Source organism: Phyllostomus discolor, chromosome X, assembly GCF_004126475.2.
Source record: "Phyllostomus discolor isolate MPI-MPIP mPhyDis1 chromosome X, mPhyDis1.pri.v3, whole genome shotgun sequence".
NCBI lineage: Eukaryota > Metazoa > Chordata > Mammalia > Chiroptera > Phyllostomidae > Phyllostomus > Phyllostomus discolor.
The window spans coordinates 329,989-906,704 of NC_050198.1; the positions used below are offsets into that span (position 1 = coordinate 329,989).

The window sequence follows — 576,716 nt, forward strand, 5'->3', positions numbered from 1 at the left end:
AATTTCTTTCTTCAGTATTGTGTAGTTTTCTGAGTCAGGTCTTTTATGTGTAATGGGTTGTAATTTTAAGAAAAAGTGGCCAGAGTTGGCTTCAGTGTGTAGATACATTGGAGAAAGACCTGAAGGATCGAGGGAGCAAGCTATTTGAATATTTGGAAAGAGCATTCCAGGAAGAAGGAACAGCCAGTGCAAAGATCTAAAGCCCTAGCATCTCTAGAGTGTTCAAGCAAAAACAAGGAGGTGGTGTGGCTGAAGCAGAACAAACAAAGGCAAGAGTGGTTGAGATGATGCAGAGAAATACCTGGGGCTTCAGCATTCAGAGACTGATAGCCATTCTCAGGACTCTAGGTCTCATGCAAAAAAAGCCTAGATGCAAAGGAGTCTGGAAATGTTTTTATCATCACAATATATGTTATAGGAACCTATGCTGAAAGTCAAATGGAGTGAGTGTTGAACTGTTTCCAGTACCTACCCTAAAAACTATACTGATTCTGTGTGTGTGTGTGTGTGTGTGTGGTGGTGGTGGTGGTGGTGGTGGTGGTGGTGGTGGTTGGGAGGGTATGTTAATTATTTTTATGTTTATTTTTAAAGATTTAATTTATTTATTTTTTGAGAGAGAAAAGAGAGGGAGGAAGAGAGAGAGAGAAACATCAATGTGTGGTTGCTTCTCCTGTGGCCCCCACTGGGGACCTGGACTGCAACCCAGGCATGTGCCCTGACTGTGAATCAAACCGGTGACCCTTTGATTCTCAGCCTGCACTCAATCCACTGAGCTACACCAACCGGGGCAGGAGGGGAATGTTTAAAATGTAAAAGCCACTTTAATTCCACTTCAGTAATTTTCAGGTACAAATAGCCTACATTAGAAATGCAAAGTAACCAGGAAAATTACTTGCACTTTATACAAATAACAATATGTGAACAGGAACAAACTAGGACACTTGAGTTAGGGAAAAATGAGGAGAATAGAAAGGGAGATGAGTCAGTTTATCACAAATATGGGCTACAGATGCAATTGCCTCAAATTTATCTTTCCATCAATGTTTATTGATTATTGTAGGTGATATGTATCATAGTTGTGGCTACCCGTCATCTTTTTCAAAGCTTTTCTATACTTGGGGAAATGCAGAGGTTATGAAGTCTCACTAAAGTGACCAATTGTCCTGGTTTTCCTGGGACTGAGGGTCTTCCCAAGATGTGGGACTTTAATTGCTAAAACCAGTAGAATCCTTGCCAAGTGGAGATTAGCTGGTCACCCAAGGTCTTATCTCCCATTTGTAGAATCAGAGCTCACATTCCCAGGCTCTTTGAGGGCCAGGATGTGGCATGTAACCAAGGTTCTGCTATTTAGAATAAAAACCCCATCCAAGACTTGAATTCAGAGCTGAGTTAGGGAGAAAAAAGGCTTGCAGTGAGCTTCCATTTGTTGGCAGGGGTGACTCTCTGCTGGCTGTCTTTCATGGGTGAGGCAGTGGCTGCAAGTTTGGGTTCCTGGTGCAGAAGAGCTGAAGGCTAGAAGCCCTATCATTTGCAATCATGCTGCAGTCCCAGAACTAGGGGCTTGGTAGTGGCAACAGCAAGGCAGCAGTGGCATCTCTCCCCAAATTAGGCTAATCTGCATCATGGTTTTGGCATTTTTCCTGGAAGCTATGCCTTGGATTTGTTTCTACAGCCTTACCAGTAATTCCAGAACTACTGGATATTTTTCAATAAACCATTTTCCTGCTTAAACTCACAAGAGAATGGATTCCATTGTTTGCTTGTCAGAATCCTGACCAATAAAATAAAAATCTGAATGCTTCATGTAATGGGATAGTAGTTATAGCTCCTTTTAAGTATATACTTTATTCACTAAGTTTTTTGGTTTTTTTGTATATATCATGCAGGAAGGGATGAGAAAAACTACAGAAGGGAGATTCTGCCATAATTTCATGTTCCTAACATATATTAATCAAATGTGTGGTGCTGTTCATTCTTCTATTCTTTTTTTTATGCCCTTGTGCCCCATTGGGTTTGCTAAGCAAATGGGTATATTCTGTTTTGACATAGGGTGAAAAAATGTGGTAAATATGTAAGAAGTGTGTTTATTTCCATTGCTTTAATATTTTCTCACTTTTTATGTACTTAGGTCTTTAAATAAGATCACTTGAAAAGATTTCCTAAATTGCAAGTCAAATTCTGTATTTCTTTTAAAAATAAGCTTTTTATTTTGGAATAATTTTTAATGTACAGAAAAGTTGCAAAGATAATACAGATTCCCATGTATGTTTTACACAGCTTCCTTTTTGCTACCATCTTACATAATCATGGCATTGCTCTTAATTTTCCAGGACACCCAAATTATAATGAAATGTTGGACCTTGAAATATCATATATTATTAACACCTTGAAAGCAGCGTCTCATAAATAAACAGAGGGCATTTGGAATTTAACAACAATGTCTTTCTTTGTTCTTTGCACCTGATATTGTTATATATTTTGATGTAGAAGCCTCTGCTGCCAACAGTCTTTGCTCCATGCAGATTTCATTCCGCCCTTGCTGTTTCTTGTTAGCACCAGTGTCCTTGGACAGTATGTGAAGACCGTAGCTAGAACTTGAGAAGCCACTCAAGTCTATATTGTATTGGAGGTAGTCCATTACAAATGTAAGCTCAGCATTTCAACATCTAGTTTACACAACTAGGAAAAAGAGGAGAATTGGTAATAAAGGCTGGATGTCCAATCCACCTGGACTTACAGTGCAGAGAACAGAGCTTTTCTGACATTATCATGCACATGAGAGACTCTTGCTCAAATGTAGATTCTGATTCAGCAGGTCTTGGAAGGGGGCTGAGATTCCCCATTTCTAACAAGCTCCCAGTGATTCTCTCATGCTTGCTGGTCTGGTGGACCACAAATTGAGTAGCAAGGCTGTGAAGACTGTTTCCTTGGTCTAGATGGCATTAGAAGAGTCCTCTTTGCCATGGCTGATGCTAATCTCAAGGCCAGAATCAAGTGGAAGTTCAAGGTGACATTGTCTTTCTTATAACATAGATTTGCACCACAGGCTTGTATATTTCTCCTCACATATGAACAGCTTCTGAAAACAGTTAAATATTACAAAAATATAATAGATTTAGATGGCTGATTATGACCATTTAAGTTCAGACCTTAAGACCCTGGAGAGGAAGAAAAGTAAAATTTATGGAGTGTTTACCATGGGACTTTGGAGATGTTGGAAACTTATAGGTTTATTGAACATGAGAGTTGAAAATGTCCTCCACAGTCACATACCACATTAAGGATAAAACAGGGATTAAAATGAATTATTTTGTATTAGGACTCAACTTAACATTTTGTAGAAGACTTTCATGTAGTTTGATAATACTTAGTGGCTATTTATTTAAGGAATCTATGACCATGTCAAGTAGAATAGAGAAAGAATTGGGTGTTTGGGGATATTTATAAATCAAATCAGTTCTCAATTGTGGTCAAAAGGATTGATATTACTATTGTTTAAATTTCCAAGCCAAATCAAAAGTTTGACTAAGAATAGAAACTGCTACCCATGATATAAAAATGTGATTTAAATTTAGAAATAAAAGACCCACTTTAAATCAGAGCTACTATACACTTTGTGTGCTTATGTGCAATTTATTCTAAAGGACCACATTTTAAAAACCACATGCAACATCTCTATTTTCTGTAAACTATTAAATATCAAACCAGAAACATGGAATCTATTTTGAAAAACAAGTCAAATGTCACAAAGCATACTAAAGTTCACAATCCTTCAAAATTCATACCTGCAGGGTCTCTCTCCTACCTAGGAAAAAAAAGAATATTTTCTGACTATAAACTCCTTAAATGTTATGAGAGTTGAAAGGTGAATGTCTGCTTGAGGGTGTAACTTTAGTGCAATAATAATCAAATTAGATACTCATAAAGGAGTCTGTGTGGTTTTATGTTACCCAGAGAATCAGTGAACTTCTAGCCATGGGCTGGGAGACACCCAAGGTGAGGGAGACACCCAAGGGATTTCGCACTCTGCAGAGGTGACTTCTGAGCAGTGTGCATGTTCTTTATAGGAAAAGAGCTGTGGAGTGGAAAAGCCCATCTTCTCTTTTCCATGCAATGTTAAAAGTCCACAGTGGGTTTCTCTCTCTGAATAGGACACACCTCAGATTCTAATCTATTAGAGAATTAAACTGATGATTTATTATAATAGCAATAGAATTCAATACAGTATTATATGTATTCATTTCCTATTGTTTCATAACAACTTATTGTAAACTTAGAGGCTTCAGAAGGCTGGAATCAGTATGCCAGCCAGGTTACATTCTCATCAGATGCTTGATTGGAGAAGATTCTGCTTCCAGGATTCCTCAGGTTGTTGGTAGAATCTGTCTCTTTGGGGTTGTAGGACTGAGGTCTTGTTATCTTCCTGGCTGTTGACTGGTGGCTGCTTTAAGGTGCTAGAGACTGCCAGCAGTTTCCTGTCACATGTCTCTTTCAATAGGCAGCTTACAATATGACTATGTGCTTCTTCAAGGCCAGCAGGAAATTATCTCTCTTCATTCTACTAAGATGGTGTCTTCTACAATATAACTATAGGAATGACATCCTGTCACCTTTGCCATATAACAGCCTAATCATAGAAGTGACAGCCCATCACTTTTGCCATATTCTATTGGATTGAAACAAATCACAGCTTCTATTCATACTCAAAATGAGGAAATTATGCAAGGGAGTGACTCATTAGGAGTCATCTTAGGGTGTATCCACCACAAATAGTGAGAAATGGGGCAAGATTTGCTTCATTCCATATCATACCTTATTTACCTTTGAGGGCCTGGGTCATAGCAGGCATGTAAGGAACTCAGGAACAGTGATCCTTCTGGAATGAGCCCCCTTTTGCTGCCTTCTGTGACAGATGATGCTGGAGGCAAACAGGAAGGGAATTAAAGAGATGATATTTCCCAGGCTACCTTCCAAATGAAACCCTGAATAATAATAATATCTATAAAATTAAAAGAAAACTCCAAAATCATAAGAAAAAATGTGAACTCTGCTGCTTTTGTCACCTCAGTGATTGTGCGAATCATTCTATTAGTGTCTGGAGTTTTTAAAAATTATTATTACATGTGACATATAGTATTTTTTTATATCAACCACGATCAAGATCTCACTCAGTGAATACTGTGGTGACTCTTGGTATGTTTGTACCATCTTTGAAAATCTGCTCATCAGTGTGGCCTTTAGATGGGCAAGGAGACAGCCAAGGATACAGTTGTAGAGGCCGTGCACTATATAACCCCAGGGGTGCCATTTACAGAGGCAACAATGTCTGTTCCAAGCACTCCCTCTGAGGGAAGAGAGTCCATTATCACCCTATTCTCCCCAGTGTCAGCATTATTCCTAGTAAGAATATTCTGCATATCAATGGATCTCTTCACATACAAAGCCAGCTGAGCTTCAGAGCCACCCAGATATATTATTCTAACTCTACAGAAGAAGGTTTACATAAGTTGCCTAGTGTCTAACAATGTAAGAAACAAGGCCAGAGCTGGAATGCCAAAATAGGCATTTAAGAAAGCATCCTACTTTTCCCCCAAAGTCCCACCTTACTCCTTATAGACCCATTTTGAAAAACCTGTCCTGCCCACAGCTCCAGATAAACCAGGATTGTGCACACAGCCTGCACAGGTAGTTCCTTCTAGAGGTGTTAGACTGTCTCACCCTGTTAAAAAACTCTTCAACTAGCTCTAACCCACAAAAAAGTGTTCAGGAAACTTCACTGCCCTCTTGGGTAGAGTGCTTCTGCTTTTGTTCCACATGTCCATTACCTGGTGACACATTCACATTTCCGTGTTGGCTCATGGCAGCTGGGCTTCCTTTTGCTCCCCTTTACAAATTACATGGAGCTTAGAATTGGCCATTTACTTGACATCTTGAGCAGAATTCATGCATTTTCACTTCAACAAACATTTATTGGGCCCAATGTCTAAACCACTGAGCTAGGGAAATGAAATCTCTCTCAGTCCTGTCATCAATGAATTTTAAAATTGCCTTCTCAACCTCCAAGGGTATTGATGGTGTTGTCCCCAATCCTGTAAGGATTCTGTAACTGGCACATGATTAATTCTGTTAGTAGTGGCAGACTTCACTATGTCTTCAGGGAAGATATGTTTCATTTTGGCTCTTGCCCGTTGTATGTGGTTAGAGAGTCAACGATGGGAATTTAAGAGAGTTTTCTTTAAAAAACACAGTAGGAGAGAAAAATATTTGGTCAGCTTTTCAAAGTGGAAATAACCATAGGGGAAAGTGCTGCAGCAGGTATTTCCCTTGACTTTTTTAGGACTACATACTGCATGTGTTCTTTAGAAGTAGAATCAAAAAGGAAATGTGGATGGAAATTCTTTGTCTAGGGTTTATCACATGAATATGAAAGAACGACAAAAACTCTCTATAGGCTGAGTGCTACTCTCCTGAAATATCTGCTGTTCTCACTTGATTACCATTGTTAGCCTAATAGAATGTACTTGCATTTTGTAACTGGTAAGACCTATGCTGGGTTTATTTACTCACTGTCCCAATGTGCTCTATTAGAGTTTTCTTCTGCAAATATTCACTCCCCTTGCACTCAGTCACCAGCATAGAACTACATTTCTCTATCCTACCAGACTTGGCTATGTGAGGAGCTTGGGCCAATGGAATGAGGGAAAAAGAGATGATGTCTCAGTTCTGAAGCTAGGCCTTAAGAATATTGGTCTTCTGGGGACCTTCTGACTTCTGCCACAAGAATTATATGCCCAGGTAGTTGCCACTCCTCCAGCTTGAGCCCCAGAATAAGAAGTATGGAGTACACTTGGCCTCAACCCACCATCTGAAAAGGAGTTCCTCAGCCGGCCTGCAGAAGCAGTGAGTACTCCATGAGTAAGAAAGAACTGATTGTAGTTGTATGCCACTGAGATTAGCTATTTCATAGCTAATCTAATATACTTAGTGACAGTAGGATCACAAAAGCTACAGAGTAACTTCAGTTAATGTCTACAGCACTTCTCAGATTTGAGCTGACATCAGAGTCACTGCAAGGGCTGTGAAACACAGATTTCTGAATCCACCCCTGGAAAGCCTGAGTTGGTTGGGGTTGGGGCCCCAATTCTGCATTTGTATGAAGTTTCTTTGTGCTGCTGGTCCAAGGACCCATTTTAAGAACAAATTATATAAACCACAGAACACTAGTTGGATTAATCATATTTGACAGGTTGTGCAGCACAGATAAAAATAGTTGAGCTTATTAGATGTAGCCATTTTTTTTTATGTGATAGAGGCTGGGAACTGGATCAATTACCCAGAGAAAACAGACCACAATGAGGAGAATAAAACTAGTAGTGTTGGTGGGGTGGTATAAGGGGACTTGTTTTAAAAATGGATTGTAATACTTGAAGGAATAGAAGACAAGGTTCTAAAGACTATAATATATGAGAAGTAGCCCATATAGACCTAGGCAGTAAAAGGCCAGATTGGGGGTGTGGATACATCAACTAACATTTTGGTCTTGTTAATAAACATTTATGTGTCTTCTCTCCTAGTCTGGAGACATGGAAGATAGGAATGGAACACTTGGGTTTGTTGGAACACTTTAAACATATACAATAAAGACCATAAATGTAGGCATCTTTACATCAGGATAAAAAACGAACAATGTAAGGAATCATCTGGAAGTTTTCAAACATCTGCAGACTTGGCCTCATGTTGATTTCGCCTGAATACAATAAGTATGTAATTTAGAAATGGGAAGAGACAAGTCTAAAACATTAACTGTTGGATCATCTTGCATACTCTGCTCTCTGTAGATGAAGTCCCAGTGGCCTGATGCTGATGTATTTATTGATACAATGAGAGGCAGGAAGCTGATCACAGCTTGGCCAGGCACAGTTCCCAGGAAAAAGAGTAATGAAACCAGATCACTTATTTGTAAAATGCATCCAGCTTTGAATTACACGGATTCCCCTGATAGCCCAAATTAGTTTTATAATGGAGGATGGTTTATAGAAATCACGTGATGGGTGATGGGTAGATGGTCAATTTGATTGTAGAATTAATATTATCTTTCTTCATATTTACCAATAATCTCTTTTCAAAATGGTCATCACTGATCCAAGTCCACTTCTCACCTCCGGAGCTCTAAAATAGTCAAACTTTGCCAAATATTAGAATCATCTGGGCAACTCAGCACATCCCGATACCCTGGCTGTCAGACTCCAGACCAAATTCATCAGGATCTCTGGGGGCAGGACTCAGGCATTAGCATTTTTTACAACTCCCTAGGGAATTGCAAAGAGCAGCCTTGTTTGGGAACCAGTGCTCTCCTTGCTATTCAAAGAGTGGTGCTTGACCCAGAAATATTGCCATGATCTGGGAGTTCGTTAGAAATGCAGACTCTCAGGCTCCGCCCCAGACCTGCTGAATCAGAATCTACTTTTTAACTAGGTCTCAGGTGATTTGACCGTACATTACAGTGCAGATGAAAGTCAGACAGGGCAGCACCAGGTTTCCGTTCACCATCCAGCTGTGGGGACCCTTTCCTGACTTCCAAACAAAGTGAATCTTGCTGCTACCTCTGTACCTGGCAATGAGCAGAGCACTGATTCCCTCACCTGTCCTGACAGGTGTAAAATGTTTCTTCTGCCTTTGTTTAATGAACAAAGATTGGCATTTTTCGAAGGGAGAGAAAGAAAGAGGGAAGGAAGAGGGACAGGCAGAGAGAACAAGAAGAATGGTTACCAGTACATATTTATTTTAACTCAAAACCTGAACAGCCAGATAGTAAATGTTTTGGGTCTGTGGCCATATTTATGGTTAATTTCAAAACCTCATCAGGTTAGTGTCAAAAACTTTCCAAAAAAATCACACCTGACATTTTTACAATTCAGACAATTCAGACCTTGCATTTCCCAATGGTGGTATCAGGAAAATACAAGTGAAACAGAGTTGTACAGAATTCCTCCCTACTCAAAACCAAATCTGTCATCTTAATAGCTATTCTACCATTTGGTCTCCCCATTAACTTCATGCCCACCTTCCTGACAGTGTTAATAGTGTATCTTAGTTCTTGCAGTAAGATAAATTTTTATTGGATTTGCAAAAGTAACATACATACAGGCATATTTACAGTAAACTATTTTTTAAATTCAGACAAAACAGTCAATAGGAAACATACCGAAAAGCTTAAGTACACATATTAAAGGGGAAACATTATGAAGGAGGCCAATTTGTAGGCTTGCTTCCTGTGGTTTGATGTTCCAAGGTAGAAAACTAAGGGCTGTCATAGTTTTCACATGCCATGATTTCCCCAGAATTATTAAAATTTATTTTGCATTAAATTAATAATAGAGAAAGTATGTCCTTTCTCCTGATACTGGAGTCCTGCTCATCTTGTTCCCACAGCATAGTCACTGGTAGAAGAGATAAGAGGAGGAAATTAGTCTGTCACGTTAGGAAAACAAAGTCTATGGATACACAGAAAATGGCTCATGTTCACATTTTTTTTCCAGTTTGCTTCAAAGAACAACATCCATTGGGAAGGAAGGATGAAAGTGATTTCTACTGGAAGCCAACCTGATTTTATTTCATTTGTTTATAATGGAGAGGTGTTGCTTAGAAGAGATTTAAAAGAAGAAATGTGGTAAATCATAGAAAAACTAAGCTGAAAAGGAACTTTCTGAGGTTTAGCCAACTTCCCTTAATTCAATGCACTCAGTTTGATTTTATTCCATTCAATAAAATCAACATTCACCCAGCATCTATAATGTATCAGCCCGAGGGATGAAATGACAAGTATGATCCAGTCTGCCATTAAATATCTCAGTTCTTGTGTGAAGAAATTTAACCTGAAGCTCTGAGGTGACTTACATAAGTTTTATTACTACTCAGTGAAGAAAGCAGGACTCACACTCTGCCTTATGACTCCTGCCTCAGCAATCTGTCACTCAGACTGTTTCTTTCCTCTGCCAAATCTGAAATAAACACCAAAGAACTCACTCAAGTATTTATGTGCTTCATCTATGCAATGTTCAAAAGAAAGAGCAAAACTATCTTTGAGGTACTTGATGCAAGAGCTGAGACTTTGTAAGAAGGAAAAAGGAAGAAGAACAAAGGGAATAACAGTGCCTTAGAAAACTGAGGTGATTTAGACATTGGAGTCAGTTATAGCTGATAAACACTGAATTTTTCTTGGCTTGGAGGAACTGTGGATCTCAGTAATAGTTACAATAATAATAAGAGTCACATAATATGAGTGCATAATACTCGTTGAGTGCTTACTATGGACTAGTGACTGTTCTAAGGGGCATATTTGAAACAACTCATTTAAGTCTAAAGATAAAACTATGAGATATTATAATTATCCCCATGTAATCATTGCATCTTGCCATGCTTAATGCTTTATAACCAACCTTCCCAAAACTCAGTGGCTTATAACAACCATTTATTATGGCTTTTGAGTGTGTGGGTCAGTTGGGGGTTTTGCTGATTTTGTCTGGGCCTGCTCATTCATCTACAGTGAGCTGCAGGTCACCTGGGCAGTAAATCTATAATGGCCTCAGCTGGGTTGACTCCAGTACATGTCAACCCACCTCCACATGTCTCTTACATGCCTTCTGCAAGCTAGCTTATGCCTTTTCCCATGGTAGAGGCAGGGGTGCTTGAGCAATCTATAGGATGAGAAACACACAAGTGCTTTTTAAGCCTGTTTGCATCCTGCTTTCTTGAAGTCAGGGGAAGAATTGGGACCATCATTACAAACACCAACTGCAGAGATTAAGTGACTTTCTTTTACTTACAATATGGGTGAATGTGGGCTGTTGCCTATATGTAATAAGGTCCAACAAAACCCAGTGAATTATTATTACTCCATGTAATAGTCTAAAAATAGGCAGTCCCGGCTTGTATGTTTGTTGGGCTCAACAATTCCTCCAGGTGTCTGCACTCCTTTTATCTGATTTCTCTGCCTTCCTTTCAAGAGGTATACTGATTTGCATGGTCTAAGACTGGCCATTACTTCAACGATGTCTCAAAGTAAAGATGGCTATTAGGGAGGGAAGAAAAGTATGCCTCCCCTTCCCCTTCAGAATATAAGTGGAAATCTTAAGAGTTCCACTTCTAGTAATATGAACCAATTCTCCCACAACTAAAAAAAGCTGTATGGGTTATTTTTAAAACCTCAGAAGCATCCAAGAGCTAATAAGTTGCTGAGAAATTATTGGCCTGACAACCTAGAGAGGTTGAGAACTCAGAAAAATTGAGCAAGCACTAGGAGCTGCCTTTGTCCTAGGGAATGCTTAGTTGCCCTTTTGTGACTCTAAGGGACTAGAAGAGCAAAAATTTGAATCTTCTTTAGGCTGAGCCCCAAAGGATTGTGTTCTAGAAGTAAAGGTAAACTGAAAGTAAATTAACCCTTGCCTCATCTGAAAGCCAGCTTTGCAAAAACATGATTTCCCCCTCAGAAAATCTCAAATCTAAAACTTAGATCAAGGTGATACTAAACTGTAAGCACTAGCCCCAGGCACCTACAGAGATAAACATAAATAAGAAAGTACCACCATTTTCTTCAAATTATCTCCACAAATAATAGTTTTACTGTAATGTGAAGCACAGGATCAAAGTTAACTAGACAAACAAGGTGTAAAGACCATACAGGCAAGAACCAACAAAAACAACACAGAAGAGAAAAAGACCTGCAGATTACAATGATTAGAATTATCAGATTCAGACTATAAAACAACAAAGATCATTGTGTTGGAGACTATAAAAGCAAAATTATAAAAACTTGACATGGAACTGGAAGCTATAAAAATTGACATAGCAATTCTGTAAAAGAGCCAAATAAAAATTCTAGATCTGAAAAATATGATAGAAAAAAAACAATATTAACCATAGATTGAGAATAACCTCACAGATGGAGAAATACTCCAAAATGAAGAACACAAAGTCAAAGGATGAAACTCAGAACAGAGACAGAAGATAGCAATAAAGCTTAATATAAGTTTTCTTGGAGTTTCAGAAATAGAGGAAAGAGAGAGGGACTGAGATTCAGAGAGAAGTAATTTTGAAGTGATGAATGCTGAGAAACTTTCAGAAATGATGAAAAACATCACTATTCAGAAGTTCACTGAATCCCAAGCAAGATAAAAGAGAATCTACATATAAGCACATCTTATTAAACTTGAGAAAACAATGAATCAATCATATCAATTTTATTCTCATCATCTAGATCTTGGTCAAATAGCTACATGTAGGAGAAGCTGAAAAGTATGTTTTTCTATTCTTTATTCAGAACTATATGCCCTGACAAACATTAAGAGTTTATTACCATAAGAGAGAAGAGAATCACTAACATTGACATTGACATCTTTCTAAGGTCACACAGCTAGTAAGTGGCAGATTAGATATTAGATTCAGCATGGTCTGGCACCACAACAGCCTGTGCTCTCTCAGTCACCATGCTATACAAGCATAAGACTTTGGTCCAAGGTTCAGATTTGAAACCATTGACCACAAGTCAACATAGTGTAAAAAGTTTTGCTTCTTTATTAAGCAAAAAGACTAGTAGAAGCACGTTGGAGACAGGATAACCAGACCAGGATCATGCTAATAAAAATACTACTTCATGCTAGAAAATAACTAGCACTTCTTAAACATCTTAATGTTCACATTCATTAATATGCCACCCATCATACAAGGTCTAAAAGTACAGAGCAAGCTGCAAATACACTAACTTCAGAAAGGTTAAATCCACACCGGTAACTTTAGGCATCTGATTAATGTTTATGAGCAAAAAGGACAAGGTTTTAGACTCTCCACAAGTTAATTCTTTGTGTCTCAAAATGAAAGTCCCAAGAATGAAAATAATAGAAGAGATGAAATGTTGAATCTTGTCTTTCACCATCCAAAGTCAATTTTTTCAAGTGTGACTTTACATATATATATCTAATAGAGTTGTGTATTTTGTTAAGTAGCTCTAAGCCATGGCCCTTAGCAAACTATGGCCATGGGCCAAATTCCTCCTGTTTTTGTTAATCAAGCTTTATTGGTACACAGCCACATACATTCACTTATGTATTACCTGTGACTGCTTTTGCACCATGGTAGCAGAATTGAGCAGTTGTGACAGAAACTATATGATTTTCAAAGCCTAAAATATTTATTATCACTTCCTTTTCAGTTGGCAGATCTCTACTTTGACAATTTCATGATCCTAGACAAAGATAAATTCATCTTCATATTCAACCTCTTTGGAGAGGAACATCTGGTGTCATTATATCCTCTTGGCCTTCCTTATTTTCAGATGGGACATTTTTTATGTAAGAAACCTTTTTATATTTAATGAACCCCCCTGAGTTCAAGTTGACAGTTTTGGATATGTTTTTTAATAAATAAGCATTTAGAAAGTTCTCAATTTTTGGTTTTGGGTGTTTTTTTACTGAATTTAATTATTTTCATAATTTAATTTGGTCAAACAGCTTGGTAAGTGTAGGTGGAATAAAACCTTCATATACAACAAGAATTCAGTCCCATAAAAGGCCTGTTTGGTACAAGTTTCACCAAAGAAAGTGCATTTTTCTCTACAACGGGTGATTAAAAACCAAAGACATGTTTTTCTAAGGTCAGACCAGAAGGAATCATAAAATCAATATTTCTAACATTTATGGGTTCGCTCTCATTAGTTTTTGGAAATACACGACTCCTTGATTTTTGAAAGAGGTACAAAATGGTGCAGAAAGCTTCTGGAACATGAATAAAATATATATTTTTATAATTTTAGTGTAAACAAATTCCAAACATATGGGTTACATTTCCTTTTAAAAATAAAGAGTTTTAGCATTTAATGGGAAAAGCGATTTGCAAAATATGCTTTGGATTTTGCCAAAACCAAATCACTCAAAATGTACAATTAACTTTAAACGAAACCAAATTCAACTGTCTTTGCTTTAAATGACATCTCCTATTGTTGCTCATGCCTTTCAGTTCCCAAGCTGAGAAAGGGAAGTCAGAAAGTGCTGTAAAGTGTACTGGTCTTTGTAAAGTCATGCATCAAAATGTAGTTGAATGGGAGAGTGTTTCCCAGGGGAATATGTGTGACCTTCTCAAGTGTAAATCTATTTTGACTAGTTATGATGTTTAAGAGGAATTATAGAGAGGAACTGACATGTTTCCTGGTAAGGGATCAAGTTGTTCATTTCCACCAGCTATTAAATGCTTATTTTTGTCCTGAGAGCTAAATAACCTGACAAAAAGTCTTCTACATTTTAATGACCTTTTATATTTATAATGAGGGCAATAGAATGGTAATAAATGTACCATTAAAAATACATTCGTTATTTTTAAGCTTTTCTCTTAGATCATATTTATTTGCAGAAACAAACATTGCTGTTTTAAAATCAAGCAGGACTGACTAAACTAAATTGTTAGAGTGATACACCAAGGAGTACTTTCCTACTTTCACTTTCCAGTTATTCACTCTCCTTTGTAGGAATCAAGCTGACTATGGAGTAGGCACAAACCCAAACCGGGAGCCCAAGGCTCCTGAGAACTCTTGTGTCTACTAGTGTCTGCTCTTAAAATAATACATGTGCCTCCTTTGAGGAAACATAAAATCATAAATTAGGAGTGTTTGGAATATGCAAGTGACTCTCATGAGAATTTAAATTTTAAATGGAACTTATGGTAGGAGAAGATCTACAAGCCACTTGCAAAAAGTTGAAGATGATAATAAAATTGAGGAGCACATTATAATAATGCAAATCAATTCTTAGTTCTGGACAGAATGGGGAAAACAGAGAGGCACTATTTAAATATTGACATCTAGGAGCATAAGTAGAACAGATGCAAACCACTACATACACGGAAGAATAAACAAGTAGGAAAATTACTGGGAAATAAAAGGAAGGAAATGAATACTCTGCTCACTTCCCTTCCAGCCTTATATAACATACTCAAGCATTCATTTTATTGTCTCACAAAGTCTTTCATTTCTCAAAGAACTATCCGTATGGAGGGGAATTTTACACTTTCATAGATATATTTCTCCAACTCTTTGATGCAACAAAAAGACCACACGATAAGCAAAAGAAAACATGTAAATCTGGCATCTTGAAGGTCAACTTCTTTTATGTTCCAGAAAGTAACATGTTCTTACTATATCGGCATTTTTAGAATTCAGTGTGACCAACAAGTCTTCATGTTATACAACCATTTTTAAATTGCTAATTTTTTTACAAACATCACTAAGACCATTAACATTTAGGTTTGCTAATTTCAGTTCCCACCAAAACTGATCTAAATGCAGAGCCTACACTGTTGACAGAGCAGCAGGCTGTTTCTTGTGAATCAAATGATTTGCAGTTCAAGCGATTGGTCCCAGCAGTCACATCATTATTTCTTGAGTTGCTCATTATGTGGTTAAAATTTACATAAATATTAGGTACACTCAGTCCTTCCCCTGTGGCTTTTCCAGAAGGACCACATTCCTGTATATTTATTAACCACTTTCAAAGCTTCTTGTTGTTATAACTTGCAGAAAAGAGAAATCAGAAGTATAAAGAAGTCTTAGATTTGTATAAATCAGGGCTATGTTCCTATAATTTTATAAAGATTTAATAAGTAAATGCATAACTGAAGGCAGTTGGAGTAAGAGTAGCTGTCTTTAGCTCTCTTTCTGGAAAATATCAATGGCTCATTCCTCCCTCTGATCATTACACAGTTCTACCCCTCTGCCTTTAATTTTAGGGGTTATTTTCCCTCCTGATATTATATCACACATGGCTCCTTGTGCCTTTCCTTCAGAGCTCTTGGCTTCTCTAACTTGACTTCTTACTTGGTTTCTCCCCTGTTTTCATTTGATCAGGACTCGCTACTTTCCTCTGCCTGGTTTACTCGCCTGTTTCTTGTTTTGTGGAAGCATTGATGCAAAATTCATAAAATGGTTTCCACTTCCTGGGCCCACAGGAAAACTCTTGCATTGAGCGGGCCATCAGATAATGTATATATGAGGGATTGGGGCCAATGTTGATGTTTGCTGCTTCCAGGCATGGTCCCTTGAAAGTGCTGCAGAATCTTCCACCTTCGTCCTTCCTTCCTGGATAGGCCAGTTGGAAAGAATTCAGCAGGATGAGTCAAGGCTCTGGATGTCTCTGAGGCTGGAAAGGTTGGTGGAAGCCCCAAACAAGAAAAGCCTGGTTGAAAAAGAGCTGCTCAAAACAGCTGTGTGTGTGTGGGTGGGGGGGGGGGTGCATCTCACTGGACTTTGTGTCAATGCAAGAACTTCTATTATGTTAAACCCCTGAGATTTGAGGCTGTTTGTTACAGCAGTTTGCCTGTGTTGACTATTGCAGTAATCTTGTGTGTAACCTTCAAGATTTAGCTCAATTTCCTCTATACACTCTTCCTTCTATGGGCTTCTGGTGTGCCTTGGTTTGTTATAATTGTAGATAGGTTACTCAGTTCTATGGGTTGAAACTAATATTTTACCTCCTGCTCTTCTTTCTTGAAGACCGCAGCTTTGTTTCTAGTATTTACTGCACTGGACGGCACAGAGTACAAAGATACTTAATAAATCTTTATAGACATCACCTTACCTTGAAAAGAAGGCATCACAAATATAAGAATTTTAGGCACTGTAGCCCTTGAGGATGGAGTGCGATTGGTGGTAAGTGAAGGTGTGGGGGAATCAGCTGTGTCCTTCAACACCATCACTTACTCTGTTTATTATACAAGGAATGCTTTGTCATCATTGACTTCACAGGAAGTGTAAATAAAGGCAGGTTTACATAATATAATCATTGTGTTTATATAAGCATTCATTCAACAAGTATTTGTTTTTGCCTAAGTGTTGTTCTAGGTACTAGGAGAAAAGAAGTGAAACATGACAGAGCACATCCCTACCTTTATGAGTCTATTTTCTAAACTATTAGCATTATATCACTTCTGAAACTCACCTTTCCTTTGCATGAATCATAGGGACATTGATCAGTATATGAAACATAGTTTATCCTTTCTGGGCAAAACATAGATACCAGGTAAATTGTAGAAACCACTGGAATTCTAGATACTCTAAGTAGAGTATCCATATAATTGCTTGTATCCTATCACCTAGACTTTATTTGTAAGAACTTTATTATCTGATTACAGAAGTTGCACATGTCTGATAATTTGATTTTCCCACTTGCATTTCTTTCTTCTTTTAATTTTGAGCTCTTACAAGTAATTTCTGTCAAGTACTGCTCATTTTCTTTGTTGAAAATTTTTACTTGTCCCATATTTCTTTTTTTCCGTCTTTTCTCCCATACTTATTTCTCCAACATTCTTTGAGTATATATTTCTGAAAAAAGTATATTATTCAATTAGTAAATTAAATCAGATGTTGAATGTACAAGGGAAATTTTCTATGTAAAGGAATCATATGAAGAATTGAATCATTTAATAATTCACCCTTGTTGTAAAGCAGAACCTTTAAAAAGGTTTGATGAAAACAATAACATGTTTACATTGTGTTTCAATTCATTTAATTTTCCTAATATAGGACTTTTCAGAATAAGGATTCTGATGCCTACTGCTGCTGCTGTTTTGGGTTTCACTCCTCAACTTGACCCACTTTTGGTGGAAAGAGGGATTTAAAAACATGTCAGATTTACTCAGGAGAGTGGTCTAGAGTGCTGCAAGGGGAGAGTTTGCATCCATCTTAGGAAGAGGGATTGGGAAGTCAGAAGAAGGGAAGAGAAAAATGGGAAGAAGCCACTAGCAGGAGAAGGAACTCAAGGCTCATACTTGATACTGCTCTTGATATACAGAAAATAGAGTTGCCAGATTTGGCAAAAAAAAAAAATTAAAAAAAATAAAAAGTTAAAAACCACCCAAAATGACCATAACCAAAAAAAAATAAGACAACAACAACAAAATCAGGATACCCAGTTAAATTTGACTTTGAAATAAACAAGGAATATTTTTGAGATAAATATATCTCAAATATGGCCTTCTTATACTGCTGAGATCTTACTTTTCATGAGACATATTGATACTAAAAAACTTCATTGTTTATCTGAAATTCCAGTTGAATTAGACTCTATTTTACCTGGTGACTCTAACTAAAAAGCCACTCAGTAAAAAAGTGAAGAAATGTTTTTGAAATTTTTTGTATATGTTCATGACTGGCTTTCTGTCTAGAAATAGGGCACCTGAAGGTCCATTTATCCTAGATGTAAGCTAGAACAGAGTTAAGTATAAAGCACATGTGATCTTATCTTTTGCTCCTATGCTAAAGCATGTCTTGTATAAAGACTCAAGAAGCACCATGGAATGAAATAATTGCTTTGGTCTTGTTGATGGTACTGCCTGGAGGCCAGTTCTTTACAACCGAAAGGATGACTTTCCAGTGGGGGGTGAAGAGCCCTGATCCCCCACCCAGGCTAAAGGGACCAGAACAGGCAGAGGGTATAAGGTGAGCTGAGGTCATCCCCATGGGTCAGAGGCCAGAGACAGAAAGTGGCATCCTCTGGGAGATGCCTGGGGGATCTTGGGGTGCCAGATGGTCTCTACCCTATGGTAGATTTTTGCAACTATTTTGGTACTATTCATATTTTTGATCGGATAATTGTTGTGGGGATGTCCTCTACATTGCAAGGTGTTTGACATCATGCTAGGCCTCCAGTGATCCAAGAGAATTTTTTTTTGTCACTATCACTCTTTTTAGTCAACATTAAGATATCAAATGGGAAGGAGAATGCTAACTCTCACATTCTTGAGAAGATAATCACATCACTGAGAACTTAATCCCAAGCAACTGGAAGGTGGGCATGGCTGACTCATCCATTGAAGTTAGTAATATTTATTTGTGGGCCAAGTCTTACCTGTGAAATAGGTCAACAACATTTGAAATCTCATTAAAACAAAAACCCAAAATCCCTCTTTTAGTCAACTTCACCTCTCTGAAAGTTTTGTTTTTGTAAAAAGAGTATTCTATCATCCAGATGTATTTTATTCAATAGATGCAGACCAGATGGTTCCCCCGCCTGCCTTTGTCGACTAGAGACAAAAGAACGCTGCATACCCAATGACCCACAGCACAGCCATGGGTTATGGTAGAGTCTCTATTCATACGTGTTTCTACAGAGACAAGGTTTCTGGTTTAAAAGCATCTTTGTTCCCAGATTTACTCTCTGGGTTCTTTTAGAGAAAACCTGCATTATGAAACAAATACAAACAAAAGTAGAGGCAGATACAGGTCTGATACTGTCTCTACCACCACAAAATGGCTGGAGTAGGAAAAATGGGATGTTACTCTAATTTTCACCAAAAAACTTAAACTTTGGCTAAGACTCCTTATTCTACTTTTTAGGCAAAGTTGGAAAAATCCAAGTCCCTTGGTTCTTACGTTTCCTTTCCTGTTTGACGTGTTCTCTTGCAAAGGATCATTGTGTCGGGTAAATGATAGAATGGCTTTTAGATGACTAAAATCCACAAGCTCATTTGAAGGCCATGATGGAGTTGAGGGATCAGTGACAAATGATTCTATACACAATAAAAGCCATGCCAGTGTGGCATTCTATTTGTGGTGGACTCAACTGAGAACTTTTTGTTGTTTCATTGTTGACAATGGGGATGGTAGTGGTTTTTCTGACTATGGAATGAAAATTCAGAGCTCTATATTTGGATAAATATCAATATCTTCAACTTGCTCAAGAATGAACTAGAAAGTTTAAGAAGACAGATGGAATGATAATCCACACATAAAAAGAGCAATATATAAAAACAAGTCATCTTTAAAAACTTAACTAATCTCTTTTCAGAGTAGGATTCTATTTCATTTCCATTAAAAGAAACTCCAAATTATTGGAAAACAGTTGTTTTTTTTTCTCTCAAAATAGAGCAACAGAATAGTCAGAAGAGAACATTTGTACTTACCATGGTAGGATTGACATTCTGGAATTTCCAAGGCTGGGACAGAATAAGCCTTGCCAGGTTCTCTTGGAATTCTTGCTGTGGGGGGAGCTTGCCACTATGCTGTGAGGAAGCCTTGCTAGCCATGTAGTGAAGCTGCATGGACAGAGAGATGACTGACCAGCTCCAGCCATCCCAGCCATCCTATGCACCACATGTGTGAGCACAAAGCTTTCAGATGACCCCAGCCCCAACCTTCATCTAATAGCCACCATCCAAGATGAGATGAGACTCTAAGCCAGAGCCACCAGCTGAGCTCAAACTTCCCATCAGCTGGGTAGTTTGTTATGCATTAATAGATAATTGGAGCTGTCCCTGAAAGATTTTGTGGTGACCAGAAAAAAAAAGATACAGAGGTGGCTGAGAGCCACAGTTTTGCTGCCAGGCTTCCTGAGGTTGACTCCATGGATTCAAATCCTGGTTGTATTCCCTTGGATAATTACTTGCCCTCTCAAGTTTCCCTCAGTTTCTTGCCCTTAGTTTCTTACTTATAAAATGTACATGATGAAAATAATGGTATCTTTGAATGGTGGTTTACAAATAGATTTATGTAAAGTACCTAGCACACTGCTTGTCAAAAGGTATACACTAAATACGTTTCATCTGTGTTTCTAAAAATGGAACTGCTTTTTGACCTGGCATTTCCAGTGCTGGGATTACCCTAAGAATCCTGAAACACCAATTCAAAAGAACCTATGCACCTCAAAGTTCACAGCAGTGTTATTTCAATAGCCAATTGCTGGAAACAGTTTAAGTGCTTATCAGTAAATGAATGGATCAAAGAACAGTGGTACATTTACACAATGAAATACTGCACAGCAGAGAGGAAGAAGGAACTCTTATCCTTCGCACAATAGCATGGATGGAACTGGAGGGTATTATGCTAAATGAAATAAGCCAGGTGGTGAAAGACAAATACCATATGATCTCACCTATAAGTGGAACCTAATCAACAAAACAAACAATGAGCAAAACAGAACCAGAGGTATGGAAATAAAGAACAATCTGACAGTGACCAGAGGGGAGGGGGATAATGGGAAAAAGAAGGGGAAGGGCCATCAAGGAATATGTATAAAGGACCCATGGACAAAGACAACAGTGGCGGGGGAGGATGGGATGTGGGAGGTGTGAGTGGGTAGGGTGGGGGAGAGTAATAGGGGGAATGGGGGCAACTGTAATTGAACAACAATAATTGTTTTGAATTTCATCTGTTTTTATTATTAACTAAGATGGACCATAGAAACCCAAAGGCTTTTGGAGGAAAATAACCTGTTTACTTATTTAAATGAATGGTATCTGTATGTGGATAATTGGTTCTTTTTTAAAAAAAAAAATGGTTCTATTGTTTCCAGTGGGCTGACCAACTCTGGAAAAGAATCATCTCTCAGACAGTAAACTTGGAAAAGGAGCAGGTAATGGTCAAAGACCATTCTGGGAAGTAATATTCTTTGTCTATGTGGGTGTAAACTTAATGTTTCCTCTAAAAACCCACCAATAGAGAAGCAAACATAGAAATGAGTCTTAAGGTGCCTGTGGCAAAGTTAGCTCAACTGGGCTCTGGGTAATGTATACTGTACATTCCAGGAATGGTGCTGCCTTGGAAATTTATTATGTGTAACATTTAATAAAGGGAAGAGTTTAACAAAACACCCTGGAGACCTGCATTCTAATTGAGTATTTACTTTGATATCTCAGAACAAGTCACTGGAGCTCTGTCTTTTATTTCCAACTCCTATAAAACAGAATTATGAGGACATTCAGAGAATGTTCAGATGCTGAAAAATGAAGGGGGGATCAGAGGACCTGAAAATGTGGATGCTTAAAAGAGAATGATCAGAAGATGTGCATGAGAATACTGTTAGCATCAGAACAGTCAAGAGTCCCTCTGGGCATCAGCAAGGGCAGGCTGGGGGAAGGAACATGAAGATGTCCTAGAGGCGTGAACACCTTCCAGCCTGTTACTTATTAATACTGGAATGTTTAAAGACTAGATAGGACTACCTTCTTATCTGCAGAATGAAGTGGTATATATGTGGTATGTGTGTGTATATATACACCATAGAATCCATATACCACATATATAGTATATTCCATATCTATATAGCATATCTAGTTATATGGACATTGGGGTACCATTTAGACAACTCCAACTGAAATCATGCCCACCCGGCATGATCGAATATAGCCTTTAAAACAGGCTCCAGTGGAGCCTGTCATTGAAACCCTCAGTAGGTCTTTGAAATTCACCCTTTGAAAGTTAAGCAACAAGAATTTTCCAATGAGCAGTAGGTCTGTTGGATCTAATAATGATAGGGAGCCAATTGCAGAGAGTACTAGTCACATTTCACTGGGAAGGACCCCTTCCATTTAGGGAGAATCGCTACTCAAAAGCAATTATTGACAAATACTTCACTTTTCCTCTAGTATTTGTATTGGTATTTCTATCTTCCATTTCTTGGTTAGGCCTAAATAACCTTTGTTAGCATTATAATTCATTCCAGGTTTGGCACATTCTTTTGTAGACTCTCAAAGTCATATTTCTCCCCAAATCATATATGAAGTTAGAGATAAACTGATATGAAGCTAAAGTTAGTAAAAGGAGCTTCCATTTAAAGATCTCATGGAGACAATCATTAAAGCCTCAGTAGCCCCTGAGACTATTATATAGACCTAGAGACTGGAAAGCCACCGAAGACAGGGCCAGGTACTTGTCCTCCTCACAGCAGAGGACAGTGCCCAGCGTACAGCAGTTACTTCATAAATACTTGTTGCAAGGATGTTGACTTGAAGGCAGAGTTGGGCCAGATACAGCTGTTTGGTGGCAGGAAGGTAAGATGTGAAGAATCTGTGACCTTCACAAGATCTTGTTTCAGAAATGATCAAGAAGGACCAAAGAAGACAAAATAGGAGGTTCTATAGGGTCTCTGCTATGACCTTTGGGTCAGGGAAGAGAGGCTCTAAGGCAGATAAATTGTGTTGACATACTCCTGCGGGACTGCTAAGTTAGGGTTCTGGTGTTTGTGAGGAGAGAGTTTCACCCTGAAGTTAAGAAATAAAGGGCATTGAGACCTGGCTGGTGTGGCTCAGTGGTTAAGTGCTGGCCTGAGAATCAAAGGGTCACCAGTTTAATTCCCAGTCAAAGCACATGCCTCAGTTTTGGGCCAGGTCCCCAATAGGGGGTGTGCAAGAGGCAAACACACATTGATGTTTCTCTCCCCATTCCCCTCTCTAAAAGGTAAATAAAGAAATAAAATCTTAAAAATAAAGAAATAAATGGCATTGGCCCTGGCTGGTGTGGCTCAGTGGATTGAGTGCCGGTCTGTGAACCAAAGGGTGGCCAGTTCGATTCCCACTCAGGGCACAGGCCTGGGTTGCAGGCCGGTCCCAGTAGGGAGCATGTAAGAGGTAACCACACATGGATGTTTCTCTCCTTCTCTTTCTACCCCCTTTCCCCTCTCTCTAAAAATAAGTAAAATATTTTTAAAAAATAAAGGCCATTTTTTCTAAATATGAGCATCTCCAGAGTGATCTTGGGTGTGGGAGCTGATGACCACCAGTGCCTGACATATGTTCCACTGAGCTCAATGGAGCCCATCCAAATATTCAGACAGCATTCTAGAAGCCTCTGTTTCCTAAATGGCCAAGTTAGAGTGGAAACTAGGGAGTGAGTGTACTTACGAGACAGGCAGGGTACTTCATTGTTGGACCACCATCTTGGGTGGGCCACTAAGACACCCATTATTCTTATAGAAGAAATACATTATTTAATTATGGCAAAAAGACCCTCCCCTTCTTCTCTGGTAGGGGAGGGGGCTCTTTATAAAGAGCCAGATTGTAAATATTTTCAGCTTTGTGGGTTATAGAGCTCTGAAGTGACTCTTGAATTCTGCATTGTAGTGTGAAAGCAGTCATTGACAATACAAAAAAAAAAGAATAACTGAGGCTATGCTCTAATAAAATGTTATTTAGAAAAAGAGGCAGTTGACCAGATTTGGCTCACAGGTTAGAGTTTGCCAACTTTTGGTCTAGACTCTTGCTATTCAAAGTGTGCTCCATGGGCCAGCAATGCCAGCATTACCTGGGAGCTTCTTAACAGTGCAGGTTTCTGGTTCCAGATCTTCTGAATCAGAATCTGCATTTTAACAAGACCCAGGTGATGCATAGGCACATTACAGGGTGAACGGCCCTGAGATAAATGATGTAGGGTTTCATAAGGGAAAAATTCTATTTTCCTCCCCTCATTGCCTACTGGGCTGCATCTACCTTCCTGACTCCCTGTCCCACCAGAGCAAATCTCAGGCAGAACCCCTAGGTTTTTGGTTTCTTCTGGATATATTAGAACAGTCTTATTTTTAGCTATTGAGAAGTCTGGTCCCATCTAAATTGATATTTTGATAGCAAATGCAATTCAAAGGTTCTCAGATTTCCCATTGCTCACAGCCTGCCTGTTACAGGGTGCAGCCAAGAGGGGGGCCCCAAATAGGGATTTGGAGTGGGGCCCAGAACTCAAGGTGTCCAGGAAATGTTAGGATGTCCTCACCCCTCCCCCACACAGGTGTGAGTTGGGGGAAGGGACATATGGAGCAGGGCCATTAAGAGCTGTTTTGCATAGCAACAGCTTTGCAGCTAACCTCTGGTGTGGTCATTTAACCTATCTATAACCTTTAACTGGTTGCACAGATATGTTAAATGGCTGCAACCATGCTCTGAGCCAGGGGAATGGAAGTAACTTCCACCCAAGACGTAACTGGGAGGCAACTACTCCTGGTTACAGCGCCTGCGTGAGAGCTTGGAGATGATTGGCTCCATGACATGGGGCCACGCCTACCCAGACTCACTATGGCAGCCCAGTAAAGCTGGAAGGATACAGGAATGCTGGCAGGTGTAGCCAATTGTGGGAGGAGTCGGAAATGGGGCTGCGGAGGAAGATTGGCGTGGGGATTTAAACCCAGACATGGCAGCCATTGTGGGGAGGATTGTGCCAGTTTGCTAGAGTGGGGACTCCCACGGACATTGTACAGAGAGGACCACTCGGCTGGGGCAATAAAAAGGAGGGCCATGCGGCTTTGCCAGAGTGGGGACCCCTGCAGCTTTAGAAGGGGGAACTACCACCCGGCTTTAGCAGAGATCCCAGCGACACAGCTGATGGTGCCAGGAACCGAGGGAGGCCTACTAGCCGAGATGGATTACTGGGAAGAACCGGGGGCTGCCTGAGCCACGGACTTCTATTTCTTTTCCTGAGATATGGTAAGCCAGACTGGGCAAAGGGGGAAGGAAGGACTGTGTGTGTTTGTGGGTGTTTTAAGGGACTTTGGGATTTTGATGAAGACATTAGGTTACTCCTTTAAGTTTGTATAGCATTAAATAAACATTTCCTTTCCTTTTCACGAACCTCTGGCATTGAGAGATGTCTTTCCTATAAGGCAGCGGACATAACGAACCTGGGGGGTTTCTTTTGGTAATAGTATATTGTCCTCGGTCCCCTTTGCCCCCCTGCCCTGTTGTTCTGTAACATGCCCAGATTGGAAACCTTAGTGAAGAAAATGGGCAGGGTCTCTTTTCCTCACTTCCACCTTCAGCCTGTCCCTTATCCTTCTGCCTTCTCCACAGTGTCCAGTTGAAGGAGGGAGGGAGATCAGGGAGCAAAACTGTCCACTGGTCTGATACTCTCACAGTCTGGTGTGGGGGCCCATGTGGGTGGCCATCCCAAAGCTGGCTCTTCCTCATGTGCAGTGCTTTTGGAGATGTGGAGTACCCTGCCCCTGTGGGACCTCAAACTTTTCCTAGCTTCCCAGTTCCATCCATTCTCTCTCTAGCATACCTCTGACCATGGGTCCCTCACAGCCACTTTGCATTGGGGTCATCACACTCTTGCAGGCTTGTCCTTGGGCAGGTTAGTCTGGTGGAGCTGCCTTTGGCATCACTGTTTTAGCCTCAGAAAACTTAGTCTCCTTTTCCCATAGAGCTCTGAAGGTGTAGGCTGTGCCAACCCCAGCCTCTGACTTGTTTTCTCATCTTTAAACTTGCCCAGCAAAAGAAGAGTCAGGTGCCAGTCCCTGTAGCCCAAACACTGGGACAGAGGGAAGAACAGAGGGAAGGCCCCTGAGACTGGCTTCTACCCTTTCAGGAAGTAGAAAACCACTCTCATTGTTCTCCAAAAGGGGAGACCAAACTCGTGGCCCTCTCCTCCCTTTCTATGTGTGGCTCCCTTGCCTCGGAGCCTGAGCTCCTCTCCTGTGCAGGCAGGTGGTGAGCAATGAATAAGGGTCATAGGGTCAGATTTAAGCCACTTAACAAATCCTTCATGGAGAGTGTAGCATTATCTATTCTTTTCGGCTTTGAGCTCTAGCCAGAATTCCAGACAGGGAAATTCCCATGCAACAACCTGTTAAAGTGAGTTAATTTTCAGTCCTTTATATGGAAGAGGACAGCAGCACTTAGTGAAGCTAAGTGACTGGCACAAGGTTCCTGACTAGTATGAGGTGAGCTGAAGATTGACACCCCTGGCTCCAAGATCAGGAGATTCTTCCCTTCCTGAAGCTATCTCCAAAACACTTCCTTCCAACTCTTCATTTTACATAGAAGCAAAGAAGCCCAGAGATATGAGTGAAGTTGTTTGATCTCCAGCTCAGAAACTTGCCCTATACCATTTCTCCATTTTTTTTGTGTGTGTGGATCAGAAGATTGATCAACCAGATAAATAAGGGGAAACCTTAAAAAATTCAATCACTTAGGAAATTTTTGCCTTTTACATATTTTTGTTGTTGTTGTTGAGAAAGTGTGAGTGACTTGATGGAAAAAATGTTTACTCTGTGAGAAAACAGGTCTCTGAAGAGATTATATGAAATGATTTCAGTTTTGCTTTAAAATCTGTTCATACATAGAAAAGTGTCTGGAATAATGTATCACATGGTACACAAGCTTTTCTGTGTCTATCTGTAATTTCAGTGTCAACATAGAGGAGCGCAATAACCAGTCTTTAGAATTTGGGCAAGTTCTCTTACATGGGATTCCTAATCTACACCATAGCAAAGAGAACCATGAGTTTGGTAAAATGTGATGTTCAGGGAAACCTATGATTTCAGGAAAAATTGTGTGTGTGTGTGTATGTGTATAGTCAGGGAGAAAAAAGCCCTGAGTATGTTTAGATGAGTTTAGTGTTTGTTTTGATTCTGTGATTGGCAGGTCCTCAGGACTAGAATCTTCTGCGTATAAAATAAAGTCCCCAAGATCCTGACATGTCTTCACCTTTGGTCTACATAGGTCAAGGTTGCAACTGGAAAGTTTGTTGATTTTCTTGCAGCATTTATTTCTTGGCTTCCTGATGGCCAGTTAGAAATTCATAAACTCAGTCCCAAACCTACAAACTTGGTTCAAATTGCCATACTGAATGCTTTTAGATGACAATCCTACTTGGCTATCATAAACTTGAGATGGGTGAACCCCCGTAATATTGAGGGGCAAGAACATCCATCTTTGTCTTTTAAGGGAATTTTGTGGCAAATTTTCTCAATTTTCCTACCAGTACTTAAAGTCCTCTACCGAGTCTTAGATAATTTGTTTTTAAATATTTAGTTGTATGAGTTCTTATACATATTTTAGACATTAACCCCTTTATATATTTTGGACATGAAATCATTTGCAAATATATTCTCCCATTCGGTAGGTTGTCTTTTCATTTTGTTGATGGTTTTGTTTGCTGTGCAAAAGCTTTTTGGTTTGATGTAGTCCCATTTGCTTATTTTTGGGTTTGTTACTCTTTTCTGAGAAGACATATCCACAAAAATATTGCTAAGTCTGATGTCAAAAGGCTGACTATTAGGATTTTTATTGTTTCAGGTCTTATGTTCAAGTCTTTAATCCATTTTTAGCTTATTTTTGTGTATGGTGCAAGATAGTAGTTCAATTTATTCTTTTGCCTGTAGCTGTCCAGTTTCCCATCATTTATTGAAGGGACTTTTTCCCCACTGTGTATTCTTGCTTCCTTTGCTGTGGACTAATTGACCTTATAGGTATGGGTTTATTTCTGGACTCACTATTCTCTTCCATTGATTTCTGTGTCAATTTTTGTGCAGGTACCCTACTGTTTTGATTACTATGGCCTTGCAACATAGTTTGATTATCAGGGAGCATGATACCTCTAGCTTTGTTCTTTTTCAACATTGTTTTGGCTATTTGGGGTCTTTTTTGTTTCCATGCAAATTTTAGAATTATTTGTCCTAGTTCTGTGAAATAATGATTCCACCAACCCTTCTACCATTAGTTCCACGTTTGCACTGTTTTGCCGTAGTATTTGAGCCAATGAATTCCTGAGCCTTGGGGGTGGGGGGGCCCATAATACTGATTTTTCCTTTGGCTTTCTCCATTGCTGATTTGGGTTTCCATTTTCTTGGGCCTGCTAAACAAATTATCATATCCATCTGCTCACCAGCTGCTCAAAGTTTGATCCTATTATCTCCTCTCCTTTCTTTGTTGTCTGAGGTTTCTGCCTTTTGTTTTGTAAATGTGTATAGTCATGGGACTTAAGAAAGGGATTTTAGGAAGGGGGAGAGGTACATGTGTATTCTAGTTTGCTGTTTTTCATGTGAAGCTGAGTCTGTCATTTTCAAGTTGTAGAATGTGACCTATAACATAATATTTGAGGAGTATGGGTATGGAGCTGCCAAAATATGAGGATTCTAGGAAGGAGTAGTGAATAATATACATATTTAATTCACATGTTGAAGTGCTAGTGCCCACTCAATAGATATAAGTCGAGTGATTGGATGAATGAATGTTGGTTATTTTGTTTTATTATTTTTTGAATGTTTTATTGATTATGCTGTTAGTTACCCCATTTCCCACCCTTTATTGCCCTCTGCCCTGCACACCCTCTCCCACCCCAATTCCCCCCTGTAGCTCATGTCCATGGGTCATACATGTAAGTTCTTTAGCTTCTACATTTCCTATACTATTCTTAACCTCCCTGTTTATTTTCTACCTACAATTCATGCTACTTGTTCTCTGTACCTTTTCTCCTTCTCTCCACCACAGATAACCTCCATGTGATCTCCATTTCTGTGATTCTGTTTTTGTTCCAGTTGTTGATGGTTGTTTGTTGTCATTTTACAGTTAATAGTTTTTGATCTTCTATTTCTTACATGTTAAAGTCCCTCTAACATTTCATACAATACAGGCTTGGTGATAATGAACTCCTTTAACTTGATCTTATCTGGAAAGCACTTTACCTGCCCTTCCATTGTAACTGATAGTGTTACCGAACAACAAGGGGCCAAAGGGTGATATGCTATCACTGAAAGGAACCCCCCAGGCTTGTTATGTCTGCCGCCTTATAGGAAAGACATCTCTCAATGCCAGAGATTTGTGAAAAGGTTTATTTAATGCTATACAGACTTAAAGGAATGAACGAATGTTTTCATCAAAACCCCAAAGTCCCTTAAAACACCCACAAACACACACAGCCCTCCTTCCCCCCTTGGCCCAGTCTGGGATACCGTATCTCAGGAAAAGGAATGAAAGCCCGTGGCTCAGGCAGCCCCCAGTTCGTCCCAGTAATCCGTCTCAGCTGGTAAGCCTCCCAGCACCATCAGCTGTGTCACTGGGATCTCTGCTAAAGCTGGGTGGTGGTTATCTCTGCACAATGGCTGTGGGAGTCCTACTCTGGCAAAACTGCGTGGTCCTCTCAGCACAATGGCCATGGTAGTCTGCACTCTGCCAAAACTACATGGTTCTCCCAGCAATGGCTGCCATGTCTGGGTTTGAAATCCCTGTACCAATCTTCCTCTGCAGTCCCATTTCCAACTGTTCCCATAATTGGCTACACTTGCCAGTACTCTCATATCCTTCCAGCTTTCCTGGGCTGCCATCCTGAGTCTGAGCAGGTGTGGAGCCAATCATCTCCAAACTCCCACACAGGTGCTGTAACTTGGGGGACCTGCCCCCCAGTTATGTCTTGGTTGGGAAGTTGCTTCCATCCCCCTGGCTCAGAGCATGGCCACAGCTATTTAACATATCTCTGCAACCAGTTAAAGGTTATGGATGTGTTAAATGACCATGCCAGAGGGTAGCTGCAAAGCTGTTGCTATGCAGAACAGCTCTCAATGGCCCTGCTCCATGTGGCCCTCCCCCCAACCCACACCCGTGTGGGGGAGGTGTGAGGACATCCTAATATTTCCTGGACACCTTGAGTTCTGGGCCCCATTCCAAATCCCTATCCCCACTCCCGGCCCCTTGGCCTCACCCCATTACAATTTCTCCTTTCAGATTTACACCCACTGTATAATCTTATAAAGGACAATGAATGGACAATATAAAGGTCTCATCTTCTTGTAACTACTTCTGACTGGACATGGATGTCGTCCTACCTACCCTTGGGCCAGGAGCACCTTGAGAGTGAGGGGAGGTGTGCAGCATGGAGGGAGTCCTTCCTGTAAGTGGAAGGACCTTACAGAATCCTGGTCAGTTGGCTGTCATCAGGAAGTCGCAGGCTCGGTGTCCAAAGGCTGGCATTACTGGACTGTAGTACTCCTGGTCATATTCTGGAGGTGACACATTTGAAGAGTTGGAAGGCACAATTAAATCATAACCACTAAATGACAAAGGCAGGGACTTAAGTAAAGAATGGCTTATCAAGAGGAAGGTGTACAAGGCATGCTACACCTATCCAAAACCCTTGTGGCCCACTATACTTCACTCGGGCTGAGGGGAATACATTAGGATTTCCCTCCTTTCAGATTTCTGGCCCCTTTCTGTCTAAGACATCAAGACAGACAAAGGGAAAATCAGTTCTAAAGTGAAGCCCACAGACTGCCCAAACCTTTCACCAACCCAACCACTTAGTTCAGCCAAACCGTTGAGTCTCAGGGGGCGATGATGAAAATGGGCTCCTTAAGTGAGGCCTATATTGCAACCAATCACTCAGGTAATGAAGTCATAGGCATACGTCCTATGAAAACAGAAGAACACACAGGTTAATTCACACAATAATCCCCAAACCACTCTCTGTGGCTGTGAGACTGTCTTTTGGGAAGACATTCAGTTGCAAGGCCCTGCCTGCAATAACATCTAGCAATGGCAGTTTGACAGGTCCTCCATACCTGTAAATTGCACATCTTTGGTGATATTACAAACCCAGTTTCAACTTTCAAATGAAAACAAATTTTCAAGGCAGTTAGTTGTGCCATTTCTGATGTCCAATACTGAGCATTGTGATTTTCCTTGAACCACAATTTTTCTCCTTAAGATCACCCTCATTGTTATTATAGGGACTACTTTGGGTCCCACTTTTAATTTTGACTGTTTGTTTGCATAAACACACCAAGAGCAGCCTGTATCACTTATGATCTTTAAGTCCACTTTGCTGGAACTCACACAGGGAACCTTTAGATTGACTTCTCAGTCTGCCCCTTGAGGCACAGAAGCAGAGCCACACATCGCCATCTGGCTTTGCCTGGACCAGTTGTTTCACTCAGATCCCTGAGGCTTCCATTGTGCCTACTGGTTCCTTTCTGGCCATCTCTTATGAAAGCAACCTTCATTCCTTCCCTGGAAAGACTGCCATGAACCGCACAACCAACCAAAGTACCAGGCTTTTCTCGTGGGCTTACACCAGCTTCGCAAGTCAATCCCAGTTCCTCAGGGCTTTCTGGTGACGACCAGAACCCATACGTGCCTCCTTCAGGCATGACATTCCAGTCAAGGTCTTGGTTAACAAAACCACTATTAATCACTGGTGTTATTGGTTTTATGCAAAGAAACCTTATGTCATCATTCACTCCTTTGGAATGCCAAATTCTGGAGGGATCAGATAGGGAGAAAAAATACAAAGCATGGAGGAAAATAATTTTCCTTCTTATATCCACCAGGCTTTTCAAAACTTTCCTACAGAGTGTGAAGTTTCAACCTTCCCTAGAATCCTCTGTTTCCTTTTCAGAACGAATACAGAGGGAAATCCAAAACATAGAGTTCCAGAATAATACCCAGGTAGAAGCATTCTCTTGCACCGATGCGTCCATTGGTGCCTGGCAGAGACACGCTCCTTCAGGTCCGGTCTCTTGGCAGAGACATGCCCCCTTTGCCTCTGGCTGAGGCACTCGTCAGCCCCAAATGACCCTTCCTGGGTCCCGCGTGGCAAAGGCATGCTCCCCAACCGCTTTCAGCTGACCTTTCCTAGGTCTTCAAATACAGGTTTCTGATTCAGAAACGAAACCAATGTGAGAAATTTGCTCTTTTCCCATGAAGCCGTAAAACAAGTCGTTCAGGCTTCCTCTACTCCAGGTTGGAAACTTTCACATCCTTTATACATAATTTTACTCATCCAGATTTAACCACCATTCTCTTTTAATCCTGGTTCCTTTCCCACACGGGGAAGGACTATACTTAAACTCAGTACTTAAACTCAGCATGTGGCAGCCAAAAGTCCCTAACACTGCAGGTACCTTCCACTAAAAGTCCCTGGATTTGCAGGGACATCCTGCAGCTTTCTGAAGCTTAGACCTTGCAAACACCCTATGTATCAGATGCTCACCCTTGCACCTCAGTTCATGACCTTCAGAACCAGAGCCGTCCCCATCAGAACCAGTTACGCAGAGAACCTGACTGATGCAATGGCAACACAGCAGCAGCATACAGCCCATAATCTGAAGAGAACCCTTAGCCCACCCTTAGGAACCCTTAGTCCAGTTCCACGATGGTGGAACTCTCATGTGACCCGTCATCCAAGATGGCGGTGCCCATGCACGCTCAGTCCTACCTGGTGGGGCACTCACGTGGCTCATCCTCCATTTTACCCAAAATGGCGGCACACCCACACAGCTTTCTGTACAGTCTCCAACAGACATGCAGGCTCAGCTTACAGAGCCTGGGGGTTTGCTTCCTCCCCAAACCCGAGTGCCGGTTCCCTTAGTGCCACCTGTGCTCACCAAAACTGTGAGTGAGCAGACAGGGGCAGCCTGGGAGCAGCACGATAACCAAACCATCATCCACAGCTCCATTATTACAAAACGGTGTTCACAAACCAGTTTTCAACCAAAACACTTTCACGTTTCTGCTGCCTCCCCATTTCATTTCCTTTCCACCTTTCCAGGCGTGATAGGCGGCCGATACCCTCAGGAGGATCACAGAGAAATTCTCGAGACTGGGAAAACTCCAAAGTCTCACTCTCTCGCACCTGAGGGGGTCGGTCTGCCACGGACAATTATCGTCCCGGCGGAGTCGCCAAAAACTGTTACAGAACAAACAAGGGGGGCCTGGGACGATATACTATTACTGAAAGGAATCCCCCAGGTTTGTTATGTCTGCTGCCTTATAGGAAAGACATCTCTCAATGCCAGAGATTCGTGAAAAGGAAAGGAAATGTTTATTTAATGCTATACAAACTTAAAGGAGTAACCTAATGTCTTTATCAAAAAATCCCAAAGTCCCTTAAAACACCCATAACACACACAGTCCTTCCTTCCCCCTTTGCCCAGTCTGGCTTACCATATCTCAGGAAAAGAAATAGAAGTCCGTGGCTCAGGCAGCCCCCAGTTCTTCCCAGTAATCCGTCTCGGCTGGTAGGCCTCCCTCGGTTCCTGGCACCATCAGCTGTGTCGCCGGGATCTCTGCTAAAGCCGGGTGGTAGTTCCCCCTTCTAAAGCTGCAGGGGTCCCCACTCTGGCAAAGCTGCATGGCCCTCCTTTTTATTGCCCCAGCCGAGTGGTCCTCTCTGTACAATGTCCGTGGGAGTCCCCACTCTAGCAAACTGGCACAATCCTCCCCACAATGGCTGCCATGTCTGGGTTTAAATCCCCACGCCAATCTTCCTCCGCAGCCCCATTTCCGACTCCTCCCACAATTGGCTACACCTGCCAGCATTCCTGTATCCTTCCAGCTTTACTGGGCTGCCATAGTGAGTCTGGGTAGGCGTGGCCCCATGTCATGGAGCCAATCATCTCCAAGCTCTCACGCAGGCGCTGTAACCAGGAGTAGTTGCCTCCCAGTTACGTCTTGGGTGGAAGTTACTTCCATTCCCCTGGCTCAGAGCATGGTTGCAGCCATTTAACATATCTGTGCAACCAGTTAAAGGTTATAGATAGGTTAAATGACCATACCAGAGGTTAGCTGCAAAACTGTTGCTATGCAAAACAGCTCTCAGTGGCCCTGCTCCATGTGCCCCTTCCCCCAGCCCACACCTGTGCGGGGAAAGGGTGAGGACATCCTAATATTTCCTGGACACCCTGAGTTCTGGGCCCCACTCCAAATCCCTATGTGCCCACCACTGCCCCCCCACCCCGCTCTTGGCTGCGCCCTGTAACAATAGCTTTGCTGGATAGACTCATCTTGGATGTAGGTCCTTGCCTTTCATAACTTCAAATACTTCTTTCCAGCCCCTTCTTGCCTGCAAGGTTTCTTTTGAGAAATGAGCTGATAGTCTTATGGGAACTCCTTTGTAGGTAACTGTCTCCTTTTCTCTTGCTGCTTTTAAGATTCTGTCCTTGTCTTTCATCTTGGGTAATGTAATTATGATGTGCCTTGCTGTGTTCCTCCTTGGGTCCAACTTCTTTGGGACTCTCTGAACTTCCTGGACTCCCTGAAAGTCTATTTCCTTTGCCAGATTGGGGAAGTTCTCCTTCATTATGTTTTCAAGTAAGTTTTCAATTTCTTGGTCTTCCTCTTCTCCTTCTGGTACCCCTATAATTCAGATGTTGGAACATTGAAAGATGTCCTGGAGGTTCCTAAGCCTCTCCTCATGTTTTTTGAATTCTTGTTTCTTCATTCTGTTCTGTTTGGATGTTTATTTTTTTCCATTTGTTCCAAATTGTTGCTTTGAGTACTGGTTTCCTTCCCGTCACTGTTGGTTTCCTGTAGATTTTTCCTTATTTCACATAATGCGACCTTCCTTACTGCCTAGGTCTTTTTTATGCTGTTGAAGTACCCAGTGAGTTCCTGGAGCATCCTGATTACCAGTGTTGTGAACTGTGCATCTGACAGGTTGGCTATCTCTTTGTCGCTTAGTTGTATTTTTTCTGGAGCTTTTATCTGTTCTTTCTTCTGGGCCACTTTTTAAAATATTTTTATTTATTTATTTATTTATTTATTTATTTATTTATTTATTTTTGTCTCAGCACACCTGTTATATAGTAAGGGGCAGAGCCTTAGGTGTTCACTAGGGCAGAGCAACCAATGTCACTGTGTTGTGACACTATGTGGGGGAGGGGTCCAAGAGGGAACAGTGCTGCTTGCTCTGCTCTCTGCCGGTTTTCAGTCACTTGCCCCACTACCCACAAGCAAAGTGGACCCTTCTGGTGCTGATTCCCAGGTGGGTGGGTTTGTGTATGTTCTAGAACCCTGTGGGTCTCTTCAATGAACTCTCCTGTGAGGCTGTCAGTTTCTCCTGCTGCTGCCTCAACCCCCACAGATATTTTCAGTCAGAGGCTTTGAGGCTTCATTTCCTGGTATTGGAACCCTGGGCTGTGCAGTCTGTCTCACTCTCCAGTTGTTCCTCCTGGTTTATCTGCATATGAATGTGGGACCACCCAGTCCATAAGCCACTGCCTTGTCCAGTCTGCCAGCCACCACCTTGCCTGCCCCGGTCCTCCAGCTGCCACCTTGCTATGAGTCCTCTCCACCCGGTTGCCTGTCTCTGCCCCTCCTACCAGTCTGGATGAATATTTCTTCTTTAACTCCTTGGTTGCAGGACTTTCATACAGTTCGATTTGCTGTCAGTTCTGGTTGTTTTTTTGTTTTAAAATTTGTTGTTGTCCTTCTTTTGGTTGTGGGAGGAGATGCAGTGTGTCTACCTACTGAATGGCCGGAAGTCCTGAATGTTGGTGATTTTGTATTGTACTTTTACACTAGCTTGATTCAAAGTCAACCTGTTTAAGTAGTCCCAAGACCAACCAATATGTCTTGTTTCCACCTAATTATGCTGTCCATGCCCAAAGTACTTAAAAGGGAAGTTCTTTGAGAATCTGAATTAAACCATGGACTCCAGAAGAAAAATCACATACACACTTAATATGTGCATTAAATTGCAGGAGTTTCAAGGCCTGCTTGAACCCCACTTTAAGAAATCCTGGTCAGATAGATCTCCAAAGTTTTCTAGAATGAATTTGGCCTCTTGAGGATGTATATATTTGTATTTGGTCAAAATGTGTGTGAAATAGGATTGCTGTATTTAATAGATTCACATATTGGTTAATATTTCAAGAGCATCTCAAATGGTATAATTCTTTAATTCCATACCCTTTTTATTGTAATAGAATGTATATATAATAAAATTTACCATTTTAAGTGTACAGTTCAGTGACACTAAGTATATTCACATGGTTGTGCAACTACCACTAACATCCATCTTAACTTTTTTCATCTTCCTAAGCTGAAACTCTGTACTCATTAAATACTAACTCCCCATTTTCCCCCTCCCCTAGCCCCTAAAACCATTATTCCATTTGCTGTCTCTATGAATTTGACCATTTCACATATGCCATATAACAGGAAACATACAGTATTTGTCCCTTTGTGACTGGCTTATTTCACTTAGCCTAATGTCTTCAAGGTTCATCCATATATAGTAGGTGTGAGAATTTCCTTCCTTTTTAAGGCTGGATAATATTCCACTGAGTATATAAATCACATTTAATTTATCCATACATCCATTGATAGACATTTGAATTGCTTCCACCATTTAGCTATTGTGAATCATGCTGCTATGAACATAGGGATACAAATATCTTTTCAAATCTCTGTTTCCCATTCTTTTGAGTATGTACACAGAAGTGGACTTGCTGGAACACATGATAATTCTATTTTTAACTTTTTAGGAACTGCCATGCTGCTTTCCATAGCAGCTTCACCCTTTTCCATTTCTACTAGCAGTGCATAGGGCCTCCAATCTCTTCGTGTGCTAGCCAACACTTGTTATATTCTGTTTTTTTTTTTTATAATGGCCATCTTAATGGGTATGAAGTGGTATCACATTGTGGTTTTGATTTGCATTTCCTTAATAATTAGTGATGTTGATCACTTTTCCAAATTTTAATTCACCATTTGTAGATTCTTTGAGGAAATGCTTATTCAAGTCTTTTGCCAATTTTTAATTGGGATTTTAAAAAAGATTTTTATGTATTTATTTTTAGGGAGGGAGAAGAGAAGGAGAAAGAGAAGGAGAGATACATCAATGTGTGGTTGCCTCTCATGCTCCACCAACAGGGGACCTGGCCTGCAACTGAGGCATGTGCCCTGACTGGGAATCAAACCAGTGACCCTTTGGTTCACAGGCCTGTGCCCAGTCCACTCAGCTACACCAGCCAGGGCTAATTGGGATTTTTGTTGTTGAGTTGTATTTCTTTGTGTATTCTGGATATTAACCCTTTCTCAGGTGATTTGGAAATATTCCCCCCATTTTATGGGTTGCCCTTTCACTTTGTTGATAGTGTACTCCAATGCACAAAAGTTTTAAATTTTGATGTAGTCCAATTTATCTATTTTTTTCAGTGTCATATACAAGAAATCAATGCCAAATGTAATATTATGAAGTTTTCCTCCCATGTTTTCTTTCAAGAGCTTTACAACTTTAGCTTTTAATGTTTATAAGTCTGATCCATTTAAGTTAATTCTTGTTTATGATGCAAGATAAAGGTTTATCTTTATTCTTTTGTGTACGAATATCCAGTTTCCCCAACACCATTTGTTGAAAAGACTGTCTTTTCCCTAGTGAATGGTATTGGCACTTTTCAAAAATTCATTTGACTATATATGCAAGAGTTTATTTCTCAGCTCTCTGTTTAATTCCATTTGTCTATATATCTGTCTTTATGCCAGTGCTACACTGTTTTGATTTCTGTATCTTTGTAATAAGTTTTGAAATCAGGAAGTGTGAGACTTCCAAATTTGTTTATTTTTTTTTCAAGATTGTTTTGGTTATTTGGAGTCCCTTGAGATTCCATATTTATTTTAGGATGAATTTTTTTATTCCTGGAAAAAAAAGCATTAGTGAACTTTTGATAGGTATTGCATTGAATCTGTAGATCACTTTGGGTAGTATGGACATCTTAACAATATCAGGTCTTCCAATCAATGAACACAGGATGTTTTTCCATTTATTTGTTTTTTTTCCCTTTAATTTTTTTCTGCAATGTTTTATAGTTTTCAGTGTAAAAGTCCTTCAGCTCCTTGGGTAAGTTTATTCCTCAGTGTTTTATTCTTTTCTATGCTACTCTAAATGATTTTTAAAAAATTTCTTTTTGGATTGCTTATTGTTAGTATATAGAAACACAACTTATTTTTGCATCTTGATTTTGTATTGGACAACTAGCTGAGCTAATTTATTAATTCCAACATTTTTTAAATGTTTAGCACGTTTTATATATGAGATCATGTCATCTGTGAAGAGATAGTTGTTCCTTTCCAATGAATGTCTTTTTATTTTATTTTGGATGTATTTTGTTTCTTTCTTGTTTAATTGCTCTGGCTAGAACTTCTAGTACTATGTTGAATAGAAGTGGTAAGAATGGGCATCCTTGTCCTGTTTCTGATGTTAGAGGAAAACTTTTAGCCTTTTGCCATTAAATATAATGTTAGTGGTGTTTTTAACATATAGGACCCTTAATATGTTGATATTGTTTCATTCTACTCCTAGTTATTTTTAGTGTTTTTATCATAAAAATGTGTTGAATTTTGTCAAATGCTTTTCCTGCATCAATAGAGATGATCATGTGGGTTTTTTCATTATTTTAATGAGGTGCATTACATTGATTTCATATCTTTTTAGAACATTGGAGTAAAAGTATTGTCAAATAAAATCTAAGCTAAAGAAAGCATTGATGTATCATCTCACTGCTATCTGTTCATGTAAATGAAGACTCTCCACTCTTATTTCTATAAAGTCCCCTTGATTTCCTAGATTCTGTCTTTTACTCCTCATTTTCCTTGTGGTGTCCTCATGAAAATACATTTTGCAAGTGGAGAAATAATTATCTCTTGAGAAAGATGCAAATCTTCAACCCTAGAGTCATAGATGGTTGAAACTGAAAATGACTTCAGAGTTTATTTTGTCTACTTGTCACAAGGACTCACAGCTTGCTTTTTAGAAAAATGTGCTAATGAAGTATATTTAAACAGCCCAGGATTCATATTTCATTGTGCATTTAAGGCTTGATACATACATAAGAACAGAGAGAAAAGTGATTATATATATGGGACTAGCTATGAGTAGATTCAAAACTATTTAACTTCAACTGGAATATGTCTTCTCAATTTTACTTTTGTGGAAGCTATATGATTATTTTTATACATCAGTATGCTAATCAAAAATGGACAATTTACCAAAAAAAGTTTCACTTACATTATCTCACTGAATCCTCAAAACAACCCAGTGAGGTAGGTACTGTAATTCCCAATAGATACATACAGGTCAAAAGAGTAATTACAGAATAGTGGTCAAACAGACATGTGAAGAATTCTAGAGAGAAGGGATATGATTACAGCTTGGGAAAGGATTTAGAAGTTTAAGTTGTTATATTGTAGAGAAAATAAGGATTAAAAATTTAGATGCAAACAAAAGTTTTAAAATAGATTTACTAGTATTAGCATTATAATTGAAATAACCATATTAAGTGATAACCTTAAATAGAAAAATTGTTCTAGTTCTATCACTGAAGTGATCTGAAAGCCAATTACTATAAGTCCTTACTATGCGTTCTGAATGTACAGATTTGGACTTCTAATTCTATTTTCCATTAAAAGAGATTTTGTGACTATTGGATTTTATATCTTGCTGGAGGGAAAAACAAAGTGGGTATGAAATGTTTGTTTTCACCAGAAAGCTGAGTCTATGAAAGGCTATGAGTCCATGATAAAAACATAAAAAGTGTCCAAAGGAAGTTATAATAAAAATAAAAATAAAAATGACAAGAATGGGAAATATTTTATTCTATGTTAATTTTATTACATAAGGGAATATTGATTTAAAAAGGGTATTTTGTACTTCTATTATGCATGTGCTTATTTATAAAGTGTCATTTAAGTTTTTTCCTCTCTTTAGTAGAGGAGGCCAAATATAGGGAATTCAAAGTAAGCCAAACATTTTCAGAAAAAGTTAGAACTAGACTAAGAAAGATAAACTGACTGGCTCTGATGGCCACTCTCAATAATCAGATAATAGAAGATATTTTTTAACCCCCCCCCCTGCAAAACCCAAATTTAGACTATAACACTGACCTCATGCTTATGAATGGCATTAGTCTTGATAACATGAGGTGGTTTCTGAAGTATTTGAAACAATAAGAAATAATGTATTTTGCATTTAAAGGGTAACTATAATTACTTCCTATAATTATGAAACCCACAGATGAGCAATCCCATTTGCTCTGGGAGAATCAGCTATTGGGAGGGGGAGGTGGTCAGCTATTAAAGTTGATGCAAAAGGGCTCCATTCCAGTATAGGAATGGATCCACCCTGCATTTAAAAAAAGATGAAGAAATATAAATTTCTGAAAGCAAAGTTAATAAAAATCAAAATGGAGAAAACTGGCCATTTGAAACAAGAAGCCAAAGAGATGGTTTGTAAATGAACTGCTGATATGCTAGGAGCTCCTCCTACTCTCATCAAGAAAATTCAAACTGATTTTATTATGGTGGCTAAGCCAGGATCATGTTACCAGAACAGAGAAGGGATGGGCTACATGGAGACTGTCTATTAAAAATGTAAATATTTTGCCCTTGTGTCATCACCGCTGTTTGGTGGGGGGAGATCATGTTCTCACCATCCAAGACCTAGACCTTGTTGCGGGCAAGCCATCAAGGTGTGCATACCTGGATACTCAGTCTAAGCTACAAGCTGGCCTCGCTCCCTAAACCACGTTTCCACCTTTCTTTGGGGGAATATTCCAACACAACAGGAATTTACTCTGGCAAGGATACCCATTGGAAGCAGAAGAATTAGGATTTCTTGAGGACAGATGCACCAGGTAAACATCTCCCAAGTGACTCTGACTCCCTCCTACTTGGGGGGAGCTACTTCTCCTTGTCAAGAATTTCTTACCAATTTAATTTCAAGGGCTTCTACTTTTGCAGCAGTAAAAATAATACTCCATGAAATTGCACAAAGTATCTAGTTTCCAAAAGGACTTTTTCATGTGAACTTAAAGTATTTAAAATAGGGACATTGTGATTTAAGAAATTAAAGTGGACTAATTAAATCATCTGACAGGCTACACTCTGAAGTCTCTAGTTTCTTGTGTAGATAAAAATCATTCCACCAAATGCAGTTAAACTACTGAAGGAGGTAACTGTTGTCAATGAAAACAGTTAACCTGAAGAGAGCTATTTTGTATTTTATTAATCTGGGAATTAAATAAAATGTCTAAAATGCCAGTGATTCAAAGCAGCAAACTTTAATTTTTTCCATAATGTGCCCACACTAACAATGAAGAATAGCTGTTATGTGTTGTGTCAAATGCCGTTGAATGCAGTACTGTGTTGGTAAGGATGCTGAGCCTACTTTTGCTCAGGGAAAGAGGGCTATAAAATCAGGGCTAAAGATGTGTGCCCTGGGCACCATGGTAGGGGTTCTTCTCTGAGAAGTGATTAGAAATTACAGTCCTTATGGTTGAGTAGCTTCCAATCTGGTTTGGGAATTGACACCAAAAGGTGAGGAAATAGAACATTTCTCAGGCAATATAAACACTTTCATAAAGGTCTCCTGTGCCCCTCTTGTGGGACTAATTGATCCTTTTTTGTTACTCCATGAGCATTTTTATGGATGCTGTACCATGACTACTATTTTTATTGTTGTTCGTACATCATGATTGCTACCCTATTAGTTTGTGATACCCTCGAGGGCAGCGGCTACACTCCATTTCCCTGGGAGCCCTCAGTGCCCTGATCTGTGTTTCCTGATAAGAGGATGAACCTATGAAGAGAGGTAAAAAATTGGATGAACAGGGTATAAATAACAGACGTTGCTCTGTTACCAAGCCCCTCTTGTGTCCTAACTCCCCACTTGCCCCCTGGTTTTCTAGGTCTATTTCTGCAGTTATTCCACTGAGTGTCTCTGCTACATTTTCAACTTCCAAGTTAATTAGTCTTCTCAATAAGAATCCCAGACCCAGAGAGTCCCAAAGAAATTGGACCCGAGGAGGAACACAGCAAGATACATCATAATTACATTACCCAAGATGAAAGATAAGGAGAGAATCTTTTTAAAAATATATTTTATTGATTATGCTATTACAGTTGTCCCATTTCCCCCTCTTCATTCCCCTCCACCCTGCACACCCTCTCCCACCCACATTCCCCCCTTTAGTTCATGTCCATGTGTCATAAGTTCTTTAGCTTCTACATTTCCCATACTATTCTTGCCCTCCCCCTGTCTATTTTCTACCTACCATCTATGCTACTTATTCCCTGTACCTTTTCCCCCTCTCTCCTCCTCCCACTCCCCTGTTGCTAACCCTCCATGTGATCTCCATTTCTGTGGTTCTGTTCCTGTTCTACTTGTTTGCTTAGTTTCATTTTGTTTTAGGTGTGGTTGTTAATAATTGTGAGTTTGCTGTTTTTTTTTTTTTTTTTACTGTTCATATTTTTTATCTTCTTTTTCTTATATAAGTCCCTTTTACATTTCATAAAATAAGGGCTTGGTGATGATGAACTCCTTGAACTTGACCTTCTCTGAGAAGCACTTTATCTGCCCTTCCATTCTAAATGAAAGCTTTGCTGGATAGAGCAATCTTGGATGTAGGTCCTTGCTTTTCATGACTTGGAATATTTCCTTCCAGCCCCTTCTTGCCTGCAAGGTCTCTTTTGAGAAATCAGCTGACAGTCTGATGGCAACTCCTTTGTAGGTGACTGTCCCCTTATCCCTGGCTGCTTCTAGAATTCTCTCCTTCATTTTTACCTTGGCTAATGTAATTATGATGTGCCTGGTAGGTTCCTCCTTGGGTCCAACTTCTTTGGGACCCTCTGAGCTTACTGGACTTCCTGGAAGTCTATTTCCTTTGCAAGTATGGGGAAATTCTCCTTTATTATTTGTTCAAATAAGTTTTCCACTTGTTGCTCTTCCTCTTCCCCTTCTGGTATCCCTATAATTTGGATGTTGGAACACTTAAAGATGTCCTGGAGGTTCCTAAGCCTCTCCTCACTCTTTTGAATTCTTGTTTCTTCATTCTTTTCTGGTTGTATGTTTTTTTCTTCCTTCTGGTCCACTCCATTGACATGAGACCCAGTTTTCTTTCCATCACTATTCGTTCCCTGTGCATTTTTCTTCATTTTACTTAGCGTAGCCTTCATTTGTTCATCTAATTTGTGACCATCTAATTCTGTGAGCATCCTGATCACCAGTGTCTTGAACTGTGCATCTGATAGGTTGGCTATCTCTTGGTCACTTAAAAGTATTGGCAAATGAAAATGAACTCACAACAACCCAAAACTTATGGGACACAGTGAAGGCAGTCCTGAGAGGGAAGTTCATAGCAATACAGGCATACCTAAAAAAAGGTAGAAATATTTCAAACAAACAACCTAACCCTACATCTACAAGAACTCGAGGAACAACAACAAAGACAGCCCACAGTAAGTAGAAGGAAGGAAATAACCAAGATCAGAGCAGAATTAAATGACATAGAAACTAAAAGCACAATTCTAAGGATCAATGAATCCAGGAGCTGGTTCTTTGAAAAGATAAACAAAATCAACAAGCCTTTAAGCAGACTTGTCAAGAAAAAAAGAGAGAAGACCCAAATAAACACAATCAGAAATGAAAGAGGAGAGATTACAACTGATACCACAGAAATACAAAGGATTGCAAAAAAAAAAAAAAAAAACTGTGAAGAACTGTAATCCAAGAAATTTAAAAACTTAGGTGAAATGGACAAATTTCTAGAAAAATATAATCTTCCAAAACTCAATGAAAAAGAAGCAGAAAGCCTGAACAGACCAATAACAGCAAAAGAAATTGAAGCAGTAATCAAAAAACTCCCAACACACAAAAGCCCTGGACATGATGGTTTCATAGGAGAATTCTACAAAGCATTTAAGGAAGAGCTAACCCCTATCCTTCACAGACTATTTCAAAAAATCCAAAAAGATGGAAGACTCCCAAACTCTTTTTATGAAGCCAACATCATCCTAATTCCAAAACCAGATAAACACACAAGAAAGAAAGAAAACTTCAGGCCAATATCACTGATGAACATTGATGCTAAAATCCTCAACAAAATACTGGCAAACCACGTCCAACAGTACATTAAAAAGATCATACACCATGACAAAGTGGGATTCATTCCAGGGATGAAAGGATGGTACAATATTCACAAATCCGTAAATGTAATACATCACATAAACAAAAGCAAAGACAAAAATCACATGATCATATCAACAGATGCAGAAAAAGCATTTGATAAGGTACAGCACCCATTTATGATAAAAACACTATGCAAAGTGGGAATAGAGGGAGCATTCCTCAACATAATAAAGGCCATATATGAGAGACCTACAGCCAACATCATACTCAAAAATTAAAATCTTTTCCACTAAGATCAGGAACAAGACAAGGCTGTTCACTTTCACCACTTTTATTCAATATAGTACTGGAAGTTTTAGTCACAGCGATCAGACAAGGAAAAGAAATAAAAGGCATCCAAATTGGAAAGGAGGAAACAAAACTGTCACTGTTTGCAGATGACATGATAATGTACATAGAAAATCCTATAGACTCGGGCAAAAAGCTGCTTGACCGAATAAAAGAATTTGGCAAAACAGCGGATACAAAGTCAATATCCAGAAATCAAAGGGATTTCTGTACACCACGAATGAAACAGCAGAAGTGGAAATCAAGAAAAAAATCCCATTTGAAATAGCAAAAAGAAAAATAAAATACCTAGGAATAAACCTAACCAAAGAGGTAAAAGACCTGTATTCAGAAAACTACATAACACTGAGGAAAGAAATCAAGGAAGACACAAACAAACGGAAACATATACCATGTTCATGGATTGGAAGAATTAATATCAAAATGTCCATACTACCAAGCCCTGGCTGGCATAGCTGAGTGGATTGAGCGCAGGCTGCAAACCAAAGTGTCGCAGATTTGATTCCCAGTCAAGGTACATGCCTAGGTTGCAGGCCATGACCCCCAGCAACTGCACATTGATGTTTCTTTCTCTCTCTCTCTCTCTCCCTCTCTCTCCCTCCCTCCCTCCCTCTCTCTCTCTCTCTCTCTCTCTTTCTCTCTCTCTCTCTCCCTCCCTCCCCTCTCTAAAAATCAATAAATAAAATCTTTAAAAAAATGTCCATACTACCCAAAGCAATTTACACATTCAATGCAATACCTATTAAAGTACCAATGGCTTATTTCACAGACATAGAACAAACACTTCAAAAATTTATATGGAACCATAAACGACCCCAAATAGCTGCTGCAATTTTGAGAAAGAAGAGTAAAGTAGGAGGGATCACAATACCTGACACTAAACTATACTACAAGGTCACTGTAATCAAAACAGCCTGGTCCTGGCATAAAAACAGGCACATGGACCAATGGAACAGAACAGAGAGCCCAGAAATAAACCCAAGTCTCTATGGTCAATTAATATTCAACAAAGGGGGCAGCAACATAAAATGCAGTAAAAATAGCCTCTTCAACAAATGATGTTGGGAGAACTGGACAGCTACATGGAAAAAAATGAAACTCAAGCACCAACTTACACCTTACACAAAAATAAATTCAAGGTCGATAAAAGACTTAAATATAAACCATGACACCATTAAAGCCCTAGAGGAGAATGTAGGTAGGAAAATCTCAGATATTTCATGCAGAAACTTTTTTACTGACATGTCCCCTAGAGCAAGGGACATAAAGGAAAGAATAAACAAATGGGACCTCATCAAAATAAAAAGCTTCTACACAGCTAAAGAAAACAGTATCAAAATAAAAAGAGAACCAACTGTATGGGAAAACATATTTGCCAATGATACCTCAGACAAGGGTTTAATCTCCAAAACACATAAAGAACTCACATGACCCCACTCTAAGAAGACAAGCAACTCAATTAAAAAATGGGCAAAGGACTTGAACAGACACTTTTCTCAGGAGGACATACAGAGGGTCCAGAGACACATGAAAACATGCTCAGTATCGCTAGCTATCAGAGAGATGCAAACTAAAACCACAATGAGAAACCACCTCACACAGGTCAGAATAGCCATCATGACAAAGCAACAAACAACAAGTGTTGGAGAGGTTGTGGAGAAAAGGGGACCCTAGTGCACTGTTGGTGAGACTGCAGACTGGTACAACCAATATGGAAAACAGTATGGAACTTCTTCAGAAAACTAAAAATAGATCTGCCTTTTGACCCAGCAATTCCACTGCTGGGACTATATCCTAAGAACCCTAAAACACCAATCCAAAAGAACCTTTGCACCCCAATGTTCATAGCAGCACAATTTACAATAGCTAAGTGCTGGAAGCAACCTAGATGCCCATCAGTAAATGAATGGATCAAAAAACTATGGTACATTTACACAATGGAATTCTATGCAGCAGAAAGAAGGAAAGGAGCTCCTACCCTTTGCAACAGCATGGATGGAGCTGGAAAGCACTATGCTAAGCAAAATAAGCCAGGCAGTGAAAGACAAATACCATATGATCTCACCTTTAACAGGAACCTAAACAACAAAACAAAGAAACAAGCAAAGCTGGCTGGCGTAGCTCAGTGGATTGAGCGCGGGCTGTGAACTAAAGTGTCGCAGGTTCGATTCCCATCAGGGTACATGCCTGGGTTGCAGGCCATGACCCCCAGCAACTGCACAGTGATCTCTCTCTCTCTCTCTCTCTCTTTTCCCCCTCCCTTCCCTTTCTAAAAATAAATAAATAAAATCTTAAAAAAAAGAAACAAGCAAAATATGGTCAAAGACACTAAAATAGAGGACAGGCTGACAGTGACCAGAGGGGAGAGAAGAAGAAATTTCAGGAGAGAATGGGAAGAGTTTACAAGAACAAATTTAAAGGACACATGGACAAAAACTAGGGAGGGGTGGTAATGGGAGGGAAATGGGGAGGGATGGGCGGGCGAGCTGGAATGGGAGTGGAGGGCAGAAAACTGTACTTGAACAACGATTAAAATATATATTTTTTAAAAGTATTGGCTCTGAAGCTTTCATTTGGTCTTCCGTTTGAGCCATCTTTTTTTTTTTTTTTTGGTCTGGTCACACCTGTTACATATGAGGGGCAGACACTTAGGTGTTCACCCAGGCGGGGCACCCCAGTCACTGGGTTCTGACTTTGTATGTGGGGGTGGGGTCAGAGAGGGAACAATGGTACTTGCTTCGTTCTCTGTCGGATTTCAGTCCCCTCTGCTTCTTCCTACAAGCAAATTGGGCCCTTCTGGTGCTGGTTCCTGGGTGGGTGGGCTTGTGTACATTCTTGGATCCTGTGGGTCTCTCCACTGCACTCTTCTGTGAGGCTGGGAATCTCTCCCAGCACTTCAACCCCACAAGTGTTTTCAATCAGTGCTTTTAGGTTTTGTTTCCCAGTGCTGGGTCCCTGGATTGTGAGGTCTATCTCGCTGCCTGTTTTCACCTGGTTTATCTGCACACAAATGTGTCACTGTGGATAACTAGCTGCCTTGAGCACCTCACTGGGTCTGCTCCTTGCCTCCCCACACCCGGGGTTTGCTAGCCGCCACCTGCGCACCTGGGGTCTGCCAACAGCCACCTGCACCCTACGCACCCAGGTCTGCCAGTCACCGACCCCTCTCCGCTGGCCTCCGACTCTGCCCCTCTTACTGGTCTGGATGAATTGTTGTCAGACTTCCATACAGTTCAATTTTCTGTCTGTTCTGGTTGTTTTTTTGTTTCTAAATTTTTGTTGTCCTTAATTTTGGTTGTGCAAGGAGGCACAGTGTGTACACCTACGCCTCCATCTTGGCTGGAAGTCTCAGAAGGAGAGAATCTTAAAAGCAGCAAGAGAAAGGGAGACAGTTACCTACAAAGGAGGACCCATAAGACTATCAGCTGATTTCTCAAAAGAAATCTTGCAGGCAAGAAGGGGCTGGAAAGAAGTATTTGAAGTTATGAAAGGCAAGGACCTACATCCAAAATGAGTCTATCTAGCAAAGCCATCATTTAGAATGGAAGGGCAAGTAAAGTGCTTCCCAGATAAGGTCAAGTTAAAGGAGTTCATCATCACCAATATAATACATTTCATGTATTATATGAAATGTTAAAGGGACTTGTGTAAGAAATAGAAGCAGATCAAAAACTATGAACTGTAAAATGACAACAAACAACTATCACCAACTGAACCTAAAAAACAAAAACAAACTAAGCAAACAACTGGAACAGGAACAGAATCACAGAAATGGAGATCACAAGGAGGGTTATCCATGGGGGAGTGGGAGGGGGAGTGGGGGATAAGGTACAAGGAATAAGAAGCATAATTGGTAGGCATAAAACAGGCAGGGGGAGGTTAATAATAGTATAGGAAATGGAGAAGCCAAAGAACTTACATGTATGACCCATGGACATGAACTAAAGTGGAGGAGATGCTGGAGGGTGGGGGAATGCAGGGAGGAGGAGGGTAAAGTGAAGAAAAAATGGGGACAACTGTAATAGCATAATCAATAAAATATACTTTATAAAAGAAACTTTTTAGCCAAAAATACACTGGGATGCTATTTGGGAAAGAAAATGGGATAAAAGTGTGACTTCAAATAAAATTCCAACTTAAAAAAATAAAATAAGATCCCCAGAGTTGAGTTTCAGCTGCTTGAAAACAAGCACCCTCTCTGGATCATTCTTCCACAAATATCTGCCTTTTTCTTCCTTCAGGCCTTTGGTCCCATCATCCTACTTCCTCTACAATGTGGGGCCATGGGAGTCACATAATCTGAGCTGATGAAAACTCTAGAGCATGGGATTTGCAGCCTGTTGACCCTGTGATCAAATTCTAGCTCTGCCACCTACTCTTGGACCTTGGGTGGGTGAACAGTCCTTTTTGATATCCAGCTACCCAGGATGAAGGGGAAACAAGGGTCACCTCAGGAAATTTCTATGAGGAACAAGGCAGATAATATATGCAAGGCATACAGCTCATCCAGCATTGGTTCCCACCTGCCTATTCCACTTACTCAATTAGCAATGATTGTATCATTCATTGCCTGTGTGTCTTGGATCCTTTATTATTTATCTTCTTAGCGACTGATGCCTTATTCCCCTCATTGTGGGGAAAAAGCCTGATCATCCCTCAACTTCTGCAGTGTTCTTTTCACAGTAGGCACTCAGTATATACATATAGGTTGTGGGGCTGCTTATGATGCATATTCACAGCCACAGGATGTGTTCATCTTGCTTTGCTTCCTTAGCATTGTGCTGCCTGTTGTCCGTGGTCTGGTCAGATTTGCAGTCCCACACCTGGAGGGGCTTCTAGGGCTAATGCTGGACAGATTAGGACTGATTTTAGGGTTTACCTAGTGCAGATCCTTCCACACTGACCCTGGACAATGCCAATGACCTCTAGCCAAAGAGCCTTAGGAACACACTTGGAGTGAAACAAGTTGGGTTTCTTACTTGCAGAGAGAACACACACCTTGGGGACCAATGGGGCATCTCCACAAAAGGGTGCAGAAAACAGTTAACAATGCAGGCCTGAGACTGCTATCCTTTCAAAGGCCTGTTTGCAAGGCTGGCTTGGCTTTCACCTGGGAATATGGACTCTGGGGATGTGCTCCCACCATCCCCTAACTGGTAAGAGTAGCTCACTGTGCTTAAATTGTCTATGAAGGCACTGTGGTATATGCTGAACACCTGCTTTCCTTCTGGAAGTCTGGAATTTTGGTACATGATCGGCAGGGAGTACCTATATAACTAGTAAAAAAAAATTGGACACTGAGTGTCTAATGAGCTTCACTGGTGACATTTCACATGTTGTCACAACTCAATACTGGAGGAATTAAGCACATCTTGTGTGACTCCACAGGGAGAGGACTCTGGAAACTTGTGCCTCATTTCCTTTGGATTTCACTCATGTACACATTGATTATTTTTCTTTGTATCCTTTCATTGTAATAAATCTTAGCCATGAGTATGACTATATGCTTAGTCCCATGAGCCCTAGTGAATCACCAAACTTGGGAATGGTCTTGGGGACCCCTGATATACTTATTATAAGATTTGAAATTATGTTAGGTGACTTTGAAGAGGGTGGAGGGTGTAAGGAAGCAGGACTTTGCTCTGGATCACGTGATCTCAGGAAGTGGGTGTAATTCTGGGATTGGATATCACAGTAAATCTCATCTAGGAGGAGAGATGACTAGAAGAAAGCCAAAGCTGTAATTGACAGAGAAGTAGCAATTGATACTAACCATAAGAGGGGGAGGGTTTGTATTTTGTGGCTTGGACAGTGTGTTTTGTTTGTATTCTAATATGATTACATAATATCTTGGCTTTTGTGTTGATCCGTCATGGTCACAGGGTGGCCTTGTCTGATGCTGACGCTCTATGAAACTGTTAATGTTCAAGAGCAAAACACCCAGGCCTGGCTGGGAGTGGCTGCCAGCTCCCACATGTCAGGGGCTCCTTTTCTTTTTCTCAATAGTCATTCTATCTGAAATTGTCTCGACTGCATTGCCACAGCTTTCATTTATATGGAAAATTTAGTTTAGGTTCCATAATAGTTTAGGTTTCTCAAGCTTTTATAATGAACAGACTTCCAATTTCCTGTATCCACTGAATGAAAAACACTATGGATAGAGACCATGTTGTTGGGAGAGTCTCAACCCATAGGATAGAGATCAAATGATTTTACTTTTTGTAATAACTACTAGCCAACACACTGCCATGAACAGCAGGCTCTTCAAATATTTGGTTCAATCTAAGTTCATTACTTTGTGACTTGCAGTTATTTCAACTGTCTTGTGTTGGCTGAGATGACACGGTCCTGTGCATTTTAAGGCAGCACTGTCCAAGTCCCGTCACAGCTCTCCTTCCCTACAGCGCGAGGTTAGGGTTGTGGTTTTAGTCTCTGCAGGCAGTTACTTGTAAGATCTAGCACTTTTGACTCCAGCTTGAGGCTCCATAGGCACAGGTGGGATCCACCTTGCAAAGTCATTGAGAAGCTGCCCCTGCCCCTCTGTTCACTGGAATATTTCTCCTTTCTTCAGGGTTCCTCCCATTACTCCTGGAACAATGGGGAGGACTTCAAGTCTAGTAGCTAAGAAAGTATTCCACCATGGAATGGGGTGTTCAGCTCCCCTCTTGCAAGTAGTTGTGAGAGGCTTTTTAGGGAGCTCTCTCCCTGGGTTTGGAAAAGAATCTGGTCTAGGCGCTCTGCCTCTTTCAGAAGAGGAGAGAGCATCTTTGTCTTTAAACCTGCATCCCTCATAATGACCTCTCTCACACCATATGGAGTGGGGTTGTTGTGTCCACTCTGCTGATGAGCCCCTGTCAGGGTGTCCCCAGGGGCTCAGGTGGTTGTCAGCAGTTGACAGTCCTCTGAGCTCAGGGTATGGGAACCCAGTGCATCTCTGCAGTGGGTCCTTACTGCTGGTTTTGGGGAAGGACCCCATGCAACACCTCACATCAGTAATTCTAACTTCATCAATTAGCATAGCAGAGGACAAAATCGTAACTGGTTACGATTATGGCAAAGCTTCTAAATTTGTACTGTCCAAACCAGTAGCCACTAATCCTTGTAGCTTTTGAGCCTTTGAAATATGATCAATCTGGAAGGAAATGTGCTGTATTTGTAAAATACACACTGGATTCCAAACACTTAGTATAGATCAAGACTGTAAAATATCACATCGATAATTTCTAACTGATTACATGTTTGCCATACTATTTTTGATATGAGTATACTGGGTTAAATAAAATATATTATTGAAATTAATTTTACTTGTTTCTTTTTAATGTTTCTTAAGGTGGCTACTAAAAATTTAACACTGCCTCTGTGTGGCTGCTGTTATATTTCTTTGTATTGGACAGGACTGTTCTAGACCAGGTTTCGACAGACCATGTCCTACCAGCCAAATTCAGCTCACTGTCTGTGTAAATAAGTTTTATTAGAGCCATGCCATTTGTTTCTGCATTGTACAACAGCAGAGCTGAGTAATTGAGACAGAGATTGTATAGCCTGTGAAACCCAAAATATTTACCATTTGCTCCTTTACCGAGAAAGTTTGTCAACCCCTAGAACAGGGGGGTCAAATAAAATGTATTTTCTAAAATAGTGGATGTTACTGAATTTTTAATTTTATATTAAATATATGTTATAGTCCTTTATTTCACAGAAAATTGATACATTTAAGCTAATCCTAAATTAAGCTGGGTAGTTAACCATAATACCCCACTGCCCAAATTAGTTGATAGCAAAGGATTTGCTCTATTGGTTTTGTATTGCCAGTAGCCTTATGAAAGAGTTTGTTCTCACTTCCTCATTGACTAGCCCCACCTCACAGTGAAATTGATACACATTCATGAATTGTGGTCTATATGTGGAAAACCCCAGATTACCACTTTCACATAAGTCTGAGTGACTAATATCCACTGCACGTGAGACATGATAATTAAATGGAAGTGCCTGTCTCAGCCTCAAATCACAGGCTCGAGGTACATACTGAAATTACAGTTACGAAGAAAGTGGTGTCCCTTCATGTGGACAGTGGATCCTTCTGCACTGTCATAGAATTCTATGAAACAGCACATGGTCTGTTTTCATGAACTTCTGCAGCAGAGCCAATTGTGGCAAATGAGCACCCTTTTAATTTCCCGACTGACCTTTCATCTTTTTTATTCTTGTCAATTTTCCTTGTGAAGGGTTACCATTTTGGTGGGGGTGTGTATGTCACGAAAGCACATTTTGCATCTCACTAAAAATTATGGCCGTAAAGCCTACTTAAATTACACTCTAATAGTATTTTCTTGGAAGTCATTATGAATTTCGGTTCTTCCTAACCTTTGCCACTGGGGATCATATAGCACAGCTCAACGTTTCCGTTGCTGCATTTTACAATGGTGGTAATGTTAGAATTTACTGGGGACTTTTATACACAGAGACAAAAGCATGCCACTTTATGAAGCTCTTAAACACCATGGATTTTCCCACATGAGAGATCAAGCTTATTGTATTTCCTAAGTTTCCCAGCAGTTCACCCCACAGCACAGCTCCATTGTGTGGGATGATGTGGTGTGCCCAGCTGTCCTCAGCCCAAGGTTGTTAGTGTCTTGACTGCAACCCAGCAAGATCAGCACCACATGCATGGTCACCAGAGAGGAGGCACCGTTCATCACCAGGCTTGTTACTGCAGGACACCTGGCCTCTATGTAGGAATGGTTATTATATTTCCTTTTGAAAGTGAAAGCTTTTCAAGGGCCCACAATGCAATTTTTTTATAGCAGAGATTAAAGTTAAAAACATGACAAGCACAGAGCAGTGTGCTTTTGTGTGTGGATATCCAGGCATTTTCAGCCAAAGAGAGCAATAAGCTGCATGACAAAAATTCTAACTTAAAACTCCCAGGGTTCTCCAATTAGATGCTTATCTTTTTCTTTTATGGGGGAGGCTTCATTTAAAACAAAATTTCTAATGAGGAAAATATGGTTGCAAGACCAAAATGCATTTGCTATGGAAATGGCAGGCTGCTGAAATATACAAGACATTATTTACATAAAAAATCGTCAAATAATATACTTTTATGTTTATAAGATCTTAAAATTCAGAACTATTTCCATTTAAGGGGAGCAGTGGTACTCATTAAGGCTCTCTTTAAGGTAATTGAGTTATTAAAATCAATTGTGCTTTATGGAAATGACCAAAACATTTTGTAGATTTGAAGGTTCATATTTAAAAAAATTAAGAGTCCTTTGAATCTGGAGATACTTACTGTGTGGTTTTAGTCACTGATATAACTCTAAAAATATGTGAAGCTGCCTAGGAGATAGAAATCATCCGACTGCCAAATGTCCTTGTTTCTTCTTCAGTTAGAAGAAGAGGTAAGTTTCTTTCTAATAGTGGACTGGTGGGTGAACTGTGTCATTGTGCCAACGTTAGGACATCCACATAAAAACTGCAGCATGAGTGACTGCTAATTAAATATAAAAAGTGACGTATTAGTCGTGCATGGTTAAATTGCTTTTGAGCAGGGACTTCTGGCCTGTAAGTGGACAGTTCACCAACAACATGACAGTTTTGCTTTTAATTCATCCACATTTACAAAACAGAAGGGTCCATTCAGCCACCTCCACTGCTTCCTGTGCTTTTCATCTACTTTCACAGTCCCCCTGAGACCTGGACCCATTCCACAGCAAGCCCGTAGGAAAAGCAATCACACCCTGGGTATATTCAACAGTTGTGATTTTATAATCCTCATCCACATAAGTTTTCTTTGGGGCTCCGTGTTCAACACTCAAGTCCAATGGGAATGTGTCTGAAGCAGGGAAAGTGAACGCAGCTCTGCTGGCGCTCAGAATTGGATGGAGTCACAGGACCTGCTGGGTAGGACTAGCTTTTATTGACTTATATTTGCTGACAGGATGCTGTCAGGGGAACCAAGGTGCTGTCGGAAGGACAGACTTGGTGAACGGGAAATACAAGATGTTTTAAGGTCCATGTCCTGAAAAAATAAACTTCAAAGAGAATGAAATGGCGAAGGACCTGACCCGATCCCCAGCACTATTCAGGCGGTACATATTTTCAGCATCTGTCATAAAAGCTCAGAGTGTTGTGAGGGACTCTAAGTTTAATGGTGTGTAAATTTTTTTAACTCTCTTGTTGCTTCTTAGCTGTTGCCTGCAAATATGGAAAAGTTGTGGGGGTTTTTTTGCATGTAGTTTTAGAAGCAAAGAGGAAAATACAAAGCACTAAATACCTTCCATTAAACGCAGAGAATTTTGTGTTCAGAAAAACATCCAAATACAAACTCTCCTTGGCTTGTGGAAACTTCCAGACCCTAGATGCCCAATGCCCTATATTAGTTTTCTTTTGGCTGCTCAGACCTCCCTGCCTGCACCTACCTATAGTCACTTAGGACCCCAAATCATTGCCTCCCTCCCCCTTGAAACTCCCTAGATAACTGGTCACTGGTGGAGAAACTTAGTGCTTTCTTGCTCACTCAATCACTCACAGGCTTGGGAGAGTGGGAATTGAATTCAAGGAGAAACAAAAAGAAAATAATTTTTAATTTCAAAGAGAATCTGAGATATCTCTACACTGTGAATATATGAATACTGTACAATTTATGAGGTGCTGGAAAATATACTACATTACACAGTCCAATTTAATGCAATCCATGGAGCTCCAAATGCCCTTTAGAGTGTTTGAAGCCAACATTTACAAATACAATTTTAAATAGAGGATAACTAAATGGGTGTTATTATTCTGTTCTGAGCCTGCTAACGAATTCTCAAGAACACAGCATGAATTGGTTGTCAAGGTAATGTCTGGGAAGGTGGCAGAAACTGTCACTAAGCCAAGTAGAAAAATTAAACCCTCTTACCATCATATTCCAGGAATTATCAAGCAAAAAGAAATTTCTAGACACCTCTCTCAGCCCTTTTGTATTCTCCTCTTTTTCATCCCTCAATCCTCTTTTTCATTCCCCATAGATGACCAAATGAAATAGAATGTTCCCCAAGAAAACTCATTTAAAGAAGTTGAGCACAGGGTCAGTTTTTTTTTATTTTATTTCATTTTTTTCCATCTACGGGTCTTTCTTTTAGTTTATATCCTCTGGGCTGATTCAAATTAGAAGAGTATTTTGGACTCTCTACGGAGGACACATGGTGGAATATCCTAAATTGGAAATGCATGTTTCATGATAACAGACATTTCCACTCTTGCTGGGCATTTCCAATTGCCGCAAAGCACCTCTGTGACATGAAGTAATCCACAGACCCTCTGGAGACTCGGCAGAGAAACTGAGGCCATGAAAGTGATTACAGGGCCATTAAGCATAAATGGTGGAAAAGGAATTACATTTGAATTTTTTTCATGTTCTGCTTTCATATAAATTACATAAGACAATGGAAAGAAAAGACCATCTGGGTTTTGATTTCATAAAATGAGACTCACATCTGCTTTGGTATGTCATATAAATATTCCCTCATTAGAGAGTTCAGTCTACGAAACACTTTTGGTCAAAAAAGCATTAAGAAAAAAGGGGGAGAGATTGCTTTTCATGGATGCTGATTATTTTTAAATCCTCAGGTCTAAATATTAACTGGTGAACACCTCAAAGGATTGTATGTAACTTTATTTTTAGAAATTAAAATATCTTATGCTGTGTCTACTCTGCCAAGTAATGCACATTGCTCTTTTATTTGTTAAACAGAAGACTCAGTGCTTTTTTCATCAAAAAATAAGGGGACTTTTGTGTTCAGCTCAGTTTTTATAAAGGGCTGAGAACTGGAAGAAAGGAGTATGCTTAAAGATACATCCTTCGGCTCCGTCAATATGAGATGAATGTTTCAAGCCATATTAAATTAGTTAGCTTTCTAGTGATATTTTTTTTGCCTCCTCCTTTTCTCCTCTTCAATTTCTTGGCTCCATCTACTTTATATTGTTTCTACAGCAAACTTCATTTGGTAGCAATATGGCAACAAAGGATAGCGTGTTAAATTGTACCTGGGATTTGTTTTAATTAGGTATGGCAAGATGCACGGACATGAAAATAATTGTCATGAAGGATGAAGTTCATATTCACAGATCTCTAAAAACAGGAGTCCTAATGTACCACACAGGTCCACATGGGGAAGGACCAGAGTTACTCAGGAGGCAGAGGGGCCAGAAAAAAGCATGGGCAAAGTTTTTATTGTGGTTTTCATAGCAAAGAAAGGAGAAAGCAGGGTAGACAGACTTCAGATTGGCCAGTTTAAATAATTTTAGTGGACTTTGGAATGTAGGGACTGCCCCTTGTTGCCTAGTAGCTGGCCTTGGGGTGATATTATGGCAGGGGAATCGTCTTAGTCCATTCAAGCTGCTCTAACAGAATACCATAGACTTGGTGGTTTATAAACAACAGAAACTTCTTTCCCACAGTTTTGAGGGGTGGAAGTCTGAGATCACGGTGCTAGCACGATTAGGTTGTAGTGAGAACCCTCTTCTAGTTTGAAGACTCTTGCTGTGTCTTCACATGGTGGAAAGAAGGCAAGAGAGCTCTCTGGGGTCTCTTTCAAAAGTGCACTAATCCTATCATGGGGTTCTACCCTCAGAACTTTATTACCTCCCAAAGTCTTCATGTCCTAATACCACCATATTGGGGGGTAGGATTTCAAAATATGAATTTTGGAGGGACAGAAGTCAGACTATAACTGGGATAGTGGCTCAAATTGTGAGAGCTCAGTCAAAGAGGTAGTTGGCAAGGATGGGCTGTGGATGGACTGATTGGTTTGCTGTCTCTAGGAATTACCTAACTCTAGGAAGGGTAGTCTTTCCAGGATCAGCAAGGCCCTATATGTCAAAGCATCCTAAAACACAGAAAATAACAACATAATTAATGCAAGTAAATGAAGTCTGAGCAGCCAAAGCTATAGCTGCCCACAACAGCACATTATAGGTGTGAGCTCATTAATTGCCTCAACAGTCTCATGAGGTGGGTAACCATTGCTTTCCCCCACATTTTAGTAAAATGAGAAGACTAAAGCACAAAGAAATTAAATAACCTGCTCAAAATCACACAACAAGTTAAAATAGCACTGTGACAATGAGACTAGAGAGGGTGGAACATGCTCTTTGCAGAGCACATTTTAACCTGTGAACCCTGAGGGGGAAAAAGACACCTACTAATAAGGGCACCTGGTGGCTAACTGGGCTCAAATTTTTAAAAAACGGAGCCCAGCAGCCATTTCTACATAGGGACCTCTCACACAAACTGCACTTCACAGAGAAGCCTGCGATGAACTGCTTGCCTCTGTACTGTGTTCCTGCCATCTGAGCAGCCCTTATAAAGGAGTTCCTGCAGTCCTATTTCAAGCAATAGGACTGAGGATTTCCCTACCCAATTGCAGCTGAACAGTTCTGGCCATAGAGGCTCTGTTCTGACCAATCAGGAAAGCACCTTTTGAACCAATCAAACTACAAGAATTTGAAGTCCTCATTTGCATGAGGACAGACCAGTTAAGGACCAAGGTTGGGGACTCCTGTCCATAGAAGCCAGCTCCCCTTTGGCTTAGAGACCACACTTTCCCTTTGCACTGAAGACTGCATCTCCGTGGTGGTGCTGAAACACAGAAGATGTCTCATCAGAGCGGAGCTATCTGGCTGGAGAGGGGCCTGGCCCCCAGGGCCACCTGGCCCCAGAGTTGTTTCATGGCTGTGCTGTTTTTATAGCTATGCTGTATCACTGTTGAGCTGTTTGCACTGAATAAAATGTCCTTCATCACACTCCAAATTGGGAATTCCTGTTGGTGTTGAATTGGTGCCAGTGACAAACTTAAGTGATGTGAAATAGTATTGCTTCCTAGTCTCTGCATAGTTTGTTATACTCAGGGAATTTATTTCAGATTTTAGACATTTAGGTACCACACTAAACAGGAACCTCTCTATGCAAACTGTTAATCCTTACCAAGCAACTTCAGGAAGGGTCTTAAGAATCAACTAACCTCCTCGGCCCCATACTGTTAAGAATAACAGGTCATTATCACCCACTGTCAATCCTGCCTTCCCTCCCCAGCCTAACTCAGGGACTGCCACTCTATGTTCTTTGCTGAGCAGTTTCTGAGCCAGCCCTGACTAGGACTGAATGTTTCACCAACCTCAAGTTCACCTGTGGATCTGGACCTGGTTTTGCTTCCCTTGTTCCAGGTTCTGCATTGCTAGGACTGGGCCATGAACAAAGTGTGACTCCTCTGTCCCAGCTACATGAGCACAGAAAGCTTGCCTGGCAAGTGCCTGGTTTCCCTGCCAAGAGCTGCATTTTCCTGACTGAGTAGGGGCCCTGGGACATAGTATGTCTGCAAAGAACTAAGAACTCCCCTTTTCAGAGATGTAACAAAACAATGCAAGCCTAGGACAGGGACTGGCCTTGCTCTCTTTGCTCTGTCTTGTACTGCAGTAGTTTCCAGTCTTATTTTCTCTCTCCTATGTGATTATAACCTTCTTGAGGTCTATGACTTATCTGTGTGTCTTGCACATATTTTTAATTAAAAAATGTAAAACACGGTCTCCATTCTTACTTTGGAGTTGGAATTGGTGTTAGGTAAAATGACATTCCAAAGAAAGATAAGTAATCTAAGAAATAAAAATAGCCTTTTTTTGAGAAAAATGTTTCTCTTTCATGTTGTTTTTTAAATATTTACCCTATATGATTAACTCAATGAGCACGGAATCCCAATGATCTGTGCTGTGTCTAATGATGATAAAGGTTTTGTTTCATTTAAAAACAAACCATCTCACAAAAAAGGCAAAAGTGTCCATTAATATCGCTGATTACTTCCAGCACATTCGGGAGGTTTTAGCCAAGATGAGTCATATTGCTTAGTTTTATTTTTAATATAATGACTGAAAATTTTCATTTCATAATGGGATGACCCCAGATAGTTTTTTTTTTTCTTAACAAACACCAGGAGTTGGCAAACCACAGCCCTTAGGCCAAATCCAGTCCTCTGCTTGTATTTGCAAGTAAAGTTGTTGGACTACCACTATGCTCATTGTCTATGGGCTATTTTTTCACTACAATGGCAGCAATGAGTAGTAGTGACCAAGACTATACGGTTAGTAAAGCCAAACATATTTCTTCTTGTCTCTTTACAGAAAGTGTTTGCTGACACCACACCTTAACTTGAAGAGTTGTTAATTAATAAAGTCTAAGATTTTATTTTATTTTCGGGTGCTCGTTTCCTTTTGAGCAATGATTAATTAATAGTTTTGCAGTCCATTTGTATGATACCTTCCTTCAAACAGTCTGTTTGCTTGTAGATTTGCACATCTGGCACAAGGCTCCTGAGCTCTTTTCCCAGACTCAGAGAGGTTAACTGCCTTGATAACGTTGCACATACAGATAGTGGTAGGAGGCCAGAAGAAGGCTCAGGTTTATAACTCCAGTCAGTCCCCTTGTGATGACTATTTGTGTCTGAGGTTGTGACTCTTACACTGCACCAAAACCAATGTAAAAGGAAAATGTTTTGTCAACTAGCTGATGCTCTGTGTACCAGTTAATCTGAGTAATACCAATATTAAAATGTGCATTGATACCAACAATCATGCTTCCAGACTAATGCATTTTTCAAGAGGCAGTACAAGTGTCACCTAGTTCATGATGCTTTTCTAAGTGGGTAAGTTAGAATAACACTTCTACTTTGTACCCCTAGCATGTCTTCTTTAGACCCAAGGGACCCTCCTGAGCCTCAGGCCTCATGCATTGAAGGTCCTCCTCTGTCTACATGTCTCTCAAAGCCCAGGACTCTATTGGGCTAAATGGATGTGGGACCCCCTTCTGGACTACGCCCCTGCACCTGAGACTTAGGCATTCCATGACCAAATGTCCAAGCTTGTTTCTAAGCCTACATGGATTCTTCCCAGTGTTCTTTATGTATCCAAGAACAGAGAGCAGACCATTGTTGTGTATACCTCCAGGCCTGAGAGTTGGCCAAGGAGAAGTTGTTTGCAGAATGTTCTGATGGCCCTTTATGTGCAGGTTGGGGTGTCCACTTTCATGCCTGAGGCCCTCCGTGGTTTGCAATGGAGCTGGAGATGGGAAGAGGAGGGCCTATGATTTGGATAGGCCTCCATATGAACTCTTGCTTGGGCCCTGCAAATGGATCATGTTACCTAAAGCCCATTCTTGTACTAACTTGTTTACAAACAGTCTCTTCCTGCTAAACTGTAAACTCCTGGAATGCAAGAGCCACCTCTCCTATGTTCTCACACATCTCTGGTACCTGCCCAGTGGGTTGGGACACTTGGAGTGCTCAGTAGATATTGAAGGAATGAAAGAACACCATCATGTCACTAAATTGACAACCAGATGGGAAATCAGTGTTCCTGTTATTATTGCTGCATAACAACCACCGCAAACTTAGTGCCACAAACAACCATTTCATTATGTCACAACCCTGTGGGCCAGGAATTTGGATAGAGCAGAGATGCATGGCTTGTGACTGCTCTGCAATGTCTAGAGCCTCAACTGGGAAGAATCAAAGGCAGAGGGGGTGACTCAACAGCTGGGGCTGGGATCATCTGGAGGCTCACTCACTCACACATCTAGCAGGGACCAGAATACTGCGTGTGGCCCCTCTATGTGGCTGCTTGAGCTTCCTCACGGCATGGTGTCTGGATTCCAAGAGTGAACATCTTCCATATAACCAGGCTTGGAAGTCATTGCAGTCATAAGCTCAAGGAGGTTCAAGAAGAAGGAACCTAAATTCCCACTTTTTGACAGGAGACTAGACTAAGATATTTTAAGAAGAACATGAAGGACAGGAAACATAGGTATGGCCAACTTTAGAAAAATAGAATCTGCCATGGGTAGGTATATAGTCTTTTAAAAAATTAACATATCTACTCAGACCTATGGCAAGAGGGAGCAAGCTTTTCAAATACAACAAAACAAGTAAAAAAGAAAAAGATTTACTTTTCACCACTCTAGTATTTAAAGAGATGGCAAGGAACCTATTGTGGTAAAAAGTATGGACTGCCTCTATGAGGTGAGAGGTCTAAAATGTGCTCCATTTAAAATAATGATTAGTGGCTCGCAATGCTTTTTTTTCCCACTGAGTGGTTGATCGTTTCATTGCATTTGCTATGTCCCAGTGGTATAGAGTTACTTTTATATGAAGTACTAAAATAGCTTTTCAGAAACAAGACAGGAAGTTTCATGCTCTAATGAACTAATATAGTAAAATGTCAATATCATTAACTGGAAAAAACAGCAGGCAAATATTTGACTTAAACTCAGCTATGAAAGTTCTTTTCTTTGGAAAAGTTCTTATATTGAATAATGCTTAATTTGACATTATCAAAAATTTATAGTCACCACCATTAATACAGCAAAAATGTATGACAAATAAGGAAACACTGTACGTAAAGATTCCCAGAATTTCTTGTTCAAATGGCCTAATTTAAGTTTGGGGCTTATGAGCAAAATACAATGATTATATGAAGTCCTGAGAAATTGAAAAATGTATATAAATTTAAAATAACAAAGTGAATCCAAAGAGAAGGAAGAATCTGAACTGGTGGAGGCCACACTAACACACCATTGTAAAAATTTTAACAGGGGAGCCTCCCACATTTTCATAAAATTTTTAATGAAATTTGATTTTTTAGATTCTGAAAGTATATCTCAAGAAACTAGAGATGTCTGTTTCCAAGGTTGGGTCAGAAGTGGTATTTCCAGAATCTTCCTTAAAGCATTTCTTTCTACATCTCATCCTTCTCCAAGCTCAGCCCTCTTAGAGGTTAAGAAAGTCCCTGCTCCCATTTTGTTTGAGTCTCAAATAGGGGCAGACTCTCAGCTCCAAAACATCCAACCTCTTCTAAAACATCCTCTCCAAATGCAACTTCTAGGTCTTACCTAGTAAACACTGGCCTGCCAGTATCTCCAGGGTGAACACTGCAGACCAAACTTACCTTGGAGATTAAATGCACACAAACATAGAGTATTTTCCAGTATGTAGCCCTGTGGTTTTCAAATTCACTCTACAGAACATCTTTAGTGCTTACTTGTGGGAAGTAAAAGGACTGTGGCAGATGGAGTTCTTACACATCCCACCCAAATTTTAATCAGATGGCTCTGGGTTTATCTGTCTTATAGATCAGACTTCCTTATAAGTTTTTATTTGAAGAACTTTTACAAGTTAGTAGCACTTCAATGTTTACATTCACCTCATTTAGTCCTTGCAAATGACTTCTAGTCATCTTTAAATAATTTAGAGAAAACTCATTTCATTTATCCATCTCTCACACCTAGTTTAGCCTAGTTAGAGATTTTTTTTTCCGCACCAAGAACTAAAAACAAAATAGCCAACAGAAGTCAATTTTTGTTGGGGTCAAGGGCAAAACAATGGTGCCATATGCACCAAATTTCCTCCCTTTGATCCCAATGTAGAAGAGTCTCAGGATTGAAACAGTCTTTTTACTGGTATTCAAATTATTTAATTGTTTAACTGTGAAAAATATATAGGCTAATATACCCCAAGTTAATGACACATGTTGATTGTGACTTGGCTCCACCTGGAGTCTCACTATTTTGCTTGCTTTATGAGGCAATTTGGGGAAAGGGAATAGGAAGAAGCATTGAGAAGGTCACGTCAAATCTCAAGTTTCAACTCAAGAAGATCTTATTCATCTGAAAAAGAAATATGTGCACTGTGGCAGTCCTATCCTTTTACTGGGGATAGGACTTTTATAGTACTTTTATAGTCCTTTTATAGTACTCAGCCCACCATAATAAAACAAAACAAAACAAAAAAATGACAAAAACCTCTCCTGTTAAACATAGTTCTTTGCTGATTTTTTTTTTTTTTGCCTCAAGAGGGAGAGATGGATTAATATTCCATTATTGCAACTATTTCATGTTACTTAGTGGAGTGGGCTATGCCCTGGTGTAATTCCTTCCTCTTGAGTGTGAGCTGCCCTAGTGACTTGCTTCTAACTAATAAAATATGACAAAGGTGATGGCAAGTCACTTCTATGAAACTGTAACTTGCAACTTGCTAGCCAGATAGGGGTGGCTGATATATGTCATCTCATCTCGGGTTCAGGTTTATATAAGGTTAGACTGTGTAACAAAAAGAGCCAAAGGGGGGCCAAAAAATGCAGTCTTTCATGCAGTGACCATTTTCTAGTGACAATTCTATACTAAGAAGAGAGTGTAAAAATGTTTGGTGCACATTTGCACTCTCTGACATACTACATCTGGGAAATTAAGCACTTTGCAATGGTTTGGCCAGATTAGCATTGAAATGTGACATGGAAGTTTTAACGTTCTAGGGCCATTTGGCAATGACTATTGCTTCCCACCAATCTCTCTATTCTTGCGTTTTCCACCCAAGAACCATACACCTAGACCTGTAGCCACCACCTGTGATGGAGTATTGAAACTAATTCAGGTCTTCTGTCTTCCTATCCCAGGAAAAGGGAGAAAGGAATGTCCTACTTGACTACACATTGAGGGGATTTTTTTTTCTCCACTGTCCCTGAGGACTGCCTGCATTTGGGACTGTAACACCCAGCAATCTACATCAAACCAATACTGGCCCATCCTTTATAGACCTGTTTCAAAGTTTGCCCTCATCAGAGTCACTTTCTGGCTCTTAAAGCATTTCTTCCTTTTGTCTCCTTGGAGATCACATTTACCTTACTCCTCTATCCTCTCTCCTTAGATGTTCAGGGATTTAAATTTCTCTTTATAGACTTACAACTTCCAATTTTAGATCTTCAGCCTTATGTCTCCTTTGAGCTAAAAACCATATACTCAACATTTCCAGGTCCCTGTCAATGGCAGTCCACATTTCACACGGCTTCCTCGGTGATGCCCTTCCTTACTACCAATTTACATTAGCCAACCTCTCCCACTCCTTGTCAAATAGCCACTTTGATTGTCTTTGTAACACTGACCACTACCTAAAGGTACTTGTTTATTTATTTGGTTGGTTGGTTGGTCATCAGCTATCCTAGATGTATATACTCATGGGTGCTGAGACTTGGTATATTGTGTGCAGAGCCTAGCACAGGACCTGAAAGTAGGAGATAGTCCACAGATGAATACATCTGTCAAATACATGTATACATTTTGTCAAATAAATACATGAAGAATTCATGGGAAGTTACTCCCGAAGTCATGGGTGCAGATCGAAGGACGCTAAGATGCAAGTAGCAGATTTATTGGCTGGGCGAGTTAAGAGTTATTTTTTCACCAAGACCATTCACTACAGGGTACATGTAATTGCCCATCAGGGTGCTAGAGTGCTGTTCTATTGGGGGGCAGTGGTGAGGCAGGTAAAACCCAATAGATACTTCACAAAGTTTGTAATTATTGCACAGAAAAAATAATGGTGAGTCACTAGATCCCTAGATCACAGTGAGCAAGCATTTTTCTATAAAAGGCCAGTTAGATATTTTGGAACTTGTGAGCCATATGGTCTCTGTTAAAACTATTCATCTCTGCTATTGTAGAACGAAAGTAGCTGTAAACATTATGTAAGCAAATGGGCATGACTGTGTACCAATAAAGCTTACTTTATGTACAGTGAAATTTGAATTTCATATAAATTGCACATGCCACCAAATCTTAATCTCACAGGCCGTAGAGAAATAGGCAGTGGACAGGATTTGGCCCATGAGCTGAAGTTTGCTAACTCCTAACCAAGGTGATCAGACGACTCAGCCTTGTTTATATGCAAATTTCGCCCCAGCTCTTATGACTACTTTATAAGTAATCTTTCATAAAACATTTTCATGTAACCCTTAGTCTTGAGTCTCTAGGGATATTCTGGGATGGGAGGAGGGAGTGGGATGAGAGTCTCCCAGGCCTAAATGGTTAACTTCTATATTGCAACATAAATTATTCTTTGCTCCAGATTGCCTGTACTATCCATGTAGAATGATTAATGTCAAGATGATAAAATGATGCAGTCTCTTGAATTTGATTCCAGCTGTTCCCATCTTTGATATGATTTGTGAATGACAGTTGTATTTTTCACTGGTGATTAGTTAATGCTGGGAAGGACAGCCAGATGATAGCTGTCTAGAATTCTAAAACCAAAGATTTACTTGGCTGGAAAACTGTTCAACAGAATATCATTATGCCATTTACCACAAATTCATTTAGCATTTGCCATTAGAAGGTGCTTCGCATTGGGGAAGCAATCTATAGCCTGGAAAATTTCTTATAGACCACTTGATTATACCGTGATTACAGAACAATGGTAACCAGGGAAAAGCTTCCATCCACATGATGCATTGCTCTTGTTTAGAACACAAATGGACTCTTAAAGAAATGATGGCATTTTTTTCCTGAGCCCTTTATCGACTTGTTCATGGCTAGAGGACATCTCAAGTGTGCATCTCAGTTTGGAAGCCAACTGTCAAAAGTTACTGGATTTAGCCCACAATGGCAACAGTGACATTACAACGTGCCAGGCACTACACTATTTCATACTCATTTAATCTTCACACCAGTGCTTCTAAACATTATGCTACACTGTCAGAATATTTGTTCTTCCGAGTCCTTGCAAGGGCAGGCAGTTTGGTCTCTTGTTCTCTCTGAATCTCTGTGGCCTCTCAAACTCTGATTCCCTGTGGATAAGAATCAGATGAGTTTAACTCAGGGTTTTTCAACCCCAGAACTATGAACACCTGGGGCTGAATCATTTTTCTCTGTTTGAGAGGACATCCTGTGCACTGTAAGATGTTTAGCAACGTCCCTGGTCTCCACCCCCTAGATGCCAATAACACCCGCCCCCCCCTCAAGTTGTAACAGCCAAAGATGTCTCTAGACACTGCCAATGTCCCCTGGGGGACAAAATCACCACAAATTGAGAACCATTGCCTTAACACAAGCTCCCTCAAAGTAGCAATGAGCATATCAAATTGTCCTTGGGTCTCAGCGTGTATTTTCACTTATTGTTGGGGGGGGGCATTTTGGAATGAGTATTTCTTTATTTCAGAAATTGAAATGGAAGTGTGTCTAATTTATCATGAATTCTGCTTTGTGAAAAATAGAGTTCATTGTGATGTTGTCAATAGTGACTAAATTCTCTACTCTGGATTCAAATTAGGGTAAAGGAAGTACCGATTTTTTTTGATAAGTAAAAAAAGCAGATAATAAAGAATTCTCTCTTTCTCTCTTACTCTCTCCATCTGTGTTGCCACCCTTCAAGGCCAGGCAGGTTCATGGTATTTGTGCAGATGGAAAAATATTCACGGAGCTGCTGGGATGTCTGCCATGCCTTTATTCATGGGTGGGCAAGCCACGCACACTGCAAGCTGCATGTCTATCTGCATGTCATGGCTCCTGCTCCCAGTGTGGCACCCATTGTGGCATCTGTCCCCTTGGGTGTCTCTCATCATCATCGCCCCCAGCAGGGAGTCCCTACCTGTTTAAGTACTAGAGGGGAAAAAAGCCGGAAAACTGCCAGAACATTACATAACAGAACATAATTCTGTGCATGCAAGCTCACTTCATGTTATGGGAACAGTTTATCGGACCCAGTCTCAAGCCTGTGAGAACACTGGTTATCAGGCCCCTCCAGGGTTATGGGAACAGTGCTTCCCTTAGTCATGCAGACACCTGGGTGAGGGAGCCAGGCTGCCTCTACTTATCCTACACCATCTCTTCTGGTAAACATCTCCATGACCAGCATGGTAAATAAACCAGCATTTTCTCTTCATATGGGATCATGGACATATTTTTTTTTCTTTGTGGTGTTCTTAATTTTCAAAACTTTCTGCTATAAACACATATCATTTTTAAAATCACATAAAAATTTCTTTAAAAAATGGAGTCACTAACCACACTTGGATTTCTAGCTGATGTTAACAATTTCTTTGGACAATGTGAGACTTAGCTTTCTCATGAAAACACTAATGCCATTGTAGCTCCAATGAAAAACTTTCTTAGGGAGAACTTCAATGGCGGATACAGAAAAATAATGTCAGTCACTTAATCATGAAAATAAAATTAGAGCAACATCCTAAAAATTTGAAATGCCAGGGATTTGAAGAAATACACCTCCCACCACCAGTTTAGAGTTATTTAATATATTCATTAAATAACAATACAGGGCAAGAACAGCAGTTGCTTTGAATTACATGCTATTTGGGATCAGCAACAGTGGATTAACAAGGTTTTACTACGTTTCAGATGTTTGTCAATGATTGATTATCGGCATTCATATCTACATATGTTTACCAGGCTTTCAGGGCACAAGGTTTTTGAGACACAGGTTATGTCTTTTATTGATTCTGTGCAAGGCCAGACCACACTGGAGAGCCCTAATATGTTGGCAGAGCATTTTGACCATTGATAACAGTGTGCAGACTATTAAGCTCAAAACCCCAAGGCCAAGGTGGAAACAGCCTGGGAACAAAGCCTGCAAAGGCTTTTTATGACTAAAAAGCCCTAAGCAAGCATATAGCTTTCCCAATCAGCAAAAGTACTTGGCTCCAGCCTGTCATTAAAATGTGGGCATGGACCCAGCACTAGGTCCAGGAAAGCAGTCCCCCTCCAGATCCATGAGCAGGCTTCCCCAAGCAGAGCAGGAAGCCCTGGTTTCAGGCCCCCTGGAAGCCGAGAAGGCTCCTTGAGTGGCCTGGACTCCAACTCCCACCTGGAGAAGTTGGAGAAGTGATGGCTTTCAGGCTGAGGCCTGCAGAAGCAGAATTCCCAAAATCTCAGCCAAAGAACATAATCCTGAAGTGGAAAAACAAATGAAATTCATACAAACGAACCCAACAATTCCCTTTCCTCTTTGGAAAGGAAAAGGTTGGGAGATAGCTGTGGACAAACACTATACAGGGGCTACCTCCCTCCTTCTTCTTATGGTAGAAGGCTGAGGAAACTCTGCGCAGAGTTAACACATGAGGTCAGAAGGTGCAATCCATCCAAAAGTCTCTCTGATTGGTGACACCCTCCATGGGACTCCCTACACCATCATGACGGATTTCCTTTGGTTCTTAATTTTTGTTTAGCTTCTGGTTGTTTGACTGAGTGAAGCAATTGGATTTCTTAACCAGAATTAAATTGTTAAGTCCCAATTGCACAAGGGAGGAAACGTTCTCAAGTAATTTTCATTCAGATGAAATGGGGATAAACTAGTCTTGAAATAGAAGGAAAGAATTAAAATAGTAACTCTATTCCCAGGTATGTTTTTCTCCTGTAGGAAACAGTGGTTTAAAGTTTATGGAGCAGGTTAATGAGTTGGAGAACCTTGCCTTTTGGCCCATGTCCTAAAATAAGACTTTTAAACACACTTCAAAAATATACAACACTCTCATTAATGGTGAATAAAGAAGTGGGGTTTGAATCAGGATGTAAAGGCAGAATGATTCATATAATATGTAGCAGAAATGTTTTTTTTAGAAATAAAAAAATTTCATTGATTAAATGATTCCTGGAACACCATGGGCATTTATTTTTCTTCTTTGTGTTCTTTGATATTTTTCAAAATTTTCTTCAATAAATATACTTCACTAGAGTGGAGAAAAGAGACTAAATTTGAGAGTTGAAAAATTGATGTTATTTGAAGAGGACCTTTCAAGAAGTAGAGTTATCTTTAAAAATCTGTAGAAAAGGAAAATAAAAAAATAATTTTTGGCTTTGCTGGAAGGTTACGGAATGGATTGGAGGACTTTTAATCTTGTTCTTTTATTCTAATTCTGTTTCTTTTTTTTTTATGGCTCCAAAGCAGAAGCCTTTGTTCTCTTTTCTAATAATAAGTTAATCAGAATATGTGCAACTCGCAAAGTTGAGCATCTACCAACTTGTCATAGTTGCTTAGTTTCTCTTGTGATCAGTGTGCATTCAACCACATCTCTTAGGAGTTCTGGCCAAGATGGGGGCATAGGTAAAAACCCTGCACTTACTCCCACAACCAAAAGGAGGATAACAACCAATCTAAAATCAATAAACAACCAGAAGCGCCAGAAAATCAAACTGCATGGAACTCTGGCAACCCAGGAATTAAAGAAAAAAGCAACCAGAACAACCAGATCAGTAAGGCAGCGGACCATGTGGGCCGGCTCAGAAAAACTGAGGTGAGGCAGCAGACCCGGCAGGTGGGGCTGGCCGCGCTAGGCTGTGGGCTGCATGGGTGGGGCTGACTTACGGGGAAACTAAGACTCAGAGTTGACTGTGGACTACGGTGGTTGCCATCCCAGTCTCATGCGAGAGTCTGAAAGTTGGCAAGTACTCCAGAGACAAGCAGGCAAGCTGCATTGTTTCCTCTCTGGCCCCTCCCCCACAGGCAGCACCACAGCACAGCAAAGAGGGTTGCCCAGCTCAGGTGAATACCTAAGGCCCCGCCCCCTTACCACTTATCAGGTGCACCAAGACAAAGAAATATGCGCAAATGAAAGAACAGAGCAAAACCTCAGAAAGAGAGCTAAGTGATGAGGACATAGCCAACATATCTGATGGAGAATTTAAAGCCCTGGTAATCAAAATGCTCACAGATCTGATTGAGCTTAATCAAAAAATGAAAAAATAAATGAATGATACCCAAAATGAAATAAAGCAAAATATTCATGAAACCAACAGTGACAGGAAGGAAACCAGGACTCAAAGCAATGATCTGGAACAAAAGGAAAAATAAACATCCAACCAGAACAGAATGAAGAAACAAGAATTCACAAAAGTGAAGAGAGACTTACAAACCTCTGGGACAACCTGAAACATTCCAATATCCGAATTATAAGGGTGTCAGAAGGAGAAGAACAACAACAAGAAATTGAAAACTTATTTGAACAAATAACAAAGGAGAACCTCCCCCATCTGGTAAAGGAAATAGACTTCCAGGAAGTCCAGGAAGCTCAGAGAGTCCCAAAGAAGTGGGACCCAAAGAGGAACACACCAAGGCACATCATCATTACGTTACCAAGATTACAGACAAAGAGAAAAAATCCGAAAATCCTAAGAGCAGCAAGAGAAAAGGAGACAGTTACATACAAAGCAGTTCCCATCAGGCTATCAGCTAATTTCTCAAAACAAACTTTACAGGCAAGAAGGGGCTGAAAAGAAGTATTCCAAGTCATGAAAGGCAAAGACCTACATCCAAGATTGCTCTATCCAGCAAAGCTTTCATTTACAATGGAAGGGCAGATCAAGTGCTTCCCAGATAAGGTCAAGTTAAAGGAGTTCATCGTCACCAAGCCCTTATTATATGAAATGTTAAACAGACTTACCTAAGAAAAAGAAGACCAAAAATATGAACAGTGAAATGACAACAAACTCACAACTATCAACAAATGAACTTAAGAGAAAAGAAAAACAATGAAAATAAAAACTAAGCAAACAACCAGAACAGGAGCAGAATCAGAGAAATGGACATCACATGGAGGGATTTCAGTGGGGAGGGGGAAGGGAGGAATAGGGAGAGAAGGTACAGGGAAGAAGAAGCATAACTAGTAGGCATAAAATAGACTGGGAGAGATAAAAATGGTATGGGAAACAGAGGATTCAGAGAACTTATATGTACAACCCATGGACATAAACTAATGGGGAGGGATGCTGGAGGGCTGGGGAGCATGACAGAGGGGGGATAAAGGAGGAAAATTGGGACAACTGTAATAGCATAATCAATAAAAAATACTTTAAAAAAGAAAGGTAAAGAAAAAAAACCCCACATCTGTTGGACCATCTGAACCAGCTTTGCTCTGTGTGAGCTGTTGGATGCCAAAAGCACTACTAATCTCTGGGTTAGATGGCAACAAATGAGGCTTATTGTTAGTAGTATAAATTTTTTAGACCTTGAAAGACATTTGAATTGAATAATAGATACATCTAACATTGATATTGTCCCTCCCTTCCTCCTTTTCTTTTTTTCTTTCTATTTTCTTTCCTTCCTCCATCTCTCCTTTTTTCCCTCCTTTCTGTCTCTCTCTGTCCCTCCCTTCCTTTCTTCCCTTCTCCCTCTCCCTTCCCTTCTTCCTCCCTCCTTCCCTGCCTTTCTTCTTCCTTTCTTCCTACTTGTAGTAAATATCCACTGAAGACATGCAACAAACTAGGAGCTTTGTTAGGTACCAGATGTATTAAGAAGTAACAAGCACAATCCCTACCTTTATGTAGCTTATGTTCTAATAGGAAAAAAATTACTTGGGGGAAGGCAGAAATGGGTGTGTTCTTCTCAACTGTGTAATAGAGGAAGAAAGAAAAGATAATAGTTATACTTTGGGGCTATTCAAAAAGTAGGTCCCCATATTCCATGTAGAATATATTTATAGCTGTTACCAAACAAGCAAAAAACTATTCTCTCATTAGCTTTGGGCAGACAAGCTTAATTTCCTGACAGCAGAGCCAAAGTATAGCCATGACCAGAGGCAATACCTTACCTTGAGGTGTAATTTAGAAGGTGAGGGTGCCAGTATTTCCTGTACTGCAAGAAACTTTGGAAATAATCCATTTTTGCAGTGCAAATAAATAGTTTGAGAGCTTATTAAATTTGTTTTCGGTATGTTTAAAAACACACATTGTTATGTCAATCTCTCTTTTCCACCTGTGGGAAAAATAATTTGCATAATATTATCAGCAAGTACACCAACACTTCTCTACCTGAATTCCAGGTATACCTAGAGTCAGATCTCTTGGTTATTTGCTTATTGGCAGCTTCCGGATCCAAGGAGAAGCTGAAAGTGTTTATTCTTCCCACATCCCCACCTCCCTCTCTCTTGACTTTACTGATAGGCCCCTGAGCACACCAGGGAATTTGAACTAGTGAGCTTGACAATGGCTACATTATCAATAAACACCCTACAAGCGATTCAGTGGCCTGAGAGCAAAGAGGAAGGGATAGAAAATTGGTAGGAAGGTGACATAAGAAGCTTTTGTGGACAGAAGGAATGTTATAAGGATAGAACATTTATATAACATTATAAAATTCGAATGATATACATTGATATTATGATTAAAGTGTTCATCTGGGCCAGTGGTTCTCCCAACAGGAGTGAGACATTTGGCACTGGAGGACACTTGGTGCTGTGTGGAGACATATTTGGCTCTTTGGTTGTCACAGTTGGGAGGGGGATGCTACTGGTGTCTAGTGGGCAGAGACCAGGGATGCTGCTCAACATCCTACAGTGCACAGGACAACCCCCCAACAAGGAATTATTCAACCCCACGTGTCCATCATGCTGAGGTGGAGAACTTTTGCTTTACAGAAGGGACAGCTAGGGAAAAGACTGAATGATAACAACAGGGCATCAGAGGAATTTGTCCATGGAACGAGTGAGGTGAGGGGAAAAAAGTGTGTATGGAAAATACATTTAACGTATACTGCCTTTCCTGTCCTGTGTGTTCATGAGGGTAGAAGAGTATACTTGGTAATCTCATTAGATCCAAAATACATAAGCAAGCAAAGTTTGTAACATCTTGCCTAAATTGAAAATGAAAACTTGACATCCAGACTGTAATTAGCAAGTATGAACAACTTCCTAATTTTTACCCAATTCACCAGGGCATTTTAACACTCAGTCATCTCATTTCCTTCCAGAGCTGAAAAGGTGTCATGATTTCAATCTCCCTGCAGTGGAATTTTCCTGCAACCCAGAGCCTAGCCATTCCACTTGGGTGATGTTTTTGATGGCTGTGCCTGACAGCATTAGGGAAAATTGTTCACATTTGTGTCTTGGATGCTATCATGAGCTGTGTTGATATTCTTCCAGTCAGAGCTATCCCAGAGGACTTTCTGGTGTTAAGGGGCAAAAACCCCAGGAGCAATGAGCTGCCTTTGAAAGTCTGCTGGCCCAGCATGTGCAGTCGCTGTCTGAACTCACACAAACAGAAGCCCAGAGTGGTACTTCTGTGTTGGTCCAGAAGAGTTTCTCCTGCTCGGTTCCCTGCAGGGAGTGGGAGGCCTATAGGTTTTCTCTGGGTTTGCCCTTCATGCCCAGGATGTTTCCCATGTGGCTATATGTGAAGAAAATTTTACTCTCATCCCTTGCTCAACAAGTGTTAGCATTGCTTGAAAAATTCCACCAAGGAAAGATTGATTGACTTGAAAATGAAAAAAAAAAAAATACATGTATTTCAGGGCCTAGAAACCAGACTCAGGAGGGAGCAGGCGGCCTTCTGTTTTTGGCACCAAATCTAGAGACATTGCTTAATGAGAACTGCCTGTCCGGCGGGATCAAGGGCTTGGGCTCTGCAGGCTGGTTGGCCCCCATGAACTCCGGGGTTGAAGGTTCATGCCCTGGCACTTCTGCTTCCAGTCAATCATTTGAAGGTTTCAAACATACCCCCAAGAGCAACCTTCTCCATTTCAGGATGTCCTGAATGCCAGTTTTGGAATGTGGGAAGGGAGCAAGAGGCAACCGATAACAGATGCTGTGGTTTGGACACCTCCCCTCATTTCTCTGTGTGGACCAGTTCCCCAGGGGCCAAAGGTCAGTAGCTTTGATTGGACTCATTGTTTCACACTGACAGCTGGATGTTCGTTCTTGTCTGTCTCTTGCTGCTTCTGAATCTGGTCTCACCAAACTGGATTCACAAGGCTTGACATGGGAATTTAAACCAAGGCTATTCATCTCTCACCATCTACAGTAACTTATTTATTGGGTACTAACAACAGACTCTAAAAAACAGTAGACCCAAGCAAGAGGCTGCATAGCCAATTCCATTTTTTAGGCCTGCTCCAAAGTTTCCAACTCCAGACTCTGTTTTCTTCAACCAACCCTGTCATTGCTCTTGCTGTTTTTCTTTTGGGCATGAAAGTGAATGGGAATAGAAAGAAATTGTGCTTTATTTATTAAGTGAATTGACTCCCAGGGAATGTTCATTGTTTGGACATCTATGTTGTCTGCTGTTTACATAGCTACTCCAGCTTTCTTTTAATTAGTGTTTTGCATGCTATATCATTTGTCATCTTGTTATTTTTAATCCATATATATCGTTATTATTTAAAGTGAGTTTTCTTGTAGATTAAATATAGTGTAGGATAAATGAGCCTGGAGTTGTTCTTCAACCACCATGTCTTTGGAAAACATGGATGTGACCAGTTTGTTTAAAGGGGCTGCAAGGCAATAGATCTGAGAACATGGGAACAGAATCAGAATAAAGGAAAAAGAGAAATCAACCCAGAAAAAGAAGCATGGCAGCAGATCCGGTTAATGATGTAAGGTCAGGTTGAGCAAACAGGCAACGTAGGCATTGCGTGAAATTGCAAAAGGAGAGTTGCTGCTGCCTAAGTTCAGAGTATGTGCTGGAGATCATGTCAGAGCAAGTTCAAGGATAGAGAACCCAACTGCCAAGGAGAAATGAGAAAGGAGGCCAAGACTCTGTGATGCTGTCATCAAGAATAGGGAGTCTGATTTCTGGGAAATTGGATGGAACTGTGAAGAAGGTGGGGCACCAAAGTCAGAGGGCACATGTAGATGTGGAGAGGAGTGAATCCGTTGAAGAGGCATTTAAGAGATAAAACCAACAGGACTTGATGATCAATTGGACATGGAGGACAAGGAAGACAAATATGAATTTCCGGATTTTGATTCATGACACTGGTTGGATAGGGCAAGGTTCTGTGGAAAGATCATTAAGTGCAGTTTTAAACATGTCCAATTGGAGGTGCCCTTTAGGCATCCAAAAAGAGGTCAGTAAATGGGGCTGAGCTCAGTAGAGAAATTTAGATGTAGAGATTTACATTTGGGGGAACTTGCACAAAATGGTGAAGGAGGAGATAGTATGGATGGCATTGTCTAAGAACAGACTAAGAAAGAACTGAAGTGGTCAATATCTCATGAGATGCAGTGTGTCAAGCTGAGGCCAAACATTGATGGGACTATGTGATGTTGTGGACAATTTTTCACATCAGTCAGTGTTGTTTGAGTAGAGTGAAGACACTGAATGCCTGATGGAGTATAGGAAGGTATCGAGGTGAGGAAACAGAAGCAGAACATCTGAACAGCCCTTTGAGAAACTTGACAGAAAAGAGGAGGTGAAAGAGGGAACATGTTGAAGAATAAGGTTATGGAAGGGGTGAGATAAACTAAAACTGAACAGCTTTGAATGAACATTATTAAAAATTGAGCTTTCAGAATACATAGACCATGCAAAAGAACAAATGTTCATTAAACCATTTTTTTTTCTGTCTCTCCTTAATTAGGAATTGGTTTTTGGCCGTGACTTATTTGCTTGTTAATTGCTATACTGCCTATTTAATCATGCTTTTATAATTCTCTTAGAACATGGCTGAAAAAGATCCAAAAGGAGACCTGAATTCCTTTCCATAAATCGCCCATATTAAGACAGCACAACTACAAGTCCTCAACCCCATTTTATTTTACATTCTTGAATGTGCATCCCACAGTAAGAATGCTCATGGGAAAAGGATTTGGCAAGTTCCACATGACTCCCTTTTTATGCTCCTACTATAATCACAAGCAACTATGTTCTTCAACATATTTTACGTCTACATTTTTAAAGTAATTTTTAAAAGAGGGTAGGCTACTCTCTGGAGTCTATGTATGACATGCCCTTCAAGTTGACTTTGAAAGGTGATTAATTACAGCAGTGTCTGTTCAGTTTCAAAGTTCAAATTAAATGCACTTCAAAACTCTTATTAAAGGGAATATATTTTACACACCTGTCACTTCAGAGAAGGGCTGATTCAAGTCAAAATTATGAGGGAGGCAAAGGTAGTCATTAGAACTCACATGCCCTACTCTGTTGAATAAAAGAATCTTCTAATAACCCGTGAGTGGCCTTGTCTGAAGTACTCTAATTCTCCATGAGTTCTGTGATTTCAGAATTGATGTGATTCAAAGAGGGAAAGGACTTGAGAGCTCACTGAGGCCCAGAGCCATGACGGGACGTGGCTGAGTTGTCAGTGAGTGAGGAGAGTGAGATCGTTGGAGCGTGCCCTGAGGGCTTTGTGCTGCCAGTCTAGCACTGTGTCTGATGGGAGACTCAAGAGTTGGAAAATTTTAGTTTTAGATAATAGTCAAAACACTTAGCAACTAGTGCATGTAAAAAGCTATTATTTCAGGAACCGAAGGTATGACCCACTATGACGCCAGGAGGCCACAAGCAGTTCCACCTTTGTGTCTCAGGACAAGCAATTGAGATGGTGTCTGAGCCATTGTGCTCAGGGTGAGACACCCACCACCCGGGACACACATAAAGACCACTGCCCAGGATACAGAAGAATGTGGTAGCATTTTATCTGATTAACCTTTTCCCTGAATTCCAAACCCCTTACCTGAACTTTTCTTGTCCTTATCAAAAGGGTCAGTTTGAACTAGAATGTAAGACGGTCTGTTAGGGTACATAACCTGCCATCTGCTCAGATTGCCAGCCATCTGAATAAAGTGCCCATAAATATTTAATCCATCTTTGTTTATTGGTTCTGGTAGTGACAGACAGCATGAACGCTGGCTTTTCTGGTTTCCTATTTGCTACAGCAGGAAGTGGCGAAATACAGCAGAAACTAAATGTAGCCCCATGCTTGTTTGTAAATAAAGTTTCATTGGAACACAGCCTCACCCATTCATTTACATATCCTCTATGGTGGCTTTCACTGTACAGTTGCAGAGTAGTTGCCACAGAGATAGTATGCCCTTCAAACCCTAAAATATGTACTATCTGACCTTTATAAACATTGGCTGCCTATCCTGGCTGCACTTTAAAATCACTCCCCAAAATTGTACAGGGTGCTGGGCCACACTCTAGACTTCATTTCCAATCTTTCAGGATGGGATCCAGGAATCAGCATTTGTAAAAGAAAATAAAAGGTGGTTTTAATGCTCAGCCAGGTTAAGAATCACTGCATTACATCATGCTGGTTATAAAGCACATTACCTTGAAAACACATTTCAGGATCTAAGTGCATTTTCATATGGGATATGAGACTGGATAAAGCCCTCCAGAGCTGCACTTCACAAATTTTTGCTAACATCAGAACCCCCTGGAGAGCTCGTTAGAACTCTGCTTGCTGGGTCCTGCCCCCTGAGATTCTGATGAGTAGGTCTGGAGACTGCAGACCTGGCATTTCCAACAAGTTCGCAGGTGGTGCTGATGCTGCAGACCCATGACCATACTGCACAGCACTGACTTAGATCAAAGAGGCCTGCATCTGTAATGACAAAGTCAAGTTCTGTGAACCACGGGGTGGGGTTGGTGATAGATTTATGGACCAACTGCTGGGAGTGTTCCAGACCACACTGTAAAGACCCTCAACTCCTCCGCTCAAATCATCCTTGTCCTCTCTCCCTACCCCACCTATAAGACTCAAAATCAAGCCATTCTTGTTCCAGGTCCTCACTGCCATATAGGTTCTCTTTTATTGTTTTTTTTTTTGTGTGTTGTTTTTTTTTTTTTTTAATAAATCCCTGGGTACTATTATGAGTCTTGTAAAGTAACTATTTTGAATGAAGAGAGGCAGTATGGTAGACATGAGCAAATTTCAGGCAAAAAGGAAAATAGATTATATGTCACAAAGTAGTAAGTTGGATAAATATTTGTGGGAATCACGAATGTGGAAACACAAAATGAAGAAAAGGAACAGAGACAGGCAGAGTCAGAGGGCCTTGGAACCACAAAAATGATTTTATTTTGAAGCAGAAAACAACAGCAATGCAGAGAATAGCCTGGGTTGGGTGAGGTCTTGGCAGTATGACTCGAGTACCAGAGACTGAATTTGTCCAGGTAAAGGAGCAACACAGAAAACCAACTTTCCATTTACAAACTCAGCAAATCACCACCACATCTTCATGACACTAATCAGTGGATTCCCATTTACACTGGCTTGGATTGCTTCTCAGCTTTCAGATTTCATAATGACGTTGTAAATATTTTTGAAAGTGAAGGAGCCAGTGCAGTGAAGATTTTGGTGTCCACGTTTCTTCTCTTTTTGATATATCAGACATTGACTCAATTACAGGAAAAGTAGAAAATATCGGTGAGAGTTCTGCTTTAAAAAATCCCCAAAGAACACAAGTTTCTTATCTGTGGCATTATGTTTTGGGCTGGACAATTCTTTGTCATGGCTGTGCTGTACATTGTAGGAGGTTGAGCAGCATTCCTGGTCTCTATTCATGAGATGTCAGGCGCACCCTCTCCCAAGTTCGAACAACCAAAAATGACTCCAGACATTGACCAATTGCCCCCTTGTTGAGAAACACTTTTGAAAGCAACCTTCCTCCCCCATTATTGTCTCTGCATTCTTCTTACCATTGTATAAGGGCAGACCAGATCGATCATCAACTTCCCAACATTAAAAGCACATGCAAGTGAGCATATATGTGTGTCTCTGCAAGCAATGCATATATGCCTGGAGCCAAAATGGAATTCCATGTTCACTGGAGGGTGCTGGTTTGGTTCGTTGGCAAGTTTAAGATCAATATATCAGTACCATAATACAACGCCTGTTTGTCATCGGCTCTTTTCCTCTTCTCCAGCAGAAACCATCATTAATATTTGCAGTCAGTTTTTGAAGTCATTTTCTTTTAATGCTGGGAAGAAAATCTTCATCCAAGCTCTTTCTCATATTAATCTATTTAGATTCCTACTTGAATTATATGGCCAGCCACTTTGACATTAGATCCAAGTTTCTTCATTTGTATCCACCAAAAAGAGAGGTGCCATATTTCTGAGTGTTGTTATGAGGACTGGCTGCATAATTTGAGGCCCAGTGCAAAATGAAAACGCAGGCTCTTTGTTCAAAATTGGTAAGAATCTCAAGATGGCAACAGCACTGTTGACATAAACGTGATGGACCGAGCAGCCTCAGCTGGCACTGCATCAATGTTGTTGTATCAATTTAATTGGCACTGCCATCTCTTTCTCCCCTGAATTACAATGCTTCTTGTGAAGTAAGGACCTCAAAAACAAAATACTGTGACCCTGATCCATTTAAAGACTTGTACTGCAGCAAGTGTGTATACCATATATTTTTTAGACTTTCAAAAAAAAAACTCCACATGGAAATCTTTTCTACATCATTACAGTAATGAAAGGAAACAATGTGGACTTCTACCATATACATATTTTCTGGTAAGTATGACAACATGGACATAACTGGTATGATCCACAATGTTTTCAGTTAGCAAAGAGTGAGACTTCCACAACAAAATTATAACATAATCCCTTGTCTTTATAAAAATAGTCAAGACATAACCTAAACGGCTTGCAGTGAAAATCTGAATAGTAATTGCTTTATATTGAAAAACATTATATTCATGGAAATATTGTCCTTCTCGTAAATGCTTTACATTAACATTGTAAGGCAAACTGTAGTATTTATTGGTACCTGGAGACCACGGATTTTAGACCTTTTTATTTAAAACCTGTTAATGTACAAAGTGCATTAAAATATTCATTATTCAGCTACCAAAAGTATGTAAAAATTACTAAGACAACACTTTCAGTTTATTCTGGGAAGGCAAATACACATTGTTTTTATATTATAAAAAAATCCTATTAGGTTTCCAGAGAATGATTTTTTTTTCCATTGAGGTGTTCATCTTTTAGATGTGAAATTGCCCTAAGTAGCTATCAAAATATTCATCTGGGTATAAATAATATAGTAAATATATAGACTCTATCTGTTAAGAAAAAGGAGAGCATCTGCCAGTGAGGAGGACAGAAGTATGGGAGGTCGCCATGAGGTCCAAATTCGAAATCACACAATGTGATGTTGAAACAGTGGGTGTACAGATGGAGTGAGTGCAGGAACATAACTGGCTGATTTGCTTAAAAAGAAATCACTACAAACTATGCTTAAATCCACTAGCCCGTTCAGTCAAAATGGCTGACCCAGTAGCCCAGATAAATATTTTAGCACATGAAATGATTTGTAGGTGTCGTGCCCTTCATCAAGGTAGAACTAATGCCATACTCTAGGTCCAAGGACTGCTTGAGAAAGCCTTACTACAGGGACCATTCTGACTTGTCAGGTCAGCATGCCAAAAAGACCACCTGATAGTCGATTAGCAGGTTCTGTTGGCAGGTTCCAGTGTGGGAACAGCAAATTTGATTTTGTCTTATAACTCTATGGTAAACTATACTAGAATATACAGAGGGACTTCTACATCTTTCAAGATGTGTTTAATGAAAGTCAGTTTATAATAACTTTTGAGGCATGTGTACTAGCGAATAGTCCTTTATGCAATGTCCTTTGTCATCAATGTTAAATGTTTGGGGGATAACTTATCTTTGGACATGGTAGTGGTGGTTGGGGCCATGCCCTGGAGAGCAAAGTCAACGCACAGCGGTGCTGCCGTTAGTGGTAGAAAATATTTCTTTCCTCAGCCCCAGTGACAAAAGAAAAATTATTTGGGTGGGGGTGGGGAGGGGTAGGGCAGCTATTAAATGTAGTGAATACATTTCACAGGCCTAAAGAAACTATTAAAAGGAAGAATGAATTAGATTTATACCACGAAACAGAATCCTACTTCTAAGGAGACACAAATCAGGTTGAATTTCTGATAATCAGTAGGATTCCAAGTGACTATTTTTCAATGGCAATCTCATTCTTAATGTTGTCCCAGGATCCTTAATCCTGGGAAAAGCAGGCTACAGCATGGCCAAAGGTTTCAGAGCCTTTCAAGCTCTCTCATCAGCCATCAGAAGGTCGTTAAAGACTTGGATGTTACAGATCCCCAGCTCCAAATTCAATTGTTTCCCTTCTTGCTTTCACTCTCCATTGTAGCTGACCTAACAAAAGCTTCTTCCATCACAGTTAAAACACCTCAAGATAAACCAGAGTAAGAATTCCCATTTGCTTCCCTACTAGGTTCAAATCTAGGTTTTATCTTTATAGCAGTCGCACATTCTGTTACGCACTGTTGCAGACTATGGTGAAATAAAGATTGTAAATAGCTGATAAATGTATGGGCCTCTAAATGTGCAACACCAAGTAATTCCTAAAAGAGTCGTAATCCCCATTATGTTTCTTTTATAAATAATCTATAAATTTTCCTGTAAATACAAAAAAAAATTTGAAGAAATTATTAAAGACTGTACTTAATACAAAACACAGTAAAGGGGAGGCACGCAATCGCCTGTTTTGAGACCTATCTTAGCTAATTCCTGGATACTTTTTGGCGAGGTTTAATCACACTCAGGAAGCCTGTGCTTTCTATGTCCCCTAAATGGTGGCCATGAGCCTTTCTATTCCCCAGAGAGCACCTCCATGTGGCCAGGTGCTCATGGCAGCTGCTCTGTGCAGTCCAGATGGTCTGGGATGGGAAGCCCAGTTATAATGGTCAGACATTTGTTCCACACGGTGAAGGTGGGGCACACAGGCTGCGAGAATGTGATGTCAAAGGTGTAGAGGTGGATGGAGTTCAAAGCATCATAGAAAGCGATGGACCCATTATCATAGTCCAGCAGGATGCCAATGCGCCGGAGGTGAGGGGCTGGCTCGATGGGGATTTCCTTGCTGTTGTGCCTCACCACCCAGTTATTGTGGCAGCGGCACAGTGCCCAGGAAGCGGCATTCTTCCCGATCCACTCGTGCTTCGGGGCTGACTTGTATGCAAGGCCAATGGCATACCTGCAGAAACAAAACGGCAACAGGAAAACCAATGAGTGCATTGCACGGATACATGGAATACTTTTTATGGTCCTCAGGGGTCATGAGAACGTATTCCTCTGGTGTCCCTGTTCATTTCCTTCAGTGAAAGCTTGGCAAGAGCCCTGACACATATGTTCCTCATCTTCTTTCCTCCCAAACATAGAGTGGGCAGAAAGGGGCCATTGTATTGACCCACGTCTCTGTTTTCAGTTCAGACATTGCGAGAGAATTTGAACTCTGTGTTTTGCTGTGTGTGTGTGTTTTTTTTTTAAATACTGTCACGAAGACTCACACAATGAATTCTCTAGACCAGCAGCATCCAGAACTTTCTGCAATGATTCCGATGTTATTCTCTGTTCAATATGGTGGTCAGGAGCCACATGTGGCTACCAGACACTGGAGCTGTGGCTGCTAAGAATGAGAAACCAAACTTTCTATTTCTGTAACTTTAATTAAATGAAATCATTTAAGTAGCTGACCGTGGGCCATGGCTACAGCACTACTCTAGACTTCTCTTCTTGACCAGTGAATTTTTCAACTGATGCCATGTTTGTCATTTTCCACAACTTCAAGTCCACTTTGCAGAAGGCAATCATGCAGAATGATTTTCACTTATGGGGATAAGTTTCTTGTCACCACACAGCCTCAGTTTTCTCATCTGTAAAACAGGGACAATGACCGTCTCCATCTGATGGTTATTTTGAGGAGTAAAGGAAAGAATGCATGTAAAGTCCTGAGTACAAGGCTGGTGTGGAACATTCAGTAACTGTTATTTTATTATTTTTGTCCATTGATACATTACTAATAAGTAGCAGATTCAGAATTGAAACCTATGATCACTCAAAAGGCCACAGACAAATAACATTCTCTAATGCCTACCCTCATCAGAAATTGTGTAATTCATCACTGCCAAGAGCTGTTCTGCTTATATTTCCTGCTACACTCTGAAAAATTCTGAATGTCTTTGAGCAGATGGATATCCTGGTTATTCTAAACGTTCTCTCACTGCTCAAAAACATGTTAAGAATTCTTTTCACAATGTTCTAAGCTTCTTAATCTTTTTACCCCACTGAGCTGTGGCTCTGTAATATTTATACTATTTGTTATGAAGATAAGCAAAACCTATCATTCTTAATAAAGAGTGAATGATGAAGAGCTCAACTTTTAATATGTTGTAACAGCAACTAGTCTAACTAGATATTTACACATGATACCATACCCATGTAGAGAGAAAAACTTCATTGGTCTTTGATAAAAGGGCATTCTTTTAAAAATCTCATGTTGGGTTTAAAATATAATCAGTTTAAAAGTGCTTTGTTTAAAAATCACTGAATTAAAAAAGAGAATGGAATTAATAATCCATTCATTCCAGTGTGTTAACCCATCTGCCATCAATCCAACCTCCGCTCTTCCCTCTCACAAATCCTGTCCTAGATCACAGGGACCATCCTGGGGCTGCACTTTCCAGAATCGTCTTTCCAGTAGGAGTCGGGATCAGGCTCTGCCACTGTGAATCCCTTGCACAAGACCCAGAAGTTCCAAGAGGAGAGTAAACACTCTTTTCCAGACAGCAGACAGCACAGGTAAGCATTACAGAAGCGTTTGGGCAAGCTCCTGGGCACACTTGCCTGTGGGCTGTGGGCCACCTTCCAGCACCCACAGCACACCCAGGCTTCATGGACTGGAATGGCAGGCTCCCTGACTTGTGCTCCCAGCCCTTCCTCAGCTCCAGGAAGCCCCTGGTTCTCTTTGCCCTTGGAGTACCTAGGGTAACTTCTGTTTTTCTACTGGAGCCTAACTGAGGCACTTTGGGAAGGTTTTGGTTTTGCAATTTTTGGGTATTTTCCCCATGGACATTCTCTATGTTCTGGTAGACAATGTTGCCATTTTTTCAGATAATTTGGAATCTACATTTGCAACGCAAAATAGCCAGATGTCTGTATTGTTTCCTTCTTGTTGCTGCATACCACTTCTATTTTTTTATTAAAGAACTTGGACATTTATTTTCCATCTGAACTGAACTCCCTATGATATAGCTACTGCAGGTATGGCTGACTTCATTCAGCAAATGGGAAAACAGAGAGAAGGTTAAAATTAGGAGCAAAATCCAGGATGTTGCCCTCTTTCCCTTGACTTCTGGCCCAGTAATTTTTGCATGAACCCATGCTTAGTTAACACTATTTCACAAAACACCAAGTGCACATTATCAGCATTAGACAGTAAGAACTACATGTATAGTCCATTAAACAAAGGAAAATACCATTATATTATCATTCATCTGAAAAATATGCACATATTTCTATTGAACTTGAAAGGAGCAGACAGAAGGTGACATTCCATTGGGTTATGCAGTGGGACTCGGAGAATTAAAAAAAGATAAAAATCATGTTTCTCAGAGCAATATTAACATGCCCCATTGCATGGATCATAACATGCATGTTAATTTAAAGTCAAGACTGTATTTCATGAGAAAATATATGTGCCATTAGCTGTTGTAAATCAAGGAGCCACAGGAATTTGATGGTAGAGGTCACTCCCTTGCTTACTACCACCACCCAGGAAATGTTCAATTATGTTCTACATGAGAATTTTCTGAGATTGACACAATAGGTTTGTAAAAAACCAAAGTGTGGCAATTAATTTAAAAGATTTCCCCCCTTATAAGTTGGTTTTGACATCTGGAGGGTATTTTCAAGGTAATGCTGATCCGTGTTTATACAACTGAAGTGGTCTGGCAGAATTTCCCATGCCATTCATCAATGGGAATCAGATCCTAATGATCAGGTATCATTTATCATAAATAATTATTAATGGGCTTGTAATTATTTAGACACTGGATTCCATCCCAGATTAATACAGCACATTAATTAACTAGAAATGTTTGCTCCTCTGCACCTGCAACAATTCATTGTATTTTCCTTTGGGCTTTTATCTTGCCCCTGTGGAGCTAAAGACTATAAATGCCAGTCTGGACCAGAGCCGAATGAAGTGGAAGGATTCATTTCCCATCCTCCAGCAGGATGTTGGAACAGCAAAAGGTTCTGGGCAAAGAGAAATGTGAGTATCACAACAGAAGAAAACCGACTTGGTTGGCCAATATAGTTACTACTGTTAGTAACTAGTAGTATAGTAACTAGTAGTATGGTAACTATACTACTGTATAGTTACTACTGTTGGGAGACATGAAACATCCAAGCCTGTGATTTCACTTAGATTTCAGTCGACTTATACAAACATGATTTGCATACATTTGAATTTAAAGTTTTTTAAATAAATGAGGAATATTTTAGCATCCTTATCTAAAAAATAACCATGTTATAACATTCATCGTCTTCAGGTTATGCAGTTTTCAGTTTTTTTTAAAGCAAGGATTAATCCATTACTTGTTAAGTACACCACTGTCAGCCCTAAAAACTAATTATAATGTTTCAAAAATACAGCATGTTGGTTAAGAGTGGGGATCAGCAAACTACAACTCACAAGCCAAATGTGGCCCTCTGCTGATTTTTACAAATGAAGTTTTATTGGTACACAGACACACCCATTTGTGGATACATGGCCTATGGCTGCTTTCTCACTACAAGTGGAGTTGAATAATTGTGACAAAAATCACCTGGCCTTCCAAACCAGAAATTGGACCCTTGGGTAAGAGTTTGCACTCTGAAGACTTCCTAACTCTACTACCTATGAGCTTTGTGACACTGGGCATGCGCCTCAGTCATTCCCTTTGTAAAATGGGATACTAGTGCCTATCCTTGTAGGGATAGGATAAATGAGTCAACATTTGTAAAATGCTTAGAGTAGTGCTTGGTGCATCGTTGTGCTAGATGAGGACCGGTCAAATAAAAATAAAATACCTCCCTTTCTGAGCCACAACAAACATGTACATTTTTGAGCCAGCCAGCCAGAGTAAGGTGTTCAGTTTGTGGCATAGGCAAGGTCAGCTTTGTGAGGTTAACCTGGCAAGGTAAACTAATTCAAACGTAGATTGCACCCCGACCTTCACCTTTAGGCTTACAAAGTCCCTGGGCTGGATCTACCAGACCTTTTGAAGTGATTTCCACCCAGCAGCCCATGATCACTGCTTTCTTGTGGCCTTCAGCTCTCAGCCATTTGCACCAACTGGCCCAGTCCAGAATAAAAAAACATACAGGGCAACAGAAATCAGTTTTTTTTTAAAAGTAATGAAGAGTAATGATTTAATGTAGGTATTGGCAAACTTTTTCTATAAAGGGCCAGAGAGTTAATGTTTCAGCTTTACCATAGGATTCTGTTAACTACTGAACTCTGCCGTGTGACTCAAAGGCAGCTATAGACAAGATGGAAAAGAATGGGCGTGGCTGTGTTCCCATAAAGTTTTATTTACAAAAACAGGCAGTTGGCCAGGTTTGGCCCAAGGGCTGTAGTCTGCTGAGCAGTGTTAGCATAGTAGGTTCCCCCAGGGATGAGGGATCTATCATAACTGCAATTCTTGCCATAAATAAAAAATGGATGAACTTGAAACAAGTTATTTCTCTTACTGGTTCAATGGTAGGTTAGATGATTACTTGGCATATACTCACTCTCTCTTCTCTCCTCCATGGGAGGAATATACTTCCCTGTACCGTTGGCTCTGGGCTTGGCCATGTGGCTAGCCAATGAGAAGTTAGTAGACATGAAGCAAGCAGAGGCTTGAACTGTGCTTGTACTCTTGGGCTCCTTGAGAAGATGGCGTGGGTAGCCCACACATCCAAAAAGGATGAAGAGACACATAGAACATACCTAGATCCAACCTACAGCTTAAGGCACGGGTGGCAAACACAAGGCGCGTGGGCCGAATTCGGCCCTCTACCTTGTTTTATCGGGTCCAGCACGTTGTTTCTACCTCGAGGCAGCGCTGAGCTCCTTGGCCCTAGTTAAGGAGTAGTTACATTAATACAGTCCTGACATTACATTCAGCCCTTTGAAGGCAACCGTGAGGCTGATGTGGCTCCCAGTGGAAATGAGTATGACACTCCTGGCTTAAAGCATAGCCCAGCTGAGGTTAGCCTTGCCTAGCTGACCCACAGATGAGGGTGTTAATGAGCAATAATAAAGGATTGTTGTTGGAAGCCACTGAGGTTTGGGATGTTTGTTATACAGCATGACTGTAGCAACAGCTGGCTGATACGACAGAGGTTTTCTGCACGTTCTTCTTCAAGGTGGACTCTGGTATGGGTGGATGCTCTGGTATAGAGTAAGGCGTACTTTTTTATAACTGGAGACAATAGATATAATTGCCTACCATGTGCTTCCGCTTATGACCACTTCCCAGTAATGCCGGCCGCTATCAATGAACACATTTCCAGCCACGCCATAGCTCCCTTGGCTGGTGAAGCGTTCAGGCGTGTGACTCTTTTTGGATGATGACTCATCACGTTCTACTGTCAAGTTATCATGAGACACTTTTAGCTTTCGATGTGCAGATTTGGGATCCAGTTTAAACGGTTGGCCTAGAAACAAGTTTATAAAAGAAAAAGAGGAAGAGGAAAAGGACTGTTTATTTAATATGACCAATAACATATTTTCAGAATCAGACTTTAAAAACCATCATGACATGTCTCAAAGATATATTTTACAGAATTAACCCCAGTGTATGCATTTATTTATTTTTTTTCCAACTTACTCTCTAAAAACATGTACCAGCAGAAATACTGAGAGGAGAAATTAGTTTCATGTTTAAGAGTATGTGTTTATCAGCAGTAAAATAAAGTTATTTGACTACTAAAATTAAGGATTTGAGTTAAATGAGGGTCCTCCAGCACAACAGTTATTGTTCCTGTTGACCGGCTGGCTGGCAATCCTGTAACATGGCACCATACTGACATACTCCAATTTGCTTTCTCTTGGGAGGTCTTAATGTAAGGAAATACTGTGTTATATAACATAATATTTCTAGATCAAAAGATGTAAAAAAAGAGAGGCTAAAACAAAACACATGTGGACAGAGACAGAGAGAGAGACGACAGTGTTATGAGACACGTGTATAAACCAGATCATTCTTTGTTGTGGGCTGTCCAGTGTATTGTGGGATGTTTCCCATCATCCCTGGCCTCAAACTACTAGATGCCAGTAGCATACACCTCAGTTGTGACAACCAAAAATGTGTCTAGACATTGTTAAATATCCCCTCCCAGAGGGGTGGGGTGTTGCAGAATCACCCCTGATTGAGAATCACAGACCTAGGCAGACATCGGTAAAATAAAAAAAATTCCTGCAGGAGTTATTAATTTGCTAATCTGCTACAGAAAATATCTGCCATTTACAAAGCGCTGACTGTGTATCTCACACACACATGCACACATACACTCTAATTCTCACAAGAACCCTTCCAGGATTATTTACTTTAAAAATGTAAAAAGTCTGAGGCACAGAGAAGTTAATGGTCTCATAGCCCTTAAGAGTAGAGTCAGTTTTAGCATCCAGTGGTATTTGATGCAAAATGCACTGGTCCCCACTGGCTCTCTACTTGCTTCCTGAGACACGCAGCGATGCCTAAGACAGAGGAAAGGAAAAGAAAAGGGGAACGGAGGCAGCTGAAAGGAGACACTACAGTTCTGCTGAACTTATGTGACTTACTGTTTGTCTTCAACTTCCCAGGCTCACTGCTGCGGCTGCCTGCCTGGTTGATGGCCTTGACAATGAAGATGTACTTGGTGCCACTCTGCAGACCGTGTACGGTGTAGTGGTTCTGCTTGATGTTGGGCACAATCATCCAGCTATCTGCCGAGTTACAGAGACCTGCAAAGCCAACCAGATGTGGTGCACTTCTTTGGTGCAAGCATGGGGCAACATTTGCATAATTTCAGGTTATTTGAACCATAAGTGGAGTACTTGCTTTCTCACTTCTTAAGGAGACAACCAATAAACTTGAATGCTCAGTGTCTTGCCGCCAGTAGTTCAACCTGTATTTATTATTATGTATTCCTATTGTGTGCTCTAAATGGAAAAAAAACACTTACAATTATTATATTGCAAATTCTGTTCGATATGGATGAGAGCAGCAAAGAGAGTTCTGTCTGGTACCTTAAGCACAGATTATGTGCTAGGGGTCACCACTGATTCCTCCCATCCATTGTCATTATGATGATCATTAAGTATTTATATATCATCAATTCTGAGACTCACGGAAGGTGAGAAGACACCTGAGTGATGTATGAGAAGCTGACTTTACTAAAGCAGATGTAGTAGATTGCATGTTTTACTCTAATTCACCTCCCCACCCTGGATCCAGGCCTAAGAGACTTGGCAGTTGCTTCCTATGAACAGATGGGATACATTTCCTTATCACATGGCTTTGAATGGCCACGTGACTTGCTTCAACCAATTGCTTGAGGCTGAAATGTCAAGCTGCCAGTTGCAAGAGTAGGCATTACAGAACCTTTAGAGAGCCTCTGGTGCCTTCTTGTGCCTCTGCCGTTGTCACAAGGAGAACATTCCCCAGAGAGTCTGCTCATCCAGATAGGATGAGATGCAGGGAACGGCTCTACTGTCCAGCCAATGCAGGAGGGGAGCCAACAGAGACTGGCCAACTCCAAGCTCACTTCTGCCAGGGAAGCCAAGAAAATGATCATCGGGGTTATTCGTGATCCATCATCAGTGTGGCCATAGTTAAGTGATTCAGCAGACATGTTCCTGAGAACACCTCGCAGCAGGGGCACTGATGGGCAGCTCAGGCCCCAGTGCGGGCCTTAGAAAAGCATCCACAGGGATTTGGCCAGCTGAACCCCCAGCATGGCTGGTTTCAGAGGAGAGTGGGGCTGCTGCTCTGGCTGCATTCTGCTGGGTTGGGGAGCAGGCTGAGAACGGATGATGCTTGGAGGAACATGCAGGAAAAAGGAAGCCTGTTTTGTTTTGCAGCTGGCCAGTGCTGAAAACATCTCTTTGGTACTGGGTCCAACTTTCCTCTCTCCACCTCTCTACCTGTCAGTCTCCACTCTGATAGAACCTTTTCCCAGCTCCTAGGTGACTGGGCTGTCCTGAAGTTTCCTGACTGTGGTGAATTTCCTTCACCTGTTGTTGATAGCGGGCCTGGCCCCTGCACTTCCCAAGGGCTCTAGACTCACCTCTCCATCCCTTCCTTTCAGTGGATTTGCAAGTGCAAGGGCTAGTTCTTTTGATCTTGAGTCAACTTATACCTTACCACACTCTCAAGAAGCAGCCCCTTAATCTCCCTTCGGTCTCACCTCTTTGAGAATCTAATAGAGCATTTCTGTAGAAAGAAGTTCAGGAAACCTGTCTTTAAATTCTATTAAATACTTTCTCCAACCTTTGAATTAAACGTTGCTCATGAGTCTCACAGTTGAGAAGGACATAAAAGTATTTTTTCAATTGTGAAAACCCCCCTCATATGATTTGCATCTTGAGTATACCATATTTTCAGACACACTTCAGTGAGTCTTTAAAATATATATTTATATGCATACCTATATATATACACACACATATGTATTTGACTTTGGGAATTTTCTGTAATGTCTTTATATTTCCACCTGGGAACATTTGCACCAGGAGGACGACCGGATTTGACAAAGCGAGCATGAAGCAAGGAAATCATGTGAAGCTCAGAGAAGAGGCTGTGTGTGTGTTTGCGTTTCGAGATACAGAAGAGCAGCTAAAACACCACCACCCCTCGCCCTCACCCCCTATTTCCCCCAACTCTTAGCTCTCTGCTTTCCCACAAATTCTTACTTGTGTAAGACTGTGGAAAACATTCATAAATAGTTTAGTAACATGGGAATCTCCCTACCGCATAGCACTTTTGCTGATTTCTCACCTTACCTTCTGCTTGAACATAGCTGTAATAAAGTCAATACTTCTGGATAGGGCCCCGGCCAAATAGTAGATTTTGATCCAAGCAAAGAATGGTCATTTTGAACTCTGAGTTCTGGGCCCCAAACAGCCTGTAACTCACTTTAGATATTTAATAATAATATTATAATCACAACAAGACAAAACAATGAGCTTTTCTATTGCCTAGGATAATCTACTCATACCCCTAGACCTTTGTCAACAGCACCCAGGCACGAATGAAAACAATAATAACGTTCAGTACAATCAATGAGAATCCTATCAATGTCACTGCATTTACACTGTTCCCGTTTAATTGCATATGTTACAGTAAAATGACTATTGTGGTCAAAGAAAGTAAATGTAAAAATGTTTCAATAAACTTTACATCACTGTACAACCCGGAGCTGGGTTTTAATGTGGTAGGGGACTGCTTTCAGCAACATCCTAAAGCAGATGTCTGGAATTGCTGCAAACTGCAATTTGGCCTACAATCCAAAGTCTTAACCCAACAAAGAAGATGTAATGTTTCAGGAACCTTTTCCAAACAAAAAAAAAAGGACCCTGGCTATCCTGATTACTTTGAAGAGGTCACAGTTTTTTTTTCCTTGAATATTAAGAGAACAAATGTTTATGGAGTAGTAAAATTTCATTGGCTAGTTTTACACTAGCACAATGTAGTTTCATAAATACTGATAACTATTACTGTTTAGACTTACTTTTTATATAATTGACATTGCCAGAGTAATAATGGAGAAGTTGATTAAAAATGTCAAGAAAGCAACACTGACCATTTTGGGGGGGTGACAGAATAAGTGGGGTGTCTTGGAGTGCACCATTATTGCGCTGCTAGCGTTGGTCTTACGCCAGCACCACTTAACTTTCTGCACATGGCACCAAGCGCCAGACTTTTCTGCCTCGATACCCCACTGTGTAGGGACTACTGACCATGTTTTATTCATCTCTTTATGAAACACCCACTAACCACCCTGACTGAAACTTCACTTTCCTCCAAACTCATTTCCAATCATCTTTTAGGGTATTCCAACACTCACCTTTTCCAGTTCAGCATGAAGTATTACAACAACAGTAGAACTTAAAAGATAATTAGTCTATAATAAAGCTTAATTGAGTTTTTTCAATTTTGTACATTTTTTTTTCTCATTCACAATGGGTTAGAAGCACTTCCCCATATAATGCTCCTCATTACAAGATCCTAATTACATTTGGGATTTCATAGCCTTGTATAACAACTGTCATCTTGCCTTAAAACATTACATATAAAACATCATGCAACATGGACACCCTTCGGAGAGACCACACACCACTTCTAACATCTTTTGTCTAACAGATTGGACATAAGTTAACATTGTTTTCTTTCTTTTCTATAAAAATAGTATATGTTTAATAACGTTCATGAATGTTTTCAAAACGACTAAAATAAATTAAACACAGATAGCTTCTTTGCCTTAAAATCTTGAAGAAATGAATCTTTTGACTTTTACTAATAGTACAAATAAACTGTGGAGGAAAGGCACTAGCTTAAGATTTTAAATGATGAATTAAAAGTAGTTTTGGATGTGATTGGGACAAAAGGGGGACAACTGTAATTGAACAACAATTTAAAAAAATTTTAAAAAGTAGTTTTGGATAAACAACATGGACAACACTGTAAGATGAAGTACATATCTATTTGTTAATAAATGCATTCACATCTACAACCATGAGTCTGTTAATAAAAATGAAAAATAAAAATTGGTAACATCATTAATTCTGCATTTGAGTGCATGAATTTGATTAGTGGGAGCCTTAAATACCATATGATCTCACCTTTAACTGGAACACAATCAACAAGAGAAAAAAGCAAATGAAATATAACCAAAGTCATTGAAAATAAGAACAATCTAACAATACCCAGAGGGGAGGGGGGAGGGGGGAGGGGACAGTGGGGAGAAGGGTTTTCAGGAACTACTACAAAGGACACATGGACAAAACCAAGGGGGAGGGTGGAAGCAAGGGAGGGAGGTGGTTTGGAAGGAGTGAGGGGAAGGGTGGGGAGAAAATACAGACAACTGTAACTGAACAACAATAAAACAATTAAAGTAGAACGCTCCATAGATATTATATAATCGTCCTTCAATAAAGTCAGTTGGGGTGATTAAGTAGAATTTATTATGACAGGTGAAGGAACCCTGAAATAGAGACGGTAGATTTCCTGGTGGCGTAAGACGCTACAGACAGTTCTGGGGCATTATATCTTTTAATTTACAGTACACTTTCAACATCTTATCTTTCACTTCAACATCTGCAAAGGATATATTCCTCCAAATGCTAGGACAGATGGTCCAACAACATTCAAGGAAAGCCTTTCACATGAAGATTGTGTAAAATGCTATCATGTTGATAATCCTGGCAAATTACATTATTGACCTTCATCATATAACAAAAATAACAGCCTTTAAAAAATGCAATGATGGGCCTGGCTGGCGTAGCTCAGTGGATTGAGTACGGGCTGCGAACCAAAGTGTCGCAGGTTTGATTCCCAGCCAGGGTACATGCCTGGGTTGCAGGCCATAAACCCCAGCAACTGCACATTGATGTTTCTCTCCCTCTCTCCCTCTCTCTCTCTCTCTCTTCCTCCCTTCCCTCTCTAAAAATAAATAAATAAAATATTTAAAAAAGAAAAAAAAGAATGAAAAAAATGCAATGATGGGTGATTGTAGTCTATATTTTTGTAGGAATAATAACTTTGAATGCCCATGTGCTACCACTGTGGCAAACATAGAGCTAAGGCCTTCATTTTTGTTACCTCCACCATATGAGGTTATAACAGTACCTCTTCTTAGAAGAGAAAACTGACTCAGAGGACATTAAATTATTTGCCCCAAATTATAGAGCTAATGCAGGTCTCCCTTAGTCACTACAAATAGGTATAGTATTAAAAAATAAAATAATTTGAAAATGCTTGTGTCTCAGTTATCTTTTTATCTAAATTCTTTCTTTGTTGCAATTTAATCCTATAAGGCATCAGGACCTTAGTGCATTGGTTTACTGTACATTAAAGAAATGAACAAGCCCTGGCTGGCGTAGCTCAGTGGATTGAGCACAGGCTGCGAACCAAAGTGTCACAGGTTCGATTCCCAGTCAGGGCACATGCCTGGGTTGCAGGCCATGACCCCCAGCAACCGCACATTGATGTTTCTCTCTCCCTTCCCTCTCTAAAAAAATAGATAAATAAAATCTTTAAAAAAGAGAGAGATGAACAAATCCTGATACCAACAGGCTGATGAGAGCATCCCGGTTAGATGGGAACCTGCACTTTCATTATTTTCCATTCATCCTGGGAAAGTGGGCCCTTCTGGCATCTGTGCATTAAATAAGTCAGTTCCATAATCTTCATCAAGCCATTTGCCTTTATTTTCTTGTGGCAACTGGTTTCCAGAGACAAAATACCTTCTCTGCAATCACCCGGCATAAAGCTCTGAGTTCATTAGGCTCAGCAGTGTTGCTGTTGTTGGATTGATGTAGGCACAGCCTATTCTTATCTATTTCATGTATGTGTCTTATTTTGGTATTGTTTTCCATGCCAACAACATGAAAGTCAAGTTAAGCAATATGTAGCCACCTGAGAAACTCTATGTTTCAAGCAATAGATATCTGCCTTTCACTGAGGGGGTGGGGTGAAGAGCTGGTACTAAGTTGGAGTAGATTCACTTTGGGCTCTGCTTCCACACTCCTCCCTCTATCCCCACCCTTTGCCATACAAGCTGTAGATCCTCCCATTCTGACTCCAGGCTCACCCATGGGACCTGCTTGGACAACGGCACATCAGAGACAGGCTTGGGAAGCATGTGTGCAATTGGTCCTGTCCTTACGCCTTCCCCTCTACCATCGCCAGGAGAACATGCTTGACATCGACTGCAGGGAAGAGTGGCGCAACACTTGAGCTGCCCCAGTTATTCGCCTGACATGTGCAGAGCCTAACCAAGATCAGCAGGACCTCCTAGCTGACGCCTAGCTGATTCCAGGTGTACAGGCGATAAACACGTATTGTTCTATGCTACTTAGGTTTATGTGGTTGCTGGCTATTCAGCAAAAACTGACCGATCCAGGGCCCAGGGCCCATCAGTCTAGGCCAAAGCTACGTGTACTGTCTAAATGCCCACAGTAATTTGAATCAAGAAACTTCAAGAGAGACATAACTCTCTGTGGTGGGCATGTCCTTATGTGGCCTCCATAATTCCCACTCCACACTATTCATAACTTTGTATAATTCTCTCTCCTTGAGTGTAGGCAAGATTTGTGACCTGCTTCTAACTAACAGATATGGCAAAGGAGAAAGATCTTATCTTGTTTATCATTCTTGTGACATTACATCATATGACAAAGGTGAAGGGAGTTTACAGATATAACTAAAGTCCCTAATCAGTTGGCTCTGAGTTAATCAAAAGAAAGATGATCTGGGTAGGTGTGAGCTAATCAGGTAAGCTCTTTAAGGGGTTTAGAGGTGACAGACTTGAAGTAGCAAAGCATCTCTCTCTCTCTTTCTTGCTTCCAGGAATTTCACAACCATAATGAAATAAATTCTGACAGCAACCTGAGGGAGCTAAGTGAATTCTTCTTTAATTGGACCTCCAGATGAGAATTTGGTCCAGCCAACATTTTTATTTCAGCCATATGGACCCTAAGAAGAAGACCCAGTGAAACTGTGCCCAGAATCCTGACCCATGGAAACTAAAATAATAACTGGGTGTTGTTAAATTTAAGCTGCTAAGTTCTGGAAATGTTCTTACACAACAATACAAAACTGATATATCTGGCTGGTGTAGCTCAATGGATTGAGCGTGGGCTGCAAACCAAAGTGTCCCAGGTTCGATTCCCAGTCAGGGCACATGCCTGGGTTGCAGGCCATGGCCCCCAGCAACTGCACATGGATGTTTGTCTCTCTTTCTCCCTCCCTTCCCTCTCTAAAAATAAATAAAATCTTTAAAAAAACCCTGATATAATTTTTCCTTGATTGAGCAAAAACAACTTCAGATAAATATAACATTCCTTATGTGGGCTCATAAGGATCTTTTAGGTATAAAATGGCTCCAAATGTTTCTTTTTCTGTTTACATTATTCGCTCATCAGCAGATGTTACTCGTATCAATCCTCTCTGTGTTTTCAGAGAACTTTCTCTGGTTTTGAGTCTGACACAATCTTTATTGATCCCAGTTTTTGTTTTTGTTTTTTTGTAACAAATCATGCCTCCATTTTGTATCTGCTGTTCTCAGACCTTCAGGATGTCCTTTTGTGATTGTCTTGGAATTTCTGACAATCTTTTGAATTTCATCTTTTTAAAAGGAATGTTTGCTACAATCTCTGGTAAGATTTTCATAAAGGCTTCCAAGCCTGGCCATTAGGGAGTGGAAGGGCAGAGGGTTGAGGAGGGGAAGATGGGAAAAGGGGCTATGTGGAAGACGGGAGGAACCATTTGTCGGGCATGGGTCATTTATACTTTAGTCACTTAGAAGTGGAGTCTTTTGGAGTGTCTCTTTTAAGTCATCTTAAATCAAATTTTCCTTTTAAGCATCATACACCTCAGGTTTACTTCTGCTAGGAAAGAACAGTGTAGGTAAGACAGAATAGGTTTATACAATAAGAGAACATTACGTTGACATGGATTTATTTAAAATATTTCTTTGTTGAAATGGCTTCTATTTTGATAGATTCTATTTTTATTTGTTAAAGAAGTTTTAAACTCGCTCTCCTGAAATGTCAATTCTTCTCGTCCTTTCCCATTTACTCAAGTCAAATTAAATAGCTCTGTGGGAGGGGAGGAGTGTTTACTGTTATTGTCTTTCTGGCCAGCTACTGCCCTGTGAGATCACTGAATTGTCTCCAATACCTAACAGCTTGTGGGCCTCAGCGAGAGAGAGGCCTCTCTGTGTTTCAAGCAAGGTCTGCAGTTCTTCCCAGGTGGAGGCCAGTTAGTAACATTTCGAATGATGGCCCTGCTCTCCTTTGAATGAGACCAGGTATCTGGTGTTCTTTGGCTATTTATTTTCTTAATCCTTTTCTTTAAAAAAATTGTGACCAGAGGGGAGAGGGGAAGGAATTTCAGGGGAATTTCAGGGGAAAGGGGGAAGGGTTTACAGGAACAAGTATAAAGGACACATGGACAAAAACTAGGGGGGGTGGAAATGGGAGGGAGGTGGGGAGGGCTGGGTGGGTGGGCTGGGATGGGAGTAAAACATAGAAAATTATACTTGAACAACAATTAAAATAAAATAAATTTAAAAATAAATAAAAAAAGAAAAAATATGTGAAATAACACTCAGAAAAGTACATGAAATTAAATGTATGATATAACCATGAAGTAACAAGAATATAACCAGAAAATGCTGTTAATCCCGTGAACCACCATGTATTTCTTCCCAGTGGTGCCACTCCCCTGCCATCCCAGAGGTAACCAACATCCTGACTTTTATTTACAGTTTTTCCACCTATATATGCATCTCTAAACAAAAGTTTATTTTTACTTTTAAGTTATGAATGTGTAAATACAATCATACTGCATATATTCTTTCTTTTCCTGCCTTTTTCTCTTAACAAATAGTTTGTAAGATTCATCCAGTGGTTTACTAGAAATAATTAATTTTCATTATTATGTGGCCACTTATTTTTACTAGTACAGTACAAGTGAGTGCTATCATCTTGTTGGTTATGAAAGGCAGGCCAATAAATATTGTGCATTCGTTGTCTTCCCTTGATGTTTAAATTCAGAAATACAGACTAATCAGAAAACAGTCACCAGACAGAGAAATCAATAGGGTGTGCGATACTCACTAACAACATTGGCTTGTCCAGTGAATATGGTATACTGGAGCTCATAGGAAACCACACTGAATTCATCATCAGAGGTCCAGTGGACAGTGATGGTGTCATAGGAAGCCGTGCAGAGCTCTTCTCTAATTGTGGGAGGGTTGGGAGCTGTGGGCATCAAGAATGTTCATCAGTGGAGAAGCATTCACCTCTGGGATACATTTCACAGATGTCTGACAGTCAAAGAAGGCCTTTCTGAACAGGTCCATCAGGACTACTATCTTAGAGATGGTGACCCCAATCCAAACAACATTTGGTAGGTTTGTTATGTGTGATTTTAATCAGGACTGTGACTTCAAACTGCCAGTGTGAACTTATCTCTATTTACCCTGAAAGCATGGTTAGAAAATTAAGTAAACAATACCGTCTCATTCATGAAAAAAAAAAAACATGTTAAACAAAAAAGTAAACAGGACTTCCAGTCAAGATGGAGGTGTAGGTAAAAATGCAGCTCACCTCCTCTCACAACTACATCAAAATTATAGCTAAACTACAGAACGATATCACTCAGAACTGTCAAACAATTGAGCTGCATGGAAGTCTGACAACTAGGGAATTAAAGAAACCACATTCATCCAGATGGGTAGGAGGAGTAGAAGGGCGGACACATAGAGATGTGGAACAGGCTGGTTCTAAATCCACATATGGTGGAAATCTCGGGAGCGAGGAATCCTAGCCCCACACCAGACCACCCAGCCCAGGGTCCCAGTGCCAGGAAGATAAGTCGTCATAACCTCTGGCTGTAAAAACCAGTGGGGGTTGGGTCAGTGAAACAAACTGCGGGATTCTCAGGCATCTCCTCTTGGAGGGCTCCACACACTCCCTTACTAAAACTCGCCCCCTCAGCACCACGGAAGCACCTTGAAGGGCACCAGTGGCACACAGGGAGGAACTGAAATGTCTGGCATCATGGGGGGAGCTGGGGGACAGCTTCCTTCCAGAGCCACAGAGAGCAGCCACTGTTCCTTTTCTGAGCCCTCCCTTGCACAGAGCCACAAAGTGGCATCACCATATCTGAGTCTCCATCAACCTAGTTCACACGGAAAACCCTGCCCTGATGATTACCTAAGGCTCTGCCCCATCCAACCTACAGGCCTACCCAAGCTGGAAATAGTGGCTTTTCCATATGAAGGGCTGGGCTAAATGCAGGCTTCAGATCTTCCTAAATACACTGAAATAAGCAATAGCTCAGCCCAAACCCTGTACCTTTCATTGAGTGGCCCTAGGCCTGGCACTAGCAGCCATCTGCAGGTTGCTTTATAGCGTATGCCAAGGGGCCCCAGACAGAACACAGGTGGAGGCTGACCTTTGCCTGCATCACCCAGGAAACCCTAGAGCCTGCACATCCAGTGGACAGTTACAGACCGTGTTGGAGCACCACCTCCCAACCACCTCCACAAGTTACGGAGGAAGGTGATTGTTGGCCAGGGGTCAACAGATAGTCCTATCAGCTGTCTGGCCTGGGAAAATCCCTCTCATAGACCTGCTGACAGCAATCAAGACTCATCTACAAGAGGAGAGTGTACTCAGCACACATGAAGGGTGTGCCTTGAGTATCTAGCTTGGAGATACGGAAGGCTGTGCCATTGGTCCCATAGGATACCTACTATATTAGGCCACACTATTAAGACAGGGAGCCATAGCAGCTCCACCTAATACACAGAAACAAACACAGGGAGGCTGCCAAAATGAGGAGATAAAGAAATATGGCCCAAATAAAACAGAACAAAACTCCAGAAGAAGAACTAAACAAAAGAGAGATAAGCAATCTCTCACATTGAGAGTTCAAAACATTGGTTATAAGGATGCTCAAGGAACACAGTGGGTACTCCAACAGCATAAAATAATCCAATCAGGAATGAAGGAGACAGCAATTGAAATAAAGAACAATTTACAGGGAATCAACAGCAGAGTGGATGAAGCTGAGAATCAAACCAATGATTAGGAACATAAGGAAGCTAAAGACATCTAGTCAGTACAGCAAGAAAAAATAATCCAAAAAATCGAGGATAGTGTAAGGAGCCTCTGGGACAACTTCAAGTATTCCAACATTTGCATCATAGGGGAACCAGAAGGAGAAGAGAAAGAACAAGAAATTGGAAAACTATTTGAAAAAATAATGAAAGTAAACTTCCCTAATTTGGTGAAGGAAATAGACATACAAGTCCAGGAAGCACAGAGAATCCTAAACAAGATGGATGCAAACAGGCCCACACCAAGACACATCATAATTAAAATGCCAAAGGTTAAAGATAAAGAGAGGATCTTAAGAGCTGCAAAAGAAAAGCAGATAGTTACTTACAAAGGAGTTCCCATCAGACTGTCAGCTCACTTCGCAAAAGAAATGTTGCAGGCTAGGAGGGGTTGGCAAGAAGTATTCACAATTAGGAAAACCAAGGACCTACAACCTAGACTATTCTATCCAGCAAAGCTATCACTTAGAATGGAAGGGCAGATAAAGTGCTTCCCAGACAAGGTAAAGCTCAAGGAGTTCATCATCATCAAGCCATTATTACATGAAATGTCAAAGGGACTTAAGAAAACAAAAAATTAAAACTATGAACATTAAAATGGCAATAAATACAGAAATGTCAACAACTGACTCTAAAAACTAAAGTAAGGAAACAAGCAGAACAGACAGAATGACAGATACGGAGAACATTGGGATGGTAGTCAGAGGGGAGGGGGGTCTAGGGGAGAATGGGGGGAAAAGTGAAGGGATTAAGAAGTACACATTGGTAGTTACAGAATAGCCAGGGGAAGGCTAAGAACAGTATAGTAAATGGAGTAGCCAAAGAACTTACACCCATGACCCGTGGACAGGAACAAAAGAGGGGCAATTGCCAGAGGGAGTGGGGAGCGCTGGGTGGAGGGTCACAACAGAGGGAAAAATGGGGACAACTGTAATAGCATAATCAATACAATTTTAAAAACTAATCAAGATCAATTTTGGTAATTTCATCCACTTGGTAGGGTATGAAAACCTTTTTTGGTAAAAGGTATATGGTAAATATTTTCGAATCTGTGTCCTTTGTTGCAACACCTTAACTCTGCCTTAGCATCATGGAAACAGCCAATGTGTACTCAGATGGACACAGCCATGTGCCAGTGAAAGTTTATTCACATAAACAAGTGAGGACTAGATGTGGCCTGGGAGTCAAAGCTTGTCAACCTTGCAGCCATGTGATGCCATATAATTTATTTATTTATTTATTTATTTTTTAAAATATATATAATGTACGTATATATATTCTTTTTAAAAAGATTTTATTTATTTGTTTTTAGAGAGGGAAGGGAGGGAGAAAGAGAGAGAGAGAAACATCAATGTGCAGTTGCTGGGGGTCATGGCCTGCAACCCAGGCATGTACCCTGTCTGGGAATCGAACCTGCAACACTTTGGTTCGCAGCCTGAGCTCAATCCACTGAGCTACACCAGCCAGGGCTTAATATAATTTACTTTTTAATTTTAATAAAACATCACTGGCCATGAAGCTTAGTTAGTTAGAATGTTGTCCCAATGTGCCAAGGTTGTGGGTTTGATCCCTGGTCAGGGCACATACAACAATCAACCAATGAATGCATGGATAAGCAGAACAACTAACCAATGTCTCTTTCTCTCCCTCTGCCTTATTCTTCTCTCTTTAAAATATCAATAAAAATTAAATTAAAAAAACCAGAAATGAAAGAATAATTACCTAACTTGATAAATTGACTAAACTCAGTTCCAAAGTAAACATTATGTCTAGTGTGGAAAGGGTATCTGCTAACTCTGCTATTATTAGCATGTTACTATTTTTTAAATTTTCTTGAATTTACTGAGGTGACATTGGTTAATAAAATTATATGGGTTTCAAGTGTACAATTCTATAATACAGTTTTACATTTAAAATGGCACCTAACTGGAATAATAGCAGAATTTGTTATACCATAACAAATAAGCCAAATAATTGTTTGAAGATTTTCTTTCATTAAATGTTTTGATTCCTTATTAAAAAACTTATTAGTGTGGCCCTATTTTCTTCTCACTTTTCAATTTATAGGTGGTATTTCAAATTAAGAACAAGATTAACAACCCATCATATCTAAGAAGTCCATTTTCCTTCCCCAAGGAAAACATGGTTCTTTGACATTTGGTTAACTTTATCACTGGAGAAGGCTGCTGTTTTATGTCTTAAACACATACTGGAGCAGAGAAGTCTAAATCCCCTACCCAAATAATGATTTTAAGTTGACTTCTCTTGGACTGATTTCAGGAACTGGTTTTATGAGAAAAGTCTGTGAGCAAGAAAGAGACTAGGCAGTGGGTGCTTTGCATTGGCAATAATATTTTAGATCAGGGGTTCACAAACTATGTCTTTGGGCCAAATCTGGCCCACTGCCTGTTTTTGTAAATAAAGTTTTATTGGAACACATCCATGCCCATTCATTTATGCATTGTCTATGGCTGCTTTTGTGTAATGGCCGAGTTGAGTTAGCTGTAACCACGTCTTACACGGCCTAAAATATTTGCCATCTGGACCTTTACAGTTAACGTTTGCCGACTGCCACTTTAGAGAATCAATCCAGGCCTTTATTGCCACTCTCTGTACACCAGAACCTAACTTCAGATTGACAGCTGTTGGGACGGGGGAGGAGGTTGGGGAGCTGGGTAAAGAAAAGGCGGATGGATGAAATAGATATATGACACACAGATACAGACAGCAGTGTGGGGATAGCTAAAGGGAAAGGGGGTAAGGGGAGGGGAAAGTGGGCAAGGAGGGGGAAATGGCGGCGTGAATGCACAATGCAGTGTGCAGATGATGCTTTATTGAATGTTACCCTGGAAATCTGTGTGGTTTTATTCATCAATGTCATCACAATAAATTCAATAAAAATTAACTTAACTTCAAAAGGAGAAACATATCTGCATTCTACAGAGTTAGTGGCAACCTTTGCTTACACCATCACGGAGTTTGTTTATGCTCTAAACTTTCATTAGGGTGCATGAGTTCTCAACAAATCCAAAGAGGTGGAGAAAGTTTATGAAAATGGTACATGTAAAACTCTGATTCTTTTAATATTGTTCACTTTGCCACCTGAAGACATCCGGGAAAGTCTCATATGAAACAAATGACTTTTATGACTGCTGTATAAAGTCAATTAGCCCAGCTTTGTCTATGGGTTATTGAATACCCACATGTGGCAGGCAGTGCATTAAGTTGTACACCACAATACGAGGGTTCTACAGAGCCCTTAAAGCATTCTTTCTGGAATATATATTTATACACTTGTCTCCTGAAGTAACCACATGCAAGATGTAATGTTGTGTGCAGTGACTTTGATGTGGATGGATCAGGCACAGCATTCAGAAGATGCCTTCTGCGGGGGAGCCCCAGCTGCATCGTAAAACATGCTTATTGTCTGTGTGGTCCCTATTAGTGTGGGGTCACCCTGCATGGATCAGTGAGAAATACTCGTTCTCTCAGAATCTAAATAGTTCATTGATTGATTTCTGCAGCAACCATCGTGAAAAGATTTTGTTCTCTCTGCACTGCAATATATGATTCAACGTAAAGAAAACTTATGTCCAAACTAGGCAAGTAGCTGTGAGACGCATGGCGGTAGCTGCAGTCATGGAGGAAACGTCACCTCTCTGGGTTATTAACTTGACATACCACTTAGAGGCATGTCACAGGGGGGAAAATCTTGTTTTTACAGCCAGGCAGGCTAACCCTGTTTTGATTAGAAACCCAATGGGTATGTCCTGAAAAGTCAATACCCAATTTACTGTAAATGAGAACAGGAGCGTGCTGCCAATTTCAATATTCACAGCATCAGGACCAGAGGGGGGATTTTCTTGCCTCTATCATAAACACGACACGAGGGATGGTGGGCTAATACTCCACAAACACTTCGTTTCCTGCTTACAAATGTCTGATAAACTATTTTGACTTGGCAATATCAGCCAAGCATCATATGTTATGGCCAGAATTAGTGTTATGTCTAGAAATGGGCCAGATTTGTATTGGAAGTTGACAGCTAAGAAGGCATAAGAGCAGGTACCCCATATGGTCTGTAGTTTGGCATAAACAGCCAGCGGGATGATATATGGTGTTCATGTTACTCGTCAGTGCAAACCACTTTCACAATTTCCCCTTTAGTTAGCACTTGGGCATTCACATAAAGACTAGAATGGGCACCACTGAAACACTATTAAACAACTATTGAGACACGGGGAGGATATACTCTTATCAATAAGACACCGACTTTGTGCGGAGTGGCCACGAGCCCAGCCAAATATTTTTTTCAGTCTTTTCAGCCCTTGGGCATGACCTTGCAGGATGGATCTGACCCATAAGACACAAGTGGAAGTTTGCTAGATGGGTCTTCTGAACAAGTTTTTTGTTTTCCTGATAACCAAAGACAAACTTGGCTGACAGAGTTGTGGTTTTTTTTGTCATCATTTCCCCTCTTCCCCTCTCTTTTTGTGTATAACTTGAGTATAGTACTTGGAGGTAGAATCATCGTGTTGTAACCATGTGGCCAAAAGGCAACACAAGGAAGGTGGCAGAGCAGAAAAGGAGAAAGCCTGGGGTCCGAGGTCATCACTGAACTGCTGCCCAGCCTTAGATCACATGCCCCTGTTCTCCCGTTTCTTGACATGAACACCCCTTGATGGCTTTAGTCACTGCTAATTTGACTTGCTGTTGTTGCAACATACTCGTTGCCAACTGATATAAAAAAAAAACCAAAGGAGGTTTTTAACAGGATGCCATCATGAACAACAGCTCAGTCAGAGAAATCGCCACACCTGGACTGTCGAAGACATTAGCCACAGACTACATGTGGCTCTTTAAATTTCTATTAAATTTAATACAATTAAATAAACGTAGAAACTCACAAGCCACATTGCAAGTTTTCCATAGCCCCACGAGGCTAGCAGCTACCATATTGGACAGCACAAGTACAGAATGTTTCCCATAGAGTGTTAGTAGATCACGTTAGTTTACATAGATCTCACAGTTAAAAGCTTAAAAAGGATAGCATTATCTTCAGAAATATTTGAAACCAAGTTTGGGAGTTGATTTCTTTCTTCTTTAATAACAGCGGTATAGTTTGAAAGAAGAAGAAGGACATAAGAAGTTTGCGGGATGGCTTGCCTCCCTTGTCAATGCAGAAAGGCTAAAAGGGCCTTGCAAAGAAAAAACTGATCTTCTGGGTACAGTGCTCCTTGAATATAGAACTCCTTGCTTCCTATGTAGACTGTAAAAACAAACATCACACAATGCTTCCTCTCTCCTGCTCCGCTTTCCCGCAAGCACACACTCATGGAGTTCGAGTGGAGAAGCCGATGCTGTTCTAAGTTAGGGATGTTGGTCTCTCCAGGGCTACCCAGCCTGAGCCTAGTGCACAGCTGGCTTCACTGTATGCACAGAACTTCCTGCAGTCACGGGCACCCGTGGCTTTGGCTAACCCAAGCAAGGTCATCTAAACGGTCCACATTCTACCAGTGAATGTTTTCAGTTCCCACTTTAGAGGTTAACAGCAAATAAAAGTTTGGAAGCATGGTTAAGAATGGGAGCAGCCTGAGGTTTTCTTTTATAATTGTTCCTTTGTTTTTTTCAGCTTGCCCCTCCCCAGTCGTACCTATCAGAAAGCTCAGGACTGAAACATGGCACCAGCAACTCAAACGTGATTTGGGGAGTGTGCCATAGTGACCTCTGCCAAGATAAAATTCATTCTTTTACTAGAAAGAACAGAAGTCTTTGGAGTCTGGACACACCGAAGCCAAATCCTGATTCTGCCACTCCCTAGCTATCGACCTCTGGCAAGACAGATGACCTCCATCATTTGCCAAATGAGGATTATGATACTCCAGTTTGATGTTACAAAGATTAAACAAGGTTGCAGATACAAAGAACCGGAGCAAGGTGATGTTAGCATCAAAGTTAGCTATCATTTTTTTTCTCTGCCAAGGCACTGTGTCAGATGCCATGCTGATACGAAATGGAAAATAGCCACACTACATTCCGCATCTCTTTGATGAGCAACACGGCTATTATTTGTATTACCCACACTCTGAGAGTGAGAGTGGTAGTCAGCATGCGTTGAATGACTGACATTCTGTTTTTTCCTTCATCCTCAATTAGTCTTGGACTATGTTGTTTTGGTTGGAAAAAAAAAAAAAGAGCACTAGAAATTGTTTCCAGGAACATTAGACTCCATTCCTAAAGCAAAAGCCTCCATCTCTGGTTTTTAGGGAATTGATTTGGTGGCAAAGTATTTGTATCACGGAATATATACAACATCAAAAGAAAAAAAAACCTCACAAAGATAATACCTGTAAGGTAATCCAGACATTCAAGCAATTTCTTCTCTCGGGAAAAATCTAAGGCAAAGGTGTCAAATGTGTCGTTGAGGTTGATTTCAGGAATTAGAACCTGGGATGATGCCGTTGCCATAGAGACTCTGTAATTTAAACAAAACAACTTTTTACAAACATCAAGGTGGCTTTCACTCCATGTGCATAGGAATGAAAACAATCACAGAAAAGAAATATCATTTAAAAATAGTGCGGTTTTTACATGTGAGCCTTAAAAAGACGGCACAACACAGCAACACAATGCAAATGAGCTGAAGTTTAAAGACAAGGCAAAGGAACTGGAAAAACGGTACAATGGTTCCCCCCTTCCTTTTTACTAGAGAGGGTGGGAATTCCCCATGGAGGTAAGAGAATATTCATATTTCACGTCGCTGTGTATTTGACAGCCTGGCCCCATCACATGTAACCCCAGCAAGAAGCACATAGCTGCAGGCATTTCTTCACACATCTGTCTGGGAAACTGTTTGTTCCTCTCAGACCCGACCGTGCTCCACTTCAAAGAGGAGGCTCCACAATTTCAAACTGCATAAAAGGCAAAGTGAAGATTAAAAAAGAATGTTTCCAGATATTGGATTAGTTTAATCAATTACTAGCCCCTCTCTAAAATAAACATTAAAAAAAGGAGTTCTTGTCTGGGCTCATTTTTATTCTCCTTGTACTCATTTTCTTGAACCATATTCCCAGCAGATGGCATGGAAAATATTCATGAGCTTTCTCACAAATTCCCCCCCATGGACGTACGGTTTCTCCTTTTCATTTAGGGTTGCTGTTTATACTTCTCATTTACAAACCATAAAGCAAGGTATTGGCAAGTATCAATCTTCTGCTATGGACTCTCAAATTGATTAGTCAGAACATTTTGACTAATTAAAATCATGCAAGTGATTCTCTTAAAAACAAGAAAATTGTGGCATGATATAAACCACTTGTAAGTATGTCAAACGGTACCAAACTCATAATCTTATGATTTTAGTATTTTGTTAAGTTTGGTAAACACCACCAAGTACTGACTATGTGTAGTAGGATATTAGGTAGGGTGCCAGGAATTTTTGAGCAAAGAAACAATGTTGAAATGATTTAGCTCTAAATCTAGTTACCAATTTTCTAATTAAGGGCATTGATACTCATTTATACAAGGCCACAAAAATACCTGGCAGAGGCCAGGAGAATTCCAGGCCTGTATTCTTCCATTTAATATAGAAAAAGGTCAGTCTGGATACCCCAAAAGATGTATCTCCTTTTACATTTCCTAATGGCCCTTACAGCTTTGGATTTTATAAAGCCAACATATCTTGGCTATAAAAATTACACTTGTGAGTACATCCATGCAACAGAATATGATTCACCTATGAAAAAGAATGAAGTACTGCCCTGGCTGGTGTGGCTCAGTGCATTGAGTGCCAGCCTGTGAACCAAAGGGTCACTGGTTTGATTCTTAGCCTAGGGCGCATGCCTGGGTTGTGGGCCAGGTCCCCAGTTGGGGGCATGTGAGAGGCAACCACACATTGATGTTTCTCTCCCTGTCCTACTCTCTTCCTCCCCCCGCTCTAAAAATAAATACAATCTTTAAAAAAGCTTTAAAAAAAAGAAGTACTGAGACATGCTACAATGCGGATGTACCTTGGAAACATACTAAGTGAAAGAAAGAGGCCAAACACAAGGGGTCACATGATCCATTTGGATGGAATACCCAGAAAAAGCAACCTCATAGAAATAAAGAGCAGATTGCTGGCTGCCAGGGGCTGGGGTTAGGAGGCACTGTAGAGTGACCGTTCATAGGTGTGGGGTGGTGAACATATTTTGGAATGTTAATGTACTAGATGCCACTGAACTGTACATATTAAAATGGTTAATTTTGCTAGGTGACTTGCACCTCAGTAAAAACTTACACCTATGAAATGCTCAAAATCCTCACAAATCAAGCTCCTCTAACTACATTCTATATGCAATTTAAAAGTTTCTGAGCCCTGGCTGGTGTAGCTCAGTGGATTGAGCACAGGCTGCGAACCAAAGCATCGCAGGTTCGATTCCCAGTCAGGGCACATGCCTGGGTTGCAGGCCACGGCCCCCAGCAACTGCACATGGATGTTTCTCTCTCTCTCTATCTCCCTACCTTCCCTCTCTAAAAATAAATAAATAAAATCTTTAAAAAAAGTTTCTATAATTTCTGGAGCAGTTTCAGTGCTGCAATGGGAGAGAAGTAGAGAAAAAAATTAACAATGGAATAGACGTTGGGACCCCAAAGAAAAGCTTCCAGTGTTTGGGTAAGAGTAGATAATCTAAACCTACCACCTGACCCTTTCGCCAAGCAGCAGTGAATACCAGAGTTTTGATTTTGTTTGCTAAACATTGCACCAAAGGGAACTGGGCTAATTATTGTGACTAATGACTATTAACTTGAACTAATGGATAAAGGTATGGTTGTTAGGTATTTTTTTTCATAGGTGGTCAAACTGTATTTAAAAATGCTTTCCTTATGACCCACCCATGAACAGAAAAACTCCTAAAATTCAAAGAGATCCTAGGGTTGTTCAACAAAGATTCAACAAATACCAAGCCCTTAGGGTGTGCCATGTACTGAAGAGTCCAAAATATCTGCAATAGTGCAGAAAAGTTAAACGAAATCCTATACACCTGAAATTAATATAAAATAATATTGAATGAGCCCTGGCTGGCATAGCTCAGTGGATTGAGCGCGGGCTGGGAACCAAAGTGTCCCAGGTTCAATTCCCAGTCAGGGCGCATTCCTGGGTTGCAGGCCATAACCCCCAGCAACCGCACATTGATGTCTCTCTCTGTCTCTCTCTCTCTCTGTCTCTCTCTCCCTCCCTCCTTTCCCTCTCTAAAAATAAATAAAATCTTTAAAAAATATTGAATGTAAACTCTAACTGAAAAATAAAGTTCAATAAAGAAATGCTATACTGCTATTTGAACTTTTCAAATAAAAACTTCAAAGTGAAACCCTAATTCATTGTTTCATGATGAACAGGAGGGAGAACTGTAATAAGTTATTATGAAACAAGCGCCTAACGTCTGATTGTATCATCCTGCCAATGCACGTGTGAGAGACCTTGTGCTCAACAGGTGAGAGAGTCTCCACTGCTCTGAACAGATAAATTTGCTTTAGCCCTTTTTTTCCTGTGCAACGGCAGAAGCCTCTGTATAGTCTCATTCAAAATAGATTCCATTCCTAAGTTTCTCCTGGTTCTATGGTCCACAAACAATTAAATACAACATGCTTTGGTCTAGTGGCACTGTTAAAAATGCTTCCTGCCCTGGCTGGTGTAGCTCAGTGGATTGAGCGTGGGCTGCGAACCAGTGTCGCAGGTTCGATTCCCAGTCAGGGCACATGCCTGGGTTGCAGGCCACGGCCCCCCGCAATCTCACATTGATGTTTTTCTCTTTCTCCCTCCATTCCCTCTCTAAAAATAAATAAATAAAAAATCTTAAAAAAAAAGAGTAAAAAAAAATGCTTCCCATTTTGATGGTGGGAACTTTGGGGAGTGGGAATGGGAAGGATGAAAGATCCTAAGCCTGGGAGGCAAAGACTGACAGCAAGACTCTTTGGAGATTACTGCAGCTCTTAACACCAACACATTTTTTTTTGATGGAAGGAAAGATATTTCTATTTGGCTACAATTTCAAATTCTCAATGGGAATGACAGGCAAGGGGAGAGCTGCCAAATTCAACATTTTAGGCCACGTTTTTATTTCCCAAATCCTTGCAGCCCATCTTCTGGTCTTTTAGGTAGGTTGCCAAAATCCACCTGGGCCATCAGTGTATGCCACTTTCTCAATGCCTTGCTTTTACACTCGCGCACGCACGTGTGTGTGTGTGTGTGTGTGCGCGCGCGCACGTGCGTGCACACATGCCGTGGGTATGTGTGTTAAACTCTTAACATATTGGGACAAATAAGGGCATTGTGCCACAGTTTGAGGCTTAAGAGGGTGAGCTGCACATTACTCCCTATTCCTATGTCCGTTTCGATGCCCCTAATTTCCAAGACACTTGGCTGCTAGCAGCCACACGGGGCTCCTTTTCCAGAAGGTGGAGATGTCTAGAGCTACACTGCTCACAGGGTTTCTGCAAAATAGCAAATGCCAGAGGAAGAGGCTCTGCCCTTCCCACCTAATACGCACTCCCCACCCTGTGCCCAGCCCCTGACAATGGCACTAACTGGGCCTCTCTTGTGGGGTGGGGAGGAGGTCTTCGATGCACATCAGCATGGTAAAACCTGGTAAGGTCCCACAGAAACAAAATGTGCCTTATTTTGGTCAGCTCAGGATTTCCCAAATGCATTTGGCTTAGGAACCTTGTTGTTTTACTACTAATCAACACCCTGCAGAACACACTTCAAAAACCATTTATAAGATGCACTCTGATTCTTAGTATCAAGTGACATCTCCCCAGAGCTGACAACCGGGATTCTTGGCTTTGTACTCTGGAAGTCTGATGGATCCTTGAACTCACACAGGTCATCTTGGGGAGTTTGAGACCCTCCTACGAGCTCTGAAATGTGGATACTGTTCAGAGGGAATTTTTTTTTTTAAAAAGATTATTTATTTATTTATATTTAGAGAGAAGGGAAGAGAGAGAGAAAGAGGGAGAAACATCTGTGTGTGGTTGTTTCTCATGTACCTCCCATTGGGGACCTGGCCTGTAACCCAGGCACATGCCCTGACTGGGAATCGAACCAGGGACCTTTTGATTCACAGGCCGGCACTCAATCCACTGAACCACACCAGCCAGGGTAGAATTTTCTTTTTTGCCACCCTCTTAATGCACACAACTTGCTATCAAAAGTGACTTCAATTTCATATTTCTCATAAATAGTAGACCAATTTTCTTATGCTTAGATTGAGTGAAGACTTTTGCTTATTTAATGTAATTTTATAAAAATGTACACATTGTACAATAATACCCATATATTAGTGTACCTTGAGAGTATAGTATGTGATACAATCCTCTGGCATCCATACAGTGCGTGGGAAGGAAAGGAATTAGCAATTGCTGTATGTTCATCTTGTGACAGGGGCTGAGTTAATATTTTTACTATATTATTTCATTTTATCCTTCCAACAACCATGTTCGGTGGGAATAATCAACTCTGCTTTATGGGTTTGTTCACTCATTCATTCATGTCAGACAGTTGGCTAGGTGCTGGGGCTCCAGTGTGAAAACGATATGGCTACAGATCCCACCCACTGGGAACTTAAGAGCAGAAGTACTCACAAGTGGTAAGGAGCGGCCTGACGCTATCTATAACCACCACTAAGCACCAGCACACAGCCAAGCACTTGGTTCCAAAGCACATGCATCTCTTACAATGTAAAGCTTGAGACCTTCTCTTCTTTGTTTTTTTTTTTTTTGATGTTTCTGAATTGAAAATCTTTCACGGCTTGTAGGCGAATCTAGCTTAAGTGATTTCACAATAAAAAAAAATGGCATGTAAGTCTGACTTTAGGAAGGCCTGCAGCATTGCAAGTTTTTTTCGGGGCTTTCTACCCTTCAATAAAAAGATAAAGATGATTCAGAACTACACAGGCACCAGTGCCCAAGGCAGACACAATATGAAGCAGAGGACCAAGAAGTCACATCCTAGAGAAGAACATTAAGTGATGAGGGACAGAGGTAGGTAGACAGAGACCAGCAATGAAATCAAGAGGTACAAGGAAGGACTCTACGGATGTACTGAAACGTGAAAACCTAAATCCAACAAACATTATGGAATATCTGTGATGCTCATGGCCTGGTCTTACTTACGAGTCATGAGCAATGTTATCACAAATACTGATAGAGATAGCTATTACGAGCCCTATTTTCTAAGTAGAAAATAACTCATGAATAAATCCGAAGAATTACAGTTATGAAGTAGCGGTGCTGGTATTTGAACCCAAGTTTCCCTACTCCTAGTCTAAGCCCAGTGCCCTTTGACTGTGTCTCAGTTGCTGAAACAAGAGAAAGGCTCAGGAATTGACCAAAAGGATTGAGAAACAGAGATAGAGAGGGAGAGGGAGTGGGAGTAGGAGAGGGAGAGGGAGAGGGAGGGGGAGAGGGAGAGAGGATGCCTAGCACATTTTTACAGGCACTATGTATTCACACTTGATGGTGGTTTAGCCTTCCTATAAGCTGTAGGCCAACTTTCTTATGCCTGGATTTAGTGAATAGTTTTGCTTACTTAACATAATTTCATACAAGTCTACATACAACCGCACCAAGAACTATATATTAGTGAGGCTCGGGAATATAGTATATTATACAACTCAGTTGTAGAAAGAGACATCAGTCATGGTTCTGTTCTTGATGAATGGGCTTATTACAGGCGGAGCTGAACGGGACAAGACATGGCTTGCTATCTCTGAGGGAGACCACGTGTGGGCGTTCATGTGCTTCTGTTGTGCTGCAAATGCGGGTCCTCTTTCAGAATGCTTTGTATTAACTATTCGGGGGTCACATTCTCTCTCCTCACTAGGTGAGGATTTTTTCATTATACTTGATCTCACTTTTAGGGCTTGCTGAGAAATGCAGCCCATAGTAGCCACCTCATTTGAGTATCTCACACTTTATAGCTGGAGAAAAGTACTTTGGATCCCAGTTGGAAACTGTAATGTATGCATAACTGTCTAGTAGAGTGTCCTGGGTACACAGGAGTACTAGTGCTATTTGCAATGTTTAATTTTCAGATGAGTATAAAGGAATTGGATACAGTCCAGATGACAGTAGCAGAGACAATTAAACACCTGGAAGCTAGGAGTCACGAGGAAAGAAACTGACTTCTCTCAGAGAAGGGAAGAGATCACTTTAAGGATATAAACGGGATGATAATCAGCTCTTATCCATGTGCTTTGGAAGAGATAAGTATCTAACCAGCCACAGGAGGACATTTTCTCAACTATAAGAAATAACACAGTTGGATACCAGATCGGACTTGTAAAAATACTGTGCATTACTCTCAATGAAGGAATAGTGAAAATGAAAATATCCATGCCTACCTCTATGCGATATTTTGCGAATTAGGGCACAGTGTCCAACATAAGCAAGCACTTAATAAATGTTAGTTTTCTTTCTCCTTCCTTGCAGAAATTCAAGTCCTAAGATGGTGAATATTTTTTTTCCCTAGGCCAGGGTTTGGCAAAGCACAGCCTGTGGGCCAAATCTGGCCTGCTGCCTGTTTTTGTAGGTTTACTGGAACACAGCCACGTCTATTCATTTCCGTATTATCTGCAAAGACCGTTGTAGAGCTACAATGACAGAGTTGAATAGTTGTAACCAAGTCCTAAGCTTAGCATAGCTCAAAGTATTCCCTCTTCGGTCCTTTAGAGAAAAAGTTTGCGGACTCCTGCTCTAGGAGAAAGACCAGCATGAATGAGCTGTCTGGGGTCTTCTAGGGATAAGCTTCTATGATTGCTTTGTTTCGGGGCGGTTGACTGAAAATTAGAATGAATAAGAAGTCAACGCCATTGACATTGATTGCAGAGGTGACTCAGGTAGTGTTAGGTGCTTTTCTTTGGCTCCACTAGAATTGCTGTAGGTGTTTTCATCAGTGAAGGCCTGGAATGTTTATGCCAGGGAAGTATGAGTACTGACCCTGCCAGCTTTACTGCTGAACTACAAACATTCACATAATGTCATTTCTATGTTCCCTATACTGGAGTAAAGGGTATTTTTAAAAGCAACAGGTATGAGGCTGACAGTTTGATCCCTTTTTTCTCTCCTGTGAGTTGGTCTTGACCTTTTCAGGAGAGGCGAAGCTTCTCGACCAAACAAAAACAAGCCAAACAGAAAACAACACCTGGACCATTTTTCTCGAGTAGATGAGCCCTAAGATGGAAGAAAAGATGTCCTTTTATGTTTTTGCCTTCTTTCTGACTCTTTACTAGCAAGGGCACGATAAGGTCAGGTCCGAGAGTTACAATACACGCTGTTTTTGTGCCATCATAAGCTCCCTCCACCCCGCCCCAAAGCAGGCAGATTTTCTTCTTTCTAACTGGTGGAGTCTTGTCCCAAAGGCCTTGAACTCCAGGCTGCTACAGAAAAGGCTTTGACGTGTCAAAGGGAAGCATCTTCAGCTGGAACAAAGCAACTCAAAGCGCCTGCTTTGTGTGGTACTCAGCCTTGAAAATGAAAACAAAAGCAAGGAGAGGGCGAGGCCAACCAATCACACCCCAGACACAGAAGCCCGGCACTGAGAATTTCCCAGCAGTCCCCGCACTCACCTCTCAGTGATATTCTTAGCCGTCTGTAGGAACCGTGCGTGATCATTCTCCTTTAGAGAGTGTTCCGCTTGGGAGATGAGTGATGCTGACCGCTCGATGCACTGTTTGCAGTTTGCAATCTGCTGAGCCAGCTTTCGAAGCCTCATCACCTTAAACAGAAGCATGGAGAGGGTTACACGGGTGTCCCTGGGTAGTGAAAATGCATCGGGCTGCACCCGTGTGATGTGTGCATTTTGCTGTATGTAAGTTGCCCTTCAATGCAAGTTCAAAAAGTAGGCATGGAGAGAGATACTGAAATGTGGCATTGTTAGGGGACTCTTGTCTTAGCTATTTTTTATCTCCTTGGGGAAGTGTCACCAATTCGTTTTATGAGGAAACACTGAATTGCAAATTGCTTTCCTGTTGATGGGGAAAAAAGGTGTTGTTCAGAGGTAAGTTACAGAGGGTCACCAGACCTCTTCCCCTGACAATTACACACATCTACCGTGAGATCCTAGAGAACCCTGGAACGTTAATTTATCTCAGTGTTTCAGCTGTACCATCAAGAAAATAACACATCTCCACAGGCACAAATGTGTGGCTTCAGTGCAGCCGTTTTCTAAAAGGTTCTTCACAATCTATGTTATAAAATTGTGATACAAAAACATTAGGTACTGCTATTTCCCCACCCTATCTAAAAGTCACGTGTTAACTTAACAGAAAGGGAGCATTTTTCCATTGATTAATATTTTTCCTGTTGAGCAGATGAGAGAAAGCCAAAAAAAGCACAGCTGGGCCGTTTCCCCTCGCCGGGAACGTCATTTCCAGGCACTTTGTGCTCGCTTGATAACTAAGAACTATTTTGATAAGCATTTCCCCAGTCGGGATAAAAATGCATGTTTGGTTCCAACCTCCACTCCAATTCCTGGTTCTGTCTTACTCAGAAACGACTCTCAAACGTAATTGACCATAACCTCTGAGGCGGGCCCAGATAAGTCCAAGGTAACCCACTTGACCGCTCGCTCTGGCGTTTGAAATGTGCTGTGAGACGAAGCGCTCTGGCCAGGAGCCAAGATAAAATTAGACTGTTAATTGGAATCGCCGTGTGCCTAGTGCCCCCCCCCGCATCTCCACAGCCCGGGACAGGTCTTGGCCAGCTTTATGATCATTCCGGAATGGAAAACAGCCCTGGGTGAAAGGGTAGGGAGGAGGCCAGTTCATCTGTCTTCCAGACAAGGAGGGCTCAGGCTCCCTCCAGAATTCCTGCTAACTCCAAGAAATTCCTTCTTTCTCCAAGTCATCATTATCATCCTCAGGCAACTCTAATCGAAGAAAAGGAAGGAAGGAGATGTCAGAGGCTTGAGGCCTCAGAGGAACATTGGATTCCAGCTCTGTCATGTTACGGAAAACAAAGGAAATGAATGCTGAATGGAGAGGTAGCAGCCACAGATCTCAGGCACCAGCGAGGGAAGTTCTTGCAAAGTACAGATTTAAGGGAAGTGTCAAAACTTCGGGGCAAATAGTATGTGATTTAAGCCTGATAAAAGACGTTAACGCATTATAATTATAGTGGCCATCTGTAGCAGATGAACAGTGTTCATTAGTTTAATAAAATACAATAATACTGATCTTACACCGAGTAAGATTTTGCTTCTAACATCATTCTAGCTAGAGTACACTTCAAGGTATGAGACCATGTCCATAAGAAATTGTCGGAGGAAGGAAAAATAACTTCAAGTCCTTAGAACAAACCAAGTCAATGGAATATATAATTACACAACATGAAAATGCTTTCAATTACAAGGCAGAATTGAAGATGTTTAATACCATTCTAACAAGAGAAAAACAAGGTCAAAATATTCCACTAGAATATCTTTATGTCAATCACTTATCCTTTCGGCATGCCTATTAGTGACGGCAGAGATTACAAATGAAACAATGCCTGAACTCCATTGCTTGTTTATTTTCTTCAGTCATGACACTGGAAATTAAAAGTGACATAAGTGGAAAAGAAAAAAAAGCCCTAAATCATGCATAAATTGAAGCAAGCCAAAATGAGAGCCTCCTTGGAAAATGTGGAGTATTTTACAGAAAACAGTTGTTGGCATAATTTTAATTTTACGTCAGTGTACAATTCCATCTAATAGACTAGACTGGGGCTTTTCAAACCAGTGTGCACAAGAATCAGCTGGAGATTTTTTTTTAAAAGAAAAATGAGTTGTTTGGAGTCAGTCTCCAATATCCTACTGTAAGCAGCTGCCATTGGCAGAGCAACAGGAACCACCATTTTAACAAGCAATCAATGTTTTTTGACCTATAGGTGATGAATCATTAGTGTGCTCAGGACTAGCACTTTAAAAAACTAAGCAGAAGAGGAGAAAGGAGGAGAAAGAAAGTAGCAGAGTTCATTCCTGTTACAAAGGGCAAGGTATATTTTATAAAGCTTTTCCATGAGTGTGTGTCTGTGCTGAATTGGATGTCATATGTATTTCTTATTATAGGTTTCATTAAAAAAAGAAAAGAGAAAACCACTGCTCTAAGTCCACAAGCTATGGTCTATGGGTTCTATCCAGCATGAATCCTGTTTGTATAAAGTTTTATTGGCACGCTGCCACATTCATTCATTTATGAATCATCTATGGCTGACTCCACACTACCACTTTGGGCAGAGGTGAGCTCTTGCAACAAAGACCATATGGCAAAGTCTAATATGTTGATTATATGGCCTGGACCTTTACAAAAAAAGTTTGCTGACTTAAATGATTCTGATCAAATGGCACAGATCTAAACCACACTCTGAAACAGTAACCTACATAGTAGTGCACTTCAGTATTAGACACTGAGCAGTTAGCAAAGTACTAATTTCTTCATTAGAAAATACTTTTTTAATGTATTACTTGGAAAATCTGACAAGATGAAATTTGATTTTTGAAATAGAAGTGACTTGATCCTAACACATAAGGAGATTCTCTGTATGCAGGTGTTACTCCTGTGGGGGAAATTTTTCCAAGTCGGCACTGCTTTTTTTCTCCTTTGGGAAGTGTGATTGACACACTGTGATTTTCAGAATTCATTCCATATTCATCATGGAAATATTCTGTCTGTTGGAATGTCCTTTTAGTGGAGACGTAGACCTATTTATGCCATTTTATTGGTTGCTTATTATACCTTACATGTGCTTTTAAAAGTAGCTCTTTATTTTTCTCTAAATGTATTTTAAATACATATATATATAATTCCCATTTCAAAATTGCCATGTCCAAATAACTGATCTTCAATTAACAGAAGTATCTGAACTGACAATGAGGCCTGTACTCAGCATTTCTCTAAGGCTATAGAACAGCCTGAACACTTAGTCCAAGGTAAACGGCGGAGATTTAGCATACATAAAAGCAGTGGAAAGAAGGACCCTTTTTCTTTTTCGCCGTGGCCTTCTACCATAGATCTGTGTCTGAACATAAAATGCATGATTGACTTAATCTGGAATGTTCCATAAGCATTTCATGTGTTGACACGAAATTTATCCTCTACTACTGAAGAAATCAGACAATTCTTTCCCAGGGTGTCTCATGGCTTAAGACTCTGCAGTTCATGCTAAGTATAAAGGCTATTTATTCCAAAGAATGCACAGTGCTCTGAAAGCAGGAATGACCAGTATGCACTGACGTGTGACAACACTGCCTGCTTGGCAACCTCCCCAGTGAGGGGATTTGCGGTGAGCTTGTTCCCACCAGGTCTAACAGCCTTGTGATTGGCACCAGACAGGATGGAAGTGCTCACAAAGTAGATGAAGTTAACCTTTGTGGTCTCTACGATGCTGCCAGTTCTTCCTCCAGCTCTCCAATTCCAAGTGCTAGTCAGAGGGCCCTTCTCTAGATTCAGTGCCCTCAGCCTGTCCAGCCACCACCCTGGGCATCCTCACTGGGCACCAAGTCATACTCGCCCCCTCTGCTCAGCACCTCGCATTTCCAGGGTGTTGGTGCCCATGCTCTTCTTCTTTAAAATGTACAACTGACACCACATGCCCTGGCCAGGGACTCAGTCACTGTGAATTCCAGGGTTTGGGACCAACTACTCCTTGGTCATGTGCCAAACAGTAACTCAAGAGAAAGCTGAAAAGACCCTGATCTTTTCTAAGTAATGTTTGCTTTCTAATATTGCCTTCTGAGATAATATCCCTGAGCAAATACGCTCTTTTTAAAAAGTGATATAGTTCAAACAGGCAATTTCAAAAGTAATATGATCAACTTCTCTGTACACTGTACCAGCTTTACTAAACCTCAATATTTTCATCATATTAGTGTCAGATTTTTCAAAATGAAGTAAAAAAATATTGATGGCATTTAAGCCTTTGTGTGTCCCTCCAGAAGAAAATACTCTCTTAAATTCAGGGTTTGAATGAGACTACATCAAACTAAAAAGCTTCTGCACAGCAAAAGAAACCATAAATAAAACCAAAAGGCAATCAACTAAGTAGAAGAAGATATTTGTAAATGATATCTTCAATAATGGGCTAATATCCAAAATATATAGAGAACTCACACAACTCAAAAACAACAACAAAACAAATAATCTGGTTAAGGAATGAGCAGAGAACCTAAATAGACACTTTTCCAAGGAAAACATACATATGGCAAACAGACACATGAAAAGGTGCTCAACATCACTAGTTATAAGGGCAATGTAAATCAAAACCACAATGAGATAATACCTCACACATATTAGAATGACTATTATCAATAAGACAAGGAATTAACAAGTGTTGGAGAGGATGTGGAGAAAAGGGAACCATACCACTGTTGGTGAGAATGTAAATTGATGCAGCCACTATGGAAAACAGTATGGAAACTCCTCAAAAAACTAAGAGGAGAACTACCATACAGTCTAGCAATGCCTCTTTTGGGTATCTACACCCCAAATTTGAAAACACTTATTTGAAAGATGTGCCCCTATATTCAATGCAGTATTGCTCACAATAGTCAAGACATGGAAACAACCCAAGTGTCCCTTAAAACATTATTGGATAAAAATGTGATACATATATACAATGGAATATTACTCAGCCACAAGAAAGATGAAATATTGCCACTTGTAACAACATGGATGGATCTTGAGAGTATTATGCTGAGTAAAATAAGTCAGACGGAAAAAGATAAGAACCTTATGATTTCACTAATATGTGGGGTATAAAATGGAAAGCAACAAGTGAATAAACAAAACAGAAGAAAAAGAAAATTCATAGATGCAGACAACAGAATGGTGGTTACCAGAGGGGAAGAAGAGTGGGGGAGTACGAAGAGAGTAAAGGGGGTCAAATACAAGATGACAGAAGAAGACAAATCACCAAGTACTGAGGCCACAGAGTATACAGATGTCATATGATAAAGTTGTACACCTAAAATTTAGGTTATTAACCAATGTTACCCTAATAAATTTAACAAAAAAGAACCAAAACACTAAGTATATATCACCTTACATGACAAAAGGGACTTTGTAGGTGTTATTAAGTTAAGGATCTGGAGATGGGAGATATTATCCTGGATCATCTGAGTGATCCCAATAGACTTTTTTATAAAAGAGAATCAGGAGAATGTGTGCCAGAGAACAAGATCTGAGGATAGAAGCAAAGGGTAGAATGATATAAGGAAGAAACCATGAACCAAGGAATATGCATGGCCTCTAAAAGCAGGAAAAGGCAAGAAATGGGTTCTGCAGTAGAGCCCCCAGAAAGCAACAGCACTGCCAAAATCTTGACTTTGGCCCAGTGAGACTGCTTTTAGACTTCTGACCTCTAGAAGCACAAATAATAAATCTTTGTTGTTCTAAGCCATTAAGTTTGTGGTAATCTGTTACAGCAGCAAGAAGAAACTAACATGGGCACTGAGAGCTGATCCCTGTATGCAACCATGTAGAAGCCACAAATTACCCTCTGTATGCATATTAACAATTAATCACAGCTGTATTTCAGGCAGTCATGTGCCTGAGGTATGTCAGGTATTAACAGACATACACATGTAGTGCATGATGATGGAAGAGAAAATATATCCTGTAAGGATTCTGGGCTGATACTCAGTGCTCTTCTAAGCTGTACATTTTATATGTGGGGAAAAGTAGTTGCTTAACCCTGAGTCAGTCCTCGGCCAGGGAATAATTTCATATTAATTTGTAAATCCATAGTAACAGCTTCAACAACTGTATAATTGGATTTTACTTTAACTGTTCTGTTCTGATCACTATCACAATGTACATGTGATAAATGTTTTTCAATCTATATAGGAAAAGTAATTTAAACATTATACAGGGACTTCCGGCCAAGATGGAGGCATAGGTAGACACACTGTGCTTCCTTGCACAACCAAGATAGGGACAACAACAATTTAGAAACAGAATAACAACCAGAACTGACAGAAAATTGATCTGAATGGAAGTCAGACAACCAAGAAGTTAAAATAGACCCGTTCAGCCAGACCAGTAGCAGGGGCGGAGTCGGCAGCCGGGCATGGGTCGCGGTGCAGGCAGCAGAGAATGTTAGGACTGGGCATGTAAGGCATCTGGGGCTCGCAAGACAGCAGTGGGTGGACCCTGAGCATGCAAGCGGCAGCTGGCAGACCCCGGCAAAGGGGTGGCAATCGGCAGACCCAGAGAGGCGTTGACTGTGAAGCAAGGGGCTGCAAGCAACCCAGGATCCCAGCGCTGGGAAATAGAGCCTGGGGCACTGATTGAAAACAGCTGTGGGGGTTGAGGTGCAGGGAGAGATTCCCAGCCTCACAGGAGAGTTTGTTGGAAAGTCCCACAGGGTACACAAGCCCGCCCACACGGGAATTGGCACCAAAGGGGCCCAGTTTGCTCCGGAGAAGCAGCGGAAGGGACTGAGGTCCAACAGAGAGTGGAGCAAGCACCACTGTTTCCTCCCGAACCCTGCCCCCACATACAATGTCACAACCCAGCAACTGGGGTGCCCCACCCTGGTGAACACCTAAGGCTCTGACCCTCATACATAACAGGCACCACCAGACCAAAGGGGGAAAAAAAAGATGGCTCAAACAGAATTAAAAGCTCCGCAACCCGTTCTTTTAAGTGACCAAGAGATAGCCAGCCTATCAGATGCACAGTTCAAAGCACTGGTGATCAGGATGCTCACAGAATTGGTTGAATTTGGTCACAAATTAGATGAAAAAATGAAGGCTACAATAAGTGAAATGAAGGAAAATGCACAGGAAACCAATAGTGATGGAATGAAAGCTGGGTCTCACATCAATGGAGTGGACCAGAAGGAAGAAAGAAACAATCAAACAGAAAAGAATGAAGAAATAAGAATTCAAAAAAATGAGAAGAGGCTTAGGAACCTCCAGAACATCTTTAAATGATCCAACATCTGAATTATAGAGGTACCAGAAGGAGAAGAGGAAGAGCAACAAGTGGAAAACTTATCTCAACAAATAATGAAGGAGAACTTCCCCAGTCTGGCAAAGGAAATAGACTTCCAGGAAGCTCAGAGAGTCCCAAAGAAGTTGGACCCAACGAGGAACACACCAAGGTACATCATAATTACATTAGCCAGGGTAAACATAAAGGAGAGAATCCTAGAAGCAGCAAGAGATAAGGAGACAGTAACCTACAAAGGAGTTCCCATCAGACTGTCAGCTGATTTCTCAAAAGAAACCTTGCAGGCAAGAGGGGCTGGAAAGTATTCCAGGTCATGAAAGGCAAGTACCTACATCCCAGATTGCTCTACCCAGCAAAGCTTTCATTTAGAATGGAAGGGCAGATAAAGTGCTTCTCAGAGAAGGTCAAGTTCAAGGAGTTCATCATCACCAAGCCCTTATTTTATGAAATGTTAAAGGGACTTATCTAAGAAAAAGAAGATAAAAAACATCTGTAGTAAAAGGACAGCAAACTCACAATTATTAACAACCACACCTAAAACAAAAACAAAAAGAAACTAAGCAAACAAGTAGAACAGGAATAGAACCACAGAAATGGAGATCACATGGAGGGTTGTCAGTGGTGGAGTGGGAGGGGGAAAGAGGGGGAAAAGGTACGGAGAATAAGTAGCATCGATGGTAGGTAGAAAACAGACAGGGGGAGGGCAAGAATAGTATGGGAAATGTAGAAGCTAAAGAACTTATGACACGTGGACATGAACTAAACTGGGGGAATGTGAGTGGGAGAGGGTGTGCAGGGTGGAGAGGACTGAAGGGGGGGTAATGGGACAACTGTAATAGCATAATCAATAAAATATATTTAAAAAACAATAAAAAACATTATACAATATTAGAAGCACCTTTAAAATTTTTTAGAAAATGGAAGAACACATATATTAGCTATTATAATCTCTGTGTACTTAATACTTGCTAATTTGATTTAATTATGCATGATTTAGTATAGTTATGACCAATAATAAAAGAAATTCATGACCTTATTGTATCTTGAGTGTCTATTTTAAATATTTACAAAATTATCTTCTCAGGGTGGCAGAGAAATAGGTTAAATAAAATGGATCATAAGTATTTCAATATAAGTAGTAGTAATTTAAAAATGAGTAAAGTGATTATCAATAGTTTCTAAATGAATTTTGAATAAATAAGAAAGCATCCATAAATAATAATATATATTTATAAACTGCCTTTTGAAGATAGTTTATTGTAAAATCATAGGAAATTTAAATATAGAAACATTAGAAAAGAAGTGCTATTCACATGTTCACAAATGGGTATATGATATAGTGGAACTACAGGAGTTTTGCCACCATGAAATTATACGTATCTAAATTCATGGGAAAGCACTTTATAATTTTACGTATGTATAAACTCTGATTCATTTAAATCTTTATTTAATACTGTGTTAACTTCTAGGGCATAGCAATAAATATGAAATGACCTCGCCTTCTACAGAACTCATTTCATAGAGAAGAGAGATGGAAAACAGTGGTTATAATAGACCAGAGCTCCATGCTGCCTCTTAAAGGTGGGAGTGCACAGGAGACCATGATAACACAAAGAAAGGAGTGGAGAAAAAAATGGCCAAACAAGAGGCTTTGAATGACATCTTCACAACTTCTGAGGAAGTTATAGAAAATATAGAAAAAGGGGGTATTCAATGTTTCCTAAGCTACTGAAGTGCATGGAAGTATATTTTCTCTAGCTATAGAATATGAAATCTTCTGCCCTAGAAATTGTACCTTCCCTTCTTTGATCTTTGTTCCAATAATTTGTCGTCTTTGCTGAATGATCTCAATGAGAAGATCACACTCCTCCATCAGTTTTGCTTCTTGACGTGATGCGTTGACCTACAGGATAAATAAAATGGTAAGTGTTAATTTGGCTTTTTTTTAGTTAATGATCTTATTAATATAGACTAGTATGTTTCTGGTAATCATTGAAAAGATATTTTAAATGTTAACTCTTCTTCCAATTCTGCAGGGATAGTAAATATAGGACTTACATGGTCACTCCTCATCTTGCATTCCTAGAAAAAAATTATTATCCAATGATAGTCTTTCTGCTAAGTAAGACTCGGCCTCAGAATCTTTCTTATTAATACAACATGTGCATAGCTATTACCAATTAGTTGGAAACTGACACTTGACATTTATTTGCAATGCCTGCTTTTATATTTTGAATAAAAGTGCAATTTTGGCATGTTAAACAAAAGCAAGTTTAAAAAATGAATATTATTCATTTAGGGAGGGGAGACTACTATCAGTGTCTTTTGGACAAATTGTACAAAAGTAAGGTAGCAAGGCAAAAATCACATTCATTTAACGTTTCTCTTAAGCACAGATGGCAACTTCGTATTTAATCAGTATAAAAAATTTTAAAGACCCAGGATAGTTAAATATTTATTTATTTTATGACATAATTTAAAATTTTACTTCTGGCATATGTTTGAAAGACCAAGGTTCTGCAATGAAAGCATGTCATTCTCCTGGACAGGTAGATCATTACAGAATGGCTTGTATTTGAAATTTTTAAGACTCATTGTATACAAGGGAGGGTCAGAATTAGCTCATTCTTGGCAAATGGGCTTGGGAAATACTCAGCACATGCTGTTTCCTCCATCTCATGACAATTCCAAAATGCTTATTCACAGAAGCCCAGAAATCACAGCTGTGGGAAATGGAGATAGCATGCATGAGCTTTACGATTTTCACACAGCACAGGAGCATCTGCAGGGTTATAAAGAATGACAATAGCACTAATTACTCTAGCATATCACAGGGAGGAGACCTGGCCCAGTCATTAGGTCCTTTTGGAGTACTTTATTTAACTGAAGTAATTTCATTCTCTGTGAATAAGATAAACTGGAATTAGGATCAAGAGTTCAGGATCAAAATCCACTGGTGGTTGTTCAGAGAAATCATGTTCTGTTTTCAGAGGCCAGGATTCCTTGACTTGCATTCCCGATCGTTATAAGACACAGCAGAGACACTACTCAAGACACCTTCTTCTTGAGAAAACAACAGTCACTGGCCATTTGCAGCAGACCACTGGATCACATCCTATGTCAGATTAGTATACAGACGTATTTGCTAAATGTTTAATATCAAAATAAAAAATAAAAAATGCATTGATGGACAAATACAGAAAGCAGAACTCAGGCTAATAGTTCAAGGGAAGTTAATCAGTGTGCTCAGTTTCCCTTACATATTGTTACAGTACAAAAGGGGGGCCTCGAAGGGCAATATATTATTCTCCAAAGGAACCCCCCAGGTTCGTTATGTCCACCGCCAAAGGAAAGATATCTCTCAATGCCCGAGATTCGTGAAAAGGAAAGGAATGTATTATTTATTTGAAATAACACAAACTAAAGTTCCCCACAAATGCACACAGTCCTCCCAGCACCGTCCACGTGGCAAAAGGGAGCACTTCCAAAGCCTCATGACTCTCACCTAATCTGCATGGTCCCAACCGAGACACCAAAGCCGCATAGTCCTAAACAGACGCGTGGTCCCAAAAAGAGAGACGCTGTCTCAAAAAGAGAGACGGGGTCTCAAGAAGAGAGAAGTGGTATCAAAAAGAGAGACCTGGTCTTAAGAAGAGACGTCCGGTCCCAAAGAGAGACGCCCGGTCCCAGAAGAGAGATGCCAAATGGCTGCCTCACTGGGTTTAAATCCCAGCGCCAGTCTTTCTCTGCAGCCCCATTTCCTGCTCCTCCCACAATCGGCCACAGCTGCCCGCATTCTGCGCAGGTGTGCCCTGTGGTGTGGAGCCAATGATCTCCAAGCTCTTCTGAACCCTATTACACATCCCTATTTGGGGCTCCCCTCTTGGCTGCACCCTCTTACGATACTACTTTTATGTCACCATATTTAGTTCTCCTTGAGGTTTCCCAAATACATTTATGTATCTATGGAAACATTTACTTGAAACCCACCATTCCCAAGAAATTTCTTGTATTTCCTTTTGATCTCAAACTCAATTTAATAACTGACTGCAACTACATCCTTTTTACAGTTGCAAAAAGGATGGCACTGTATTGAAATGATGGGCACATCACGATGGAGAAAGTATAATTTCTGGGAAGGAGTACCTTACACTTGAAAAGTATCTCCTAGAATGAGGCCTAGGAACTAAGTTGTATGTGAGCATACAACCAAGGTAAACATAATAGGATGCAAGTTCCATAAGGGCAGGGATCTTTGGTTGCTGTACTAAATGAGGCATCTGTCCCAAGCACCCAGTGGCATATCTGGCACACAACAGGCATTCAAAAACTATTTGTTGAATGAAAAGATAGTGAAAATGACCTCCAAGAAGAAGCAAGGTAAAATACAATGAAGCAAACAGCTATCATGATATACTGCAAACACTCAATATGCAGTTTTCCAGGACTATATAGACACAAAATTATGTCCTAAGGATTTTTAGCGAGGTGGAGAGGGGGGTGTTGACTTTCTTTTACAGCCTTATTGAGTTTTATTTCACATATCATAAAATCCACCCATTTATAAAGTGTAAAGTTTTGTGGGTTTCAGTATATTCAGTGTCACACAATCATCATCACAATCTAATTTTAGAACATTTTCAACATTCCCAAAAGAAATCCCATGCCCATTTGCAGTAACTCCACAGTCTCACTACCTACCCCGCTCTGGGCTTAGAGAGCCACTAATCTACATTTTGTCTCTGTGTGCTTTTGTTATTCTGGATATTTCATATAAATAGCATCAAACAATATTTGATTATTTTTATCTGGCATATTCACTTAGTATTACATTTTGTAGATTATTCTATGTTGTAGCATGTGTCAGTACTTCATTACTTTTTATGCCAAATAATATGCCATTTTAGGACTATACCACTTTTTGTTTATCCATTCTTTAGTACATGGACCTTTGAGTTATTCCTATATTTTGGTTACTATAAATACTATTGCTATGAACATTATGTATAAATCTTTGTGTACACATATGTTTAATTCTTCTTGAGTATAAGAGTGGAATTACTGGGTCACATGTCAATTCTATGTTTAACTTTTTGAGGAACTGCCAAACTGTTTTCCAAAGTGGCTGCATAATTTTATATTCCAACAAGAAATATATGAAGCTTCCAATTTCTCCACATCCTTGTCAACACTTGATATTGTTTTTTTTTGAAAAATTCATCCCAGTGGGTATGAAATGATATTTCATTGTGGTTTTTATTTGCATTTTCCTAGTGGCTAGTTATGTTTAGTATCTTTTCATGTGATTATTGGCCATTTGTATGTCTAATTTGGAAATATGACTACTGAGACCCTTTGCTCATTTTGTAATTGGGTCATTTGTCTTCTAATTATTGAATTGTATGATATCTTTATGTATCCATCAAGTCCCTTATCAGATATGTGATTTGTGAATATTTTTTCCCATTCTGGGGGTTGTCTTTTCACCTTCTTATTGGTGTCCTTGGAAGCACAAAAGTTTTTATTTCTCTTAAGTCCAATTTATCTATCTTTCTATTGCTACTTGTGCTTTTGGTGTTGCAGCTAAGAAACCAAATCCAAGGTCATGAAGGTTTATACCTGTTCTCACTTAAAACTTCATCTCTCTGACTTCCGGCCAAGATGGAGACGTAGGTAGACACACTGTGCCTTCTCGCACAATCAAAGTAGGGTCAGCAACAATTTAGAAAAAAGATAACAATCAGATCTGACAGAAAATTGAACTGTATGGAAGTCGGACAACCAAGGAGTTAAAATATACACATTCATCCAGACTGGTAGGAAGGGCGGAGTCGGGCATCTGGGCAGAGAAGGGTCTTGGCACAAAAAGCTGTGCCACCAGGTGTGTAAGTCATCCCCGGTGCAAGACCACCCCGGGCAGACCCTGGGCATGCAGGTGGCTGGCAGACCCAGCGAGGCAGTGATTGTGAAGTGAGGCACTGTGTGCAAGGCGGCTGGCTGTTCGGGCAGTCCCACATTCGTGTGCAGATAAACCAGGAGAAATTGGGCAGTGAGACAGACCTCACAACCCAGGGTCCCAGCACCAAGAAATAGAGCCTTGGGACACTGATTAAAAACACCTGTGGAGGTTGAGGCGCAGGGAGAAACTCCCAGCCTCACAGGAGAGTTTGTTGGAAAGACCCATGGGGTCCTAGAACGTGCACAAGCCCACCAAAAAGGGAATCAGCACTAGAAAGGCCCAGTTAGCTTGGGGAAGCAGCAGAAGGAACTGAAGTTCGACAGGAAGCAGAGCAAGCGCAATTGTTCCCTCTCGGACCCCATGCTCACGTACAGCATCACAACCAAGTGACATAGGTTGCCCCGCCCTAGTGAACGCCTAAGGCTCTGCCCCTCATATGTAACAGGTGCGACAACACACACACACACACACACACACACACACAAATGGCCCAAATGGAAGAACAGATCAAAGCTCCACAGCAAATACAAATAAGCGACCAAGAGATAGCCAACCTATCAGATGCACAGTTCAAAGCACTGGTGATCAGGATGCTCACAGAATTGGTTGAATTTGGTCACAAATTAGATGAAAAAATGAAGGTTACAATACGTGAAATGAAGGAAAATGCACAGGAAACCAATAGTGACGGAATGAAAGCTGGGTCTCACATCAATGGAGTGGACCAGAAGGACGAAAGAAATAACCAAACAGAAAAGAATGAAGAAATAAGAATACAAAAAAATGAGGAGAGGCTTAGGAACCTCCAGGGCATCTTTAAACGATCCAACATCTGAATTATAGGGGTACCAGAAGGAGAAGAGGAAGAGCAACAAGTGGAAAACTTATCCAAACAAATAATGAAGGAGAACTTCCCAGTCTGGCAAAGGAAACAGACTTCCAGGAAGTCCAAGAAGCTTAGAGAGTCCCAAAGAAGTAGGACCCAAGGAAATACACATCAAGGCACATCATAATTACGTTAGCCAAGGTAAAAATGAACGAGAGAATCCTAGAAGCAGCAAAAGATAAGGGGACAGTAACCTACAAAGGAATTCCCATCAGAATATCAGCTGATTTTTCAAAAGAGACCTTGCAGGCAAGAAGGGGCTGGAAAGAAGTATTCCAGGTCATGAAAGGCAAGGACCTACATCCCAGATTGCTCTATCCAGCAAAGCTTTCATTTAGAATGGAAGGGCAGATGAAGTGCTTCTCAGATAAGGTCAAGTTAAAGGAGTTCATCATCACCAAGCCCTTATTTTATGAAATGTTACAGGGACTTATCTAAGAAAAAGAAGATAAAAAACATGTATAGTAAAAGGACAGCAAACTCACAATTATTAACAACCACACCTAAAACAAAAACAAAAAGAAACTAAGCAAACAAGTAGAACAGGAACAGAACCACAGAAATGGAGATCACAGGGAGGGTTATCAGTGGTGGAGAAGGAGGGGGAGAGAGAGGGAAAAGTTACAGAAAATAAGTAGTATAGATGGTAGGTAGAACATAGACAGGGGGAGGGCAAGAATAGTATGGGAAATGTAGAAGCTAGATGACTTATGACACATGGACATGAACTAAAGGGGAGGAATGTGAATGGGAGAGGGTGTGCAGGGTGTAGGGGAGTGAAGGGGGAAAACGGGACAACTCTAATAGCATAACCAATAAAATATATTGAAAAATATAAAACTTTGTCTCTTACATTTAGGTCTATGAGCCACTTTGAGTTGAGTTTTGTGTGTGAGGCGAAGTACGGGCCCAACTTTATTCTTTTACTTCTGAATATCCAGGGGTCTGAGCAATATTTACTGAAAAGACCGTTCTTTCCTCCACTGAGGTGTCTTAACACTTCCGTGAAAAATCAATTGACCATATTGTGAGAGCCTCAGGTTTTGATGTTGTTGCTAACATATTCTGTGATTAAAGATACTCTGGTTTTGACTCAACGTGGTGAGGCCCAGTAGTAGGCCTAGACTAGGTGCCATGAAATGTGTGGATTGTTAGCTCTACTCATATGATATTAGGAAAGGAATATCTCCATTTCTAGGTTTCCTATTTTGTAAAATGAGGTGGATAATATCCACTCTTTCAGCCATGTGGGATTATTGTGCTAAATGTATGAAATAATATGTGAGGAAATAACTAACATTATGAAGCCATGGACAAATCTGAGATGGTATTGTCTATACTGGGAAGTACTTTTGTTAATAGACTATGATTTGGTTTGGGATCTATTTCATTCTCCAAATCACTGGGATATGGAGGAAAACCACCCCAGTTGCCATCGTAACGTATGCTCAATTTAATCCAAATTCTGACTATTCAATATTTACAATGAATAGCTTTGTTTTACAAAAAAAGAAAACATGGACTGAGATCTACTTTGTTGAGTCAAATATGTTTTGAGAAAACTCATACCACAACCACCATTGGCCCAAATTATAAATTCCCAGAAATTTAGAAACATGATCTGTTAATTTTAGGCCAACTATTTTTCTCAGATCTTTCAAAGAATATGGAGTTGATTCTCCTTTGAAACCAAGAAAGTTGAATCGCTTTTTCTACTTTGATGAAGCTTCCAAATTTTGTAACTCTAGTGTTCTTATATTCCAAAAGGTACAATAAAATAAGTTGGACACTATCCGCTATCCTACATTTCCAAAATTTTTCTACTAGAAAGAAGTTTTCCACAGTTTGCTGTTTCACATGACACTTTAAAAAAAGTAAACGATTTGGTTGGACTTCATTTCTTAAATAGGCTATGAATTCAAATATGGCAGGGTTTATTGATTATTTGCAGTATATTCAGGTATTTATAGTCCCCAAGTTTGGTTTGGAAGCTGGCAGCCCCTGGTTATGATTTTAGCTTTCATTTCATTTCTTTTTTTTAAAGATTTTATTTTTATTTATTTTTAGAGAGGGAAGGGAAGGAGAGAGAGAAACATCAATGTGTGGTTGCTGGGGACCTGGCCTGCAACCCAGGCATGTGCCCTGACTGGGAATTGAACCTGCGACACTTTGGTTCGAAACCCGCGCTCAATCCACTGAGCTACGCCAGCCAGGGTTTAGCTTTCATTTCTGATTCACATCTTTTGATTCAGAAATCACTACAGCTGATGGAAGTGCATGCGGTGGGGACAATCTAAGGATGCAGAAACAATCCCAGAAAACCTACTTTCATAGACCTACACTTCCACCTTTGTGTGTTAAGTTTCCTCAGTCCCTAACCTAAACACAAGAATGAAGATGATTAGTAATTACGGATAGGTGACTACTGTATGCCATGTCGGGATGACAGTGGACATGGGGCCCTTATCCTTCAGTGCCTTTGACAAAAGGCTATATTAGACAAAATATAGCTTAAAATTGAGCTCTTTTCCCATTCCAGGCACCTCGCTGTTACTTTTTTTCTCCTGTCAATTATTCTCAATCACTTTCACCTTGTCCCATTTGGGCCACACCCCTGTGCACAGTATGTTCCTCGACATTTGAAGTTACAGTTTACTTTCTCTCATCTGGAAATGCATCATTTTCTACCCATTGTTGTCTTTTAATCCTTAACACTAACTTCATATCTTTAGAAACTACGCTAAATTAAGTCTTCTAAAGTTATATTCCATCTCAATTTTTTCAGCATTCATTCTTCTTTTAGGAGTTACTATGCTTTCTTTTTAAAGGCCCAAACTCCTTTAGTGAGGTTTCAAGCACCATAGTTGATGGCATGCAAGCTCGAGTCATCACTACTCTTACAAAACACTTGCGCCTTGCACTTTGAAAGCTATATACAACAACTGATTTCTTCATCTATCCAACAGATAATAGTGACTTGGTTCTCACAGTGTCTCAGACAGCATTCCAAGTACTGGGCATACGGTGAGGTCTAGGAGAGACAAAGTTCTCATTATCACAGAGTTTACATGTAAGCATAGAGGAACAGGCTGAACAACTCAAAAAATAAATAAAAATTTCAAATCATGACATGTGTATAAAGGCATTTAATACAAGGAGAATAACATACCCTGTTAAAGGACATGGCTGAGAGTAGGGTCTTTCATATTGGTGATTAGACAAAAATTCTCTAACAAGTCTGCCGGGGAATGAAAAGCAACCAAAAGATGTGGAAAGGGTGTTTGCAAGTACTCGTGACTCTGCTTTTTTTTCTTTTTATTGATTTTTTTTTGGGTGGCATTGGTTAATAAAACCATACAGGTTTCAAGTGCACAATTCTAAAATACATCATCTGCCACTATGCTGTGCACTCACTTCCTCAAGTCAAGTCTCTTTCCATCATCACTGATCCCCCTTTGCCCTGTTCTGCCTCCCCTTCTCTTCCCTGTTGGCAATTACCATACTGTTGTCTCTGTTTTTTTTTTTCTTTTCTTAATCCTTCACCCTTTTCACCCAGGCCTCCAACCCCTCTGACAGCTGTCAGTCTGTTCTCTGTATCTATGAGTCTGTTGATGTTTTGTTTGTTCATTTTTTTTTGTTTACTAGACTCCACATGTAAGTGAAATTATATGATCTTTCTCTTTCATTGCGTGGCTTATTTCACTTAGCATATTACTCTCCAGCTCCATCCATGCTGGCTGTCGCAAAAATTAAGACTTCCTTCTTTTTTATGGCTGAGTAGTATTCCATTTGGTAAATGGGCCTCTGGTTTTAACAGGCTGTGCCTCCTCACATCTTCATCATTCACAGATTCTGTATTTGCAGATTTGGCAACCTGCTAAAATTTAAAAATTAATTTATAAGCCCCAAATCAATACTTGTAGCCTTTTCACATCCATTTACACATATGTTCAAAATATGAAATATCTGAGATACTCTACCAGCACCCAGCTGAGGTCAAACGAAGGGCACTTGGCCTTCTGGTTTCAGCTCTCACGTGACCACAGGATAGACACACAGGGCCAGTACAGTGCAAGAAGCTCTGGGTCTAGGGCCAGTGCAATGGGGTTTGAGTCCAAATTCTGACCTCTGTTAGTGAGGCAGCCTTAGGCAAGCCACTTAACACTTCAGAACTTCCTCTGCTCTTCTATAAAATAAAAACAATAGAATCTACCAGGACAACTTATTTTTAGGATTGTAATCTATGCAAGGGGTGTGTGTGTGTGTGTGTGTGTGTGTGTGTGCCCCCTAAGAGCAATGGTTCAGTGTTAGCCAATTCAGTGTTCCTGGTGACTTTATACAACATAAGTACCATGAAAATAATGAGAATTGATTGTATTTACCTACTACCTTGTGTGTCTACAGTTGTTCTAAGTATTTTTTGGGGCAGGATGGGTAGAATGGGAAGGGAAACCATGTAAGTAAGAAACAGAAGAACAGAGTCTTCTACAGTTAGTAGGAGCTGGCTAACTCACTCTCTCCTCTTCCTATGGTTATTTTGCTGCTTCTCTTGGACAGACTATGACTTTCTGATCCTGTTACAGTCTAATGAAAGAGAAATTAGAAAGCTCAATAAAGCAGTGAGAATAGAAGGTCAATACTCATGTCCTACTCTCCTAGCCCTTAGATGTAATTCAGCACCGAGGGCCACTCAGCCTCACTAATGTTCATATTAGATACCGATAATCAGTTACAGTCCTACGTATGTTGGCACTGGGTACACAGCTTATCTGCCTTTTCTAGCAACGCAGTTACATGTGCTCATTCCTCAGATTAATTAATGATAACATAAATGGGTTGGCTATTTTCTCCAGAGCAGTTGGCTAGCAATGCCCAGTCAAGGGACCCACTGCTAAGTTTTATGGCATAACAGTGTTGCAGTATTTCACAGAAGGGTGGGGTGAAACAGACCATTTATTATTTTGTTCTTGTCATGGATGTATAAACATTAAAGGGATTTAATTACATACACACACTAAAAATTGGACTATGTGTCTGTGAAATGTTCCTTAGCAGTCTGTAAACAGTTTCTAAGTATTTCGAAAAAGTTGCTCTCTTCATTTGACTTGTATTCAACTGCAAAATGAGATGTTCAATTCAGAGTATAAACATCGTTAGATTTCAGACATGTATGGCCTTAACATTGTTGGAAATATTTTATGGAACTCTCAGAAGGAAACATCAATGGGTGAATATATCTGGCTACTCTTTACAGTGAAATTGAGCTTATTGATATGTATTTTGGAAATCCTCGTCAACTCATTTTGTTCCAAAGAGTTAGCTATCTCTACAGTTTCAGAATAAAACCTTTCAATTCCTCTTGTGAAAAGGATATGCTGACTTGATAGATGACTTCCTATTCATACACAGATGCAAACAGTAAAGTGAGCTTAGGAGCAGATAACCCCAATGTGTTAGAGAAAGGAAATTTTATTTCAGGGTGTTGAGGAAAGATGGGCACTTGCATTACACACTTCCAGAGCCCATCATTCACTTTGAATTCCAAGAGAATGGTGCCCCTTGACCTGAGTAGCCCAGAAGAGCCCCCACCACACTGGCCTACCATTACTGCACTCTTGAAATTGTATGATCAAACCACAACCCCCCTGATGTGAGACTCCAAATCTTGCTATCCTTGAAATCACTACCAACAATAGTGGGGGTTTAAAAGACAAATGGACACGTGGGCTGGTTCCATATCTTGGTGATTGCAAACAACGCTGCAATGAACACAGGGGTGTTTATGTTCTTTTTGAACTAGTGTTTTGGGTTCTTTTGGATATATTCCCAGCAGTGGGATAGATGAGTGGATAAAACAACTATGGGGCATGTATACAATGGAATACTACTTGGCTCTAAAAAGGAAGAAACATTTATCGTTTATGACAGTATGTATGGATGGATCTGGAGAACATTATGCTAAATGAAATAAGCCAGTCAGAGAAAGACAAATACCACATGATTTCACTTATATGTGGAATCTAATGAACAAATTGAACAAGGAAAATCAGGACAGACTCAGAGATGGAGGGCAGGATGACAGTGAGTGATGGGGCGGGGTGAGGGGGTGGAGGGATTGAGCAAAAAGGGAAAAGGACTCATGGGGAAAGACAACAGTGTGGTGATTGCTGGGGGCAGGAGGGTATAAGGGGACTACAAGGTAATGTAAAAAATGCAATAAAAATTGTCTTAGAATGAAAGACAAATGTATACTTTACCAATTTGCCTAAAACTGGTCTTCATGGCAAAAGCAATGCTGTACTACGATTCAAATTAAGGTGACCTTGAGAAAGGTTAAAACCCTTTTATATCCAATGCCATGCTGATGTTGTTATTGTTTAAATTCAATAGCACTTTTCTCTTTTAATAAGAATGTGTAATTTTCAGTCTGCATATAAATATAAAGGGATTAGTGTTATAATATTCTAATAGCACTGTTATTTCATATTGTTATATGTTATGATGTCTATAACAATTCAATTATGCTCAAAAACACAAACATTGGGGGCCTTAATTGCACACTGCCCTGGGCTGGAGCAACTGAAACACAAATGAGCTGCAAGATAAACCAAACATGTGGCCAGAAAGAAGAGGGAACAAGGAAAACCTGTATTTAATTGGGATCTATGCCCTGCCATGGACCACTGACCAGGTGCAAAGAGAAATATGAGGATCTGAGGGTGCTTTGGGTTTTATTGCCAAAGGCAGCTGTGATGAACATTCCAGACCCTGGGGCAGAAGTTAGAGCTGCCAGAAGGAACAATGAACGAGACTCTAATACTTGAGTTTGTATATAAAACTGAGCCAAGCAGAATTGAGTAAGAGCAGACTGTATTACTGTAATTCATCTAATATGTTTACATGTAATCTTCACCCTGAAGCGCTCTCACACCAAAGTCAGATATTTTTGAATCTGGTTCAAGCAGATGACAGTGAGAAGAATGGCCAAGTTCCCAGGGTCCCTGTCTTTGGAGAAGAAGCCAAAGTACAGGACAATATTTTAAAATATTTAATAGGTGACTTCAATATTGAAAAACTTGGACTAAAACTTTTAAAGCCCAAGAAGGGCTTTTCAGAAAAATAAAAAATGGAATCTCTTCATAAAGTGTTGGTGGGAAGTAGCAGTCAGTAGTGAGGCTATGGAAAGAAGCTACACGTACGGTCTTTATTACTGAGTGATGTGGTGGAAACTGATTTGGCCCAGAGGAGATCAATTCTATGTATTGATTAACTATCCAGATGGGGTTTTGCTATCTTTCTGTGATGAGAACAAAAAATAGTTCCTTAGCCCTGACTGGTCTGACTCAGTTGGTTGCGTGTCTCCCGCAAATCGAGAGGTCACTGGTTGCTGAATTCCCAGTCAGGGTGCATGCCTGGGTTGTGGGCCTGGTCTACAGTTGGGGCGTGCAAGAGGCAACTGACTGATGTTTCTCTCCCTCTCTTTCTCCCTCCCTTCTCATCTCTCTTTAAAAATAAATAAAATATATTTTTTAAGCTTTTATTTATTTATTTTTAGAGAGGGAAGGGAGGGAGAGAGAGAGACAGAGAGAGAGACAGAGAGAGAGAGAGAGAGAGAGAGAGAGAGAGAGAAACATCCATGTGCGGTTGCTGGGGGTCGTGGCCTGCAACCCAGGCATGTACCCTGACTGGGAATCGAACCTGCGACACTTTGGTTCGCAGCCCACGCTCAATCCACTGAGCTACGCCAGCCAGGGCATAAATAAAATCTTTGAAAAAACAGTTCACGTGAACTCATAATAAATCTTCGTTTCTTAAGGCTTTTAAGATTATGAAGCTTGAATGTTGGAGAAGGAGTGAGATGCTATTAAAATGGCAACACATTGTAGTAAGCTGGGCAATAAAAGTCTTCTTATAAATGAAACCCAACTGTAACAATACGATGAAACCATTCAACCAGAATGCCACTGTTATTGCCTAAAAGTCTGAAGCTTCACAAAAGGAATTTTTCTCCCAATGGTAGTATGCGGCACATGTCCACCCAAGCTGTTGTTGATGGTAATTTTTCAGTCAAACAAAATCGTCAAACAAGGTGAAATAATTTAGAGTGGACAGGGCTAGAGAAGGCGGTAGGTCAGAACTCAGGGTCATGAAGAATTTTTTCTTAGACTGAATGCCAGCTCTTCCTTAGTGACTGCTGTGAGTTCTCACGCATTTGCCTCAACTACCCATTTCTAAAGTTCCTCATCTGCATAATGAAAAAAATACCAACGGTTAACTGGTATACCAGGTGTTCCCCCAGGGGACATTTGCAATGGCTGGTAATATTTTCAGTTGCCACGACTGAGGGTGGGGCAGAAGTGTGTGTGTGGGGGAAGGGTGTGCTCCTGGCACCTAGTGAGTAGAGGCTGGAGATGCTGCTAAACATTCAGCAATGCTCAGGACTGCCCATCATACCATAAAATGATCTATCCAATGTGACCCAGTGTCACAAGTGCTGGGGCAGAGAAACCCTGGGGTGGACTGTGGTGAGGGCTAAATGAATTAGTACATGAAAAGACCTTGAAAAATGTGTGGCACATAGTAATTACTCAATAAATATTAACCGTCACTATGGTTAACAAACTGTTTATTTGGAACGTCTGTATAGAATCAGCATGGTGAGTTCTAGCGCCAGCCAGCCTGTGTTGATTACCTGGAGACTTTTTAGCATGAATCAAAACTTTTATCTGTCCACAGCTGTCACCAAAACAATGGCTTTGGAAGGTGTAAGATGAGTACTAACTCCAGAATTTTGGGAGTTACTTTCAAATCCCAAATACAATCCTTAAAGGCTCCTTCTTGGTGCAATAGGCTGAGGGAGGGAGGCAGAGAAAAAAAAGTCTTCCATGATATGTAGAACAGGAGTTGGGAAACTTTGTTGTAAAGAGATAGCTAGTAAATATTTAACTTTGTAGACCATATGGTCTGTGCTGTAACTACTCAGTGCCACGGTTGTAGTAGGAGAGCGGCCATTGACTATATGTAATCAAATGGGTATGGCTGTATTCCAATAAAACTTTATTTACAAAAACAGGTGATGAGTCAGATTCGGATATAGGGACATAGTTTACCAACCTCTAGCATAGAGGAAGAGATTATGAACTTTGCAATCAAAAAGCTGAAGGTATGGAAAATGTGTTGAATTTCTGTGAGAATATTTCTTCATGTGTATACTTTCTATGAAAATATCTGTAAGCTATCTGGCATATCGTACCTAGTTGATATATTAATTTTCTTCCTTCAAGGCATGAAATAGTTGCAATTACTGAGTTCACAGAATTTCAATTTAAAAATTAAAATATACTTGCAATATGGTTTTTACTACCCCCACGATGTTCTGACTTCAATACATGTTGCACTTCCCAGGATGTTTTTCTGAGTGCACTCAACTGAATTCAATCTTACATTCTTGGCATTAATACCACAGACTTTTCTTTTTTGTGTTTAATGGTAACTCTGTTCAAAGCAGTTTTAAAAAGACGCAGCAAAATGGAAGGTGTTGCCCATAATTCATTCAAAAACAATAAACCCCTCCCTTCCTCTCTCTTATTAATTACACACTTTATAAAACAAATGCTTGACACCCTTCCGTTTGGGTTGGATACAAAAAAGAAAATTAACCTATCATGGGCACTTGTGTCTATCAAGTTTTTTTCATACTCATAAATTTTCTGCAAAGTAATATTTTCAAGTAATTTTCAATAAATGCATTTAGCCAAAAATTAGCCTTTAGGCATTGTGGTCGAAGCTAAAAAAAATCACTTACAGAAGAGGATGGTTCCGTGAGTGCCGGGGAGGATGGAAGTGATGTGTTTCAGGGAAGGGAAGTCATTTCTAATGGAAAGAGGAAGCTTCTATCCCGCGACCTTCTGTTACTCATTTTCAGCCTCACATGCCATTTCTCATTAAGTGGTATTCTTTTTAGTTGTTTGCCATGATTCCTGAATAGAGACGTACTGGAAAAATACAAAGTTGGGCTCCTATCCAGGCCTGAGTTACTCAAGTATAGGTGCCATCTGCTCCCCTGCAAAGTTGTGAAGAAAGAGAGCTGGGTCTTTGGCTCTTTGGTATTTTTTACAGTGAGTGAAGTATATTTGATTAAATCTCTGATAAAGCTTGCAACTAGAAGTAAAACTGGAAAATGTTAAGTCCTGTTTCTGTCTTCCTGATGCCCCCACAAATGGTAGGTATAAAATATCTTGCCTGGTTATTGCCACTGTAGGATACCAACAGAAGCTGGTAGACTGCTATTTAAATATCTTTGTTGCCTAGTGCTTAATATTCATATTTATTCAAATACAGTGAAAGAGGAGAGTTTATGGAAATTAAACATGTGCACTATGGTCACACTGGGGATAAAGAGATTTGTGCTATCATTCCATTTTAGAGGAGGTTTTTGGATTCTGTTCCCGAAGTAGGGCATGCAGTTGGGATAGAAGCACACATTGTTGCCATGAAACACCAGTAGGGAGTGGGGAAGTCAGATAAGGAAAGGGATGAAGCCACTGAAGTGTGCCTTACCACTGTGGGCAACTGGAAATGAATCCCCATGGGGAACTTTGGGAACCAGTGCAGAACACTCCAGCTGATGGGGAGGAAGAGGGGTATTTAGCTAACAGCCTCTATCCATGGCTCTTTGAAGGCTTTTGGCAGTGGATGGGCATTAACTCCCTTCTGGAATTAACTTTTGGGGGGGGGGGTTAGCAGAAAAAGCCCCCAAGCAGGCTTGCAGCTGAAAGCTCTCAGCCCAGGGGAAAAGGACTGGTGAGTGCTCTGTGGGCATGGCACTGACAGTGACAGACAGGAGTGTTTCCATTAGAGGGGACTACAATCTGGACATTGAACAAGGGCCCTCGTGGATATCAGAGGGCACCGGGGTCCCATTCATCCACTTCATTCTATAGCAGCGATTTTCAATCGTTTTCATCTCCTGGCACACATAAACTAGTTACTGAAATTCTGTGGCACACCAGAAACAATATAGTGTTTTGCCAATCTGACCCAAAAGTAGGTATAATTTTGATTTGTTCACACCAGATGGCTATTGTTGTATTGGCTGTTGAGATTTTTTAATTTCACAATCTAAGGGAAAAGAAGTCAGTGCCCCTGGCTAAATAGTAAGATATTGCGTGTTTTAAAAAACATCGTGGCACACTGGTTAAAAATCTCTGTTCTATAGCTCTAATGACTTAGGACTGATTTCGGAGCTGAACAGAGTTTGCATTTACCAGTGTCTTCTATCCTAACCTTGGTCATTTTTGACTATGGGGCCACAATCCACCTACAAATGTTCATTCGCAACTGACCACAAATGGGTCCAACTCTGAGAAATGGCAGGCAAAGTTGCCAAGAAAAGAAAACACATGAGATTGAGTAAGTCAGCCTAAAATATATACATTTCTTTATCTAGAGACTCCTCACGTTCCCATCATTTCAACTACTTGTGAAATGATTGTCTTTCCAAAACAATGGCTTTAAAGCTTTAAGTTTCGATATGTACAGTTTCTGCAGTAAAACTGGATTTAAAAAAAAACTTGAGTTAGGGCTTACTCCATTATCTGAAAGGTCAACTATATCTCTATAGAGAAACATGACAGATGTTGCGTTCTTACCTTCCTACCTAAGAAGCAGAATGCTCCATTTACGACTGGCAGGATGGGGGATGGCAGGGACGGCATCCTGCCAGGTAACGCAAACACTGCTTGCTTTAATTTTATCACCAAGAACAAAGCCTTCTTGTTGTTTCATAGAACACTTAAAAGCCAGCCTCATGGGCATAGTTCTAATTTTTTGGAGACCACAAACAAGAGGAATTCTTTAAGGCCATTTCATGAAAAACAGAAGGAAAAAAAAGTACTTTATTCTGCAGAAATTAAAACAATCCTTTGTTGAAGTAGCCAGAGCCTGACTCCAGGTTAGTGTTGGCATGTGCTCTCTTTGCAAGGGCATTTGCTGGCACTCTTTACCCAGGTAACCATTCTTTCATTAGTATTAGCTTGAGGCTATGTCAGAGATATGAAAAAAAAATGTACCCTTCTTTAAGATCTCATCCCTTTGGCATCATTATTTTCAGATTACATGGTAAAAGAAGAAACATTTCGCATCAGAAAGAAACAAGCCAACACTCTGCCCTTGGAAGCCCTACTTATAACACTGGGAACCACACCAATTTTCACTGAGTGCTTATTATGATTCTGGCTGCAAACTAAACTTTCAATGCAGCCCCTGGTTCTTGGTGTCTAGTTTTACTTCTTTCTCCACTTAAAGTATAGGTGGCTAAAGCTACTGGTTTCCAGAGTTCTTTGCAATAGTCTTAGTAGTTAAGGGATGACAGGGAGAGGAAACAGGGCGCTCTGATTTCTCCATGAATAAGGCGGCTGCTACCAATGTCCCAGTGACAATGCGTGAAGCAATCCTATGGACCTGTTAGTGCCCACAATGTGCAAGGCACCATGCTAGGGCCCGCATGTACATTTTACCTCAATTTACAAAAATCTTTATGGTAACTTCATCAACCAATTTATAGTTGGAATTGATTGTTCAATGGAGTGGAGTCTGTTCAACGTGAGTTAATCCAACATTGATTTAAGGACTCCTGAGAGTGATTATTCTTGGTTTTAGAAAATTTCTTGGATTTATGAGTAGAATAACGAGATTCCTAATTTGAACTTAAAAGCTCAAGGAAAACTACATAGTGATTTGTTGATGGAGAGACAACCCTTGGGCAAAGATTCTCATGGTCTTTAAGTGCATGTCTGTTTATTTCCTCTCCTAGTTGGTTGGGCTCCTTGGGAAGCAGGACAGTAGCTTTCTTTTCCTCGTTCCTCCTGCATTTAGCACATAGCACATGGCTATTGATGAGATACAACATATTTCCTTTTTTTAAAACATTTTATTTATTTATTTATTTTTAGAGAGGGAAGGGAGGGAGAGAGAGAGAGATAGAGAGAGAGAGAGAGAGAGAGAGAGAGAGAGAGAGAGAGAGACATCAATGTGCGGTTGCTGGGGGTTATGGCCTGCAACCCAGGCATGTGCCCTGGCTGGGAATCGAACCTGCGACACTTTGGTTCGCAGCCCGCGCTCAATCCACTGAGCTACGCCAGCCAGGGCTTGAGATACAACATATTTCTATCACCCCAGAAAGTACCCTCGAGGCCCTCTTCCAGTCGATTCTCATCCAATCTGGATAAAAATGATTATTCCGATTTTGATCACCAAATTCGTGTAATGTTTTAAATTGCATTTATAAATGTAACCTATTCAATTTATTTTATAAGTACTTTAAATGCCTAATGGGGTAAAAATAAAATCCTAACAACACAAACCTTCCAAGTCCTTAAGTAGGTCTTAGAAATCTAATAAATTAAACTTTACAAATGTAATGAAACTCAAGTTCTCTTAAACATCACATTTTTGCTTTGAAACAAACTATTTTGTGCTTAAAACTTAAAATCACATGTCTAAAATAAATTACATGTTTCAGGTTGGAATCTCAAAGCTAGCCTGTCAAATTTCTATAATATGCCATATTCTCTTAAATGCTACAAACCCTTAAGATACAAACAAATGTTTTAGTCCTAAATTGTTACACAAAATAATGATTCTATGGATATTATTTAGGTCTTCATCTTTATACATACTTCTCAAACTTCTTGGAAAGGAAGAACAAAAGAACTTTACTTGCTAAAGAAAGCAATTTCTGTGATTATCTCAAAGAAATTGAGGTTAGCAGGTTAAGGATTAATGGTCAAAGCTTTGAGAATAATTCACAAGAACTGGTTTTACTGGTACCACAGATGCATACTCATCAGGCTTCTGTTATGGTGATTGGACGGGGTTTCTAATTCCTCAGCACATGGGATTGTTTCTTCCATGAGAATTCCCCTAGGAATCTAACTTTTTAATCATCTCTTTCAACTCTGTCACCTGGTTTAAGGCAACTCCAGTTGCTTTCCTACTTGATTGGAATCAATCCATTTCTTTACTGGCTGATTCTTGTTGCGTCTGGCTTCAAGTCACATTCCTCTGGTAATTTGAATGACATTTACCTCAAAAGGCTATTGGGATAATTCAATGAGAAAGTGGTAGGAGCTTCGAAGTTATTGTTTGTCTACGTTTGCATGAGTCCTACCACTTTCGTTTTTTTTTTCCACTACAGGTTATTCCTTGTTGTGGACCTATAACCACTCAATACAGTCGCCATCTCCTAACACCTGCAAGGATGGGCGATGCACCACCTTCCTAACCTATGGCTTCCTTCCACTTTATCACAGCCTAACATGGAGCTTGCCTAGTTAAAGAATTAGGCTACTAGGATCGTTTTCATCACCTCATATATATGAACTTGATGTTATATCTAGTGAAAATACTTTCAAAGCATAGTAAAAACTCTATCATAAATTCCTATGCTCGAAAGTTACCTCACTTGGTTGTAAAAATCTTTATTTGTGCTACTCCTCACTGAAAGCCCTTTGCATTCATTCGGTGGTAGCCTCAGGCTTTTTAAATAGCTGAATTTAAATTTTCATCTCTCTGTTTCAAACAAAAATAAGCAGTGCTACAATTGTGCTCTTGTTAACGAACATTTTATATGCATGACTCAACTATTTTGCTGGGGAATTTCAAAATTAGAACAAAGCTCTTCAGTTTTCACTATAGCATTTAGCAATTAAAAATAGAAGCCAATCCAATGAAGGTAAAAGACGATGTGTCCTGTTTCTCTCAGAATCTGTGAGGAAGATAGTTTCAGCTTGATTATCATAAAAGCACTTTTACATTCATTTATTGAGAAAAAGAACTTAAACTAGATATTAAATGCCAGAAACTAAAGAGGTTGGTTCCGTAACAAAATAATGCATGATTGGGATCATGCTTGTCTCTGAATAGCATGCACAGGAGCAATAATGGGACCCAATCTTCCACCCGACAGTCACTGTCTCATGTGAGATCATTCTTTTCACATCTCTGACTCTCGCACCTGGATCCACCCAACTACCGCAATCTCATGTGAAAGCTGAGATAGAATTACAATGGCCATTTTTTAAATTTGTCACAACCTGCCCTGGTTAGTGTGGCTCAGTGGATTGAGCTCCACTGAGAACCAAAGGGCTGCCAGTTCGATTCCCCGTCAGGGCACATGCCTGGGTTGCAGGCCAGGTCCCCAGTAGGGGGCGAATGAGAGGCAGCCACACATTGATGTTTGTCTCCCTCTCTTTCTCCCCCTCTTCCCCCTCTCTTAAAAATAAGTAAATAAAATTTGTCACAACCTGTTCTTATTATTCTTTATATCATGTCAAAAACATCATCCCGCACGGGCTTCGAACCAAAGTGTCGCAGGTTCGATTCCCAGCCAGGGTACATGCCTGGGTTGCAGGCCATGGCCCCCAGCAACCACACATTGATGTCTCTCTCTCTCTGTATCTCCCTTCCTTTCCTCTCTAAAAATAAAATCTTTAAAAAAACACATCATCCCTACTGCTCTAGTCAAGCACGTAAGTATTTCAAAGCAAGGAAATTATATGTGGGATAGTGTAGGAGAGATGTGATAAAGAATTCCTGCAGAATATGAAGAAATGATATTAAGATACATCACTAAGACCAAGTCTTCTTTCTTCATTGATACAGCTCATCCACTGGGCCCCCAATTAAGGCCAATTGTTTCACATCTAAATATTAGCTTTGGAAAGCTGCACTACTAAATTCAAATATGTCAGAGGGACTGTCGTCAGAGAACATACATATAATCATACTCCAATCCGAGCCAGCTGGTAGGATTGTGAATATAACACAATAGTCATTCCATCAAAAATGAACAGAGAGGCAGATAGTGAAAGGTGTGGATCATGGTTTTGAAAAAAAGTTTGAAAGCTGAAACTTGGAAATGTTATTCTGAAAGTAAGGCCACACTAAGCCTTATATTCACTCATTCATAAGATTAATCTCTTATTCCAAAATACTAGAAGACTTTCCTTTTTTTATTGTTGTTCAAGTCTGGTGCAGCCACTGTAGAATACTTTCTGCTGATGTCTTCTCATTATTCCTTATGACTAGAACTAAGAAGGTAACAGGACCCAACACCCTTTATAAATCAGTTTTTTTTAAGGCAAGAGCTTTGAGTCTAAGGGAGACATTGAAGTGTGTGCAACAAATTACTTTTATGAACAGTAAATTCCATCTCCACTGAGCAAAGCAAAATTTCCTTCATGAGTTATCAGTATTAGCAAACAGAGTAAACTGGACACATAGCCCTTATACATATGCAGGAGTCAAAACATGAATATTCTCCAGAAATGATGAATTTCTGTGCAGCCAAGAGATCCTTTTCTTCTTTGCCCTGAGAATCCTAAGACTTGAACTTGGGAGCTCAGCCTTTACCACAGTGGCTCATCTGAATGCCACCATATTTACACTATCACATTATCATCATCCCAGAGCCATTTACACAGAGAACCATGGATGACTGTGGGTTGCCTGATATGGTTTAATGGAGGCCAGAATCGGACTCAAATTGTACCTTAAGAGCTTTCTCACAAGGGCTCAGACAAGGTGGGAATCTAACTCTTATCTGCAAGTGAAATGGATTATGACTTTGAGACATTCAAGTTGGCCCATAGCGGGATACATATCATCCAAGATCAGACATTGTCCAAAACAAAAAACAAAAGCAAAATAAAAAAACAGCATGTCGTGTTCAGATGCTGGTCTGAATCCAATGGTTCTAGATGAAGCATTTGCCAAGGTTTCCATGGAGAGAGTGCATTGGCATAAAACTTCATAACAAATTAATTTAAACATAAAAGTTCATCTTCCTGGTGATTTCACCCCTGTATTTCAAATAAGTTTACAACTGAATGCCTTTAGGGTTTGGAGAATGACTGAAAAAAATCTTTTAGAGACCCCCAAATCAATTTTCATCATTTCTGACAAGGTACCATGACACATCATCCTCTTCCTTTTCAATTTAGAGAGCCCAACATCTGAACACAAATTTAATTAAATGGTACTTCATTTACCTACAAGAAAATTGTCACTCCTTACTGTCACCTAGCACTGGAAAAACCCAGAGAAAGATAGTAAGAGATCAACCTTTCCATTAAAATAAAAGAAAAATATAGTTTAAAAACTTAGTATGAAAAACAAGAGAAAAGAAGTTGTTTTTAAAGAAGTGATTACAGACAAGGCAAAATAAGCCAAACAGGCTAATGCCAGGACTTTGATGGGATGTTGGCTTAGAAGGTGTCCTCCTAGGGTGAGCTCAGGCAAGGGTGATGAGGTCAGCTGAGCCTTTCTTTGTCTTCTCCAAACTACTAGGACAGTTAGTCACCCTCCTGCAGTTTTTCTTGACCACCTCACTGTGGATTCAGTCATTGGTCACTAGTAATTCCCAAAATGAGCATCTACTGTGTGTGTGCCCAGGTGTTGTATTTCCTGTGAAAGAACTCAATTCTCAGAATGTGAGGAGAATTTGGCACACATCGGTGATTCTAAGTATTTGCTTAGCTAATAAGCTAGGTCCTCTGATTTCTAAAAGAAAAAAAAAGGAGATGATGAAGAGAAAAAGACTATATCTGACCTAGAATTGTTAAGTTTTACAGCTAACCCACATTTTGATCACTTCTCATAGGCAGGCTTGTCTTGTACCCCAGAACTGACTTCAAATTCCTCCCAGTGGAATTTTCTACCATATTCCTCTCTTGAAGAAAACAAAACCCCGTGAGTAAAAACCCACTAGGTTTTAGAATCCCAGCACCACATTACACAAGCATTTCTTGCAGAATCTAGCTGATACTGCTCTTTCAATGCCTCCACATCCTGAGTCCTAAGCTGCCTTGACCTTCATATCCTCCCCACTCTAGTTTTTAAAAGATTTGGTGCTTAGTATAAAAAAAAACCATTTCGTTTGTTTACCCTTCTTTTAAAAACAATGGGGATGGGGGCAGACCTTGAAACCCTTTTCACTCAAAAGAAAAGCAGAAGTGAATCCCAGGAAGGAGGTGTGGACTTATAAGGATGTGGCATTTCCTCAAGATCCTGTGGGAACTTGTTGATTTCATTTACAACAATTGAGAGTTGCCTCTGAGCCTTACATTTTTCAGCTCCAGCTGGCATGGGGATTATTTTCCCGAGGAATGCTCATACCCAAACCCAAGGACACCTTCAGGAAGAGGAAAAGGAAGAAATACGGTCTAGGAACGTAGGATGCGAACCAGGACATTCTTTTCCACTCCACTGATTTAGAAGACTATCATGCTGGTGCCTGACAAATTCAACTACCTTTTTGGAGTTTACCAGTGCTGCGATGTTTTCCCCTGGATGTGCAGTCATTTTGCACCAAGGTATCCACATTATTTTCCCTGTAACCAGAAATACCATTTCCTGAAAAAGAGTTAGGGGTGCTGATTGTAACTGAAAGTTACACGGGCGTCTTTGCATTCCTCCAGCCCTCACTACCCCTTCAAGATGAAATAAAGTTCAAACTCAGATGCAACAGTAAAGTCTACCCAGCTGTCACCTCTCTAAAGCCAGTTTCTACTTATTCCCCTACACACCTTCTGTTTCCACAGGATGAACTACTTGCTTTGTGTATACACACTCTTCGTTTTTCCATCTCCATGCCTTTCCCATCCCTCCGTACGCCCATATATTACCAGCCCTTCAAGACAAGATCAGATTGTGCCCTATCTCTCCCAGTCGCCATCTGGAAGGAATTTCTTCTCTGAAATTCCGAAGTATGCAATCCACACCTTTCTTACGGCAATTAGTTTTCTATTTTGTATATACCCTAGTGGCTGTTTTGTCTTAGTCAAGGTGGTAGGCTCCTCGTGGGCAGGATCCTTGGCACCTGGCACAGTGCAACACACGCACAGTGCAACACACACACAGTGGATGTTCCATACACGCTCAAGGAATGAACAAACTAATGTGACCCTTTAACAAACCAAAGGAAGTGACCACAAGCAAACATTTACACCCTTATCCAGAAATATTTGTTGAGTGAACACAGCTCCTAGATCAACTGTGTCTAGAACAGGATACACAGAAAGTCATGTTAAACTAAACTAACCAAAATGTGGAAATAAAGCAAAAAGAAGACTGTGAGCCCTTTTGGTGTCGTACTACAACATACTACATCAAGCCAGCCTAAGCAAGGACCATCTGATTCTCCAGGCTGGGATAGAGCCGAGTTTCTCTTTCTAGTCACTATTGATTAGGGCTTAGTCTCTGCAAAGTTAAACGCTAAATTAGAGAACACTGATGATATACAACTTATTTTGCCCAAATGTTATGACTTTATTACCCTTCAGGTTACTAACCAGTTTCGCATTTAATTTAGCTTTCTATCATTCTTTTTCTCCTACTACCCTCCTCCGCCAGTGTTTGTGTGTATCTGTTTCTGCTATCTTCCTTCAAGCCAGCTTTACCATCTTGCTGTTTCCTTCATCAACCAGTTAAATAAATCTGCAGTGTAGACTCATTGCATTATTATATGAGAATTGAATGCTCACTTTTTCTTATTTTAATCATTGTTCAAATACAGTTTTCTGTCCTTTACTCCCATCCCAGACCACCCACCCAGCCCTCCCCACCTCCCTCCCATTTCCACCCACCCCTAATTTTTGTCTGTGTGTCCTTTATATTTGTTCCTGTAAATCCTTCCCATTCTCCCCTGAAATTCCCTCTTCTCTCCCCTCTGGTCACTGTCAGCCTGTTCTCTGTTTCAGTGTCTTTGGCTATATTTTGCTGGTTTGTTTGTTTTATGAATGCTCAATTTTTTTGAAAATTATGCTTTGAGGATATTAATAATTATGACTAAGGGAACATGGAAAAATAAGTACTGCTAGTACCATACTTTTTCTACTGATAATTAACTTTCTTTAATTTTTATCTAGAATAAATTTCCCAAATATCAGATTTACTCATTCACAAACATTTCTTTCTATTCCAAAGGATGTATACAGAAACAACAACAGTGAAAGGAATGCATATTCTTTAGTCCTTGTCTGGAATAACTTTTAATAGCTTGTATGTGTCTATTTGTAAGCCTGCTACAATTAATTGAGTAATATGTTTGTTTTAAAAGCCTATATTTCAACTAAATGGCTAATCTTTTGAAATGAAAATGAAATATGCTTATACATTTTTTCTTTTTCTTTTTTTAAAAGATTTTATTTATTTATTTTTAGAGAGAGAAGGGAGGGAGAGAGAGAGAGAGAGAGAGAGAGAAACATCAATGTGCAGTTGCTGGGGGTCATGGCCTGCAACCCAGGCATGTGCCCTGACCGGGAATCGAACCTGCAATGCTTTGGTTCGCAGCCCGTGCTCAATCCACTGAGCTACGCCAGCCAGGGCATGCTTATACATTTTTTCAATGATACATCTATCTATCATTTGAAATTATTGCACATTACAGAATATAATTTTACATGTTAGGATGAATAGCATTTTGTAAAGTCAAGCCATACTAGTATTGCATTAGATGCAAGACAGTTGTTCTGAAACCACTACAGGCTATAATGAAAACCAGACATTAATGCTTTAAGTAGTAACTATCTAAAATTGAATGAAATAATCACCCAAGCCATAAAGCATTTAGAAGATTTCCCCATAAAACACAGGCAAATTTTTTTTACTGAAGAGAAATAATTCTCTTATTGTCCTAAACATCAAATACCATCACATCATAAAAATAAACTATAGCACCGGGATTATTCCATTTTGTTCATCCATTTATTCCTATAATACATATTTGCTTTACCCTACAATAATACAAGCATTATGCGTGTTCTCTGTTATTTACAGTGTTGTTTAATCAACAAGGCTCAAAATGTTCCCTGGTGAGATTACTGCCAAAAGAGAATCCATCTACGCAGAGGATCAGAAAGATCTGGATTCTGCAACTTGCATTTGCTATCACTCCTGCTCGCACGCTCTTAACTTAATGAATCCCAACACATCACAACTGTGGCCAATTTCACAGAAGCATTCTTAACCAAGATGCATTGAATCCACACCTGTAGGGGGTTGAATTGCGTTCCCCCAGAAAGTGTATGCCCAAGACATAACCCCTGGTATCTGTGCCCTTATGTGGAAACAGGGTCTTTGCAGATATAATCAAGTTAAAGTGAGTTCATACTGGAGTAGGGTGGCCTCTAGTCCAATGACTTGTGTCCCTGTAAGAAGAAGGATATTTGGACACCAATACAAAGATACACTGGGAGAATGCAATATGATGAAAGAGGCAGAGACTAGACCATACCATAGCAGCTACAAGCCAAGGAACTCCAAAAAGTTCCTACAGCCACTAGAAAATGTATGGGAAGAGTCATGGAAGGAGATTTCACTAGGGACTTCAGAGAAAGGGTGGCCCTACTAGCTCCTTGATTTCAGACTTCTGGCCTCCAGACTGGGAGAGAAATTTCTATTGTTTTACACTATGCAAATTTGTGGTAATATGTGACGACAGCCAATACAATGCCTTTTAAATAACGCTTTTTCTTGGCTGTTCTTGTAGGCTGTATTCGAGTCTACAATATTAGGAATGCTAAGAAAAGCTGGATCAGGGCAAGCAGTCGATGGGAAGAGATTCTCTAGGGTTCCAGAGCTCCTTCCAATTTCGTCCATCTCACACATTTAGCTTTTGCAAAGGATCTAATTTTAAGAAGATTCCAGTTTTAAAAATAGAAATGTTGAGGGTATAAAAACCATGATCTAGCAGTTTGCAAATGAAACACACCACACACAGATACTCACCTCAACATGTTGACAGGTTTGAATGAGTTTAGCCAAAAGGGTCTCCAGTTCCGTGTTTCTCTTAATAAGGTTGGTAAGGTTGGTCTCTAAGTTTTGCTGTTCAAAAAAGAGAGGAAAAATATTATTCTGCATAGTTTTAATATTTCACTATACATAAAATTACTCATACTCAAGAAAACTGATACTTTTTTTTTCAGAAACCTCAATGATATCTATGCAATTTCAAGTATTTATGGGTTTAAACTGGATTTTGAAAAGTCACATTTAAAAGAGCCTTTTAAAAATATACAAATGCCATTCTTTTGGGTCTGCTTCTTGTACTAACTCAGGTACGATTAGTTATAGGTTACTCCTAGGTCATGAACTGGGGAGAAAGGAGGTCATTGAATTTCTATTCCTTTATCTGAATCAGTAATGGCAATGATATAAAGAATATATTCCTACATCAAATCTACTACTACTGGATTTCTAGGATTTACCATTTTGTGGATCGGCTGAGTCAATCCCTTGGAGGAAGGCATTAATTGTCCAGCTATTGCTGACATTATGGTCATTTACAGGCATTTCTAAGACGTTTACTCACTCTTAGTACCTTTTTATCATACAGGCTTTTATTCTTTGCCTATCAACCTACCGATGCCAGATCCAATTTTCTTCAATTCTACATTTTTTTTTAGATCAGTAGCCTGCTTAAGAATTTGGAATTATTGCCTATTCCTTTAGCATATCAACTTTCAAGTTCCCCACAATGACTATGATGTCTTATTTTCATTCACAATAATCTCCTATTCTGTAGAAGATTCATTAAGACTTCTCCATTGTTTCTCATTCTGTACGCTCTTCATTTATACCTTTTATTAATTTATTTATCCATTCATACAAGTATGTATTGAGCTTCCACTGTATGCCAGATTCTGAGAAAGATACTGTGGAAACAGAACAAAAAAATATGTACTCCCTGTCCATAAGGAGATGGCTATGCAACTGGGAGAGAGATGCTGTAATCAAGAGAAGAGGCAGAGCTGCCTGGGGAAGGTTTCCGAGAGGACACGGTCTTTCCACTGAGGCTGGAAAGATGGACAGGAAGTTTTTGATGAACCAGAGTGGGAATTTCTTGAGAAGATGGATTGGAGGTGCAGGTGAGCATGTGGAAGTGTGTTCCATAGGCAGGGAATAGGGCAATGTCATACACCAAGATCAGAGAGTTATGAGAGGGCAAAGGATTAGGACATCTGTGTGTGTAACATATAGACAATTCCACGAATACAATGAAGATATGGAATGAAAGGAAATTTCATTGAAAAGAAAACAGATCTTGCCCTGGCTGGTGTGGCTCAGTGGATTGAGCGCTGGCCTGCGAACCAAAGGGCTGCAGGTTTGATTCCCCATCAGGGAGCATGCCTGGGTTGCAGGCCAGGTCCCCAGTGGGGGGCACATGAGAGGCAACCACATGCTGATGTTTCTCCCCCACTCTCTCTCCTTTCCCCTCTGTAAAAAATAAATAAATAAATAAAATATTCAAAAAAAGAAAATAGATCTTGGATTTGTAATACCACATGAGAAAAAGGATTTGGAAAGAGCACGAGGGGGATTTTGATAATTAACAATTTCATAAAGGTGATAATGCTGTGAAATTTATTTCTGCAAATGTTTACTCTTTCTCCTTTCCTAAATTTTAGATTTAGAAAGGTATATTCAGTAAAAGAATCACTTTTATTCTCACTTAAACGGCATAAGTCAGAAGCACAGATCTCTTTGGTCATTCTTAACAAGCTATGCTTACTAATCTGGTGTTTATCCTATTAACAATTTTTTAAAATTTTAATGACCACATTTTTCATTTCTAGTAGGTTATTTATCACGTCTTCTTACTGAATTACTTTCTGTTTATGTTCCCAGGATGCAATTCCCCCATTCGTAATTTCAAGACAAGTAAACACACTTCCTCTTAAGCTCTTTTTAGAAAAGGCAGTTCATATTTTCCTGTGTTTGCATAACGTTTCCCCCAAATCTGATTTTACCTTGTGTCTTACAATTTTTGTCTGAGAGATCATCTGATGTGAACTTTGTTCCCTGGGTTGTGCTTCTGGGAGTGACACAGCCCAGCCAGGTGAGATGCTCACTCTGTTGCTAGGGCCTGAGTTTGTTTCTCCAGAGGGGGCCCTCCCACGAGACACCCGTGTGCCACAGAGACTCAGATACTGGTTTGACTCAAGTGTTTCTCGTTCTTTCCATGGGAATTCTGTCTGGCTCCAATTGCATAGAAGGTGGAAGGGACTCGCTGAGCCTAGAGTTTATAAGGGGGAATCCTCGCCTCCTTCAGGTGTACAAGGTGGTCTGAGGTTCGCGCCACCTGCAGGACACGCACCACCACATGGCCCCTCAGGTCTCTGCTTCCCCAGCTTATCTCTGCTTCTCTGAGAAGCCCAGCTTCGGCCTCCCTTCACCAGTTTGCATTTCCTTTGACTTCCGGTCTCTGGAGATTTCTACTTACGTTTAAGCTTGGTTATTATTCTTTAAAATCCATTTAAAATATTTTACCTATAATTCTCATGTGTTCAGAATTCAGAGGAAGCTTTTGTGCATATTTTACCTAGACTGGAAGACCCATAAAAATCTTCAATTTTGGCTTTGAAACATGTGAAGTGTTTCAAATATAAATATTTCAAAGGAGGGGAAAAGTAATCGTTTCTCAGTTAAAGGATGACATATAATAAAAAGTTGGAGAATAAACCAGACACAGTGATTTAGGTGCAACTTAATAATTTCGTGTTTGCATCAAAGGAAAACTTGCTTTCAAAGTTCTTAACAACAACAATAACAAAAGCCAAAGTTTCCCTACTGTTTGTATTCAATGAATTGCAACCATTTTAGTCACTTCACGGTCAGAGAGCAGAGCATAATTTCGAGGCATTCTGTTATTCGATGTCCTTTATTTAAATATGGCCATGTTATGGTATATTTGTCAACTTCTTTTGGTATGTCAATCTTAGGGAATCCTTTTACTTTTCTTTTTGGCTGACCTTTCAGAGCAGGAAATTTCTAGGGAAACACATCATCTAACTGTTTACAGTTCAATTGTCATAGGTATGACTTTTCTTAAGCGAGTCAGCAAGAGAGCCAAATAAATATAGCCCAACACATTTAGATTTTACAAACATCTGCTTGCTTTCCCCTCCCTTGATTAAGCATACATCATGTATAAAGTCTGTTTTTAATCAACTAATATGTAGACTAAAGCCTGTGGTTTAAACATATTGACCTATCTACGTCCTTTGGGGTTATTTAAATTTAAATAGTACAAGTGTTACTGAAGTCCGGGAAGAATTACCAAGTCAGTTAGAAGTATAATAAAGGGAAACAAAGCTGGGAGAGACACTAGTTCCAAGAGGTACCAGAGGGACTGACAACACTTTTGAAGAGAGGCCGGGTAATGGGAAGGTAACAAAATCCAGTCCTCAATGAACCATGCATTCATAAGCTTCCACTATGGGGACTGCTGTTGCGTTTTCTAGAATTTAACTGTATCACGAACATCTTGTGTGGCAGTCAGCAGGTCCTATAACCTCTTGATTTTGACTGTGTTTTATGTAAAAGAGAGATAATCCTTTTTGGCATAAGAGTCTTGGGACTAAGCAGATGTAAGTATCTACTTCCCTATGGATATCTCAGGAATTCTGCAGAGTACCTCCTCCCAAAAGTTTGAGTTTCCTGTTCTTACCTCAAGAACATCACTATATTTGCAGCTCCTTATGGAGCTGAGCTTCGCAGCAACCCAAGGAGTCAGGCAGAAGTGACCACCCATGTAGAGTGAGGAGACTGGAGTTACCATCCCAGCGGAATTCTCCTGGACAAATGACTCTTGGATTGAGTTTTCCTGTTCATGATATGTGGCTAATGATAAATCTACCTATCTGTGCCATTGTTACGATCAGAGGAGAAAATGAACACAGACACCAGGGACTATACAGATGTTTGTTGAAATCATAGACTACAAGATAAAACACTCAGTTTGGTGTCAGTACAAGACTCTACAGGGTCTAACCTCATGCCTCAGGCGGTCACCGTTCTCAAGCTAGCTGATGGCTCTGCTGCAAACAATTGCTTTCAGCTCCAGGGTTTTATCTGGCCACAGGCAGAGCAGGCTGGAATGTTGAGAGAACCAGGGGAGGCTAATGCCCCTAAGCACAGCCCTAAACCAGCCATTGACTAGTGGCAGTTGATAGGTGAACAGCCCACGTTTTTCACCTGTCTGGTGGGACCACTCTGAGTCCTGTGTCATCAAATCTCTCAGAGAGCTCCACTGGGAGGAGCTCAGGTGCCCATAGCAACAACCTGTTCATGATCACACTCTTTTTCCTTCCCTTCTCTGTCCAGCTTCCCTTTCCCCTGACAGATGCTTCCCAGATAGCCCCCCAATTGAATTCTGAGTCAGGGTCTTCCTCTGGGAGAACTCAACTAACACCTTGTGCATGGACAACCGAATCCATTATTTTTCAGTATTCCTTCTTATGAGAAATAGCCAAATTAGTAGATTTTATTGCTTTTGAAAGATATTTTCAAATACAAGATATTATTATCTTTCCCATCTTCTGCCTTCCTACCTTTTTCTAGAGGTCACATATTCTCCACATGCTAAGCTCTGAACCAGAATGGTCATTAGAACTACAATGTGAGCCATAAATGCATGTCACATTTTAAATTTTCTAATAGTCATGTTCAACATGTAAAAAGAAAAATGAAACTTGATCATCAACTTACACCAGACACAAAAAATAAATTCAAGGTAGATAAAAGACTGAAATCTAAGCCGTGACACCATAAAAGTCCTTCAGGAGAACATAGACAGGAAAATCTCAGAATTTTCACGCAGCAATATTTTCACTGACACGTCCCCTACAGCAAGGGACATAAAGGAAAGAATAAACAAATGGGATCTCATCAAAATAAAAAGCTTCTGCATGGCTAAAGACAACAGCATTAAAATGAAAAACAAAACAACCATATGGGAAAACATATTTGCCATTGATAAGTCAGACAAGGGTTTGATCTCCAAAACATATAAAGAACTCATGTGACTTTACTCCAGGAAGACAAACAACCCAGTTAAAGAATGGGCAAAGGACTTGAACAGACACTTCTCCAAGGAGGACATATAGAGGGCCCAGAGACATATGAAAAGATGCTCAGCATCACTAGCCATCAGAAAGATGCAAATTAAAACCACAATGAGATACCACATTGTGAGATATAGCATTCTATATGGGAATGCCACAGTTCCATTAGCCACATCTCAAAAAACTCAGCTGCTACTTGTAGCTAATGGCTACATGATTGGACAGCACAGCATTAGAGTCTAGAACTGGGCTCAGTAAACTTTCTCTGTAAAGGCCAAGGTAGTAAATATTTTAAGCTTTGTTGGCCATCTGGTCTCTGTCACAACTACTCAGTTTTTTTGTTGTTTTAGTAAGAAAGTAGCCATAAACAATATGTAAATGGTTGGCAGGGCTGTGTTCCAATAAAACTTTATTTATAAAAATAGGTGGTGAGTGAGATTTGGCTCCTAGGCTAAGCTCCTTCCTTGGCCTTGGCACATACATTCTCTTCTGGAATTCATCTGCATAGCAGGAAATAATCCTACTGCCAAGGAGACAGTATAACAAAACCACAGAATGTATTTAGTACCTACAGTATACCTATCACTGCTTAGTCCCTTCCCATTATAAATCCTCAGATGTTCATTGGGGGAGCAATTGACATGGAAAAATCAAATATTCATTGGATAATCCTCCTGAAATCTAAAGTAATAAATCAACTACCTAGTTAGTAGTTAGTTCATTTAAGAACTTCTATAGACTGTTATAACAGTGTCTTCTGTTATTGAGGGCTTTTCTCATTGGTAGCATTAAATCTGAACCCAAGAAGAGGGGATTGATAGATCAGAAGTATTCTAAATACTGTATAACTCCATCAGACCACAAGATTTCTAGGAAGGCAAATACTACATGGTTGAGTAAATTTTCTTTTCCTTGTATTTTATTTTTTTAATTGGACTTTAATTGTTGTTCAAGTACGATTTTCTATCTTTGACTCCCATCCCATCCCAGCCCACCCACCCAACCCTCCCCACCTCTCTCCCATTTGGTTGAGTAAATTTTTATAAACAGAAGTTCATATGAACAGATAGTCTATCAATTACCATGGACCCAAATTCTATCTGAAACCAAAGTCCAGTTGCTCCTGTCCTTAATTTACTGCCTCTTCCTTAGGTTTCCCTCCCACCCCATTGTACTCTTACTCTGTGAAAGAAAAGGATGTGCTCAGGCTATTTGTTGAGAAGGATAAGGTTTTCCTAAGTGTGTAGCTATTTGATGGACTTCAACACACCCCTCTTACCACCACCATTAAAGAAGAAGAATATAAGTAATTCAAGATCATCCTCCTAAACGTAAAGCTTCAAGGAGGCTGATTTGGGTTCTTAATGTCAAGCAAAAGACTGGGTAAAAGTCAAACTTGCAAAAGACAAAGTTGTAAAACATGTGCTCCTTAAGAGAATGAGGCACTCCTGTATACTTCATACAGAAAGGATGGTTGGTTTTTCCTATGTTTGTTCTTAATGCATACTTCTGGTGCATTTTCATAGAGCCATACTCAGCCTTCTTTATGTTATATAGTTTTTAATGAGACTGATCTGAGTTGATAATTTAATAATTCATGGGAGGATGGTTGATTTTATACCAATCCCAATACGAGCCTTTAGGCATGAATATGGACACCAACAGAGAATAGTAAATCAGATTTAACAGATGAGCTTTGTACTTCTACATACACTGATACCCAATCAAAGAGCAAGGTAAGCAGATAAAAATACCCCTAATTTTAGCCTTTGGAGACCTGTATCTAAGAGTCAGGTATCAGGGAATTAATGACTTGCCATTGAACACTACTATTAAAATGTATGCCTGAAACAGGAGATTTCAGTAATTCCTTTAGGGTTTGTCCAGGCCTTAAAGAATGTTTGCTCTTATGCTGAAGTCGATGCTTCAGAATGTCTTTAAAGTATAATATTAAGTCTGGATACCTTTCAAGGCAAACACAGATCTGGCTTGTTTCATTCCATCATATTCAAAACGACATTCAGGAACTGTGTTTGTAGCCCTGACACCCAACACCACCACTCCAGCATGATCAGGATATGAACACGTTGAGTGCCACAAGCCATATATTTTCTTCTGAGAAACTTGAATCACAACCCTTAATATGAAAACACACCCGCATTAACACATGCCACCTGCATAAAAGCATAAATTCTTTATATGTAACTAAACTCTTAAGGTGTTTTAATTACATTGCAGGAGTTTAAGGCTATCTTCAGGTTCAACATGCGACAGACCGCAAATATGTATGATTTATGCGGGTTTTATTTTTAATGCTTTTTTTCATTGGTTATGATAGTTAACATTTCCAAATGCCCTGGCAAGAGAGGTCACCCAGGGAACCTCAAAAACATAATAAAAACATAATCTGCATACAAATTTAAATCTAGTGTTCCATGGACTACAATTTAAAGCCATTTTGATATGTGATACTGTATTTACCTTGTCAGGTTTTATTTAATATTTCTATAATAACTTCATAGAATCTGCTCTATGTATTTATAAATTCTATCATCAGGAGTTCAGTGTTTAGTATTCTAATCTGGTTGTCAATAATACACAGAGAACAATTTTTAAATACCATTTATGGTCTAGAAGACTTTTCCAGTTTTAAGGAAGATAAATAAAATCTTAGTGTAGTTATGTTCATTTACTTATAATTTTAGCAGCTCCAATGATGACTACTAATTTGTAGGTATCAGAGATGTGAATGGCCTTCTTTGTTCATTCCCATCCCTAGCCCTTTTTCTGCCTATAATAACAGAGGTGAGCAACTGACCAATAAACACATTCATCATTTTTGACAATCAATATCAAGTAAAGGAAGATAAGCTCCTAGCAGCCTTTGAAAATCTCTAACTTAAAAGTAATGATTTTCACTGCAAAATTTATGACTGGAGAGAAACATTTCAGAAAAAAACAACTGTAATTTTTTATCAGTGGAACACACAGAAAGCATTTCATAAGATTATAGCATAGGTATAAGCGCCATGAAGGTCCAATTTGGCACCTCTCCAGTTGCCTTTCTCTGTTCATTTATTTGCCCCTGTTTGGGTTCTTGAATCTTTCTCAACACAGCACTCTGGGCTGTCACAGAATATCCATGGTGTTGACTCAAAAGAGGCGACTGATTTGTCAGTCAAGAATTAAATGGTGAAAGGTTTCAGGGGACATTGGGAAGGGTTCACGGGAACAAACTTAAAGGACACATGGTCAAAAACTAAGGGGAGGGTGGTAATGGGAGGGAAGTGGGGAGGGGTGGGAGGGGGGCTGGATTGGGAGTAAAAAGGAGAAAACTGTATTTAAACAATGATTAAAATAAAAAAAGAATTAAATGGTGAAAAGTTTATGAAAATATTGGAAAACAGACTAATAGTTTATTATTTTTGCTCAAATGAAAAAAATCAAGTTGGGGGAAACATTTAATCTCCTAAACCAGAGGTCTGCAAACTGCAACCTGCAGGCCTAATCCTGCTCGCTTGCCTCTTTTTAAATGGCTAGCTAGGTAAAAAGGTTTTCACATTTTTATATGCTTTTTAAAAATCAAAAGAAGCAGTCAGGGCACATGCCTGGGTTGCAGGCCATGACCCCCAGCAACCGCACATTGATGTTTCTCTCTCTCTGTCTCTCTCTCTGTCTCTCCCTCCCTCCCTCCCTCCCTTCCCTCTCTAAAAATAAATAAATAAAATCTTTAAAAAAATCAAAAGAGGGATACAATTTTGTGACACATATAAAGTATATGAAATCCAAATTTCCATGCCCAGAAAGTTTTATGGGCACACAGACACTCCCATTCACTTATGGGCTGTCTGTTGCTGCTTCAGAGCTGCAGTGACAGAGTTGAATACTGGCCCTTTACATAAAAGTGCTGTCTTCTGGAAAAAAACATATTTTACCAAATAATCCCAATGCCTTTTATTTATTAATACAGAATATTTCCTTTGTTGGTCCAAACCACTTAAACATTTCAATATCATTCAATTCACTTAATATATTCAACCCAAGCTATGACAGTGTAGGAATATGCCTAAAATTTTTATCATTCTTGCACTCAAAATTCTAAAGAAGATCCTTTTTGTCTACTTTTGTTGGCTACCACAACAATTTTCAACTTCTGAATGACAGAAAAAATAGCATTAATCGTGGGTAAAATACAAAGTCTGAATAAGTTCCTCTATCAGCTTTTGTTCAGAGAAGGACAAGATGCAGACTGGGAAAGAATAAGAAAGGATCTTAAACTGGATGACGGTTGCTATAGCAAGAACATAGTCAAAAGCAAGTAAAGAAGGCACAGCATGAAGATTCGTTAGTTCCTTCCATTTTGCGAATAAGGTGTTGGGTTTATACGTGCACACTCATTGATTTCTGTTTCCATCATTGTATTTTTCTTTGTTTATAAATCAGAAAATACACCCAAAGTGGAGCTTAGAACACTAGATAATTAATGTCTATAAAATCCCCTGATATTGATGGATGTCATACACATTGGTATATATCACTTCAGGCTTTCCTTCCTCCATCACTCAGACGTTGAATAATTTTGATTGTATCCCCTTTGCTCTGTCTTAAGGAGATGATGACATTGCCAGATCCTCATTAACGAATATGTTCTGGCCTTTTACTTAAACAGGGTTTTAACGGATATTCCATCAAACCTTTTTACCAGACTCCAATGTCCTATGGTCAACATTTAGCCTTCGATGAATAGAAATACATTTTTGTTTTTAAGATACTGTGGGAAGACCAATTTTTTTTCTAAGCCAGTACTTCAATGCTCTGCAGATACTTTGTGTTAGGTGAAGTGAATATACTGAATACATTTGAAGGTAATATAGTTGAGTCTTTGATCTAACAATTTTGCATGGGTAACTATTACTTGCTGTGTTTCTACAGCAATATTTATTTCCTCAAATTTTTAGGTTTTAGAAGAGCACACAAAAGGCTTTTTTTGGACCAGCTGTTTAAAATGATTGTCAAAATTCAACACATGGTCAGCTCTGCTCTTGAATTTGTAGCATTCTCAGGAAGGATTCATGTTGTTCAGAAAGTTCATATCCCCATATGGGTAGTGCAAAAAGTATGAAAGCCAAGAGAGGTTACACTCTTTGGCTCAAAAAATAGATTAAAAATCTATTCTATCCAAAGTGGGTCTGGTCTGTTAAGAATTTACAAAGTCAATATTATGTAAGAGAATCTGATGCCTGTGACAGCCTAGAAAACCAAAGATGAATATGAAAGCATGCCATTGTTTCTCAGCCCTGAGCAACCATCAAAGACAGAATCTTCTTTGGGCTTTAGATGTTTGAATCTCAAATTCCCCAAATTCATTGCATTGTTTGCACTGACCACCTCTATTCAGCTATTTCCTTCTCATTTAGTAGGGCTGACACTGTCTTTGTCCAGTCAAGGTAATTTTGATTGAGTTGAAAAGAAACACGAAAGTTATGGAATGAGAGAAGGAAGACGATGACTATCCACTAGATGACTGGTTCCCACATTGGTCTGCACACTAGGACCGCCTAGGGAACTGTACAAACACCATCCTCAGTCTACTTCCCAGCTACAGAGTCGGAATTGCTTAGAATAGGTTGAAATCCAAGGATTGGGATATTTAAAGTTTCTCATGAGATTCTAATGTGCAGCCAACTACAAGAACTATGGCTCAAAAGGGAGGAATTAGTTGCTAAGTTGTTGGATCTGTGATACAGCGAACAATAATTAGTAATTTATTCAATTTACTACCTTTACACTTTAAGATTTATACAGAATAAAAGGAATATTTTGTAATGTAGCATACATCTGTAAGTACAGGAATAAAATTATATGCAGAAGTAGCTAGAAGTATGAATTTATGTGACTTTATCACAGCAAATTCCAGGGACTTTGATGAAATAGTGCTTAGCAGGGAGTACTGATTATTAGTGTTAAGTAATTTAGAGGGCTTTTAAAAAAAGATTTAATTAATTTATTTTTAGAGAGAGGGGAAGAGAGTAAGAAAGGGAGGGAAAGAAACATCAGTGTATGGTTGCTTCTTGTGTACCCCCTACTGGGGACCTGGCCATAACCCAGGCATGTGCCCTGAGTAGGAATCAAACCATCAACGCTTTGGTTTGCAGGCCAGCACTCAATCCACTGAGCCACCCCAGCCAGGTCTCAGAGGGCTTTTTTTTTTGACTCAAAAACACGGAGGAATGCTTTGTTAAGTCATTCAAGTATTTCTAATGCCTAAAGGAACTCCTTAATGGTCCCACCAATTTATATTCTGCAACAGTATTAGTTACTATCATACACATTTGGTTTGTTGATTTTAACAGTAATTATTTCACCAGAAATGTAACATAAGTATACTATAGATGGTTATAATTCAACAAGATTTTTTTTACACAGTAAATCAAAGATTTAGGGGAAAAAATTAAGAACTCTGATGGTAAAAGAACAGATATACTTTTAAAGGTCAACTCAGGCAATACAACTGCCCTGAATACTAGAAACTCTTCTGTAGTCTCACAGGTAAAATGCAAAGATTTGCAATGACGGAAACCACAGTAATAACATTTCATTCTTTCCACCTTTGTCCATAGCATTCTGTTTCTGTTATGCATGACCACCTCTCCACTTGCAAAAATCAAAATCAAAATCTGGAGAGTTAATGATTTAATTTGTGGTACTGTGCAAAAAATTATTCCGCTATTTTCCCAGAGCTGGTTTGTGTATGAGTATATATGATTAAAGATAAATTAAGGGTCAACATATTTTGGAAATGAACTAATTCTCATTTCCCTGGAAGATATTTTACTTTGCACATTCAGTGTTCTTTCTAAAGAGGAAGTAAAAGAATAATTGTGGCTTAGGAAAAAACATTTAAAGCCATTGGGTTTCAAACCAGAGAGAAAACTGTCCAGTATTCAGGGACCTTGGAGGAGACCTGCCAGTTTTTACAATTATGAAGTATAACATCTCACCCTGTCCCATCACAGAGTCTAGAACGAAGACCAGGCGTTCTCAAAATGTAGCAGCAGCCTCCTGGGGAGCTGGTTGGAAAGGCAAATTCTTGGGCCCTACCCCAGACACACTGAATCAGAAACTCTAGAGGTGGGGCCCAGCAACCTATAATTTAATAAGACCTCCAGACAATTCTCTTGGGTGCTAAAGTTTGAGAACCACTTACTGGGATGTTGTACCATCCTTCCCATCCTTTTCAGTGTGTGTGGGGTGGTGGTAACAATTTTTAATGAGAGGAGAAGCTAAGGTGGGGATGGATAGTGATACCTGTGCTGCTTTTTTCGTCTTCCCTTTCTCATGGACACCTCTTTATCCAATTACTCAATCTTTATCATCAGGCCCTATTCATGGGCGTTTCTCTACTTCCTTCAGTCTGTATTGGAGAACAAGAAGCATAATGGAAGAGTGTTGGCTAAGACATAGTGGGAAACAGGCAGGGCTGGAGAACTGGGAATGTGGGAGGATGTGATCAAACGTCACAGCAGAAGGAAGGGTTGGGAATGGATGTGCACGCACCTCAGCCAACCATGCTTTTTACCCCATTATCATTGGCAATTCTGAATTGCTTTTTTCTAATAAAAACAGATACAACTCAGATGTTAAGAATGTTCCAGGAAAGAAAACAGTCTTCGTGAGGTTGCCCTAGTGTATTCTCAATTATTTATAAATGCAGTTTAAAAAAAATGTAAGTGGTGTTGAAAGGGGGAGAGGGCAGACAGCCAGCAGAGGACCCAAACTCATCTGTTTATGATAAAAAAATAATGCTCTCCCCCCACTGGTTGGAGTCAGTGCACCTCTGTAAGATTTGGCCTGACACAAAACATAGGCTGAAAGCAAACATGTTAAACTTTATTCGCAGGACTTTTTAGTGTGACTTTTGTCATTTGATTTTCAAATGTCTGTGACCTTGGTCAACCACTGCAATAGGACACTCCAGGGAGGCAGAACGTTAACCTATGACATCAGAGAGGAGCTCAATAATGAAAATGGTGATAGTAAATCCTATAGTGGCTTCCACTAACCATTGTCTTTCACCAATGTGTTACTTTTATTTGAATGAACTATCACTTCTATGGCTAATAAATACATTTTCAAATCAAACGCACTTACTGTAATTAAAGGCAGACTTCAGCACTGAGTAATTTTGGCTGCAAGTGAGTTTTTCACCAGAACATGCTCTTTCCATCTCCAAACAATTATGTCAAAACAGTGACTTCATAGATACATATTCCCTCAGCAAACATGAACTTTTTTACAGCTTCAACTTTCTCCTCTGTCCTGATAATATTTGAATTTTGATCTCAGATCTCAACTCTGACTTAAACTTCGGTATCTTATTCCCACTTCTAGACTAACTTTCAGCTTTGACGCTCCTGTTATTTTTATTTTTAATTGTTGTTCATGTACAGTTGTCTCCATTTTCTTACTCCCACTTTCCCCCATCCCACCCACCCTCACCTCCCATCCTCAATCTTATCCCCTTTGGCTTTGTCTACGGGTACTTTATACATGTTCCTCGATACCCCCCTCCCTTTTTTCCTTTGTTATCCCTCTCTCCCCTCCCCTCTGGCTACTGTCAGTTTGTTCTTTATTTCCATGTCTCTGGCTGTATTTTGCTTCCTTGTTTGTTTTGTCCATTAGGTTCCATTTATTACCCCTGTTATTTTTAAACTCAACTTTCTTAAACTGTATCATCTTCCCCTTTGCTTTTTCTTCCCATTCTCTAATCTTTACAAAAGATATTGCCATTCTCCAATGTTAGAACTGCAAAAGAATCGTAAACTCTGACCTCTTTTTCATGCCTTTTACCTTAATCACTTTCCAAGGTTGTTTGGTTGTTGATGAAAACATCCCTTGGCTTTCAGCCTTCCTTTTCTTCACTAGGTTACCAGTCTAACCATCTCCTTCAGTGAATTGCTGGTTTTCATGCCTCTAATTTTTGCTCAGCTTATTGGATCCATGAACCACCACCCACATAATCTTCCCAGCAAGCTTATATAAATACAACATCAGATTCTCAAAAGTCCAAAAGCTATCCATTCTTAAAGGATCAAAACTCCCAAGTTGGCATGCAAAGTCCTCAAAACTACAGTAGATCTAGAATTTCCTCAGTAAAAGCTAGCTATAATCACCACTGCCCCAAAATATCAACATTTGACTTCAGTTACACTGGATTCCTTAATAGACCAAATAACTGCCATGTCAGCTGCTCCTGAGTCCTTGGTTGCGTCTTTCCACCAACCTAGAATTTTCAAAATTCTCCTACAGCATCTCAGAATCTAGCAGAAGTCTAGCTATGCAAGTAAAGGCACCAATAAATGCTTGCTCAAGAAGAGTACATGAATAATATTAATGTAACTAAAGATTTCCTGTCTCTAATGGAAACCACATAAAGCTAAATCTTAATTCTATTTCAATACTGGATAGGATTAAATCTCACCTTTCTGAAGACATCAATTCATATTTGAAACATCAAACCAGAGTTCACTGTATTATAAAAACCCTTTGATTAAATTAATTTCAGGAATTGTTCTCAGGCCAAGGAACTATGTACTACTCAATGGATTGGGCAACAAGCTTAGACCATAGGTGCTGACAGGGGTAAGATGATTTATTGAATTGTAAGACAAGGAATTATGAAGCATTACTAAGAATATACACACTCTCTTCCAATGCAACATTATTTTACTTAACAAAAGCAATTAAGAAGGAAACTGTACTATTAAAATAACAGCAAATGCTCCCCATATATCTCTAATTCTATATATTAAAAATAATCCAGGAATGAAATCATTAGATCATATTGCTGGCTCTAGATCAGACAGATGACTTAATAATGATCCATCTCCCTAAAATAAAGCTCCTCTCTGTCTGGTAATCATCAGAGAATTTACACTACCTGTGACCTACAATACTGCTTCAGCCACATGTTAGCCCTGTGATTTCTATTCTTTTTATCTGATTTTTCTCTGCAATGTTATCCCATTTTACCTAATGATAACTAAAGAAACTGAGCCACATATTTAACTTTCTTTTCATGATTAAACTTGAATGCAATGGTTTGCTGAATTTTATCATTTAACCAGTTTCTTCAAAATCAACACCATTTGCAGCTATAGTTCCCCCAATGACCAATAAAAGTTTTAAAATAAAAAGAAATGTACCTAAAGAGAACTTCATGTTGATTTAATAAAAATAGCATCTTTGGTGCTCAGGGTACAAAGGTAACCCGGCATACCTTGGGAGCAATTAATATAATTATTCCACAATATATATGTAGACCAGCTTGGAGGTGTACCAATCAGAAAGATACATTTTGTTTTGTAAAGACGGATTGATATTGTTGGAGAATTTGATACTCCTGCTATAGAGTCTCTAGCTTCCAAAAGGTACTTTAGCCCTAGACAACATTTTAGGCGTGGAAAAGAGAACCCCTTACAAGCCTACTTGAGGATGGAATGTCAAAGAGCTCGATTCTGGTTAATGCCAGCCCCTGGGGTAGGAGGGAGGCTGAAATATAGCGGGTAGGTGGGTTCCTGGCTCCTTGTGGAATGCAGATCTGTTTGCATAAATTCTCTTATTTTATTTATTCATTTTTAGAGAACAGGGAAGGGAAGGACAAAGACAGGGTGAGAAATATTGATGTGATAAACATCTACTGGTTGCCTCTTGTATGCACCCCGGGGACTGAACCTGCAACCCAAGCATGTGCCCTGACTAGGAATCAAAACCATGACCTTTCTTCACTTTGTGGGACAATGTACAACCGATTGATCCACAATGGTCAGGGATTTTTGCATGAATCTTGATGGCTATTTAGGTCTCGAGACTTGACTGAGGAAATCGGGATCAACAGTTGTTGGACACAACAATACCAGAAGTGGCTCTACTACACTCCTATCATACAGATAGATGACAGAGAGGGTGACTGGGCCTCTGTTCACCATCACCACGCAAGTGCTTTAGCAGATGGGATTGGAAGGTCAGGTAGGGGCAGACTCCTGCATTTTGCCTACAGACACTCAGAGAGTAGACTCCATTAGAGGGCCTTTGCAAGGTTCCAAGATCTGGGAAATTCCCAAATTCTTCATAGCACCAAGTACTTATAAAATCAGTTCAAAGAGTTCTGCCTGTTACCTTAGTCTGTTTTCTGGAACGTTTGTTAGTATTCCACACAAACAGTTCTAACTGTTGTCTGCAGAATACTCCGCAGTTCACAGAAAGAGGTCAGAGCTAAACTAGCTCAATTATACAGTCTGATGCATTGCTTTCAAGCATGAGAATCAGTCTGTCCTTGATCATGTGAGACCCAGTATCCCATCCTTGGTGTCACGAATCATGAAGCTCTATTATTTCAATTTAGTTGGTCCCATCCAAGTTGAATATGTGGTGTGGGCAATGAGGATCCCACCTAAATAATCAATTCAGTGAACATTAAGTCAACCAGTGCCAATGTCCTCTAGTAACATATACTGAGACTCTTCCTGCCTCTTGTTACAGTCAGAGGACTTCAGGTAGAAAAGACTCATGAACCCCCTTAGAGGGAAATCATCACTAGAACAGCATTCCTATCTCTCTTTTCCTCCGTTAGATTCAAAGTACCCCAATATCATGCATGCCACATAGTAGATTCTCAACAAATATCTGCTACAGAAATGGACCGGCCCTGGCTGGTATGGCCCAATGGATTGAGTGCCAGACTTGTGAACCAAAGAGTCACTGGTTCAGTTCCCAGTCAGGGCACATGCCTGCGTTGTGGACCATGTCCCCAGTGGGGGGTGCACGAGAGGCAACCACACATTGATGTCTCTCTCCCTCTCTTTCTCCCTCCCTGCCCCTCTCTAAAAGTAAATAAATAAAACCTTTTTAAGAAAGAAATGGGTGGATGGGTAAATGAGTGAGTGGGTGGCTGGATGGATAAAAAGGGAGACGAACTGGGGCTTCTACAGAATTAAGGAAAACAATTTGGTACCAAATCCTGAGAATGAATTTAGGGCATGCACAATGTTCTCAGATTACAGAACTATGCTGATACTGCCTGGGAGTTGGAAGTTTTTCCATTTGTCTTAAATGGGTGCTTCTGATTGTACCGAGAGCTTTCTGGAAGGATCTAATTACTGGGCATTCTGACATACTGTGAAAAATACCAAAGGCAATAGGCATATTTGTCTTCTTGTCTGCTTCAAAACCTAAATCTCTCCTGTACCTGTGCTGAAAACAAGAGTCTCACTGCTAGGGCTGCCTCCTGTACTCTTCACCTAGAAAGTTGGTGTTGTACATCAGCAGATGAAATTAGTAAACACTTGTTTCTGGACTACAGACAAAAAGAAGACACTGAGTTCAGGTCTGGTAAGAGGTTTTCCTGCCAGTGACTCACAGCTGGTTATTATAACTTCTCAGTATCTGAAATCACTAACTGTAAAACTTGAATCTGAAGAAAATATTCTTTGGTGCACTCTGACACAGGCTATGTGCATGCCATCCCTTTTGTTAACCAATCACATATATCAGGATTAAAAAACAAGAAGTTGTTAATTGATGAGCAATTTCTACTGTTTGGTCCTAAAATATAAGGAGGGTTTAAAAATGAGGACACTAAAGTAGTTTTTTAAAATACGTCTTTTGTACTGTAACAAAGTAACTCCTAAACACGCGAGACTAAAATTGTAGTTTAGTGTCTGTTTCAAGAATTATTCTAGAAATGTAAAAGAAAATGACAAAAGCAAGTTTAAATCATAAAATAAAAATCTCAAGCGTGAACTTTCTGAGGCAGAACAGATGAGGAATCCCATAGAGGAATTCGGGAGGTGAGTGTAAGAGTGGGGTCTTTAAGGCAGGAACACCTTACTTCAGAGACTTTTGGAAACCTCCATAGCTAGGTAGGCACTACCACTAGATTTTCTGAGCCTAATCAGACTCTCCAGGACTGTGGCTCATTTATTTCCAGGCAGCCATTTGACCATTTGGCTTGAGTCAACTCTATCAGGGGAGTTTTATCACCACTAATGGAACCTAGTGTGGACAACGTTCTTATGACATAGAATGGAATTTGGCAAAAATCACTGGCCATTTAAACTAGTTAACAAACTTCTGGATCCTATAAATTAGATCCTTCATAGAATTTTCACCTAAATTAAACATTACAAATGTACAGCTGGAAGGCATGTTTAAAAAAACTTCAACTGTATATATTACAACCATTAATGTGTTTTGCAGATTTTTTTAAAGGCTGGGATGAATCCAAATTGACCATGTGTATGCTGTCTTTGGCAATCATATAGTTTTCCAAAACAATTATAAAAATAAAAGAAACATTTGCTCATTGCTACTAGTGTATGCAATGTCTCGATAGGGTACTTTGTGCTGTTGGAATAAATTCTCAAGACCTTAAAAAATCTTGTAGCTCATTATTTACCCATGTCTGTCAGTTTTAAGAAATGAGAAAGTCATGATGAGGGCTGGGGTGGGGAACTTAAGAATTAATTAATGTAGTGATTAACATCAGAAATAGAGTCTAAACAAAAAGTTAAAGAATAAAAGTATTGAATTTGAACCTCTGCTGCTCTAAAGATTTTCTTTCCTTCAACAACTATATGAATTTATTATGAAAAGAACTTTTTTAAATGATCATAGAGCCCTGACTGGTGTGGCTCAGCTGATTGGGCACTGTCGCACAAAGCCAAAGGTCTCCGGTTCGATTCCTAGTTTGGTCCCTGATTAGAGCGCATGCGAGAGACAACTGATTGAGGTTTCTATCTCACATTGATGTTTCTCTCCTTCTCTTTCTTACTCCCTTCCCCTCTCTCTAAATATAAATAAATAAAATCTTTTTTAACATATCATAGATTAAATATAGCCACCAGGTCTACCAGATAGTAACCTCCTTAATGATAAAGGTATCTCCATGCTGATCTTAGTGTCTTCCCATCTCAACACTGAGTACAATCGATAAGTGTTTGAATGGCATTGGACTATATATGGACATTGGTGGTAGAGTACTGAAGTACTCCATTCCGTTCTATTTCAAACTCAAGACATTCCAAAGATGCTCCAATCATGTCACGCACCATCATAACTACATTTGAGTATGCTCTTCTTTTGGATTAAAAAAATTTTTAGGGCAATTCCATTCCAGTTCATTAAGTGGACCTCTCAGTTCAACTACCATGTACCAACCATAATAATTTTTTCCATGTGACACTATTGCTGGTATATAAATATTCACGATAATATCTATACAATAAAGTCTGCATATTTCCAATCCATTTTGAAGTGTGTTAAGTATTTGTCAGCTTAGAAACATCAAATGTTGACTGTGGAATAAACTCAACAACTTTGACAATATTTAATTTCGGAAAAACAATTTTCACAGCCACCCAGACTCAGCATTGGGAGCATACATGGGTTCTCATATCTTCTTTGGCCCTAAGTTTATGTGATTCCAAAGCACTTGGTCATTCTCCTATCCCAACTGGAAAGGCGGGCTAGGATGAGGTAACAACTCATTTGTTAGCACTGGAGGAGATGATTCTTTTCCACACAGCCCTTCTCACACAATAGCAATCACAGTAGTAACTATAATAGTAGTAGTATATTAGTAGTAGTAGCAGCAGTCATAATAGTAGCCTATTAGAAGTACTCCAATAGCGGTAATGGTAATAGCTACTGCTTACTGAACATAAGACTATGTGCTGAGTGTTTTGCATATTTTATCTCTCACTCTTTTAATAATGCTGTAAGGAATGTATTCTTACTCTAATCTTTACCAATGGACATAGTCAAGCTCATTTTCCCAAGTTCACACAGCTGGTGAATGCTGGAACATGGCCTCCAAAGCCCAGTTCCATTAGATTCCAAAGCCTGTTTCCCCGCATACCATGTGACTTCTGGAGTGGATTTATGTCTTGATTCTTTTTTTAAAAATGTAGCTGTAAATCTTTTTTTAAAAAGATTTTATTTACTTATTTTTAGAGAGGGAAGGGAGGGAGATAGAGAGAGAGAGAGGGAAACATCCATGTGCAGTTGCTGGGTGCCGTGGCCTGCAACCCAGGCATGTACCCTGACTGGGAATCGAACCTGTAATGCTTTGGTTCGCAGCCTGCGCTCAATCCACTGAGCTACACCAGCCAGGGCTTATGTCTTGATTCTTATGGCATCATTCTCTAACAAGCCAATTCCTTTCATTCATTTGGTTTGCTCCCGTATAACATCTTTAGAGAATGCCTGTTGTAAGTAGAACATGTTATACTGGTTGTACAAACTAAAATGCCAAAGGGAGTCAGCACCTCAAAGGGATGGTTAGGATTTGCAAGATTATATTTAAGGGAGAAAAGCAAATAAGCAAGAGTCTTCATCTAAGTGACACTGCTTAGAACATAGAGGATTTTGAAACCTCAGTCAACACTAACTGCGCCATGTGGAAGAAAGTCTTCTGGGAAGAGACATGCTTGGGAGTGCTTGCCAGGACTTAATTAAAAGACCTTAATTCGGAAAATGCTTTTATACCGTGAATTTAATTTTTTATTAGCATAATTTTCAGAAGAAGGAAAATATTGCTCCATTTTAATATCCCAGTAACCAGAAATAAGACCAGTTCTAGGCCATTGACCTAATTTAGAGTTTCATAAATAATAACAGGACTGAATCCAATTTAGGAGTAAAAATAGATATAGTATTTCCTATCATTACCTCTTAACACCGCAGGTTTCTTTGAAACTTTTCTCACGGGTTAGTTCTTATTTAGATCTCTATCAATTATAGGGAAGATCTATTTAGCCTGATAAGAAGGTTTGAATCCAAATTTGTAAGGAAAGGATAACAGACGAACTCAAACCAGGTGAAAAATGGTGCTATCCTAAACAGTAATAATTCAACATAAGTAACTTGAATTTGTGAAATACAGGCTGTCCTTTTAAAAATGAGCATTAGATCAGTACAAACAAGTATGTATACCTTGCCTTACTTGAGGATGTTAACAAGAAAAAATATCTGGATATAACTGTGTTTGTGGAAACCCAGGGTAGAGAACATGATGGAAACATTCAGCCCTTCTTTCTTTGAAAAGGTGGTATCTTCTGGCTGGTGTAGCTCAGTGGACTGAGCGCAGGTTACGAACCAAAGTGTTGCAGGTTCGATTCCCAGCCAAGGTACATGCCTGGGTTGCAGGCCATGACCCCCAGCAACCGCACATGGATGTTTCTCTCTCTCTCTTAATCTCCCTCCCTTCCCTCTCTAAAAATAAATTAAAAAACCTTTTTTAAAAAAAGGTGGTATCTTGAGCCCAGATGAGTGATACTTGCAACACATAGTAGGCTATCATGATACCGGCTAACAAATTCTTAAGGCAATTTTGAGAGCCCGTGTCTTGTCTTACATGACTGAAATAAAATGATACAATCTTGGTCTTTACACTTTGCTTAGTCTTCAAGCATAGCAAGCCTCGTATGCATCTTCAGTGCATCTACTAACCTTGTGTCTGCTAAAGGGATGAAAGTCACCCCAATATTGAGGCCACAAATGAAAAGAGAGGAAACAGGAGGTGTGCCTATGGTAAAAAGATGATTATTTCTGAATGAAGGAGGAAGGGAGCAATGGACAAGGAGGAAGAGGAAAAAGAAACACATCTGAAATAATGCCACTGTAATGCCCTCAAACAATGCTGGGGTTGTTTGGTATAATTGCTTTGGTAAAACTTTTGTTTACCAGTTAATACTAGTCAATTATTCTTCTATTTAGTTTTTCTTTTTTTTACTCCTTTAGTTCTGTTTGGGAGCACTGGCTGCTGTAGTAAATAAATAAATATTTGAGTAAGCTTATAGTTTAGAGATCCAGAACTTTAAAAAAAATACTGAATATTGACAATGCATTTTAAATGGAACTTCCAAACAACAGCATGTCCTACAGCGGCTGTCCCCAGCCTTTTTGGCACCAGGAATGGGTTTTGTGGGAGACAATTTTTTTATGGACAGGAGGTTGGGGGGTGGGGGGTGGGGATGGTTTCTAGGATGATTCAAGCACATTACATTCAAGCTTACCTTCTGCTGTGTGGTACAGTTCCTAACAGGCCAGGCTGGTACTGGTCTGCAGCCCAGAGGTTAGGGGCCTGTGTCCTACAGGGACTTCTGATGGTAGTTTAAGACTTTATGCAGCAGAAAGAAAGAAGGAGCTCCTACCCTTTGCAACAGCTTGGATGGAGCTGGAAAGCATTATGCTAAGTGAAACAAGCTAGGCAGTAAAAGACAAATACCATGTGATCTCACCTTTAACAGGAACCTAAACAACAAAACAAAGAAACAAGCAAAACATAGCCAAAGACACTGAAATAGAGGACAGGCTGACAGTGACCACAGGGGAGAGTAGAGGGAATTTCAGGAGAGAATGAGAAGGGTTTACAGGAACAAATTTAAAGGACACATGGACAAAAACTAGGGGGAGGGTGGTAAGGGGAGGGAGGAGGGGAGAGTTGGGTGGGTGGGCTGGACTGGGAGTAAAAGGGAGAAAACTGTACTTGAACAATGATTAAAATAAAATAAAATATTAAAAAATAGTACTAATGAAAACAAAAGACTTTATACAAGTTAAATAAGCAGGTCCCATGAGCTTCTGCCTTCAACCTGCCATGATGTTTGGGGCACACCTGAAATGCTCTGGCATCGTATCACTGCTTGTTGTCTTTTGTTGCGTGGAACTTATTACTTAGAAAATTTTAAAAAATATTTTAACATAATAATTATTCTTTAAGCAGTAACAACAAAAGCCTCCCAAATAAACCATCCTACAAAGACAACCTCAAGGGCAGAACTTATCTAGATGAGGATCAGTTCAACCTTCAGCGTGTCTCTTATCACCTAACACTTCCTTGCCAGAAGAAATGCTTGGTATTAACTCATATCACTCATCTTCTCTAACACTCCTTTGGAACACTGTTATTTCATAAAAATCACTTAGGGCTATATAACTCTCAACAGCACTGGAAAAATGACTCTTCCCCTGAGCCTCAAGAATCAAAGATTAAGGCAGCAGTAAAATTTTACTAGGGTGGAGTGAGCAAAGTGGAGAAAGCAGACTTAGATATAGCTGTCCTCACATTCATGGGGGGAATAAATTCATCCTCCAGTGTGTTCCTCCCTCTTGCATTTCTCCCATCCTTACGCACAGATGTGATGAAGCCACAGACCACCTTATGTCAAAGAGTGGAATGAAAATAATAGCACTAAAGATAATAATTTACCACTGTTTGTTGGTTTCTGGAGTACTAGGCATTGTACTCAACCATTTAGAGGCAAGATGTATGTATTCCTCACGTAGGCCAGGAGAAGCAGCTATTAGGACTAGTTTTAGAATTTGGAAAACTCAGGTTTAGAGATGTCCAGAAACCTCAAAAGCAAACTTGTCTGAGGCGGAGACAAAACTCAAATGAGGCTGATGGAGCCGTAAATCTCCTCTAACCAAATAGGATTCAGAAAAACGTAATAATGCCAGGAAGATTATATACTCAAAGCCTCAGAGAAACCATTCACCTCAACCAGTTTCCAGTACCTTCTAAAACTTGTAAGTCAATCACCATGAATATCATGGAAAGAGGCAAGAAGGGAAAAAGAGCGTGATATAAACATAAAATCAAAATGACCTATTATTATTATGCATATTATAATTAGTGTGGGTAGGCTTCATAAAGTATGATCACTATTATTTATGTGGTCTGATGGAGTATTGGATTACATTCATCTCCTATGTACCCCTAGCAGATCCCTCTCTCTGCTGCTATTACCTGTGATGTCTTTCTCTCCCTCATATTATTACCTATGATGTCCTTCCATAATGCCCCTTCAGTAAACCCAGTTCAACAATGGCAGCATAAAGAGCAACGATATGGGGGGAGGGCATCATAAAGTGGGGGATCCCACAGATGGACAAGAGACGCTTCCCGTGGGAGACAGATTATTTTTTTGTTTCACCATCTCTAGTGTTTATCCATCCTGAGAAATCATTGACAGAATGTGATTTTATCCTTGTAAATATGACCATGATATTTTTCAGAACAAGAAGAACTTTTATCAGATGTATTGTTTAGGCACAAAATGGAAGGGATGAAGTCATTTTTCTCTGAAAAAATACAGGTAATTACCAAATACAGATAAATCCATCTCCAAGGACAACGAGCAGATTCAATGGCTTTCGGCCTTCCAAGAAACCTATTTTTGGGAGTGTATTTTGAAGGAAGGGCTACACAAACAGCGAAAAAGAGCCAAATACATAACTTCCCACATTAATTGTGACAGATTCATTTCCATCGCCTTGGCCTTACTCTATAGTCACTCCCCAAAATTCCTACAAAGCATGTCTAGCTATTAGAGATAACATCCAAATTTGCTCAGATTAATTCAGAAGATAAAACATCCCTTCTTTGGTCATCAGCACAATGATAAAGAATTAGAGATTTACAACTAATTTCTTCACTATTTGAAAATAAAATCAGATCCCATTTTCCTTAGCAGAATGGTATTCTTTCTCCCTTCTGGTTTTGGTATTCTGATCACATCATTGTATTTTCTGATTTTCCAGTGGAAAAATCTGTTGGGCAGAAATACTATGATTGGCTTATAACTCCAGTAGAACAGAGACATTGTGATGATTATTAACTTAAATTTGATAAATATCTTCAAAATGATGACCTCTCATAACAATACAGATAATGAAAATTTCTGTGCTACAGGTTAAGAGTATCTACACTAAGATACTTAACTTACATAAAGGTATTCATTTAAATTCTACAGAAACTGCATGTTATAGACACTGCCTCAAACAGGAAGACCAAATCAAGCAGAGAAACAGTTACTGAAGGTTGGTGTATTTGTGGTCTAGCATATGGGTTTCTACTAATCAATTATGAGGCCTAAACCATGGGTTGGCAAACTATGGCCTATGGGCCAAACCACCCAGCCACCTGCTTTTATACAGTTTCATTGGCACACAGCCATGCCCATTTGTTTACGTATTGTCTACAGCTGCTTTCACACCACGGTAGGCTTGAACAGTTCCAGTGGAAACCTTATAACCTGCAAAGCCAACAGTTTTTATTGCTTCTTATATGATGTTTGCTAGCTCTTGCCTTTATGAATTAATCTGGGCCTCAGTTTCTCCATTTGTAATTGAGAAGTTGGTTAATATTAAAGTTTTCAACCAAGTGTGCACATTGGAATCACTTGGCAAATTCTGGAAAAATTCCAGGGCCTGAGCTGCACCCCAGATCATGTTCCAGTGAGCTGGGCCCTTTCTCAAGGTGATCTATGTGTAGCCAGGACAAAAACCACTGGACTGGACAACGACCGAGGTCCTTCCAGCTCAGGGCTTTAACAACACGAACCTCCTGTGAAACACAAAGTATCTGCTTGCAGAAACAAATGCTTGGCAACTATGCCTAAATAATTTTAACGTTGGAGTTGAAGGCTCACATTTGATTTATGCCATTCCAAGTCTCCAGCTTCAAGAGTTTAGGCTCTCCAGTTTTGCCCAGATAAAGATGCAGAGCTATGTAAATGCAAACCGTTCCTTAGGAAGACAAGAGATTTCATGAGGAATTTTTGATCTATGGAGATAATTCACTTTGAATATATCACAATTAAAGCGTTTGCGCATCAAATATAAGCCACTTGTGCGAACATCTTAGCTGCCAGCCTATTCTCTGCAGACTTCCCACTTGGTAGGAAGCCCTAGGCCGTCTCTGATACAGACAGCTACACCTGGAAGGCAGTCCTGAACACAAGCTGCAGTAACTAGGGAATCGGGGGGAAAGTAGATAGTATCGACTGCACCTAAATCAAGTTTTGGGAAGGGATTAAAGAATATTTAATAAGCCTTTGGAGGTGTGAATATTGCTGAGACAGCTCAAAGGACAGCATGTGCGGGCCCAGCCTGCTCAAGACGGGCTGGGTGCCTGGGGTGGAAAAAGCCTGCTATGCACAGAGCCTTGGGGGTGGCTGCCAGCCTGCCACTCAGGGCGGCCACAGATGGTGCAGGGGGGATTCTGCAAAGGCTGTGCTTTTTATCTCTCAAAACAGATTTGGTTTGTGAGGTCACACAAACAAGTAAATGCCTGAGAGTGAAGCCGAGTGTCTTCCTTTGTGTTGCTGGCAAAAATGCTTTGGCTCAATTCAGGGTGTCTCAGCCTTGGCACCAGTGACATTTCGAGCAAAAGGATTTTCTGCCACTGTGGCCATCCTTCGGGACATTTAGCAGCATCCCTGGCCTTGATCCGCTAAATGCCAGTATCAGTCCTCTTGATCCTCAACTTGTGATAATATGGCAATTGTGAACTGCTAAGTTTAGTCTAAGGTCCTCATGATTTCTTATCACCCTGCCTCAAAATGAAAATAAACATAACTTACTAAGATAGCAAGGAACAAAATATTTACATAAAACTGTCTCTGGTATATCCGTGTGTGTGTGTGTGTGTGTGTGTGTGTGTGTGTAAAGAGTGTGTGTGTATATATATATATATAAAATATATATATATATATAGCATTATTTTGCTCTATCTCTTGTGAATGGCAAAAATTTCATCACCCCTGCCCGAATTAAAGTTTAAAAAAATCAAATGGTCTTTTTGTAATCATCGGGGAGAAGTTTGTAGATTCAGAAATGAATGCAGAGATCTGAAAGACACTATTTTGCTTGTTTATGTATTCAAAATTGCAAAGAAAGGCTGGTGGGCTATGGTTTTTCTTTTTTTATCTGATGGGCAAATTCTACCAACATAGTAGAGACTGTAATACGATTAAATTATTATGAGCTGTTTCATTTGTTTCAACAAGCATTTACTGCTGATAAAAATACCTTGTCACTTCTAAAAATGTTCCAGTCACTGAAAAATGAGTAATCAGATACAAAAGAACTACAAAATATAGTAACTGGGCTTGAGAAATAGATGAATGATTGGAGCGAGAAGGCTTATGAGCAAAGGATCTTTATAAAATAGCCCTGGCTGGTGTGGGTCAGTAGACTGAGCACCAGCCTGCAAACCAAAGGGTTGCCGGTTCGATTCCCAATCAGGGCACATGCCTGGGTTGTGGGTCAGGCCCCCAGTAGGGGACACTCAAGAGGCAACCACACATTGACATTTCTCTCCCTTTCTTTCTCCCTCCCTTCCCCTCTCTAAAAATTAATAAATAAAAAAATCTTAAAAAAGAATATTTATAAAATAATATGGGATACTATGTGATTACAAAGGAGTAGTAAAAAAGATATGGAATATCTGAGGTTAAATAATTTTGTGGAAAGCTCTGCTAGAAGTAGCTTCAGTGAGCCAAGTGTTGGTCCTTTAAGAATAATCTGGAGTTAATAGAGGAAGGGATGGAAGGGTTGAGAAGGGAAATTGTTCACTTTTATTTATATAAACTTTGGGTTGTCAGACTTCTTAGGAGAACCCGTATTGTCTTTGCAACTGCAGAGAAAGCTTCAAATTTGGAATAAAGAGTGGGAGAGGCAGAAGTGGCCGGGGAATAAAACGGTCATGGGGAGAAGGGCCAGTCTCTTTTGTCCAGGGCTTCCCAAGGGTCAAACATCACAGGGTTCAATCCTAAATTATTGTGTCTGTTTTACCGATGAGGAAATGGGGCTTAAGTCAGTTAGTTTTGCTTTCTTCCTCAACCTGAGTTCACACAACTCTAAAGTGGCAAGGCCAGGGTATAAGTTGTAACCACACTCCAAACCAGTTTCAGACCTGCTGAATCAGAATGTGCATTTTAACAAGATGCTCAAATGGTTCCTGGGTACATTTATGATTGAGACATTATGGTCTAAGAAACGAATTTAAACTTACAATTCTGACCGATAATCAATTCTAGAAAGAAGAGTAGATAACAGACCAAAAAGCTTTGTTAGTGACGAACACATGGTGACCACTTTTAATTGCATCCATGCTTTGCCACAAATAACTAAATATGAATAAGAACTCATTTAGGTCTATTAAGAGATTTGAAATGTCAAACTCATAGACCAAGACTGTAAATTTCTACTTTTGACCAGGGCAGATAAATAATCACATTTCAACTGATGAAATGAATTTAGGGATCATCAGAGATTCATTCATTCCTTCATTTAACACTTATGTATAGAGTAGCTGATGAATATTAAACAATTCAACATTACTATAAGTAAATAAGAATTATTCCACATGGATCCATACTTCAACTTTGTATTTTTACTTCTTTGTTTATAGTAGAACTGAAAATAGATCATCTTCAATCATAGTCACCATTTTTAAGGAAAATTGGGTCAGTCCAGGGAGTCCTTGTGTCAAAAACTAATAAAAAAGTATTTTGTGTCTCCATCGCCCAAGCTCTGCTTCTTTCTTGCTAATTTTTGGAAGTGTGGCATGCTTGAGCCATAGTTCCTTCTGCCTTAATCGTAGGTGATGATTAGTTAGGGGCAAGATGGGGTCCCTGAGTCTGAGCTCCCAAACTTCAATTTCTCTAACCATAGTTAAGCTATTTAATTTCCCGTGGCCTCATGTTCTGCATGTTTAAGAAGGCTCGTATTTACCAAGCTACTCCCATCCACTAGACGCTGGGCTAGACACTTCGACCTATATATTATCTCATTTAATCTACCCAAGATCTCTAATGAGCAGGTATTATCATTCTCATATTTTTGCAGAGGATACACACGGTTGTTCCAAGGATCAAATAATACTTGAAAGTGCTTTGCAAACTGTCAATCTGGAGATTTACAAATGCTAGTTATTACTCTTGGTAATAGCTAGTTCTTGGTGTATCCACAAAGACCCTTGAACCACACCCTCAAAACAACTTGAAGCAGCATCTTGAAAGATAACTCTTCCTCCTTCTACTACCACCCAGCCCTGGCCTACAAGTCTTGTTTTCTGGAAGTATGGACGCAGTATGATAGCCTTGCCTAATATGTTTCCAGATAAATTCCCACAATAAAAGAAAAAGTGGAACCAATTCACTGAATGAGCTGAAATACTATGAATGGATGAGACCATTGTTTGCTGGAACTGTCTAAAACTTGACCCAGAAATCTAGGGGCAAAACAACAACAACAACAACAACAACAACAACAAGTCCCTCCAAGCTCCTTTGGTGGGGTTTGTATGTGTACCCTACGTTTCCTACGTCTTCCAGAAGCAACAGGTCATAGTAAGCATGGCTCTGAAAGCCTGCCCACTTCATTCCCCTCTGCCTTAAATCTGATGACACCAAATTAGAGCAACTGAGCTCTTGGACAGCCATGGCAAGGGGCAAAAAGGGAGGAAATCAACCTCTCTTACCAGTCCAGGATATTCATCCTAACAACTAAGTTTGTAGAAATTCCATCATAGATAAAGCACACCCACCAACCAGCCAGCTTGGCAACACAATGGCACTTCCTCCCGCTGCTGCTCATAACATCTTCCTAGAGATGGGTCCTTTCACAGTGGAAATGACATAAACTGCTTCTGAGCCTAGATATTTCCCTGGCCTATTAGCCTTATTCAAGAAGGAAACAGAGACCTCTGAAGAAAGTACGTGAGGAGAGCTAATGGTCCAGCCCATGAACAGTAGGCTTTTAATAAGAAAGGATCTGGCCCAGATTTTGTCCTGGATTGGAACCCTCATAATTTCCCCTTATCTGCAACTCCAAAGGAATGCACAGCTTGTCCTCTCTGAACGTTGCTTTTCATTGAAATGGGTTTCACTTCAGCTTTTGGAATTAGGTGATTTCCAGATAGCAACACCTAAGTCAGCAATTCTTTACTATTATTCATATTAAAAACTCTCTCATGGATTGAGTTTCATGGAACTCTTTTCATAGCCCTTTTATATATTCTTATCACAAGTTATAATTACATCATGGAAGCAATGATTTATCTTTGTTATTCATTTCTGCATTCCTAGAGTCTACCTGGTGCTTATTTCATTAGCTACACACAAATATTCCTTGGGTGAATAAATAAGTGTTATTTTCTATTTTTTAAGGCAGCATTTGATAAAGCAGATGGGGGAAAAGATTATTTATAAATGCACAAAGGGGACAGAAGATTTTATGCTTTCCATATTGTTTCAGTAACAAGAACCCAGCCTATCCCAATGTGAATAAAAACCACTATTTTCCTAATTTTCTCCCTATAAACAGTAAAATAGACACAAGGGAAGAGGCTGATGATAATACTGCTGGTTCTATGCATTCTGCTCTTCTGCAAGCTCGTTCACTTTATACTTTCCTCCTTCCGTAGTTATAACCAACATTGAAACCCTCCTTCTTCCTATTTTAAGGGAGATAGCTGTTAACACACAGCCCAAGTCCTGCTTGGTCCATTCTTCATTCACAAAGCAAAGGCAATCTACAACAAAAAAGAAAGCCAACCAACTAAGCTTGCGATTGGTCCAGGCTGCCTGTGTATGATGTCACATATATTTGTTACATGTCTATATATGTCTGAATGTGACAGTCATAGCATACACCTAAATGCCAGCTTCTCTCCCCTAGGAAGCAGTTGTAGGTCCTCCGTCAACACCTATGGCATTGGTTCCGTCAGTTAAATCAGGAATATGAAAGACTAGCTCATCCCCCATGAACTTCAAAATGGTACATATCTTTAAAGCCATTTCTTTTAGTCTACCATTCACTGCTTCTTAAAAGTGCAGTTTACTACTTAGCTTGGTTTAGAAAAAAGGACAAATCAAAGTTTCCACCCAATTATGATTCCCCGAGGGTTGTTCAAAGTTTGCCATGTCAGCCAGAAACACCAATCAACCCCATAACAACTGAGTAATTTATGATACTGTCAGGAAACTCATGATTGAATCACACCAATGAAGTCTTTATTGTAACAGTAAATGCCCAGATATAATACCTCGTGTTCATGGAACGCTTACTATGTGCCAATCACCATGCTAAACACTTTACAAGCATTTTCTTTTTTGATGAGAAATAGAAAATGTGTTTTCCTCATGGCAAGCTATCCTCATGGGTGTTGAAACACCTTAAGTATTATGTCCAAAAGTCAAAAACATAAACTGAGTAAGTTTGAAGGGGATTTTATAAATGCAGCTTTATCAGATTTTTCCAAAATGTTTACATCACATACTCAAATAAATCTCGAGCCATATTCACTTTTCAGCTTACTCATATCCTCTTTCTTATTTACCTAGCCAGTGTCAAAAAATTTACCAGTATTTCTAAGAATAGCCTAATGTATGGTTTGTCAATGACATAGAATGAAAGAGACTTTTGAATAGTACAGCCTTAAATAAGAAAATATTTAGTAAGTATAATTTCAGCAAATTATACTAGCTTTAACTGTGTGACTGTTCAAGATGAATTGTAGCCCCTCAAAACTTTTCAACCTCAGTTCAAATACCGTGCACACACAGATACTCCTCGCTTACGTTTACTGCCATATTTAAATGAAATTCAATAGTGATCTGTATATTAAGATATTCAGGAAAAAAATCACGCTAAGAAGGAAAGTAGGGAGCCCATGTAAGCTGTAATTATGATTCACTTGTTTCCAAATGAGCATCTCTTTTCCTCCGTGTGAACCCAACTGCTGACATGAGGTCTGGCCCTTCGAGATAACCTAGTCTACGCTGGCCCAACTGCAGAAAACTTCAGCCTGGGGGGATCTTAGGGCATCTTTTTTTTGGTGGCTCTAGAGCCATCATTCTACATCCGTGTTCGTGGCATACAGCCAAGCCAGGTGGGTGTTTAAAGTCATATAAAATCATTGGACATAGTCTCAAAACCTTAAAAGAAACATGAGAAAGGATGGGATTGCTCAAAAGCCAATGGCGTCTGAACTGGCACTGTTGGCTCCAATAGGAAGTAGCCAGAGAGACGCAGAACAAACCGGGCAGCTGGGGAACTGTGTTCTACTCCTAGGTCAGAGCCATCTCCCTGTGTGATTTTGGGCAACTCCCTTTTACCACTCGGAGCCTCGATTCCCTCATCTGCGGAATGGGGGTGAAACGACATGAGCTCCAAGGTTGCTTCAGGCTCTAAAAATGTTCCTTAGGTTTGTAGTAGGCATTGAGAGGTGAGAATAGCATCCTCCTTTCTGATGCAACAAAAAGGCAGAAGAAATAAGCACATGTCATGGTCAGTGTGTTGCTGCATTAGGCAAACAGGAAAAGAGTTGCATGCATGCCTGGATCCTAGAGCCAATCAGCAATGACACTTTCTATTTCTTCTTAGTCGTCACAGGCAAGACATTGAATGTCACATCCTTGCATGTTTCTGCCAACAGTATGGTGGCTTTTGACCTATAATAAATACTACTTCAGTTTGCCGAGTTAAAAAAAAACACCTATGACAAAACCTAGAGTAATGTGAATGTCTTTCTCCCCTTCTATTTCTTCTGTGCTCACAGTAACCCTCATCCTTTGATATCCTTATTTGACTTTACCTTCAAAACATATATACATCAGCCTCTCTCAAACACAAAATTACTCCGGTGTTGAAATACCCCCAAACTCTTAGGTTGGGGCATTCAAAGAGTTTCAGAATCTTCTCCCAACACGACTCTTCCAACATTCTGTCTTCTGGCCCGTCAATCAGCGCCCTGTGCTCTAGCCAGCATTGTCTAGAATCCCTAAGCTGTCTTGCAGATTCCTGCCAACAGGTCTCTGCTGGCCTGGCTCCTGAGGAATGCCTCCCTCGTCTTCTTTGATGCATAAGCCACTGATCTCTCATGGCAGCTAAATCCCAGCACCCTGAAGCTAGGTTTCTTGTCTATTCAAAACCAGAATCATCTCTTCCTCCTCCAAATCCTGAAGCACTCCTAACCCATCAATTCCGCAAGTCCATCAACAAGCGTTTATTCATTGTTGTGCCTCTGCCCTTTGCCAGGTGCTTTAGAGACAAAACTACAAAACACATGAAAGCAACAACATGAATCCTTATCTCACACTCCAATAACACAAGCCAGTGGTTAAAAAATAATTGGCAGACAGTCCACCTCCCAAGTCCACATCTTAACCATCACATCATTTGATCCCCTGGCTGGTAACGTGTTCGCACACATATTTCAGGCTTCTTCTGGCCAGGCTGAATGACGGGGGTATACATGAAACATTTGATTTTGTTCTCTCCAAGTTTCTATGTAAGTAAGTGTATTATTGGCCCTGTGTTACAGGTCAGTACTATGCAGCACAGGAATTTTAGGCAACATGCCCAAGAATTATATTTATTTACACATCCACAAGAGTAAAGGTACCTTGTGTACGTACTTTCCCTGCCTGTGCATTTTTCAGAACTTTCTGAGCTTATCAAAAATGACTCCAAAAATAATAAATCATCGGGCAATAATATATCCCTCTCCTCTGGTGAAGGAAGGGAGAGGGAGTTCACCAGGGGGAATAGACAGGTGAGGAGGGAAGACAGGAAGGCTGTGGGCCTTGAGCTTCCGGTTAAAAACATATCCCTGGAGATGTTTTACTTTACTCCACATATCATAAGTAATTTTGTACCAAACTAAGAAACTTAAAATATAGGTTTAACATATTTTGAAAATGTTTGGAAATAATATTTTCAACACACGGGAACTTTAAAAAACCAAATAGTGCACACTAAAGATTTGTTCCCACGAAATGAGAACAAGCAGAATTGCATTTTGTAGGACCTAGTTGGAACTGGTGAGACCCCATTTAATCAAAACATTTTAGGAGACACATGACTAACTTGTTTACATATCCCATGGCATTATGTAGTGAAACATCCTAAAGTATATCTATCTACATTTTAGATTAAAATCGAGCCTTAAATTATTGCGAACTAGCTTGAAAAAGTATATAGTGTTCCATGACAGAATGCCATACGTGATAAAAAATAAAAAAAGAAAGACTGATACCAGAGAATGTATAGATATCTAGGAATTAGATATTGTTTTTAAATAAAAGGCTTAGAAATGATAGGTGTAACGGTCCATTTTCATCTCTCAGGTCTGGGGTTGGCGTCCTGGCTTTGGGCATGATGTGTCTACATCCGCCACCAGAGAAAATATTTACCTACTGGAATCCGTGCTAGACTAAAAGTTCCATGAAGGAGGGGAACTGTGTCTGTTCATACTGACTTCACTCATTAAGCACATATTAACTTTTTTCATGATGTCTCTAAAAAACCTATATGCCAGGTATGATTGTTGGGAGGATAAAATAAATAATGTCTATCACATATCGGCATGAAACAAATATAAACTGTTCTAAATTATTTGAGATCTAGTTTATCCAAATTCACACCAGTAAGTTTAACAACGAAATGCAATGTATACCAAAATAATGGTCCATGTCCAATTGAATAAAATATAACATCTAGCTCCATTTTTATTTAGAAATTATCTTGCAGACGTTTGGTCATATATATGAATGAATATTTGCAATGTCATTATGAATTTAATTTCAACTTTTATGTAGGGTTAATAGTTGATGATTAATGAAGCAGCTCACAAATATTTATTGAGAATTAATCATCTACAAGATCCTGTGTGCAGCCATAGGTGAGTGATGATAGTGTGAGCGAAAGGTCTTTGCCTAACTTAGGGTGATTAAATCCGTGATAGAGACATTAACATGGGTTCAAGGGACTAGATAACTAGGTATACACCATAGTAAGTGAATGTTATAGGCTGAATTGTGCTCCTCCCCCAAAGTTCACTTGTTGAAGTCCTAACCTCCAATACTTCAGAATGTGACCTTATTTAGGAACGGGGTCATTGCACATATAATTAGTTCTCATGAGGTCATACTAGAGTAGAATGGGCCCTTAATTCAACATGTCTGGTTTCTTTATAAAAAGGGGAAATTTGGCCACAAAGACAAGCGCACAGGGAGAATGTCAGGTGATGAGACACAGGGAAAAGACAGCCGCCACCAACCCAAGGAGAAAGGCCTGGAACACATCATTTTCTTCCAGTCCTCAGAAGGAATCAACCTGCTGACCCCTGGATTTTGGACCTCTGGTGTACAGAACTGTGAGAAAAGAAATTTTATCGCTTAGGCCACCTAGTTTGTGGTCCTTTGTCATGGCAGCCCTAGCCAATTAACACAGTGACAAACACTAAAATCTTCTCACAGACCAGGGTTTCTGAACCTGGGCACTAGTGGTATTTGGGGCCAGAGAATTCTATGTGGTAGAGAACAGATGCTGCACCTGGTGAGATGCAGCGGCATCCCTGGTCTCTAGCCACTACACGCACCACAAACACACCTTTCACTGGAATCTGCACTATGCCTGCTACTACTTTCAAAGAAGAAACGAGTTCAAGAATTCTGAGGAACACTAAAAAATGTCTCACTCAGTATCCACTTGCAACTTTCCCAATTTCAAATGAAGTACAAGACTTTCAAACATGTACAACCTTACAATGTGTAAATGAAACCCAAGAGTGAAATCCCAAGTCTTCACCTCCAGATGAGAAGGGCTACAGAGGAAAGCGGAGCTTTAATTGGAACCTCTATCAGACTATTACAAAATTCCAATGGGATGATCCATTGAAATAAGCATTGTACAGATACACGCCCTCTGCCAACTTTTAGAGTCAGAATAGCAAGACAATGGTTGGAAACTTCAGTGTCAGCTAACTTTAAGTGGGGCTCTGCTGAATGTGAAGGTCAAGGAAAGGTCAAGTTATCTCAGTTTGTGTATTTTTATAGGTGTAACCAGAGAAAAGAAACAAGAGCTCCAACATTGCATGTTGGAACAGAAGACAAGGAGTTATGCATTGGAATTCCTTAAAAACTCTGGAATGCATTATATTAAATTCTCTCATACGTGATGTGTTCACAAATCAAACTTTTAATCCAAGTTTGGGAGGACCAAGAGGCTTCTCAAAATTCAATGAAAATGATGTCAAAAGGTCCACCTTATGATATGCTCCATTTAGAGACTTATTCATTTGGCATGAAGACTTTTCTCTTTTTTATCTTAAAAGAGAGTTCAGGAAATGCTAGCTTCATTTTCTCTTTGCTTCAGTATTTTATGAGTGCTTTTCAGTGCATAGTCTCTGAAAGCATTAGATTACTGACATGATGCTAGTTTAGACGACATGGAAGATTTTGTTTGCACGAATTCAACATGTTGGAATTTTTATGAGACATTTTTCTTTTACGCCTAGAAAAAAAAACGTATGAAGGTGTGTGCCAATTCCCTATATAAATACGTGTGTATACAGACACGCCTAATATGAGCAAAAATGTCCCCCAAGGTTTAGTGCTGTTGCAAGAAATGATTATTCGTCCTAATTATGGCAGAATTCCCTGTCTTCAAAGAAATGGACTTTTACTAACAGGAAGACAAAAACAATTTCAAACAGGAGACACCTGAGTCCTTATATATCCAAAATCAATAAAGTGAATCTATCATCTTATCAATGAAAGCATCCTCAGATGTGAAGGCCTAAGAAAAGTATACACTTACAGATGCATTTACTTTTTCAGACCAAAGTAATAATTAACAAAAATATGCTTCCTTGGTTAAGTACGACCTTTTCTGAATGCTGTTACTTTCTTTAAAAAAATCAATGTTTATATTGCACTGTGGTTTTTAAAAAGCAAGAAAGTACATATGTTCATAAATATGTAATAACTGAAATAGCATAGACAGCCACATGTCATATATGCTTATGATTCTTTTATTCTAATATAACTGACATTTTTTAGAAGAAACATGCTATGCTAGCATGTTATTTGTTTAAATGCTTATAAACATATTTTGTGGAATCCTGTAAATAAGTGCTTATAAGTATATTTTGTTGAGTGGCTGTAAATGTGTTCTGGTGCATTGGGTACTGTTTATATGCTTATATTCCTGGAATTAGAAGATAAAATATACTATATTGTTAATTGTCAAGCCCTCCTGGTGACAGTATCAACACCTGCTAACCCACTGGCTTGATTAGACAAGTGTGTGGGGCTTATAATCGAAGAGTTTTGTTTTTACCACAAAAAAGGCTAGAGCATGACAGTATTGCCTCATAAATTTGGAGGTATTATATACATAATTAATAACTCCTCTGTGACAGTATACAAGTAATGAAAAAACTTGACTACCAGGTTTAAGTATCAAATCTGGGAGTTGTTGACTATTGAACATCATTGTGGTGTTTTAACAAATGATCATTAAAAAGCAATGCTAGCTCTGGCTGGTATAGCTCAGTGGATTGAGTGTGGGCTGTGAACCAATGTGTCGCAGGTTCGATTCCCAGTCAGGGTACATGCCTGGGTTGCAGGCTATGACCTCCAACAACTGCACATGGCTGCACATGGATGTTTCTCTCTCTCTCTGTCTCTGTCTCTGTCTCTCTCTTTCTATCTCCCTCCCTTCCCTCTCTAAAAATAAATTTTAAAAAATCTTTAAAAAAAGCAATGCTAATCCAATCAAAGGAACATTTTTGATAAGGGCTCAAAAAGATCTGGTGCGTTCACATTTTGGAAAACAAAAACAAACACCTATGTCCAATCATCCTAAACATTTTGCCCTAAATCTAAAAGGGGGTAGAGGAAGATTGTGTTTGTTTCTCAGATTTGACAGCCACATCAAGTTCTGAAGAATTTGTTTTAGAGGCACAATTTATACATGCATGGCCTTCGCTATTACGAACTTTTGTAGTGTGGTTCTGGCTACTGCCATGCATTGCACTAGAAAACCAGTCATTGTCTGTCTTCCTTTGTCTACGTCTCTAAATCCTCGGGCTTAACTTCCTCTCCATGTTTAAAGACGGCTTTGCACCAGTCATCATTGGATACTTTAAGTGAGGCATCCTGCCCAGGTGATGCCTTTGTTCCCCAAGTGACATTTGGAAGCGGGGATTCACTTCAGCATGTCGACTTCCCTCATCATATCAAAAAAATAGGCAAACCAAATCACAGATGTGGTCCGCTAATCCAGCATCACAAAAGACACTGTGAGGTTCCGGGCAACACAAGCAGCCGTTCACGCTGAGAAGCGAGAGGAACCATTTGTGAAAGGTGACGGTGTGCTCGGAGTGGTAATACTCTTTAGATCACGTGATTCCCTTTCTGTTTGCTCAACAGAACGGTGTGTGTTTTTCCTGAGAGGAAGGACTTCAATATATATTTACTCAAAGCTCTTAATTTATACTTCCTCTCCTTTTAATTGACATCTTGTGAACTAAAATTAGCTGGTGAGCCTAGTATCTCACTAATAGCCAGCTCTCCCGGCTGAGGTTGCGATAATTAGACCCACCGTCATCTGAAGTTGAACAGACATCTGGAGACCCGGCTTATTTCCTCCCCGGTGTATTCTATCCATATTTAGAGAGAGATTTTTTAATTTGATGAATAGTCGTATTAATTATAACTCCCTGAGCTGGGGTTAAGTTAATAATTTCACGTTAAAAGTGCAGTTCAAACGGTCTTGCCTGCAACCTTCCTGAATAAAAAGCGTCTACGAAAAGGAATTCTCTCATGAAACCTGAGATGGTCAGAGCACTCTAGTTCACCAAGAAGGTGGGTATCGTTTCCACAAGGAATAAAAGGTCACATGTCCTCGAAAAGCCCCCATTTGCTTCAGGCATTCCTCTTCTCGTCTTTTGTTTGTACAGTAACTAGACACAGGTACAATGCCAGTGAAATTAGTTTTCCCTGATGAGTGAGGAAAATAAATGCCCCCCAAATGCCCAAAGCCAAATTTTATCTGCCATTCCTTCTTGGTCTCTCTCCCTCTCTCTCTCTCTCTCTGTCTGTCCCTCTCCCAACTGCAAGCGTTGAACAGAATCCAGAGTTTTCACACTCGCCCTCACCTTGACAACGCTGAAATCACAAGCGGCAGTCAACTCCTACAAGATCCCCTGATTGTGCAACACGTATCGGCTGCCAAACAACGCGCTCAAGCAAATCAGATAACAAAGGGGACGGGCAAACCTTCACCTGCCGTGCTCGCTAGCAGGGAATACACTTTTTATTTCCGTGACATTCGCTGGCAGAAAGGGGTGGGCTTAAGGCAGATCGGACTAACCTTCAATTTGTCATAGCGCTCACTCAAAGCTGCCACCTGGTGATCTCGGTGCCGCCCAACCAGTTTACACAAGGCACAGATTAACTGGTCATCGGTCACACAGTACATATTCACCTTCTCATCCTCGTGCTCCAGGCACATCAGCCCCCGGATGTGCGAGTCCGGAATTGGCTCAATCAGACGATGGCCTGTGAAGGGCTTCTTGTTTGGGTGAGTGGCTTTCAGGCACTCATCGCAGTAGGACACCTCACAAGTGACACAGGTCTTCACAGCGTCCTGGGCAGGCTCCTGGTCACAGAACTGACAGAGGACCTTCTCGGCGGAGGTCATGGCGTTGGCGTCGAATGCCCGCTCTCGGCGGGTCTCGCTGGGGGAATTGGGCCCGCTCACGGAGGCTTTCTGGAATCTGTCGATGATGTTCTGCAGCGTGACGTTGCGCTTGAGCCCGTCTAGACCTCGCTGGCTGAGCGTGATGACATGTCGGCAGGTCGGGCACTGGAAGGCGGTAATAGACTCCACGGACTCGTTGGTGGCACAGTGTGACACCAGGATACGGTGGGCGCAGTTGAAGCAGAGACTGTGTGCGCAGGGTAGCAGGAGAGGGTCCTCGAAGAGCTCCAGACAAATTGGGCAGGTCAGCTCCGACTCCAATGTTTCCATCTTCAGGCACAGCTCTCCTGGGTCATCAGCAAATTCCAAGGAAGCTGATCAGCTATCTGGAAACAGAACATAAGATCTGATTAGGCCTGAGGGGCTCAGGCATGGGCGGGGGGGGGGCTGTCAGCTTTGAATGCATCTCAGAATAATTCCAAACACACTTCGTGGAAGAGTCAATCTGTGTACATTCCAAGTAATTCTTTCTTTTCACTGGGGAAATAAGAAGGGGACAAACACCGCAAGCCAGCATAGCAGCAAACATTTTCTCAGAGTCCCAGCTATTGAAAGCAGCAGTTTTGGGGGGAAGGGGGGCAAGTTTGTTCTTTAAAGGGTCTTACTCCAAATTGGCAAGTTATTGAAACTGTAATTTTCATCATTTGTATCTCATCACAATCATCTTATTGTGTCACAGCCAAGTTTTACCTTCGGTTGAAAATGAAACTGTAGGAACATTAATTAACGAACTATAGAGTCTTTCATAACTTTGAATTTATGAATGTACATGCTCATGTATATGTGTTTTAAGGACTTTTTTACTCTGAAATGCCAAACCAGGCTTCGGAGGAGTAGAAAGGCCCTTATTGTAGAAATGGGCATGAAATGTGTATGAAATCAAACGCACAATTTCTGCAGAAATCATGCCTCACTATGGGACGTCAGCTTCCAAACTAGTTTCCTGAGAAAAAACATTGACTTTCAAGGAAGATGCCTGCGATAGACGCGGTGTTTTTGGCATGTGTTTATGACTCTTCTGAATCACCTATTGTTGAATCCAGTAGTGGGACGTGGGTGGGCAGAGAAAAACAGAGAACAATATCTAAGGGCCTCTTTCGTGGCTACAGGGAGCTTGGCTGTCAATGAGTAATAACGATTTCAGTAATTAGAACAAGCATTTTAATGGCTATGCTACTTATCCGAGAAGTGATAACAGTGGTAACGATTCCCATTTAGAAAGCATTTTCAGGCAATCACATTACTCTGAAGAGCCTTCTTGCAGACTACTTAAGGGACCAACCCTGCATCGCCTCCCTGGCCTAAAAGCTCCCACCGAGGGCTTGGGCCGGGCTGGCAGGAGGTCCAACCTCACACTCACAGCCCTGCAGCCCCGAGGTGACCTCCACCTGCCTTTTTGCTCTCCTCTACGCCGCCTTTGGGTGGCCCAGCTGCACACTCCCCTTGCCATGAGGACTTGCTGCTTTTGTGAACCATTGCTCGCCTTCCCTACAAAAAGGGTAGCGGGGAGAATCCCACAAAAGCCCTGGTTCATTAAGGGGAAGAGGCCTCCTGCTCATTAGCAGGCCTGGGAACCGAGCCTCTTTGAACCTTCTCCCTTTCAAGACCATTAGCAGAGGTCTGCGGAGCAGCGCTGGGGATGTTAGCTGCAGCCCGCTGCTGGCTGCGGGAGAACACTGCGGTTTACTCAGTGGACTCCGGGTTCCAAATGGGGGGGGTTCTCCCCCTAATTTATGGGAAGGCTTCACATTCAGAGGTATGTTTAGTGATTCTGACAATTGGCCTTTTTGTGTTCACACCTCCATTTATTTACAAAATTCTCCGTTTCTGGAGTACCCTGACCCCTGTGGAAATAGCATCCCTCAGAAATACCATGTGGTGCTTCGGTTAAACTAATGCTCATCTCGCTACAAGCTGAATGCTAACTGCTCATTAAAAGTGTAGAGTGTGCTGAGCTTGTTAAAAATTAAAAGAGCTGCTGGCTTCACAGAAGCCTGGTATCTTAAAAAAAAGACTCTTCAGCCATTTGCTAATATTAACTACATAAGAGAGAACGAATGGGCAGCCGAGGTTTGAAATATTAAAGCTTGCTTGTGTCTCCACAGCCTGCAATGGAAAGCTCGGGGCTGCCGTTGTGAGAAACTTATCATTCCCATCTGGTCCCACCAACTCTTCCTAGAGGTGGCTTGAAAGAAATGGACAGGTTTTACCCACTAATCATTTATTTTAGTTAATCGTGGAAAAGTCGAATTATCTCCCATTTCTTCTCTCTTCCCACCACCAGCATGTAAATTAAAGTAAAACTGTCGTCCTTTTAGTCTGTCTTGTTCGCAGGTGAAACAAGCAGAATACCTATTGATGGATCTCAACAGAGAAGGATGAGCATCGATGATGTCGATGGAGAGCTAGGATGATAGGATTTTTAAGTAGGTGTCAAGGATTACACCCTATAGTGGCACAAACGGACTTTCTAGAGGTGGCTCTATTATGGGCTCCAATGGAAATGCTGACATTTAACTTAACAGACATTTATCGGGTGCCAAGCACTAAGCTGGCTTGGGAAGCTGGATCTGACCTCCTCATCATCCCACCTCTGTGATCATGGGCCAAGCCCGCATCACCTCTTACGTGGATTATCACGACGGCTTTGTATAGAGCCTCCTGGCTTCTCTCACTCTTGCCCTGCCTTCCCTGGCCTATCCTCCGCTCGGGAGCCAGCAACCCTGAGAAAACACGCCACGGCCTGCCTCTCCTCTCTCCTCCCCTCCCCTCCAGGGGCTTCCCATCTCACTCAGAGAGGAACTTACCCGAATAAAACCAGCCCTGGAAAACACAGACTCAGACAGTGACCTCATTTCCTCCCACGCTACCCCTTGTTCTGCTCTGGCCTCACAGCCTCCTTGGGATTCCTGAAACATGCCAAGCACGTCCTGTCTTCCCCTCACACGGTCTTGGAATGTACATGACTCTTTGCTCCCTCCAGTGTCCCCTTTTTTTGTGAACCCACAGAAAACCAATTCCCTGCTACCACCACAATCACCCACCCACCCACCCACCCCTCATTGAAAGCCTTCCCTTATGTTTTTTGCCCCCATAACACTGATCACTGACATAGGTATTCGTCTGTTCACGGCCCCATCTCTCCCCACTGCTGTACCACCACTAAAATGGAAGCTTTCTGAGATCAGGGACTTGGCTTTGCTTTTTGAGGGATGTCCCAGCAGTGCCTTGCACATAGTAGGACTCAAACCTTCATTTACTGAATCAATGAATGTACTGAAGTTGAAGTTAAAACCAAAAAGAATAACACATGACCACCACCTTCAAGGATCTCTCAATAGATTAGAACAGAGGTCAGCAAACTTTTCCTATAAAGGGCAAGATAGTAAACATTGTTGGTGTTGGGGGGCCATACAGGCCCCGCGACAACTGCTCAACCTCACTGTGGCGTGCAGAAGGAGTCCTATACCACACGCAAATGAATGAGAAGTGGCTGTCCAGTGAGATCATGTTTACAAAAAGTTAGCAAGATGGATATGGCCCATGTGTTAGAAGACAGGTACATGTACAGCTAGCCAAAATATGCATGAGAATCAACTTGGAGAAGTATCAATAAAATGCTGTGACAGCAACAATGGTGGAGTAAGACTCCGACAAGAACACACAAGTTTCCAGCGCTATCAGGAAATGAGATGCAATAGGATTTCACCCTGACATCGATGGAAATGATATGAGATGAATGCTACGGGGCAATACATGTAAGAAACATTTAGTAACAAGCTGCTCTAAACTCAATCCTTTTCTTTTATTGCTATAGCACTTGGCGCGGTGCTTCGTGTAGGTGTCTATGCTGTACATGCTGGCCAAATGAATTAAGTGATGACAAAATATCTAGATGCAAAGTGAGGTTCAGGCAGTTTTCTGAGTCTTTTGCCTGTATGCTGCCAAAAAGGAAGGGTTTTTTTTTTTTGATTTGACATCTATAGTGGATCCCATTTCTTTCAACTTTTATGGAGATTTTGCCATGGCATAGACATCATTTTTGTTAAATTCCTTAACAATATGTTACTAATAAGCATACATTCCACTCCCCCACCTTAAAAGATAGCATGGTTTGTTTTCTAGCTTTCTTTACAATATACTTTTTTGATAAATGAAAATGCCATTCATTCTTTCACAAAATGTTCAAGTCCCTTTACGTGTTTGGTCCCGAGACAAGGAATGGTAACACGTGGCCCCTGCCTCAGTGATCTTAGGGGAGAAAAAATAGGAACAAATTGCTATCCAACGTAGCAAAAGACACGTGCCAAAAACTGAGGGAGAAGAGGATGGGGAAGCTTCCTGAAAGAGGCCACATGTAAAGTGGGTCTTAGAAGATGAACAGTTCACCGAGAACATAGACGTGGGTGTGGGTAGATTTTCTAGCAAACGTTATCTTTTCTGAACGACCATAATTTAATTTACAAGGCGCAAAAAGGAAAGAGAGCTTCTTAACTGTCACCACAATGGAAGGAAGTCACACTTGCATATCATTGTCAGGAAATTCTATAGCCCTACATTCTTCTGAATGGGCTGATTGCTCCTCATTCAGAGGAGGATGTGGGTAATCGTGGGAACCCCTTGCAACAAACTGGGAATGGCAACAATTCACAGCTCACGTTTCTGCTTGCCCAGGGCTTGCAATCTAGAGCGTGGCACGGAATAGTGAGTGAGGAAAGAGAGCTTGAGGGTGAGCAGCTGATCTAGAATGATCTGCAGCTCAGCTATTCATTAGCTGCTTGTCTCTGCGTGAGTGTTCACAGATGTTCCCTTCAATTCCTCTAGCCCTCATCCTAATCACATCCCTAACATAAACCCTGCATTCTGGAACGCACTGAATGTCAGGCATGTTTTCCAGAAACTTACTAATTACAGACTTCCGAGGAAAAGCACTTATTTAAAATGGAAAATCAATAAATGGATGAACAACGACATAAATGTTTTCACACCTCTCTATTCCTCCTTTTCCTCCCTCTCTCATTCTGTGCATCACTGAAATTATGCTTTTCTAGTTTTCTTCTCTTTCTAACCGCTGACTTCTGCCAGATAATCAAAGTCTAGGTGGTTTACAGCTTTCCTTAAAACACACACACACACACACACACACACACACACACACACACAAAACAAAAAACAAAAAACCAGCCCTGGCTGGCATAGCTCAGTGGATTGAGCTCAGGCTGAGAACCAGGCATCGCAGGTTCGATTCCCAGTCAGGGCACATACCTGGGTTGCAGGCCATGGCCTCCAGCAACCGCACATTGATGTCTCTCTCTCTCTCTCTATCCCCCCTTCCCTCTCTAAAAATAAATAAATAAAATCTTAAAAACAAACAAACCAGGTTGCCTATTCATTTCATGTTCTGCCTCTGGGAATGACTCCTAGGTGTATATCTCACAGTGCCATCTCTTTCCAGAATGCCAGTTCGGTATCGTCAGCTCTGTGCTTCACCTCCTGTAAGTGCGTTAACCCAGAGTATGCACCTCATGGGATTCATCAGCTTTCTGTCCCAAACCCATCTGCCCCACATGCTTCCCGGGATTTCCATTCTCCTGATCACAAGTCAGACACTCACCACATTTTCTACTCTTTTGTCTGTCGGGGAAGCAGAGTAATGAATGAGTCCCAAAGGTGTCTACATCCTAATCCTTGGAACCTATGAACATGGTAGGTTACAAGGCAAAGAAGAATTCAGGTGGAAGATGGAATGAAGGTTACTAAAGGGCTGACCTTGAGCCCAAGAGATGAGCCCGGATCATCCAGTGGACTCAATGCAGTCACACAGGCCCTTAAATGTGGGAATGGGAGGTGAAAGAGTAGTGCCAGGTGATGCGATATGAAAAAGACTCAACAGGACATTGCTGGCTTTGAAGACGGAGGAAGGGGCCACAAGCCAAGGGGTGTATCCAGCCTCTGGAAGTTGAAAATGTTAAAGAAACATGCTTCCATAGAGTCTCCAGAAACTCAGCCCTGAAGATAGCTGGATTATAGGCCAGTGAGACCCACGTCAGACTTCTGACCTCCCGTGTTGTGTGAAGCCATGAAGTGTGTGGTACTTTGCTATAGCATCAATAAGAAACTATATAGTCTCCATCCCCCAAATCCAAATCATTAGGTAAGACATTTAAGGCCAATCCTGAGTAGTTTTTTGGTTGGCTTCCTTCTCTCTGTTCTTACTGTCTGTGTGTTCATCCAGACCTTCCTTGCTGCATTCCTAGACTATTACAAAAAACCCTCCTAACTTCACACTTTACTTTCCCAACTTTTGTCCTTCAGTTTCACCTTTGCAACATACTTCTGGAACCACAACTTTCTCCCGTCACTTCTCTTAAGGGCTGAAACTATTGTGCAGCTCCCTGCTGCCCAAAGCATGAATCCTGACTCCTTGTCCCCTTCTCAAAGCCTTGCCCAAGTTTCCCCCAAGCTGCTTCTTCAACCTTATTTCCAATCATTCACCTCCTATACTGGGGAACCAGTAAAGGGGACCATTTGTTGTTCTTGGCAATTGCCTTTGCTTTCCTTCCTAGCACACATCATCTTTCCTTTGCGAGATATTTCTTGTTTCTTGTTTATTTTCTTGCTTTTGTTCTCTGATTTTCTAACATGAGAACAGAATGTCCTAGAGGCTCCAAGAGCCCTGGCCACCACTATATTTGGGAATTTCATGTTGAACAAAATAGAATTGCTTTTAAAAAGATGGCTCTACATAGTGTGACATGTCTTAAATATTTACAATTAGCAAAGTAAATCTTTTAACTGGAAAACACAAAGCAATAGAATAATACTAATTACAAAAGAACTAAAGTATTTACTGAATAATACTATTTCCCAGTACACAACAATAATGGGACTTAGGTTGAAAGTTATATAATCCATCTCAATCTTTCAATATAGTTAGATTAGCTCTGGGGCCAATACAGGCATGCATGCACAAGTACATACACACAAACAAATCTCTATAACACTCATTATAAATTTCGGGCCAATCTGAATGGGTAGCCTGAGACAAAAGACCCTTACCCCTTCAACCTCCCATGATAAAGCTGAATATAAGAGGCTCATGCCTTTCAGGGTTAAGGAAAAATCAACAGAAAGATGAAGAGGCATGGATGAGGGCTGTAGGACTCATGGGACCTGGGTACCCAAGTGACGGCTAAGGTAATCTGGCCAATCCAGTTGCCTTGGCAGATGGCCCCTTGCTCCCTCTGGGCGCTAAGCATCATTAGCCTGACCTAGCATTCATCCCAGGAGGAGGATTTTTGTGGTGGGAGAAGGGCTTTCTTTTGTCCAAGGTACAGGATCTGGGAGGAAACAGAATGAGGGAGAAAGTTCCCAGTGAAATAGGAAGGATATTGGGTCTTAAAGAATTCAGATGTAGTGGTTGGGCTTGAGAAAGAAGATGGGGAACTCAAGACCCTTGTGGATTGTTGTTGTAGGCCAAGAAGATGCAAGTTATGGGGGTTTATGTCTGTTGGATTCATCTTTTTTTGCCTCCCCTTTTAAAGTAAGGGGCAAAACTATTGACCTGGCAAGCCAATGCAGAGAAAACATTGAAACCCCTGCCTATGCTGTCACAAGTCTTGCCACCATCTTGGTAGCTCAGTTTAGAATTTTGCCACTTTTTCCCTTGTAGTCTCACCTGACCTCTGCTATGAAACAATGAAGATAACCTGCACCCTGAAGAAACAAACACCTGGGAGTCCTATGAAGATGGCATGGACTGCAAGGTTGAACCCATGGCCAAAGTCAATGAGCAAGCTTTCTAGTTCAAAGTCCCAAGAACAGGGAAATTTCATCCATATATTCAAGAAATGACCAAGAATTAGGAGTCTCCATAACACATGAATTCTATGAGTACAATCACCTACTAAAATAAGGAGATACTTGATTGTCAGCATGTCATCCATGAGCTCTTTCATTCAAGATTTCTCCTAATGGAGACACTGACATTTTAATCATAAGGTCTACCCGTTTCTCAATGCATCCCTACATGTATTCTATGTTGTGTCTGCATAGTCCATGAAAAAAAAAATCATTTTTCTAAGTTGGAGTGTATGAAAAAGAGAATACATTCTAGCCACCAATAATTTTACTTTCAGTCCCTCACTTTGTACGGTTCTGAAAGTCATCACTATAAGGGAAATTCATTAGCCACTGGATCAAGGAATAAACTTGGATACCAACACTAGGTAGCCTGTGACCAATTGTTAATACCAGGTGGCTCTTAGCTACTGCCCAGATGTACCGCAAGGCACCTCTTCCATCCCCCCCCCGCAAATATCCTCTGGAGTATGGAAACTAAGCTTGGTGTTAAATTTACCAAAACATAACTGAGGTGAAAAACACACTGTCCAAACTGCATACTACTATACTTAGCCATATAAAAAATGGTTTTAAACGGAAAATTTCTATAAGTGTTGCGAACAAGAGATAGCATCAGAAATGCTATGAGTACATTGAATTCTTTGTTGAGTCCTCAGTTTCAGAAACACAATCAAGTCCATTTCCTACCCTGTCTCTTCACATGGGTAAGATTTCGTTGACTCATTGTCAGCTGAATTTTTGCGATACGATTATGCCTATTATAGAACCACAGGTGGAATAATTTTTTAAGAACAGCGGAATGATGTTTTTGTGTTGGATCAGCAAAAGTACAGACTTTCAGAGGACTCACAACGTCGGGACTGTGAGACACTGGACATGAACTTTAGTGTGTGAGGAAGGGTGTGTGCAACAGGGACTAAACCAAGAAGGGACTTGCTGTCATTTCATCACATAATCTCTCATCACCAAACATTCTCTAACAGAAACTCAATCAAAACTGGATGCTACATCCAAGATGATTCACCACAGACAGAGGATTTTAAATAACCTAAGGACTGAATGTCTACATATTCAGTCATGGTTTAGTATGTAACTTTGAGTTCTAAAAACCACAGAATACACACACTACCCGAATGCTATTGTACTTTACTGATGGGTACCTTGGCTGATTTAACACACAGGTGAGCCAGTAAATCCCAATAAAATAGGCTCATGAGGAGAGGGAGAGCGGGGAGAGGAAGCGCCAACTGAATTTAGTGGCATTATGAAAGACTGGAAATCGATGTCACAATATACGACACATTCCAGCCCAGATTATGGCAGAGAGCAGTAAAAATGCAAAGAGGTTCTTAAAGCAACAATATAAAGAACACAGCGAGTTAGGAACAGGTGAAAAAAAGAGGGATCCTGTAACACGCCTCTGAAATATCACTGTGGTTAACCTCCAACTGTCAACACACTCAAACCTGTTCACTTCAGTGGTGACAGATGACTAAGAATTTCTGCCAGCCAAAGTTTAGGGCAGCAGAGGGACTGATTTAAAAAAAAAAAGCGACAAGCAGATAAGCACTGAGGTACTTACTAGCCCCAAGTTTTAAAATAACTAATTAGTACAACAGATAGTTTCAGTAACGTGTCATTTCATCTTTATTCTACGGAGTGTTAAAAGTTTAAAATTTTTATCTAATACCTAAAGTGAGAGTGGGGGAAGACTTTTAATTTCACCAAACACCCACCTGGTGGAATTCATGCAAATTAAATTAAACTGTTCACAAAACCTCTTCTGTACTTCCACATCTGTCTATAACACGCTCATTTTTTCGTAATTGGATCTCTAGGACATTCTTTAAAATAATCACACACTCTCTTGACCATGCAAACTGATTAATAATGAATGAACATTCCTGAAAAGAATCATTTGAAAGCACGGCAGATGTCTTGAGGGATAAGAAGGCTTTAATGATAAAAATTAAGGAGAAATGGGAGCTAGGTCTCATTGTCTTGTTATGTTAATTGAAACCTAGTCTCCCAAATTTACTTAACAGAATGCTTAAATACACCTTCTGGAGTTCATTTACACGAGCACACAAGCAAAAAGATACAAATGACAATGCAGCAAAGCGATCCTAATTTCTCCAGGAACAACCGACCAATCCCACTGTCTTAATAGCAAAGAAACCCCGTAACAGTCTCAGAAATGCAATTTATTCTACTGAAAGTCTTATAAACAGGTTAAAAACAGGAAATAGCACATTTGTCCTTAATAGTTCTTTTAGCATTTCCCCAGATTTCTACAAACAGATTGTCTTGAATACCCACCAATGGGCTGCACCCTAGTTCTTTTTGAAGAAACATCGCCGTAGGAGAGGATGGGGACCCACAAAATGACAGACAGGCCACCGAGACCAGATGGTGGGTGGCAGGCAGTGCTGGAGCAGTCCTGTGTGTCTGTGAGAGCGTCAACAGTGAAACACAACAGGAAAATCGACGCGACAATTCCAGGAAGGCCAGCTCCACCTCATCCACCCTGCCAGAGTTGCTGAGCTGAAGAATCAAAACTCCCTCTTGCTTTCCAAATGCCTTTTCCACGGACCCTGCTGCGGCTTCCCTGTGTCCTCGCCCACTCAGTGTTCAGCTAGAGCCAAATGAAAAGACAGCTCAGGTCGGGTCAACACCCACGGCCTTCGCCCTCCCCCCCAAAATGACAACTTGGCACAGGGCTCTGTCCACCCTCATTGCTCACAGGGACCAGCGGCAGGTCAACGTCTTACAGCTGAGCATTGGGTGCCAGCTTTTCACGCTGCCAACAGGGGCCATCCTGCCCAGCTCCTGGGGTCAGCGACTGGCGCTCACCTTCCTTGCAATTTGGTCCTTTCACTGCCCTAATGAGCATGTGATTGCATTATGCTCTGGGTGCTGGTTTTGTGTTGCTAATATACTTATTATTTTGTGTCTATCTTGTGAGTTAAAATACAGTATCTGGAAGAAAAGTGTTTCTAAATGTTACATCAAGAAGGGTGATTTCTTGCACAGACATGATTAACACAGAGTCATTTATTGCTCCAAAAATAATTGCAATGTACCGTCCTGATAAACAACTGAAAATATGTGTGTATGAAATATGTACACATGTATACACGTGTTTTATGTCTGCATACATATGTGCATATATTGTGCACACATAGCATACACACATACATATTGTATGCATGTATATGTATATAATACGTATGTAAACACACATAGAGCAAATCTGTGATGGGTGTCCTAAATTTCAGCCTCCAGAATGGCAAAGAAAGAGTGAATTAAGAATGGAAAGTCATCTTGTAAAAACTGGTTGTCTAAAGGAAGAAGGGGAAGTAATCTTCCCAAATGCCAAGAAAAAAAAGGGTTCTGAGCGGCAGCTCCCTCACGGATGTTGCTTATCACTGCGCAAGACAAGAAATCACCTCAGGAAAGTGTAAAAAGCCAAACTAAACCAAACACGCTGACTGGAAACCTGCACGCATCCATGTATACACCAGACATCTGGACTCCACCAAAGGTGTTTAAAGAACATTCTTGGTGCAGGGCAGACAGAAGGCAAGAGCTGCTTCCTCGTGTTGCACAGTTTGCAAATCATGACGCCTACCTGTCACGCCACTGCAACACCTCCTGGTAAAACAAAGCGTGCTTCACATGTCTATACATCAAAAAGCAAACAGATTTTCTTGGCTTTTGCCTAGACAAATGATAATTTCATTTGGCTTTTAACACCAAACAAAAGGATTACTCAATTTCACATACAGATGACTTCCCTAAGAAGTCCTTACCGTGCACAGGAGAGATACGCTTACATAATCATATAGAATTTGAAAGGACTTCTAATCAACAGACTTAAAAGCATTGCTTTTGTTAAAACAATATCAAAGTTGTCAAAATTTCTCAGACACTTTGGCATTGTAGTGGAAAATTAGCCTGAACATCTCAAGTTAAAACACCAGGAAGCAAACATTTACTCCACCCCTCAAAAACAAAAGAAAATGATGAACAACAACAAATTTCATCATCTTCTAAAGGGCATCGTCCGTCAACCTTCACAGAAAATTTTCCACTGCCAGAGGGTCTCGGACATTTCATATCTTTTCCAGTTTATGTTAGGAAGTAAAGCATCCAGTTTTAAAGGCAAATGGAACCTATTGTATATTGCACTGAAAATGGCTGGTGTTTTCCAGGTCTGTCCTAGACTGGGTGTCAAGCAAGCACTTGGTTCTGAAGGCAGCAATAGCAGATTTGAAGGAGAAAGAAGAGAGTAAGAACTTGCCACACCTAATCTCCTGATAGAAGTCTAAGTGGACCCTGCTGGGGAGCAGACCCACAACATGGTGGCAGAAACGGAAGCCACGGATTCCTGTGACATGACCCACAGATGAGAAGTGCTTCGACGCTGCCGCTGGAATGTGTTTCCAAGTGCATTTCAAGTTTGACAGGCATTTTTATATACACTCATATAAGTATTTCTGTGTCTGTATAAAATCCTATATTTGTCTACAGCGGAATTAGTTTTGTAGCCATATATAAATATGTACGTGTATATGTGTCCCACCACACATACATATATACAAAAGCTCCTTTGCAAAATTACTTGGGACTTGATAGAATTCACTCTTCATAGAACTCCTGCATTAGAGGAACTTTTCTTCCTTTGTGCAAAACCAGAAACCTGTAAATAGTTTATGTTATTAAAAAACAAAAACCCACCCACTATCCACCAGGAGAAAAATACATCAATACACGATGGCTGGTGATAGCCAAGGTGGCATTTCACGGCTGCTGCCTGAACACTGGAAAGCTTACGTTCTAGGACAGGAACAACCAATCCGGTCCCGTGACTCACCGAGGTAATGACAAGGTTACATAGTAACTAATTCCTATTGTTCGAACAGATTGGGAAATTCTCTCCAACATGATAGCTCCTTTTCTCAAAGGAAATCCCTTTTTCTCTCAACTTCAAAGTTAGCCACACACAAAAAACCTCGTTCTCACAATACCCTGAAGCTACTTTTCCATCTTGAAAAGTAAAGAAAAGTAACCTTTATTCACAACTCCTGGTTAACTCTTATGAAGAACGTGCCTTAAACACTTCCTGTGATCACTGGAGCCCTACAAGTTAGGAGATCAAGCCTTTTTTTTTTTTTTTTAAGGCAACAGAAAGAGGAGTGACTCTTTTGTTCTGAATTGTTATTGTAAAGCACCGCATGAGAGAAGGGGAACGATGGGAACACGGCAATGAAAAGGACAACCACGCTGATGAACGAAAACAGGATATTAAGAACAGAGTCCGAACTGTGTGTCCCTACAGAACAAAGGTGGGAGCTTCTTGAAAGAAATTTGAGCAGAAATACTTGGAACAGATTTAAACACGGATGGATGAAGCAGTTTTCCAGTCAGCAAGAGATCTTGAAGCCTGAGGTGGTAAAATTATAGGTTATCATTAAAACACACATACAATTGAAAGTATCATAAAATGAAAACTGCCTTCAAATCACATTAAATCACTCATTTTTCAACCCATGACCCACTTCTTGAAATTTCCAGATTTATGTTTTGTCCCATATAAAAAAGGATAGTGTTTTTTAAAAAATCAAATAACTGAGCTAACTTAGTATATATTACTGAAGGTATTGAACTTTTTACAGAAAGAAAAACATCTTAATTTAGAGCATATCCTTACACTTTAAATAAAACTTAAAATAGAGCTTTCAAGAACTCCCAGAGAAGCTATGCAAGGAGTTCTGTGTTGAGAAACAATCACAACTAAGTTATATATACCAGACTGGCTTTGTCAAATCACGCTTGTATTATCTTCCATTTTTCTTCTGATGCAAATTCTGCTAAAGCTGTTGGTATAACAATATATTTGATAAGATTGTCAGGATTCCTATAGTTCATTCAACTGATCACATGATAAGAATTATGATGATTATTATTATAGTCTCCAAGCTAATGGGGTTCAGAAAAGTAAATACTATGTCTTGCATTGCATCTAAAATTGCAGGGGTTTTCTCTCTTCTCCATGCTCTGCTGCTATTCTTTTTTCTCTTTTCCATCCTTTCCTCCTGTTGTGAGATGAGAGATGAACTGATAGGCTTTCTTTTTTTTTTAGATAATACATTTAATCCAGCTTTCTCTTTGATGTGTCATCAGAAAACCTGGGGGTTAAGCCCAATCCTAGTTCATCCTTGGTCTAGTTTTGTGGTGAGGCTATCCGTGTGGTGTCAAGCAAACAAAAGTACACCTTGAAACCACATAAATCTGAGTTCAAACCCTGGCTCTGCCATTTCCTAGCAAAGGTAGATAGGAGCCAGCGACTCAGCATATCTTATAGTCACGGATTCTCTACATATCCTACACAGTTTCCTTATCTGTACAATGTGACAATGAGAGCACTTTCAAAGGGTCCTTTGGGATTTAAGTGAGGCAAAGTTTGAAAAGCACTTGGCAAACTTGTAGCTCTCACATCCTTCTTCCCCTCTAGTTCTGAACCAGCTCTTCCCACTCTTCATTGAATACATTATTGGAAACCACTTCTAACCACTTTTGGAGATGGGAAGGACATAAATCTGTTTATTTAGTCAATAATATTCATACCTGGCTGGAGTAGCTCAGTGGATTGAGCGCGGGCTGCGAACCAAAGCATTGCAGGTTCGATTCCCAGTCAGGGCACATGCCTGGGTTGCAGGCCACGGCCCCCAGCAACCGCACATGGATGTTTCTCTCTCTCTCTCTCTTTCTCCCTCCCTTCCCTCTCTAAAAATAAGTAAATAAAATCTTAAAAAAATAATAATATTCATAGAGCATCTTATGTGAAGGGACAGTATATGATCAATAAACTAGTATTTCTATTATTAACATTACTCTTAAATAAATACCTTCCCATAGGCAATCTCATCTATTTCCTAGAGTTTAACATGGCTTTGTTCATTACCATTGGATCCCACCATGATCTTGAAGTTTTAATTCCCTGCCCCCTGTCCCGTATGAATTTTTCACCGGAATTTTTTATTTTGCAGGAAATGAGGGACCCTAGCAGGAGTGGGGCAAGTAAGACCATCTAAAACAGTGAAGGGTTTCAGATTTTTCCTAGATTTTGCAACCTATTCAGTGAGCCTACCGGTTTCGCGGATGCTGGCAGAAAACATGAATTCCCCGAATCAGAGACGAAGAACACTTTCAGTTGGGGCACAGCAAGCATGTGTTTCATGTTCACATCAGTTCCCCTGTCCCATCAAGTCCCACAGAGCATCCAGGCACATGCTTCATAGGCAGAGCGGTTTACCAGGGCTGAGCAACCCAACTCTTAGGACACCTGACTCTTTCATTATGGACTGCCTGCAAGTACACCTGCCTGACATTTATTTGCCTTGGGGAGAGACACTATGTTTATTATAACGGACAACACACAAACCTGCCTTCTACCCAGGTGGAAACACTCTGTCCCCATCTTCCAGGGCTGTTCACTATACAAACATCCTTGAAAAGATAGTCTGGAACAGGGGCCACCAGCACCTCAGCTTAGAAGAGGTACAGAGACTTGAGAGGTCCATGGAGAATTATTTCCCAAAGACACAGCTCCCGTCTCCTCCTGGAGAGCTGGCCAATAGCAGTTAACTGACATTCAATTACCCGGGAACCCTGGCTGGCATGGCTCAGTGGATTGAGCGCGGGCTGCGAACCAGGCATAGCAGGTTCGATTTCCAGTCAGGGCACATGCCTGGGTTGCAGGCCATGACCCCCAGCAACCGCACCTGGATGTTTCTGTCTCTCTCTCTTTCCCTCCTTCCCTTCCCTCTCTAAAACTAAATAAATAAAATCTTTAAAAATAATAATAAATAAATAAATTACCCTTGAGCCCTGGAAGATCAAAGGTCAAAGGAGCCCCAAGAAAGTGCTCTATGCTCCTCATCCCCACCATCCTATAACCTCAGCTGGTGAACCAGGAAACCTGGTGGAGAGTAGGTAGGCCCTGTGCATAGATTTTTAAGAACTAGGGCACTTAAATAACTTCGTTATGAGTCCGAAACCAGCTTGTACTTGGTCAGTCATTTCAACTCTTCACTCTTAAACTAAACTGATTTTAAGAGTTTGGAAAAGTAAGTTAGTTTGTTATTTTTATGACATTAGAAATCATATATATATATTATATATATTAATTTGGCTTTCTTTAACCAAGCATTATTTTTGTTTTAGAACTACTTTTGGAGTAAAACCACAGAGAAGGTCATTTCTCTGATTATTCTTTCCTTCAGCCGCTACTGCAGAGGTCTTGCTGTGGGCCAGGCACTGCTCTGGGCACTAGGGATGTACTGATGAATATAGGGACAAAGGCCTGCCCTGGGACAGCTTATGTTCTAATGAGGGAAACATAAAACAAACCAGGAAACAGGTGAGAACACATGATCATTTCAAAGAACCATACACACAATAAAATAAATAAAAAGGATGACATGATAGAAAGTAGAGGGGTGGGTACAGGTCTACTTGAGCTAAGAAGATATTTCTAGTCATAGATCTCTGCAAGCTTTCTTGAGATTTTGCCTCCCTCCCCGCGCCAGTAATCAGGCAAAGAACACGCTGATTTCAGGATAAAGCTTTCCGGCATTTGGTCAAAGAGTTGTAATGAAATTTTCAAGTTGTTAAACGCTCAGTTTCAAATTTACTTAAGGAATGATTTCTTTTTAAGGACATTAAAATCCAACTCTTACTATTATTACATGAGAAGACAAAGTGACGAATTCTTGGAAAGCAGCGACCACTTTATTTGTTTTAGCAATGAAATCTGAAAGAGAAAAGCCACGATCACACAGTGGAAAAAAATCCACCGCACACACACAGGAACTGTGCTACTTAGAATTCCCTGAATGTCTAAGTGTCTGATGGCAGGATGTTAACCTCAAGTTGAAAGTAACCATGGACATGCAGTACAGGGGAGGGTGTGAAGGAAATTAGCAGAGACATTTCAAGAGTCATTGGTTTTACTCTAGGAGTAAATTTCAGGAGAGAAAAGGAAAGAAGTGAGTTAATAGCGTGGGAGGGAAGTGAACAGGTACAGCCAGGGCTCCGTGCCTGGAGGATCAAAGATGAACTAAATCTAGAGGATCCCATCGCCCGAGAGAGCTATTGTTGCCTTACCAACAATAACAATAACAAAAGGTAGCTCAAAGTAAATGGACTGGCTAGGTCAAACTGCAGTAGCAGCCAAATCATGATTTTTAGGGCCCATTTCTTTTTTTTTAAAGATTTTATTTATTTATTTTTTGAGAGGGAAGGGAGGGAGAAAGAGAGAGAGAGAAACATCAATGTGTGGTTGCTGGGGGCCATGGCCTGCAACCCAGGCATGTGCCCTGACTGGGAATCGAACCTGCGACACTTTGGTTCGCAGCCCGTGCTCAATCCACTGAGCTATGCCAGCCAGGTAGGGCCCATTTCTTAAAGGAGCTAGAAGATGTCCACAGAATTGTTATGGATGAATAAAGAATTGCTACTGTAGCTGTACCAGGGGCCCAGGAAAGAGCTTGGGAAGGCTGGGCGGTAGGTTCCAGCTACTCCCCAGTACACAGATAAAGCTTAGGGCAGGCTGGAGTGGCAGGCGCAGAGTGGGTTATAAATAAAGCAAGGAATTCTTGGAGAATGAGTTATCCCCAACTCAAAGACTCTTGGGCCTAAAAATCAAAATTTAAAATGTTTCTTTGGAAGCTTGATATTCTGCAAAAATATGTATATATATTATCTATCTATGTAGATAATATAATCTATGCAGATAGATAGACGATTATATATTGTCATATAATATATGACAATAAATCCCATAAATTCTATGAAGATTCTAGTGTCCTTTTAAAAATACTCTCAGGGCAGGGTAAACTCTGAGAAATTTTTTTCTTGCATTATCCAAATATATTTGCTTGTTATATCTCTGGGAGACATTATACATGTAATTTATAAAACAGGAAATGAAGACATTGCCTTGAAATTAATATTAAAAGCTATAATCTAATTTAAAGGACACATGGACAAAAACTAGGGGGAAGGGTGCTAATGGGAGGGAAGTGGGGAGGGTTGGGTGGGTGGACTGGGATGGGAGTAAAAGGGAGAAAACTGTACTTGAACAATGGTTAAAATAAAAAAATAGGAAAAAAGTTTTAAGAAGGGTAAAAAAAGCTATGATCTTAGGGACTTGACTCTAAGACTTTTTCTGTTGGTTTGGTTTGTGTCTTTATTTGTTTGTTGTTTAGGAGTATGGGAACCTTAAAAAAAGTTTCATTTGAAGCCAGACTATGAACTTCATCTTGTACATGTTATCCTTTCATGGGAGGAAATGATCTGATAAGCTGGCTTTTTGAATGTAAGTAAAGATGAAAATGAAAAGACTTAGTACTTGAGGTGCAATCTAGGGTTTAAACAATTACTTGTGAAGAGATACCTGGCTTTAAGAACAGTGAGATTTCGAGGTGGCTAAGCTAGCTTATTAAAGTAGAGATAGATTTATTTTTACAGTGAATGTGAATGTTAATTGGAGAGGGAATCACAAGTATATGAGAAAACGCTGCATTGAAAAAACTCATTTATCATTTTTATGGTAAAGATGGACGGGTCATCCCTTGTTACGCAGCTTCTTCAGCTGCATCCACAGACACTCGATTCAGGGCAGGATTCCAAAACATTTCCACCACTTGTCTAAATCTATTCTTTCATTACAAATTCCTCCGACTGACTCTCTCTTGTAAACACATGCAAATATTCCGTTTCACAACTCGACTCATTTTCTTCCTTAGAACTCAGGTTGGGAAATCTCTCTCTCCTGGGGCGCTGGGCAAAGGGTGCCAGACGATAGCAGGGTGACTTCCCAGAAGGGGGCTTTGTTGTGCCACTGCCAGGCAACCTCCCCAGAACGTCAACTGCCAAAACATTACAGTCCAAATCGGGGTGCTCTGATCCTCTTCCCACCCCCACCCAGCAGCATCCAGAGGCAATTCTTTGCATGGATGCCTCTTCATCATGATCTTGACTGGCAGCTCCAAGGATTAAACTCAGGTCCTTTATGCACATTAGCCCCCTGGAGTGTTGAACTCCAAAACCTCTTTTTTTCTCCCCTGAGTCTACCCTGGATTTCACAAAACCCTAGTTAGCCACTGTGGTACACAGCCTTTCTTCCAGTCTGGGTTATCAAAAGAAAACAAAACAAAACACTAGACCCTACAACAATATGATGGAGATGGTAATGACCGAGGGTTTGTAGGGTACTGTGCAGATTCTCAGTTCTTTCAGAGCTCAGACTTGGGAACCCATTTACTTCTTTATCGTTAAGACTTCACATTCTCAACAGCACAATCTTGCTTACAATGGCACAAATGATCAATTGGCTGGATGAAAACTGTGTGTTGTGTGTGTGTGTGTGTGTATATATCCATAAAAAAGGCCCTCAAAACTCCTGTATGAAAATCAAGACCAGTGTCTACTTAATCAAGCAAAATTTCCCACTTAATGACCACATTAAAAAAAAAACCAGACCAACCATCTGGCCTCTCTGCTACTTGAGGGGCTTTGTTCCTCACTTCCCGGTAATCTTTAGCAAAACATCATAATTTCACTTAGAAATTATTTTTACCATGATGCATTTCCTTCTGTAAACTACTTTAAGAAACAGAGTAGAAAGCATTGTTGTGCTTCTAAAAAAATACTTCTCAGTTCTAAATGGCAGGTTTCAAAGGGGGCAAAATGTACTTGAAAGAGGAAGATAAAAGTCAAATCATGGTGAGAGCATTAACTACTCACATTTCTTTAAACATTAACACCTCTGGCAGCAAGCTCTCTGTGTCTCTATCAAGTGTATAGGCATACAGAAATGTATACACAGATATATAGGAATATTTAAAACCTAAACACAAAATGCCACACTGTCCTGTTCATTCAAGGTGTTCATTATGCTAGGCACTTTCCAAGAAATAAATTAGAAGATGAAATTTATTTCTGCATGGGAACTAAGATTACACTAAAAAGTAGAGTCAAACTTCAATTAATTGAAATTCTCTGGAAATGGAAGAGTTCTGGTTAATTTAATTTTCTGGTTAACTGAACCCCAAATGAAAAACCCTTTTTAAAAAGTCTTTGTTGAAACATTCCTAAAACACTTGAGTCTACTTTACTTGCATAACTACAAACCACATACTGGATCCAATTAAAAGGCTCTTAGGTAACTAAATTTTATTGCTCCTTGGGATCTTCATTATAAAGATCTTTTTTCTTTTAATCATAAATAGAGGAGATTTAAGAGACTGAGTTGAATGTGTAGTTGTATCCATAACCATGAATATTATATTAATCCATAATATCACCTTCTTCCTTGTACTTCGGAAATCTCTTGGGAAAGTATAACATAGGGACTCTGGTTAATAGAGAGGTTTGGTTCTTTGGGCAACATTTAGATAAACTGAGGTTTTTGTTATGTTTGCATGCTAAAGGAAACTGACCAAAGTTCCTTTTTCTCTACTTGATGTTCAATAAATGTAAAAATAAGTAACTTTAATATAGTGCTTCCAATCAATTTTATTAACATAAATGAAAGACTTTATAAGTTCCTTTGATGTATATATTTAAATTCATTGAGAAAGGACTAGGGTTTAGGCTTCATGGTAGAACATAATGGTGATTCCAAACTGGTCCCCAAATAGTCTCCCTTCCACAGTGTGGTCACAAGGAGCCAGCCGTCACTTGGGCTCCATGTCCCAATTTCCCATAGAACTTTATACAGTGCCCCCTTAAGCTACAAAATAATAACACTGTATTGAATCAAATAATTGCCTAACAGAAAGGGACCTTACATCAGGCTTCCACTCCTTTGGTGAAGATTATTGTAGAAAGAATTCCTGCACTGGATGAAAGATTGAAAAAATGTCAGCTAAGATCATTTCCAATTCCAAATGCCTTGCACTGTAAGAAGAACAATAAGCCTGAGGTGTGTGTGTGTGTGTGTGTGTGTGTGTCTCTCTCTCCTTCCCTCTCTCTCTCTCTCTCTCTCTCTCACACACACACACACACACACACACCCTTTTGGGGGGTGGGGTGAGGCACGTTACCATGCACTTATCCACAAAGTAGCCCTGGGTAAAATCCAACGTATATTGAGATCCTATTATTTGCCAGGAGCTGTTAGCTGCTATGCACATAGTAGGATTTTCATTAAGATTTCCGCAAAGGACTGAAAGAAGCTGAAGGCACAAGCCATATTTCACTTATGGACCTACAAAAACCCTCCTTCTAGATTAATGGTGCCAAATTTAGCAGCGGCATTGGTGTTTCTGAACAATGACTATTTTGAAAATGTACAGTTGTTATACTGTAAAAACAGGACTTTAGTGTAAGGCATAAACATACCCATTTATACATTAATTTTAAATTATTATGTTTTGCATGCACAAATGTATTAAGAATGTATGCACTAAATAGATATTTTTAATCTCAATCTACAACTCAGTGTAGACCTTGCCCATAATAATGATATGTTTATTCTTCTTTACTTTGCCTTTTTATCTGTACTATCTTTCAGTATCTTTTCACCAAGTTCTGCCCTGAAGAAGGGTAATAAGCAAAATATAGGCTTTTTTTAAAGGATCCATCAGGGAATAGTATAGCTCAAAAACCTTACTGAATTTTGCAAAGACTTTCTAAGCTGGGATACTCAAAAGTGGTGTTAGGGACAGAAAAGTGATTAGGTTCCAACATCTGTCACCACAGTGATTTCCAGATTGAATGGATATAACTTCCATTTTTTAAAAAAATATATTTTATTGATTGTGCTATTACAATTATCCCATTTCTCCCCCTTTATTGCCCTCTGCCCTGCACACCCTCTCCCACCTGTATTCCCCACCTTTAATTCATGTCCTTGGGTCATACATATAAATTCTTTGGCTTCTACATTTCCCATACCATTCTTAACCTCCCCCTGTGTATTTTCTACCTACCATTTATGCTACTTATTCTCTGCATCTTTTCCCCCTCTCTCCCTCTCCCACTCCACCACTGATAACCCTCCAGGTGATCTCCATTTCTGTGATTCTGTTCCTGTTCCAGTTGTTTGCTTAGTTTGCCTTTTTTTTTTTTAGGTTCGGTTGTTAATAGCTATGAGTTTCTTGTCATTTTAGTGTTCCTATTTTTTGTCTTCTTTTTCTTAGATAACTCCCTTTAACATTTCATATAATAAGGGCTGGATGACGATGAACTCCTTTAACTTGACCTTATCTGGGAAGCACTTTATCTGCCCTTCCATTCTAAATGAAAGCTTTGCCGGTTTGAGTCATCTTGGATGTAGGTTCTTGCCTTTCATGACTTTGAATACTTCTTTCAGCCCTTTCTTGCCTGTAAGGTTTCTTTTGAGAAATCAGCTGATAGTCTTATGGGAACTCCTTTGTAGGTAACTGTCTCCTTTTCTCTTGCTGCTTTTAAGATTCTGTCCTTCTCTTTCATTTTGGGTAATGTAATTATGATGTGCCTTGCTGTGTTCCTCCTTGGGTCCAACTTCGTTGGGACTCTAAGCTTCCTGGACTTCCTGAAAGTCTATTTTCTTTGCCAGATTGGGGAAGTTCTCCTTCATTATTTTTTCAAATAAGTTTTCAATTTCTTGGTCTTTCTCTTCTCCTTCTGGCACCCCTATGATTCAGGTGTTGGAATGTTTAAAGGTGCCCTGGAGATTCCTAAGCCTCTCCTCACTTTTTTGAATTCTTGTTTCTTCATTATGTTCTGGTTGGATGTTTACTTTTTCCTTTTGTTCCAAATCATTGCTTTGAGTACTGGTTTCCTTCCCACCACTGTTGGTTCCCTGTAGATTTTTCTTTATTTCGCATAATGAGACCTTTCTTACTGCCTGCGTCTTTTTTGTGCTGTTGAAGTACCCAGTGAGTTCCTGGAGCATCTTGATAACCAGTGTTTTGAACTGTGTATCTGATAGGTTGGATATCTCTTCGTTGCTCAGTTGTATTTTTTCCCGAGCTTTGAACTATTCTTTCATTTGGGTCATTTAGGTCCTTTTTTTTTTTTTTTGTCTTGGCACACCCGTTATGTAGTAAGGGGTGGAGCCTTAAGTGCTCACCAGGGCAGGGCAACCCTGGTGTTGCTGTGTTGTGATGCTGTAGGTGGGGGAGGGGTCCGAGAGGGAACAATGCTGCTTGCTCTGCTCTCTGCTGGTTTTCAGTCACTTGCCCTGCTACCCACAATCAAATTGGGCCCTTCTGGTGCTGAGTCCAGGGTGGGTTAGTTTGTGTAGGTTCTAGGACCCTGTGGGTCTCTCCAATGAACGCTCCTGTGAGGTTGGGAGTTTCTTCTGCTGCCTCAACCCCCACAGGTGTTTTCAGTCAGAGGCTTTGAGGCTTTATTTCCTGGTACTGGAACCCTGGGTTGTGCAGTCTGTCTCGCTCCCTAGTTGTTCCTCCTGGTTTATCGGCACATGAATGTGGGACTGCCCAGTCCGCCAGCTGCCACCTTGCCCACCCTGGTCCTCCAGCCACTGCCTTACCACAAGTCCTCTCTGCCCAGCTGCCCATCTCCACCCCTCCTACTGGTCTGGAAGAATGTTTCTTCTTTAACTCCTTGGTTGTTTGACTTCCATACAGTTTGATTTTCTGTCAGTTCTGTTTTTTTTTTTTTAAATTTGTTGTTGTCCTTGTTTTGGTTGTGCAAGGAGGCACAGTGTGTCTACCTACACCTCCATCTTGGCCAGAAGTCTGGATATGATTTCTTTGGTCAAGGGCCTGTACAACTGGCCCCATCCCATTTAGAACCACCAAACACTCTTCTGGCTCATCTGTAGAAGCAGAATCAGGAAGCAATGTAGATTGTTACCTCCTAACTCAATGTGAAGTTGCCCTTCCACTAAATGCTTAAATAGCTTTCTCAGAAAAGGGCAAAAAGGTGTCATGATGCATTACTTAGTTAACTATTATGCCCTGATGCACAGTGTGCTTATGTTGATTCTTCACTGCATAAAACAAAGAATGTCTGTAAAAAATATTAACTTAATAGAAATCATATTTATTTGGGGGAATTGAACACTTCTGGGCAAAAACAAAGAATGCATTAATAAACCTAACACCAATGACTGCTGTGTAATGTAATTTATATAAAGCTTCCTTTGAATATCTCCCTTTTCTTGACCATTCCCTTCATATACCGATAGTTGACAATTTTGTAGTACCTACAGTTTCTCAGGCACTTTATATACATTGTCTCTAATTCCCACTGAAACCCTAAAAAAGAGGTCTCATTTTCCCCATTCTGCAGATGAGGAAACCAAGGCTCAGAGTTAAGGCATTTTGCCCAGGGCCACGAAGCTGGCACATGATGGAGTCGAGTTTAGAACCTCGGTTTTTCTGAGAGCTCCTAAAGAGCTCTTTGCTCAGTAACATGTCACTGCTCCATCTGCAAGGAATTGGAAATGTTTGATGTATGAATGTAAAGAAAATTTGGATGCTGTAGATTCTGGTTGTGCTTCAATTACTTCTGAAATTTAATAAAACAACGACTAACAGTTAAGCATTGGTCATGCATGTTCACCAGGATCCATTCAGGAATTTCACAAGCTAAGTACTCCCCAATATCCCTTAGAAGAACTGACATCTGGATCATATTGGCAAGTGGGTGCTTTAAACATGAGAGAAAATTAGGAGGAAAATCTAAGACTGGATTGCTTCCACGAGTTCACTCACCAATATCTCCTCTAAGTTTTTTTGTACATATACATATACATATACATATACATATACATATACATAGCTTGTCATCCAACCTTTCTACTCAGTGAACAATGGCTTGTGACCTCCCAGTTAGCAAGTTCACTGGAGAAATATATCAGTTATAATTAATGTTTACCTGAATAAATGTAAATATTTGAAAACACACAACAGTTCCAAGCACATGTGATTTCCATTTTATTTTATGAAACACTAAAAATCCACTTGTCCACCCCATTAATTATAACCCGCTCTCAGCCCTGACCTGTATATAATTCCCTCTGACGTAAATTGGAACAAGGTGTTCAGAATGGAAGCAGCCTATATACCCCAACTGGGCTACAAAATGTCAAGTTCCCGGAGCTTCTCAAAAGTGTAACCTGACATTTTTCTAAGATTAGAGGCAGTTTGTGAATTTAAAAAGAGGGCTTAAAGACTCACCACAGTTAAATCCTCCAGTAACTCCTGAAATATCCAAAGTAAACAGGGCTAAAGGGGCTCTGGGGATACCAAAACCTTACTAGAAGAGAAGAAACACTCTTTAGTAGGTGGTATTTCTTTGCGTAAAATAATGTACATGCACTCAGCCAGAATTAAGAAGAATGCAACAATAAACTTTGAGGCAGGAAGCCCTCTAGAGATCTACAGGAGTCATGAATAGGCCATGCAAAATATTTCTCCTTTTGCTACATGTGAATGATTGAGTTTACACTTCCCATTAATCCTAAATGTTGAAGGCAACAAAGAGAAGGGTTAACTTTTCTAGTAGTACTTTTCTTGACACAATTATAATATGAATTCATTTGTAACACTCCCCCCCAAAGCAAAAGACCTAGAGGAGGATCTAACCACTAAGAAACCACATTTCTAGTAGTAACTTTTCTAGTAGTACCCTTTCTGTACATCTTATCCACAAAAATGAGACCATACTTTACGTTTTGTTTTGCAAGTTGTTTTCTGTTATAATAATATATTGGGTGATTTTTCATGCTCAAATTCTCTTCTGATTTCTCAGGATTAGTCTTGAGTACCTTTTATTACAACTGAGGTGTTACTGCCACTTGCCAAATCAAATAGTCATGTAAGCTGAAGATTTAATAAATATTAAAATAGGGGCAATTTCTTTTTTCCTATTACAATGTGTACTGCCAATGCGAGCGATATTGCCCCCATTGGGGAGAAAATTAGTTCTTGGTGGCAAAAAAATCTTATTATTTTTATGTGTGAAGCACAGGTATATATAAATAGATACACAATATAGTTGCAGTATTAAAATTCCATACAAGGGAATGATTGGAAAAAATGTTGGAAAGATTGTGAAATACTGTGCTATAGCATCAGACTTGTAAATAGTAGTCTTTACATTCTGGAATGGAAAAGATGAATTTTTCCATTTTAAATGTCTCATCTTTATTTTTGACTTTTAAAAAAATATTTTATTTATTTATTTTTAGAGAGGGGAAAGGAGGGAGAAAGAGAGGGAGAGAAACATCAATGTGTGGTTGCTTCTCACACGCCCCGCACTGGGGACCTGGCCTGCAACCCAGGCATGTGTCCTGACTGGGATTCAAACTTGCAACCCTTTGGTTCACAGGCCGGTGCTCAATCCACTGAGCCACACCAGCCAGGGCTAAATGTCTCATCTTTGAATGAATTTCAGCCCATTTCTGAGTTGGAGAAACTGTGATTCCATGAAGGTCTTTAGCAAAGTGATTTTTCTGTGATGTGCCCATGGTCAATACACCTTATTTCTGCCATGTTCTTACTGAAAAGTCAGTGGGGCCTGGGTTAGGACGCATATGTGGGTGAGAAGATGTTTTTAAGACAGATGAACAAGTCATCTCTGAAAGGCCTAGGACGGGTGAATTTGCATTTCAACATTTACCAGGTTCTTGCTCTGTGCTGCCCTCTTGTGCTATCTTGGCCTCCGGCATGCCTCTTCCCAACAACTTCAAGCTGTCCTAAGCTGATGGACCATCTGCCCTCCAGTGTTTCTTGGCACCATGAGGTGACCACAGACAGAAAAGAATACCCAAAGATACAGATGTCCTTGAAGGAAGAAGGAAATATCAGGAGGAAGGAAAAGCTGTAGAGTTTCTCATCTGCCCTTTAGCCCTGGGAGAGAGTGGACCAACTGCCCACAAAGCTATTACTATCATGCACAACATAGCTCACAAGCAAAGCAGCAGTTGAAAGTCTTCATCACCTTCTGCGGTAGGCAGAATTCTGAAAGTAGTAGCCCAAAGATGACTGCCTTAATCCCCAGATGGTATGAACGCGAGCTATCACTGCCCTGATTGTACTGTGTTCTACAGTACAGTTGACAGTAGGGGAGAAAGATGATCCAGATGGACCTGACCTGACCTGACCACATAGACCTTTAGAGGCTGAGACCTTTTTCTACCTGATGGCAGAAGAGAAATTTAGAGAGAGCCTATGTGTGCTAAAGACTCAGTGTGCCGTTGCTGCTTTGAAGATGGAGACGGTCCTGTGAGAGGGAACGCGGGTGGCCCCTAGGAAGAAAGAACGGGCCCCAGCGATCAAAGAAATAGGGACTTCAGTCCTAAAACCACAAGGAAATGAATGCTGCCAATAACCAGAGTCAGTTTGGTAGCAGATTCTTTCCCGAGGATTCCAGATCAGAGACTAGCCCGGCTAACACCTTGAGTTAAGCTTCATAAGACTCAGAGCAGAAAACACAGTGGGCCCCACCCAGGCTTGTGACCTAGAGAGCCATGAGCTAATAAATGGGTATGTTTTTAACCTGTAAGTGTTTGTAGTACTTTGTTACACAGCAACAGTAAACTAATATACGTTCCCTTCTCTATTCTACGATTATACCAGTCATACCAATGAGTGGCATCCTGGCAAAGTCTGCCTCCCAGCACAGACCCTGATCAGTGACAGTTCAAATAAAGTTTCCAGTCTTGGGCCTCTCACCGACCTTCTCGATCCTTTGAGAACTTGTAATCAATCCTGCCACTCAAGTCATAGATCTTGACCCCTGCTCTGATCAACTGTCCCTTAGGAGGATTTTTTTCATCTTCACTTCATGATCAAGTTCGTGGTGCTTCCTGTCTTCCAGCCCTCCGCCACCTGGTTTCCTTAGTGCTTACCATCTTCTCCAGCTCATGCATGCATCTGGTATAGCTCACTCAAATGGCCCTTTACCTGCTTACAACTGTCCTTTCCACATCTAGAACATTTCATCTGCTTCTCTAAGTCCGCATGCCTTCATTTTCCTACAGTGGGCTGCTCAAAGGATTATGTTAGAAGATAAGTGGAAGTGTGAATACTCTTCTATGCCTTAATTTTCCTAAGGTTTCTGTAGGGAAAATAGAAGCAGTGATTAAAGACCCTCTTCCTTCTCTTTGCATCTTTACATCTATGTGATATCTGAACATTGTTGTTGACTTCCACATTTGATTTTTTATCCTGAATTTTCTTATGATCCTACTGAATACAGGTTTTATTTTCCTTCAAATAAACAGGGCTAAATATTTCGATGATAGAACCAAGGGGATGTATGGAGGTTACAGGGAGTAGACCGCATCCCCATGTCCCCCGACTTCTGACTGGAGCTCACATTGGAAAATAAACCCAAAAAGTGTAATATAACATGGCCAACATATTTCAAAGTGTTTTCTTTCTTTTGCATTTCCAGCTCATTACCCAGGAGGTATTGCCAGTGTCTTCGGGGCTGCATCCTGTAGGAGCCACCTAACACCCACTGCTCCTTCATGGATCGGAACATCGGGGACCTTTACTTCCAGATTTATGAGGCATACTTGCTGAAGTTTTCTTTCCGTAAATTACTTGTCATTAAAACGACAATGAATGCCCTAATTAGTCAAGGTAAAGATCCTCTTTCTGGAAGTGCATGAAGTACAGATAAAATATAAAGAAGCATTGTTAGTAGTTAAAAAATATGTGAACTTAATGAATAACTTTGCTGTTAAAATTCAGCAGCCAGGGAAAATGAAAAATTCCCAGGGCTTTAAATGCACAGCCTTGGCAGACTTCTTAATGGCCTGGGTACAAGATATCCATCCATAGCTTCCCAGACTTGAAAATAAAAATGGAAAAAAATACAAAAAAGGAAGTGAAATTAAGTAAAAAAAAGAAAAGAAAAATCTCAAAACTACACAAGGTAACATTATTATACCCTAAATACTCTTTAGAAAATATCTTATTAGCGGATTTTCCATAATTTGCTAAAAAGTCGACGGTTGCAATGTAAGTGTCTCAACAGCTTGGCCTTTAAACATAATTTAGCATTATTTATTGCTTTACATTGTGCACTGGTTTAAGGAATTTAACATGCTTCACAACAACCTGCTGATTAGTTGAATACCTTTCTAAACCATTAGCCTAGACCTGGGGTCTGCAAACTAAAGCCCTCTTCCTGTTTTGTGTGGTCTGAGAGCTACAAATGGTTTTTATATTTTTGAGGGTTGAAATAAGTCAAATCAGTAATAGTTTGCAACCTGTGAAAATTATATGAAATTCAAATCTCAGTGTCTATAAACAGGGCATTTTTTTTTTTTGGAGTAGAGTCACCTCCAATTGCTTACCTATAGTTTATGGCTAAGTTGAGCAGTTTTGACAGAGATTGGATAGCCCAGAAAGTCCCAAACATTTACTATCTGACCCTTTATGAAGAAGTTTTCTGACCCCTTGCTTAGATTTATATGGTACGAGAATGGTGCAAACAGCTTGCGACTTTGCCCCCTGAGAGCGTGGAGGTGTCCATAGATCCTGGAAGTCTGACAACCTAGCTCTCAGTACTGTGCTTGTTACACTTTCACTTCCTTCCTTTTCCCTAATTCCTGGGGCTTAGGAAGGAGGGAAGCCACCAACAGCAGAGCACACCTCCGTTCTCTATGGCTGCAGGACAGTTGTGCTTGCTCCCTTTAGAGATGGAACAGGAGTATATTAATCTGCAATAAAATCAGCAAGTGGTGCCTGGCTTTTTAACCACAAAGGACTCCCCACCTTTTTAACTGCTGGGAGTGTGCTTATCATTGTACAAAAGAGCTTTACTAAAATATAATCCACATATTACAAACCCATCCATTTAGAGTGTATAATTCAGTGGTTTTCAGTGTGTTTACAGAGCTGTGCACCCATTACTATTAGTTAATTCCAGAACATTTTCATCATCCAAAAAAGAAACGCCACACACATTAACAGTCACTCCTTTCCTCCTCCCAGTTCCTGGCAATCACCAATGTCCTTTCTGTTTCTATGAAATATGCTTTTTCTGGGCATTTCCTATAAACAGATCTTTCAATATGCAGCCCTTTATGGCTGGCTTCTCTCACTTAATATTTTTTAAAACCTCTTTGCTTTTAACTTCACAAATCCCCAGGTTGAGAAGTATCTGATGAAAATAATCACTTAAGAATAATGACTACACAATTTCCCTTGAGTTTTTCAAAATAGTAGAAAATAGCCAGTGAATTGTTTTTCTTATAGTCCACAGAGACACACAAGAGTCTGAGCAACGCCACCATACGTTCATGCCATCACTTACTCAGCAAATATCATAGAGTGCCTGGTATGTGCCATGTACCATCAAGACGGGGAACAAGACAGACACGCCTTTCAGATCTAGCTCTTCATAAACCTCACTTTTTGTTAGACCCTGGCTTGATGTGTCAACCTCTAAACATCATGGTGCCAACACATTATATGTATTTTCCACAGCTCTAGTCTTTTATGTGAAAATGATGCAATTTTTTAAGATGTTCAAGATAATTTAAGTTGCCTGCAACTTTCCAGCTATCTGAAGAAAGCTGATTCTTAGTCCTCTTCTTTTCCTACTTATCTACCCCTTATTTCCTTCTCTTCCATCTTAGGACTCCTTTATTTGATTAATGTTTTCAATGCTATAACATATATATACCAAGATACTGTGATTATCTAGAGAGTACCAGGCAGGGAAAGCAAACAAAATTCAAACCTTATTCGTTAATGATTTTTTTCTTAGTACCTAGATGCCTGCCATCGTGTTACTGCTCACTCACTCGCAAAGACTCAGAGTCTCCATTCCAGAAGTGAGGCAGGCAAAATCCCTATAATCCAGGCAGTGAGAGTTTAAAATAGTGGCTTTAATATCACTGGGTATTAGAAGCTGAACGGTATCTCCTTCCTCCCATCAGGTGAGTCTCTCCCACGGACAGATCATTTAACTGTTGGACATTTGTACTTACTAACATTGCTTGATCCTAAAGGATAGAGTCCAAATCAAACACATCTGGGCATATTTAACCTGGAAAATTGCCCCCAGAAGGCCCTGTTAGCTTTGTCTTTGAAGTGCTGTCAGAGAACAGAATAACCGCACATGTTCTGTGCTAGGTAGAGGGGGCCAAACATGGGTAAAAGCAATAGGGAGAAATAGAGAGATTTTATCTAAGGATAAACTTGTTCCTACAAACAATGTCCTAAATCAGATAGGGCCTTGGGATAATCCCCCGTGCACTGGTATTCCTGGGGCCATTAGAAAGAGGGTGCAGCTGACATTATAGGAATTCAAACAGGACAAGGTACGAAGAAATGAACCAAAGACCTCTGACTCCCAGCGTGACATAGTCTGTGGCAAGGATGGTGATAAGGGACCCAGTTGGGGAGATTTGTAATTTAAAGCAGCTATGATGGCTCAACTCCAAAGAACGGTATGTTTTTGAAAGTGATAAGATGACACCTCAATGTCAATAGTAACAGAATTTTTAAGGTATTTATGCAGCAATTCAGCAGATCAAAAAGGAAAGCATTAGTAAACATTTATAGGTAGTTAGAGATTTTTAACCTATCCAGGTATTTAATACTATGTCCTTTTTTTAAAGGTAGTTTTATAAATTAAAAAATCTTTTTTATAAAGATAAAGGAATTTGGGATTTAAAAGAAAAAATATATATCATATACATAAAACTCAATGGTAAATACTCTTTATATATGGATTCTTTTTTTTTAAGATTTTATTTATTTACTTCTAGAGAGGGAAGGGAGGGAGATAGAGACAGAGAGAGAGAGAGAAACATCCATGTGCGGTTGCTGGGGGTCATGGCCTGCAACCCAGGCATGTGCCCTGACTGGGAATCAAACCTGCGACACTTTGGTTCGTAGCCCGCGCTCAATCCACTGAGCTACGCCAGCCAGGTCCAGGCAGTTTATAAATCTCTATTCCTGAGGAAGAAAGACTTCACTTTGGATTGACTCAGCATTCCTAGTGGATTTGTATTACAATTCAATGGGCAATTATATTCAGGGCCATTATAGCTGTGAATTAATGACAACTATGTCCAAATTCCAGCACCCTGTAACAACTTTTTTATTATTATGAATAAAATGAGGTAAGGGTGAAAAGCAAAAGTAGAATTTAAATTGTATAACTAATATAGAAATATTTAGTTTTTACATTAAGTTGTAGCTCATTCTTGTTTCAGGTAATTTGTAATTTATATGTAAATATAAGATATATATTTTAATTCTAATTATCAATAAGAATATGCTGTTTACAGTATTCCAAACAATAATATTTACCCTCCTTTTAATTCTAAAAGAGAAACATATAGTTATATAATACATTAAGCTATAACAAACATAAAGGATAATGTTTTTACCCTGTCAATATAATTTAAGGTAAAAACATGTAGTTTTTTATGATAAAATAATAATTATTTTTACCATATAATTTAAATTTTAAAAACTGATTATATTTTTTGCCTCTTTTAGAATTCTTCAAATGTCTTAAAATCTCTACCATTAGAGAATTCAGTGAAACAAGCTATATCCAGGACAAGATCAAGTATTGTGCCAATTTATCTATAAAATTCTCTGTGCATATGCAGATACACCTCATTTAATAAAGGTGTTTTATTATCTATTTAATTTCTTATCTGTTGAAATAATCATAATATACAACTACCAACACAAAATACAATAAAACAAATTAAATTCATCTTTTAAAGTAGTGAGCACAAGCTCTTTAATAAACAAGGGCTGATATCTTTTTCCATTAACCTGTAATCTTCAACATAGCCATAATCTACAACAGGAAATTTTTTTTAAAGATTTATTTATTTATTTTCAGAGAGGGAAGGGAGGGGAGAGAGAGAGACAGAGAGAGAGAGAGAAACACCAATGTGGGGTTGCTGGGGGCCACGGCCTGCAACCCAGGCATGTGCCCTGACTGGGAATCGAACCTGCGATGCTTTGGTTTGCAGACCGTGCTCAATCCACTGAGCTACGCCAGCCGAGGCCTACAACAGCAAATTTAAAGAGACTGTGGTATTTAACAAAAGTGACCAGGTGGGCACCCAAACCTGCCTCTCGGTTAGGAGATGCTCATCAAGTTTCTGTGACCCAGTGAACTACCTTGAAGCATGAGATTCTCTTTTTCTTCTACCTGGACTAGTGATCCTCAAAAGGGTTGTGGGGGTGTTACTTTGCTCCCAGTGGGTATTTGGCAATGTCTGGAGACATTTTTGGTTGTCAAAACCTAGGGGGGGGGATTTGCTACCAGTGTCTAGTGGTTAGAGGTCAGAAATGCCACTAAACATCCTTTGATGCACAGGACAGCCCCCACAAAGAATTATCTAACTACAAATTTCAATAAGGCCAAGGCTCTGAAACCCTGATCTGGAAGAGTCTAGATTGGGTGTTGGGGAACATTTAGGACGAAAGCCCAAAGAGCCTGTGAATGTGTGTTTGTGTATATATACCCATCTATACATAATTTGACAATGGAGATAGATCACGTTCCTATTTAACGTATGCAAATGCATAGGTAGGGAACATGTTTGGGAAGAAAGAAGTTTTGAAAAGTTTGGGGAAGTTTTGGGAAGAGAGAAGTTTTAAATAGTTTTGGCAATTCTTCCTGATATTAAATGTGTCTCTTCCCCAAAGTGAATATGCATGAAGTGTGGGTCTGCCATGTCTTGAGTAAGTTATCAATTCTCTGTGTTTCTTAGAGTATAAACTGAAGGCCAGTCTAATGTTTAAAGACATATTTTGCAAAACGCTACTCATTTTTTCATCAATATTTTATCGAGGGCTCAACTGAAGACACGACAATCACAGGGAATTTTGACAATTCAGTCATGCACCAAGATAGGCTCATTTGGGTGTGGGAATTTTACCTGGGAGGTATTGAACACACCTATATTGGATTATGAAGTATTTCTTTACATCTTAAAAGAAAATACAAATGAGATACCACTACACACTTACCAGAATGGCTAAAATAAAAATGGCGACAATACCCAACGCTGAGGAGGATGCAGAGAAACTGGATCACTGATACATTGCTAGTGAGAAAGTACAGTGGTTGAACCACTCTGGAAAACTGGTGAGCAGTGTATTACAAAGTAAATGCACACTTCACGCATCTCATTGACGGACACGATCACTTATCATACCACAATCTCACTCCTGGGCATTTATCCCAGAGAAGTAGAAACTTATAATCACACAAAGTCCTGCAGAAATATTTATAACAATTTTATTATAATAGCCCTAACTAGAAACAACCCAAATATCCTTCAACAGGTTGAAGAGTTAAACTGTAATATAGCCATACCATGGAACATTACTCAGTAATGAAAAAGATCAAACTACTGACACATGCAACAACCTGGATGAACCTCCAGAGCATTATGCTGAGTAAAAAAAAATGCCAAACTCAAAAGATTGTATACTGCATGATTACATTTATACACTATTCTTTTTTTTTTAAAGATTGTTTATTTATTTTTAGAGAGGGCAGAGAGGAAGATAGAGAGAGAGAAACATGAATGTGCGGTTGCTGGGGGTTATGGCCTGCAACCCAGGCATGTACCCTGGCTGGGAATCGAACCTGGGACACTTTGGTTCCCAGCCTGCACTCAATCCACTGAGCTACACCAGCCAGGGCTATACACTATTCTTGAAGTTACAAAATTATAGAGATGAAGAACAGGTTACTGGCTGTCAGTGGTTAAGGATGGGGGACAGGGGTGGGTGAAGGGTACATGGACTCTTCTTATACCTACTTTTACAACTTCTCCTGGATCTATAAGTATTTCAAAATGTAAACGACATTTTTAAAACCATATTTTTATACCAACAGAACGCTGGGAAACAAGAGCATCCAAGTGGCTACATTTACAGTTGTAGAGTTTGTCAATGTTATGTTATCAGCTCACAGTCTGTGCTGGGCTTGTATAGACCAGTGTCAGAAATAATCCTGCTGATAAGTCAGTTTAGAGAGAATCCCTCACCCTTGATATTTGATCACCTTGGCCCACCTTTAGTAACAATCTTATTAAGTTGGTTTAGCAAGGCGCCTCCTACCCTTGATGTCTCCTTTTAGTAATTGTCCATCACTCCATACATTCCTGGCTGTCTGTGCTGTATTCAGGAATTGAGTTAGATCTCTCTCCCCTATTTCTATTGGATTAGTCCTGAATAAAGTCTTCCTTACTGTTTTTTTCCCTTTTTATTGAATGTATTGGAGTGACATTGGCACACAAAATTATATAGGTTTCAGGAGCCCAAGTCTACAGCATATCTCTGTATACTGTACTGTGTGTTTATCACCCCAACTCAAGTCTTTGTCCATCACCATTTAGCCCCCCATACCCTCCTTTACCTCTCCCCATCATTCTCCCCCAACCCCAGCAATCTCCACACTGCTGTCCATGCCTATGAGTTTTTTCTCCTTTTCTCCCCTTTTTTCCTCAATTCTTCCACCTCCTCAGCCACCTGACACCTCCCCCCTCAAACCCTGGAGCTGTCAACCTGTTCTCTGTCTATGGGTCTGTCACTATTTTGTTTGATTTCATTTTGTTCATTAAATTCCACATATAAGTAAAATCATATAGTACTTGTCTTTCTCTGACTGGCTTATTTCACTTAGCATAATGCCCTCCAGGTTCATCCATGCTATTGCAAAGAGTAAGGTTTCCTTCTTTTTCACAATCAAGTGGTACTCCATTGTAGAAATGTACCACAGCTTTTTTTATCTACTCATCTGCTGATGGGCACTTGGGCTGCTTCTAGTTCTTGGCTGTTGTAAATAACGCTGCAATGAACACAGGGGTGCTTATATTCTTTTGAATTAGTGTTTTGGGTTTCTTAAGATACACTCCCAGAAGTGGAATAACTGGGTCATAAAGCAATTCCATTTTTAATTTTTTTGAGGTATCAAGTGTCAGAATAATTGTTTTCTTTAACACATGAAAACTAATGGCAAGTGATCATGTCCATCAATGAGATTTGGTGTTGTTTTAGCATACTAGGAGACTTTGCTGTCATACAAAAGTATACTTTTAGTAACAAGTTACTGGTTCTTCATACTTTACAGGGATATTTATATATATACATATATACACAAATATACCAAAGGAACCCAAAACATTAATTCAAAAGAATATAAGCACCCCTATGTTCATTGCAGTGTTATTTACAATCACCAGGATATGGAAGCAGACCAAGTATCCATCAGTAGATGAGTGGATAAAACAACTATGGGACATTTACACAATGGAATTCTATGCAGCCATAAAAAAGAAGAAAATTTTACCCTTTGCAACAGTATGGATGGACCTGGAAAACATTACACTAAGTGAAATCAGCCAGTCAGAGAAAGACAAATACCATATGATTTCCCTCGTATGTGGAATCTAGTGAACAAACTGAACTAACAAGCAAAACAGAGACAGACTCATAGATGGAGAACAGATGACAGCTAGTCAGGGGGTTAGGGGGTGGAGGGATTGAGCAAAAAGGAAAAAAGACTCATGAACATAAACAACAGTGTGGTGATTGCTGGGAGGAGTGGGGTATAAGGGGACTAAATAGTAATGGGAAAAATAACGTGATGAGTTACATATAAAAAACCAAATATATATATGCATTTGTGCATGCATGTACACAAACACATACATATCTGTCTGAAGAGATGCCTTTAGATCATTATATCCATGTAATACATTGCTCCACCGTGTACACAGGTGTGTAGATATGCATGCCTATGTGTATGGGGGAGTGTGTATTCATTCAGAGGCTAACAAGCGAAAATGTCCCTAAAACCCAGCTTCTCGGAAACCTTAAATTGTTTCCAGAAAAAGAGAAGATAACCTAACAACATTTCTTAATGCCTGATATGTAACTAATATTCTGTTAAGTGCTTTATACTTAATTTTTATGCACAGTTCTTCATTTAATAATCATATAAACCCTATGGGTTAGTGATAGCATTTCCATTTTTTTAAAGATTTATTTATTTATTTTTAGAGAGGGGAGGGAGAAAGAGAGAGAGAGACATCAATGTGTGGTTGCTGGGGGCCGTGGCCTGCAACCCAGGCATGTACCTTGGCTGGGAATCGAACCTGCGATGCTTTGGTTCACAGCCCGCGCTCCATCCACTGAGCTATGCCAGCCAGGGCTGCATTTCCATTTTATAGGCAAGAAAACTTGGAGAGCTAAAGGAATCAACCCAATGTCACAAAGCTAGAAAGTGAGTCATCAGCATCCTCACCCAAGGGGTGTCTGATAATAATGCTTTCAAATATACTGCCTGGAGTGATTCTCTTATCTAAACAGTAATTTTATCACTGTCAAAATAATGTCAAACACCATTGTACCAGACCTGGCATTTTCTTTTCTTTTTTTTTTCTTCTTAAAGAAAGGTACTTTTGTTCCAATGAAAACTTAATCAGAAGCTCAATATTTTGGAAGAGTCAAAAAGCAGAATAAAACACCCAGCTCTTCTTGTTGAAATGGTAGGGCACTGGAGGATGGCTCTTGCTCCCTCACGTCTCCCCTCTTCCCGTGTCTGAACAAAATCACTCTCCTCCTGCCCCATGAGGTTCTCTTCCATGGAACTCTTAGGGCTCCGAGGAGCAAAGGTTTAAAGATACTTCACGGGACTACTACTGGGAGAAAATTCTCCATGAATTCCTACTATTTTGCATATCTTTTTTTTAAGATTTTATTTATTTATTTTTAGAGAGGGAAGGGAGGGAGAGAGAGAGAGAGAGAGAGAGAGAGAGAGAGAGAGAGAGAGAGAGAGAGAGAGAGAGGGAGAGAATCATCAATGTGTGGTTGCTGGGGGTTATGGCCTGCAACCCAGGCATGTACCCTGGCTGGGAATCGAACCTGGGACACTTTGGTTCCCAGCCCACGCTCCATCCACTGAGCTACACCAGCCAGGGCTATTTTGCATATCTTACGAGCAGAGACACTGGCAGCCTTTGTTCCAGACTACCTCTTCAAGGATTTTTGTCTAGTGAATAGTCTTGGAAAAAAGAGATAGCATCTCTCTCCCTAGAGCAATGGGCAGGTGTGCTTACTGTCCATTATAAGAGATTCGGGTTCTCTCAGCTCAGGATCTATCCATACCTGTGAGGCAAGCCCACCACCCACACATCTACCTGTGCTGCCCTGTTGGCCTTAGGAGGCAAAGAGAACCAATGTGAATACGAATCTCATGCTACTTGTGCTATCAGTGATTAGGTGCTTTGTCTATGGCCAGGAGTCTCATGTCTTCTGCCAATGGCCAAAAAACCGTAGCGGGCCAAATGGTTGGCTTGCAAGTACGGTAAAGTCTCATACCATTCACAATTCTTGATAACCACCAATCTATAACTTATTTAACACACACTGACATAGAACTTACTCTGTATCTGGTGCTATGCCAAGTGGTGGACAAATACTAACTCTTTGACTCTTCTCACTAACTCTATAATATAGGTGCTGTGACTATTATTTTCATTTTACAGGGGAATTGCACATGATTAAGTAGTTAGATCAGTCTCATAAAATGATAAGTACTTGTTATGCATACTTATAAACACTAAATGATTTTCCTTATGAAAATAAAGAACATACATTGAAATCTCAAGACCCATGCCACTGTTCTCCTCTAGTTCGTCTTAATCATGAAGCCTCAGTCTTTAAGAAGGCTCATACAGAACCACCCAAATATGCAGCAATATTACAATTGCTCTTATAAATGATGCACCTTGACATTTGCTTTCTGGGAGGAGAAGTAGATACTATTCTCTTAAAGACGTTCCAGGATCTTGAGTATTTTAAGTGGAACCTCTTACTTCCTTAGAAAGTGGTCGTGATTCCAACAAACTGAGCACTAATAACAGAAGCATCCTCCTAGAATTAGACCCTCAGGAGCAAGCTTTCAACACTTGGGAGGGTAGTTTTGCTTTATAAAGCTCAGCCCCTTGATATTCACTATCTAAAGAGTAGTATAGAAAGTGACGAACAGACCTAGAAATCTAGACTCTTGCATGAATGTCTACTGTGAAACAAGCTCCACTTCCATTCATATAAAATTTTTAGAATTAGCTATATTACTACAGAAGTCCCTTTTGGATTATCTGCATGAGACTTGGGGACAGTCAACAGGATATAGCTCTTTGGTGAATGATTATAAAGATAGATAGCCTAAAAAAATGAGTATCAAGAACAACCTGAAAGAGAGAATGTGAACAGATACTGCACAGGCCTTTATATATGTATACCCATAAGAAATGCAAGTGGCCTTTATATATGTACAAACATGCTCAACATCACTTAGAAGAGAAATGTACAGCTACACAGTGGAACCGTTTTTCATGTATTAGTAAGCAAAGATGTACAAGTTGGACAATGCACTCTTGGGGAGGCTCTGTCTGGGGAAGCAGTCACTGGGTAGGCAATTTTACTTATTAATCAAAATGAGAAACTGCATGCACCCTTTGACCCAGCACCCCCACTTCTGGGATTTATAATACAGACACACCTGCCCCCACACAAACTGGTGAATGCACGAAGCTTTTCTATGCGCATTGTTTTCATGACAAAAATTGCACACAACCCATGTGTCCAGTAGGGGGAGGGTCAGATAAATTATGGTTCACTGTCACACTGGAATGCTATGCAGTTTTTCTTAAAGGAGGGGGGAAGCTCTATGTACTGTTATGGAAAGATCACCTGGATATATTATAAAATGGCAAAATAGGGTGCAAATACTGTATATGGAAGGCCACTATCTATACAAGATAAAGGAACTGTGTTTGTATCTGCCTACAACAATCAGAAAAATTTCTAGAGTCTGCTGTCAATATATATACGCCTATTGTCACTATAGGAGACGTATAGTGTATTTCACAACTTTGGGCAACTTAGATATGGCAATGTTTCTAAACCAATTAGGGATTCCAGAAATCCTCTAAAAAGTTTTTTTTCAGGATACTAGTATTCAAATTAGCATAAGGATCAGACATGGAATACAATACTGAGTTGACTCAAACGTCTGAACCTCCTAGGAACACAGGACTTGTGCCTATCCCAATTACTTTCTTACTGTTTGTTAAAATGATCCACAGCTAATCAGCAATTTACCCGGTTCAAATTCAGTTAGTTTAGTAGTGATTTGAAGGAGACACTCCCTTGTTAGGTTTTCCGCATTCAGGCAGGGGATTGGAAAAGTAGCTAACAACAAAGGGATTTAATTAGAAAACAGGAGCAAATGGTCGATTTTTGAGGAGGAACCACAAATACACATTCCGTAGACTTTTGTCTGATTACATTTGTTAATAAGGAATGCTCAAACACGTGCACCAAAAACTATTCAAGGTCTTTTAGTAGCAAATTATACTTGTAAATTCGGTGTAAGTTGATCACTGGAAGAACTCGCACTCTTTGAAGATTTGAAATCATAAATGTGTGAAAGAATTAAATGGTTCTTTTCCCTGGTGATATAAAGCATTAAGCAGCCAAAAAGATGTTTTTGAAATCAACTGAGGAAATAATTCATTTAGAAAATTATTCCATAAAAATATTAAATAGGAAAAATATGTCGGGCTAGTTTCTACTGGATAAATAAAGAAGCAATATGCAATGGGCAAACTTAAGGATAATAAGCTGGGAGATGTCCCATCAACCTCATCGGCATATTTTGCTTTTTTTTTTTCTTTTTCAACTATGGCAGTCTTAGGCACAGTAATCTATTCTATCCCCATAAGACAAAGAAAGGATGACTAATTCTGAAGAGCAGCAAACTGGCTGGCCTTTTGGAGCTTTCAAGAGGGCAGTGGCTCTCAATCAAAAAGAAATGAAGGTCTTTGAAGACTGCATCTTAGACTGTTTTGTTAATACACAAATTCTTCTCTATTGTGCAGAAGACTGGTTTCAAAAGGGAAGTGCAAGTCAATGAAAATGAGTTTGGCTTCTTGGAGGTCAGAACTAAATATACAAAACTCATAAAACGCTGCTAAAATAAACAAGAATGTGAAATTGCTCATCCTTAGGGATGATGTAACTAACACTGACATAATTTCCAAGCAGAAAGGCAAAACTAGGTCAAAGCACATTGGCCTAACATAATAAGCATTTCTGCTCCCAGAATTTGACCATGTAGGCTGTGTCTGCAGGCATTAATGTCTTCTGTTATCAATGTTCGGGGCTGTCACAAACAATTCACGTCTCATCACTCTCTTTGTTAGTTAAACCAAAACAATGTAGTTTACATGTGAACCATTCCGTTCTGACAGCTGAAATGTTAGAAAGGGGAAATGTTGAAAATATTCAGAAAGTGTCTCCTCCGGGCTGAGAAGCATTAAGCAATAAATATTCATTATTTAATAGTCTACTATCATGTCTTTCTCTATCCGGAAAGCCATTCCCATCTCAATCAGTTAGTGTAACTCTTTTTCTGTCTTTCACTCAGAGCCATATAAAAAGGGCAGCAGCATCAATCTCTTTAGAAAGCCACTTTAAATTACACAATTTAAAAGTGAAAAAAAAAATCCCCTCAAGTGAGTCATTCACTGAACAGCCAGTTTTTCTATTCTGCTTTCCCCATATGTTGACTAAAATGACTCACACTTTCTTCTTCCTTCTATTTGTTCCATTTAACTTCTCTGCACTATTTCCAGAAAGCATAGGTGATTTAATCTGTAGAGAAAAGGACTCATCTCACTCCTTAAATTTTCTTCTGTATGAACATAATCCTCCTAGTTTTTACTCTCTGCCATTTTCACACTTATCTAAAAGCAGAGAATACATAGACAAAAGAAGCACAAAACTCACATCCAAGACTATTTGGCTCCTTGGATTTTTCAGATGGTATTCTCTCCTAAAGGTGATTGGTCTTTCCTGACTCCTGCCTCATTATAAACCATCAATCCATTTGAACTGTCTTGGAATTTATTAGCACATTAAATAAGCAGGTAACTAAACAGATACTAAACCTTTAACTAGTACTCTGTCTTAATTCTTAATTCATCTCCTATAGAAGACTTGATCTGGCGCAAATAAATAGATTTCTAATATTTGGTGATGCCTTCCATTGACATACTGCTTTAACTACCCATTCATCTAGTTATTGGTAACTCAGCAGGGCATTGGATGAATTCCATTTGTCCACAAACAGCTTCTTCCCTCTTAATTGTTTGGAGAAGACCACTTCAAAATGCATACAACTGAAGCCACATTCCGCAACTTGACATGTGACAGATAATATCATCTAACTCGTGGACCCTTTGAAAATGTATTAGTCCTGTTGTCTCCATAAACGATTAAATGTCTCAGAAACTTTTTTATTTCATCATTGTGACCATAACTCTCACATGGTCTGTCACACCCAGAAGCCGTGAAAATGTTTTGTCCAGCATATGTCTTGAATTTTACTGCAGAAAATGTGGCCGCCATATGCATGGCGAGTGGAAGACTTCAGTCTTCTAGAAACAATCTCTTCGTTGCTGAGTGACCTTAGACATGCCCCTTACCTGGCAAAATAAACCAGATGCACATGGGCCAAAGGCCTAAAACATCAGGTTGGGCTCAATAACAGTAAACAGAAGATTCTATCTTTGCTTTAAGGCTTTGAGCTACTGGAACGCACATCCCGTTTCTTAACCATTTCTGTAGCTACATCCTGCGGAATATAAGCCAAGCTGCCTGCCATGCTCTGGGTCGTATCCTCACCCAGAACACGAATGAACAGAGGAGATGGTTAAGCAATTACAATATATTTTAATTCTTCTCTATTTTCAATTTATTTAGTCCTCGCTACTCTCCCAAGCTTTCAAATGACCTTTCTTCCTCATATCCCCTCTGATCTTAAGAAGCGTTTTCCATTCTCTTTCCTGCTAAACTTCATCCAGCATGTGCCTGCAAAATATTTAGTGATTCTTATTGTGTGCCCGGCACTGCGCTTGGACATGGGGATTTAAAGGTAATTAAGATGTAAGTTTTGTTCTTGACTAACTCAGTCCCAAGATAGGCAAAAGATTAACTGGAAATGCATATACCACTTCAATTACTTGTGTGGATAAGAAGAGGCTCCAGCCATTTCCTTTCCATGTATTCTAATCCAAAGAGACAGTGTTCAGCTTGTTCAGCTTACAAAGGGTGTACTTACAAACAATCCAAACCCCCAAATGCCATCACTCCCCTCACATGGTCAGCCCCCTGTGGTTCTCTGGCTGTCATTCACAAAGACCCCAGTGAATCCAGAAGTTCAGGCAGGATGCTGAGAAACAAAAAACAAGTGAACAGGTCTGACCCCACTGGCAGACACACCAGCAAGTGTTGCCTGCCAAAGGCACGACCTTCCCCACACATAATGTCCCTAAAAGGGCAATCATGATCTTTGCAGCTTCAGGCTCTACTACCCGCTATTTTCCCACTCAGAGATTCATCCTAAGGGTTAAAGGGCTAAGAGTCGTGAGCTTTAGCTCATCCATGTTGCTTCTCTCCCAACATCTGGGTTGTCTAGAGGAAAAGGAATGTGGGTTGGGAGTGGAGGAGGAAAGGGTGGACAATGACAAAAACCCAAGTCACTGTATATTAAGTTAGGACTGAGAGAGACACTCCAGTAGAACCCAGAAGATATTGGAAGGATGGAGAATGAAAGGTGAAAACTACTACTAACTTTTCCCATTTCAAATATTGCCAAGGTTGGCCTGTTACCAAAAGTATGACAACTCTCTGTCCTTCTGTGTTCCATCACTTGTGACATGGAGGCATGGACTCAAAACTCCGCACTGAATCTGTCATTAATCAGATTGGCTATTTTTGTAAATAGTGTTTTGAGGTTGGCTCAAATCATCGCATCAGTTCTTACTGGAGAATGTTCCGGCTTTCAAACAATAAACTCTTAAAGTAGAATGCATTCTTAGATTGGAAACTTTCTATGAGTGATTTTTCTCTATTAAGGGCAATTATTTAAATGACTATTTAGTAATTATGATACATTTAACTAGGAATTCATGAATTGATACAAATTAATTTGGCTAAAACTAACTAAATTTCGCAGTTACAAATAATTTCAAGTCTACTAAGTTCAGTCAAGTTTTGGCTATGATCAATTTACCCAGCAAATTCTTATAGACACATAGTTATTAATAAGTAGGCATTCTTCCCATGAATAACTTACACTGTGCTATTGGTACAATAAACTACATACTAGATCCTCAAAAGCTTTTTGAGGGGAGGGACCATATCAAAATCACTTTTGTCGCCTAAAAGTTGCCTGGCTAAATGATAACAATCATTTAAAGTAGCTTTATTGAATGAACTAAGGAATATATTGATCCTTGAATGATAAGAGAAATGAAGGAGAACCTTTGCATTATATTCACCATTAACAGCTGACTGTATGTATATAAAATTTTGAAAGCCATTTGTGCTACAAATAATCAGCACCTCTCTCATTTTATTTTTGCCTTCTTTACTCAGAACTTCTATTTTACAGCACAAAGAAGATAAGTTCTTACGTGTTTTTTTTTTGTTGGTTTGTTTTTAGGAAAGTCCCCTCTAAGAATTTTTTCAGCATTTCCCATTTCTGAGCTCCTGATATTCTGTGTCAACAGAATATTTTCCTGGAGGGAAAAAGTCTTGTGGATTTGGAGGGGTTCCTAATATTTGTCCTTTTGTTTAAAGAAATTTCTAAAGCATGACACTTCATAAAACTGGGCAAAAATCCTCCTAGTTTTTTCATGTGAAATAAAAGTTGATAATGAGCCAGAGAGAGTCGTGTTAATAAACTGTCCCATATCTAAATGGAGATTGGATTCCAGTTTGACCCGCCTTTCCAGCCCTTTCTTTAATGACGGAGTATTTGATATTCTCTCCCTCGAATGAACTTGTTTTTATCGTGGCTTTGGTCACAAGATTAAAGAATGGCTAACTAATTGTTCGAAATAAGCAGAGCAGTTCCCTCGTACTCGGATGCCTCCCAGAAGTGGCGTCCAACTGCCTGGCCTTCCATTATAGACACTTCAAGCCTGACCTCTGCAGGTGGAGAACTGAAATACACACCAACCAATCGGATCGTGGTCGTTTCTCTTTAAAATGCCACCAAGTTGAAAATGCAAACACTCCGATTAAGTACAATAGGGATAGTGATATAATATGTTGGACTTCCCTTTCATTTTATAAGTTGCTTTTTGAAAATGGCAACCACTTGATTAAAAGGCATTTAAGGTACATCTGCAAAATACTCGGGTTATGGTCAGTCATTAATTCTTCTTGCCCATCAAGAAAAATACAAATGATTTAGATCAACTGGGATCATCAAATAATGTGGGTTTTAAAATGTCCCGATCGGCTCCACCTTTTTCTAATTAAAAAAAAAATTACTCTTTGTCCAGTGACCAAATCCCTTCCCCTCCTTCACCAATGCACAGCCCAGGTTGCCATAGCTACCTTGGATGTCTATTTACCACACAAGGGATCAAAGCCTTGAGACATCTACATACACGCTTAGCCCTAAAACTTGCTGGAATGTCTGTGGATAACATGCAACTACCAATTACAGGATTTGCTTGCAGCCTATGTGGTCCACAGACAAGCGAACTACTAATGTAGGTCATAACAAATGGCAAGAAAAGGATAACTCAAAAAATATTTCAAGTCAACCAATAAGGATCTTTAACCTGACAGCAAGTCTTGTGATTATAACATCCCCTGCAAAGGAGAGATAGCAGGGAAGAAATGGACATTCTATTGTGTAGTAAAGATACCGGACCCCCACACCACATGCAAAAACTTAATCTGCCGAAAGGGAACATTTCTCAAACACATATTTGAAATTCCGGTTTGTTACGATATCTTTCTATTTGATGTCATAAAAGCTGCCTGATCTCAATGCTGGGACGAATGAGAACGGAAATGCCTTTTCAACTTTTACAGGCTTGACTTTGAAATGAAGCAAATCATAAAATATACTTGGGATACTACGTGTTGGTTACAGAGTAAGAAGCAGGACATGCAGGAGAGTTCTGTTTTAATCCCTAGACTATCCCTGGGTGATTCCAAGGCTGCCCGGGTAGTTTGTTTTTCTGGGTGGGTATTATACACCCTCAGACTTGCACCCAACTTGCTGTGTATCTTTATCCTTCACCTTTCTTTGACTTCACCTCACCAGTTTGTTCAATGAGGATCAAATTGCCACCTCGTTCTCTCCTGGGGATGTGGTGGAGAATAAATAGATTGTGTTTGTAAAGGACTTTCTAATCCTCAAAGGAAAGATTAATACAAAGACATTCATTATTAAACCAGATGTCCTTGGGCATTTTAATTCCAATCTAAAGAATGCAAACCAGGCTAAGCAAACTAAGTCTCAGTTTCCTTATAATGGCACCAATCCTGTCCTTGCAAGAATTTAGCAGCTGCACTGGGTAGCTACCTTCTTTTTCCCTTCACACTATAAGGCAACTGCAGCGATTTGCTTGAGTCCATTAGAAATAGGGCGCGCACCTTCTTCTCTTGGTGTAGTTTGTAAAGTCATCAGGATACTAAAAAGACAAAATGTGTCTGGTAGGCAATTTTGTCTAAAGAACCTGTTTTTTTTTTCCCCCCAGATCGAGAAAGAATTATTTGTTCTTCTCATGTATACGGACAATGGGTGGCGTGCTATTTGGAGAGGATATTTGCAGTTGTGGGAATGCCACAGGCAAACCTGTTGTTTTTGGCTGGGCTTCTAGAACAGGTGGCCGAGCCTTTCCCTTTGCCGAGGGAACATGGCAAATTCCTTCCCAAGGAAGTTGCAGGAAAGTTTCCCACTTAGGATCAGAGTACAGAAAAAAGTTGGCCCGCACTTGAAAATGACTTCCTGAAAAGGGCAAATCAGGTTTATGCTTTTCTGTTGGCCTAACGTGGCATGACCTTAGGAACGTTCAAAGAACACGACACCCTCTATACCACTCTTGCTCTGCCAACCTGGCAGGAGGTAAAACCCTTGTGAATCTCATCATCCATCAAGCAGTTTTCTAATTCTGCTGTTTCTGGCTATGTACTGTGGCTAGTCGGTGCACCGTGGTAGTCAGTGCCAAGGGTCTCGGCTACCGCGCCATTGTTCGGCATTTGTGTAGCTCTAGGGACCGATCACTCCTCAGTGGACAGATTGGATTTCATTGCTGAGCTGATGACACACGGACCTGTTTGAGAGTTAACCCTGTGAGTCCAGTGGGGCTGCGGGGCTGAGCTGACACATTGGCTGGTAGGTGTGATCCACCCTGCCTGGATGCAAAACAGTCGGTTTTCCCCCAAGAGAAACTCAAATCAAGTTAGGATGAACCCACACCACTATCTCCACCATGTCGCCACCCTCTGCATTCCTGTTTTAACTGTCTTGGAACCATGTGTTGGATTCCCGAACGCCGGACTCCCGGATTCTTCGGATGAGTAATGACTTTCCCCCTCTCTTGCTTCTTTTCTTCCCCTGCACTCCACCCTGTACCACCCTCTTTCCAAGTACTAAACCAGACCAAACATTTCTGAGGCATACAGAGCTGTGGGATAAAAAAGCGCCCATTCAGTAGATAACTGAGAAGTTACTACATGTGCACCCTTAACACTTCAATACCGGGCTGAATTCCAGGCCACATGAATGCCGCAATGAGCTGGGCATGGTAAAAATCATGCCAAGCTCCGGACAGCATGCCTTTGGCCTCCAGCACGGTTCCAGAGGCACTGTGTGGGAACACGGATTCTGCAAACTGAGCTCAGACACCATCAAGGAGAGGACAGGTGGCTCCACACGGGATCAAATGACTTCTTTGTTCCAGTCAAGGACCTTTGTCAAACATGGTATACGTGCCTCGTTTCCCTCTTAAATCCTTTCCATTCAGGCCTCTCGTTCCTTGTGTCCCCATCCCGTCTGCTTGCTCAACATAAAAAGAACGGGGTGGGACTGTGAGTTTGCAGAACTTAAACTGAGCCTCAGCCCCAGTCGCCAGCAAGGCAAAGGCAATTCATTGCAAACACAGGGCACTTGCTCATCCGGCTGGCTTTTTCTTCATTCACTGAGATGTACCAGGCAAGCAAGGAGGCAAGAGGGCAGAGGTCTTTGCGCCTGACCATTGGCTCCTCCACTTCACCTCCCTAAGCTGTAGGAAAGAGGCAGGAAGCTCTAAACCTGAGGCCCCAGGCCCCTAAATGGAAACTTTGCTTCCTATGTAAATCACTTCCCCCAAAGCACGCAGGGGTGGCCGGCGGCGGGGGAACTTAGAAGAAAAAAATGAAGATGTTAACTTTTCCTACCCATATTCATTCAGAGTTGGCAAAAGCAATTAATCCTTGTAATTCTCAGGCTTTGCCAGCCTCCTGGCACGTTTTATTCTAGACCTGTCTTCCCCTTCTGAGTATTGATCTTGATATTTAAATATTGACATAAGCTCCTTCCATAACTGTGACTGAGTTGTAAATTACACCTTGTTCTCAGTGTCCTACACCCACTTTTTTTTCCTTTCGCTTAATGGCAAAGCTGTAAAACTCTGCCGGGGCTGATAAGGAATTTTATCATCGTGCCCTGGAGTCATGGAAGAAACTGCTGGTGTAAATTCTCTTCAAAGACTCCTTTAAGGAGTCCCTGAGCCCTTTCTCCGCTCTCACTACTTTCAGGGTTGTCTACTCACGTCCAGAAGCAATACAGTTTCAAAACTGCTAGAACAGAAAAAACAGCTCTGCATTTTTCTGGAAGGGTTGTCTGTGCTCATTTGGAGCTGGTTCCGCCTTCTCAGCCATAAAACCAGTAAGTGCTGATAATGGGGAGCCAAAATGAGATAAGAGGCCCCGTGTAATTCTTTTTCAGAATATTCAGTTGTCTTTATTCTAAGCCAAAGCATAGGATACAGGCTAAAAGCTCGACATAGATCCTGCACAATACATTCCAGGCACTGCAAACTGGAGTTGATTTACATATTCTACAAACCGCTTTTAAGCCCTTTACAATGAATGCCTGACATCACCAATCACCAGTAAAGGAAAAAGTGGGAAGGGGCGGAGAGGGGGGGATTGAAGGGGTGGAGGGGCGCACCTCGGAAAATCTGCTTCTTTGGTTCCCTTAGGAAAATGCAGCCCCGTCTTGACGCCCAACAGCCCGCCTGGGTGAAGAATGTGGTAAGCCAGCAAGCGCTCCCGGAGTAGTAACATCCCAGGGATCCCAAATCGCGCCCTCCCTCTCCGCCCGCCAGTGCAGCCCCTGCAGCCTACCTGCCTCATGTTTAGAATTCCATGACCCATCCGGCAGGGAGTGAGCTGCCTCGAAGCCCACGCTGCGGTCTTCGGAGGGGAAACACCAAACCCAGCAGAAGCCCGCAAGACAAAAGCAACTCAGCGAGATCCACGGGCAGCAAAGAGCACGTTTTCTTCCGCTTTTCCTTTGATCTGTTGCTACATGCACTCTGCCCAAGGCAATGTCAAGTTTCTCAAGCTTTTCTTCCCCAGCCTATGAAAAGTCGGGAGCAGGGAAGCGAGGACCGCCTGGCTCCTATTTCAAATCGGGTCTCAGAGACGTCGTAGGTGGGTGGTGTGGGCCTCTGGAGGAGCGCGGCCAATCAGGAGGAAGGGGTGGACCCTGGGAGTCGGAGAGGCTGCCTCCGCGAGGATTAGAGAACTAGCAAGATTTAAATGACTGGAAGCAGCTGGAAATATTGCCCAAAGCTCCAAAAATAAAAGATGAGTCCTATTCTCATTTCACAGCTCTGAGTCTGCTCCAAGCTTAACTAGCTTCGGACCTTGAGGCCTTGCCTTTAAGAGCTCCCTAAAAACACGAAAACATTTGGAAGGTGCAACTACTCGGGACCCAACCCTAGTTTGAAAATGTTGCCCCTGAAGTCCTATTTCTGCAGTTCCTGGGGAGGAAACCAAGTTGTTAGGTAGTGCACCTTAACTGAAACAAGCAAACAAAGGGGCGAATGTCACCTGCCTCATTTCCATATAGATGAGCTGTATATCTGTCTAAGAAAATCACGTCTTAAAGGATGTGCACACAAACCTGTTGAATGCAGCAAATGAACAAGAATCTCTGTCTGTTGAGGGCCCAAGGCATCATTTTAGAGAATAAAATTGTTATTAGTAAAATAAACACTGATATTTGGTTAAGAAAAAAAACTTAAATCAGTGGGATTGTCATTCACTATGGTTCACCTCATCTACAGGTTTGATCTGGACAATTTATTAACATCATCTCGAAGAGAATGGGAGGAAAGCTAACTTTTTAGAAACTTAAACCCAGACTTAAAAAGAATTTCCAAAGTTTGCTTTCTTAAGTCCCATAAGCAGTAACCCAATTCAATTCTCAGCCAACCTGATTGCAATGCAAATCTGCCTTTCTGATTTCAAAAAAGTGCAAGAAGACCACAGACTACTTGGGGTAGCACCAGTGGCAGGTTTTGCTCCCAAAGAAGTGGCCCAAATGTTGTGAATTATTCTTAGATTTTTGGACTCAGCGAGAAGAAAAACAACTCAGTGAATCCTGAATTGGCAGCTTCAGGAGCGTCCTCTGCTTGGGTTCCATAGATGTGAGCGGTGCCCAGGTCCATGAAAATCTGGCAGCCCGGTATCGGGGCATGGAGGTCAATAGCCTCCTCTCAGCCCCCACTTTAGGAGACTCAGATCCACTTGGGGGCACAAGCTGACTTCCATCTTCTTCTGGTACGTACTTCGGAGCTCTCCATTCTGACCTAGATCAGCTTCTCCACCTCGGCAGTACTGCCTTTTGGGGTCAGGTCATTCTCTGTGATAGCGGCTATGCTGTGCATTGTGTGCATTGTGGGGCGCTCAGCGGCCTTGGCCTCAGCCCCACTAGAGCCAGTAGTGCTACCACAGTCATGGCGATCAGTAATAATCGATCCTATGTTGCCCTGGGGGGCAACACAGTGCCCCATCGAGAACCACCGATGTACTGGCTTTGAGATGCTGGTTGTCAAACTTGAATACTCTCAAGGACACTTCTGGGAGATGGTTACAAATGAAATTCCCTAGACCCCTACTACTGCTCCAAGGGAATCTGGTCAGGAGGTCTGAGGAGAAGTCTGGGAATCAGCATTTTATCCCACTGCCAAAGGATTCCGGTCCACTTTGAGATATACTGCACCTCCCAGGGCACAGAGAGTTAGCTACCCAGAGCTGCGGCTATAAAACATCACTGGAGTTAAATCCCAAGGCACATCTATTTATCACCTTATCAGCGGAAGCTTCTTGCGACTGCATTTGCCTTCTGCTGTCATCACGTCCAAGGTAAACGAGCTGGGATAGCTGCCTGCAATCACTGTGCCCTTTCAAAGTTTCCCCCATTTTTCTTCTCTTTTGGCCCACTCCACCAACCATCCTACAAGGTCAAATGTCACCACTCTTGTGGTTTCCCCAAGTGCCCCAGGACAAATTAATCTTTTCTCTACTCTGTGCCCACAAAGCAGTTTGTAGACATTCAGTGGTGTGGCTGGTGAATGATTAACGACTAGCTCTCAAGAAAAAGAAACGCCAAAATTTGTTGTAGCTTTTGCCAATGTCCGTGTTGTCAATGCTGCCTCCTCTCCCTCAGTGAGGACACTGAGCAGAGTTGGAAAAAGCTGTGCTGAGTCGGGAGATGGTAAGCACCAGCGTGAGCAAACCACGATACACCTCTGCTGTGTTATTGCTATGCTGTCCTGTAATATTACATCCTGGAGTCTGTTTCCCCTACCAATCTGTAAAACGCTCAAGGGTAAGAAAGGTGTCCTTCATCTTAGTAACCCCAGCCACTTACAATGGACCTCCAATGTAGTTGGTTGATGAACATGTATGATAAGAAAAATGAAATGCAATGTGTAGCCTCTCTGAGCCATGAACACCAATCAGACTCCACTACCCATAGACTCCACACCAATCAGACTGCTGCCACCACCACATTTAAAAAGGGAAGAGAATTTCTTGGAAAATTAAACTACTAAGGTTACCTTTCTTACCATAATTTAGTACATCTATTCTGTACTTATGAAGACAATAAGCATACTGCTATCTTGTATCCTAACACTCCCACAGGTGAGCCATATCCAGGTCAGAGTAGAAGAGAAGAGACCAGTCTTCTAAAATAGAACCTCAGTTTGTCATGCATGTGCTTCTGAGACAGTATATTTGTTATATTTTTATATGAAGGTACCATATACTTTTGTGTCTGTATTATACATCTTATCAGCTATAGGCTATAAGCTCTCTGGGACAAACATATATGATAATCTCTAACAGGTATACGAAAGAGCATCTCCTCTGGTAAGAGGTAGTAACTGATGATGGTTATCTCTACCATCTTCTCATATACATAAGGGCCATAATGTCATGAACAAATACCACTCATGAGTACCTACTATGAACTAAGCCTTTTTTCCAGGCACTTCGCAAATGTGCGCCTGTTCATCTCCACCAAAATATCAAAAAGTAGGCATTAAAATTGTAGGCTAAAATGAACAGATTGGATCATTTAGGCAAAGCAGATAACCCAACATTTTATCACTATAAATTGCTGTACCAGGAATGAAACTTAGAATTTAGGATTAGAAGTACTCTGGTTTTTATCGTAAAATATGCTGTATCTGGAAATGATTCAGTAAATTCCTAAGAAAAGCGAACAGTGTAAGTCAAGTATTTCTCATTTACAAATAAATATAATTTAAAAATATTTCTAATGAAGTAAATGGTCCTTGGGGGGTTGTTCATTAAGTGAGGATTAGATCCACATATTGGAAACAGAGCAAGCACATTCATCAAAGGAAGGGGTGTTCTGTTGCTCAGTCTCGTGATCAACAGCATTTGTAAATGTCAGCTAAAGGGATACTGTAGTCTTGACACATCTGTAAAACGAAGGCAGCCTAGATGATGCCTCTGTGTTGTTATGTGCAGGTTTGGTTACAAACAGACCTCCGCAACAAATGTAATGGGTCCCTGGCCAGGTGGTCCTTCCCAGGTTCTACCGGTTACGGGTGGACATTGGTATGGTACCTTAGAAGACAACTAGCAGTACCTGTGCCATCATCTCTTTCAGTGTCCTAATAGATCAACATACATGGGATTAGTGTTTGTATACATACAAAGATGATATCGGTAACTTCATACAGTTGACTGAAATATGTGTCACAATACATCATCATCATCAATGAAGTTTCCTAGTCAGCCACCTGAACAGTGTGTCTGATGCAAGTGTGCAGTCCTTGGGGGCTATGGAAAGGGTGTTTATTCTCCTTCAGAAGTCCCAGAAACCCAGTTGTTTTATACTTAGGGCAGCAGAGAAAAATTTGAGAAATATTGTATTGGAAATAATTAGTGAGGGTAATTTAAGTTGGCAACAACACAAGTCCCTGCTTAGAAAAAAATCCCCACCTATAGTTCTTACAGGATGTCACAAAAAAGGAACAAGTTTCTATTCACTGAGTACAAGTACTCATGAAGTTATTTTTTTTAAAGTTGGTTAATGAAAGCAATGTGGCATACCAGCGGCAGAGGTGGCAAATGCAATTTGGAGTTCATTTTCAGTGTAGAGGTGGCTGGTAAATTAGCTGATGGACTACAGAGAAACTAATTGATATCGCTGAGCCCAAGACCTTTCAGTGGACAGCTGGGCACATCATGGACTGAATGTTTGTGTCTCCTCCTCCACCAAATTCATATGTTGAAATCCTAACACCCAATGGGATGGAATTTGGAATTATAAGGTAGTGTCTTTGGGAGGTGCTTAGGTCATGAGGGTGGAGCCCTCACGATTGGGATTAGTGCCCTTGGAAGAGACCCCACAGAGAGCTCTCTTTTCCCTTGTACCACGCAAGGACACTGCTTCCACCTGAAGCTGGAAGCGGACTCTCATGGCAAAGTAAATCTATTGGACCCTTGATTTTGGAACCCCTCAGCTGCCAGAACCATGAGAAATAAAATTCTGCTGCTGCTAAGCCACCCAGGCTACGGTACTTTGTTGTGGAATCCCACTGGGACAAAGACAAACAAACTCATAGATGGGAAAGATTTTTGTAACTATTGCTTGCTGTGTGAATGTTTTGGATGGCAGATTCTGAAAAGAAGGGAACAGATCTGTGAATACAAATGCAGGACAAATAGCCACACTGTGAGGAATCCTTTAGGAGCATACACCCTAAGAGCAAACTTTCAGACAGGGCAGAACTGACTAACTGGTCACCAACTGAGGTTTTACATAAATGGAGCTTGATGTTTCCTCACTTGACAATTAAGAAATTAAAATAAGTCACATTATTTTAAATTGTAATTAAAGCTTGCTATTACAAATTTTATGCTTTTAGCGGTGAAATACTTTGAAATGTTCTAGTTTTTATTTATCAGTTACATATGGCTTCATGTCAATACAATATCCTACTTCCCAAGATTAATTCTTTAATTTCTGAATAATCTATTTTTAAAGATTTTTTTTATTTATTTTTAGAGAGGGAAGGGAGGGAGGGAGGGAGAGAGAGAGACACATACACATCAATGTGCGGTTGCTGGGGGTCATGGCTTGCAACCCAGGCACGTACCCTGACTGGGGATCGAACCTGCGACACTTTGGTTCACAGCCCACACTCGATCCACTAAGCTATGCCAGCCAGGGCTATTATCTCCATTTTCTAGGAGAGAAAACCGAGCCTAAGTGACTTGCCAAGTTCATTAAGCTGGGGAGTTACAGATCTTGGTTTATGCACTCAGGCTGACTGGCTCCTGAAAACACGCTCTTAAACACAGAACTGTGAGAACACAGCACACAGTCAATGATCCAAACTTGTAACCTGTGCTATGATCAGGTAAATATTAGAACAATAAAAACATCCAATGGTTGGTTGTCTATTTGTACAACTCCACTTGTAATGATCACATGACTTAGTTTCTATCCATGTCTCACTTTCCCCAGCTCTATTTTGGGTGCACAGCCCGTGTTCTTCCTTCCATGGATTGCACAGATACGGTGCAGCCTTTGCTGAGAAGAACAAAGCATTCATCATCTTAAAGTTCCCTTTAAAAAATGCCCAAGGCACAGGCGTCCTAGAGTCATAAAACCCATCATAAGCATGTAACTGTTGGTTTTCCAGTGTCACTAATGACATTTGAGGCTGTGACGTCTAGCTGTGTTCCATGTATGGAACAGGAACAGTTGCTCAGACACACTGGTAAGTAGCTCCGGGCTTTGTCCTCCACCACAATCGTGAAGGTGTCGCCTCAGCCCCAAAGTGCTTGCAGATGGGATTGTCCTCAGCCTCTACGCAGTCATTCCTTCCAATTATAGTCACATTGTCTGGCCTAACGAGTATCTAAAGCGAGCCTTCATTTTATTTAGGGCATGTTTCCAATGCGTTTTTAATGAATCAGTGCTAGTAAGAAAAGATAACACAACCCGTGAAGCTTCTGGCAAACATTCCATCATCGAGCATAGTATTTTAATGCTCATGGATCTAAAGAAGTGAAAGTGGATTGTGCCATGCCTATTTTTCATTGTTATGTATCTCAGGCAAGATGCGTATACTCCGTGAGCTTCAGTTTCCTTATTTGTACAGTGAAAGCATTCGTTGGCCTCGTCTGCTCACTGAAATCACTTGGAAGAGATTTAAAATGTACTGGTGTCTTGGTGTCACCCACAGACACTCTGGTTTCATTGATCTGGGCTGGGTTTTGGTGGGGAGATTTTTAAAAAGCTCCACTAAGGAATTAGACTGAGCAGCCAAGATGGAGAATCATAGGTCAGACTAGGTCAGCGGTTCACAAATTTAGCAAGCGTCAGAATCCACTGGAAGACTTGTTGGAACACAATTACTGGGCCCCACCACACAGTTTCTGACTCAGCGGGTCTGGGGTAGGGCCTGGAAATGTGCGTTTCTGACAAGTTCCTAGGTGCGGATGATGATGCTGGTTTAGGAACCACCTCTCTAGATCAGGGGCCTGCAAACTCGGGCTCTTACGCCACATTCTGCCCACCACCTGTTACTGTGTGGTCGGTCACCAGCTGAGAATCACTCAACATTTTTGAAATGGTTAGAAAAAAAAATCAAAAGAATTCTATTTCATATCACGTACAAGGTGTATGAAATTAAAATTGCCACGTCCATAAATAAAGTTTTATTGCAAGGCAGCCGCACCCACTCAGCCAATCATTAACCCAAACTTGGGGCCTTGTGTGTCTGCATGCTTGCCTATGAAGCCAGCCCTGACTAACACTAGCTAATATGAACTTCAAGTTTGATACGTTTACCTGCTGAAGAGGCTCAGAATACGCCACCCCAAAATGTGCCATTTTGGCTTCAGGATTAGTTTGCACAAAAGGCAACTGAGAACCAACAAATGCAAGAACAGTTCTCTGCCCTCCTGTTATCTGCCTAAAATCAGGGCAGAGATTTCCCTTTGAGGAAGGTGCCCCCCATACCACAGAGAAAAGAGTGACTCTATCATCGAAGATGGAGTGTCAATGCCAAGACGAGTATGCATAGACAGACCTTACAAAAAATGCCTTTATTTTCGATTATCTTCTAATCACATATGTACCTCCTGGTCACTTCCTGACATTTTGTCTCCCCATGAAGCCCAGATCCTCTTTTCTTTGTGAAAAGGGCGTATAAATCTTTGAGCCTAACAGCTTTTTTGAGTTTCGTTCCTTTTCTGTGATCTCCTGTGCATGTAAATATTTTTTTAAATTGTGTGCCTTTTATCCTGTTATTCTGGCTTTTGTTAGTTTAATTCACAGAGCCCAGTGAGAAAGCCTAAGAGAGTAGAGGAACATTTTCCTCCCTGACACTCCTTACCCAAGAGACGGGAGTAGTTGAGATTTGCAGGGTCCTCAGTTCTCAAGTCCTCCTTTAACTTACCTCAATTTATCACTGCAGAGTAATCAGAAAGCCTGCTACTTCACCCGGCTAGTTTTTCCCTGCAGCCAATGTCATATAACATGACCAAGTGAAACGTCACTCCATCAGAGAGAGTGTCTGGGAAACAGGATGAGTTAAATCAGGTTACCTCACAAGAGGAGGGCTGTGGACTTTTCCATGATCCCATGTTCTGCCTGATAACAAATATTCATGAACCAGAGATTCATGTGCAGCAAAAGTCTCAGGATAATAACCATGGTGTACGCTGCGACACTTTCTAAGAAAATGGTAGGCATGCGCCCTGGCTGGCGTAGCTCAGTGGATTGAGCGTGGGCTGCGAACCAAAGTGTCGCAGGTTCGATTCCCAGTCAGGGCACATGCCTGGGTTGCAGGTCACGGCCCCCAGCAACCACACACTGATCTCTCTGTCTCTCTCTCCGCCTTCCCTCTCTAAAAATAAATAAATAAATAAATGAATAAAAATTAAAAAAAAAGAAAATGGTAGGCATGCTATGGGCAGGAAGAAGAGGAGGGCTGTTATTTATTCTTAAATATCTGTAGCCCAAAGTTATTGCATGGTATTTTATTAAAAGTCTTATACATAAAAACCTTTTGCTGATAAAGAAGGCATGAAAACACATTCTACTGGGAAGAAACATGCTAAAGATTTCTTCAAAGTCCCATTGACTCCTGAATCACGCCCCTAATTAAATTTTAACCCAAGGAATATCATCCACGGTTAACTAATATGGTTTTATGTCTCCCTGTTTCTTTGAAAAGATGTGTATCCTTTCAGGTAACTATTCCCTTGACAAAGAGGTTGCTATGGATACATTAAAAAAAAATAAGTGCAGGTATTTAAAAGCCTATGCAATTTAGTGAAGTGTAACTGGCCTGAGGGTTATACTAATTCAAGTGCCTGTCTTTAATGCTAACAGTTTTATCTTAATACAGTTGCTCTGTGCTTTTTGGCATGTGGCATTCAGGAGTGGTTGGCAATTGTGTGGCAGTTCCTCAAGGAAAAGCAAGTAAGATAAATATCATGCAACTTACCTAACTGTAGTTGGATCAGCGGCTGCTTCACTTGCCTGGAATTTGTCTGTTCTCGGCATGTTTAACAATGAGTCATGCACTGCATCTGCGAGGCTCTCAGGGCCAGGGCCACGTGATGGGTTTCTGTGCCTGAGTCCCTCGTCTTTGTTCAGACAGGCCGCTAATGCATCCCACAAAGCTGACCTAATGTTACTTCAGTGGGTCTTTTTTTTTTTTTGGCTCAGCGCAAATGTAATATTTAGGAAGTCAACTGTCAGGCATGCAAATCGGGAGAAGAATATACCACATGAAAATATGATGGTTTAATAAGGTATTACTCATGGGCAAGTGACTTCTGGTTCTTTCCTTAGTTGGGGCAAGTTAAAAAGCAGAACCTGCCACAGACAAGAAATCTGGCACTTTCAAAGGCACTCCATATTTAACAAAGCATCTAGTGAAATTTATATACAATTTATATACATGGCTGCCACTATTCTGCCTGAAAATACAAGCGACCTTGTATCCTACTTTAGTCATGAATTTATTAGGGTAAGAAGTTCTATCATTGTGACTACACTGAAGGTAAAATATCAAACATTTCCAACACTTCTAAGGATTGTTCCATTCTACGAATATAACATCACCAAACATTTAAGAGTATTTCGTGGCATCTCAAGAATTTCATTTCAGAGCAAAAGAAATCTTGAAATTTTTATCTTTTAGTATAAATAAAATGAATGAAATAGGTATTCACTTTCCTTCAAGTTCAATTGATTTTTTCCTGTAATGTATAGAAAATGAGGCATATTTCAGAAGACAGACCTAAATTATACCTTTTCCAATCATATATGGAATTTTGCAGAAACTAGGTCTAGAATTCAGGAATTGTAGTGTTGAAATTTTACAGATCATCTATGCCCTGATGGCTTTGCCTGCTAGAAAACTATTAATTTGGTATTTGCCATGGGTCTAAACTTTACATTTTTATGTAGTAACTTATTTTTATGGAAGTATACTGCTTAGGGTGGCATATTTAACATCAACACGAAAACAGTTTTTTTTTTATGGCTAATCAATGTCTACCTAGATCATGCCTTTGTGTGCAAAGGCTAAAAACAACATCATGTGAAAAAACTATACCTCTGCTTAGTTGTCCAAAATTAAATACCAAATACATTACAGGCACCAAAACCATTTTTAATCCTTCTTACTTAACTACAGATACTCTATTTAAGTTTTGGTTTGTTTTGTTAGATAAAGACTTAAAGGAGAAAGACAACGATTTAAAAAAATAAAACAGAGGGAACAGCATGGAAGCAACTATAAAGTCCTGGTAAAATGTACAAGAATAGACACCATATCGAAGTAAATATTATTGAATAAAGGTTTTTAAAAAAATGTTCAGAAATCTTCTTGAAAACATAGTAGTGGGAAAAAAATGATTAAAAGTTAGCAAATGCCAGTAGGAAAGACTTGCCCAATTCTTTTACTTAAAAGAAATAAAACAAGATTAAGTGTTTAAAAATAAAGAGGAGGGCAAAACAGTAATGTGTAGTTTCTGCCTTCTTTCAGCACCTCCTCTTGGCTCTAATTAATCATATACTCCAACAACAGACCACCAGGGAACTGCACTGAGCAAGGACAATTCAAAGCAATAGAAGCCAAATCAGTCCTTACAGGTTTCCCCATTGGGATTGGACCCACAGTGAAATGAGGATAATGGTCTCAGAGCAGCCTCTGGTGGTTGAATGTCAAAAGCTCAAGAAGTCAGAGGCCATCTTACTGGTATCCTTAAGATTTTGTGCAAATGGAAGTTACTATTTAAATAACTTCAAGGCAGTAGCCCAGAACTGACTTGGTTGAAATTGAAATCAGTTCATAAATCTCAAAGACTATTACAGATGATGTGGAGATGTGATGCTAATACACTGGGCTGTTCTGACAACAGGTAGAGTTTTTCTTGTGTTTGCCCAGTCATTAAACAGTATTAGATATGAGCTTGGTACAGAGGAGTGATGTCAGAGGAATGACAGCATGGAAGATCCCCTTGACTTCTCTCCTTTAAGTTTCAATGATTTGAACAGCTATAATTCGACAAAGGATTCCCCTGCTCAATGCACAAACATTCTGAGACATCCATGCATTGAAACATCTAAAAGTGGCCAAGTGGGAGCAAACTGGGCAGGCGAGAAGGGAGGAAGGTTGAGCTGACCCACAGACAAGTGTTCAGCAAGTGCTCAGCCCAGGAACGGGAGGAATCAGGTTCTGGTTGGGACATCCTTCAGCCAGGAGAAGCAAAGAGATTTAGTGAGCATTCCTACGGGAGTGGGCAGTGCAAGCTGTGTCTGGAGCCCAGTGACCTAGGCAGTGACAAGGCCCAGAGATGCAGCCATGGTTGTCTGGCGATGAGCATTCCAGACAGAGAAACAAAGCTATGGAGCCTGGCTGCTTGCCCTTAACCTCCCAGAGCTTGCCTCCCCTCACCCTTCGTGTTGGGCTATAAAGAACATTATCTGCAAACCCAAGAACTGATACTACAGAAACAATTTTTTCCTCAGTGAAGAGTGCACTGCAACTAATCCCAGGGTCATGTGGAGGTACGGGGGACACCATGGAGGCATGAGGTCGCCATTGCTGGGATGGCGAAGCAAGAACAGAGCCAGTCAACTTCCCCTAGCTCACCCCAGCCCCACACATTGAGGCTGCACTGCCAGCAGCATCTGGCTGCTCTGGACAGCACTGGGATTTCATGGATTTGGAGCCCCATTTCACACCACATTCCCTGAAGGGTTGGACAGGAACCCTGTTCCCTCTCCCTGTCCTGGGACAGGAACAAGTGGATCACAGGGGAGTCTCCACTTTCCCAGGGAGCACAGACTATTTTGCACCACCCTGTGGAGATCTGAAAAACCAGAGAAATGCAAGAGAGCTAAAAAACTTGTGATTCAAGTCACCTAATAAAAAGCAATCGAAAGACTTATCAATCTGCTGGAGAAGTGACACGCATCAGTACATGCCTAGACCGAGAAGGAATCCATCAAATACCATGAATAGCCAAAGTAATGAGGCAGCTCAGAAAGACAAAAAAATTCCAGAATATAAACCTGAAGACATGGAAATATGTTACTTCAAGGACAGAGAATTCAAGATTGCAGTTTTGAAAACTCAATGAGATGCAACAAAACACAGATGGACAGTTTAATGAACTCAGAAACCAAACCAACAAATGACATGACGACTTTGCCAGAGATTGAAGCTTTAAAAAAGAACCAAATAGAAATTCTGGAGATGAAGAACTCCACATATCAATAAGAGATCAAGAATGAACTAGCAAGCTTAGGAAATAGAGCAGACCAGATGGAAGAAAGAATTAGTGATATCAAAAACAGAAATTTAGAAATGCCATGGACATGGACAACAGGATGGGGAATGACTGTGGGAATTATGGCGTGAGCTGGGCAGAGGAGGGCAAAGGGGGGAAAATTGGGACAACTGTAATAGAACAACAATAAAATATTTAATGAAAAGTAGAAATCTTGAGGGGGTTCAGGCCAAGATGGAGGCATAGGTAGAAACCCTTCACTTCCTTGCACAACCAAAAGGAGGATGACAACCAATTTAAAATCAATAAACCACCAGATGCACCAGAAAATCAAACTGCATGGAACTCTGACAACCAAGGAATTAAAGAAGAAATGAACCAGAACAACCAGACTAGTAAGGCGGTGGACAGCATGGGCCGGCTCAGAAAAACTGAGGTGAGGCAGCAGACCCTGCAGGTGGGGCTGGCTGCAGCAAGGCAGTGGGCTGCATGAGTGGGGCTGACTTAAGGGGAAACTGAGACTCAGAGTTGACTGTGGACTACGGTGGTTGCCATCCCAGTTTCAAACGTTGGAAAGTGAGCTAGAGATGAGCAGATGAACTGCATTGTTCCCTCTCTGGCCCCTTCCCCACAGCGCAGCAAAGAGGGTTGCCCGGCCCAGGTGAATACCTAAGGTCCCGCCCCCTTACAACTTATCAGGTGAGCCAAGACAAAGAAATATGCGCAAATGATAGAACAGAGCAAAACCTCAGAAAGAGAGCTAAGTGATGAGCTAGCCAACCTATCTGATGGAGAATTTAAAGTCCTGGTAATCAAAATGCTCACAGATCTGATTGAGCTTGATTGAAAAATGAAAAAAACAAATGAAAGATTCCCAAAATGAAATAAAGCAAAATGTTCAGGGAACCAACAGTGACAGGAAGGAAACCAGGACTCAAAGCAACAATTTGGAACAAAAGGAAAAAAATAAACATCCAACTGGAACAGAATGAAGAAACAAGAATTCAAAAGTGAAGAGAGACTTGCAAACCTCTGGGACAACCTGAAATGTTCCAATATCCAAATAAAATGGGTGCCAGAAGGAGAAGAACAACAGTAAGAAATGGAAAACTTATTTGAACAAATAATGAAGTAAAATTTCCCCCATCTGGCAAAGGAAATAGACTTCCAGGAAGTCCAGGAGTCCTAAAAAAGTTGGACCCAAAGAGGAATACACCAAGGTACATCATCATTAAGTTACGCAAGATCAAAGATAAAGAGAGAATCCTAAAAGCAGCAAGAGAAAAGGAGACAGCTACCCACAGTTACAAAGGAGTACCCATAAGACTGTCAGCTGATTTCTCAAAAGAAACCTAGCAGGTAAGAAGGGGCTGGAAAGAAGTACTCCAAGTCATGAAAGGCAAGGACCTACATCCAAGGTGACTCTATCCAGCAAAGCTATCATTTAGAATGGAAGGGCAGATAAAGTGCTTCCCCCATAAGGTCAAGTTAAAGGAGTTCATCATCAACAAGACCTTACTATATGAAACATTAAAGGGACTTATCTAAGAAAAAAGAAGATAAAAACTATGAACAGTAAAATGACAACAAACTCACAACTATCAACAAATGAACCTAAAAGAAAAGAAAAACAATAAAAATAAAAACTAAGCAAACAGCCAGAACAGGAACAAAATCAGAGAAGTGGACATCACATGGAGGGAGTTCAGGGGGAGGGGGAAGGGAGGAATAGGGAGAGAAGGTACAGGGAAGAAGAAGCATAACTAGTAGGCATAAAATAGGGAGAGATAAAAATGGTATGGGAAACAGAGGACTCAAAGAACTTATATGTACAACCCATGGACATGAACTACTGGTGGGGGGATGCTGGAGGGTTGGGGGGTATGGCAGAGGGAGGATAAAGGAGGAAAATTGGGAAAACTGTAATAGCATAATCAATAAAAATTACTTTAAAAAACAGAAATCTTGAAATGACTCAGAAGAAGAGAGAGACTTGAGCATTAAAAAAATGGAAGAACTCTACGAGAACTATCTGACCCCATCAGAAAGAGCAATATAAAAATAATGAGCATAGCCAAATAAGAACAAAGGGAAAAAGGAACAGAGAACCTATTCACACAGTTGATGAAAACTTCCCAAACCTATGGATAAAACTATATCCTTGAATCTAAGAAGGAAACAGAACACCTAATAACCTCAATCCAAAAATACCTTCTGCAAGGCACATCGTGTTACAGCTGTCAGCAATTGATGACAAAGAAAGAATTCTCAAGGGAAAGCCCATGAGTTATCAATGGACTTCTCAGCAGAAACTCTACAAGGTAGAAGAGAGTGGAACCAAATATTCAAACTACTGAAAGAGAGAAATGTATAGAAAAATTTAAGAAAGCCAAGAAAAATATACCCAGCAAAGTTATCCTTTAGATATAAAAAAGAAATAAAGACTTTTCCAGACATACAGAAACTGAAGGAATTTATCGCCAGTAAAACCTCCATTGCAGGAAATACTCAAGGGGATTATTCTACTCGAAACAAAGAACAGAAGGTCACAAACTATGAGTAAAAAGATTACCAACAAACTTACAGCATAAACAGGGATAATTTGTCACAACAGAAATAGAAAAGGCAAATGAGGTATGGTCTGAATTTGCAAAGCAGGATGAAGATCAGGTGCATTCAAAAGGAAAAAGACTACTGTATATATGTGTATGAAACTTTCTTTTACACAAGCCTAGTGTTAATGACACAGAATAAACCCCAAACTGAGACAGATAATTAAAAATAGAGGAAACAGAATAAAGAGGTATGAAATACCACCAAACAAAAACAACAGACAGAATCACAAAGGAAAAGAACCAATGGAGGCATAAAGGTACCAGAACATAAAAGATAAAAGGCTGTAGGAAATTCTCATATATCAATAATGACTCTAAATGAAAATGAACTGAATTCACCAATAAAAAGGCACAGAGTAGTAGATTGGATCACAAAACAAAATCCAACCATTTGCTGCCTTCAAGAGACACATCAAAGCTGCAAAGACAAAATGGGCTCAAGGTGAAAGAATGCAAGATGATTCTTCAAGCAAATAGCATCCACAGAGAAGCAGGTGTAGCCATACTTATATATGACAAAACAGATTTGAAGATATCAAAGTAACAAGAAACAAAGATGGACATTTCATAATAATAAAGGGGACACTGCATCAAGAAGAGATAACGCCTCTCAATATATATACACCTGGTGAGGGAGCACTGAAATATATAAAGTAACAACTAACAACAGAATTAAAGGGAGAAACTGACAAAAACACAATCATAGCAGGGGACCTAAATACTCCATTGACAGCTCCAGAAAGAACATTGAAACAGAAAGTCAATAAAGAAATAGCAGCCCTGGCTGGTGTAGCTCAGTGGATTGAGCGTGGACTGGGAACTAAAGTGTCCCAGGTTCGATTCCCAGCCAGGGTACATTCCTGGGTTGCAGGCCATGACCCCCAGCAACCGCACATTGATGTTTCTCTCTCTGTCTCTCTCTCTCCCTTCCCTCTCTAAAAATAAATAAGTAAAATGTTAAAAAAAAAGAAATAGCAACTTTAAATGACATATTAGACCAAATAAACATAGTTTACATTTCCAGAGCCTTTCATCCCAGAACATCAGATTATACATTCTTCTCCAGTGCACATGAAACATTCCCAAGGATAGATCATATGTTGGGTCACAAAACTAGCCTCAATCAACTTAAGAAGATTGGAATCATACCAAGCATATTGTCTGACAGTGCTTTGAAATTAGAAATCTGCTGCAGCCCTGCCTGGCATAGGTCAGTGGATTGAGCGCGGGCTGCAAACTAAAGTGTCTCAGGTTCGATTCCCAGTCAGGGCACATGCCTGGGTTGCAGGCCACGTCCCCCAGCAACCACACATTGATGATTAATGTTTCTCTCTCTCTCTCCTTCCCTTCCCTCTCTAAAAATAAATAAAATCTTTTAAAAACATTTATTCGTAAAGATATATGCAACCCCATATGTTCACTGCAGCATTACTCATGGTGGCCAACACATGGAGACAGCCAAAGTGTCCTTCAATAGAGAACTGGATAAAGATGTGGCACACACATACTATGGAGTACTACTCAGCCATAAGAAAAGATGAGATACTGCATTTGAGACATGGACGGACCTTGAGAATATCATGCTAAGTGAAATAAGTGGGAAAAGCTAAAAATCATATGATCTCACTCATATGTAGAATGTAATACTAAAACTCATAGACACAGATAATAGTATGGTGGTCACCAGAGGGAAGGGGGTGAAGGGGATAATAAAGTGTAAAGGGGACCAAATCCATGGTGATGGAAGATGATTTGACTTTGGGTGGTGAGCACACAATGCACATATAGATCATGTGTCATACAAATGTGCACTTGAAACCTATCTAATCTTATTAACCAATGCCACCTTGATAAATTTAAGTAAAAATAAAATAAAAACAAAAGATAAGCAAACAAACAATATTAAATACAAAATTATATCCGACTTTCCAATTATCTCAAATAAATGATGGACCAGTAGTGGCTGGCACTGGATGTCTCATTTTAATTTTTAAGCAATGAATATATTTTTTAAAGATTTTGTTTATTTATTTGTAGAGAGGGAAGGGAGGGAGGGAGAGAGGGGGAGAGAGAGAGAGAGAGAGAGAAAGAGAGAGAGAAACATCAATGTGTGGTTGCTGGGGGCCGTGGCCTGCAACCCAGGCATGTGCCCTGACTGGGAATCAAACCTGCGACGCTTTGGTTCGCAGCCCATGCTCAATCCACTGAGCTATTCCAGCCAGGGCCAGCAATAAATATTTTTAAGTAATCTAAATATTTTCAGTTTTTAAAAAGCTGTGTGCATATACGTGTGTGTGTGTGTGTAAATCTGACCATTAGATGCATTTGGGTGTATTTTGTTGTTACTGCTTTTCTAGCTGGAAAACATGAGTTTAGCACACAGAGGCCCACAAATTCCATCTGCTAGGATCCCTATTGAGCCATCTCATCTGGGATGTTTCCAAGGGCTTCTTTTCAAAGCCTTGAATCTTATAATGTCACCTGTGTCAAACATCATGTCCCAAAAAGTCCTACCATCTGAGCCATCACGTTTCTGAGCACACCACATTTACAAAGCAGGTTAGAATGTTTTGTTCAAAAAGAGATATTCTGCCCTGGCTGGTGTAGCTCAGTGGATTGAGCTCACGCTGCAAACCAAAGTGTCGCAGGTTTGATTCCCAACCAGGGCACATGCCTGGGTTGCAGGCCATGACCCCCAGCAACCGCACATGGATGTTTCTCTCTCTCTCTCTCTCTCTCTCTCTCTCTCTCTCTCTCTCTCTGTCTCTATCTCCCTCCCTTCCCTCTCTAAAAATAAATAAATAAAATTAAAAAAAAACAAAAAGAGATATTCTACATTTTCAGAAAAAACTTGAAGGTTTCAAACATAATTGTAGTGAATATTCAAACTTATTTTAAAATTAGTCTCAATAGGGGTCAGTTTTACTTACTTTAGTAATTAACCAGCATTTTCCCAGGGCAGCTAGAAGCCATGCAGTTCTCATAGGACCACAACAATGTGACGAAAGACCCATGGTAACTTCTGTGTGTACAATGTTGAAATCACAAATCCTATTTATTGCTCATTGGCAAGTAGCCCAGTTCAATCAAATATCAACGTTTGAATGATCTGGACACCTAATTGATGCCTAAAAATAGAGCATATATTTAAAAGTACAAGTTCTTAGCCCCAGCTGGTGTGGCTCAGTGAATTAAGTGCTGGCCTTTGAACCAAAGGGCCGCTGGTTCGATTCCCAGTCAGGGCACATGCCTGGGTTGTGGGCTGGGCCCTCAGTGGGTGGTGTGCAAGAGGTGACCAAACATTGATGTTTCTCTATGACACATTTCTTTCTCCTTCTCTTTCTCCCTCCTTTCCCCACTCTCTAAAAATAAATAAATAAAATATCAAAAAAAAAATCGAAAGTACAAAGACTTAATAGGAATGTACCAATGATAATTTCTTAGACTCAACATGTGTACCATGGTAATGTAAGTTGTTAATGTTAGGGGAGCTGGATGAAGGATATGTGGGAACTCTTTGTACTATCTCTGTAATTTTTCTGTAAATTTCAAAATGTTCTCAAATCGAAAGTTTGTTGTTTAAAGTACTAGCGATTTCTAGTACATCAAATTATTTCCCAAGTAAGAAAGCAAGCAGTAGTCAATGTGCCCATGGCAATGGAAGAACCCTAGTTAGAGCCAACCTTGGTCTGGCTAAGAAATCCGATTATGAATTCTCTGGACTTTGATGAGTTTCTCTCCGGCATTTCTCAAGTAACCTAATTATTTTCTCAGCTATTCTTAGCTCCAGAACAGGGTCCAGAGTTCCCAGTGCAGTCACACAGTACAATTTCCAAGCGTGACACAAAAACGTCACTCCCTTCCAAGCTCAGAAAGTGTAAGACACACAGATTACAAGTGCAAATAGTAGGTCTCCAGGCCCAGTTCTTCTCTTGCCTTCCCTCTAATTCCAGTGACACTCACTGGAGCACCCATTAATTATCGATCCTGTTCTATCTTGCATTAGTTTCTCTGTTGTTATTACCATTATGGAAGCCAGGCATTTCTTTTGAACGTCTTCCCAAACGTTGTGGGTACAACTGCATGGCACTTTGCGCTCATGTTTTATGACCACAGCAAAATGTGGAGTTGAGGCAGTGTCATGCAGCTGAAAGCCCCAGCAAAAGGGAATCTGGACAGGGGTCTCCAATCCTCTCTGCCACCAGCAGGCTTTTGTGTCCTGAAGCAACCCAGTTAACTTCTCAGGGTCTCCAAGTCCTCAAGAAGGCAGGGAGGGGTTGGACTCGACTCAGATAAACCACTAGAGTTTACTGAGCACCACACTGGACACCTCTTAGGCACCATGTCAAGTCCACATGAGCTTCGACCAATTTCCCTATAAGTGTGACTTGACGGTGTCTTGCATCTGAGTGTCACAAGGACCTCTCGACTCCTCCCTAGGACCTCTTCTCACACAACATGGGACTCATATCTCAGCTCTCTTGGATGTACAACCCAGAAGCACAGTGAGTTCTTATGGGGCCACCCAAGACTGGCGGGGCACAGGAGCCCCCTGTCCCAGAGATGAGTTGTGAGACATTTGGGAAGCTCAGAACACACACTGGGAGTGCTTGGGAGAGGAGCCAACTTGGTAATGCCCTTGGTGTGGACTTCCCATGCTCACTTTCATTCCCCCTCCCATACTGCTGCTTTTTGAGGCCACTTCCAATGTAGACTTCCTGCAAGGAGGCTGCGCTTCAGCATCTGCTGTAGGGGGTCCAGACTAAGAGAAGTGCCTACTCAACATGAGACATTTTCGTCCTTTCTTGCTCTCAAGTTGGATGGTTTTGCGACTGCTTGCTGGCAGAGTTCAGTTCTGCCCAGTGGTCCTTGTAATAAGAACAGGCTGGGAAGAGGCTGAGTGGCCAGAATCACTGAAAATTACTTCCAGCTTTTTGCCTGACTTCAACAGGCCACTGGGCACAAGGTTGTGGTACAGTCCCCAAATCTGTTTGGCTACATCACATGGTGACGTAATAGAAGTGGAAAGGAAATGTAACAGGGTATAATTTCAACAGAAATAGGCTAATGAGAAAGACTTGGAAACTGCTCTTCTTTCTTTTCACTTTCTGATGTTAAGGAAAATGTTAAGGGAAGGGCATCTTCACCTTTATTTCTCTCAAAAGAGAAGACATTTTAAAGTTCAGAAGAAACATTTCTCAAAGACATATTTTTGCTTGTTGCCAACATGAGAGAAGTGTGTTACCTCTTCCTTTAGAACAAAACCAAGGAATATCAACAATTGTGCATGTGTGTGTGTGGGGGGTGGAGTATTCTTTGTCAAGTAAGTTTGGAAAATCAATTATGCAGCCTCTCCTTTTCATAAATGGCAAGTTTTCTCTGAGCCTTTAAAATATTAATATGTTTTGTGATTCTTTCAGAAGGAGACTCAGAAAGCAGCATTTCCCTAATTTATTTTTCCACAGGCCATTTTTCAGAAGAAGAAGGTGAGAAATAGGCTCAGAGTAATGAAAAGACACAAAGCTGTTTTTGTATGATTTGAATGTTTTTTTCTTAAGACTTTATTTATGTATTTGTTAGAGAGAGGAGGGAGGGAGAAAGAGAGAGAGAGAAAAACATCCATGTGCGGTTGCTGGGGGCCATGGCCTGCAACCCAGGCATGTGCCCTGACTGGGAATCGAACCTGCGACACTTGGGTTCGCAGCCCGCGCTCAACCCACTGAGCTAAGCCAGCCAGGGCGATTTGAATGTTTTAATTGGAGGATGTGATAGGTAAATACTTGAGGCTTCTTCTCTTTGATCCTGAGAGAATACTATGGGATAGGATATACAAAGGACTTAACATTTGCCTAGTGAATTAGGGTTTATATGGCATTGTCCCATCTCACGCACACCCTTCAGGCTAAACAACAATTTGGGAGGTAAGTAGGACAGCAATCCATTCTCTTCAGTGAAAGTAAACGACAGTCAACATTTGCATATGTTTAAATGATGGAGGGGGCAGAGCCCAGAAATAAGATCCAGGTCTTCTGTTTCCTGATGCAGGGTTTTTACCACCAGCACATCTACATTTTGACATTTTTATTAATTTGTTTGTTTAGCTTACCATCCCATAAAGATGAATCCTTTTGTGATTTCAAGTTGCCACTTGGCCTTTTCCCAATGCCATTCCCACGAAATGAAATATATGACATTGGGAAGGGTCAAAATCATCTCTACAAAAGTGCTAAGATGATTGTGTGTCTGTGATTCTAACTTCAAATGAAGAATTAGACTCTAGAAGAGTGGATATAATAAGTGATAATTAAAAAAAAACACCCAAACTGAAAGGAAACAAATGATAACTTGGACATAGAAGAATACAAGGCATATATACTACACATGGTACAAAAAAATAGACAGGTTATAATTTGGGGGGAGTAATTGTGGGCTTAAGGTTGCATCTGTGTTCATGAGCCCGAAGCATTCAGTGAGCCTCATGAGAACAATTCTATCCCTTTGTGGGTGACCACGGAAAACACACTCATTGCCATTCAAGTGCGGTCCTGGGTGAAACCATCGAGCATCAGAATAGTCTTGTATGTGGGTGAAAGAGAAGTGGGACTACCATAAATTACTTGGCCAAAATTTTATTCTTCATTTTAGGGATTTCCTCCAGTTGTCGAAATTTACTTTTCATTTTATCTTGTACACATCACTGTGTGCCTATCATATTTATGAAAGAGTATTGAACATCACTGGCTGGTATGGCTCAGTGGATTGAGTGCCAGCCTGTGAGCCCAAGGGCTGCTGGTTCGATTCCCAGTCAGGGCACAAGCCTGGGTTGTGGGCCAGGTCCCCAGTGGTGGGCGCACAAGAGGCAACCACACATTGATGTTTCTCTCCCTCTCTCTAAAAATAAAATAAATAAACCCTGTTTTAAAAAAAACTATTGAACAAAAGTCTTCAATAATCTCCAGCTACAGGCTTTATTCCAATTCTGATTTTTTAAAGATTTTATTTATTTATTTTTTAGAGAGGGAAGGGAGGGAGAAAGAGAGAGAGAGAGAGAGAAACATCAATGTGCGGTTGCTGGGGGCCATGGCCTGCAACCCAGGCATGTACCCTGACTGGGAATCGAACCTGCAACACTTTGGTTCGCAGCCCGCACTGAATCCACTGAGCTCCGCCAGCCAGAGCCCCTTTCATCTTTTCTAACAGCACCCTCCCCCACGTACTATCAGGTCTAGGGCAGTGATATATTCAGGGGGTTCTCCCTAACCCCAAGGGGTGAGCTGGAATTGTCAGGGCCAATCATGGTAATCTCGTGATTTTTCCCGGGGACTAAGGCATGTGCATTCAAATCACTTTTGGTCAATAAGATAATAAGGAAAGTCTGCTAGTAAGGTTCTAGGAAAGCTTTTAATATCTGATTAAAAGGGAAAAAAGGGATGTGTAATCCCTTTCCTTTTACAGGGAAAGAGTAATTCCACTCCCTGCCTTTAGAGAGTAAGGAGGTGATCCCTAGAGCTAGGGCAACCACCTTCCAGCCACTTGCTAATTAAGCTCACTCATTGAGGATGGCAGAGTGGAAAACAGACACAACACATTCTTGATGACGCTGGTGTACCAAGGAATGAATCCATCCTGAAATAAGTGTGCAAGATTTTTTTTTAAAGGAAAAGACAATTAGGCAGTTACCTAGTGCTGGAAATGGAGGGCGGAGTAGGGAGTGACTGTTAATGCTTACAGTTTCCTTTTAGGATAATGACATGCTCTAAAATTAGATTGTGGTAATGATTGCACACGTATCTGAATATACTAAAAAACATTTATTTAGTTATATATTTCAAATGGATGGATTTTGTAGTATGCAAAGTACATCTAAATAAAGTACATTTAAAGTAGTTTTAGTTGATTAAAATATTTAATAAGATTGCCTTCATTTTACAATGATCTCCTTTCACTGTTTCCTGCTTTAATTTAAAAATGAAAGGTAAATTGCCCTGGTTGGTGTGGCTCAGTGGATTGAGTGACGGCCTATGAACCAAAGGGTTGCTGGTTCAATTCCCAGTCAGGGCATATGCCTGGGTTGCAGACCAGGTCTTCAGTAGAGGGCGTGCAAGAGGCAACCACACACTGATGTTTCCCTCTCTTTCTCCCCCACCCCCTCCCCTCTCTCTAAAAATAAATAAATAAAATCTCTGAAAAAATATTTAAAAATAAAGGTAAATTAATAATTAAGAAAGCTAGCTCAGCCCTGGCTGGCGTAGCTCAGTGGATTGAGCGCGGGCTGTGAACCAAAGTGTCGCAGGTTTGATTCCCAGTCAGGGCACATGCCTGGGTTGCAGGCCACGGCCCCCAGCAACCGCACATTGATGTTTCTCTCTCTCTCTCTCTCTCTCTCTCTCTCTCTCTCGCTCTCTCGCTCTTTCCCTCCCTTCCCTCTTTAAAAATAAATAAATAAAATCTAAAAAAAAGAAAGCTAGCTCAAAATCTGTATTAAAATAAATATGGCAAAATGGCTTTAAACTATCAGATAAAGTTTACAAAACAAAACTAGTGGACAAATGCTCCCCAGGGAAGCAAAGCAGCTACTCCTTGCAAAACAAGCCTGGTCCCTTTAAGTAGGTATTACTTATGACTAAACATCTAACAGAGAGAGCTCCTGTAAAGAAAATGATGTCCTTAGGCAAATACATTATTTTTTCTTCCTTTTTTTCAAGTACGTACAGCCTAAACATCTTATCTTCTCCTGAAGCTTTTAACACACTTTCTGCGTTTCCACTCCATCTGGCAGAACTGGTTTAAAGGGAAATGTGGGGTTATGGGAAAATGCGGAAAGACAAATCCACCTCACCTTCTATCTGCATCCCATTACAAAGGGGTATGAACAGTACAAGGCCTGCCATTGCTCATGTCAAAGCAGTTTTGTTGTGTGAGTTCTATCATGTTTCTATCAACTGCTTTTTGTAAGCCCACATAATAGCGAAGTTACAGTGTTTATTCATCTAATTTTTTAAAAAGCCATGAGAATAATTTGTATGTAAGTTACCTAAAAGATAAATGTCTTCAGTCTTTACCAAAAAACCCTAGTTAGCATTATAATTTATAATTCCATTATATAGAATGCTATTGAGTTAACATAGAAGGTAATTTTAAAACTTGAGCCGGATGAAAAATAATGTATATTCTCATTTGAATTTTGATTTTGTATTTCACTTCAAACAAGGCTTAAATATAATTTATTGATTTTGATATAGCTTGCCTGTGAAAACATTAACTTTTTAACACTTAATGGGGTCTACCTCACTGGAAGATTTAAAAGAAATAGTCCCCTTCAGTAATGTTATGTCCTTTATAACTTTTAAAAATACATATTAAAGTAAACATATAGGTTATAGGGAAGAATACAGAAACTGCATTTGTGTTTAAGATAAGATTATGCAAACAAAACTATACACCCTGTCACATGGAGGTAAAAGGTCATACCTCACTGTTGATAGGGATATCTCTGGAAAATTTTTGAATGTACTATAAGTTACTTGGTCAAGTTAGTTAGCTCTAGTTTGATTTTGCCTCAAGCATTTCACATCTAAGTGGGTGTTTTTGAACATATTCAGGAACCTGAAACTCATTCCTTTCCTTGCAATCCCTTCTACAGTTGGACAGCTATATAAATTAGAAGATATATTAGTCAGGGAAAGTAAATAGAGCTATTCTAACAACCTCCCTGTCCCCCATCTCCATAGCTTTAAACAACAAGGGTTTATTTCATGTTCATATCACAATCCTACACGCAGTTCCTCCTCTGACTTTCCACACACAATCATGCTCCTTCTACCTACCACATTCTAGTACCTCCGAGTTTTCCTCTGGGTCCTCTGCATTTGGCCAGCAGGCAAAGGAACAAAGAGCATGTGGAAGATCCTGAAGGAGTCTTCAGGGTCAGGCCTAGAAGTCACGTACATCAATCCCACCCACATTTTATTGGCTTGACATAGGTACGTGACCCCACCTAGCTAACAAAGGCAGGTAGGACGTGTACCGTATCAGGGTCTCAAGGATGGAGATGAGCTCACAGATATTGGCGAGTGACAGTAGTGTCTGTTACAGCAAGCTCTCCTTCCACTGAGCTCCAGTGTTTCTTGCAGTAGCTTTGACCTATAGGACCCAGCTTGACTTTGAGTCATATTGACTAAATTTAATTCTGCTTTCACACAACGACCCTACAGATATTCACAGACAATTGTTATGCCTCTTGGTACATTTGCTTCTGGGCTATTTACCCAATTAATCAAGTGGTTCTCATGTGATCTGTGTTAATGTCTTATCATGATCTTTTGTTTGTCTTAGCTCCAATTGCCCTGTTATTTGAATGAAAACTAAAAGACATCCTGCAAAAGTGATCCTATTTTGAGATGTAAATTCATGACTGCAAATCAACAATATATTAGGTTCTGTTAAGTCACATTACACTTACTCCCTCTAACTGATTAAGCTGTATTTCTTCATTTTGCAGTTAATTCATTGATGGAAGCCTTGATATTCTTTTCATTTCATGTTGTTGGATTTGAATACTGTGGCTAGTTTAATGAGAACACTTTTGCTCCTGTCTGTTCCATTTCTGGCCCTTCAAACACATGTAACCATTTCCAAGAGCAAAAGGCAGCCATAAACATGGCCAGATGCTCAGACGGAAATCTTTGTAGTTGCCCGTGGTTTTGTTCTTTCTCTCAAATCCAACATCCAATTCATCAGGAAATCCTGTCAATCTCACCTTCAAAACACACCCTGAATCTAATGACCTCTCATTATGTCCTACTGTGTTGGTCCAAGCCACCGCCATCTTTTGATTGCATTCCTGCTGAAGCCTCCTAACTGATGTGCCTGCTTCAACCCACAGTCTCCCCGTACCCTCCTCCCTGAGCTTATTTAAAAGCCGTGATTCTTTGAAACTCCTCTGCTCAAAACTCTTCATGGCTCCTATCTCCCGCAGAGTAAAAGCCAAAGTCCATACAATGCCTACGGGGTTTGAAAAGGCCATCGTCACTGCTGTGACTATCTTTCCCAGTCTCCCGACTCACGCTTTTCTGGCCCCTCTGAGCCTGTCATTCTGTGACAGACACCACACGCTTCCATCTTAGGGCCTTTGCACTTGCTGTTTTCGCTGCCTGGGGTTCTCTGCTCTGGGATAACAGCACAATTCATACCCTTACTTCCTTCAGGTCTCTGCTCAACCATTATCTTTCTGAAATGCCTTCCTCAACACTTTATATGACAGGACAACCTCCTTGCTCCTCTCTTTCTGGAAGCCCCCTGTCTCCCGTACCCTGCATTATTTGTCTTGATAGCACCTCTCACTGACACATAGGACACATCGTTTTGTCTGTCTTCCTCCATTGGAATAGGAGCCGACGAAGGACAGGCACATGTTTAGTTGACTTCTATAGCTTCAACGTCCAGAAGACATTTAGATATGTTGTCGGGGCTCTGTGCCTTACAGGTCCCTGACCTCCAGCTGCTCTTTTCAGACAGGTTACCCCTGACCCTTGAGTTTGTATTTCAAAGTATTAGCTGTTTTTCTAGCCTGATAAATGACCTTCAAGCATGTAAATTAGGCCCAGGCTGGGTAGATCAGTTGGTTAGAGCTTCATCCCCAAAACACCAATGGAACTGTTTTGGGTTGGATTCCCAGTCAGGGCACATACAAGAATCAACCAATGAGTGCATCAATAAGTGGGACAACAGATCTCTCTCTTTTTCCTTCTCTCCACAAAATCAATAAAAAAATTTAAAACCATATAAATTAATGAATAAAATACAAGCTTAATTAAGGCACAAACTAGTTCAGACTCCAGTTCAATAGTTCCCATATCTTGTCTTTTATTCCTGCATTCTGATTTAGAAATCAAGTCAGGGCACATACCTGGGTTGCAGGCCACGGCCCCCAGCAACCGCACATTGATGTTTCTCTCTCTCCCTTTCTCCCTCCCTTCCTTCTCTAAAAATAGATAAATAAAATCTTTTTTAAAAAAGAAATCAACTGCCATGCAATAGCCAAAGTTCTGTCTCTCTCTCTAAAACAATATTGTCCACATGAGGTACTGTCAATACAAAATCATCACAGTGCATTTCTCAGAAAATTGCTCTTAATAATTGGAGACTGTTAAGGTCTATGCTTGCCTTAAACTTTGTTATACATTATTGATCAAAGAGGCAGAAAACCTACATTGAAAAAAAAAGGAAAAGTTTTTCTCTTGGAAAATCCAAGAATTGAAATGACAATGGAAATTTTCAGAAAATTTTCCCCTAATTTGAAAACAACAAAAAAAATTATTTGGTTGGCGGAGGTTTAAAAAAGACAATGATAAGTTTTATGGTCTTTTGAAAAAATCTAGGGTCACTTTTGGGGAAAAAATATACTTCCCAGCCATACCTTTTAAGGTCATAGGAATGCAAAAGAAAGTTGCCAAAGCCCTGGCTGGTGTAGCTCAGTGGATTGAGCACAGCCCTTCGAATCAAAGAATTGCTGGTTCGATTCCCAGTCAGGGCACATTCCTGGGCTGTGGGCCAGGTCCCCAGTAGGGGGAACACAAGAGGCAACCACACACTGATGTTTCTCCCCCTCTCTCCTTCCCTTCCCCTCTCTCTAAAAATAAAAATAAATAAAAACAAAATTGCCAAAATATTTACGTTGTGTAATTTGTTTCTGCCAAGCATTCAGAAAATTCTACCAATATTTTAATAGAACTGTTATTTAGCTTCAATGAACTAAACCCTTTAATGAAGCATTAGAAATATCTATGCATCATTTCTGGTCATTCAGACAATGACTATTTATGGGGAACATGTTTTATATACTGGGTTTGAGAAGAGAAAAAGATTATTCTCAGCAGAGATAGCTGTGGCAAAGACGGAATTTCTGCTGGGTCAACTAGGGCATCTAGATACAGACATTAATATAGTTATAACTATATGTAGATATAAATATAGAAACCAAAAGGAATTTGGTTGTCTCTTACACTATAAATCTATGCATGCACTTCATCTACCTTGAAAATATAATCTAAATAAAGAAAACACTTTTATTACGAGAATAACTTTCCCTTCTAAAAGCATCAGTTACTTTTCTCTGGTAAGTCAGTTACTTATTTAAGAACAATTTATGGAGCTTCTACCCTGAGTGAACAGGGCGCTGGAGAGACAAAATACATAAAGTCCTGGAAAACCCACAGTAGAGTGGCAGGGGGCAGTTGAAGGGCAACAGTAGGACCATGTGCTGAAGAAGACTCTCTCTGATTGATTGACTGATTGATTCATTCATTTATTCAATAAATATTTATTGAGTGCCTTTCATTCATTCACTCAATAAATATTTATTGAGTGCCTGCTATGTGCCAGGCACTGTTCTAGATGCTCAGGACATTAATGAAATAAACTAACAAAATCTCTGTCTTAGATATGTTTTCATAGCAGGATAGAATGCAAATATACGAGAAACACAATAAACAAGTGAATTACATAATATCTTAGGAGATAAGCCTTATAGGGAAATAGAATAGGATAGAATAGAATAGGGCACTGGGGGGTATCAATGGGAATATACATGAGAAGTTGGAGAAAACCTTTCGGGAAGGTACCATGGTTCTCTCAACTCCCTGGACATGCATTTGTGGGGTAGTACCAGTATTATAGTGGGAAAACCTTGATTTTCAGAGTCTAATTAACTTGGATCAAAATCTGTTCTATGTTACTTAATAATCTGAGCCTGAATTTCCCCTTCCACAAAATGGAAACAATAGTACTTCACATCAAAAATTGGTGGGAAGATTGAGATAATTTTTGCCAAATCTTTTTTTTGTGTGTGTATGCCTGTTGTATACTCCATACTCAGTTCAGACCCTAGACTATATTAAGGTAAGGGCATGAGATAGCATGCTCTGTACTGTTTCCATCTGTGGAAATCCTGTGAAGAGAGCTACCCGTCTTCATCCCGCAACATGCAAGCCAGGCAAATCACCTTTATTCTCAGAATTTTCTTAAATGAGCCGAAGACAAGAGAATACCTTCCTCTCCAGCTATGATACAGTGAGAATGTGAGGTTAAGACCTGAAAAACGGCTGTGTTGTCAAGACAGTTGGCCTAATGGATTGAGGCAGGTAGAGGGAGAATAGAAAAGATGAGCAGCATGAGAAGCACAGAAGGTATGCTGTCATTGTGATGTTCCTGCTTCTGTGTGTCCTTAGCTCCCCTCCTCTCAAGCAGATTGCAAAATTTGGCTACAAATTCCATCAAAAAGTGCCTGGCTGGCTTAGCTTGGTGGATTGAGCGCAGGCTGTGAACCAAAGTGTCGCAGGTTCGATTCCCAGTCAGGGTACATGCCTGGGTTGCAGGCCATGACCCCCAGCAACTGCACATGGATGTTTTTCTCTGTCTTTCTCCCTCCCTTCCCTCTCCAAAAAATAAATAAATAAAATCTGAAAAAAATTCCATCAAAAAGCGAAATCCATCTAGTCCTTGAATCTGGGCATGGCTATAGGGATCTCACTGGACAATGGGACATTAGCACATGTGAAGCAGGCAGAGGCTTAAAACATGTTTTTGCTTTGGGGCTTGCCCTCCTTTGTTACTGGGAAACTTTCTGTTAACATGTCACATGGTCCAGGCTAGCCATCTGGAAGGTGAAAGACATGTAGAGCATAGATCATATACACCATGCTTCTACATGTATGTTCTACATAGATGATGTATATGATGTGAGCACATAGCCCATGTTTCCGAAACCAACCATCATCTCCAGATGACCTGGCAGCTGACTGCATACACATGAGTGACCCCAGGTGACACCAGCAGAAGAATCACCTAGCTGAATCTGGCTAATTGCTGACCTACAGAATCATGAGCAAATGCTTATTATTTTAAGTCACTAAGTTTTAGGATGCCTTGTTTTTCAGAATTGGATAACTGATACACTCCTCTCACATACACATCTAATGCAAACAAACTTTCAACTTTTAAAAAATAAAACTGTTTTTGTTTGTTTGTTTTGCCATTTACAACCAAGAGAAGTCCTCGCTAAAATGATAGGGCTCCCTGTGCTTGCCTCATTGACTTGGTGCCCTATTAATTTAGTTTATTCTGGAACTTGAACTATGTTCCTAAATCCTAAGCTTCTCCTTCCAACCCACACATTGCCAGTACCTACCTGTGTTTTGTCCTCACAAACTGCCAAAGAACCATCTCCATTCCTCTCTCCATGACTAACACACACAGGTTGGACCTCTTTCCGTGGCATTTGCCAAAGGTCTGTACCTGCCACTTCCTGTTGGCTCTTTGCAGTGCCAGCTGCTTGACAATGTGACCCTCCATCTGTTACTGATCATTGGGACTACTGTTACCACTCTTCACTTGTCTGTGCAGACTTCCTCCCCCAATTAGGAGAGCTATCCACCTGCCAAATGCTGACAGCCAGCTTCCTCCCTGGATGTTCTGTTCCATTAGGCCCAGATTCCTGTGCTCTTATTCTTCTGGTTTGTCCTCTGATAGAGAGCTGAGCCTGGGAAGTTAGATGTGTCTCTAGGAGCTCTCAATCCACATGTCAAATTGCAAGCAGTAGAAGGAGAAAGTGACTTTTTAAACATTTTTTAAAAGATTTTATTTATTTATTTTTAGAGAGAGAAGGGAGGGAGATAGCGAGAGAGAGAGAGAGAGAGAGAGAGAGAGAGAAACATCAATGTGTGGTTGCTAGGGGTTATGGCCTGCAACCCAGGCATGTACCCTGGCTGGGAATCAAACCTGGGACACTTTGGTTCCCAGCCCGCGCTCAATCCACTGAGCTACACCAGCCAGGGCTGAAAGTGACTTTTTAAAAAGACAAATTGTGAGGAAATCATGTTTCCTCTGGGTAGAAGAATGTTGGCAAAGGCTATCTCAGGGGCTTGTGGGATGTGATGTGTGTGCCACCTTTGAGGCTGGTAGTTTGTGAGGTTGCTTCCCAACAGGATGAACCAGATAGGCTAATGCACTACTCCCACTTCCTTAAGCCTTTCCATTCCATTGCCCTGTTGTCTGTCATACAACTGCCAGCCTCTACATCCTTTTTTCCAGAGAGCTTTCTCTGGTGCTGGAGCCAACTTTTGCTTGCTCTGTAGCCAGAGGTGCTAAAGCATTACAGTCTCCCACCTCTGGCCTTGTGAAGTCTTCATCCAGTGAGGGACCAGAGTAGTATATAAATACTCCAGCTCCCTTGTTACTTGAATGGGATACCTCTGAGGGATAGTTTTTACACTGTATGTCAGACGTCCCCAACGGTTTTAAGCTTTACTGCCCATATGGATAACTTGCTTGATAACGCATTTTTATTGGTTTCTTTCCTTTCCCTTTGTTTCTCTTCCAAATAAATTACTTGTACTCGAAATCCTATTTCAGCATCTACATCCAAAAGAACCCAAACAAAGACAAGAGCCCACCTATTGGATGATTCGAAGGGTAGGAACTGGATTTACAAAGGGGATGGCAACAGTTTAAGGGCTAAAGAGCCCTACAATGTGATGATAAACAGAACCAGCCACTTGGATGATGAAGAGGGTAATAGCTGCTACCAGGCCCTGTTTGCACTCTCTCTCCAAGAGTGTGCGTGATTTTCCTGATAGCAGAGTGAGTGAACCAAGAATAAATATAAGGCAAATGTCTGGTTATAACTGGATTCATCTATGAGCTGAGCATCAGTCACTTTGCCCATCATCCATAGGGTAATACACTTTTGGAATTTAATATCTTTCAATGTGAAGCTATTTAAGCATCGCTTTTCAGATTTTTATGGGAGAATGATACTGTGATATTTGTGTGTGTGTGTGTGTGTGTGTGTGTGTGTAAGAGTAAAGTAGAACTTAAAAAGCTAACCAGGGGTGTTCCAATAACTACGTTCAAATATTTACGAAACATTGGTTTTTTTGGTCATAGGCTAAAGCACAGAATTTAAATTGGTTAGTTCCATTGCCAAATGCCTTCAGACTCCGTTGACTTTTTTGGAATTAGTACAAAAGCAGAGATCAGATCCAAAACTTGCACAAAGACTCTGTGTGGTCCAGAAAATGATGATTGTTCACTTGTACAAGGGAATTAACTATTGAATGTGTTTACATCTTTTAGGGCAGTGAGCAATCAAGGTGTCTGAACTGATTGGGGGAAGACCTCTGTATAAATGTATGGCCCATTCTCCTAGCAAAGAGTGGGAAAACTCCTAGTGCTTCTGAATGATAGACCTTCCAAGAAACAAAAGTCATTCCAGCATCTGGGAGGCAATGCTGACCATCTGAAGACGGCTCCCTTTGCCTGAAGCAGTACTGCAGTCACTACGTTATCAAGGACTCTACGATTGTTCAAGCATGAAAGGAAGGATAGGGGATCAAATCTCTCTACTTAATGGGGAATGTATTAGAACTGCTTCAAAATTAGCCTTGGCTCAGCTTAATGAAATTTGCCCATTGTTCAGCCACAGCCCACCAAATCCACAGCATTCAAATGGCAGCCCTTCCACTGTAAAAAGCCTCAAAAAAACGAGAGAACTTACGAAACAAAGACTATTCTTCCTCTTCCCAGGTTCACAAAAAGAATCAAACCTGCCCTGCCTTTGAAGTAGGCTAAATGCTAGAGGCATCCTGACTGGGGAAGACATGTTTTCTTCTCACAATGCACAATTGAGCATGTAAAATGCCTATGATATAGAGCCAGAAGTTTCTGCAATGAAACTCCCCAGCCCTGCTGTGCTCAAGACATCAGTTTAGAGGACGGCAGAGTAAACAAGAGTCATGAGTTAGAGACATCCTGTCTGGTGTCGCTGAAGTTTTTCCAGTGGGATTTTACTTGGAAGGCTTTCCCCCTGGAGACTTCTCCCTAGCTCTGCTTAAACAAATTTGCCTTCATTGGCCTGAGATAAGAGAATCAGAATTGCTTCTCCAGCCCCCCTACCCGTTGCACTCTGCACCTATACACAATGTTTGTAATTTTAAGACTCCTTAAGATATCACTATAATAACCAACATTTCTTTACGACATCCACATGTGTGTCAAATCTGACACTCAGAACTTACCTTTGGTCATTCGCTCTCTATTCATCTCCCTTTGGCCTGACAAGAGGGCATCCAAACTTACAGTCTTCGAAGCACAAATGAGTGCAGCAATGTAGCAAACAAAGGATCTCCTGATTCAAATGATACCAGTGTCAAGCGCCGATGTGTGTAAATAATTCATTGTGTTTTCACTGGTGAGTCCAGTTTGATCTCTCATTGCTTGGAGACCCCTGGGGTCTCTGGCTCCCTTAGAAGCAGGGACATTTAGGATTTTTTATTACCAGGTCATAACTAATTTATCCATCACTATGGAGTCAGGTGCACAGATTCGGCATCTCATCTATCATTATAAGCAGCTCCTGCGCTAAGGGGTGGCTACTTCCCAGAAATCAATGACGGGGAACAGAGAAGAGGAGAAAGGACAAGGCACATATGCTACAAAAGACGTATCTTTCAGAAGCAGCACAAATGCCTCAAGGTAATGACTCGCCAAGCCAACGACAATAAAGTTCTCTAATTATTTCCTAAAGATAGAGCCCACCGTATGATGCGGAGCAAAAATATATCCACTGTTATTACTGATCATTAGAGTTCTTTAGCTGGTTTCCCCGTCTGATTTGCTTTCTTCAGTGAAATTTTTTACGGGGACAACTGCATTAGATCAAACTTGCAGAAAGTATTGTGGCTTAAAAAAAGAGGACTTCATTAACAGGAAAATTTTACAGGCTAGGACATGACCTTGAAGAAAGGGAAAAATAGTAGGGCTTAATTACACCTTTGATAACATGTGCTGTGTTTTGGGGGCAACGGCATTGAGTGTGCGGTTCATTTCCTTATGATTTTCTAAAGGGTGCTGTATTATATGCACATGTTGACAATGTGATCGAAGTGGAAAGCGCAAGCACTAAAAGGTCTGTTTATCATATACCTTCAAAGAAACCAACAATGGCTTAGGGATGTCTATTACATTCCTGAGTTTTACACAGCTTCCTGGATAGCATTAATAGTTTTCTGCGAATGTACTGAAGAATTCCATTTCCATCGCGGCCAAGTATGTATTCCCACCTCTAATCCTTCGGTCGTGTCCCCAACTTCTACACAAAGTGTGCTCTCACAGAGCAAAAGAAAGATGAGCCGCATAAATAAAACCTGAGCCCAGTGGAATCTGCAACGACGACTCGTGGAATAAAGAAATCTCTAAACATATTCATAAGGAATGTTTCTTTATGGTACTTTTTCTATGTCTCAGGAACAAGCACCAAAGCCGTGCCACATTCTGAAACAGTTGCTATGGCAAAGTGTCTTGTTTTATTGACTATGGAGCTCATTGTTGTGTTTAAGTCATGTAAATGATCGGGGCACAAAGGAGAGGGCCCACAGCAGCCCATGCTCAATCACAACAGCACCGGGGTCTTTCCCCCTTGACACATGCCATTTATGCAGCATGGGAAGGCATTCCGCTCAGAAAGCCTCGCTCCCTGGGTGCTGTGAACCGGGCTTTGGACACATTTATGAGATCTCGACATCTTTCAGAACCCATTCTGCAGGGGGAACAAGAATACACAATGATGCAGGCCTTGCTTTTGTTTTAAAGCCAAGATATTTCTAGAGAAATTTTGCATTCTCTACCCGTTAACACATGATTTGTTTCCAGGATGCTGGCCTTGCCTAATATTTCAACTTTCTATCAGTCTCTGCCCCTCAGAAGCGAAGTAGGAGAGTTTTCTCTTTTGTTTCCCACTTCTGTCTCAAATATGTGTTTTTATTGTAACTACTATAGCATCAATTCACATTGATTAGGCATAATTACAGAAACAAAATATGCAGAATACAGTTTAATAACTCCTGCCACCTCCGAGGGAACAATGAGGGCCTAATTTAATTATCTAATTGTTGTTTGAAAGCAATGCCGAGTTAGAAAATAGTAATATATTTTGAACTGGAGCTTATTAGGATTTTTGGATACACATAGAAGATAAAATGCACTATTATCTGTGTTTCAATACTTGTAATTAAAAAAACACGAGGGCAATATTTGTTTACGTGAAGAATCCAATGATACCCTTTAATAATAAAAGCCTGATGCAATGAAAACAGTCAGTTGTGACACCTGACACTTGAAATTCTGTGATAATTTGTAGCCCAGTTTCTAAGGGAAATTTACCACTGTGAAACTCAATTACTGTGTCAATGTCGATTTCCAGGTTTTGACACTATATGCAATTTATGAAGGATGTTATCATTGGGGGAGCTGTATGAAGTGTACACAGGAACTCTCTGTACTAGTTTTGTAGCCTTGTCTGTCTTGGCCTATTTCAAAACACATAAAAGTTATAGCAAAAATCTACTTGGATGAAGAATAGAAATGTATTTTTCCCAAATTGTACTTGAGAAATGCCCTGTCTCAGCAGAGCTTATAGAATGACAATTGCAGACCCACATGATAGATTGTCCCAGCACATGTGTGGGCATCTGGAGTCAAAGGAGTTTTGGACGATGAGTTAACATTCAGCAATTCTCTTTACCCCATATTTTCAATTCATTCGGAAAGGAATTCGGTAAACAATTATGAGTGAGAGATCTATTTGCTTATACTGCTTCAGATGCTCTTTCAGTAGTGATGAAAACAGTATTTACAGTTCCCATAAGCCCGGTTATATCACTGGGTCTCTCACTTGAACTTTCTTGTTCTCTTTTTAAAAACGTAAAAAGGTTAAAGCCATGCTTTAGCATCCCTTACTTTCATTAGTGAAATCTGCAGATTAAAAACAGGAATATAAAGCAGTCATTTGGTTTTCATGAACCAAACTTGTATCTAATGTAAATGTCTGTTCACATGTCACGTGGGTGTGATTGTGTGTGTGGGTGGGGAGATGGGTAATCATACAATGGCAGGATCAAGAGGACAGGACCACAGGAATCACCAAATTCAGCCTAAACAGTAACATATTAAACATACGTATATTTGATATTTATAATACATACTGCTGGTTATGTAAGAAGGCTTTGCATTTCCTTGGCATTCTTTAAGGGGCCATAAGAGCACACATCTAATTGTACTCTAATATAATTCTGGGAGCTTGCTAGAGGTCTGTACCATTATTTTCACTGAAAAAAATAGGCAGCTCACTTCCAAAGGGTCCAGCCTTTGGTTTACTCTTTTAAAAATCCAGATTCTGGCCCTGGCTCGTGTAGCTCAGTGGATTGAACACGGGCTGCGAACCAAAGTGTTGCAGGTTCGATCCCCAGTCAGGGTACATGCCTGGGTTGCAGGCCATGACCCCCAGCAACCACACATTGATGTTTCTCTCTCTCTCTCTCTCTCTCTCCCTCTCTTTCTCCCTCCCTTCCCTCTTTAAAAATAAATAAATTTTTAAAAAGGAAAAGCTTTCAGTTAAAAAAAAAGAAAAAAAATCCAGATTCCACATCCTTGCTCAAGATACTTCACTCTGGAACACATTTTCTAGAGCCCGAACCACACTGAATTCCTTGTTTGATATCTGCAATGGTGTCACTTGGAGAAGAGGTTGAATTAAAATGATAGTGTTATTTAGTTCTCTCTCTTTAAACTGGAACAAATGAAAGCATTTTGTGAATGACCTAAGGACACTAGGCTGTGTATCATAACTCATTTTCTTTTCATTTTTTAACAGCTTCATTGACATACATTTTGTATACACATAATTCACTCATTTAACGTATATAAATCAACATTTTATTTGTATATTCACAGAGTTGTACAACTATCACCACAATCTAATTTTAGAATAGGCTAATTTCCTATAAAAAGAAACCTTATATCCATTAGTAATCACTCCCTATTACCCTCGCCCACCACCCCCAGCCCCTGACAACCACTAATCTACTTTGTTTCTATGGGTTTACTTAATCTAGATATTTTATACAAATGGAATCATACAACATATGATCTTGTGTGACTGGCTTCTTTTACTTAGCACAATGTAGTGTGTATCAGTGCTCTGTTCTTTTTTAATTTGCTGAACAATATTTCATTATATGGACATACTACATTTTATGTATCCATTTGCCAGTTGATGGACATTTCCATTGTTTCCACTTTTTGGCTATTATAAATGATGTTTTTATGTGCATTAATGTACAAGTTTTTGTGTGGACATATGTTTTCATTTCTCTTCAGTATATACCTAGAAATGTAATTTCTGGGCCATATGGTAACTTCAACTTTTTGAGGAACCTCCAAACTGTTTTCTAAGATGACGCCATTATTTTACATCCCCACCAAACAGTTCCTCTTCTCAACCAGAGCTAAAGAAGTCACTCGGATGGCTCCTGTCATTTACTGTAATTAATAAACTCCAAGGTCCATTCTCTCACACACTTACGGGTGTGGCCAGGTGAAAGGTAGCAGAGTGTATTTACCTCGTGATGATTTCAGAAAAGTGATCAGGAATTAGAATGGGAAACAAGGAAATTAAGGGTGTGTTTATCAATTCTACATCTAGAGTGTGAACTCCTTTTTCATGAGGAATTTAAAACTTTACAACAAATACACACACACACACAAAACATTTCAACTGGCCACACAAAAATATAAAACAAGCTAAACCAACCAACCAGTCAAATATAACTCCCAATGTAGGTATTTGCTCTTCCATCAGTAACCTCTGAAGAGGTAGGCAATATTTGAATTGTTTATATAGTTTCCAAAAGCAAGAGATATTTTTTGGCTATAAAGACATCCATGCAAACATCCTCACACCTGCTTCTTGACCACAGACATATAACCATTAAAAGCAATATCCCAAGCTGTACGAATAAACCTTTTATAATCTTGAAGATTAAGTTTCTAGACAGGGATCAATACAGCCCCTGGCTTTTAAGGCAAGCTAGGACACCTTCTGGAATTTAAAACACATGCCTGGCCCCTGACAAATCAAGGAAGAGTCTGAATGTGAATTAGATTTGTTCTTTTATGCACAAACCTAGCAACACTTGGGCTCTTTTGTGTGGTTAGAAAGGTGTACAACTAGAAAAGGGATGTAGATATTTCCTGGGCTGGCATTTCCATGGGGCTGAGTGGCTATTCTTTCTTCTTCATCTTTGATTTTTACACTATCCATTAGTTGGTGCTTTTGGATTGTTCTTTTCTGTGTGCTACATGGCATGATTCCAGCTAAGCTGGTACAAAGCTAGAAAGGAAAGTTGGGTGGGATGTTTCTCTTCTTGCATGGTCTCTTCCTGTGTCACTCCCCACCAGGATAATCGGACACATTTTTCTGGCTGGGAAACAATCTCAAGTAGGGGTAAACGGAAGGTGGTGAGTGAAAATGGAAGAGATGAAGAAGAAAATGAAATGACTAAAAAGGAAACAAAAAAGAGAGGAAATGATCATGTCATGAGATGAAGGTCAAAAACAGGGAAGGGTGACAGCAAAAAAACAAGAGAAATGAATCCTTGGGCTCAAGCTGTTAGTGAGTGTTACCCTCCTGGGATCATCCCTGTTCCCACTGAGGTCTCCATGCCCTTGGTTTGCGCAGTAATTCATTGGTAATGCCCAAATTGAGTTTGCAAATGACTTTAAACCTCAGCAGGAGTTACCAGTGGTTTATAGCTTTGCAAATTGAAATTGAAACTCAAAATGCATGCGATAAACTGCAATAAAATATTACAAAGCAAACAGAAGAAATCCTCTCTAGGTTATAGAATAGCACACAAATAAAAAAAACACAAAATTTTGTAATGGGAGGGGAATAAACAAAACTAGCTAGCTAACTAATAGCAAGTACTTATTATAGAAGCAAGTTGAATATGGAGGTACGCTACACTTTAAATACCTCTTCTGAGGCAATCTGGCCATTCAAACTATTTCAAAGGTGCTCCACCTAGTTCTGAACTTCACAATGAAAGAGGGGTGTGGAAAACTTGGAAAGAGTTCAGAGCAAAACCACAAAGATGATCAAAGAGCTGAAGGACAGGACCTAAGAGGAAAGAGTCAGAGAGCTGGAAAAATTCAACCTGAAGAAGAGAAAGTTAAGGAGATAATTTCATTATGGTCCTAAGCTACAAGAGGGGCTTTTCATAGTTCTCCATTTCCCCTGTGGCTGGACAGAGAGGCCAGAAGCTTAAGTGAGCAACACGTGGGGTCTTGGTTAGGTATAAGGGATTTCCTGACATGTGAGATAATAAATAACGAACCAGTTCCTGATCATGGACAGAAATAAGGAATATTCTTCTCTATCATCTTAGAAAAGAAATAAGATTCTCATATATTTAGGATGGCTTATGGACCTTGTTATCCAGTGTGTGGGGTGACGCAGTAGGACTGGGTGGGTAGTGGGTATATGCTAATATAACACTCTGCTACTTGGGTTTTACTTCGGATTTGTGGATTCATCATTTGCGTGGCCAGATTTATCACATGTCTAAGGCTTTACACAAAATATCTTGCCAGGCATAGCATTTTCACATGTAATCATTTCATCTGTGAACAAGAACACTGGAAAGTATCTTTTGAAGAGTGGGAATTTGGACAAAAAAAAGTCAGCCTAGCAAGATCCACAGGGGTGGGGGTGGGGTTGGGGTAAGGTACCTCAGAATGCATGCTGGGATTCAGGCTAATTAAGATGTTGACTGAATCTATGCTAATCATGTCCCACCAGACTCTGCTGGATTAGTATGTAAATTGGTAAACTCTGTTCTGAAATTGCCCTACCAGCTGAGGTCTAATTACTGACTAGACATAACAAATAATAATGGGATTTGTATTTTAGGATGTTTAATTATGGAAATAGGAGTCTGGAAAAAATATCAGTTGTATTGCACCGAAAGATACTTCACAATGTTTTAATCAAAGGGTTATGAAATTTTACACCTTTAATAAGAGCATCACGAAGTAGGATGGAAGGGGGATCCTTCCTGAGATCTAGCATTTGCGATGAGAGACCAAAATCACAATGATTAATTCGATGCTCAAGTGATTTCCCGAAGCTTCTCAAAGACTAATTGTTTCACTGCTGATATACAGCATCTTGTGGGCATTTAGTTCTAGCACCAAAAGAACTGGAACTCATCCATGAAGAATAACCAAGACACGATAGATTTAGCTCAACGACTCCATAGCTTGCATTCAAATGGAATCAACAGCAACAGACCAACAATATTTGTGCAGAAAGTAAGCCACTAAAATAGTTTCTCTTCGTCCAAATTATTCTACGATATTGAAATCATTACATTTATACATCAGAAAATGGTTCCTCTCATTGCAAAGGTAGAGTTTATTTCATGGTTTTAGAGGAAAGCATTCACGGAATAGGTATGTTGGAACAGAAACTTCTTTGCAACCATTTATTGCATCAGTCTGTGACCCGCGCTTTCCACGAAGGAACTAACGTACGAAGAGTTACAAACAGTGTTTTGGACAGAGTTGTAATAGCTGCCTATGTTTGCTCACCATATTGCTATTTCTCACATCATTTTAAAGGCATATGGGTGATCATTAAATCTTTATTAGGGTTTACATCATAAAATAAATTATTCATGTTGTTCTGATACATACTGCTCTTTACAGCCCTTCTGTCCACATTTGGCCATACAAAGTCATTTGCATATCATTTTAGCTTTAATTTAGGACAGTTTTATTCCAAAAATATAAGGCTTAAAAGCCTATTATGTCCCAATTATGTGCCAATTTCCCACACTTTTTTTGGGTCCATACAGAGCATCGCTAATGAGGGAAAGCTCACATAATTAACAAAGATGGACGATTTCCTGTTACTTAAAGATTTAGAATGTTTGCACTTCCTGTTATGTAGCAAGAGGAGAGGTATTATCCAATGAAATTCAGTGAGCAAGCTTGCGTTTCCAGTTGCTTCAAGCCTCTCTATATTTGAAGTCACACATGAATATGGAAATTAAATTGGTTGATCACCTTAACTTGAATTGGTAGAAATAAAGCATTCACCTATCCTTGTGCTGCAGAACCGCAGGGAAGAATAGGCCAGTATTAATGTGACCTGAGGGTACCTGAACAATGCAATGGAAATTCACGGAATGAAATAATTTTTCAGTCAAGGCTCGTGCTCTTTGTCTTTACAGATCTTATTGGCATATTGGTAACTGGACTTATTTAGGTTTTAACTGGATTTTAGCTTCTTTTCTCATAGTCTCATAAATATAAAATGCATTAGGAGATGTTTGATTACCTGATAGTGGATGAAAAATCTGAATAAACTTTCCCTTTCAATATGATGCTGAGTTCTCACCTTTAAACACTGCTATTAAGCGTCTATGATGACATCTTCCTATAGATAACATATCACTGATATCATTATTTAAAATGCAATTTCCCAATACCTAGAGGCACCTGTATGTATTATTTATTTCTAAAACTAATCGTAACCTACTTTTAGCATTGAACCCAGGGTCAGATACTCTGGGATGATACTTGTAGCTCTGTACCCTTCTTGTCATGAGTTTTGGGACAGTCAACATGGGGTTAGAACACTTGGAAAGTTCACAAAAAGTGTTTTTGCTAACATGTATGTAAGCAGAGTGGTAAGCCTGAACAGATGTTGTCTTGAATGTAAATCTCTCAGCCATTAGCTAACAAGCTATTTTTTAGAATTCTCATACTTTTGGGAATTCTCACTTTGAATCAAATTATACAATTTCACAGAGGTATCCTTTCAATAAATGGGCTTCGATATGCTCTTTCATTAAAGCAAACTGCGGATTATCTGATAAATAAGGAGAGTGACCCCAAAATGTGCCTAACTTTGGTCATGAGGATATAGCCGAACTCTCATAGTTTGCTGTTCCAAATGGAGAAATTAGTCCTTCTTCAGCAGTCCTGAGCACCCATTTGAGCTCAGTAGGTTGGAGGGCATGTGAGCAAGTCCTCCAGGGTAAGGGGCAAAAGCCAGAAGTTCAAATCTGACTGTGTCATTCTGTGAGATTTTCCTTCCTCCATTGTGAAGAGGACCCTTCCTAACTGAAATTGCCAGGGACAAATGAAATAAAATGTGTACCCAACACCCAGCGAATACCAAATAACTGTTTGTTAAATAAACATCCAGCAGAAAAGGCTAAACACATGTAAATTTTTTTCTTTCGTAAATTAAGGAGCAATATTAAGAGGCAAGTTCTCATGTCTTTGGGGTAATCTATCAATAAAAGAAAAAAGCATACCACATTCCTACCAAAAATATCTCTTGGTATTTGTTACCTAATGATTATTATGTATATAATTACTATATATATTAATTTCAAGAGTTCATAGGCACTTGGCCTATAATTTCATATTATAAATTACAAAGATTATTGAATAGTTTAAAGAAGATAAAAAGAGATGCAAAAAGATGTTTACATTTATCTTTCTTGGCAAGGATGTTTTTTTAAAGACCACCTACACTGATACTCAGATCTTCAGACACACAGGACTGCTCCACCCAACAGACTGGTCGATAATAATAATAACAAAGAGCAACCATATCAAGATATGAGAATCTTAACAATGTAAACATCATTTTAGGCTTCCTGAGGCATTTAAAAATTTTATTTAAAGATGGTTCTGTCCAGCTGGTACAATGAACCTACATCCTTTAGACACACACATTCAGAGTGATAAATGAGACCTTGGCGTTCAGATTTCACTCTGTGGATCATCAAGTTGTGACCTTGGGCAAGTTCCCTAACTTAATTATTCTGCCTTGATTTCTCCATTTATAAGGCTTCAAATCTCATTCTAGTAAGGATTAAATGGGAGGATGTGTAGAAAGTGCATAGCGCATTGAGTCATTTGATGGATGCTTACAACACCCCTGCATCTGATCAGCTTGACCTCATTGCCTTGCTCTTTTTCACTTCCTTTTAGAAAAGGACTATATCCTTAGTGCAGATTTATCCAGAGGGCCTGGGAACCATTTTTGGTTTTGATTATCTATTTTTTATGATTGCAATATGCTTTTCTCCATGTGGATATAAATTCTTAGAAAGCAGTGAAATAAGATCTTTCTGTAATTGTGTTCTTATGCCCAGTCAAGAACCCCATACAAATGTTTTATTTTATCATAGATTTCATTCTCCTGATGGCCAGGAGTCTGTAGGAATTTGCCTCAGAAAACTTCACAGTTCATCTTGATAGCAGCAACTATTATCCCTGTTGCCCTCACATGGAAATGTATGGATTGTTCTCATACCAAATATCTCATAAAATCATAATTAATTGTAAAGCAAGGCAGTAGAGTGTAACTATTAAAACCATGGATCCTGGGGTCAGGCTACTTGTCTTCAAACCCCTTCCCTCTGCTTGCAAATTGCTCAAACTTGAGCAAATCATAGAACCTCTTTTTCGGTATTTCTTCATCTGAAAAATGGGATGATAATGATACGACTATGTACGTAAGAGAGTTGGTATAAAGATCAAATGTACTTGGAATAAGACAAATATTATAAATAGGAGTCATATTATTATTGGGTGGCTTCGCAGCTGGCTTTTGAGCTACGAGAGTGAAGAGAGATTTCTGGCCACCATTATCTCCCCAGATCCCGGCGCAGTGTATTCCCATCATCTCAGTTACCCATCCCCTCTCTACCTCCGCACTATTCACCCGAGTTACTCAAGTCACAGACTTCTTCCTTTCTTCCTTTCAGCTGTCCTGCCAGTGCACTCTTTTTAATATCTCCCAAACTCTTCCCTGTCCCTTCTTCTACAGACACTGTCACAAGTCGTGTGCACAACCCCTCTCTCCTATATTGTAGTTGGTGTCCTAGTTGTGCCTCCATTTCCATAGGGTCCCCTCTGTAAGCTTTCTAACATGGGGATCTGATTATTTACTTCACCTCTCCACTTGAAAGCCTTCATGGCTTCCCATTACCTACACGATCATGGAATAAATGAAAATCATGTAGCTATAAAGAAATGTATTCACAGGTGTAGTAGTCAAAATAACAACCCCCCCAAAGATGTCCGTGTTCTCTTTCTCCAAATCTGTGAATACGGCAATAAGTGCTTTGCAGGTGGGATTAAGAATTTTGGGCCCTGGCTGGTGTGGCTCAGTGGACTGAGCATGAGCTGTGAACTAAAGGGTCGCTGGTTTGATTCCCAGTCATGCAACATGCCTGGGTTGCGGGCCACGGCGCCCAGCAACCGCACATTGATTTTTCTCTCTCCCTCTCTTTCTCCCTCCCTTCCCCTCTCTCTAAAAAGAAAGAAATAAAATCTTTTTTAAATAAATAAATTATTACAAATTTTGGGGGGTCCTGGCTGGTGTGGCTCAGTGGACCGCATGCAGGCCTGTGAACCAAAAGGTCACTGATTCAATTCCTAGTCAGGGCACATGCCTGGGTTGCAGGCCAGCTCCCCAGTAGGGGGTGCGAGGGAGGCAACCACACATTGATGTTTCTCTTCCTCTTTCTCCTCCTTCCTTTTCCTCTCTCTAAAGATAAATAAGTAAGATCTTTTAAAAAAGAAGTTTGTGATAGAAAGATTTCCTTGGATTAGCCTGGTGGAACCAGCGTAATCACAGTGGTCACTGTAAGGGACAAAGAATCAGCAGGGTCAGATGCAGAAAAGACATGACTCAGAAAGCAGAATGCAGAGTGACGCGGGGCCATGAGCTAAGGAATGCAGGTGGCCTCTGGCAGCTGGAAAAGCAAGGAACGGATGCTCCCCTAGGCCTCCAGAAGGAATGCAGCCCGGCTGACACTTTGGTTTTAGACCCATTCTGGGCCTCGGACCACCAGCACTGTAAGAAAATAAACTGGTGTTGTTTTAAGACGCTCAATGTATGGTAACTTGTTACAGCAGTGATAGAAAACCGATGCACAAGGCAATTGGATTGATAGTGTTAACTAAGTAAATGTGCTGAGGTCAATCAGTGACTATTGTATCAATGTGCTAGATTAATTCACTGATACATTGACAAGTCTTTTTTGTTAATGGCATGCCATTGTTTCCTTTCTAAATTAATAGATTTAGAAGGGGACCAGGGATGCATTTTCCAGGTATCTACAACCCCATCCTTTCTTCTACTTCCTTGCTGGAGGCAGGAAGTGAGGCTGAGAGGGGATGGAAACCCGTATCTCTATACAAATAGTGAAAGAGCCCGGATTACATCCCGGCTTTTTCACAGACTGAGGTCCCTTACTAAATATATGGTGAAAACCAGAGTTAGGCATGGTCAAAAACCAAATTTAGCCCTGGCTGGCGTAGCTCAGTGGATTGAGCACGGGCTGTGAACCGGGCATCACAGGTTCGATTCCCAGTCAGGCCACATGCCTGGGTTGCAGGCCATGACCCCCAGCAACCGCACATTGATATTCATTCTCTCTCTCTCTCTCTCTCTCTTTCCCTTTCCTCTCTACAAATAAATAAATAAAATCTTAAAAAAACACAAATTTACTTCTCATTTCCCCTAACCAAGCACATCTAATATGCTACATTACTTTTTTCCAGTTTTATTGAGAAATAATTGCTACATATCACCTGTAAGTTTAAGCTGTACAGCACTGTGGTTTCATTTACATATATTTTGAAATGATTATCCAATAGGTTCAGTTAACATCTATCATCTCATATAGATACAATATAAATAAAAGAAAAAATATTCTCCCTGTGATAAAACTCTTAGAATTTAGTTTCTTTAACAACGTTCCTATGTATCATACAGCAGGGTTAGCTATAGTGTTGCGTTCTATATTTTCATGTAATGTGTTGTTTCTACCTTGACGTTTGAAAAGCATTTTTTATACCATAAATATGTACAGCCTCTGTCCCATCCGTACTTACATCTTTTGGTTGTCAGCTCATAAAGGAAGTTAGGGAACAAGCTGAAATTGTCAAGGGGGATTCTCTGAAAGCAATAAGATAAGCTGGAGGGAATTATCAATTGATAGAGGATCTGGGAAGAAAGACACGGCCATTGAGAGAGCAATATAGAAGTGGCTACAAAGAGCAGGGGACAGATCTGGGGTTGCTATCTTAGTAGTCACATGACATGATTGCTTTCTTAAATTCTCTGAGCTTCAGTGTCTTCATCTTTAAAATGACCATTATAATATCTATTTTGCAGCATTATTGGGGAAATTAAATGATAACATGCTTGTAAAGGGGCCAGGGCAGAGTCTGCTACTGGGTGGATTCGGCAACCTTTCTTTTTCTTTCTCATGATGTCCTTTTCCTATTGATGTTAGTATAAATTATGTCCATCATTATGATATATCATTTAACAAAACAAACAGCATCTAACAGAAAAGTAATATATCAAGGCAAAATGAGAAAAATGGTAATTTATAAGTTGTCAAGATTAACCTTGTTTCAACATTTTGGTTCCTATTTTCCCAACGTGTGTCATGGCCAGGCAAATTAGTGAGAAATCTTACTTTGGAATTATTTAAATGTCCAGGGAAGATACTAGCAAACAGTGTGTCTTGTACAATGTGAAAGGATTATTGATGAATGCAACTCCCAAGTTCTAAGTAGCCAGTAATACATTTTGAGGTATTATTAATTCAGAAGTATGAGCATTTTTGTTGTCGCTGAAACCACATTTGCAACTGAACCACGTGGACGTGCAAACAATTGTTAGAACAGCAAGAGTTGGTCTTTCCCCTTCTGGCCTTGACCGCCTCTGCCGGGAGCCCCACCAAAATAGGGTTTCCATCCCTAATAGCAAATGCTGGCTGCGCCAGCCAGGCTCTCCATAAATAGATGCCAGGTGAAGGAGGATTTCACAAGGTAGTAGCAAAAAATGACCAGCAAAACTATTTGAAAAGATCAACTTGGAAAGAAAATCAATTCTAATAAACTCGACGCTCTTGGGCTCAAATATTATGAAGGTAAATAGTCTTTGGAAATGGACCCAGCATGCAGCCCGAAATAGTAAATAACATTGATCAAACCTGGAAACTCTCCCAAGCATTCTGAGAGTTCACAGATAAATTGATTAACTGTTATCTCACATTCAGGACCTCCAAATTAACTGCCTGCATTTCATAAACAATTCCTAAAGGCAAAGATAAACTGGTGGGTTGAATTAGCATTTCGGTCGAAGAAGATGGAAATTAAAATTGAAAGGGAACTGGGTTTCTTTTCTTTCTTTCCTTTTTTTTTTTTTTTGCAAAGGATACCTCAAGCAAATAATTAGCTCATTTTAAAGAAAGAACATGTGTATTTTTCAGGTTATCATCTTATCCATGCAAAGAAACTATTCAAATAGTTACATACTTTTTTAAACCTACTATTTAGTAATGACATAAATGCCACACATTTTCAAGTTCTGAATATCTAATAATCAGGTTATTTTAAGACTGCAACATCAAATAGAAAAAAATTCTATGGGCTTACTTTCCATTGAAGTGCAAGTTGCAGACCTAGGTAATTAGTTGGTGTTGAGTCATTGCACTTGATCATTATTTTTATTATGCAGATTTAACTGGAATAATAGCAGTGTATTACTGGGTATGTGTTAAGCTCAGAAACCAAACATCTATACCACTGGAACTCGGCACGAAGCAAGGCTTTTAGTTTTATTTTAATGACGAGGGAAAAAAAATGCAGGGAGTCAGCTACCTTAGGCAGCATACAAGACTTTCTCAGGGAAAAACCACCACAACAAAGATTGCGACTCCCTCCTGCGGGGTGGGGGAAGGGCAGGCAGGGTTTGCGGGAATTTGTTTTCTCAGCTTTGAGGACAAGCTTCTAGACTTGTCCATCAGAGAAACAACAGCTGTCTGTCACTTACGTCTTCTCCACACATACTCCAACTCACAAAGGCTTCTGTAGTTTGCTTGAGGGATAATTTGCCTTAAACTGAATGAATATATTGCTAAACTATTCAGGCTCAATCAAGTTTCCCAGAATATAGTGAAATATTAAAAAGAGATATATGTTTCCACACAAATACCAAAGTCAGTTCTAAAAATAACAGAGTGGAAATAGGGAGTAAGAAGTAACGTTTGCCAAATAAGGTTGTGTGAGCCAGCTGATCCCTTGAAAATGCTCAAGGAGACAGGGTACCCACTCTTTTTGACTGGCGGGGGCGCAGCGTGTTCCTCATTTGTCCTTTCTGATGAGAACAATCACTGAGTAACAAAGAGAGAATCTAAAGTTCTTTACGGCTGACTACAAATTCTGCTTCGTGGGACTTCCCTTATGTCATGGTGTTCGGAACTTACTTCTGGGACTACCTGGTTTATCAGCGGTGGCTTTGGTGTGCATAGCACTAGCTGCAGAACAGGTAACGTATGTGATGGTAAATTCATTTTCACAGGAAACCAGACAATGTGGAATTTTCCAGAAAGGCTCCATGTTCTCCTACCTCCACGCAGTTGTCCCCCCAAACTAATCAAATTTAGATATACATGCTTTTGAAGGAAACCCAAATTTTGTCACTGGCCGCTTTTGGGGAGATTGATTTTAAGCTGGCTATTAAGAAATAAAAGACTCAGAAAGAACCTTTGACCCTCCCTCTTCCCTGCCCAAGAGGTTTAGACAGAAAAAAAAGGCTTTGGAAGGGACCTTTGGCTTCATCACCAGCAGTCTGCTTAGCTAGATACCCGTGTCCCATTGTTCCTGAGTCACCTAGCAAGCATTGTCCTGCTGTGTGTGTTCCGCCGTCCCTCAACTACCTGTAAATCTCCCATTCTCACTTCTGAAATCCAGGATCTCACTCCCACTTCCTTCTCTATTCAAAAATGTTAGGTCTACCCAACGTTGCTTCATTGTCTTTGGAATTTTCATGCTGCTATGAATTCCCCTTGAGCACGTAATACAATTTTGATTTTTTCCTGTTTATGTGTCTCTGTTAATTTGATGATTAGCGCACCTAGAAGGTCGTAGAAGGTAGAAATAAAAGTATTTTTTTTAGCCCTCGCACTTTATATACGACGACCCTTTAAATAATCGTATGCCTATGTGGGTTATAGTTTCTGCGTGTGCGTATGTTTGAACTTAGTTGCTCAAAAGTGATGCTAATCAAGTTTGGGAAAAGTAACACCATGCTATGGCTAGCAGCCCCTTTACGCAGGAAAAGCACCTTTCTCATACATCAGGCAGGGGCAATGCAGAATGTACTGAGAATCACTCACCAATTTCCCTTCCTCCTAACACCAGCACTTTAGTAAAGCAATTGCAGTAGCATCCCAGAGCAGTAGTAAAAAAAAAAAAAAAAAGGAGCCTTACCAGTTTCTCCCACCACAGGCGAAAGCAAACAAGCCCCAGCTGCTCTAGGCCAGGTAACTGGGTCTCTTAGACTCACTTCAATGAGGGAACCACGAAAGCCGGAGTCTTCCTCCCCTCGGCTTGCTTTCTCCCCAGCAACCTCTTCCGGGCGTTTTGTCACAAAGCACTCTCCTGCACTGCAATCCCCTCGCAGGGAAAACCGGCGCGCACACCAAATGACTTCTGCAGGAGCGCCCCTCCCGGGGAGCCGGAGGGGCGGGGGAGGGGGTGTTTGCTGGCATCCATTCCTTCAGGCCCGCGCTCAGGGAGGCGTCGACTCAGCCCCCTGCGCCCCTCAGGGCCAAGGCTCAGAGCCCCAAGCCTGGGAACGGGAGTGAGCCCTGGCCAGGCACGGGGATGAGCACTTGGCCTTTCTCTCCCCTAAATGCCAGGCGGTGTCTCTGAGGGGTGGGGAGGACGGCTCGGCCTGAAACTTCAGCTGAGTTCTGTGCCCCTTTCCGACGCTCCCTCCCAGAAGAGAGCAATTTACCCAGTGCTTCGAAGGCCCTGGACCATTTAGAGCCACTGTTTGGTTTTCAGATTTCCCCCAAAGTGAAAATTAACGGAGAACATCAAGAAGAAGCAGAATATTACATTTGAAAACATGTCTCCGTGTGCTCCATCAAAGACACTGAAAATGGTTGTTGTTACACAAATTCAGTTTTCAAAAAATCATGTTTTCAGGATATTCAATAAAAGAAAACTGCTAAGTTGTAAGGCATGATCTTTTTTCAGATCTAACGTTTACCTTATCTTCCCAGCTGGCAGGGGTTCACCTTTGCATTTCACAACGATATTCACACTTTATACATCCAAATCCCATTCTAACTGAAGGCAAATACCTTGGTATATTTTCAGGCATGCTAGAGTTAACCTGGGAATCCCCCTCTCCGCTCAAGTTTGTTTAAAACAAGACTTACCTGTGGATTATACCACCTAAAACCTCGAAGGGAATACATCAAAGAGGAGACAAGCAGATGGATGGCACAGTTCTAGATTTTGCAATGAGGGCTATTTGCCTTGGAGTCATTATTTGTAAGGAGATGGCTGCTGGGCTTGTGCCCGTGTGCGGCAGGCAGCGTGCCATGCGAGCCTCTGAAACAAAATAAATTGGCTTCACACCACCAGCTCCACTACATACTAACACTTCAGAATGCCCAAGATGGGGCATGCTGCCTTTTTCTGCAGTGACCCTGCATAGAATCAGAGGTGACGGTTTGATGGATGAGTTTCCCAAGAGACAATGCAATCTGTGACATCACGGGTCTGGCTGCACCCCCTAGCCCAGGCCCCAGCCAGCCTCTCCTCTCTTGAAAGGAAATTGCCTGTTGGGTGACAATGCCATCTCAATAACAAAAATGAGCCTGGGGTACAGAGCAAATGCTCTAACTTGCGCATCCCTCTTAACTTCAATTTTCTGACCACCCTTGGCTGGGGGGATGGAAGTAGGGTGAGGTATGAATCTACTGGGTGGAGAATTCAGACCAGACCAAACAAAAGTGAAGATCTCAATATGCTAAAAGTTTACCACCTGACAGCAAAACTGTCATCGCAAAAAAAAAAAAAAAGAACAGTTGGGTTTTTTAAACACCTACACAATGATACTGATGTCTTTGTTACTTGCAGTAACTTGCAAAAACTGTAAAAGTTTAAGAACTTTTACAATGAAATTATACGTAAGCAATCGCAAAGATATTTAAAGTACATCTATACTTTCAGACTTAACTGGAACTCATTTAATATCACATTTTTATTGATTATAAAAGTTTCCCTCTTTTCATTATCGAGTAATACGCAGCTTTTGAATTAACCATGGCCATTTTGCTTTATTCTGTATCTTAGTTATTTTCTGTACCAGTATGCACCACTAGCCTTAATATTTAAAATAATAGTTGGTTAATTCGTTTGAACTTCTAATACAAACTTACTTGCAAATAAAACCTCTAATATCTTTATAGCTCTCATCTTTTCATTTATTTATTTATTTTTATCCATTAATTTTTTTTAGAGAGAGAGGGGGAGGGAGGGAGAAAGAGAGGGAGAGAAACATCAGTGTGTGGTTGCCTCTCATGTGGCCCCCACTTGAAACCTGTCCCACAACCCAGGCATGTCCCCTGACTGGGAATCGAACCTGCGACACTTTGGTTCACAGCCCGCGCTCAATCCACTGAGCTATACCAGCCAGGGCTCATTTATTTAAATATCAGATGTTCGGTACAAGGAGAATAAGCAATCTAGACACTATCTCATCTCTATCATCTCTATCTATCTACCTATCTATCTACCTATCATTGATAAGCCCATCTACATAAAAAATAAAAAACTTTTACATCACAAAAAACTGCATAAGCGAAGTCAAAAAAATTGATGCAAAGGGACCAAGGGTCCATCTCCTTCATGTTTAACTAATGCCTACAGTTTGAAAAGAGAAAAAAAGACTACCACCTAAAGGAAAAAATAAGCAATGGTTAGGAAACAGCAGACATCTGACATTGCTTTCTGTAGCTACATGGTACCTTGCTGGGTAGATATGCTACTGATTCACCAGTCTTCTGCAGGATGTTTCTGTGGTTTCCATGATTTTGCTTGAATGTGTGACATTTTATGCTTAGGATGGTGATTCTGTGGAATGTATGCCTAGAGGCGCTACTCCTGTTATCTAGTGCTCTGTTGCAAACCACCTGCTTACTTAGTGGATTAATACAAGTCACATGCATTTTGCTTATAAATCTGTGATGTTTGGAAGGGTTCAGCAACCAACGACTGCCACCTCTGTTCTACTTGGTTGCAGCTGCTGTGGCTTCAAGGCTGGAGGGTGTGGTCATCTGAAGACATGCTCGTCACAAGGGTAGCAGTTGATGCTGGCTGTTGGCTACAACACCTACACACAGCCCCTCCTATGTGGCCTGGGCTGCCTCGCACCGTGGTGGCTAGGTTCCAAGGGCGAGTGTCCCAAGAGAGGGCTAGGCAGAAACTATGCCACCTGTTAAGATCTCTCATAGAGCCCTGGCTGGCGTAGCTCAGTGGATTGAGCGCGGGCTGCGAACCAAAGCATCACAGGTTCGATTCCCAGTCAGGGTACATGCCTGGGTTGCAGGCCATGACCCCTAGCAACCACACATTGATGTTTCTCACTCTCTCTTTCTCCCTCCCTTCCCTCTCTAAAAATAAATAAATAAATAAATCTTAAAAAAAGATCTCTCATATAATTCATGTGGTATGATTTCTGGTAAATGTGTCAGTCATAAAACTTCCTCCAGGTTCAGGGTAAAGGGACATAAATTGTACTTCTTGGTGTAACATGGAACATAAATTCTTGGTGTAACATGGCATGATTCAAAAAGTGAGAGGGCCGTGAATGAAAAGACTGTTGTTGCCATTTTGGAAAGTATAATCTGCTATAATTGTGCAGCCCTTAAAAATAATATAACAGATCCAAATTTATCGGCATGGGAGGATATTCAAATGCCAGTGAATGTTGAGTTGACAAAATAGAAATAACGCTGGCATGTAATAGATTCTCAACGCTTGTCCAATAAATCTTCCTTTAGAAATGAATTATGTGTTATGTTTGTGTTTATATTAAAAAGATTCTAAGAGAAGCTACATCAGAATGTGAACATGGGTTATATTTCTATGATAGGATTACAGTTTAACTTTTTTAAGATAGTTGAGTTTATAATATTCTTGTAATGAATGTTCATAGAAAATTAAAAGATATTTCAAAATGAACCTCAGAGGACAATAATCTAAGTTGATTGTCAGAAAGGTTGACCTAATTTTTTTTTTAGATAATTGAAAGCTAATTAGACTGCTCCATGGCAAAGTACCTTTTCTTTTTTCTGCTTATTGGAAGAATTTGTTGTTTAGCTATCTGTAAGAATTTAATTGATGTAAAGTATTTAAGTATTTAAAGGCTATAAAAATAACTTTCTTTTTAATTTATAACAAAAAGCACCAGAATATATTTTAATATAAAAATATTTAGTTCGATTCCCAGTCAGGGCACATGACTGGGTTGCAGGCCACGGCCCCCAGCAACTGCACATGGATGTTTCTCTCTCTCTCTCTCTTTCTCCCTCCCTTCCCTCTCTAAAAATAAATAAATAAAATCTTTAAAAAATATTTAAAAAATAAGATATTTCTTTTTAACAAATATTTTATTTATTTATTTTTAGAGAGAGGGGAAGGGAGGGAAAAAGAGAGAGAGAGAAACATCAGTGTGTGAGAGATACGTGTATCGGCTGTCTCTCACACGCCCCCAAATGGGGACCTGGCCCACAACACAGGCATGTGCCCTGCCTGGGAATCCAACAAGCAACCTTTCAGTTTGCAGGCCAGCACTCAGTCCACTGAGCCACACCAGCCAGGGAAGATATTTCATTAAAGTAAATATAATTTATATTCAAATTAGTCATGGGTGGGAATAATAATAATATTCACATTTTTCTTTTTTATTAAATTTATTAGGGTGACATTGGTTCAAAAACCATATTGGTTTCAAGTGAACAACTCAACAAATCATCATTTGAACACTGCGTCGTGTGTTCATCATCCAAAGAAAAGTCTTTCCCATCCCCATTTATCCCCCTTTTGCCCACCTCCAATCAGTGAATTAGTAGGATATAGTTCAGTGGGGACCAGGATATCAGAACAGAAAAATTGTGGTGTGCATCTAATACACTGTGTTACACTATCTCTAACTTTTTCCTGAACATTTATATTTTAAAAAACATATGAAATACAAGTTATTTTTGCAAGCAAACTTGCTAACTTCTCACAACAGAAATACTTTGAAAGTGCTGTTCAACCAAGATTTTAGAAAGGATACATGGACAAATTTGAATGCAGACTTTCCTCTTGTGATAAGAGCAATAGTCGGGAGTGTCAAATTTGGGTTACTGGATGAAGCTGGATTAGACAATCCTAATATAATTAGAGTCATTTGTGTCCCACTAGGAGAATATAATTTTAAGTAAATTTAAAAACTGGTTTAACAGTAATCAGCTTTTAGCAAATGTTGTCATGTTTATATTCAACTGTAGAGATTTCCTTTTACTTGACCCCAACTGAAATCTCTCACACTTTATGCTACACCTTTTCCTTCAGCTCTTGAAAGATCACTCCTCTAACAGAATGCATGGATGAACTAAGCCCTGACTCAAAAGGAGTTTCATTGTCAACTCTTAATGACAAAATCATTAACATCCTGAATAAATACAGTTCCTCTTGTTTCTGGAAGCTACTGGTGTCTGGCCCTCCTCTTTGGAATTGGATCATTATCCACTTGAATCACGGACACACATGCACACACACATACGTAAACTTTATTCATCCAAAGAGTTGACTGCCAAGGTCCAGCCTTTTTGAAGGCCAGGGTATTCCTGCAGAGAAAGAACCATACTTCCTCTTTCTAAAAAGATTTTCTCGTTTGTAAGTAAACTGATTTAAATTAAAAAAATGCTCAATGTATAAATTTTGATATTTAAAAAATACCAAGGAAAAAAGCCATCTATAATTAAACACTGAAGTGATAACCACCATAACAGTTTGATACACAGATGTATGGACAGACAGATGATAGCTAGATGATAGAGATAACACTCAACTGAGTTCATATTGGATATGTACACATTTTTACATCATGTCTTTTAAGTGTCATTGTTTTTGAATCTTTAACAACTTTATTCAGGTATAGTTTATATATCATAAAGTTTGTCCATTTTTTAAAAATTTACTTATTTACTATTAGACAGAGGGGATGGAAGGAAGAAAGAGAGGGAGAGAAACATCAGTGTGTGGTTGCCTCTTGTGCACGTCCTACTGGGGACCTGGCCCACAACCCAGGTATGTGCCCTGACTGGAAATGGAACCAGCAACCCTTTGGTTCACAGACTGGCGCTCAATCCACTGAAGCACACCAACCAGGGCTAAAGTTTGTCCATTTTAAATGACTTTTAGACCTGGCTGGCGTAGCTCAGTGGATTGAGCGTGGGCTGCGAACCAAAGTGTCACAGGTTCGATTCCCAGCCAGGGTACATGCCTGGGTAGCAGGCCATAACCCCTAGCAACCGCACATTGATGTTTCTCTCTCTCTCTCTCTCTCTCTCTCTCTCTCTCTCTCTCTCCTTCTCCCTCCCTTCTCTCTCTAAAAATAAATAAATAAATACAATCTTAAAAAAAACTAAAAAAAGGATTCATTACTAGAAGAATTCTCATCTAGCTTTACTTCCTTATACATTTGGCACCCCTCCCTTCATTTCAAGAAACACAGGGTTCACAGACACCCCTAGGTTCCCACCATTTATCTCATTTATAAAAGAATTGGGAGACTGGGGAGTCCATTTATTTCAGAAATCTGCCAGGCGGTTTTGCTTTTTCAGTTACAAATTCTGCTATTTCTTCCAAGAAACAGAAACAATAAGTTAACAGGGATACTCTCGGCGGGCGAGAATGCTGACTTTATTCTACAAAGGAGCACCACCTCCAGCTCTTAATGGCTCTCTAATGATCCATCCAAGGATCGGCATTCAAAGGACTGGATCCCAGACCGCCTCACCAGGGGGCATTCCCTAAACTCAAACTAGAATCCAAACAAGACCAAAAGAAACAAGAGAAAAAATTTAAAAGCTTGGAGCAGGGGAATTTGGAAATGAAATTGTCGCTGTTACCAAGAGCTTTCAAAATAAGGCTAGAGAGGGAGAAGATATAAACAGGGCCGCCCATGTCCACTCAATACTGATGACATTTTTCTCCATGAAAAATCCACTTTAAGTCAATAAAACCGGAACGCCTCAAATAACTTTACTGATGATTCAGCGTATCTGTTTAAGAACACGTGTAATTCCATTGGAGTTTAGTCTTGTATATGGTATAAGAAGGTGGTCTAATTTCATTTTTTGCATGTATCTGTCCAATATTCCTAACACCATTTATTGAATAGACTGTGTTTACCCCATTGTATGCTCTTGCTTCCTTTTTCCAATATTAATTGACCATAATAGAGTCGTGGTTTTATTTCAGGGCTCTGCATTCTGTCCTTGATGGCCAGAGGGAAAGGGGGGCAGGTGGAGGTAGAAGAGGGTAGAGGGGGGATAAATGGTGATGGAAAGAGACTTGACTTGGGGTGATGAACACAAAATACACTATACAGATGATATATTATAAATTGTCCACTTGAAACCTATGTAATTCTATTAAGCAATGTCATTCTGATACATTCACTAAAAATAAGAACACACGAGACTCTCATGAATTGATCGAAGCCTTTGGTCTCTTTCTAAATATCTGGTGTTGTGTCTGCGAGGGGCCTGGGGTGGCGGTTTGTTTTTGGAGCCGTGGCCGGGAGGCGGGGGGTAGGGGCACACTGATGTGCGGTGCACGGTGATGTAGAGCAGGTTTCTCCATCATGGCACTCGTGACATGTGGGGTTACTGCGGAGGCCGTCCTGTTCATTATAGGATGTCTAGCAGCATCCCTGGACCCTCCTCTCCAGATTCCAGCAGCACTCCCCACATGTCAGCTGTAACAGCTAGAAATGTCTCCAAACTTTGCCAAATGTCCCCTGAAGGGCAGAAATGCCTTCTCTTTCCTCTTGAGAAACAGTGATGCAATACCTTAAAGTACAGTATGTACAGATACCATTCACTTCAAATTACTGATGTGGTTTTTCCCAGTTGCTTCTTGCTCCTAAGTGCCATGATGCATACCTTGATACGTGTGTTTTTAAAATCTTTCCAACGAATTGGACAATGATGGGAAGAACATATTTTCTGCTGAGCCATGACCCTGTCAGGCAGGCTGAGATTCTAGCTGTGGTCTGGAGGGACCATTAACTGGGAAGAGTCTGGTTCCACGTTGACATTCTGATGTGGTAAGTCCCGCCCCCATCCTCTGCAACCATCCAAGAGAAACAGAGAAATGGGACAGACTCATCACACTAATTTGTGGTTCACCCTTGAATGAAATAACATGTAAACAATGGTCCATCTTAGTTTTTGAAAAACAAATCTCGTATTTAAATGCACAGCTTATATCTTAACAAGTGCACAATTCTGGACAGAGAGTACACCTTTGATAGTAAGGTAGACTGAATTTATATGGGTGTGCTATTCTGAATGTTTTACTAAGAATGATTTGGAAAGGTAATGGGGTGCCATTTTATAGTGAGGGGATCGACATCCTGAGTGTCCCCACTTTTCACTTCTAAAATCATATACCCATCGACTGGGATCAGAACATGCTATCCCAAAATATGCCAATTTGGTGTAACAAGTAAGTTGAGCTGAAGGCAATTGAGAACCAGCAGACACAGAAAGAGTTGTCTATTCTCCTCCATCACCAAAAGGCAGGCCATAAAACTTCCTTTGCAAATGTGTGCCCCCCCCCCCCACTCTCCGATATCAGGAACAGGAGACAACTGTTATCACTGGAGACAGCGCTGACTAAAATCTGCATCAACAAATCTTACTGAAATAACTGGTATCTTCCATCAGCATCGCGCACGTGTTTTCTCCCTCACATTTCACAGCCCCTGAAGCCTGAAACATTTTCCATTGTCTTGGCACTTCTCCCCACCCATTTATAGCCTTTTGTTAAAACAGCGCATGAGTATAAGTCTCCAGGTCTGACTGCCTATATGGGGTTTTCATTTCATTTTTCTAAGGCCCCCCACGTGCATATTAAATCAACCCTTTTGCCCTGTCTTTTGTCCGTTTATTTTGCTGGATCCCAGTCACTGAACCTAAGAAGGTAGAGGGAAAAGCTTTTCTCTCTTCCCAACTTCACACTGGCCCCAGGAAGAGGCCTTCTATGTAAACATAGACGAGACCAAATTGATGGATCATGCGGCAATTGCGCAACTATGCGGGCCTGGTATCCCCTATTGCGAAAAAACTTTACCAACACTTTTATAGCATCAGCTGGCCTCGCCAGTTTTAACCATCACTAGATAACTAAATCCTTAGGCCACTTTCCCCTTAGCTGACCAATTTATAGCCTTTTGAAAAGTAGCTCCATTGCAAACTGGAGGCTGCAATTTAGAGCATTGCACCTGTGACTTTTGCTTGGGGGTGCACATTCAGCCCGTCATTTGTTTTCTGTCATCTTGTTTTGATAGGTTTTCTTGCCCTGCAGCAGTCCTGTGCATTCGCTCCTTCCTCCTAAAAAAATTATGTTGTCCTTCTTGGCACTGCCACACTCAGCCTCTGTGGGGCAAAATAGATTTCTGGACATCACAGAGTTTATTGAATCTATTTGATTTAATAACTAAATATGTATTTAATAAGTTATTTAATTTAAGGGAGATGATTGCAAGTATACTCTTTGAATATGTTCAAGAATCGCCTAGATCTTTTCATGTAACATCACGCAGTTTTCAGATAGACACTTGTGTGTAGATTAGGTAAAATGGCTAGCTGGGCACTTCATTTTATTTTAAGTTTTACTGTACTGCAGTTGAAAGGTAGATTTATCCTAAGATGTGGCAAAAACTATTATAATTTTCCTTATACTTAATAGATTTTATATCTCACGGGTTGGAAAATAAGAGTATAGAAAAGGGGGGGTAGAGACATTTTTAAAAACTTGTTTACATTTAGGAAAGTGGGATTTCAAATAGTAGATTAAGGGAAAAAATCTCACGTAGTCAAAGGGCAAAGAAAGAAGGAGGCAGCTTTGAGATAGCTTAAGGAAAGAACTGGATTTGTCTACACATAGATAAAATGAAAAGAACATCAATATTTTTGACTAAATGATTGGGGCAGGAAACAAAACCCAGGTCAGTGTTACTCTATGACGGTGTGAAGCCTACATATGCAACGGTAAGGTTCTTTTGCAGTATTGATGGGAAAATGAGTTTGTAGATTTTAGCATTATTTTTTAATTTTCTTTTTTTTAAGATTTTATTTATTTTTTTAGAGAGGAAAGGAATGGGGGAGAGAGACAGAGTGAGAGAGAGAGAGAGGCATCAATGTGTGGTTGCTGGGGGTCATGGCCTGCAACCCAGGCATGTACCTCGGCTGGGAATCGAACCTGTGACACTTTGGTTCACAGCCCGCACTCAATCCACTGAGCTACGCCAGCCAGGGCTTGATTTTAGCATTATTTTTTAATGCTATCTACAAACTTCTTTGAAATTATGAAAACAAAAAATCATTTCTTTAGACAACTAAAGAATAGCTTACAAGCCTGAACGCAAACCACTGAGAACGCAGTACTGGAAACGCCTTTAAAAAAAACCCCATAAAATCCAGAGCAGGCAGACCATTAAGCTGGAAAAAGAAATTAATATAACCTCACAGGGAAGAAGAAAAGCAAATATTCTAAGCAGCTGCTGCTGATGCAAGCAAAGGTTAGAGCAACAAGGCTGTTTTCTAACAAAGTGTGAATCCCATTAGTGTTGAAGTGTTATCCCCTCCTTAGTCCTTACAGCTCAGCCAGGACGTATTTAGGATTTTACTTCCATCTGCATCTCCAGGCTGGTAAATAGAACCCATTGAGACAGGCAAAAATGGGGAAGCCATCCAACAGGCATCTTTACCTTCATGTAAGTCTTTGACATACACACAATAGGCAATGGCCAAAGTTTGCCCAAATAACTCTTTAGCATGATTAGGTGGACAAAATAAGGAGCTGTCCTCCCCCACTTTCCCAGGTTACCCTGCGGCGCCCCATCGCCTCTTCCCAAATACACAGTGATGCCGTTTTGTGATTGGTCTATTAGAAAGACACTTGGACAAATTTCTTTGGGGAGCTCACAATTTAAACTTATTCCATTTCAACCAAAATGAGAGAGTAGAGGAGATGCAGCAGCTGCTAAAAAAAGTAAAACATCTGGAAGTTATCAATGACTTATTTGTGTGCCCAATGTCAAGGCGATATACTAACTTTAATATTGTAGAACAATGGACACTGATTGTTTATTACAGCAGTTCATCTGCAAGGATCTGTAATCCAAATTCTTGCATTTGTTTTTTCTTTGTGTCAAGATCTGTCAAATATGCCTCTGCAGCCAGATTGTGTCATTGAGCAGAACCAAATAAAATCACAAAATGAAGTTACCGCTTCTCATAAAAAGATCCAATGTAAGAAAAGCTCATACCTTGGCAAAGATTTTCAACATGGTTGCAATCAAGTCGTTGTCCAATTCTATAAGTAAATAACATTGAGCACATGAACTATTCTGCCAGAAGTACATAGTTGCTATGATTTTTAAAAGGAAAGGTGTAAAGCTAAGTGCTCAAATTTGAAATCATTGAACTTGGGTTCCATATTGAAATTATTGAGCTGAACATGGACAGGGAATGTGCAGAATAAATCACAGCACTATGTGTTTAACATAAAGAGCATTTCTATCTCGAGGAAAAAGTTTCCGATTGCCAATTGCACAAAGCTGTGTCACCTTGCCAAGAATGAGGAAATTAAAAAATCCACTGCAAGTAACATTTGGTTATTCACATTAGCATTGAAGACAACTGTGATTCAGAAATTTCCCCTTTTTTAATTACAGCAAGTAAACTATTTTGCCAACTCTCTTTGGGAAGCTCAATTTTCCTCCTAGCTGACTGCTCTGCAAATGAAGCTGTCAAGACCCCTAGGTTGAAATTATTTTTCTAAAAAGAATGTTTATTATAGCCCGTTTCCAAAAATGTGAAGAATCTGTTCAGAAAGATATATCTTCCAGCTGAGTTTGATGCATAGTTTTATTATTTAAAGTGAAGAAGATCCATATGACAAAGTCTTTTGAATAATTTAGATCATATATACTTAAAGAATTATTTGAGTTACCTAACTTATTTGCCTCTAAATGCACACCTTTTTCAGAAACCATGACTAGGCTGAATAAAGACCATTGTGTTTTTTTCAAAGGCAAACTCAGGTTTGCACCAACCTGAACTCAGGTTTGCAAATTCATTTAACCACCAGGAAAGTTCATTGATAGCTATCAAAAACTCTATTGGACAGTTGACTTCTTTCCGCTCTAACCTTGAATATGCCAGTGTTTGGAGACAAGGGTCTTTGTGTTAGCAATTAAAGTTAAATGAGGTTGTAAGGGTGCGGCCTTTATCTAATGGGATTAGCGTCTTTGTAAGAAGAGACACCTGCGAGTTGGCTCTCTCTAGAGTGCGTGCACTGACCAAAGGTCACGAAAGTACACAATGAGAAGGCAGCAGTCTGCAACCCAGGAAGACAGCCTTTGCCAGAAATGGAATCAGCTGGCACCTTGACCTTGGACTTCCCAGCTTACAGAACTGTGAGAAAATAATTTCTGTTGTTTAAGTCACCCAGTTCATGGTGTTTAGTTACGGGAGCCTAAGCTGACTAAGACTACAACGAACAACGAAATTTAGCGGTGCAGATATATCTTAGCTTGAAATGTCTAACTGCAGTAGGATTCCTGAAGCAAATACAGAGTATAATAGGAAAAGGGCCCTGGCTGGTGTGGCTCAGTGGATTGAGCACGGGCCTCTGAACCAAAGGGTAGCCGGTTCGATTCCCGGTCAGGGCACATGCCTGGGTTGCAGGCCAGGTCCCCAGTGGGGGGCACGTGAGGGGCAGCCACACATTGATGTTTCTGTCCCTCTCTTTCTCCTTCCCTTCCCCTCTCTCTAAAAAACAAATAAATGAAATCTTAGGGAAAAAATAGGAAAAGGAACCAAATATCGCACCATCAACATTTTTAACCTTTAAGTGCAGTACTTTTACTATTTCTTGCTAAAATGTTATAGTTTGCAATATCCACATAGTTAAATGTCATATTTAGCTATGAGCATATACTATCTCAACAAGTCACAGTAAAGCATATGGAGACAGTCATCCGTTCATTATATCCTAAGGCAGTGTTTTTGAAGCCATCAGAGGCAATATTTAATACATTTTTTGTAAGACAAAATAAAGGCAAAGGACAATTCACAAAATGAAATAAGATGTGGCTAAAAAATTCTGGAGGTGCTTTGAATCATTTCTTCCAATATAATTTCCTCGTTTTAAAAATGAGGAAGAAGCCCTGGCTGGCATAGCTCAGTGGACTGAGCGCGGGCTGCGAACCAAAGCGTCGCAGGTTCGATTCCCAGTCAGGGCACATGCCTGGGTTGCAGGCCATGACCCCCAGCAACCGCACATTGATGTTTCTCTCTCTCTCTCTCCCTCACTTACCTCTCTAAAAAATAAATAAATAAAATCTTTCCAAAAAATGAGGAAGACCACCTGGCCAGGTAGCTCAGTTGGCTACAGCATCCTTCTGACACACCAAGGTTGCAGGTATCAGCAAACAAATGCATAAATAAGTGGAACAACAAATTGAAGTTTCTCTCTCTGTCTTTCAATCCCTCCCCCTCTTTCCTCTCTTTAAAATCAATAAATACAAAAATAAAAATAAAATAAAACACGAGAAAGACTAAAAAGTGGTAACAACCTAAATGTTCATCCGTTTGTGAGTGGACAAATAAAATGTGGTCTATTCATGCAACGGAATATTATTCAGTAATGAAAAAGGAAAATCCCTGATCTATAGAACATGGATGAACACTGAAAACATTGTACTAAGTAAAGGAAGCCAGTTACAAAAGACGACATACTGTGTAATTCCATTGATAAGAAATGTCCACAAAAGGCCAATCTGTAGAAATGGAAAGTAGATCAGTGGTTGCCAGGGTTTGGTGGCGGGAATAGGGAGGGACAGTCAGTGGGCAAACGGGAGCATTATGGGAGATGGAAATGCTCTGAAACTGGATTACCCTGAGGGTTATTCCACTGTAAATGTCATAAACTTATTGAATCATACACCCAAAACAAGTAAATTTTATAATATGCAAATTATATCTCAAAAAAGCTATTTTATAAGAAATCAAAGAGTGGCTTTGAAATGTATACATGAAAACCCAGACAAAACTTGGGTTGGGTTTGATAGCAGCAAGAGGTCAAAACCTCAGAGGACTCAGATCTTCATTCAGATCCATCAAAAGTTTAGATGGATTTGTACCTAGTTTATTAACACACATTCTTTTTTTAAAAAATTTTTTAAATTTACTTATTTATTTTTAGAGAGGGAAGGGAGGGAGATAGAGAGAGAGAGAGAGAGAAACATCAATGTGCGGTTGCTGGGGGTCATGGCCTGCAACCCAGGCATGTGCCCTCACTGGGAATCGAACCTGCGACGCTTTGTTTCGCAGCCCGCGCTCAATCCACTGAGCTACGCCAGCCAGGGCAACACACATTCTTTATGTTTCCACTTTTTAACAGGAAACTGAATAAATAAAAAAAATACAGTGTGTGGTTTCTGTGAGTTTGCCTTTGAGTTTTCATTCACTAACTCTGGCCTACATAACATCAGTTTTTTTCCAGAATTACAGTAAACTTTTTTTTACATGGTAAAATTGAGATGACAGTGTTCTATGAAGAGATTATGATAGAGGTAGACTCCTTTTTTTTTTTTTACAAAGAATGTATTGGACAATATTTTAAGGTTCCAAGACTGAATAATTTGTGGAGTGCCTAGCCTTTTCAAATATCCAGCACTACTAGCATGAGAACTAATGCCACTTGCTGTCTCTTTCTTTGTGTTGAGATGACACCAAGTTGCTTATAGGGCACTTTTACCGCCTCCTACTGCACCTGCCTAACACCCCCAACGTACACACAATATACCCCACACTGACCTTTACCTCTGAACCTTGGCTGTCCCTTTTCTTTGAAAGCTGTTCCCAACCTCACTTCCCTCCTTCTTTGTGGTGAAACCTGCCCTTTCAGATGCAGGTAGGATAGTACCTTCCCTGGAACTCCCAGGCTTCTTTCCCATCAGCACGTACAGCTTTCTTCCTCGTAGTACATTAAGCAACTGCCTTCTGGGGACATCTGCATCTAGTTGAACTATTCACACTAGACTGCAGTTACGTAAGGATTGTCTCTGCCTCTAGATTGGAAAGCACAGGGATAATACAGTCTTATTCATATATGCATGCTTAGGGTCTGGGATATAGCTTAACACACAGGAGCTGCTTAATAAACGTCACAAGAGGATAAGGAGACAGAAGGGAAGGGCAAAAAGAGGAGAGGGGGAAAAGAGGAAAGGGAGGGAGGGAGAAAAGGTACAGGGAAGAAGTAGCATAAATGGTAGGTAGAAAATAGACGGAGAAAGGTTAAGAATAGTATAGGGAATGGAGAAGCCAAAGAACTTATATGTACCACCTATGAACATGAACTAAAGGGAAGGATGCGGGTGGGAGGGGGTATGCAGGGCAGAGGGGAATAAAGGGTGGGGGGAGATGGGACAAGTGTAATAGCATAATCAATAAAATACATTTTAAAAAAGACAAGCTTTGTTCCTAATGATTTCTTTTTTTCCTCTGGTGGGTTCAAAATAGCTCCCTTTAAAAAAATCAATACATAAAGACTAAATGCCAGTTTTATTTCATCTCCAAGATCTGACAAACAGGAATGAGAGTTATCCTAAAACGTCTCTTAAATATACATATTTTGGTGAGCTGTTATAATTTTTGTTGATAGACTAGTTATTGCCTTTCGCACCAAAACCATAGGTATCAGTTTTACAAAAAAGGGAGATATAATTGAATGCTTTTAACCCAGTGCCTGCCCTAGCTGGTGTGGCTCATTGGATTGAGCACTGGACTGTGACACAAAGGGTCTCCGGTTCGATTCCCAGTCGGGGCACACGCCTAGGTTGTAGGCCAGGTCCCCAGTGCGGGGTGTATGTGAGAGGCAACCACACATGGATGTTATTGTCCCTCTCTTTCTCCCTCCCTTTCCCTCTCCCTAAAAATAAGTAAATAAAATCATTTAAAATGAATAAATAAATAAACCAGTGCCTAATGAAGTACTTAGCCCAACCCTTCCCCCAACTTAGTCTAGTAGGCACAGTAACCTTTCTATCAGCCGGCTCCCTTTTTGAAGTGGTTACAAACTCTTTCCTAAGTATTTCTACATTAGCTCTTCTACTTAACTGTGACATTTTAGAAGCATATTTCTTTATTTTTTTGTTTTTCTTTTCAAAATTATTTAATTGTTGTTCAACTACAGTTGTCTCCATTTTACCCCCACCATAAAGGAACATTTAGTCAAAAGCTTCACTTGTTGTGTCATTAGCAGGTCAAAGTTTTCCTGAGAAATTTTTCGGAAAAAAAAAACAACAACAAAAAAAACAAAAAAAAAACCACAGTTGACTGAGAGTCCAGGGACCACTTTGTTTCTACAGAGTTTGTGGTTGCTAGTGTGGCATCGAATGGAACAGCCATATTTTCTTCTTCTTCTTTTTTTTTTAGATTTTATTTATTTTTTTTTTAGAGAGGGAAGGGAGGGAGGGAGGGAGAGAGAGAGAGAGAGAGAGAGAGAGAGAGAGAGAGAGAGGGAAAGAAACATCAATGTGCGGTTGCTGGGGGTTATGGCCTGCAACCCAGGCATGTACCCTGACTGGGAATCGAACCTGCGACACTTTGGTTCACAGCCCGCGCTCAATCCACTGAGCTACACCAGCCAGGGAAGGAACAGCCATATTTAAATGGCCTACCATTGCCGTCACCAGTAGCTCTGCCGTCCTATCCTTTATGTGCCTCCAGACCCTTTTAAAGGCTATTGTGATTTGCTTTTGTGAAGCCGGGAAAGCTCCATCAAACTGATACAGCATATGAATCTCAATAAAACTTACAACGGAACCCAAATGCCATTGTCTCGAAAAATGTTACTGAAGAAGGAGACAAGCTGATAAATATTAAACTGAAAAAAATGAGAGAAAAATAAACAAAAACCGAGAATGATTATAATTACGTAGTCTCTTTTTCTTTTTGATTTTTTTTGAGTCTCAAAACATTGTTAAATTTAATTTCCTAAATCTTGTTAAGCATTGGATGGATGTTGGATAAGCTTTAATAGGAAATTTGAGGCTTTATTAAATCCTTTTGTTACTATGAAGTCAATGTAAGTTTTACAGTACTCTATAAAGGTGACTTTTGTGCATCTTAACAATTGAGATGACTATGAAAATTGTATCTAGGTAGCCCTGGCTGGCGTAGCTCAGTGGATTGAGCATGGGCTGTGAACCAAAGTGTCCCAGGTTCGATTCCCAGTCAGGGCACATGCCTGGGTTGCAGGCCATGACCCCCAGCAACCACACATTGATGTTTCTCTCTCTCTCTCTCTCTCTCTCTCTGAAAATAAATAAATAAAATTCTTTTAAAAAAAGAAGCTTGTGTATAAGGAATTAAGGGAACTCCTACTCATCCTGAGGTTCTTCTGTAAGATATACAGTTTCCCTTTAAAAAACAAAACTCCACTCACAGGCCATAATGTAAAGTCTGTCATGCAACTACCACCTCATAAAATCACTTCACATTATTCTGTCAAAAGGGTTTGTTTTGGTGGAATTATCTCTAGTTTGGAAAAGGAGGTCAATCAAATTTACTCTATAGAAATATGTCTTATAATCAACTTACCTCAAAGAGGGCATGCTATAAATTACTATGCTTTCAAAAATATTAAAGGAATATAAAGACATAGTAACTTCCAATATAGTTTTAGCTAATTACAGTTCTACAACTGGGTTGGCAAGGAAAGCATTGAATTTGGAGAGTCTAGAATTAAGGGTTGCTAAGTTCAGTACTTCCAGGTTTATTACAATATTTTTAGGTTACTGGCAGTGTCGGTCCTGGAAGGTTCACTGTTGCGATCTGAAGATGAGGATTCCATGACAGTCTTACACGGATGATACGGAGTTTTCAGATCTTCTGGGATGCCCTCTCTACAGTGAGGATCTGGCACTTGGGCTTTGACAACCTTATGGCTCTGCTTTCCTTTAGGTATTTGGAGTTTTAGACTTCACCACTGATAGAGGGAAAAGAGAGCGTGCAGATTGCAATGGGGATTTCTTTATAGACCAGGACTAGAATTCTGATATTCCATTGATAAGAACTCAGTTACATGACTACCACTAACTACAAGGCAGGCCAGGAAATGGAGACCAGGTGCATGTCCATGAGGGAAAGGAGACTTCTTTGAAAATATAGTGCTACTTTACCAATATCATCAAAATCATTTTCATTGTCCAAGAGCAATACATTGTCTATTTCTGTCATTTAAAAATTAGGATATTAGCCACGGCTGGTGTGGCTCAGTGGATTGAATGCCAACCTGCAAACCAAAGGGTCTCTGGTTCGCTTCCCAGTCAGGGCACATGCCTGGGTTGCAGGCCAGGTCCCCAGTGGGGGGCGCCCAAGAAGCAACCACACATTGATGTCTCTCTTTCTCCCTCCTCCATCTCTCTCTAAAAATAAATGAATAAACTATTATTTTAAAAATTAGGATATTATATACTTTATAAAGATTCTGTGAGAACTAATGGAGTTTGTGTAAGCTACATTCTTCCCAAAGACTTTGTGTTATGTATGTATCTGCTATCTGGAGAATAATACGCTATGCTAATTTATAGCCCCATTATGAATAGACACATTCTTAATCCCTGGCAGACACCCTGATGTTGTCAATCCATTATCATTCATTAAGAAAAGGCTAATGTAATATACGGTACAAGTTCACATCCCCCAGCAGTGGGGTAATATTTTCTTTGGGTCTCAATGTGTGAATTATTAAAAACAAGCTAGCTACAATGTCATCATTTTTGATTGTATCAAAAATGAAGGCAGAGACAGGACTGCTTCCAATTTGTGAAGTTACTCAGCATTTAATATTCCCTTTGGGAAATCAATATGGTTTGCGGAGATTATTTATATACCACTAGTCAAGTGTGATTTAAATAACTGCACCACGTTGCTAGAGCTATTGTGAATGAATCTTTCCAATGGCAAGAACTTACTATTGAATAAAAAGATATAATCATAAATCAGCTAACTGGAAAATGGTTAGTAGAAATTATCTGGTCATTTTACTGATTAGACGAATATCATAGGTTCTATTTTTCTAGTATTTGTTTAAATCATAAAAATAAATGCTTGGGTATTCTGTGCCAAGATATTAATATTAACCTTTAGTAGTTACTTAAAATGCATATTCTCTGAAACTAATTTTATTTTAGGGAAGTGAAATGTGGGCCGATGGTTCAGACATGTAAATCATTCATGTTTTATTAATTCAGTTATGTATACAAAGAAGTAACTGAATAGCAAAAAAAAAAAGAATTCCTACTCTGAAATTGTCAGGATGCATTCTGTGTAATTCAGGACTCAAATCATTCTTCCAGGCCTGACGGAAGCTTGGAGCAGAGGAGGATGCTTAGCAGGTCAGAAAGACAAAGGGAAGCGAAGAGAAGACTAGGTTCTCTGGGCCGAACCACACGTTGGTTAATTTCTCCTTAGGCCACTTGACCCCTATTAGAGAGCAAACAGAAACTCCTGGGAGAAACAAGAAGAAAGCGCAGCTAAATGAATTCACTTCTCGGAAGCATTCCTGAGGGTATTTTGAAGTGAGAAGCTGCAAGCCTCAGGGCCAACACGGACTTTCCTTTTCTCCATTTAGCTGCTCCTCAGACAGCAAGTGTGCCCTGCTTTAAGTAAAGAGAATATGGAACCAGAGGGATGAATTCATTTGTCGTGATTAAATTTACAAAAGAATCCCATACTTTACCTTGACATTTCCTATAAATTGTATTTAACTAGCGGCTTTTACCCTGGAGCCAGTGACAAACATTTTGGTTTAATAAAAATGATTCTCACATATTTAGGTTGGACACTACGAGGTTGACGATATCTCACCATTTTTGACGAGCACAATGGCAATTTCTCAAGGTTCATCTTAAGGCTTAGCTTCCTGGGAATATATCCTTTGTGTGAATACAACTCACAGACACAGACAACAGTACAGTGATTGCCAGAGGGAAAGGGGGTGGGGAGGTTGAAGGCAGTAAAGGGGATAAATGGTGATGGAAGAAAACTTGACTTGGGGTAGTGAACAGACAATACAATATACAGATGATATATTATAGAACCGCACACCTGAAACCTATATAATTTTATTAACCAATGTCACCCCAATAAAGTCAATAAAAATGAAAAGAAACAAAGAAAGAAGTTTTGGACCTACAAAGTATCATTGTCCAACAATTCAGTAACTGATTATGCCAACATGCAACAATTGCGTTAACCAAAAATGTATGACCAATCAGTCATTGGTTGCACGAAAGAAAATAAAGTTGTTGGCTGATGGCATTTTTCCTTTTGTACTGTTAGAAGCATCATGTGTGCAACGAACTGTGTGCTGAATATTGTCAAGTTTTCAGTGTTTTAATATGTGAACGAGACAGGGCAGCAGGCTTCCGGCGAGTTAGGCAAGTTTTGCCCTTTCTGGCTCATTTATCTAAGAAAGAATTTGGTGACTTGACAAGTTTCTGAAACTAGAGGAAAATTATCTGAGTGACGGCAGCCAGAGGCACTTAGCAAATCCTGATGGCCATCACAATGGTCACCTACCAAAATTTAACTTGAGTCCAAATTTATACAAAAGTGGATTCACTTACACGGTGCAGAATTCACATGCTGTTTATTCACTATCACTGGGTTCTTTCTTCTGAATCTTGTACTTTTGGGGGATGTTATGATATTTTGGAAGCTGTCATCCTCTTGTGAAACTTTCTTATTTTGTTTGAATTTGGCATACTCATCTTTAACTGCAATGGCGACGTTGATTCAAAAGGCAAACTTCAGGAAAGGAAGTGAAAAAGCCAGAAAGTCTGGAGAAGGTTGGAGGAGGTAGTGTGTGTGGGATGTGGGGAGAGAGGCAGCAGATTCTTCCTTTTTAAAAAGTGATCATTCACTTCTAAATGAGACAGCTCAATTTAACTGCCCTGAATTTATTGGTCTAACCATTGGGGAAGATTATATGTCTTGAGTTCTCTGGGGAGAGGGGCTACCTGATGATCCAGCATTCGTGGCCAATTGTTATTACAGGTGTGGAAGCTCATTGCTGGCAATGAGAGAATTCCTACGGCAGGAAATTCGGGTGGGGTTCATTGATGGGGTGGTCAGGAGGCGGCCAGACTGTGTGCCAGTAAAGGGTTTAGGTAGCTAGTGGAGCTCGTATTTTCTGCTCTGTTCTTTAAAAGCATGTGGCAGTCCATTATTTGTGTCTTGCTAGAAATGTATGACCGATTTGATGTGTCTATTGACTATTTTACCCAGAAGTTACACTCAAATCAGAAGCAGCCAACTTCTTTGATAAGATGATTTGTATTATATTCATAAGTCATGTAAATGACATAATCATGTGATTAGTACATTGCATAAATTAATAAGCAATGTACAACAATATAAAGGGCAAAAATTTTCTGTTTGTAACCAAAACCGGGGTATAGTGAAATGACATATCTAACAAATGCATGAGTCCCTTAGAATAACTCTTGAGAAAAAGTTGTTACTATGCTAATCAGTTAGTGATCAGATAAATCGATGACATTGGTACACACTGAATTATTTTTAGAATATTTTTCTTTTTTTTAAGTATTTTTAAAAGATTTTATTTATTTCTTTTTACAGAGGAAAGGGAGGGAGAAAGAGAGAGAGAGAGAGAGAGGGAGAGAGAGGGAGAGAAACATCAATGTGCGGTTGCTGGGGATCATGGCCTGCAACCCAGGCATGTGCCCTGACTGGGAATCGAACCTGCGACACTTAGAATATTTTTTCTTCTTTTTAAATTACTCAAGTAATTCATGATCATTGTTGAACTATTAGAAAATTTAGGGATGTGAACCGAAACAACTTAAGAGTGACACTGCTTTCCAAAGTCAGCCACTAGTAGCAATTTATTGTAATAACTCCCAGAGTTTTTGCCACATAAATGTACCAAACTATATCATAGTATAAGTATTTTAAGTGGGATTATTGTGTTATACCATTCTCTAATCTTCCCCCTTAACTGCTATATACTATTGCATGTAGGGATATACCATTCATTATTTCAACGAATTCACTTTTGTTGGTCCTTTAGCTCATTTACAATATTTTGGCTCTAATACAGATCGTTATTAGCAACATCATTTTATACTTATGCTAGCAGATTTGTCCAATTACTTCCTTAGGATAAATTCCTAGAAGTAGGATTGATCGGTGATAGAATATAATTTGAATACAAATGATGAACTTTCCTTGAAACTTACATTTATTTCCAACCCCACCAGCCATATGAGAGCTATTAGCTTGTTTTCAGAATTTGCAGCCAGGCCAGTCCCTACTGCGGAGGAGACCAGGCTGTATTTCCCAACTTCCTTCCTGCTCGCCTTCCTCCCTCTGACAAACACTGATGGATCGCCTACCACATTCAGGCATCGGACACAGAGTCTCTGATCGTATTAGTCAGCATGTACGGGAGAGTAATAATTTTGTGTATTCGCTTCTTTTGCCCTCTTACATAATTCACATAAATATCAGAGAAAATTCCAGCATGTCGACTTCTAATCTCCCTTTCCCAGATGCCTTTCACATCTGGAGGTAACACAGATTCTTGTGTCAGCTCCCTGGTTTGCTCTGAAAATATTGTCACCGTAACTGTGGGAGACAGAAACCAGCCATGTCCTATCGTCAGGCTGGCTGCTGAATTCATGAAATAGCTCTTCCCCCTTTCTCCTCCGCAGTGACGGCGCTATGGCGCCTCCCTCCCGCGTCCTCACTCCCAGCCCCAGGTCCAAAGCAATGGAGAGACACGAATACATGGGTCATTCAGAGGAACCTTTCAGTGCCCTTCCTCCCTTACATCAGACTCTCCATTATATTGAGCTATTTTTGTGATGTGTTAAGAAGCCAGGATGAAGAACAGTCTTCTTGGCCCTGGCTGGCGTGGCTCAGTGGATTGAGCACGGGCTGTGAACCAAAGCATCGCAGGTTCGATTCCCAGTCAGGGCACATGCCTGGGTTGCAGGCCCCGGCCCCCAGCAACCGCACATGGATGTTTCTCTCTCTCTCTCTCTCTCTGTCTCTCTCTCTCTGTTTCCCTTCCCTCTCTAAAAATAAATAAATAAAATATTAACAAAGAACAGTCTTCTTGTCAAGGAAAGTGACAATTCATGAGTTTTCTGTTTTGTCCTAAGTAGAAAGCCCCCCAATAGCTATTAAATTAGTGAGAGGAAGTTGAGAGCTCACCCAAGCCCCAGAATAGTCCGAGAAGCCTCAAATTGCTAGTGGGCCTCTCTCAAGCCTCTGTAATGTTTGGGCTTTTACAGTGACTACTGAAGTCACACAAACCACTGCAATAATTATAAATTACTAGAACACGCCAAGGTGTAATGATGTAAAACATGATTAAAATGCTCCTAGCCACACTGATCCCATAGACAATATAGGAGTTTAGGAATTCTGGTCATGCCTCATTCAAGTGGTCCAAAGTAAAATTCCACTGTGTTTAAATTCTGGTTTTCTTTTCATGTATTTCTCCTCTTGGACTGAGAGAGAAGGAGCAAGTGTTCGTATCACTGAGCTGAGGAGGCAAAGGATCAACACGTGGTAGGCAGCGTATGAACATTTGTACCCGGCAAATGTTGAAAGTGAAGTCAAGTGAGGGATGGCAGTAGATTCTTTTTTTTTAAAAGATTTTATTTATATTTATTTTTAGAGAGGGAAGGGAGGGAGAGAGAGAGAGAGAGAGAGAGAGAGAGAGAGAGAGAGAGAGAGAGAGAGAGAGAGAAACATTCATGTGCGGTTGCTAGGGGTCATGGCCTGCAACCCAGGCATGTACCCTGACTGGGAATCGAACCTGCGATGCTTTGGTTCGCAGCCCACACTCAATCCACTGAGCTATGCCAGCTGGGGTAGATTCCTATGAATGTACCTTGTCATTCTTTTCTACATTTCAGTGACTTTGTGAATGATTTAATGTAGTGGTTCTCAACCAGGGGTGACTTTGTCCTGCCAGGGGACATTGGACAATGTTTGGAACCTTTCCGGTTTGTCAAAACTAGGGCAAAGTTCTACTGGCATCCAGTAAGCAGAGACAGGGATGCCGCTCAGTATCCCACAATGCCGAGGACGGCTCCCACACCAAAAAAATACTAGCTCTAAATGTCAATAGTGCCAAGGTTGAGAGACCCTAATTCCACTGACTTCAAATTCCATTGGACTCAAAGTTGACATTTGAATAATTATTTGAAGCATTATCATCTGTGGCAACATGTGACGTTACCAAGATTCAACCGTAGCCTAGGTTCTAGACAGAAGTCTTCATTTTCATGTCAGGGAGCTTCTATAGCGGGGCAGTGTCTCAGTAACATTAAGTTCTTCTAAAGGATAGTAGTTGAGGAAAAAAACGCTACGAAGAGGGTCAATGTGAAATGTGCATTTATGCTTCAAGGAACCACTGGATACATCTTTGGTTTCCAGAAGAAGTTATTGAAGGTTCGGCCACCTTCCTTTGTAAAGTCGTTCTAATGATCAGATGAGGGGATAAGGAGGATTGCTATCAAAGGTTAATTCCTTTACACCGGCCAGACACTTCCGCAAGGCCTGAAGGAGCAAAAGACACCCATATGACGAGCCTAGCTTGGTGGTTTTCAAAGTGTGGTGGACGGCCCAGCAGTGTCAGCATCACCGAGGAACTTGTTAGAGATGCACATCCCAAGGCCCTGCCCAATAGCTACATGAATCAGAAACTCTGGCACTGGCCTTACTGGGCTGTACCAATCTTCCATGTAATGCTGATAATACACTCAAGGGAAAGACCATTGTTTTAGCTAAAGAAATGGTGGCAAAATAGAGAGACAAAGAAACAGAGGGAATTTCTTTTTTTTAAAAAAGATTTTATTTATTTATTTTTAGAGAGGGAAGGGATGGAGAGAGAGAGGGAGAGGGAGAGAGAGAGGGAGAGGGAGAGAGAGAGAGAGAGAGAGAGAGAGAGAGAGAGAGAGAGAGAGAGAGGGAGAAACATCCATGTGCGGTTGCTGGGGGCCATGGCCTGCAACCCAGGCATGTGCCCTGACTGGGAATCGAACCTACGATGCTTTGGTTCACAGCCTGCGCTCAATCCACTATGCCACACCAGCCAGGGCAGAATTTCTTTTTTAAATCATTTTTTAAATGTTCAAATATACTTGTCTCCATTTCCCCACCACCATTTCCCCTGCCCTACCCCAGAGGGAATTTCTTAAGGAAGTTCTGGGTTTGTGTTACTCAAGAACACATCAAGATATTCCCTTATCCTGCCCTGGCTGGCGTAGCTCAGCGGATTGAGCACGGGCTGCGAACCAAAGTGTGGCAGGTTCGATTCCCAGCCAGGGTATATGCCTGGGTTGCAGGCCATAAGCCCCAGCAACCGCACATTGATGTTTCTCTCTCTCTCTATCTCCCTCCCTTCCCTCTCTAAAAATAAATGAATAAAACCTTTAAAATAAAAAAAAAGATATTCCCTTATCCTCAACAACTTAAATTTAAAATAGAAAATCTAGGTTGAAATTTTCTCTTAAAATCTCATTTCCAGTGCAGCTTGTGATCTCATGGGTATAGAAACTTAAAGCCCAATAGCTGAGGTAGTCCAAACATCTTTAAAAACGAAGTGTCACCATTTAGTACATTTTGGGCCAGAGGGCAATGGGGTACCCTCTTTTGATGAAGTTTCCTGGATATGTTCAGCCTTTTCATGATAAAGAGGGACACTAGTTAATTCTTCCTATTCCCTCTGTATTCATCTCGATTTCAAACTGTGAAAAACTGCCATCATTTGTGTTGACATTTTCATGCCGTGTGACAATGAGATCTGGAATGCAGTGGGAAGAGAACGCCCTGTTTCCAGTTACTATTATAGCACTGCTCTGGTTTAATCATTCTTCCCAGGGGCACCACTACACTTAGAGCACTTGGAAGTTTACCGTCTGGCAGAATTCCCTCTTACGGACTCTGTAGCGAGGTGCTTTCTCTTTGAATTTTGCAAAGATCACTCTTTTAGAAAATGAAAATGCAATTAAAGGATGAGGGGAAAGCCTCCTTTTGTGTCAGTGCTGGAGTACCCAAACAGTCAGAAACATTCGTCAGCACATGAGCAGCTCAAGAGCAGGGAAGAAGCACGCCCTCCTGGATGGAGCACAGCTTAAAGCAAAGCCTGAATTCAGGTTGAGTGGCAGAGGGCAGGGCAGACCCTCAGTTCGAAGGGAGCCCTAATGATGTGGCTACCAAACCCAGAAGTCTATACAGCTCATAGTGCCTTCATGCCCAAATTAGGAATTCCTCCTTTGAAGGAAGTACCAGAGATTCATCTTTGAGAGTTGCTGATTTTGTGTAGAATGAGCACAGCTCTTTAAAAATCATGAACAATCAGCCCTGGCTGGCGTAGCTCAGTGGATTGAGCGCGGGCTGCGAACCAAAGTGTCGCAGGTTCGATTCCCAGCCAGGGTACATGCCTGGGTTGCAGGCCATGACCCCCAGCAACCGCACATTGATGTTTCTCTCTCTTTCTCCCTCCCTTCCCTCTCTAAAAAGAAATAAATAAAATCTTAAAAAAAGAGAGAAAAGATGTTTACATCCCAGGAGCCTGCCAAGATGCTAACATAAGGGAAAGATATCATCGGTCAAAAGGAAAAAAATTACTAAACCAACTAGTGATAACACGCAGAATGCCAGGTTTTGTCGAAATAAAATAAAATTCTATCAGTAAAATATGATGATTCCAAAAAAGTGTTTATTGTTCTAATTTTATTCTCATCAAGACATAACATTCTCTTTTGTATACTGTACATATTGCAATTTTTAAAGAAATAATTTGATTGGCATGCATTAGAAAGTTGGCCTTTTCTTACAAATGAAGTTAGGTGTTAAGAGGTTTTTTTTGTGGTAAACAGGACATTTTCTATATATGTGTGCATGTGAATAGATTTCTCTCTAATCAGAACTAAAGGGTAGCTTTCCTCAGTGTGAATGAAAGAGTAATTAATCCAATACCGTATCCAAAGGGCTGAGTAATAACAGATGTAAAAGGACTGTATGTTTCAAACTCAGAGACAAATTCATATAAAGTATAATTTCGATAGTTTCTGGCTTATCAGATCTAAAGATATAGCATTCTTTGCTAATGTTTCAGCAACATCGATCAATCAACAAATATTTTCCACGGTCATTGTGCGCCCAAAATACAGGATCAAATTTCCTCCCATCCAAAGTTTAACTTGGAATAAAAGGATTAAAGGGCTACAAAACTTCCCTAACAAATGATGCTAGCAAAAACAATTGTTTTCTTGGGCAAAGGAGATTAAATCTAAAAATAAATCTTTCTTTTTTTATTTTTTGTTTTATTAAACAAGTGGAAGGGGGACTTTTTAAAAAAGATTTTCTTTATTTATTTTTAGAGAGGGAAGGGAAGGAGAAAGAGAGAGAGAGAATCATCAATGTGCGGTTGCTGGGGGTCATGACCTGCAACCCAGGCATGTACCCTGACTGGGAATAGAACCTGCAACACTAAAATATATCTTTCTGAAAATTAAAGCCAAATCAATAATTTTTCACTCAAAACAGGATACTTTCTTCTGTAGGGCACGGGCTTACTATTTGGGGTATTATGCAGGGAAACATTTTCAAATTGCCATCCACACAGTTTTTTTAAAAGATTTTATTTATTTATTTTTAGAGAGGAGGGAAGGGAGAAAGAGAGGGAGAGAAATATCAATGTATGAGAAATACATTGATCAGCTGCCTCTCGCACGCCCCAACTGGGGACCTGACTCACAACCCAGGCATGTGCCCTGACAGGGAATCGAACCGGTGACCTTTGGGTTCGCAGGTTGGCACCCAATCCAATGAGCCACACCAGCCAGGGATACCCACACAGTTTTTTGTTTTTTGTTTTTGCTATGTGCTTACACATCTGAGTAAATGTATGGCTAGAAAAAACACATTGCCATGTTCTCCTATGCCAAGTATAATTGTAAAAGTAAGCATATTGTTGAATAAAAAAAATCACATCATAGATGGAGCTTTTTGTCCAGAGTTGGGAGACAGGGAATGTCAATTTCTCAAAAGCTTCTTCTAGTTCTAATATTCTCTCTTGCCATGTAAAAGGATCCATCCCGCTGGCTTACCCCAGTGAAGTACATGTTGTTATTACAAATGCAACATGTACTTATAGAAAATTATAGAAAAAACGGTTATCTGGAGTCTCAATCCCTTTAAGTATATATTATATGATATAGACATTTAGCAATGCTGAGCATTTATTTATTAGATGATAAACCTTTAAATAGTCCCCGAGCACTATTTAAATTACCGATTCAATGGGGAAAATAAAAAATGTAAGACAAACAGGAATTAAGTCAATTGTTCTCCTCAACACACTGGCCATGGAAACTGCCAGAATACCCCCCCGCCCCGGTTGAGAAGGCCCCTGTTTGTTTAAGTTGCAGAGTTAATGAATATCAGTCCTCAATAGGAACACTGAAATATACCTTATCAAGCTAGTTTGTACTATGTACGTACGTATGCATGCATGCATGTATGTATGTTTGTTTGTTTGTATTTATTTATTTACGCAGAAGGGATTTCTCAGGTGAATGTAAATCTAACTCAGAAAATGGACATAAAGCCCAGCTGGTATAGTTCAGTGGGTTGGGTGTTGTCCCCCAAATCAAAAGTCGCCCGTTTGACTGCCAGTCAGGGCACGTGCCTGGGTTGCAGCTAGGTCCCCGGTTGGGGGTATATGAGAGGCAGCCAACTGATGTTTGTCTTGCACGTCGAAGTTTCTTTCCCTCTCTTTGTCCTTCCCTTCCCCTCTCTCTAAAAATTAATAAAGTGTTTTTTAATTAAAAAAATTAAGATTTTATTTATTTATTTTTAGAGAGGGAAGGGAGGGAGAAAGAGAGAGATAGAGAAACATCAATGTGCGGTTGCTAGGGGTCATGGCCTGCAACCCAGGCATGTACCCTGAGTGGGAATCGAACCTGCGATGCTTTGGTTCGCAGCCTGTGCTCAATCCACATTGAGCTACGCCAGCCAGGAATAAAGTGTTTTTTAAAATGGACATAAACCAAGGGAGGCCAAGCACTCAGAAATTCAGCCCAAATTATGTCTTAGAATTAACTTTTCCAGGAGAAAGAGCAGAGCAACCTCTGACACTGAGAGCCTCCGTTAGAACTGCAGAAGCTGCTGCCTCTGGAAAATAAAACTGTCTTTTCCTTGCTACTTCAGCTTTCCCCTTATCAGTCAGAGAGATTGTGTGTCCAGGTTGAGGATTTAGGAACCTCTTTGAGGGGGTGGCTGAAGTTATGGAGACCTCAAGAACGGATGGAGGTGTAATGGTGCTCTCTGCTGGAGTGAATCAGTAATGCCTCCCAGTAAGTGTATTGGGGCTGAAATAAAATAATTTTTTTTTGGTGGGGTGTTTCTGCAACAAAAAGTCCTGAGATGTACACTGCAACAAAAGTAGTTGCAAAACCCCAAACCACATGAAATTAGCTTGATTCTGAGCTGACAGTGGAATTGGAAACCAGCTGTATTTCATCCTAAAATGTTAGCACTATAAACCCTTCATCAAAGCTGGAGACAATTATTTTCTCACTATCTGGACAAGACCACATTTCTAGTGGCTGAAGTTTTCCAGGGCAGCCTTTGCTCCCCCATTTTAGTTTTTCCGAGCTCCCCTCTTGTGGACTTGCATAAACAAGCCTCATTCAAGAATGAAGGGTGCTATGAGGTCTAGCCCTCCATGATTCTGCTATTAAAAATCATAATAGGTGGGAGTAAAAGGGAGAAAACTGTACTTGAACTATGATTAAAATAAAATTTAAAAAAATCATAATAGGAATTTGTCACAAAAAGCACACATTATATTAGCATCCCCAGGTTTCTTAGAAATACATAGCAGAGCAAAAATGATTTAAAAAAAAACATTTGAGAAAATTCAGGAAAACAGTGGTACTTCATTAAAGGTGTAGATTCTTTATTTCCCAATTCTGAAATTGAAATTCTTAATACTTTTTATTTATTTATTTATTTTTTAGAGAGGGAAGGGAGGGAGAAAGAGAGAGAGAGAGAGAAACATCAATGTGGGGTTGCTGGGGGTCACGGCCCACAACCCAGGCCTGTGCCCTGACTGGGAATAGAACCTGCGACACTTTGGTTCGCAGCCCACGCTCAATCCACTGAGCTATGCCAGCCAGGAAATTCTTAATACTTTTTAAACAAAGGCCGGCACATTTTCATTTTGCAGTATACTCTGTAAAATATGTAGCCTGTCCTGTACATGTGCTTCCTTAGCATGTAGTTTTTTTCTTGATTTGAGAGGGAGAGGAAGAGGGAGGGAAGGAGGCAGGGAGAGAAAGGGTGGCGGGGGGAGAGAGAGAGAGAGAGAGAGAGAGAGAGAGGGAGAGAGAGAGAATTTGTTGTTTCACTTATTTGTGCATTAATTGGTTGCTTTTTGTGTGCATGTGTATGTGCCTGATGCGGGAATCCAATCTGCAGTCTTCGTGTATCTGGATGATGCTCTAACCAACTGAACTACTCCGTCAGGGCTCGTGAGTAGTTTTGAGGACTGTCAGAGTAAGATGCTGGCCTTCCTAGGAAACACAGACATGTCTAAAGTATCATGCTCATGTGGAAGAACTGGATAGTTTAGGAAAGGAGATAAGACATGTACAAGAACAATGAGAGCATGTAGCTGAATATAATGATTCAATAAAAGAGGTGTGGGTGCTCCGTAGTTCAGAGGATGATAGCAAGACCATTTCAAGCTGGGAAAACCTCAAATGCCTCATGATTGGGGTGTCATTTGAGCTGGGACTTTCACATAAATCCTTTAGTGCCCATTTTTCTGCAGAGCAATAGAAAAACAAAGAAAATAAATAGCACAGCATCTCCTTTTTGCCATCTGGTCCACTTTGTGGTTTTACTCTTTTTCTTGGTCACCTTAGTTGACTCAGGGGTTGTATTCATAGGATTCCAATATGCTTGTACTCATAAAGTGTAGTCTTCCATAGAGAAAAGAGGTTTGATTTTCAGAAATCAGGGGACGAGTTCCAGTGGGGGGGTGTCATTTTTTAAAAAGATGTTATTTATTTGTTTTTAGAGAGGGAAGGGGGGGGAGAGAGAGAGAGAGAAAGAGAGAGAAACATCAATGTGTGGTTGCTGGGGACCATGGCCTGCAACCCAGGCATGTACCCTGACTGGGAATCGAACCTGCGATGTTTTGGTTTGCAGCCCGCGCTCAATCCACTGAGCTACGCCAGCCAGGGGTGGGGTTTCATTTTTTTAAGGGGGTTGCTCGCTTGGGTTAGAGCCTTGTGGTTCTGAGACAAGGGCTGTGAGCTCAAAATCCGTAGCATTGTGTAAGGGATTCAGGGTACATGTCCTTGTAGGGTGGGCCAATCATACCACCTTACTACCAAAAAAGCACTCTTTTTCCTTCTGGGGATGCTGCTGCCGTGACACTGAGGATGCCGAGCCCCTGTCTCGAAATCCAGCTGTGTCCACTTCAGGGTCCTAGAGAAGCTCAGAGAATAAAAGCAGGCATCGAAGCTATTATTCATTGTACCCAGAGGTCCAGATTGCCTTTCTCTCGACCTCCATGTGTGCTTTCCCAGCAAACGCTCTAAGGAAGACTTGGTTTTAAGGAAAGCGAAAGAAATATAATAGTATTCTCAAAGATCTGATACAAAAATTAGAAATGTAGCCCCGGCTGGTGTTGCTCAGGGGATTGAGTGCCAGCCTGCAAACCAAAGGGTCGCCAGTTCGATTCCTGGTCAGGGCACATGCCTGGGTTGTGGGCCAGGTCCCCAGTAGGGGACACGCAAGAGGCGACCAAACATTGATGTTTCTCCCCCTCCCTTTGTCTCTCCCTTCCCCTCTGTCTAAAAATAATAAATAAAATCTTTACAAAAAATTAGAAATGTACTAACATGCACAACACATGGATATGAACTAAAGGGGGGATTGCTGGAGGGAAGGGGGTACTGGGTGGAGGGGGTCAAAGGGGAAAAATTGGGACAACTGTAACAGCATAATCAATAAAATATATTTTTTAAAAAGGAATACATAGCCCTGGCTGGTGTAGCTCAGTGGATTGAGCACGGGCTACGAACCAAAGTGTCGCAGGTTCGATTCCCAGTCAGGGCACATGCCTGGGTTGCAGGCCACAGCCCCCAGCAACCGCACATTGATGTTTCTCTCCCTCTCTCTCTCTCTCTCTCTCTCTCTCTCCCCCCGCCCACCTTCCCTCTTTAAAAATAAATAAATAAAATCTTAAAAAAACAAAAAAACTGGTATTTCTAAAGAGAATAGTAATTGCTTTAAAATAAAAAAAAGGAATATATATATTCTACTCAATAGGAATAAAGTTGCATGTAAGTATTTATTTATTTAAAGATTTTATTTATTTATATTTAGAGAGAGGGGAAGGCAGGGAGAGAGAGACGGGAAGGCAGGGAGAAAGAGAGGGAGAGAAACAGCAGTGTGTGGTTGCCTCTCACACACCTCCAACTAGGGACCTGGTCGGCAACCCAGGGCTGTGCCCTGACTGGGAATTGAACTAGTGACCCTTTGGTTTATAGACCCGTGCTCAATCCACTGAGCTACACCTATCAGGGCTTTTTTAAAAAAATAATTTTTATATTGGCCATGTTAAATATTCAATATTAAAATAATAATGAATGTTTAAAATCTTTGTACATTACTGGACATACCACATGGCATGCTTAGGGTCATTATCCTTAGAAAAAGAAGAACATATTGCATAAAAGAAGCAATATGGCTGATAAACTTTGCAAAGCATTTTTTCTTCCATGCACTGTCTCATAGCTACTCTTAATATGTTTTATATTTCTAGAACTGAGCCTCTTTAATTCTTAGTGGGAAGGTTGAAGTTTTAAAAAATTCACTATGCGTATTTAAATCTATGATATAGATAAAGCTATGTAAACAAGATATATGATAAATGCTAGATTTGAGAATTTTCTTTTAGCTTTGCCTTATGTGAGCCTGATTTTTCAGTTGATATTTAAACCAGAACCAGCAAGCAGATACCCTCTGGATATCAACTAAGCAGCATTTGCCATTTCTTATAAACTGATAATTTTGGTTTGCCCCACATAAGAAAATGTTGGTATCTCATTATTTTAACAAGCTAATAATCTAATTCCCTGAGAGAGAAAAATAGGAAACATTTAAATCAAATTATTTCCTTGTACTTTGTGACAAAATCAAAATGGAGAAGTAGGCATTTTTTTAAATGCACTTTTTAAAAAGATTTTATTTATTTATTTTTAGAGAGGGAAGGGAGGGAGATAGAGAGAGAGAGAGAAACATCAATGTGCGGTTGCTGGGGGTCATGGCCTGCAACCCAGGCATGTACCCTGGCTGGGAATCGAACCTGTGACCCTTTGGTTCACAGCCCGCGCTCAATCCACTGAGCTACACCAGCCAGGGCTAGAAGTAGGCATTTTTAACACTACAAAGGTTATGACTCAGACTGACTTTAGGTATCAGTCTGTAATGTAAAGTTAGGTCAAGTGTTTCTTTGTCCAAGAAAAGAACAGAATAGTAAAGACACACATTTGACTACATTCAACAGCCAAGCCTGGTAGAATGAAACTGCTGTCTGGGGGAATTTATGAGAGAAAAACAAAACTGTGTGAGCCGTAGCTGGCTGTAGAAAGGAGCAGCAAAGCAGAACCAGGTCCAAGGACAGCAGCGTTTACCTTTGCCCTCATTTCCCATCTCGAGAAATGTGGCAGTCCCACATGTTCCAACTGGAGCGCTGTTGGTCTTTATAACCACTGCGCTTCGGCATGCTGGCAACTCTCTGACCCGCATTTTTGGTGGCCAAACTGTGGTTAGTGTGGGCCAGAGAGGCAGGAACTGCTGACTAAACTCTTTCTGAAGCCTGTGGCTACACAGGAACCAGTGGGCAATGCTTGAGATTCCTCGTCTGTGCCTGTAGCACAGGACCAAGTGGGGCGGGGAAGGGATGCCATTAGCAGATGCTCCAAGTCTACTTTCTTGCCCCCGATGGGATGCTCAGAAGGGCTGACGCAAAGAACTAAGCGTCTCCACTTATGTCAAGTCACTGTTACATGGCAGAAGGAGATTCATGCTGTTTCTCTTTCATCCTGATTATTTTAAAACTCTGTTCTTTGGATTCTGAAGGACTGGCTCATCAGAACCATATGCAGATGCACGTTTAAATGAAAAATTATCTTGATTCTGCTAAAGTAGAGGGGATTTTGAACTTCTTTTTTTAAAAATATTTTATTTTATTCATTTTTAGAGAGGGAAGGGAGGGAGAAAGAGAGAGAGAGAGAGAAACATCAATGTGCGGTTGCTGGGGGTCATGGCCTGCAACCCAGGCATGTACCCTGACTGGGAATCGAAACTGCAACACTTTGGTTTGCAGCCCGCGCTCAATCCACTGAGCTACACCAGCCAGGGCTTTGAACTTCTTTGAACATTCAAGAGCACTTTTGTTCTGTCTAAAGCAGTGCTTCTTGTAGTGTGGTCCCCCAGTCAGCAGCATCAAATGGAAGAGAGATAGATGAAGAGAAATGCAGATTCTCAGGCCCCATCTCAGTCTGAATCAGAAGTCTGAGGCGGGGTTCCAGCAACCTGTATTTTACCCAGCCTTCCATGTGATTCTGTAGCATGCTCAACTCGAGAACCACTGATCTATCTAAGGAGTTGTTATGGAGGTGACTTCTATGAGACTAAACAGTGCCTGCCTCCCCAGGGAAGTGGCTTGCTTGCTACTGTGTGATCAGGGACAGACGCTTCGCCATTGTATTTGGTCCATGAAATCAGACCATTCTAGTTTAGTTGAAGAAAATAAGCCATCCGTTCCCTAAACTTCTATTATCTGACTTGTTCAAAATGTGAATTCCCAAGGATTTTCCCAAAACCCCAAAACAAAATATAGTTCGCATTATTAACAATGATTCTTTGGACCCATCTTTGTATATTGTAATTGGTTTTTGTGAAAACGAAATGTTTTTTTTCCCCCTTGAAATACATTTTTCAGAATTTATAGGCTCAAAGAATTTTAGAATTGGAGTGGATCTTTAAAAGCCATCAACATATTTTTTTTTTGAACCAAGAAAGAAACTCAGGTCACAAGATGATGAGTATGAGAGTTATGCAGAGAAATTTTCATGGGTTAAATGGAAGTAGGCAGCCACCTGCTAAGCTATGAATTCCTGTATCAGAACCTGAAATCAAGGACCGACAGCATCTTTTTCATGTCTTTTCCCTCTCCCATATCACAGTTCTTGGAACAGTGTTGGCGCAGTTTAATAAACGTTTCTTGAAAAGCGATGTGAAACAAAATGTGTGCTCTTTTTACTTGCTCCTTTCAGGAGGAGAAAGGGCATTTTCTTCCAGTCTGTCAGAAGGGATGAGTGAATATGAAAAATTCCTTTCGTTTCTATTAAATGATGGGCTGCTTCTTTGAAGCTACCAACCTCGTAGCCCATGATCACATAAATGGATTCTATTAACAAGAGTCCAAGGACAATGAATGGAAATACTGGGATTTGTTGGAAAGGCTATTTGGAGATGTTTGTGCAGCACATGCTCATTACTATGTCTGGCTCAAGTCGATTTTATTTAGCGCCATAAAAAGAGACTTAGCTTATGATATTTTAAGCATCTTAAACAAAGCAGGACTTATGCTATTGGGTGCAACTTTGGACCTTCCGCCAGACCAGGTTTTCCACAGGTCTAGAGAGGCAAGAAACTGTTTCTTTATGCATTGCGAGTGCAAAGTGGAAAGCCCCCTCCTTCTCCCTTCTAATATCACCAGGAATGAATAGGCAGCGTGTTTCCCATAATTCAGCAATAACTGGGCTATTATTCTTTAATGCTTCAGTTTATTAATGTAACCACTGTGTCATTCCTCCCATGCCCATGTAATTAAATTACCCGACAGACATTTGATAGGAAGCTTGCAATCCCCACAAAGGCCCAGAATTTCTATGCCCCTTTGTGAGGCCCTAATGAATGAGTGGCACAGATACTTCTGTCATCCGTGTGCACTCACTGTCCCCCCTGACTGCTCTCCTATGTCATAGGGGCATGCTCCTGCAGACAAACTGGGAGCCGTTCAAAAGCACAGGGTCACGTTTCCAACAACAACAAGCACTAGTCATGCTATCACCTTCCCCTCCCTTTGTCCAACCAAACCAGCGGCTGACAAAATGAAATTCCCAAACCACATCTGCCTGGGTGGATCAATGGCTCATTCTCCAACCTTGGCTACTGAATGATAATCCCTCTGTAAGTCATGAGTATGGAGGGAAAAGAAACTGAAAAACAAATATTAAAGCAATCATGGTGGCTATCCAAGCATATGTCATTATGTGACTTTCTGAAAAGGAAAAACAAATTTCACTTACAAATGAAATGTTTAACGTTTTAATTTTGCAAATGGGGATATAATAATGATACTTCATCCAGATGCTATCCCAAAGCAGTCTGTGAAAAGGTACCTGTGATTATTAATACAATAATGACTTTTTTCCTAAATCACTCAACTGTTCATTTGAAGCTATTGATTTCAAAACACAACTCTCTCTAAATGTTGTAGAACTTGGACATGAATCCTTAAAGTAATCAAAATAGATTGTACAGTGGAAATTATTTTATTTCCAGAAAAGAAACTTTAGGGGCTCTAGGTGTTTATAAAGATTTTTACAAAATGTATATTTTCATTTAACAAAATATAATACAATTAGCTTAGCATACATCTGTCAGGAGAGTACAGGGCAGATTTGAATGCAAACCTTGCTTGATGTTTGAATATTTACATTACTTGCAGAAAGAGTATGAGAAAATATAAATATATGAGTATAGGAATAAAATTGAGATATAATTTCAAAAGTGATTACTTTGATTTTACAAGAAAAAAGCATCAATCAAAGTAAATGATGTCCAAATCAAGGAAATTGGAAATGTTTCCAATCAACAAAACTTCTAGATCAGAGAGAGGAAGTCACTTTTTATTGGAATCTAAGAATGGCAATTACTCTATTACTATGATTGCCTTTTAATGTGAAATTTGTTATTTGTATATGAGTAACATAATTTTAATTTATATGATGTCTCAAGTGCAAAGCTGCACAGAAAAAATACTGAATTTAAATCCTGAAAATACTTGAGAAAAAATAGTATTTGTAGTTATTAGTGACTATTCTGTTAGTCTCAAAGGAAGGCAATAAAGTCACAAGAAAGCATGTGAAACAGAGGGGACAGATAAAAAACAAACAGCTAGGAAGTAGACCTAATCATAATAATGTTAATAATTACACTAAATATAAAGGGACCAATTAAAAGGCAGAAAGTGTCAGACTGAATTAAAAAAAAGAAAAGATCTAATTATATGCTGTGTGGAAGAGATGGATTTTAAGTATAAAAACACAAATAGGTTAAAGGTAAGAAAAGAGAAAAACATACACCGGCCAAATAGCACAAAAAAAACTGGCCAGGCTGTATTAATATTAGATTATATGGTCAAAGAATATTCTCAGAGACAAATAGGAACATTTCATAATGACAAAAGGGCCATCATTAGAATGACATACAACAATAAATATATATATTCTTAGTAACAGAGCTTCAAGTGAAATGAAGAAAAACTGTCAGAACTAAAGTAGCAAACATAAATCTATGTTCATAATTATTGATTTTAATACTTCCTTTTAAGTAACATATAAAACAACTAGACAAGAAATTTTAGGTCTTTTAAAAAGCCCCACCCCCTGGCTGGCGTAGCTCAGTGGATTGAGCGCGGGCTGCGAACCAAAGTGTCGCAGGTTCGATTCCCAGTCAGGGCACGTGCCTGGGTTGCAGGCCATGACCCCCAGCAACCGCACATTGATGTTTCTCTCTCTCTCTCTCTATCTCCCTCCCTTCTCTCTCTAAAAATAAATAAATAAAATCTTTTTAAAAAATCAAGAAAAAAAAGCCCCAAATGTTGAAAAGAAAACAATACATGCTAAATAATCCATGAGTGATAGGAAAAATAACAAGGGAAATTTAAAAAGTAATTTGAACTGAATGAAAAAGAAAGCTCAATATATCAAAATTTGTGAGATGCAGCTAAAACATTGCATAAAGGGAAATTTGTAGAGCTAAATATTTAAAAAAGAAGAAAAGTTTAAAATCAGTGATCGAAATTTATGCCTAAGGTAGATTAAAAAAAAAAGAACAAGGTAAAACCGAAGTAATAGAAGAAAAGAAAAATAAAGATAAAAGCAATACACACTGAAATAGAAAGCCAATAAATAATAGCTATTTAACAAAGCCAAAAGTTGATGCATTAAACTTATTTTTTAAAGATTTTAGTCATTTCTTTAGAAAAAGAGGAGAGAGAGGGAGAAAGAGAGGGAGAGAAACATCAATATGCAAGAGAAACATGGATTGGTTGCCTTTCACCCCCTAATGGGGACCTGGCCCACAACCCAGGCATGTGCCCTGATTGAGGATCAAACTGTTGAACCTTTGGTTCCCAGGCCAGTGCTCAGGCACTGAGCCACACCAGGTAGCTCTGAACTTATTAATAAAATAAATAAACTCTTGGCAACTCTGATCAAGGAAAAGAGAGAAAACATGAATTGCATACATCATGATATAACATATTCTGCAGGCATCAAAGAAAAAAGGTAATATTATAAACAATTTCATGCCAATGATTTCTACAACTTAGTTGGAAGGGACAACTTTGTAGAAAAATGTGAATTACCAAAACTGACACAAGATAAAATGGAAAATTTTATTAACTTTATATCTATATAAGAAATTGAATTGAAATAAAAATTCTTCCCCAAAAGAAAATACCAGGCCAGGAGAATTTTACTAGAGATTGTTACAATACATTTAAAGAAAAAGAAATACTGCCAATTTTACACAAACTGTTTCAGAAAATAGAGGAGGAAAAAATGCTTTTATACCTCATTTTATGAAGCCAGCATAAATCTGATACCAAAATATGACAAAGCAAAAATAGTGTAAGAAAAGAAAGTCACAAATCAATATCCCTCATCAGGAATGAAAATCTTTAACTAAATGTTAGTAAATCAAGTCTAGCAACATATAAAAAGAATATAATATGTCATAACCAGCAATATAAGGTTAGTTTAACATTCGAAATCAATCAACCAATATTATCCACCACATTAACAGACAAAAGGAGACAAACCATGTATCTCCTTCTTAATAAAGGCAGAAAAAAATGAATGTAATTCAACATCCATTAATTGATATAAAACTCTGTAAATTATGACTTGAAGGAAACTTCAGCCTCCTAATAAAAGGCAGCTATAAAAAACCTGCAGTTCACATCATACTTTCTTGTGAAGTAATGAATGCTTTCTCTCAAGATCAGAAACAGGCAAGGATGTCTTCTCTAGCCACTGATATTCAGTGTTGTACTGGATACTAGAGCCAGTATAATAAAACAAGAGAAAAAAATAAAAGACATAAAGACTTAAAAGGAAGTAAACCTGTCTTTTTCCCCAAATCACAGCATTGTTTATATAAAAATCCTGATGAATGTATAAAAGAATTGCCCAAACTAATAATTACATTTAACAATGTCATAGAATGCAAGGTGAATATTAAAGTCAATTATATTTTTACATAATTGTGGCAAGATCAAATACTGGGATAAAAATCAGGATAAGATACTGATTAATATAATTAGGGATATGCAAGATTGAGATTGAAAACTGTAAGATATTGCTGAGAGGAATTGAAAAATACAGAAATAAAGGGAGAGATAGCATGATCATGGCTTGGAAGATTCAATATTGTTAAGATGTCCGTTCTTCTCTAATTGATCTACAGATTCAATACAAATTCCTGTGAAAAGCCCCAAGACTGTTTTGTAGAAACAGACAAGTTGATTCCAACATTTAATAAAATGCAAAGGAACTAACTAGAACAGCTCAACAGTCTTTAAAAATATAACAAAGTTAGAGAACCTGCCCTACTTTATTTAAAAACTAACTCTAAAACTACAGTAGTTGGGACAATTTGTTTTCGACTTACAGACAGACTGACCAATGGAACAAAATTGAGTACAGATATATTCACATATACATGGTCAGTTGATTTTCAACAAAGGGACCAATGTAATTAAATGGGGAAAAGAACAGTCTTTTCAACAAATGGTGCTGGAATAACTAGAAAATACATGAGAAAAAATAAACCTTGACCTCTACCTCACAGTATGCAGTTATTGAATCAAGATGGATCATAGGCCTACACTTGAAAGTGAAAACTGTAAAACTTCTAGAAAAAAAAACAGAGGCAAACATCTCACAGTCATAGGGTAGAAAAATATTTTTAGAAGAGATCCAAAAAACAATAAACATAAAAGAAGACAGTTGAAAACTGTGTCTCATCCAAATTACAAAGTTGTGGCCATTAAAAGACATTGTTGATAAAATGAAAGGGCAAGATATAGAATAGGACAAATATTTTATATATATTTATATATGTATGTGCCTGACACACTAACTTATTTAGAATACATAAAGTGCTCCCACAATTCAATAATAAACAGACAATCACCCCCCAATGGGTAAGATGTATGAAGAGAAACTTCACAATTAAAAGCATATGAATTACCAATAATCGCAGAAAAAAAGGTTCAGCATCATTATTTGACATCGGGGAAACGTAAATTAAAACTACAAGATATCATTTCATGCTCACTGGAATGGTAAAGATGAAGAAGACTAACATCACCAAATGTTAGTGAGGATGTAAAGAAATCAGAAGAATCAGCCCTGGCTGCTGTAGCTCAGTGGATTGAGCGCGGGCTGTGAACCAAAGTGTCGCAGGTTCGATTCCCAGCCAGGGCACATGCCTGGGTTGCAGGCCACGGCCCCCAGCAACCGCACATTGATGTTTCTCTCTCTCTCTCTCTTTCTCTCTCTATCTCCCTCCCTTCCCTCTCTAAAAATAAATAAATAAAATCTGAAAAAAAAGAAAAAAAAGAAATCAGAAGAATCTTCATACATTACTGGTCAAGAGTATAAAATGGTACAGTTATTAAAATTGTTTTTGCAGTTGTCTGCATTTATCCTCCACACTAAAAGAGATCTATTATCTCTTCTCTATGAACAAGATTGGGGAATTTTGTTTGAATTGTATGTATAGGTGAGTATCAGGTTAAAAGTTTTGTTTAGCCCTGACTGGTGAGGCTCAGTGGGTTGGGCATTGTCCTGCAAAGAGAGAGGTTGCTGGTTCGATCCCCAGTCAGGGCACATGCCTGAGTTGTGGGCCAGGTCCCTAGTGCGGGGTGTGCTAGAGGCAACCAATCCATGTTTCTCTTGTACATTAATGCTTTTCTCTCTCTTTCTCCCTCCCTTTCCCTTTCTCTAAAAATAAATGAATAAAATATTTACAAAAAGGTTTTGTTTAAATTTCTTACTGTTCAATCTTCAGAACATTCTGCTTCTATAGACAAAGAATTCCTGCATATAATTCTATATACTTATTACATTGCCTGGGTGTGTGACCTTCTAATATCTTTCTAACCTCTACTAGGGAATAAATATTGTAAATTAGTTAAAAATCAGCTGTCAAGGGTTAGCTATGATATCCTGAATCTAAAATTGTTGTCTTAATTCTACTTGCTATTTTTACATGGTGTTTGAAATCGGAGGGTTTTTTGAGAGGTGGGTAGGAGGAGTTGTTTTTAAAGCAACACTTCACAATGGTTTTTTGTTTTTTTTTTTCATTTAAATTTTTTTTTATTATATTTTAATCATTGTTCAAATACAGTTTTCTCCTTACAATGGTTTTATTATTGAGGTTTTTCTGGGAAAGAGCAGAGAAACATTTTGCCCATGATGTTCACGGCCATGTTTTTTTTCCCCAAGACTCCGACTCTCCTCCTCCAAAGATAACCAAAGATACGGCTGTTCACACATGTTGGGGTTTATGATGGAGGCGGAGTATTGTTCCCAAGGTCACTGGGATATTCAACCCCAGGATATATAGCAGAAAACAGCAAAGACACATCGCTATGTGGAGTGAGTGCATTCATGACCAGACGTCAAACGTCTGAATTCCATTTTGTTTCTGCCAGGGCTGCCTTTCCCTGCCACGAACGGATTCTCCGAGTTAGGGCTCATTTCCTTTTACACTCACATGTGAGGGCTACTTAAGAGACCTTTTTTAATTGAATGCTTAAACCTAATTTAAACGTAAACCAAGAAGTGGCATAGCATTCTTAAATGAAATCAGAAATTCCTCAGTCTTTCCTCCCCAACCACGGTTTATGATAACATCCTAAACAGTCCTTTATATAATCAAGTATTTATATAAAACCACAGGCTTTAGAGGATTTGTACATATATATGTACACTGTACAGATTCACAATCAGATACAGTTTATACATAAATATATATTTTGAGGAAGCACTTGTATAGAGTTATTGTATTTACACTGTATATAAAATATATACACTCTCACACAAATATATATGCACTTTCTTATTTCAAAATACTCTCTACATTTCCTCTGTAGATTTGGGAAATAGAGACTTAGAATATTGCTTTTAATTCTCAACAAAGACGTTAAAAAGGGCTTATGAAAACCTTATTTTGATCCCTTCAAAATATGCTTAGGAACAAACATAAGCTCCAAGGATAAGAGTGATTTGATGGATTTTCTCATAATTCTTGCAAAACTGGTTTCTGCAGAACCAAGCAAATACATGTCACACACACACACACCGAAGCTCTTGCGAATGAGGCCCTATCAATGTTCAGAGGCCACCGGAAAAAAAACAAAAACAAAAACACACACTGTATTTTGTTTCAGTAAAATCTGCCCTCTGGATGGATCCTGCTGCCCAATTAGGCAGTTTTGACATGTAGATTTGGGCCAAACCCATCTTGAACATGTCACTGCAGCCAATGGCAGAGCCTAAAAGTATAAGTAGCACAGGAGGTCCCTGCCACAGTCTCACAGATGCCACCTCTGTTGTGACACCAGTGGGAATGCACGAGACAGATGGGAAAGATGGAGAAAGGGAAAAAGGGGGAGGAAGGGACAAAGAAGAGCATCAGGACCAGAAAGCAAAAGGACGGAGCAAAGGAGTACTAGGATGCAGGGGTGGGTCCAAGTGGAGGGAGGAAAGGGAGTACGGGAGAAGAAAAAGGGAGGAAAAGCCTGGACAAAAAGATGGGAGAGAAAAGTGTGAGAGAGAGTAGTAGGGGACTGAGGGGGACAAGCAGGCTAGCAGAGACTAGAGAGAGATGGAAATACAACCGAGGGAAGGATGGGGGGACAAGGGCACTCCTGAGGGACAGGGAGACAGAAAGCAGAGGGGAGGAGAGGCGCAGGCTGGCAGACACAAAGGGAGGGGTAGAAAAGCAGCAAGAGGGAGACCGTGTCTGTCCATCAGGACCTTGCTGGGAGCTACGCCACTGGCCAGGGCGGCAGCTGGGAGCGGTATCTATCAGCGTGGCTCAGCTGTGCTGCTGCATTGCCCTTGTGATTTCTCCCTGGGGCTGCTTCTCTCATGAAATGCAAATCTCAGAGGGCCAAGTTCAGGGAGCGTAAGTCACTTCTCAGATCACCAGGCAGTCCTAATCTCAGAGCACACCAAATGTAGATACCACTGCTCCAGCCCTCTCACTGTCTTGATGAGTTACATGAGGCATTATCCTTTCCTTTCCCGGGTTAGGCTCGGAAGAAGAGCATACTCGTAACACAAACGCCACAGTCAAGTCAGGGAGGGATGCAGTGGGAAGCAGACGTAACCCTAAAGTACAACCGCCCACAGCAATTCTTACGGCCTTTCCCAAGGCCATGGCAGATTGAACCAGTCATACCATCTCCCATTGGTAAACAGAGGCAGGCCCTGCCTAGGACAGAGCAGCACACAGACCCAAAGAGCAAATGACAATGGCTCTGGTATCAGGACACTTTGTCTGGAACCTTCTCCAGAAAGTCATTAGGCATACATACACACATACAGTTTTTTTCAATATGAATTTCAGATAAATCATGAACAATGTTTTAGTGGAAGTAATGGTTTTTTAGGATAAGTATATCCCATGCAGAGAGAAGGAGAGAGAGATAGGACACTGGGAAGGGGAGTAAAGTGGGGAGGAAGAGGAGAGACACAGAGTGGCAGAGACAAAGGGACAAAGGCAATATCTGGGACATATGATACTAGAAAGTTATTTGTTGTTTCTCTGAAAAAGAGCTTGAATTGGGGCATCCTGAATTTAATCTGACAATTCTAGTTTTAGGTCTATTTATCTCTCTGAGTTATTTTCTTATTTTCACTAACTAATTGCATTGTCTTACTCCCACTTTATATTTATTTGATGATAAATATTAGGATACACCTTCACAGTATAGCAAATTTCTGCTAAATGCAAAAGTTTTCTAAATTTTTGCCTCATATGCCAAGGTTCTTTTTTTTTGTTCTTCTTTTATTTTGCTTTTAATTCTAGGATCTTTTCTGATTCAGGCAATATTTTGTCAGGCAGAAGAAAAGCAATGTATTTGCTTCTCCAAATAGCAGAAGAGCTGGTATGTGTTGGGAAGGGCGTCAATTGCTTGGGTAAGTCGAGTGGAGATCCAGAAAGCAAACATAAGATCGGCAGGGGCGGCTCAGGAAGCGGAACTGCCCAGTTAGGCATCCTGTTCCTGTGCGTGGGTAGCATGGGCGCCCTGTCCCTGGGCGTGCTCAACAGGAGTTATATCGGTGCCTTCCTGTAGCAGTGGCAGGTGGGGAATGAGAAGAAAGAGCGTCTAAGACTCCATCTAACTATGACTTTTCTGGCATTGATTTTAAAAATGGCTCCATGTGTATTCTTTTTTTATCGCTATATATGACTCTGTATGTGTGCGTTTATTACATTTCTTAGGGTGACATTGGTTAGTAAAATCACATGGGTTTCAAGTGTGTACTTCAGTGCTGCTCATCAGTTTAGAATGCTGTTTTTGTTCTCTTGTCTTGTGGCTTGCTCTCCTACAGGCATTTTTGAAAGAAGGGATGAAGAACTTCACCAACAAGTAACTTATCTTAAAGTATCGTTAAAGAAACCCATAGGAGTGCTTCCTAACCATTTTTCATAAAAGTGGGCAAGATGGTCAGAAATCAAGTGTGATACGTGGAACCAAGCGTATGAACAACTGACAAAGTTTGGCTCAGAGGAAATGCATGAAAAAAAATGTTCATTGTGCCCTGGCTGGCATAGCTCAGTGGATTGAGCGCGGGCTGCGAAGCAGTGTCACAGGTTCAATTCCCAGTCAGGGAACATGACTGGATTGCAGGCCATGACCCCCAGCAACCCCACATTGATGTTTCTCTCTCTCTTTCTCTCTCTCTCTCTCTCTCCCTCCCTCCCTTCCCTCTCTAAAAATAAATAAATAAAATCTTTAAAACAACATTGGTCTAAAAATAAGAGATAACTTTATAAAAAAATGTTCATTGTGATCCTGCAAAGAAATATTTGTACTTTGTCAATATCATTTTTGCTGAAATGACTCAAAATTTCTAAAGTTCAGAAGATAACCTTGGGCTTTTAATGGTAGGATGTTGTTGATAGGCTATTAGAAGATGAAGCATTTCATGACACTGTCATTTGATTTGGGGAGGAACTATAGACTTTGGAAATAAATAAAGACTACCAATATCAACACTAAGATGGTCAAAGGGTGGAGGAATTCTGAAAAATTTTTTAGAGATATTTATTTATTTATTTATTTATTGAGAGGGAAGGGAGGGAGGGGGAGAGAGAGAGAGAGGAAGAGAGAGAGAGAGAGAGAGAAAGAGAGAGAGAGAGAGAGAGAGAGAGAGAGAGAGAGAGAGAGAGAGAGAGAAACATCTATGTGCAGTTGCCGGGGGTCATGGCCTGCAACCCAGGCTTGTGCCCTGACTGGGAATCGAACCTGCGACGCTTTGGTTTGCAGCCTGTGCTCAATCCACTGAGCTATGCCAGCCAGGGCCTGAAAATGTTTTGAAATGGCGAGAAATCTACATGCTAGGGCTCTGTGTGCAGATAACGTATGCAGACAGATCAAGGCTGGGCTCTTGGTCGAACCCTGAATTAATCTAAGTAACAACACGGTAAAACAAGGATATGCTTTCTTTTCTTATTTCTTTCTCATATATTCTTTTCTTCTTAGGTTAACAAAAATGATTTCAGGTCTTTGAAAATAATCTCTTTTCCTGTGAGAGCTACTAGGAATCTGGAGAAAGGTTGCTGTTCCAAGCCTGTCCACTGGGAAGAGAAGTCGAGTGTCCATAACTCCCAGGGCTTGTGTAAGAACACCATAAAATACAACTGACTAGGAGATCGACTCCACTGTGGCTGTGGGGAGACAGTCTACTAAAGGAGCAACTGCTGAAACGTCTCAAGAAGAAAAAGGGTTTAAGAAGAAAAAGAATATGTGACATTTAATCCAGATGCTTTGTCTTTGTAGGAACATGAGTCTGAAAAAGTGACACTCCAGGTTACAATCGAGTGGATGTCTGAAGGAAAAAGTGGCTAACAAGAGCGACATTCAAGGGAATAAAGACACATAGTATGTTTCTCTAAAGCTCTTGGTGACAGAAATCAGTAGGCATAAGCAAACCTAGGAAACATTTTGAAACAAGATGAATTTGATACCGAGGCCTCAATCTTCCAACTTAGCTCCTTTTTCCCCTCTTTGATTCAGGTTGCTACAACAGATGCCCCCCGCCCCCCACCCTGCCCCTTGGCCGGTTTCTCTCTGTGGCCCAACGCCTTCATTCTCTCTCTCCCTTCTGTATTTGTTATTACTTCTTGACCTCAGTCTGAACCTCTGGCATTTAAAGCTATCAAAACCTATGTGAGATCAACATATTTCACCTCCCCTTTTCCAGGCTTGCACTTTAGCAGGAATGAAAGATGAATGCTAAGACAGTGATTTTACATTATGTGCAAGATTGTGGCCAGAAAGTGGGAAGATGAAATACAGGGAATTTGCAAAGGGCAGGGCCAACAAAAGGGTCTTCATAAAAACACACCATGTTAAAAAAAAAAAACCCTTTTCTACATATTTGGACCATTGACCTGCCCAAGGCACCACGTGCTTCCTGCAGAAAGACAGAATTTAGTCCTTCTAGCAACCACCCAAACTAAATCCACTTTCTTTCAGATAGCAAAGAAATGGAATTTTCTATACTGCCTTATTAGGACTTTTCTTTGTTCGTACCTTAAAAACACTTTCAATAGCGAAAGACAAATTGCTTGTGGTTTGAACAGCTAGAGGGCAAGATATTTTGTCCTTGACTTCTTGATTTCTTCAAATAATTACAAATTATTCTCAGTAGAACAATTAGACTCATTTTCTCCACAGATCTTTGCGATTTTCATGTCCCCATTCTAACATAAGCGTCCCTGTGGCATCTCAAATCTCCAGTCATTGGAACAATTGGTTGATTTTGGCAGTCTCTATGACTAATGTGTTAACTCCAACCTATCAAGTGAACTAAAACCAAGTGTGTTTGAATATTTGTTCTACAGATAAGCCTATTGGGGGCATTCAAACAAATGAGGTGAACTTGACTTTTCTGGCCCTTTCAGATTATGTTCAGGAGAAAGGTTACACAACAGTTTAGTCGGGCCGAGCCAAAAACATCCATTTCAAAAGCCTCCTTTTAAACAACATACCGTCTTCGCATTTTGCTAAATTTTGTTACTCGGGATTAAAAGCTTATTAGAAACAAGTCTTCCTTGCAAACTGCCATATTCAATTACAGTCATCTGTTCTAGAGAACAGACTGTGTCTAGACAGAAGAATACCACTGTGGCTTAGAAGGAACATGATGCGTTACAGAGGCCGAGTCTAGGGCTGGGTGACTGTTTTTATCCTCTGCGTGGGGAACGCTGGCTAACAAACTATTTTGCAGCTTCCCAGCTGTATGCGGGGATGAATGACCTCAAGGATCCATGTGAGAGCAACAAGAACAACAACAACAACAACAACAACAACAACAGAGATTACATTACGGAGATGTGGTGGTCACGGGAGAAGAACACATAAGCCCAAGAGAAATAGGAACCAGCAGCATTAAAAATGCAAACCACAAGTAAACATACAAAACCAGATTAATGTAAAGTAAAGCCAAAATTCCAGGCTTTGTGAGAGAAAGAATTCTAGTCTTTGTTCCGTGTTCCAGCATCCTGACAACTGTGTTTAGGGTGGGGTGTGTGCAGTTATTTATTCACATGTATGCAGAATAGGAATGAGCAGTTGGCTAGCTCGAAGAAATTAAGCATCTGTCCTGGGAAGCTTCCTCCCAAACAGAGCCATACTGAGTGCATACCACAGGAAAAGGAATAGGTTATGGAAACTGGCTGTTATTGATAGGAACTTTTTTTTAAATTTTTTAAATTTATCATCCTAACCTGCACCCCTTGGAGAAAGGGAGTGGTATTCTTTTTTAAAAAAACATTTTATTTATTTATTTATTTATTTTTTTAGAGAGGGAAGGGAGGGAGAAAGAGAGAGAGACAGAGAGAAACATCAATGTGCGGTTGCTGGGGGCTGTGGCCTGCAACCCAGGCATGTGCCCTGACTGGGAATCGAACCTGCGATGCTTTGGTTCACGGCCCGCGCTCAATCCACTGAGCTACGCCAGCCAGGGTGATAGAAACTTTTTAAAAAAATATATTTTATTGATTATGCTATTACAGTTGTCCCATTTTCCCCCTTCACTCCCCTCCACCCTGCACATCCTCTCCTACCCACATTGCCCCTCTTTAGTTCATGTCCATGTGTCATAAGTTCTTTGGCTTCTACATTTCCCATACTATTCTTGTCCTCCCCCTGTCTATTTTCTACCTACCATTTATGCTACTTATTCTCTGTACCTCCCCCCACTCCCCTGTTGCTAACCCTCCATGTGATGGAAACTTCTAAGAAAGCAGCCTTCATGGTTTGAAGTGTTTAGGCTTAAATGCATGTGTAGCACTTCAGTGAGTTACAACGCAGTAGACTCGTTTAATCTTATGAAGAATCTCACTTTGAATCAATTTCCCTAAGGCTGATTTTATACATGATATAAATCACACACTGCCGAGATGTGAGACAAGATTCTGCTCCCCCCAACTACCCTTCCCCCCACCAGCCCATGAAACTGGTCATCATTTTGAGAACTGAAAATGCGATCATTGTCAATTTTCTGGTTTCCATGGCTTAGAAATGTGAGAAGGCAGGGGTTCATTTCTTACTAAACTTGTTCCCTAGGTTGGAGAAGGAAGACGCAAATGAAAGGAGAGGACATGATGTTTGGCAGTTGCTAGGAAACATGCTACTGAACACAGGCTGCCACTCACTAATGGCCAGAGGGGCTGTGAGCCGTGATAACATCAGGCAGGATAGCTGTGCAGGCGCCATTGCTGTGGGGAACGTGGAAAAGAAGGTGGTGTTGTGAGGGAAAATGTAGAAAGATCTGGAAAGGGAAACGAAAACCTGAGGCACTTCTCATACTGAGGTGGTACTAGGGGCCCCTTGTGGGGAAAAGCATGCTTTGTATTATTTTCTACAATAATGAAGGTGGATGGCATTAGGATGGATTCACACTCTGCTACTTGTTCATGTGGTAGCCCATAGCTCTTCTTGGAAAGACCTGGGTCCTGTGAGTTCATTCAACAGGACTCAAAGGGCCAGCCCATGTCCCTGACTCTAGCAGGCCTATTAAAAGGAGAAAGGGAGGCCCTGGCTGGCGTAGCTCAGTGGATTGAGCGCAGGCTGCGAACCAAAGCGTCACAGGTTCGATTCCCAGTCAGGGTACATGCCTGGGTTGCAGGCCACGGCCCCCAGCAACCGCACATGGATGTTTCTCTCTCTCTCTCTTTCTCTCTCTCTTTCTCCCTCCCTTCCCTCTCTAAAAATAAATGAATAAAATCTTTTTAAAAAGGATGTAGATGACAATTAGAGGAGAAAATGCACATAAAGCCTTTAGCATAGTGCCCGGCAGAGTATTTAATAAATGTTTACATCATCACTTTGGAGTGGATAAGAATCATTCCTCCTCTCTCACGCTTGGGTGAAGCACTTCATTGGGACAGCTGCTTCTCAACCCCTCTGTTAACCGAGCCATGCAGAAAGTGGCCTGTCAAGGATGGAGGAAAAGGGGATACGATGTGACCACAGAGTGATGCCTGCTATCGAGTGGCACTGCTGACAGCGATCACCATCACTGTACCGCCTGACTCAGTGAAGAAAGTTGCTATAACTACCCAGACATGCTAGCCCCCAGATGGACTTATTCTTAGTGGCCAAGAATTCCTGTTTTTTTACCAAGTTAAATCCAAACAGCAAAACGGAAAGGGCAAGGCAGAAGCATTACAAAAACTGGGTCCTGGCCCTGATTCTGACACCTGTCAGTTTAAGGCTAAGTAAGCATCACTTGGAGAAGGAGTAGCAACTAAGGTTAACCTATGTGCTTACAACACTACTGGGAAGACCCCACCTTTTGACACCTATAAACTCTACAGAGCTTGAGAATGTATGGAAGAATTATCAACATTTTCTTAGAAGGCAAGAGAGGAATCGGTATTTGTAACAAAGGTTATTTCTTCAGGTTCAAAGAAGAGCGCTGAAGCAAAAATGTAGCCCATCAGTTAATATACTGAGCATCTTCTGTGTATTGACGCTGAGGTTAGAAAAATAAACGACAGTTGTCCTTCTCATGGTGTTCATAGTCTGTCCACTGAAACACAGCCAGACACAAGGACTAATAGGACAATGGGATCTCAGAAGAAGAGGCAACGGTTTATGTCTGGGAAGAGGCCACGGAGGGAGACACGAAAGAGGTAACATTTGATCTGAGCTTCGATGTGCACCAGGTGCGGAGGAGCTGGAGATGCCCTAAGCAGAGAGAACGTACTCATGTGCTCAGGACTGCAGGACAGCGCAAGGTTTGAGAAGAGCCAAAGAGGCAAGGATGACCATGGCTAGAACACAATATATTGGTGTAGCGACCTTAATCAGTTTTCTGAAAGGATCCAGTTGTAGCTGAGAACCAGTGTGCTCCTCACGATCTCGGTATGATTGGCTGACGCCCTTTGGCCACGCTCGCAACCAACTTTGAAGTGTGGGAAATTTGAAGCTAGGTTTTCTGGCAGTTTCCAGTAGGTTACCATTGCTAAAGCTGTTTGGTTTCCTGGATTCTGCACATTTGACCATTGATTATTTGATTTTTGCATGAGGACAGAGTTGATGAGGATTAGCGTGACAGTCAGAGTTAATGCAGTGGCAGTTGGGATACGAGTTTTTTTTGAAATCTGTGAGTTAGAAGATTCAAAACCATTCACAGTTTTTTTTTGCACAGCGAAGGAAATCATCAACCAAATAAAAAGACAACCCACAGAATGGGACAACATATTCGTTGATACATCTGATAAGGGGTTAATATAAAAATTAATAAAGAACTTATAAAACTCAACACTAAAAAAACAAACAGCCCAATTAAAAATTGAGCAAAAGACTTGACTGGGCACTTCTCCAAAGAGGACATACAGAGGGCCAAAAGCTATATGAAAAGATGCTCAGCATCACTAATCATCAGAGGGATGGAAATTAAAACCACAATGAGATAGTGCCTCCTACCTGCCACAATGGCTATCATCAAGAAATCCACAAGTGCTGGCGAGGATGTGGAGAAAGGGGAACACTTTTGCATTATTGGTGGGAATGCAGACTGGTGCAGCCACTGTGGAAAGCAGTACGGAGATACCTCAAAAAATTAAAAATGGATCTTCCTTTTGACCCAGTGACCCCACTTCTGGGAATACATCCAAAGGAACCCAGAGCACTAATTCGAAAGAACATAAGCACCCCTGTGTTCATTGCAGCATTGTTTACAATCTCCAAGATATGGAATCAGCCCAAGTGTCCATAGATGAGTAGATAAAACAACTGTGGGACATTTACATAATGGAATACTACTTGGCAATAAAAAAGGAAGATTTTACCCTTTGTGACAACATGGATGGACCTGGAGAACATTACGCTAAGTGAAATAAGCCTGTCAGAGAAAGACTAATACCATATGATTTCACTCATATGTGGAATCTAATGAACAAACTGAACTAACAAGCAAAATGGGGACAGACTTATAGAAAAAAAATGAAAGCAAAAACATTCACAGCCCGTGTCAAATCTCACATATTTGTGAATTTTAAGGGAAATTCCCAAATCACAACCTGATGACCTTATTTAACTGCTGTGTATATTTTCCTCATGAAGGCAAGGGGTATGGGTAATAAGAAAATAAAAGGGTAATACGTGTGCATGTTTTAAAAATTTTTCTCTAGGCCCTTAAACTCATTTCTTCGTGGATGTCTTTGTATCTCATTAACTTCTGTGCTGTGTTTCTTTGAAAGCTATCCATTAAGTATTCCATCCATTGAACCCCAACTTTGTGTTATTTTATGAGAAAGCATATTTATGCATTTAAGATTGGTCCACACTTTCTAAATATTCTTCACATAATATCTATGCCTCTTCAAAACCCAAAGCTGCAAACATTAGGCTTGGGCTTGCAGGGAAAAAAAAGAAGGAAACTTTTTCTTGGTCTGTCAGTTCTTTAAGATTCTGGAATCTATTTAGTGAGCTATAGATGAGATTCTAGTGGCCCAAATCATTAGGAACTTATAAAGTCTTTTTTTTAAATGTTAGATTTTTAAAAATATTTTACTTATTTATTTTTAGAGAGGGAAGGGAGGGAGAGAGAGAGAGAGAGAAACATCAATGTGTGGTTGCTGGGGGTCATGGCTTGCAACCCAGGCATGTACCCTGACTGGGAATCGAACCTGCGACACTTTGGTTCACAGCCTGCGTTCAATCCACTGAGCTATGCCAGCCAGGGCAGGAACTTATAAAGTCTTGCCGTCCCCAGGACTAATATATTTCCATTGATAGCTGGTGCCAGCTTCTCCCACCTGGCTGCCTCTCCCCTGCTTGGTGCCCACAGGCGCCCCTTCAAGCAGTCCTACTGCTCTTTGGCTCTGCTCGCGTAGTGGGCTGCCACAATGCTAAGACATGGAATCAGCAGCAGCAGCAGCAAGGTCCGGGCTTCCCTCTCATAGGTCCTGGTTCAACTTATAGCACTCTTCACGGGACAGAAAACAAATGTGAAAACTCCCCTTGCATTTATTAGGTAAACTGCGTAAAGTCTGAAATTAAACAACAAGCAAGTTGAGATCACACAAGTCAATATTGCTAGCATTCAAGATTTATTTATTATACAAGCCCCGGCTGGCGTAGCTCAGTGGATTGAGCGCGGGCTGGGAACCAAAGTGTCCCAGGTTCGATTCCCAGCCAGGGTACATTCCTGGGTTGCAGGCCATAACCCCCAGCAACCGCACATTGATGTCTCTCTCTCTCTCTGTCTCTCTCTCTCTCCCCCCCTTCCTTCCCTCCCTAAAAATAAATAAATAAAATCTTTAAAAAAAAAAGATTTATTTATTATACTATTCGGAACAACTCCAGAGGAGGTCTGAGTTACAAATAAATGCATATGTGTAGGTTATTGATGCCTTTACATTGAGACAAACCATCTCTCAATGTATAGGAATTGACTATAATGTTGGGTAGTTATCACCTGAGTAATTTATTGTTATGAATTAACCCATCCCAAAAGCTATTGTGAACTATAATCATTATAATCAAGTGAATGAGTGGGAAACAAAACAGGGTTCAGGGAGATGTAAAATCAATTGTGAGGTTATCAGTACACACACTGGTAGTTTTTTTTTAAGATTTTATTTATTTTTAGAGAGGGAAGGGAGGGAGAGAGGGAGAGAGGGAGGGAGAGAGAGAGAGAGAGAGAGACAGATAGACAGACAGACAGACATCAATGTGCAGTTGCTGGGGGCCGTGGCCTGCAACCCAGGCATGTGCCCTGACTGGGAATTGAACCTGCGACACTTTGGTTCGCAGCCTGCGCTCAATCCACTGAGCTACGCCAGCCAGGGCTACACACTGGTAGTTTTATAGCATGTATGTGATGTCGCCCCAAAGACGAATGGCCAGTGTGCTGTAGAGAGTGGGTTTTAAGTTCAGTGGAGATCTGAACCCTGCACGTTTCAGCCTCATTAATTAAATGTGCCAGAGAAACCTGGGACAGGGCATGTCGGTACCATAGGGGGGTAGGGGCACACTTAGTCGCTGTCATAAGGCAAGACAGTCTTTGCTGCTTCCCTTCTTTCTACAGCTCCTCCCCTTCTTTCTACAGCTCCTCTGCAGTCAGCTCTTGGATTGTGCATATATATATATAAATATATATATATTTCTGCAGAGCAGATTCCTGAGAGGTTCGAGGGCTCTCCTTGCACATCGCTTCACTATGTAGGGTGGAGTGCTTTGTATATCTTCATGCCAGAAATGTCTCTGAAAATAGTGCACCCTTTCCCCACCCTGTCTTTCAGCTTTTCTGAGATTTCCATTACAGGGGCCCCTCTTCAATGTGTGACTAGACCTGAGAGAGTTTTGTCTCCATAGGGCACTGATCAATGGCAGACGTTATCTGGAAGAGGAAAGCACAAAGGGCCTGCGTAAAGATGTCATCACTAGGAAGGAAGGAGCCTGAGGAACGCACCAGCACCTTGCTACGCCAAGTGTGGTTCACGAGCGCTTGGTAGAAATGCAGAATGCTGGGACCTACCTCAGACCTGCTGAACCAGAGTCTGCTTTTTAATAGGATGATTTGCGTGCATGTTATAATTTGCACTGACTTTGAAGAAAGAAGCACAGTGTTGTCAGGAACAAGGATGGTGAAACGAAGGTGACTAAAGAGGCGATTGAAGGTAAACTGGCTATTTTGCCAAGGACTCCTTCGGAACAATATATTCTGCCCATTGGTTCATAAAGCAGGTGGGGCATCTGACTCGCTATTTACAAATACATATTTACAGATCACATCCCAGAGACTGAGATTCCACTGACCTGTGGAGAAGCCTAAGAATGTCCATTTTTTTTAAGCAAGTGCCTGTATGATTTTCCTGGAGTTGGTTGGTATTTGCATCTTCTAGAGGTCACTGCAGGTTCCCTACTAGCTACTACCTGCCACTGGTTCTAAGCTGTCACTTTAACTTCATGGTTGTCAATGTTAGGATGCGGTTGCTGAGTAACCCAGGAACGGTCTCCAGCCCATGGCCATCTTAGGACTTGTTGACCACGAAGACTGAAAATGATAGACCTACATCTGCTGTTGTCCTGACCGGAGTTACCCAAGACAGCTGAAGACACAGGAGGCCTCGTTTAGAAGCATACTGGCGAGCGCACACTTGCCAAGGGGAAGTGCCAACGATCTAGACTGTGGGGTGGGCACACATTTGTATCCGCAGTCTCACTCCCACTCAGGCCAATGCAAGCCACGCGGTTGCTCTCGGCTGATTTTCTCACTTCAGTCAAGGATCTTTATTGTCTAAAAGAAAAAGGGATTTCAGGACCCACGGTCTATAAACTGTCAGGACTTGCCCTCTGTCATCTCCTGAAGCTTCCAAAGGAACAGCCAGCTCCCTGCACAGTGGCCACTCCTCTCCTTGAGTCATAGGAAGCCAGTGGCTTCTCTTTCACAGGATTTGGCTTCACACAGCAGCAGGGTATGCAAATAGTCTCCTTTCCCTAAGACATGCCATGGTCAAGAGTATAGTGCAGGGATCAGGAGTGTGATCTCGCCCTGGTTGGCGTAGCTCAGTGGACTGAGCATGGGCTGCAAACCAAAGTGTCGCAGGTTCGATTCCCAGTCAGGGCACATGCCTGGGTTGCAGGCCACGGCCCCCAGCAACTGCACATGGATGTTTCTCTCTCTGTCTTTCTCCCTCTCTTCCCTCTCTAAAAAAATAAATAAATAAAATCTTAAAAAAAAAGAGTGTGATCTCTTTGACCACACTCTTCAAATCCTCCTAGCTTCTCGCAAACTATGAGACCTTAGGCAAGTTACCCAGAGTCCCTGTGCCTCAGGCTGGCACCTCGCAAGTGGGATAATCATAATCCCTACATCACAGAGCTCTTGAAAGGGTGTGAGAAAATGCAAGTCTACCTACCTAGTAGATAGCATTGTCAATCTACTCCCCAAATAGATCCTCTAGCTATAAACTTGCAAAAGCAGATGGAGGCCAATTGCCCAGACCCGTATTTCCATCTGGACACCCATATTCTCCATCCTCCGCTGGGAAACTGGCCCCCAAGTGGGGGTACCGTTCCGTAGCATGGCCCATTAGCGGAAGACATGTTTTTCTGCCTTCCTCTAGCTAACCTCATATTTCAGAGCCTGGAGTCCACCGCAGTCTTCTCCGTTTTCTTTTAAAAAATCGTGCGAGAACTTGAACATGCTCTGATCTTCCCAAGGCCCTTCCTTCCCCTACCTGTCCCCCAAAGCCTCTTCCACCTGACAGTCTCTGACCTGGAACCAGTTGCAATGGATCCCCCTTCTATGTAAGTCAGTCCTGCCCCTTTAAAGCTGCGGATGCCTGTTGAATCTGGCCCCCGTTGCCCCTGTTTGCTCAAATAGGTTCTGTGGTTTTCAAAGGAAATGGGAACAGGATGTGTGGCGGGGAAGAAATGGTGGAAGCAGAAATCTGAAAAGACAAAACAAATGACCACCGGGCCCCCCCACCCTCCACACGTAACATCCATGGGAGTCGCACGATTGCAGGATGGTGGCAGGAGTTGGCTACGTGGGAGGGGGAACAGTAAGCTCTGTGCTGGTTTGGCTGAAAAGCCTGTCTTCCCTAGTAAGCAAATTATTGATTAGAAACTGTTATGATTCCTTCGGAGCCCTTGTGGCCAACGGTATTATTCCATCTGCCTTAAATGTCTGCTGTGTTCCCATGCCAAAACCCTTATGAAATTTCCACTGTAAAAAAAAATGAGTAGAAAATTTGGGTCTCAGTGCTCATATATAATTTCAGATTTCATTAATGGTTATTAACTATATGCCCTGAGGAAGGATAAAGTTCCTTGTATGAATGGAAAGAGAATTGAATTTATAAATAAGGTGACTACTTTCAAGGACTGTTCATTAGATATATCCAGGACACATGCTTAAAAAACTTTTAAATGAAAGGTGTTTAAAAATCTCAGAGGATAAAAATGCAATTTGGGGAAAATAGAGTCCTGCTCAAAAAAATTCTAAAATCCCTTAAGTCTGAATCATTTTTCTTTTTTGGCCTGGAATTTGAAAATGAATTTTGGGGAAAAATTTTAAAACTTGTAAAATTTTCATATTGTAGCCAAATAATCACATGTAGAAAATATGGATGTATCTACTGGTAGGTGGAAAACTAGATGCTAAAAAGCATGTTAAACTTTTTTTTCTCAATCTTTTAAAAGTCACAATTATAAAAAGACTAAAAGAGGATGTTTAAGTCATTTTGACTAACCAAAGCCCTTTAAAGTTTTAGGCTATTTAGCTACATAACCTGGACAATATATTCTTAGTAGAAGTTGTCAAAAGTCCACGGGAGAAATGCAAATTGTTATCAGCCCTGTTGCAAACCTCCATAAAAGCCATACAAATGGTAGAGCTTTTTAAAAAAGATTTTATTTGTTTATTTTTAGAGAGAGGGAAGGGAGGGAGAGGGGGAGAGAAATAGCAGTGTGTGGCTGCCTCTCATGTGGCCTCCACTGGGGACCTGTCTCACAACCCAGGCATGTGTCCTGACTGGGAATCGAACCAGTGACCCTTTGGTTCGCAGCCCACACTCAATCCACTGAGCTACACCAGCCAGGGCTTTTAAAAACATTTTGAGTCCAAGTGAAATATTTGCCTGACTGGTGAATTTCTAAGGAGAGAGATTGTTCAACTCAAGACCTTTCATATCAGGTGAGTTTTCTGACATCTATTTACACTGAATCATGTTATTAGAAAAGAAGAAACAAGATAATTTTGTTGCCACCTGCTAGCCTGCTGCTGCTACATGAGCCATCGTGAGAGATGAAATGTACAGAATGCCTTCAGGAGAGATAAGTTAAAATACTAGCTTTTTAAAAAAGATTTTTAAAAAGATTTTATTTATTTATTTTTAGAGTGGGAAGGGAGGGAGAAAGAGAGAGAGAGAGAGAGAGAGAGAGAGAGAGAGAGAGAGAGAGAGAGAGAGAGAGAGAAACATCCATGTGTGGTTGCTGGGGGCCGTGGCCTGCACCCCAGGCATGTGCCCTGACTGGGAATCGAACCTGCGATGCTGTGGTTTACAGCCCACACTCAATCCACAGAGCTACACCAGCCAAAGGCTTAAAATATTAGCTTTTAATCACTAAAAAAATGAACTTGGTGATATTTATTTTAGTCAAAACTGCTTTTCTTAAATAACCCCAGCACAAATAAATGATTGAAGCAATGAAGACTATTTTTCTACTTGCGTGTTCTCCCATAAGACCTTCTGAAATGGAATTTTATCTTTTCAAAGAATTCCCAGGCAGAGACGGACGGAGAAGAAGAAAACCTCCCTCTATCTGTATTCATTTCCTGAGTGAGGTGCACCGTGTGACAGGGCAGATGTGATTAGCCTGACCTGTGGGACCGGAAGGCCATTTTCTATTGACCCTGTAATCTCACGATCAGTCTCAGACCTAGGGAACACTGCACTTAGAAAGTCACGTTGCAAATGCAAAGTGTCATTATTCAAAAACAGTAATTATTCAGTTGTGGAATATGTCAAATATAACTCTCATTTTTAGTATGTTCTAGGTATACATATGACAATGTTGGATTTTACATTTCCTGAACATGTTTTGTATAAGTTTGATTCTAAAATACGTGATTTTAAAACCAGGCTGTTTCTCATACCAAAAGTGCAATGCCAGGAAATTTACAGGGAAAGTTTGAAAAAGCCCGCGCAGACTGACATTTATGTAAAGGGATAAGCATGAAATTGCTAGTGTAAATCCCATTCAGCTTGTTATAGGGTGGACTGTGGTTGAAGTCTGTTTGTACATTGATGACTTAAACAGAGCTGCTTTGGATAACAAGCAAAAAGCAATGTGAATCCGAATATGTCCTCCAATAGGTTACAAAGCAATAAAAGAGATTCATAGACAAGATTGTAGAAAACAAAAATCTCCTTTCCTTCCTGAAACAGTAATGAAAAGTAGAAAAAAAAGAATATTGAATCATTTCCATTGTCTAGCATACAGATTCTTTTCCAGTGTTGCTGGTGGGAGATAGTAACAAACTTGGCAATGAGCATGGAAAAATGAGTTTTAAAACCCAACAAACTAAATGTCAAATGATGTTTCGTGGAGCAAGGGGAGTTACCTGCCGTTTTCCAGGAATCATGAGAAAAAGAACAGATTTATCTGTTTCTTAGCAAAGACATTTAACTAGGCGGACTATAGCCTAGTTAAACCAGCATCTCACCAACCCCCACGCCTGGAGTTCTTATCGACAGCATAAAAGCTCAGGTGGCAGCTGTGGAATTTCAGATGAACTAATAAATATGGAGCGAGAGCCGGCCGAGTTCACCAGGAAAGAATGTCAGCAATGTACCCATGGACGCCTAGGAGTGCATTGTGAGCGTATATCTTGTTATGGTTTGCAGAGAGTAGGAGTTCCAGAAATTTCAGAATGGCAGAGATGGCTCAACGAAGTAAAGAAATTCAAGGACAAGACTGGGGTGCAACAGGTGACGAAAAGGGCACACAGCTTGTTTTTATTCTGTTGCTAAATGTTTTCCCGTGTTTGTCCACCCACACGCCCCAAACTTACTATGAGGCAGTAGAAAGAGAAGGTACACTTTGTAAAAAAATCTAATGAATGGAGTGCTCTTCTATGATGTGAATCTGTCACTAATTTTCTTGGTGACATGACACCATTTTAAGAAATGAAGGGGATATCTAGGAGATAACCTCCTTTGTCTTTGTATGCACCCAGGCAGGCAGGCAGACAGTCTCACGAAAAAGCCAAATTGAAAGCACAGAGCAAACAAGTCATTTACAATATAAAAGGTTTCTGGGGTCCATATAAATCAAGCTCCTTTCGAAGGAAAACAAATCTCATGCTATTTATTTATTTATGCAAGTGTTTTCAAACAAGTTTCTCAGATTATTTGATGATAGTGGAATGTAATCATTTGCCAGGGAGCAGTGAAAGGAAAACCCAGGACCTTGTGTTTTTGGAGCAGAGACATTTCATAAGGAGCTTTTAATTTCAGGAGGAACATTTTGCATAGAGTATTAAGATTGATTGTGTCTAATTAAAGTGCTAAATTATATGGCGAACAAAGACAGACAAGTGAAAACGCGTAGGGTCTGCAGACTTGTAGGGCAGGCCTGTGGGAGTCCCCAGTCCAACTTCCTCCCTTTGCAGACAAGGAGCCTAGATCCCCGACATTCCTACCGGCTGAAATCATGCACATAGTCCTGGGTCAAGGCTCTGTGTCCAGTCATTTAAGGATCTATCAGAAGGGGGAGATGTATACACACTCCAACAGTACGGAAAGAGAGAATGTGAACACAGCGTAGCATGTGGTGATGCCAATGTCTCATCCTCCAGGAAGAAAACACACGCACTCTGCACAGAAGAGAAATTCAACTGTCAAGTAAAGCTGCCCTGTTTGGGCTGAAAGTTTGCGCGGCACTTTCAGATCCAGTGAAAATGAGAGGGGTCCCCATTCCCTTGTAAAGGATACCGGCAACTTTCCAGGGGATTGGACCCAAATCGCATTGCCAGCTTATCTTTACGCTGTCCTCAGAAATCGGAGGCGTTTTCAACCTGTTTAAAAACTCCTTTCTCAGCCCTGGCTGGCGTAGCTCAGTGGATTGAGCGCGGGCTGTGAACCAAAGTGTTGCAGGTTTGATTCCCAGTCAGGGCACATGCCTGGGTTGCAGGCCACGGCCCCCAGCCACTGCACATTTATGTTTCTCTCCCTCTCTCTCTCTCTCTCTCTCTCTCTCTCTCTCTCTCTCGCCCCCTCCCTCTTTTTCTCTCTCTCCCTCCCTTCCCTCTCTAAAAATAAATAAATAAAAATTAAAAACAAAACAAAAACAAAACTCCTTTCTTCCTGAAGCCCCGACTGAAAATCACCTCGTTGCCACAAATACCCAGAACATTCAGTCCCACTCATTACATTTTCATTGCTCCAGTGTGCACCCCAACATCCAGCATGATGGTCCTCGGACTGGAGTGTGCATCATTATTCCCTGGAGGGCTTGCAAAGCCGGACTGCTGGGTTCTACCTCCAGAGCTCCCGCCTCAGTAAGTCTTGGCGGAGCCTGAGAACCTGCATTTCTACTAAGTGTTCGGGTGATGCTGAAGTTGCTGGCGCACGGATCACACATGGATCTCGTACACTGAGCTAGCACAATTTAGGTTGGTTGACAAGGGATTACTGAATTTATGGATGAAAATCATGCTCTTTTATTAGGACACATAAAATATGGGGTGCGGGTCTATTGCCTGCAGATGAGAACAGTGACAAAGCCCGAGGTTTCCAACATTGCCATCAGGAAAATATTGACAAGCCTCCATTAGAAAAACATTTCCAAAGAGGGGTTTAAATGATCTCCGTATGTAAGATCAATGGGGTGGAACTTAAAAAATCAGTTATCTTGGTAATAAAAGCTAAACGAGTAATGACTGTAATTGCTGAGGTTTATGTGTGCAGTTCCAAAAAGTATGGGGAATTTTTATGTCATTCTTGGGTTTCATTTAGTATTTCTAAACCTGCCTCGTTAGAAAATAACTTTTTAATTATTGAAACTTTATATCTGGCTCTGGCCAGGTAGCTCAGGTGGTAATGAGGGTTGTCCCAAGGAGCCAAGGTTGCAGGTTCAATCCCCAGTCAGGGCACATGCAAGAATCAACCATTGATGCATAAGTAAGTAGAACAAAAAATTGTGTTTCTTTCCCTCTCTGGCTCTCCCTCTCCCCCTTCTTCTTTCTCTCTCAAATCTTTAAATAAAAAAAGTTAAAAGGAAACTTTATATTTGAACTCTAATTTCAAATCAAAGTATTAATAGTTTAAGCTGGATGTTCTTATTACTGGATTTTCTTTTTCAGCAGAATATGGAACTCTATCAAAATGAGAGAATAAATGTTCTATTCAAGCTTGCTATTCAGAATAATATAGTTATTTATAAAGTAGTTTTTCTGTTTTGACTAACTTGATATGCACAAGAAACAAAAATAATTTATGCCCTGGCTGGCATGGCTCAGTGGATTGAGCACGGGCTGCAAACCAAAGCATCGCAGGTTCGATTCCCAGTCAGGGCACATGCCTGGGTTCCAGGCCACAGCCCCCAGCAACCGCACATTGATGTTTCTCTCTCTCTCTCTCTCCCCCTCCCTTCCCTCTCTAAAAATAAATAAATAAAATCTTTAAGAAAATAATTTAAATACAGTTTGAGGGTAACTCAAAATTTTATTTATTGATCCTAGTAATGGTTTTAAACCATATTAATGTATATCAATTGCTCTCATAATTCACTTTATATTTGACATTAAAGACCAGTCTATCCATCCAGAGAAGATACAACGTTGTTCTAAATTGGTTTATTTAAAAATGGGGTAGGGATCGACTGTGGGAGCAGGAGGGTGGGGCAGGGGAGAGCAATGGGGAGAAAGGCAGGACAACTGTAATTGAACAATAATAAAAAATAAAATAAAATAAAAATAAATTGGTTTAAAAATTCTCTTTATTACCACATTTTGTCGTGTATCATGTGCACCCATGTTTTTGTGTGCATTGTACATGGGATTATTATACTCATGGTATGCAATCATTATACCCACATATAATGCGCATCCTTATTTTTCCCTCAAAAATTTGGGAAAAAATGCACATTGTACATTCAAACTATGGTAACCCTCATCTGAATCTGTAGGTCATTGGCAGAGTTTTGTTGGGTCTCCAAATGGGTTCATGTCACTCTCCTCCAAATGTAATTCAAATAGATTTAACACTTTTTCTCAAGCTCTAAGAAAAGCTGAAAAAAATTTAGAGAATGCAAATGACAAATATCTACACAAGTAGATGAAGTGCACTATTTAAAAGCTGTACACATTTAATTCATTTTGCACCGGCAGGCAAAGGGTTACAGATGTTCCCCACACGTACCCTTTCCCATTTTGCATCTTTTATTCTGTAAAACACTCATTTGTTTGTGAGAAGCTTCCAGATAGGAAATGCTTCATTTTTTATGGGACACTGAAAACGTGTACATTATTCTAATTGTGCGCTGATGAAGGTGGCTGAAATCGTGCAATTTTTCTAGCAATTTGCCTGGGAGATAGGCGACAAGATGTCCCCATACAGTGAGCCCTTGAAACATTTCCTTCTAGGTGCTATTGCTTCAATTTTGCACCACAGTACATTGGAAGGAGGTCAGAGGGAGGTTCCATTTGCATGTGATGCTTCTAGGCTGTGCGGCAAGTGGCTCTGATGGTTTTCAGAACTTTCTCCTGCAGTGTGACGGGGCTGGAAACACAGACGCACCCAATTCTGATCTCCAAGGTGATGTGAGATAGGGTTTCTGGCGACCTTTGCCCACCGGCAAGATAACTTGAGTCACTTCCTCCCCGCTCTGTGAAGCCACTTTGCTTTACCTGCTCCCCTGGGAGTGCCTAGGCAGTCTCCGTTTTCCAGAGTGCCCCAACCGAGCCTTTCACCGCCTCCCCTGTCCGCCTCTGGCTTTCCTGAGTCATCTACGTCGTTGGGGTCACTGTGCTGCCCATTTAATACACGACTCTCTGTACCCGTTTCATTTGAACAGGTTTCCATTCCAACTTGTCTCTTTAGGGCCTGTCGGGTACTCAGTTCTCTAGCATAAGAAATGTCCGTGTGGTTGGCAACATGCAACTTCAGGACAGATATCAAAATTATTCTAACTACATGATACATTAGGCAAGAGAAGGCCCAATGTGAATGTGGGCTAGACTTTGTCCGTTGACCTCCCCCACCCAAGAGCACGGGTCCCCTCTTAATGTGCTCCCTCAGGAGTCCGCATGTTTCACACAAGCCCCCCCTTCCAGGACACACAATCTTCATGGCTGCAATCCTCCCACCATTCCGGGAAGCACTATTCCGAACCAACCTATCTTCAGAGCTGAAGACTGGCATCGAGTCAACCAACAGCCACGCCTCTGACACAGCAATGTTCGGTGCGCGCCTACAGTGTAAGTCCTGGGTAGTCGATATGAAGGCTTTCACTCCAGGAGTAAAGAAAAGCTCACACAGTCTTTGATAAACCTAGAGTTGCATCATTCCTACAATAGTTACTATGAATCCTGCTCACCCTTTTCATTCTTCGGCTGGCTTACTTGTTAAATCTCCCTCTCCCTGGAGGTATGAGAAGAATGTACTATCACTCACATTCTTTATTCTACAACTGTAAAATGATGATTTTCTTAGTTATGCCTCAGATAGCAAAGAAAATGAAAAAGGTTACATTTCTTTTTTATACTCATCCCATAAGCATCTCATAACTTATAGGTGTTTTTGTGGCTGTATTATTCGGGGGATGTTAATACAAAGTTGTCTTTGACTTGTCAAAAATAAAACGAAACAAAAAGAAAACTGCACCAATCTTGAAAATATCTGTATTGCCCTAAGCTTCTGCTAATCATTGGGAAAAATCCATACTTATCTTGCTTGCTCTTCCAGCCTGAAGAGAATCTATAGAATATTCACACCAATCGATACCTCCTGCCTTGAAACTAATTGTCTAAACTTCACTTTTCTATTAATGACTTGATAAGTACCTGATAACGGCAGGAAGTTATCTTATCACACAGCTGGGATCAATCATTATTTCTTATTCAGAATGGGCAGAAAATGATCTCTTCTACTAAAATACAGATTAGTACTCTTTTTAAAAAAGATTTTATTTCTTTCTTTTTAGACAGAGGGGAAGGGAGAGAGAAAGAGAGGGAGAGAAACATCCATGTGTGGTTGCCTCTTGTGCGCCCCCTACTGGGGACCTGGCCCACAACCCAGGCATGTGCCCTGACAGGGAATCGAACCTGTGACCTTTTGGTTCACAGGCTGACACTCAATCCACTGAGCCACACCAGCCAGGGCTAGACTAGTACTTTCAAGTAAATTGTTACAAGAGTATAAATATGTGGAACCTACATTTAGTCCCTTCATCTCTCTCTCTCTCTCACACACACACACACACACACGCACACACACACACCTTTGCACTTTTGAATCTTCTGTAAGTGAAGGAGATGCTGCTGTCTTTAACTGGTACAGACTTCTTCATTTAATCAATAATAATTTACCTCCCCAGCCACCCACAGGGTCTTGTTCTCTCGCCAAGGGCAGGCACACTTTGGCAACACTGTGGCTTCAGTTCCAGACCACCACAATAAAGCAAGTCAGGACCTTTTGGAGAGACTTGCCTTCAATATGTAAAAAGGCAACATCTGTGGAGCACAATACAGCAAAGTGCAATAAGGCCAAGAACGCCTATACTCGAGAGCGCTGGCTACTTCGGGGACAGAGTTGAGTATACAACAGAACTCAGGGAGTCGAAAAGGGTCCAAGGAGCTCCGTGAGGTTGCGCGTCCAGGGTCCTCCATGTGGACCTCAGATGCCGCTCTCATGAAGTCTTGGTGGAGAACAATAGTCGGCTGCCTCTTTGGTTACAGAGTAGTTACAATGAAAAGTAAGCACAACTCTGGGTTTGGCTTTCAGGCAATCCAAACTTATAACATTTGCAATAAAGTACTTCTATTAATGTGTGAGTGAAAGATTGGCCCCAACACTTCACCTCTCCTTGTATCCCAGCCCTTTGCTGTACAGTACGCTGTGGGCAGGGTTCACTTGGCCACAGGACTTGGTTTGGTCTGCGGGATCAGGAGAAGTGACAGTTTGCTAGTCTTGAGCCCAGGATTCAAGAGACTTGGTTTCCACTTGCTCTCATGCAGCTCTGTTATTGCCTTGAGAATGATATGACTGGGGTTGGTGGCCTGCTGGTTCCAGGAGAAGGATGGTAGCACTTGCAGCAGAGCTCTCCTCAAGCCAAGGCCAGATAGGCCAACATTCAGCTGAACAGCGAACTTGGGAGACATCATAAATGATAACTGCTTTCAGCCATCACATGTGGGGGCAGTTTGTCACGCAGCATTAACTAACTGATACATAATTAAATCACTACCGGGCAGATTTGGGTTACAGCCCTGATTGGTAGTGGTTCATTTGATTATTTTAATTTGATATAATGATGAAATAATATTACTTAGATAAACTTAAGAGAATCCTAAAGAAACACATTGCTCGAGTCATATGGCTATGTATTCATACAGAGGGAAAGTTCCTTCATTTCTCAGACCTTAGTCTGTGCCTCTGTACAACAATCATTACCACACTTAGCTTGAAGAGCAGCAATCAACAGATTAAGCATGCAATTTATCCAGCATATGGTGGAACAATAAATGCTAGCTATTGTTTTTATTCAGTACAATGTGCAAAACGAAGTCTATTTATACTTGAGTCATTATTTGTCTTCAATCATTGTTTCCTTCTTTGAATTTTTTGCTCATTTTCTTCTGGTTTCACTTATATAATTCCTCTCTTTTCTTTACCTTAGGTCTTTTGAAAACTTCAGTATAAAGTATGCCGTTCTCTCTGCCCAGTGCATGAAAAGGATGACTTACCAAAAGTGGTTAGTCCACTATTTATATTGCTCTGGACACAAGTTTCGCATTATGGACAAATTTGCAAACATACAATTCTTTTGAAAGAAAATCAAGCATAGCAGATCATGAAATGTCTTCCTTTAAAAGCAAATGTTATTTTCTCTCTCCTGTCTTCCATTAACTCCCTCAAATAAGTATTGGATAAAAGTGATATGTTTTCTAATTAAAACCATGACACACTGTGTATAAAGCAGTGACAACAACAAAATGCTTGCCTTCCTTTCTGTTACAGCTACAGGTACAATCTTAGTTTAGAAAGGATTGTCAAATGATTTTTCCAGGACTGAGAAAACTTTTTTGTTGAAAAGAGCCAGACAGTACGTATTTTCAGCTTTGTGGGACACATGGTCTCTGTTTCAACTATTCAGCTCTGCCATTGTAGCACAATAGTAATCATAGACCATAAGTAAACAAATAGATATGATTGTGTTCTAATGAAATTTTGTATACAAAAACAGGTGGGCCATAGTTTGCAGCCAGCTACTATAAACACTAAACTATGAGATAAAAGTCATGATTATTAATGTAAAATTAGCCACGCTAAAGGTCCAATATGTTCTTTAATATAATATCCACACAATATGTAAATATCTCTTGGGCTTGCTTTTAAATATTGGACTTTTTTAAAGGTTCTATGGAGGGCAATTATAAGGTTAGGTTTTTTCCTCTTCTTTTTTATAAGATTATAAGTTTATAAGTTTTTTCCTCTTCTTTTTTACAAGATTATCATTTAGGATGGAAGAACAGATAAAGTGCTTCCCAGACAAGGTAAAGCTCTGAGAATTTCTCTTCTTTTTAAAAGTACATTTTGTTGATTATGGTATTACAGTGGTCCCAATTTTTCCCCCTTTGCCCCTGTCTACCCAGTACCCCCCAATCCCTCCAGCAACCCCCCCCCCTTAGTTAATGTCCATGGGTTGTGCCTATAAGTTCTTTGGTTTCTCCATTTCCTATACTGTTCCTAACCTCCCCCTGTCTATTCTCTACCTATCAATTTGTGCTTCTTATCCCTGTACTTTTGTCCCCATTCTCCCCCTTTCTCCTTCCCCCTCTTAGCTGAAAACCCTGTAAATGATCTCCGTATCTATTATTCTGTCCCTGCTCTTGTTTGCTTAGATTCTTGTCGGGGATTTTTTTTAGATTCAGTTGTTGATCATTGTCAATTTGTTGCCATTTTAATGTTCATAGTTTTGATCTTTTTCTTAAATAAGTCCCTTTAACATTTCATGTAATAATGGCTTGGTGGTAATGTAATGAACTCCTTTAGCTTGACCGTGTCTGGGAAGCACTTTATCTGCTCTTCCATCCTAAATGATAACTTTGCTGGATGAAATAATCCAGGTTGTAGGTCCTTGCTTTTCATGACTTTGAACACTTCTTGCCAGTCCCTTTTAGCCAGCAAATTTCTTTTAAGAAATTAGCTGGTAATCTTATGGGAACTCCTTTGTAGGTAACTGTCTCCTTTTCTCTTGCTGCTTTTAAGATTTTCTCTTTATCTTTAACCTTTGGCATTTTAATTATGATGTGTCTTGTGTGTTCCACTTAGTGTCCATCTTGTTTGGGACTCTCTGAGCTTCCTGGACTTGTATGTCTAACTCCGTCATCAAATTAGGGAACTTTTCTTTCATTATTTTTTCAAATCAGTTTTCAATTTCTTGCTCTTTCTTTTCTCCTTCTGGTATGCCTCTGATTCAAATGTTGGTACATTTGAAGTTGTCCCAGAGGCTAGTTACTCTATCTTCATTGTTAAAGAAATATGTTTATTGATTTTAGAGACAGTAAAGGAGAGAAACATCAATATAAAAAAATCATTGATTGATTGTTTCCCATACATGCCCCGACTGGGGATAGAACTCACAACCTAAGCATGTGCCCTGACTGGGAATCGAATCCCTAACCTTTCAGTGTAGGGATGATGCTCCAACCAACTGAGCCACATTGGCCAGGGCCCCTATCCTCATTTTATTAGATTATTTTTTCTTCTTGCTGTTCTGATTGAATGATTTTTCTTCCTAATGTTGCAAATCATTGATTTGATTCTTAGCTTCATCCACTCCACTGTTGGCTCCCTGTAAATTTTTATGTATTTCATTTAGTGTAATCTTCATTTCTGCCTGAGTCTTTTTTATGCTGTTAAAGTACCCACCAAGTTCCTTGAGCATCCTTATCACCAGTGTTTTGAATTCTGCATCTGATAGATTGCTTATTGCCATTTTGTTCAGTTCTTTTTCTGGAGTTTTGTTCTGTTTTTTCTTTTTTCATTTGGGCCACATTTCTTTGTCTCCTTATTTTGGCAGCCTCCCTGTGTTTGTTTCTGTGTACTAGGTAGAGCTGTTTTGACTCCCTGTCTTAGTAGTGTGGCCTGTTGTAGAGAAGCACACCCATAAGTTGGACGGGGCAGAGCCTTAGGTAATCACCAGAGCACGACAACCCATGTGAACCAGGTTGGTGGAGTCTCTGATATGGTGTCCCTGCTCTGTGGCTCTGTGTGGGGGAGGGTTCAGAGAAGGGACAATGCCACTGCCTAGTCTCTGGAGCTTTTTCCAGGAGGAAGCTGTTCCCCAGGACTTGCCTTGTTGCCAGATACTTCAGTTTCTTCCTGTATGCCACTGGTGCCCTTCTAGCTGCTGCCCTCATGGTGGAGCCCAGAGGGAGTGAGTCTGCATAAGTCCTAAGTCCATTGCAAGCCATTTAAGAGGAGATACTAGAGGTACCCACAGTTTTTTCCACCACCCAAACCTCCATTGGCTTTTTACAGCTAGAAGTTATGGGGATGTATCTTCCTGGCACTGGAGCCTAGGGTTGGGTGGTCTGGTGTGGGGCTGGGATCCCTCACTCCTGAGGCATCCCTCCTGATTTTTATCCACCACACGTGGGTGTGGGACTGCCCATTCCCAAGTCTCTGCGTCTCCGTGTCTCCATGTCTCTGCCTCTCTGACCCGTCTGGATGAATGTGACTTCTTCAATGTCTTGGTTGTCAGAATTCCATACAGCTTGATTTTTTGATAATTCTGGGTGATAGCTGTTTGTAGTTTAGTTGTAATTTTTGCTGTGGTTGTGCAAAGAGGTGAGTCATGTTTACCTACACCACCCTCTTTACCAGAAGTCTCTGTAAGGTTAGGTTTTGTTCATTGTATCTATTCTCATGGTCCAAAGTTTCCCAACATTTACAGGACAGAAATTTTCAGTACAAATCCTTCTGGCAGGTTGATTTAATGCAATTTCTATCTCATTATTTCGTTTAGGACATTAATTCTGTTATATCTCTATATATCAACATTGGGTCTATGTAGAATCAATCTAATAGTATTTCCACCTATTTGCATGTTATTCAATCCTGTTTCAATGGTGACCTTATTATAAAATATACTCTTTGTTTTCTAAATGGGAGCCAATAGGACTATCAATGGAAATACATATTTTACTCAAAGCATTTCATGTGGAATCTCTCCTTGGCTTCTAAAGCTCATTATTAATGTGTACTCTAAAGCCATTTTTATTTAGCTCCTCCTCATACTAACAGGACCTCACACAAACCCAATTATCACCATAGTTCATCCTTGTGAAGAGTGGCTAACACACACACTCAACCCATAAGAAACATGTTAGGGAAAGGCATGCACATGCACGGAGTTCACACTAACCCAGCTGCCTGACATGCTTAAGAAAACATTAATGTGCAAGCTAAGTTTGGTGTGCAGATGTGGTGAATGGTTCACGAAGACCTCCACCAAGCCTGCTGCAGGGTGAACGAGCTAAAGATGAATTTTTTCCAGGTTTCCATCATTAAAAATGTTTCATTGACCAAAATGGGTTTCAGCGATCTCATTTATTTTATTGGGTAATTGAATCTGCCCTTAATTTCAAAGGGTGGTACTTGGAGATAAAGCTAGATGGAGCAGTATAGTCCCCTTGTGAGGCAAGATGCAGGTTCCTCTAGTCTTCCAGAAAAAATGATTTATCATGTAGCATGCAAGACCAGGCCACAGGATTCCCTTTCATCTTTGAGCCTGTCTATATTCCTAGGTTTTAAAATCTTGTATTTTCTTTTATTGCCCAGATTTTGATTATTTTTGGTTTGAAAACATTACAACCAAAAATGTTCCCAATGCAGGCTTTAAAGAAAAATTCATTGATTGCTGTTCATGTAAAAAAGTCAGGGAATTCATGTGGAACTAGAATCCTGGGTTGGACAATGAGCATGTATAGAAATATCAGTGCTTTTTCAAGCTCACTTCCTGATGCCACATGAAAATAAAAGAATGTTTTTAATAGCAGAATTCGTGTAACAATTGTTAATACAAAGCTAAAAGCTGGCCCTGGCTGGCGTAGCTCAGTGGATTGAGCGTGGGCTGCGAACCAAAGCATCGCAGGTTCAATTCCCAGTCAGGGTACATGCCTGGGTTGCAGGCCATGACCCGCAGCAACTGTACACTGATGTTTCTCTCTCTCTCTCCCCCTCTCTCTCTCCCTCTCTCTCCCTCCCTCCCTCTCTCTCTCTCTCTCTCTCTCTCTCTTTCTCCCCCTCCCTCCCTTCCCTCTCTAAAAATAAATAAATAAAATCTTTAAAAAAAGCTAAAAACTGACACAGAACCGTTTTATCTAGGAAGCATATTATCTAATGTTACGGAGACTGTCCCAGCTCGGACAAAGGCAACAAAACATTAAAAAAAGAAAAACAACAGTGCTCAATTCCCAGAAGCAGAGTCTTGCCTTAGGGTCTGAGCAGGGTGCACATAGTCAATCACCCAAAGGAAGACAGGCAGGGAGCAGACGTGAGCGCACTGTTGGGATGTGAGAAAAAGAACAACACTGTCATGGCGCAAGTGGTCCTATTGCTCTGCCTGTTTTTGGTGGACAATCACCCCAGCTATTAGTTCTCAACGTGTGTGTGTGTTGGGGGGCAACTTTGCTCACCATAGGACATCTTGTAACGTCTAGAGACATCTTTGGTTGTCACAACTTGAGGGAGGGGCTGCTACTAGCATCTTAGTGGACGGAGGATATGTAGGAGGCTACTATACATCCTGCAGTACATAGAGCAGCCCCTACAACAAAGGATGACCTGGTCCCGAATGTTAATAGTGCTGAGGCTGAGAAACCCTGTATGAGAAACCCTGTTTGGGGAGGGGAGTCTATGGTAAACTGTAGAGCACTGGCCTGTATGGGGGCAGCAGATCTGAGGATCCAGCTGATGTGGGCATGCGGGAATCTTTCATTCAGGAACAACTAAAGGATTGAAACTTATACAGGATACCATGGAGTGACTTTAAATTATCTTTACAGCCAGATGAGAATAAAAGTGAGCCGGAATCCCTTCTTGGCAAAGCCCTCCCGGCCCTGCCCCCCTCCCCATTTCTCACTTGCGAGAAACCAGACTCAAGTCCCTTTTCCTTACATTCACCTAAGTCAAGTTTCTCAGGCATAAATCAAGGTCTTGGGGCACTAGTTCCCCCTCTGGAATCACAGATAACATACTGACGTGTACCTTGAGTTGTTTTACAGGAACCAGAACCCCCACAAGATAGAAAACTGCTGACTCTCATTGACCACAGCCACATAAACCCCAGACGAGATGGCGCCGAAGGGTTGATGATGAGAAATCCTAAAATATCTCTTGGTAACTCCAGCTCTGACCAATCACAAGGTACCCAAGAGCATCTCCATCATACATTGAAGACCCTTCCCCTCAAGTTCACCTTTTAAAGCCAAGAAGTAGATGGAAGTTCAGGTTTTATGGCACAAGTGGTCAGTGGGTGGGCTTTGCTGAAAGGGGCACTTGGTGAGTGAACCCTGACTGATTTCAGTCCAATGACTACTTGAATTAAAATATTTTAAGAGGGTAAGAGGGTTTTTTTTTTTTTTTGCCAGAGGAACAATACAAATAAAATTGACTTCTTTCAACCCAAATCAGATTTAAATACTAGGTAAAGAAATGGATTTAGGGTCACATGTTGACAGGGTCATTCTAAATTAAGGAAGCCTTTCAAGGCTCAGGGATGCACTCTGGGTAACAGAAGACGCCAAGTCCTGCATTCTGGGTTAAATCTCTGTCCCTTCAGTCGCCATGTTAACGTCCTTAGTCAACCCACGGAAACTCAATCACGTTCATAATTGGATTTCACAGGCTCCTTTTGTTTTAAATGTAGGAACAAATTCAGGAATTGCAGTCCCAATCTGGGCATGTGACTGAAAACATTTTTAATACTTAAGAGTTTTTGACATATTAGGAAATGGCCTTTCTCACTTAGTATTTCTCAAATGATTGAGTGTACTAGCCTTTCGATTCCAATTTCAAATGTGAAAGTGATTGTAGACTTGTGATTGTAAGTTGAAAAGTATGACAAAATTTATTGTTTGGTAAATAATATTAACCCTTCTAGTGAACGTCCAATTATCTAAGTAAGAATGGATATTCTAAATAGTTAACAAACTTAAATATTGAAAAGTTTAAATGGCAAAAGTCTAAACATCTTAAAGTTTTAATAGTAAGAAGGTGAAGTATTTAAAGTTTAAATGGCAATGAACTTAAATATACACAGTCATGAAATAAATTAATGCATGTATTGATTTATAAACATTGTTTAAGTTTTTAAAAACCATTCTGCCAGCTAGAGTTATAAATTTGCCCAGATAGGTAATTTGATAGTTAAACAGAAAGCAGAAAATATTAACTTTATAAATGTAGACTAAAATGTATAAAGAATTTTAGCTGATTAAGTTTAGAAATGAGAACAATTGTTTGAGTTTAGATTGTTCAACTTAAATGGATGCAACACTAATCAAAACACTATGTGGAACTATTTGTTCTTATTGTATACAAGAAAGTTACTAGAATTATAAACAGAAAAATAAGATTTGTAAGTTGAACTGAAAAGCTTGAGGAATATTTTGGGGTTTTTTTTGTAACTTCAATAATTTAATATCCATTTAAAGCCTATACAGTTATACAAATATAACTGTATATATATTTTAAAGATTTTATTTATTTATTTTTAGAGAGGGAAGGGACGGGGGGGGGAGAGAGGGAGGGGGAGAGAGAGAGAGAGAGAGAAACATCAGTGTGAGGTTGCTGGGGGTTATAGCCTGCAACCCAGGCATGTACCCTGGCTGGGAATCGAACCTGGGACACTTTGGTTCCCAGCCTGCGCTCAATCCACTGAGCTACGCCAGCCAGGGCATAACTGTATATTTTTATCCCTTTCTGCACCAAGAGAAAGAAAGAAAGGAAGAAGGAGCTAAAGTGAAAGAAAATGTCAGCCTTAGACTTTAGGAAATCATTCATAATAGCCAAATCTGTCTTTTAGCAACCAGGAAATAAAGTTACTATTGAACAAAGGGAAAGGGGTCATCGCTTCCCAGGTGCCAAAGCTGCAGGATTTCCAGAGTGGACCCTATGTGCCCCATTTGCTTCCAGGGAACAATAGAGGATTTTGTGACCCCGGGCAGAGAAGACAATGGGGCTGACTCTGGTCCCTTCTGAGGGCTCAATGATCATCAAATAGAATCCACAGTCTGTTAGTTCTGGAAGGACCCTTACAGATCCTAGGCCCCACCCTCCTCCTCCCTTCCCCCCTGGAGTGAAATGGTCATTACCAATGGGGTTATTTATACATTCTTCCCCTTTTGTTAATTCGGCAAGGTTTGTTCTACAGTTATTTGCCAATTTTTCTATAGCAGTGGCTACAAATCTCAGCGAGTAAGTGATCAGCAAGGAGGTTCTATGTCACCAAGTATACGGACACAACACGCTTCTGAGAACTGTCTGACACCGATGTGTGTGAGTATATGTGTCAGTGCAAGAGGTAAAAGTGAAGGCTGGAAGCTCGTATTTCCTTCCATTTTCTATCATTTTCAAAAAGTTCAAAATGAGCCCTGGCTGGTGTGGCTCACTTGGTTGGAGCATTGTTTCGTAAACCAAAAGGTCGCGGGTTTGATTCCAGGTCAGGGCACAGACCTCAATTGTGAGTTTGGTCCCTAGTCCAGGTATGTGCAAGAGCCAACCCATAGATGTTTCTCCTTCATGTCGATGTTTATCTCCCTCTCTCTCTCTTTCTCCCTTCCCCTCCCTTTAAAATCAATGGGCATGTCCTTGAGTGAGGATAAAAAAGTTAAAAACAATAACAACACTGTGCTATATGATATCATGACATGCAACTATTATGAAAGGCATATTATTTTATTCTCCTTTATTCCCTGAATTTAGAAAATGTGACCAGATGACCTAGAATGACACTTTCATAACAGCTAGAACTGGTATTTAGACAGGCCTGTGAGAGGCTGGTAAGGTGAAAATAAACACTAAACCCTCTTTAAACTACTTCCTTAAAAACAAACAAACAAAACCAGGAGGCTAATTTAGCACAAAACCAAATAGCGCCATCTGCTGACTATTTGCTAATAGGTTTTTTTTTCTAACCAGGGCCACCAAACAAAGGTGAATTGATAGGAGAAAAGAAATTGATAGGGCGCTCCCTCCTCACTTTCCTCTTTGCCCTGGGATTCTCTGTCACATGCCCTCTGAAACAGAGATGCCAAGACTTCCTTCTAAAAAAGCATTCCCATATTTCCACGGGGGTCCATTTCCTTTCCTTCCTTCCTTCCTTCCTTCCTTCCTTCCTCCCTTTCTCCTTCCTTCCTTCCCTTCCCTTCCCTCCCTCCCTCCCTCCCTCCCTCCCTTCCTTCCTTCCTTCCCTCCCTCTCTTTCCTTCCTTCCTTCCTTCCCTCCCTCTCCTTCCTTCCTTCCTTCCTTCCTCCCTTTCTCCTTCCTTCCTTCCTTCCCTTCCCTTCCCTTCCCTTCCCTTCCCTCCCTCCCTCCCTCCCTTCCTTCCCTCCCTCTCTTTCCTTCCTTCCTTCCTTCCCTCCCTCTCCTTCCTTCCTTCCTTCCTCCCTTCCTTCCTTCCTTCCTTCCTTCCTTCCTTCCTTCATTCCTTCCACCCAAGGGCTGAAAATACCTTGAATTTGGCTTGGCCATCAACAAATACTTATAAGCAAACAAAGACTGTGTTAAACTCCCCCATTTCCTTTTTCCACTCCTGTTCTTTTCAATAAGGAGACAAACTACAAGCTCGCCAACCAATCCACACAATTATATGGAGACTGAATCTTTCATCGAAGCTCCGCGAGGCCCAGACAGGAGGAGGCAAAGATAATTGAGTTACTTTACTCTAGCATGAAGCATGCTGTTTGCTTCTCCTCACTGGCTTCATGTTTCATGTCATTATGGCATCAGGGCAAACTGATTTTTGTGTGAGCTCTTAGCTGAGATGATACAGCTGGGCTTTTGACTGTCTTGCCATTCCTATAGGTGACTTGGCATGAAAAATATTTATATTTCAGTCAAATACAAATACACATAAAACAATCTTTTTAAGAGTTTCTTTTCCCGTGTAACAAAGTGTAATGAGGGAAAACACCGAACTGACTAATCAAATTCACTGCTGCAAAGAAGCTCAAATGTCATCACTATGGCAACGTGTCAGCCAGGGTCCACCCTCATCTTTCCCCTGGATTAGCAACTGCAAATTGCCCTTACTGGTGAATTAATGTGGCAAACACACGAAAAATAGTGAGTGTTGGGCTATGAGGAAAGGTCTTAAGACTGATGCCATTCATGAAGCAGTTAGCCTACTTTTAGTTTTCTCTCTCCAAATTTAATTAGTCCCTGAGGATCTGCTTTGCACAATGGATTGTCTCACTGCCTCGCTCAATCTGTGCTTTCAGAGGGATCCTGTGTCCTTGCACCTTTTGTCCTGGGAAATGACAGGGATCGTTTCCACTTTGGATCAAACCAGGCAAATCTCAGGTGATGTAATGTAGAAGGCGAGTCTAGTGTATTTACCATGTGGGTAATTTGAACATGTTAAGAAGGTATGCAAAAGATTCCCTATTTATTAGAAGATCACTTATTGAAAAATCTGAATGAGTTTTTGACTAAACTTTTCCAAGGCCAGTGTGTACGTGGGCAACCAATTAGTTGTAAAACTCAGGAGAAGTATCCTTTTCATCAATGATGTGCCTGACATTCATGTTCCTTATGAGAGAAAATTATTCTGCACAGCTAGTCTAAATCATTCATTTTATCATAATTAACCATTCCTCTTTCAAAAAACTTTTTAATTATTTATTTTTTAGAGAGGGAAGGGGGGAGAGAGAGAGAGAGGGAGAGGGAGAGGGAGAGGGAGAGAAATATCAATGTTTGCGTGGTTGCTGGGGGTCATGGCCTGCAACCCAGGCATGTACCCTGACTGGGAATCGAACCTGCGACACTTTGGTTCGCAGCCCGCGCTCAATCCACTGAGCTACGACAGCTAGGGCTAACCATTCCTTTTTTAAAATCTAGTCTTAAAATTGCAGGAAATGACTCAACACCATCTCCCTTAAGAATCTTTTTACACCTCATAAACTTACATTAGGATCTCTACCTAGCTTTCACACAGGTAGGCCAAATTGCCGAAAGCTAATTGTCCAAGAAGACAAAGTCACCAAATTTACTTGTTGTAGGTTTAAGCGCTTTAATACTTCGAAGTAGAATGCTGGATATTAGTGACTGGTATATATTTTCTGAAAGTTAAGTAGACTAAAGGTAGTATAAGAATTCTAAAAATGTTAAAGGTCTGGTAAAAGATAAGTCAATGTATACTTACTACATGGAAAGCCATTTCATTTGAAAAAAATTGGTACTTTATATGGAATGGAACTGTTTCAGCTACTTCTTTTTTAAAATATTTTATTGATTTATTTTTAGAAAGAGGGGAAGTGGAGGAGAAAGAGAAGGAAAGAAACATCCATGTGCGGTTGCCTTTTGTGTGTCCCCAAGCAGGTACTTGGCCCGAAACCCAGGCATACAACCTGACTGCGAATTGAACCAGGAACCCTTTGGTCACAGGCTGGTGTTCAATCCACTGAGCCACACCAGCCAGGGCTGTTTCAGTTACTTTTGGTTTCAGTCTGGATGCTTTCAAATGGCACTCCCTGATTTTTCTACTTGAAACAATTTATCCAATTTTTAATGGGCTAGCAGTCTTTTCCTACTATATCTAGGAATTAAAGCTTTTTAAATTAAAATTTAAGTTAAATAGAAATCTTAAACACAAATTTAAAAGCATCAGATAAGTAACCATTCAAAATTAAGTTAAAATTTAATTCAAATTATTTAAAATCAAAGGCAAAAATTCATAAATTAGCAAAATAATTCATTATATGATTTGATGATATATCAACATTAAACTATTGTTCATATAGTTGGGATTTATTGAAAGATTTGAAGAGGTGGAGAGGGAGTAGGAAAGCCCAGAAGGGACATATGAAAAGGTGAATGAGTGGTAGCTCAATTTGCAACTACATTAATTATAAATATGTAATCAGACATAATGGATCACAAACGATATTGGTTAAAAGTCCTAAACATGCTGAAAGATGGCTGCAAAGCTCAAGTATATCAAAAAGTCTTTAATTTAAACTGAAAAAAATCAATTCTGATATTTTGATTATTGATAATGAAATAATGCATTTCTGAATGCATCTAAGTGCTTTATTAATTATTAAATTGTGCAGAAAATGTACTTGTAAGCCATCATCAAACACTAAGGTGGAATAGATCTACTGAAGTTGTTTAAATATCCTGTGGAATGTTCTAATGCCATTTTCCAATAAATCGGAAAATTTCCATATTCGCTGTTTGTAAACTGCCTGAAAGCCATTGCGTGTGTTCTCTTGTGTTTGTGTGTATATGTGTTTTAAGTCTGGCTATTTCCTGCCTTTCGTCACTTAACCAGTGTGTTCTGATCAGTGGAGAGCACAGCAGCTGCAATGACTTCTCCATTTTAAACACTATGGTTCTGTTAACACAGCCTCAGAGGACATTGTTTGGTCTCCATGTCATGCTATCTCATATTAGAGGTTTTAGTCAACTGATACCGCCAAAAATTTTTTCACTAGAACTGATGTTAATCCAAATCTTTCCAGTTCTGCTGTTGTGTAGTTGACCTTTTCTGAACTTAAATACTAGACTTTTGTTCCCCTGGTTACATGTTACCTTGTTTTCCATACTATGTTTATGCTGCATCGTTTGTTGTTAAGCCTGCTCAGCTTTACTGGAAATCTCTCGACAAATCAAGGATGTGGCTTCCATGTCTGTCCCCCACAGTCCTTTGCTCCACTTTCGTACAAGGTAGGCCCTGTAACAAATCCCTGGCTGAGGAATGATCATACTGACTGAGCACTGTTGTTCTGCCCCAGAGCGCATACCTCTAAGACCTTCCAAAATTCCATTTACCCAACTCTTTAAAATTAACATTTTCATCTCTCCTGCCCTCATTAATTTGAAGTCAAATTATTGAAATGCAAGAAAAATGTACTCACAAATGGCATTTGAGTGAAAATTAATCAACAAATCATGCCAAGTTAATTAAAAGTGGAGATAAAACAATCTGATAAAATCATTAATTTTCCTGAAAGTGTTTAATTAAAACAAAGTATATCTTCATTAATATGAATGTATTAAGTATCTTAGTTACAGTGATATCTGTATAATGAACTCTAAGTTTTAGAAAGCTTTTTAAAGAATTTTTTATTTATTTTTTAAAAGATTTTATTTATTTATTTTTAGAGAGGGAAGGGAAGGAGAAAGAGAGAGAGAGAGAGAGAGAGAGAGAGAAAATCAGTGTGCGGTTGCTGGGGGCCATGGCCTGCGACCTAGGCATGATTGGGAATCGAACCTGCGATACCTGGTTTGCAGCCCGTGCTCAATCCACTGAGCTACGCCAGCCAGGGCTAGTTTCAGGCAGCTTTATAAAATAACAGAAAGAGCCCTGGCTGGTGTGGCTCAGTGGTCACCAGTGCAATTCCCAGTCAGGGCACACGTCTGGGTTGTGGGCCAGGTTCTCAGCTGGGGGTGTGTGAGAGTCAGTTGATCTATGTGTCTCTTACACATTGATCTTTCTCTCCCTCCCTTTCTCCCTCCCTTACCCCTCTCTAAAAAAGTAAATAAATAAAATCTTAAAAAAATAAAAAATAAGAGACTTCCAGCCAAGATGGAGGCATAGGTAGACACACTGTGCCCCCTTGCACAACCAAGATAGGGACAACAACAATTTAGAATCAGAATAACAACTAGAACTGACAGAAAACTGAACTGTATGGAAGTCGTACAACCAAGGAGTTAAAATAGACACTTTCATCCAGACCAGTAGGAGGGACGGAGTCAGAAGGCTGGGCTGAGAGGGGTCAAGCAGCACAAAAAGCATTGGGACCAGGCACGTAAGACCGCAGCGGTTAGACCTGGGCACACATGCAGCAGCTGGCAAACCCCGGCCATGGGGTGGCAACCAGCAGACCCAGCGGGGCAGTGATTGTGAAGCAAGGTGCTGCGCAACCCAGGATCCCAGCGCTGGGAAATAGAGCCTTGGGGCACTGACTGAAAACACCTGTGGGGATTGAGGCGCAGGGAGAGACTCCCAGCCTCATAGGAGAGGTCGTTGGAAAGACCCATGGGGTGCACAAGCCCACCCACATGGGAATCAATACCAGAAAGGCCCAGTTTGCTTGGGGGAAGCAGCAGAAGGGACTGAAATCAGCAGAGTGGAGCAAGCGTGCGCACCATTGTTCCCTCGGACCCCGTCCCCACATACAGCGTCAAACCCAGCGACTGGATTGCCCTGCCATGGTGAACACCTAAGGCTCCGCCCCTCATATGTAACAGGCGTGACCAGACACCCCACCAAAACAGAGAGATGGCTCAAACAGAAGAAAAAATGAAAGCTCCAGAACCAATATTTTAAGCGACTGAGAGATAGCCAACCTATCAGATGCATAGTTCAAAACACTGATGATCAGGATGCTCACAGAATTCGTTGATTTTGGTTGCAAATTAGATGGAAAAATGAATGCTACAATAAGTGAAATGAAGAAAAATACACAAGGACCCAATAGTGATGGAAAGAAAGCTGGGTCTCACATCAATGGAGTGGACCAGAAGGAAGAAAGAAACAACCACACAGAAAAGAATGAAGAAATACGAATTCAAAAAAATGAGGAGAGGCTTAGGAACCTCTGGGACATCTTTAAATGTTCCAACATCTGAATTACAGGGATACCAGAAGGAGAAGAGGAAGAGCAACAAGTGGAAAACTTATTTGAACAAATAATGAAGGAGAACTTCCCTAGTCTGGAAAAGGAAATAGACTTCCAGGAAGTCCAGGAAGCTCAGAGAGTCCCAAAGAAGTTGGACCCAAGGAGGAACACACCAAGGCACATCATAGTTACATTAGCCAAGGTTAAAATGAAGGACAGAATCCTAGAAGCAGCAAGAAATAAGGAGACAGTCACCTACAAAGGAGTTCCCATCAGACTGTCAGCTGATTTCTCAAAAGAGACCTTACAGGCAAGAAGGGGCTGGAAGGAAGTATTCCAAGTCATGAAAGGCAGGGACCTACATCCCAGATTGCTCTATTCAGCAAAGCTTTCATTTAGAATGGAAGGGCAGATAAAGTGCTTCTCAGATAAGGTCAAGTTAAAGGAGTTCATCATCACCAAGCCCTTATTTTATGAAATGTTAAAGGGACTTATCTAAGAAAAAGAAGATGAAAAACATGCATAGTAAAATGACAGCAAACTCACAATTATTAACAACCACACCTAAAACAAAAACAAAAAGAAACTAAGCAAACAACTAGAATAGGAACAGACCCACAGAAATGGAGAACACATGGAGGGTTAGCAACAGGGGAGTGGGAGGAGGAGAGAGGGGGAAAAGGTACGGAGGATATGTAGCATAGATGGTAGGTAGAATATAGACAGGGGGAGGGCAAGAATAGTATGGGAAATGTAGAAGCTAAAGAACTTATGACACATGGACATGAACTAGAGGGGGGGAATGTGAGTGGGGGAGGGTGTTCAGGGTGGAGGGGGATGGAGGGGAGTAATGAGACAGCTGTAATAGCATAATCAATAAAATATTTAAAAAGAAAATAAATAAAAAGAAAAAATGAAATAACAGAAAGAAAATTAAAATTCCGTATAGGGGATTTGGGTCGTATTTCAAAATGGTATGCATACCCAGCATTCTGAGAACGCACCATAATTCAAATCAACATAATAATAAAAAAACAATAAAGAGAAGACCTCAACTTCAAATTCTTAACAGTAAAGATAAGAAAACCTCTTATTCAATGACTAAGACAAGAAATTGAGTTTTAAGTGGCCTTCCCCATCCCAAACTCTGAATTCTAAAGGACACCAAGAAATTATGGGATCCACTGGGGAATTCTTCTGAAGTCTCTTGAGTAGCTATTTCCTATGTTAGCAAAACCTTTCTTGGAGATAATTACGGCCTCAATTCTAAAACCCGATAACCTTAAGAAAAAGTTCTAGTTAACAGTGTCACTCATGAACTGAAAAATAAACATAAAAAAGTAATAAATAGAATCTTAGTAATGCTTTGAAATAAGAATAAACCCAAACCAGGATGATGTATTTCAGAAATGTCAGGATAGCTCAATAAATGGAAACCCACCAACATGGAATTCTATACTCTAATGAGAACATTTCAAGAGGTAATGAAAGACACTTGATAAAAATGAATAAATACACTTTCTTATAGAATAGATAGGAATAGAAATAAGGTCCCTTGAGGTGTCACAAAGAACCATCTTACACTGAGAGTCAACAGTAACACTCTAGGACATTGCTGCTCAATAGAACTTTTTCTGATGACCAAAATGGTCTCTATCCGCATCGTCCCATATAGTGGCCACTAGCCCGCCACATGTGGCTAATGCACACTTGACATGTAGCTGTTGTGGTTTCAGAACTGAATTTTAAACTTTGCTTAATTTCCATTCATTTAAAGTAAAAAAGCAACATGTAGTTAATGGGCACTATAGGGCACAGGACAGCCCTAGCGGTGCTTCTTTATTCAAGGTTGGGGGGGGGCAATAATGTGTATTTTGATAATTATCTTTGATGTTTTAGTAGGTATTTACATGAATTACTAAGAAATTTTAAAAATAATATATTTAAAAAGATGTTACTTTTTTCCCCCGCTCCATTTTTGCAGGTAATGAAAGTGAGGTGTAGGGAAGCTAAACTTGCCTGCCCCTACCTACCTCATAATATCATCAAGATCAAACAGGATGATAGAAAGGTAAACTAAGTAAAATTGGTCAAGACACAAAGCTAATAAATGGCTGCCCGGGAGCTTAACTCTTTCTCCATGGCATCAAAACATCTGTCTGTGTGTGCTCCCTTTTTCATCTTTTCCCATCTGTCCTGGATATTTCAGGTATCTGCAAACCTGACTTAAAATGTCTGCTTTGGGATCACAGAGATTGTGAAGGCATAAAGGTAAAAGAAACTCCTGGTAACTGTTGCAAAAATTAGTTGAAGAGTTTAGAGTTGATGCAGAACATAAGCAGGTCCAGCTCACATAAAGGCTATTAGTTGCGGTTTAAGTTGGCTGTTTGGAGCAGGGAGCACATGTTCCATCAGACATGCATAACAATACAGACATAGAACTCTGAGAGTTATTGTTAACATACATGCTGGAACCTACACATGTACATGAGCACTGGCCCTTGGCAAGAACCATCTCAGAAGCTTAAACGTCAATTGTAATTAAGTGAAACTTGTTCAAGAATTTCAAAATCGGTTTTAAAGTCTCTTTCAGAGCCCATGTACAAGTAACAGCTAATGTTACTGAATTAGTTTAGATTTTTTTGTGAGAAAATAACCAGAAACCAATATTGTGAAAAAGAGTAAACTAAAACTTATGAGGAATACTTAAAAAATTGATTTAAGTTGAATTTTTATACGCCAGGAAAAGCTGTTTTCATTAGAAGAGAGCATGGAGGTGGTCAAAGGCTTTTGTCAAACTCTGAAGGGGGCTTGTAAGCACTTTCAAGGACTTCAGAGAATGGTATCTTTGGTTCTTTATTATATCTAAATCCATTTCAAAACTCAATATTTCTTTTACCTGCTAAACTGGTATAATCCTAACTCTTCTGTTTGGCATGGATGATCTAGCATTCTTTGATTTTTAGCAGGAAGCAAATTGCAGTATTTTTTTGGAGGGACTCAATGGCATTAGACAGTGGGGGAGGAGGTATGGGTGAGGAGAGTGACAGAGTGAAAAAGAGAGAGAGAGAGAGAACACCAATGAAGGCTTTTCCAAGGTCACCACACAGGAGTTGGGAGTGAGGAAGGACAGAGAATGGGGATCACAGAACACGTGTATGAGAAGAGATTATCGCCCTGGCTGGCGTAGCTCAGTGGATTGAGTGTGGGCTGCGAACCAAAGTGTCCCAGGTTCGATTCCCAGTCAGGGTACATGCCTGAGTTGCAGGCCATAACCCCCAGCAACCGCACATTGATGTTTCTCTCTCTCTCTCTCTTTCTCCCTCCCTTCCCTCTCTAAAAATAAATAAATAAATAAATAAAATCTTTAAAAAAAAGAAGAGATTATCTATAATTAACTGAGCTTCATGAGATACTACTTGGGTGGCAAGGCAAACTGGAAAGGAAAAAGGAAAAGGGAGGGTTTGGAGCAAGAAACATCACATTAGACATTTTTCCACGTTGGAAACCAAAGACCACAAAACTCGGATGTGCTTTTTAGCAGATCCCTCGCGTGGGAGAGGGCAGGGGAAGGGCAGGCATGAATGAATGATTTGTTTTCAGATACCACATGAAGAAGAAACTTCATGAGGGAAGCATGCCATTAAGTGTTACAAAATAGAATGCAGGCATTAATGTAGCCCCTGCAGCAGACAGAGGCATTGAATTCTTTCTACCTGTCAAGGAATTGTATCATGTGAGACCCTGCAAGCGAGGCTTGGCCTCCCAGAAATACTCTGGATTCCCTGATATGGGTAAAGGGACCTAACAGTGTCAGCCTGTATATTCAGGTTGACTCAAAACCAGATGACCCCCAAGGAGACAAGTATTTTTTCCTGCTAATTTAATTAGTGATCACTTCAAACATTCTTTTTTTTTGATTTTATTTATTTATTTTTAGAGAGGGAAGGGAGGGGGAGAGAGGGAGAGAGAGAGAGAGAGGGAGAGAGAGAGAGAGAAACATCAATGTGCAGTTGCTGGGGGTTATGGTCTGCAACCCAGGCATGTACCCTGGCTGGGAATCGAACCTGTGGCACTTTGGTTTGCAGCCCGCGCTCAATCCACTGAGCTACACCAGCCAGGGCACTTCAAACATTCTTAACCTCAGATTTCTACACAGACAGCTCCTGACAGGTAGATAATGGAAAAAGGCTATTCTCTTTTGAATACTTAGTCATGAGTTAGAAGGGCCAGATGGAGAGAAGACATTCAATTCCTACAGTAACTGCCCAGATTATATAAAAGCATTAAGGCTTTCCCTCTATGCCTTCTCCATCAGCATGAAGAAGGATTTCTAGGAGCCTTAACCCACAAGACAAAGCAAAACACCATTTTTTCAAAGCTGTTTATAACAATAAACTGCACTCATATGGCACGGTGTGCCTTTTTTTTTCCAAGATGCCTTTCTACTATCCTGTTTGATCTTGATTATATTACGAGGTAGGGGCAGGCAAGTTTTCAAAATCAGGACACAAAGACCGGAAAAAGTCCAGTGATTAACCTCAGGCCACCCCAAACAAGTTAGTTACCAATTCCAGACCTTAGAAGGCTTAATTCTATTGGACAGCCAGAATATCCAATGTTTCTCACCTGATTCAACTTTTACTTAGCTTTCTCGAATTAAGTTCTTGCAGTGTGATGAAAAAAAAAATGGAGCATTCAATTCAACTCCACACAATTATTGAGTACCTAGAATGTTCTAGACACCAGTTTGTGATTAGGTTGCAATAAACTAGACATGGTCCCTACCATTCAGCATATTTTCCAGGCTGGGAGACAAGTTAAATGAGCCAGGTTTTGCCAGGTGGAGAAGGCGGCAACAGGGATACTAACTTATTCACTTATTTTTCAATTATTTACTCAATAAATATATATTAAGCTGCTACTATGTGCCATCCACTGTACTGCCATGTTCAGGGGACACACAGATGGAAAGGTACATGAGCCCCTTTTCCCCAGAATCTCTAGGAAATAAATACATAATAGCCCTATGCCACACAATGAGTTTGTTTCTAGGGCAAAGAGAGATGTATACCAGGAGCAATGGGATTACAGGCAAAGGAGATAAATGTCGACCTGGGGAGTTGAGAGAAGGTTCTACTGAGCAGAAATCTGGCATGAGAAGGTACATAACACCTTGTCTGGCTCTTATAAAGCTTATCACATAGAAACAATAAGCATAGAAACAAGAATAGTCATAGAAGCAGAAGCAAGAATGGCGGTTAGTGCCACTGCATTTATAAACATCAGCTGCCGTGCTGGCGCATCCTCTAGCGACTCCAGTGCTGGGGGCTGGGCTGGCCCTTGGAGCATGAGCAAAACTATCAGGTAGAGAAGGGAGAAAGCCATCTCAGGCAGACAGGAACATACAAACGAAGTCACAAAAGCACAAACATGCATGGTAATGGAGTGGGAATAATGAGGCCTGTAGCTTGGAAACAGGATCTGAGATTTGATCAAATGGAAGAACAGGGCAGGAAGCAGGAAAGCAACTCTGGATGGTATTTTATGAGTCTGAGGTAGAAAAGTAGAGGGCCTAAATACAGGCAGTCATGACTAAGATTAAGAGATGATATATTTATGAGGGCATTAAGATGTTGCACATGTGGGACCCGGGAAACTTTCAATGTAAGGGATGAGAGACAGACAGGAGTGGGATTATGTGACCTGATACGGCAAAGGGAATTTTGCAGATGTGATTACAGTTCGGATCTTGAGCTAGGGAGTCCTCACTCTGGACTCGGCGATTATTCAGGTAGACCCACTGTGATCACAAAGGTCTTTCAAGGGAGAGGTGGGAGGGCCAGAGGCACAGAAGGAGCTATGGTGACAGAAGCAGAGCGGGGGAGGGGGGTGAGAGGAGCGTGAGGAGAGATTTGAAGATGCTTCATTGCTGGTCTTGAAGACAGAGGGAGGGGTCATGAGCTAAGGAACACAGGTGACCACTAGAAGCTGGAAAAAGCAAGGGGACAGCTTACGCCCTGGAGCCTCCAGAAGAAAGGCAGTAATGCCCAGCCATTTTGGACTTTGTGCATTGGTTTAAGCCTCTACATTTGTGGTAATCTGTTATAGTGTCAACAGCAATCCAATACAGGAGCAAACAAGATTAAGAACTCAATTTCGTATGTGTTGAGTTTTTAAAAAGATTTTATTTATTGTAGAGAGAGCAGAAGGGAGGCAGAAAGAGAGGGAGAGAAACATTGATATGAGACAGAAACATCAATCAGTTGCCTCTTGTTCACGCCTCGACTGGGGACCAAACCCTAACCCCAGGCACGTGCCCTGACTGGGAATCGATCCCATGACCTTTTGCTTTGCAGGATGATGTCCAACAAACTAAGCCACACTGGTCAGGGCCATGTGTGTTGGCTCTGAGTGCCCATGGTGAATTCACTTGGAATCTGGACCGAAGTTGGGGTAAAAGGTTGAATTGGGAGTCTGTAGCATGCAGGTCATGGTGATGCCAAGGGGGTGAAAAGGTATGTCACTAGGAGCAAGAGCCAGAAAATGGCTGGAGTTACACACTGGAAAACAGCAGCTCAAACGATTTCACAAGGGAAAAGGGACCAGAAAATAAATCAGAAGTAGGTGGGAGGGAAACTTTGAGGGAGTCGTGTCATAAAAAGCCTGGGTGAGGCCCTGGCTGGCGTAGCTCAGTGGATTGAGCGCGGGCTGCGAACCAAAGCGTCGCAGGTTCGATTTCCAGTCAGGGCACATGCCTGGGTTGCAGGCCATGACCCCCAGCAACTGCGCATTGATGTTTCTCTCTCTCTCTCTATCTCCCTCCCTTCCCTCTCTAAGAATAAATAAAAACAATCTTTAAAAAAACATTAAAAAAACCTGGGTGAGACAGCTAGAAAGGGAACTGTCAGCAAAGTAAAAGTCTATTTTGAGGCTGAGTAGAAGAGGGCATGGGGCCCTATTGACAATATGGCAGGTCTTCGGTGGTGGTCGCAGAAGTAGCTCTAGTCCAGCTGTGGGATGGAAGCCAGCTCGGATGGGACAGTGATGGACAAGGGGTGTGGAGACAATGACAGTCCCTGATTTCTAGGAGTTTCTCTTGAAAGTCGGGTGAGCAACAGAGCAAGAACTTGGTGGGTAGCGGCAGAAGTATTTGAGTACTTGTTTTTGTACTAAATCTTGAAGTTGGGAGGTTAACCGAGCATGTCATAGGCTGAGGGGCAAAGACACGAAAGTGTAAGAAAAAAGAGGGAATGGTGGATAAAGCCTGGATTCTGTGGAAGCCTCAATTTTAAGAGTAACAATTTTGAGAGAGCCCACCTCTATTCATGTGTTTAGTGTGAACACATAACACGAGCCTAAGTCCAAGTAGCCTTCAAGTGTCCATTAGCTGAGAAAATTAGATGTCTTCTCAATCCTGTGGCTTTCACAATTTATGTCATTAACTTCTATCCATCAGCAGGGCTCTGATGGAGGGAGGGAGGGGTGTGGAGGAGCAGAGAGTTGAAAGTAGGGATTGTATTTGTATAAATTGCCGGGACCATCACAAAGAAGTAAAAAAAACTTAATCCAGGCACTTGGTCCTAAATAGAAAGAGAAATCTTTTAATTTGTTTTGGGAGTTAAACTAAACTAATTGTTGAAACATTCATTTCAGCCAGGAGCATATTTTTAAATACAGTTTGGGAGGAAAAGAAGCAATGAATTCAAGCAGGCTCAACCTGGATGAAGGAAGCGACAATGAATTCCTGACTTTCTTTACATGGGTTGAGTGTTTATAGTTTAAGCTGAGGATGGAGTATTGGAATGGCCTAGATAAGTCAGAAAAGAAAGAAAGGAGAAAAAAGTGTTTTTGCCTGAGTTAATGAAAACAATATTTTTTACCAAAAAAAAATCTCCTTCAGTTTGTGAACTTTCGAGTTTTATTTGAAAATAAAATCCCCTTGCCTGGTATCATGAATTGCCCCAAACACCTAGGACAGTGATATCCCTAGTGTATATATACCCTGGGATGTGCAGGTACCTTGAAAATAATATTCTCAAGAATGCTGCACTGATGTTTGTAGGTTTAAATCTGATAGGTGTGTTATGGACCTTGAACAAGAAAGAAAATGATCAAATTGCTTTTTACTACCCTAGGAGATTTCCCAGAATCTTTTTAGTGTATTTTTATGATATCAATTTTTTGCTGTTGAAGTCACCAAAGATTCCCTAACACTTGTTAAATTCAAAGGTAACTTTACCATTTACTTTTGTGGGTTTAAAATAGTACCTATGTAATGATGCCCTTCACTAGACCACCATGTGTAAATAAATGATCTTTAGGATGATTATTTGGATAATTAGTAACACATTGCAGCAAGTTGGACCAGTGCAATCCATTGTTCTTAGAGATATGATTTTTGTATATATAAAACAATACAATTTTCTAAATAGGAAGAGATGAAGTTGTATAAAGCTCTCAAGGTGTTTCAAGGGCTCCGGACCACTCCTACACTTGCAACCCATCAGTACTTCCCCTCAGTGCCTTGGATCACTGGGATATTATTTCTCTGTGGCATTTTAAATGTCCACCTCTCACACAAATCATCTTAGTATGAGTCACTCACCCAACAGGATGCGATTCTGATGTGTGTAATAATGACTTATAAAGCACTCCTCCGAAATGGTGTTGTAATATCCTACAGAAAAGCCACATAGACGGATGAAGCTTAAATCTGATCTTAGGGATAACAAAAAGGGTTTGAATGTGCTCCTCAGTACGAAGTGACTCCGGTACCTCTTGTGTTTCCTATTATGGTGAATGCCGTTGTCGCCCTTCCAGGTGCTCAGGATTGAAACCTCAAAGCCATCATTACATCTCTCCTCTTCCTCCACATCCACAGTCCACATCCAATTAGCTGCCCAGTCCTGTTGATTCTATGACCTCAATGCATTGGGCATCTGATCCCCCTCCGTCTGCTACCCTTAGTTCCTTCAGCCTGACACTTGTCATCACCTTGGAGCTGTCTCTCCAGCTTTAACAGTGTCCTTTCGCCATTACTCTTCTCCACGGCCATCGCATTTCTGTTCCTATGGTTGAGATTATATCATTCCCTTGCCCAGAAGCCATGAGGAACCTCTATTACAAACAGCATGAAGTGCAGGTCCAGAAGCCAATGTTCGAAAAGCAACACTATGATACATGGATCAGCTTGGTCCATGAACCCCTTGGTGTGCTTTGCCATGGAGGTAAAAGGGAAATAGGGGGTAATCACTTAGAAACTTCTCTAGACATACTTCCCTTCTTTCCTCTATTTGTTCTGATTGTATTCATTGAAATATAATTATAGGTCTGTCAAATCTACTAATACAGTTTTCAATTTGGTAAGTTAAAAAACGTTAATACCCTTTACCTAATAATTCACTTTTTACTGTTGAAAATGTATGTATCAGTATACTGGAGGAAATATAAAACAGTGGTCGTTGCAGAAGCACTGAACAGTATGACAGTAAGTATGGTCCCTGGGCCAGCAGCATCCACGTAACTTGAGAGCTTGTTCAAAAAGCAGAATTTGCCCTGGCTGGCGTAGCGCAGTGGATTGAGCGCAGGCTGTGAACCAAAGTATCGCAGGTTCGATTCCCAGTCAGGGCACATGCCTGGGTTGCAGGCCACAGCCCCCAGCAACCGCACATGGATGTTTCTCTCTCTGTCTCTCTTTCTCCCTCCCTTCCCTCTCTAAAAATATAGCAATAAAATCTCCTTTAAAAAAGCAGAATTTCAGGTCCCACCCAGACTCAGTGATTCCGAATGTTCAAGGGTGGGTCCCAAGAATCCGTGTTTTAAGAAGCCCTAAAGGTACTTGCTAAATTTTGAGATACACCGATTAACAAGCTTTCCACAACTCCTTCCAACCCCTGCAGCTCCTGATGGCTAATTAAGCAGTTGACATGTGGCTAGTATGATGGAGGGTTTTTAACTTTATTTCATTTCATTACATCCAAATAGTTACGTGTGGTTAGTAGCTGCCATATTGGACAGCACTGGTCTGTTCCCTATGGTGTCTCCTTAGACAGCCACCGACTCAGCTCCGTGCTGCATGCTAAGCTGTGCAGTCCACACGGGAATATTCGTTTTCTGACTCCAGCACTGTCATTGTAACCTATTACATTTCACCCATCTTTCAATATGGTCACTTGTTCTAAGAAGACCTTCAAGATTTTCTTTACTCAAATGAAATGACCTCCTTGCTTTCCTTTCACAGTGTTTCCCTTCCCTCTAATTCTCTTAATAGTCCATATTACTCTTTACTTTGTGCCCAAGTTACTTGGGGATGGGTTTGCCCTCCCTCAGATGGAGCACTGTTGGTTTAATCATCTTTTATCCCGCGACAGCACCTACCCAGTACTTTGCAAATGGGACACATTCATCAACCATGTAATTAAATTAAACCCACATGAAACCAGAAAGAAAAGGCTTCAACACCAACAATGCATCCTAGTGTTCTTAGAAGTCAAGACATATCAAAATGTTAACATATACAATTTAGTTTAGAATAGGAAAAATGTTAAAGGCACGGTGCAACATTTGTCACAGGATCAAAATACATTGTTATAAAAATAAACAGAGCGCCTGCCTCATCACTGCTTTAGCAGCAGGAAAGCATTTTCCTCTGGCAGTCCTCTACCTCCACCAGAAGTGTTCCTTAACTAACTTTGAGATTAAAAACAGATTTGTAGCTTTTTTTTTAAAAACAATGGCACTTCTATCGGAGAAATATATCCTTGATGTAAAAGCCGTTTTCCCACCCATCTCAAGAAAGATATTAAACTTCTAAATGGATCAATACTTTGTTACGAATTAGAAAAACAATGTTTATTTTTATAGAAAGGATGAGAAGAAAACTTCTTCTGCTTTATTTCAAAGTTCTATACTTGGTTCTATTTTTACAAAGCTATAAAATTAAAATACACAAAATTAACCACACCAAACCAAACATTAAGGTAGTTAATAATTAAGTATATTCTGCCATCAATGTAATAAACCTCATTAGATTTTTATAGGGATTACATACCCACACTGACTCACAAATACAGCACTCCAAAGAACTTACACTCCACAATGCCTTCACACAAAAGTAAATGGAAAACGTATGTTACCGTCCAACAATGGGCAAAGGCAGCATTCATATTAGATCTGAAAACCTGAATGTCAAATACAATTGACAGCTTTCTGTGTACCTTTCATTATGGGAACTCACCAGCTAACATCAATGCCAATTTCCCTTACAGGTTGCATTTTCAAACATTTCAGTTTGTCCGATTGTGCCATGGTGTGAAAAGCACATGATTCAACAAGCCTCCGTACATGATGTATTTGATATTCTTCTCAGTCTGTTCTAAGAAGCTTGGAAGGATGCAGGTTTTGGGGCAATACTTTCTAATTTATAGTGGGTCCTTAATTTAGATGAAGACTAGGCTGGTAGTCCAAGAAAATAGAGTTATCATAAGAACCCATACTTTATTAGAACAAGATGGTGAAATGTATTTTAAGACCTATGGATAATTGAGAAAAAAGATGCCACTTGACAACTCAAATAATCTTTGTTGTGTAAGAAATAAAGTACATGGTCCTGGCCCACTGGCTCAGTTGGTTGGACTGTTGTTCCATACACCAGTAGGTTGAGGGTATGATTCCCAGTCAGGCCACATACCTAGGTTGCGGGTTTGATCCCCAGTTGGGGTGCATATAGGAGGTATCTGACCAATGTTTTCCTCTCACATTGATGCTTTTCTCTCTCTCCCTTCCTGTCTCTCTAAAATCAATAAGCATATCCTCGGGTGAGGATTAAACCCAAAAAACCTTAAGTAAATATAGTCCACAAAACAAGTCTCAATAAATTTAAGAAGACTGAAATCATATCAAGCATCTTTTCTGACCACAATGGTAGGAAACTTAACATGAACTAAAAGAAAAAACAACTGAAAAGCATGTAAACACATGGAGGCTGAATAACATGTTATTAAACAATGAGTGGGTTAACAGTGAGACCAAGGAAAAAATCAAAGGACACCCGAGACAAGTGAAAATGAGAACACAACAACTGCAAATCTATGGGAAACAGCAAAAGCAGTCAGTCCTAAGAGGGAAATTCATAGCATTACAGTCCTACCTCAAAAACCAAGAAGAATATCACATAAATAATTTAACCTTATACTTAAAGGAAGTAGAAAAAGAACAATAAACACAACCCAAAGTAAATAGAAGGAAATAATAAAGATCAGAGACGACATAAAAAATAGAGTCTAAATAAACAAAACAAATGATCAGTGAAACCAAGAGCTGGTTCTTTGGAAAGATAAACAAGACTGATAAGCTTTTAACCAGACTCATCTAAAAAAAAGGATAAATAAACTAAACAAATAAAATCAGAAACGAAAGAGGTGCAACAGCTGATAACACAAAAATGTTTATAAGAAAATACAACGAACAATTATATGCTAACTAATTGGACAATCTGGAAGGAAAGGGTAAATTCCTAGAAACACACAATCTTCTAAGACAGAGTCAAGAAGAGAAAGAAAATCTGAACAGGCAGATTACTACCAGTGAAATAGAAGCAGTAATCAAAAAACTCCCAGCAAATAAAAGCCCTGGACCAGATGGCTTCACAGGTCAATTTACCAAACATTCAAATAAGAATGAACACCTATCCTTAAACTATTCCATAAAATTCAAGAGGCAGGATGTCTCCCAAGCTCACTTTATGAGGCCAGCAGTATCCTGATTCCAAAACCAGACAAAGACATTACAAGAAAAGAAAATTATATGTCAATATCTGTGATCAACATAGATGCAAAAATCTTCAACATGATGTTAGCAAACCTAATTTAGCAGTACATCAGAAAGATCACATAGCCCTGGCTGGTATGGCTCAGTGGACTGTGTGCCAGCCTGCGAATCACAAAGGTCGCTGGTTTGATTCCAAGTCAGGAATCAAAGTGGGTTTCGGGCCAGGTCCCCAGTGGGGGGCATGCAAGAGGCAACTGATCAATATGCAAGATCTCACCCTCTCTTTCTCCTTCCCTTCCTCTCTCTCTAAAAATAAATAAATAAAATCTTTTTAAAAAAAGATTATATGTTGTGATCAAGCAGGATTTATTCCTGGGATGCAAGTTTGGTTCAATATCTGCAACTCAATTAATATAATATACCACATAAACAAAATGAAAAGATAAAAAGCATGTGATCATATTAATAAATGCAGAAAAAGCATTTTATCCCATTGAAAATGGGCAGAGGAAGGACCTGAAAAGACATTTCTCCAAAAAGGACACACTAATGGCCAATAAACATATAAAAAGATGCTCAATGCCACTAATTATCACAGAGATGCAAATTAAGACCACACTGAGATATTACCTTACACCTGTCAGAATGGCCGTCATTAGTAAATCAACAAACAACAAGTGCTGTGAGGATGTGGAGAAAAGGGAATCCTTGTGCACTGCTGGTGGGAATGCAGACTGGTGCAGCCACTGAGGAAAGCAGCATGGAGGGTCCTCAAAAAACTTAAAGTAGAACTGCTTTGTGACCTAGTAATTCCACTTCTGGGTATCTATCTGAAGAAATCTAAAGCACTAATTCAAAAAGATAGATGTACCCCCATATTCACTACAGCATTATTTACAATAGCCAAGACACGGAAGCACTCCAAGTGCCCATCAGTAGACAAGTGGATAAAGAAGAACTGGTACATATGTACAATGGAATATTACTTGGCCATCATAAAGTCTTACCATTTGTGACAATGTGGATGGATCCAGAGGGTGTTACACTAAGTGAAATATGTCTTAATAGAAAGACAAACCATATGGTGTCACTTATGTGTGGAATCTAAAGAACAAAATAAGTGAACAAACAAAACAGGAGCAGGCTCAGAGACAGACAGAACAGGCTGAGGCTTGCCAGATGGGAGGGCAGTTGAAGGGCTGAGTGAACAAGGTTAAGGTAAGCCCTGGCTGGCATAGCTCAGTGGATTGAGCACGGGCTGCGAACCAAAGCATCGCAGGTTCGATTCCCAGTCAGGGCACATGCCTGGGTTGCAGGCCATGGCCCCCAGCAACCGCACATTGATGTTTCTCTCTCTCTCTCTTTCTCCCTCCCTTCCCTCTCTACAAATAAATAAATAAAATCTTCAAAAAAAAGGTGAAGGTAAAAGGAAGTACAGACCAGCAGTTATGGAATACTCACGGGGATGTCAAGTACAGCCCAGGGAGCGGAGTCAATCATATCGTAATTACTATACAGGGTGCAAGCTGGGGCCTAGAATTATTGGGATGATCGCTTCATACATTATGTAATTGTCTAACCACAATCCTATACATGTGAAACTAATATAAAATAATACTGAATGTCAACTGTAACTGAAAAATAAAAAAAAAGTTTCCATGTACTACTTGTATAACCAAAAGTAAGTATTACTTCAGGAAAGTAAGAGAACATTCCACTGCTAGGATTATATTCTCAGAACCCTGAACTCGAATCCAAAAGAACCTATGCACTCCAATGTTCATAGCAGCACAATTTACAATATCCAAGTGCTGGAAGCAGCCTAGATGCCCATCAGTAAATGAGTGGATCAAAAAACTATGGTACATTTACACAATGGAATTCTATGCAGCAGAAAGAAAGAAGGAGCTCCTACCCTTTGTGACAGCATGGATGGAGCTGGAAAGCATTATGCTAAGCGAAATAAGCCAGGCAGTGAAAGACAAATACCATAGGATCTCACCTTTAACAGGAACCTAAAGAACAAAACAAAGAAACAAGCAAAATATAACCAAAGACACTGAAATAGAGAACAGGCTGACAGTGTTCAGAGGGGAGAGGAGAGGGAATTTCAGGGGAGAAGGGGAAGGGTTTACAGGCACAAGTATAAAGGACACATGGATAAAAACTAGGGGTGGGTGGAAATGGGAGGGAGGAGGGGAGGGCTGGGTGGGTGGGTTGGGATGGGAGTAAAAGATAGAAAATTGTACTGCAACAACAATTTAAATAAAAAATATTTTTAAAAAGAACATTCCACTTAGAGAAAAGCAGAAGAAATATTTTTTTTTTTGTGACAGAGGATTTCCCCTCCTAAAATTAGTACAACCAAAAGCAAGTTAAGAAATTTTTTTGGAAGACATAATAAAAATTAAATAGGACTTTCTAATGACTTCTGGTTAAGTCTCATTAATGACTATATAGTACTTTACTATTTAGAAATTGCACTTCACATTCATTATCACATTTATTAATTTAATGGTGAGAGAGACTGCACCATCATCTTTTTATAGATGAGGAAACTGAAACTAAGCTATACCAAACCATTCGGCTGACTGGTAGTATGTGGCAGGCCCAGAATTTGATCTAAATTCTGATTCTCAAGTATGAGCCATCATATTCCCTCAACTCAAGGAGATGCATCTCAGGGAAACTGATTCACTGAATGTGACAAATTAATCAACACAATCTAGACAATTAATACAATTGTCAAGTTTAATGGACTTCTTTGAAGCGATTATGTATGAAATAGAAGTATTTTCTACATCTTGGGATGCCTCTAATAACTGACTTCCACTCTTTCTAGAGATCCTTTCTTTAATCAAAAGAACCAGCAGTGAATAACCTGGCTGGCATAGCTCAGTGGATTGATCACGGGCTGCGAACCAAAGTGTCGTAGGTTCGATTCCCAGTCAGGGCACATGCCTGGGTTGCAGGCCATGGCCCCCAGCAACCGCACATGGATGTTTCTCTCTCTCTCTCTCTCTTTCCCCCTCCCTTACCTCTCTAAAAAGTAAGTAAATAAAATCTTTAAAAAAAAAAAGAGAACCAGCAGTGAGAGAGAAGTACTTAAGTTTCCTTGAATCCCAATCCCATGCTTACAGTTGTATCACATTTAAAGTCCAATTCAATGTTCATTCACTTGGTCCACAAATATAATTTGGTTCGCAGCCCGCGCTCAATCCACTGAGCTATGCCAGCTAGGGCTAAAACTTGCATTTCTTGAGTTCAGGAAGGTTTAAGTAATTCACCTGCTGTCAAGTTTGATACACATGTGTATGCCACTGGGTGGTATGCATGAGTGTGTGTGTGTGACTATAATGTGACGTTTATAATCCTCAAGGTAACAGTTATGTCCAACAACATCCCTTCTGTCTTGAAATACTGAAAAACATTCTAACATCTCTTTTCATTGAAATTATTTTTTACCTGTGTAGAGGAAAACAGTTATTTCAGCAAACACTTGTATCATGTCTGTGATTTTGCTGATGAGTTGCCCCAGCCCACAGAGGTCACAATGAGTCACAAATCATTCTGACTAGAACCAAATAAACACTGAAGTCCTGTCCTCAGTCAGTTATTAAACCAGGGTCAGCAAGCTTGGGCTCTAAAGCAAGCTAGTAAATATTTTAGGCTTCGGGAGACATACAGTCAGTCCCTCATGCAGCAACTCAACATTGCTCTTCAGACAACATGTAAATGATGGTCATGGCCATGTTCCATTCAAACTTTAGTCATAATAATACACGGGAAGCCAGGTTTGGCCCATGGGAAGCCAGGTATGTCAGTCTTGTACCAGATTACGGAGAAGGAAAGGGAAAACATGAACTGAGAACATGGGAGACAGCTCTAAAATAAGGGGCAAAAATAAAAGAGTTGATGGCAACACTGCAGTGGCACCAGGAGGAGAATACTCTAGTTGTAAGTGATATGAAGGTAATGACAATAAAGAAAAAAAACTGACTAATCGAACACATGTTGTCTTGGGATGAAATAAAACATATTGGTAGAATTTCCTACCAACTATAACTACTATGCAAAAATAATCCTGTTTTGAAGGCTATAAATAAATATATAGCTCAGCAATAGGAGCTTACTCTAACATGGATGAGCCATGGAAACATGATGTTCAATGAAGGGATCCTGACACAAAAGGCCACATACTGCATGATTCCACTGATACGAAATGTCCAGAGTAGGCAAATCCGTAGAGACAGAAAGCAGGTGAGTGGTTGCCAGGGGCTGGGGAGGAGGACACTGGGAGTGACTGCTAAGGTGCACAGGGTTCTTTCCGGGATGATGCAAATGTTCTGAATTAGACGGTGATGATGGTTGCACAACTCTGGGAATGTACTAACAGCCACTGAGCTGTGTACACTTTAAATTGTATGCAATATAAATATATTTCAATTTTTAAAGAGGCTAGGAGACTCTTATATAATAGTTCCACTTTTCTCAAAGGCAATTTGAGGCAATATATATTAAAAGCTCTGCGAATGTGAGGAGCCAAAGAGAAATGGGAGCTAAGAAGATATGAAAACTGAAAAGCAGCAAAAATTAATTGATTAATTAAAAAATAATCTCAGCGGTTGGGATAGTTCCATGTCCATCAGTTTGAACACAGAAAGGGCTCTGATATGTCTTGAGAGCAATTAAAAGGTAGCACTTGACCTTTCCATGTCCCTGGAAAATGGCCATGGACACTTGATCTGTTTATATGAGTTAACAATGGATTTGCCTAGACAGAAAATGATTATCTCTGGACACTAGACCAGGAGCTCTTTCTACTTTCGGATCCTTCCACAGTTTTTCAGATTGCGCATTATAAACTCCATTCTACACACGTGCAAACTGATGGTCAAAAGCCATGTTCTTTCAGCCATCCCTCCGATTCTAGATGGTACCTATCTAGATGGTACCGCTAGCAGGAGGTGGTGGTCAGTCTGCTCTTACTCCATGACTGTCCCTTAGCTATGTTCTCTCCGTGAAAGGCGATGCATATGAGGCCCTGCCTGCAAGTTCACAATGATCACCGTCTAGGTTTCAGCGGGAGTCGGTCAACTGCTCTCTGCACTTCTTCTGCTCACTACTGTCAGAGGGACCTATATGAAACGTCAATCAGCTCATTTACCTTTTTAAAAAAGCCAATCCCTTCAAACAGATGAAGAAGGGTCTAAATGCCCTGTTTCATTGGCTATCACATGTGCTCAATCTTGCCTTTGCCCTTGCCCTGCTTGCCCCAGCCTATGGGCCTCCGTTCACATGAAGCCTTGAGGGTATCCTAGCTGGTGCTTCCGCCTGGAATGCCCTTGCACAGCTGACTCCTTATTCAGGTCACCTCCCACAGAGACCGTCCTTGTCTACTGTTCTAGAGTAGCAGGAAAACGTGCTGTTTTAACCTTCTGCCAAGCTCTCACCATCTGGTATTTTCTCCTCCTCCCCCTCTCTCCCTCCTCCTATTCTCCCTCCCTCCCTCCCTCCTTCCTTCCTTCCTCCTTTCCTTTCCTCCATCCCGTTTTCCTCCTCTCCCTTCTTCCTCCCCGCCTCTTCTCCGTCCACGAGAACATAAGCTGTAGGAGAGTATGAGCTCTGCTGTTCACGGAAGGCTCACCTGCCCCAGCTCATCTTAGGCACTCAAATATTTGTTGAAAGAATTAATGATCGTGGGTGAAACTTGGCAAGGCCCCGCATTTAGCTAAATGATTAAAGATCTCAATCCCACAGCACATGGTCTTGGCTCTGCAGAGGGCTATGCCATAAAGGAGGGTTCTAGTGACCACAAACTTCAGAAGGTCCTAGCCAGCACTGACCATTTGCAACTGCCCCCACCCCCAAAGGTTCCATGTGTGAGACAAGTTTCTGCCTGGAGAGAGTTTTTATTACCTACTCATAAAGCCCTGAATCATGTGGTTTACAGCGCAAGTGCTAATGCAGTCATAATTATATTGGTGTGAACACATTGTCATAGATATACAGCAAACATAGACACAGGCATTTAAGAGAAACCAGCTGCTCCCAACGCAAGATCAACTGTCGCATGGAAACCAGTCAGCAGACACACAGCTAAGGAACTTGAACTAAGTGACTCAAGGTGACACACCCTATAAATCAGAGTAAAATGACAGTTTGCAGCAGCACCTCGGAGTAACCGGCTCAATACCCAGAGAGCAATGCAGTTTGGAGAAATCTCCAATTAAGACATGGATCCCACTCTCCCTCGAATGGTGACTGCCACTTATTTTCTGTTTAATTAACCAAAGCATAGAATACGTGTAAACTTTAGTCTGTGGGTGATTTCCTTTCTTTTCTCCTTGGAAGCAGATCAAGAGACAAGAAGGGACATGACTTCATTATAAATTCAGCACTTACCTAGGGTTTTTTTTTCCTTTTTAGTCTTTGAAATAACAGTTGATCCATTAAGAGACTGGAAGGTGAAACATGTCAAGCCTTTGACCTTTTCTTCATTCACAAACATACCGAGTCAAGGAAAACATACCCGCCCGCCCACTCCATCTCCACACAATTAGTACTTTCCATGGGCCCGGTGATGATTGTAAAGCAAGGCTTCTTGGTTTAGGTACCACTGACATTCTGGGTCAGATAGTTCTTTGTGGTGGGTGCTGTCCTGTGCACTGTGAGTTGCTTAACAGCACCCCTGGCCTCCATTCACTAGATGCCAGGAGCACCCACCCCTCAGCTATGACAACCAGAATAGCCCCCAGACATTGCCAGGTACTCCTCGGAAGGGAAAACCACTCCAGGTTGCAAACCACTGTTCAAGCTGCTATACATAAAAAACTGGAAGGAAAAAAAAAAATCAGCGATTACTCTCTGTTTTCCTCTCTCTTTTTTTAAAATTTTAAAATAAAAACCTCTTCCAGAAGTGGGTTTTTTTAAAGATTTTATTTATTTATTTTCAGAGAGGGAAGGGAGGGAGAAAGAGAGAGAGAGAGAAACATCCGTGTGCGGTTGCTGGGGGTCACCGCCTGCAACCCAGGCATGTGCCCTGACTGGGAATTGAACCTGGGACACTTGTTTTCCTTTTTTAACGTATGGTGGCGCATTTTATCTCTTGGATACTATCAGGAGAGCAGTACAGAATGCACACGTATTGCCCCTGTTGCTCTGCTTTCGCGGTGGCTGTTTCTCAGCATCTTTCGGAAATGCCGCAAGGCCAGGACCGCTTTTGTAGGAAGACTCCTTGAAATTCAATGCAGGGCTTTATGCCTTTATCAAGAACTGTATGCCAAGATTGGACTTAAGAAACAACCAGGACCCATAAATGCCTCTGAGACTCGGCAGTATTTGTGGTCGGTGGGAGGATCTTAAAACCGGTTTCAAACCAGACATTTAAAGATCATAATATTTGTACGAAGAGCTCTTTAAGGGAAAAGAAGAGAGCCGGTTTCAGTTTGAAACCGGTGAAGAAACAAGTCGTTTGTCTCTGCCTTGTGCTAAAATAACTAACCTCTCTTAATGACGATCTATTTAGATGAACAACAGAAAGAGAAGAATGAGCCCTGGTATAGGCCTTACAAGATTTTACAACTCTAAAAGGGCCATTAATCACAAACAATCTATAAAGACAAAGTAAAGAAAATGCGTTCCAACTGCCTCATTCCCTTGTCTTGGTTCAAATCCAAGAGTAAATCCTGCAAATCTAAATCTCGCTACTCATAAAACTCCTTATCTGACGTTCTTCTGTAAAGGCCATCGACTGAATCTCCGCACACTGGGTTTCCCATGGAGGAATGAGGCTGTGTGTTTGTTCACCCAGAGGCAAGAGGTGGAAAGGAAGAATAAGCAAGAAACGGAACGTAAATCTTCATCCGCTATCTAGTGCGAAGCTGACACAAATTTAGAAAAACCTTTTCTCTGGGGTGTTCATATATTTTCTTATTTGTCCAGGAATCATGTCTTCTAATTGGAAAAAGTGCCTTTTAGAAGCTGCCGACAATCATACATGGATTATTTCACATTACACGGGAGCTGCTGACCAATGGTTATTGATTTAGCAACAGATGCGTATTTGGCGTGAATGGTGTCATTTCTTTAAATGGTACAATTTATGCTTATAGAGACACGAAAAGTCAGTTAGTGTCATTTTTTCACCTTTTTTTCCTTTCTGATGAGTTAATGACTTGCTTTACACCAGCCCCGCACTTGGGGGCCGCAGAGAAAAAAATATTTGACATGCTCCACCTCAATCAAACTTGTGGTTTTGCTTTAAGCCGTCTATGAGTAGCTTGCCTCTTGTGATCTATTTTAATACCTTGCCTTTCTTATTAACAAAACCAAAACTAGGCCATGTTCAGGGTAATCAGCTGGAAAGAATGTGGCTCCTCCGAGAAGGCGGGCGTGTACGCAGCATTCTTCTCTAAGCATAGTGTGGCTCGCCACAAGTGTGGAGGGCGGCTTGTGTGGAAAGTCTGGGTGCCCAGTCTAGCTCTTGATTAGGGAACTTTTGAGCTTTTATTAATGACAGTTTAAACACCCTTCTTTTCTGTAGGTCTCCCATCAATGAATTCAACAGCTGCTTTTGCGGGGCGCACGGACATGATGGATTCAGTTTAGAAGACGGAGCCTAATTGCTTCCAAATAACCTTGACGTAATTTCTAAAAGAACTGATCATGAAAAAAAAAAAGAGCATCTTGTAGGTATAAGTCCGGGAAACGAATGAATACTACTTGAGTAAAATGCCATGTTGTTTTTCTTCTCATCCTTCTGCTCAGTGAAGATACAGCTATTAGTACAACCTCTTTGCAAAAATTTGGGTGCTAATTTTAAGGTGAACATAACTGAACATAATTTAATCCATTCAAAGTGCCACACAGTGACTGTCTTGGTGGTCTTGGCATTCACTGGATTCTGTATCCTATTTTCAGATGTAAAATACTAATTAGTTCAAAGCTGACTCTTTAGGAAGTATTAGGACAACTGGAGTCATATTTCAAGTGGGGCCCAACAAGTCGGGCCTGTACAGCAGCACGCCCCTCAGCCTGCCTAAGCACTCACGGAGCCATGCACGGGGCCCCAGCAATCCCTCCGGGGTCTCCGATGCTGACGTCAGCTCCCTTTGCGAAAAGAGCCAAATTGGCCGTCACCAGCAGAACAGAAACCCCGCAATGAGCACTGCTATGTGCGTTATTTTATTCGTTCCTCTACTCACCTTATGGGGTAGGTACAATTTCTCTCACTTTACTGAGAGGTGAAATCATTTGCCGGGTGTATGCAGCCAGCAGGGAGCTGAGGCAGGTCTTGACACCAGCTCAGTGCAAGGAAACCGTCTCAGCTGCTCCCGCTCTACCTGGAAGGGTAAGTCATTGCCCTGTGCTGCAGAGTTCTTGGCCCCCACTGCAAGGGCATGCTGAGTGGAACCGCTGAAATGGGATCCAGGAATTGCTGGATAGGTATTTCTACACCCTGATGCCAAATCAGATACATATTTGACAGGACACTACAGCATTATAAGGGCATTGGCAGACAGCATCAGTACTTGTTACTAAGTATGATTTCTACATGCTACCTCCTTCGATGAGACGAACCAATACGCAAAAACCCACGCTTGATACATTGCTACTCTTTAAAAAGCTCACCACTGCAAGCCCAGTCAATTCTGTTTTCTTCTCCAGTCTTTGCCAATTAACGATTGCTTCTTCTGCCAGCTCTTTAAACAGACAGAAAGCAGACCTTGAGTGTAGGGCTAGCCTTTGGAAGCACCTTCCAGTACAGTAACAGGGCTGCACACGGGAGCACTGTGTTCCGAAGCAGTAGTTGTTTTATTGTCACTGATGCCTAGGCCACAGTGAGGCTGGCGGGATTACTGCATTAGCAGCGGGGTTTGCGAGCTGTGCCTCTGACCTGTAAAACTTCTTGCGTTCTCCTTTGAAAGCAATTACTGTCTGCAGTGCCCCTCCTCATCATGTGTTCCCTCGCCTTGCGTTAAAACACGTCCTGACCGGTCTAGCCTGTCCACAGGATATGGAGTCCCTCAAAAGCTGATACCCTGCTCATTAGTTTGGATTGCCTAGGGGTCTGGCAACTGTGCCGGTCACACACGGATGCTGCCCTCCCCTCCCCTCTCCTTTTTAGGTGTATATCCTCTGAAAGTTCTCATCCGCATTCTTGAAATATCATTGATTCAAGTATCCACCCAACTTTACAACAGCAATTTACCACTTTGATCCCTCACTCCACTTTGCTTCTGCTGTTGATTTAAGTTCCCCTAGAGTTCTAGGGCAAGTCAGAAAGATGGAGAAGAAACATTACAGACTTCGGAGTAACTAGCCAGCCAAGTGGCAAGGGGCATCTTTAATTTCTATGAGCTTTATGAGGGTCTTCATTCGTATTTCTAAGGAGAGAGTTGAGTCGGGAAGAAGGGCGGGAAGGGGAAAAGGGAGGGAAAGAAAAGAAAAAGGAAAGCAAGAAAGTCAGTCTTGTTGGTCACTGCAGGAATGTTAGAAACCGTGCTTTGTAAGTTCTTGGCATTTAATTATCAGTCATTATTAGCAGTCATCCACTCGTGTGTTCCCGAGCCTGACTGTGAATACTGTGGGGGGCCAAATAGGTAACACACCACATACTGAAATAAGAGATGTGTCTTTGATTTTGTTTTGTCTCCATGACGGTATTTGTGGGTGAATTTTTTCTTGTTCAACATCATTGGGATTTTTATTTCCTAGTATTAGGGTCAACCTTATAAGATGTCTAATATTAGCAAGCAGCACTTTTAGGTCATTAGATTAACATTTAATTAAAGAGGGGCACCCCTCCTTAAAGCTCTCACCATCCAGGCCACCAGGACTAACATTAATATGATGTAGCCGTCTCTACCTTATTTTCTGCAGATAGCTTTTTAATGTGAATTTTATTAGTCCTTCCTTTTTTCTTCCCTCAAGCAAACATTAGTGAGGAATAATGAATAAGCAGACTTCAATATCTTTTAATCACATAATGGGCCCTCAAAAGTATTTTAAAAGAGAATGGTATTGAGTTTGGGTAAAACGATCAATGATTGACCAGCATTCAGACTGCAACGAGGGAAAACACTGTAGGGTTTGTAAGAAGATTAGATTTCTCATCACGCATGTAGGCCATGGCACGAAGGTAGCAGAAAAACAAAATCTCATGATAGTATAAGGTCAGAATTGACTGTCTTGGGTTATTTAATAAAAATATTATGATTGGAAACAGTCATTACCAAAAAGCATTCATTGCTGAGTTATTCAACATGTGATTCCAGAGAGATATTACAAAAAGCATGGCAAGTCAACATACTTCTGGAAATTCCAGAAGGTTTGGAGTGGGGTTGAGATATCAAACAGACGGAGTAAGTCTCGGTTACAGCCGTGGGGGTGGGTAAGGGCTATTACCACGCAGCGAACACTCACACCCACAGTGTGGGAGACCAGGCACTCTCCTCCCTCCTCGCAACTGTGGGGCAAAGCCAGCGTTTTTATCCCCATATTTCCCAGAGGAGAAATTGAGACCTAAAGAAGTCAATAAATCCTACCCAAAGCCCAGACTTATTGGCAGTGGCTGAGCTGGGATTTCAACTCATTTCTGTCTCTAGACTTCTTTTTGATTAAATGAGGTAACAGGAAAGTGACCTTAATTATGTGGTCCTTCAAACCACCATAAATACTGTGGTAGACACCTGTAAGATGGTCCCCAATAGTCCCTACCTCCTCATATTCGTGATTTGGTTTTTAGCTCCCCTTAAGTAACTTGCTCTAACTAACTAACTAACTAACTAACTAACTAACTAACTCGCTTCTACCTAAGAGAATGTGGCAATGTTGAGAGGAAGCGCTTCCATGATTGGTTAAAAAGATATTGTGATCATCACCTTGCTAGCAGGCTGTCTTCCCGGCTAGCTTTGATGAAGCGAGCTGGCACACTGAAGAGGCCTGCAGGACAAGGAACTGAGGGTGGCCTTTGGTGAACAGCCAGGAAAGAGAGAAAGCCCTCAGTCCAACAGTCCTCAATGAACTGAATCTTGCCAATAACCACACTAGTGAGCTCGGAAGCACGTTCTTCCCCAGCCTCCAGACGGGACCCCACCTCAGCAGACATCTCGATTACAGCTTTGTAAGGCCCCCAACAGAAGACCCAGCTAAGCTGTGCCTGGATTCCTGATCCACAAAACCTGTGAGATAATAGGTGTGTGTTGTTTTAAACTTCTTAGCCTGGGACAATTTGTTAGGCAGCAATAAATCACTAATACACAGGCCTCACAGAAAGGCCAAATAGAACCAATTGGCTTGCCGTACGTAGCCAACAGTTCAAGACCCACAGATGAAAAGGATGCTGGTTTTCAAAGTGACAGATACCACAACTCCCCCACTGTATCACACCCAGGGAATGGGCAAAGACAATACAGTGAACACATTGCCTCCTGGGCCTAATACCTTCGCTTAACTTTTGTGTCAAAAGTGTAAAACAGAAAAGGGTATAACCACTAGGCAGAAAAACAGTGAACTCACACACAGATGTAGTGGATTAATATACATGAACAAAGAACGAGTACATGTTGAGTAACAGAAATTTTAGAAATCACTTGATTTAACCAGGCTGAACTTAGAAGAGAGAATTCCAACTGAAATTGAGGTTTCAAACTAGGGGATGTCTGAGTCATCCCCTTGGGAATTCTTCTGGTATCCTGCTTGCTAAGGCTAGCTCCGTTGGGCTTAGCTTCATCATCAGGGAATGGTCCTTTGTATTAGAAAGTCTCCAGCTTTTACAGAGCTTTTATTTTGTAATAAATGAAGAGTCAGGACTCAAACTCAAAAAAATTCTGGCCCAATTACATTTAGTAATATGAGAAATTACGTTATTTCTCTTGGCTTTAGAAATTAGTCAAAGCTCACTTGGAATTTTAAAAATTCCCCATTTTTGTTTGATTTTGCTTCCCTCTTCATTTACAGATTGGCCTTTGTGTTCAATACCAGTTCCTTTGTATAAATATTAAAAGTGACAATTTATGTTTGACGATTTCCATACTAGTGGGCAGCCACAGCTTTAAACTTTATTAACCAAATGCACAAATGTATAACCTTCTGTTCTGCAGCTGACACCTATTCAATATACTAAGTTATGCCCCATCAGCACTATTTCTTTGTAATGAGACACAGTCTTTGGAGTTAAGTAGCCCTGAACTTGAATTCTAGCCAATTCACTTACTAACCAAGTGGCCTTCATCTCCCTTACCCTCAGTTTTATAATCTGTAAATGGGGATAAATATAAAGTCCTTGAGAAAAAGGTTTCCATATGAATTAAATGACATAATGTAAGTAAAATGTTGATATTATGCTTGGCATATAATAAGTAGCTATTACTTTATTTTAAAGATTTTCTCCTTGTCTTTGGTTTTCTGTAGTTTGAAAGTAATATAGCTAGGTAGAAAGTATTTTGGTATTTATCCTGCTTTGTGTTCTATGAACTTCCTGGATTTCTGGTTTGATTTTTGTAATTAATTTTGTAAAATTCTCAACCACTATTACTTCAATTAATTTTTCTGTCCTTTTCTCTTTCTCTTCTTCTTCTGGTATTCTCATTGTGTGTACAGTAAACATTTTGTAATTGTATTACTGTCCTTGGATATTACATTTCTTTTTTTGCATTCCTTTTTCTCTTTGCATTTCAGTTTGGGAAAGTTTCTTAATGGCCTAATTTTCTGTTCACCAATTCTTTTCTTGGCCATGCCCAGTCTACTAATGAGGCTATCAAAGGCATTCTTTATTTGTGTTATGGCATTTTTGATTTCTAGCATTTCCTTTTGAATCTTTCTCAAAGTTTCCATTTCTCTTCTTATGTTACCCATCTGTTCTTGCATGTTGTCCACTTTTTCCATTAGAGCTATTGGCATATTAATCATAGTTATTTTAAATTCCTGGTCTAATAATTCCAAAATCTCTACCATATCGGAGTCTGGTTCTGATGCTTGCTTTGTCTCTTCAGATTGTGGTTTTTCTTGCATTTTAGAATGCTTGGTTGGTAATTTTTTTGTTGAAATTGGGACATGCTGTATTGAATAAGAGGAACTAAGATATAACTTTTATGTTGATCTACCTAGGAGTTAGGCTGTGTTTGGTATTTGTTGTAGCTGTTAGTGTTGTAACAGGGTGCAGCCAAGAGGGGAGCCCCAAATAGGGATTTGTAACAGGGTCCAGAACAGCTTGGGGATCATTGGCTCCACACCACAGGGCCACACCTGCCCAGAATGCGGGCAGCTGTAGCCAATTGTGGGAGGAGCCGGAAATGGGGCTGCAGAGGAAGACTGGCGCTGGGATTTAAATGGAGGCATGGGAGCCATTGGGTGTCTCTCTTTTTGGGACCACGTGGCTTTGGTGTCTTATTGGAACTGTGCGGCTTGGGTGAGGGTCAGGACCACGAGGCTTTGGAAGTGCTCCCTTTTGCCACGTGGAGGGTGCTGGGAGGACTGTGTGCATTTGTGGGGAACTTTAGTTTGTGTTATTTCGAATGAATAATAAATTCCTTCCCTTTTCACTGAATCTCTGGCATTGAGAGATGTCTTTCCTTTGGCGGCAGACATAACGAACCTGGGGGGTTCCTTTTGGGGTAATAGTATATTGCCCTTTGACGCCCCCCTTGTTGCTCTGTAACAGTGGCAGAGGCTTCAATTTCCTCAATATCCTTGTTTTGTTTTTCCTTCCTATTGTCTTTGTGTTTCCTTAGAAACTCCTTCTTAAATAGAGTCTGAGTATTGCCGTTATTTTACTTGTTATCTATTGTCATTATACAGAAGCCCTAGTAATATGGAGTGTGGCGGGGGAGGGCAACATTCTATGATCCTATGACTAGTTCTTAATTTTTTAGTGTGTCTGTTCCCCTGGGCTTTAATCTTCACAAGTGCATTTCAGCCTTTATTTTTCCCTTTAGGTGACACTGGAAGGCTAGCGAGGGCTGGAGTTAGGTAATTTCCCTTCTCCCAAGTCAGATACGGCTCTGGTAAATTTCCCCCCTCTCCCTGTGAAGGATGCTCTGGGTTTATTTCAAACTAGTCATTTTTACCTTGGGCTTATTTCAAAATGATTTCTTTTGTATTTCAAAATGGTTACTTCCCCCTCACCTTGCCAAAGCACAAGGGTATTTTTCTCTGATTTTCACCAGGAGAACTTGGTGTGGAATCCTAGAGGTGAGACCCACAAAAGTCTGGGGCCCCCTCATAGACTGAGCCCCCAGAAGTTTTAAACTTTCAAGAGAGGCCATATGCAGCCAGTAGCAATTCACTGAAGTTAGGGTTTAAGTGTTACTACCAGCTGGTGGGTCCAGTGGCTCTGCTTCAGGTCAACGTATCTTTAGTCTAAGGATTTGCCTGTCTTTCTGCTTTCGGTGATGGAAATTTGTCCTGTGAATTCAAATTGTCTGAGGGAGATAAGCAAAGTCATTGATTTTCAGTTTGTTTAGCTTTTTTCTTGTTGGGAGGGCAGAAGTGATGATTTCAAGCCCTCTACATGTTTGAATGGAAACCAAATGTTTCTGATATTTTAAATATTTTAAATTTATGAACAAGTTACACTTTTCTCAACTAGCGAGATCTATAAATCTAGGATCTAGAACTCTAATTGTCTAAATGTTTCTATCATGGTATTCAAGTTTTTCATATTATCAACCATAATAGATCTTATTATATGAAGCAAATCAGAAGTAGGCAAATAACGCTCCTTTTTGGTAAGTACAAATGTTACTGCAGTTAATTTTGAAAGTATTCTTTTCAAGTGATGTAATAGTCAATTAATTACTAAGTTTCAAGTGAGGAGTAGTAAAATAAAGAAAATGTGGACAATTTAATAATTTTTTATAAAGCTAAACTTATTTAATATAATGACTACTCTTCTAAAGTTACATCCTACTTATGTTTTTTGATGGTAAAATGTCCATTTGTTTGCCATTTTGTGTGTAAGAGGGTTATTTTTTTTTGGTTATATCATTAGTGGCAAAATGTAAAGTCGGAATTCATACTAGTCCCTTGCCATTAAAAAAAAATCATATTGGTTCTTGAAATTTAAAGATCTGGGAAGCAATGCATAAGAAATGTCAGGACAAATCAATGTAAAATATTACAGACAGTTGAAGTACAGTAAGGGCTGGAGTACTGAGTGGATTAAGCCAAAAGTGGTCATTAGTGACATGATTTTGGGGACAGTTCTGTCAGAGCAATGAGGATGGGCGGCAGGCTACAGAGTGGACAGACAATTCTCATTTATCTCTCGGCAACTAAACTTGAGTGGCCACACAAGTTTAAAGTATATATTGGCTCATTACATACATGTTGTTGCATTCTGCTGGTGATTAGGTTGCCATATCTTTAAGACACATGGAGAACATAAAGAAATGAAGTAATTTAAGCCATAGCTCCAAAGCCAAAGAGACTGACAAACTCCAAATGTAATCATTTGACTCAATCAAAAAAATCATTCATCAGCTTTTTTACACTCCCCCTTTGATCATGACAGCATCCTCCCAGATTAGAAACTAGATGAACATTAGCACCCTAAAACACTGTTCTGTAAGCACCTCTATGAAGGATCAAGGTAATGATCAGAGATGCATGTCCCTATCAGCACTGGGGTCATTGCAGTCCTGCTCTGCCTGGCCCATAGTGGGGAGGACACCTGAGACTGGATTTATGTCCTTCCGGAGTGCGTGGCATGGAATACAGCCATCCCGGCCACCAGCCTGGCTTGCCGAAGGAAAAGTTGTGTGGGAAGCACGTCCCAGTCCCCAGTGAACCAGTGTGGACAATTAATTGCAAGCCAGGCCACTTAGAATTGAACGCCTGTTTACAATGACCTGGCAAGGAAGTCCCCCTGTGCGTGTCCCTTTAGACTCTGTGATATCAGTGAGAAGGTTGTCCTTATAACCTGAAGGCCTGCAAACATTTTAAAACCTGAATTGGCCTATTCCTGGAGACTGGTGATGAACCTACTGGGATAACATCAATCTGCAGGTTTCTCCCAGCACTAAAGATATATTTCATCCTATAATTGAAAAACAGATTTGATTTATATTCCATTGTGTCAGAGCCTACACTTAGGTCTCTCAGTGGAGAGGTCTGGGCAACAGGGAGATGGTCTAGTTTCGAAAAAAGATACTTCATAGCCACCTGTGAAGAATCCTGAGAAAATGGAGCCAGAGTCATGTTTGAAAAAGGATTCTGATGCCTCTTTGTAGATTCTGGAGTTAGATGGGAGGACGTGAGGCACGGACAGCCCAGACCAGGGGCCTACCACCCTGGACTAGCATTTGCTAAGTCCCGCTACGTGTCAGGCATTTGACATACAGGTTCATTACATCCCCTCAACAGCCCGGAGACTGGGTATCACTATCTCTACTGTAAAAAAAAGAGTAAATAAAGTGCAGAAAGATGGGTGACATAGCTGGCAAATAAATGACTGAACGGTGACTTGAACTTGAACCCAAGTCTGTCTCGCTTTGAGAGTACATCCTTTGCTGTGCTCCACAAGAAACCCTGCTCTCTCCCTCGAAACAGATAGATGTCTGGCTTCTTACTGGCTGAGTATGTAAAGATGTGATGTTTCTGCTAGAACAGCAGAAGACATAAGCAAAATAACCCAAGATTATAGTGTATTGACTCAGGCAGTGACACTTAGGACACTTTTTTGTCAGTTTATGTTGTGAACGTTTAGCATTTTTTTTTTTTTAAATCAGGCAATACCTAGAAACCACATGTCTGTTGTCAGGGCTATGCTCACAGACTAGCAAATCCCGGGCAATTATCCCTCTCGTGCAGAGGTAGACAAACTTCCCCTGTAAAGGGTCAGATAGTTGATGTTTCAGGTTTTTCGAGTCAGACGGTCTCTGTCACAACTACTCAGCTGTGCAGTTGCAGCCCCAAAGCTGCCAGGGACAATACAGAAAGGAATGAGTATGGCTGTGTGCCAGTAAAACTACCTATGGAGACAAGTTTAAATTGCATATACTTTTCACTTGTCACAAAATATTACTCTTATTTTGGATTTTTTTTCAAATTAAAAAAATGTAAAAATCATCCTTAAGCTCCTGGCTGTACCAAAGCAGATGGCGAACTGGATTCGGCTCATGGGCCAATGTTTCCCAATCCTTGCCGTAGAGGATCATACTTTATCTTCTTTTTTCATACATGCCCAAGAGTTTAATTTCAGAAAGTTTAGAAAAGTTGAGAAGATCCACTGATAGATAATTAATAAAAACTACTGAGTATAATGACATTTTAGATTGTATTAATACCAGTTTTTGGTTACCAGGGTGGCTCATAAAAGAAACACAGTTCTATATTTCTTTAAAAAATGTTTTTTAAAAATTGTTGTTCAAGTACAGTTGTCTCCAGTTTCCCCCCACTACCCTCCCCTGCCTCACCCACCCCCACCTCCTACCCTCAATCCTACCTGCCCTTGGCCTTGTCCATGGGTCCTGTATACATGTCCCTTGATGACTCTTTCCCTTCTTTCCCCTGTTACCCCTTCTCCCCTCTGGTTACTGTCAGTTTGTTCTTTATTTCAATGTCTCTGGTTACATTTTGCTTGCTTGCTGTTTTGTTGATTAGGTTCCACTTATAGGTGAGATGAACCGAAGGATCAAAAATCTGTGGTACATTTACACAATGGAATACTATGCAACAGAAAGAAAGAAGGAACTCCTACCCTTCACAATAGCATTTTAAAAAAGATGGAACTGGAGAGTGTTATGCTAAGTGAAATAAAAAACTTTTTCATTGAAATTTTCATTGCAGTAATTGTAGATTCACATGCAGTTGTAAGAAATAACACAAAGAAATCTCTTGTACCCTTTGCCCAATTTCCCTCTATGGTTATAGTTGCAAAACTATAGTATAATATCACAAGCAATATATAGACATTGATATAATCTACTGAGCTATTTCATATTTCCCCAATTTTACTTATACTGGTGTGTGTACGTGTATTTAGATCTACACAATTTTGTCACATGTGCAGTTTTGTCTATCTACCACCAGAATAAAGATACAAAGAGTTCATTACCACTAGGATTCCTTGAGTTACCTTTTATAACTCCATCTACCTCCCTCCTTTCCCCCATCCCTGATCCTGGCAACCACTAGCCTGCTTTTTTATTTTTTAAATGTTATGATTTCAAGAATTTGATATAAATGGAATCTCATAGTATATATTCTTTTGGGACTGGCTTGTTTGACTCAGAATAATTCCCTGGAGAGTCATCCAAGTTGTTGAATATTTTCAGTAGTGTATTCCTTTTTATTGCTATGTAGTGGACCATGGTATAGATGTACCACAGCTTGCTTAACCCTATACATGTTGAAGGACATTTAGGTTCTCTTTAGGTTCAGGTTAACATGAATAAAGTTTCTATAATATTTATGTATAGGTATTTGTGAATGTTTCATTTCTCTGGGCTAAGTGTCTGAGTGCAGTTTCTAGGCTATATGGTAATCTCATACTTACAATTTTTAAAAATTCCCTTTGCACATATGAGGTCTGTCTGCAAAAAGTCCAGCCATTGTTAATGTAATGAGAATGGTTTATGCAACATCAATGTAACCTGGCAGCCAAGGAAGGTGGACTGGAATGCACATGCATGAACAATGACGACTTCACTGTACCAGTCAGTGGGGGTGGTAGATGCCATTGAGTGAGCATGTGCACTATGTGGTCATCACATTCAAAACGATTGAGCAGGTAGAGCAAAGAATCTGCATCTAATTTTGCGTGAAGCTTGAACATTCCTCCGTGGAAACTATTCAGATGATTTGGACTATGGGCAATAGGTAATGGGCAGCTTCATTACGACAACATGCCCACTCATGCATCATGTCTCATGTAGAGTTTCTTGGCAAAACATCAAATCACCCAGGTGACTCAGCCCCCCTACAGCCCAAAGTTGGCACCCTGCAACTTCTGGCTTTTCCCAAAACTAAAATCAGCTTTCAAAGGGAAGAGATTTCAGACTGTCAATGAGATTCAGGAAAAGAGGATAGGGCAGCTGATGGAGATTGGGAGAACTGTGTGAGGTCCCAAGGTGCTTACATTGAAGGGAACTGAGGCATCATTGTCCTACGCACAATGTTTCTTGTATCTTCTTCAATAAATGTCTCTATTTTTCATATTATGAGGCTCGATACCTTATGGACAGACCTGATATTTCAAACTAAGTAATTTTAACATTATCACAAAAACACCTGATGACAAATGATGCCATGGTAAAAGCCCTTTAAAATTTCCCTGCCATCACACATTCTCATTTTATAGGCCGGGAACTAGAGACAAGGGACCCTAACTGACTCCAAAGGGTCACGAGTTACAGAACAGTTAGTGAGGACTGAGCCAGGACAAGAAATCACTTCTTCTGTGTCACCATTTAATCCTTTCATCCTATCACACTGCACCAGTAAAATTACAGATGGAGCCAGCCAAAGACAGGGTGTTTCTCATCACAGAAGAAGGGACATGATTTACTTGACTCTCAGGGACGTTGTAAACTCACATCCAACCATCTGTCCTTGCCATATCTCCCTTCCATGGGGTCTTGTGTGGCTTCTCCACTCATAACTTGAAACTGCCTTATGGCATGGGCAAATGATTAGGGACAGCAAAGTGAGAACAGGAAAACAGTGTTTAGTAATTGTCCCAGATGTGTATGGGAACTGGAAACTCCAAAGCTCTGTGGCTAGAGCAAACAAGCCCTTTTCATCAGGCCCCTGGGGGTCATGTAGTTGACTCTACTGACTAGGGAGAATTGAACCAGTTTTGGTAACTTCCAGTTCCTCAAATCTAAAGTCTTACCAGACGAGGTCTGAGGTCCTGAACAGTCCAAAGAAGAACTTATTGCACTTCTATACTAGACTGGGCAGTTGCTTTTTTCCCCTCCACTGGCAATGGCTGTAGTGCAGATTTCCTGGCACCTTTTACTCTCTGCTTGGAATCTCAGAGGCACTGCAATGGTGCAGAGGTATCTTAAACCGGTTCTACTCAAGAAAGGGTCTTAGGACCAGCAGTGTCGGCATCACCTGCAAACTTGTTAGCGTTGCAGACTCTTGGGCCTGAGACTGGGAGGATGAGAATTTGTGCAGGTGGGGTCCAGCCATGTGCTTCTTCACTATCTCTTATCTGGAGATTCTGAAAGTCACTCAAGTTGGGGCAATGTCCTCAACCACTTCAGAACTATTTCAAGAAGATAATGGAAATGTAAACCATAGTGTGCAAATAAGTTAAATAAGAACAGCCAAGGAAACCATTTCAGTCCTTTTCTGTCAATTACACAGTCTTTATGAGGTCAATATTGATATAAGCATAAGCCAGAGTTGTTATTTCTGACATTCAACAGATCATAGCTTTCTTCACACTTGCTATATTTAAGTTATGTTTCTAATGAAAATGTTGAGTTTGTGCTTCTACTTAGCACCTATTTAAAATTCTTTATCAAACTGTAATTTCCTTGAGGGCAGGAGACGTGCGTCTCCATAGGCTAATAAATAGGTACCTAATAAATAGTGACTGCACAAATGAATAGTTCATGTTTTATATTATAGTTGTTTTGTCCTCTGTTAAACGGTGCGTGTTAAGGTTGTACAAGATGCTGAATTCTTGACACTATTCTGACTATCCCTAAGTCTCCAGCAGATTACCCTGAACACAATAGGTTTATAAAAGTTGTTAAATGAACAGTGAACAGTAACAAGCAACTAAATTCCATCCTTGGTGCTACTGCAGAGACTCCACATAATTTTACTACAAACATTATTTCCAAGTGCATGTGGGAAAAACTAATTTCATATGTGCCTCTTTGAATACTGTTGAACGAACACCATTACCTACAAAATGGAACCGGGGACGCATGTCTGGGGGAGGCTGTGGATAAACAAAGGTACCTGCGACAGAGGTACCTTCTTTCAGAAGGTGCCTCAAGGAACAATAAAGGAGAAAGGACGTAATGGATATCCAGCCAGGTCAGCTAGCAGGCCCATGCTTCTGTTTCTAGCATAGTTTTTCTAGTTAAAAAACTGAATGACAGTCTCACCAGATTATGCAAATTGTGGCATTGAGGTAGGGCTGTCTCCAACCCTTTGATATTGAGCTGTCAGGTTTTCCTGCCCTGTTGCTTATTTTGTAGGATTTAGAGAACTGACACTTTCACACAAAGGTGTTATGACAAATAAGCCCTCTTGAAAGATCAGGTGTGTGCAGGAAAAAAAGTATCTTTACTCAAGGCTCTAAGGTAATTTAGCAAGGAAGATCATCTGTGCTCTTTCATTTTCATATAGCTTGTTCGAAGGATGAGAAATCTTCAGTGTTGTCCTCAGCGGTCTTTGTTATAAAACACTACAGAGGACTAGTTTTGTAATCTACCTCTCTGTAAGACAGGCAAATAAATCATTCATCTGTGCCTTGAAATCTGACAGGATAAAAAGTAACATTAAGTATTTATGGTAAGCAGACTTCAGCAGTGAAGTATTTGCAAAACTTACAATTATTAATAATCTTAGGATGACTTCAACAGAGTTTTCTTTTCCATCCAAAGAACATTTTTTTGAGAGTGACCAGAAGAAGAAATGGCGACAGATACTCGTTTTGTTCATGCAATGTTTCTGCCATTTTTGCATATTTCTAGAAATAGAATTTTGTTGTTGATTAGGGTTTCTGTCCTCTTGAAATGTGTCTTCAGGATATGTATATTTTTAAAAGGCTAACATGTTTCCGATCCAGGAGGAAATACAAAACCAGTCTGGCTAAAACACCATCTTCCAAACAAATTTTAACTTTGTATTTAATTTGTTCAAGCATTTCACAGAGAATATGTCTCTAGGCAAAATTCTTAAAAGCTAGTTTTGAGCCAGCGTGGTTACAATGGTTGCTTGCTTGCAATCACTGAATATGTTAGTAGCATTCGTTCAAGTTTATTTGAGCAATGTTTTACATGTGAAACTTTAAGCTGATCTGGTCTCAGAAAGATTCTTTTAAGGTATAAAGCTGTCCATTGTGAACTGAATGGACGGGGTGTTAGGGAATGAATGTCCACCTTCAACTCTGGCAGCTCACTGTCTCGACATGCTATCAATCCTTTTCATTAGCTACATTAACAAAGAGATCCTAAGTCCTGCCTAAGTCCCCAGACATCTGAAGAAACTCTATAAACAATTCTGAGTGATTCTGAGTCAAAGCAGTATTACCCAACAATTTCGAAAGCTCCTCAGTGGGTACCCTCTTCCTCAAAGGCAGTGCGTTTCATATGATTTGTCCTTCTGAGTGGCAGTTCCACAGCTCACATGTTTATGAAATGTTAGGCCATCACTCTCAAGGAACTTAGTGGGGGTGATACTGGCCAGCATGTATTGAGCACCTACTCTGTGCAGACTACTGTACATACATCTTCTAATTTAGTCTTTTTTGTTTAAGATTTTATTCATTTATTTTTAGAGAGGGAAGGGAGGGAGATAGAGAGAGAGAGAGAGAGAAACATCAATGTGTGGTTGCTGGGGGCTGTGGCCTGCAACCCAGGCATGTGCCCTGACTGGGAATCGAACCTGCGACACTTTGGTTCACAGCCCGAGTTCAATCCACTGAGCTCCGCCAGCCAGGGATAATTTAGTCTTAACAAATGACTCTGGCAGGCAGGTGGTAAGAGAAATCAAGGTTAGGCAGTTAAGTGTTACGAGCAGGAAGTCCAGCTATCAAGGGGCATGACACAGATTCTAATTGAGGTCTGCTCAAGCGTTGGTTCGCCCAACAATTATGCCTTTTGCACCTCCTTACAAGTCATTAAATGGCTAGTGATGGTGGCTGTAGAGAATTGAGGGCTGTGAAATCAAAGGGAGTTCTTCTTTTCTACATCACTCCTTAAATGGATGGGAAGCAACACATACATATTATTAGTTTTATTTGGTTTATTTCTGAGGGAGACAATATGCATCATATTAGCATATGTTGTATGTCTGAGACAGAGAGAGAGAGAGAGAGAGCGAGAATATAGTCATATTGAAAGAGTTCCAAGATACTCGAGTCTTTTTAATTAATTAAATGAAATAAATTTGAACTGTAACTTATCTCCCTGACACACATCCTTCCATTTGTGACATTAGAACACTATATTCTTTTTTCTTAAAAACTACATTGTACTTGTTACTCCATGCCATGGTCTCAAATTTCTCCGCCCCCTTCTCTTTCTCCTCCCAGTCATGAGGCAGTGGGTGTGCTTTTCCCCACCCCTCACTGCTTCCCTTTGGTGCAGGCTCATTTCCTTCCTTCCACTTTCTTCAATTGAGAGTAAGAAACAAATAGATGGAAAGAAATCATTATAACCTAACATTTCCACGTTTGTTCTGTCTGGTTTCTCCAAGTTCTCCTTAGTCCTTGTCTTACTTCCTTGGCAAATCTAAGGAACTCTCATAATCCTCGAATTATCATCTTCCGATATTCTTCCCTTGGGGATTCCATGGGAGCCACCTGCCTGCATGCGATCATGGGATCTGAGTAGGAGCCATACTTTATGGAATATCACGTGAGTACCCTTCCAGATGGCCTATTTCGTCACTCTACAAGGGCAAGGGCACAGTATGTATAGCTCCGTCTTCCCTAGCCTTTCTGATCAGTGGGCTAAGAGTCATTCTACGATTCATTATGCCACTTGCCCATCTTTGCTCATAGCCAGGACCATAACTGACAGGTTTTATTTTTCCTACAGATGGAGCCTTCGTTTCGTGGCTCTCATGTTCTTGAGCAGTCCCATGGGTTTCACACCCTTAACTGCCAGGAAAGGAAGATAAAGTTGCCCACCAAGACACTCTGGAATGCAGTCAGTGCCTTGGAATGGAAGGAATGATCCTTGTTGTCCTGGGCGTATCTTTCATGGGCACGCCTGGAGGGCAAATAGGTCACACTTGCCAGGGTAAGATAAATATGCAGGGAAGGAACGAGACAATTCCCAAGAGCTACGACCAGTGCGCAGTGGTCCAGCTGATCCACTCTCCCATACTTAGTAAATGGAAATGAGTTTCTTTTGACATAATGTGCTAACTAACACGCAGCTACACTGCACACAGCCCCGAAGACGACAAATTCCGCAGCAGGCCGGGGTACTTTAGTCACCGTGTCATCCTTGCAAAAGGTCACAAAAGTAGAAAATACGATCTTGATCATTTTTGTGTACCTCAAGGGCCAATTATCTATTAAACAATTGTAAAGGCTGATTGTTTCAAGGAAACACTAAAAGAGTCTTTAAAAATAGCCAGTTGATTCCAGTGATTTACGTCATAAAGAAACAGACCATTTTAAGTAACACATGGGCAATAAAAGCAAGCAGATGTTTGCATTCTAACCAGGGCACTAATGGAGGTGCTATGGCACTGTATCAAAGTCACGTTTGCCATCTTCAGAATTGCCCACTGGAGTTTTAAATGCAGCTGCGTAACTTTGAATCAACAACTGGTGAGTGCTCCTTGACCACTCTCTGTCGAATTCCCGGCTACAGGTACGATTTAATAATTCGCTGTTAACATGCTGTGTCACACTCGTTTCCTGAAATGGGCCTTGAAACGTGTGATTGACTATAAGATTTGAAATCGCCATAAAAAAAATTCCTCGGGTTGCTGAATTACAAACATAAGTTATTATGAGCAAAATCACAGTAAAAATAAATGAGCAAGTCCAAACCCACAAGAGACCGGATTTGGAATTTCATGAGCAGGCTCTAAGCCTGCTAGTTACTGAGTCAAGCCCTGCGAACTTGGGGAAAGCTTGACAGTGGAAATGGATTCATATGCAATAACCCTTCCCTCCCTCTGCTCTTCAGAAATCCAAAGCGTTTAATAAATATTAAGCCAGGTACTGCTGGCCAAATAAAGGACTCCTGGGAGTCTGGAAGGCATTTGGGGGATTAACTCTTTCAGCCAGCAAGCTATCCCAGGGCACCGCTGCCCTAGAATCATCACTTATTCAATCAGAAATAGTCAACCTCCTCTGGAGCAACCACGTAGCTTAGAAGCCCATGATTCCTGCTGTACACGCCTTTTCCGGTAGGGACGTTTAAAAAGCAAATTGCGCTCACACTGCAATTGCAGATATAACTCATTACAGGTTAGACAAGCTCCACCGCCTGCAGGGCCAGTCTCCCCGTCCCTGGAGTAACCCCCATGAGGGCATCATTACGCACCCATTCTCTGCTCTGCTAGGCTGCCAGTCTGCTCCTGTGGGCTCATGGCGCAGCCCTCTCCTCATTCGTGCTCTCTCCCACTTACTCACCTTCATTGCGATGCTGTCTAACCCTCCGTTCATCAAGACCCCTAGAGAACAAGGTCTTCGCAGCCATTCATAGTGACCGCTGTTGTACCGTTTCATACTTCTTGATTTTTTAATATCACCTCCTCATTTCTTACTTTCTTCTATATTTCCTTTTTTTTTTTTTTTTTTTTTTGCTTACTTGCTTTAGCTGTGCAAACATTTCCCCTGAAGTTGTATTCTCATCCTTTGTTTTGTTCGTATTCTCTCTTTCTCCGGCTCTCTTCCCCTCCCTCCCTCCCTCCCCCTCCCTCCCTCCCTCCCCCTCCCTCTTTCTGACCCTCTCCCTCCCTCCATCTGCTCCTCCCTCTCTGAAGTCTCCAGGATTTTCTAGCAATTTATGGTTTTCCCCTTCTTTCCTTGATCCCGTATTCCTCCACTTGATTGTCAGCCTGACTTTTGTTTGGATATGGAGTATGGGCTTGGCTGGGGAGGGGTGAGTAAATTTTTGAGGCTTGGGGACCTCTCTTCTTTTTAATGTCTTCTGCTCTCTCTTCTTTTTCCTTCCTGTTTTTTCTTCCTTTCTCCCTTACCTTTTTGGACTTTCACTTTTTTCTAAATCATTCTACTTGGTCTTAATAAATTGTGACATTTTCTTTTCTTATATCTTTTATCATTCAGATAAGAAATCGGTAAACAATAGCTGTAGCTTATTGTCTTTAATACAGAGATACTTTCAAATGGGCACACGCATTTCTGTATCTGTAATATGCACAGACATGTACATAGATACATATAGTGTTGCTTCATCATTGATACTGACTCTAGTCAACAAGAGCTAGATGCAATAATACATGGGGATATTCTACTAGAGCTATATAAGCCCTGAAAGGTCTAGAAAACAGAAATTAACATTAATTTTCTAAAAAGATTTTATTTATTTATTTTTAGAGAGGGAAGGGAGGGAGATAGAGAGAGAGAAACATCCATGTGCGGTTGCTGGGGGCCGTGGCCTGCAACCCAGGCATGTGCCCTGACTGGGAATCGAACCTGCGACACTTTGGTTCGCAGCCCGTGCTCAAATTAAAATTAATTTTATGACAAAAATCAATACATTTTGGCATACGAAAGCATATACATTTCAGTGGAATCACTAGTATTAAATATTGAGAGCTCAAATTAACTTTCAAATTCCTGATCGGCCAGCAATAAATTACATACAACACACACACACATACACACACCACTGTTATTTACTCCACAGAAGGCAAGCCATTTACAAATAAACTTTTGTATAATCTAAAACTCATATATTGACTCATACTACCAAAATACAGCCTCGAGTAAGCAGAGAAACAAATAAACCAAATGGACAAGTATATATAAAATAAGCTGTTTGGGCGATAACACTGGGACATATTTTATTAACTAATTTAGGACCTACAGTCTGTTGTCAGAGGCCTTCCTCCTGCCTGATTTCAGTCTCTCCGAACTAGGTAAACAGACCAGAAGGCCGGATGGTGTGTGAAGCTCACATCTTTATCTGTGCAAGAGCTTTATCGGGGGGCCTGGCAACAGAAGTTCTCACCCTTTTTCATTCATTGTAACATCTGATGTGTTTTTGCTGCGATCTTGACCCTGGATCATTCTCCCGGGTTCCTTTATTATCTCTGAGCTATGGGCAAACGACTTAATGGCTGGTAATTCCATTCACGGGCAAGTGAGCTCCTTCCCTGGCACGACACTGTCTAGCTTTGGCTTCCTCATATTGCACTGTGATTCCTAAAACATCCCGAGTTGGAGCAACTGCTAATTGCACATGCTAATTAGAAGTTTCAATGGAATGCTCCCGCTTTGAAGCTAGCAAAACTAAAGCCAAATCGGTCTTTATGAAGTGAAGTGGCAGCCCCTCTGGGAGATACAATTCAGATGAACAATTGCCCTTTTAAACTGCCCTTATATCTTGAAATGCATTTGCGCCCAAACGGACCATGCACAGAGAAATTATGAAAGCAGGGGAAGGTAGTGGAAAGAGGAAGCTCTTAAAAAACGTGCCTAAGACTTCTCTTTCAGGTAACAGCTTCCATTCCACTTTGCCAATCCTCCTCCACACCCAAATCCCATTCAGGGTGCACACGCTAGAATCTCAAACATCCAGATGGAGAAGCAAGTGCACAGCCTAGTTATCTGACAGTTCACACAAACGTTTCACAGTCTTGCATCCGGACATTACACCAGTGAAGTGACAACATGGAATGCCTCCCACTGTCTCCCACACGTTTTTCTGTATGAAGATAAGTATTTCTTGCATGGAAAAACAACCAAAGGAGGTTCTGATGAAAAACTTAATATTGTTGATAATTCAGTGAGCGATAAAGGGGACTCTGAAATTAAGACACTTTAATAGTGCGTGTCAAAAACAAAGAAAACGAAGTAGAAGAAGGCAACGGGAGGCTTTTGATAGTGACCTGGACCCCACAGTGTCAGAGCCCCTGCAGACAGGGAAGCTAATACCTGCATTCCACAGGCTTTAAGCCCCTGCTCCCCTCCGCCCGCCTAGGCCAGCTTTTCCCTAACCCTATGCGGTGTTCACTGCTTCACCGCCCCCTTTAATGACAGAATATTTGGAAGGCAGAAAGGAATTTGCTGAGGTCACTCGAGGGCAGTGGTATCACACGTCATATAAAATTCTCGCTAAATCGATGCTAGAAAAATAGACTGGTAAATCCTTCACCCAAAGCCTACAGGGAGTGTGAAGTTAATCAAGTGTGCTCATCTGTTAGTGCAAACTCTCAGGTTACATTTTCCTAAATCCCGTAGTCCTCTTACAAGTGATAAGGGATCTCAGCTGAGAAAAGCAATGTAGCCCGTTCCTGCCTGGGAATCCTTAATCCAGGGTGAGGGAGAGGAGGAGAGGAGGTTGGAATGAAACAGAAGGAATTCACCAGACAACTAAAGTTAATAGCTGCCCTGGTCATTATCAAGGAGGAGAAAACTCCACTTCGGTAAACTTACAGAGTGTTGAGATCTCCGCTGTCAAGACTCTCACGCACCACCCCACACCCCAGGAAGTTAGCGAAAGCAGCTATTCCTCTCCCAGGCTTCGTTGCTGGTGGGTTTGTGGAATAATAATAACAACTTGTGTGTGTAGGACCTTTAACCATATATGCGGTTAGTTTGACTGGCTGAACACCCGTTTCAGGTGGATGTTTATTGTCTCATTTTTAAAGATGGAAAACTGAGAGTCAGAGAAACGTAGCATCACGCAGCTAGTAAAGGAGCGACCTAGGACTTGAAGCCACACCAAGACTTTCAGGCTCAAAATTGGTGCATTTTCCATTCCATCAGGCTACAAAGAATGCCTCTCCTAACTCCCAGACCAGGTCTCCTTTCATTGTTCCCTACATCATTAATCAGCACCGCTATCCCTCTGGTTAGGTGAATCACACTCCTGGGAGTCTGCCTTGACGCTTGCTGGTACCTCACCACTGCCCATGTCCCATTCATCACCTGCGCCTGTCTATTTCACGTCTGAAACATAATTGTAATCCATCCACTCCTCATCCCTACCGCCATGATATTACTACAAGCAAACATCATCTTTCCCTGGACTCCTCTCCTAGGCTCCTGTCTGGTTCACCCCTAAATAGATCAGACACCCCTCTGATCTGTTCTCCAGGTTGCTGTCAATGTCGCCTTTCCAAAAGACAAGTGCCGTTTCTTGTCGAAAACTCCGTAATACAGTCTTGCCATTTCCGATTCCTCCAAACATACTGACTCGCATTCTTGCATAGCTCTCATTTTAAGCATCTCTTTCTTGGGAAAGTTTTCTCTGATTTCCTCCCCTCCTCTCAACAATTAGCTACATCTCATGACTTACACATACTTATACTTTACACCTTTCATTCTGGGCACACGTTTACCCTTGTTTGCATGAGATTTCATCAATGTTTGTCTTCTACACTAGACTTCATATTTGAGTGCAGGTTTTACTTCAGCCTTGACATGTAGAGGGATGCCTGGTTCACAGCAGGAATGTGATAAATATTGCTGAGTGAATGTTGAGTTTATCCTCTTTGTTTTCCTATTTTCCTGTCCTCTCTCCATTCCTGTATCTTCATCCTTATTCCACCCCTTATCCCATGCTTCATAGGATTTTGTTTTCTTATGCAGTCTTAATTGAAAAGAAATCCATGCCAGAGCAGTGCATACGGCAGCTACAGGTGTCCCTGTCTATAGAGTCTTTAGTTTCTACTAGAATACTCCTGATACTTTCAAAGACAATGAAACCACTGTCTAATGCTGAGATTTTAGGCATCCTCTAAATGGGAGAGATACATTCTATTCCATGAGTTCTCAGGGGAGATTCTGTCCAATTTAATATAGCTGATCTTGAAAGATATCCTACGCTTGTTGCTCAGGCTGCAGTCATAGTATAATACATCTTGTCATTGCCTACCTGCTCTTCTCAGTCATGGAAATTTATATTGTTGTCACTTCATTGAGGTCTAGGCATTACGTGAAGCAAGCCCCGCCCATGAGGAAGAGCCTCTCAAAGACATGGGAAGGAGGAGCATTTTCCCCAGGCCAGAGAGAGGTCCTGTCAGGGCTCAGGTGGGAATGGAGGAAGGTTGTCTGGACAGATGCCTATTAGATCTGTGAGACGCACCAAACATGTGGTTCTTAATGAATGCGTGGATGCGCTAGACAGGTTAAAAATTAGGTCACTACCAAGTGTGACAACTTGGTGGCTATTTCTGGGGGTACAAATGGACAACTGCATTCCCATGTAGGCCAATGAAAGGCAGAAATACAGTTTTTGTTGTTACCTTTTTGGTAGAAACTCAGAGACAGTACAGAAACTCTTTTAAAAGTAATGCTGCAGTCTCATTTGTTTATTCTCTCCTTCATGTCCCTTATTCTAGGAGACGTATTGGTGAAAACATTGCTGTGTGGAATATCTGAGATTTTCCTGCCTATGTTCTCCTCTAGGATCTTTATGGTATCATGACTTATATTTAAGTCTTTCATGCATCTTGAATTTATTTTTGTATATGGTACAAGTTGGTGGTTGAGTTTCAATTTTTTGCATGTAGCTGTCCAGATCTCCCAACACCATTTGTTGAAGAGGCTATTTTTACTCCATTTTAAGCTTCTGACCCCTTTGTTGAATATTAACTGACCACAGAGACTTGGGATTTCATCAAAATAAAATGATTCTGCACAGCTAAAGAAAACATCAGCAAAATGAAAAGGGAACCAACTGTATGGGAGAATTTATTTGCCAGTGATATCTCAGACAAGGGTTTGAGCTCCAAAATATATAAAGAACTCACACAACTCCACTCCAGAAAGAAAAACAATCCAATTAAAAAATGGGCAAAGGACCTGAACAGACAATTCTCCAAGAAGGACATTCAGAGGGCCCAGAAACATGTGAAAGGATGCTCAGCATCACTAGCTATCAGAGAAATGCCAATTAAAACCACAATGAGATACCCCTTCACGCTGGTGAGAATGGCCATCATAAACAAATCAACAAACAATAAGTGCTGGTGAGGTTGTGGAGAAAAGGGGACCCTAGTGCACTGTTGGGAGGAATGCAGACAGATACAACAACTGTGGAAAATAATATGGAATTTCCTCAAAAATTAAAAATGGAACTGCCTTTTGACCCAACAATTCTACTACTGGGATTATACCCTAAAAATCCTGAAACACTAATTCAAACAAACCTATGCACCCCAATGTTCATAGTAGTACGATTTATAATAGCCAAGTATTGGAAGCAACCTAGGTGCCCACCAGTAAATGAATGGGTCAAAAAACTACAGTACATTTACACAATGGAATACTATGCAGCAGAAAGAAAGGGAGCTCCTACCCTTCTCGACAGTGTGGGTGGAACTGGAGACCATTATGCTAAGTGAAGTAAGCCAGGTGGTGAAAGACAAATACCATAGGATCTCACCTATAAGTGGAACCTAATCAACAAAACAAACAAGCAAGGAAAATACAACCAGAGACTTGGAAATAAAGAGCAAACTGACAGTAGCCAGAGGGGAGAAGGAGGGGGATAACGAGGGGAAGAAGGGGAAGGGTCGTCAAGGAACATGTATAAAAGATCCATGGACACAGCCAAAGGGGGGAAAGATGGAGGGTGAGAGGAAGGGTGGGTGGGATGGGGGAAAGTTGGGGTAAGAAAATGGAGACAACTGTATTTGAACAACAATAAAAAAATGGAAAAAGTAATGCTGTGTTTTGGCAAAAAGTATGGTGGCATGGTGTGGAAAAACACATGCATGAAACTCTAACTGAAAAGTAATTTAGAAAAGTTGAAGTTTTAAAAAGTTTATCTTACCTATAATGTCCATTTTCAGTATATAGAAGAGGAATATATGATTTTTAAAAATGGTCTAAATAATTCTAAAAGAATTTTCTCAATAAATATAGCATACAGTATTTAAATGCTAAGAAAACACTCTTATAGTCTAATTGGAAGAAATTTTTTTTTCTTAGTGTTGAATCTAACTTCACTTCACTGAAAATAAGTCAGGAATAGTCACTTGATCTACATTTTTTTAAAAAGGTTTATTTATTTATTTATTTTTAGAGAGGGAAGGGAGGGAGAAAGAGAGAGAGAGAGAGAAACATCAATGTGTGGTTGCTGAGAGCCGTGGCCTGCAACCCAGGCATGTGCCCTGACTGGGAATCGAACCTGTGATGCTTTGGTTCACAGCCCTTGCTCAATTCGCTGAGCTACGCCAGCCAGGGCGCTTGATCTACATTTTGATAAAGCCACTGCTCTGGACTAAACGGTGTCCTCCACTCTTCCTTTAACTTCCTATGTTGAAGCCCTAGCCTCCCAATGTGATGGTCCTTGGAGTTGGGGCCTTTGGGAGGTAATTAGGGTTAGTTGAGGTCATGAGGGAGGGGCCACCATGTTGGGATTAATACCCTTATTAAAAGAGGAACAGAGGGAGCTGGCTGACTCTCTACCATGTGCGGAAACAGTAAGAAGGTGGCTATCTGCCAGCCAGGCAGAGAGCTCTCACCAGACACTGAATATGTCCACAAGTTGATCTTGACCTCCACAGCATCCAGCACTGTGAGAAAAAAAATGTCTAGTATTTAAGCCACTCAGTCTATGGCATTTTGTCGTAGCAGCCTGAGCTGACTAGGACAGCTGCCCTGCCTCTTCATCACACCGACACCATATGCTGCGTACTTGCCTTAGCCAGAACTGACCTCTATCAGGGCACATCGGTCCTGCACAGCATACACTCGCTCCACATCATAGGAGCCACATCAAATTAAATGTTACATTCCACCGAGGTGTGGGATGTGGCAGGTTGGGGGGAGTAAGGCAGAAAGTGGGACCCGAGGGTAACCTTAGAAGACATAACATCTTTACATCTCAAGACCCCTGGAAAACTATTACTATGAACTGGAGCCAGAATGCTTTAAAGCTATGAAATTAATAAGTACCAAGTGAGTATTTTTCTTTTGTTTATAAAACATAGTTGTTTTAGAAAAACACCTTCAAAGGGAAAACTTTTGTTTGCGATAACAGCTTTTTTTTTAGAGAAGGAAGAACCCTTTGGAACAAGGGTCTCCAACACAAAGCCCTACAAGGGAAAAACAGGTAACAAAACTAAACCAAGAGGACCTGCTACAAGATGTTAGAAACCACGTCATGGTTCATGGAAAGCACGTTTTGAAATCATCGTGTGTGCGAAATTACATAGGGGCCATTAGCGTGTGTCTCCTTCTATTCCAAACTCTTCATTGTTTGTTCAAGATGCCTAATCCACTCCCACCCATTTCAATCCAGCCAATATTTAGTGATTGACCACATGCCCAGTATTGCGCTAGGTGCTTTCACAGACATGACCGTTTTCAATACTCATAACTGTCCAATGAATTGTATATTCATGTCTCCATTGGTGGATGAGGAAATGGAATCCCAGAGAAGTGTAAGATGACTTGGCTAAACACACCATCCACTGCTTTGGAAGAAACTTGGGAAACACCGTGATTCTTTTGTTTCTTAACCTTAAGCCAAGTATATATATGAGTTTGAGTAAACTTGTTACCCATTCTCTAGTAGTGTATAGACTGTTTTGTTCCCCAAGGCAATACATGATGAGTCTGTTAGTACAGATCTAAATAACTGTACAACTAGGTACTCAGGGAGGGGGGAAATAATTGGGGTTTAACTACCAAGGCCCCTGTTGCAGAACAGTACCTGTAACTAATGCAGCATTTCCTGGCCCAGGCTGCTTCACCAAAATTCCACTTCTGTCACGTGTTAAAACTCCAACTGTCAAATTGAGGAGGTTCTGCTTAATTTCATTTCTGTCTCAAGTTTAGACAAGTGAAGGGCAACTCACAAGACAGTGAGCACCAATACCATTTAGAGCCATTTGTTATGCAGATACAACGATTACGTACCGGGCATATCTGAGAACGCTATATTGCACGAAGCACTGTGACCCATTTTTATTTTCCTTTTGGACAAACAATAAAATTAACGGAACCCTTGGCGATAATATATAAAGCAACTCAATTCATTTGAAAGCTTCACTCACCGAAGATTCCCTTATGTGTGATTGCTAGCAATTAATTAGAAAATGGAAATGTACTTTTACATTTCACTCGATGTCCTACTCCTGCCTATCACCTCGCCAGCTACCTGTCTTCAAATATAAATATAAATTAAATCGGTTTCGCCAATGCCCTAGATACTTGGCAAATCCTATTGGTGCCCATTAGCTATTAATTCATGGTCCCCAACTCTGAGCCTTATATATACAACCTGAGAAGCAACAGCAGCTTTTCTTGTTTGCTTCATTGCCATTGGAACTTGTACCTTAATCATTTCCAGTGGTTAAAAGGGAATATAATCCCTGACTGGAGTGACTCAGTTGGTTGCAGCACCTCCCCAAAACTGAAAAGGTCACTGGTTCAATTCCCAGTCACGGCACGTGCTTAATTTGCATGTTCAGTCCCCGGATGGGACATGTCCAAGAGGCAACCGATCGATGTTTCTCTCTCACATCGATGTTTCTCTTCCCCTCTTTCTCCCTCCCTTCCCCTCTCTCGAATAAATAAATAGTCTTTTTTTTAAAAAGCTCTCGAGTTACTGAGTACTCTGGAAATATCTGTGCTTCCTGTGGCGTGTTGGAACCCCTGACAACCCAAGAAAGTGTGGTCTTGAGAACTACATGAACAAAATGTGAAGAGGCATCACCCAGCTCTCTGTCATTTACAGACAATGTCTACATATACCACGTTCATTGGCATCTGCCTCATGTGTTCTGACACGGAAATCCTCTGTCTGGGCACTGAAAGAATAAACCCCTTGACCTGTGTGTTACCTGCTTTGTGCCCACCAGCTGGGAAGCTGTGACTTAATGAACGTCCCAATAATGATCAGCAAAAAGCGAGTGGTTGCGAAAGTTTGTGGCAAACGATACTCCATCTATGCTGCACATCATTCAAATGATGATACTTCTCTTCGCAGGAATGCTATGGGTTGCATGAAGATTTGGTTTCAATTCATCTGTCTCTTATGTATGCCCTTTTTCTCCAGAGTACTTAGCATAAGACTTCAAAAGGCACTCAATAAATATTTGCTGAATGAATGTACCAGGAATTAATAACGCAAAATGTTTTTGAAAAGGTAATTGATGTCAAATGGTAGGCGGAGAAAGCCAGAGAAAGTTCACCAGGGATAGGAATGCTGTGTACAAATTTGGTACTGTGTCCAAGGAAAGAATTTACACTTAATAAATAACTTTGGAAACCAGGTCCTTTTATGTCATTGCCTCTGGACGAGGCCACACTGGTGGTGGGAGAATCCCAGCCAAACAAGCCCTGATAGCAGTTGGAGAAAGGGGAGTATAAATAATAACTTAATGTTACAAAAGACCCTAAGAAAAAAACCCTTTGCCATCAGCTTTTCAGGAGATCTTTACGAATAGGACAACACACCACCACACACACACCTCTTTAAATGTTTTATGGAATAAAAAGGCCAAACCAGAAGACCTACAGAGGGCCCTGACATCCCCACCAGAGCATGAAAGACAATAAAAGTTAGTATATTCTTTCTGGCCATGAGCCCTAAGACCCTGGTTAACACAGTGTAGCAGAATTTTGACTCACATGGTCTGTATTCAGGGCCTGGGTTGTCGGAGACAGTGTCTTCGCTTTCACACATCACGACAGACGGAAATGGATCCTATTTCTAGGGATCACCTGGGGAAGCTCTGCAGTGTAGATATAACCTTTGGGAGGGTAACCCAGCCCAGGCAGGGTTTGGTGGTCTAGGTGCCAAGAAGCATCGGCGTCTGGGCACGTCTGTAACCTATTCCTCCTTTGCCAGGCCTCTGCGGTCCAGCTGGTGGAAAGCTTTGTCTTAAAGGGCATTCCTCAGGATGGTCAGCCATCAGGTAAGTTTGCAGCAGAGCATACCTCACAGGCTACACTTCCACGGGCAGTCGCAATACATACTAGCACGTGCACCACATATTAAGTCTCTGAGAAGACTGGTTTCTCTTCGCTTTTCCGCAGTATTTTCTTAATCTCCTTCAACCCAGACACGCCTTTAACATCTCACAGGTGCAAGGAGCTCCAGCATCATTAAACCCTGCACACAAGCGCCCAGAACCAGTGACTCGCAAGGGTTAATATAGCACCACGTCCTAACTGCCTTTCACGGGAGGATTAGTTCAGACACTGAAATAACTTGCATCTTTGGGAAGAAATCCTCCTGGAACTTTATTAATGCCAAAGCGTTAAATACAATAATCACTATTATTGCCCCCCAATGGGCTGTGGAGGAGCCAAGGGTAAGTGGATTCTGGGGCTGGGGCTACAGCCATCTCCAGTCATTCATACACCACTGGCAAAGAGAACTGTAAACGTGGATTGAAAAACCCCGTGCTTACCCCCTCACCCTGGGCCTGTCCGCCCCAGAAGACGTATCTGTCTTTCTGGTTATGTATTCCCCTGGCTGTTGATGTCATTAGTGTCTAATGACTGTGTACATATCAACTCACGGGAAAAGCGGCGGACGTGCTGGTTGATTTGGCCTGGGGCCATCCCAGCGGCGGGGCGAGACAACGCAGTGCAAACACCTGTTATGAAGCGTGTGTTTTAAAATAGTGCGTTTGTGTCTCCTGGGTTGCTGATTCCCACCGAAAGCAACACAATGTCAAAACTTCTGTTTTTTTCTGATTGGCACCTATGAGATAACAAGCTTTAAAACATTTGAAAAATCTTCCCGGCTCGGCTGCTTTTGTGCTACTAAGAATTTTATTTAGGAAAATGTCTGGTACATCACACACACTGCTTTTCTAGGTTTCGTTCTCACAGAGGTGAGCAACTGTCACTTCTACTGAGTTCCTATGAATTGTTACACTTTTTCAAGTCAAGGGCCTGCAATAAAACTGGCCGAAGCCTTTGCTTTTATGAATAAGCAGTTGCCTTGCCCTGTATTCAATCAGTAGCCTCACTAGGGAATGGACCATGACCGCAATTTTTAAAGTAGTCACTCTCTCAAATCTGCTTGTTTGCGCTGATTGCTTTTCTTGAAATTCATTTAAGCGATTCATTTCTTAATATGAGAAATTCAAAAATAGTCCCTCATGTCACTCGCTGTGACCGGTACCACAGTCTTGCTCCTGAAACTCCCAGGATTAGGTCACTGTGTGTGACACAGAGCAGAATTGCTTTGATAGATGAGCCATCACATATTCAAAATGTTTACTCAAGCTAATTCAATGAAGAAACCACCTTGCCATAAAAAAATTAAAAAACTACAATTTTGTACCTGATTCCCAAATCACTTTTGACAGCTATGCCATTTTTCAGAAAAGATTCTCCTCAAAAGTTCTGTGCCCTAGAACTTACATAGTTTTTTCTTCTTTTTCAGTTGTCTCACAATTGCCTGTTCTTAAGTCGAGCTAAAGTTCTGCTGCAAATCTGTTAAACCCTTTCACGTTTCTGTGTTTAATTACATTCACCTTGGGATCTTTGTGTATACATAGAATATAGACAAATTTTAAATCAATAGACTGCAATGCCTTTGACAGAAAGCCTTTATGCACCATTCTTGCCTTATATATAAATAGACATACACTACTTGTCAAAATGCAAGAGTAAGCTTCTTTACATTGTCTAGAACAAAGAGCCCAGCTCGGCTTTTTTTTTTTTTTCTTTCCTCAGTGTCTCAGAAGGTGTCCTTTATTACATGTGCGGGATGCAAGGATTTTGCTGCTGCATGGATGAAAAACGATACCTTCAGACCGCCTTTTTAGTGACAAATTGCACCTCTGCAGAATACCCCACTGCCTGTGGTTGTAAGAACCCCGCTTAGATTTACTATGACTTCCTTGGGGACTCAGCCTTCTCACAAAGCACCCCAAGGCTCATTTGCAGTGTCTCAGAGTGCAAAACAAAGATGAGAAAGTTTGCTCATCGTGATGGGCTGGAAAACTCTGCCGAGTAAAAACACTCTGTGGAATGTCTCAAGCGCTCAAATCATCGCCCCGGTGGATTCCTGGTACACAAAACAGGCAGGAAAAGTTGTCAGGAGGCTTTTGCAAAGCATTGTGTTTGTTCAGGAAGGAACTGTGGGGCGAGAGGCTGAGCTGAGCCTCTCCCTTTGCTTCCTGGGTGAGAGCAGGGAGGCTGCCACTTAGCAGAAGCAAGCAGAGAGAGATCGGTAAGACTCACCGGCTTCCCCATTTTTCCCAGGACGGGGTTTTTGTTCCTCGCAGTGCTCGGGAACAGGCAAACCTGTAGGTCCTCCAGGCAGGCTGCCTCGGATCAGCTGAATGGCTGAGGCGTTCGGGAAGCTTGCTCTGTCCAGCTCCAGATCACTCCCCTTCTCCAGGCTGTGTGCTTACACGCCTCCCAGTCGGCGCAAAAATCCGCCAAACTCAGGTCAGCCGAACAGGTTTCCTTATATAGGTAAACATGGATTGCATTCCTGGTGGAAGAAGTTAACTAGGAATCCACTAACCTGGTTAACTCTACACATGCCAGAATGGCTCAGCGTCAGTCAGCCCGAGTGGGGTTTGGTCGCAGTACAAAGGGATTTGTGCGATTTAATTAAAATCATCTTTATCCTGGCAGTCTGTAAAACTGGTCCTTCTCGGGTAACTGGGAGTCAAGGGCTAGTATTTTATTTTTATATTGTGAGCTGTGACCAACCTTATATAATCTGAAGGCGTTGTAGGGAGAAAAACCAAAGCATAGGATGTTAAATCATGTGTCTTTTATGTTTTGAAAACTAGGGATAACTTGAAATTATTTTCAAAGAAGTGAATGGAAGATGGGATAGGAAGAGAAAATGTGAACAACCTCTATGGAATGGGGTTCAAATGCTTTATTTGAACATAGCAACAAATACTTATTCAGATTTCCCAGGCCTTTGGTAGTAGATAATGTAATGTGATCATTTTGAGCCTACTCCCTTTACAACGCAGTAATTGCTACTGTATTCTCTGATGAGCAGAATGACACATAATGGCATCTATTTATTCCATATAGTAACCCTCCTGAGACCACATGCTGAAGTGTTTCAGGAAAGAAATCTAAGACTTGTGAATTTGCATAATTATATGTAAAAATTTTTAAACAACTTCCTGGACTTCAGAAGGTAAGAAAAAAAATTTAAAAGAACTCTGGGGAAGGCCTCACTCTACATTCAAAATATAGTTTTTAAATTTAACTATGTAACTTCTATCAATTGTCCAATAATTGTCTCTTTCTTCCTATATTTATCCACCACTAGTAAAATGATTCTTTTTAATTGTAACCAATTCCACTGATGTCTTACTATAGAGACTCAAGACTTTTCAATACCTGAGTGTCAGAAGTGAAGATTGCCTGCTAAATAAAACCTACTTTAAAATGAATCATTTGTTCCTATTTCAGCCACTTGGTGACTGCTCCTTGAGCGGTGACAATCTTAGTAAAAATAGCTCAGTGCTGTATTTTAGGTCTCTGCTAGGGAAAGGGGAGAGCAGGAATGTTTACACACTCCTTAAGCCAGCACAAACCAATCATCCAGAGTTTCTGTTAAGAGCAGTAAATTGCACAAATTGCACTGTCAGGAAGGGTAACTAATCTTTGAATAGCAGTTTGCACTGGGCAAAGATTTTCTCCTACAATTCCTTTTCACATTGCAACAGGAATGCTGCGCAGTGCGTGTTACTATTTCCTTTCTGTGATAACAAAACTGACTTGCAGAGACCATGATCAATCTGTGGGACATCCAGGGGCCCAGACCTTCTACAATTTAACTGCAACAGAACTTCCAAAAATAGAGTCAGCTTGGAGAGGCAGAAGAACATTCAAATGGCAGTTTTCCATGTTCAAATGTAATTTTTAATAATCATATGTCCAGAGAGTTTAAATGCAATACAGTGACTGATTAAATATTCTTTATAAAGTCATAACTTACCACTAAAATGACTGCCTTTAAATGGCTCCAGAAAGATCATAAAATGAGATAGGAAGTGTGTTTTTATTGAATATGAATTTGGGTTATAAAATATTATGAAAATATAACTTGGCAAATGTTGCACACATTTTTCTGTTCGCAGTTACATGCATTTATTGCATGGAGTTAAGACTCATCTTGACTCCCTTACTAGAAGGAATATTAGTGTTTTATACTTATTGGGTTTTCATTAAGCTTAAATAAAAAAAACTCTCTGCCATGGTCGCTAAATGGCTTTCACTAATACAGTCCATTTATGATCCTGCACCATTTATGTTCTCACAATTGCCACTGCAGCAAGTTCTGTTTATGCAGGAACTTTAGACTTTATTAACATGTTGATGCAAGACAAAGAATGCATTTTTTCCCAAGGCAGGCTAAACCTTTAAGTGCCTTAATCTGGCCTCCAAATTTGTTCGTACGATTTTAAGCAAACAATCACTTAGGCTTTAAACACACAATATCTTGGGCTATCATTATTGAGTGGGAAGGTCAAAACGAAGTTTGGATCTCTGAGTAGCATATTTCAAAGAGGAAATACGACCCTCTGCTAAATCCATTTTGGGAGCCGCAAGAAATGGTTTGGGAAAGACTGGATCACTGAAGCAGCATGAATTCAACCTAACCATACAGGACCCCAATGAGAGAGTACTTACAGCTGAATAATTATACCGTGCCAAAAAATAGCACTTTGGGGAAACTAAATAAAATACAAGACTTACTTGAAGGGGAGAAAAATATCATTGCGGTTTAAAGAAAACATCAGAGGGAAGATTTTAGACATTCCCAATGACATATAACTAATGAGTAGTTGAGCTATAATTCAAATCTTGGTCCATCCGATTCCAGAATGCTTGCTATTTTTACTGCATCCTGGACATACCACTCGATTCAAGAAAGGGCAAATGCCATAGAGTCAGAAGATGCTTCCATTTGGTTCCATCTCTTAGCTGTGTGACCCTGGGTAAATTACTTTATATTTCTGAGCCTCCCCTCCAAAGTGGAAATCAGAAATTGTTGTCAATCTCATGGATTGACAATAGTTCCTAATGCGATTTTTAAAACTCTTTCTACCGGGGTGTGTATAGGAGACAACCAATTGATGTCTCTCACATGGATGTTTCTCTCCTTCTCTCTCTCCCTCCCTTCCCCTCTCTCTAAAAAAATCATGCTACATATATTTACTGGTGCTTTTTATGATGCAGGCATTTTGCTGGGTCCTGGGAATACAGCCAGTAGCAAGTTAGGCATATCCTTCCTCCTCCAAACTAACCACCTTACAGGAATGACTATGCACATCTGTATTAAGGAATGTGAAACTGTAATGTTGCTCCAGACTTCTCATAATACAAGAATGTTTAACTTAAGTCCTATGTTAATGAAGAAATATTAATGCATAGATGTCCAAGCTAGTGCTCCCACTGTAGCAAGTGCAGTTACTCTCACTGTCTGGAGGCCGGCCTCACCATGACTGTGTTAACCTGGGCTGAGTCAAGTAAGGTAAATACTAGAAAAATAGAAAACTTGATGCATGCATGATGTCGTGACAATGTTCTTTAACAACTGAAGAGGATGAGCACATTTAATTGAAAAGCATCTTGCAGATACTCAGAAAGCTAGATGTTCATGGAGTTAGTTTTACCATTAACTCTTGTTTAAATTTAAGTTTATTTTTAATTACTTTTTATTGTATTTTTCCATTACCATTTAGTACCCTTTACCCCTCCCCCCAGCAATCCCCACACTGTTATCCATGTCCGTGAGTCCTTTTTCCTTTTTTGCTCAATCTCTCCACCCCCCATCTCCCCCCATCCCCACGAGCTGTCATCTGTTCTCCATCTATGGGTCTGTGTTTCGTTTGTTAGTTCAGTTTGTTCATTAGATTCCACAGATGAGTGAAATCATATGGTGTTTGTCTTTCTCTGACTGGCTTATTTCATTTAGCATAATGTTCTTTAGGTCCATCCAATCTGTTCCAAAGGGTAAAAATTTCTTGTTTCTTTTTATGGCCAAGTAGTATTCCATTGTGTAAATGTCCCATAGTTGTTTTATCCACTCATCTACTGATGGACACTTGGGCTGCTTCCGTATTTGGTGATTATAAATAATGCTGCAATGAACATAGGGGTGCTTATACTCTTTCGAATTAGTGTTTTAGATTCCTTTGGATATACTCCCAGAAGTGGGATCGCTAGGTCAAAAGGCAGATTCATTTATAATTTTTTGAGGTATCTCCATACTGCTTTCCACAGTGGCCGCACCAGTCTGCATTCCCACCAATGGTACAAAAGGGTTCCCTTTTCTCCACAGCCTCGCCAGCACTTGTTTGTTGACTTATTAATGATAGCCATTCTGACCGGTGTGAGATGATACCTTATTGTGATTTTAATGTGCATTTCTCTGATGATTAGTGACATTGAGCATCTTTTCATACATCTATCGGCCATCTGTCTGTCTTCTTTGGAGAAGTATCTATTCAGGTCCTTTGCCTATTTTTTAATTGGGTTGTTTGTTTTTTTGGTGGTGAGCTTTCAGCATATACAATGGACTAAAGATCATTTATTCAATAAATGGTGTTGGGAAAAATTGAACAGACATGCGCAAAAAAAAAAAAAGAAACTAGATCACCTTCTTATACTGCACACAAGAATAAATTCAAAATGGATTAAAGACCTAAATGTTAGACCTAAAACCATAAAAATCCTCGAAGAAAACGTAGGCAGCAAAATCTCGGGCATAGCTCATAGCAATATTTTATCATATATATCTCTTCAGGCAAGGGAAACAAAAGAAAAAATAAACAAATGGAACTATATCAAACTAAAAAGTTTTTGCACAGCAAAGGAAAACATCAACAAAATAAAAAGATAACCCACAGAATGGGGGAACGTATTTGCCAATACATCTGATAAGCAGTTAATATCCAAAATTCATTAACTCTTTATATAAAAGAGTAATGAAAAAAACATGAGAAAGATCCCTAGATATTATAGCCAGTTATCTATCTACTAATCTATTATGAATTCACTTCCATGCAATAAACATTTAATTGGTACATACTATGGATAAGGGCCTATGAAGGATACACACAGAAAAGAATATACCAAAAATGGTCCCTAGTTTTAACTGAGCTTTCTAGAAAAATGTTACGGTGTTTAATAGCTGTATCAGGCAGGATGAGTGAGGTTATGCTCTGGTAACAAGTAAGCCCAAGATTTCAGTGGCTTATAACAAACGTATATGTCTCATTCGTGCTGCATATTCACACAGATCAACAGGCAGGACTCTCTTATTCATAGCCACTCGAGAACCCAGGTGATGAAGTTCCTTTCAACACATACTTCCATGGTTGCTCAGACAGGAAACAGGGACTTGGGGAATTGTACACTGCCTTTCAAAGCTTCATTCCATAAGGTATGCTTCAATGTTGCTTACCTTTCACTGGCTAGAGCCTGTCCTCTGGCCCCCTTAACTTCAAAGAAAGAGAGAGAACTAGAATACATGACAGATATGGCAAATGATTTGGCTGGAGGAAAGGATCAATTCAGTAGGTGTATTCAATACCCCTTCCGGCATAATGGCTGGCGTGATAAGTTTGGAAATTACTGGCTAGATCCAATTTCCATGAGTGGGAACTTAAAGGTAGATTCAAAGATTATTAGTGGTTCTGGGTGGACCTTGAGGGAAGGTGACTTTTTTTTAAAGATTTTATTTATTTATTTTTAGAGAGGGAAGGGGGGGAGAGGGGGAGAGGGGGAGAGAGAGAGAGAGAGAGAGGGAGAGAGAGAGAGAGAGAGAGATCAATGTGTGGTTGCTGGGGGCTGTGGCCTGCAACCCAGGCATGTGCCCTGACTGGGAATCGAACCTGCGACACTTTGGTTCGCAGCCTGCACTCAATCCACTGAGCTACGCCAGCCAGGGTGGAAGGTGACATTTTAAAAAGATGTCCTGGGGCAGGCTTGTCTTAATATTTCTATCAGTTACCTGAGTGATGAAATAAAACACAAGTTGATTTAATTTGCAGATGGTGCAAAATTGGATAGCTAACACTTCAGAGGATTTTATTATAATTCAAAATAACCTTGAAGAGTAGGGGGGAAACGACATTAAGAAAGCAGCTTGTGTTCATGGTGATAAATAAAGGATTGGAATGAGAAAGATCTACAAACTACATGGTAGAAAAATTATCTCGAGCTAATATTAATCTGTAAGTTAAATATATCCTGGCAGCTTAGTGCTTTTACTTGCAAAGCCTTGGTAGGGTGGTGTTAGCCACGGAAGCATTGGAAAACGAAGCATTGGTACTGCTTCACAGGCAACCCACAGTATAAGACATAAGAAATCAGAGCCAATCCGGAAACAAAAACATACGTTTCCAAAAGACTAACTGCCCTAGGTCAGGAGTCAGCAAATATTTTGTGCAAAGGGTTAAATAGGAAATATTTTTGACTTTGCTAGTAGCCATTAAGCCTTTCTGTTGCAGCCACTCTGCTGTTCTGGCCCACAACAGTCATAGATAATATGTAAATGAATGGGTGCAGCTGCGTTCCAGTTTAACTTTATTTACAAAACCAGGCAGCCAACCGTGGCCTATACTTTGCACATCCTTGCTCTCTACATTATGTGTCCCAGAATGACAAGGTTCTCACATTGACTGCAAGGGCCTCAAAGGCCAGAAGGACCTTATTTTGGCCATTTTCCTATTGTTCAATATCCTTTCATAGTGTTTTCCAGCCCTGGCTGGTGTGGCTCAGTGGATTGAGCATGGGGCTATGAACCAAAAGGTCACTGGTTCAATTCTCAGTCAGGGCACATGCCTGGGCTGTGGGCCAGGTCCCCAGTAGCGGGTGCGTGAGAAGCAAGTACACGTTGATGTTTCTCTCCCTCTCTTTCTCCCTTCCTTCCCATCTCTCCATAAGTAAATAAATAAAATCTTTAAAAAAATAGTGTTTTCCATATAGGTGCTAGCGAAGAAACTGGTAAAACAAATTATATTAGCCAAAAAATGTTACTATACCAGCCTCTTTACTAAATATTAAAAAACAATTAGAATATGTAAGTCTTGAAAATGTCATCAAATCCAGCATATAATTTACCTTCTTAATTTGTCGAGACTTTATCAATTGTATTGTCTTTCTGGTACAAAAAGATTAATGATGAAAAGGTACAATAAACCCTAGAGAAGGATTATAATAATGACATTAAAGGGAACAAAAATTTGCAAAGCAGAACATATACACGTACACTTAACTCTTTCCCTAGTTCTTCATAACTAGTGGAGGTTAATGAAGCAAATGTTGTTCTTATTAAGCATAGGCGAAAATGGAGACAAAGGCAGGTTAGGCCCACTGCCTAATGTTAACGAGCTACCGGTGATGGAGAAGCACATAGCACCCAGGTTCCCTGCATTGACAATTCCAGACCATGATACACACGAAGGGCACAGGAACTGGGAGAATAAAGGGCCCGTATGGCATGCAATGAAAGTCTTGCGGTATGTCCTTTTGGGTGCCTCAAGGAAAGCCTAGTACTCTGTGCTCCATCTCTCCTTCCCTCCCCCATGTGTCCTCATAGCCCTCGGTGGGCAAAAAAGGGAGTATGTACAAGATCAATGACCAAAAGTAGCCTCGCACGGGGATCTGACCGTAAACTCCTAACCGGGCAGGCTGTGGTGGGCAGTCACACCCCGGGCCTAGAACTTCTTTAGCGAAAGGTTTAAGCCGGCCCTGCCCATTATTCTTGTGCATCTAGGTCAGCACACCTTTGACATGCCAGAAGTAATCTTTTCCAGATGCCTCAAAGGTTTAATGACCCTCAAGGAAGCACGTAATCTTGTTAACTGTCCTGTACCTTGCTTTCTCCAACCAGCATGTAATCTTTCTTAACATTCACTCCTTAATTCTAAATGCATAAAAGACAGGCCAAAACCATCTTTTAAAAATATACATTAGAGCGTGCCACTTCCCTGCTTAAAATCCGTAGTGGTATTCTCCTATCATTAGAATACCATCTGGTTTCATACCATGGCCACAGAGCTCTCCATAATCTGACCTCGCCAGCCTCTCCAGACGAATCTCATAGTACAATGGCCAGCCACAATGGCCTTCTTTCTTTCTTTTTTTAAATAAATAATTATTTTTTTAAAGATTGTATTTATTTATTTTTAGAGAGGGAAGGGTGGGAGAGAGAGCGAGAGAGAAACATCAATGTGCGGTTGCTGGGGTTCATGGCCTGCAACCCAGGCATGTACCCTGACTGGGAATCGAACCTGCGATGCTTTGGTTCGCAGCCTGCGCTCAATCCACTGAGCTACGCCAGTCAGGGCTCACAATGGCCTTCCTTCTGTTTCCCCAACACCTTGGTCTTGTTCAGACCTTAGGACCTTTGTACATGTCCTTCCCACTGCTTGAAACACCCTTCCTGGTGTGGCAGGCAGACCAGTGGCCTCCCAAAGATGTCCAAACCAGAGTCCCTGGAACCCGTGAATTGTGTTGTTTGTTAAATGGCGATGAGAAATGAAGGTTGCAGATGGAATTCAGATTGCTAATAGACTGACTTTAAGATAAAAAGCTGAACTTGTATTACCCAGGTTGATCCGGTGTCATCGCGAGTTCCTTATAATGTGGGAGAGGGAGGCAGGAGAACCGGTATCAGAGTGATGCGATGTGGGACACTTGACTATATGCTGGTGGCTTTGAAAATGGAAGAAGGAGACTGTGAGAGACCATGGAGACCTCCAGAAGGAATGCAGCCCTGGCCGCACCATGACTGTGGCTCAGCAAGACCCGTGCTTGATTTCTGGCCATGAGAGTTGTAGGAAAATAAATCAATCTGGGCTATTTTAAGCCATGAAACTTGTGATAACTAGTTACAACAGCAAGAGGAAACCAATACACCCGGCATCTTCACTGCTAACCCCTAACCCTTCAGAGTTTATGCTCAAGTCTCCTCCAGGAGGAGGAGGCCACCCTTGACCAGCAGGACGGACACCAGCCATCCTACCTCCGGTGGGTTCCACAGTGATATCCATTCTATTTCCCACATAGCTCTGATCACTATGTGACATTATAGCTGTTCATTCAGTGCAAAGCGAAAAGAGGAAAAAGAAAAGAAAAAAGAAGAAAAGTCCCACCTTGACAAAAAGTAGAAAATCACGATAAACTGGAAAACATTTAATGTGGTGGTTATTTTATACTCCCTGGAACAGGAATGCTGGAGAAAGAACCAGGTTTGGATTAAGTAACGAACATTTTACGTTGGATGAAAAGACATTCTTGACGGTAGTTGGAGTAATTGCACAATGAAACGGGCTGCCAAGAGGGGCCGTGGAGGCCTAGATTGTGGCAACACTCACAAAAGAGATTAGATAACTCAAGTCAAGAGAGTAAGTGGAGCTCAGCCTAGAGCATTTACTTGATGACCTGCTTGTCCTTCCTCCAGCTTTAAAATGTGTGTAGCACAAAGCAATGAATCACAGGACAACATCTGCATGTAATTGCATTTCTGTTCCAATAATAAATGTTTCAACTGCTATGCTATTTACGAAAGCTGTTATCATAAAGAGCCAAGTGGGGGAAATTTGAAACACAAATGCTTATCTTGAGAAACCTTTCCCTTGCAATTCAGTGTCCAAGTACCCAAACACCAAATTTGCTGTAGTATATGAATTGTCCTGAGGAGTTTATCTTTGAAATTCTATTTCGAACTGACTTCTTAGGTATCTGATTCCCGGTAAAGAGCCCGTTCTGTTACCCATGGTTTTCTTAATATTTTTTGAACCCAAAGAGGAGCAAAGGTTAGACATTGTTCCTATTTCCCTAGCAGACTTATCATCTGAATTTTGAACCCACTGTCAATAGGGAAAAGAAGATGTTTAGCACTTGCTTTTCAGTTCAGAATGTTTACTCTCAAAACACAACACTAGAATTCCAGATTTCTTTGACCCACCCCACTCTTACTCCCACAAACCACCAGCATCTCCAGGGATTTTAAGCCTTTACATTGCTTGCAAAATGCCAGGACCGTTTAAAATGATTAACCACCAATGCAGAAGAGAATAGGAAATAAAAGAAACTCTTATTCCTCAGTCCAGCCTTGTCCTCTCACCTCTACACAGTGGCAGATGACACAGTGGCAGATGACACAGTGGCAGATGACGTTTCCGTACGCCTTGGCCAGGAGAGCCAGGCTTTTCCACTCAGTACTCCCCAAGCCATCAGTGCCACCAGCAAAGGCCAATCGTGTTGGCCTTTTAAAGTTAGCTTTGAGAGAATTCGTGTTCTGCAAAATCAAGTTGAATTTTTAAACAACTGACTTTACTTTGCATCTCTCAGTCGCGTCTGTTGGCAAAGTAAAATTCATCGCTTTTGGTAAAGCGCGAAAAGTCGAGCTACAGAGAAAACAAAACCACAGCTCTTAAGAAGTTGCCTCTTTCCACTTGGCCAGGCAGATGTTTCAAGATGATGTCGTTGCGAGTTTCTCTTTTAATGAGATGGCAAGAAACCACACAGGAGGGAAAAATCCTCAAAGACCAATGAAAACAAGCAATTTTACAATAATAACTCCAAACCACCGCCCCATTTCCCAAGGTCTATATTTCTTCATTCCTAAATGCTTAGTTCTCACTTCATTAGCACTCTTTAAAACACCACAGTTGAAGCTCAAAACCAAATGAAAACTTAGAACACTCTTTTAGGAAGATGAAAATATATGATCAGTTTCCACACTTATTTTTAATTAACTCTTTCAACTCCAGATCAATTGCAGCGGCTAGACGATTCAATGGTTAGCATCTAGGCTGCATGTTTTTTCCCACCCAGGGACCCTGACTCATGGTATAGCTGAGGATGGAGACAGACATGGATATATTCATTCATTCGCTAAGTAGTATCAGGTAAATACGATGCGTCAGACATGCAGTACCAGATTAGAGTAGATAACAGCAACTTCAAGGTTGGAAGAGTTTCAACAGTTACGTTTTAGTGAAACATATAAAACATTCCATTTTCTTTACAAGCAGTGTGCATTTCCTGGTATTAAACATCAACAAGAACCCATTACCAGTGATAAGTGATGTTGAAAGCATGTACCTATGACGATATGATGAGAAGGAAATGTCTGGTCTATGGTATTTGTCCTCAAAACCGTAACCCCAGTCTGATCATAAGAAAACATCAAATAAACGTATGTATTAGTCTGTTTGGGCTGCTATAGCAAGATACCACAGACTAGGTGGCTTATAAACAACAAAAATTTACTTGCCACACTTCTGGGGGTTACAAGTCCAAGATCAGGCTGTCATCATGGGTGGGTGCACACCCTCTTCTGGGGTGCAGACTTCTTGATGTATTCTCACATGGTAGAAGGGCTAGGGAGTTCTGTGGGGTCTTTTTTTTTGGTAGGGTCTCTTTTGTAATGACACTCGTCCTATTCATGAGGGTTCCACTCTCCTGGCCTAGTCACCTCGCAAAGGCTTCCCTCCTCGTATCATCACATTGGAGATTAGGATTTCACCATGTGAATTTAGTGGGGACACAAACATGTATATTGTAGCAGCTACATTGAGCGACATTTTACAAAATATCTGACCAGTACGCCTCAAAGTTGTGAAAGTCTTTAATAGGAAAGGAAAGTCAGAAACACACAGCCCACAGAAGCCTAAGAAGACACGATAGCTAAATGCAATGCAGTGCTTTGGATGGGGTCCTAGAACAGAAAGAAGGCACTTGTGAATAAACTAGGGAAATATAAGTGAAACTAGAGTTTGGTTAATAGTAACATATATACAGGATCTCTCTGTGCTGTCTTTGAAGTAATTTGAAATCTGAAATTATGAAAAACTTCCTAAATAATTAAAACAAACCCTTGCCCTGGCTGGCGTAGTTCAGTGGATTGAGCGTGGGCTGCAAACCAAAGTGTTGCAGGTTCGATTCCCAGTCAGGGCACATGCCTGGGTTGCAGGCCACGGCCCCCAGCAACCGTATATTGATGTTTCTCTCTCTCTCTCTTTCTCCCTCCCTTCCCTCTCTAAAAATAAATAAATAAAATCCTAAAAAAAGATCCTAAGACAAGAATAACAAAACAATATACCATATTAGTTTTCCATGGTGGCCAAAGAAGGAAAAAATAAGATGGAGCAAAGATCCATCCAAGAAGGACAGAGACACACAGGCAGGGGACATGCAAAGAATAACATATAGAAATAGACCGGTGGGCTCTGGGAGAGTGTTAGAATTCCATGGCCTTATTACAGGGCTCCCTGCTATTTTGTTAAGCTATAGTGATCCAAAAAAAGGATCGTTCTTTTAAAAACTGGGAGACTTGACATAGGTCAGAAACAGAGTATTGAGAAACTTCTCTTCTTTTTGCTATTTTCAAATGTTAGATTTTTTTTCTCTATGTGATTCTGAAGGTTTCACAGATGTGTCAATGAATGGCTTTGGCTAGCGACACTTTCAGGAACCTTGGAAAGACTGATCACCAAGCTTTTGACAATGAAAGCTGTTGTGTGCCAGCAGAGTTCGTTTTTTGAGACTCCTACACTCTCTAGTAGTGTCCCAACGCCAACGGGATGCATTTAGAATTGGCCTTGACTTCATCCTAATAGGTATTTCTGTTTAGAAATCAATCTCGTTTTTGGTCTACCTGGGAATAGATATAATGGGAAGAAGAAAAAAGATAGTTAAAAAATCCCTAACATTAGATAAAGTTTTCACAGTTGCACATAATGTCTTTAGGGTTCGCTTCTTAAAAGAAGAGCTATAATATTTCATAGAAGTTTTCCAGATCACTTAACCCCACAGTTAATCTGCAATTAATTCATGCTAAGAATTTCTTCAAACCAATGTGCACTCAGTTACACGTCCTCTGGTGTTTCTCTAAAAAGGACTTGAAATATCAATAGTTTTAACGGTCAGCTAGGATAGTCTTGACAAAGTGAGGTGTTAACAGTGAATCTAAGGTTATTTGACCACCGTTTGCCCTAAATCAGTTCAAACATGTATGTCATGGATGGGATACTCACAGACAGGTCTCGAAATCTCTCATTTACATCGATCGGAGAATCTGCGTACCTTATCACATGGAAGAAATCTCTATGCAGAAACTGATGCAGATTTTCGTCATGGTTGGCATGTTGGAAGCGGGAGAGTAAGGGGGTAGATCTGGACAGATATCTTAGGGGACTGCATGTTTCATCTTGAATTACTTCTGTACCCTAAAAGTGCAGTTCTTGGGAGCTTGGATTGAAACTGCAACGCAGCAAACTACATGAACTCTTTAGCAAGAGCCGAAGTTCTAAAGCGCCCTCTCATACTGGTTTTCCTTTCCCGCTGAAACACATCCCGGATCTGAGTCTGATTAAGTCTGCCGACTTTGTTATCAGCGCTAGCAACGATGTATCTATGCAGAAAATGAACTTCACCTAGAAAGGCATGTTTTGGTGGTTTTACTCCTTAAAAAAATGCTGATTAGAAATGCAGGAAGTCCTGGGAAAGGCCAAACTCCACTTTTCCCAATGAAGAATTGGGTTTGTACATAGGTTGGAAACAAGGCTGGGATCTGGAGATGGAAAGAGACATAATGATTTTGCACTAAAGTAGATTGTCATTCTCTGCCGAACGGTGTCTGGTACTTAGTATATACCTAGCTTTAGGCCTCTGCGTCTATGTAGCTGTCATCTGTCTGTCTATCTGTCTGTCTGTTTCAAAGCTTCTTAAGCTCAGCACTATTGACATTTTGGATTGGACAACTCTTTGGGTGCGTGTGTGTGTATGTGTGTGTGTGTGTAGAGGGTGCTATCCTGTGCCCTGTGGAGCAGCATTCCTGGCCTCTACCAACTATTTGAGTGTAGCACACTCTCTGTCAGCTTCAACAACCAAATGTGTGTCCAGATATGGCCAAGTGTTCTTGGGAAGGGTGCAGAATCTCCCCAAAGTAAGAACTGTTATCTTTCTTATTTTTTGAGAGAGAGGGAGAGAAACATCCATGTGCGGTTGCTGGGGGCCATGGCCTGCAACCCAGGCATGTGCCCTGTGACTGGGAATCGAACCTGTGATGCTTTTGTTCGCAGCCCGTGCTCAATCCACTGAGCTATGCCAGCCAGAGCTTAAGTAGCTTTTCTTAAAACATCAACAGCCAGAGCCTCACCTGATTTAGAACAAAGAAATGAAAGAAAAAGGGGGACCAGAGAGATTTGGTTCCTGAAATCAAAGAGGGTTGTGTATTTTTTCCCATCCAGAAGATGGGAAAAGACGACTCCGTGGGGTGCCCTGTCCTATAAGCCCAGTGGTTTGCACACAGTGAGTGCTCAAATTTACCATCGAAATGAAATCACAGTACATAATCGGTGTCACTTCATACTCCATTTTAGTCATCAACAAGACCATAATTAGAATAGCTTGAATCACTTGCTTTGAATCGAAAGCCCTGAGTCTGCTTTCTCATTATGTATCAGGCTTCTCCGTGCCACAGCTGAGCAGAGCAGGCATTCAACGAGGAAGCCGACAGATGACCATGGGTACGCCATTCGAACACTCTGAGACTCTGTGACCCCACCATCTGAATACAGGGAGGGATACTAACGTCTACCTCTTCAGTTTCTCGGTTTGAAATGAGATCAGTAAGAACAAGTATCTTTTTCTAAATGTTCAGTCATCTGCTTAATGTCTCTGGAGACTGGCTTCCATGGCCAACAGCTTTAAATGCAGGAGCAAAATTAATTTTCTCCGTGTTCCGGAATCAAGAAAGTCTATGTGAAAGCCTGCTGAAAAGAGTAGAATGACATAATTACAGGTAAAGTGACAGCAGAGTAACCCTACTCCTTCAAGGCAACTCTTCCACCCTCTCTCTCTTGAAACAGGAGCAAGAAAATGCCCGATTCACTTTTAACACCGACTATTGTTTAAGGGCCCTCAGACCACCTAACCCCAGGAGGCTAACAGAGTAAAGACCAAGTTCAACCTAAAGCCCAGAGCAGCCCTGTCTGACCTAGCTTCCCAACTCTCGTCCAACTTTCAAAACATGGTGGACTTGACTATTTTATTCTGGGCTGGGTGATCTCCGTGAACTTGACCCCTGGTGTAAGGGACCTCTGCAGCTCATTCACTCATCCTCTCGTTCATTCACTCATTGCTCTCCTGATGAACCATACTCCAATTATAGTTAAATAGTGACACTGAGTCTTGTGGAAGATCAAAGGGTAATTCAGGAATTAACTCTGCATACAATGGGTGTGTGTGTGCACACGCACATGTACACAAACATATAAATATAATACAGATGCTATGTGACATAAGGAGGTTCTAAGATGGTCTTATACATTGATGAGAAAAAGATTAGAAATAAGAGGCTCATGCAAGTCTTTGAAGGACATTGAATCTGGTCTTTGAGGTATGGACAGCATTTGGGCAGAAGGAGAAAGTGGGTATACTGGTATTTATTTTATAAGCATTTGTTAAGTTGAACATATATGCTTAACTTCCAAACATTTTGGCAGACACTTTAATCACCATACTTTTCAAGTTTGCACTACATTCTCTGCTCCTCTGACCATTCCAAAACATGGTATCTGAAATCAATATTTTAATTAGGCTAAGAGAATTATTTTGTCAAACCACTTCTAACAATAATTGGGGTGTACTGATGAAATTGAAAACCAGGATTGGGATTCATCCATCTAAGTCATCTAAAACCCTGAAACCAAGATAAGTTTCCCAAAGAAGTAGAATCTATGGTTCTCTTTGCCTTCTTTGACTCAATATTTCCTCTTCTAACATATGGATAATATTATTTGTCTCCCTGAGGTGTGTGGCTATTATGAGAGTTACTGGGGCAATTTGTTCAAGTACTTTAATGAGCCCAGTGTATTTGAAATCAGTTCACTACTTTCTTCCATGGGCAGGCTGACCAAGAGTTCAGGGACTCGTTCATCCATCACAGCATAAAGGGTCTTAGCAGAATCTACTGAATGAGTGGAGGGTCAACTACTCACCCACAGTCTCTTGGGGGGAAATGACAACTAGATTGGTGAGTGGCTTGGAGGGCCATGGGTGGCCATGGGAAGGACAAAGGAGAGGTGGAAATATAGGAGACAGAAATCCCAGGTATCAAGAGAGAGAATGTTTCACTGGCTGGTGGCCTTGGAGGGTAAGACATTAGAAATCAGGGGACCTGAGGTTAAGCCTAAATATAGGGATTTGTCTATTGTAGTTATGTTTCAAATCAACTTATGGTAAGGGACACAGACAAAACAGAATCATTAAAATAAGGATAAAAGAGTAAGAACAAACTAATAAACTGAGGGAAACAGTTGGATAAGAAATCAAGTCAGCGGAGTTTTTGTAACTGAACACAGCTATTAGCTCCAAATGCCCTCCCTGGTAGCCAAGGCAGGGGAAAAAAAAGAACAAGACAAATTACATGTTTCTGTGCTATAGAAAGACACAGGAATTTTACAAGCACCAAGACACAGATATTTTATTCAATGGATATTGTGGAAGGCAGAATAATGGCTCTCTAAAGATGTCCATGTCCTAATCCCCAGATCTGTAAATGTCGCCTTATATGACAAAAGGGTCTTTGCAGACATTATGAAGTTAAGGGTCTTTTTTAAAAAGATTTTATTTATTTATTTGTAGAGAGGGAAGGGAGGGAGAAAGAGAGGGAGAGAGAGAACATCAATGTGCGGTTGCTGGGGGCCATGGCCCGCAACCCAGGCATGTGCCCTGACTGGGAATTGAACCTGCGATGCTTTGGTTCGCAGCCCGTGCTCAATCCACTGAACTACGCCAGCCAGGGCAAAGTTAAGGGTCTTAAGATGGAGAGATTCTTTTACATTATCCTGGAGGACTCAATGTAATCACAAAGGTCCGTATATGGGCAAGAAAGAGGTAGGAGATTCACGGAGAAGGAGATGTGATGATGGAAGCAGGAGTCTCAGTGAGTCCACTGCTAGGATGGGGCCGCAAGCCAAGGAATGCAGGCAGCCTTTAAAAGCTGGAAAAGGGAAGAAACAGATGCTCCCCTAGAGTCTCCAGAAAGAACTAGCCCTTCTGAAACCTTGATTTTAGGCCCATGAGGCCATTTTTAGACTTCTGACCTCCAGAACTGTAAGATAATAAATTTATGGTTTTTGAAGGCACTAAATGTGTAGTAGTTTGTTACAGCAGCAATAGAAAGTGAATACAGGTCTTTAAGAAAAATAATGGCCCCAGGGAAGAATCATTGAAATGTATAACTTTTAGGTCACTTCTGTTGGGTGTAAAAATAATACAGCTAAGGTATGTAACTTTCTGGTGTACCTGACTAAATGTAAGAATAAAGATAAGAGAATTGGGAGTGATTATTTCTAAACCAGGTGCATCAGAATCATCTGAGGTGACGGTGAACATTTCAGATTTCCAAGTCCTTCTCCAGTCCTGCTAAACAGATACTGTGGGCAGGGTCTTGAATTCGTATTTTTTAACAAGCACCTATATTAGTTATTGCTGCAAACAAATCACCACACATTTAGCAGCTCAAAACAACACGTATTTATTATTTCAGTTTCTGTGGGTTAGAAATCTGGGCACGTCTTAACTGGTACCTCTGTTTCACGGTCTCATTAGGCTGCAGTTGATTTTCCAGTTGGGATTGGGATCTAATCTGAAGGTTTGATTGGGGGAGGATCCACTTCCCAAGCTCATGTAGGTTGTTGGCAAAGCTCAGTTATTGAAGAGTTGTTTGAGGTCCCAGGTTTCTTGGTTGCTATTGGTTGGAGGCTGACCTCATTTCTTTTTTAGATGGGCCTCTCCAACGTGACAGCTTACCTTACAAAACCCAACAAGAAGCCCTGGCTGGCACAGCTCAGTGGATTGAGCATGGGCTGCGAACCAAAGTGTCACAGGTTCGATTCCCAGTCAGGATACATGCCTGGGGTGCAGGCCATGACCCCCAGTAACCACACACTGATGTTTCTCTCTCTCTCTCTCTCTCTCTCTCTCTCTCTCTCTCTCTCTTTCTCCCTGCCTTCCCTCTCTAAAAAATAAATAAAAATAAAAATCTTAAAAAAACAACAAGAGAGAGAGTCTGCTAGCAAGACAAGGATTACAATCTTAGTAATGTAATTGTGGAAGTGGCATCATATTACCTTTGCCATATTGCATTGATTAGAAGTCACAGGTCCCACCCACATTCAAGGTTAGGGATCCAAGAGGGGGTGCTCATTGGGGGTCTCCTTAGAGCCTGTCTACCAAAGCATCCCAGATGATTCTTGTGTACAACCAAGTTGGGAAGCACTAATGTAGAAGGGTAAATGATTAGAAAGAATCAACTATTTCAGTTAGGCTTTGGACAGGGAGTGGGTGGAAACTAATTCAAGGCTTTGGGCTCTGGTGATGTGTCAGTTGTATGTTTTCCATAACAAATGCTATGGGTTAGCATAGTGTCTGGAACTTGGAAACAGTCATTATCATTTTTCCCAGGCCCCTCTCTGCTGGCAACTCACTCACTGTCCCTAAGCTGACCTCAGCATCTCAGGGTAGCAGCACCAGCTGGAGGGAGAGGATGAAGGGACAAAGGGGGATACATTGACATGGTAAGAGTACGTCTCTGAAATTCATGAGTTTTGATTATTTTTACTTTCTTGTCAAAAATGTAAATCGTGCCCTGTCACAATATAAAGAGAATCTATTTCACAATTTACACAGCTGATTTTAAAAACTATCCTATTTCAAGCTCCATCGTCGTTCCCTTAGATATTGAAATGATATTCTGGCAGAAACACTGGCATGTGCTTAGTAAGCCCTCCCGGGTGTAAAACTAAACAACAGTTCCCATCCCCTGCAGTTAAGTGGGGCCAGGGAATGCAGTTGGCCTGAAGCAGGTAGCCTGGCTCCAAAAACGTCCTGCACAATTCTTGAAATTCTCTCTTTACTCGCTTCTTGGCCAGGTGTTGAGAACCCAGGACAGGTCTGTGATGGATGACAAAGCCACCAGACTGAAAGGACCTGGGTTCCCAGATAACTCCTCTTCCACTGTCATTGACCAACTTCACTGTAGTCAAATGAGAATGAGAAATGAACAGGTGTTGTGGGAAGTCACTGGTCATTATAGCAGCTGCCATTACTTACCCTGACTAAAATAGTTGTATTGTTTTCCTTGTGGGACAGATGTCACATGCTAGGTGTTGGGGGACATGTATTAGAATAGCTCATGAGGGTGGTGATAGGAACATATTATTCCCTTTGTGTTCTTCCCCTATACTTTAGCATGGATCGATCATTCTAAATACTAGTTCTGTCTGTGGAAATTAAGGATTTTTTTAGTGAGCTTGTATGACAGAGTGGGACCTCCTATTCTGACTCAGGCCCTCATTCTAAGAGGGCTAATTGCCTGGAATTGCCATACTCTCACTCATCTGACTTGAAATCATGATACTGTAAAAAAGCCCCTGCTGCCAATCTATGCCCCCAGACCAAAGAGCTTTGCCAGTCAGGTCCGAGCACAGGTTGGCTACGCACTTTGCATGCCAGGTAGTGGATTGCTGGCTTCAGTCTGAGGGTTCAGTGATGGCCAAGGTCAGTCTTGTTTCTACATTAACACACAAGCCAGTGCTGTTAAGGTATCAGCCTCTCTTGTGTCAACATCCAAAACATGTTTTTAAAAAGAAGGGAAAAAAACCCATGTAAGCCATCAAATAGCAAAAATATTGATTTGCAATTGTGCAGTTTTTGGAGGAAGCAACTCCTGGGAAATGCATTGTTTCCCACTCAGTTTTTTAATAGTATGGCAATACTAATAACTATCATGACAATAATGCCATGTAGTATGTGAGAGGCCTTGTACTTGACATGCCATGTTACATTGTGTATACTTTTATTTAAACTTCTCAGATAAAGTATTAGTAATATATTACCATCTGCTCATGGGAAAGGTGAATCTCAGAGAGTAAGTTGCCACTCAGCTAATGAGTGGGAGGAACAGGGATTAGGAAATAAATCTAATTCCAAAGATGATATTGTATTAATGCAGGTGAATGCCTGTGTGTGTGTATAATGAAATAGTTCACAAGGAGTAAAAACTGACTCAGCTAAGCCCCACAGATAGTGACAGAGGTGGAAGTCTACCCTGAGCTCCCTCCATCTGTAAAAGCTGGCTTTCCTGAAATCAGCACATGCTTGTAATGTTTTACAAAGAATCATATATACACATTTCCTGCATAATCCAATAGAAAAGCCACGACACTGTATAAAACTGGGGTGTCCTATGGATTATAAAATACCTATATCAGTTATAAAATTATTTAGTAAAAATACTTAGGACTTAGGCAGATAATGTTTTTAGCTGAGATTCAACGAATGCTTACTTGCTTCATTACTGAATGAACAGACAAATGAACTAATGACTAATATGAGAATTGCACTGTTAAACCTGAATGATAATTAAGGTTATGAAGTGTATGTCATGAATTTTCCTGAGTCAAACAAATCAGACAACACTCTTTGCCACACCTACAAGACAAATGCCAGGTTACTAAACATTAACTGATGATAAACTTGGCAGTATGGCTGAATGTATGAATTAAATTCTGATACGGGTCCTGGTTGAATATTCCTCAGTTTGAGGAGTGTGTTATGCCAACTCAGGCTGCCATTAAAAAATATTGGGTGACTTAAATATCAGAAATTCATTTCTCACAGTTCCAGAGGCTGGGAGTCCAAGATCAGGGTGCCAGCACGGTCAGATTCTGGACATAACAATTATCACAGGTACACAGATGGCCACCTTCTTACTGTGTGCTTCTTACATGGTGGAGAGAGACCAAACTCGCCAGTCTGTCCTTATCAGGGCACTTATCCCATCATGGGGGGCCCACCCTCATGACCTAGTCTAACTACCTTCTGAAGACCACATCTCCAAATATCATCACACTGGAGATTAGGGCATCGACATATGAATTTTGGGGGGACACAATTCAACCCATAGCAGGAAGTATAATAACGAAGTCAGATTTGATTTTTAATTTTCTAACCAACACTTTGGTTACTTTGCTAGAATTCTGTCATTACTGACCTCATATCGCAAGCCCCTCATGATCATGCCTATGGAACAATAAGGGTTCTCGACTTCATATTGACATTTGGGGATCGATCATTGTTAGCTGTGAGGGGCTGTCTTAGGTCTCGCAGGAAATTTGACAGCATCTCTGGTCTCTACCGACTACATGTCAGTAGCCTCTCCCTGAGTTGGGCAAACAAAATGTCTCTATTCATTGCCACATGTAACCAGGGGGACCCAACTGCCCCACTTATGAAGCAGAGAAGAATGAGGAGCGTGTTTGCAACACCTTCAGCAAGGATCTGTAACCTCATGACCTGGACTCAGAAGGACTTGCCAACTTTTATCTGGGTGGGACTCAGGGCATTGCTCTTCCTTTCAATATTGGTTGACTCCTGGCCTCTTCTTTATGTGGTATCCTGAAATTAAGCAATGACTTAGCCCAATCCCTTCACCCAGTTTATTGTTTTTATGTTTATTCGTGAGATATGATTGACATGTAACATTGTCTAAGTTTAAGGTGTCCAACATGATGATTTGATACACTCCTACCATAGTGTTAGCTAATACCTCTGTCATGCCACAGAATAGTCATTTTGCTTCTGTGGTAAGAACAATAACATCTAGTCTCTTAGCAACTTTGAAGTTTATAATACAGTATCATTGCCCATAATTACTATGCTGTGCATTAGATCTCCAGTAGTTATTTATCTACTAATTGCAGATTTGTACCCTTAAACTATATCTCCCCAATTTCCCCACACACAACCCCTGGTAAGCACCATTTTACTCTCTGTGTTCAGGCGTGAGGCTTTTTCAGATCCTACACATAAGTGAGAGTATCTGTCTTTCTCTGTCTGGCTTATCTCACTTCGCATAATGCCTTGAACGTCCGTCCATCCCTGCTGTTGAAAATAGCAGTATGCCTTTTTTTCTCATGGCTGAATAATACTCCATTGTGTGTGTGTGTGTATATATACATATATATGTGTGTGTGTATATATATATATACTACGCCTTCTTTATTCACTCATCTGATGTCAGACGCTTAGCTTGATTCCATATCTTGGCTATTGTATATAATGCTGCAATAAACGTGGGAGTACAGGCATCTCTTCAATACTCTGTTTTCATTTGGTTTGGATATATAGCCAGAAGTGGAATTGCTGGGTTGTATGGTAGTTCTATTTTTAATTTTCTGAGGAATCTCCATACTGGTTTTTTTTTTTCCATACTGGCTGAACCAATTCACATTCCTATCCATCCAGTTTAAATTCTGGCCATATGGATAGGACTTTTTTTTTTTCTGCATCAGAATAGCTCAGAGTTTTAGAGTTTAATTCTCACCTAACTCTCTTAGGGTCTGGCAGTTACTTCAAAAAGACTGTGCTAGTCTACAGGCTACCTTTAAAATTACTTCGATTAAAACAGATATTAAACATGATGCATTTCACTGTAGACATGGACAGCTATTTTCAAAAAAGAACACCTGATGCACATGTGTTTACATGTACCTTCCTTCTCAGCAGAATCTTCCAATTAAACAATCCCTTTGGCCTCCATGTAAACAACATTTTAATAATGTTTCATTAAGATTGCCATAAGATTTGGAGCAATAATTACATTTGTTTTCAGTGCTATAGGAATCAGCTGTTTTTTTTTCCAAGGAAACGCTTCCAAAAACACTTTATTACTTAGGGAAACAGCTACAAATGCTAAAGGTTAGTATTTCAGCCCACAAGTAAACCGAGGAATCTCTCTTATCCTCAGAAGCAAATGGAGTTAACTTTTGAATTTGCTACCAAAAATATATTTTCCCTGACGAGCCCCTGGGAGTAAAATCAAGTCTGAAGCTCCACAAAACAAAACCATTATGCAGTGAGTGGGCAGGTGTGGTTTATACAAAGGAATGCAAACAATTAATGCCCACTTCCCAAATGAAAAGTCCCTCTTTAGTGTTTTCCCACTATGACTCACATTTCTTTGTTTTTGTGTCCAGATTTGCAAATGCTATTGTCAGCAAGGTCTTCTCACAACCAGAACATAACGTCCTATGCTTATTCTCTCTCAGTAACTCTCTAATACGTTTATTTGGAACCAAGATATGTTATTGCAAGCTGCCAGGCCCTCAACCCAGCATGAGAAATCCGGGTTGTCTTCCATCTGCCTCTTAAATCTTTTCTCTTACTAATGACCCAGTAATCCAATTTCAGTGTGCACTACACTCAGTGCTCTATCAGGCAGTACGGAATTACTCAGTTTGCTCACTTGCTTCCCAGCACCCAGCCTGAAAAAAGTCTTGGTATTGTCAAAGCAAACAGTGTGATTTGAACACTTCTAATGAACTAAAATAAGAAAAAAAAAAACCAGGCTCTATTCCTTCAATATGTTATTTCTCAGTTTTTATTATTAAAAGGGCAGCAGAACATGACTGTATTTGCAGTACAAAGGAGAACTTTAAAACATATTTTGTAGCCCTGGCTGGCGTAGCTCAGTGAATTGAGCGCGAGCTGCGATCCCAAGTGTCACAGGTTCGATTCCCAGCCAGGGTACATGCCTGGGTTGCAGGCCATAACCCCCAGCAACCGCACATTAATGTTTCTCTCTCTCTCTTTCTCCCTCCCTTCCCTCTCTAAAATCAATAAATAAATAAATAAAATATTTTTTAAAATCTTAAAAAAAAACATTTTGTAAATGAGAAATTTTCTCAAGTGCTCCAAGGATGACTTTCAAGGGTACAGGAATAGCGTGTGATATGACCGAGAGGATGCACTGATCAACAGTTAGTACAAAGCTCCCTTTGCTCGCCACCCCAACGTGCCCGTGGTAAACCTCAAAGGAAAAACCACATGAGAGTGGCAGCACATGTTTATCCTGCTCTGCACGAAATTCTTAGCTTATATTGTTGGTTCAGATCATCTCCCTCAAGATAGTTTAACCAGAAGAAATATTTGGCTTTAAATCAAGTGTCCCAGGTCTCATCTTAAAATCAGTGATATGCTGAGAACATTTCTGTGGGGCAGCACTTCGGTACATCTGCCCACCAGCTGCCAGAAATGGAAATACCTAGAGCAAATTTGATATCAGAGACGCAGATAATTTCAATCTCTTAGAAGGGAAAAAGCAACATAGAGGAGAAACTGCCAAAATAGAGTAGGGAATTTCCCTCCTTACTCAGTCCTAGACATCCCTCACACCATCCCAAGCTTTGAAAAGTTATCCTACGATTCCAGACTCCGAGCTCGGTCTTCTCATGTTCTTGCTGTGGATTCTGACCTTTCAGCTGACCCACTGATAACCCAGCATAAGAGAGATTAACTAGCCATATGCTGAAAGGTTTGAACACCCCTTAGGGGGTATTGAACTACACGGAAAATTCTATGTCCTGGCAGGGGAAACACAGTGTAACCCAATTTTCTTACCCTTACACACATTTCACGGGCCTGGGAAAATGGATCTTCTTACTTGTTTTACCGAACTCCATCAAAACAAGACTAGGTATCGCCCAAACAACTAATCAGAGCCTGGATTGTATTGTGGCTCAAGGGGAAAACAGAAAGATCACTGACATTTTCTTGGCTCTAAAGCTACATTCGGGGACTTCACAGCCCAAACATTTCTCAAGGGATAAGAAATGTCACTACATTGATATCCTCATTCTTGTTTTGGAAAACTGATTGACATACATGACGATAGGCACCTACATAGACACTGTGCTACACTTGTTCTTAGTATCTTCTTAGAGTTTGCTCCAAAATATTGAGCGAATTCTCAAAGTCTTCCTTCTGAGGTCAGAAAATTAGTACGCAAGAATTCTATGCATTATCACCAGCGAAGAGCTGCTGCTTGATCTAAAGGCATCGCCTTCTGGGTAACCTCCCTTCCAAACCAGCACATCTCTGCCTTCCAACAAAGCCAGTATCAAATACTGGGATGGCAAGGAGCCATAGTCCCTTTCTCAGAGCCTCTTGGCCGAGGTGTCACTTTTTCCAGGCATCTTTCCCAGCCATAAGTGGCAGTACCCATTTAAATCACTTCTCTACTTTTTATCCCCACCACCCTCATTTTAGCTCAGGCTGCCATCTTGGCTTCCTTGAATGATCATAACAGCCTGTTTTTTTTGTTTTGTTTTGGTAATAGTTATTGAGGTTTAATTTACATATAACACAATTCATTCCCTTTAGGTGTACATTTCAATGGTTTTTAGTAAGTTCACCAAGTTGTGCAAACATCAGTGTAATCCAGTTTTACAACATTGCCCAAAGAGGTCCCTTTACTTTTTACAGTTAATACTTGTTTGCACTTCTAGTCCCTGGCAACCACTGACCTTTGTGTCTCTACACACTTGCCTTTTCTGGATATTTCCTGTAAATCAATGTTAGAATACCTGACCTTTTGTGAGTGGCTTCTTTCACTTAACATGTTTTCAAGGCTCATACATGTTGGAGCATGAATCAGTACTTCATTCTTTTTTTAAAGGTGAATAATATTCCATCATATGGAGAGAGACCATAAATTGTTCATCAGTCTACCCCCTGATGGATATTAGGGTTGTTTTTTACTTTTGCATTACTATGAATAATGTTGCTATGAATCATGTTTGCATTCACATATAAATCTTGAAGTGGATGTAAGTTTCACTTCCAAAATTGGAATTGCTGTGTCGTATAGTAAATTTTTGTGCAGCAATCTCTTTTTTTAATGTGTATTAATTTTAGAGAGAGAGGGAGGGAGGGAGGGAGAGACAGAAAGAGAAAGACAGAGAGATACAGAGGGAGAGATATCGATGTGGGAGAGAAACATCGATTGGTTGCCTCCCATAGGCACCCTGACCAGGGATTAAACCCGCAGCCTTTTGGTGTATGGGACTATGTTCCAACCGACTGAGCCACAGTGGCCAGGGATGCAATCTCTTAACTGTTCTACTTGTCTCACGCCTTGACCCACTTCAAGATCTTCTCTTTCTTACAGCTAGAATGATCTTTTGAAAATGCAAATCCAGGCATTGTTTTGCTTGGTCAAAACACTACTGAAGCATTCCATTGTTCTCTCTCTTTTTTAAGGTTATTTTTTAAAATTGTTGTTCGAGTGCAGTTGTCTGCATTCCCCCCCACCACTCCCCCCACCCCAGCCCTCCCCACCTCTCTCCCCTGATCCCGCCCCTCCTTGGTTTTGCCCAGGTGTCCTTTATACTTGTTCCTGAAAACCCTTCCCCCTTTCCCCCATTATCCCCTCCCACCTCCCCTCGGGTTACTGTCAGCTTGTCTTTAATTCCTATGAAAACCCAAACTGCTGCATTGTTTATAGAGTCCTGCATGAGCTGTTCTCACTTCTGCGGCCTCTAATGCTGTTTTTCCATCTCACCTGGCCATTTCCCCTTCTTTATATCAGTCAGCTTAAATTTTAGTTTTCCAAGAAGACTGTGATGTCCCAAAGCCTTAGCTGAAGCTTTTCCCACTATCTACAACTCTCCTTAACTCTAGGGTTGTGGTTAAGAAGGCAGGTCTGGAGTTAGATACTTGAGTTCACCAATTAGACCAGTGTGACGTTGCACAAGTCACATCCCTGTGCAAGAAATTTCCCATTTTTATTTATGTATTTATTTATGTATTTATGTATTTATTTTCAAAAAGATTTTATTTATTTATTTTTAGAGAGGGAAGGGAGGGAGAAAGAGAGAGAGAGAGAGAAACATCAGTGTGTGGTTGCTGGGGGTCATGGCCTGCAACCCAGGCATGTGCCCTGACTGGGAATTGAACCTGTGACACTTTGGTTCACAGTCTGCACTCAATCCACTGAGCTACGCCAGGGCAGAAATTTCCCATTTTTAAATTGAGGATTAATAATGGATCCTGACTCATAGGGTCCTTGGAAGGATGAAATGTGTTACAATGTGTGAGGCCTTTAGAGTAGTTCTCACTAAAAATTAGCGATGGCCAATGAGTTCTTCATGTTTTGGCTTAGATTTGACCTCCCCCTTAGAAACCCTAGCTAATGCTATATATATGGACTTGCTCCTTTAAGTGTTTCTATAGTATTCTATTTTTGTTGCATCATATTATCACTGCCATCAAATTGCCATTTACTCATCTGTCTTCCCCTGGAGGCCTCTGAGTGTTGTAAGGCAAGTAAACTAAACCACTTCTATCACTTCCACCACATGAATCTCACACAGCATGGTTCACAGTGATCGCTGTGATAAGTGAGCATTAAAGTATCTGTTGAACTGAAAATGGTGTTAGATATTCTCTATGCTCCACCTGTTCTCACCTTTCTTTGCCCAGTTCTCTCTTCTTGATAGGCCTGCCTGGACTGTCTCATCTGAACTATCAACCAGCTACAATTTGGTTGGGTTTGGCCAAGAGGACCCTCTGGCGAGACATAGATGGATGGGGGGAAGGTCATAGTAATTACCCTTCCTACTTCCTCCTTGTTGTGGTTCTGCCAGTGGTTGCCTTCTGCTACAGGCATGGCCCCTGTCAGGACACCCCACTTCCGCAGCTCTAGCCCACTCTGTTGCCAGCAAGAACATCACGTTCCCTTGCACCTTCACACCTAGGAGTGCTACCAGCAGGTCTCTGCCATTGCTAATACCTCATTGCTCTTGTATCCCTCCAGCAGGCCTTCAGCCCTGGCCAACCCTCTATAAAAAGTACACTAATCACTCACTCTCCATGGAAACCCATTTGAGTGCATCACCTGCTTCCTGTTGGAACCCTAACTGGTACAATGACTAAGCATACCCATTATTCCACACTTCACATTCTTACTCGGGGGCTCAAGTGGTAGAGGGGTAGGGGGGAATCTTTGCTGTGTTTTGGCGGAGAGGTGGTGGTAGGGGAACATACGATTTCACTATTAAAATAGCTTGTGATGTTTACAGTTTTTATTTTTGCATATATATATATATATATATATATAATTTGGCATATGCCCAGATAGGTTATTGCCAATGGTTTCCATATGGATTGCTCTTAAAGCATTTTGCTGGTGGATCTTGCTTTCTGGTGCACTTTGTATTGAAGACTGGGTAGCAGCGCTTGGCTTAATTAAGAAAAAATCCTAGTCCATGCGAAGTGCTAAGACTCTTCAGGTATCGTGATTCTTCCCGGGTCCAGTGAATGGGACACTTCCCAGGCTATTATTTCTAGTTCTGTTTGAGAAACAATAGTGGATATGTGACACCATCAGTGCCACTGCAGGAAGAGGCTGCAGGCAGTCAAGTATCAGACTCTGAAATCAGGGAAGGTCTGTGGGTCCGAAGACCACCTTGCGGGGACACCTGTGTTTCCTGTGTTGCTTGTCAAAGCTGTTGAGCATACACTCCTCACAGAACACGGTCTTATTTGCTCAGTTCCCAAGAAACAGGAGGCTTATACTACACATTCAAATAGTTCACAACTATTGTTCTGTGTTAGGTAGGACACCTGCATATGAGCTTAGAGCTATCATCACCCATAAGGACTGGGCATTATTACCCACTCAGCATTTTCAAATGATTCTCTAATATGATCAAAGCTCAGCTTTCAAGAGCTCTAACTAAAACTATTTTGTTGAATCCATCAAAATTTGTCATGCACTAAATGTGAGAAGCTACACAGAGGAATTGATGAATTTTTTTAAAACTGCATATGCTGTGTTGGTTTCCTATGGCTGCGGTAAAAAAAATTACCGCAAATTTAGTGGCTTAAAACAAAGCAACTTAGTATTTTATAAGACTAGAGGTCAGAAGTCCCAAATGGGTCTCGCTGGACTACATACAAGGTATAGCAGGACTATGTTCTTTGTGAAGGGTCCGAGGAGAATTTATTTCCTTGCCTCTTCCAGCTTCTGGAGGCTGCTTGCATTCCTTGGCTCGTTGCTCCTTTTTTAAACTTTTTTAAACAGATTTTATTTATTTATTTTTAGAGAGGGAAGGGAGAGAGAGAGAGAGAAACATCAATGTGTGGTTGCTGGGGGTCATGGCCTGCAACCCAGGCATGTACCCTGACTGGGAATCGAACCTGCGACACTTTGGTTCACAGCCCGCGCTCCATCCACTGAGCTACGCCAGCCAGGGCTTCATCGCTCCTTTTTGACTTCAAAGCCAGCAATGGCTGGCTTATTCTCTCTTGCATCATGTCGCTCTTCCACTGCTTCCATCCTCACGTCTACTTCTCTGCCTCCCTCCTCTTTTGGGATCCTTATAATCACACTGAACCCACCTGGGTAATCCAGGTGGATACTCTTTCCATCTCAAGAGCCTTAACGGAATCACACCTGCAAAGCCGCTTTTGCAATGTAAGGTAACATACTCGTAGGTTCCAGAGATGAGGATGTGAAGATCTTTGGGGGCCATTATTCTTTCTACTCTAATGCCTATTAAATATTTAAAATGTTAGAAATTTTGCCTTTGCTGATATAAGTAATGTAAAATGGTGAGAGTAAAACCTATGAATCTTGTTAATTTTCCCTTATGTCATAAAAAACCCTAGACAGCCCTGGCTGGGTGGATCAGCCGGTTGAGCCTCATCCCACGCACCAAGAGGTTGCTGGTTCAATTCCTGGTCGGGGCACATGCCTAGGTTGCAGGTTTGATCCCCAGTCTGGGCATGTGCAGGAGGCAAGCCATCAATGTTTCTCTCTCTCTCTCTCCCTTTCCCTCTCTCTGAAATCAATGAGCATGTCCTCGAATGAAGATAAAAGAAGAAAACCTAAACACATTCTATTGCCTTGATGTCTTTACATATTAAATGAGGATAAAAATAATAACTTCAAAGGGTTTTAATTTTTAAGATTTTATTTTTATTTATTTTTAGAGAGGGAAGGGAGGGAGAAAGAGAGCGAGAGAGAGAAACATCAATGTGCAGTTGCTGGGGGCTGTGGCCTGTAACCCAGGCATGTGCCCTGACTGGGAATCGAACCTGCGATGCTTTGGTTTGCAGCCCGCGCTCAATCCACTGAGCTACGCCAGCCAGGGCAAAGGGTTTTAATTTTTGAATTTTAAATTAATAATATAGGTAAAATTACTGAAGCACAGTGCTCAAAATAGTCCCCTATTCTTTATATATCATTTGTGTATATATCATTTCCCCTGAGTTAGGAAACATAAATATTTCAGTAGTAATAACTATAAATATTTAGGTTTTGTGTCACTTTGTGATTTGAAAAACTTCATGAAATAATGTCATAGTGTGTATCCTCTCATCTTCAAAATTAAGGTGAAAGAAACACAATTTTTGAGACTACATGTAATTTTTACTTAAGTAATGTTGGGTTTGGCTTTCTACAGGACAGGAACTAGAAACATTTGTTGCTGTTGTTTCTGTTGTGGGAGCTAGGCATTCTTCCCCCAATTTACAAGCCAATCATCATATATAATTATCCATTGCAGCGACTGAGAGGTGATTAGAAGATTTGATAAAGGCCAGGTTGTACAGCTTAGCATTGTAAAAGTATCATAGCTGTGCCACTGTATTTAGAACAATGAAGTAAATGGCTACCAGAGGGATTAAGCACAAAGAAAAGATAAAAACCCCACAGACTTGGACAGCAGTGTGGTGAGTGCCAGGGGTGGTGTTGGAGGAAGGTGGAGGAGGGTACAGGAGGGATAAATGGTGATGGAAGCAGACTTGACTTGGGGTGGTGAACACATAATACAGTGTACAGATGACGTGTTATCGAATTGTACACCTGAAACTCGTATAATTTTGTTAACCAATGTTACCCCAATAAATTCAATAAAAAGGAGAAAAGGTTAATTGATTGGCAAGGGACAAGTGTGATACAAATAGAGAGGCACCTGTTTCCGTGGTCCTTACACCCTAATGGAGGCTAAATAACACACCAATACATAAGTGAGCCAATACGTATTCAAGCAGCATACTTCCTAGAAAGGTAAATGCTATGGTGACAGTGACATGCTGGGTTGTGTTTGTGTTGGAGGGGAAGCTAGTCGAAGGGAAGATGTCCCTGGAGAGGGGACATTTGAGCTGTCATTTGTTGACGAGCAGTTCAAGCTGTAGGGGTTCTTAAAAGCCCAGCTCCCTAGTGGGGTGTGTGTACTACCCAGGGTGAGTAAGCGAATTCATTGGAATACAGGGGGAAAATATTAGAACTTTACTTGTATTCATTATTTATCTAGAAAATAGAAAAGTAAAATGCGGTAATATTTAAATGTTTACATTGGCACCATACACTCTGTCCCTATGGCAGACAGCCACCCTCACTGCGAGTACTGTAATGTATTGCATTTTATAAAAACCAAGTGAAGCGAATGTAGAAACTCTATTATCCACATTTGGATAATGGACCTATGGCTTTTAAAGTTTTCTGTAAGGATATCATGGGTTGAGGTAATACTATTACTGAGCTCGCAAGTTAGTAATAAGAAAATGCCAGAAGCAACTCTTTTTCTTATCCAAGTAGGCCATGGTCAGCCACGTTATGACTCTCCTCACAGCTGAAGATAACCCAACCACAGATATTTAACATTATCAATAAAGCCATATAAAACAGGTGTTGACAACCACTCCCATTATAGACGAGTCTTACCCAACCTCCCCATAGGATGAAGCCATCACAGGAAGCGACGCATTTTAAAATATTGTTCACGTACTTCATCTTTATTCCATTATGGATGTTTCATAATATACAAAATATGTTGGCTCCTGAGTCGTGCATGTAATTTTTAAATTGATATACATATATTTAGGATTCGTGTGCATTTGTTGTTACTTCCAGGCTTGCATAGTCAAACACACTTTGTGACCACTGTTCTAAACTATTCGCTAGTTTATGGCCTTTGTCAGTGACTGTCAGCAACCGTACACAGGACAACCCAGCTCTGAACTCTGAAATGGATTTTCAGGATGGTGTGAAGTTTTGAGCATAATTGAGGTGCCAAGAATCACATAATCCAGCAGAATCCAGGTTGAGTGGCAATTCCCTAGGGTTTTGGAAGGAACATTCCAGTTCCAGCTAGAAGCAGCAGGGAATCTGAGACGATCCCTGAGGCGATGTTGTAATTCATGTGCCTTTGGTTCATACCGGATGGTGGCCAAGATTCCTCTGCAAATCCATTCCTCCGAAATACAGTTCCAAGTCTACAGGATCTGACCAGTGACAAGTTTTGTGAGTGGGTGCGTGTGTCTGTGCATGCACACGCATGCACCGAAACAACACAAAGGTTTCCTTTGGCCTCTTGTGACTTTATCAAACACTTTTAGGCCACGCTGGTACTTGCCTTATTTTCATACTGGATAAAGTATTTCATAAAAGGGATGGTTACTTTCTTTACTCAATAGCCAAAAAAAAAAATACAAAATATAACTATGAGCACATCTAGAATGAAAGTTAAATGTATTTTTTGAGTCTGTGTGTGTTTTACTCTGATGGCGTTGATGAAATATTTTGCAACTCTGTTCTTAAGGATGGGCATTAGATGCATCAAGGTTTTCTGATGTTCTAACATAATCAGTTGCCTGCGGTAAAAAGCAACCAGTCATCTTTAAGGATTTCTTGCTGATTAGATTGTGGATGCTTTGACATGCACAACAGAATTCATGTCCAGGAGAAAAGGGACGGTAGAAATCCAAAGGTTCCCCAGGCCTTCCACGTCCTAGACCCTACATTTATCAAAGTGATAACTCTCTTATCAAAAGATTTTTCTCTCAATCACTTTTTCTGCTCCCTGTGTTTGTTCCCTCTTCAGCTAGGTCCATACACCCACTTCTTGAAACACAGACTAACTCATCTCAGAAATATGAGCAAGGGACAGCGAACTAAGACTCAGCCAGTGATCAGTATTTTCAGAGATGTGGTACATTTATTTCATTCCCGTTTTTCATCTATATCTATACCACCCTGTGCTCTGAAGTATAATACCACATAAAGAACACAAATAAAAGCATCTCACGTGTGTAAATGTGTAACTGTGTGCGTGTTTTTGTTACGGGGCCCAATATCTCTGAGGAGATAGACAATATCATGAAAGTTTTCCTAGTCAGTCACCACTCCAGGCATTTGAGCTTTGGTGGTGGTGGTTCTAAGCAACTCAGAGATCAGCGACAAGCTATCCGGGTGGAGGGGGGATAGTTTAGAGTGGGGCCTCACAGATTTGGTCGGCTTTGAGAAGGAAAGGGGTAGGAATGGAGACCCTCAATCATCTGGCCTCCACTTTATTCTCCCCAGAGACCTACTTAAGTCCCTTCGATCTCTGAACGTCGAGGTCCAGGCGGATGTCCTCTGCGGAGGACAACTTCCCAGGGGACGTTGAAAGCCTCATGTCCTAAACCCAAAACAAAGAACTCCAAGCACCCCCCCTTCTTGCCATCACAATAAACATGTACTACAATAGGATGATTTAATTTCTTTTCCATGTGGAAGATTTTATTACGTTTAAAGTAGGCTGGGCACACAGTTCTTTCCTACAGCTGCAGTTTATGATGAGGGTAACCCCAAAACACATGACCACAAGATAAAACGACGGAATGCAGTGCTTCAAGAATGACAAGTGGACAGAGGGTTGGAAAGCGATCCTGTGTGTAAATAAGAGCCGGCCTCCCATAATGCAAGATGCCTGGAGATTTCAAAATCCAAAGAAATAAGTGCGTTCTCCAGGATGCCATTCTTAGGACAATAACCATGATTCCAAAGGCTCTTGCACAAATATTGTCACATGAAGAACCTCTATGTCCCTCATCTTCCAGCACCGCCTATGTGAAGGGAAATCTGGAAATCTGTGCAGGGGCTTTTTATTTTTAGGAAGGTACTTCCAGCACTTCTCTTCTCAATCTTATTGCCAAACCAACTGACTTGCTTCCTTCTGATATTAGCCCAAGTGGAAGAAACTCCTTAGAGGACTTGCAGGTTCCTGACTTCTCTGCGGCCCATTGCCTCTTCTCCTGTCCAGTACAGACACGTGTGTCCAGGCCCTTTGAGGAGGGAAAACTTAGAGCACTGCCCCCTCCACCACCACCAGCGACTTGATCCACCACTTAGGAATCTTGCAGAATGTTCTCTCTTGCTCGCAGGTGTAGCCCTCTCACAATACATGAAATAGTAATTGACAAAAATAGCATTCTGGAAAATGTTTTGAATGACAAACGCAGGAATTGGACTAGGCATGAAGTGCTGTGATTTAGAAGGAAAGACGATATACTTTTCTGTTAGAATGCTTGATTCACAGTCTTCCCTCTGCCAGTCACCAGCCGGCGGGGGCGGGGGGAACCTGGGCAAGTCATTTGGTCTCTCTAAGTCTCATAATCTTTCTAATCTTAAAAAGGACCAAGAATATCTCTCCTACCTACTCACAGTGTGTTTGTAAGAATTGGGTTATTTGTCAAGTGCTACATGGGTTACTGATGGGCATTCAATGATTGCTTACTGTGCTGAAGAAATTTAGAGGAAAGTAATATTTTTTGACACTATTTGGTCAAATTAGTTGATTTTCTGGATGAGTGATCTGAGCCATGGGGAAGAGAAAAATCTCAGTTTGTCATGGTTACACAGTGGATGTGCTTTTAAGATACAAAAGAATAAGACAGTTTTATTGGCCTCTGAACTCACTCACTGTACCAACTTCCATGATATTTGTATGGAACCTTATAGAACAGGACAAGAATATTTCTTCTGCAACCACTCCTTCCGAACATTCGTTGTCCTGGCTCCCTTTTCCTTCCTCAAAGACACCCCAAGCAGATCCTTTATTGCTTGCTTATTCTTATACTTGAAAATGCCCAGGCCAGTCCAGTTTAAAACTAAATCTTATATTCCATGTATCACACACTCTTCCTCCTGAACCCCAGCACTGGGCCTTGGACTGGGGGGTTTTGAATAGGGAGAGAGATTTTTCAACTGCTTTCACACTCCCCTGTTCTGGGTTCTGTCTTCTTGTTTAGGGTTAGAGCCCAGAGGGAAAGGAACCGTGGTGCTGGTGCCTGGGGTAGACGTTGCAGATAGACAAAATGCTTTTGTGGTCTTCTCTGTTGACTATTTCTGCTCCTCCGCACAGGCCCCGTACATGCATGAACACGAATGTTCCCCACTGACCTGAGGCTCATAGACATATTTTTCTACAAGTTCCTTGGGGCTGATCTTCCCACTGCAGAGTTCTCATGTGTGAAAGATACACTTCAGTTTGAGTCCACTTCAAATACTGTCTTTGGGGGCGACCACACAGCACTCCATTGCCAGAGATCCCTTGCCTAGCAGGTAGTCATCATGGGTGAGGTGATGGCTCAAGCTCATGTGCCTTTCTTTCTTTCTTTTTAACATTCTCACGTACCTTTCTTTGTGTCTGTTTGACTCATGGGAAACCCAACTATCTTGGCTTTACCCAGAGTGAATGCTCCTTGGTCTTTGTCTTGCTATCACTCTCCAGTGATTGTTCTGCCCCTTAGTCCCAGAGAATAAATCAGCAATTCTGTTACATAGGCAAACTACAAGATGAGATGCCACCCTCCATCTCTAATAATGATTTTCTACATTCTTCCCCATCACTTTACTTAAAATGTACAGATGTTCTCCAATGATTCTCCAATGTATTCCCAGACCTGTACCTTTGTAGGATGAGGGAGGTGGGGAGGAGATTGTGTCAATGTGAGGCCTCCCGGCTCGCACTGAGTTCTATGGCATTTTTGGATAGACTGTGGAAACATCTGGTGCCTGCTGTTTTCATCCTGGTGTCTTCATCTGCTCAAATCTGCTATTGAACCCTTCTGGTGAATCATTTCATTTGTTACTGTACTTTTCAACTCCAGTATTTCTATTTGGTTCTTCTGAAAATAATTTCTAGCTCTACATTAATATTCTCTAGTTGGTGAATAGCATTATCATACTTTCCTTTAGTTATTTAAACATAATTTCCTTGATTTCTTTGAAGATATTTAAAATATCTGACTTAAAGTCATTGTTTAGTAAGGCCAAAATCTGGCTTCGTCACAGACAGCTGCTGTTTATTGTTTTTTCCCCAGTGGATGGTCCATGCTTTATTACTTCTTTGCATGTCTCATAATTTTTGTTGAAAACTAGACATTTAAAATAATATAATGTAGCAACCCTGAAAATCAGATTCTTTCCCTATCATTTGCTGTCATTGCTATTTTTGTTGTTCTTATATTTTTTAGTGACTTTACTGAAATAACTGTATAAAATCTGTATTCTTTTTTTAAGATTTTATTTATTTATTTTTAGAGAGGGAAGAGAGGGAGAGAGAGAGAGAGAGAGGGAGGGAGAGAGAGAGAGAGAGAGAGAGAGAGAGAGAGAGAGAGAGAGAGATGTTCCGTTGCTAAGCACCATGGCCTGCAACCTAGGCATGTGCCCTGACTGGGAATTGAACCTGCGATGCCTGGTTCACAGCCCATGCTCAATCCACTGAGCTATGCCAGCCAGGGCAAAATCTGTATTCTTTATCATTCATGGCCACTGGGGTGTCTGGCTCAGTTAACTTACTAGTCAGCTAACGACTAGACAGAGATTTCCTTAAATGCCTGAATCGGCAAGTCTTCCATTCTTTGCTGAGGGCCTTCATCTACATGTTGGGTCACAACTTCAACACTCAGTTTGTAACTTGGTCTTAACCTTCACTTCTTGTTTGCACAGAGCCTCCAAAGTCAGCCAGACATGAAAGTTTAGTGCCTCTTCAGGTCATTTTTTTTTAGCATGTGCATAGCCCTGGGCATGAACACAGCCTTACACATGCATGGAGCTCTCTGATATGCTGGAGTCTTGCAACTCTCCCTGTGGACATCTCATTCTCTAGCTTTTCCTTTAAAGCTTTTTTGGTTAGCTTATCATTTGCCCCAACTGTTATCCACTGCCCAAAGTACCTGAGATGTTCAACAAATGCCTCTAATTGTTTTAGACAAACATCCCCAGTGCAAAGGCTGTTAGCACAGGGTAACCTCTGAGTCAGGTCAAATGAAAACCGCCTTGTGAGTGAGGTTTCCTAGGGAAACAACAGGTCAAAGAGATAGTCCTGTGGGAATGCTGCTGTGAAGGGGACCTAACTTTACTTTGTCTCCTACAGTTGGTATTGGGCTGCTGATTTTCACCATGATTGTAGACTCTCAAAGCGGAAGAGGCAGAGACAAGAGCAGTACAAATTAAAAATGCCATAAAGTCCACTGTTCTTTTTTTAAAGATTTTATTTATTTATTTTTAGAGAGGGAAGGGAGAGAGAAAGAGAGAGAGGGAGAGAGAAAGAGAGAGAGAGAGAGAGAGAGAGAGGGAGAGAAACATCAATGTGCAGTTGCTGGGGGTCATGGCCTGCAACCTAGGCATGTACCCTGAGTGGGAATCGAACCTGCGACACTTTGGTTCCCAGCCCACACTCAATCCACTGAGCTACGCCAGCCAGGGCTAAAGTCCACTGTTCTTATGAAGATTTAGTCATCCATAGAATAAATGCTCTTGAATTTGTGCAAGCCTTTGGTTAATTTTCAAAGTTCTGAAAGAGTTGATTCTGACCATATTTTGCCAATATTATCTCCTTTATGGAGGAGAGAAATTTCTCTTATGGAGGAAGGAGATTATGGAGGAGAGAAATTCTGACCATATTTGGCCAGTGATATTTCTCCCATGAAGGAGAGAAATCCTTCCTTTGTTATTTTCACTGACATCCACTTCTCCACTGGGGTCTTGAGCAGTAACTCTGACACAAGACAAATGAATCTCTTCAACAGCCTGTTACATATGCTTCGATATATCCAGCTTCATTCTGTTATACAAAACCAAGTGATCCTCTTTGACTTCATGCATATGGTCCCAGAGATAGCAGCTTATGGTCACAAGTAAGAAGGAATAATGACACAAATACATTAATTGGTGTCACATTTATATGTAAACAGTCAACCACTATTACAGTTTTTTTCACTATATTAAACTTGTCGCTATTAGAAATGGCATCATCTGGCATTACCAATGCAGGTCTAGACTTAGTCCAAGTCATCTTCTGGATCTTCCCACGCCTTCTAATGACCAATAATGGAAGCAAGGTCCAGATATGGCATCTCTAAAATTACTGATGTTCCACACTTCCTCTTAGACATCCTCGGCTTTCAGCCTCACAGAGATATATCTGCATCTATATCTGTATCTAATCTACATCATCTATATAATTGAGTCTAATTCTCTACCTAATATTTCTTTCCCCAGATGACTCATTTCCTAGGACTTTGTACTTGGACCGAATATGACACAAGTGAATAGAGCTCCATATTGGCCTGTGGATAGGGTGTGAATATTCTAGGGATCTCAAAGTTCAGTAGTACGGATTGCTCTCTTAATCAAAAATTTAGTCCAGGAACCAAATTGTTCTTAGGTCATGGAGGATGACTTCAAGTTGGAGACATTGCAATGGCTGTCATTCCATCAGATTCTTCCTTTCCAACTTCGCTTTCACTCTGATTGCATAGACTTCTCCTGTCATGTATATCTGGGTCTCCTTTCCTTTAGATCTGCGGGAGGACACACATTTAATAACCCCCCTTGCCACTGTACAGAGATGTGAGACTAGTAATAGCTGATAGGCTGTGGGCAGGAGTAACTTGTATCATTTCCCAGCTGGTGAATATTAGTGCCATTGTGACACCCTGCAACAGTCTCTTCCCACGGCTGCCACGACTGCTGGTGCTCTCTCCATGTTGGTACCTTCATGAGTCTGGGTTCCACAGGTAGGATGACATACGGAAGAGCCCTTCACAGACGTCTGCTATTTCTCAGGTGTGATCAAAAATAAATCTCATTGCATTACAGGACTAAGATTTCGGGGTTGCTTGTTAATGTGGCATAATAATCCGCGCTACCCTCACTGGTATCTTACTTCATTTCATGGTTTTAAGCTTGTCGCAAGTACAGTATTCTGGCGTGGCACCACTTTTACTACATGCGTCACATTGATCCCCATCTTCATGCTTATTTGAGACAGTGAAGGGAGGTAAGGGGTTCATAATTGTTTTCTTTTCCTCTGAGCCTCCCACGAACATATTAAGCTAAAGAACAAACCATGACGAACCATAGTCTGTTCTATATTTAACTAACATTCTCTCTCTCCCTAAGAGAGAGATTTGACATGGACCTCAACTATCTAAAATTAAATGATGAGAACATGCACATACTCAGAGTTCCAATGCCTCTTTATAACTTCAGCAAACCACCACCGTCTTGGGTTTCCTTCTGCTGCTCTGTAAAGCAAGGGCAAGAGTGATACTTCCCAAGGCGGTTACGAGAATGAGTGCGTGTGGGTGTGTGGGGGAGTGTTAGGGGAGATGTGGTGTATTTTGCATAAAGTGGGCTATAATTGGAAAAGGCATTCAATTGATTCTGAAGGAGCACTGAGGAGAACTATAGACCCCCAGAGCATGCTGGAATCTGTTTTCTATTTTCCCACGTTTGTTACATACTAAACTGTTTGGATCCCTACTCACCATTGAGATATTTGGCTCCAGCGAAATATGGAATGACTAGGTTTATTTACCAATTTAAGAACAGAATCCAATCCAATAAAAAGGATCATTATTATATCGGCCTGAAGTGGTAATAAAAATGGTGTTCCTGAAAATTCTTAAATGCTTTAATTTTTCACTTTTTCTGACTTTATTTATAAAATAGCTGGCCACTTTTCATCAAAAGACTAATACATTTACACAAGGTAAAAATATTTAAGTCATAACGTGATATGTAGGGAAAACTACATTTAATTTTCACCCCATGTGTCTAGGTTCCACTCCTTCCAAGAAGTAACTCTTGTTGCTATTACATGTTCTATGCATATAAAAAATATCTGGCACATACAGTGTACAAAACATACCCCCTCTCCACATTTATGAACATAAATGGGAGTAGATCAGGGACACTGATTATAACCTTACATTTTTTACTTTATAATGTTAGGTTGGCCATTGTTCCATATAGCCTTAATCGTGTTTTCTAATGGCTACATAATACTTCATTGTACATTCAAGACTTCTGTCAAGGGTACAGTTGGCTCAACTGACGGGCAGTAGGTGGGTGTACAAGCAAGCAGAATAGAACCAGAGTCATTGAAATTAAGAACAATCTGACAGTAACCAGAGGGGAAGTGGGAGAAGATAATGGGGGAGAGGGGGAAAGGGTTTTCAGGAACAACTACAAAGGACACATGGACAAAACCAAGGCGGGGTGAAGGCAAGGGAGGGAGGTGGGGATGGCTGGAGTCCGGGGGAGTGGTGGGGGGTAAATGCAGACAACTGTACTTGAACAACAATAAAATAATTTAAAAAATTTAGATATAGATATAATAGACACAGTAATGATATAAAAAACAAACAACCCCCCCATGAGATTCAGTAGAATATCTGTTCTGATGGTGCAGGTTATGTTGCATTAACACACAATCCCCACATGACAGATGTACCATATTTTGCTATGTATAATGTACACTTTTTCTTGCCCAAATTTTGGAAGAAAAAATAAAGATGCACATTAGACATGGGTAGTGCTAAGTCTATATCTATATAGATGTTTTTAATTATTTTATTTACGCTTATGTGTTAAAAAGTATAACTCTGGAAAGCAATAACAATACCTGTATGTACAATAGTAATCTTTGTAATACAAAAACAAGTACCTAAATATTAATTAATTAATTAATTAATTAAAAATTAAAATGAAAGATTTTTTTCCTAAAAGTTTGGGCCAAAAATGTGGATGCACATTATACACACAAAATACAGCATATTGGTTTTAGTCTAAGGCTATTGCAAGCAACAACATGAATACATTGCTTTACCTTTGCATACATCTGAAAGTATATCTAAAGGATAAAGTTCCAGCAATAGATTTGCTGATATAAAGGGTATGTACATTTTCTTTTCTTTTTTAATAAATCTTATTTATATACAATTAAATGCACCTTTTTAAGCGTGTAGTTACATGTATACCCAAGTTATTTCCATTTAAGATACAGAACATTTCTGTTTTAGTAAGTTTTATTTTTATTATGGAGGTATAGTAAGTCCAATGAATCCAGAGATGACTGTCATTGAAAGGACAGTTTATTGCACTCACAGTTCTGAGGACAGGGAGTACCCATCACATCACAGGGCACCACATGAGGAACCACCCAGGGTGAGGTAGTGAAGCTGGTGGGCAAGAGAGAGAGGAACTGTGGGCCCAAGCCTTTGCTGAGATTTCTGCTGGAAGCATGGGGGGGGGGCGTGAAATGGCCTTAAGTGGTTACTGGAGGGGGGTATAGATTCTGGATTGGCTGGTTTGCATTTGAGCTGACTCAAACCCAGAACAAGGTGTGTCTGACACCCACATACAGGGTGTATATGAAAGCATCAGGTTTACTGAATCTAGAAATACAGTTAGTACAAATTCCATTACTGCAAAGGGGTCCCTCACAGCTCTTTTCGGAAAATCCACCACTGACATCTGGTTCCAGGCAACTGCTTTTCTGCTTTCTATCACCATAGTTACTTTTGCCTATTCTAGAATTTCATATAAATGGGATCAAACAGTAAGCATGTTTTTGTGTCTGACTTCTGTTGATCAAGATAATGTTTTGGAAATTCATTTATGTGGTTTTGTGTACCAATTGTTCTCATTTTTTCATTCTTGAGCAGTGTTCCATTATATGTATATAGTGCAATTTGTTTATTCATTCATCTTTGATAGACATTTGAGTTGCTTCTAGTTTGAGGCTATTATGAATATCGCTGGTTTGAATATTCTTTCAAATGTCTTTCCTGGGCGCAGGTACACATTTCTCTTGGGAAAATACCTAGGAGTGGAATTTCTAGGTGTATGTTTAACTTTTAAGAAATTGCCAAATCTCAGTGAAATCATATGGTACTTGTCTTTCTTTGACTGGCTTATTTCACTTAGCACAGTGTTCTCTAAGTGCATCCATGCTGTAGCAAAAGGTAAGAATTCCTCCTTTTTTCTTTTAATAGCCAAGTGGTATTCCATTGTGTAAATGCACAACAGCTTTTTCTATTCACTCATTTACTGATGGACACTTGGGCTGCTCCTCATCTTGGATATTGCAAATAATGCTGCAGTGAACATAGGGGTGCATGCATTCTTTTGAATTAGTGTTTCAGGTTTCTTTGGACAAATTCCCAGAAATGGAATTGATAGGTCATAAGGTACTTCCATTTTTAATTTTTTGAGGAAGCTTCATACTGTTTCGCACAGTGGCTGTACCAGTCTGCATTCCCATCAATAGTTCCTTTTTCTCCACATCCTCCCCTACACTTGTTTGTTGATTTATTGATGGTAGCCATTCTGACGGGTATGATGTGATATATCATTGTTGTTTTAATTTGCATCTCTCTGATGATTAGTGGTGTTGAGCATCTTTTCATATGTCTATTGTCCATCTCTACCTTTTCTTTGGAGAAGTGTCCATTCAGGTCCTTTGCCCTTTCTTTAAAAAAATTGAATTGTGGATGCAGAGAAAAGGGAACCCTAGTGCACTGTTGGTGGGAATGCAGACTGGTGCAGCCCCTGTGGAAAGCAGTATGGAATCTCCTCAGAAAACTAAAAATGGAACTGCCTTTTGACCCAGCAATTCCACTGCTGGGATTATACCCTAAGAGCCCTGAAACACTAATCCAAAAGAACCTATGCACCCCAATGTTCGGAGCAGCACAATTTACTATAGCCAAGTGCTGGAAGCAACCTAGGTACCCATCAGTAAATGAATGGATCAAAAAACTATGGTGCATTTACACAATGGAATTCTATGCAGCAGAAAGGAAGAAGGAGCTCCTACCCTTTGTGACAGCGTGGATGGAACTGGAGAGCATTATGCTAAGCGAAATAAGCCAGGCGGTGAGGGACAAATACCATATGATCTCACCTTTAACTGGAACATAATCAACAAAAGAAAAAAGCAAACAAAATATAACCAGAGACATTGAAATTAAGAGCAATCTAACAATAGCCGGAGGGGAGAGGGGGGAGGGGACTTTGGGGAGAAGGGTTTTCAGGAACTACTACAAAGGACACGTGGACAAAACCAAGGGGGAGCGTGGAAGCAAGGGAGGGAGGGGGGTTTGGCTGGGGTGGAGAGAAAATGCAGACAACTGTAATTGAACAACAATAAAGTAATTTTAAAAATAAAAAAATAAATAGTTAAATCATAAAAATTTGAATTGCTTGTGTTTTTTGGTGTTGAGTTTTATAAGTCCCTTATAAATTTTGGATATTAGCCCCTCATCAGATGTATCAGTGGGCAATATGTGCTCCCATTCAGTGGGTTGTCTTTTCATTTTCTAGTGAACGAAATAGACAAACAAAATAGAAACAGGTTCATAGGTACAGAGAACAGACTGACAACTGTCAGAAAGGAGGGGAGTTTGGGGGTTGGGTGAAAAAGGTAAAGGGATTAAGCAAACAATATCCTCACAGACACCGACAACAGTATGGTGATGACTGAGGGAAAGGGTGATGGAGGAGGCAGAAGGCAGTGAAGTGGAGACAAATGGTGATGGAAGGAGACTTGGGGTGGTGAACACACAATACAGTATACAGAGGATGTATTAGAGAATTGTACATCTGAATCGTACGTAATTTTATTAACCAATGTCACCCCAATAAAGTCAATAAAAAGTTTAAAACATTTAAAAAAGAAACTGTCAAATGGTTTTGAAAAGTAGTTTTGCCATTTTACACTCGAGATGGTGTATGAGAGTTTCAGCTGGGTCACATCCTTGCCAATACTCGGTATGGTTAGTTGGGACATACATTTTGAAAAACATTGTTCTCCAAATGTGTAGCTGACACTGCTAGTTGTTGGAACCATCAACTGTTTCTGTCTGCCTTCTCTCTCACTTTGCATCCTTAAGCCAATACTTTCCAGCCTCCCTTGCAGCTATGTGGGTTCAATATATCACCCTTCCAGCCAGTAGGGTAGAAATCAAAGTGTGCTGGAACCTGTCAAAGTAAGCTTTTATTTTCCTGCTAAAATGATAGATGTGCCAGCGCTGCACTTCTTTCCTCCTCACTCCTTACCGACTTGATTGCAGACATGGTTCCCAGTGCTGTGCTAGGCATCTTGTCATGCACCATGAAGGGAAGGCCAAGAGAGCCATAGCAGACAATCAAAATCCGGAGCCCCTGAACCAACAGCCAGCTACTTCCAGACTTCAAATTATGAAAGAAAAGTAAACCTGGACTTATTTAAGTCATTGTGCCCCAGGTATTCTCTTAATTATAGGATAATATTTCTTACATCCTTATCATCGTTTAAGGTATATTAAAGAGAATCCCCAGCCGATGCCCCTTGTGAAAGAGAATGCCTGTTTTCCTACATTTCTCCTATATATGGCATGGTTTTAACCTTGAGTATTTTGTTGTTTTAATATAGATGTGCTTAATTATGGTTGAAGTTAGAATTTTATTTGCTTAAAAGCTATACACTGGTGCCCTGGCTGGTGTAGCTCAGTGGATTGAGTGTGGGCTGTAAACCAAAGGGTCGCCGGTTTGATTCCCAGTCAGGGTATATATGCCTGGGTTGCGGGCCAGGTCCCTGATGCGGGGTGTGTGAGAGGCAACCACAAATTAATGTTTCTCTCCTTCTCTTTCTCCTTCCTTTCCCCTCTCTCTAAAAATAAATAAATAAAATCTTTTTTAAAAAGAAGCCATACATTGTCCTTTCTGTGACTTGCCTGTATATGTCTTTAAAGTATTGATTCATAAAAAAGTCTTTATATTGTAATAAAACCAGCTGTTTATTTGCCATAGTTGTCATTTGTCTCTCAACTTTGTATATGGTAGATTTTTTGCTGGTCAAAATTTTTTAGTTTTTATATAACATATTTTGAAGTGAGATGTCCTGTATTGAAATGCTAGTTTTGCTCCTTACTAGTCCTATGATCCAGGACTCGATTACCTGTGTTTAATTTTATATATATATAAAATTAAAATTTATATAAATTATATATATATTTATATAATTTATATAAAATTTATATATATTTATATAAAAATTGTACCGGGATTTGAACCCAGGTCAACCTTATTCCAAATCCCATGATCTTTTTACTATGTATGAAACTACTGAAAATTTTACAGACTATACACTGTCTCAGCTCACTGCCATATACACTATTTAGGTCATCATTCTAAGGGAGATCAGAGCTGAAGTCACAGAGACGACCGGCTTTTTTAAGTATGCTCACTTCTAATCTTTGCAAAATGCAGCTGCCCTATGCTTTCGTCTGTAGGTTATATTCTAAGAGAAATCACACCTGAAGAACTGGAAAAGCCCGGCTTTCTTTGGTTTATGGAAAAGTTGTACTCATACTTCCAATCTTTTCTCAAAAATGTGACTCCTCTATGACTTCATCTTTAGGATATGTATAGATATGCGGTAGGTCCAAGTTGGTCTCCCAAGATCAAATTGCATCTTGCTTCTGATGATCGCTACTAAAATAATTTGTTTTAGTTTGTGGAATTTTCCAGTGCCATTATCAATTAATTGCACCCCCAAATGTTATTAATAATAATCAATTAACATAAAAATGTAAGAGCCATGGACAATCGGCTTAGTGTGGGGTTGTCTTTCCCTGTATGACTACATAGGAGTGGAAGTTTCATTTTTTTTAACCTACATGAAATTAGAATTTTACAGTACATGCCAAACAAAATCAGTCTTTTCCTCAATCCCATTTCCATTTTAGACTGTGATTCTGCTTTGGCTTTCATTTTAATAAAGTTGGCATTTTTACCTCTTCTGCATCTGGGAATTCCCAATTGGCTTTGTCACATTGTGAACTGAAATGGTAATTCACTTGGATGGAATTTGTTTTGAGGAATAAACCACCACTTTTTACATTTTTCTCCCTTATGATATATTAATTTGCAAGATATGCCATGAAATATATACATATATGCATATGTACACACACAAACTGAACTTTAAAAAGAGCAAGAACTGCATGCATGTTTCAGTTTACTGTTAATATGATTCTTTTTCATTTAGGGCAACTCCAAGGAGTCAGGAGCTGAATACATGTAACCGAACTCAAGAGAGAGGACGAACAGCAAATATATATGTAGAGTGTTGAAAACACGACTGTCTGCATCTCTTCATTACTTTTAGAAAATAAGCAGGATTTTAAAACTATGTTCAGAATTTAAGAAGACTGTATTCTGATAAATCAATAAATACAAATAAATCTACTAGATATCCTATATCAATATAATTCTTAAATTTTTGAAATATTGTGACAGCAATGAAAGATATCTATAGGGATCCTGCTTTTTCACTACCTTTGAAAGTAAACAGAAATGTAATTGTCAGGTAAGAATGGCCACCCTGCTGATGGCACTTGCTTCTTTTGTTTGAGGGTAAGAGCAAGATAGGGTGACTAATTATTCCATTTACCCAGAACTGGGGAGGTTCCCAAGATGTAGGACTTTCAGTGTCTGGGAAAGCCCTGGGAAATCATGGTGAGGTGGTTAGCTTAAAGCAGCGAAACCTGTCATGGGTGTTACAAATTGCACCCATCTGGGTTTGATATTGGAACACATGACTGTCCTTCATGTGCCCAGAACTGAGATCATCCCTGGAAATGCTCACAGTTGTCTAAATGGAAGAAAAAATGTCTGAAACCACAATAAAACCTTAAATGTTTTAAAAGTTTAAAATGAGTGCTTTTTGTAGTTTAATGTCTCCAGAGTAATCAGGATATTGATACAAATACAATATATTCTAAAAACAACATTCAAGCCCTGGCTGGCATAGCTCAGTGGATCGAGCGCGGGCTGCGAACCAAAGTGTCGCAGGTTCGATTCCCAGTCAGGGCACATGCCTGGGTTGCAGGCCACGGCCCCCAGCAACCGCACATGGATGTTTCTCTCTCTCTTTCTCCCTCCCTTCCCTCTCTAAAAATAAATAAATAAAATCTTTTAAAAAATTTTTTAAAAAGAGTAAAATCTTTTTTTAAAAAAACAACATTCAAAAGAGAAAACCAACCCTTCCTAAGATAAATGTCAGGTCTAAGGTGCAGATCAACTTACTGTTTTGCTATGAGGGGAAGAGTAACAATAATGGTATGGGTGAAAATGCAATATTATGTTCAGAAAGCAATTCAGAAAGTAACTTCTTTTATCATTATGAGCATTGAATTCTCCAAGATAACATAATGCCCATTTTATGTCCTTGTGGCAACTTTCAAAAAAGCTACATCTGCATCAGCCACTGGCATCCACATTCAGGTATGCCCAGAACTGGGGACTGTGTCTAAATGCATCTGGTATGAAGCAAAGATCTCTGAAAAGGACACAGGTAGTTATGCCCTCAGATTAAATAGTAAGTACCTCCAAAACAACTAGACACCCCTTATTTCTCCTTCACAATTGATGATTTTGTAGGAAGTGTTTTGGTTGACAGCTTGTACATCCACTTTGGAGTTGCTGGCACTACCAGACATGATGTACAGATGACGGATTAAAGGGAAGTGACCGAACTTTCCCTATTGTAGTCTATAAGAAGAGCCAGGGTGTAACTCAGATGTCATCCCAGCCATGCTCTTCCCTTTGATTCTCATTAAACTGGTTGTATCTGCATCCCAACCACCTGAGAGAACTTCTGGCGGGGTGGGTGGTGGTGGTGGTAGGTGGGGCTTGGGTCTCTCCTAGTTGTTTCTCACTCCAATTTCTGCTTCTGATGAATTACTTCAGTGTTTGGACCCCCTCACCCTTCTGAGCTTATCCTCTTCAGTGGCCAGGGGGTTGCACCACCCAGGTCCTCCTTCAAGAGAATCTGCTGCCAAGAGTGTAGTTAGCAGACAGCCGCCAGCTGTTGTGCCTACAGATCTACCCTGGTATTTATGCCAAGGCTGCACTGACTCAGGGCCGCTCCCAGCCAAAGACTGAGCACAGAAGGGGACTCGATCCAGGCTCCTGCCTGATGCGCATCTCGGATGGGCAAGCTTTGCTCGGGGCCTGCCTCAGCCGGGCCATGACTGTCTCAGAGCTGCCCTGCAGGCTAGGAGGCCAGTGTCCCAAGCTTCCTTCTCTCCCTTCACAGGTATCAGGTGATCAAAGGCTCTCCGGGCCTTTCGCCTCCTTATCTCTCACTGCCATTTTCTCCATCTGCGTATCTGCTTCTTGGATGACCTGACTGAACACATAGTTCTTCTTATCGCCTTACGTTAGAAACCACTGGAAGGACAAATGAGACAGGGTCTGTGGGCAGCACTTTTTTGTTGAAGGTTGGGGACAAAGAATGGTGTTTACCCTGTAGCACACAGAATGATGTAAGGCTGAATCTTAAGCATCCTTGTTGTTAAAATCTTTGGTTCATAGCCTCATCTTAGCATTTCCCGTAAGTTCCAATCTTTTGCCGCATCTTTCACATTCTCAGCCTGGCCTCATTTCTTTAATCTTTACTCTGCACTCAATATTTGCTATACCCCCTAGATCCTTGTTAACTTCTCTTGCACAGACTATGTATGTCATCGGGACAACATCTGCTCAAGTACTCTACTGTTCTCTTCCTAAAAGGAGTTGCCAGCCTAGGGTGAAAAATAATATTTTTTCCAAACTCTACTGTGCATACTATGCATAATTAAGGGCAAAGAACAAGAGTTATCCTATTTACAGATGAAAAAAGAGATATCTCCGTAACCCTATTGAACCTGAAAGAATATTTGTTTACCCCTATGAAGTCATGAGAACAAAAGGAAGGGAAAAAGAGTTGAATTGAGTCAAAGCAATGGTATTGTGCAACTGATTTTATACATTTGGGGATTACTACAGAATATTCTTTATTTGCCATAAGCCACCTTAAGGTGCCTAGTGATAACTGCTAATTCTAGTGATGCAGAATGTGGAAGAGATTAAGCAGTTCTTTGCTAAATCCATTTCCCGATTTCCTTGGGCAGTTCTGTGTGATTACGTGAATAAAGTGTGGCCGATAAAATGTGGGCAGGGGTGACACCACACTCACTAGCCCAAAAAACCCCCAGTGTATGGATTCTCCGTGCTCCTTCCCCCCTTTCGACAATTATTGAAGACGGCAAACCCACACCCTGGAAGGATCATGGGTCTCTGAAATTAGGCATGGAGAAGAGCATTCAAGGTATTGAAATTTTTGCTAATTTTTGTTATTGGGTGGCTAGTTTTCTTATTAAGTTTTAGAGTTGTTTATATATCTGGGTATACGTTCTTTATGATACATATGATTTGCAAATCTTTTATCCCAGTCTCTACTTAGTTTTTGATTCTCTACTTTGAATCTCATTGTTAAGGGACTTGCAAAGAGCACTTTTTAAAAATTTGGTGAAGTCCAATTATTAATGTGTTCTTTTATAGATCATATTTTGGTATTGTATCTAAGCAGCCTTTTTGTGTAATCCACCACAAAGTTTATCTCATGTTTTGTTATAGATGTTTTATAGTTTTAGGCTTTACATTCTTTTCTTTTTAAAAAGATTTGATTTATTTACTTTTAGAGAGAGGGGAAGGGAGAGAGAAAGAGAGAGAGAGAGAGAGAGAGAGAGAGAGAGAGAGAGACATCAATGTGCGGTTGCTGGGGGCTGTGGCCTGCAACCAAGGCATGTGCCCTGACTGGGAATCGAACCTGCGACACTTTGGTTCACAGCCCGCGCTCAATCCACTGAGCTACGCCAGCCAGGGCCACTTTTTAAAAGTTGTTTGGGTTATTTTAAGATTTGTGCATTTTCATACAAATTTTAGAATCTGTTCATCAGTTATCTCTAAGAAGCCACTGGGATTGTGATTAGGATTGCACTGAATCTACTGATCAATTTTGGGGGGAATGACATCTTAACATTACTGAGCTTTCTGATCCTTGAACAAAGCACATCTGACCACTTATGGAGGTAATTACTTAATTTCTCTCAAGAGTGTTGTATAATTTTAACTATATATGTCCTTTACATATTTTGTCCAATTTATCCCTAAGCATTACATACTTTTATGCTATTGTAAATGAGATTTTACTTCAATTTCCTATTTTTCTATGTCAACATATAAAAGTACAATTATTTTGAATATTTATCTTTTATGTTGCAACTTTGCTAAACTCACTTGTTAGCTCCAGCAGTTTATTTACTTATATTTAATTAAATTTATTGGGATGACATTGGTTAATGAGATTATATAGGTTTCAAGTGTACAATTTTGTGATACATGACCTGTATATTGCATTGTGTGCTCACCACCCAAAATCAAATCTTCTATCATCATGTGTTTGATGCCCTTTACCCTTTACTACCCCCTCAACACTCCTCCCTCTGGTAACCACCGTCCTGTTGTCTGTGTCTATGAGGTTTTGTTTCTTTTTCTTCTCTGTTCATTTGTTGCTTTCAGTTTTACACCCCATATAGCTTTGTTTATAGATCTATCAGATTTTCTACATAGGCCATCATGTCATATACAAATATAGAGTTTTACCTTTTCTTTTCCAATCTTTATTTTTTAAACTAATTTCTCTGTCTAGAATCTCTAGTACAATGTTAAATAGAGGTGGTGAAAATAGACACCCTGATCTTGTCTCTGATTTTAAAGAGAAAGCTTTCAGTCTTTCACTATAGGTATGATATTAGCTATAGGTTTTTTATAGACGTCAATTATTGGGTTGAGAAAGCTCCCTTCTATTCCTATATGCTGAGAGGTTTTGTCAGAAATGAATATTTGATTTTGACAAATGGTTTCTCTGCACATTAAGATTATCACACAGTGTTGTTGTTTGTTTGTTTGTTTGTTTGTGGGTTTTTTGGTGTGTGTGTGATTTTCTGCCCCCCCCCCCAATGGAAAAATAAGTTTGGAAATGCCAGGTGAAACTGACTTCTTTACTGCAGGACTTCTAATAAGCTAATATGCATTAGAAATCTCTAAGGAAGGAATAACACTTTACTATGTGGCATTTCCTAATTTGAACCTGCGGGCTTTTTTCTTTTTTATTAAATGCAACACCCTTAGCATCTTCTGGAAAATAAGGATCTATATAAATTAGAGTTGTCAAACTTTTGTTTCTATCAGAATTCTTTTTTTAATGTTTTATTGATTATGTTATTACAGTTATCTCATTTCCCCCCCTTCACTCCCCTCCACCCTGCACACCCCCTCCCACCCACATTCCCACCTTTAGTTCATGTCCATGTGTCGTAAGTTCTTTAGCTTCTACATTTCCCATCCTATTCTTGCCCTCGCCCTGTCTATTTTCTACCTACCATCTATGCTACTTATTCTCTGTACCTTTCCCCTCTCTCCTCCTCCTCACTCCCCTGTTGCTAACCCTCCATGTGATCTCCATTTCTGTGGTTCTGTTCCTGTTCTAGTTGTTTGCTTAGTTTCTTTTGGTTTTTGTTTTAGGTGTGATTGTTAATAATTGTGAGTTTGCTGTCATTTTACTTACTATACATGTTTTTTTTATCTTCTTTTCCTTAGATAAGTCCCTGTAACATTTCATAAAATAAGGGCTGGGTGATGATGAACTCCTTGAACTTGACCTTCTCTGAGAAGCACTTTATCTGACCTTCCATTCCAAATGAAAGCTTTGCTGGATAGAGCAGTCTGGGATGTAGGTCTTTGCCTAGGTCTTTGCCTTTCGTGACTTGCAATACTTCTTTCCAGCCCCTTCTTGCCTGCAAGGTCTCTTTTGAGAAATCAGCTGACAGTCTGATGGGAACTCCTTTGTAGGTGACTGTCTCCTTATCTCTTGCTGCTTCTAGGATTCCCTCCTTCATGTTTACCCTGGCTAATGTAATTATGATGTGCCTTGGTGTGTTCCTCCTTGGGTCCAACTTCTTTGGGACTCTCTGAGCTTCCTGGACTTCCTGGAAGTCTGTTTCCTTTGCCAGAATGGGGAAGTTCTCATTTATTATTTTTCAAATAAGTTTCCCACTTGTTGCTCTTCCTCTTCCCCTTCTGGTACCCCTGTAATTCAGATGTTGGATCGTTTAAAGATGTCCTGGAGGTTCCTAAGCCTCTCCTCATTTTTTTGAATTCTTATGTCTTCATTCTTTTCTGGTTGTATTTTTTTTTTCCTTCTGGTCCACTCCATTGGTGTGAGACCCAGCTTTCATTCCATCACTATTGGTTCCCTGTGCATTTTTCTTCATTTCACTTATTGTAGCCTTCATTTTTTCATCTAATTTGTGACCAAAATCAACCAATTCTGTGAGCATCCTGATCACCAGTGCTTTGAACTGTGCATCTGATAGGTTGGCTATCTCTCGGTTGCTTAAAAGTACTGCTTGAGGAGTACTGCTTGAAAAGTACTGCTTTTCAATTCTGTTTGAGCCATCTTTTTTTTTCCCCTTTGGTCTGGTCATGCCTGTTATATATGAGGAGTAGAGCCTTAGGTGTTCAACAGGGCAGGGCACCCCAGTTGCTGGCTTGTGATGCTGTGTGTGGGGGCGGGATCCAAGAGGGAACAATGGTGCTTGCTCCACTCTGGGTGGGACCTCAGTCCCTTCCTCTGCTTCCCCCCAGCCAACTGGGCCCCTCTGGTGCCAATGCCCGTGTGGGTGGGCTTGTGCACCCCGTGGGACTTTCCAAGGACCGCTCCTGTGAGGCTGGGAGTCTGTCCCTGCGCCTCAACCCCCACAGGTGTTTTCAATCAGTGCCCCAAGGCTCTATTTCCCAGCGCTGGGATCCTGGGTTGTGCTCAGTGCCTTTGTTCACAATCGCTGCCTTGCTGGGTCTGCCAGTTGCCACCCTGGGCCAGGGTCTGCCAGCTGCTGCTAGCATGCTCAGGGTCCACCCTCTGCGGTCTTGCATGCCCTGGATGCCTTACACACCTGGTCCCAACACTCTCTGCTCTCCGTGCCACTACCCACACCAGGCTGCCCGACTCTGCCCCTCCTACCGGTCTGGATGAACGGGTCTATTTTAACTTCTTAGTGTCTGACTTCCATTCAGATGAATTTTCTGTCAGTTCTGATTGTTATTCTGTTTCTAAATGGTTGTTGTTCCTATCTTGGCTGTGGGAGGAGGCATAGTGTGTCTACCTACGCCTCCATCTTGGCCGGAAGTCACATAGTTTTGTTTTGTTTGTTACAGTTTGTTAATGTAGTGTATTGCACTGTTGATTTTCATATTATATGTGAACCTGTATTCCTGGGCTTAACCCCACATGATCACGATATAGTATCCTTTTTGTATATCCTTGGATTTGATTTGCTAATATTTTACTTAGAATTTTTTTAGTAGAACTAATCTTGCACATATTAAACATTCAAGGAATATTAACTACCCCTCTCCTCAAATGTACATATGTCTTCTATAGTTGCTGTTTTTCTAGAGTGTGATAAACAGAACTACAAAATAATAGGCCCACTAGTGCATTTTAGCACCTGGGCAAACTTAATTAACTTGTTATGAGTTGCCATAGGAATTCAGGATAAATTACATTTCAACTTAAGTTGAACATCTATTTTTTAGCTACATGAAAAGAATGAACACATGTCCCTTCCTGTCTATAACAAAGGGTTTCTAGAGCTTAGGGTTTACTTGCAATCTCAAATTTCTTTTTGGCTCTCTATCTTCAGTTTCAGACATATACAAGCAGCAGAAAAGCCTATCTTTCAAAATTATGGCTAATGGGGTGACTTTATATCCACACATGCCAGCAGGGTTGGACTTCCAATAGAGAGAACTGGAGAACTCATTCATATACATTATGTTCTATTAAACCTCATGCTTTGAGATCCACTCACCCTTGAGCACACAATAGGTCCAATTCTCATTCTACATAGATAAGGCTGCTATACGAATCAACGGAATTTCAATGTCTGTAATCTTCTACCACATTCTTACGTTCCAAGCAAAACCAAGGACATGCTGATGCAAGAGCAGAGAAATTGGTCTTAAATTTGAGTCATCTGTGTCATCACCTCCAAACATTGCTGGAGTTAGTGTCATGGTCTATGTAACACAGCCATTCAAAATGCCCAAGCCCAAGGGAAAAGTACTCTTTTCTGTTACCAACCACAGACTGTTTACACAACAGCTAGACACCCCCAGGCAGCAGTTGAGTATTAGAAGACTTGGGAAAACCAACCCATACAGCAAAAGAATCAGCAGATGTTTGTGGGTATAGGACTGGCTGTCTGTTGCACCATAACATATAATGTAATATAATCTAAAATCTCTGTATAGAAAACAATGTTGAAGCTTAGAACATTTGTGTCTCAGAACCTTCAGTGTTTACAGTTACATTTAATACTAGGCCGAAGCATTCAGTGTATGACAGCAGCTTAACTCCAGTGTTATCAAGTACTTGTAAGGCAGGCTTGGTTGCTCTTCCAATTTGTCTTCTGACCATCTTCTGAATTACCCCATTTGGGTTTCAAAAAGACTATAATTTAATTTAATATTTTGCAATCAACTTTGGGCATGGTTGAGTTTAAGGACATTTCTAAAATGAATCATGACCCTACTGTTTGCCTAATTCCCCTTTTGTTTCTCTTGGTCTCTATTTGCTATTATTATATTCCAGGAAAAGATAGGATAGTAAATTATATAGTATAAGCTTTGCTGGCTGGGACATATTGCTAAGAAATCTCTGAGCTATTTCTCTTGAGCAAATATTTCTAAATTTGTATTGGTTTTGGCATTAAGTGAAAATGAAGTATTTTGTCTCCATTTCTTACGAGCAACATAATTTGAATGCATATTATTTCATTCGACATTTTTTTAATGCCATCTGGGTGCCTAATGCAAAATTTTTGTTTTTATTTTAATAGTAAGGCCTTTGTTTGCAAAGACAATCTCTCATATTTATTTTTTAGACACTAGTATATCTAAGACAGTGCAAGGAACATTATACAACTTCCATAAATAGTTATAAAGAATTTGAAAAACTGTGTATTTAGGGCAACATTCTGTTGTTTGGACATTTGGCCCAATGGTTCCTTTAACTCTTTCTCATTTTCCATGATTTTTATCATAGACAAATCGTCCTTTTACTCTAGCAGGAAGTAGATTTTCTTTTAAATAAATAAATTCATAAATATACAAACATTATAAGCATGTATATTATATATTTTTATGCTTTGTATTTATTTATATATTTATCTATTTCCTTTGGAAAACAGAATTGGCCATAACCATAAGAGGACCTCGCCAGAGACCACACTCTGTGTGTTGAACATTCCTCTGGCAGAACTCTCTGAGCTACGACCTCCCCAGAGGGATGGAGCATGGAGTAGCACAAGTGCCGAGCTGCCACTGCTAATGATGATCTTCTTTCTTACACTGGGAAGATCGGTTGCACCATGAAAACACGTATCTTCAACCAGAATAGTTTGGGTTACAAGAAAGTGGTAAAGAATGGGACACAGCCCATTTTAGCAAATGAGATTTGGAGGGAGGATTTCAGAAGTATTCTGGACAACTTGCCCGGTGGCTCAGTCCAGTGTTTAAACATCCCTGGTGACTGAAATGTGAATGTTTGGAATGTTAGAAAGCACACATTCAAATTTGGTATCTGGATTATGTGTGCCTCTGATCCTCCCCATTTCATAGTTAATAAGGAGCCAACAGAACTGATATTTCTGCCCTTACTCACCTAAACATTGCATCTCTCCCTGCATTATTTATTACCATTCAAAGAAACAAGGTGTTGCCAATCTTATGGTTCTATATAACTGGACCAGCCCCCTGGGAAATACTCCCAGTGCTCAAGTCTGCCAACACTAAGCTCGTCTCCATAATCTACACTTGGCAAGTCATTCATTTTAGATATCACCCAAGATAAGAAAGACAGCAGAGACCGAAGGAGAAATAGGCAAGCTTGTCATAAGCTCAAAGAAATGGAAAAGGAGGAGGAGCAGCATCTGCTGAAACTGTTGGAGGGAAACAACAAATAATAAAGAATGACACGCACTAGGTAGAATAATTCAAGTTGAAAAGGAAGAAGAATGTCGGAGATTCCCAGAAGGAGCGGAACCAGAATCATCAGTCAGGACAAAGGGGAAGAGAATGTTTAGAGAAAGTCTTGAGAGAAAACGTGGCTCCGTAAGAGACCTTGGCCTCAAGTCCTTTAAACTTCACCATGTCACAACATCCTTCTCTGTATTCCTCCCCTCCAGGGAGTGACACTGGAACATTCTGATGTCTCTGACTCTAGGAATTCAAGTGCAGACAGTGGCTGACTTACCATGGTTCAACTTAGAACTTTTTTACTTTATGGTGCTGCAAAAGCCATATGTGTTCAGTAGAAATCATACTTCAAATTTTGCATTTTGATCTTTTCCTGGGCTAGTGATATGTGGTATAATACTGTCTTGTGATTCTGAGCAACGGCAGTGAGCCACCGCTCCCGGTCAGCCATGTGATCATGAGAGTCAACAACTGAGTACTATTACGTGCATTTTTAACTTGAAATATTCTCAACTTATGATTGGCTTATTGGGTTGTAATCCCATCATAAGTCGAGGAGCATCTGTATATACATGTATATTTTTAATGATATCAGTGCCTTATCCAAACTCTAAATTTAACATAGCATCCTTTATAATTGTATGCCTTGTGCTTTATTTCACTTTCATAAAAAAATGTTCATGTGGAACACAACTAGTAAGCATCAAAAAAAGAATGTTGTGAAAGTTGCCAGTAGATTTCCACGTACATGTCAATATACGTGAAAGGAATCTTTTAATTCCCTAACACCTTATTTTTGGATCAGCCCCTCCATAAATACCCTTCTCACACCTCGGAAAGGACAAGAACAGAATATATTTAAACTGGGCTTCCTGGATGAGTCCAAAACCTTGTCGGGAGATCTGAAGCCTTGAAACCACAGGTTTTCACTATGTGAGTAAAGTGACACAAACGTATCCCAACTCTGCAGTCTGTTAGCTAAAGGAACCACGCTCTTATCTCCTCTTGGTCTTACTCGTCTGTTTGTTTTGCTTTGCTTTACTTTCGTGTTGGCATTCCTTCACATCTGGCAAAAGTTTGTTTGCCGTGGTAAAGGGGAGAGGGAAGAAGATGGGATGGGAGGAAGGAAATAATATTGAGTGGGTAAGGGGGAATTCTAGATGCATTTTTTTATGCAGGTTTCCATACGAAGCCAGTGGTAATGGGGGCTTGCTCCATGCCAGGCCCCGGGTGAGGCCTACGAGGCACCATGCTAGACGGACATCAAAGGGAGAGCAAAGGAACACAACAGCTTGGCAGACGCGCGGACTTTAAAACCCATTTGCACAGGCTGGAGAGAGCCTCTTGTCTCCCGGGGAGGCTTTGGCATGGCCAGCAAACATCAAAGACACTCCAGACTTCAAATCCTTTCCAAGGGTGGGATCAGCAGGACAGGAAATGGGAAAGTCATCCTAGAAGGGATTTGGAAAGGAAGGGGCTTGTCCAAGGACATAGCTGGCCCTGAACGTGAGCTGTCGCCATGTGTACATTCGACAGACGTGATACAGTGAACAGCTTGGCGCCCCGTCAGTAGCAAGTCTTACTGCAGCCCCCTACCAAGACGCCACAGGGAATAAGGCAAAATGAGAAGAGATAATTCAATAAGAGTGTTTTGTCATCCTCATGGTCGACTTCACGTTTTGAAAGGATCCCACGGAACAAGAAAGCGTGCATTCTAAAACAACAGAAGTGTAAATAAATATCCAAAGGGACGGGAGAAGACCAGACTCAACCAAGAGAAAACGAACAGGCAGCGTTTGCCTGAAATGCTATCTGGCATGCTAGCCTAAAACCCCTGCTAAGCCAGCAGGGGCACTTCATGCTTATAATGCCTCCGTGTGACCAAGGAGCCCAAAGTTGCCAACAAACACAAGGAAAGGTCTTTAGTTCCATGTCGCTGGGAAGTAATGACAGACTATGAAATCTGCCCATGTGCAGAGCCCAAACAAGACTGAAATTACTCATGTGGCCTGCCACTAACGTAGGATGGCCAAGCTTTTTTTTTCAAGACACAAAGTTCCTACCAAAGCAAGGGGTGGGAGGTTTCTTGATGAGATAAGAACATTAAGGCAAATGCATGGGATGTTCTGGATATATATGGACTGTAGGTATTACGTACATGTTGTTTAAACCAAAGAACACATACTGTACACACCTATTTACATATTTTCAAATAGATGAAAATATAAATTTAAAAATATACATTTTAGGTTGAACAAAGCAGAGATTTTAAAGTAAACCCATAGGGAGTGCAAAATTTTCAAAGAGCGCCAAGCCCAGTAACCCATGCGTGTGGTTTGCAGGCCATGTAGCATAGTGGTCCAGCTTAGACTCTCTGGGATGCTGCCAGCTTCACTCCTATCAGTGTGACTTAGAAAAGTTCCTGAGCCCGACCTCAGAAAACATGAGCATAGTATCAACATTCGCCTTGTGCAGCTATTGTGCAGACTAAGCAACATAAAATATGCAAAGCACTAGACTGGACCCTAGTACATGTTAGGGACTCAGTCAACATTCAGTATTAATATCGCACATCTGTTAAAAGCTCTGTGCCCCATATCCCTTTGTAGTATCCACGGACACCAACAGCAAAGAGTAACCAGCAGTATTGAATCATGCCTGTTGCTTGATTTAGAAATTAGGGGTCCATAATTTGTTTGATTCCCTCAATTGCACACTATGAACAGGCATACATACAGAATGCAAAATTTCTTTTCTTTTTTCTTGCCATATTTCCACCAGTTATTTTTCATTGGCTATTAAACAAATACATTTTTCTATGTACCTGATTTTTTGTTTTAATTCATTTCCTTAGCATAGAGTAAATGCCTGTCCCTTGTCATCTGTATTAAATCTCATAAATAATTCTTAATGTCAGGGAAACATTCATACCTTAGAACAATGTTCCTCAATATTCTTGAAGGAGCACGGTCTCCAGATGGGAATAGGTCCATCTATTAAAAAAAGAATTCCACATTAAAGTTACTTTGAAAAATATTGGATTAAACAATGTTAACTAGGCATGCAGGATTTATCATAGCCTTAAATATGGTAATGTGTGCTATGGATCTCCAAGAAATGAATATAAAATGCCATGTTTTCCTAAATCACGTGTCCACACAACTCCTTTTTCATGAAATTACCTCTTTCGCAGAACTATGATCATCTGACAGAACTAATGCTCCATGATAGGCACGTCGGGACACTCTACATTAGAAGAACTACATGAAATCTACTGACTTTACCCTGGAAAGAGAGGTCACAGTCTCCTGAGAACACAGTCACTTTTCTACTCAGATGGTCTGCATATCAACAATAGTACCTACAAAATGTCAGTGCCCTGACTGCCAGGGTTAATCTTCACAGTTGTGCTGGTTGGGAAGGTATCTCCTTTCTCTTATACCACTCATTCCATAGACTCCTCCCGCCTCTATAAGCTCAGATAAGTCAAATTCCTCAAAAGATGAACACAGCACCATTTCCAGGCTAGGTCATCACTTGCTCTGCACGTGTGTTGTGCTGAACCTGCCATCAGTGGATACGCTGAAAGATAATGAAACCTACATCTGTATCGTACTGTCTACAGCTATGTGGGCCTGCGTTCCAATTTTGCCCTTTGCTGAGTGCTTCCCAAACTCTGGGATCACAATAACCGCCCATGGGACCTGGGATAAGTAATGATCCGGTGGTTCTACCAGCCCACGTGTTTGGAAATGCTTCCCTGATGAGGAGGCTTACAATAAAGCACCTTTGGGAAATTCAAACTTGGCTACACATTACAAACTTTGTTGTTTGAAAACACCAGGATCCTAAACAAAACCTAGTGAATCCGAATCTCCAAAGGTGGGCAAGGTAGCTGTGTTTTTGAAACATCTAGAAATCCGGAGAGCCAGCTCTCTGAGGGGAGCTGCAGCTCCACCCCTCAGGCTCCCCTACTGACAGAGGCAGAGATGATACTGCAACGCGGTTTCTCCCGGGCTTCTCCTGGGACGTCACTTGATATCGGCCACAAGGTACTGACGAGCAAGGCACTCTACATGGGATGGAGCCCACATATACAGTGAATAAAGAAGGAAGGAATGTCAATAGTATCAACAATATCTACAAATAAACAGGTTCCAGAAACACTTTGCTTCTTTGCACAACCAAAAGAAGGATAACAGCCAATTTAAAAACAATAAACCGCCAGAAGTGCCAGCAAATCAAACTGCATGGAACTCCAACAACCAAGGAGTTAAATGTCCATCCAGACTGGTAGGAGGGGCAGAGATGGGAAGCCCAGAGGAGAGGACGCGGGGCAAGGCGGAGGACCAGACGGGTGAGGCAGGCCTGGCTGAATGGGAAACTAAAGACTCAAAACCTCTAGCCATAAAATGCTGTAGGGGTTGTGATGGTGGGAGAAACTCCCAGTCTCACAGGGGACTTCCTAAGAAAGTAGGGCTAGAGCAGAGAGAACAAGCACCGCAGTTCCCTCCCTGACCCCTCCACAGACAGCACCACGATGCAGCAAAGAGGGCTGCCCCACCCTGGTGAACACCTAAGGCTCTGTCCCTTGCAGAATAACAGGTGCACTGACACAAGGAAATATGGCCCAAATGAAAGAACAGATCAAAGCTCCAGAAAAAGAGCTAAGTGATGAGGAAATAGACAACCTATCTGATGCAGAGGTCAAAACACTGGCAATCAGGATGCTCTCAGGATTGATTGAGCTCAGGCACAATATGAAGGAAGAAATGAAGGCTACACAAGATGAGCCTCTCTTAGGGTGTCATATCTGGGAGTACATTGTGTTACTGATTATGTGAACTTTAATCACTTGGCTAAGGAATCTGCCAGGACTCTCTGTTATGAACTTACTATTTTTTTCCTTTGTAATTACTAAATATCTTGGGAGAGATACTATTCAAACAAATATCCCGTTTCTTTTTAAACAAATACCCACTCATTTTAACATTGGTTGGTAGATTTTTAAAAGATTTTTTACTTATTTATTTTTAGAAGGAGGGGAAGGGAAAGGGAGAGAAATATCAATGTGTGGTTACCTCTTGCATGCCCCCCACTAGGGACATTGCTGGCAACCCAAACATGTGCCCTGACTGGGAATCGAACCAGTGACCCTTTAGTTTGCAGACCACCACTCAGTCCCCTGAGCCACACCAGCCGGAGCTGGTTGGTGGATTTTGTCTCAGATAATTATTACTGAGGCTTTAATAATTCTATTTTGAACTATTTTGTTTAGAAATTCTATTTCCAACATTCTGTCAGCTTTTATTAGGAATTCTGTAAGGAAAACTTGTTGCTTCTTCCCCATTTAAGACAAGAGATTAAAAAGACGGAAACAGGCTACATAATTTTTACGTAGACCAGCAGGACGGCATGCATCATTAATTGGGTATTCAGAACATGATACTATGCCACCACCCCCTGATGGGATTCTACCCTAGAGACAAGCAAAACATGTACCAGGTGGAAAGTCCTAGAGTTTAAATGTAAACATAGAGCCAGGGCAGGCATGACAGGGTGCTGATGATGTGAAGAGGGCGTATTCTTGTCAGTGTCCATCTGAAGGAGATAGAAATGCTAGCCTGGAACTAAAGAATTTCTGGGGTTCAGAGAGTATAGGCAGAAAAGGTTCAGCAGATTGGTGGCAGTTAGGTGTTTGGTCAAAAACCAAGTTACTACCAATAGACTTCAGACAAATGGTGGCAGGCATAGTGAAGACATTTCAGACAAAAAACATAGGCCACGATCTCATGGGGATTAGGACTGGGCACTAAGGAGCCTGGGTGAAAGCAAGGATATGAGGCAAACGTGATGCTATCAGAAAATAGAAAAGATTAGCCCTGGCTGGCGTAGCTCAGTGGATTGAGCACGGGCTGCGAACCAAAGTGTCGCAGGTTCAATTCCCAGTCAGGGTACATGGCTGGGTTGCAGGCCACGGCCCCCAGCAACCGCACATTGATGTTTCTCTCTCTCTCTCTCCTTCTCCCTCCCTTCCCTCTCTAAAAATAAATAAATAAAATCTTAAAAAAAACCTCCCAGAGGGACAAAGAACTAAAAAAAATGACTACAATCATTTCAAACAAGGCACAATAGTTCTGGGAGTTCCTGACAATGAAGGGTCTTGGAAGAAATCTAATAACTGCTCTATGTCTACACAGAGAGGTAAGCATCACTTTCACTTTGGAATTTAACCAAATCACTTATGTTCTTAATACATTCCCCCAAATTGCATATAGTACACACTTTTATCTGGATGTTCAGGTTTTGAAGTAACTTATGTTGAGGTTTCTTGAGATATTTTGAACCAAAATTGAATGTAAGCCACTGTTATTAATAAATGGCCTCTTAACTGGAATTTTATGATATGAGTAATTTGAACCAAGTTCTTGATTTAAATTATTTCAGTAAGTTGAAGTAAAGGAAACACTAAGATTTTCTCTACCCTTCGATTTATCTTTGGTCTGGTGTTTTGTTTAATGTTCTTCTTAAACATTATACATCTGAAATATAAGCTTTATAACATAATGGTGGCTAAATAGAGGAGAATGAACCAGAGGAGAACTTCAAATTATTTCACTCTAAGAGAAGCAGAATATACAGAAAACATTAACCTAATCATTTTAGGAGTGACATATCCATTCTGTTTTCCTTGCACACTCTGGGCCTTACTCGATTCTCTGAAATAAATCCCTTCTCTATAACTCGATCTCCAGTGAAGATATTTCTGTATATTTATTCTCAAGCAGCATAAACCATTTTGGAATTCTTTGCTAACTTGACTTTATGATACTTTATCATTTCAACAGCCTTGCATGTTATACAGATGCAAACATAATGCACGACAGGCAAAATGCATGGCCACTCATCTGGGGGAATGAATAAAGAGAGAAAAACACCTTTCGATATTTTCAGTTTTCATAATGGCTTATTAGTTCCCTGAAAATTTAATTTCAAACCTGTGTCATAATTGCAGAATTAATATGAAGTAAAAGAGTCAATTTCAGTAAAATATCAAAAAGGTGTTTTTGTTTTAAATTTCATTAGATTGAATATTGGTGCAAGACATACATGGATCCATGTCTCAATCTACTATTTTGTAAAATTGGAGTTGAAATATTAAGCAAATTGTTTTTCACATAAAAAACTTGAGTGATTTGATTTTACCTTGCACAGAAAATAAAAGTTTCATACCCCAAAACCAGTAAACACACTATAGAATCAGTTGAGTCTCAGGGTTATGAATATTCTGATTATTATACTCATGCATTCCTCTGGGCATAAATTAAGTAGGTCAGGGCAGTTGGAGGGTGACCACAGTTCGACAAACCTTATGGTTCAGCAGATGTGGTTGTAAGATATGGCTTTACTGAAAAATATTCACCACTAAGCAATTTTGGGACTCCACTCTGAGGTTTTGATTTAAACACTCGAAATTTTCAACAGAAAAGGAGTAGGTTTACCATTGGTCTTGAGGTAAAAAACAAAAACAAAAACAATTAGTTGCCTCAAGTAAGCAATAATGTGAAACAAGAGAGTATTTTCAAGATGCAATATTACTACACAATTGTAAGTCATGAGTGAGAAGAAAGCTTTTCAGCTCATGCCATGAACCTATTTCAGTTTCTTTTTTTTTTTTGACTTCCAGATACCCAGAGGCTTTTCATGGTATATATATGAGAAGCCTTCATGTGGGTCATTCACTTTGAAAGATCAGCTCAATTATTTGAACAGTATTTTTCTCTGATTTAGAAAATAATATGTGCATTCTTGAGTAAATGTAGAATTATCAAAATGTTCCAAGATTTTATAGGAAATATCACAGCCACAATCATTTCCTGGGCTGTGGAGCTGAACACCATTATTTATAATATACACTGATAAATTCCATAAAATCATAAAATACACAGGAATCTAGCAAGTACCTAGACATGCGGGAGAATAGGAATGAAGGAACTTCAGAAACAAACTAATGTCAACCTCATGCTTCAAAGCTTTGAGTTAATAAAAATCGAGTCACACCAGCAGTACTACTTTGATCTAGATCAAAACTTCCCACTCTAATTCCTTGGCTGTGAGGGGAAAGTGAATTTCCAGATTTCTCTTTGTAAAGGAAAAAAATAATAAATGTGAAAGATGCTGACATAATTCTTCAATCCTTTTAGGATTTGTGGATAAATTTATGAAACTCTTTGAGTTACAGTCTAACATTTACATAAAATAGGAAGGCGGGGTCTGATGAAATTAACATGTCCAAAAGTTACAAAGGAAACATCTAAAATGAGGCAGGATTGCAGCACCTCTCCCTCAAGGGGTGCTGGCTCCCCACTTGGGGGGTAATTCCTACTGGGTGAAATAGTGCACAGAATTTCTTGACTTGTTCCAGTTTCTCGCTTACCTCCCTAGAGAAATTGAGAGTATCACTTAGTGGTTTCATTAATCAGGACTCTCCGGTTGTCTAATTGTGACAATATTTGCTTTAAAATATTCCTGTTCACTTGTGTCCTTGAAAATGACCGTATACACTTTCACGTTCGCACTCAGACAGATGAAGAGCAAAAGAAAAAAAGAAAGGAAACTTGTGTTCCCATTGCCTAAGAAGTTGGCAGTGTTCCCTCATGAGACTGTAAACTCCATGAAGGGAGGCATATGAAGGATTTCTCCTTCCAGGTGTCACCAGCACTCGTATGGTGGTTTGCATGTGTAATAACAACTCAATAAATATTTCAGTTTGATTACATCTGGGGTTATCAGGCCCTACGCAATGTGTTTCCTCTATTTATCATCAATTACACTTTGCAACAACTTTTCTAGTGAAGCAGTATTGTCCTCATTGGATAAGGTCCCAAGGTCACACAGCAGGAAAGCAAAGGAATTGGGATTAGAGCCCATGCTTTCTTATTTCAAGTTTATCACTGCCATCCACATCGGCTGCCTGAAACAGTATTCAGTGGACAGAAGCAGTTTCAAAATCTTTCTCATCCCAGCAAATGAAGGGTAACGTTTGTCTCTTCTCATTTTTTACCTGAATATCTAATATAGGAAGTTTTTCTTAACCACAGAAAAGAGTTTTAAGATCCATTATTTCTTTCCATTTTGAAGGAACAGAAAAGTCTTCAGTTAATTATTTAGGGAAAAAGCTTCACAATCCCCATTCCAATATTTTTCTAATCACGTTCCTGGGTGGAACACGGGCACTGAATTTGGAACCTGAAGCTCATTTCCTGTCTAAAATGGTTCGCATTCATTGAATGTGAACACTTGTTTTTTATTGCAAAGTTGTTTACAAAGCTGAGCTGCTGGAATTAATTTCTTTTAATGAACAAAAGAGTGATGGAATATTTAGCTGGAAGAAATTCACAGAGAGCTGCATGCAACTGGCAAAGAGTTTTAAGGAAAAGTTTTCAGTTCTAATTAAGGCTACTCAGTCCAAATTGGAGGAACATTCAGGTAAAATTCTTTTAATGAAGGAATTGAATAACAGGGAAGGAAATTTGATAACCTCTTAAAATGAAATGGAGCTTGTTCTCATCCAAAAAATCATTAATTCAGGAAATATTCATGAACATGAAATCCTTGCTACATCATCAGGATCAGTTCATGAAGACTGATCGGTACCCATAAAAGATAATCAATAATTTTATGTTTTTACGAAGAGTAGAAACAACTTCTATTCTTAATGGCAATGCATTAAAGTGAGGCCACATTATATTCAGAACCCCAATAGGCAGAACAATAAAATCGACACATAAGGGCCATGATTAGTTGCAAGTCACCTTGAAGACCAAAACTTGATGGATACTTGATCTATAATGTATATGCCTCAAAAGAATGTGTTCCTTTTTTATTGAAGCTTCAGTCTTTTTATTTAAATTTAGATATAATTCATACACCATAAAATGAACCATTTTAAACTGAACAATTCATTGGTTTTTAGTACATTCAAGGAGTTGGGTAATCATCACCACTATCTAATTCTAAAACATTTTCATTGCTCTAATAAAAAAACGCTCTGTACTCTTTCGCAGTTACTCACCATTCCTTCCTCCTCCCAACCCTGGAAACTACTAATTTACTTTGTGTCTGCAGATTTGCCTATTCTGGATATTTCCCAGAAATGGAATCACACGATACGTGATCATTTGTGATTCATTCCTTTCACTGAGCCTAATGCTCTTGAGGTTCATCCACATTGTCACACGAGTCACTTCATTCTTCTTTATAGTGGAACAGTACTTTCCATTGTATGGATAGACCACAATTGGTCCACCTATTCAGTTGATGGACATTTGGGTTCTTTGCACCTTTGACTATTATGAGTAATTCTGTAATGAACATTTGTTTACATGTTTTTATGCAAACATGTCCCTTTGATAGGGTTGACTTACAAACCAAGAAAAATAAGAATCAGAAAGTATCTAGCACTGTACCAAAGACAACAAGTGTATCAGTAGTCTTTGCCTTTAGTTGCTGAATAGTATTCCATTATATGAATCTACCACTGTTTGTTTATTCATTACCAGTGGTAGGATATTTGGGCTGTTTCTAGTTTTCGGTAATTAGGAATAAAGCCACTACAAACATTTGCATACAGGTTTTTGTTTGAATACAACTTTAACTTTTTCTTTGGTAGATACCGAGGAGTGGGATCGCTGCATCGTATGATAATTCTGTGTTTAACTTTATACAAAAGTACTAAACTCTTTTCAACAAAACTTGACCATTTTGCATTCCCACCAGGAATGCATGAATTACAGTCATTTGACATTCTTGCCAACACTTAATACTATCCGATTTTTTGGTCTCTTTTGTTTTTAGCCATTCTGATAAGTGTATAGTGGTATGTTATTGTGATCCCTTTCAGTTTTGATGTTCTAAATTATCCTAGGTATTTTTACATTGATTTTTTTTATCCAGGAAATAACTTGTTTTGTTATTATTATTTGTTTTCTAGCATTTTAAAAAACTTGCACTGAAGTAGAGGGAATATATAATAAACCTGCATAAACAAATCACCCAGCTTCAATGATTTTGCCAATTTATTTTATCAAGCACCAGCATGACTTTTTTCCTGGTGTACTTTTAAGCAAATCTCATATTTTATTTTATTTCATTGTGAAATATTTCAATATGAATGCCCTGAATGACTTTAAAAAATAAAATGTAGTCACAAGTAACAAAATTAATTGTAATTGTTTAATGTTCTCTAATATTTAGTCCATGTTCAACTATCCTCAATTGCCCCAAACAAACAACAAGTGTTGGAGAGGTTAAGGAGAAAAGGGAACCCTAGTGCACTGTTGGTGGAATTGCACACTGGTACAACCACTATGGAAAACAGTATGGAATTTTCTCAGAAAACTAAAAATGGAACTGCCTTTTGACCCAGCAATTCCACTGCTAGGATTATACCCTAAGAACCCTGAAACACCAATCCAAAAGAACCTATACACTCCAATGTTCATAGCAGCACAATTTACAATAGCCAAGTGCTGGAAGCAACCTAGGTGCCCATCAGTAAATGAATGGATCAAAAACTATGGTACATTTACACAATGGAATTCTATGCAGCACAAAGAAATAAGGAGCTCCTACCCTTTGTGACAGCATGGATGGAACTGGAGAGCATTATGCTAAGCGAAATAAGTCAGGCAGTGGAAGACAGATACCATATGATCTCACCTTTAACAGGAACCTAGTCAACAAAACAAACAAACAAGCAAAATATAGCCTAAGACACCGAAACAGAGAACAGGCTGACAGTGACCAGAGGGAAGAGAGGAGGGAATTTCAGGGGAATTTCAGGGGAAAAGGGGAAGGGTTTACAGGAACAAGTATAAAGGACACATGGACAAAACCTAGGGGGAGGTGGAAAAGGAAGGGAGGTTGGGAGGGATGGGTGGGTGGGCTGGGATGGGAGTAAAGGACAGAAAACTGTACTTGAACAATGATAAGTAAAAAAAATTAAATTAAATTTAAATAAAATAAAATAAACCATAAAAGCTGCTTTGTCTAAATTTAATTTGCTTCTGACATGAAGTGGAAGCTAAAAAATCCCAGGTCCTACTTTCTCCAAATAAATTGAGGTTCCACTCAATTTTCAGAAATAGTTTGAAGTTAGTTCAGATGTTACCCAAGTTATAATTTAGCTATTCCAAATTATATTTTTATTACACACAGCAATTTGGGGTTATAAAGCAGATATTAAGAATACAAAGTTGGCATATCATTTAACCCACGGATCAAAACACTTAAAAGATATCTGCCATCAGTAGACAGTGCAGCCAACTGATTCTGTTGGCAGCGAATACATGGGTTGGCACTACTAGTGCAGGGCAGGGCGGAGCAGACAAATAAAGCGGTGGGGATATGAGAAGGGGTTCTTTATTTGGCCACGAGAAAGAAGGATTTGCTTCTCTCATGTGGCACTGTTCCAAACATGACTTGTTCATAGTAGGACTCAACACAACAGGAGAATTAATAAAACATCATATCAAGAGGGGGTGAGTGTGTAAGCAAGCATGCAACCATGAGCATAATATGCACTATGGGTTTTAGCCAAATAAAATTTGGGTTTTGTTTTAGAATAAAACCCAAATAAGAAATTTTCCATCATGCCAGTTTTAGGTTTTACTCTACTTAGTAAATAGACAAAACTTTATTTTGAATGGCTTCCATTTTTCGTTCACAGTTGAGTGACACAAAAATCCAGAAAGTAATGTGTAGATTTGAAGATAGGCAACTTGGTATGTTCTGTCCTAATTAAAAAAAAATAATATCTGTTACATGAACAAAGAAAGAGGCAACAAATTCACAACTATCGATGACTAAATCTTTTTAAAAAGCAAACTAATCAAGCAACCAGAACAGGAAGAGAAACGTAGGTATGGAGATCATTTGGAGGGTTATCAGTGGGGAGGGGGAGGGGAGAGAATGGGGGAAGAGGCGTATGGATTAAAAAGCATAAATGGTAGGTAGAAAATAGACGGGGGGAGGTTGAGAATAGTATAGGAAATGGAGAAGCCGAAGAGCTTATATTTCATGACCCATGGCCGTGAACTAAGGCGGGGGAGATTGCTGGAGGGAAGACGGGTACTGGGTAGAGGGGGCAAGGGGGACAATTGGGGCAACAGTAATAATATCATCAATCAAATATACTTAAAAATAACTTTCTGGTTATAATAAGACTCGCCTTCAATCCAAACTGTAGTGCTCTGTTAGATCCTCACAGCCCCTAAGGTCTATTTCAATGTTTGCACAAATGTATTTGCTTGCTCTATTACCATTTAGTCCAGATAACAAGGCTCAAGTAAATGTAGCCTGCACAATAAGAATATAATCACTGTTTAAAATCAAACTTCAGAGCGGGTCAACATGGCATAATCTCCCGTCTAAGTGATCTGTAATTTGCCTCTCCAGATAGTCATCTGGGCCCTGCAGCGGTTTCAAAGGTACCAGCTGCCAAAAATTGTTAACCATTAAACAGAGATTTGCTTTTCTTTTATGTGGCAGGAACAAAGGTGCACTTTTTAATCTGTGTCTGAAAAATGTGTAGGTTTTGAAGAGGCCAATCCACTGTACAACTCTTGCCTGCAGTATACAGAACAAACCTTTTCAAAGAGTTCTGGGGGGCAGGGGTTGGTTTCGTTTGTTTTTTGTTTTGCGTTAGTTGGGTGATCTGAGCCAAGGTATGGGAGTTGTATTTCTGGTTGCAAAGTTGACGTAAAGAAAACTTAAAAAACCGAAGAAGAGTCCTGAAAGGAGAGCATATTATGCTGGAATATGCTCCGTCCCTTGCCAGGACATTTAAGAACATGGAGTCATCATCATGGGGAATGTCCCCTTTCTGAGGGCAAAGGTGAGTTTTCATCCTGGAGAATATCAATCTCTCTGACCAAACTATCATGCAATTTAGCAGTCTCCATATTTACCTTGCATGGTAGCTAAAAAGTAAACATTACCATCGCTGCCCACTTTTCAATTGTAGCCAACTGCATTGCTTCCATCTTCAAAGAATATTACAGTTTCATTTTGAAGGCAGTTCTAGGAGACATGGCATTTTAAGTACCACGGAACTCGAGACTCTACCTACAGTGTCTCATGGATTCAATTAGTCGCCACTAGAACCTGAAGATCTAAGTTTCCACTTAGTTTACTCCTCAAGGCAGGTTTCTCCCAGGGCATTGCGCTTTTCAATTATATTTGGTCTCTGCCAAGTTCTCCTTTTGGAACTTAGAATGTCTTTTTAGACCTTCACCCGTGGAAGGACAATGCCAGGTTTTTCATTAGTGTAACAGAACCGTTTGCCAAAGACATTGGGATATCGTGTTACTAATCAAATTTCTTAGAGTAAACATGTTAGCAAAATCATTGTTTCCTTCTATTAGAATTGTGGGTTGTTGTTTTTTTTTACTGCTGGATGAAAGAGACAAAGACATCTGAAGTGATGTTTTATAATCAGGGTTTTTTCATCCCCTTTGGCACTGTGAACATTTGGGGCCAGATGATTATTTATTGAGGGAGCCGTCCTGTGCGTTGCAGAATGTTGAGCAGTGTCTTTGTCTCCACCCACTAAATTCCAGTACCTTCCCCCAACCCCAGTTGTGACAACCACAAACAGACACTGCCAAATGTCTTCTGGGAAAAAAAATCACCCCCTGTTGGGCGATACTGTTTTATAACCAGCAAGACAGGTATTAATCTTCTGTCTTTTTAAATGATTTATTCATTCATCTATTTCACAGTCAACTACTATGTTAAGTAGTGATGATGGACACAAGGCGGTACTAGACATGATCCTTGCATGATGCTTGACCTCACAGAGCCTATAGATTAACCTAGGAAGCCCACGGTTTCACTTCATTCCAACATCTCCCTAGCAAGAGTCCTGAACCATAGGCACAACAGGCTAAGGATCTGTGACCTCTCATCTAGCCTTGGCTCACAACTTCCCTATTTGTCTACAAATCCCTGAACCCGAACACCTGTTTGACTTAGGTGGCCACTCCAAAGGATGATTATACTCTCTTTTGAGGGCTTTCAGGGCACTGGGATTGTACCGTTCATTATTTACTACCCAGTTTATAGACGCTGTGTACAGTTCATCATTTTCTTATTCCTTATGACTGGCACCTCCTTCAAACAGATGCCTGGCTGGCCGCCTGGATGGATGGTTGGGTGGATTATTGTGGAACAGCGCGGCAGCCAAACTAAGAGTTTCAAGACGCTTTTTTGAGTATGAGAATGACATGACCAAAACAATTACTTAGAAATGTCATCAAAGCCCTGGCTGGCGTAGCTCAGTGGATTGAGCGTGGGCTGCGAACCAAAGTGTTGCAGGTTCGATTCCCAGTCAGGGCACATGCCTGGGTTGCAGGCCATGATCCCCAGCACCCCAGCAACCACACATGGATGTTTCTCTCTCTCTCTCTCTCTCTCCCCCCCCCTTCCCTCTCTAAAAATAAATAAATAAATAAAATCTTTAAAAATATATCATCTATGTGACTTTGTGCTGGAAAGAATGGAGAAGGAAAATCTGAAGCTATGGAGATAGTAATGAAATTATTTTATATTCTCCCTACAGATGAATAAAGTACATTATCATAATAATAACAACCTGAATAGGAACAAAGGAACAAAAAGGAGAACTGAAAAAAACAAAATAAATAAGATTTTGGAGCAGGAAGTGATCATTACAAATGAAATAAAGGTCAAAGGATGATGAAGGTCTGAAAATACAGTTTCTTTAATTACAAGTACTGAGTCAGAGTTGTCCTGATATTCTGGGATGAGCTCATCATTCTCCATGTAACTTTCCTCATTTGAAAGTAATATTCTTAAGCATTTCCCAGTCTTTTTTTTTAATATATATTTTTAAAGATTTTATTTATTTGTTTTTAGAGAGGGAAGGGAGGGAGAAAGAGAGAGAGAGAAACATCAATGTGCGGTTGCTGGGGGCCATGGCCCGCAACCCAGGCATGTGCCCTGACTGGGAATTGAACCTGCGACACCTTGGTTCACAGCCCGCGCTCAATCCACTGAGCTACGCCAGCCAGGGCGTATTTCCCAGTTTTACATTAAGTTCAGCAGTAACCTAAAAGGAACCAAACTGGGGATTCAGATGATCAACTTGGTGGACAATATCACATGAAAAACAATGATGAGAAAAGCAATGCAAGGCAGATCAGAGAGGACTTACAAGACCCCTCCACAGTTGTGAGGAGAGCAGGCTGTGGCGGGCTAGAGTAGAAGCAGGGATATCACTTAAGGACTTACTACATCAGGCCTCAGCGTCAGGGGTGGAGACTCTGAGAAGGGGCCAGACTTGGGATCTGTTGTAAAGACTGAGCCAACAGAATTTGTAGAGGGATTCAGTGTAAGAAGTGACTCAGAAAGACATGACATGAAGCTTTACAACATGAATTACGGAGCTGAGGGATTTAGGGAAGTAGCCAGTCTGGGAGGATATGAACATTTCTTTTTAACATGGAAACATTAAAGAACTCGTTAGCTATCTGAACATAGATGTCAAGTAGCCATTTGGAAACAGGAATGTAAAGTTAGATGCTTGGCTGGAAATGAAGATGTGGGAGTGGCATTGCTCAGGATTCTTAACTGCAGACAACGGAGTCCATGCGAGCCAGGTTAAACAGAAATGGGATGGTGCACAGTTCCAAAAATGTCTAGATTAGATAGCACAGGATCTGGATGTGCGGCCAGAGACAAGGCAGCCAGGACAAATGTCCAATCAGACCATGGGAAAGTTCTGATGGCAATAACACTGGTGCTACTACCCACTGTAACATTAGGGACTGGGCCCTGGCAATGGGACCCAGTAGATGCCTCAGCCATCATGAAAGTCATGACTGCACCCAAATCTTGCACTTGCGCACTTGGGTCAAGGAAATTAAGTCACATGTCTACACTCTAGCTATAAGAAAACAACAACATAAAATTCTAGCTTTATAACCTCCCCAGTATTAGAAAGCAAGCTAAAGGGGGTTGGAATTAGTGTTGAATAAGTCAACTTGCTGTTATCTGCTTCAGGGAGCCATTGGTGAATACATGGGATTTGCAGTTATGTCACTGGGGACAGAAGAGGGACAGTCACTGGGAAGAGTCCTTAGGCACCCAATCCTTAGGTGTCCATGAAGGAGTCTGAGAAGAATCAGCTAGTGAGGGGAAGAAAAACCAGGAAACTGTAGTGTCCTAGCAGCTTAAGGAGTAAGCAGGCAACCGTATTGAATGGTGCTTTGAGATAAATTGAGGGCAGGGAACTGGCCACTGAATTTGAAAACACCGACACAGTTCATGACTTTGGCAACAGGCATGTCAATGGAGTGATTAGGATGGGAGAAGAAGGTGAGGTGGAGACCATATGTGTAAAGGAACAAAGACACGGCGCTGGGAGTTGGAGGGCAATGGGGACCCAGGGAAGATCTTTCAAATGGGAGACAGTTAAAACTTAAAGATAAAAAGAAAAGGCATTACAGAGCCACATTTGAAAATAACCCAACCAAACTCTACACTTTAAATTCTCTCGTTCACACAAGTTGGTCTGTTTCCTGGTCTTCGGACATACTGTGATTTTAAACATTTTTTTTTCTAACGAGTTGAATGGCTCCATGGGGCAAGCCAAGGGATTTCTGTTTGTCAGCTCATTGCCCTTTAAGTCTGGACACAGTCAAAGACAACCATCCCTTCACGACTGAGGAATAAAGTGTCCGATCTTACTCACACTCCTCCTGGAGTGCACCCCTCATTTCAGTTTTTGCTACCTTTAACTAAAAAGTTCATCAGAAAATACTACATTTGTGTTATCCAGAAGCGTAGGTGTTTACTTTAGAAAGCACTAGAATATGAAGGTCTTTCTGTAATAATAGGTATCTGTTCGTCTGCTGGAAGCCCAGCTACTATGAACACAGAATGAGTAACTGCTTCCATTCAGGCCTCCTAGCCCTCCCTAAAGGGACTGTGTCTGAAGGATTCAGTGGTTTGGTCAGCTTGAATACGTCTGAATTTCCATAATACGCTCTTGACGATTCAGGTTCTACAAATCCCTCCATTTACGTTTCCCATTGGGCACCTCTGTCTTTTCACAAACTGCTTTTAGTTAGCGTGGCCTTGCCTATGAAGATTAGGTTTGCTTTGACAAATTAGGGAGGATTCTAAAGGATGACATGAATTTCACAGTTTTACAAGTGTTCATACCTTTAAATATGGAAAGGAGTGGAACAGTCATTTGGTTTTTCCATTAAGAGGAAAAATAAAGGGCAGTTTGCTTTTCTTTCACTATCAGAATGTCTGACTTAGTTCGCTGCATAACTCCATCCCCCCTCCACCGAACAGTTTTCTTGTGCCCACCATCCCTAAACCCTGAAAGCTGCTCATCTGAAGTGTACTCCGACCCTATAGTTTTGCTTTTTCCAGAATGCAACATAAACGGAATCATCAAGTATGCAGCCATGTGAGACTGTATTCTATTAGTCAGTATAATGCCGCCTTTGAAGTCACCTCTGTTCTGAGTATCAATAGTTTGTTCCTTTTATTTCTGAGCAGTATTTGATTTTATACATGCACCACGACTTATGCATTCATTCACCAGTTGCTGAACATTTGAATTGTTTCTAATTTAGATGATTATGAAAAAGCTTGCTAAATACTTTCACGTTCTGTTTTCTGTTTGGACAAATGAAGAGTAATGTCTTCATGCAAGTATGGAAGAAGACTGCTAAACCATAAAATAGGTATATGGTTAACTTTTGTCTATACTGGCGGTGGCAACCATTTTATATTCCAACTACCACATTTATCCTGAAAAGTTGCTAAACTCACCTATTAGTTCTAAAAGGTTTTTTTTTGTGTTATTGCTTACTTTTAAAAAAATGTATTTTATTGATTATGCCATTACAGTTGTCCCATTACCCCCTTCATTCCCCTCCACCCTGCACACCCTCTCCCACCCACATTCCCCCTCTTTACTTCATGTCCATGTGTCATAAGTTCTTTAGCTTCTACATTTCCCATACTATTCTTGCCCTCCCCCTGTCTATTTTCTACCTACCATCTATGCTACTTATTCTCTGTACCTTTTCCCCCTCTCTCCTCCTCCCACTCCCCTGTTGCTAACCCTCCATGTGATCTCCCTTTCTGTGGTTCTGTTCCTGTTGTAGTCATTTGCTTAGTTTCTTTTTTTGTTTGTTTTAGGTGTGATTGTTAATAATTGTGAGTTTGCTGTCATTTTACTTACTATACATGTTTTTTACCTTCTTTTTCTTAGATAAGTCCCTTTAACATTTCATAAAATAAGGGCTTGGTTATAATGAACTCCTTGAACTTGACTTTATCTGAGAAGCACTTTACCTGACCTTCCATTCTAAATGAAAGCTTTGCTGATAGAGCAATATTTCACCTTGTCGTTCATGACTTGGAATACTTCCTTCCAGCCCCTTCTTGCCTGCAAGGTCTCTCTTGAGAAATCAGCTGACAGTCTGATGGGAACTCCTTTGTAGGTGACTGTCTCCTTATCTCTTGCTGCTTCTAGGATTCTCTCCTTCATTTCTACCTTGGGTGATGTAATTATGATGTGCCTTGGTGTGTTCCTCCTTGGGTCCAACTTCTTTGGGACTCTCTGAGCTTCCTGGACTTCCTGGAAGTCTGTTTCCTTTGCCAGAATGGGGAAGCTCTCCTTCACTATTTGTTCAGATAAGTTTTCCACTTGTTGCTCCTCCTCTTCTCCTTCTGGTACCCCTACAATTCTGGTGTTGGATCATTTAAAGATGTCCTGGAGGTTCCTAAGACTCTCCTCATTTTTTTTTGAATTGTTATTTCTTCATTCTTTTCTGATTGTATGTTTTTTTTCTTCCTTCTGGTCCACTCCATTGGTGTGAGACCCAGCTTTCATTCCATCACTATTGGTTCCCTGTGCATTTTTCTTCATTTCACTTATTGTAGCCTTCATTTTTTCATCTAATTTGTGACCAAAATCAACCAATTCTGTGAGCATCCTGACCACCAGTGCTTTGAACTGTGCATCTGATAGGTTGGCTATCTCTTGGTTGCTTAAAAGTACTGGTTGAGTGGCAGTCAATTCTGTTTGAGCCATCTTTTACTTTTTTTTCCTTTGGTCTGTTCGCGCCTATTATGTATGAGGGGCAGAGCCTTAGGTGTTCACCAGGGTGAGGCACCCCAGTCTCTGGGTTGTGAAATGTCACAACTCATGGGGTCCGAGAGGGAACAATGGTGCTTGCTGCACTCTGCATGGGACCTCAGTCCCTTCTGCCGCTTCCCCCCAGCCAACTGGGCCCCTCTGGTGCCAATTCCCGTGTGGGTGGGCTTGTGCACCCCGTGGGACTTTCCAAGGACCTCTCCTGTGAGGCTGGGAGTCTCTCCCTGCGCCTCAACCCCCACAGGTGTTTTCAATCAGTGCCCCAGGCTCTATTTCCCAGCGCTGGGATCCTGGGTTGCGCAGTGCCTTGCTTCACAATTCCCACCTTGCTGGGTCTGCCATTTGCCACCCCTTGGCCAGGGTCTGCCAGCTGCTGCTTGTGCGCTCAGGGTCCACCCTCTATGGTCTTGTGCGCCCCGGATGCTTTACACACCCGGTCCCAACACTCTCTGCTCTCTGTGCCACTACCAGCGCCTGGCTGCCGACTCCGCCCCTCCTACCGGTCAGGATGAAGTGCCTATTTTAACTTCTTGGTCGTCCTGTCCGCCTTCCATACAGTTCAAGTTTCTGTCAGTTCTGGTTGTTATTCTGCTTCTAAATTATTGTTGTCCCTATCTTGGTTGTGTGAGGAGGCACAGTGTGTCTACCTATGCCTCCATCTTGGCCAGACTATTGTTTACTTTTTAAATTGATTTCTGTTCAGTTAAATTTGCTCCTTTTTCTGATTTATTCAATGGAAGTTTAGGAAACTGATTTGAGACCTTTACTGTTAAAGCCTTAATGCTATAAATTTTCCTCTGAGTGTTGCTTTAGCTGCATCCTACATATTTTATATATTGTATATTTCCTTGTGATCTTTTGATTCACAGGTTATTTACAAGTGTGTTATTTCATTTACAAGTACTCAGGGGATTTTCCAGATAGCTTTTCATTTTTGATTTCTAGTCTAATTACATTTTAGGCAAAGATATAGTTTTCATATTTTCTTTTAAACTCATATTTTATGTTTATCATACTTAGTTTCAAATATTTCACTACAGAAATGTCCAGGATTGATTTCTTAGGGCTTCCACAGCCTCCACTTTGGGTTTTATGTAATACAGTATATTCACCATATAATCTTTCTAAAATCTGAAAAATTGTGAATTCTAAAGTATACCTGGTTTCAGGGATTTGGCATAAGAAATTGTGGACTGGTTAATTGGTTATATTATCATTAATGTAACTCAAAATGTTTCTATTGTTTTTAGATTATCACTGACATGAAAATACATATATAAACAATTTGAGAGAAAAACTTTAAGAATCTGAGGAGCATTTCCCTAGACTATGGAAACCATGGTTCCCAGACCAAAAACAAAACAAAACAAAAACAAAAACAAAAAAACAAAAAAACAAGACAAACAAAAAAAACCCCAAACCCCACAGAAATGATAAACTTATGATAATACAGTGTTGAGTTTTCTTTGGCTATAGCCACTTTTCCTATCAGAGACCTTCTTTGAAATACTAAACTATCTGAGGAAAATTTGGGTACCACTTCTTGTTTTGGATTTTCTTGGACATGATCAGGATTGTCAAAGGTAATTTTACTGCTTTTCTGTGATGGTTACCGAAAACTCCAAGGAAGCTCCTAAGGAGATACAGAAGATAACAGTTCATGATGAACATCAACCTCATTTTATATCAGAGTTATCTTGCTTATTGAAATCCTATAATTGGCTATTAAAACTAAGAAAATTGCTTATCAAAACCAAGAAAGTGGGCATTTTTAGGAGACATTCTTACTAACAGTATTCCCAAATCTGTAGTAATGAACCAGAGGCAAAGAGTACATTTAAGGTGTCCCTATAATTGCAAACCTTATCCCAGACTCAAATAAATAATGCCAATCTTTTAAAAAATACTGTTGAATGGAAATGATAAATCAGGGAAGAATGCCCAATATGTATGATGATGATAAAAGTTAGTAGGAGTTAAATTATTAAATTCAGTAGACCCTGTGTAGGTCAGCCAAACTAATGAGGAACGCAGGGAGACAAAGCAGGCAAAGCTATAACAGTTTTTATTTTTTCAACCACAGTAATTCAAGGAACCAATAAAATTGTGGGAAACTGACTAGATATCGTAAAAGGTGATGTCACAACTGATCTGCACATTTTCCATTTGCCCAGGAACTAAGACCCCCATGTTATTCCAGTGACATTATAAAGAGAAACTCACATGCTAATGAGGACAACAGTAATTGGAGGTGGGACAGAAGATCATCTGGTTAGCTCTATCTTTTTTGGAAGATTTAAAATGACTGATTTATTTTTTAAAATTTTTATTGAATTTATTGGGGTGATATTGATTAATAAACTCCTATAGGTATCTCGATAAAGCCTAGAGCAGGAGGTTGGGTTTGATGTCATTATGGGGAAAACTATTAAATGATACTTTTAACTGGGAGCTTCTGGGGTATTGCCTCTTCTAATGGAGTCTGGGTGGACTCTGTGTTAAAGAAAGCGATGTGGTTATGCATTCAAGGTGAATTACATTGTCACTCTTGGATCCCTGCTTACAAGGAAAAGTCCAGGAAGCTAAGATCCAGGATGAGAACCAGATGGATCCCCCATCTCCTGGCACTCTGTACACGGCTGAGGGTGTGTGTCAGTGCCTCTGTTGCTAGAAAGGCCCCCTCTCTTTACCCTTGGGCTGGGGAGAGGGGTGGCACATAGCAAGTAAACAGGGTCCACAGAGAATTCTTGGCAAGGCCATTTTTCACTTTCATTTTACTTAGATTGTTTGCAAAACTAGATCGGGGCTTTTGAAGAACAAGTTACTACACTTAAACTTTATCTAGTATGGATGTGACTGAGAAAATCCTGTTCTGATTCCACTTCCATTTCGAATTTAGGAAACAGGGACACTCATCTGCCTCAGTCTTCATCATAGATGAATTAAACTACTGGGGCAAAACAGAGGCTTAGATAACTAAAAGGTAGGAATGCGTAACATACTTTGACGACAAAGGCCAAGTCCATGCTGCAGGCACTCATGGGCAGAATTCTTAAGCCCTGTGGGAAATGAAGCTGTGGATGCTCTGTTCTCCAACTGGCCACTCTTGCTTGCATTAAGTGACCACTTTGAGTGAAAGCAAAGCTCAGCTCCCCAAGTTGAGCTGTACACCTGAATGCTCTCGAAAGTTGTCTTTCTTTTCTTTTCTTTTCTTTCAAAACTCTATAGCCTGCTGACCAGGTAAAATAATACAACATATGGTCTTTATTTAATTTCTTCGTGCTTACTGCCAAGACAAGAGGCGGCTGAAGATCTCTTGGCTGTCTCCAATGCTTTCCTTTAATCTTACTTTATTTACTAAGAACTAATAAAAAATCTGAAGTGCTTAACTCTCAAGCATTGTTTTTCTTCTGGGCATTAGTATTTGACTTGTTCCTTGGCCTGAACCCCCCATTCTTTTTACTGCTGAATGTGCTATTGTGAACCTCCTTTTTAATGCTGTGTTCGTTCTTTCTTTGATATATTTTTCAGCTTCAAAAGTTTGTATTTTTCCACTCTTTTACAAATTACTCTCAGTTATTTTAAAATATAATTAGATTTATAAAAGTATAAAATTTAATTACAAAAGTAATAGTTATATGGAGAATTTTGGAAAAGAGGAGAAAATCATTTAAAAATTTACTGCCCAATTGTAATAGCTCCTTATTTATTCTCTTTTAATATAATTATTGCATTTTGTATGCTTACATTTCAGAGTGTGTATAGAATTTTGCTCTGTATGTCCTACTTTCACTCTACATTACCCTATCAACATGGCTCCATGCTTGCTAATTCTTCTCTGTAATTATTAGGTTGCATATTCAAGTGACATTGCCTCCATTTATATTGCCTTCCTGCTATCAGTAGGACATTCAGAGGGATAATATCTGTTTTCAAGGCTGTGTTAACACTGACAGGAGCTTTGCAAAGCAATCAAACCTGCACAAAATTAACATGTAAGGGTTAATAATGTATGAAGCTTTCAATATGAAAATGCCAAGTTATAAAAGCTTTGTTAAATTGTGACAAATTATTTGTGACAAATAAATCAACAAAAACAACTCTCTTTCTTATACCTTTCAAGACATACCAACTGTAGATCAGGGGAGTGGGCACTGGTACTACTGGAGTATCAGCATTTTTTAAAAAATGGATTACTAATATAGAGTCAAGTTCCTGCCATATCTTTTATGAAATTTATCCTTGAAAATGTGATTCCTGATACATCTGACTCCCAGGTCAAACCAAGTATATCTGTATCAAACTATTTAATAGTTGTAGAACATAAGTATTTGTTTCCTTATTCATTACAGAGAGTAGCCTTTTTAGTATCTTCCCACATTCTGATGTTCACACATTCTAATATTTTATTTGGAGCTTTTAAAAGTTCAGGTGTTCTTCTAAAAGGGTGGTATTTCTCTACAAACCATTAAAACTGAGAATAAGAGCTTAATAAATCTGTATGCTTCATTAATATAAGATTAAGCTTGATCACCTTATTTTTTTTTAACTACCTGAATTTTTTTTTCAGTTTCTCTAATCAGGGAGAGTTTTTTGACTTTTGTTTTTTTCTTTTATTTTTTTAATTTTGTTTTAAACTTTATTTTAATTGTTGTTCAAGTACAATTTTCTATCTTTTACTCCCATCCCACCCTACCCAGCCAGCCCTCCCCACCTCCCTCCCATTTCCACCCCTCCTAGTTTTTGTCCATGTGTCCTTTATACTTGTTCCTGCAAACCCTTCCCCTTTTCCCCTGAAATTCCCTCCCCTCTCCCCTCTGAACACTGTCAGCCTATTCTCTATTTCAGTGTTTTTGGTTATATTTTGCTTGTTTCTTTGTTTTCTTCTTTAGGTTCCTGTTAAAGGTGAGATCATATGGTATTTGTCTTTCACCACCTGGCTTAGCCTGATCATCTTATTTTTGATAACCACAGAATTGTAAACAAAACACATGTTCTTAGCCCTTTGTGAATTACTCACTGCACTACCTCTTTTAAATATCGTATTTCTTAGTCTATCAATTTTCTTTCTTTTTAAAATCCTTTTAATTTTTAATAAAATATTGTAAAAAATAAAATAAAATAAAAGTGGTCCTACAAAAAATACTTAAAATATACAGAAATCCTCTAGATTCTTGATACAAACGACTCTTAGTCAAACACATTTTACCAATTCCAAAACCTTTTTATAGTTTCACTAGATAATTACTTTTCCTTACTCATTCCATTTTTAATATCTCCTTTTCCCCTTTTAATACATTTTCCTTTACATGTGTTTTATTTTATAATACAATAGTGTGCTGGTTTTGTTTCTGTGAATTGGTGTTCCCCTGGATATCTTTTTAAAAATCCTTTTTTCTACAAATACTTTATGTCACTTTGTATAATTTGTTTCTCTTGTGAGCAGCACATGGGTATATTTTATTTTTTTAATCCAATCTGATAATCTTCATGTTCAATATGTATATTAATTTTTTGCTTTTATTTTTACTGGCAAGTTACATTTATTTCCATAGTCTTCTTTCTCTCTTTCTCTATTTTTCTTTTTGCTACTATTTTTGCTTTTCTTTTCTGACTTCTGTGGGATTAATAATTTTCAAATCAATTCTTCTTTTTAAAAGGTATAATTTGCATATGGCAACAAACAGCAGGCTAGTTTCATTCTGTTGCATGCAGCTTTCCAATTCTCCCAGCACTGTTTACTGAAGAGGCTTTCTTTTCTTCATTGTATGCTTTTTGCTCCTTTGTTGAAAATTATTTGTCCATATATACGTGGGTTTATTTCTTGGCTCTCAATTCTGTTCCATTGGTCTGTGTGTCTGTCTTTGTAGCAATAACATGCTATATTGATTTTTGTAACTTTGTAGTATAATTTGAAGTCAGGGAGTGTGATACCTCCACCTTTGTTCTTTTTTCTCAGGATTGCTTTGGCTTTGGGGTCTTTTGTGATTCTATATTAGTTTGATAATTCTTTTTTTTTATAAAGACTTTCTTTTTTTAAGATTTTATTTATTTTTAGAGAGAGAAGGGAGGGAGAAAGAGAGAGAGAGTGAGAAACATCCATGTGTGGCTGCTGGTGGCCATGGCCTGCAACCCAGGCATGTGCCCTGACTGGGAATCGAACCTGCAATGCCTGGATCGCAGCCCGTGCTCAATCCACTGAGCTACACCAGCTGGGGCTGATAATTCTTTTAAAAATCCCATTGAGATTTTAATGGGGATTGCATTAAATTTGTATATTAGTTTGAGTAATATGGCCATTTTAATTATGTTGATTCTTTGAATCCATGAACACAGAATATCTTTCTATTTCTTTGTGTCTTCTTCCATTTCTTTTAACAATGTCTTGTAGTTTTCAGTATATAGGTCTTTCTAAGCCTTCATTAAGTTTATTGCTAGGTATTTTATTCTTTTTGTTGTAACTGCAAAAATAACTTTTTCATTTCTTTTTCTGAAATTTCATTGTTAATATATAGGAATGTGCTATTTGTCACCATACACAAAAATTAACTCAAACTGGATCAAAGACATAAATAGAAGACCTAAAACAATAAATTACACAGAAGAAAACACAGGTACAAAACTCATGGGTCTTGGTCTTAGAGAGGATTTTATGAATTTGATCACAAAGGCAAGGAAGTAAAGGCAAAAATAAATGAATGAAACTATATCAAATTAAAAAGCTTCTGCCCAAAAAAAGAAACCTCCAGCAAAATAAAAAGGCAACCAACCAAATGGAGGAAGATATTTGCAAACAACTCCTCCAATAAGGGGTTAATATTCTATAATATATAAAGGACTCCTACAACTGCACAATAATAACCCAAACAAGTCAATTAAAAATGGGCAGAGAACCTAAACAGACACTTCTTCCAAGAAAACATATAAATAGCCAACAGAGATTTGAAAACATGCTCAACTCCACTAGCTATTAGGGAGATGCAAATGAAAACTACAGTGAGATACCACCCCACAGCTGATTCCATTCCATACCTGTTAGAATGACTATTATCAACCAGACAAGCAATTATAAGTGTTGAAGAGGTTGTGGAGAAAACAGAACCCTCATTCACTGCTGCTGGAAATGTAAGCCAGCACAGTCGCTATGGAAAATAGTACGGAGGTTCTGCAAAAAAATTAAGAATAGAGTTACCATGTCACCCAGCAACGCCTGTTCTGAGTATCTACCCCCAAATTTCAAAACATTTATTTGTAAAGATATATGTACCCCTATAATTATTGCAGCATTATTTATGGTGGCCTAGACACTTAAACAGCTTAGGTATCCTTCCATTGATGATTGGATTACCATCTGCAACAGCATGAATGGACCTAGAGGGCATTATGCTCAGTGAAATAAGCCAGTCAGAGAAAGACAAATACCATATGATCTCACTGATATGTGGAATCTAAAGAACAAAACAAACAAACAAACAAAATTGAAATAGCCTCATAGACACACAGAGTGAACTGGTAGTTGCCAGAGGAGAGGGGGTTCGGGGGGCTGGGTGAAAGATAAAAGTGGATTTGGGGGATGGGTAAAAAAGGTGAAGGGATTAGAAAGTACAGATTGGGAGTTACAGAATAGTCACAGGGATGGGAAGTCCAGCATAGGAAATATAGTCAATAATATTGTAATAACTATGTATGGGGCCAGGTGGGTACTAGATGTATCTGGTGTATCACTTAGTAAGTTATATAATGTTCAATCACTAGGTTATACACCTAAAATGAATATAGGGCAGTCACCATATTGTATGTCAACTGTGAGTGAAAAATTAAAAAACTATTTGAAAAACAAAATGATATGTGGTATATATATATACAATAGAATACTACTTAGCCATAAGAAAAGATGAAATAGTGCCATTTGCAATGACATGGATAGATCTTGAGAACATCATGTTAAGTGAAATAAGTCAGATGGAAAAAGTCAAGAACCATATTTCACTCACATGTGGGATATAAAACGGAAAGCAACCAATGAATAAACAAGACGAACCAGCAAACCAAAACTCATAGACCCAGATAATAGGATGGTGGTTACCCGAGGGGAAGAGGGTTGGGTAGTAAAGGGTAAAGGGAGGATAAGTGGTTAAGGAAGGAGATTTGACTTTAAGTGGTAAACACTCAATGCAATATATGGGCGATGTCGTATGTAACTGTACACTTGAAACCTATATGATTTTATTAAGCAATGTCACCACAATACATTTAATCATATTTTTTAAGGTTTTTTTTAAAGATTTTATTTATTCATTTTTTTAGAGAGGGATGGGAGGGAGATAGAGATGAGAGAGAGAGAGAGAAACATCAATGTGCGGTTGCTGGGGGTTATGGCCTGCAACCCAGGAATGTACCCTGGCTGGGAATCGAACCTGGGACACTTTGGTTCCCAGCCCGCACTCAATCCACTGAGCTATGCCAGCCAGGGCTTAATCATATTTTTTCAATTAAAAAAGATATAATTTGCATTTATATTACTTCAGTGGCTATTCAGACATGTTAGTGTCCATAGCCATTCTAAAGTTTTCTAACAATTTTAAGGTTATTTGGTAGTCCTACCCTTTTCTAGGACACAGCAAGGACTTCAGTACCTTCAATATCCATAGACACTTCGCATCCTCTCTTTTATTATTGTTTACAATTTTCCTTTCATATCTTTCAAAAATAAACTACTTCTTGTCAGTTAATTATATCTGTTCATGTAGTATATTAATTTTATGCTACTCCTTGTTTCTTGTACTCCACACTTTTTCCGTTTTACATTTCTTTGTGCAGAAATCCTTCACTCCTTGTTACTTTAGTGAGGCTCTTGGGAGTGGGGGTAAATTCACTGAGCCTTTGTGCAACTGAAATTGTCTTTATTTTGCTTTTGGTGTTGAACAATCACTAACTGGGTATAGAACCCTGGGTTGACACTTACCATAAGCACTTTGAGGCTCTTAGTCCATTACCTTCTGGCATCTATTTCCAATTATGAAGGGATGTGCCAGGAATCTAACACACAATGGTCCATTCCGTCTCTTTTCTCTCTGGCAGCTTTAGACCTTTTGTTCATTTTCCCTCATGTTCTGTAATTTCATTACAATGTGCCTAGGTGTGGATTCATTTCCATTTATCCCCCTTGGTATTTAAGGCATTCTTTTAAATTGAGGACTCGTCGTTCTTTAGTTTAGATATTTTTCAGCTACCTAGCACTCATTTTCTTCATTCTCAGCTCCCTGTTTCTCTGACACCGCTCCGACAGGGTTGGGGGAGTTGGCCCACCTTGTTATCGTCCGTTGAAGGCAGAAGTCTGAGCTCTGTGCCTTGCCTTTCACGTTGTGGGCGGTGTCGGGCTGGAGCAGAGTGATTAGTGTCCCAAAGTTCTTTGTTTCCAGTCTTCCCTTTGCAGTGAACGAGAGTTATCACAGGCCTGGGCCCCAAGCCATTTGGCAATTTGGTTAAGCCCCTAGTTGGCCAACTGTGCCTGGGTTCTCTCAGTGGCTTGGCCTACAGTTACCTGGGAGCTGTAAGCTCAGGCAGTGAGCAGCACAAAGTTTTTCAGCCTTCTTTAATCAGTGAGAGAAGAGGACTGCCCGCATCATCCCTAGCTTTAAGCCACAAGCTACCCTAGCGCATGTCCAGTGGAGACGGACAACCAGAGGGCACTTCACTCTCCCTTACTTTGCAGAAGCCCAGCTGTCTGCTATTAGATCCAGATTCTCAGAGGTCCCTTGCTTCACCTCTGCCTACGATTTACTTTCCGACTCTACTTATGGGTCACAGAAATGTTCATTTTTATCATATGTCCTTCTTTTTATCTTTTTGGTATAGCACGGCCATGTGCTTGGAGCAGGCTGCACTAAAGCATGAACGTACGGGGCCATCGAGATGGAAAATCTAAGCCTTTCTTAAACATGTCTTGGAAATACTCGAGGGAAAGTCTATATAAGATAACAAGCTTCAAGTCCAAAACTAGCTCTGATTAAGTTAGTTTCATAACAGAACCAGTTTTTTAAAGTGACATCATATATTTATTAGCTATTTTGATATATAATTATGTGGTTCTCTTATATCCCCCCTTCGCTTCAACCCATCATCCAAACATAGATGATAACTTTCTGTTAAACTGTTATTCAGTATTATTGGGTAAATAGAAGTCAAATGTTTACTATGATTAAAGTAATTTTCTTGTAAACTTTTTGTCTAGTGCTAATAATTGTCTCATTTACTTTTCTTAGTTGCCTTTTTACCTCTGGATAATACTTCCAATAGCGTATACAGATTTCCATGCAATCAAATCTCTCAGTTCACAAAGTTACTGTTCTCTCCTTTCTGACTTCCTCCCAAGTACCCTCCATTTTTATGTTCCACTAGGACCAGTTGCTCTCTCAGACAGTTGTCTTCTTTTTTTTAAGATTTTATTTATTTATTTTCAGAGAGGGAAGGGAGGGAGAAAGAGAGAGAGAAACATTAATGTGCGGTTGCTGGGGGTCATGGCCTGCAACCCAGGCATGTACCCTGACTGGGAATCGAACCTGTGACGCTTTGGTTCACAGCCCCTGCTCAATCCACTGAACTACGCCAGCCAGGGCTAGTTGTCTTCTTAAAACTTCTCTTTACCATCAACCCTCTCCTCTTTCCTGTGCAGTACCTCCTGTTCCCAGGATTTTACTTTTTTCTTGGTGCACTGTAGTATGAGCCATGCTCCACAAACTTGCTATGAACAAAGCCATGAGACATACCTTTTAAAAAATTGTCTTACTCTTATTTTAAATGAGTAGTTTGGCTAGTATAGCACTCTAGGTTGGAAATTTTTTCCTCCCAGAATTTTTGGAAGTCATTGCTCCATTTTCTTCCAGCTACCAGAGTTTCTAAGTTCAAAATAGTTTTCATTCCTGATTTTTCATATAGGACCTGATATTTCTACCCAGAATATTTTAGTGTCTTCTTGCCATTCATGTTCTGCAATTTTGCAATGATGTACTGTGACGTGAGTCTTTTTTATCCTTTGAATTATGCTCTTGTTGGTTGTCTTTTCAATCTGGAGATTCACATGCTTGAGTTCTAGAAATCTTTCTTGAAATTTGTGGCAGAGACAGCGAACTCCCACTGGTATTTCCCCTCTTTGCTATGGTGTGAATGTTTGGGTCTCCTCAAAATTCACAGTTGAACTCCTAATCTCCAAGGTGAGGATATTAGGAGGCGGGACCTTTGGGAAGTAATTAGGTCGCAGTGGCAGGGTGTTTATAAATAGGCTCAGTGCCCTTGTAAAAGAGGCTCTGGAGAGCCTGCTGGTCCCTTTCACTGTATGAGACATAGCAAGTAGCTGGCAGTCTGCAAACTGGAAGAGGGCCCTCATCAGAATCCAACCATGCCGGTACCGCTATGGACTTCTTGCATCCAGAATTACAAGCAATGCATTTCTGCTATTCATAAGGTACCCAGTCTATGGTATTTTTGTTATAGCAACCCAAACGGACTCAGACAGAATATGGAATTTTGTTTTTCCTTCCAGAATACTGTCCCCTCTTTGCATCCAGGTAGGTGAGACTGTAAGCTCTCCCCAGGGGACTGGGAAAAGTGACGTGTCACTCTGGGCCAAGGCAGCGAAGAAGTGGGTAGATGGCTCTATTCCCTTTCCCTCCATTTGTCAGCTGGATGAAGATAAGACCGAAGTGCCGGTATGGCAGAGCCACAAGACAGTAGTGGCACGGGTCCCCTAGTAAGCACGAGGAGAAAAGCAGCTTGGTGGCCCGTAACCAGGAGCATTAACTTATTATGGGAGCCACGGAAGACAGGGGAGAGGGAAGGGATGACCATATTTTTAATTTCCAGAGTAGTTTTCTATGATTCTCCCTCTCCTTCTTTTATAGTATATAGTTCATGTTTGAGTCACTGTGTCCCTTATCTCTGAGGATAACGATGATAGCTTATGAAATGATTTTCTTGCTCTTTACAGAATTTCCTTCCTTTTCGTATGCATGTATTGGAAGGTATTCCTCAATGTCTTATGATCCAGGGTGGCCACGCTTCTTTAGACTGAGGTGCAAGAAACGTGAGTGAAAGTTCTGTGCAGCCAGAGAAGCGGTGACACGTCTTGGCAACCAGTGTGCTTCCTACAGGGCAGTTGGATGGCCCACTAGCTTCCTCATTGGATGACCTTCAGTTGCGTACCATGGATTTTCAACTTGGCCCTGATGTTCTGGGAGCCCTGCAGAGGCAGAGGGCTGGGCGGGGACGCAGAATGAGGTTTCCATCATTTTGTATGCATGCTTGCGTTTCGCCTTCACCTCCATCTTAAAACGTGCAGGTGTTGCCCTAGTCTGAAGCCTTTGTAGTTCAATGTCTCCATTGAATAAGACTGCAGGTCTTATTACAAGGATTGAAGAGAAATAATTACTTGATAAAAAAAGCTAAGGCTGGGTTGTGGAAATAGAGGTGGGATGGCCTATTGGGATGGTTCATACTCCCAGAGTTTTGCAGGTCAAGTGATGTGCTGGTGTATTCATGATTACTTTGTCCACGACATAAGCAACACAGGAGAGATAATAAGTGTGGTATGGTTTCGGGTCCTAATTGTGTAGAACAATCTCAGCAACTATAACCTAAATTAGTAGGGTATCTTGCTTTGGGGTTTTCCCCAAAACAGTCTGAGATAATGACTTGAGCGGAGTTAACTTGGGAGGTGATATTTGAAACAGAGGAGGGGGAAGGAGGAGAGTGAACAAGGGAAGGGAGGGAAAGCTGTAAAAGAATGTTACCGAGTTGGTAAACAGTGTGAGCAACCGAGGCTCAAGCCCAATCAGGACCATCTGGGCCCCCAGCAGAACAGATCTCAGAAACATCACATCAAATGAAATGGAAGTAAAGTAATTTATCTATTGCCTCATGCTGTCCCTTTTATAAGGGTCACTCCTGGGAGCATTCACACCCCCCACCACCACTTCAGAGCAGTGGCTGTTCAAGACCTAAAGGGTCTTCCTCTGCTTTGGAGAGAGCCCCCAGAGCCAAACGAGGAGATGCCAAGACTGAGCCGTGGCATGCTGGCGGAACGTGTGGAGTGTTCATCCCAGCTGCGGGGAGATCGGGTAGACCGAGAGCACGTAACAAAAGGCACTGTGAGCATCTGCTACATGGGGATAGTGGAAGGCGATGACATAACCGGCCAAACAGATGAGAGAAGCATCTGACTAGCTCCAGAAGGTCATGGTCCAAGGGTTCATAAACAGAGCCTCCAGGGAGCCCCCAAAGGCCCATGTGACCGAAAACCAGCTTTAGGCATCTGCCAGGCATGGAGAAAGCAAAGCCAGCTCCAAAGGGACCACCTCTGTTCTTCCTTTCCCTTCCCTACTCTTCCCTATTCCCGGATCCTTGAGCTCTCTGGCCAACCTGCTGGGGAACGAGGGAAGAGGAAAAATCCAAGTCCATGCCTCCTTCCTCCACTGGAAGCTTCAAGCCTGGGGAAGTGATGAAGTGCTGTCTTTAAATCAATTCCAGAGTTTTCATTAATATCCTGGATTGGATGCTACATGCAGCCTAAGAATGAGTAGAATGAGTAGAAAAGTTTTTATCTCAGGGCGGGAGATAGTCAACCCTTCCAGATAAAGCTCTGTTGAGAGTGTGGGAGATAAAGTTGTATTCTGATTACAGCATTGGCTATCCTTATTTGATCTACATTTATCAGGCCATTTGAATGGGAAAAAAATTCATCCTTGCTTTTTTTCCCCTGGAGGACCCCAGTTTCCCAAATGAAAAAGGTGATGAAGAGTATGGCAGACAGGAAGATTGGCTTGAGGCTGTAAGAACCCAAACTCCTTACCGCTACTCACAAGGCTTGGTGTGGTTGTCAGCCTGCTTATTATTCCTAGTCATATAATACTCTCTCAGATTCTATGCTCTAGCCACAGTGAGATTCATTTCCTACCTGCAGAGCACCAAAATATACTTCCTCCCAGTCCTCCAGATTTGTTCCTCTCCCCTCTTCCCATCTTCCACTTCCTCTTTTAAATCTTACTTATTCACTAGATGTCAACCTAAAAGTTGCTTCCTCCAGGAAGACCTCCCAAGCATCAAAGTCTATGTCTTTCGAGTCTTGGTGCTCCGTCTCTCCTGTGATAATGATAGCGTGTTACCACTATCACATTATCTTGTTTGCTTTGCATTGCACTCTCTGCCCTCACCCACTACCACAGTCTCGGAATGTAGGAGGTGGTCCGCTGGCTCATGTCTGCAGCCCCAGAAGCTAGCACAATGTCTAGCATGTGGTGGGAATACTTGTTACATGAATTCATTTGTATACATACTTTCATAAAATACTTGACAAATGTACGCATATTAAGCTACAGATTTTTTCCAAAATCAGCTTGGCAGAAAAGAATAAAATGACAAGATGCTGGAACCACCCGGAAGATTCAGGATTTATGGTGCCTGTATAGTCTATGTCCCTAAGAGGGTTTTTCTCAAAGTGTGGTCCCTCAACAGGCAGCATGCCTCGGGAGCCAGTTAGGAAGGCAAATGCTATTACGTTCCAGTTAAAGGTGAGATCATATGGACAGATACCATATGATCTCACCTTTAAGTGGAACATAATCAACAAAAGAAAAAAAGCAAACAAAATATAACCAGAGACACTGAAATGAAGAGCAATCTAACAATAGCCAGAGGGGAGGGGGGAGGGGACAGTGGTGGGAAGGGTTTCTAGGAACTACTACAAAGGACACAAGGACAAAACCCAGGGGGAGGGTGGAAGCAAGGGAGGGAGGTGGGATTGGCTGGGGTGGGGGCAGTGGTGGAGGGAAAATGCACACAACTGTCATTGAACAACAATAAAGTAATTAAAAAATAAATAAATAAATAAAAGGACAAAGAGCTTATTTATCAACTAATCTACAAACATCCGTGTATATATGATACATGCAGAGCGTAGAGCTGGATTGAAGTAAAATAAATGTGACAATGTTAAAAAAAAAAAGATATGCAAACTGTCAGCACATCCCTCCAATCAGAAGCTCTGGAGGGAGGGACCAACATGTGTGTTCAACACGTCCTTCACGGCGCACTCAAGCTGGAGAACCACGGCCCTAACATTGAAAATATCTCTCCCTGCAAAGCACTGAAGTCATACGTGGAAGGAGGAGATGGGGCCTATTAAACATCCCTGAAAATCAAGACCCATGTGACCTTGTTCTTCTTGATGCCATTCAAGTGAACCACCTGAACTAAACGCCGTCCAACGCAGCCCATTACCAGGGGACTCAGCCGGGAAGGATTACAGCTGAGCAGCACTGTCAACAGCTACAAGCGGGCCCAGGGGCACGCACCTGGTCCTCCTGGCTAGGAAATCACTGGATACTCGCTCCATTTAATCCTACGTTTTAACAGTCTGACATTTTCAACTGCATGGCTGGGTCTTTAATCAGATGGGCCCAGCTCTGCACCTACACTGGCAGGACAGCTTCCTTTGCGGGAGAGTTGAATGAGCAAGGGTGTTCGGCCAGGGAAAGGGGAAGTGACATTTGGAACGTGTGGCCAGTCCGTATGTGACCTTGACATGTGAAATCAAAGCCTTCAGGCAGGCAACAACAGAAATCACCCAGAACCTTCAGTGAATATTTGCTGATGCCTTCACGCAAGGAAAGCTTCTATTTTCAAAACCCTATCAAGTTCAGGGAAATGGGAAGTTGTATACCTTGGATCAGATTTTATTTTATCTGTGAGGGTCACCAATAGGACCAATGGGACCTAAGACACTGGAAGGAAATTAGGTTTTTAAATGAAGTATAAATAAATAAATAAATAAGCCCAGCCCCAAACAAACAAACAAACAACAAAACAAGAAGCAAGGCAAGGATAAAAAAGAGTAAAAATTTTCAGTTGATGCTAACCAAAACAAATAATAAATAAACGAATAACATGCCAGGCACTATGCTGAAGAGGAAAACAGTGAGGAGAGTAAAAATGTTCATCATCTCAGTGCCAAGGACTGTCTACTTTCCTCTCTGTCCAGTAAGGGAGCTGGTAGCCAAGAGAGGCTAATTAAATTAAAACCAACTAAAATTAAATAAAATAAGACATTCATTGCCTCAGCCACACGAGCCACATTTCACCTGCTCAGCGGCCACACGTGGCTACCATATTGCATAGCATGGATTACACCAGTCCCCTGATCCCGGAAAGTTTTGCTGGACTGTGCAGCTCTAGAACTTTCTCTGAGATCACACTCGTATTTTTTTCCTACCCTTCCAGGGATCCCTAAACTCATAGAATATAGAAAATCAAATGGCCAAGGGTGCAAGTAATTTTGCAAGTGACTTTGCTTGATTTGTCAAAAACTGTAATTCTCCCTGAAATTCAGCACACATGTGGCCTATTTTGTTTGTCCACACGTCTCTGTCACATACATTTAATGAGACTCACCACAACAAACGTCAGCTTGAATGCCTGCTCTGGACAACACCCAGCCCTGGGCCCCACCTGAAGAGTAAAGATGCATAGAATCTAGTTTCTATTCTCCAGGGACATAGTTTACAGGATATGTAGGACCAGGGCACAACTACATTGAGATAAGAAAAATGGGTAAGTTGAGAGTATAAACTAAGGCTTAGATCTCCAGTGTTACTGAAGCTGCACGTAACAGCTTTGTTGAAAATGCAGATGCTGCAGCCCCTCCCCAGAGAGGGATACCCTTCGGTTCTAGGAGAGACTTCTAGTACCGGGTATGTGCCTCCTTCATGGAAGCAGACACCTGGAAGATGGTTGTTGAATCTAGAGACAGGGCGATATAGGATGATAAGCATTCTTCTAGAGTTAAAGAAGACAATTTATAAACTAGCTTCGGCATAAATATTTGTGTGTTGGTGATCATACCACATCAGCAACTTAACTACTAACGGTTGTCAAAATGGCCCAACCTGATTTGTTTTTCATTCTTCAAAAGCCAAAGGAACAGTTTAAGTCCGTAAGTAGAAAAATGAACTCAGGAGTCAGAAAAGTCTGAACGGATTCAAGAGGGAAACCAAGTCCTCAAGTCACCAGAATCATTCAAAGGCCCGAAGCCAAGCAAAAGACAATACCCCCAATCCTTTGGGGACAGAGAAGTCATACTCATAACGCTATTCATTAACATAGGGAAATTGGCAATCCTTAGGGAAAGAGCACAATTTTTTTTACAGACAGAACAACTCTGAAATATAGGAAAGCATTCCTGGAGAGAGTGATATGCAAAGCTGTGAGCGGCCAGCAAATATCATGTCCTGAGATGCTCACTTACCAAATGACGACAATGCTGCAAGTCTTAGCCAGTGAATAGCATCCTGGGCCCACACTGTCCATAGCTCACGCCCGGCTCACTGGTTGGCAGTGACAGCTTTAACATCAATGGGTGACTTGGGCCAGGGCGATGGACTCTGCTCCTGTGTTTGGGGAAAAAAAAAACAGAGAAACGAGCATTAGTGGACTGAGATAACGTCTCAAACCGGAAAAACACGTGAGTATTAAGATTCTAACTTTTCCATTTGTATCCTGGATTTCTTTTTCATCCATCTATTCTGGAATATTGCAAACTCATGCCTTCTTTGTTTTTACTTTCCCCTTCCTTCTTCCCTCCCTCCTTCCCTTCCTTACCTCTCCCTTCCCATCTTTTCATTCTTCGTTTTTTTTCTTTAGTTTTTAAAAAGACTTGAGGTGAAGGGGATTGCTTTTTCTTAACAGAATAAAGCAGGTACAAAACAAGAATGTTGATTCACTCAAGGCTATCTTAACTTCCTTTGTTTCAACGTATCCCTTCACCACCACCAGAATGCCTTCTTTAATGACAAACAATTTCCTGCCCTGCCAGATCCCAAGACCTTAATCCTTGTGTAGGGCCATGCAAATGTTAAATTTGTAAGTCATATGCAGTTGTTCCAAGGAATTTTTATTGAGTTTCATTGGACATGCAGGCTAAAATGCAATCCCTGGCTTTTATTAGACAGTAAAAGTCTATGTTTCAACGAACTCAACAAAGAAAAATTTGGGTGCAATACATAGCAGATGGGAGGAAAACCCATCATGTGAGACTGCACTGGTTGTACAGTGTTCAACTCCAGGGAGGACCATTTACGGAGTCTTTGAAGTGAATAGTGTCCCCAGGAGTGGAACAGTTGCGCGACTGTTCACGACAGCCTTCACAGGAAGCTTTCTATATAATTACCACAGGCTGTATGTCCATTCATATATGCACTTATTGGGTACTTATCATATGTCAGCTATGCACCAGGCCACGGTAAGCAAGACTGATTAATTATCTGTCTTCAGGGAGCTAATACTTTTTTTTTAATTTTATTTTAATCATTGTTCAAGTACAGTTTTCTCACTTTTACTCTTGGGAGCTAATACTTTATTAGGAGAGTCAAATAAGGAAGCAAACACTCATGATTAAAGCAGCATAAGTAACGTGATACAAGAAATACAGAGTGCCATGAGGCACAGAGAAAGGTATCCCTTTGGATGAGATCAGGGGAGAGTCCTAGAGGAATTTATCATTATTTTGAAATATTCGAGATGAATGGGGTTTAGATAGTTCAAGCGAGTAGGTGTGGTTGGGATGCTAGCTATGTTGGAGCCAGGTGTACCTGTCCTATCAGGGCCCATTGCAGACAGAATGGAGCCATTCACAGGACCCACTTGGGGAAGACGTCATCTCCATACAGTCACCTGGACAGCCGTGTTTTGCCTCTGCTTATTGACACCTGTCCTGAGTCTCATGGTTCGTGATAAAGTAATTGGAGTACTTTACTCCCCACTTGATTGTGGGAGCCCACTGGGAACAGAGAGTGTCTGAGCTCCTGGTGTCCTGTTATTCTCTGTGTGTGTGGTAGGTGTCCAGTAAATACTGAGAGAAAAGAATGAAACCATCATCTAACCTAAGGCAAATCTGTATGAAATAAAGACTTGGGAATTTGATTTTTCCTTTTCCTAGCCTCTCAGTGAAGTTAAACCAACAAAGACACCCCAGGCTGACCTTGAGTCTGGTTTATCTTCTTTCAGTTGTGCTATTAGTGAATGCGTAAGAGCAGTCTCCTCATATTGTAATATCACCGAAAAGGACATTTAAATACATAATGACATTTGCAGCAAAAGGCGTATGATCTCATGTTTTGATTTCAATCTTATAAACACTTGAAAGTAGCTTTATAGGTGTCTTGGGCGGATTCTGAGAGAGCGTATAGTTTTTGTGCAGTCATTGGAAAGAAAACATAGTATCCTGTTCCAATAAAAGTTTCAGACGCAGCAGTAAATCAGGCTTGCCTTCCAGAGCACAACATTAGGCCGTGGGTTTGGGCATAACATTTGGTAATATCATTGAGACACTGAGGGCAACCATCAAAACCCACGGTTCCAACGGCAGCTTCAGAGCATGACGATGGCATGCGGTTTTTTTAAACCTAGGGAGAAGAGCATGGAGACAGCCACTTGAAACCCATTAACAGGATCAGCCTTTGCCTTGACACTAACAGAGGAGCTTTTCTGAAAGCTCATAAAATAGTTCTGTATCTCCACTGATAAGCACGCAATGACAGTGGTGGAATGTCCTCAATTTATTTTAGTCAGCTTAAAAAAGTTAAATGGTAGACTGTAAATCGGGACAATCTTGTGACCCAACACAACCGCAGCAGTCTTTTCTCTTGTTCACGACAACATGGCCGGTGACAGTGAGGGTACGTGGTCTAAAAGAGTGGGCTTCCATAATTTGGCTTATATTTTCAGCTTGCATTTAAATCAGAAGATTTTAATGCTACTTTTCTCCTGGGTTTTAGATTGTCATTTGTCACAAGATCTGTTTCCAGAACAGCTATGCCAAATTTGGTCATCCATGACAACGGTGATATGAGTTAGAGAAATACTGGTCTCCAGCTCTCTTTGGAGAACAAATTCAGATTTCATGCTGCCAGTACCCCACATTTCTTGGGAGAAATATGCTCGAGTCTTTGCTTTAACCTGTAGGGATATTCAATAATAATGAATAAAGTTACCCGTTTAAGAGCCTCTCATTTGCTTTATATTCTCATTACTTTAAATTCTGATGATCTTGGACTACACTGGGCTGTTTCAACACTTAATTTTTCATGATTTCTTGAGACCTTCCACAAAGCAAATACACTTTTCAGGTGCAAAGAATTGACACGGTACAACCTATGTATAAATATCTTTACAACTGAGCATCTTTCCATAGTAGCTTTGCACATAGTTGTCCAGTGAATATTCCTGAATAAAAGCATGAATTGTTCTATACATATTTCTCTATATCAATCAGCCAAAATATGGTAGGGCCAGACTGTGACACGGATAATTTTCAAATAACATACGTCCGATTGCAAAAAGCAGCTCAAACCAGTGAGCATTTTCATTCCACTGTTGCTCCAGTCCCTGGGTTCATGTTGTCTCCCACAACGGCCCAGCTCCCAGGAACAGTCAGCAAAATGACTGTGCCAGAGTCACCTCAGTGGGTGGCCCTGTTCCTCAGGCCAGATGAATGCTGACTTTCTCTGCATGAACCTCAGTAGCTCCAGTCTTTTCCACGGCTGAGCTCTCAAGCTTCGTACAAAAGTCCTTCTCCATAACTGAAGGTTCAACCCTGTGCTAGTTTCTAGAACCAACACCAACCTTTACCTTTGCTGGGAGGATTTGTGGAATTCTGGTTTAATATCTAGGACATCCTTTCCTATTTGCTTAGCTGCCATTTTGGCTCTCATCTTGCCCCCGGGTCTTTTAACTGGATTTCTTCTTATTTTTTTTTTCCCCCACTGTGGCTGCCTCACCTGTGGCCGCCTGGCTCACCTTGGGCTCCATCTGTATCTCAGTAATGTGAAGGAGCTCAGCCTCCTTAGGAATGTCCTGTCTTCATTCCTTTTCGGTGCTTTAGAGGGGTGGAACGCTGTTCTCTCTCACTGCCCATGAGCTCAGGAAATAAGAGCATTCCTGAAATCCCCCGCCCGCCTGCTGCTTAGATTGCTGGAAATCCTCATTGCCAAGGTACATGTCCCATTTGCCAGCCAGTCCACTGGACATCCTAACCCCTGCCTTCTGCGGCCGTGATGGATGAGTGCTGAAACCTACTTGTGCATTGCTGGTTCACGTCCTCTGAGAAGTACGTGCTGAGACAGGATACAGTGTGTGAGGATTTCACTGAGGGGCATGCCTGTGTGAAAGGAACTAGGATGAGAAATGCAGAAGGCTGGTAGAGAATTCAGACTGTAATGCTCAGTGACTCCCAGTGAAGGAGAGAAGGGGAGAAGGTGGCAGCTTCTAGCCTCCCCCTTCAGCCTTACAAAGGTCTGGGGAAGCTATCAGGGCATCTTACCCAAAGGCATCTATTAAAGGGGTGCTGTGTCTCTCACGGTTGGGCCTGACCTGATAGGCTTAATGTCTCCTCATCATCTAGTCACTGGGAGGGAACGGCCTGTGGGGGGGCTGCTTGGGCACAACCCCACCCTGGATTCCAGAGCGCAGCAGCTGGGGCCCTTGGTCAGTTCCGCTCCCCGTAGTCACGGGTCTGCCAGATGGGTGCTCCTGGCCATCGCGCCTGTCGGGCTAGGCTTTCTTCTAGCCCCGGAAGCTGCGTCTGTACTCTGGGAGCTCGTCCCACCCAGCAAGCATGCTTTCTCCCCTCCGGGTCCCAGCCTCTCCCAGCCTGCCCCATCCGGCTGGAGTCACCAGCCAGCCACACCGTGCCTCACCATAAGTAGCACTTGGATGTGTCAGTTCCCTCTTGGCATTTCTCAGTGAATTTTTATGTGCTTCTAACACCCCCCAAATTAGCTGAGACATGGAGAAAATGAGACAAGGTGTTCCAATCCTCTTCTGAAAATTAAAACCGAACGATCAAGATAGAGCCACTATGAAAGCCACCCATGAGAGCCACTAACGCAAAATCAAAAGTAGGAGCAGGAAATTGATGCATGGGGTCAAAGAACAAGATCAGCATTTCATGACCCGGGGCAGGAGAACAGAAAAGTGGCCGTGCCTTCATTCAGCCCTCCTTTCAGCTGGTACCATGTTGTACATGTGTGTTCAACGCAAATAAGATATTAGTAAGTTCATATGCATAGTTTACTTCATGCAAATTATATAACTGATGTTAAAAACGTCAAGCTTTGCCCTGGCTGGCATAGCTCAGTGGATTGAGCGCGGGCTGCAAACCAAAGTGTCGCAGGTTCGATTCCCAGTCAGGGCACATGCCTGGGTTGCAGGCCACAACCCCCAGCAACTGCACACTGATGTTTCTCTCTCTCTCTTTCTCCCTCCCTTCCCTCTCTAAAAATAAATAAATAAAATCTTTAAAAAAATGTCAAGTTTTGAAGCAAAATAAGTCCTCCAATTGTCAGTTTCCGTGTATGACTCTGGGTAGTGTTGGTAATCTAATAAAGAGATCTGAATATAAGGTTATTCGGATTCCACCCAATAACAATTTCCAGCACTTCCAGTGTTTATGTGTTTACAACAGGACACAACTTTTGTAAATACTAAATTGAAAATTCTTTATCTATTAAACAATTTTAATATCTGTAATAATTTTTTTAAAGATTTAATTTATTTATTTTTAGAGAGGGAAGAAAGGGAGAAAGAGAGACAGAGAGAAACATCCATGTGCGGTTGCTGGGGGCCATGGCCTGCAACCCAGGCATGTGCCCTGACTGGGAATCGAACCTGCGACGCTTTGGTGCGCAGCCCACGCTCAATCCACTGAGCTACGCCAGCCAGGATTAACTGTAATAATTAATAAACAGGATAAAGAATATTACAACTGTTTTAACAATAATGCAAAATAGAAAATAACTCATGACAATCCCCAGAATTCTAGTTTCTCGTTCCAAGTTCTGAAGACTGGAAACACTGAGAGGTAAAGCTGGGAGTCCCCCAGAACTGAGCGGAGACGTGGTGACGACTTGAACCACCATGCTGCCTTCTCCTTAGTCAGTCGGAATTCAACCCCCTTAGCTCATCAGAACCTCAGTCTCACGGCTCCTTCACACAACAAGGAAAAGAATCACATCCTGCAGCCTTTAGTTGTATGTCTTCCCATTTTAGAAAAAGACAACACAGTTTTCTTTTCATGTATATGTCCTCTACAGGTCACGACAACCACATGGCTAACAGGGAAAGCAATTTAAGAAAAAGAAAAGTGCATCCTATGAGTTAGCCCTGATATTGCAGCAGAAGGTTTCGTGCACTTGAACTTTGACGAGTGTGTCATCTCTCCAAAGGCCTATTCCTGATTCGACTCCAGTGCCTTGATTGGCTTGGACTGTCAAAACAAAATATAACAGGCTGGGTGGCTTAAACAAGAGACATTTATTTTTTTCCCGTTCTGGAGACTGGAAGTTCAATAGCAAGGTGCCAGCCAATTTGGTTCCTGGAGAAGGCTTTCTTGCTGGCTCGCATCTTTTTGTGTCCTCACGTGGCAGAGGCAGCGAGCTCTCTGGCGTCTCGCTATAAAAGCACTCTTCCTATCACGAGCTTCCCACCCCTATGACCTCATCTCAGATCCTAATTCCCTCCCATCTCCAGTAGCACCAGATCGGGAGACTAGGGCTTCAACATATTAGTTTGGGGAGACGCATTCAGCCCCTAACATCCAGCATGGCCTCCCTGAGACCAGCACGAGCTCATAAAAATGAAGTCCAATTGGGGAAGGGTGATTGGGCAGTTCTCACCCTTCTCCCTGGTGTTCCTTATTCCCCGGGAGGCATCAGTCCCTCGGTGTCCCCATGGGGCCCCTCTCTGGGACTTGGGCAGGGGGCAGAGGAGACAGCACACTCCTGTGTGTTGAGGGCAGACCACGCGCAAGGGCCCCACACACAGGATCACCTTCCATCCTTCCTTTTTCCCTAGGGGGAGCCCTCCTCCATTACAGAAGACAGACATTTGGGGGTCACATGGTTTCAGTAATTCCCGTGTCACACAAGCAGGAAGGACTAGACCTGCTTTTTGAAGATAAAATTCGTACACCATAAAATTCACTCTGTTAAAGCATGCAATTCGGTATTTTTTAGTATATTCACAAGGCTGTGCAACCATCACTACTATCAAACTTCATGACATTTCATCACCCCCAAAAGAAATCCTGTACCCATATTAGTCACTCCTTAGTCCCCCTTCTCCCAGCCCTTGGAGACTGCTTATCTGCTTCCTGTCTCTGTGGATTCGCCTCTTTTGGACACGTCCTATAAATGGAATCATATAATATGTTGTCTTTTGTGGTGGGCTTCTTTCAGTTAGCATATTTTCACATTCGTCCATGTTGTAGCATGGATCACTACCTCATTCTTCTTTATGGCTGGATAATATTCCACTGCATAGATACACCACATTTTATTTATCCATTTACTAATAGATGGATGTCTGGGTTGTTTCCACTTTTTGGTTGTTATGAACCATGCTGCCATAAACATTTACGTTCAAGTCTTTTCTGTTGACATATTTCCAGTTCTCTTGAGTATACGCCTGAGTGCTGAATTGTTGGGTTATATTGTACCTATATCTTCAAGTCTTTGAGGAACTGCTAACCAACCTAGCTGTGAACAGTCTAGTTTTGGACTGTCTAGGTTTTTCCCACCACCTCAAGCAATCATTATAATTCCTCCCGACCTTCCAACCTTGGCTGTGCACTCTAAGCACCTGAAGACCTCTAAACATATGCTGAAGCCCTAGTGTGCCCTGCAAGAGATTCTGACGTAATTAGTCCAGGCTGGGGCTCGGACACTCGTCTTTGTTCAGAGCTCTGGGTAGATTCCACTAGGAAGCCATGGTGGAGGCTGATCACACTATACTGCACACATTCTAGGTCTGTGGACCTTTCAGCTGAGGTCAGCCTCCCTGCTGTTAATAAGAGAAACAACAGGCTAAGGCTGTACGGGGCAGTATTGTCTGTCTCTTGACGGCATGACATTTTAAGAGAGTAAAGATACACGGGTCCCTGACAGAGGTTTCTGACTTGCCTTGGAAACACGGTGAGGCCAGGGCAGGCTGGCGGGCCCCATGGACCCAGTGTCTATCCGTGAAAGTAAGTGTGCACCATTGTTGTCTGTTAACCTCACAGCCACCCTAAGGATGGCCACCTATTTTACAGATGAAACCTGGAAGCTCGAAGAGTCAGAGCACCTCGTCCAAGGTCCTCAAGTGGTAGAGCTGGGATCTGAGCTGAGGACATCCAGCTCTGGACTCAATTGTACTAAACAATGGTAACAACGATAAAAATAGTTCTTCACCTGAGTTACTACAAAAATATCACTAGCCCTGGCTGGCGTGGCTCAGTGGATTGAGTGCGGGCTGCGAACCAAAGCATCGCTGGTTCGATTCCCAGTCAGGGCACATGCCTGGGTTGCAGGCCACGGCCCCCAGCAACCGCACATGGAGGTTTCTCTCTCTCTCTCTTTCTCCCTCCCTTCCCTCTCTAAAAATAAATAAATAAAATGTAAAAAATAAATAAAAATAAAAATAGCACAATATTAAAGAAAATATATCACTAAACACAGTACTGTTTATGACCCAAACCAAAATACTCTTGGTGAGAAATGAACTAAAGATTTTAAAATTTGGCCAAAGGCACTAAGAAAATACATACTGATATCAAAATATTGCAGCCATCCTGGCTTCCCAACTTGTGTACCTGACCCCAGGGCACAAGATGTTTTTCTTCTGTACCCATGATGGACATACTTAACGTTTCTTCTCTGAGGATGGGGATTCCCATAATGGACCATACACGATAACATCGCCCTGTGTCTGAGTGGAGTTTTGAAGGTTGAAAATCTTGCTAAAAGTTACCAGCACAGTGCAGCCTGGGTTGCCGTCTCCTTCCACCGACCCAACCGTATCAGTTTCCAAACTGTCTCTCTCAGTAGCCTCTGGTTTTATTTAATTTACTGCACTTGGAATTTGATAAGTTCCTGGCTGGCTTTTGCATTCTTTCGGATCCTCGTAATTCACATATTATCTTTCAGCTTTAGCCTTTTGAATCTTCTAGTTACTCCTGGAGGAAAGCTGCTTTAGTGTTTTATCCAGCTAATGCCTCGAAAACATAGTCCGAGTCAAACACAGGGATATATTCTTACCCAGAAGTGTCATTGTGGTCCAGACGCTGCTCACTGTCCGACATTGGGGAGGTCCAGTATTGTTCATTGGCCCCACCAGGCATCTACACATGAAAAGGAGTATCCCCACCCACAGGAGTTCACATTTTTGTGGGGAGGACAGACAGCAGCCAGTCACGAAATAGTAAGTATTCTGACTGAGGTATATATGTGGTGCCATCCATGCTCATGATTGAGGCGGCTTGCACAGACTGTGGACACCAAGGGCGCTTTTAAACTAGAGGGTGTGGAGCATAAGTAAAGGGGGCAACCATATCCCAGGAAGGCATCCTCAAAGGATTGGCTATGAGAATGGACGTGGTTCGAACACAGGGTCGGGGGGCACAGAGTGAAGAAATTAAAAACTGGTTAATCCTTGAGTAGTCTTAACGCATGCCATGAGAAGTTCTTGCCGCTTGTTAACTCCTACTAATTGTCACGGTGCTTGAGAAGTAAGTGTCACAGTTCACCCATTTTAGAGATAAGGAAACTAAGTCTGAGAAAGGCCAGAGTACTCAATAAGGGATGAAGCTAGGGTTCGAACCCAGGTAGCCTGGTGGCCGAGTCGGCAGTATAATTCTACCAGGCCTGCGTGGAAAGCTTGTGTCAGATCCTAAATGACTTTGCCAGTTCATCCCCTTCATTCATTCATTCACTCATTCATTCAAAGTACATTCACAGAATGGGGCTATATGTTAGGCAGGATGATTGGCTTGAAGACAAAAGAGACAAGGTCCTTGAATTCTCCCTTTAAGGCAATGGTGTAAACAGAACAGTGGGCAGGGGACCATTTAATTAAAAAGCAATGGAGTAACAAGACACTGCCTTCTGGTGCTACAGTCTAACAGGAGGAAATACTATAAAAACAGGAAATACTAAAGCAGATAAATGCAATCAAAATCATGAAAAGAAAAGTTGGGCTCAGCATGAGCCCTAATAAAGGTAAATCTTGGAATATGCAAGAGGACAAAGATCGGTAAAGAACATGTTATTGCCCTGGCTGGCGTAGTTCAGTGGATTGAGCGTGGGCTGCAAACCAAAGCATTGCAGGTTCAATTCCCAGTCAGGGCACATGCCTGGGTTGCAGGCCATGGCTCCCAGCAACCACATATTGATGTTTCTCTCTCTCTCTCTCCCTCTCCCTCTCCCTCTCTCTCTCTCTCTCCTTCCCTCCCTTCCCTCTCTAAAAAATAAATAAATAAAATCTTTAAAAAAAATTTTTTAAAAAGAACATGTCGTTGCACACAGAGGAGAAGGAGTATAGTGTTGGGGATGCTGATGCCAATGGAAAGTGAATACAATTTGTTATGAAGGGTTAAGTGGAGTAGCTGGCAGGGCAGGCTTTCTAGAATGGTAAGTGGCACCCAAGGTATCATGAACATCACTTGGGTCTCTGTCCAAATCCATCATGGCTTTTCCGGGACACATTTGAGGATGTCGTCGGCACATACGAGCACCTGGAGACCAGCTCTGGCTGACGGAGGCAAGCACTGACCTACAGGAACGTAGTTCTAAATTCTTCCCAGAACACATACAGTGAGTACACTCCGGTTTTCAGTGGTAACGACCCCAGCAGGCTGGGCACACAAAAAACAAGATCTTACCACCTCCCAGCTGACTGATTTGCCACAGAGTGAATGCCCCTCACCTATCCTGCCTCCTCCAGGACTTGCCAGCCACAGGAAAGGGGAAGGTTTTCCTCTAAAACTCCTTAAACTTCAAGCATGGGCAACACTTTAGGGAAACTCTTTCCAAAGCAGATTTTTCTGCTTGACCAAAGGTATAATTTTTCCTCTAGGAAGTTAAGGTACCTCACGCTGGTGTAATCGAGTTTCCCTGGGAAGAAGCCGATGCCCCCTGGGTGGTCACTGCAGTGGAAAAATTAAATGCAGATGTTTGGCGGGTCGCCTCCCGTGCATCCTGTTCTTTGTGTTTTCCTCCTAGAAAAACGAAGTGGCTTCAGGATGTCCCTGACGCTGGGCCTGTGTACTCACTAACAACATGTCCATGCATTTTGCTGTTACACAAGCCTCTGAAATTAATGAACTATCCAAAGAATTCATCCGTTTCCTGGCTCCCCCCGCCATGCAATATCACCTATCTCTTCTCCCACCCACTGTCCCAGCCAATGAACATAGCAGTTGTGTCCTTTCTCACTTAACGAATGATCATGGGAAAACTCACAAATTTGTGAAATGCAGATTTTTTAAGCTGCGCTCTTATTTATTTTGAGAAACAAATGTTGACACTTTTAACCTTTGAAATGGAGGGTGAAAGAAAAGGGTGATAGTTGCTGTCCTAACATAGCATTATGAGGCAAAGGTGACAGGCACAAGTTTGCTAGTGCATTCACCTACTAATTAAAAAAAAAGATTTTATGTGTTTATATTTAGAGAGAGGGAAAGGAGGGAGAAAGAGAGAAAGAGAAACATCCATGTGTGGCTGCCTCTCGCGTACCCCCTACTGGGGACCTGGCCCGCAATCGAGACATGTGCTCTGACTGGGAATCAAACCTGTGATCCTTTGGTTCGCAGGCTGGCACTCAATCCACTGAGCCACACCAATCAGGGCTCACCTACTAATTTTTGACAAAGTATGAGTGAAGAAAAGAATAGGTTAAACTTATAAAACTCACCTTTACAAATAGTCTCATTTCTTTTATTAAAAAATATATTTATTCCAATCCCCCTCCAGCTACTGCTTCCTTTATTTCTTGTCATTTATAACATAACTCCTCTCAAGAACTGTGTGTGTTCTGAGCCTGATTTCTCTTTTACAATGCATTTTATACTACCACAATTTCTTCATCTCACTATAAAACGCACTCACATGCAAACCTCCCAAACACAAAACAAGTGAGCTGTGCTTCTAGGCTGAAGATCATTTTCCTTCCAAACCCTACACTCTCTCATTTTAGGACCATGTTCTAATTAGGTTTGCTCATCAACTCAAGGCTGGCTTCTAATACTAGCTCATGGCTATGTTCTTCCTTGGTGGGTCCTTAAACAGGCCGATAAAATGAATCATAGTGAAAATTCTGTATACAACTTCATTCTGCAGCACAAATATTAATCTATTGGCACCTATTATTTGCGGTCAGCAGTATTTTCTAGTATTAACAAGCCTGCCCAAATACAATACAATGCCAAAAAAGCATCATGATACACAATTTAAAAACTGTATGAGGTTTGTCCAGAAAAAGTCCAGCCATTGTCTATATAACGAGGACGGTTTGCACGACATCGATGCGACCTGGCAGCCTAGGAGAGTGGACTGGAATGCACAAATATGAATGAACAATGATGACCTCACTGTAGTAGTCAATGGGGGCCATAGACGCCATTGAGTGAGCATGTGCACTGTGTGGCCATCACATTCAAAATAACTGAGTGAGTACAGCAACAAACCTACATCAAATTTTGCATTAAGCTTGAACATTCCTCTACAGAACCTATTCAGATGATTCCGAAGGATGCAGCTATGGGCAGCTGGTGACTGTCATCTTCCTCATGACAATGCGCCCACTCATGCATCATGTCTTATACAGAGTATTTTGGTGAAACATCAAATCACCCAGGGGACTCAGCCCCCGCGCAGCCCAGATTTGGCACCCTGAGACTTCTGGCTTTTCCCAAAAGTAAAGTCACCTTTGCCTTGGCTGGCGTAGCTCAGTGGATTGAGCGCGGGCTGCGAACCAAAGTGTCGCAGGTTCGATTCCCAGTCAGGGTACATGCCTGGGTTGCAGGCCACGGCCCCCAGCAACCGCACATTGATGTTTCTCTCTCTCTCTTTCTCCCTCCCTTCCCTCTCTAAAAATAAATAAAAATAAAATCCTTAATAAAAAAAGTCACCTTTGACAGGGAAGAGATTTCAGACCATTGATGAGGTTCAGAAAAATATGATGGGGCAGCTGATGGCGACTGGGAGAATGGTGTGAGGTCCCAGGTGCCTCCTTTGAAGGGGACTGAGGCCTCATTGTCCTTGTAGAACGTCTCTTGTGTCTTCTTCAATAAATGTCTCTATTTTTCATACTACATGGCTGGATACCTTCGGGACAGACCTCATAGTTCCACTCTTCATAGTCAGGGCCAGCAAGCAGAGCATACGCCCTATGTGTGCTGCGGGCCCTCTAGGCACACAGATGTCACGCAGTCATCTTGCACGTGTATAACTGTGCTCACTGAGTGCGTGGCTTCCCTAAGCGATAATAGCAGGGGGGCTGATGGATTGGTCTGCAAGCGCATTCCCTTCCCAGTGGTGAGCTCTGCCAGCAACTCTTGAGTAACTACAGGGTGGAGAGAGGGATAAGTCAAAGTTTTAAAATCACCTTCAAAACATGCCGTTAATTCTTCCATCACCCAATTCTTCTCCAGATACTGCCTCGTTTCTCAACTTCCTTTTGCAAGAGGCCTTCAAAGTGTTGTCTCTACTTCCCATTTCCACTTTCCTTGCTCTCAATCTGTTAAAGCTCCTCTGATGAAGCTTCTGCAGCCATCACTCACCAAGGCTGTTCTACTGAAGTTTCTTTTTTTTATTGTTTCAGTATTTTTTTAATAAATGCATTTTGATTTTTTAAAGATTTTTATTTATTTATTTTTAGAGAGGTAAGGGAGGGAGATAGAGAGAGAGAGAGAGGGAGAGAGAGAGAGAAACATCCATGTGCGGTTGCTGGGGGTCATGGCCTGCAACCCAGGCATGTGCCCTGACTGGGAATCGAACCTGTGACACTTCGGTTCACAGCCCGCGCTCAATCCACTGAGCTATGCCAGCCAGGGCTCTACTGAAGTTTCACTAGTTGCTTCCACATTACTAAATCCAACCTCAGCTCTCAGTCCTCGTCATGCCTGCTTTGGTAGCATTCTACAAAGCTCATCACTCTGCCCTCTTTGAAACATTTTTTGTGCCTGGCTGCCAGGACACCACACCATTCTGCTGTTCTTTCTGCCCATCTGGCTACTTCTTCTCAGGCTCCTTGCTGGTCTCTTCTCCTGACTTTTTAAAAAAGATTTTATTTATTTATTTTTAGAGAGGGAAGGGAGGGAGATAGAGAGAGAGAGAGAAACATCCATGTGCGGCTGCTGGGGGTCATGGCCTGCAACCCAGGCATGTTCCCTGACTGGGAATCGAACCTGCGATGCTTTGGTTCGCAGCCCTCACTCAATCCACTAAGCTATGCCAGCCAGGGCATCCTGACTTTTTTTAAAATAGAGGTGAAATTCACAAAACATAAAATGAACGATTTAAAAATGAACAGTTCAGTGGCATTTAGTACAATCACAATGCTGTACAACCACAGCCTCTATCTAGTTCCAAATGTTTCTGTCATCACAAAAAGAAACCTTATACCCACAAAGCAGTCACTCCATTCTTCCCAGCCCCTAGTCCCTGGAAACCATTCATCTGCTTTCTGTTTCTACGAATTTAACTATTCTGGCCATCTCATATAAATAGGATCATATAGTATGTAACCTTTAGTGTTTGGTTTCTTTAATTTAAAATAGTGTTTTGAGGTCCATCTGTGTTATACCATATGTCAAGACTTAATTTCTGTTTAGGGCTGAATAATACTCCATTGTATGGGTAGACCACAATTTGTTTTACTTGTCGATGGGCACTGGGGTTGTTTGCACCTTTTGGCTATTGTGCACCTGACTTTTTATAATCAGTGTGCCCTGGGACTCAGTCCTTCCACCACTTCTCTCTTTTTTTCATTTGCACATAACTGTTGGGTGGATCTCTTCCAGCCATATGACCTTCTACAATGTCTGTATGTAGCATATCTCCAACTCAGACTTCTCTTCCAAACTCTATACTCGTATCATTTAACTGCCTGCTTGACATCCATTATTGGATTACAACAGGCATGTCAAATATAACATACCAATTTTCTGCCAATCTGAATGCTCACAGTCTTCCCATCTCAGTTAATTTCAGCCTCATCCCTCTTTATGCTTTGGCCAAGGAGCTCAGAGACACCTTTGGCTCCTCTCAAATTCGCATTTGGTTTATCAGCAAATCCTGTCATCTGCTCTCGTCACTTCTACTCTGACCACCTAGATCCAAATTAGCTGCTCCAATATCGTCTAGATTATTATGATGGCCCCCTGGCTGATGTCTCAGCTTCTTGCAAGACCGGTTTATAAAATACACGCGTACACTCCCCAGCTGCTCAGGACTCCATATGTTCTCACCTACTGCTAGCCTGCATCGGTTAGAAAGTACTCGGGCAGAAGCATTATGACCTTCTGGGAGGGGTTGAAGCCTGTCCATTATCATCTGGTGAAGACATTCTCAACTGAAATAAGCATGGAAGAAATGAATTTGATTTATTAATGTTTAAATGTACTTAGGTTCTGGATTTATTTTCCTTGCTTCCGATTCTTAAGGAAAAAAAGAAACATCAACATAAATTAAGTTTCTTAGGTCCACTCCAAGAGAAAAAAAATTCTTCTTTGTTCAATTTCAGTGATAATCTCCCTCCATCCATTTTAATACATGGACTAACTCTTGATTCCCTGACCAGCTTTTATTCCATGCTTGCGAATTAGCTCCATGTTGCCCATGAATTGAAAAGAGCAGTAAGTTAACTCCACTGAATTCCATCCACAAGTAGAAGATAGCCCAGCAGCACTGAAAGCTTAAAGCAGGCTTCAATTAGCATCAAACTAATTTTACTTGTCACATGTATTCTTTTCAAGAAAAGAACATTTTGTGCTGTAATATAATTGTCAATTTATCGTGCTATAAAGCTGTGGTTTTAACTGGGGGCAATTTTGACCCCCCGCCCCCAGGAGACATTAGGCAACGTGTGGGAACAGTTTTTGGTTGTCACAACATGGAAGGGGGGTGCTGCTGGCAGTAGTGGGTGGAGGCCAGGGATGCTGCTCAACACTCTGCAGTGCACAGGGCAGCGCCCACAACCAACAGTTACCTGGACCAAAATGGCAAGAGTGCCAAGTCTGAGACACTCTGATTTAAAGTTAAAGTGGGGGGATCAATGGTGACAGAAGGAGGCTTGACTCACGGTAGTGAACACACAGTACAATATACAGATGATGTGTTATAGACTTATGCACCAGAAAGCCCTGGCTGGCGTAGCTCAGCAGATTGAGCGCGGGCTGTGAACCAAAGTGTCGCAGGTTTGATTCCCAGCCAGGGCACATGCCTGGGTTGCAGGCCATGGCCCCCAGCAACCGCACACTGATGTTTCTCTCCCTCTCTCTCTCTCTCTCTCTCTCTCTCTCTCTCTCTCCCTCCCTTCCCCCTCTAAAAATAAATAAATAAAATCTTTTAAAAAAAAAGAATTACGCACCAGAAACCTATATGCTTTCATTAACAATGTCTCCCCAATAAATACAGTAAAAAATAAAGTTAAAATATTTATCATTCTTTGGGACCATGGAATATAAGTCCAACTAAAAAGAGATTTAAATTTTATAAGCAGATTTTTGGTTTTCTGACTTGGGTGCTCTCATTGAAGGTACAGTTTTTATATTTTTATGCCAATATAAATTAGCATATGTCATTTTTAAAGTCCCCCATGTGGCATGAAGCCAACTTCTGGAAATACTCTGAGAAGAACTCAGTAGCAACTAATTTCCTGAAACACTGATCTGGCACCAAACTAGTCCAGAGATGATTACAAAAGCAACAAGCAAAGTGCATTGCACACAGTAGGTGTTGACAATATGTGGTGATTTATTGACTCCAATTCCGAATGTGTTTGCAATTCAAGGTTCTGGATGGTTTGTTAGTTTCTACGTTTGTGAACCTGATATAATTCTCAAATTCTTTTGGGTTCAGTGGGGTCCCACAATTTCTATAAATGAAGGTGGTGTGAGATGATTTAGAAAGGTTTTATTCCAAAATGCTCACGTCAACCTCTTTCTTTCTATTATAAGTACATACTGGTGTAGTCATACTTATAGCCATAGGTACAGGTATAACTCTGTAACCACTGGAGACATTTTAAATGGGAAATCCCGCATGTATTATATTCTCTACTTTAAGAGACTGACTGAAACGTTATTAACTTCCAGAACACGGATACTGCAGGAACTAATGAATATGCAGTGCAACCACTCCTCTTTTATTACAAATGAGGAAAGGGAAGCTCCCAGAGGCTAGGAGACTTTTCCAAGGCCACGGAGCTGGGCAGCAGCCAACTCTGGACAAAAGCTCCGCTCTTATATTAGAGTATTCTGAGGCTTTCCCAATAGACTAATTTTTCTTTGCTTGACTTGTGTGGAATCAATCTTCCCAAGCTGCGGTGTAAAGTTATGTTGTCTAATTTATCGTAAGTCTATAAACTTGATATAAGTCCCTGAGCAACTTATTTTTTCCCATCCTTTTATCTGAAATTAAAATCCTTCCACTGAATGTACAGCACAATTCTTAAGGTGAGTTGGAAATCATTATACTACAGACTGAATAAATATAATACATGATACTAACTACTTAATATTTAATAACTATGCAGTTAATTATTTTTTGTCTTAATGGCTTTTGAAATTTATATTACTTTTGGAAAAATTCTTTTTTCTCCCAGAATGTCAACTTTTCTACCCTAAAACGCACTAAATGAACTATAAGAAGCGACATTTTAACAGTATTAATTTAGGCAGTGACATACCAATTTGCTTCACACAACAATCTTTACTCAGAGAATATAATAATATAGAAGAAATGTTATGTGTATCATGTTTGAAATTTTATGTACACCCAGAGAATTTGCTTGATCCTTACCCCAAGCGAGAGGCCTGAACAGGTTGACGGTTGTTGGCCACATGTACCATCTCCACATTTTGAAGCAGAATCACATGTAACCTCTATGCTTTCCCAAAAGCATATTTCTGTCCTACAACTTTATTTGTATAAACTTATTTTGAGAATAAGGCAGCCATAAGCCTCAAAGGGTTGAGAAATCATTAAGGAAAGTGGGTCAGAAAAAATGACTTTCAACAAACCGTTATAACATCTATTTGTGTATTTATCTATTTAGTATCTACTTAATCTAATGGTGACTTCTTTCATTTAACGGTTCTCAGGAATTCATTAAAGCTATGAAGCAAAGAACAGAATTGAAAGTGACTTGGAATTTTTTTAATCATAAAGCCGAGAAGTCCAGCACCCTCCACACTTAGGTCACTTTTCCCTGTTCCCACATAGGCCTCATTATTAGAACATTTGATTTCAGATCTTCTTTTTATATATTTTTCCTGCCAGCTAAATACTGAAGTGTTGTAACAGACACTTCAAAAATGCCTGGATTCAGGCATGTGACTTTAATAGGAGGCTCTGGCTGGAACTTTTTGCAATGAAAACCAAATAATTCTGCGTTCAAATGGAAATGGAAATATTTCATCCTGAATTATCTTTACAGGATGATTCCAGCTTTTACATAAGAAAAGAACAGTTAAGATTTTTATCTGTGAATTTCTCAGGAGCTCCATTTTCAGACTATGTGGTCTATTTTAAACACACCATATGGATTATGTACTCTAAGAACTACTCTGGACTAAAAAAAAAAAAGAATTGTGCAAACACAAACCACCCAGTTCTCAAGTCCCAGCTGGTACTTCTGTTACCCATAAGTGCTCTTTTCTGTTTATGTTTCTTACACCCACATGTATATATGTTTGCAGTTGGAATTCTTCACCCTTGTCTCTTAAAAATTCCTTGAGCCATAAGGCAGCTGAGAACGGGGCTTTGCTCCATTTTTGCAGGCTGATATTTAGCCCAGCAATGTGTACAAAGGCAACACTGAAGGCAGGAGGCCGCCAGGAGAAGGCATGGTCCAGAATCTTCTCCTTCCCCTCTTCCATTCAAATTTACTTGTCCGCTGTTCCATTTCCCTGAGGCTTAACTCTCTGCTTTCGCAGATGCCACTCAACGCGAGGAAGCAGCATCTCCCAAAGCTGTGGACCTTGCCCACTGTTAACAAGAGTTCCATGGAAGCCCTGGCTGGCGTAGCTCAGTGGATTGAGCACGGGCTGTGAACCAAAGTGTCGCAGGTTCGATTCCCAGCCAGGGTACATGCCTGGGTTGCAGGCCATGATCCCCAGCAACTGCACGTTGATGTTTCTCTCTCTCTCTCCCCCTCCTTCCCTTCCCTCTCTAAAAAAAAAATAAGTAAATAGAATCTTTAAAAAAAAAAGAGTCCCATGGAAAGAAGGGTCCCGTGGGTAAACTATGGAGATTCAAAGCTTCTCAAAGCCTTTTATGCCCAGAGCTTTCCATGTTAACACTCATTGTAAATATCTTGGAGTACAGGTTTTTCTGTCATGTGTTTAACTAGGGAACTCTTCCTTTTTATCTCAGTGTCCTAGAGGAAAAATATTCCCCAGAACTCAGTGGGAACTACTCCAGTTCAAAGGAACTTCTCAAGGTTTAATACTAGACTCCAGGGCATGAGTCTCAAGTACGACATGCAGGCCACACAGATGGCTGTTGGGAAAGCTATTTTTAAATAAGTGGAGCTATTGGCACATGTCAAGACCCACCACACAAGTGGTTGCCTATTTCAGCCCTGATAATATACTCTCCTGTGACATAGTCACATTGTCACACATCGAGGGGTGACAGTGATTTTAGGGATGACAAAACATGAGAGGCAAAGCACAAAATAGACAGACTCATTCAGGGTTTATGAATTGGAAACAGTAGCAATCCCCTTTGTCCTTTTGTCCCCACTACACACTGTTGAACTTGACAGTGGGGCCAGGGTGTCCCTGGTTGTTGCCCTGAGCTCTGATCCAGGGTCCGGCACAGTTTTCTACTTCATGAATATTTTCCGAGTGACTTAGTGATTCGGTGGCCACCAAATTTGCGCGTTCTGCTCCATTTTCATATTTCTCCCTTCATCTCTGCAATTACCATCTGCATTCTCACAGGTGATTGTGGGAATCTGTACACAACGGAATCTGAGAGGACTTATAGTCCATTTTGTATCCCCAGTCTGAAAGCCACTTAGATTAGGTAAGTGATCAGCTCTGTTGTATTTAAAAACTCTAGTAAAAGAGGCTTCAAGACACCCTTACTATTTTGTTCTAAAGCTACATGACACTCACGGCTAAGAAAATGATCTTCAATCGCACCCTCTATCTTGTGCAACTGTCAAAAGGCACTTGAGGGATGGTGGCCATTTCCACGGAAGTGTCAAGTTCAAACAGACTTTTCTCTAGACATTTTGGCAAAACCACCAAAGAAAAAGGTTTTTCTTGTTGCAGAATTAAATGAAGAACATCCTCTGGAATCTTATCTCCGTCCTCACCTTAAACACACACACATAGGCACACATGAATATATGCATGTGTATATTTATATATGAATGTGTAAGTATACTGATATTATCTATCTAATCATATAGGTTCAAAACTTTAGCCATTTTTATGACCTCCTTCTCCTATCGGCTTTGTTCATTTAATGACCCATACTATTCCTGAAATGACACATCCATTGGATCCTCTCCAGATTTCTACCATTAGTTCTAGCTTTCCTTCTTTTTCACTTAGACTGTGCAGTAAGCTCTAAACTACTGGAGAGATCTTTCCAAACTCCCCATCCAGTATTACATTTGTATGACCTTATATAACTGCTGAGCTGTCTGCTAATACATTGGGTTGGCCAAAAGGTTCATTTGGTTTTTAAGTAAAAAAACACACATATTTTTCATTTTTACCAATAACTTTATTTCACAACATATCCATTGTTTTCTTCCACTACCTTTTGCCATCTTTCAGGCAACTTCATAATTCCATCTTTCTAAAACTTATCTTCTTGAGCAAAGAACTGTTCCAGGTGCCTTTTGCAGTCTGCCAGGGAATTGACATTTTTTTTCCACTAACAGAGTTTTGTAAAAAATGAAATAAACAGGAATCCAAAGGTGCAATGTCTGGTGAATATGGTGAATGAATCACAACTCCTCAGCCAAGCTGTAAGAATTTTCGCCTGGTCATCAAAGAAACATGAGGTCTGATGTCCTCCTGATTAAAGATTCTGCATTTTCTGTTGACTAATTCCGGACACTTTTCATCGAGTGCTGCTTTCAGTTGGTCTGATTGGGAGCCGTACTTGTTGGAATTAATTGTTGTGTTTTGTAGAAGGAGCTCATAATAGAGGGCTCCCTTCCAATCCCATCATGTATACACCATCCCCTTCACTGGATGAGGACCGGCCTTTGGTGTGGTCGGTGGTAGTTCATTTCACTTGCCCCAAAACCCTTCTATCCCACGTTATTGTCAAGTATCTACGTTCCATTGCCTGTCACAATTTGTTTTAAAAGTAAAGCTTTTTTTTCACTTAAGTAGAGAATCACACGCAGAAATATGGTCAAGTGTTTTGTTTTTGTTTTTGTTTGCTTAACTCACCTGGAACTCAAACATAGAAGCAATGAACACAACCAAGCTTGTGTTAATGATTTTCAACACTTGACTTATATATTTTAAGTATGTCGCTTATCTCCCACATGTTATAATATCAATTGTTCTCCATTCATGTCTTGATGGTTGCTGTCAACTTCAACTGGTCTGCCCAACAGTGGAGCATTGTCCATCAAGAAATCTCCAGCACGGAACTTCGCAAACCACTTTTCACATGTTCAATCGACCCACAGCATCTCCCCCATACATGGCATAAATCTTTTTTTTAAAGTTTCAATTACATTTTACCTTTCTTGAAATAATAATGCATAATATGCCAAAAGTTACTTATTTTCTTCCATCTTCAATATGAAAATGGGTACACAAACATTCACCAATTTTGATAAGCTTTTTTTAAAAAAATGTATGCTGACAGGAAGCTGTCACAATACAATCTAACAAAATTGTTTCGAATGAAGTTAAAGACAACTAAATGCTACTAGAGCCATCGTACGGAAAACAACATAATGGACTTTTTAGCTAATCCGATGTTTCTTCATGTTTATGATCATTCTGTAAACCAGGCACTGTGGTCTCTGTGTGCATATGAGATCATTGTGAATGGTAAACAATGAGCTAGCTCCGTGTTCCACAGCTAGTAATTTATTTGTCAGCCAATCATGCTTTCTCCCACTTCATTCCCTGCCCCCCATGGACCTTAGATATTTTTTAAAACACACCTAAAAAATAAATTTTAAAGGACTTCTAAATGAGAACTTATTAAGTGGGAAAAGACCCAATTTGTCTTGAGAGGTCACTAATAAAGTGATTAGCCATTAAAATTTTTAAATAATTATCCACTGATTAAAATTAAATAAATTCTACTTAAAACCGGTTAATTTGCACTATGAAAAAGCGAGATACATCATTTTTGTGAATTGCTAAGGGCATGTGAAAGCAGTGTATTGCCTTGAAGGGGTTCTAATATCACCTAGCCATTCAGATTTGGGGGTCTTGGCAACTGGAACTATTTGCTGGGTGCATGCGCTGTATTTGTCTTTGCTTTTCTCCCAGTATAGGATGACTCATCCCAGTATCTCCATCCAACCTTCCTTGCCCTGCTTATTAGCCTCTAAGCCTCGGCTCATAGGCTATTCCTCTTCACTAACCCCCAAACCTTCCCTGTTACCTTAGGTTGTTGTTCAGAACTCTCAGGGCATTGATCAGACTCTAGCCTATACGATGGTTACCTAGGTACACGTCCTCTACTCTTAGAGAATCATTCATTTGTTCACTGGCTCAACAAATAAATAACCTTTCACCATTGCTACCACATCAAGCGTACGTTGGGCTCTGAAAACAGAGTAATAAGAAAAAATGTCCCTCAAGAGTGCAATCTTGTGCAAGCGCCTGCTGTCTCTGTTATGCCACAGGCGCTGATGGTGCTGCGTGGCCAGTTCGGCCTATCTGACTTCAGTTTACGGAGTGCCGTTTACTCTTCCACCTCTCTAGTGTAGCCTGACACTGTAAATCCGCCACAAAGAAATCTTGCATTTCAGCCTTGTATTAAGCATCTAATAGCTGACTGCACTTCAAACAGAATGGCGCTGCTATTGAGAAAGAGGTATCCCTTACACGAGCCCGGCATTCCATTACCCAATGAAAGAAAGCGTTGTTGAGACATGCCATTTCTCCCTGAGTTCTCCTCTGAATTAATTATGTAGCTCAGAGTAGTAATGGTAGCAGAGAAATCTGTCATACCCACAGTTCTTTTCCACTAACGAACTCATTAGAACTTCTTTTTTTATGTTTACATTTCTATGTAAAAGTGAGTTGATTTTCACAAAGTGATGTTGAGTTCACTAGTGATGAGAAGAGTCCGTGGCTTCCTTGAACAATTAGGAACAATTGTTTGAGTGCTTTGGTTATAATTATAATTATAATTATAGTCAGTTCATCATTTATATAATAAAGCCTTCTGAGGGCCTGCTTCCACAACCCGTGTAAACTAATACACGAAGGCAAACAAAGAGAATCTAAGGGAACAAAGGGAAAGCAACTTTGAGAGCTTTCAGTAGGCCCTGGAAATTACAGACTGCATCATGGCTTTATGCCTTAGCCGATTCTTTCAAAGCAGGGCTTGAGACAGTGCTTCGGTAAGTACATAAATCCCAATTAAAAATAGTAATTGAGGCTATGGAAGGGAATAGGAAAAAATGTATACTCCTACATTTGATGGAACTGAATAACAAGTGTAACTCCTGCCCTTCGTGTTGGCCAAGCCAAGAAGAAAATAATGACCAGTAACTGAGTACTCCTTAGTGGATTGAGCCACATATACGTGCTTTCTCCTTGACCGAACCCCTCCATTGGGTACTGGATGGTAGCTTACTCATCTTTACCTGTCAGTTTGTTAAACTGCATCCCCCTTTCCAAGCGGAGGTCGGGGCTTCATTAAGTTTTGCTAAGTCTCCTCTGGAAATGAGGACAGTGTTGTGTTAATAGCTCATAACTGGGATTCCTGCCTTCACACTTGACCCCCTATAATCCACTCTCAAGTTAGAGTCATTCCTCATCAATGTAAGTCAAAGCATGTCTCTCACATGCTTGCCATCTTCCCAGGGCTTTCCTTTGCATTTAGCATCAAGTCTAGGTTCCTGAACTCTGACCCCCACGGCCCAACGAGGTCTGGTCACTCACTGCCTTAGCTCCCACTTCCACTCCCTCCCTCAGCTCTGAAGCAGGGTGATTCTCTCTTTATTTCTGGAACACATTGAGCTCATTTTGTACTCTGAGTCTTTGCTCCTGCTGTTGCCTCTGTCTGGAAAGCTCTTTTCTCTGACTTTCACATAATTGTTTCTTTGTTCATTCAGATTTCACGCCAGTATTAAATTCCCTGGAAGCACTTTCCTGGTCATCACACGACCAGTCTGCACATCACTTTTGACCATGTTACTAGGTCTGTGTCCTTCGCCACACTTATCATCTCAAGTGACCTTGGTGCCTGTCTGTGTTTGCTTGTTTGTGTTGTCATCACACTTGCACATAAACCAAGCAGAGGAGGTGCCTGTGTATCTCACTTCCTTCTCCACAACCAGAACCCAGAGCCACGCATAACACATGGTGCAATGGACAGAACAATAAATGAAAGACAGTATATGATGAACTGATTTTATAATATGAATAAAAGAGAAGCATAAGTATGAGGTCTGTTCAGAAAAAGTCCAACCATTGTTAATATAACGGAACAATTTGCTCCCCATCGATGTAACCTGGCAGCCAAGGAGCGTGGACTGGAATGCACATGTATGAACAATGACAACTTCACTGTACTAGTCAGTGGGGTTGGTAGACACTGTTGAGTTAGCGCATGTACTGTGTGCCCGTCGTATTCAAAATGACTGAGCAAGCAGAGCAACGAATCTGCATCCAACTTTGCATTAAGGTTAAACATTCCTCTACGGAAACTATTTGGATGATTCAGAAGGCCACAGCTATGGACAACTGGTAAATGGTGGCTTCATTACAACAACACACTCCTTCATGCATCACGTCTCGTGCAGAGTTTTTTGGTGAAACAGCAAATCACCCAGGTGACTCAGCCCCCCCAGCTACCCAGATTTGGCACCCTGTGACTTCTGGCTTTTCCCCAAACTAAATCACCTTCAAAGGGGGAGAGATTTCAGACCATGAATGAGATTCAGGAAAATACGACGGGGCAGCTGATGGCGACTGGGAGAAATGTATGAGGTCCCAAGGTGCCTCCTTTGAAGGGGACTGAGGTGTCATTGTCCTGTGTACAGTGTGTCTTATATCTTGTATCTTCTTCAATAAATGTCTCTATTTTTCATAGTACATGGCTGGTACTTTCTGGATAGACCTCAGTATATCAATGTAGGGATCAGAAACTTTTATTGTAGAGTCAGAGAATAAATATTTTATGCTTTGCGGGACATACAACCTGTGTCTTAACTACTCGACTCTGTAGTGATAGCATGAAAGCCACCATACATAATATGTAAACAAATAGATGTGGCTGTGCTCCCATAAAATTTTATTTACAAAAATAAGCAGCTGTTGGATTTGGCCCACAGGCCATAGTGTACTAACTGTTGATATAAGGAGTAGATCACAGATAGTATCAGAAAAATGGTAGTTGCTTTGTTAAAAATAAAAACAGGTAAACAGAAAACTTCAATGTTAAAAAAATCCAGAAGCCCTGGCTGGTGTAGCTCAGTGGATTGAGCTCAGGCTGCGAACCAAAGTGTTGCAGGTTCGATTCCCAGTCAGGGCACATGCCTGGGTTGCAGGCCATGACCCCCAGCAACCGCACATTGATGTTTCTCTCTCTCTATCTCCCTCCCTTCCCTCTCTAAAAATAAATAAATAAAAATCTTTAAAAAAATCCAGAAACACTAGAGTAAAAGTTATTTTGTCTAGAAAGAAAATGAAACCAAGGCATAGGTGAATCCATGATAAGAACAATAGAAGAAGGACCAAGTAGTAGCAACTGCAATGGCCACATCACAGTTGAGCCACCTCACAGGTTTCGCTCCGTGACTATGAAGAGATGACCCTCTTTATAGAAGATGCTGATGAGATCACACTTGGAAAAATATAGACAAGTTCAGGCACTTCATTAAAGAGAAAGTGGAAAAAATGTCCAAAATATTTGGAAAGCATTCAGTCACTGGCATGTGTTCAGAGGCACATAGCCAGAAAAAAAAAGGTTCAGGAAGCTAATGGTTGGAAAATGATAAAAAAAAACAACCAACAAGATATGTAACAAGGTCGGATACATGAAGACTACCGAGGACATGTGCATGTGTTTATGCAAGAACACTGAAAATACTGTAGAAAGCAGAGGTATATGCTGTTCATCTATCTGAAGGTTTGAAAACACGAAATAGAATGAAATTTGGAAAATACATATTTAAGCCAAATTATCCTACCAGAGTTTAGAATAAAAATATTCTTTTAAAATTCCTTTCCAGGGATTCCATAAAATATCTCCAAGAATGTTTTTATATTTATTTAACACTGGGCAGTTTTTAAGGTACATTTGGATACCCAATTCCAATCTGATCATTAAAGCAGTTGGGAAAATGTTATTATCCTCATTTAGTAAATGAAGAGACAGAGGTTCAGAGAAGTTACTAATTAACTAGTAAGTGGTGGTAAAAAGCCCAGACTTGGGAGATGTAAATTCAAATTATTTAAATTCTGATATGAAAATTTACTACTTTAAGAAAGAACTTTCTCTAAACAAAGAATGTTAATACTGCCCTGGCCGGTGTGGCTCAGAGGATTGAGTGCTGGCCTGTGAATCAAAGGGTCACAGGTTTGACTCCTAGTCAGGGCACATGCCTGGGTTGCAGGCCACGGCCCCCAGTAACTGCACATTGATGTTTCTCTCTCTCTCTCTTTCTCCCTCCTTTCCCTCTCTAAAAATAAATAAATAAATAAAATCTTTAAAAAATATATATCTTTAAAAAAACAATGTTAATACTTGGAGAATTTCTGGCTATACATTAGATTTACCTGGAGTGTTTTTTGTTTAATGTAGCAGTGCCTGGGTGCTACCCCAGACCATTTAAATAAAAATTTCTGGCAGTGCGATCTAGACATCAGTAATTTTTAAATGCTCTAAGGCACCACCAAAGTTGAGGTTCACTGATCTAGTACAGAGGTCAGTCAATGTTCTCCATAAAGGGCCAGATAGTAAATCTTTGAGGCTTTGCTGGCCATATGGTCTCTGTCACTACTACTCAGCTCTGTGGTTGCATGGGAAAAGCAGCCATACACAACATGTTATCTAATGGGCATGGCTGTGTCCCAATAACAAAACTTTATTTACAAAAACAGGTGATGGGCCATAGTTAGCCCAAGGATCATGATTCGTCAACCCCTGACCTACTGCAGGTTTTTGTGAAAGAGAGGCCTGGAGATGTGAAATCTTTTGCCCAAGGCCTTACTATTCATCCGTGACAAATCACAGGCTGAGGTTCTGCTGTTCTACCCGCTGGCTTGCCGTGGTAGCACTACCAGCTTTACCTTGGACTCTCGAACCATGACCTTGGACAGGCTGTGCTCCACTTTCCACGAGCTTAAAACTTTATTTTCAGAATAACGTATAAACTACTTAGTGGGCGCAGGGCTGCTTTCGCATGTAGAGAGTGTGGTTTTGAGTTCCAGCTCTTCCACTTACTAGCAGGGGAACCTCTGACCGTTCTCTCAAATCCTGAGTCTGAGATACGATCCAGGAATGAGATTCCCCACAGAGAATTTCTGTGTAGTTTTTTTTTTAAAAGATTTTCTTTATTTATTTTTAGAGAGGGAAGGGAGGGAGATAGAGAGAGAGAGAGAGAGAGAGAGAGAAACATCCATGTGCGGTTGATGGGGGTCATGGCCTGCAACCCAGGCATGTACCCTGACTGGGAATCGAACCTGTGACACTTTGGTTCGCAGCCCGCGCTCAATCCACTGAGCTACGCCAGCCAGGGCTAATTTCTGTGTAGTTTATATGAGTACTAAATGACCCACCGGCACCATGCTTGGCACATAGTAAGTATTCCATAAATATTGATTCCACAACCTGAGGACTTTTTCTATTTTAAAATTATTTTTTAAAAATAGTTCATGGGGAAATTTTTTAAAAACTAGAATATTAGGAAAAATGAAGCATTTCACCAAAACTCAGTCTCACCATTAGGGAGGGAAGCAGGAGCATATTGAAAGGGGGATGGGAAGAAAGATAAAGGAGGTATGTAAAGATGTTCCCCTAACAGATTCTAATGGCAATAATCCAGTCCAACCTCAGTACCAGCTGACAATCACTAGCCTGCATTTTGAGTAATTTCCCGTCATCCCAGAAGTAGAAACAAGATGAGGACAGTGTGAACATTATATTATTTCATTCAGAGATATATTTTTTAACTTCAATTGTTCAAGTACAGTTTTCTGCCTTTTACTCCCATCCCAGCCCACTCCCCAAGCCCTCCCGACCTCCCTCCCGTTTCCAGCACACCCTGTTATTGCCCATGTGTCCTTTATACTTGTTCCTGTAAACCCTTCCCTTTTGCCCTGAAATTCCCTCCCCTCTGCCCTCTGGTCACTGTCATCCTGTTCTCTATTTCAGTGTCTTTGGTTTTATTCTGCTTGCTTGTTTGTTTGTTTGTTTTGTTGATTAGGTTCCCGTTAAAGGTGAGATCATATGGTATCTGTCTTCCACTGCCTGGCTTATTTCGCTTAACATAATGCTCTCCAGCTCCATCCATGTGTCACAAAGGGTAGGAGCTCCCTTTCTTTCTGCTGCATAGAATTCCACTGTGTAAATGTACTATGTTTTTTTTGATCCACTCATTTACTGATGGGCACCTAGGTTGCTTCCAGCACTTGGCTGTTGTAAATTGTGCTGCTCTGAACATTGCGGTGCAAAGGTTCTTTTGGATTGCTGTTTCAGGGTTCTTAGGATATAATCCCAGCAGTGGAATTGCTGGGTCAAAGGCAGATCCATTTTTAGTTTTCTGAGGAAATTCCATACTGTTTTCCATAGTGGTTGTACCAGTCTGCAGTCCCACCAACAGTGCACTAGGGTTCCCTTTTCTCCACAACCTCTCCAACACTTGTTGCTTGTTGCTTTGCTTATGATGGCCATTCTGACCATCAGCTATTGGTATCTCACTGTGGTTTGAATTTGCATCTGTCTGATAGCTAGTGATACTGAGCATCTTTTCATGTGTCTCTGGGTCCTCTGTATGTTCTCCTTGGCGAAGTGTCTGTTTAAGTCCTTTGCCCATTTTTGTATTGGGTTGCTTGTCTTCTTAGAGTGGAGTCATGTGAGTTTTTTATATATTTTGCATTCAGAAATATTATAAATAGTGTGTAGGTTTGTTTACTCTATTCTCCCATCTTGGCTGCTTGAATATTATCCTACATCTCACAATTCATTATTATCCACTGACTATAAGAGACACTATTAGTCAAATTATGAATTTAGGATTTAATTGACATCAAAAGATTGATTTATTCTGTTACTATTAGTGAATGGACTGACTTTTCAAAATATTCTGGGGTGGCCATCATGATCCCTATTTTTCCACTAAGGTATAGAATATTTCTATGTCATATATTGTAAAATATTGGAATGGTCTTAGCAGGAATTGTGAATTGACTATGCAACATACACTTCCTTCCTTCATTGCTAAGGGATCCTTATTTCATTTGAATATCCTTACACCCACGCCATCGTGTATCTCATGGTAGGGAGAATGAACCTATTTTCACTTGAAAACAATTTTTATTGTTGTTCAGTTACAGTTGTCCCCATTCTTCCCCTGTTACTCTCCCCTGCCTACTCACACCCACCTCCCATATTCAACCCTCCCCTCTTCCCTTGTATTTGCCCATGGGTCCTTTATACCTGTTCCTTGACTTGACCTTTCCACTTCTTTCTCCCATTATCACCCTCCCCCTCCACTCTGGTCACTGTCAGTTTGTTCTTTATTTTTATGTCTCTGTGAAACCATTTTCAGCTCCACCCATGGAGCCGATTGATATTGCATAATATCTTAGTCCTCTTACCAATGACTAAATAAAAAATGGGTATGTGAACTTATTATAGACAGTGACTAAAGAGAGAAAGTCAGGTAGGGGATTTTGGGGAAAGTTTCCTAATTCTTCTGAAAGGACAACAGGAGAGCCTGTCTTTCCTCTTTGCTTAAAGAGTGTTGTGTCTGGTAGTGCCTGGAACCCCTGCTGTCATCTTACCTGAAGGTAAAACAATCAGAAAGATGACATAGGCAAATGGTGTTGAGAACCTGGATCCTTGATAACATCATTAAATCACAGAAACAACAACCCTGAACATGCTCTATCTATGAACATATCTTTATGTGAGCTAATACCTCTCCTTATGGTTTAAGTCAGCTTGATTGAGAACGTCTTGATTCTGAATGCATGCTACTGAAACCTTTTATCTGATGTTACTTCCTGCATGCATTTCTCTCCCATCTCTCCTAAAATCAGTTTTTAAACTACTCTCTGAAAATACAAAACAGTATAGAGCAGCTGTACTGCTACATTTGGTAACCTGATGCTTCAGAAGAAAGCGAATAGTCTGGCATTTTGGAGGTTTTAAAAGAGAAATGTCCTCTATTAACAAACTTCTGCAGGCAGCTCTCACAGCTGGACGGCTATATACCCAGAGACAGTCTCCATTCATCCTTGGGCAAAGCAATGTCTTTGGAGCTCAGACCACTTGAGTGCACACAGATTTGCCAATCTTGCATACAACTCAAGGGATTTAGTCTTTAATCCATCATTTCTAATCACAATCAAATGTTCACCACAGTAACCAAGCAAATAAGAGAAACCTGAATACATAACTTCAAACTAATATAGATTATAAATTATTTCTCTCATCTCCGTGTCTAAACTTCCTATACTTACTCATTTCACAACCATTTATTAAGCTCTTACTATGTATCAGATGTAGGGAATAGAGCAATAAAAATGGAAAAATCAGTCCCTTAAGGGAATCAGTATTGTCCAACAGAATTTTCTGCAGTAATGAAAATATTCTATATCTGTACTGTCCAACACAGTAGCATTAGCCACCTGTGGCTAATGAGTACTTGAAATGTCTCTGTCGCCACTTAGGGACAGAATTCTTCATTTAATTTTAATTAATTTAAATTTCCATAGCCACATGCACCCAGTGGCTACCATATTGAACAACGTAAGTCAAATGGTAAAGCAGACAAGAAAATCAAAGGTGATGATGTCCTCTGATCAGTGCCGTAAAAGGAGATGGACACGGCCCTACAAAGGAGGATTCCAAGGGAAGAACACTCCAACAATTCAGCCTGAGGCTAGAAGACAGGATAAGAAAATATGTTCAAAGAAAGTTGACCCACTAATCAAATCCTAAAGGACAAAGAGAAGTCAATGACTCAGTCCACTTTCTGTTTCTCTGATGTTAACAATTTGGATTCGAACATTCTACTTTGTCATGAAATCAGCATATTCTCCCATCATCAATCTAACCATCTCTCATTCATCAGCTGACTTCATACATTTTTTCTTTGCGTCAACCATATTCATGACATACACATTTTAGAGCTTTCCAGAATCAGGTACTCCACGTTTGACCCGGAGGGATTTATACTAAACATTTCACGTTAAATATCTAATGCACAAACACCCACATGCCAGTTTGAATTGGAAGAGCGCTAACTTGCTGCTGAGTGCAAACTACCGTAATAATTTTATTTCACTGACTCTACGTGAGTTTTCCTCTTCCATCTGTTCTAAAGATTGGTTTTCACATTACTATTCAAAATGCATATTTGACGAAATTATAGCTCTAGTTATATAGACAGCAAACGCGTAGCAATTCATTTTTCTTTCTGTCACTTAAGTTGTTTCTGACCCTTGAGATCCTTCTGAAGTCATGAGGCCACTTGCCTTCTGGATTAATGCAGAGTGCCAACCTCTACAAGTGTATTCTAGGCCCTGTTATGCCCCCCATGCTCCCTAAACATAACCTCTGTCTCTCTCTAAGCAGCTCTGGGAGGATCTGAGTTTCTGAGCTCAGTGGCCTTTAGAAGACTAATGTATTCAGAGTGAAGAGGCAGATGGGGGTAGGGACAGTGCCACTTGGTAAGCAGAATCTCTGGGAGGCCCTGACAAACAGGAAATGGACAGCTATATTCAGCGTTAGGATTTTGGTGGTAGCAGCAGGAATGGAAAAAGCCCCGATGCAGATGTGAGGAGACCAGAATTAGAACTACTGGCTTCAAAACACATTGAATGTTGGAGGACAGAGGAGGCCACAGCTTTAAAGGAGGTGACTGGACAAATGGTGTAGTCATTGGCGTAAAAACACATTATTTGGAGGGTGGGGTGGGATTCTGTTGGATTTTAGGAGCAGTTGGCTGTGAGCAATGCAAATTTGGAGGCCAGAGACACCAAATTGAGACATCACTGGGAGAAGGAAGAGAGATTAGGAGATGGAAGACGCAAGAGACTAGATAGGGAGCAAACACACAGATGAACTGACACTCTTGGAGGTTTCCGGGTCTTCAAAGAGGCATATGAGATGCCGATGAAGGTATTAAATGAGACAGCTGGAGGAAGGGGAAACCTTGGATGGAGGTGGATGAGAAACCACAGGTCTGTGATTCCTACTGAATGGACAATATGTTCTTTTTTTTTTAAAGATTTTATTTATTTATTTTTAGAGAGGGAAGGGAGGGAGATAGAGAGAGAGAGAGAAACATCAATGTGCGGTTGCTGGGGGTCATGGCCTGCAACCCGGGCATGTACCCTGACTGGGAATCGAACCTGCGACACTTTGGTTAGCAGCCCACACTCAATCCACTGAGCTATGCCAGCCAGGGCCAACAATATGTTCTTACTTACTTACTAAGTGTCTTACTCACGGCAAGGAAGCGTAATGCAATGTTAAGACATCCGATGCCATTTCACCTATTTTGCGATCCTGACGCTGCCCTTTCCTGGCTGTGTGACCTTGGACAAACCACACTGTCTTTCTGTACCACAGCATTCTTATTTTTAAAATAGCAACAACAACAGTGCCTTGAGTGTGCCACTGTGAGGCTAAGTGAATACCTGCAACATATGTAATCTGTGAAAGAGGCAGAAGGAGGCAGGTGACCGTTCACAGCAGGAGAGCTTCAAGACTGGACAGCTCTGAGTGATGGTGGTGGTGGTGATGAACACCAGAGGTGAGGTGAGGGTGGGGGCCCAGGAAGTGCTGCAGGCGGAGGAAATGGCAGACAAGCGTGGTGGGTACATTCTCAATGTGCATGTTGAAGTCAAGGAGAGTAAAGGTAAGAGAGTGGATGTGCCCTTGCTAGGTGGCTCAGTTGGTTGGAGCAGCCTCCCATATACCAAAAGGTCATGGGTTTGATTCCCAGTCAGGACACATGCCTGGGTTGCAGGTTCAATCCTGGGTCAGGGCACGTGTGCAAGGCAACCACTTGTGTTTTTCTCTCTCTCTCTCCCCCTCCCTCCCTCCCTCCCTCCTTCCCCCTTTCCCTCTCTAAAATCAATAAACATATCCTTACATGAGGATTGAAGAACGAAAAAAGAAAGATTGGAAGAAAGATGGGAAGTCCTCCTGGTAGAAGACTGGTGGCATTCCAAATTGTAACAGCAACATATATTATTGATCCAACACACGTGCCTCTGTGGTCAGCAAGTTTACATATCCTCACCTCGTCTTCTCTTTACAACACCCTGAGGAGTCAATGTGTTCTTCCTCTTCAGAAAAGAGAAACTGGCACTCAAGTGTTTTATGTACAATGTCAAAACGGACATGAGTAACACGTGAAAGTGGGGCTCTTAGAACTCTTGTCTAACCACAACTCTGATGGGGAAAAGGGGAGCGGAGACAACAGGTTTGAACTTCCCAGGTGGAGCAACTGTGGAGCTAAGGTGGCAGTTGCAAGAGGAAGGCAAGGCAGAAAGGCGAAGAGGCGATTCTGCAAGACTGAAGGATAGTCAACACTGGTTTCTGTGTTCACAAAATTAAAAGAGAACTAATTGGCTTACACCACGTCTTTCTGTTATTGCAGTTATTCACTGGACTGAGGAGGCCTTTTGTTCACTGTTTCTGGAGAACGGCATCATCATTCAGGTCGGGCTGAGCGCCTGACAATATTTTATACAGTCTTATGTCCTAGCCTGAACACATTAGAGTTCCATACTCCTTTTGGATTGTGTAGTGTGCTATCCCTCCCTCCTTCCTAGCAACCTGTCTTCTGTGATATATGCCATTTCATCCCTTCAGCAATTGGGAAATGCATTTCTGCAAGCCAGGTTCTTGGCAATTGATGCATCATTTTTCCATTAAAGAGAGAACTCATGCATTCACGAAGAAGTGCAGTTTGAAAGAGTTTGGTAATGATCTCTGGTGGCTTGTCAAACGAAATTTCTATCTGAACATAAAAATACAACTTTCATGTGATTTGCAATCCTTCCACTGGCTTCCTAATTTCCTCCGCAACACAGAGTGATCTCTCTCCATGCTTAAAATCCATTACAGGTGCTTACTGCATTTGGTCTTCTTTGGAGGTACATCTTCTAAGCCTGACACAGGAAAAAGTTAAAAGTGCTCTAAATGAGTAATCCCCCTACCCTACAATCTTCTAATTATGATTTATTCCTAAATTTCAGGTATTCCTCACTAGCTGAGCTAAAATAAACGAACTCTTATGACATATAATTAAGTTATTGGCAGAAATAAAATCTAAAATTCCTCCCGAGTATCTCACATAAACATCGGCAGAATAATTGAGCTAAGATAAAATATTTTGTTGAAAAGACAAAAAAAAAAGAAAGAAAAGAATCTACATGAAGGAATTTGTTTCTGTAATCTCTGAGAATGTTTAATTTTCTTTTCGTGGCAATTACAGAAAAAAATTTCACTTTCATGTAAAATCCCCTTTTCTTTCAACTTTTCTTTGCCTCCTTTCCTTTTCGATATCTTTACTAGAAACCGGGAAGAAAAGCATTAGAAAAATGTTTAAACTCTTAGCTAAATGATAGCTCCTCAAAACCTGGCTAAATAAAATTATGCATTTACTCAGTAGTCCAGCTTCAAAGTTCACATTCAAGAAAGGGAGAGTGTTCTATTTCCATTTTGTCCATCTGATTTTCCTTTCAGTTGGACCAAAACCAGATTCAACTATCCCCAAAACTTTATAACCAGAACACATTCATTTGTGAGAACAGTGATTTCCGAACCCCCAATTAAGTGGCATTGGGAAACACACGCACGTGTGCACATGCACACATGCACGCATGCACACACACACGTGTGCCTGCACAGTAACTCAGTAAACGCACTTTTGCTCCTCCAAGAACTTGCAAGGATGACTTCAGTTCCATTTTGCTAGGGAGTTTGCCCTGTCTTTCACTCGAGATTCCCAAAATGAATCGGTCATTTTGGAAGCCAGAATTGCAGTGTCCACACCACACGGAAAAAATGTAAGCCAACTTTTTCCCGGGTTACCACAAAATGAACAACAAGTCAATACAACAGCGGTTCATGAGGCAATAAATTTTTCCTTCAAGAATCTGTGGTATCATTTTCATATTTGCTTCTAAGTTTTAAAAATCCTCTTAACCACCCTCTCCCCGTTTCTGTTGAGCAGCAATTTTTTAATTATCTGGTGGTTTAATACACTTCCCTTACTTTTGTCACATTCCCTTCAATGATGCCAGTGTTTTGCAGGCCACTCTCCTTTCTGGATGAAGAAGAGAAAGAAAGTTTGGAATTGGATTAGGAAAATTTGCGATCTAACCTAACTCTCCCATTTATTAGCCACATGTGCTCTGGCGGGTCCTGACAGTTTTTCTGAGCCCAGTGGGCTTATCTGTAAAACAATGACATAAATACCTACTGCACAAGGAGAGGACTCAAGGAAATGGTAGTTTGTGAATAAGCATTTTAAGTGCAAAGATGCTGTGCATAGGTTTTTGTTGTTGTTTTGTTGTTGTTGTTGTTGTTTTAATTTAGATGGCTTCTCTGTGATGGGGACTATTTGGTAAAAGAATGAGTTGACCTGCTGAGAAGAAAGGGCACTGTGTCAGTTATCAGCACGTGGTGCTATAAGGGCATGTGTCTTACCACTCTCATTGCCAAAAAACTTTCCTTCTTACCATTCACAACTTCCCCAGGCCCGGTTCCCAGAGGATAACTCCACTCATATTATGTTGGAGCTCACAGTCTGCTGATAACATCTCTCTACAATATCTGGTTCCCTCAGCTTTCTGCCCCCTGCCTTATCCTCCCCTGCTTCTCATCCTTAGGGTTCTCCCTCCCTTCCCAACCTTTCCAAAGGAAGGCGGGTTGCTCTTTGTCACACTTCTCATGAGATGGAGAAGAAGTAGAGAGACTAGGAGGCAGTGGAATATTCCCTACTCTTCTCTGCGGCTCCTAGGTTCCTGCCCCACCACCAACATGCAATCATATTGCTAGTGTTTGAGTCCTTCCCCACATTCTAACACAGCTCTCCCTTGCCATTCATTGCTGGTTCACTATGGGACATCTTTCTATGTCCTTTAACATGACAAGCACCATGGAATTCTATGCAGCAGGAAGAAAGAAGGAGCTCCTATCCTTTGGGACAGCATGGATGGAACTGGAGAGCACTACGCTAAGTGAAATAAGCCAGGCGGTGAAAGACAAATACCATAGGATCTCACCTATAAGTGGAACCTGATCAACAAAACAAACAAGCAAGCAAACTATAACCAGAAACATTGAAATTAAGAACAATCTGACAGTAACCAGAGGGGAGGTGGGAGGGGATAATGGGGGGTTGAAATGGGGAACGGTTTTCAGGAACAACTATAAAGGACACATGGACAAAACCAAGGGGGGTAGGAGGTGGGGATGGCTGGGGTGGGAGGAGCAGTGGGAGGGAAATGGAGACAATTGTGCTTGAGCAACAATAAAAAAAAGTAGGTACCACAAAAAAAAGAAGACAGCAAGCAACCACCAATGTTTCCTTTCAGAGGCGATCATCCTTTTAAGGCCTACCGAAGGCCTTCCTGACACTGTAACTCACAGACCCTTGCCCTCTAGGGCACTAGGAACTCACTTCTTTGCCACGTCTCCACTAAGGAAGCGTCACAATGCACTTGACCATTCATTGCTACCAAGACCTCAAACTGAGAGCACCCTGTAATAGGCCACAACCTTGTGACCTTTCAATTCTTTCACCTCCTAATTCCTGTTACATTTCCGGCCCCATCATGGCACCCACTTCCTTGACCCCACTCTGTTGTCCTAGTGGGTCACCAACTGTTGTCAGACATACAAGCCCCCCCCCCCGCCGCAAAAGGTGTCCATGTCACAATCCTTTAAACCTGCTCGTATGTTACTTTGTATGACAAAAGGGACTTGCAAATGTGATTAAACTAAGGACCCACGGATGGAAGACGTTTCTGGATTATACTGGGGGTCCCAATGTAACCACAAAGGTACGAATAAGAGGGAGACAGGAGGATCAAAGTCAGACAAGGTGATAGAAGGATGGAAGCAGAGACTGAAGAGATGCAGCCGTGAGCAAAGTAAAATTAGCGGCCTCTGGGAGCTAGAACACGCAGCCGTGGAACTTGCAGAAGAACCAGCCCTGATAACACTATGATTTCAGCCCAGTGGAACTGATTGTAGACTTCTGACCTCCAGAACTGAAACAGATTCTTTTTATTTAATACTCCAAGTTTGTGGCAATTTGCTACAGCAGTGGTAGAAAACTAATATACCACCCATGAAGCTCACTGGCCTGTTGACCTAGTTCTGAGAGTGTCAATAATCCATAATGCAGTTTTGCCCTTATTTTCATCTTAGAATTCTTGCTTGGGTCTTGCCTGGATTCCTGCCTTTCCAATCCCCGACCCTGATTGGCTTTTATCACAATAATGGATTTTTTCATTCCTGTGCATCCGTTTCCAAGGGCTTTGGAGCCAATCCCTAACTAGTTCATTGAGATCATTTCTAAAACCCTGGATTTTACATCTTTTTCCTTTAAGACTTCTCCTTAGTGGCTTAGTAGTAGATGCTACGTATATTTCTACTCTGCCTGGGATCCCAATCCGCCTCGTCTTACTTCACTCTTAGATGAACACACCTTTTTTGAGAAGATTGAGGAAGTCTTTCAGCTGTCCTTCTATCTTGAGCTACTTCTTTTCCCCCGTCTTGTCTCAAAATCAGTGGCCTTTCTCCTCAAATCCACACCCTCTGCATGTCTCCCGGACCCATGCCATCCCAAACATTCCTCAGCTCCACTCTATCCATTAGCTTCTGCCAGTTCGAGCACATGAGCAGGGGCCACTGGTCTACTCCTGTGTGCAGGGAAGCACCATCTAAGCCATCTCTGATAAATCATTCTTTAGGTTTCACCTACGATCTCCAGGGCTAGAAATCTGTATCACCTCTCATTTCTTCTTACGGTGTTTCCTGGCCTTAAGGATGAAGAAGTCCTCAAGTGAGAGACAACAGTCCATTTTTCTGCCTTTTAGAGATACACAGGAAGAAATATAGCTATGACAATCATAGAAATTCTCTGAGGGAGATTGCAAATATTTTATATCGTTGTTTTCATGTTTTGGTAAATAGAAAATGATTCCTTATTTTGTTTTGGAAAATACAGTCCCTGTGCCCAAAAGTCCTCAAGAATTGTGTATTTTATGTAATAGGCACTCACTGCGTGTTTATTGAATAAATGGTGCAAGCAGCTCATTGAAATGGAAATTTTCCACGAGGTGACCATCAAGGGCCATAGAACTTTTAATACAAATAGCTGGATCTTTCTTCAGGTAAGAATCTCTCCACCTGCCCTGGCTGGCATAGCTCAGTGGATTGAGTGCGGGCTGCGAACCAAAGCATCGCAGGTTCGATTCCCAGTCAGGGTACATGCCTGGGTGCAGGCCACAGCCCCCAGCAACTGCACATGGATGTTTCTCTCTCTCTCTCTTTCTCCCTCCCTTCCCTCTCTAAAAATAAATAAATAAAATCTTTTTAAAAAAGAATATCTCAATCTCTGTCTCTCTAAATTGTTATAAAATATTATTTTCATCAATGTATAATCTTTATCATATGGCTCCCCGTTGTTGAAAATAGAATTCTGTGCCTCCTGCTGCTGACTCTAATATATTCTTGTTATAGGTTTCAAAAACCTCACATAATACTTCCAACAAATTTTTGCCGGCAATTGAAGCCCATGGTTGAAGACAAAGATGCATAAAAGGGAAAAGTAATTTTAAAAAAATAACTGATTCTACAGAGATGTTAAAGATGTCAACCTTTTTTAGGGAAAAGAATCTTGCTTATTTTCAAATGTCTAAAATTATTCTAGCCAAATAAATATAGAACTATGCTCTTGCAGAAATATAATCCTTGTGGAAAAGATATAGATTTTTTCACATAGCTATTTACTTTTTGTTTAAATTAATTGCATGTGTATGTAAAGTACACAGACCTATATTTTAAAAACATATTAAATATATTAACTTTCTCAAAATTTATATTTTCAATCTATGAATTTATATATATGTGAAAATATACAAACCATTTCAACAATGGTGCTGGAATACATTTCAAACCCCAATTTATAAAAATACTTTAGAGACATTTAAACAAGAGATGCAACATGGAGCAGTGAAAAGAAAGTATATGCATGAGTCAAACTGATCTAGATTTGAATCTTGATCACTCACTATATAATATTTAACAAGTTCAGGCATATTAATACCAAAATTTGGTATAATAAGTTAAAAATATGAATGAATGATAGGTATCATTCAGTAGAGTTAATATCCAAATATTTGATATCAAGAAACCTTCCAAAGCCCTGGCTGGCATAGCTCAGTGGATTGAGCATGGGCTGTGAACCAAAGCATCGCAGGTTCGATACCCAGTCAGGGCACATGCCTGGGTTGCAGGCCACGGCCCCCAGCAACTGCACATTGATGTTTCTCTCTCTCTCTTTCTCCCTCCCTTCCCTTCTAAAAATAAATGAATAAAATCTTTAAAAACAATTATTAAAAAAAAGAAACCTTCCAAATTTCACCATCATTGTAAATAAAAGAGAAAAGATACTTGCTCAGGAGATGTATAACTCTCTGGAAAAATAAGGTATTACTATACTTCATCTTAGCCAAGAGGCTGAGAAGTGATGGAAAATAAAGCATTCCTAATAAACAGGAAGACAGATCGAAGTAAACAGGTCAATAGTGGTATGGATATAAAATACAGAATATTGATATTTGCCTTGAAATAATTTGGACTAAAAATGAAACTATTTTCTTAAAGCGAAGCTTGGGCACATTTTAACATTTACTTTGTCATTTTCTCTTTGAATAGAGAAAAATGGGTATGTAATTTGCAAATAAATGACATTTAAAAATGGGAAAATAATAATGTAATTTTCATCTTCCAGGGATAGGGATTAAATGAATCAGCCTCTCCAAAAATATAGGTTTCTCTTCTTCCTTCTGTTCAAAGACTGTGTCTGATTCTTTATTCCCCAAGAGCGCCCAACACAATGCTTTGAACAAAGTAGACATGCAATGTTTGTTAATTAAATCAATGTCTTGAAAATCAGTCGACAATGTACATTATGTTTTCCTGCACTGTGAGAAAGAACACTCAATTTAATCATTTCCTTCACATAAGAAATGCATCCCATTGTTTTGAGAACCTCGCATTTTGAGTTTCTAAGAGTTTCTTTTAAATCATGTGTCTTATAGGGGGCTTGGCAACCATGTGGCTAAAAAGAAAAGATAGACCAACATTGAAGAAAAAGGAAAATACATGATTTTAGCCATGCTGATTCTGCAGATTTCATACATTTGACCTTTGATAAACATGTCATCTCTCCAAAGTGCTATTCCTGATTCGATTCCAGCATGGCTTGCCCAAGACCAGAACCGGCTCATGAAAATGAAGTCCAACTGGGGAAGGGTGATTGGGCAGTTCTCACCCTTCTCCCTGGTGTTCCTTATTCCCCGGGAGGCACCAGTCCCTCAGGGTCCCCATGGGGCCCCTCTCTGGGACTTGGGCAGGGGGCAGAGGAGACAGCACACTCCTGTGTGTTGAGGGCAGACCACGCGCAAGGGCCCCGCACACAGGATCACCTTCCATCCTTCCTTCTTCCCCAGGGGGAGCCCTCCTCCATTACAGAACAGAGACATTTGGAGGTCACATGGTTTCAGTAATTCCCGTGTCACGCAAGCAGGAAGGACTAGACCTGCTTTTTATTCAAAGGTATAAATTATATACCATAAAATTTGCTCTCAAAGTAAAATTCAGTGGTTTGTAGTAGATTTACAATGACGCGCAACCATTACTACTATCTAATTTGAGAACATTTTCACCCTCCGAAAAAGACACCCCATTCCCATTAGTAATCACTTATCCCCTCCAGCACCAGGCAATCACTAATTTCTTTTCTGTCTCTGTAGATTTGCCCATCCTGTAGTTTTCACATAAACGGAATCATACAGTATATGGTTTTCTGTTACTGTTTTCTGTCTCTTAGCGTAATATTTTCAAGGTTTATCCATGTTGTAGCATGGATCAGTAGTTTCTTTCTAAGAAAAATTATATTTTAAATTTAAAAAAATGTTTGTTATAAAGTGCAAATATCATGTTGCAGGAAAATACAGACTAAAAAAGGAAATACCAGTTATCAACGATCAGATAGGCCAAAATCTTAAATTGTTACAATACTCTGTGCTGATGAGGCTGTAGGAAACCAGCATTCAAGTGTTGTTGGGGCAAAGTGGATGAACTGGCTCATTCTTGTTTGAGGGGAGTTTGGTAATATCCATTGAAATGACAAATTCCACTTTGTAGAAATTTGTACTATAGATATATCAGCACATACATGAAATAATGCATCTGTTTCAATATCATTTGTTATAGTAAAAGACAGGAAACCACCTTATAGTCCACTACTAGTGAATTGGTTAAAGAAATGATGGTACATCCAGACACTGGAATACAATAAAGCTGTAAACACGAATGTGGAAGTTCTAGAAATACCGATATAGAATGTTCTCTATGATACAGTCATACTGGAAAGAACAAGGTGAAGAACACTGTGTATGGAATGTTATGTTTTGGAAAGGAAGGAAACGAAGGAGAATGTATATATTTATACTTTATACATCCAGAGAAACTCTGCGAAGGTCACAAGAAATGAACGATATTGCTTACTTATTCGGTGGAAAAGGAGAGAACGTTATGACTGGGGAATAAGCTGGGAAAGACTTCTGGCTACACACACATAAGCCTATGGTGTGCTAGGCAAAACTGTAAAATACTCCTCCAGGCTAACCTGGATACTGGTGTGAAGGGACTTTGCTGATAGAATTAAGGTTGCCAATCATGTGACCTTAAAGTAGGAAGACTTTCCCGGAACATCTGGATGGGCCCAGTGGAATCGCACGAGCCCTTTACGGCAGAAGAGGAAGGAAGAGGAATGAGTCAGAAACAGGAGGGAAGGAGTGAGAGTCAATGTTGCTGGAGGGGCCCAAGGAGAAAGCCAAAAGAAAAAAGTGCTGGCAGAGGCTAGGAGCAAAGTGCTCCAATTAACAGCCAGCAAGGAAAACAGGGACCCCAGTCTTACAACCACAAGGAATCTAATTAGCCAACAGCCTGAAGGAGCTTGGAGGAAGACTCTCCCCGAGGCCTCCTGAGGAGAGCCTCTTAGCAGACACATTAGCCAGGCCAACTTGCACTTTTGACCCACAGAGCTAGGAGATGCTGTGTTGTTTTAAGCTGCTGTATTCATGGTAATATATTACAGCAGCAGTAGGAAACAAATACATTACTGTGGTACTTGTCCTTTTATTATAAATGAAGATTTCAAGTGAATAAAAATCAAAATGCACCTCAGTAACATTTGAAAATAAGAGCCCTGGCTGGCGAAGCTCAGTGGATTGAGTGTGGGCTGCGAACCAAAGTGTCGCAGGTTCGATTCCCAGCCAGGGTACATGCCTGGGTTGCAGGCCATGACCCCCAGCAACCGCACATTGATGTATTGATGTTTCTCTCTCCCTCTCTCTCTCTCTCTCTCTCTCTCCCTCTCTCTCTCTCTCTCTCTCCCCCTCCGTCCCTTCCCTCTCTAAAAATAAATAAATAAAATCTTAAAAAAAAAAGTAAGCAAGGAAAAGAATGATAGATGAGTGCTGCTGTTATTAAAAAAATAAGGTTAGTTTTCCAGGAGTATAACTATCTGGTCAAATATTCACGGTAGTTTTCTTTGCTTTGTGGGCCTAAATTTAAATATTTTTAGTCTGAAATTGCAATTTTGATTTAAAAAAAATTCCCTGGGCAGAAAGTCTGTCTTGTAAAACGAAAATGCAGGCTTATTTTGCCAAGGCTCGTTGTCTCCTAAATCTACAGTCCTCTTTAAAGGCTAAAATGCCAGGATATAAACACAGTTTCTTTCATTCTTCGAAAGCCAGTTAAAACTGTTACAATTAAACTGATAGACACTAAAGAGACAGGCTCTTGGCTTAACAGAGAATGTCCGCCTCGTCTAATTGAAATGTCTAAAGGTTAAACCTGCACTTTGTCTAACCTTTAACTACACAATTCTTCCTTTACTGTTGGGCATGTTCCAGAACATTGCTAACGGAGTTTATTGTTCTTACATGGGAAAAAAATGATCAAATACGGGATCTTTAATACGGAATTAAGATGAAAATTCTAAGGACACCATTTCTCTTTATTATCATTTAGCTTTGTATAACTGCAGACTTTTTATGAAAACAAAGACCTTCCAAAGTTAACTACATTCTGGGAGAAAAAGCAACAACAAATTTCCCTTCTAATTTGTTGGAAAGGTTAAATTAATCTCACTGCTGAGAAAAATCTACCAATTAATCTCATTGTGAGATAGAGTCTACTTCTTTTCAAAACTGTTTCTCCTCTTCTAAGACCTATGTCTACTTTTTGATACTCACTGCTGGTCGATGCCTGTTGTTGTTGTTTTTTTAAAGATTTTATTTATTTATTTTTAGAGAGGGAAGGGAGGGAGATTAAGAGAGAGAGAGAAACATCCATGTGTGGTTGCTGGGGGCCATGGCCTGCAACCCAGGCATGTGCCCTGACTGGGAATCGAACCTGCGACGCTTTGGTCCGCAGCCCACGCTCAACCCACTGAGCTACGCCAGCCAGGGGCAAGAATTTTTAAAACATGTAATACCTGACTAGTCAGTCAAGGGCACTGACCTCTTTTCCCTTAGACTGTCAAATTTTAAAAACTCACAACAGCCAACACAATAATATTCATCCAGTGTGAATGAACCAAAACTATTTTGTATCAGATAAGCAAAAACTAGAATATATTTTTGGTGTGCTACAGAATTGTAGCAATTAGTCTATGTATGATGAAAAAGGTTGCAAATGGCTGGGTGAACTGGTATGTTTCTTTTCTGAATTGTATAGAGAGCTTAAATTTGATATTCCCGGTTGAAACCAAAATGGATTTGACATAACAACTACATCTTTGCATAAACTGTAAGACATAATATATGTGACTGTCTGCTTTCTCTATCCTGGACTGTTAGGTGCCATGCTGAACTGTGAACTATCAGCCCAGGCCTGAGCAACCATTCCTTTATAAGGAATCCCCACAGCCCTTAAGTGGCATTTCCTGGGGCCTCTTGAAATGGATATGAAAAGTTGGAAGGGCACTACAGAGCAGCAGACATAGTCACACGAGAAATTCTCCCGTGTGGAAAGTGCCGCCACAGGAAAATAGAGTTCCGATTTCTAGGAGGGAGCCGTTTCGTATAGTCTCTAACATGGGGACACTTTTTCTCAGACCCTTGAGACGATATGGTTCTAGCCTTCTCCTGGCTTTGGGTTAGAGGACCTAGTTGAGTAATAACTAACAGGTACCATAATGCATTCACGCTCCTTCAAGTCTCTGGCACGCCAGCTTGGGGTCTTGAACTGGAGCCCAGTGCCATATCCATTCCAGCCTCTGTAGGTTGCTGAGCTCTGCCCTGTGTCACAATGTCTAGTCCTGAGTAGGTTTCCATGAAGGGGTATGGATAGATGAGCATATCTTTGTCATTATTGGAAAATAAATAAAGACAGCACCCTTTTGATGTGAGGCTTGGAGTACCCTCCCTGTTCATGGAGAACATTCTATTCTTTTTGGTGATAAAAGTGGATATTACATAGAAGACAGTCACATAAACAATTGTAACTTTCAATGTATTAGCACTTGAGTTGGCTGCTCCCGCCACGCTATGCTCTCCCACTGGTTGTGCAAGTCAACAGCCCTCAGTCAGTCTGTCAAGACCCCTCTCATCCCCCTTCAGGACTTTGACTTGACTCACACTTCTCTTCTGTTTCTCTAAATCCCTCCCAGTCCACCACCTCTTCCAACATCTCAGAAGGACACCACAGGATCTTGGCATTTAACTTGTGAAAAGTCGCCAGGCCTCACTGTATCAATGCCCCTACTGAATGCTCATACAATGAAATGATAGTTTCGCATGAAAAACCCCATTGCTTTTGTAAATGCTGTGATAATACTCATTACATCAACACAGAGCAAGAGGAAGGAGCTCAGATTTAATCGGGTTTAATCTCAGTTATTTCCTAATATAAAAGACTGTAGGCCTTTTCACATTCTTTTGGAAGGATTAGTGAAGGCAAACAGGAATAACAAATTGACATTTCTCAGTTCTGGAAGAGCCAAAAGCAATACAAAAGGAAGGCAGACAGATCAAATTTCTGAACAGAATTATTTTTCTAAGCAGAGTTTAAAAGTTAACATTAGGAACAAATGTTAAACAGCTCTGCACAGTTATTTTTCTTTACCTGGAGCACATTTTGCCAAACAGTTAAACTGACAAGTCAGAAAGACACATCTTGATGCTATGGAGAGAAAGAACATTATGTGACAGGCATAAGAGAATTTTTGAAAAGAAGAGTATCTTGGATACCAATTTTTATATCCCTGTAGTCATTTCATTCGTTGTCTGAGATATTCCAAAACTAGTGGTATCATTTTTCTAGTGAAGGATATATTGATTCTCATCAATTCATTGAACATTAATTAGTGTTAAAGGAGATTCTGAAATAATCTACTTTGGCCTCTTCACTTCATAAATGAGGAAGGCAAGATACAGAAAGAGTCTCCAAGCCATCCAGTGTCACAAAACCGGAGATCAGTGACAATTCAGCACTGGGACCTTGGTTTTCTGATGACTCATCCAATGATCTTTTCATTGATCATTGCCCCGCTCCTGCAGAAGGTTACATTTCATTGTTGCATAGTATTAATTTTCTCCTCCATTATAACCCCACTCCAATTTGCTTTAGTATATCTTGACTCAAAATGCCAAGAAAAAAATTGATTCCCATGGCCCTACTGGTCCTAATGCCACCCACAAAGTCACTGAGAAATGCTATAAAGGTCAGGCCTACCCAAGCCCTTTGATAGCAATTCACATTTGACTAGCAGAATTATAAAATGAAAAGATCCCTCAGTGACTAGTTCCATGATGGGAGTGTGGATCCTCACACACTCCACCTACACCTTCAATCCTAGACATGGATTTTAGTCTAAAACAGGATTTCTCAACCTCAGCACCATTGAGAGTTGGCACCAGATGGTTCCTTGCTGTTGAGGGTTGTCTTGTGCATTGTAGGATGCTTAGCAGCATCTCTGGATTCTACCCACTGGAGACCAGTCAGTAACACTGCATCGCTAAGTTGTGACAACCCAAAACGTCTTCAGACATTCCAGGTGTCCCTTCAAGGGGCAACATCACCCCGGATTGAGGACCACTGGTCTAAATCCTTCGGCGCCTCTCTATACCTTGACACAAAATAGGAACAAAAGCAGAGATGAAAAGTAGGATAAAAGGGAATTCACTGGCACCTCTGACTAGGAACCTCCCTTGGTTCCAAAGCCATTTTCATGTTTTGGTGGGAAAGGCGAAAGTTGTTTTAGCCAACCGTATGCCTTTCCTCACTCCCACCACACTTTGGCCTTCGAGTGTGTTCTTGTGGCCATGAGAATAGAGCCTGCCTGTTTGTAGTTATATTGCTAGTCTGGAGCAGATTGCAGAAAGAGTCAATTGGTGCATTCCCAGCCTCAACTTCTCTTTCTCCTCTTCTCCCTTCCTTAGGCAGGAGTTTGAAGGGAGGGAAAGAATGGGAGAAGAAGGTTTCGTGTGCTCGGCTTGGACCTTGCTCGGATGCCTGTGCGCAGCACCGACCTCTCAGATCTCCAGGACCTGCCGGGCAAACCTTCGCACGTGACCTTGGCTCCGCCCCAACTTCATGCCGTGCGGTTCTCATTCACTCAGCATTTTCACCCAACACCCCAGGCCTTCGGTGAAAGGTGGTTAGAACTCAACAGCAGTGCTGTAGGAATGGGCGTAGGGAGGAGGCAAATCCCCATTCTCACTCAAAATGAGTTATGATCTCTTATTCATAGCTTGGGTTACTACCCTAAATATGCCAATGATGGCCAAGCTGTAGAAATTTAATAGAGAGGTTTAATAGCTGTGGTTCTGATGGAATTTCTTTTCTGGCTTTTTATAGATTGAAATGAGATGAGCAAAATGGCCAGATCTGAAGCATAAAGCTCTATGAATGTTTACATATGTGTACATCCATGCAACTGCTCCTCAGATCAAGGTCTAGAAGACTGCCATCACCGGAAGACTGCTCTTCCTCCACCCAGTTAACATCCCCCCCCGCCACCCAAAGCAAGCAATATTCAGTGTGTATCCGTGTAGACTGGCTTTGCCCACGTTTAGCGTATATTTAAAATGCACCATAGGAGGGAAAAACCCAATTACGTAAATCATTATACCAATAACATCATTAAAAATAACTAACAGATACTGAGTGTTGATTATGTGCCAGGTGCTAGGCCACATGCTTTACTTGGATTTTTCTTTCCATTTGATCCCAATAATACCTCTCAAATAGACATACCATTATTCGAATTTACAAAGAAATTCAAGGTCAGAGGGGATAAAAAAGTTACCCAAGGTGCAGCAGAGCGAGGACCTGAACCAAGTCCATCAAACTTTGTTTAACGTTCTCCCTAAGTTCATGAGGTTTAATAGGAAAGTATACAGACTTTTCAGAGCTTGAACACACAGAAATGCATTCAATCCCTCATCAAATGAGGAAACTGTAGGCAAGTGGAATGAAAAATCAAGCAAGACTCTTTATCTTTGTGTAAGATGTAGATATAACTTTGCAAAACAAAGCATTACATAATACTCATTAAATTGTTACCATCACACCAAATTTCCACCTGATTGTAATAAATGAATATAAAATAAATTTTTGAGTTGCAAAAAATAAAATGCATAATATGTACTCTTTGTATGCATTTTTCCACAGAATGTGTTTCTAAAGTTCACACTTATAATCTTATGTGTCAGTGGTTTGTTCTTTTTTGTTGTTCTGTAGTGGTCTATCACATAAATATACCACAAACCCGGTTAATGGATATTTGTAGGGTTTTTAAAAAAATACTTTGGGACTATTATGAATAACACTGCAAAGAAAACATGCACAAGCCTTTGTTTGCATAGGTGTATTTGTTTCCCTGGGGTGTATAATTAGGAGCGAAATTCCAATATTAACAAAGAGAAAATACCAATCATTAAACCTAATCTTTACATCAACATAAAGACCTGAAGGATACAATGATAGCCACTCATTTATTTTACATAAAGTAAAAACAGATGAACCATTTTTATTAACCAATCAGGAACAACATACTAGTGCAGCTAACAGAAAGGTGAACATAGAATTTGTCATAAGATAGAACAACATTTTATAGTGCAAGAACACTGTTAATATTTGCATGGGGACCATTTAATACAGACTTTCCTGAGAAAACTGAGTCTTATGGTCACTCAAGCTAGTTCTGCCTGAGAAGATGGAAACTAGGGCCAGCTATCTAAGGTCAATTTCACAATGAACATTTTTGCTTTCTACCTTGGTCAACTTGTTGAAGTCTTTGTCCTTCAATCATGACATTGGTCAGAATCTTCTTCACTACAATTTTATAAATACTCTCTACAGGGCAAGTCATAAATACTAGACCTCAAAGCCAATAGAATTGTCTAGGAAGGGCTGAGGGCTGGAATGCAGGATTCCAGGGTTGAGACATACCCTTTCCAGAGTTGGCGGTCCCCTCATCTAAAGGGCCACTCAGTTTATGAGGTTCTCCCTTCCCTTTCATTTTCTCTTCTAATTCTGAATCCATTTTGGCTTCAAATGAGTTTAGGCTAGCCACATACGCTCTATGTTATTTCACTGAGAAGAAGTGAACTATGGATTACACCAGAGGTTGAGACACATTAGGCAATATCTTTCTTTTTCGTGCTTTCGTCCCTGGACTTACTGTGTGACGAGAGCCCAAAAGCACAATGGGACAGTGCCCGAAATCTTCACTAAACCAAATAGCATGAAATTGTTTCATCCAGCTGACTCTCAACATTGGATGGAGGGAGATTGGAGGTACCCATGGAAGCTGATGTTTTTGGCCTTATGTGGGAGAACGATGATGCTTTTTATTTCTGTCATGTTTAAAAGCTTGAAAGCAATATAACACAATAACCATAAAGTTGCAGTGCCTTTTGAAAATAAGGGACTGCCAGTTTTTACAGGCATTTAAAACTACATTTGTCTTTCACTCACCTATAAGCAGAACCTAATCAACAAAACAAACAAGCAAGCAAAATAGAACCAAAGGCATTGGAACAAAGAACAAACTGACAGTAACCAGAGGGGAGGTCGGGGGGAGAGGGTTAATGGCAGAAAATAGGGGAAGGGCCATCAAGGGAACACGTACAAAGGACACATGGACAAAGCCAAATGGGTAGGTTCGAGGGTGGGAGGTGGGGATGGTGGGGTGGGGGGCTGTGGTGGGGGTGAGAATGGAGACAACTGTACTTGAACAGCAATAATAAAAAAATAAAAATACAATGAAACTACACTTGTCAAAAGTCAGGGATAGAAAATTCAAAACTGATATAACATCTCTTGAAAGGGAAACAATGCATACTAGCTACATCTAGACAATCCCAGGCTCACTGCACTGAAATGAGGAGTTGCATAGAAAGAGTAAATTTAGGGGAAATGGTGATCTGAGATTAAAACCATTGTATTTCCTACTGCAGACAGCAGCCATTCCAAGTGAGCTAATTGGGGAGTCAGAGCCTATTACAAAAGCTTAGGTTAGAAAAAGGACTAGAAATACAGGCTAAGATTAGAAAACTAAAATAACATTTATAACATAAATAAGGATTTATAAAATAAAATATACTTTCCCCATTTTCCCCTCCCCTTTCCTGCTGATAGCCCTCCATGTGATCTCCATTTCTGTGATTCTGTTCCTGTTCCAGTTGTTACCTTAGTTTGTTTTTTTTTTTAGGTTCAGTTGTTGATAGTTATGAGTTTGTTGTCATTTTACTGTTCATAGTCTTTGATCTTCTTTTCCTTAGATATGTCCCTTTAACATTTCAGATAATAAGGGCTTGGTAATGACAAACTCCTTTAACTTGACCTTATCTGGGAAGCACTTTATCTGCCCTTCCATTCTGAATGGTAGCTTTGCTGGATAGAGTCATCTTGGATGTAGGTCCTTGCTTCTCATGACTTCAAATACTTCTTTCCAGTCCCTTCTTGTCTGCAAGGTTTCTTTTGAGAAATCCACTGACAGACTTATGGGAACTCCTTTGTAGGTAACTGTCTCCCTTTCTCTTGCTGCTTTTAAGATTCTCTCCTTATCTTTAATCTTGGGTGATTTAATTATGATGTGTTCCTGGTGTGTTTCTCCTTGGATCCAACTTATTTGGGGCTCTCTGAGCTTCTTGGACTTGCATATATAGTTCCTTTGCCAGATTTGGGAAGTTTTCCTTCATTATCTTTTCAAGTAAATTTTCAATTTCTTGCTCTTCCTCTTCTCCTTCTGGCACCCCTATGATTCAGATATTGGAACATTTAAAGTTGTTCCAGAGGTTACTCAGCCTTTCATTTTTTTTGCATTCTTGTTTCTTCATTCTGTTCTGGTTGAATGTTTCTTCCCTTTGTTCCAAATCATTGATTTGAGTCTTGGTTTCTTTCCCTTCACTGTTGGTTCCCTGTATATTTTCCTTTATTTGATGTTGAATAGCCTTCACTTCTTCCTTTATTTTGCAGCCATACTCAATCATTTCTGTGAGCAACCTGATTACCACTGTTTTGAACTCTGCATCTGATAGGTAGACTATCTCCTCATGACTTAGTTCTTTTTCTTAGGTTTTGATCTGTTCTCAAAGTCATTTTTTTAAAGCTACAGCCACATCTATATCGTATACACTTACTCACTGACTCACTCATTAGGCTTGCTCTCTGCCTTTTCAGGGTCATTGCTTCCTGGAAAAAAATCCTTCCTGACATGAATTTTCCTAAGTAAAAAATAAAATCACAATGACTAGCAATGATTAGCTGTTACAAATTTCTGACACCCAAATTAAACCTATTTATGCTAAAGCAACATCAAGTCACATTAAAATGAACCCAATCGTGTCAATATGTAACATGAGTTGTTATAAGATGACATAACAAGGACGTGGTCTTTTCATTCCTCACGAACAGGGTTGTCTATCGGTACATGTTTCACTCTTTCTTAGCAGTTAGGTAGTGTTCATGGAAGCCTGTAGTCATACCTCATGCATTTGACACTGCTTAAGTCATTGCACAGTTACTTAAGAAATAAAGGGAATAACAATGATAAAGTTATCAGTGATAACAACAGAGATAGTGACTGAAATCATCATTATTCCAAACTAGGAAACCAGGCATTTCCTTGGACGAAGAGACAGTGGGAGGCATCAGCTACCATGGGGTTGCTCTCCTTCCACGGTACCCAGCTGCCTGGAAGGCAGGGGGGATCCAGCCCAGCCTTCCTGATCACCAAGAAATGCCCATAAATGTAAGCAAGACTATTAGACTAAACTCCCCTGAACAGTCCAATTCTTGTCAACTGAATGAACTGAATGACATGCACCGGAAGAAGGCTAAAACGGTACATGCTGAAACCTTCACAGTAACTGGCAACTAGGTATTAAAATTACAAGGAGATTTGTTTCTCATATTTTGAAAATACTTTCAATGTTCATATTTTCTTTATAAAACAATTTTAGTATATATATACACACATATCCACACACATATGTTTGTACGTACATATGAATGCATACACACCTATAAATGCTCTCCAGGGGTCCTTGATCTGAGGTGAAATTGTAGTAAACACTGCTGCTCCCTCTAGATCCCTGAGGTCGTTTTCACTTTTTCTGGGCCCTCTCCCTGGGTTTGGGGACATTTTTGCCTCCAGGGACTGCACCCACAACTTGAGCTACGGGAGCACCTCTGGCTGCACTACACCTTGACATACCTGGCACTTGACCCTTAGCTCATGGCTAACATAAAGGGGAACGCAGACCCCTTGCCCCAGAGGAAGTGGCAAGCTCCGCGGTTCTCCTTCAGAGCTACTCTGCGGAGGAGGGTGGGACGTTCTGTTTCACACTGCATCGCTGCTTGGCTTTTGCCTCGCTGCCTGCTTGCCCTAGTCTCTGAGGCTGCTTCGTCTGGAAGCATTTTCTTAACCACTTACATATAAATCGTCATTTTAGAATTTCTGGGGACCAAGCTAAAAAGAAACCTTTTTTTCACATTGAAATTTGTCTGAGGGCAAGGAGTATCTTATAACTACCATGAACATTTAATTCAGCTTTTACTCCTGAAACATCTATTACAAAATAGACGTTGCATCTTATAACTGAAGACATCTAAGATCATAAGCTGTGCGAGGGCAAGGTGAGACTATTTTATTCTCCAGTGTGCATCTAATGTCTCAAGCATTGCAACAAACATATTTTACTCAAACATTTTTTGTGGAATTAATGGATTAAAATATAGTTTTAGCCCTGGCTGGTGTAGCTCAGTGGACTGAGTGCAGGCTGCAAACCAAAGTGTCGCAGGTTCGATTCCCAGTCAGGGTACATGCCTGGGTTGCAGGCCATGACCCCAGCAACCGCACATTGATGTTTCTCTCTCTCTTTCTCTCTTTCTCCCTCCCTTCCCTCTCTAAAAATAAATAAATAAAATCTTTCAAAAATATAGTTTTATATTTTTTCTTGTATTATAATTCAAATTATGAATTTCCCTGATGGTACGGCATGAATCATGTCTGTGTTTATATTTTTCATAATATTTAACATGAAGTCTTGCCCAAGTTCAGCACCAACAAATGTTGACTCTAATTGGAACACAGATGCAGAAAATTTTGCAGAGGGAAAAACAACTTTAAACCAGGAAAAGCAGAAAATAGAGAACAAAAGAAAGGGAAAAGAAGAGACGGAGAAGAGGAAAAACAGCAGGCTAGGATGGGGTGAAATCACTAATGAGAAATGTGAAGTGGTAGATACAGGTCAACTTTCAAGCGAAAACAAAGAAGAGATTACAAAAACAAAAATGGCTGCAAATGAGATGTGAGCAAGAGGCATCTGATTTACACTGATTTCCAGTGGGAAGGGTACATGCATTGCTCAACACCAGCAAGTTAAGATCCGGAGCGGATCTTCCATAGGGTGCCAAATTCTCCATCGAGCTACGGGCAGGTAATACAAAGTGCCGTAACACAATGGTTCACACAGATCACCACAACACCGGGGATTTCTAGACATCATCACAACATGGAAAGGCTCCAAAAGACAAGCTGGAAAAGCTTGCTATCTATGCTCTTTGGGGCAACCCATGAGCACTCAAAAGCCCTTCCGCCTGTCCTCCACCAAGGCTGCTCACCGGGACTGAGTCCCCTTTCTCTAGTATCCTTTCAAGACAGCCAAGCGGACACAGGGGCGCTATTTGCAGTTTGGCGAGGACCTGATCAAAGGTAGGGTGACTTTTGAAGCTGTCTTGCATTAAGAGGTGTCTAGATAAGACAATAGAGTAGAGGAACAAAAATATACTGTTTCAGTGGAAGCAAAAGTATCGTTATCTGTGTTTGTATTAAAGCCCATGTGTGTCCATGTGCGCCGTGATGTGTCTAATCACAGTTGGCAAGTATCACTGTGGAATTTGCTGACTTAAGAGAGTCAGTGTCATTGCGAGGGGATGAACTCAAGTAAAGGATGCAATGCTTCCTTCGATACGCAGAGTTCAGGGCATCTCCGTAAGCCTTCCCTTTCACCTAGGATGTCCAAACTTGCCACGGAAGGGGCAGGAAGCAAGGAAAAGGTGAAGGAGACAGGAAATACAGGGCAAGGGAGACCCACCAGTCTGAAACAAAAATTCATAATCTATCGAGGATGGGAATGGGAGAGGCGCAGGCATGGACAAGGCCTCCGCTGTACGCTGCCCCACTCGCCGCCCACTCAGGAAAAAGGAAGCAGGGAGGAGAGCGTTGGTGCATCAGCCCGTCCTACCCAGGGACTCCTGCTGTCGATCCCCAGCAGGCCTATCTCTGTCTCTCAGGGTCACTGCTTCACCCAGGCTCTGTCTGGGGACCAGGCAGCCCACGCAGCCCAGCTCATTTTGCGTGCAGGCCTCTCCATATCCTCGTGTGAGAAGATCCAGCCATTGGCACGGTAAATGTGACTGCAGTGAAAGGGAAATGAGCAGAGACGTGATGTCACCTCAGAAGAGATGCCTTGCAACTGGAACCCCTAAATTAGTGGTTCTCAACCAGGGACATTTTTGCATGCATCACCAGGCAACACTGGGTGATGTCTGGAGACGCTTCTGGTTGTCACAATTGGGGGTGGGGGGTACAGTTGGCTTTTAGTGAGTAGAAGCCGGAGGTGTCGCTAAATATACTATAATGCATAGGAAAGCTTCCTATAGGCAAGACTTATGGGACCCAACATTTCATTAGTGCCATGGTTGAGAAACCTGAGCCTTACACGACGCCGCTCCTAAAGGTCAGCTGGATGCAGCAGAAGCAGCCGGATTACATAGCCAGGGACAGAGTTGGACAGAGCCAGGCACAGGGCATGTCTGGACTTCAGAGGACTTCCAAGTCAAGGTGAAGAACAAACAGGAACTCAGAAGCACACAGTTGAAATGTCCAGGACTTCGCAGACAGAGTCCAGAGCCTGCCTCTGCCCAGACACATGAGCTCGGGCAATTATTAAGTGTTTCTCGGTCTCAGTGGCTCCACCTACAAGACCAGAGTCCTAACACCTCCAGCGGAATCTGCATGGGTTAAAGCAGATAGTTGAATAGGAAGCAGTTCTCAGCAGGCACGGAACGAAGAGCACTTTCTTTCACTTTTCTTGCTCTGGAGAATTTCTAAAATGAGCATCATAGGAACGTGAGAGTGGTAGAGGGAGGAAGGGGACAGTCCAGTGTCTTTCCCATAGCCTGATATTTTCAGGGGTTCTCGGTCCTCCCTCACTTTTCTTGTTTTCTTCCTTTTCTACCTCCTTTTGAGAGTCGAGATTTCTCATCCATCAGTGATCACAGACTCAGGCAGAGGCCTGAGCTACAACTTATTTTCACCTGTGACGCAAGAAGATACAGTAGGGTGAACTCACCAGGGATCTACACACAAAGAAGATGAAGAAGCCTCTTGGAAAAGGTATAGCTCAGTGGATTGAGTGCGGGCTGCGAACCAAAGCATCGAAGGTTCGATTCCCAGTCAGAGCACATGCCTGGGTTGCAGGCCAAGGCCCCCAGCAACCTCACAGTGATGTTTCTCTCTCTCTCTCTCTCTCTCTCCCTCCCTCCCTTCTCTAAAATAAATAATCTGTAAAAATTCCTTAAAAAATTTAAAAAAGAGAAAAGTAGTCACCCTAAGAGGACAAAGGGTCACCAGCAAAAGTGTGTTTCAAAGAGACAGGTGAGCCTTGGAAGAAAGGGCTCATTCTGAGTACAACACAGGTCCTGTACTGGAACTGCCCCTTTCTTCCATCACTGTGGATTCACCCTGAGTCTCTGCACAATGAAACTCATAAATATCTACTAAAAAGCAAAATGTTTCGGCAAAGTTGCCAAGGGATACTGAGCCACAAAGAATAAGAGGATGTGCAATCGTGGAGGAAGGCCTGGCATCGGCGGAGTTGCTGATGGCCGTGGCTGCTTCGTTCTAATGGTGACATGGCAGCCCCTATCCACACCTTGACAGAAGGCATTGGTTTCAGCTGCAGCAGCAATGCCCTTGGGAGACATCAGCAGCCAAGTAGTTCCTTGGGGGCCACTGGGAGCAATCAAATTCCCCCCCACAGAGACCCAGAGCAGCGGGGGAGAGAAGACATGCACTTACCCAGTGCCAGAGCCACGCTGTGAGAGTATGGGGTGCACCCTCTTGGAACCCCCAGTGCTCTGGGGGGACAACTCAAGCAGTGGAGGCAGAGCAGCCAGAGAAACAAGGATGCTTGTCATTGATATCTTTTCCTTTTTGGCAGAGATATAATATAGTTTAATAACCTTTTCACTATAAAATTAATATTCATTTTAGAAAGATTGGAAACCTCAACCACAGAAAAAGAAAAATGGCCATTGTCAATCATGCCACTGCTCAGAGATGACCACAGTTGGGGTTGCAACGCATTTCCTTTGGTCTTTGTCTTTGCTAGGGATATGTTCACATCGTTTGGAATATAATGGATGTCCATTTCCCTGCCTCCCCTTTTGTGAGGGTTTTTTTTGGGGGGGTCCAATCCCTTCACCTTTGTCACCTAGCCCCCTAGCTCCCTGCCCCTCTGAAAATTGGCAATCTGTTCCCTACCCATCAGTCTGTTTCTATTTTGTTCGTTAGTTTATTTGGTTCATTAGATTCCACATATGAGTGCCTGTCTTTTTTTCTGGCCCACACGGAGGTAGCCCAGGAAATCAATATTGCGTGCGGGAATACTTGCCATGGCCCCTGCCCACCCAGCTCCAGCGGAGGGTAGGGCGTGGCGTTACTCTTCTTGTAACTTAGCTGATCCCCAATTGATACTTATAAACCACTGTATTCTCCATTCCCTGCTTCAGATTAGAAGACACGTTTACATCAAAGTCATCCCCTTCGGGGGAGGGAAAGGGAAGCTGGAGTAGCTTGCCTTGCCTTGCCTTGCAGCGCACAGGGAGACAAAGGCGGGCCCGGGACCCGTCCCTCCCGCAGACCACCGCCGAACGCTGTCCCCCCCGGAATCAGACAGCCTGGAACACGCACAGTGAAAATAAAGACCTCAGGACGAAATCAAAGCTCAGCTTTCTGTGATATATTAGAAGAATGTAAAATATTAGACCTAAGGCGTTCACATTGAATCTCTTACATTCCATTATTCGTATCTGAAGCTCTTTTTCTTGTTCCTGTCTCTCTCTTTTTTTTTTTTTTGACAGGATGTTCATTCTAAATCAAGATTGTAAAACGAAACCATGTAGAATATATGCATGCTTAACAAAAACATCCTAAGGTTTAAGCATCGTTTTTAAAATTAGATTTTTTAATTCCATTCAGTGAACATGTATTAAATAGCAGCCCCAGAGTCTCTAACTCCACTCACTTGTAGGTACGACAGGCCCCCAAGAGGAGACCTAATTCTAGCCCAATTCCAATGAATCCAGCCTCCAACCATTAAAAAACGTTTCCATCTAGTTCTTCCTACATGTTCGGGCACTGTGCGGAGAGCCGTTTGCACTCTGCATCTCATGTGCCTACAATCAACGCACATTTCCCTCTTCACTACAGACAGGAAATATTTCACTTTCCTCTTAACTCTCTTTCACGTATAAATGTATAACCCTCTTGTATAAACATACAAGTGCATTTTATATATACATGGTGATAAATGGTACCTAAAATGACTTTCATGTTGGAGGGGATGGGGAATATTAGGGACCATGGCAACCCAGAGTGCTCACTGTCCATCTAAAGAGGACAGTCACTATTGATTCTGGCTGACTGGTGCCTGTGGGTTTGTGGGGCCACTGTCCAGTTGTTTTGGGTTTTTTTAAGATTTTATTTATTTATTTTTAGAGAGGGAAGGGAGGGAAATAGAGAGGGAGAGAAACATCAATGTGCGGTTGCTGGGGGTCATAGCCTGCAACCCAGGCATGTGCCCTGACTGGGAATCGAACCTGCGACGCTTTGGTTTGCAGCCCACGCTCCATCCACTGAGCTATACCAGCCAGGGCTAAAATACCCTTTTTCTAAAAATTCATATTTTAAAGATACTGTGTAGGTCAAACAAAAAATGATTAAACTGAGGAGTGTACTCCTATACATTATTGAAAGTGCATAAATTGGTTCAACCCCTATGGAGGGCAATTTGGAAATATCTGTGAAAATTTAAAATGTACTTTCTTTTTAAGTCGGATATTTCAGTCCTAAGTATTTATCCTGTAGATATCCTCTCACATGTGGAATACTGTGTGTTCAATATTCATTGCAGCATTGCACGAGTGCAAATCATATACATGCCCAACAATATAAGACTAAGTAAATTACTGCATGCCCATACAGTAGATTTCTGTGTTGTTATTTTAAAATTAAAGTAGTTTTATATAAAATCATTTCACAGATAGGGTGCCAGGTTAAAAAAACAAGGTGCAGAAAACACTATATAAATATGCAACCATTTGTGTAAAAAAATTAAAATGACGTATATAATAGCCTATGCTTCAAGGTGGCCAAGGAACCACTGAACCTCCCTCATACTTGCAGGAAAGAAAGAAAAAAGTCTGCAGAACTCTGGATTCAGGGCTTTTAACCACCTTGCCATGGCTTTTGACAGTCATTAGGAGCACCACAGTTATCCCCTACCATTATCTTCCAGCCCATTTCCAGATGGGCACTCCAATTTCTCATTTGGCTATGATCATCAGACTTTCCCATTTCTATTTCTGTGGGTGGGATTCTACCTCTAGCCTTCCCCGGACACTCCCTCACTTGCCACTAAATGCTGCCTGGAATATGGAGATCCCACCCAGAATGAGCTTTTTCTTTGCCACGCCTCTGTAGGCATCAAGGAACGAGCTACTCTATCCCTCTTCTGGATCAAGTCCTTCCATGGCCTAATTAGAGAACAAATCCCAGGTGGCAGGAGTAATATTTACATCGAGCACAAGAACCTCATTACTTATATGGTCAAATAAATCTTGCAAACGTTGCATATATTTGCATATTCATAAGCATGCTAGCATTATAATGACTCTGAAGTATAGAAAGATGGTTGCCCTTTTCACTGCACAGTTGCCCGAGATTATTCGACTAATGATTCCTCCCTATTTTTGCTGTATGCCTATGAATATTGTGCAACACTAGTGTTACACTTGGGAAAATCTATTCTAACCTTTCTAACCTATGTCCACATTTCATTGTTTCCCCAGCTTGCCCTTTATAGAAGAGACTCCATTAACACCACCCTTTCAGGGGTAGAGGGGGTCCACTATAAGACGAGGGAAGATTTGACTCTGGGTGGCGGGTACACAGTGCAAGACACAGATGTAGCGTAGAGCTGCACACCTGAAAACTCTGTAATGCCACCCCCAATGCATTTCATTAAAAAAATAAGAGACACCGTAGACCTTCCCAAAGAAAGACACAAGGGTTATTACCAACCACACACACAAAAAAGAGACTCAATAGAAGAGGGAAAGAAACCCAGTAAGGAGGAAAAATGAAATGTCTGCCTAATTCTATAATTTGATGATTATGTTCATTTCAGCCTAAGAAAATGAAACTGTCGTGGAAAGTAATATGTCAGAAACCGGGAGGCAAGCCCGCAGGTGAACAGACAGGAATGTTGGAGGTTACGGCAGACGATGGGCCATAAATCAGGAGCTGAGAGAACATAATATGCCTGAAAGGAGGTCAAGGTCAATGGTTCCAACTCTGGAAATCCCATAAGAAATCATTAAAAAGCCACCGGACTGAGATGGTTACAGACTCTTTCCCAACAGAAGCTTCAAAGATGACTACTTCGGGTTTGATGGATGAGACTCCTCAGGGACCAACACGGCTGTGTGTGTTGTACATCCAAGGGGAACCATTAAGGTGGCAGAGACGGTAGGTTTGTATATTTATTGCCATAATTTTGGCAGGCTTTTTCTAGCAAAATTTTTATTTTATGACAATATAGAAGCAGATTATATTTCTAACTCATGCAAAGGTGCCATAGGAACTAGTAGTGGCCCTTCCTTAAGGGTCTACATGGTCCTCAGAAGGCCATGGGTGTACGGCAGAAGGTCAAAGCTCTTTGAAACCAGGTGACCTGCACCCTACACCTGGCTCCACTGGACATTTTCTGCACCTTTCTAGCTCTCGAGTACTCATCGGCTAAATGAAATTTGGCTCTCGATAATCTTTCAGTTATCTGAATACACAAGAGACTTTCTCACCTCTTATTTTTCACACATACTGTTGGTTCTTCCCGGAGTGCTTGCCCTTTATTCATCACAAGGCTGACCCTCCAAATCCTCCAGGTCTCAGCATAAATGCCAAATACCGTGGGAGGCTTTCCCTTCTACCGTGGTTACATCCCCTACTGACAGTTTTTGCAGATCACCTGTCATCCGCCATCATAATTCACATCAGATTTTCCCATAATTTATCTCAGTGTTTGTCTTTCCCACAAGACTTGCAGCACCACTGGGCTGGGGAACACCCTCTTGTTCAGGGTGTCACTTCAGGGCGAGCACACAGTAGGAACTCAATATTTGTTAGATAGATAAAGACGTGAATGGTCTCCAATTCCATATGAAGCCAACAAGTCTCATTTGTAAAGATTTTTTTCTGGATCAAATCTGTTCAAATAAATCAAATTTACTGGTCTCTTAGCTTAAGAAAATCAATTTTAAATCCCGACTTCTTATCTTTACCGATTCTTCTAAAAATAAAGTCCTTTACAGGTACAAACATATTCCTATAAAGTTGTATATGTTTTGACTATATGAAAATTCGTCTCTATTCTAATTGTACTCAGCAACTCAAATGGAATGGAATCCCTTTATAAACAAACACACACTCCCATTCCTGTTTCCCTATTTAGTAAATCCAAATTAATTAGAACTTGAGAGGAGTGGGAGGAGATTTGAGGAGAGCTCTTAATATTGGCATAGAAATATGTCAATCACTTTTTTTAAAGATTTTATTTATTTATTTTTAGAAAGGGAAGGGAGGGAGAGAGAGAGAGAGAGAAACATCAATGTGTGGTTGCTGGGGGTCATGGCCTGCAACCCAGGCATGTGCCCCAGCTGGGAATCGAACCTGTGACGCTTTGGTTCGCAGCCTGCACTCAATCCACTGAGCTACGCCAGCCAGGGCTAATACGTCAATCACTTTTGTCAGTGAAACTGCAAGATGCAGAACAGCAGAAGTGTTTCTTGCATGAGGTCCCCCTACGGCCTTATCCCCTGCTCTCTCAGGGGACTCTGTGTTTGGTGGTCTTATCATGCGAACCCAGAAACGACCCTAAGCAGAAAGGAGCAGCAAGGTAAGACCACCTGCCTTACTGGGAGCAGGGGCAGTGTGTCACGGAGAGGGCACGTATCTCTGCAGGGCGGAGAACCCACCACCAGCAAGGCCACAAGCTCAGGCATGCGTTTAGATGCCCAGACTGAGGCTGAACTACATGGATCCAAATCCTAGCTCTGCCCTAGCTACCTGGGGAGACTTGTATAACCTAGCCTCACGGCACCTAGACCCCTCACCTGTAAAATGGGAATAGTTTTGGTAACTACATCCTAGAGTTGTCACACAGCTAAAATGCTTTGATGCATTCAAGTGCCTGTAAAACCGCCTACCGTGCTAAGTGAGAAGTGTATGTCAGCTAGGACTTTGATTACATTCAGCTGTCTGTTCGTGGGTGGGGCCAGCTCGTAGGAGGGACAGAGTACACGAAGGCTCTCCAGCTAGTCTGAAGCAACTGAGAAAAACTGAAATGACACAATTTCTTGGGATGGGGGAGCCCAGAAGACCTGAGACTGAGATCATTGAGAGGTCAGACTATAATTGCTTGGGATTCTCTCCAAATTCTCTGACTCTGGTGTGGGCAGTGACAACAAGGGAGAAGAGAGAAGACAGGATGAAGGCACCAGTCAACTCGGGCAGGATGACAGAATGAGGAAACAACAGCCACGAAGCAGAGGCAGGAAATGCCAAGAGATAATCATTTGCCTACCAGGCCGATGGTTGTCAGCCTTTCCTCTTTAGACGCCTCCTGGAACAGGACGGGGGGTGGCTTATGGTAGGAGAAATCTAGAGCCCAAACCCTGTAGAACTGGCCTCCAGTTCTTTAACTCAGCAGCAAACATCTCATTGGACAGTACAGAGGTGCTGAGCTGGGAAATTAAAAATTAAGTTTCTCCATCAACAATTCATGTATTTAGTCAATTGTTCTCACTTTATATTTCTGTAACTTTTTTGCCATTAAATATCAGAAACTAATTTTCACCTACAATTGTAAAAAAGCTTTACACCTTTGAATTTAGAGACGACAGATTCACCACGAAGCTGTCAGGATGCACACACACACACTCACAGAGACACAAACATATATACATACACACACAGAGACCTCTCTCAAGAGGTCATCTAGAAGAGAAAGACGTGATCATTACCTTCACTCACAACAGTCTGTCTATTCTAATCTGGTTGTTTCTTTCCACAAGGCATCTGTGACATTGTCGAAACTTGTCACTAAGTTCCTTGGCAGCAGGCTCTATGTCTAATCTTTGCAGGGCACTGGCTGCTCACTACCCCGCGCTCTCGCCCATCTCCACATGCCGCAACTGCACATTGTGGCTGGGGTTGCATATGTAATTAGAGTTGCGCCTTTCTGCCAGGTGGCTTCTCCCTCGTCTACTAATTAGTCTAGTTTTTCCTTTAAGGCATGCAGGAACTATCGGTTAAGTCAAATGAAAACAATAGGCCAGGTGATGTCAGTTTTTGAAACTGTTGATTACTTTCCATATTATATCATATGGTCATGAGGATTACTCTGCACTTATGGGTAAACGACTCAGCTGCTCATTAGCTCAGTGCAGACACATCCAGGCTTGTCCCGGTTCACTAACCTTTTAAGCCATGTGACATCGGAAAAACAAATCCTTCTCCAAGAGGTGTTAAACCAAATATCATACTAAGACCTTTGTTTCCTGGTGGCTCCTGTAGTCATTTTTCTTACAACACAGTGGATTCAACATAAGGACATGGAACAAAAAGCAACACAAATAAAGGTATCTTGAGTGTCTCTTAAGGAGCTAGAGTTATAGTTTGCAAATATATCATGGGTCCAATTTTCAAGCATCCTAACAGGGTGATAATAGAATCAGAAACTTCCTAATTGTGCCATAGGTTGTTTCAACGCTTCCAACACGCCAAGTCCATAGGTTTCCCTACCACAAAGGACAGTAGCTTCGGATGTTGGCAGTGGGGCATTTGTTGTATCCTCTTCCTTCCTTCTCCTTTCAAAAACGGTAGTCCAGGAACCAGCAACATCAGCATCGCCTGGGAAATTGTTCGAGAGGCAAATTCTTGGGACTCTAAAGAAACTCTGGGGGTAGGAGGCAGCACTCTAAGTCTTAATGAACTGTTGGATATT

General features: G+C 40.7%; 1 protein-coding gene across 5 annotated transcripts; it reads right to left on the reverse strand.

Annotated features, from left to right (window-relative positions):
- Positions 1 to 78,122: 78,122 nt before the first annotated feature.
- On the reverse strand, positions 78,123 to 478,843 carry MID1 (midline 1). Of its 5 annotated transcripts, none has more exons than XM_036016641.1 (10): positions 478,822 to 478,843; positions 189,498 to 190,213; positions 150,367 to 150,462; positions 123,528 to 123,635; positions 114,368 to 114,516; positions 106,109 to 106,236; positions 97,753 to 97,896; positions 88,711 to 88,872; positions 87,377 to 87,584; positions 78,123 to 82,092 (listed from the first exon to the last, which is right to left on the reverse strand). In XM_036016641.1, the coding sequence occupies exons 2-10, from the start codon at positions 190,155 to 190,157 to the stop codon at positions 81,744 to 81,746; spliced, it is 2,004 nt and encodes a 667-aa protein (XP_035872534.1). In that variant the 5' UTR covers positions 190,158 to 190,213; positions 478,822 to 478,843; the 3' UTR covers positions 78,123 to 81,743. The 5 variants fall into 5 exon arrangements, with proteins under 5 accessions (XP_035872534.1, XP_035872533.1, XP_028378197.1 ...); XM_036016640.1 differs by lacking the exon at positions 478,822 to 478,843 and adding an exon at positions 420,249 to 420,404; XM_028522396.2 differs by lacking the exon at positions 478,822 to 478,843 and adding an exon at positions 239,000 to 239,299 and having other exon boundaries at positions 189,612 to 190,213.
- Between the last annotated feature and the right edge of the window lie 97,873 nt (positions 478,844 to 576,716).

What these genes read in the sequence shown, in the direction of transcription:
- MID1 (XM_036016641.1), bottom strand. Translation starts at nt 190,157, where the DNA reads ATGGAAACATTGGAGTCGGAGCTGACCTGCCCAATTTGTCTGGAGCTC. An exon ending in CAAAGATCAAAGAAGGGAAG is followed by an intron (nt 114,517 to 123,527) that starts GTACAATTTCTA and finishes CTTCTGTTTAAG; the next exon opens with GTGATGAGGCTTCGAAAGCT. An exon ending in TGGACAAGCCAATGTTGTTA is followed by an intron (nt 88,873 to 97,752) that starts GTGAGTATCGCA and finishes TTGGCTTTGCAG; the next exon opens with GTCTCTGTAACTCGGCAGAT.